Source organism: Rhinopithecus roxellana, chromosome 9 (assembly GCF_007565055.1).
Source record: "Rhinopithecus roxellana isolate Shanxi Qingling chromosome 9, ASM756505v1, whole genome shotgun sequence".
Lineage (NCBI taxonomy): Eukaryota > Metazoa > Chordata > Mammalia > Primates > Cercopithecidae > Rhinopithecus > Rhinopithecus roxellana.
Genome location: NC_044557.1, coordinates 49,967,197 through 50,454,783, shown reverse-complemented (window position 1 = coordinate 50,454,783; position 487,587 = coordinate 49,967,197). Strand labels below are relative to the sequence as shown.

The window sequence follows — 487,587 nt, the reverse complement described above, 5'->3', positions numbered from 1 at the left end:
GCTGTGTTTAATCCACTACTTCTAAATTATTCACAAGATCATTTTGACTCTCTAAAGTTCATAAACAGAGTGCAAATCACCCAAGCAGAAGTAATTTGCTGCTTTTAAGCCAAAGCCCTGACTAGCTAAGGAGTTGCCTGTAGGAATTAACCAGAACAAAATCCTGATTAAACAACTAATTGGCTTGTCTACTAAAGAAAAAGAAAAGGAAAACAAAGTACATTTCTCTACCTTAAGGCACAGTCATAAATACAGAGGGTTTTCAGAACCACCTCAGAGAAGATGTTTAAATCGCTGACAAAAGTCAACAAGGTAAAGCCTATAGGAGAGAACAATGAGAATGAACAAAGTTCTCATCAGAATGAACAAGACTCTCATCCAAGTAATCAGTCTCAGCAAACCACAGCACAGGTATGTTCTCTACATTCCTATGTGAGCCTTGATTTTCATCATTTCTTATCTGGTAATAGCATTTAATCACTGCTACGATATATGATTGCTTAGTAGTTTTACCTGGCACCATCTGGTAGATGTACTATGTCAGGTTTATCTTCATTAATTTATATATTCTGTATGTATTTGTTCATAAAAAGAATAATAAATGTTTAGGAGACTATACTAGAATTTGGAAAAGCCAAGTAAGGCTTCTCATTCCTGATTTTCACTTCTACCATCATCCAAAATGAAATCACTTCTCAAATATTAAATTGGTTACTTGATTGAGTTTCAACAAAGAACATCAAGTATCCTGGTCTTCATAAACCACACGTTAACAATAAATTCTCTAGAGCAACAGGAAATCTGCTGGCTCTCATTTGAAAACGATTTTACCTCTCAAAGGACGTTTGGCAAATCTGGGGACACTTTCAGTTGTCATAGCTCTGGGATGGGGATGTTACTGGCATCTAGTGGGTAAAGTCTGCAGATGCTGCTAAACATCCTTTCACGTACAGGACAGCCCTCCACAACTTAGGATTATACACTACACAGTTCTAATACTGCCAAGGTGGAGGAACTTTACTTTAAACAAGTCTTTTCACAAGTTCTAAATATATTTATCTGCAAAATATATATGATAATTTCTGCTTTGTTATGAGAACTAGAGACAGTAATATATAAAGCACACGGTAGGTACTTTGCAAGTGGTCATTATTAATAAGAATTTGTGTTTCTGTGACAGGTTTAAGTTCAAAGTGATCATTACAAGAGCAATATTTGCTTAGAACTATCTAGAGAATAATTTTCATGAATTACTCACTAGAATTATCTAAAAGAGCTACAGAAGATTTTTAGAGCAGTATTTTCCCATCTGAAAGAGCTGGATGAGAGACGTCAAGTACAAGCAGGAGTGCTCCTCGGGGACTAGGGGAGCATGGTCCAATGGTTTGGGTTTAAATGAGCCCAGAGGATAGACAACACTGAGATTATTTAACATTGGCAGTGGAAAACCCGCCTTCCTTTTCTGATTAATGTTGACTACTTTGCAGTAGAGAGGAGATGAGGAGGATTGTGTTAGGATTGCTTCGTGAGAGTGCCCTTGACTTCTTTCTAATTTTATGGCAAAATAAATTCTTATGTCATACTAAAAGTTATTTATATGTTGAAGAACTCGTTTTATGTCACAAATATTGAGCTGGTACTTCCCTTCAGCTAGTCTTGCTGTGTTTTGCTCTGGGAAAGTCACTACATTCATCTTTAACCCTTGCCTACTGTGATTATTTTCCAAAGGAACACATAAAAGCAGCTATAGCTAATATATTATTCTCTTGGAGAACATTGTAGCTAACAGCAATTACTATGTGCCAAGCAAGGTGCTAAGCCCTTTTCTAGCGCTACTGTATTTAATCCTCAGGACAGTCACAGGTCCTATTACAATTTGCTCCTTACACATAGCTAGCAAATGGCAGAGCCTGGATTGGAACCAAGTCCTATCTGACTTGAGCACCTGAGAGCTAAATCACTAGACTATACTGCTTCAAACCAGGAGGGATATTAGTTGAGTCAACTTTTAAGATACTTTGCTTGCATGATAAAGGGATGTTAGAGATAAGGGGAAAAAAGCACAGAAACTTCTAAAAGAGTTGTCCTTCCTTTCAAAACAGGAATACTGGAGAAATACTTAGATTAGGCACAGGTAGAGCACCCCTTAGGTATATCCCACGCCATTCCAACAGCCATAATTTGTGGATATTAATCATGAAGTCTACTGGCATCACATTAGATTTTTTTTTTTTTTTTTTTTTTTTTTTGAGACAGAGTCTCATTCTGTTGCCCAGGCTGGAGTGCAGTGGTGCGATCTTGACTCACTGCAACCTCTGTGTCCTGGGTTCAAATGATTCTCCTGCCTCAGCCTCCCAAGGCTGGGATTACAGGTGCATACCACCACACCCAGCTCATTTTTTGTATTTTTAGTAGAGATGGGGTTTCACCGTGTTGGCCAGGTTGGTCTCAAACTCTCGACATCAGGAATTCTGCCCACCTTGGCCTCACAAAGTGTTGAGATTACACGTGTGAGCCATGGCACTTGGCCACCTTTTATCTTAAAAGTCATATCTGGGGAATTATTTGCATCTGTTCTTTCCAAGAACATGTGGGTATGGGAAAAAATAGTTTATCTCCAATTTCAAATATGCTAAATGTTAAAAATGACAGAAAGTTAAAATCCTGTTTTCTTTCACAGAATTTGACCTTTCAAAATGGCATTTAAACAATAAACCTCTGAACTATGAATAAATGATTAGAGTCTTATAAGAAAATATCTAAGAATAAATACATCAATGTATATTTTTTTAAGGAGTCATTTAAAGAGTGAATTTACAAACCAAAATGTCATGGGTAATTCCTACCTATCAATAAACAGTAATTCAAGGACTGCAAATCAGTCTAACCCAAACTCTCTCCTACCCCAGAAGAAGACACTGTTCACATAAATCTACATCTGTACACACATAAAGACTATGATGGAAATGTTTATGAATAACATCATAATGATGCAAAAAGACTTGATTGAAGTCAGAAGGCTTTTTCACTTTTATAAATTGTTCTGGACTTACACTTTTCTAGCTAGGTTCATATAAACTGGCCACTCAATCAATTTCATATTCAATAACATAATAATATTAATAATAGCTGCCTCGCTATTATTATACCATATTAACGTATACCGTTATTGTGGGGCTTAAGTGAAAATCTGCCAATTAATTCTTTTTTTAGTTTAAAATGCTTCTATGACATACAGGGCTTATAAATAATGTCAAAACTCCATAGCAGGCACACAGGACTCTCAGTGTCCTTCTGCTCCCGGCCTACTCTCAAGCCTCATCTACTCACCCTTTGTCCCATCCAACTGCTCCCACTGTAGTCTCTCCCCCCACCTATGTACAGTCATGCCTTTGGCTTTTGCTAAACCTGCATCATCTGCCTGGAGTGTTTTCTAAGACCTCTCCATGTGGAAAACAAAAATCTTATCTTTATAAAGTCAAGAGTCACTATCTTTGGAATAGCTTCCTTTCTTTCCCTACTACTCCAGTAGAATTGACCACTTCTTGTTTATGCCCCATCCTTATCCTCTACAGACATTGATTCGTCACCTGCATTTTCTTGCACTTAACATTTTTGTGTGTTTGTTTCCCCTTCTAGACTGTGCATAGCTTAGGAGTCAATCTTTGTGTTCTAACCTCATATCTTGTTTCACTCTGCCCCCGTAGGAACATCCTGAGGCACACACTAGCCATGTCTATTGTGACATGACGGCATTTCAAAGGAAAGCTTAGATGATCAGACAAATAATGAGGTAGAAGCACATGAAATCATGGAGAGAAGAAAGGGAGCTTTGTGTGAATGGGACCAAACTGCCTTCTCTCCACTATTTTAAGTTCTGTCATGAAAGACCTAGACCAATGCTAGGCCTGTGGCAAGTAAAGACCAGAATTGAAGAACTGTGAGCAAGAGAAACACATAATCCACCCTGAAAAAACCAGAGGGCTCCTGTGACTAACAAGCTGTGGAGGCTGAGGTTGATTATTCAATAGTAGGCCACGAATGCCCATTTTAAATGCAAGAATCATTTTTAGTGCATCATAAACAGTCAATTTTAATGATCCAATTAACAATTGAGTGGAAAATGGTGTTACATTTTACATTCAACTTCATTTTCATGTAAATTCATCACATACAATCTCTATGTTTTTTCTCAAAGGAACAAAACAAAGGTGAAGAGAAATCTCTCAAAACCAACTCGACTCTAGTCACGTCTGAAGAGCTGCACACCAACATACAAGGTCAGAATGCAGTCTGCAAAAAAAAAAAAAAAAGCGAAATAAGTATTTATCTGAAATGTGTTGTCTGTTGAAATATTTGTCCTTGACTAGGTGAATTATCTAGGGTTATCTGCGGTTATTTGAAGATCTGAATATTTACAAAAACTTTATATTCTCACTCAGTAACTCATTTGTCCATGCAATAGATGCATTTTCATTACCTGACATGTGCCAGCCACTGTTCCCTGGGCTGGAGGTGCAGTGATGAGCAACACGGGCAGAGTCTGAGGTTACATAGAGCTTGTAGTCTAAAGAAACACATCACAGATAAGTAAGCACATTGTGAATGATGCAATTTCAGACACTGATAAGCAATATAAAGACATTAAAATGAATGTGGATTGAATACATTTAAAGGTTTAGCATTCACACCTCTGCTCCCTCCTGTTAAACTCTCTCCAATAGAAGGCTCATTTACTTCTAAGGCTACCACACTTGTTTCTAAATCCAGAAATATCAGGTCAATTTCTTTTTTAAGACTGTCAATATTTTTCATCTCACCACTAGATGTACACGACGGTATTTTCTGCTGCATCACAAAGAAAACATGTCTAAAACTAAATTCCTTATGTTCTCTTACAAATACGCTCCCTCTCCTGATTTACTTCTACCCCGGTACTATCATTCTTTCAGCCTCCTAAGCTCAAAACCTCACTCAGGTTTTATTCCTTTATCTAGGATGTCCTATAAAGAAAATTAGTCACCAAATCTTTCATAAGGACCCTGAAACCCACTTCCTTTTTTTTTTTTTTTTTTTTTTTTTTTTTTGAGATGGGGTCTCGCTCTGTCGCCCAAGCTGGAGTGCAGTGGTGCAATCTCGGCTCGCTGCAAGCTCCGCCTTCCAGGTTCAGGCCATTCTCCTGCCTGGGCCTCCCGAGTAGCTGGGACTACAGGTGCATGCCACCACATCCAGCTATTTTTTTTTTTTTTTTTTTTTTTTTGTATTTTTAGTAGAGATGGGTTTCATCACGTTAGCCAGGATGGTCTCGATCTCCTGACCTCGTGATCCTCCCGCCTTGGCCTCCCAAAGTGCTAGGATTACAGGCGTGAGCCACCGCGCCTGGCCCACTTCCTTTCTTTCCAATCTCAGCAATACCATCTTGGCTGGGGCCCTTATTAGTAGCTCATGTATGCACTATCCCCAGGCTAAGTGGTTGCTTTTGTGTAGAACTCTATTTCACCCATCTCTCCCCTTGTTACCCAGCCCAAACACTGTTAGCAGATTATTTTCCATTAACCACCACTTTGATCTCAACTTTTGCTCAAGAAGCTTAAGTGTTTGCGTATTGCCTGCAAGACAAAATCTAAATTCCTCCACCTGACTTTGTAGAACTTAATGTGATATATTCCCAGTCCCCCTTTCTAGACCTCTCCTACTTCTCTCCTACTTCCAGTAGGAACACTACCCCCTAACCGAAAAATACAAAAAAATACAAAATGGAAGGGAAATCACTAGAACAGAATATGTTTTGTTAAATAATAAAAATAAAATTTTTGCCTTAAAGCTAGCACAAATGTTTTGCTTTTCATCTGTTCAACAAAGTCTGTGTATGATGATTGTTAATGACTTCCTATTTGTACTAAAACAAATATTTGAACTGAGGCACAATTGAGCTTTTACTAGCCCAAATGTCTCATCTTTAAGGAACAAAAATAAGAAATGCACAAAAATTACAAGCAAGATGATAAAAAAAAACAAATCACAAGAAATGTTTCAAATACACAAATCGCTATCAAGGAATATCCCCACAATCAAAGTACTGAGGCCACTATCCTAAGCAAACTAACACAGGAATAGAAAACCAAATACCTCATGTTTTTGCTTTTGGGAGCTAAACATTGAGTACACATGCAAAGATGGGAACAGCAGACACCAGGATCTACTTGAAGGTGGAGGATTGGGGGAGGGTGAGGATGGAAAAACTACCTATAGGGTATCATGCTTATTCCCTGGATGATGAAATAATCTGTATACCAAACCCCCGTGACACAAAATTTACCCATGTAATAAACCTTCACATGGGCCGGGTGCAGTGGCTCACGCCTGTAATCCCAGCACTTTGGGAGGCCGGGGTGGGCAGATCACGAGGTCAGGAGATCAAGACCATCCTGGCTAACGTAGTAAAACCCTGTCTCCACTAAAAATACAAAAAATAGCTGGGCGTGATGGCGGGCACCTGTAGTCCCAGCTACTCAGGAGGCTGAGGCAGAAGAATGGTGTGAACCCGTGAGGCGGAGCTTGCAGTGAGCCGAGATGATGCCACTGCTCTCCAGCCTGGGTGACAGAGCAAGACTCCATCTCAAAAAAATAAATTAAATAAATAAATAAATAAAAAATAAACCTGCACATGTACTCCTGAAACTAAAAGGATTTGTTACATTTTCAATTTTTAAATAATACGAAATTCCAGTACCATCTTACTTTAATTTGGAAATGCTACATTAAACCTGTTGTATAATAAAGAAAAATAATAATAATAAAAAAGGACTGCTCTAAACAAATGGCCCCACTCCCATACTTACTTTTCTATTTAGGAGAAAAGGAAAGAACCTATATGAAGAAAATAACTGAGTTTTACAGAGATATGTAGAATAAACTTACATAACTGGAGAGAAATATGTGTCCACTTGGGAGGATATTATAAAGATATTGATTTTTTTCTTAAATTAATTTATATTTATACTTGTTACAGCCTACTCTCTACCTTACAGTGATAATTTTTTTTAAAAAGGGGAAGAAAATTCACTTTAGTTTTCTTGACTTGATTTACTTATTTTGAAAAACACCTCTGTGTTTTCACTATGCAGATTAGAATGCAGGGAATACATGTTCTTGCACAGACCAGGTGTTTTTGCCACTATCTTTCTTCTGTACTTTTATCTCTGCCACAAAGATAAGAAAACAGTATCTTCCAAATAGAAAATCAGCACTGACTTATCCAAGGAGAAAGGGGGAAACAAACAAATGTTCTACAATACATTTTTCAACATGAAAGCAATATAATCATACTTCCTAGCTGATGACTAAAGCTAGACTGTTCAACTGCTAGATTATCTGATTTAAAATATTTAGGATAATGTGTCACTGAAAGAGGAAATCACTTAATAAGCCTAAAACCCTGTCTGACCCAAACTCACATATATAAAACTTCCACAAATAGTAAGAATCATAAACCAAGAGGATATTGTAAAAAATGTGGTCTTGCCTTTTTTTATTGGTAATTGAAGACCATTATTGAATCTTCAAATTTGTTTAAAAGGAGAAGACCCTTTTGTAGATTATACAACAATCTTGAAGGCATACTCCAAAATGTGATTCACAAATGGAAGTACCAAGGAAGAGGGAAACATTCTGATAATTCAAACTACGATTCTTTTTTTCTGAGTTACTTTGTAATAATAATGGTTTAAATCTACAGTTCTTTGCACAGAAAAATACAACCTTAATTGGCATAAAATCAAGGATTACACCTTTGAAAAGACAAGTTTATTCTTATCTTTGTTGTACTTTTTTCAAAGTGTATTTGTAAGCTTAAATTTTTCATAGCTGGTAATAAAAACTCTTTTGTGGAAGTTTCATTTAACAGAGGAGCTATTTGAGTAGAAGGAAAAAGTAGTTTCATTTAAATCTGCAGACTTAGCACGTCTCCAAAGACTTTAATAGGAATAACAGTTATATTTAAGATATTTTGTCTTGAAAAAGCAAAATTATTAGTGTTTAAAGATAGCCTCTGATATGTGCTTGGTATTTTTGATGTTCACTTCAAAACATGCAGGTGCAATGTCATAAAATCTGCAGATGTTGATTTCTGATTATAGAACTCTTATCTTCTGCAGAGCATGGTTTAATTTATATCTGCCATGGAAATGAAGAATGCAACATATTTTGGATTCAAATAAAGATAACTTGCTAAGGTCATCTTTTGATTATAATCATCTTCCTTAGGCATCTACTTCACTTATATTACATTAAATGCTTCTTTAAATAAATGTCTCGGTACCAGTAGAGGATATGTAAGTAATTTACCTAGTGGTTTATGGTACTTTTAGGTGATATATTATTTGTGTAGATATGGGTCAAAGTTGAGATCCCATTGCTAGCATGGTGTGGTAAGCCGATCGATGGCGATCCAAAGTCGTCTACACCATAATCTCTAAAATCTATGAATTTGTTAGCTTACATTGAAGAAAATTGCTGATGTTACTAAGGATCTTGCAATAGGAAGATTATCCCAGATTTTTCAGCTAACCCCAATGTAATCAAGGGCTCCTTATAAGAGTTGAAGCAGGAGAGTCAAAGGCAGGAGATGGGACAACGAAAGCAGAGGTGGATTGATGCTCTCTGGAGGTGGAGGAAGGGACCAGGACCCAAGGAATGCTATGACCTTTAGAAGCTGGAAAAGACAAGGAAAGGATTGTCTCCTGAAGCTTCCAGGAGGAACACAGCCTTTCAGACATGTTTTAGACTTCTGACTTTCAGAACTATAAGACAACTGACTGTGTTGTTTTAAACCATTAACTTTATGGTGATTGATTACAGCAGCAATGGAAAACTATAATACATACTGTTTTAAGATAATTCCAACTTGAAATATAAAACGCAACCATTTTTCTCCTGGCTAACACAGTGAAACCCCGTCTCTATTAAAAATACAAAAAATTAGCTGGGCGTGATGGTGGGCACCTGTAGTCCCAGCTACTCAGGAGGCTGATGCAGGAGAATGGCGTGAACCCAGGAGGCAGAACTTGCAGTGAGCCGAGATTGTGCCACTGCATTTTAGCCTGGGTGACAGAGTGAGACTCCGTCTCAAAAAAAAAAAAAAAAAAAAAAAAGCAACCATTTTTAAAATGAAATTGAGTTTTCCTACAATCATGTGAATTAATAGTAAAGGCAGTACACTATACAAAAAATAAAAAAACAGCATTTGAGAATTTGACACCCTCAAATTCAAATCATAACTCTGCTACTTTCTAGCTCTTTAGTTGAGGCATTTAACATCTTTGAGTGTCATTTTGCTCATGTATAAAATAAGGACAACACTGTTATCAGTGTTGGGTTGTGAGTGAGAATTATATTAATTAATATATGTAAAGCATTTAGCACGGAGGTTGGTAAATCCCAACCCTGATAGAAACCAGATAGCATAAATGAGGAGCATTCATGCCCTGTCTGAAGAGGTCAGAGGCTACTCAGCTCTGCTAGTCACTGTCACACGGGGATGCAGGTCAAGCTCTGCCAGGTGTTACACCTTGTCAAGACAAACTACAAACACAAATGTTAATTCGAAAGATCTCAATTTTTAAATGTTGATTTTTTGATGTTTAAATATTCCCTTTCTTAAATCACTGGGAACATATAACTGAATTCTTATGAAATTTAGTCCACAAGACCATTCTGTGACCTCTAACCAACCACGTGGTAGATACGTAATGTTGTCTGCATTTGTGAACAGTGAAATCCCTAGACAAAATTCTGAATCTGGCAATGCTTTTAGTAATCCTCTTACTTTTCCATTCCTCTTCACTCATAATCTCCATCTCAGTCTTTGTTTTGTAAATAGATTACAAGTAGGGTGGCCTCCCTGGAACTGCTTGCCAAATAACTTTCCACAGCTAAGACCCCTGGGTTTTAAGTCTAGCACAATTCTGGATCTACAGAGGTGTCCCCAGCCTTGCCCAGGTCCCTATCATCTCTCCAAACTGACCTAGACTGCATTGCAGCCAACTCTCACTTTGGGCAGCAATCTAAAGCTAAAAACTGCTCTGGAGCTAAAACTGCTCTAAAAAAAAATAATAAAGCTGGCCAGGCATGGTGGCTCATGCCTATAATCCCAGTGCTTTGGAAGCCCAGGACAGGAGGATTTCTTGAGACCAGCCTGGGCAACATAGAGAGACCTGACCTCTACCCCCTAAAATTGTGTTAATTAGCTGGGCATAATAGCACATGCCTGTAGTCCCAGCTACTCAGGAGAATGAGGTGGGAGGATTACTTGAGCCCAGGAGTTTGCGGTTACAGTGAGCTGTAGTCACGCCACTGCACTCCAGCCTGAGTGACTGAAAGAAACCCTGTCTCTTAAACCATAAATAAATAAAAATATAAAATAAAGTCCAGTTTTTCAGAAAAGGTAGTGGATGTTGAAATAGGAAACCACCCTTCAGTCCTTGGTATTAACAATTATCATATACAATTTAATGTGTCCTATGTGGAATAGAAAAATAACTAGGCCATCTACTGAAATTTAGTTTACAAAAAGCTGTAAAGACTTTACCGTATAAGACCAACCAGTTTGATTGACATGCATAAGAAGTACTACTATGGTTAATTTTAGTTCTATAGTCCACTCCCTGTAACTTTCAGTCCTATTCACCAGCCAAAGGATAAGGTGGGAATACAGACACCCTCCTAAAAAATGTATACAACTTTTTATCAAAACTACTCAAGCAGATTTCTCAAAGAACTTAAAACAGAACTACCATTCTGCACCAGCAATCCCATTACTGGGTATATATCCAAAAGAAAATAAATTGTTCTACTCAAAAGACACATGCACTCTTGTATGGTTATCACTGTGCTATTCACAATAGCAAAGACATGAGATCAACCTAAGTGCCCATCAACAGTGAATTGGATAAAGAAAAAGTGGCACATATATACCATGGAATACCACACAGCCATAAAAAAGAATGAAATCATGTCCTTTGCAGCAATATGGATGAAGATGGAGGCCATTATCCTAAGCAAATTGACGCAAAAACAGAAAGCCAAACACCACATGTTCTCACTTATAAGTGGGAGCTAAACACTGAGTACTCATGGACATAAAGATGGGCACAATCGACTCTGCAGGTTACTGGAGGGAGGAGGGAGAGAGGGGGAAAGAGTTGAAAAACTATTTCACCTTAGAAGAGATATAAAAAATAAAATAATAACCAAAAAATTAAAGTTAACTGTTGGGTACTCTGCTCACTATCTGTGTGACAGGACCATTCACATCCTAAACCTTGGCATCATGCAGTATACCCATGTAACAAACCCACACATGCATCCCCTGAATCTAAAATAAAAATTGAAATTAAAAAACAAGACTCCAGCAGTATGTGTTTCCTTCATCCAAATAGAAATAGTCTTGTGTAGCAAACAATCAGAAATATTCTTTTAAAATGATACCTGATAGGATGATAAACAAAAGAATTGAGAAATGAATAAAGTTGGTATGACATTTCTGAAAATTTAGTCTAGAGAAAAGATAAATGTTACATGCTTTCTAGTCTGAGATGATGAAGAAAATTCCTAACTGCTGGTTTGGCAAGAGACAGAGACATAATCAGGACACCTTCAGTGGCAGGGGCTCATTGTAAGAAAACTTATGGATAACTAGAGCTGAAAAACCATTCAGGGGAGGCTTTCAGACTGAGGCAGCCTAGGAGCTAATTACATTTTCTCCTTTTCCCTCAGTGAATATGGCTTCATTTCTCGTGACCGCTGTTTTCTCTGCATATCTACTCTGGACTGCTCTCATTTCCATTTACTCATTTTCCAGTCCAAATTCCAAAGGGAGTAGTCTGACTGACTTATATAACAACCATTTTCCCATTCAGCAGAGCCCTTCAGACCACCATCGAGGTTGCCAGCCAGCTGTGGACAGGCCACCCTCTTGAGATTAGGTGCCCAGCATGTGTGTGATGGGGAACCATTCCTGCATATAATACAGCAGAAAGTTCCCTCGCTTTTGAAAAGAGCGAAGTTTGGCATAGAAAACATACCATTTTAAATATTGAATAGAGAACAGGTTCTGACTGATAAAATTACTGTCATTACATGTTTTATAGGCTAAAAACTTAAGAGACCCTAACCAATGTGGATAGGATGGATTTTTTTCCTTTAAAATGCCTTTTATGTTGTAGTTTGCAGGATTTAAATATATTTGCATAATTCAATTAAACTCTGTGCTTTTAGGCTTCTTTCTGCCAAAGAATATAGCTGACTTATGGAAAACTGCATTACGGTTTTCTGGTTCCCGGGCTCTGTTAAGTAAATGGAAGTTCTTGCATCATGCCCCACATACGTCAGTGCTATGAAGACATGAAAGAGTTAATATACCTTTTTCGTTTTTGTTTTTGTTTTTAGCAATTTATTCCAGTCTGGCTCATGGAACACTTTGTGTTTACAATGCATTTTTCTCAAGTGGAGTCTTTATCTAATCCTCACAGAAATCCCCAGTACAAAAGTACTTTTTCATTTTATGGATGAGGAAACTGTTATAAAAAAGAGACTTATCCAGAGTCACATAGAGAATTAGTTATGTAGGGATTACAGGTCTCTGTTCAGTATCCAGCACTGGTAACTCATTATATTCCTTAATAGCTATATATAAAATGTATTTTCTAAATGAATTAATCTCAGTTTTAAAAAAGTCCCTGAAACCTAGCATGACATTGAGAGAGAACTGGATTCCTACATCCTGACACAGTAACAAAACTACCTTAGATGGATCCACGTTCTTTTTCATTTGGTGATTTGCACATTTCTTTACTTGTGATGATGTATCCTAAAGTCAAAAATCTTCCTCAATACAAAGATCTCTTCAGGACATTATAGGACTTTAAGGCTGCCTAGAGGACACCTAAGCTTTGACCCTATGCAAAGATCCTGTCCTCCCTCAGCACAGGCTCCCTTAGCACAGGCTTAGATTGGCTGGAGGCTCCTGAGTACCGCCAGCCAACAGAGCATTCACTACCTCACAAAGCAGTGCATTTTGTGGTTAAACAAGTTGCTAGAATGTTTGAGGGTTTTGCATGTTTGTTTTGTTAATTCATTGGTAAGTCCTTCTTCTGCCTTCTAGACCACATGAAATAAATCTATTTTCTTTTCTATGTAACAGCATTTCTATGAATTTGAAGTAACTATTATGTCACTAGTTAATCTTAAATACTTTACTAAAAGAGCCTAAGTTCCTCAAACCATTTCTCATATGAGATGGTTTCCAGAATTCTCATCCCTTCTGAGTCCTTCTCTGGATTTTTCACAGATTACATGTTTTTAATATAAAGCGTGTCATTTTTCTGTTCTTGTGAATGCCATTTTAAAATACTCTTTCAGATTCCATTTTATGTGCACTGCTGTAATGTTGTCAACTTCCTCCATGTTGTTTGACAATCTACAAAGATGTAATAAAATTTCAAGTGTGATTAAAGTATTATAGTTAAAATTATTGTAAGTACACTAGATAATCCAGCAACTCTGAAATTAACCACAAGCTGAGTCAAAAATACAACCTCGGGTGCCGGAAAATAATCATTAATCATACACTTCTTAAAACTGTTAGTCCTTAACTCCAAATGTTCATTTAGATGAAAATAATAGTATCATTTAGGCATCTAATCGAAGTACCCAGACTTAGTCTTTATTAATGCATCTAACATCCAGTTACTCAGGTACTGGTGGCTCCTAATAAAAGAAGATTTATTTTTGAGACAGAATCCACATCTTTGATGTCTTAAGAACTAGAAATTTGACCAAAGTAGTACCATCCCCCACACCAAAGATTCTAACCAGTGAAGGCATTTTCAAGTCTTGTGCTTTTTATATCCATCCAAAACAAGCCAATTGAGTGTCTTTTTAATTTACAATCTTATTCCCATATTAGGTTCTTCCTTTGAATCCCTCCTTTCCAGCATTTATGTAATGTCACTGATAAAATGTGGAAGGTTAATGGATTTCCACATCACTTATTTCCTCACCTGAAGAGAGAAGCAGATGTTTCACACCTGCTCGTGTCTCCATGTTTTGCTGCTACAAGGGGCCAAGGATACTGGAAGTATATACACAGGCTCAGTGTGAGACGCTGCCAGGCTCAGGATGGAATCAGCCCGGTGTATGGAGAGCAAACTCTACTTATTTTTGCATATTCAGTAAAGGCAACCATATCACAACACTTTGATTCCAGATTTCACTATCTGCCACAGGCACACATTCCAGGGCAGAATTTAACCAAGTGTACTGATGAGATCTGGCGATTGCTATACAATGTGCAAAGAGCACCACTGGCAGAAAGGCTTACACTATTCGTTTGGGCAGCTATTGAAATCGGGACTCCTGCTGTCCATGTGTGAAGCTGGGAAGAAGCACAATGTGCAGTTGACAACACTTCACCCAGATGCCAGAGCAACACTTGCCTTGTATTTCAGATTTCTCTTTCATGATGAGGATGATGCAAACACTCTGACCATCTGTTTCCACAAACAAATAACATGTTGCATGGATAAAAAGACACCCACACTGAACTATAGTTGACAGGCATTCTTTTGTTTTAAGTCCTCATGGGTTTTTTAAGTTGTTGTTGTGCTTTGAAGCCAAGAATAGGAAATAACTGGTTTCTCATGTTCATCAATAAGCTATTAATGAGAATTTATTTTGTAATTAAATGCTTATCCACAAATCAAATTAGGCTGAAATTAATTTATAAATATCCCAGGCTTGTCAAAACAGGGGTAGTGTTATTTTAGAAAGGCTTGGTAATAGCTAGAGAAGATCTGGTAAGTTGCTAAGATCTACCTGGAATTAATTTTATCCGAATGTTATGGTAATAAACAAATATTATTATTAGGAATGGACAAAAAGAACTACTGCAGAACAGTTGGTCATTTAACTGGTACTAGCAGAAAAGTTAATACTGAAAATGCAATACATACTCTGTAGCTTGAATGAGAGATGGAGGAGATATATGATGCAGCTTATATCCATGTGGCTTTATAAGAAATAGCCCACCAGGTGCAGTGGCTCAATAATCCCAGCATTCTGAGAGGCTGAGACAGGCACATTTCTTGAGCCCAGGAGTTTGAAACCAGCCTGCACAACATGGCCAAACCCTGTTTCTACAAAAAATACAAAAATTAACTGTGTGTGATGGTCTGTGCCTGTAGTTTCAGCGATCTGTGAGGCTGAGGTGGGAGAATCACTTGAGCCCAGGAGGTCAAGGCTGCAATGAGCTGTGATCATGCCACTCCAGCCTGGGTGACAGAATGAGACCATGTCTCAAAACAAAAACAAAAACAAAAACCCATAGCCAATAAAAGCCTTTAGGAAATGTTTTACAGTACAGATTCTATTTGTTTTACATTCAGGATTTTTTTTCTGATTTTTACTCATATTTCATGTTCTTTATCAATCCTAATTTTCTTTTAGGGTAAGTGCTCCTAGAAACATATGTGAACATAATGATCCATAACATTTTTCTTGGTCCAGACTCCTTTGAGAAGCTCATGATAACTTTAGATCCCCTCCATGTAATAAAAGGTATATACAACATATGGCTTCAAGGACTTCAAACCAAAAATGCACTAGACATCCATGGCCAGCGATTAAGAATTTTGCTTCTAAATATTATACAGTAATTGTCCAAGTGTTTGTAGATACAAAAAAGGATTAGGCTGCCACTTTCACAGACAGCAATGCAAAATGGCAATTTGTCAGAGATCTGATCTATATGATTTTTGTTTTGATTGGCTAAAGAGAAACGGAAAAACATAACTTGACCCAAACACATAAGGAAAACAGATCCTTCTCTCTTATTTTTATCAAAAGCTTGTTAGTACAACATGACATATTGAAAGTGCTATTTTTTACTCTGAAATCTGCTGGATACTGATAAACTCATTAGCGTACCACATGTGCCTGTACAGAAGGGTCCCTAATCCTACAAGTTTCAATATTTCACCTAAACATAATCTTTACACACAGGCTTCAAGGATGTGATTATACTGAGACCTTTGTATCCCAAGTAAATTGGGAATTGGGTTTTTTTCCATTTAAACATAACAAAAACATAGCTAGTACTGTGTTTTCTATCTTCTAGCCAAAAATACTGTAATTCCAAAATAAAAGTAGATAGATGCATAATGAATAAAAGTGTCTTGGGAAATCGAGAATTTAAGCTTTCTTAGTCTCAAACTTTTAAAAACTTTAAGGAGTGATTCAATTTTATGATTTCTTTTATTCCTGACACTTGTTCCTGGAAAGTTCAGTACATTGAAAGATTTTTAGATGGATCTTAGAAATGTTCATATTAAAGGATTGGTATGGTGAAAAATTGTGTAAACCGATCATCCCCTGATTTCTCACTTTTGTAAATCCAAATTTTCAATACTGGGTTTGCTTAAATCTTTAAACTACATATATTACAAGAAAATCAGAATGATGATTTGGGCCTCCATTTTAATATCCTAAGCACAAGACATCCAATTAAAAATAAGTTAGAAACTGGATAATGAATTACCAATAAATTGTATTCGTTCTTATTTTTCTTTTCTGCTTCTATATTTTCTTTTAATATTAAGTAATTTGCTTTCATTAAAATCTTCTCTATAATCCAAATATTTACCAGTAAGTTGATTATTCGCTGGGTAAATTACAATTTAAACTATATTAATTAGAAATTGTATTTGTAGGCTTGAAGGGAAAAAATTAATTTCTGTACTGAAAATACAGCTAGTACATATTAGTTTGTATCATTTCTTCAGAAAATATTTCACAACTTAAAGATGGTCAAGCTAAAAACAAAAATTTGATTTCATAAAAATGTAGAATGCAAGTGCTAAATAATGCCAATCACATTTTTTCCTATTTTACTTTTCTGAATTTTATGATGCATCAATTTCACCCCAAAATTATGAATACTTTAGCAAAACGGGAAATGCCTTCTGAATAATGAATTATTATCCTCAGCTTTGCCAATATCAAAAAGAAATATATTTTATGAACTCTTTATTACATAATACACCAACCTCAATTACAATCATGTGCTACCTAAAGATGCTTTAGTCAATAGCGGACTGCATAAAAGAGGATAGTCTCATAAGATTATAATAACATATTTCAAACTACACCTTTTCTATGTTTACATACACAGACTGACCATTGCGTTAGAATGGTTTACAGTATTTATTAAACTAACATGCTACACAGGTTTGTAGCCTAGGATCAATAGGGTATACTGTATGGCCTTGGTGTGTGGTAGGCTATAACATCAGGATTTGTATAAGTACACTCTATGATGTTTGCACAACGACTAAGTCACCTAACAATGCATTTTTCAGAATATATCTCTGTCATTAAATAGCACATAACTATATTTTTTCATTGGCCTGAAGGTGTCTACGGGTTAATTCTTCCTGCATAAAGTCCTACTTTGTTTAGCAGAAATTCCACGGGAGGTGTTCTTGAGAAGACTATTCTAAAACACAAGCAACATCTTTGTAGTTCATGTTGTCAAATATAACTGGGTCAAGAGTGGTGTACATTCTTCTATCTATGTGAATTTTTTTTCATAGACAAACTCTCCAAGAAAAATTCCTCTGGAGATCTGACCACAAACCCTGACCCTCAGACTGCAGCAGAACCAACCGGAATAGTGCCAGAGCAGAAGAAAATGGACCCCAAGAAAGAAGGTCCAAACAGGTGAGCATTTAATAAAGCTCACAACACATGTTAGAGACATTGCTCAGCCTGCCCTAAAGAGCTCAAATGTCCACTCTCCCCTTTAGTTGAATATAAGGGCAGAAAAAATTCAATAGTCACATAACACAAGAAAACTGTGTCAGAACTAAAACACTGGTTCTGTGCAGTTCATCGTATCTCACCTGGCCAGGCATGGCCACTAACCAATATCTCTAGGCAGCCATTTGGCTATAGGCCAAATCAGAACAAAAATATTGCTGTTACATATATGAGTCATTGTATCATTATGGAAACAGCCTATATATTTACTAGGCATGAATTTTAAAAAGAAATGATGAAAATTTTCCAAGCTCACAAATAAATAGCTGTTCCAATTCTGTGAATATTTTATAGTTTCAAAAGATCAATTATTATTTCCTTTCATCCACTAAAGAAAGTGTGACACGCTAACTAGGAATAATTACAGAACTGAAACATCTTTTTTTTTTTCTGAGACGGAGTCTTGCTCTGCCGCCCAGGCTGGAGTGCAGTGGCCGGTTCTCAGCTCACTGCAAGCTCTGCTTCCTGGGTTTACGCCATTCTCCTGCCTCAGCCTCCCGAGTAGCTGGGACTACAGGCGCCCGCCTCGTCGCCCGGCTAGTTTTTTGTATTTTTTAGTAGAGACGGGGTTTCACCGTATTAGCCAGGATGGTCTCGATCTCCTGACCTCGTGATCCGCCCGTCTCGGCCTCCCAAAGTGCTGGGATTACAGGCTTGAGCCACCGCGCCCGGCCAGAACTGGAACATCTTTATGCCACTGAAGGAACACAGCTTTACAAGTACTTCCCATAAGATTATTGGAAATACTACAAAAGAGATGACAATTGAAATGTGAATCAGTAAATCTGCAATAAATCCCAACAAGGAGGTCCTTCATTTTGCCACTCCTTGGCATGGTATTATGTACCCGCTGATCCAGTTTAAATGGCTTAACTATAGTTGATATAATTGCAATTTATTTATGAAACAATAAAAGCATATTCTTCTTATTTAATAGACAAAAAGAGTTGTCACTTATAAAGGAGTTAAAAGTACCTATTCGTCCATTCCACTCCGCCCCACCCCACCTTCTCTCTCAGCAGTGCCTCTACTGTGTTAAACCATCTGCTGTCAGTAGGAGTCATCGTGATTATCTGAGACCCGGGGAATTGCTGAATGAACACTTGGCATCAGAAAGAGAGAATGCCTTTCCAATAAACACAGATTTGGCTATATGAAAATAAACACAAGCTCACTCTACTACACACACGAACATGCATACACACGTGTGCACATAAACACAATGTTATTTGACAAAAATAAAAGTTGACATAGTATTTTGGCAGAGAGATGTTTAAACTCTGAGGGAAGAACTGGAATCTAACAACAGAACAACTAATTATTCATATTTTATCTATAACTGTTGTTGTTTACAGGATGATTTTCAGTCCTATTAGTGGATCATCGTTATCTTCACTCAACAGATAAGCAACCAAGATACTGAAAGGTTAATTCATTTGCCTATAGTAATAGAGTCAGCTCTCCTAATATTAGACCACAAAAGATTTGAATTCCCAAAGAGAACTTTTACCTTCCTCATACCAATACACTCCTAGCCCTCCAAACGAATCTCCCTTTCTAGCATTAATTTCAATATGTTTATTTTTTATAATAACCCATGGCAATTGATAGATTTTCAAAGGACTGAAGTTGAAGCCGTAACTAACAATTTGGGGGATAAATTCTTCTTAATCCTCATTCCTTCCTAGTATTTTTTATACTCTCCTGAAATGCAGAAGTGGAAACCTTTCAGTTACCCAGGGGTTAATCAGCATAGCTCAAAAACACAAAACTTCTTGACATGACCTCTAAGGCCCTGCCTGGTCTGTCTCTCACCTATTTTTACTTTCTCCTCTCCCAACACACAACCTCCCCAACTCTCTGCTCCAGTCGCACCTGTTCTATTTCAGTCTCTTGTATTTGTCATGTTCCCTCCTGTCGCAGGCTTTTGCACATACTACTTCCTCTGCTTGTTCTATTCTTTCCTCCCCTGATCACCTAATTAACTTCTATTCATTCATCAGATAACAGCATGACCATTACTTCCTTTGTAAGGCTTTCCCTGTCCTTCCTAACTAGGCCATGTGCCCCTATTAAAAGATCTCTTTCACAGCATTTATTGCTGATGCATTTTATATGATTATCTGCCAGAAAAATCCATCAGTCTCATTCTCTAAATTGTGTGCTTCATGATGGCAGGGCCATGTCTGTTTTTGTTGATGATTAGTATCCCCAGTACCCACATCGATGTCTGGCATATGGTAAATATTCAGTAAATATTTAACAAATGAAATGATTGATCCAAACATACTGGATTTGCTTGAACTTCTAGATTTTCAAAACTGTACAGCATCTTCAGGAGGAGACAGCAAGATACAAATGGCTTTCAAAGTCTTCCCATTCCTTTCTGCTCAGAATTCTCGATAAAAGCAAGAATAATCAGTAGCAGATTGCAAAGATAATGAGGAAAAAACATGTGGCTGTAAAGCTCTCAATTCCTTACTTCTCATCTAACATGGCTTTTTATCAGTATCACTATCCTGAGATGGCAAAACTGTTAAATCCAGAAGATTTTTTTTTTAAGTGTTACTTTAGTTTCATGGGTACACATGCAGGTTGATTCTATAGATAAATTGCATGTTGCAAGGGTTTGATGTACATATTATTTCATCAGCCAGGTAATAAGCACAGTACGCAATAGGTAGTTTTTGACCCTCAGCCTCCTCTCTCCCTCCATCCTCAAGTAGGCTCTGGTGTCTATTGTTTCCTTCAATGTGTCCTTGTGTGCTCAATGTTTAGCTCCCATTTGTAAGTGAGAACATGTGGTGTCTGGTTTTCTGTACCTGTGTTAGTTCACTTAGGATAATGGCCTCAAGCTCCATCCATGTTGCTGCAAAGGACATGATCTTGTCAGAACACTTTTTAATGTCTTCCTGGCTACAAGATAGATAGCAAAGTGGTTTGAGAAGTATTAACAAACTGAGTAGACCCAAGTTAGCTTAAAGTTCTGCTTTGTCATTAGATGGTTGTTCACATGTTTTCTCAGGATTGGGTGAAATCCTTCAGCTGCACTGAAGGCACAACTTGAAAGGGGCATTAGAAGCTCCAGTATCACCTTTGACAAAAATTAATGGTAATCTTAAAGTTCAATACCATGTAGAACTGACCAAAGTTTTCTGTTCCGATCTCATGAGCAACAACAGTTACCATATCTAGACTTTTAGAGTCAGAGTTTTTATACATTATAATAAAATATCAATGATAAAATAATTATTGAAATTATTACTTCACAATGCTTTTGATGAGTAAAAGATCACCTTTATATTTTCAGTTGTTAAATATCAGCATCTTTAACCTTGGGCAAGGTCAGGTTTGAAAAGCTCTTTCTCCTAGAAAAAAATTAAGTATTTGATTGATTGCAGGAACTCAATATAGATGCTGGGTGAGTGACCAGTTCTCACCTCGATTTTTTAAATTTGGAAAATTTAAAAGAAGTTTTCTTATTGTAAGTGCAATTACTTTATCTTCTTACGTAAGCCTTGAGCTGAATAGGGATTATTATGTCTGGACTGATCAATAGGTACTGGGGAGAAGGCATAGTGTGGATTTTGGTGTCAGTGTGTGAGAAGTACAGTGTGATATTATTGATTACATCCTTAGTTTCTGCCTTGTTGGGAAGATGGGCAGAAGTGAACATCTAGAGGAGCAGAGACACAGAGATTACCATCTGTCTCGGTTAGGCTTCTCCAGAAAAATAGAACCAACAGGATGTATGCATATATAGGGAAATAAATTTATTATAAGGAACTGACTCATACGATTATGGAGGCTGAGAGCCCTAAGATATGCAGTCAGTAAGCTAGAGACCCAGGAGAGCCAATGATACAGTTCTAGTACAAGTCTGAAAGCCTGAGAACCAGAAGAACCAATGGTGTAAGTTCCAGTTCAAAAAGCCAGCAAACATAAGACCCAAACAGAAACAATGTTTCAGTTTGAGTCTGAAGTCAGAAAAAGACCAATGTCCAAGCTTAAACAATCAGGCAGGAGTGCCCTCTTTCTCTCAGGAGAGTCAGCTTCTTTGCTTTATGTAGGCTTCCAACTAACTGAATGAGGTTTACCCAAATGAGGGAAACCAATATGCTTTGCTCAGTCTACTGATTCAAATATTAATATCATCCAAAATATCCTCAAAGACACACCCAGAATAATATTCGACAAAATATCTGGGCACATGTGGATCAGTCAAGTTGACACATAATATTAATCATCACACCATCTCCATTATGTACATAAAGGAATTGAAACTGTATTGGTCCCACTCTTCACCCCCAAAAGCAAACAATTCATTATCTTGTCAAATGAAACACTTAGCTTCTGAAAGACACAGGGTTCACCCCTGTGAAGTTCCACTGACGCCATTTGTCCATTACCAAGAAAAACAGCTTATTTCTGGCACTTTATCTCAGTCCAGTCTTATTTTTTAATATTAAAAATATATTTTGATGGACACTAATGAATAGCAAGCAAAAGAAGATGTGTTTTGCCTGGAAATGTCAAATAGCTACGTCTGAAAAAGGAGACAGAGTTGAATGGCTCATAGGTTAAGTGGTTAAATGATGAACAAGCGAGTGAAATGTTCAGTGCCTGTGACTAGGGTGTGCTGCAAGACTGATTTTACACTATAGTATATGACTTTTTATCACCATTGTTACTCATAATACTGAGAAGGAAGGTTATTTCTATGAATAGTCTTCTTTGTTCATAATAGCAATCAGTCTCTATTTGGGTGGTTTTAAAATAGGCAATCATTTCACAGCAGGAACAATGAGAGCAGAATAGAATTCAGAATCTTATCACCACTCATAAACACTGACGTTTATTGTCCTGTAGCTAGAAAAAGCAAGAATCACTGCAGTAAAGATGCTTAAAAATCCATATGTGACTTTATAGTTGAAATAGAAAAGGAATGTCAGTTATCAAGTTTACAAAAATAAAAAGCAATCTACACTTCAATAATTTATAAGCATTTTTTTAAAAAAGGAAACCAGCTACACACTTGCCAGTTTTGTGGGATGCATAATAAAAATAATGCACTATTACTTTTAGCCCCATATTGAAATTTTCCTCTATAGTAAGCAATACTTTTATAATTAAACATTGCAAACACTTTAAACAACAGATCATCAAATCATATTTTATTTATTTTTTATTTCAATAGGTTTTTGGAAAACAGGTGGTGTTTGGTTACATGAGTAAGTCCTTTAGTGATGATTTCTGAGATCATTCTGAACAGTGTACACTGTACCCAATGTGTAAACTTTTATCCTTCACCCCCTTCCCACTCTTTTCCCACACTCCCCAAAGTCCATTGTATCATTCTTATGCTTCTGCATGAGAATACTTAGCTCTCACTTATAAGTGAGAATGTACGATGTTTGGTTTTTCATTCCTGAGTCACTTCACTTCGAATAATAGTCTCCAATTCTGACCAGGTGTGGTGGCTCACGCCTGTAATCCCAGTGGAGATTGGCCTTTGGGAGGCCAAGGCAGGTGGCACTTGAAGTCAGTAGTTTGAGACCAACCTGGCCAACATGGTGAAACCCCATCTCTACTAAATACAAAATTTAGCTGGGCTAAATTTTAAAATAGCCCAAAAATTAGCTGGGCTGGTGGCTTGCATCTCTAATCCCAGCTACTCAGGAGGCTGAGGCATGAGAATCACTTGAACTCAGGAGATGGAGGTTGCAGTGAGCCGAGATCATGCCACTGCACTTCAGCCTGGGCAACAGAGCAAGACTCTGTCTCAAAAAATTATTATTATTATTATAATTTTACTCTACAATTCCATCCACGTTGCTGCAAATGCCATTATTTTGTTCCTTTTCGTGGCTGAGTAGTATTCCATGATGTGTGTGTGTGTGTGTGTGTGTGTGTGTGTATGTGTGTATGTATGTGTGTGTGTGTATATATATATATATATACACACACTAGTTATCTACCTCTGGGTAGATACCTAGTAGTGGGATTGCTGGATCAAATGATAGATCTACTTTTAGTTCTTCAAGGACTCTCCAAACTGTTTTCCACAGTGGTTGTACTAGTTTACATTCCCACCAACAGTGTAAGTATGTATGTGTATATATATATATATATTTTGACAGGGATCACATTGAATTTGTGTGTGTGTATATATATACACACACACACATATATATACACCATGGAATATATATATGTAAAGTGTGATATATATCACACTTTATTCACTTGATTGATGAGCATTTGGGTTGGTTCCATATTTTTGCAATAGCAAACTGTGCTACTATAAACATGTATGTGCAAGTAACTTTTTCCTATAATGACTTATTTTCCTCTGGTTAGATACCTAGTTAATGGGATTGTTGGATCAAATGGTAGATCTACTTTTAGTTCTTTAAGGAATCTCCAAACTGTTTTCCATAGTGGTTGTACTAGTTTACATTCCCACCAACAGTGTAAGTGTTCCTTTTTCACCACACCCATGCCAACATCTATTTTTTTTTTTTCATTTTTTGATGATGGCCATTATGGAAGGAGTGGGGTGGTATTGCATTGTGGTTTTGATTTACATTTCCCTGATAATTACTGATATTGAGAATTTTTCTGTATGCTTGTTGGCCATTTGTATATCTTCTTTTGAGAATTGTCTATTCATGTCCTTAGCCCACTTTTTAATTGGATTGTTTCAGGGTTTTTTTTGTTCGTTTGTTTGTTTGATTTTCTTGCTGATTTGCTTGAGTTCCTTGTAGATTCTGGATATTAGTCCTTTGTCAGATATATAGATCGTGAAGATTTTCTCCCACTCTGTGGGTTATCTGTTACCTCTGCTGATTATTTATTTTGCTAGTGCAAAAGCTTTTTGGTTTAATAAGTCCCGCCTATTTATCTTTGGTTTTGTTGCATTTCCTTTTGGGTTCTTGGTCATGAAGTCTTTTCCTAGGCCAGTGTCTAGAAGGGTTTTTCTGATGTTGTCGTCTAGAATTTTTATGGTTTCAGGTCTTAGATTTAAGTCTTTGATCCATCTTGAGTTGATCTTTGTATAAGGTGAGAGACTAGGATCCAGTTTCATTCTTCTACATGTGGATTGCCAATTATCGCAGCACCATTTGTTGAAAAGGATGTCCTTTCCCCACTTTACGTTTTTGTTTGCTTTGTCAAAGATCAGTTGGCTGTAAGTATTTGACTTCATTTCTGGGTTCTTTATTCAGTCCAATTGGTCTATACGCCTATTTTTATACCAGTACCATGCTGTTTTGGTGACTATGACCTTATAGCATAGCTTGAAGTTGGGTAATGTGATGCCTCCAGATTTGTTTCTTTTGTTTAGTCTTGCTTTTGCTATGCGGGTTCTTTTTGGTTCCATATGAATTTTAGAATTGTTTTTTCTAGTTCTGTGAAGAATGATGGTGGTATTTTTGACAGGAATCACATTGAATTTGTAGATTGCTTTTGGCAGTGTGGTCATTTACACAATGGGATGTGTTTCCATGTTTGTGTTGTTTGTGATTTCTTTCAGCAGTGTTTTGTAGTTTTCCTTGTAGAGGTATTTTACCTCCTTATTAAGTATATTCCTAAGTATTTTATTTTACTTTTTGCAGCTACTGTAAAGGGGATTGAGTTCTTGATTTGATTCTCAGCCTGGTCACTGTTGGTGTATAGCAGAGCTACTGATTTGTGCACATTAATTTTGTATCCTGAAACTTTGCTTAATTCATTTCCAGTTCTAGGAGCTTTATGGGTGAGTCTTTAGGGTTTTCTTCATATAAGATTATATGATCAGCAAATAGTGACAGTCTGACTTCCTCGTTACTGATTTGGAAGCCCTTGATTTCTTTTTCTTGTCTGATTGCTCTGGCTAGGACTTTCAGTACTATGTTAAATAGAAGTGGTGAAAGTGGAACATTTTTATCTTGTTCCACTTCTCAAGGGGAATGCTTTCAACTTTTCCCCATTTATTATAATGTTGGCTGTGGGTTTATCATAGATGGCTTTTATTACCTTAAGGTATGTACCTTCTATGCCAGTTTTGCTGAGGGTTTTAATCATAAAGCGATTCTGAATTTTGTCAAATGGTTTTTCTGCGTCTACTGAGATGATCACGTAATTTTGTTTTCAATCCTGTTGTGTGATGTATCACATTTATTGACTTATGAATGAAAAATCATCCCTGCATCCCTGGTATAAATCCCATTTGATCATGGTGGATTATCTTTTTGATATGCTGTTAGGTTTTGTTAGCTAGTATTTTGTTAAGGATTTTTGCATATGTGTTCATCAGGGATATTGATCTGTAGTTTTTGTTGTTGTTGTTATGTCCTTCCCTGGTTTGGGTGTTACAGTGTTATTGGCTTCATAGAATGATTTAAGGACAATTCCCTTTATCTCTGTCCTGTAGAATAGTATCAATAGGATTGGTACCAACTCTTTTTTGAATGTCTGATAGGGTTCAGCTGTAAATCCATCAGATCCTGGACTTTTTTTGTTGGCAATTTTTTTTATTACCATTTCAATCTCACTGCTTGTTATTGCTCTGTTCAGAGTTTCTATTTCTTCCTGGTTTAATCTAGGTGGGTTGTATATTTCCAGGAATTTATCCATCTTCTCTAAGTTTTCTAGTTTATGTGTGTAAAGGTGTTCATAGCAGCTTTGAATAACCTTTTGTATTTCTGTGGTATCAGTAGTAATATCTCCTGTTTTATTTGTAACTGAGCTTATTTGAATCTTCTCTTTTCTTTTCTTGGTTCATCTCACTAATGTTCTATCAGTTTTATTTATCTTTTCAAAGAACCAGCTTTTTGTGTCATCTCTTTTGTATTTTGTTTGTTTGTTTGTTTGTTTCAAGTTCATTTAGTTCTGCTCTGATCTTGGCTATTTATTTTCTTTTGCTGGGTTTGGGGTTGGTTTTTTCTTGTTTCTCCAGGTCCATGAGGTGTGGCCTTAGATTGTCATTTTGTTCTCTTTCTGACTTTTTGATATATGCCTTTAATGCTATGAATGTTCCTCTTTGCAACACTTTTGCCCTATCCCAGGGATTTTGATAGGTTGTGTCACTATTATCATTCAGTTCAAAGAATTTTTTAAATTTTCGTCATGATTTCATTGTTGACCCAATGATCATTCAGGAACAGGTTATTTAATTTTCATGTGTTTGCATGGTTTCAAGGATTCCTTTTGGAGTTGATTTCCAATTTTATTCCACTGTGGTCTGAGAGAGTACTTAATATAATTTCAATTTTCTTAAACTTACTGAGACTTGTTATGTGGTCTATCATATGGTCTATCTTGAAGAATGTTCCAGGTGCTGATAAATAGAATGTATATTCTGCAGTTATTGGGTAGAATGTTCTATAAATACCTATTAAGTCCACTTGTTGTAGGGTATAGTTTAACTGCATTGCTTCTTTGTTGGTTTTCTGTCTTGATGACCTGTCTAGTTCTGTCAGTGGAGTATTAAAGTCCCCCACTATTTTTTTTTTTGAGACAGAGCAACTGGAGTACAGTTGCACAATCTTGGTTCATGGTAACCTCCACCTCCCGGGTTCAAAAAATTCTCCAGCCTCAATCTCCACAGCAGCTGGGATTACAGGCATGTGCCACCATACCTGGCTAATTTTTTGTTTTTTTAGTAGAGATGAAGTTTCACTATATTGGCCAGGCTGGTCTCAAACTCCTGACCTCAAGTGATCCACGTGCCTTGGCCTCTCAAAGTGCTGGGATTACAGGCATGAGCCACCATGCCCAGTCTAAAGTCCCCCACTATTATTGTGTTGCTGTCTATCTCATTTCTTAGGTCTAGTAGTAATTTTTTTATAAATGTAGGAGCTCCAGTGTTAGGTGCATATATATTTATGATTGTGATATTCTCCTCTTGGACTAGTCCTTTTACCATTATATAATGCCCCTCTTTGTCTTTTTTAACTGCTGTTGCTTTAGTTTGTTTTGTCTGATATAAGAATAGCTATTACTGCTCACTTTTGGTGTCCATTTGCTGGAATATCTTTTTTCATTCCTTTACCTTAAGTTTACGTGAGTCACTACGTGTTAAGTGAGTCTCCTCAAGATACCAGACACTTTGTTGGTGAGTTTTTATCCATTCTGCCATTCTGTATATTTTAAGTGGAGCATTTGGGCCATTTACATTCAATGTTAGCATTGAGATGTGAGGTACTATTCCATTCATCATGCTATTTGTTGCCTGAATACATTGGCTTTTTTATTGTTATTGTTATATAGACCCTATGAGATTTATGCTTTCAGGAGGTTCTATTTTGGTGTATTTTGAGGTTTTATTTCAAGATTTAGAGCCCCTTTTAGCAGTTCTTTTAGTACTGGCTTGGTAGTGGCAAATTCCCTCAGCATTTGTTTGTCCTGAAAAGACTGCCTGTTTCCTTCTTTCACGATGCTTAGTTTCACTGAATACAAATTTTTGGCTGCTAATTGTTTTGTTTAAGGAGGCTAAAAATTGGATTCCAATCCCTTCTAACTTGAAGCGTTCCTGCTGAGAAATCTACTGTTACTCTAATAGGTTTTCCTTTATAAGTAACTTGATGTTTTTGCCTCAGAGCTCTTAAGACTTTTTCCTTCATCTTGACTTTAGATTAACTGATGACTATATGCTAGGGGATGATCTTTTTGCGATGAATTTCCCAGGTGTTCTTTGACCTTCTTGTATTTGGACATCTAGATCTCTAGCAAGGCCGGGGAAGTTTTCCTGAATTATTCCCTCAAATATGTTCTCCAAGCTTTTAGATTTCTCTTCTTCCCCAGGAACACCAATTATTCTTTGGTATGGATGCTTAACATAGTCTCAGACTTCTTGGAGGCAGTGTCCATTTTTGTATTATTTTTTCCTTTGTCAGAGGGTTAATCTGAAAACCTTGTCTTTGAGCTCTGAAGTTCTTTCTTCTGCTTGTTCGATTCTATTGCTGAGACTTTCTAGTGCATTTTGCTTTTCTCTAAGTGTGTCCTGGATTTTCAGAAGTTGTGATTTTTTAAAATATATGTTATCTTTATGTTATCTATTTCACCTATTATTTTTCCTTTTATATCCTATATCATGTTATTTCTTTAAGTTGGATTTCACCTTTCTCTGGTGCCTCCTTGATTAGCTTAATAATCAACCTTCTTAATTTCTTTTCTGGCAATTCAGATTTCATCTTGGTTTAGATCCATTGCTGGTGAGCTGGTGTGATCTTTTCTGGTTGCATTTCATTTGAGTAGACTATTTCAGATGGAAGATCTGGGACCCAAGGGCTGCCAGATTGTTTTGTACCATGGGGTATGCGCATGATGTGGTGATTGCTCCCTTTCCCTAGGGATGGGGCTTCTTGAGAGCTGAACTGCTGTGATTGTTTTTGCCCTTCTGGGTCTGGCCACCCAGTGGAGTTACAGGGCTCTAGGGAGTGTCTGAGCGTCTGAAAAGAGTCCTGTGATGTGATCCGTCTTCAGGTCTCTCAGCCATGGATACCAGCACCTGCTCCAGTGGAGGTAGCAGGGGAGTGAAGTGGACTCTGTGCGGGTCCTTGGTTGTATTTTTTTCAGTTGTGCCAATTTTGTGTTGGTTGGCCTCCAGTCAGGAGATGGTGCTTTCAAGAGCGCATCAGCTGCAGTACGATAGGGTATGGGGAGGATGTAAACTTGCCCTAGGGTTGCCTGGATAAGTATTCAGGTTTTTTAGGTGGTGGGCAGGGCCATAGAGCTCCCAAGAGATTACGTCTTTTGTCTTCAGTAAACGGAGTGGGTAAAGAAAGACCACCAGGTGGGGGTAGGGGTAGGCGTGTCTGAGCTCAGACTCACCTCGGGTGGGGTTTGCTGTGGCTGTTGTAGGGAATGTGAGTATAGTTCCCAGGCCAAAGAAGTTATATTCCCAGGGGGATTATGACTGCCTCTGCTAAGTCATACATGTTGCCAGGGAAGAGGGGGAAAGCAGTCACAGGCCTCACCCTGCTCCCACGCAGCCCGCTGTCCTAAAGGCCATTCTCACTCCCACAGTGCCCCACCAATAGCACTGAGTCTATTTCCAGGCAGCCGGTGACCAGGACTGAGAACTTGCCCAGACCACTAGTCTCCTCGTTGAGAAAGCAACAGACTCAGTTTTTTGGCATCTCCCTGAGATGTCCTTCAAAGGTCTGTGGATTCTCTCAGCTTTCCTGATATGTTCCTGTGGCAGTTCTTGGTGCAAAAGATCATGATGTGAGTCTCCACATGTTATTCTGTCCGTCCTAGCAGGAGCTGCAAACTTGTCCTGCCTCCTATCTCCCACCTTCTCCACAATCCCTGTCAATTCATTTTTAATCATTATTGCTAACATATTTCTAGCAATATGGCAAACTATATGTAGAATATTATTTGGGGTGAATATAATTTAAAATACTAGAATCACTTGAACCCAGGAGGCAGAGGTTGCAATGAGCTGAGATTGCACCACCGCACTCCAACCTGGGTGACAGAGTGAGACTCCATCTCAAAAGAAAAATAAGCCAATCTGAAAAGGCTACACACTGTACATACTCTATGATTACAGCTATTCTGGAGAAGGCAAAACTGTGAAGACAAAAAAGAAGAAAAAACAGTGGTTGCCTGGGACTGGGGGGTTAGGAAGACAGGCAAAAAATAGAGGATTTTAGCACACTGAAACAACTCAGTGTGACACTGTGATGATGGATACATGTCATTATAAATGTGTCCTAACTCATAGAATGTTCAACACCAAGAGTGGACCGTAATGTAAACTATGGAATTTGAGTGATAATGATATGTCAATACAGGTTTATCAATTGTCACAAATGTACCACTCTCTTGGGGGGATGTTGACAATAGGGAAGTTTATGCAAGTGTGGAGTCAGAGGTATGTGAGAAATCTGTATACCTTCAACTTAATTTTGCTGTAAGCCTAAAGCTGCTCTAAACAATGAAGTATATTTTTTTAAGTGTGAAAGAATTAAAATATCTCTTCTAAAGAGGAGTGACTGACATTCAAAAAAATTAAGATTGATTAATTTTAGAATTTCTTGGCCGGGCGCGGTGGCTCAAGCCTGTAATCCCAGCACTTTGGGAGGCCGAGACGGGCGGATCATGAGGTCAGGAGATCGAGACCATCCTGGCTAATACGGTGAAACCCCGTCTCTACTAAAAAATACAAAAAACTAGCCGGGTGCCGAGGCGGGCGCCTGTAGTCCCAGCTACTCGGGAGGCTGAGACAGGAGAATGGCGTGAACCCGGGAGGCGGAGCTTGCAGTGAGCTGAGAGCCGGCCACTGCACTCCAGCCTGGGCGGCAGAGCAAGACTCCGTCTCAAAAAAAAAACAAAAAACAAAAAAAAAAAAAAAAAAAAAAAAAAAGATTTCTTAAGTAAACATGCATGTTAAATATTTTTGAAAAATACGAGATTAAAACAGAATTTTTAACCTCCAAATACTAAACTTTTATGGTTTTAATATTATAAGATCAGAGATGACAGAGAGAGCATGCAATTCTGTCAATTACAAAATGAAATTGGTAATTCCACTGTCTTAGGGTGGATGATTTTAAAATATTTATCTTCATTTATGAATGGATCAAGGATTTAAAAATTCATTTAGGATACAGTATATTTGAATATCACAGTAGCTAGTTCCTAAAGAAAACAGTTGTTTCAAGTTTACATAGAGCATATATAAAAGTTGACTATATACCATGCCCAAAGTGCACTGTAAAATCTCCTAGGAACTCTTTAAAAGTGCAAATGCTTGAGTTCTATCCCCAGCAATACTGATTTAATTGGTCTGGAATGGGTTCTAGGCATGAGCAGATCATAAAGCTTCGCAGGTGATTCTAATGTAAATCGAGGCTGGAGAACTATTTTTCTAGAACATAAAGTAGGTCTCAGCAAATTTTAAAGATTGTCCATCATATTGAATATATTCTCTAACCACTATGCAATAAAGTTAGAGGTTAATTTTTTAAAACTAAAATTTAGAAAACATCTCCATTAGTTAAAATTTAAAACACCTTTAAGTAACTCCAAGATCAAAGCATAAATCAAAGGGAAACTGGAAATACAACAACAAAAATAATGAACATCAAACTTGAGGAATAATAAATATACTGTCAGGTGTTTGTTTTTGCCTTTCTGTTTCAGGAGGGTTTTCCTCTCTCCTTTTTTTTTTTTTTTTTTTCCTTTTTTCTTTTTTCTTTTTTTAAACCAGTTAAGCTGGTTATAAAGTTCATTTGAAAAAAAAAACGGATGAGCAAAAATAGCCAGAAAGACAGGTGTAGTATCACATGCCTGTAATCCTAGCTACTTGGGAGTCTGTAGAGGGAGAATTGCCTGAGCAGAGGAGTTCAAGGCCAGCCTGGGCAACACAGCAAGACCTCATCCAAAAAAAAGTTAGCCAGGAAAACCCTGAAAAATAAAACTAATAGATGTAGTATTACTCCTACCAGATATTACAACCTATTTAAACTTCTATAATTTAAAAAGTGTGATATTGGCACATGACTCAAACCATAGAACAGAATAGAAAATACAGAAATAGATCTAAGTGCACATAAAAAAATATAGTATATTAAGGTTAACGTCTAAAATCTGTAGGAAAAAGGTGGATTTAAGTAAGTAGTGCTGGAGTAACTAAGTAGTCATATGGAAAAATCTAAATTTGAATTTGTCCCTTGTGCCACACACCAGAATATATGCTCAATGAACCAGAGATTTAAATGTAAAATAATAAAACTATACAAATACTAGGGAGAAAATGCTAATTCTTATACAGCCTAGAAATGTACATTACGTCCTAAAGTTCAAAATTCAGAAGCAATTAAAAGAAAGCTTAATAAACTTTACTACCTAAAAAATAAAAAAGACTTTGCATTACAAAACAAATCACAACCAAAATAAAAAAGAAAGAATCAGCAAAATACCCAGATATGAAAATGCTCATTGCCACTTTCTCCAATGACTGATAAGTTGATTTTGGGATTGATAACAGATATTTAAATTTTGTTTTGCTATTAAGGCACTTTAAAATTGTTAACGATTTAATTAACTTGATATCTTTCATATGTTACTACCACAATTTCATTTTTCTTTTTTCAAACTTCAATACCAGAAACATAGTATACTTTAACCAATAGCCTAAAGTAACCAATATATCAGGTAATCCCAGAAGTAAAACAATGATCCTGGTACTCAAAACAAGTACAATCTGAAAGTCTGGCCTTACCTCAAAAAAAGTAATTAGTCATAGTACATATATAAGTGTATATTATATATAATATTCATATACTATGTATTACATGTCTTATATATCTATAGAGTGGTGAACTACCTGCTAAAGCTTCCATCTGTGCTTTCTATTCTTAAAAGTCATTAATAATGCTGCCAAAAACTAGATGTACCAAGATGAAGCAGGCCAGGATCAGAAACAGCAAGAGTGTTTTACAGGTAGGTGGTTAGACATGAGTCAGCAGACAAAAGACAAAAATTTTATGAGTGTGTGTAGTGGCCCTGACAGAGGAACCAGCCTACAGGCAGTTTGTGGTCCTATCAAAAAATTGCTTCACTATTTATCATGGAGAGATGACAGCTCGGTTGCCTATTGCTATAGAAAACCAGAGCTGACAGAACTCCTGAGTCTCCTTCCTTTCTTTTGGCATAGAAAGAAGGAAATTTGACAATTCCTGTATTGTTTTATGGCACTTAAATTAAGACTTTCAAAAAAATGGGTCTTCTTGTGTTCTTAGCAAAGTGAGGAGACCCATGTGCTGATTTATTGGTTGGTTGATTGAAAGTTTTTGAAAATTACAAGAGTGAACAATCTCAGATTTCTATGATGCAGGCAGGCAAAAATCCATGAATAAAGCACATTGGGGATGTTAAAACAACAGAGTTAACCTGATAACAAAAGAGACAGGAGGTAGAAAAGAGAAGCAGAGGTGAACTTAAGTGCACCAAGAAGTCCTTCCTTTTGCAAAGAACCCATGTAGCTGAGGGTTGCCATATGGAAAAGGGGGCCTAGTGATACCATATCATCTTCTTTATTCAAAAAACCTCCAATATCTAGAAATACATATTTTGCAATACTACCAAAATAAGTTAAAATTCTTTCAAATGATAGATCCAACAAAACAGAGCTATAGGTCACCAGTTTACCATTTCTGCCTTGAAAGAATAGGTAAGTTCTAAACAAGTTCACTGTCAAACCATGTAATTTCATTATAAAATCTGGCATGTGGTCAACAGCAAAAACATTCATTAATGTTGTTTCCAATATAAAGCAGTTATGGAAGAAAGAATCAAAACTAGATGAAGAATCTTTTTATATTTTAATTAACTTTATTGCATTTCCTTCCAGCTTATTTTTATAAGTGTTGCTTTTATTAGGGTTTTGTTTTATACTGCAATTTTTGTAGATGTTTATATCTTAGGTATTTTTTTGTCTGACAGTATTTAACAAGCAGTCTTCCATGGTAATAGAATGTTTTTGTAGCCAACCTCTTTAATTCATCCATAGTAGTCCAAATATGAATCAATTAGAAAAGTCTGGTTGATTCTATTTGAAAGTTAATTGGTTGATGATGGCTGGAAGAGCTGGCTAACAGGTCAAATGGAAGCTCCGCATGGTGAGAGAATAAATAGATGACTACTGTGTTTCTTAAGATCTTCATCCTCTTGGGAGAAGGAAAGTGATTGCTCTGCCTAGGACTGGCAATTAGCAGGAGACAAGAACAAGGTGAGAGGAAAAGAGTAGCGATGGGGGTGGAGAGTGGGGGATATCTCCCTACCTGGTGGCAATAGCAGACAAAAAAGTTGAGTCATTTGAAAAAGAAAACAGATTTCCACCTAGTGGGAGATAACTTCAGGCATGGGAAATAGCAAAAGTAGTACATTGATTTACAGTGCACAGATTTTCAAGAAGCAGCATAAATACTATGTAGATAAGTTGAGAAAACCACTTACTAGCCACCTAAAAGTAAGCTAATCTGTGGCGGCCAGGGTAGAGAATGGCAGTTTACAAGAAACCCCCATACTGTCTCCTTCCTTTACAAGGAAGGAAGAGACTTGTGAGTTAGCAAACCAAGGTATGCGGGTTAACTCATTTGCCAGAGTGAGGCAATTCCCAGAGGGACTGACCATTTTATCTCAACTGTTTAGCACAGGGTCTGGAACTTAATACATACAGTTGAAGGTAATCACATTGTGAATAAAACATTATGTGCTTTATTCTAGTAGATTCCTAGAAGAGGAATCACAAAGTGAAAACATATACAAATTTTTTGAATTTCTGATGGAAATTTTATGAGTATAGTTTTAGCTTTAAATATTGTTCTTGTTTTAAATATAGGAATTTTTTTTCAAATATGGCTGTTTTCATTAGCCATAAAATGCTTGATCATTCTTCCTTTATATGAAAGGTAATGTTTTCAATTTTTCTGTTGTTACTTTTCCAGCATCCCACAGTATCAGGACAGTTTGTGGTACAATACAGTAAAACATAAAACTGAGAGCTTAAATGTCTAATAATTCCATACCAATAAATATTCACCCTAACTCTGCTGAGACAAGTAACAGTCCAGCAACTCGTTTTCGTGCCAACAATCAGCTAGGTAAATTGCTTCTACCTAGCCTAATGATTCATTTCATTGCAGCTGTTCATATTGCAACTGTTCATCAATGCCCTTTATGTGGGCAGCAGGCTCACAGAAACAGGGCTGTTTGAGCTCAGCCAAGCACTGGGGATTGTAAGACATTGACAGACAATAGAGAAACAACTGTGTTACTCTATGCTAGAGGAAACTGTAGCCAGGGGACAAGTTGACAAAATAGGTACAATTAGAAGAAAAAAATCCATGTGCTTCCACCAGCAAATGTAACATGTGTCTGTGTCAGTACCCATTTTATCAACTTCTACTTCTGTAACAATGAATGAACCTAACACACTTGCATCTAAGCCACCTCCTTGATTAGTGTGCTAATCCTCTCTAGCCTAGTCATAGACACCACTGTGGCAATTGCACCCTTTCTCTCCCACAACACCTAGCTTGTTCTCTTTGTTGGATCATTTCCATAAGCATGTAAACTTGTAGCATTTTCCACATTTAAACAATAGCAACAAAATGCCTCCCTGGGCTGCACGTGAGTGACCAGCCATACCCTATTTCTCTATTCCCGACTACAGCAAATTTATTCGAAACAGTTACCTATATTCACTTCTTCTGCTTCCTCTACGCCCATGTTCTTCTGAATCTGTTTCAGCCAGGATTTTATTCCTTCATTCCACAGCTTCTACTGTTATAAAAGCATTTATTGGCCAACGCAAGAGGATCACTTAAGCCCAGGAGTTTGAGACTAGCCTGGGCATCAGGGCAAGATCCCATCTTTACAAAAATAAATAAATAAATTCTTCAGGCATGGTAGCACATGCCTGCAGTCCCAACTACTAGGAGGTCTGAGGCAAGAGGATCACTTGAACCCAGGAGGTCGAGGCTACAGTGAGCCATGATCATGCCACTGAACTCCAGCCTGAGTGACGGAGTGAGACCCTGTCTCAAAAAAAAAAAAAAAAAAAAAAAAAAAAGAAAACAAAAAAGAAAGAAAGAAAGTAAAGAAAAAAGCTTTTATTGGCTTCTGTTCACTTTTCCCAAGGTCAATAATGCCCTCTACTCTGATGACTACTGCTTCTCAGCCTTTTGGCTAAGATCAAGTGTATACTGATGGCCATTGCTCAGTTCTGCTTTATTCCACCTACCAGCAACTATTCGAAGTTGATCTCACTCTCCTTTCTATCTTTATCCGGTTTCCCAGAGCCCACTCCTTTGACTGCTGCCCTCCCTCACTGGCCACTCTTCCTCAACATTCGTTAATGGCTCCTCCTCACCTCCCCAACCTCTAAACTTGAAAGGGCACAAGCACAAGCCTCAGACCCCTTCTTTACCTAGATTCTGTTAGTAAGTGATTTTATTCAGTCCCATGGCTGTAAGCAACATTGATACCCTGATGGTTCCCAAATTTATATCTTCAGTTGGTATTTCTGCCCAGAACCCTGGGTTGAATTACCAACTGCCAAGTTAAAATTTCCTCTTGGTGGAATCAGACATGGCAAAATGCATGTGTCCAAAACCAACTCTTAATTTCCCTTACCTCTTTCAAACCCACTCCTCCTGCAGTTTTCCCCATCTCAGTGCAGGGCATCTTCATTCTTCTCTTTTCTCAACCCATAAATCCACCCTATTTTCTCTCTCCTACAATACAGCCAATCCAAAAGCAAATTCTGTCGGCTATTCCTTTGTGTTATATCTAGACTTTGCCATATCTCAGATCTCCACTGCTACTCTCTCTCACATAGCTATTGCAGTAGCCTTCTAACTGGTCATCTAGCTTCCCCTCTTTGTCCTCGTATGTTCTATATTCACCAGAGTAGCCTGGATGATCCTGTTGAAGGGCAGATCATCCCTTTCTCCTCTAGATTCTTCAGTGGTTTCCTATCTCATGCCGAGGTGAAAGCTGAAGTCCTCATGATGGCCCACAGAGCCCCATATTATCTGCCTTCAACCTGGTAACCCCCTACTGCCTCCTTAACCTCAGTTCCTACCACTCTCATTCTCTCACTCTGACCCAACCACTCTGGAACAATCTCACCCCAGATATCTGCATAATTCTACCCTCACTCCTTTCAAAGTCTTTGCTCAAATGTTACTTTACTGGAGAGGCCTTTTCTGACCACTCTGTAGAATACACCAGTATCTTTCACTCTTTGTCTTCCTTACTTTGTTTTTCTTCATAGCATTTATCATCACCTGACATATTCTGTATTTTTTAAGTTTATATTATCTGTCTCTCTTTACTAAAAAGTAAGGTATCTTCATATATAAAGATAGGACTTTGTTAAGCTTATTTCTATATTCTCAATTCCTAAAAGACTTTCTGGCATATAATAGGCCTATGATTAATAAATTCTGAATGAACGTATGAATGAATGGATGGATGGATGAGAGCCTTGTAACTTTGGAGGGAAGATAATGTTTCTTCCCATAAATGTGTGACTTTATTCTTAAATTATTAAATGTAAAATATTATCAAGTTAATATCTCTTAAGTAACTCTGAGCCTCTTCCATGAATACATTTATTTGATCAAACTTCATGTCTGATTTTATAATATTTTATCACAAAATACCACCAAGTCTTTTTGAATGGTTCGTAGAAAATTCATAATGTACTTTTAAGCTATTTGAGGTCAAGAACAAAATTGAACCCTCAAGCTTTAACTGATTCCACAAGTACAAGAAGTAGAAGTTATGCATTTGACTTCCTGTCTACAATTGTTGGTTTCAACTGCAATTATTCTAATGACTCATATGATAACCAGATTTGGAGAAATCACTGTAATCAGGGATTGATTGCCCTAAGTGTTCACCTCCAGAGTTTAGGACATGATTTAAGACTCAAATGAAAGGAAAACAATGGTTTAAGTCTGGACTTCAGTAGGCATCAGCCCACGTAACAAAAGTACCAGGCTGAGGGACACAGCAAGCCTTCTATTCAGGGCAAAGCTAATTGGAGAAAGGTTTTACTTCCCCCAGGATTAAGATACAACTGGTGGCCACATGAAAGAGCTCTCAAGGCTGTTGCACTTTTACCTACTTGGAGCTCAATACAGTGTTTTTCTCACACTAATGAGCAATGCATTTACTCACATGCTTTAAAATTAGAAGCAGAGGGTATTTTTTAAAGTAATGAATGTTTTGCTTAAACTGTACCAACATGTGTTTTGAAAGGAACTGAAAATGTAACATATGGTTCATGTAGACTTAAATAGGTCTTGTTCAGACATTAATCTGAGGGGAAGAGAGGGGCTGTTTGCCTAGTTCGCCTCCTTAGGTATAGCAGTCTTTACTCAATCATCAATCTATTCTTCTTACATCAGCACATTGGGTTTTAACGAGACCTGGAAAAGTACTTCACTCCCTACTTTATAAATACAATTTTTAAAAGATTCACTAAAGGATATAAACTACAATATGAGATGAATTGTGTTTTGTTTATTAACAGGTAATTTATATAAGAAAAGACAATTAAATTACCATGCTTAGCTCACTGTCAGTGTAGGGCCTCAGTAAAGAAGGTTCTGAAGTTAACAAGTCTTCCTCATCAATGACTAGGTGAAAAGTTAGCCAGGTGTAACAGAAGCAGAAAAATTTCTGTCTTGATTTCTTCAAATGAGCATCTGGTTCTGCATCACCCACTATTCCTAGTCTGTGTCATACTATAATCCACATCATTTAAACTAACTCCATGCGTTCGTGCAAATACAATTTTAGAAAGCCCAGCAACTTACTGTCTCACTGTCCACCTAAGGCCAAAGCCTGTGCTGCTATATGTAAACCACCTGCAGCTCCACCCCAGAAGGATGTAACTCAGGCTATAACTCCTCTCTGAACGCCCGGCGCTCATGTCCGCCGTGTCTCTGACATCCAGCCTGTCTTTGGTATTTGGTGTGACAATGTTTTGTCTGCAGCATCTCTTCTGCTTGCAGCCAGAGAATATTTTCTGTTTTTAGGGGTTTACACGATTATATTGGGCACACCCAGATAATCCAGGATAATCTTCCCATTTTAAACTCTGTAACCTGCAACATTCCTTTTGCCATGTAATGTAACATATTCACAGGTTCTAGGAATGGGAGCATGGACATTTGTGGGTGAGGGGGTGGGTGGGTCGTCTGCCAGCACCTTTTGTTTTTACTCACACCTGAAGTTTATTTGCTCTGGAGAATTTAAATAGTTTACTGGCCCATAATTTGGACTGGTAAACACAGTGAAGGACCAAACAAAACTTAAATGATGAAAATGAAAACTTCCAAGACCTTAGGTTTAATTGGCCAAAGAAGAAAGCTGCCTACTCACTAACAGAAATACATATGAGAATTCAACTTAAAGTGAAATATTGGCAAAGAACTTCAGCAGTTAATTAGAATTCCTAGGCAATTTGCTTCTCCCAAGATGTATTTTGAGAGGTGTAGGGAGGAGTTTATTGACTGTCAGTTTTAAATGCTTAGACATGCTAATTTACATTAATTCTAAATCTAATTTTTAGTGCCAATCAGTCCTTAACTACAGCTTCTAATACTACATTTCTAGTTTGTGGGTTGCTGGTGACCTCTGAATGAAAGAGACCTTCTACCATTCTGTCATTTGATGATACAGATGTTACTTCAAAAAAAAGAAAAAAAAATGATATTTTAAGTCACTAGTTGTTTGAAACTCCTAATGCATTTTTCCATTGTAACAATGTTAAAATCGACAGTCAGATGACAAAATAGCCTAAAGAATTCAATTTAGGTTATAATTTATTTAAGACCAGTGCTGTATGAAAAGAACTATGAAACTAATCAGTGAGAAATTGTACTCCTGAGTTCCAGCTTGAAACACATGACTGCTATAGTTTCCCTGACATTGTCTCAGCGTCCCTTGGTAGACCAAGTGCCAATCAGTTAGAGAGAAACCTCCAAGTCCCTGATGTAGCTCCCAAAGCCTGGGCAGAAGTCCTTCAGAGCATTGCCTTAAGAGAAGTGGGGAAAACGACAAGGTTTTCCATTTCCATTACAGCCATATTTTTATCATCCCTGGTTAACAGGATAGGAAAATACAGCCTAATGAATTTTTCTTCTCCTTCTATTCCCATCATAAACACAATCTTTAATTCAGTTGACCCTAGAACAACAAGAATTTGAATTGTGGTAACACTTATCCCTGGATTTTCTTCCTTCTCTGCCATCCGTGAGACAGTAACATGATCTCTCCTCTTCTTGCTCCTCCTCAGCCTACTCAACATGAGGACAATAGGATGTAGACCTTTCTGATGATCCACTTCCACTTAGGGAATAGTAAATATATGTTCTCTTCTTTATGATTTTAATAACGTTTTCTCTTCTCTGGCTTGCTTTATTTAAGAATGCGGTATGTAATACATATAACATGAAATATGTGCCCATCGATAGGAACAAGTAAGGCTTCTGACCAACAGTAGGCTATCAGTAGTTAAGTTTGGGGGGAGTCAAAAGTCATATGCAATTTTCAGTTACACAGGAGGTCAGGTGCCCCTAACCTCTACATCATTTATGGACCAACTGTAATTTGCAATAAATTTTGACTGCTAGAAATAATAAGAAATATTAGTTTTTATAATATTTATTCTTTCTCATAGTGTAATTTACACGTCCACAATAGGAAATTTGAAAAATACCACAAAACAAAGGTAAAAATGACTTATAATCACTCAGATATAACACCACAGCTACTGATTCTTTGTTGAAAAATACAAATCATTGAATGAATAAATTCACAGTATAAGACCTGAATGAGGCTTTATTTGATTGTACAAGCTCCCTGGCAACAAGCAATAGTCTCCCCAGCACTGGCTCCTACTGTACAGGCTGCTGAACCAAAGCATGGATTAAGTTAAGAAGAAGAGGCACAGTAGCAATCAGTTACAACAAAGCTTGAACTCGGCTTAGAACGGCATTTGAGCAGTGCCGAGTTTTCCACCCATAAACATGCACTCACACTGCCCTCTAGTGCCAGTCCACTAGACATCATGCAGCCACATAGAACAAATTGCAAAGCTGAAAAAAGATCAAAGGATAATGATGGCTAAGGGGTAGATGGAAATGATGAGAAAAACAATTAAATCGTGTGCACTCAGTGAATTCCTATTCTGGGAAAAATAAATGATCAAAGAGCACTTATTTTCCTCTCCTCCTTCCACTTATATTTTTCTTTACCAACACAATACACAAACTCTTTTTTGCATTTTAACCATGCCTGTAAGTGGAAGGAAAAGAGTCCCTATAATAAAGCTATAAATAAAGAATTCCAAATTCCATGTTATAAATATTTAGATATATGTGAAAGACTAATTAGTCTTGTTTTAAGTAGGAATCTAATTAATAGAAAAAGCACAACGTACTAAAGAAAAATGAAGATGACATTATAAATCACAAGAAAATAAAACATTATTTTTAAAATTGTGTTAGATGATAAACAACTGTATGTGAAAGAAAGAAAATTGTATTTAGCTCCTTATGGCATGGCAAAAAGCCTAACAGATTTCATATGGATGAAGTTAAAAGTAAAATCAATTTTTTAAAATTATATAAAAATTAATCTTCATCAAATATATGGAGAACTTTCTAAGGTGGAAGAAGTGACAAAGGCAAATATGAATAATTAGACTTCATCAAAATAAAAACTCTCCTGTTTTAAAAAAATACAGCAAGACATGAAAAACAGAGAAAATATTTAACATATATAATATATTAAAAGCTTACACAATGAGATTTTTTAAAAAGAATATGACTCCAAAACCAACAATTTACAAGTTAGAAAAAAGTGACTTACAAGTAAATGTGAAAGCATTCACCTTGAGAGTAACCTAGAAAATGCTCATTAAAATTACATGCCAATTTTTGGCTACCAAATTAGCAGAAATGTTTTTAAAATACTACTCAATGCTAGAGAAGGGGAGATAAAATAAACATTCTCAAATGTTAATGATACTTCTTCAGAAAACCAATGAGCAGGTATCAGGATTCTTATAAAAATCTATATCCAAAAATATTCAGTGCTACTCTTTGGGGTAATTTATTACAGGGAAATAATCTCAAACGTATAAAATCTTCATGGTCAAAGATGATAATTAAAACATCTTTGTTGCAGTATCTGTATTAATACAAAATATGTTCATTACCTATAATAATATAAAATGTGTATCAGCTTAAATGCCCAATGATAGAACAATACAGAATAGCCTTAAGAAGAATTGTCCTCCTAGTGGATTCTGCCACGCTGCAGAACAGATTACTGATTCATTGATCTTCCAAGCCCTAAAAATGGTAACAAGATTTATCTGTGCAGCCAGTGCCACAAGACAGTTGCATCTAGCCTCAAACAGCTTCATCTGTTTACCTCTTAATGCCTTAAAAATAGTTACTTTCCAATGTGCTATAATGTGAGGAAAAGACAAAGAACTTTTTATAGCATATATTAAAGGTGTTTATTACACAAGCATTAAAATATTTACAAAAAATTATATTAACAAAAACATGTTCGATTGTTAGTAACAAAAAGAAGAATACAGGGCTGTCCATATCAACTAATCTGAAATATATATTTTCAAACTGATACATAAAACAAAGACTTAAAGAATATGCACCAAAATTTTAATAATAATTTCCCCTGAATAGTAGACTTAAAACTCATATTTTTCTTTTCCTTCACCTTTTTGGTATTTTCTAAGTCCCCAATAATAACTACTCATTTTTTGATCATTAAAAACTAATTTTTAAGGTCCTAAATGGTAAAATTCATAACAAATGAGTATAAAAATACTGCAGGGGAAGTGACCGTTTCACAGTAGTTACCTACTGAATTATTTACAAAGTAAAATCTACCATGAGATAGTATTATAGTGATTGTCCAGTAAGAGAGCTATGTTTTAAATATATTATTGCACTGTTCGGGCTTTCACTGGGAAAGAATTTTAAAAATAATAAACAATGCATTATTGCACGGTTATCTTTCTGTTTTTCTAATCTTTTAAATTACTTCAAGCAGTCCACAGACAGCCTATCTTCAAAAACTGAGTAATTATTTATCTAGATATGATGTAGAGAGGATTCTTAAGTGCAATTGAATTAGAAGATTTCTGAGATGCACTCCAAAGCTTGTCTTCTGTGCCCCACTTCACAAAACTTAGGGCTTATTATTGGGGTTAGAGCCCCATATTTATTTCAGGAAATACTTCAACACTGAAAGAAATTAAATTCCATACATTTTGTAATATTACCAATGTTGACATATTTTGCCAATTTAAACTTAAAAACTTGAAGTTCCAGTTCATACTCTCTACCCTTCTGCTTGCCAGAGATTTTTCTGTAGCCAAGGAACAGCTGAATCTAAAAGATGAGAGGGATAGGTACTGTGTGCATAAATTTTAATTGAAGGAATTATGAGATCATAGCTATTAAAATAGAAAATAACAGGTTCATTTGCATACCTTCCCAAAGTATAAGAACTTAAAGCATTTATTCTAGGCTGTGGAGGCAGGGATTTTAGTGGAGCTGGGATTCAATATTTGCAATATTGTTTATATTTTAAACTATATTGACCATGATAATTATCCAGAAACTATTACGATTGAGAATGATTCAAAAACATTCCTTCCCGCCGGGCACAGTGGCTCACGCCTGTTATCCCAGCACTTAGGGAAGCTGAGGCTGGCAGATCATTTGAGGCCAGGAGCTCAAGACCCGCCTGGCCAACATGGCAAAACTCCATCTCTACTAAAAACACAAAAATTAGCCAAGCGTGGTGGCACAGTCTATAATCCCAGCTACTCACAAGGCTGAGGCATGAGAATCACTTGAATCCGGGAGATAGAGGTTGCAGTGAGCCAAGATCATGCCACTGCACTCCAGCCTGTGTGACAGAGCAAGACTCTGTCTCAAAAAAAAAATTTCTTCCCCTTGGTCTACCAGTCCATCTACTTTCAGTTCAGTCCACTGGTTTTGATTCATACCACAACCTGAGGGTATTGGAAATGTGAGGAGGAAAGGAAGTAGAATTTAAACAATTTAATCTTGTTAATTGTAACCAAGAGACATTTTGTAAATAGAAAATAACATTAGAAAAATAAGTCTTACTCTAAGAAAAATTTCCAGAATTTTTACCATGACTATCACTTAAATACAACTAGGTGAAAGTATTCATTCGTGGAAATTTCCTAGTGGTAAATTTTCATACGTTTAGTTGAATGATTATTAGTATTAAAAAATTTGAAAATGGCAGGCAACATATTTTAGTAATTCCTAAGATGTCACACAAATGCCTCAGAGAGAGGTAAGTTTATCACTGACAAATAGGAAAAAAAGCATAAAGAGCTTCAGATGTATGTATTAGTTAACTGAATTAAACCAATTAAAAATAAACATTGCATCTCATACAACGTTGCTCTTAATCTGCAGTAATTAGTTTTGGAAATGCTTAGGTCTCATTTCTTTGAAGTTGCAATAAAAAATTATAGCAAGTTAGTATCTTTGTATTACTCAAAAAGAAATTGAACATGTTAAACAAAATTTTGTGGGGGTCTTGCCATTTTATTTGGCTTGATTTGAATTGAAAGCAAAAGAAGAAAGAAAGAAAGATTGGATCACAGGGAGGAGAAGAGGGGAGGATGGGAAGGAGAAAAGAAGTAGGAAAGGAAATAAACTGTATTTTAGGTTGCAATTGTCTCTCCCCTTAGGGAGGCTAAGAAGAAAGATTAAAGAATTCACCACCTGCAGAGATTGGAAATTATAAGCATTGTTCAAATAAAACACTTGGACAACCCTATACATTTAGCAAAAGGGATATAATACAATGAGATTGAAAGTGTGGGCAATTAAATTTCTATCCAAACTAACTGCAGTTTTCAGACAATGAAAAACTTGAAAGCTTTCAGCAGTTTTTCCTTGTATTGATTGTTGTGGATGTCAGGACATTGTCATGAGCCATCATCATATATCATATTCAACAAGAATCCATAAGTACCAATACATGGCTCATTGGAAATGGTACTTATATGCAATATATTAACATTCAATAGTCTTATTTATTTACTATTTTTGAGAGAGAGACAGATGGGGTCTCGCTATGTTGCCCAGGCTGGTCTCAAACTCTTCACCTCAAGCAATCCTCCATCTTGGTCTCCCAAAGTGCTGGGATTACAGGAATGAGCCACTGCACCTGGCCAACATTCAATAGTCTTGATTTTATTGTTTACTTATAAAATTATGGCCAATTAATTTATATCTAAATTATTATTACATAAGATTATAATGAAGATTTTAAAATTCTGTTATAATTTCCAATATGATACTAAGATGCAATAGATGGAGTTTAAAAAAGAGGTTCAAATTGTAAGGATCTTGAAAATATGCTTTCAGAAGAAAAATCAAGTTGTGAGAATAACTTTACTAACCTTCAAAATATAAAGGTGTATTCCAGTGATCACCTCCTCCATCATTGATTAATAATTGTAAAAAAAACTGTCATTAGCTGAAAAAAAAATAAACCCAGCACCTAGGACAATAAATACTTGCCATATACTCCCAAATAGACGACAGGTCTCTGACTTGTTTTCTGCCTCTTAGGAGCTTGTAAAACTAAAGTTCACAATTAATGGGGAAGGGAGGAGAGAGATGATCTTCATTGCCTTAGTTATAAACTTGCTTTGGTCTATGGTGATCCTGTCTTAAACGTGAAATAGAATCTATCATCCTGGCTCTCAGAGGCCCTTGACTTCATCCTTTAAGTGCTTTTCTTACTTATTTTCAAACCTTCACCTCTCTCACATTGAAAATCCCAGCCGGGTGCGGTGGCTCAAGCCTGTAATCCCAGCACTTTGGGAGGCTGAGACGGGCGGATCACGAGGTCAGGAAATCGAGACCATCCTGGCTAACACGGTGAAACCCCGTCTCTACTAAAAATACAAAAAACTAGCCGGGCGAGGTGGCGGGCGCCTGTAGTCCCAGCTACTCGGGAGGCTGAGGCAGGAGAATGGCGTAAACCCGGGAGGCGGAGCTTGCAGTGAGCTGAGATCCGGCCACTGCACTCCAGCTCGGGCGACAAAGCGAGACTCCGCCTCAAAAAAAAAAAAAAAAAAAGAAAAAGAAAATCCCAACTCTTAATACCCTCTCTAACAAACTACCCCTTCCCACTAACCACCACCATCTACCTCACTCTATCATCTAAATCTGTTTCAAGATATAAAAATCTTGGTCATTTATATCTTAACACAAATTACATACTACCTCTTCAAAAAGCAACTTAAGCCTGATTCTAATTGTGGGATGAAAGCTTTTTCCCTATGAAGAAATTTAAATATCATCAAGCATGTGGAGAGGTGCTAGCAAGGGAATGGAGCAAGGAATCAAATTCCATAGGCGATTGTTTTCTCTTTCTTTGTATAAAAATGTCCTTGCCCCAATTAAAGCCTCCACCAAGTACAAGCTTGAAATGTGCTCTTTATTCCACTCATTAAAGAGAATTAATTACCCTAGACTATAAAGTCATAATAACGTTCATACAAAGGTAGATTCAAATCTGTTATTTGACCCTGATGAAAATTATACTTATATTTGGTTTTCAAAGAATATCTAAATAACAAATGACATTTAGAAGAATCTTCATTTACAAATAACTTGAATCTGCTGTATACAAATAAATGAATTCATTTTCAAAGAGGGTTATGATATAGAATCTGGAAACTATAGGTCACACAGCTTTATCAAATCTTTGGCAGAACACCAGAATCAATGACTAAATGTGATTTTTGAGCACTTAGAAAATAAAAGGTTCCCAAATGTCCATCAATGATAGACTGGATTAAGAAAATGTAGCACATATACACCATGGAATACTATGCAGCCATAAAAAAGGATGAGTTCGTGTCCTTTGTAGGAACATGGATGAAGCCGGAAATTATCATTCTGAGCAAACTGTCACAAGGACAGAAAACCAAATACCACATGCTCTCACTCATAGGTGGGAATTGAACAATGAGAACACTTGGACACAGGGTGGAGAACATCACACACCGGGCCCTGTCATGGGGTGGGGATAGTGGGGAGGGATAGCATCAGGAGATATACCTAATGTAAATGACGAGTTAACGGGTGCAGCACACCAACATGGCACGTGTATACATATGTAACAATCCTGCACATCGTGTACATGTACCCTAGAACTTAAAGTATAATTAAAAAATAAAAAGAAAAAATCAAAAGAAATTTAGAAAACACATAATAAAAATAAAAAGTAAAAAAAAAAAAGTGTATATATATATATAAATCAGTTTGTGTGTGTATATATATATATATATATGCATACAACACTGGAGCACCCAGATATATACAGCAAATATTATTAGAGTTAAAGAGAAAGATAGGCCCCAATACAGTAATACCTGGAGACTTTAACACCCCACTTTCAGCTTTGGATATATCTTCCAGACAGAAAATCAACAAACATTGGACTTAATCTGCACCACAGACCAAATGGAACTAATGAATTTTTATGGAACAGTTCATCCAATGGCTATAGAGTACACATTCTTCTCCTCAGCAAATGGATCATTCTCAAGGGTAGACCATATGTTAGGCCACAAAACAAGCCCTTAAAAACTGAAAAAAAAAAAATGAAATTTTATCAGTTATCTTCTCTGACCACAATGGAAAAAAACTGACAATCAGTAACAAGAGGAAATTTGGAAACTATACACACACATCGAAATTATACAAAATGCTCCTGAATGACCCATGGGTTAATGAAAAACAGAAGAAAAGAATTTAAATATTGCTTGAAGCAAATGATAATGGAAACACAACATACCAAGGCCCATGGCATATAGTGAAATCATCAGTACTGAGAGGAAAGTGTATAGCAATAAGCACCTACATAAAAAAGTAGAAAAACTTCAAGTAAACAACTATATTAAAGAACTAGAAAAGCAATAGAAAGTAAAACCCAAAATCAGTACAGGAAAACAAATAATGAGTCAGAGCAGAAATAAATGAGATTGAATTTCTCTTTAAAAAAGATCAATGAAATGAAAAGTTGGTTTTTTTAAAAAGATAAACAAAATCAACAAACCTTTAGCAAGACTAAGAAAAAAGAAATACCCAAATAAATAAAATGAGACATGAAAAAGGAGGCATTACGACTGATACTGCAGAAATTCAAAGGATCATTAAAGGCTACTATGAGGAACTACATGCCAATAAATTGGAAAATCTAGACGAAATTGATAAATTCCAGAAAGAAACTGTCTCAAAAAAATAAAATAAAATAAAGCAGGCCTGTGGTATTCTGTTTGCTACTTGGCATCTTGAAAGGGACTCTGACAAAAGAAGTGCTTCCAGGAAAGGCACCCACAGTGATAACGAAGGGGTTTTAATATCATGCCACATACAAATATCCTCAGTAACATGGCATCCTAAAAAAATTAAGGCTCATGATGGGAAGGAAATGATGATGATCTTCAGGTAATATTTGTCCATTTTATGGAAGAGGGGTTAGATTTGTGCTATGTAGTTTTAGAGAACAAATTAAGGATCAACGTACAAAATTTATTGAGTATCATCTTAGTTCGGGTTCACAATAAAAACCTTCCCAGTTGACAGAATAAGAAATCAAATACCACCCAAAACATATCTCTCCTGGTCCTCTCTTAGCTCCCATAAGATCCAAACTCCTTCATACCCTCATGCTTCTATTCATTTTCATCCCATAGTTCCCTCCATTTCTTAAACCCATCCACCTTTTGCAATAATCTGAAGCCCTGTTTGGTTTTTGAAGGTTGCCTGATAATTCCTTTTTTGTTACTCATTGTGAATGTCACACAATTCTGTAATTGTATTTTTCATTTTGAGATTATTTAAGAATAAGTAATGTGATTTATCTTCTTAACATATTTGGATATCTATTTCATAATAGGCACTCTATAAACACTTTACTTGGAACTCAGCACACTACAAGGTTATCCTATACTGTGCTATGCTTCTTGGGGGCAAGGTCTTTATATCTCCAGCTCCCAGTCAAAGGCCTAATACATCAATAAATGTTTATTGAGTGAATGAACAGTGGTGGGCTTTTACAAAGTAATTGATTGAGGGGAAATTCATATAACACACAATTAACCAAAGTGCACTGATACATTCCCAACAGCATTTAGTACATTCACAGTGTTGTGCAACCGCCACCTCTGTCTAGTTCCAAAAAGTTTCCATCACTCTAAAGTAAGATCTTTTACCCATTAAACAGTTTTTTCCCATTCTCTGCTCTTCCCAGTTCCTGGTATTCAACAATCTGTGTTTTGTCTCTATGAACTTGTCTGGTTATTCATATGAATGAAATCATACCATATATGGCCTTTTGTGTCCAGCTTCTTTCACTGAGCATAACGTTTTTGAGGTTCATCCATGTTATAGCATGTATCAGTACTTCACTCTTTTATATGGCTGAATGATGCTTCATTGTGTATATATTGTATGTTTATCTAATGATGGACATTTGGCTGGTACCCACCTTTCAGCTACTGTGAATAGTGCTATTATGAATGTTCTATGGTTAATTTTTTGAGAAACTGCCAAACTGGTTTTTATACTTTAGTGACTGAACCATCTTATATTCCCAACAAGGTACGAGGGTTCCAGTTACTCCACAAACTCACCAACACTTTTTGTCCATTTTTCTTATTATGCCCATCCTAGTGAGTGTGAAGTGGTACCTCTGGATGGTAGGTTTTAAAACACTGGTGTTTTGAACAATCTTTAACATCTTCAGAGATGACTTTACTATGAAGCTAATAAAGCTTAAGCTTCAGATTCTTTCAATGAAGATTCTACATTGAAATTAGAATTTATAATTTTCTATTCTTTTTCTTTAAAAGAGACATAAAAATTATGTAAGTTCCTGGCACTACAAAACTTGAATTTTCCCTGCATACAAGCAAATACAAATATCTAGTTCATGAGTAGAAAAGCAATATACCTTTCTCCAGCTGTGGTACTGTGATCTCTTACTTCCAAAGTCACCATAGTCACACTTAAAGCCTTTATGACAAATACCTTATCCCCTGATTAAAAAGTTTAAGAACCTAGTACCACAGATAGCACGGCAGGAAGCATAGTAATTCCAGCCTCTTAACAATTGCAGAACACCCTGTATTCAGGTTACTGCTAGAAAGCCAAGTACAGATTTCAGTTTCCAAAAGGATTCTTACACACTTTTGCTTACAATTATCTCTTCTTCTCAAATATCAAATTAAAAAGAACAGATCTGTAGGGTGTCTACAATATTTTAAGGTTGTAATATCTTTTACACTGCTTTTGCAGTTTGCTTGTAGCCAATGGGATGATTCTGTCACATTCACTAAGAGAAATCAAGTTGCAAATGCAAATTTATATGACTGTTGATGTCCTCAATTTATATAAAAATCTATGATGCACATCCAAGATCTGTACTGACTACAAATAGATCGAACGGTGAGCTCCATTAACCATGCCCATATGATTTATGAGTAAGTTTTACAGCTATGTGCTGTTATGCCCTTCAGAAACTAGGCTATTTGAATTGAATATTCAGTGTAATACAGTGTGTGACAGACTATACAAATTATTTGCACAAGACATGGTAAGTAATTTGGACTGTAAAATTTGATGACAATGTTCATCAGGAGAGTAGCCTGCCTCTCTGAATAGCCTTCGAAATTTATGTTATAGTACCATATGGTGTTCTTCATTTCTACATTTTCCTCTTGAAGATTCAAAGTGTTTTCCCATAGTTTATTATTAATGCATTACTCTTCTCTGTAAAATATTAGCTTTACTTTACATATAAGCAAACTAAGTTTGTGTCATTCAGTTTAAATACTAACAAATTCATCGTCTGGCACATACTGCTAACATAAAACCCTAATAACTATATTCTTATTTAGTTGTATTCCATGTATTCTAAATGTTCTCCATTTTTTAAAGAGAAGATATTCATTATGAGACTAGTTCTGCCTCTTAAAATCAAAATACTCACTATTTAAAGCTCAATAAACATTGAGTTCTAATTATTTTCACTTCTCTCTTCTGTTAACTCAGTCATAATTTGTTTATACCTTCTATCACCTCTCTGCTCATATAACTTTTCAGTAAGATAGACCGGGCTTTGGTTCATTCATCTGAAAGGGACCTAACAAAGCCATTGAGTTTTGCGAGAATCATTAGTGATCTAGACACAGCTAGCATTCCAGAAAACTCAGGACTTTGTACCCTTCTCTCAAGAAAAGAGAAAGGATGTTTAAGCTTTCGGGGGAGGAAGTATGGCTCTTGCCAACATTTTACAATATAAAATTGCAAGACTACTCTTATGAAACAATGTTTCTCAAACTTTGATGTGCATATAAATTAACTGAGGAGCTTGTGAAAATGCAGATTCTGATTCAATAGGCCTAGGATGGGGCCCAGACAAGTTGCAGGGGATGCTAGTGTGACAGGTCTGTGGACCACTCTGAGTGGCAAGGTTATAGAACTCCAGGTTCTGCCTAAGTATGCTCAGCATAACTAAGCAAACAGCCTGCCCTCGGGTTAATGAGGCCTTTTCCACAAATTACAAATTTAATTTGGGGATAGATTTGCATGCAGTTGTAAGAAATAATACAGAAATATCCCATATACCCTTTACCCAGTTTCCCCAATGGTAACATCTTGCAAAGATATAGTACAATAATCTCACAACTAGGATATTGACAATGATAATCCACTGATCTTATTCATATTTCTCCAGTTTTACTTGTACTCATCCATGCGTGTGTGTTTGTGTATGGCATATTTAGTTTTGTACAATTTTATTACTTGTACAAGCTCATGTATCCCCCCACCACAGTCAAAATACAAAATTCCATGCTACAAAGATCCCTCATGTTGCACTGTTATAACCACACCCAAACCTGATCCCTGACAATCGCTATTCTCCATCTCTACAATTTTGTTATTTCAAGAATGTTATATATTGAATCATACAGTATATAATATTTTGAGACTGGCTTTTAATCAATATAATTCTCCAGAGATCTTTCCAAATTGTGTGTGTATCAAGAATTTATTCCTTTTTTTTTTTTTTTTTTGGCTAAAAAAAATGAATGTACCAGAGTTTAACCATTCACTTATTGAAAGACATCCAGGTTACTTCCAGTTTGGGGTTATTTCAAATAAATCTATGAATATGTGTGCACAAGTTTTTGTGCAAACACAAAGTTTGTATTTCTCCAGGATAAATGCCCAGGAGTATAATTATAGGGGTCCTATGATAATTGCATGTTTAGCTTTATAAGACTGTCAAACTGTTTTCCAGAGTGACTGTACCATTTTACATTCCAAGCAGCAGTGTTTGATTGATCCAGTTTCTTCCCAGGTTTGCCAGCATTTGGTGTTGTCACTATTTTTTATTTTAGCCATTTTATTTTAGCCATTTTAGCCATTCTGATAGATGTGTAGTTATAGCTCATTGTGATTATAATTTGCATTCCCCAGTAGCTAATGATGCAAGACACCTTTTCATGTACTTGTTTTCCATCTGAATATCATTTTCTGTGAAATGTCTGTTCATGTCTTTTACCAACTTCATAATTAGATTGTTTTGGTATTTTACTGTTGAATTTTGAGAATTCTTTATACTCTAGATACTAGACCTTTGTTAGATAGGTAGTCTGTGAATATTTTCTCCCACTCTGGAGCTTGTAGCTTGCCTTTTCATGCTTTTAACATAACAATATCTTTCACAAAGCAAAAGTTTCCCATTTTGACCAAGTGCAATCTCATTGATTTTTGCTTTTATGGACTGTATTTTTAGTGTCCAATTTAAGAACTCTTTGCCAGTCATAGATCCAGAACTTATCCCTATTGTTTTCTAAAACATAAATATAATTTTATGTGCTCCACTTAAGTCCATGATCCATTTTGAGTTAATTTTTTGTATAAGGTGTAGGCTTAGGTTGCAGCTTACTTTTCTTGCCTCTGGCGGTCCAGTTGCTTCAGCACTATTTGTTGAAAAGGCTATCTTTTCTCCTTTGAATTGCTTTTGTATCTTTGTCAAAAATCACTTGGTAGCTTTTTAATGGTACATGAATATCCTGCAGGTCTGTTCCCAGCAGCAGATAACTGACACCAATCAAGACTTATGACAGTGACCTAGTCAGTATAAATGTCTTCATGAAAATATAATTCCTAAAAAATGAAGAAAAGTTATTACCATCTGTTTGCATCTCAAGGAAAGTTTCAATATAGAGTCAGACTATCAGTACAGTTCTCTTGCTGAGTTTCAGCAGTTATCAGCAATTCGTTTAATTTTGCCTTACTCTTTTTTGTTAATCTACTTCTAATAGACATTTCCATCATCTTTCATTTAGTGGTTTGAAGGTCAAAAAACATTTAAATTTCACCCACATATCCAGGACCTGCTTGGATATGCTTAGTTTGGCTCTTTAGTGCATTCAGACCAACTCAATGTATCTTCCTGGTTTTTTGTTTAGAAGAAGAAGAAGAAAAAGAACCAGACATTAACTTGGCACTCAGAGTATCTCTTAAATATATGCACTGTACTCTCCTTTATTTTAACATCAAACTGAATATTCATTCTCCATTCTTTCTTTATGAGGTGCTGTTAATTCTTTACCTGAAATAAAAATGATGTCTCTCTCTACGCTTTCAGAGAAAGAAGCTGTGTAAATATTTTCCAGTCAAGGTAGTATAATTCTGAAAACCATTTACTACCCACTCACTCTTAAAGAAGAATCGACCCAAGAATTTTCCCAGTCAGGCACTGAACCTCCTAATTTCTAGATGGTCAAAAACTGGGAGCGTGGTGCTCCAGGGCTCTGACAGCTGACCTCAACTACACGCAGGTCACCAGAGTTTAGACCTCTGTCTTACAGTCCTGAATCCCAATGTGCAGAAGCAGGACCTTACCCCACATTTCTGTTTATTGACACCCTGACTTCTTCCCCCTTCCCTACTCTGATTTCCTTCTGTCTGTGCTCATTCTGGTTTCTCTAAGGCTCACATGCGATTTTGCGTTATTGACTCGGACATTCTTGGTTTCCCTGTTTCTACAAATGTCTTCCGTTTGCATTTAGATGATTGAATTGTTTTCAATGGAATCCCTCCCTTCCAGGAGCTCTTCACACATCTCTCCTGGCATTGCAATGAAAGAAGACAATCTCAGCATCATGTACTTCTGCTTTTATCTCCAGACTCCAGCCACACATCCTGCTACTGAGGCAATGACAAATCAACCTCAGAAGCACTGATATTTGTTTTGGGGAGTTGAAGTACCTCTACAATCCCCCTGTCAAACTGGCCTCTTGCTATCCCCTATTTCATTCCCAATTTACTCATAGCTGGAGAAGTTGCTGACCTAATTGGTCAGAAGCCAAGATATACATCCACCACTGTTTAGTAGTGGTTGGGATTGCTTCGCCTCAAAGGCAAGAAATCAGGACTTATTTTTCTCTAGGTGCTTCCTTCTGCCATTCAGCAAGTCCATCTGGGCATGAATTACTTCTTAGAGGAAGTCCTCACTCAAGATAGGTAGGTGGGTAAGTACGCCCACAGTCTGACCTGTGGAAATAGCATATTTCTCTTCATTATGTGGTTCCAAAATTTAGATTCAGGAAAAGGTCAGCAGATCTACTTTAGCCTGAAGACCTATACTAAATTTCTCAATAAAACTTTCACAGAGCTCTACACACTACACTAAGAAAAATTTCAACTTCTTCATTTGCTTTCTCTTTCTAAACATTTTTACCTTTTACATGATATTCCTAGTGCAAAAGGAAGAAGCCACTCACACAAAAATGGAATTTTCTGCTTTCTTATCAAGGAAGAGTTGTGCTTGGGAGAAGGTGAAGTCTTCCTGAGCAAAGCAAAGAGATAATCTTATCTAGGGTTTGGCAACATGGAGTTCAAAGAAAATTTATTCTCCCTGGGAAATTTTGAGATATTGCTCCATTCGCTTCTAGTGTTCAGTGTTGTCAATGAGAAATCTGAAGCCAATTTAATGTTTTTATAAGGTTGTTGTTTTTTTCCATCTCTGGAAGCTTTCAGAATTTTTCTTTTTAATTTTAGTGTTCTGAGATTTCTGACAGTGTGCCAAGTTTGAGTTTTCTCTTTTTCATCTCACTCACCGCTCATGACCTCTTTGCATCTGACGACTTGTACATTTCTTCCGCTCTGCATAATGTTCTCTACAATTTCTTTGATTTATCTTCTTTTTCCTCTATTCTCTCCTTTGGGAATTTATACCTGTGTTGTAACTTCTAGATCTATTCTCCATATGCCTTTCTTACCTGATGTAACTTCAGTCCTGTCTTATTTTCTTTGCATACTTTTACACCCATTGTCCTGTTCTACACTCTGGGAATATTCTTCAACTCACTTATTCTCTCTTCTGTTGTGTTCATTCTGTAGTTTAGCTAATCTCGTATCTTTTTGTTGTTGTTGTTGTTTGTTTTTTGGATAATCAATTTTTTATCTTCAAGTCTCTTATCTATTCCCTTTTGCAATAAACTATCCCAATCAACATATAATAGATATCTTTTCTTACCTTTATGAAGATATCAAGCTTTTAAAACATGTCATCAGCTTTGTTATTCTGTTTCTTTAGATACTGGGCGTTTTTTAATTTGTTTTCTTCAGTGCTTCTCATAGTAGTAATTTCATGCAATTGCTTGGTAATTTGGGGTTTGTGTGATCATCTTTGTACTCAAAATTGTCCCTGTAACTTGTGTAGATTTGTAGTGGACACAGAGCAAACAGTGGGAGCAGTTTACCTTGGGGGTAGAAGCATTTATCAGTGTTTTTAAGAATTATTAGCACATGGCAATAATAAAAATCAAACCAACTTTTAGGTGTTTTAGGAGTTCTTTTAAACTTCCTACAGACAATGTCCCCCATTTATTGCCTACACCTGGGAAAGATGAGTCCCACAACCTCCTCTCACTCCACCTCCCCTCGTCACCCCACAACTTGGTATGCCATTGCTGTAGATGATGTTCAGTTGACCGTATTCTCTCTACACTGTGAGGGAAGACCACTGTCAAGAGTAGTATAAGACCAACTCACTGTCTGGGCATAGAGCCCCATTCCTTTTGATTGTTGCCATCCTCCTAAGATACAGCTCTGCTTCTCTAGTCCAAATTCCCTCTCACCGCCTAGAGGAAAATGCTTCTGCGCTTATTAACTGAATGCAGGTTTGGTCAAAAGGAGAACAACCTACTTCATTACTCTGAATGCAATTGCTGTGGGATCACCCCAGTGGTTGACTATGGCCCCTTCTGGCCCCTTGTATTCACTTCCTCAAAGGGTAAAACTCTCCCAGAACCCTCTCACTTTGCAACGAACATCTACTGTGACTGTTTTGAATGATGGTTTTCTTCATTAACATCAATGCTGTTTTGAGCACTTTACAACTGTGAGCATTAAATGAGCTAACATATGAACCCATATGCTTTCTATCTTTCAGAAATGTCTCAAATTTTCTGGCTTACTGGTGGCAGTGTCTTGCTTTCTAGCACCGTAGAGTTTTCACAACATTTTTTTCTGTCATCTTGGGATTTATGGCATTTGGCCTAATATCTTGATCTAACTTTTCACCTGCTTCTTAAAATAGATTTACCCCTTTTTTCTTGATATGTATGTATTCCAGGTTAGTCCACTTGAGCTTCCATAATAAAATACCACAGACTGAAATATCAAAGGCTTAACAAACAGAAATGTATTTTCTCACAGTTTTGGAGAGTAGGAGTCCAAGATCAAGGTGCTGTCCGGTTCAGTTCTGGTGAAGCCGCCTCTCTTCCTTGTAGATGGTTAGTAGATGGCTGCCGTCTTGCTATATTTTCACATGGACTTTCCACTGTGCATGAGAGGAAAGAAAGTGCTCTTTGGTGTCTCTTCCTTTTCTTATAAGGACACCAATCCTGGCCCGGCGCAACGGCTCATGCCTGTAATCCCAGCAATTTGGGAGGCCAAGGTGGGTGGATCACCTGAGGTCAGGTGTTCAAGACCAGACTGACCAACATGGCAAAACTCCATCTGTACTAAAAATAACAATTAGCCAGGCGTGGTGGCAGGCACCTCCAATCCCAGCTACTTGAGAGGCTGAGACAGGAGAATTGCTCAAACCCAGGAGGCGAAGGTTGCAGTGGGCCTAGATTGTGCCACTGCACTCCAGCCTGGGCGACAGAGCAAGACTCCACCTAAAAAAAAAAAAAAAAAAAAGGAAAAGAAAGAAAAAAGAAAAGAAAAGAAAAAAGATGACACCAATCCTATCAATCCTATCAGATTAGGGCCTTATCCTTATGACTTCATGTAACCTTAATTCCTCCCCACAGGTTGTATCTCCAAATTCAGTCACATTAGGGGTTAGGACTACAACATATGAATTTTGGGGGAACAAAATTTAGCCCACAACATATTCTAATGAAACAGGTTTTAAATAAATAAAACATCAATAAACAAACTAATAAGGAAGAGTATAAACTAATAAATAAACTAATAAATGTAACAGTGTGTGTAAAATGAAAGAGAGGAAAGTTAACTAAAAATCTTCAAAGTGAATACAGAATATGATGACCTTTCTTGGTGCAAAGTAAGTGCACGATAAATATTAGTCAAATAAATGAATGAGATGTCCAAAATGCACCTCATAAGACACCAAGACATCAATTTTCAGGAACATTGTGTCAAACATTCTTTGACTCTTTCAGGCTGCTACTCGATGAGAAAAAATGGTAAAAACATAGTCACCCTACTTGTTACTTTCCTACTCTCAAAAAAATACCTGAAGCCATTGGAGAATTTTAAATCCTTACTGAAATTAAATATATTAGTATTATGACTATGTTTATGATGATATGTTTATTCATTCTTTTTCCAATTGCATTTAGATTTTGGAAGGATTGTCATGGGTTATGTGTGTTGATTTTTGTGTATATAGGCAGGTATGTGTACATATGGGTGTATAAGATAAATTCACAATGTATGAAATTTTTGTTGTTGTTGTTACTTTAGTCTTAAAATAGTTGCCTAACTTCAAACAGGGTTAGGTACCATTACATTTTTGGGCCAAAAGAATATGATTCACTGGTAACAAAAATAAACAACAGAGACACACCTCCAGCACTTCCAGATTAACAAAATAAATGCTCTAGAGAGTAGACTGCTAACAGGGGGTGTGGAAACAAGTGTTGGAACCATAAATGCATTGCAGCATATTCTACATAGATCATGAATAAGTCAGGTTAGGAAACTGTGCATCACAACATCCATATGTACATTACCATATGTACAAACTGATGTGTACAAACAATACCATAATGCACAAGTGAAAAGTGGTAAACAACTCAAAATCTTCACAGCATTTAGGGGTGAATGTGAAAAGGGAGTGAAGTAAGACTCGGTTGAGTTATATCCATACTTTCCCGAATTTGCCTAAAATGTATAGGCTTTATGGTAGACTGCCACATACTTTAGCAAAAATCATAATTTTGTGCTACTTTCACTCAGAAATGTATTCCCACCAAAAATACTCATGTATTTAAAGTGGGATTTTTTTCAGATATAACTTTTGAGGGCAGCTGTCTGAATTTATCATTAATTATTACCTAAACATGGCAAAAGAAAAAGGACCTGCTTATCTCTCCCCTAAAAACGTCCCAAATTAGAATACAATACTCTTTGCCTAATTCCTGCCTGTTATTCAACAAGATAGAAACAGTAGGTTTTAAAAAATTGAACCAACTAGGATTTTTGAGAAATGAGTTAAGTCACTGAAAAATGAATTAATTCTTAATTAAGAATTGGAAGGAATCTAGCAAAGTTTGCAAAAGAAAATAATGAATAGAAATTCAAAATACTATTTAGAGAACAAACACAAGATTCTACATACCTGTTTTTACAAAATACTTGTTAAGACAAATGGGGATAAAATGACAAAATGTGACCGCATTACACATCTCCCTAACCAATGTTCTTAAAGATGACCAGTGAACTCCTACTTGCCCCCTCCTCTAGCCCCCATCCTACTCACTTTGTGTGCAGCATAAGATGCCACTGACCTCCTTTTTCAAACTCTTACCTTCCCTGATTTTTTGTGACATTTGTCTCTTTTAGATCTCTCTCTCTAATTGCTACTTCTCAGTTCCTTTTCTTACGCTTTGCTGTAAATGTCAGTAAATTCCAAGGTTGCGACTTCCCAATTTTTTCTTGTTCTATGCAGGCTTTTACTGGTAATCTCATCCACTATATCATTCCCACCATATCCTCTAGACAGGTGATTTCAGCCTAGTTCAATATCTACCACTCAGTCCTCCCTTCCAATTTCCAGACCCAAATTCTCAACTGCTTGCTGTACCAAATGTATTGAAAGAGACCTTGATTCTTACGACTCAAGTTTAACATCTGCTAAACTGAATGTATTGCTATTTCTTTTACAACTTATGCTTCCATATGAGTTGTCCATGTGGTATCATAATTATCTGCTTTGCTAACTCTGTTAGTTTCCTAGGACTGCCATAACAAATTACCACAAACTGGGTGGCTTAAAACAACAGATACTTATTTTCTCACAGTTTGGGAGGCCAGAAGCCTGAATTCAAGGTTGGTCCTTCTGAAAGAGCTGAGGGAGAATTCATTCCATGCTCTCTCTCCTAACTTTCGGTGATCACCAGCAATCCTTTGTGTTTTCTGACTTAGGGATATAGTGCTCCATTTTCTGCCGCTGTTGTCACATGGCATTCTCCTTGTGTCTCTTCTCTGTCTTCAACTAGGCTTTTTAAAAAAATTCATACTGTTCTGATTTATTCATCATCTGTGTACCTAAGAGACTTGGCAAACATAAATTAACTATATGTAAATTACTATATTCATGAGCAGATGCAAAAATAGGAAAGGCACCATTAGTGTAAGGGTACTGGATTGTAGTTGATAGGCCACTCCAGCACTTAGGCTTCTTATAAAGACTCCAGTCACTGGATTGAGGGCCCACCCTACTCCAGTATGGCTTCATCTTAACTTAAATAGTTATATCTATAAAGACTCCATTTTAAAATAAGGTCACATTCTGAGGTTCCAGGTGAACATGAATGTTGGCAGAATATTATTCAATGTAGTACAATGACCAAACATGGAATTCCCTACTCTGACATTAACCCACATATTTTAAGTTGACTCTCTCCGTTCTTCAAGTCACACTTTCTTCTTACTGCACCTAATTATCTTCTTTCTTTTTTCAATTATTTTTCCAAAGCATAGCTAATCACGTCCCTCTTCTGCTTAGAATTCTGCCTTGGTTCCCCATCAATCTCAACTGACCATTCAAGCCAAATTTTAAGTCACTTGAGATAGTATGTTAAAATGTTTGAACCTTTATTGTATTCTATTAGGCAGCAATGAACACCATTTTTCTAAAGCTGTTTCCTTTGCCTTGAATACCTTCCCTATATGTTATCAAAGTGCTGTCCATCCTTCATGATTCAACTAGGATACCACCTCTGCTGTGAACTCACCACTGATCACCACCCACTCATGTTACCATGCCCATCAAAATTAGTCATCTCTCCATGTTATACTAAAGCAGCAATCTTAAACTAGAGAATGTTATCCCTGCGTGCATGTGAAAACTTTCTTAGAGTCCTAACACAGACAGTTTTAAAAGAACCAATTTCAAGATCCACATCTTATAAATGTTCTCTTTCTTAAAACTAATAATATTGAGTACAGCTGCAGACTACATGTTTTCCTTTCCTATCTTCCCTTTTACAATGGACTTCCCCCTGACCCCACCACTTTACCCCAAAAAATAAAAAACTCAACTTGCCTCACCCATTCCAATCTTACTAGCATTGCCCTGGAGGGTAAAAACTTCTGTAACCCTAATTGTTAATTATACAATTTTTTGGCCTGTGCCTCTGACTGAATTTAAAGAAATAAGGAAACTGCTATAGTTCTTTTCTTTTTCATCAGCTTTTTAAAAAATGAGCTTCCCTTGTACCTATACCAAAAAAAGTCACAAATTTTATTCAAACAATAACCCATCCTTTATTCTTTCATAGAGAGATATAAATAAATTTTTAGTCTCATTCTTCTCAATAAAAGATGGTTACTGACCATCTTTGGTGACTCACGTCTGCAATCCCAGTACTTTGGGAGGCTGAGGCACCTACTTCAAGCCAGGAGCTCCTGCTTAAAGACCAGCCTGGACAACAAAGCAAGACCCTAACTCTACAAAAAATAAATAAATGAGTAAGGCATGATGGCACACATCTGTTGCCAGCTACTCAGGATGCTGAGGTGGGAAGATTGCTTGAGCTCAGGAGTTTATGGCCTCAGTGAGCTATGATGGTGACAGAGTGAGACACTATCTATAGAATAGAATAGAATAACAACTATCCAATATGAGTTTCCTTCTATGTTTATCAAAATTTGTAAAATCGGTCGGGGACAGTGGCTCACACCAGTAATCCCAGTACTTTGGGAGGCTGAGGCAGGCATATTGCTTGAACCCAGGAGTTTGAGACCAGCTTGAGCAACCTGGTGAAACCTCATTTCTACAAAAAATACACACACACACACAAAAGAAATGCCAGCACTCTGGGAGGCCAAGGTAGGTGAATCACGTGAGGTCAGGAGTTCTAGACCAGCCTAGCCAACATGATGAAATCCTGTCTCTACTTCAAAAAATTCAAAAATTAGCCAGGTGTGCACTTGTAACCCCAGCTACTCGGGAGGCTGAGGCAGCAGAATTGCTTGAACCTGGAAGGCGGAGGTTTCAGTGAGCCGAGATCGTGTCACTGCTTTCCAGCCTGGGTGACAGAGGAAGACCCTGTCTCAAAAAAATAAATAAATAAATAACCAGTGTGGTGTTGCGCACCTGTAGTCCCAGCAACCCAGGAGGCTGAGGTGGGAGGATGGCTTGAGTCCGGGGAAGTCAAGGCTGCAGTGATCTATGATTGTACCACTGCACTCAGGCCTGGGCGGCAGAGCAAGATCCTATCTCTCTCTCTCTCTCTCTCTCTCACACACACACACACACACACACACACACACAGTTAAATTGTAGGATATTTTTACTGTTTACCAAAACTTTCATCATGGAATTATGAGAAACAATGCTTTACAAAACATAAAAATTAGTAATATAAAGAAGAAATAGCAAGTAGAGCTCACATGAAGCAGTTATATAGTTATATAAGGCAAATTCACTGGTTCTTTTATCTCTTTTGGATTTTATCTCATGATGTATGTTTCTTCCTTTCTATTTGCCTTTCCTGTCCCATCATAAAATTACCCAAAGAAAAATACATTCATAGCTTCTATATGTATATATGCAGAGGAGAAGGGCAAGGATCCTAGAAAAGAAGCTAGAGAAAGACAAGAAGATGCAATAAAATGACATCATAATGCTCCAGCTAACATAAAGACAAAAACGCATAGTAGTTAAAATATAGGTATGTATTTGATATGCTTGCATTCTTTTCACATGAATTTCAGCATTTTAACCATGAGGTGGGTTTGCACACTACAAAGTAGTATAACTAAATGGCAATTATATGGTCAATTAGGGCTTATAGATAATTCAGGGAAAGAAAAAATATTCTCCTCAGATCTTGGGACATTAGGGAGTTTGGCAGTTTGAATACCTGACTTTATAGTTAATAAATCACCAATCTTCAACTTAGCTTTTTACATATATTTTAAAGCACTCAGGAACATCAACTAAGGTCAAACAGTTAGAAGTAGTGGGTGTATTTACTCAATAAGCATTTATTTAAAACCTACTTTGTGCTGGTCTTATGGAGTATGAAGAAAAGACATAGTTCCTTGCTTTGAGAATCTTACAGTCTATGATGATGTCATATACATAAATCACTTCAAATATTCCATATTCACTGATGAATACCAAGTTCTTATTGCCAGAACTGTATTTCTGAATGTCTCCTGGATATTACAAACAAGGTTTTATCATACAAGGTCCTACAAACACCTCAAACTGAAGATACACAAAAAAATAACTAATTTTTTCATGCTGCTACTACATACAAACATCTGCTTCCTGAATTCCTATTTATATTGATGTCATCTTCATGAGTCTAGTCTCTTGTAACAGAAACTCGAGTCATTCTTGATTTCTTTGAATTATCCAAAAGCTCCACATGTGGCTCATTAACCTATCCTCTCACTATTGCTAATTTTTCAAAGTTCAGTGCTGTCTGCCCAGACCTTTTGTCTGCTTAATACCCTGCATTGGGTCTCTTTGCCCACTGCTTAATGTCTAAACTCCTCACAAGATCACATGGGACCATTATAACCTGGCTTCACTCACCTTTCCTTTCCAGACCCAACCACCATCACTCTGCCACCCTCTGCCACCTGGCCCCCTACACACACTTATACTCTGTTCCAGTCACACCAAAATTTGCTGAACATGCCATGTTCTTTTATGCCTTTGAACATATCACTCTCCATGCCTAAAAGACTAGTCTATCATTTATCTGTCAAAGATATGCTAGTCCCTTAAGACAGTGCACTTCCTCTACAAAGCCCCTCCTTGACACCCCAGGCTAAGTTCAGTGTGGAACAAAGTACTTTGTACATGTTTTTCTTATTTATCATTAGCTTTGGATTGACATCCTTGTTTCCCCCATTAAACTATGAACTATCAGACCTGCCGCTGTCTAACTTGCGTTTCTATTTGCAGTACATAAAGTAGAAACTCAATAACTGGTTGATGGATGAATAAACTTCTAAGCACACCAAGATTTTAAGAAGGAATCAGTGAAATTATATCTATGACAACAAGTCTTAATCAGAAAAAAAGTTATTCTGGCTTTACAGACCTAGTGTCCACCTATTTCTGAACCGTTTAAGATGAATCTGAACTATTTTCATTGCCTCTTGGTCTCCACTATCCTTACATAGGCTTCTATATGTCTTAATGTGACATACGTGGAGATCTTGATTCTGAGACAGGACCATTTACCTTTGAAAGAAGTATAAATTGTACTATGATAATAAGGGAAGAGAGAAAAACACTGATAGTCTGGGAATCTATAAACAGTTATAGATGTGATATATTTGTGGGCCACATAAGGAAGGAGTACATGGAGAGGGGAAAATCTCATACTGAGATTTTCTTAAGTGGAATCTACAAGTTACCCAGATCCACTGTGAACCCCATGGGCTGCCACTTGGAGGTGAGATAGGAGGGGCAGATATGAGGAGATAAGAATGGATGGAGCCTACACGGGCTCAAGTAGACCCAATGTCAGACATTGGAAGGAAGATAGACAGTGAGAGCTCTGAGGAAAGTCTGTGAGGAAACTCAGGTCTTGATGAACTATCCTAATGTCTACTCTACGCTCCATGCTGGACTGTTTGTACATTTCCTCAGAATGCAAGTTCATTGGTTGGGGACAGTGGCTCACGCCTGTAATCCCAGCACTGTGGGAGGCCAGGGTGGGCGGATCACCTGAGGTCAGGAGTTCGAGACCAGCCTGGCCAACATGGTAAGACCCAGTCTCTACTAAAAATACAAAAATTAGCTGGGCGTGGTGGCACACACCTGCAGTCCTAGCTACTTGGGAGGCTGAGGCATGAGAATTGCTTGAACCTGGGAGGCAGTGATTGCAGTGAGCCAAGATCATACCACTGCACTCTAGCCTGGGTGACAGTGTGAGACTCAGTCAAAAAAAAAAAAAAAAAACGAAAGGAAGTTCATTGAAGCACAGCAGCTACATTATTTTTCTATTGCCACAAAACAAATTACCACATACTTAAGTGATTTAAAACAACACCCAAAAATAAAAGTTGAAGATAAAACAAATAAATAAAATTAAATTAAAGCCCACATTAGCAAATGGGTCCGAATCAGAAGTCTGGGTGGGCTCAGCTGGGTTCTTGGCTTCAGGTCTCACAAGGCTGAAATCAAAGTGTTGGCCAGGCCAGACCAGGCTCTCATTGGGAGGTTTTGGTGAAGAATCTACTTCCAAGCTCACTCAGGTTATTAGCAAAATCAGTTCCCTGCAGTTGTACCTCTGAAGTCCCTGTTTTCTTATGAACAGCTAGCCAGGAATCACTCTCAACCTCCTAGAGGCCTCATGAAATTCTAACCAGGTGACCCTCTTCTTCACCATCAGCCATGGAGGATTTCTCTCAAGTAAAATCTCCCTTGTGCTTCACATATCTGCCTTCTTGCTGTGTCAGCAGTGGGAGGAAGTCTACTTTAAAAGGCCTGGTATGATTAGATCAGGCCTACCTACATAATCTCCTCATCAACTGTGCCATATAACATGGACTATTGATGGGAATAAAACCACCATATTTATTGTCCCCGGGATTATGCAGGCACATATACCAAGGGGCAGGGAATCTTGGGGCCATCTTAGGCACCTGCCTGCCCCACCATCTGTAGCTTTACTTGTCCTAGCGACACAATGTAATGACAGAATCACTGTCATCAAGATCCAGTATGGTCAAGAGTTATCACTTGCTATTTGAGGATTCTAATTTTTTTAATAACATCTGTATTCCACCAGCACTATTTCCATTAAACCTAACTTTTGAATTGTACTATTCAATTGCAAAAGAAGGGGAAGTTAATAATCTTGAATATATAAGGAAGGTGAAAAGGTTTAATCCTTCCCTTGTATCTATCTCTTCGTGGGCCCGTCTCTATTGCCATTTTTTTCTCATTTAGCCCACAAAACAAACCGCCTGCAGCTCCTGTTATAAATGAGTACGCTGATGCCCAGCTACACAACCTGGTGAAAAGAATGCGTCAAAGAACAGCCCTCTACAAGAGAAAGTTGGTAGAGGGAGATCTCTCCTCACCCGAAGCCAGCCCACAAACTGGTAAGCATTGCTCCCTCCAAGTACTGGGAAGAAGGAAGTGATGAGGGGACCTGTGTTTTGCAGATGTTTCAGTTTGGATCCCCTAAAAGCAGATCCTGAGAAAATGATTTACATACAGTTTATATTTTGAGAGTGATCCAGGAAGGTACGAGTGGTGAGACAGAGAAGAAAGTTAAGATGTACAGATGGGTTAGTAAGAGGATCACTGGCCAGATGCAGTGGCGCTCACACCTATAATCCAAGCACTTTGGGAGACCAAGACAGGAGGATTGCTTGAGCCTAGGAGTTTGAAACCAGCCTGGGCAACATGGTGAGGGCCTACTGTGCCATTGGGGCTTTATCCAGCTGAAAAGCTGTGTGGATCATTCTTGAAAATTATCTGAATGGAAGAGGAGGAAACTGATTGGTGCTGGAGCTTCATACTGTTACCTCCCCAGCACTTTAAGTAAACCTGCTCGAGGAAATCCTCCGACAGACATAGGGAACCCTCCTACAGGTGATCTCCAGGCTCAGGGTATATGTGTAGGACACAAACAGTATCTTCTATAGCAAATTTTATTGTAATATTAAAAATACTCATATTATGCAAAGTACATATTATAAAAATACAGGAATATTACCTGGGTATCCAACAGAGCAAAGAACATCAACAAACCAATCATGTAAAGGGAGGGACTATTATCAACCACCCTAATAATTACAAAAATGTGTTTATGAAAATTAATCAGGCAGGCACAGTGGCTCACGCCTGTAATCCTGGCACTTTGGGATGCCGAGGTGGGTGGATTACTAGGTCAGGAGATCAAGACCATCCTGGCTAACATGGTGGAACCCTGTCTCTACTAAAATACAAAAAATTATTTTTTTGTATTTTAGTGTTGCGTGCCTGTAGTCCCAGGTACTTGGGAGGCTGAGGCAGGGGAATTGCTTGAACCCAGGAGGCAGAGGTTGCAGTGAGCCAAGATCGCACCACTGCACTTCCAGCCTGGTGACAGAGGAAGACTCCAAAAAAAAAAAAAAAAAAAAAATATGTAGAACACAAAAATAATATATACTATGATTACATCTATGTAAAATATTTTTATATATATATACAGAAAAAGAATAGAACAAAGCTTGGTTGTTTAACATATAAATGCAAATCAAGTTGATAATTACATGGGATGGAGTTGAGCTTCCTCATAGTTCTGTATAAGAGAATGTGGGTTTTCAAAATAAACTGTGTATTGTATAACAGTTTCTTTTTAAACAGAAGAGGCTAAAAGAAATCATAGTCATTATACTTTTATAAAGATATATTGAAAAGAATATTGTGTGTGACATGTGTGAGGGTAAAGAAGCACCAAACTAAAACCTGCAGAATGATGTACATTTGCAGTGTTTCTGATCTCTGACTTTATTGATGCTCCAAAGTATGTGAAAATCAAGCTTGTATTTAAAATATTCTATTTGTAACACCTTTGTGACACCTTATTTGTGAGCTTTAAACCTGCTACATATTTCCAAATTCCAGTGTTTTCATTACCTGTATATTTTCATAAATGTTACTATTTTATTTTGTTTTTATTGTATACTTTAGGATATACAACATGATTTGTTTTCTTTTTTAGAGAATGCCTTTATTTTATACTCTACATTTTTATTTGAGACATAGTTTACAAACTGTAAAATCCACAATTAAGTGTACAGCTCAATTATTTTAACATATTCTTTTTTCATTTTTTAAAAATTTATTTCCTGTATCATTGGAGTTACAATGAATTTTTAAAGCAAATTCCAGACACTATATTTCATCCATAAATATTTCAGTGTAGACAAACTTTTTAAAAATATTTTTATATACTTATTTAATCTTATTTTATTCTTTTAGTGGCAGGGTCTTGCTCTGTCACCCAGGCTGGAGTGTAGTGGCACAGTCACAACTCACTGCCACTTCTAACTCTTGGGCTCAAATGATCCTCTTGCCTCAGCCTTCAGAGGAGCTGGGACTACAGGCCTGTGCCACCATGCTTGGATAGTTTTTACACATGAATAGTCCTGTTGCATCACTATCACCACCCTCCAAGATAAAGGACATTTCCCTCACTAGAGAAAACTTACAGTCTCCCCAGGTGACAAAGCCCCCTTGCCAAGGTAATCATTATCCTGAATTTTGTCATCATTTAGTAGTTTTTCCTGTTCTTTTTTTATTTTGGAAAAATTTATAAACATTTATTTATTTTAAAAATTGTGTTTCCTTTAATTTTTTACATTGACATATTTTTTCTTTATACACACACACAGTGAAATAAATGTCACTATTTTAAATGTCATGAAGGTTTTGTTTCATCTGTCTGTATCAAAAGAGGAAGATTCTTAAATGTTCTGACTTTAAGACATTCAAGTTTTTTGGGTTTTTTTATACTTTCAGTTCTGGGATATATGTGCAGAACATGCAGGTTTGTTACATAGGTATACATGCGCTGTGGTGGTTTGCTGTACCCATCAACCCATCGTCTACATTAGGTATTTCTCCTAATGCTATCCCTCCCCTTGTCCCCCACCCCCGATAGGCCCCAGTGTGTGATGTTCCCCTCCCTGTGCCCATATGTTCTCATTGTTCAACTCCCACTAATGAGTGAGAACATGCGGTGTTTGGTTAAGAAATTCAAGTTTTTAACTAAGCTAACTTAACCTCTTTAAATGTTTCATCTTTTTTTTTTTTTTTTCCTATGAAGCAAAGCCCACGGCTGTACCACCAGTAAAAGAAAGCGATGATAAGCCAACAGAAGAACATTACTATAGGCTGTTATGTTTCAAAGTCAAGAAGATGCCTTTAACAGAGTACTTAAAGCAACTTAAACTTCCAAGCAGCATAGATTCATACACAGGTATTAACAAAGGGTGAACTATTGTAGTGGGAGGGCTGGCTATCACCAAGAAACCCTGTGACTCGAAGTCACAGATAGCTTCTATTTTCCTTACCTCATATTCTCAATCTAACTAGCAAGCAGAATTTAAGTTATATAACCTGTAAAGGATCATTTGCCCATCTTTGGTGAAGATAAGAAATACAATATTCCTGCCTATATTTAAAAGGCAGTCCAGATCCTCTCCTGCCCCTAATTACCTCGGAAAAGAAGGCCCAAAGCACTCCACAATATGTGCACTGACACACTTGCAATTCATTATGAAGTATCAGTCTTCTTCCATGGCTTCACATTGTTGATTATTCTAATTGAACAAATCCTTTCCTGCGGCCTCCCATAGGCAGAGAAGGGCTATGTGTGAAGGGACATGGACTACGTTAATGGGCTGACCCTCTGCCCTCCCATTCAGTGCTATCCTCCTTCAGGCAGGATGTGGCCTTTCTGCCACCTGCCCTGGGCAATCAATCCTGCAACTTAACTACTGAGGAACTAAAGATCTGCGGCTGCAGTGATGTCGGTGCAAAGTCCTTCCAACTTTTTGGGAAATTCTTTCCTGATCCAAATAGTACAGTTACCTGTGTGGACAGACTCAGAGTAGCCACTTCTTCGGGAGACTGGAAGGAAACTGTCCACTTTCAGAAGAGGCGAGAAGATCATTTAACATCTCTTGTAAAGCCTGGTGCCTCACAGTGCAGAGGCAAAATTGTGTTGAATGTTTAATAGAGCCTTCTATGGCAAACCGCTCTCTAGAGGTTAGTGTCCCAACCTCCCCAGACTAAGCAAGAGAATTCTTTCTGTGTTTGTTCTATGTCATTTGGATTGCTCCACTTGCTGTTTTTCCAGATCGACTCTATCTCCTGTGGCTCTTGATTGTCACCCTTGCCTATAACTGGAACTGCTGGTTTATACCACTGCGCCTCGTCTTCCCATATCAAACCCCAGACAACATACACTACTGGCTTATTGTGGACATCATATGTGATATCATCTACCTTTATGATATGCTATTTATCCAGCCCAGACTCCAGTTTATAAGAGGAGGAGACATAATAGTAAGTGGAGTTCGGAAAAGGCAGAAACTGAAACGTGAATAACATCTAATTGGGCTACAAAAAATAACAGCATTGTTTTATGTAATGTTTGACTGGCTATCTGCATGGACAACTGCAAGAAATCATGAGCAATAATAATAAGAAAACAATTACAAAACAGCCATTGAGTGTTCACAATGTGCTGGAAAACATGCGTCTCCCTGTACCTTAATTTCCTCATATTTAAAGTAAAAATAACAAAAATACCGTCATAATATTGATTGAAAGATTAAATAAATTGAGGCCTGTGAAGTGCCTAGACTGTGTCTGGTGCATAGTGAATGAGTATTAAATGTCAGCTAGCATTATTGTTCTAGTTAATTTACTTATAATACCTCACTTAATCCTTTCAATGACACTATGAAAAAGATGTAATCAGCCCTATTTACAAATGAGGAAACTGAGGTTCAGGGAGAGAGGTTATTTGCTTAAAGCCCAAAGCGAGAGAGTAGAGGGGCCAGGATTCTAATCCAGGCCTTGCCTCTACAATCACGCAGGTTCAGGTCAGCAAGTTTTTCAGAATTTGACAATACTTGAGCATATAAAGAGAGTGCCAAGTCTGAAATATTGAAACTATACACATATTTTACCTCAATAATGTTTTTTAAATGGATCAATTATCAATGCCAAAAGAAGAAACTATTTAATATATATTCCTCTGGTAATCAAGCCTCAAACAGTCTGTGAAGCAGTTATTTTCTATCACGTTACAGTCTACCATTCACCTCAATATTTTAATAAATAAGATAGGTATGATTTCACTCATTAGAACCTACTCAGCCTTCTTAGGAGACAGTCTGGTGTTGTGAGAAAGTACTAGGCTGTAAGATTTTAGGACACAGACTGTGCCTTGTCTATCATTGTGTAGTTGGAACCGAGTACAGCGTCTGCATGTAGTAGATAAATCAAGCACAGGGTTTTAGGCCTGGACACTTCGGGAAAACCTAACTTAGAAAGCAAAGCTTTATGACCCTTTTTTTTTTTTTTCCAATTTTTATTTTAGATTCAGGGGATACACATACAGGTTTGTTACCTGGGTATCTTGGGTGATGCTGAGGTTTGGGGTGTGATTGACCCAGGTACGGGACATAGTACCCAATAATGAGGTTTACTACCCTTCCCCGCTTCCTCCCTGCAGTCCTGCTCCCTCTAGTCATCCCAGTTTTTATTGTTCGGATTTTTATGTCCATAAGTACCCAATGTTTCACTTATTTATTTATTTTTTATTTATTTTATTTTATTTTATTTTATTTGAGACGGAGTCTCGCTCTGTCGCCCAGGCTGGAGTGCAGTGGCACGATCTTAGCTCACTGCAAGCTCCGCCTGCCAGGTTCACGCCATTCTCCTGCCTCAGCCTCCCGAGTAGCTGGGACTATAGGCGCCTGCCACCGCGCCCGGCTAATTTTTTCTATTTTTAGTAGAGACGGGGTTTCACCGTGGTCTCGATCTCCTGACCTTGTGATCCACCCGCCTCGGCCTCCCAAAGTGCTGGGATTACAGGCGTGAGCCACTGAGCCCGGCCCCAATGTTTCACTTATAAGTGAAAACATGCTGTATTTGGTTTTCTGTTCCTGCATCAATTTGCTTAGGATAAGGGCCTCCAGCTGCATCCATGTTCTTGTAAAGGACATGATCTTGTTCCATGGTGTATATGTGCCACATTCTCTTTATTCAGTGCACCGTTAGTGGGTACCTAGAATGATTTCATGTCTTTGCTATTGCGAATAATGCTGCAATGAACATGCAGGTGCATGTGTCTTTTTGTTAGAAAGATTTGTCTTCTTTTGGATATATACCCAGTAATGAGATTGCTGGGTCAAATGGTAGTTCTGTTTTAAGTTTTTTGAAAAATCTCCAAGTTGATTTCCACAGTGGCTGAACTAATTTACCCTCCCACCAACAGCAGCCTTTGCCAGCATCAGCTGTTTTTTGAATTTTTAGTAGTAGCCATTCTAACTTGTATGAAATGGTATCTCATTGTGGTTTTGATTTGCATTTCTCTGATGATTAGTGATGTGGAGCATTTTTTCACTTGTTTTTTGCCCATTGTATGGTCATGACCATTTTAATCAATGTGGATTCACCGCACTGTCCAATATGATGACCACTAGGCAAATATGTCCATTCAAATTTAAATTTGAATTAATTACAATTAAATAACATTACAAATTCAGATTCCTCAGCCACATTGTTCATATTTCCAGAACTCAACAACCACATGTCTAGTGGACAGCACAGAAGATTTCCACCATTGCAAAATATACTATTATTCAGTGTGGTAAGAGAATGAAAGAGAAATGAGCCATCCACATCTCCATCAATATGGCCAAACCACAGACAGGTAGCCACACCCCTCACAGATATGGGCATATCACAAGTACATAGAACACCTCCACCTGGTGTTTTGTTTTTTAATGAATATGGCATCTATGGGTCTATCTCTTTATTATTTACCTGCCAAATTCATCACATCCTATTTCTCATGATCAAATGCAGTGCCCTTCCTAAGAAATTAGCATTCTTACCCTTAGGATAAATTATCTTCTCCTGGATTTACTCTCAGTGTTAAGGGAAGTTTATTGTCAATCCAATCAATCTGAGAAACAGACAAATGTGTTTTCACAAGCACAAATCCAAGTCTTATAGCCACTAGCCCAAGCCCCTTCCCCAGCTAACAAGAAGGATGCTGCCTTTCCAACTGTGCAATGTGCCATCCTCCTCCCAAGGCTCAGCAAGGGCTGCACAGAACATGTCCTCCAATGTCACGATAGGAAGAGCAGACTGACTGCCTATATGGCACCTTAGGTTCATGTAGAATTTTCAAGAAGATAGTTAGGTTGCTTAATCTTCTTAATATTTTCTGTTGGATCTTCAGAAGGTCTTAAATTATCAAAGCGCTGAAAGGAATAGTTTTGAATGTTTTTTCTTCCTTAAAAAATTGTCATTTTCTAAGAAGTGTTTTCTATATTTGAAATCTTTCCTAGAAAGAAATAGTAAAGGTAAAAGCCAAAGCTATACCAAAAGTCTATTCAAAATATTCCTTGTGCAGACTCTAGAACATTAGTTAACTCACCAGCGCCATCCCCAGAGCAACCTGGCAGCTTGATGAATGGTGATGACAGTGTACAAATAAGAAGTAAACAACAACAAAAAAAGGAACACTGATTTCAACCTCCATTAGACTCACAAGGGGGGAGAAAATCAATATTTGACCAATGGAAAATGACAAAATCAGTAAAGGGAGACTTTTATTTTCAATTTTCTAAGAGGCCTTTGCACACAATGAAGTGTTAAAACCAAGAAAAATAACCAGTAAAAAACACACGCAACGAGCTCTATTTAAAATGCATTATCATAAGCTACAAATACCGAGCAGGAAATAATTGCTTTGTTTGTTCAATTAAAGAAACCAAATTAATGGTTTCTTTAATTTAGAGTAAGTAGCTGCAGCATTTGAAACTTGATTACATTTTGGTAAGAAGACTATGCACATTGAGTACCCAACCTGAAGGTCTCACTATATTTAGCTATCTATGCTACCATTAGTATACACCACTGAATCATTCATTCATTCATTCATTCATTCATTCATTCATTCATTCATTGAAGAAACATTTATTAAATACTTACAGTTGCTAGGTAGATACATCTACTTAATTTATTTATTAAATAAATGCACCATAACTGGAGGATGGAAATATTAATTCCCCAAGGCCTTGAAGGAAAACAAACAAGTAACAGACAACAGATTGAGGTGCTAACAGCTACAACAGAAACCAGGAGGACTTATAAGTTTTTCACAGCATTTATTTATAAAATCTTTCTCCTAAAAGTGATGCTACAAAGATAACAGAATTTTGAAATGCAGTCGAACAAAAAGTCTGTTGTATGTAATTTCCTTTAGAGATAGCAGAAATTGAGTTGGAAATGACAGTGAAGATTATTTAGATAAGAGACACATCCACAACCCTTTGCAAAATTCACAGAAATCCTCGCTGTCATCTAGTTACAATGTCAATTAGGCCTTCCTTTATAATCAACTTCTTTTGGTACTTAAACCTCTCAAATGCTCTTTATAAACCAATCTGAAGAAAACCACTCCCTTCTCTGTGTTTCCTACACTTTACTCAAAATTCTATTATTTAATTGTATCAAATATTGATTAGACTAATTATGAAGTAGTAGAAACAAACAGTCCAGGGTCAAGTTTCACTTCTGAAATTTGCTAATAGCATTAACTTGAAGAAAGTAAACTTACCCTTTCATTGAATACAATCTTTTTCATCCCCCAAAATAGGAATAGTCGTACTGTTGCAGGATGTCTCCTTAGTTCAGTTAAAGACAGGGTCCTTGTCTGTCCCATGGCCATGAAAATGTAGGCTCGGAGATGGTTTGAAAGGTGAGCGAAGCAGGGTTTTATTAGGTGAAAAGGTTTAAAAAGTGGGGAAACAGGGATCCTCCACAAGGCCAGAGTCCCCTGATAGAGTGCTTCCTGCCCACTGTTGGAATTTCAGGTTCCACACAGGAAGAGGAGGGGCTAGGCTCCTCCCTACTGCAAATGTAGCAAACTTTCCAAGGCTCCACGTCAGTGGGCAGGCTGGTTGGAGTTTCTGCAGCAACCCCCTCCCACCCGGCTATCTCAGTACCCACCTCATAAATCTATTATGAAGATTGAATAAGACACCTAGCTCGGGGTCTGGCATGTAGAAAATACACAGTTGATTGTTAAATGAATTAAATGAATTGATGTCCACACACTTTACTTTTCCCTCTTGTCTCCTATTTGTCTATGTATCTCTCTTTCTTACCTGAGGATAAGTTTCTTGAGAGTAGGGACAGTATTCGATTCACTTCTTTATCTAACCTAGGAACTTAGAATACACTCAAGAAATGTTTGAAGGAGTGAATGAATGGTAATCTCAGTTCAAGGATTTTATTTCCTTGAATAATTAATCTGCATTATAACTCTTTCAGGTAATATTATTTTAAAATACTTCTTCCATCTGTCCTGTGTAAAATTATGAAGTTTCTATGAATTGTTTTCAGAAGAAGTGAATACTGGTCGCGGTGTGCAGCTTGGCGCAGACTCACAAATTGCTGCAGTGGCACCCTATGCTCAGCCTCGCGGACTGAGTTGGCAGCGGCGGGACAGGGACAGCAGCGCACCCGCGCAGCCCTGCACCTGGGCCAGTCTCCTAAATATTTACACATTGCCGAATCTCCTGTGGACAAGCCACCACGAGGCCAAGACTGTCCCATGATGGGTTGAGCCTCTTCTTGTGCCTAGAGATTCTGAGAATCCTATCCATCTTTTTCACCAATACGGTTTGTGGACTCTGATGACCCAAATCTGACATCAGTTCTGGAATGTCTAGAAGATACTAAGAACAACAATTACCTTCGTCAGTAATTGAAGTAGTTGATATGTGAACTCTGCAGATTATATAACCTTCCTAAGCATCTGGATGTTTGAGATGCTAGATCAACCACTACCCATGGGTCAGAATGGGAAAACAGAAGTGACTTCAGAAGAAGAAGAGATGGTTGGAGATATAAAATACTTAAATCACTGTAAGATGAAGGAAGAAGAACTTACTAGTGGGAAAAAGTTGGAGGATGAAGGAACTGAAAAAGAAAATTTGGCAACATTAGAGAAAATTAGGAAGACTCAAAGGCAAGACCATTTAAATGTGGTGTGGTGTTTGGGTCAGTGCAAGCTTCAGATAGACTTATGAAAGAGCTCAGGGATGTATACAGATCACGGAGTTATAAAACAGGTCTGCTGGAACTTTTTGTGTTCTTCCTGAAAGAGAATTAACTCTTACATGATTTTTATCTTCTGACAAAAGCATGAGCAATATTGCTTGGAAAGGATTTATTCAGTGGAACTCATAAATGACAGTACACGACTGGCATGTTAAACTGCAGAAGGTCGACCCTGATAGTCTTTTGCACAATGATCTTCAGATCGTAAAAGAAAAAAGGAAGATAGAATATATTTTGTTTAACATATCTTTTAAGAAACTGTTGTGGTTGTCAACTGGGTTGTCTTCCTAAAGTATGAATCTCTTATATATTGACCGAAGTTGCTAATGGCTACATTTCTACTGGTTCATATGGGGGAACGAATGAAGCACCAAAGCCGAAAACAAAACACAACACACACACACACACACAACAGGAAAGTAGAACTTCAGGGAGGGGACGATCTGAAAGGTAAATGGCTGAAATTCTATTGGATTTGTGTTTCTGGACCATGCTTCCTGATACCAGAAAGAAGGGCCTTTTCTGGGGTAGGAGTATTTCTTAAGAGGCCTGGGAAGAATGTTATTGCCTTGAGCTAACTGGCCTTGTGAAGAGGACCTTAAACTGAATTGCCAAGTTTTTAGTATTGGAATTCACAGACTTTGGAGGGTAGCAGGATAATTTTCCATTTGATCCTCCATTTGTTCGAGTGGTGTTACCTGTTCTCTCAGGAGGGTATGTATTGGGTGGGGGAGCACTGTATATGGAACTTCTCACAAAACAGGGCTGTAGCTGTGCCTACACAATAGAATTGGTCATCAGGCAAATAAATGCCATCTTAGTCAGAGGCAAAGCCAGAGTGCAGTTTGGAGCAAATAAGAATCAATATAATCTAGCAAGAGCCCAACAATCCTATAATTCCATTGTACAGATGCATGAGAAAAATGGTCCCTCTGGACACACTGCCACCTGGCCATGCTTCCTTTCCCTTTCATCTTTTTCATCGACCAATGGGCTTGGAGTATTGAGGCCATGCCCCATTCTGCGTTCTAGTGTGGCCCTGGTTACTTCTCCTCTGGCTCAGTTGCACATCTGCCTGGTAGATGACTGGATGTGTTTAGCAGTGGTTGCCAGGATCGTGCTGATGTGGCCCCAACCCCACCTCCCACCCTGCCCTGTGATGTCGGAAGAAACCCTACAGAGCAAATTGGCTGTGGCCAAGAAAACATTGAGAGAATATCAGCATAGAAAATACCCTGGTGTAGGTACAAGAGCAAAAAAAGGAGAAAATTAAAAATGGCAGCAACCCTGAGACAACCACTTCTGTTGGTTGCCATTCACCTGATGATACATCCAAAGACCATGTTTCTCCCCTACAACTGTCTGCTCATGACACCATGTTAGCTAGTGGTGTCTCTTCCCCTGGTGCCAGTCGCACTAGCATGGTGGCACCTCAGAATCGTGATGCTGACATTGGTCCCAATCTCATGGATGAAACCAAGGCTTTCTCATTGACTGGGAGCCCAGGGCAACTCTCCCAACAGCTCAATGGTCTTACCTCTGAGTCTACATCCTTTGTCAATGGGGAGGGCCCTGCATCATCTGCTAACCTGAAGGATCTGGAGAAACAATAGAACCAAGAAATTCTGGATCAACTGAAAGAAGAAAAGAAAGCAAGGAATTGAAAGCAGGGAGCCCAAAGGGAGTAGTTACAGGTTCAAATTCAGACCACAGGGATACTCATGTCCAAGAAAGGAGAGTTATGGACAGCCCTGTATTACACTCAGCGTGCTGCCAGGTAGTTTGAAGGAGAGTCAAAGGATCTGGCCAGCGGCCTGCAGTATTCCTGGCAGCATGTGGGAGAGTTGGCGCGGGCTCTCTCTGCTGTCTCTACACAGCAGAAGACGACGGACAAGTACAACAAAGAGTTAACCAAAAAGAGAGATGCCCTCAGGCTGAAGTTTTATGAAGATCTGAAGCAGCAGAACTCAGAACTAGAAGAGAAACTTGAGTCCTAGTATCAGAGAAGTCAGGGACCCAGCTCAACTTGGAGGAGCTGCAAAAGAAGCTGGAGAGGGCCAAGCTCCTGCTTCAACAGTCCTCAAGCCAGTGTGAACCCTCTAATGCTAACCAGCAGTTACAGCAGGCCATGGAGGATCAGGCACAGCTGGAAGCACACCTGGGGCAGGTTACAGAGTTGTTGAAACAGCTACAGATAGAGAAAGATCAATATACTGAAAATCTAAAAGGAGGGAGCACCATGTGGTAGCAGAGGATGCAGCTGATGTCAGAGCAGGTGCACAGGTTGAGGGAGGAGAAGGGGCACAGCATGAGTCGGGTGCAGGAGCTAGAGACAAGCTTGGCAGAACTGAGGAACCAGATGGCTGAACCCCTGCTCCTGGAGCCCCCGGCAGGGCCCTCTGAGGTGGAGCAGCAGCTACAAGTGGAGGCCGAGCACCTGCAGGAGGAGCTGGAGGGTCTAGCAGGACAGCTCCAAGCCCAGGTGCCAGATAATGAGGGTTTGAGTTGCCCGAACCAAGAGCAGGAGGAGAGACTGCTGCTGGAGCTGGAGCAGAAGGCTGAGCTCTGGGAGGAGCAGGCAGAGGCGGGCAGGCAAACCCTGGAGACCATGCAGAATGACCTCGCCACCATCAATCATGCAGTCTCCCAGAATGGTGAGCTCAAGGAGCAGATGGCCGAGCTGCAGAGCGGCTTCATGAAGCTGAAAAATGAGAACATGGAGATCACCAGCAAACTGTAGTCAGAGCAGTATATCAAGAAGGAGCTGGGCGAGAAGCTGGGTGAGCTGAAGGAGATGGTAGAGCTGAAGAGCCGAAAGGCTCAGAGTCTGCAGCAGTAGTGAGATCAATACCTGGGTCACCTGCAGCAGTACATGGCGGCCTATCAGCAGCAGGTGGCCACCTTTCAGCAGGTGCCCTCTGAGAAGGAGCTCCACAAGCAGTTACTGCTGCAGACCCAGCTCATAGACCAGCTGCAGCAGGAGGAAGCCCAGGGCAAAGTGGTGGCTGAGATGGCCTGCCAAGAGTTGCAGGAGACCCAGGAGCACCTGGAAGCCACCAGCCAGCAGAAGCAGCAGCTACAGGCCCAGCTGACCTTCAGGGCTCTCCATGGGGAAGGAGATGGACTGGACAGTAAGGAGGAGACGCCTCCACTCATGCTGAGCATCCTGGAGGACCTGGAGAGTCGGGAGGCCATGGTGGCATTTTTACACTCAGCTGTAGCCAGAGCCGAAGAGGAGCAGGCACAGCCATGTGGGCAGCTGAAGGAGCAAAGGGTGAGCTGTAAGTGTCTGGCTCATCTGGTGGCCTTGGTCCAGAAGGAGCCAGAGGCAGGAGCCCTAGCCCCAGGGACTAGAGACAATTCTGTATGTGGGAAGGCCCACCAGGCCCTCCAGAGGGCCATGGAAAAGCCTCAGAGTCACTTTATGGAGCTCAGGCAGGAGAAGGTGGACCTGAAGGACCAGATGGAAAAGCTGGAACGTCACTGTATCCAACTGTCTGGAGAGACAGACATCATCAGTGAGCGGGAGGCCAGGACATGGCAGGGAGAGCTACACTGTGGTCGGAGGGATCCCAGTGTCTGAACCCTATCCTCCCGCAGGAAAGTACATCACACTGTACCAGAGCCAAAGGGCAGTGTTGAAGATGTGGCAACAGAAGGAATACATGAGCAGGCTGGCCCAGGACAAGAAGAAGATGAAAGTGAAGCTGCTGGAGCTGCTGGAGCTGCTGGAGCTGCAGGAGCTGGTGTTGCGGCTTGTGGGCAACCACAACAAGTGGCGTGGCAAATTCCAGGCAGCTGCCCAGAACCCTGCTGATGAGCCCGCTCCAGGCACCCCAGCTCCCCCAGGAGCTTGGGACTACCAACAAGCAGGGTGGTCTTTGCAAGATGAGCCTCGTCCACAGTGTGGAACCTGCACAAGGAAAGGCCGGGGAGGGTTCTCACCATGATAATCCCACTGCACAGCAGGTTATGCAGTTGCTTCCTGAGATGCAGAACCCCCAGGAGCACCCAGGCTTGGGCAGTAACCCCTGCATTCCATTTTTCTATCGTGCTGATGAGAAATGAGGTGAAGATCACCGTCATCTAAAAGCCGGCCACTGTCAGCAAAGCTTGGAGAAGTGGGGCCAGAAGCTCGTCCCCATCAGGTCCTTACCACCCCTTCCCAGTCACCCCATTATCATTAGAGTAGCAAGGTAAGACCCCTGTGTGATATGGGGAGACAAACAAGTGCAGACCCTTTGCCACCTTGGCCCAGGCTGAGTCCTTAATTTCTGGATGATTATTGTGGTTATTTAAGAGCCAGAGGCTCATAGAGTTGATTTATTTGGAGGAGGCCTGGTGGCCTCCCTGATGGCCTTACTCTCACTAAAGCAACTTTTCCCTCACAGGGGCTCCCATCTTCTTATTTAGAGAGGCAGCTGAGGCAGGACAATGGGGCTAAATGTAGAAAAGACGAGAGAACAGGCTGCTGGGGGTGACTCCCCATCCCCAGTGGACATATTGTATCTGTGTAACATTTTGTAATTCCAGGGGTAGGGCCACCCCCTGTATCATACATAGAGGAGGTTGAAGCTGACACATGGGGAGGAGGTTCTAATAATTATTTGGGGCTCAGAAACTTCTTTATTGATAGCATGGGACAGAGAAAGGAGGCAGGGATGGGGTCATGGTGCCCTGGTGATGCAACTTCTGTTTGTTTTGCTTTTTATTTTGGAATAAATGGATTTAGCCATGGTGTGGGGGAAGAAGAGGTGAATATTGAGTAAATATACTAACACCTGAGTAGATCTTCAAAAAGTACCCGTTGGAAAAGGATTTAGGTGCAATTAGCATATCCTTCCTAAAGTAAGCCTCCCCTGAAGAAATGTCTGTGGCATAATGATGAGGCTTAAAAGAGGGAGAGAGAATTAAGTGGGGTGACATTTTAAAAATAAGTACCTAATTGTTACCGGTAAGCATGCTGATCCTCGTAAGGCTAATGATGCCAAGTTGATTTACTGCTCTAAAGAAGATAGAATTTAAAATCACTACGTGGCATTTAATTTAATCTAGCAAGTTTTAGTTGCATTTACATTTACTCAATCATAGAATCATTGACAACCTTGAAAGTAAACAGACAAATGTGCTAAGAACATTCTTCCTGGATGCAGGGTGGAAGTAGTATTTTAACTTAACTGTCTGGCACTTGATATCTATCTGGCTGTCCTATATAAGCTTTGAAGGAAGTGACTGATTTTACTCTTGTGGTACATGATTTATAAGGCTATTTATTTGAACCTGTATCTATGTCTACCTATGTAAACCATTTTGTTTCACAGTAAAAATCATTAAATGAGCATGTCATGTATTTTCTAATATATTTATGTAAAATTTAGTATGTGTATTTGAGTAAAAATTAAAGCCAAAAAAGTCGGTAGTGTGGGGAGTAACTTGGGAGTTGACTAACCAATCTTTAACATTGCTCAAGCAGCAGTTTAAAACTTCCAGACAGCCTGAATGATAATTGTTAGAAGATGCTACTTCCATGTGTCCAAGTTATAATGCTTTGGTCAACTAATTAAGAGCCCTTAGAAAATCCCTTACTACATATAAGTGAAACATTTAAGTCCAATATTCACATTAATTCTTTTAGGTCTGAATATTAACAAATGCCATTCAGTCATCTATCACTTGTCACACATTTATTGAACACCTACTATGTGTTAGACACTGTGTTAGGAACTGAGGAAATAGAGGAAAAAGATTGGACCCTACTCTCTTACATAGCTCAGAATGTCTAGGACAGACCAGCAAAAGAAAAATGGTGGGATTTTATGCTGTGAGTCATGAAAAGGCATGGCCAGGGTGCTATAAGGCTCAGAGAAAACCGTCTGACAGAGAAGACCCTTAGTCCAAATCTTGATGGATGAGTTGGTGTTACCTGCACCTTTGTCCTCCACAAGAAAAAAGGAAAAACATGTTCTGAGCTGTGGGACAGCATGGGCGAAGGCATTACTATGATACATTTGAGGAACTGCTGAACAGAGTGGGTTGGTTCTGTTTCTGGGATGCTCCAGGAAGTGAGTGGGAAACAGAAAGTAGAGCTTTGTATATCCTGAAAAGGTGCTTTCATTTTTTTTTTTCTTAAAGTCATGTGGAGTTGCAGGATTTGACATGAACGAGGATTTTAAGTGATCTGATTTAGAGATCATCTGGCTGCCACTGTAGAATTGTTCCAGGGGAACAAGACTAAAGTCAGAGATAGTGCCAGAAAGGAGAGAATGCACATGAGAAAACTTTCAGAAGAAGAATGAGTAGAACTTGGCTATTGGTTGTATGAGGACTGGGGGAGACCGCACAGTGTAGGACCACTAAGCAGTGTAGATGAGGGTGCTCTTAGGATACTCAGAAGCAGGAGGAAGAGCACAGTTTGGCTCAAGGGCAATGTAGAATGATGATGAATTCAGGTTTGGTGCAGTGGATCTGCTAAGTGAAGAAGACAATGGGCAGTTGTTTACCCAACAGCTCAAGAAAGTGATATTAGGTGGAAGTAGAGATTTGGTAGCATCAACTCACACGGTAATCTCTGAAACTATAAACGTGGGTGAGATTTCCCAGGAAGCAAGTATGAAGAGAAAAGAGAAGAGAGCTAAATCCTGGGGAATGTTGACTTTTAAATGACTAGCCCAAGAATCCAAGAAGAACATTGAAAACTAGGAAGTGAAGAAATAAAGTAAACTAAGAGTGGCATTACAGATTCTTTGAAAAGAAAAAGTTTCAAGGAAAAAAATTGTCCAAAAAAAATTTTTAATGCTTCAAAGGTTTTTATTCATCTTTCCATTTCTTCATTCATTCATTTAATAAATATTCACTGGGCTTTTAGTATATTCTAGGCACTAGTTAAATATAGTTGCTAAGCAAAATCAAACCTGTCCTCAGATAGATTACCATTTAATAGAGTAGACTAATTTTAAATAAATGAGCCAAGCAATATATGTGTCATTTCAAATTATGATGAGTGGCGTAACAGGATGCTAAGTGCCATAAAGGATACCCTGGGTGTCATTGTTAGGTCATTGGTGGTTTTGTACTGTTAGCCTTGAAGAAGTGAGAGAAGTGGGAAGAAGCCAAATTACCACCAAATTGCCATGAGTTAAGAATAAATATGAGGGAAGGATATAGAGTAAAGCAGGTAGGCAACTCTCTTGAGAAGCTTGACTGTGGCAAACAATAGAGCAAGAAGAAGAAAACTAAAACCAAACATTATTTGTTTTAAAACCTGAGAATATGGACCCTATTGGTTGGCTGAGATTGGAAGGAACCAGCCAAGAGAAATAGTTGTAAATATAAATTTAAAAGTGAGAAAAAAATAATTGATGAAATTGGTGAAAATTAATGAAAATACAAATATGTTTCAGGTGGATCCAAATGAGCTAAGGAAAAACTACAGGACTTCTACAAAATTTCAGGTAGGTGACTCACAAACCATTTCAAAATTGCTCAAGTAATCTCTTACCATTTTGACTTTAAATCCCATCTATAGATTTCTATAAACAAAGTTTATACATAGGAAGTTTTATTAGACAAAGATAAGCCTGAAGTTTCTGCCTCTCAATAATTACCTGATATATTTCCTTGTAGGTGCAAATGGGTAATTCCACATATAAGTCCTTATTAAGCAGACCAAAATAAGTTAGTGCCCACATTTGAATTCTAATTTACACATCAATAAAGGAATATGGGTTGTATACTTTGCCTTGTCTACAAAATTCTAGCCCCCAATTCATGTAGCATGATGTTGTAAAGGTTTGCAAAATTGTTTCTACTCCTGCTTCTTTCTTGTTCTCATATATTCAAAATAAAAATTATTAATAGAAGAGAGGCAATTGTTTAGATAACATGGAACCATCTTTTCCTAAAACATACGTTTTATTGCTCATAATTGTTTTCTAAGTACTTTGTTCTCTCTAACTCTGAGAAATAGGCAGAGGTCAGGGGTTATTTTGGTTTACCCAATCGGAGTGAACTCTAGCCCCCCACTTCAAAGACAATTCTTTGGTGGCCTCAAAGTTTGTTTAAAAATACAAATCTGGGTTTAGGTCTCAAACTATCCCTGTTGGAAATCTACAATGATTAACATCCCTTTCAACTGGCTTTTTTTTTTTTTTTTTTTTGAGACAGAGTCTTGCTCTGTCGCCCGGGCTGGAGTGCAGTGGCCTGATCTCAGCTCACTGCAAGCTCTGCCTCCCGGGTTTACGCCATTCTCCTGCCTCAGCCTCCCGAGTAGCTGGGATTACAGGCACCCGCCACCTCGCCCGGCTAGTTTTTTGTATTTTTTAGTAGAGATCAACTGGCTTTTTAAAAAATCTCCAACTAATTTTCTTTATTAAAAATTGCCACATACTTAGGCATATTCATAAAAGATCTCTATGCTGCTTTGATGAATTCTACAAAGAGGACTAATACTTTTGTAATCCCATAAAGCTTATTCCAAACTCTTACTTTCCTGAGTTTGAATAAGGGCTAAATTAATTTATATATTTAATTTGTGTTAGCATAATGACATTTTGGTCAATGACAGACCATGTGTATGGTGATGGTCCCATAAGATTATAAGGGAGCTGAAAAATTCCTATTGCCTAGTGACATCATAGCCATCATAACATTACAGTGCAATGTGTTACTCACCTGTTTGCAGTGATGCTGGTGTAAACAAACCTACTGGCTGCCAGTCATATAAAGTACATACAAATATGTATGGTACAAATATGTATGGCATATAGTACATACAAATATGTATGGTACATAATATTGGGGATAATGGTAATAAACAACTAAGTTACTAGCTTATGTATTTACTATACTATACTCTTTATTGTTATTTTAGATTGTACTCCTATGAATTTTTTTAAAGTTAATTGTAAAAGAGACTCAGGCAAGTCTTTCAGGAGGTATTCCAGAAGAAGGCATTGTTATTATAGGAGATGACAGCTCCACCCATGTTATGGAGCCTGAAGACCTTCCAATGGGGCCAGATATGGATGTGGAAGACAGTGATATTGATGATCCTGACTCTATGTAGGCCTAGGCTAATTTGTGTGCTTGGGTCTTAGTTTTTAACAAAAAAGCTTAAAAGTAAAAATAAAAACATTTAAAAATAGAAAAAACTTATATAATAAAAATATAATGAAAATTCTTTTGTACACAGCTATACAATGAGTGTTTTAAGTTAAGTGTTATTACAAAAGAGTAAAAAGTTTTCAAAAATTCAAAAGCTTATAAAGTAAAACAGTTACAGTGAGCTAGGGTTACCTTATTATTAAAGAAAAAAATTGTTAAACAAATTTAGTGTAGCCTAAGTCTACAGTGTTCATAAAGTCTACAGTAGTGTACAGTAATGTCCTAGGCCTTCAGTCACTCACTACTCACTTATTGACTCAGTCAGAGCAAGTTCCAGTCCTGCAAGCTCCGTTCATGGTAAGTATCCTATACAGGTGTACCATTTTTTATCTTTCATATCACATTTTTAACTGTACCTTTTCAATGTTTAGATGTGTTTAGATACAAAGATATTTACCATTGTGTTATAATTCCCTACAGTACTAAGTACAGTAACATGCTGTACAATAACATACAATAATATACTGTAATATACAGAGCATGCTGTACAGTAACATGCTCCAAGGCTTGTAGCCTAGAAGCCTAGGCTTATATGTCTATACCATACCACCTATGTGTGTAGTAGATAATACATCTAGGTTTCTGTAAGTACATACTATGATATTCACATGATGAAATCACCTAACAATGCATTTCTCAGAATATATCCCTGTTGTTAAGTGACACATGACTGTATTTTTGAACTTGGTCATTCCACTATTAGCTTGTCAACTTCTTGTGAATAGCAACAATATCTTACTCCTATTTCAACCCCAACATGCTTTGCAAATTGTCTTGCACAGAGTTTAGTGTTAGTCAATACTTCAATCAATTTTCTACAGTTCAATGAGAAATAAATTATCTCTGGCTACACAAATCTGTGCCAATGTGTTAATATTAAAATGGCTAATGATTAATGACTGTCTGCAGAGAGAAGTTGAGAGGGGAGCTGAGCAATTGAATAGAAAGCAAGCGAAAAGATCGTTATGATTTGAGCCAAAAACTATAGGTTTTAGGGTAGCAATATATAGGTCAATCGTGTGCCTGCTTTTTTATTTTAAATACATTATTTTAATTACTGTTCTGTACACCTAACTTGTTACAAAGATCGATACTTATACAGTAAAATCAATGAGGTTTGAGGATATGATGTAATTTCTAAACTAATACTTTTAGTAAGTAATCTGTTTATAATAGCTAATCTGGTTAATTCAAACCAGAAGTTCTATTCTTGTTCAATAGCAGCAGGCTTTGAAATTGTTAGGCAATTAATTATCTCAACTCTATGCGTTTGGGGTACAAGTGGTTTTTGGTTACATGGATTAATTATATAGTGGTAAATTATGAGATTTCAGAGCACCCATCACCAGAGTAGTGTACATTGTATCTAATATGCAGGTTTTTTTGTCCCACCCCAAGCCCATCCCCACTTCTGGTCTTCAAAGTCCATTATATCACTCTGTATGCCTTTGCATACTCAGAGCTTAGCTCCCACTTATAAGTGAGAACATTTAGTGTTGGGTTTTCCATTCCTGAATTACTTCACTTAGAATAATGGCCTCCAGCTCCATCCAAGTTGCTGCAAAAGACATTGATTCCTTTCTATGTCTAAATATTATTCCGTGGTGTACATATACCACATTTTCTTTATCCACTCATTGTTCAATGGCTACTTACATTAGTTTCATATTTCTGCAATTATGAATTGGGCTGAAATAAACCTATATGTGCATGTATCTTATTCATATACTGACTCCTTTTCCTTTGGGTAGATACCCAGTAGTGGGATTGCTGCATCGAATGGTAGATCTACTTTTAGTTGTTTAAGGAATGTCCATACTGTTTTCCATAGAAGTTTTACTAATTTACATTCCCACCAGCAGTGTATATGCACTCCCCTTTTACCACATCCATGCCAACATCTATTGTTTTTTGACTTTTTAATAATGGCCATTCTTTCAGGAATAAGGTGGTATCTCATTGTGGTTTTAATTTCTATTTCCTTATTGACTAGACAGGTCACTAGACAGGTCAACAGTGTGTCTGCTTTTTTATTTTTAATACATTATTTTAATTACTGTTCTGTACACATCTTTTTACAAAGATCAGTTAGTTCCATATTTTCTGCAGTTATGAATTGGGCTGAAATAAACCCATATATGCATGTGTCTTTTTCATGTACTGACTCCTTTTCCTTTGGGTAGATACCCAGTAGTGGGATTGCTGGATTGAATGGTAGATCTACACAAATCTGTGCCAATGTGTTAATATTAAAATGGCTAATGACTAATGACTGTCATCATAGAGGAGTTGAGAGGGGAGTTGAGCAACTGAATAGAAAGCAAGTAAAAAAATCGCTATGATTCGAGCCAAAAACTATAGGTTTTATAGTAGCACTAGACAGGTCTACAGTGTGCCTGCTTTTTAATTTTAAATACATTATTTTAAGTACTGTTCTGTACACCACTTAAATTGTTACAAAGATCAGTACCTGTACAATAAAATCAATGAGGTTTGATGATATGATGCAATTGGGGGTGGCATTTTTTTCATGTTTTTTGGCTATTTGTATAACTTCTTTTGAAAAATGTCTATTCATGGCATTTGTCTACTTTTTGATGAGATTATTTGTTTTTTCTTGCTGATTTGAATTCCTTGTAGATTCTGGATACTAGTCCTTTGTCTGATGCATAGTTTGTAAATATTTCCTCCCATTCTGTGAGTTGTCTGTTTATTCTGATGATTATTTCTTTTTATGTGAAGAAAAGTTTTTAATCAGGTCCCATTTATTTATTTTCGTTGCATTTGCTTTTGGGGCTTTAGTCATAAATTCTTTGCCCAGGCCAATGTCCAGAAGAATTTTTCCAAGGTTATCTTCTACAATTTTTATGGTTTCAGATCTTAGATTTAAGTCTTTGATTTATCTTGAGTTGATTTCTGTATAAAGTGAGAGATAGGGATCTAGTTTCACTCTTCTACATGTGGCTTGCCAGTTTTGCTAGCACCACTTAAAAAACAAGATGTCCTTTCCCCAATTTATGTTTTTGTGTGCTTTAATACCAGTTGGCTATAAGTATTTGGCTTTATTTCTGGGTTCTGTATTCTGTTCCATTGGTCTATGTACCTACTTTTATACCAGTACCATGCTGTTTTGCTAACTATAGACTTGAAGTTTGGTAGTGTGATGCCTTCAGATTTGTTCTTTTTGCTTAGGGTTGCCTAGGTTGTAAGGGCTCTTTTTTAGTTTCATGTGAATTTTAGAATTGTTTTCTCTAATTCTGTGAAAAATAATGTTAGTATTTTGATGGGAATTGCATTGAATCTGTAGATTGCTTTTGGCAGTATGGACATTTTTACAATATTGATTCTCCCAATCCATAAGCATCAGGTGTGTTTCTGTTTGTTTGTGTCATCTATGATTTCTCTCAGCAGTGTCTTGTAGTTCTCTTCGCAGGGATCTTTCACCTCCTTGGTTAAGTATATTCCTAGGATTTATTATTGTTTTTGTTGTTGTTGTTGTTGTTTTACAGTTGTAAAGGGATTGAGTTCCTGATTTGCTTCTCAGCTTGGTCATTTTTGTATCTGTATTGCAGTGTTACTGGTTTGTGTACATTGATTTCATAATCTGAGACTTTATTGAACTTGTTTATGAGATCTAGGAGTTTTTGGAGATGTCTTTAGGGTTTTCTAGGTATATGATCATATCATCAGTAAACAGTGATAGTTTGATTTCCTCTTTTTTGATGTGAATGCCCTTTATTTCTTTCTCTTGCTTGATTCCTCTGTCTAGGACTTCCTCAACTCTCTATTTTATACATGTGGCCTTACAATACGTTCTTAACTGCTCTTAATTATCTTAAGATGTCTTAAAGTTTTTAAATATACTCTATTAAGACCATGTAAAATTTACTAAAAATGAATAATTATTTTACATAAAATAATCATAATGACCAGTTTAACAGAAGATCAAAATAATTTTAATACATGACTATTTTTAAAAATTTCTTAGCTATAATAGTACTTTCAATACCTCCTCCCATCAGAGCTGCTGATTAATTGCAATCATTACTGATTTCTTTTCTCTCCTCTCTCAGCCTGCACAGGACTCTGATAGATACCTTTAAAGCAGTTTATTGGTAGCAAAGTGGTTCAAAGTAGACAAGAGTAGAAAGCATTGAAGAGCCTAAATGAACCACAATATAATTGACTCTGAACACTGGAGAATTGGCTGAAACATAAAAATAAATCACTACAATGAAAGTTCAATGCTTTCAAATAAAATCAAGAATGGACTTGATTTCTAGTCCAAGAGCCCCATGTTAAAAACACTATTCAAACATATTTTAACATTAGCAACTATGCCCATTGTATATGTGACAGCTCAATAAAAATCCCAGTAAATGCAGTGCTAAGGAGAGATCAGATGCATGGTGGTGGAAATGAAATACGGTGGAAGGAGGCTACAGAATAGTTTTCATGGTGCTAATAGCCTTAAAAAGCCCCATGCATAGTTAATTGAAAGCAGTTTTGGATTAAATAACAAATAATGCACTGTGACTGGTCAACTTTTACAGACATCAATGTAAATCCATCCATTCCCAGAAAGGCATGTAAACACAACGTATTTTTGAATGTGTTCTTTCAACAGTTGGATGCTGCATCAATAATACCATTTGATGTTTGCTACCTCTTCTTCGGGTTTAATCCAATATTTAGAGCAAACAGGATGTTAAAGGTAAGATAAGTATATTTAATTGTCTTTTCCCTTATAATGGAAATATTTCCATTTCCTTATAATGGAAATATTTCCATTTCCTTATAATGGAAATCTCGAAACAATTTAAAGTATCTTAAAATTACCAATATTCTTGATTTTTCCCAAATTCTTCTCCATCTTTCTGCCCTCATCAATGCTATGATTTTTTTTTAATGAAGGAAGAAAAAAATGTCTACTGGTGAAAGTTGCTCCTGGTTTTTATTTTATATCTCACATGGAAATTTCAGAAGGTACCTGCTTGGAGATAACCAATTTTCAGAAATAATCATGTTTCTGTAGATTTAGGAGTTTATCTGACATTATGATGAAAGCTTATAAAGTGCCAACTCTTCATTCCCCATCTCTGTAACCCTAAAATGTCCAAAAGCCCTCTCTATCCATTAGATGTTTAAATATAGGAGATCCTGACAGTTAACATTAATCTTCTTTTCAAAGCCCCATAGTCCACTCATTTCACGTATTTATAAGGGTGTCATCTTAATGCACAATTCTCTAGGATAAATATTTATTATCTATATGTCTCCAAATTATAAATGAGAAAACAAATGAATATACATTTTCTTTTTAGTGAACACTTAAGCTAAATTTAAAATCATGCCTTTGTGCAAAATTGTATTAAGAGCACAATAAACAAATTACCACACATATAAATTATCATAATCTGAGTGTTCGAAGACGTTTTTTCCTACTTATGAACTCTGGAAAAACAAATCCTTTGTGTATAGTTCTAGTTAAATAGTCATTACTATTACCTACACTATTTTTAATTCTAAATGTTCTATTGCAGTCATATCTACGTTGGGCAAAATTTTGAACTAAGTAATCTCTGTGGCCCTCCTATCTGTAAGAGTCTATGATTTGAAGCATATTAAATGTATTAACTTACATATGCACACAACCCTTTTGGGGGCATCTTTTCTTATTGACCTTGTTTTACAGATGAGAAAACCAAGGCAGAGAAACAGCAAGAGACTTTTCCATGGTTACACAGTAGTAAGTGGCAGAGATAGGACTGGCATTTGGCTCTGGATTCCATACTTTATTGCCTATAGAAATAAAAGAGGAAGTAGGGGGTAGGAGTGCGTGCAGGCAGAAAAGGTTGAGATAAAAGTAGAAGTAAGCAGGAAAAAGCCTTAAGGGAAATAGTAACTCTGCTTGTATTAGATGCACATAAACTCATTGTATCTTTGAATACTGTCAAGAACAGCCAGTGCTAATACTTACTGAAGTTTAAATTTTCTTTAAACAAATACACATTTAATGCAATTCACTGAAAAATACTGCTAGTGTTGAGCAATAAGACTTAACATCTATTTATAACTGTAACGCATTACACTTTTCCTCTTTTATGTATGTTTTTGGAGAGTGTGACTTTAATTGTTGGGAAATAGAGTTCTACTACATGCTTACAAAAGAAAAAGGAAAAAAATGTTTTTTAAGTTTCATTTTCAACAAATATTAAAAGTAAGACTATAACTAGAGGGTAGCAATAAAATAAAGCAAGAAGCTCTGGAAGTGTGATATCATGCTATAAAATGTACTGCCCAGAGGAAAATACCACTGAACAGAGTCTTGTTTTGTTTTTTTTTTTTAAAGACATATGAATAAAATTATTTTCAATAATGAATAAAATCTATTTCATATAGTTTTATTTAAATATATATATTTAAGACTAACATGCTTTTGGATTTCTTTTGCTTTTCTATACAGTATACTTCATTTTTTGAATTTAATCATCACCTAGAGTCTATAATGGACAAAGCATATATTTACAGGTAAAGTATAACTCAGTATACTTGGGGGAAGGGGAAAAAGCAATGGTGCAGCGTTTTAGACAGAATTTGGCAGGGATATGACCTCCCTCTTCAAAAAAAAAAGGGTATAATTTCAGCTTTGGTTACATAAAATATAGGACTATGTTCTAGAACAGATGTGGGTATTTTAAGTGAAATAAAAGTATGAAAATCATCAGATTTTAGAAGAGTACTAGACTAAGAAAATAGGACTTACTATCTGCTTCTGTCAAAACAAGTACAGAAAAACATACTCTTTTGCAAGTTGACTTTAAACCTTTCTTGTGATAATTCATTCCTAATCTGAATTTCATTCGTTTGTTGTTCTAAATTTCACTTGCACTGAAACCTCTAGTCGCCATTCATCCTAGCGTAAAGTCTCATGAGCTTTTCAGAGATACCTAGTTAAATCAGCATAGTGTATTTTATGGGACTTAAACTGAAGAGGTGACCCTTGAGGCATGTCTTTCACGGAGTTGACTCACAACATCTGTGAAAAAAGAGGAAGTTTGTTGTTGTTGTTGTTTGTTTTTTCCCTACACTCTGTCAATCCCAGTCAAGACATTACCATTGGAAAACATGCAATGGTACCATCACTTTATACTGTACTAATGAGAGTTAACAGTTCACAAATCCAAAGCAATGGGTTCACTGGAGACTTTAAGGAAATGGAAATGTTAAAATAGACTGTATTCCAGAAACAACATGAATTCTTACTTTCTATCTATTCTCTCTGACAGAGTTATTCGAACAACCGGATACTTGCTGTTTATTCTGCACATTAATGCCTGTGTTTATTACTGGGCTTCAAACTATGAAGGAATTGGCACTACTAGATGGGTGTATGATGGGGAAGGAAACAAGTAAGTTCTAATGTTGAAAGAAACCTTTTTTTTTTTTTTTTTTTTGAGACGGAGTCTGGCTCTGTCGCCCAGGCTGGAGTGCAGTGGCCGGATCTCAGCTCACTGCAAGCTCCGCCTCCCGGGTTTACGCCATTCTCCTGCCTCAGCCTTCCGGGTAGCTGGGACTACAGGCGCCCGCCGCCACGCCCGGCTAGTTTTTTGTATTTTTTAGTAGAGACGGGGTTTCACCATGTTAGCCAGGATGGTCTCGATCTCCTGACCTCGTGATCCGCCCGTCTCGGCCTCCCAAAGTGCTGGGATTACAGGCTTGAGCCACCGCGCCCGGCGAAAGAAACCTTTATTGATTATTTTTAACATTCTGTTTCATTGTATGAATTTATGAGAGCCAGTGTTTTTGAAGCTGTCATAACTCATTCAATGACTGGTAAATATTATTTGGCCATAAAAAAGGATAAAACCAAGTCATTTGCACCAAAATGGATGGGACTGAAGGTCATTATCTTAGTGAAATAAGCCAGATCCAAAATGATAAATATCAAATGTTCTCACATATATGTGGAAGCTAAAAATTTTGATCACATAGAGACAGAGAGTGGAAAGATAACAGAGACTAGGAAGGGTGGGTGGTGGGGAGAAGAGCACATAAAAAGTGGATTCATATACAATAAGAATATATTCAATGTTTGCAACAGAGTAGGGTGACTATAGTTTCAGACCCTGTATTGTACTCGGCTAATAAACAACCTAAACACCCTGACTTGATCACTATGCATTATATACACGTAACAAAATTGGACCAGTACCCCATGAATTTGTCCAAATAAAAATTTTTTTAAGCTGAAAAACCTCTTTAGGAAGTCCGTTCGTTTTTAAGTGAAAGAGAATAGAGGAGAATAGAATAGAAAATATCAGAGTCTGTCTGATAGTAAGGGAGTGTGTGTGTGTGTGTGTGTGTGTGTGTGTTTATATCCTGAGTTGGCCTGTGAAATGCATTTTTTACTCTGGATCATGATCAAAAAAGTTTGAAAGCCTCTACATTAGACAACTGAGCAGTAAGATAACTTTTAATAACTCCAATGCTGATTGTTAGTAATGAACAATGTTAATTATTTAGAGGGCAGGTGCAGTGGCTAATTAGTTTACCAGTGAAGGGTTTTATGGGTTTATGAGTCAGCTATAACCACTAACTCAATTAAACACTTAGAGACTAACGAGGATCATAAATTAAACTTGATAATTAGGTATGCAAGTGTCCCAGAAATAAAAAAAAAGATCATCTGAAAAAATTTAGAGCAATAGAATCCGGACTCGGGAATGGCAACTGGGTTATTTAATAGTGAAATTTCCTTTTGGTAAGATACAAAGACCTGGCATAAAGTTGACTTCACTAACTTTCTGCTCCAGTGAAATGACATTGAACATATAATAAGGCAATGTCCAAATTGGAAAAAAAGCAGATCCCAGCATTACTTTGAAGGGCAACTCACTGCAGCCTTGGGATGGAGAGCAATTATAGGATAGAGCAAAGAGAAGGAAAATAACTTACAAAATTACACACTACCTGGAGTGAGTTGGATGTGCATAAAGGATTATAACAACCAGAACCAATTTTAAAGAATTTAAAGTCAGAAGGACCACTGATTGGGAAACACACATATACAAATACTCTATTTCCAGAAAATTTACTAAATAAATAATTCCCTTTAGAATGTGAATTATTTACTTTGATATAAACAACTAATTTGTATAAAAATTGACTAAAATGCCAACTATATTAAAATTGCTTCAAAGTGAGTATATAATCCAACATCATTAGATGACTGTGACTGATAACTGTTTTTTTCAAATTAGCAAAATAATATAGGATTGCATAAGAATGCCTTCAAGAAAGTGAAGCTATTTCTCTTTTTATACCTAGATGCCTCTCTGTGGAGTTTCTAGGGACTATATCTTGTTCCCAGTGTTAAGCTCAGTGTTAAGTATATAATAGTAGAAAATATAGGGGGCGGAGCAAGATGGCCAAATAGGAACAGCTCCAGTCTCCAACTCCCGGCGCGAGCGACACAGAAGACCAGTGATTTCTGCATTTTCAACTGAGGTACTGGGGTCATCTCACTAGGAAGTGCCGGACAATCAGTGCTGGTCAGCTGCTGCAGCCCGACCAGCGAGAGCTGAAGCAGGGCGAGGCATCACCTCACCTGGGAAGCGCAAGGGGGAAGGGAATCCCTTTTCCTAGCCAGGGGAACTGAGACACACAACACCTGGAAAATCGGGTAACTCCCACCCCAATACTGTGCTTTAAGCAAACGGGTACACCAGGAGATTATACCCACACCTGGCCAGGAGGGTCCCACGGCCACGGAGCCTCCCTCATTGCTTGCACAGCAGTCTGCGATCTAACCGCAAGGCAGCAGCGAGGCTGGGGGAGGGGCGCCCGCCATTGCTGAGGCTTAAGTAGGTAAACAAAGCTGCTGGGAAGCTCGAACTGGGTGGAGCTCACAGCAGCTCAAGGAAACCTGCCTGTCTCTGTAGAATCCACCTCTGGGGACAGGGCACAGCTAAACAACAACAACAAAAAAAGCAGCAGAACCCTGTGCAGATGCAAACAACTCTGTCTGACAGCTTTGAAGAGAGCAGTGGATCTCCCAACACGGAGGTTGAGATCTGAGAATGGACAGACTACCTGCTCAAGTGGGTCACTGACCCCTGAGTAGCCTAACTGGGAGACATCCCCCACTAGGGGCAGTCTGACACCCCACACCTCACAGGGTGGAGTACACCCCTGAGAGGAAGCTTCCAAAGTAAGAATCAGACAGGTACACTCACTGTTCAGCAATATTATATCTTCTGTAACCTCTGCTGCTGATACCCAGGCAAACAGGGTCTGGAGTGGACCTCAAGCAATCTCCAACAGACCTACAGCTGAGGGTCCTGACTGTCAGAAGGAAAACTATCAAACAGGAAGAACACCTATACCAAAACCCCATCAGTACGTCACCATCATCAAAGACCAGAGGCAGATAAAACCACAAAGATGGGGAAGAAGCAGGGCAGAAAAGCTGGAAATTCAAAAAATAAGAGCGCATCTCCCCCTGCAAAGGAGCGCAGCCCATTGCCAGCAACGGATCAAAGCTGGTCAGAGAATGACTTTGACGAGATGAGAGAGGAAGGCTTCAGTCCATCAAACTTCTCAGAGCTAAAGGAGGAATTACGTACCCAGCGCAAAGAAACTAAAAATCTTGAAAAAAGAGTGGAAGAATTGATAGCTAGAATAATTAATGCAGAGAAGGTCATAAACGAAATGACAGACACGAAAACCATGACACGAGAAATACGTGACAAATCCACAAGCTTCAGTAACCGACTCGATCAACTGGAAGAAGAGTATCAGCGATTGAAGATCAAATGAATGAAATGAAGCGAGAAGAGAAACCAAAAGAAAAAAGAAGAAAAAGAAATGAACAAAGCCTGCAAGAAGTATGGGATTATGTAAAAAGACCAAATCTATGTCTGACTGGGGTGCCTGAAAGTGAGGGGGAAAATGGAACCAAGTTGGAAAACACTCTTCAGGATATCATCCACGAGAACTTCCCCAACCTAGTAGGGCAGGCCAACATTCAAATTCAGGAAATACAGAGAACACCACAAAGATACTCCTCGAGAAGAGCAACTCCAAGACACATAATTGCCAGATTCACCAAAGTTGAAATGAAGGAAAAAATCTTAAGGGCAGCCAGAGAGAAAGGTCGGGTTACCCACAAAGGGAAGCCCATCAGTCTAACAGCAGACTTCTCAGCAGAAACTCTACAAGCCAGAAGAGAGTGGGGGCCAATATTCAACATTCTTAAAGAAAAGAATTTTCAACCCAGAATTTCATATCCAGCCAAACTAAGTTTCATAAGTGAAGGAGAAATAAAATCCTTTACAGATCAGCAAATGGTTAGAGATTTTGTCACCACCAGGCCTGCCTTACAAGAGACCCTGAAGGAAGCCCTAAACATGGAAAGGAACAACTGGTACCAGCCATTGCAAAAACATGCCAAAATGTAAAGACCATCGAGGCTAGGAAGAAACTGCATCAACTAACGAGCAAAATAACCAGTTAATATCATAATGGCAGGATCAAGTTCACACATAACAATATTAACCTTAAATGTTAATGGACTAAATGCTCCAATTAAAAGACACAGACTGGCAAACTGGATAAAGAGTCAAGACCCATCAGTCTGCTGTATTCAGGAGACCCATCTCACATGCAGAGACATACATAGGCTCAAAATAAAGGGATGGAGGAAGATCTACCAAGCAAGTGGAGAACAAAAAAAAGCAGGGGTTGCAATCCTAGTCTCTGATAAAATAGACTTTAAACCATCAAAGATCAAAAGAGACAAAGAAGGCCATTACATAATGGTAAAGGGATCAATTCAACAGGAAGAGCTAACTCTCCTAAATATATATGCACCCAATACAGGAGCACCTAGATTCATAAAGCAAGTCCTTAGAGACTTACAAAGAGACTTAGATTCCCATACAATAATAATGGGAGACTTCAACACTCCACTGTCAACATTAGACAGATCAACGAAACAGAAAGTTAACAAGGATATTCAGGAATTGAACTCATCTCTGCACCAAGCGGACCTAATAGACATCTATAGAACTCTCCACCCCAAATCAACAGAATATACATTCTTCTCAGCACCACATCGCACTTATTCCAAAATTGACCACATAATTGGAAGTAAAGCACTCCTTAGCAAATGTCAAAGAACACAAATTATAACAAACTGTCTCTCAGACCACAGTGCAATCAAACTAGAACTCAGGACTAAGAAACTCAATCAAAACCGCTCAAGTACATGGAAACAGAACAACCTGCTCCTGAATGACTACTGGGTACATAACGAAATGAAGGCAGAAATAAAGATGTTCTTTGAAACCAATGAGAACAAAGATACAACATATCAGAATCTCTGGGACACATTTAAATCAGTGTGTAGAGGGAAATTTATAGCACTAAATGCCCACAAGAGAAAGCAGGAAAGATCTAAAATTGACACTCTAACATCACAATTAAAAGAACTGGAGAAGCAAGAGCAAACACATTCAAAAGCTAGCAGAAGGCAAAAAATAACTAAGATCAGAGAAGAACTGAAGGAGATAGAGACACAAAAAACCCTCCAAAAAATCAATGAATCCAGGAGTTGGTTTTTTGAAAAAATCAACAAAATTGACATAATGCTAGCAAGACTAATAAAGAAGGAAAGAGAGAAGAATCAAATAGACGCAATAAAAAATGATAAAGGGGTATCACCACCGACCCCACAGAAATACAAACTACCATCAGAGAATACTATAAACACCTCTACGCAAATCAACTAGAAAATCTAGAAGAAATGGATAATTTCCTGGACACTTACACTCTCCCAAGACTAAACCAAGAAGAAGTTGAATCCCTGAACAGACCAATAGCAGGCTCTGAAATTGAGGCAATAATTAATAGCCTACCCACCAAAAAAAGTCCAGGACCAGATGGATTCACAGCTGAATTCTACCAGAGGTACAAGGAGGAGCTGGTACCATTCCTTCTGAAACTATTCCAATCAATAGAAAAAGAGGGAATCCTCCCTAACTCATTTTATGAGGCCAACATCATCCTGATACCAAAGCCTGGCAGAGACACAACAAAAAAAGAAAATTTTAGACCAATATCCCTGATGAACATCGATGCAAAAATCCTCAATAAAATACTGGCAAATCGGATTCAGCAGCACATTAAAAAGCTTATCCACCATGATCAAGTGGGCTTCATCCCTGGGATGCAAGGCTGGTTCAACATTCGAAAATCAATAAACGTAATCCAGCATATAAACAGAACCAAAGACAAGAACCACACGATTATCTCAATAGATGCAGAAAAGGCTTTTGACAAAATTCAACAGCCCTTCATGCTAAAAACGCTCAATAAATTCGGTATTGATGGAATGTACCTCAAAATAATAAGAGCTATTGATGACAAACCCACAGCTAATATCATACTGAATGGGCAAAAACTGGAAAAATTCCCTTTGAAAACTGGCACAAGACAGGGATGCCCTCTTTCACCACTCCTATTCAACATAGTGTTGGAAGTTCTGGCTAGGGCAATCAGGCAAGAGAAAGAAATCAAGGGTATCCAGTTAGGAAAAGAAGAAGTCAAATTGTCCCTGTTTGCAGATGACATGATCGTATATTTAGAAAACCCCATTGTCTCAGCCCAAAATCTCCTTAAGCTGATAAGCAACTTCAGCAAAGTCTCAGGATACAAAATTAATGTGCAAAAATCACAAGCATTCTTATACACCAGTAACAGACAAACAGAGAGCCAAATCAGGAAGGAACTTCCATTCACAATTGCTTCAAAGAGAATAAAATACCTAGGAATCCAACTTACAAGGGATGTAAAGGACCTCTTCAAGGAGAACTACAAACCACTGCTCAGTGAAATCAAAGAGGACACAAACAAATGGAAGAACATACCATGCTCATGGATAGGAAGAATCAATATCGTGAAAATGGCCATACTGCCCAAGGTTATTTATAGATTCAATGCCATCCCCATCAAGCTACCAATGAGTTTCTTCACAGAATTGGAAAAAACGGCTTTAAAGTTCATATGGAACCAAAAAAGAGCCTGCATTGCCAAGCAATCCTAAGTCAAAAGAACAAAGCTGGAGGCATCACTCTACCGGACGTCAAACTATACTACAAGGCTACAGTAACCAAAACAGCGTGGTACTGGTACCAAAACAGAGATATAAACCAATGGAACAGAACAGAATCCTCAGAAATAATACCACACATCTACAGCCATCTGATCTTTGACAAACCTGAGAGGAACAAGAAATGGGGAAAGGATTCCCTATTTAATAAATGGTGCTGGGGAAATTGGCTAGCCATAAGTAGAAAGCTGAAACTGGATCCTTTCCTTACTCCTTATACTAAAATTAATTCAAGATGGATTAGAGACTTAAATGTCAGACCTAATACCATAAAAACCATAGAAGAAAACCTAGGTAGTACCATTCAGGACATAGGCATGGGCAAGGACTTCATGTCTAAAACACCAAAAGCAATGGCAGCAAAAGCCAAAATTGACATATGGGATCTAATTAAACTAAAGAGCGTCTGCACAGCAAAAGAAACTACCATCAGAGTGAACAGGCAACCTACAGAATGGGAGAAAATTTTTGCAATCTACTCATCTGACAAAGGGCTAATATCCAGAACCCACAAAGAACTCAGACAAATTTACAAGAAAAAAACAAACAACCCCATCAAAAAGTGGACAAAGGATATGAACAGATATTTCTCAAAAGAAGACATTCATACAGCCAACAGACACATGAAAAAATGTTCATCATCACTTGCCATCAGAGAAATGCAAATCAAAACCACAATGAGATACGATCTCACACCAGTTAGAATGGCAATCATTAAAAAGTCAGGAAACAACAGGTGCTGGAGAGGATGTGGAGAAATAGGAACACTTTTACACTGTTGGTGGAATTGTAAACTAGTTCAACCATTATGGAAAACAGTATGGCAATTCCTCAAGGATCTAGAACTAGATGTACCATATGACCCAGCCATCCCACTACTGGGTATATACCCAAAGGATTATAAATCATGCTGCTATAAAGACACATGCACACGTATGTTTATTGCGGCACTATTCACAATAGCAAAGACTTGGAATCAACCCAAATGTCCATCAGTGACAGACTGGATTAAGAAAATGTGGCACATATACACCATGGAATATTATGCAGCCATAAAAAAGGATGAGTTTGCGTCCTTTGTAAGGACATGGATGCAGCTGGAAACCATCATTCTTAGCAAACTATCACAAGAACAGAAAACCAAACACCGCATGTTCTCACTCATAGGTGGGAACTGAACAATGAGATCACTTGGACTCGGGAAGGGAAACATCACACATCGGGGGCCTATCATGGGGAGGGGGGAGGGGGGAGGGATTACATTGGGAGTTATACCTGATATAAATGACGAATTGATGGGTGCTGACGAGTTGATGGGTGCAGCACACCAACATGGCACAAGTATACATATGTAAGAAACCTGCACGTTATGCACATGTACCCTAGAACTTAAAGTATAATAAAAAAAAAAATAATAAAAAATAAAAAAAAGTAAATTGGAGATAAAAAAAAAAAAAGAAAATATATTAGGTATATAAAGGCAGACAGAGAGAGGGAGAGTAAGGAAAAAAGAAAGGAATGGCCAAATCTGCATTGTAACAAGAAGAAAGAAATCTCAGCTTCAGCCCATAAGAAACTTCAACTGTGCTAGTGTTTTAGATTTCTAATTCCAGCTACATTATAAACCAGATAGCCAAAATGCTCTCTCTAAAATACAAGATAAATTACTTGTTGTAATTTTTTGTTACTTATTATAATTATTTATTATAATTTTCTAGATGAATACAATTACAACAGTTTTCAATGATTGCTGAGTTCCCTAGAAAGTAAGAAGTATCTCCAAAGGCCAAAACACAAATATATGTACCAAACCTGGAGTACAGTAGGAAATGAGTGTGAGTAACCACTAAAGAACATAAATAGAGAGAATAACTTCTAAATCAGTAAGGGGAAAAAAAGAATAAGGAAATTTAAACAAACCAATCCAAAAAAGACCTAAAGATGAGGAGTGGCAGTTTTGGGGAGAAGTATAGGAAAGGCAGGACAATAGAAGACACAACATAAGATAATAAGGACAATTTAAAATAGATCAGTATATTACCAGAAAGGGGTCCTGATCCAGACCCCAAGAGAGGGTTCTTGGACCTTGTGCAAGAAAGAATTTGGGGCAAGTCCATGGAATGAAGTGAAAGCAAATTTATTAAGAAAGTAAAGAAATAAAAAAATAACTACTGCATAGGCAGAGGAGTGGCATGGACTGCTTGACTAAGAACACCCATAATTATTTCTTGATTATATGCTAAACAAGAAGTGGATTATTCGTGAGTTTTCAGGGAAAGGGCTAGGCAATTCCCAGAATTGAAGGTTCTTCTCCTTTTCAGACTATATAGGGAAACTTCTGGACATTGCCATGGCATTTGCAAACTGTCATGGTACTGGTGGGAGTGTCTTTTAGCATGCTAATGAATTATAATTAGCATATAATGAGCAATGAGGGTGACAAGAGTTCACTTTCATCGCCATCTTGGTTGTGGTGGATTTGGGCCAGCTTCTTTATTGAAACCTAATTTATCAGCAAGGTCTCTGTTACCTGTATCTTGTGCCAACCTCCTATTTCGTCCTGTGACTTAGAATGCTTAACCTCCTGGGAAGGCAGCCCAGTAGGTCACAGCCTTATTTTACCCAGCCCCTTTTCAAGATGGAGTCACTCTGGTTCAAATACCTCTGACAAATATGTGCAGTAAATTAATGTGAACTAAACTCACATGCTAATAGAGATCGTCAATTAAAACTAGTCAGAATAAGCTTTAAAGCAAAAGACATTTTAGAGAAAAAGGTCACCATTTAAAGATAAAATTTTGATTCACGATTGTCAAAAGACAAAATTACAACAAATTTATTTTAACTATTTTAATTGGCTTTAATTTGCTATTCTAGAATCAGGTAACACCTCAATTCTATAAAATAGAATGAATGTTCTGATGAGCTGAGCAAAAGAGGTTGGCTTCATAGGCAGAAAGGGGCTGAAGAAAGCAGAAACAGAACAAAAATGGATTGGTCATTTCAAAGTCACTTTCCTTGTAAAGGTTAAAGTAGAGGGGACTTCCTTACCAAGCTGGATAAAACCGGCTTGTTTGGGGATTTAGCTATCTCTCTTTCTCTCTCTCCTGATTTCTTAGAATGGCAGATAAACAACTTAGTTTCACTTTGGTGACATAGAACTTCAGCATGAGTCGGGCCGGGCGCGGTGGCTCAAGCCTGTAATCCCAGCACTTTGGGAGGCCGAGACGGGCGGATCACGAGGTCAGGAGATCAAGACCATCCTGGCTAACCCGGTGAAACCCCGTCTCTACTAAAAATACAAAAAACTAGCCGGGCGAGGTGGCGGGCGCCTGTCGTCCCAGCTACTCGGGAGGCTGAGGCAGGAGAATGGCGTGAACCCAGGAGGCGGAGCTTGCAGTGAGCTGAGATCCGGCCACTGCACTCCAGCCCGGGTGACAGAGCAAGACTCCGTCTCAAAAAAAAAAAAAAAGAACTTCAGCATGAGTCATTCCATTTGGGTTTGGTCTGTTTGGCCTAGAGCAGGAGTTTAGTCCAAACCAATGGCCTCCTATACATTTTATTTACTACCATCAAGATATTCCAATTCTAAATGTGTATGCACCCAATAAAATACTTACAATCTTCAAAGAAAATCATAAAGCAAAAATTGATAGAAGGAGGAGAAAGTGGCCAATATATCATCAAAGTGTGAGACACCAAACATAACTATTGACAGGTCAAGTAACCAAAAACAATAAACATATAAAAGATTTGATAACTCAAATAACAAGCTTGATTTCATGGGTACAAATAGAATCTTGCACCCAAGGATTAGAAACTGCCCATTTTTCTTAATCACTCATAGAAAGACTACTAAAAGTGATCATTTTCTAGGCCCAAAACTAGTTTCAATAAATTCCACAGCCTTGTTATCACACAACTCACATTCTCTGACTATAAATATTAATCCATCAAGTCTGCTCTGCTCATTTAGACTGAAGCATTCTCACTCAAAACCAAAGCTCCAGCAATCCTATTACCAACCGTCAGGGACACAGGTTGCCACCTTTGCAATGAAAATGCTTTTAAAAGTAGCTTCTTTACTTATCTTTTTAGATAATTTGCATATGTCAGTTATTCATATACTTATCCTAACTGTTTTTTTAACATCAACTTCTCCTTCTATTGCTTCATATTACCCTTTGATCTTGTAAGCCAAGTTTTTGCAATAATTACCTAAAGTATTTTTTTAACTTAACCCTTGTGATGGTCCTGGTGACCTATAAATTGAAGGTTGCTTATTAGGCCTTTGGATTTGCAAATTTTGCCCTAGTTAGAATTACGCAGCAGACTGTGGGGCATAAATGGAACACTGTGAACATTTAAAATAAGTCAAGTTTATTATTATTCCATTAATTCTCATCAGAACAGCAATTTCTATTCATTTCAATAGAAGTTTTTATTTTTATTTATATTGAGCAAATGACATCCTTCTTTAAACTGTAAGATTTGACAAAGAATGCAAATGTTTAGTTCAAAAGGAGAACACAAGTGAGTACCTATGGTTATGTGATACTTAAAAATGTTCCCAGTGTACTTTTGTCCACATATATCCCAATTTTATTTATTTTCTGACATAAATTTTCCAATGCGCACAAATTTTCTGAACAAATCCATGGTCCCAATCCCTAATGTATCTTTTCCTTGAAAAAAAAGAAAAGCAAACAAGGCTGTCATGGGAATTATTGACTTTAACTGAGGTAAGGAAGGAATCAGAATTACTATACCATAGTGCTAGAAAAATTTAGGCAATCTACCTTCTTAATTTTACAGATGAAGACTATGAGACTTAGGTAGATGAAAATATTTATTCAGGGTGCCCTAGATACCTCATAGCTGAGGTCAGACAATGGCAGAGAGAGAGAAGGAAAGGGAGAGGGAGGGGGAGGGGAAGAGGAAGGAAAGGGGAAGAGGGAGAGGGAGAAGGGAGGAGGGTGGTGGGGGGGGATATTTATATTACAATTCCTGGAGAGTCACCCTTGAGATATAACAACAAGAACAAAAAAAACCCAGAGCAAAGAATCGGGGGATCAGAAGGAAGTGAAGGGCAGTGAGCAGCATGACAAGGGAGAGTTCAGAAGGCGATTCAACAGATGTGTTCACAGATATAGTCTTCCTACATTCTCATTTCAGCAAGTCTAGATATGCATTCACTCATCCACTCCAGTCATTCAACAAATATAGTGAATTCCTATTGTGTGCTACTAGGCCCATAAATACCTACCTTTGTAGCACTTACATTCTAACAAGACCGTTCTCCCTCATAGCCAGTGCTTCCAGAAATAAGTTTACAGAAACCAGGAACTAAGATGGATTGAGGTAATTAGGAAAGTCCACACAGAAAGATAAGTATAGAAGGGGTACTTTTAAAAGTTGCATGTCCCACTACAGATTCACCACAATGGCTAAAATTTAAAAGACTGACAATACCAAAGACTGGGATAATGACAATGCCAGGTGTTAGGGTAACATGGGGTTACTGGAACTCTCACATATTGTTAGAGGGAATGTGAAATGATAAAACCATATTGGAAAAAGATCTGACAGTTTATTTTACAACTAAACACACCTACCTTACAACTCAAAAATTCAAACGTAGGTATTTTACCCAAGAGTAATGAAAATATATGTTAACAGAATAAAACTTGTTCGAGAATTTTCATAGAAGCTCTATTCATCAAGACCAAAAACTTGAGGCAGCCTAGGTATTCATCCGTAGGTGGATAAATAAACAAACTGTGGTATAAACATCTAATGAATACTATGCAGCAATACAAAGGTATAAATTACCAATACACAACATGAATAACTCTCAAAAGCATACTGAGTAAAAGACATCTTATACAGAAGCATATATACTGTATGATTTCATTTATATGAAATTCAAAAACAGGCAGACTTATCCATGGTAGAAAAAAAATAGAACAGGTGATTGCCTCTGGCGCATTTGAATAAGGATTGATGGAAAAGAATTGAGAGAACTTTCTAAAGTGATGGCAAGGCTGTATGTCTTAATATGTGTTTTGGTTACACAGGTATATGCATTTGTCAAAATTTATTAAATGATACAAAAATCAGTAGCATTTCTACACACTAACAATAAACTATCTGAAAAGGAAATTAAGCATCAAAAAGAATAAAATATTTGGAATAAACTTAACCAAAAGGGTGTGAGACTTGTATACTGAAAACTGCAAAATGTTGATGAAAAAAATTAAAGTAGAAACTAATAAATCAAAAGACATCTGTATTCAAGGGCTAGAATAATTAATATTGTTAAAATGTCCCAACTACTCACAATGATCTACAGATTCAATGCAATCCCTATCAAAATCTCAATGATTTTTCACAGGAACATAAAAAAAATGCAAAAGTTCATATGGAACCACAAAAGACTCCGAATAGCTAACGTAATTTTGAGCAAAAAGGACAAAGTTAAAGGCATCCCACTTCCTGATTTCAAAACATATCACAGAGCTACCATAATAAAAACAGTATGAAACTGGCATAAAAACACACATATGGTCCAATGAAACAGAATAGAGAGCCCAGAAATAAATGAATACATAGATGGTCAACTGCCTGTCCAAGGGTGCTAAGGATATGCAATGAGGAAAGACAGTCTCTTCAATAAATTGTACCAGGAAAATTGGATATCCACAAACAAAAAAACAAAATAACTACCATATGACCCAGAAATGCCACTTCTGTGAATATACCCAAAGGTATTGAAATCTGTATCTCAAAGAGATACCTGCACTCTCATGTTCATTGCAGCATTGCAACATTATTCGCAATAGCCAAAACATGGAAGGAACCTAAATTTCTCTCAACTAATGAAAGGATAAAGATAATGTGGTAAATATGCACATATATAATGGAATATTATTCAGCCCTTAAAAAGAAAGAAATCCTGCCATTTGTGACAATATAGATAGAGCTGGAGGACATTATGCCTAGCAAAATAAACAAGACACAGAAAGAGAAATACTGTATGACCTCATACGAACTCTCTTATATGTGGAATCTAAAATAGTCAATTTCATAGTAGTAGAGAGTAGGATGGGGGTTACAAGGGCCTGGAGGAAAGGGATAATGGGGAAGTGTAAGTCAAGGGGTACAAAACTTCCATTATGCAAAATGAGTAAGTCCTAGAAATCTACTGTATGGGCCGGGCGCGGTGGCTCAAGCCTGTAATCCCAGCACGTTGGGAGGCCGAGACGGGTGGATCACGAGGTCAGGAGATCGAGACCATCCTGGCTAACACGGTGAAACCCCGTCTCTACTAAAAATACAAAAACTAGCCGGGCGAGGTGGCAGGCGCCTGTAGTCCCAGCTACTCGGGAGGCTGAGGCAGGAGAATGGCGTAAACCCGGGAGGCGGAGCTTGCAGTGAGCTGAGATCTGGCCACTGTACTCCAGTCCGGGCGACAGAGCGAGACTCCGCCTCAAAAAAAAAAAAAAAAAAAAAAAAAAAAGAAATCTACTGTATGGCATAATGCCTATAGATAATACTATACTTTCTTTAAATTCACCAAATGGTCCTACTTAACATGAGTCTTTTTTTTTCTTTTTTCTTTTCTTTTCTTTTCTTTTTTTTTTTTTTTTTTTGAGGCAGGGTCTCACTCTGTCGCCCAGGCTGGAGTGCAGTGGCACAATCTTGGCTCACTGCAAACTCCGCCTTCCAGGTTCAAGTGATTCTCCTGCCTCAACTTTCCTGAGTAGCTGGGATTACAGGCACCCACCACCATACCCAGCTAATTTTTGTATTTTTAGTAGATACGGGGTTTCACCATGTTGGCCAGACTGGTCTCGAACTCCCAAGCTCAGGTGATCCACCCACCTCAGCCTACCAAAGTGCTGGGATTAAGGCGTGAGCCGCCATGCCCGGCCTCATTAGTGTTTTAACTGTATATTCAAAATAAAACATAACTCTAAACAAATACTGAACTCAAGTTAACATATATATTCTAAAGTACTGTTTTTAGGAGAAAGTTTCTGGCTGCCTAGAAATTATTTTGAAATACATCCAAAAAATAAGAAGATTTTATTGATAAATAAGTGGAAGAATATGTGATGAAGCAGGCATAGTAAAACGTTAATGGTAGAATCTAGGTAGTGGGCATATGAGTGTTGACTGTAAAATGAGTGTTCACTGTAAAAATCTTTTAATTTTTCTGTTTGTTTAAAGTGTTTCATAATAAAATATTGGGGGAAATTACATGTCATGTTTGTTTCACATAGGAAGACTTTCTATTTTCATACTAAATATTTTTTATGGCTGTATGTCAAATTCTGCCTTACTGCTTTAACTTGAAATATGCCTAAGTATATGTGTGTGTGTGTGTATATATATCAGTGTTATATAGTTGATGCATTATGTAGTTAATAGTTAGATAGTTCATGTATTAATCCAGCCAGATAGAATCTCTTTGAAAAGATCTATCTGACTGGGATGTACATATTAGAGATTGACGCACTTGACTAATTAAGCTAATCTTAGGAAATCAATAAGATGCCATCTAATTAAATTACAAATCTTACCTTTGGTTATGCATGTCTAGCTGTAAGATGTGACTGAGAAAAGAATCCTAAAATAAATCTCAAAGCATCAGGGCAGAAAACTTCCAATTAACATAGCAGACTATTTAATATACAAAAAAAATTAGTTCAAGCCAAACCCTTGAGATTTGGAAAATCCATTCCAAAATTTCACACTTGATTGTTATTTTTTAACATCATAAAAAAGAAAATGGGAGAAAGTAATTCTTATGTTTGTTCCTGTTAAAGTAGGACAAACTTTTGAGTGACTTTGGAGGGGACAGTAGTCCCAACACTTATCATGGAATTGACCATGTTGGGAGAGAATCTTGTTTCTCTTCACTCTTGGGTAATGTCAGGTTTAATAAATTTCCTTAATTTAAAGAGACCCACAGGTCCAAAACCTGTGACCAAAATAAATCAGGTAATAGGAAATTATAAATTGGAATTTGAAAAGTTAAAATGCAATCCATAAAATTAATTCCATACTTCTTCAAGGTGGTTCTCTTTGACATCAAGTTCACTATAATATTAGTAAGTCCAAGGAAGCCTGCTAGAAAAAAATTACACAGTGGTAACATTTTTATTCTCTTGGCATAGCGATTTTCAAGCACTACCAAAGAGTTAATTATTTTTTCTGTTCCTGTAATAAGGAACTAGGTTAAAAAAAAAAAAAAAAAAAAAAAAAAAGAGTCCTATGTCCTTCAAAAGGTATTGAATTTCAAAATGAGTGATTTCTTTCTAGATCTGTTTTTGTTTGAATATTAACTTCAACTGCAGTTTGTTTCTTCCTTTGTAAACCTCAACTTCTTACTATTTGAAGATCTTAAAATCTCAAAGTATTTTTACAAGAAAAGACCACCGTTGTTTCAAGATTAATGCCCAGTTACCCAAAGTGCTAATGTGGCATACCTAGATAAGAAATAAAAGCTTGACTAGGGCAGGATTCTGTGAAAAGTACACCTTTTCTGTGTCTGTACAAGATGCTGAAATAGCTAGTTGGAACACACGAAATCTAAATGTCCCTCTATAACAAAACCTGGAGACATTCTTTATATAAATGACTTTTTAAACGGATTCACTGGTAATGCCTGATACAGACCACATAGGAGATATGTAGAATTACCAAATAGTATGTCTAGCTGCACAAGAATTCTGAAATATATATACAGATGTCTTCAACTTCTGATGGGGTTATATCACAATAAGCCTATCGGGAAAATATTGTAAGCCAAAAATGCAATTAATACACCTAACCTACCAAACATCATAGCTTAGCCTAGCCTAACTTAAATGTGCTCAGAACACTTACGTTAGTCTACAGTTTGGCAAAATCATCTAATACAAAGCCTAGTTTCTAATAAATTATTGACTATCTCATAATTTATTGAACACCATACTAAAAGTGAAAAACAGAATGGTTGTATGAGTATTCAAAGTATGGTTTCTACTGAATGGATATTGCTTTTATGCCATCATAAAATCAAACCATAGTAGGTAAAGGACTCTCTGGCTAGCTAAGTGAATGTTATACATTCTTTACTAATCTTTATCATATTCTTTTCTCGTCCTCTTCCTATCTGGTCTGTAATGACCCCAGCCTCTTCATTTGCAATTGTTCAAGTACAGAATTTTTATCAAGTACATTTCTGAGCATACTTGATTTTCTTCAATACCAAATTTCTAGTTCAGTTGCCCATTACAATCAACAGTAATTTCCCTATTAAGATGGATCTCAGCTCTCCTCTGTCTCTGCCATGGTTTACATATTCAATTACATAATAATATGTGGGTGAAAAATAGAAGAGATATTCATCTGTTCTGTTTTGCATTCATAAAAACAATTGGATCTAAACTATAGAAGGTTCTCCCATCTGCATAAATACATTTGATCTCTAAAATATTCCCACAAATCAATAGCGTGGTAGTTTAAAAACAGCCTCAAATTTTTTGCTGCTTCTCTCATTGAGAGGTGGATTCAAATGTCTCTTCCCTTGAACCTGGTTTGGCCTTAGTGACTTGCCTGACAAATATAATGTGGCAACTATAAGACTATATAGGGCTTCTGAGTTATAGGAAACCTGGCAGCTACCACTTGGGCTGCTATTGCTCTGGGGGAAACTGGCTCTCATGTAAAAATCCGTCTACCTTCAGACGTCCATGCTGTGAGGAAGCCCAAGCTAGTCACATTGAGAGGCTGAATGATAAAAGATACCCAGTCACCCCCAACTGTTCCAATCTTCCCAGCTCAGGCTCAGACATGTGAGGTAAGGAGCTACCTTGGGCATTCCAAAAGGACATAATGTGGAAAGGAACAGAGGAACCTGGCCAACTGTCAGAATCAAAGTTTCAGATATTTGACCTCAATTGAATCTTTCCAGATATCTCCAGCCATTCAAGTCATACCAGCTGAGGGCCCAGTCATCATGGAATGTAAATGAGTCATCTCTGTTGGGCTTTGCACAAAATTCTGACCCATAAAACTGTAAGCCTAATAAAAATGGTGGTTATTTAAACCACCAAATTTTGGTAACAGCTAGTAAACACCCTCCTTGGGATTGTTTCATCATTTCACAGTGTTTATTAAGAAGTTTACATTAGCACACATGGCGTTTGCCAGTGCTGTCTATAGAAAGAAAATCTTGATTAGTAGGAAATTTGTTATAATTTAATAGTATTCTATTCTCCCAAGAATAGTGGTCTTTCAGCGATACAGAAAAAAAGCAAAATGTGTATCTTCTGTTTTCACAGGTATCTGAGATGTTATTATTGGGCAGTTCGAACTTTAATTACCATTGGTGGCCTTCCAGAACCACAAACTTTATTTGAAATTGTTTTTCAACTCTTGAATTTTTTTTCTGGGGTTTTTGTGTTCAGCAGTTTAATTGGTCAGGTAAGTTGAGTATGAATCACTGAATACACAGTGCTGTCATTTTTGAAAGACTAAGAAGTCTTTATAAACTTTATGGAGGAAAAATTAAAATCTGTCTGGTTCTTCTTTTTTTTTGAACTAACTTTCTTCTATTTTAATGAGTTGAAGGAGGATGTGATTAGATCAACAGTGCTTTTCCGTTTTTAAGCCATTAAATCTATCAAAAGACTGTCAGCAAAGAGCATTAGTTTGAACTCTCAGAGAAAGTTGTTTCTAAGTTAACTTTTTACTTGGACCCCAATGAAAACCATTAAAATCTCTTTTATTTACTTAAATTTCAACTATTTTTATAAAATCACTGGGTTATAATCGACTTCAGAGGTTATTTAAACCAGAGGCTACAAAATACCATATAAAATAATTAATAAGTTATTCTTTCACAAATGTTTACTATAGCATCTCCTTGTACTTATTCTCAAAAAAGTCAGTCTAGTAAGAAATTAAATACATAAATTATATTGAAGATAGTTGGCACTGACAAAGGATAGAGCCCACATTTTTTTTTCTTTTTCTTTTCTTTTTTTGTTTGTTTGTTTTTTTTTTTTTTTTTTTTTTTTTTTTTTTTTTGAGACAGGGTCTTGCTCTGCACTCAAGCTGGGGAGTAGTGGCACAAACATGGCTCACTACAGCCTCAGCCTCCTGGGCTCAAGGGGTCTACCCACCCGAGCCTCCCAAGTAGCTGCAACTACAGTTGCACCCCACTACACCCAGCTAATTTTTTTGTAGGACAGGTGGATAGTGGCCTGAATGTAAGAGCCCATGTCAGAATCTGATGCAGAAGGCAGTTGGGATATGAGTTCCAGATTAGTTAGTTTACATATGGAAGACACACTCTCAGGAGATTTGGCCACCATCTCTAGTAATTACCTAACCCTGGGAGAAACAAGCAAGGCCTCGGGCAGCAAGTTCCCTGATATTGACATATCAAAACATAGAAAATAAAACAGGTTAATACAGATACACAGGGATATGGCAGCTCCAGCCTTAACATGTTAATGGAATACAGAGAGGGGTAGTAAAGGAAACTCTATGTAGAAAATATTTAGGTTTAGGAAGATGAACACTAAGAGCTAAAAATTGTAAGTATAAAATATCATTATCTTCATGGCTGGGGAGATTATATTAACAATGTTTAAAACAGGAAGCTGGTTTGAGAGATTCTAAATTCAAATCCATTTGAATATAAATTGCAAAAATCACATTATTTTTTAATTTCTCATAAAATCAATGTTAAGGTGTCATATCACAGTCAATGTTTTCTCTATTTTACAGATGAGAAAACTACAGTTTAAAGAGATTAAGTGGCATCCCTGATTCATACATGTAGTTCATACGGTTATATGGTAGAACTATATATAACAACACTGATAAAAACAGTAAAATTTAACATGTATTGAGCACTTACTGTGTGCAAGGCGATTTTCACATCAAGACTAAAATACTATTTCTAGCACCAGTTCAATTATCTTGCCACTCAAAGTGTAATCTTTGGACAAGCAGCAGCAGCAGCACTTGAGAAATTCAGAGTTCAGGCCCCACCTGAGACTAATGAGTCAGAACTTGCATTTTAACAAAATCGTCAAGTGATTCATATACACACGAATGTTTGAGAAGCGCTGTTTTATACACCACACCACATCTGCTTTTAAATTGGATTCGAGGTTCCAACAGGAACGAGAAGGAATACCAAGTCACTAAAAATGTGGTAGTAGAGCACAAGAGAAAGATTGAGGCTAGAGATACAGATGTGTGCCTCGAACTCTCACAGTGAATAAAAGATGCTAAGCAAGGGAACAGATAGAAATAAAAGTTTAAAAGCCTGGGACAAAAAAACAAAAACAAAAAAAAACAAAAACAAAACCCTCCACTCACTCAAAATTCCCACATAGAGACTATACCCTGGAGCTAATCATGACTTTTTTTTCTTTAAGAGAGAGGGTCTGGCTCTGTTGCTCAGGCTAAGGTGTAGTGGCTTAATCATAGCTCACTGTAGCCTCAAAATCCTGGGCTCAAGCAATCCTCTCACCTCAGCCTCCCGGGTATCTGGCACTACAGGTGCATGGCATCATGCCTGGCTAATTCTTTTCTTCATTTATTTTTTGTAGAAACAGAGTCTCACTATGTTGCCCAGGCTGTTCTTGATCTCCTGGCCTCAAGTGATTCTCCCACCTCATCTCTCAAAATGCTGACATTACAGACATGAGCCACTGCACCCAGCTAATCATCACATTTTAACTGCAATATTCTATTTTCTGACACAACTCACAAAAACGGACATTTTTCTTCCTCTCATCCTCTCACATACTTCCCTAGCCTGGAATCCATCATAGAATATACATCCTCCTCAACTCCTACAACAACAAAACCCAACATTGCTGAAGGATATCACACAACCCATTCAAATTACTGTCACTACAAATTCTTGGAGCCTCAACAGCAATCAGTAATGCTTTTGACAGTCCTTGCTTCCCAACTTAACACTCTATTAAATCTCCAAGCCCTCTCCTAACATACCAAGTCCCCCAGCCTTAGGTGACTAGGTAATGTAAGTTATCAGTCAAGAACAGCATGGAAAAGTGAGATCTAGGAATTGAGATTGTTGAGGGATATTTGGAAGAGCCCCTGAGGAGTAAGAGACTGAAAAAGATATATACAGTTGGACTAGCTGCATAGCTCCTCAACAGATAGTTTTAATTTGTAGAAGTTTATTGACTCTAAAAATGGAAACTGAGGAGGGCATCACAATTAAAAAGAACCATTTGAGCTAGACTTCAAAGAATGAGTCGTTTTTCCATAAGCAGAAAAAGCTCAACAGCTACTAAAATGAACAAGCAAAGTCTTAGGAGTGTGAAAGTGAGGCCGTGGTTTTCCTCCCTATTATAAACCCACAGTCAAAGCATATTTACAGCCACTCACCTCCCTCTATGTGAGAGGAAGAGTCGAGCTATATATCTTTTTTGTGCTGAGACCTTAAAGATCAGCTTTTAACCTAGAGTGGGTTTTTATGGTTGAGTTATAAACATCCAAGAACTAAAACCTGACAGTTTCTTAAGAATTGTCACAGCAGTAGATGATGCTACAGTAATTTCAGCACATTTCAACTTCTGCTGAATACTATGCCTTAAGCATGATGAGATTTGATTTTATCTGTCTAAACAACACAAAGGGAAGTACAGAGGTTGCAATTTCATGATGAATTGAGTCTATATAGCCAGCCACACTGGATAATCTATGGAGGATGCATTCAAAGTAAGACTCACCAAAATGGACTAGCCATTCTGCCAGACAATTGCTCAACTTTTATTGCACATTCCTTGCATAAGCACAGCTGTATAATTTTTTCAATGTACACTAACATTTCTGCAGTGAAATACAAGTTTACAGAGAAGATTATATGCAGTCCTATGCATTACATGGCTGAATTCTCACTTGGTTTGTTCTACAGGTCTTATTGTTGTCCTTATTGGATCAGAGAGAGAATATAATTTGCCCAACATTTTATGGAAGTGGGTGATATTAGGACCCAATATCAGTGTATTTAAAGTCAAGTAATCCACTGCTGAAAAGTTAAGTCTGGGCAAGAATAAATAAAAATGAATGAATGAATAAAATCAAGTAATCAGGGCATTAGAAGGGAGTATATCATGTGGAAAACATGTAATCTGACTTTTATGCACTAATTTCCTCTGCTGGGTGTGGAATAACCTTATTTGTGGTTTTAGATGAGAGATGTGATTGGGGCAGCTACAGCCAATCAGAACTACTTCCGCGCCTGCATGGATGATACCATTGCCTACATGAACAATTACTCCATTCCTAAACTTGTGCAAAAGCGAGTGCGGACTTGGTATGAATATACATGGGACTCTCAGCGAATGCTGGGTAAGCATGGCAGATTACTGATTAAATTCCTGTAAACCTTGTCATATGATGAAAATTCTGTAAGGTAGCAGAGACTAACTGGATTTGAACAAAAGGTTGAAAAACAACTAAATGATCCTTAAAGCATTTGTTTAATACTACAGGGTTTTGTTTTGGTTTTTTTTGTTTTGTTTTGTTTTTCCTTAAATATAAAACCATATCTTACTGGTTTTGGAAACCTTGGAAGAGAAAAGGCTAAATTTTAATCAGCATCTTCTGGATGCTGGGTATTACACACATTGTCTCATATAGTCACACATACAAAAAAGGAAGTGGGAAAATTAGGCATTGTCTATCCCTTTTAAGGGAAGAAAATGGAGGCTCCTAACTGAGAAATTTAGCCAAAGACACAGAGCCAGCACATGGTCTAATTAGAACTCAGACCTGCATCTCTTCTCTTCCAAACCCTTGCTCTTACTGCAATATCACTCTCCTACCCAGAACACAGTGCAAGTGGGGGTTAACAATGCCAACCCTCACTCCACAGTCAGAAATCCACATATAACTTTTGAGGTCAGGTGTGGTGGCTCACTCCTATAATCTCAGCATTTTGGGAGGCCGAGGCAGGGAGATCACTTGAGATCAGGAGTTCAAGACCAGACTGGCATGGCAAAACTCTGTCTCTACTAAGAATACAAAAATCAGCAGAGTGTGGTGATGCACCACTACCCTCCAGCCTAGGCAACAGAGCCAGACTCTGCCTCAAAATAAAAGAAAGAAATCCACATATAACTTTTGACTCCCCCAAAACTGAACTACTAATAGCCTACTGTTAACTAGAAGACTTACTGATAATATACACAGTCGATTAACATTTTGTATGTTATCTGTATTATATACCATATTCCTACAATAAACTAGAGAAAACAAAATGTTATTAAGAAAATTATAAGGCAAAGAACTCTACTTACTAGTCATTTAGTGACAGTAGATCATCATAAAGGTGTTCATCCTCCTCATCTTCACTGTTGAGTAGGCTGAGGAGGAGGAGAAAAAGGAATTGACTTTGCTCTCAGGTGTAGCAGAGGTGGAAGAAAACCCTTGTATTAGTGGACCTGTGTAGTTCAAACACGTGTTGTTCAAGGGTCATCTGTACTAATGGAAAGCAGCAACCTTTCAGGCCATTCCCATCTCACCTCAGGGCACACAGTTGCTTCCACCAGATGCTAAATAATTAATGGTGTCTACCACTACACCACTATACTACTGCAGCTAAAAATAATAGTTACTGAGGGATATAAAATAAGTTTAGGATAATGCACTGCTAGTTGACAATAATGAAACTCAACTTTTAGTTTGTTCTCACCATATGAAAATAGGAATTAGTGCCACTAAGAAGCCAAAAATGCTCCAGAGTGCAAATTACAATGAAATTCTCAAATCACAAAGGTTCCTAAGAGTAGACAGAAACCGCTGGTTATTATGGTAGGATCTTTTCTTCACCTTTCTAACACTCTTAGGAGACTCCAGCCTCGTGTTTAGAATCTCTTCCTGAATGACCAAAACAACATGCCTCTCTCCAGAACATCTGCAGCTACTTGAGGGCATCTGAAGTGGGCAGAAAGAGCAACAAAAGGAGTGGTGCCAGGCTTCTTCCCTCACACCCCTTAGCGAGGGTAGATAATGATTCAACTCCTTGGCTTAGGAGGTAACTAGAGGCAGCCCTCGGAAACAATAAACTGTGTTTATATGTGAAGGATTTTTATGTTTAGAATCTATATTTGAATCAAAATAAGGATGTACTATAACAATTCTTCTCTTTTCTAAGTAATATAAGAAAACATCAAAAAATAATCAACTCTCAGAAACTCTTGGCATTCTAAACGTTAAGAATAGGGAATTTTCTGGAGGGGAACAAAAAGACCCTGGGCCTACTGGAGGGTGGAGGGTGGACGGAGGGAAAGGATCAGGAAAAACAATGAATAGGTACTAAGCTTAATACCTGGGTGACGAAATAATCTGTACAACAAATCTCCATGACACGAGTTTAACTATATAACAAACTTGCACATGAACCCCTGAACTTCAAATACAAGATTTTAAAAAAGGGAAAAAAAAAGAATAGGCAATTTTGTTTATGGAATATTTCATCAGCCTGAAAGCCCATCATTTAATTCACATGTAGAAAAATCTGTAATATATTCACATTCTTCATCGATAATAAGCAAGTAAATAACAATAATTTGAATTTACTCTCTTAGCACATTTTTTCTTTAGATTTCATCCCAGCTGAGCCACCTATTAATTATGCACAATGGAGCAAGTCACTTATAGCTTCTCGGGGCTTCAGTTCTTTTGTTTTTCTTCTTTCTGCAAAGTAGGAATGAGAACACTTACCCTTGGGGTTGTCACAAGGGTCAAATAAGATAATGGGTGTGACAGAGCTCTGTAAGCTCTCCAGTGCCACATGATGCTTATTATTATTTGCCATCCCTTGAATGCTAAGGCTGGAATCAATAGAATCAGAAAACAAGAACTAGGTCCTTTACCCATGCTAGCTTGTTCACTAGCCTTTGTGCTATGATGATTATGTTTCATATCTAAAGTTTCAGCAAGCATAATGTTCAGGAATTATTCACTACATCATCCAGACTTAAAAATACTTCTTTTCTTGCATAAGCATAATAGTGTTATTGTAATAGGTATGGAGATCCAATAGAAGTCATGAAAATATAGAATCTGATGCATGTAATTATGTATAAAAAGTGTTTGCATTTTGTTTCCTTTATTTTTAAAATTTTTCTACTTGTACCTTGGCAACTTATTTCATTAATTATTCTGCATCGGGGTTTGATGCGTTTATCTTTACAAAGATGAGTCCGATTTGCTTAAGACCCTGCCAACTACGGTCCAGTTAGCCCTCGCCATTGATGTGAACTTCGCCATCATCAGCAAAGTCGACTTGTTCAAGGCAAGTGCTTTTACAATTAATAGAAAGACACTGTATCTATTTTTCTGTGGAATCTAAGCTCTTGATTTATACAGCATTTATGGGGTTTTTTTTTTTTTTTTTTTTGCCTTATGTTTTAACAAAGTCAAAATAACCTAGAGAATGTATGTGGAATTAAAGAGTGAAATAAATTACAGGTCTCTCTTCAGCAGACGGCTTATTCTTTAAAAGCCTCTTTCTCTTCTAATTGGTGTCAAAAAAGAAGAGTTCTTCAGACTCTTCTTGCATTAATTTAAATATAATTTAAATTATATGGCTCTATGTCTTTGCTAGTACATGTATCACCTCCCATCTATACATGTGCCTTGGCAATGCACAACAAATCAGGCTCCAGATTAGCTCTGGAATGGCCTGAAATCGGAGAATCATACCTAATCATGTCTTCTATTACAAATACTTTGGATTTAGACTCTTCAAATGGCCAAATTTTAATTTAGAAGCTTTTTGTTTCAGGAAAAAAAAAGTATAACAAAGAAATTTTTTACTTTTTAAATGTTTAAGTATTACTACTCTTTTTATGCATTATATCCCATATAAATTTTTCTCACCTAATATTTCCTTCTGGGTATAGCATTCACCGACTTATCCATTCAATTAATTCATTCAAAAAGTATTTATGAAGTTCCCACCATGTTTCAGGCACCACTTTAGCCCCTGGGAATATAACAGTTGAAAACAAATACTTACTCAAGTAGAGCTTAAATTCCAGAAGAAGGGAACGAAAAATAAATATATAACATGTGTGGAGGTGATAACGCCTTGAACAAAGTTAAGCAGGTTTTATAGGTTGTTCTCGCATTGCTGTTAAAAAAAAATACCTGAGACTGGGTAATTTATAAAGAAAAGATGTTTATTTGGTCATGGTTCTGCAGGCTGTACAGGAAGCATGGTGGCATCTGCCTCTGGGGAGGCTTCAGGGAGCTTTTACTCATGGCAAAGGGCAAAGCAGGGGCAGGCATCTTATACAGCAGGAGCAGGACCAAGGCAGGCGGGGTCAGTGTCACACACTGAAACAACCAGATATTATGAGAACTCACTCACTATCATGAGGACAGTATCAAAGCGGATGGTGCTAAACCATTCATAGGAAATCTGCCCTGTGATTTAATCACCTCCCACCAGGCTCCATGTCCAACATTGGGGATTGCAATTCGACAAAAGATTTGGTGGAGACACAGATCCCAGCCATGTCACAGGTAAAGGAGGATGAGCGTGGCACTGGCCAGGAAAGGCCTCTCTGATTAAATGCATTTGAGCACCCAAGCAGAGGACTGCAAGAAGCAAGGGAGTGAGCTATGCAGATATTGGAAGAGGACAGAAAGGAATGAGGACAGGAGGGAATATTATAGGAGGATGGATGACATGATGCCCTGAGCTGGAAACACACTGCAAGGAAGCCAGAGTGGCTGGAGCAAAGGCAGTGGTGGAAGCAAGAGCAGTCAGGGAAGAATGGAAAAAAAAAAGGGGAGGCTGAGGCAGGCGGCAGTTAATGGAGGGCCTTGGAGGATCTATAGACTTTATTTATTTATTTATTTAGAGAAAGATCCTTGCTCTGTTGTCCAGGCTGGAGTACAGTGACACAATCCCAGCCCACTGCAACCTCTGCCTCCCGAGTTCAAATGATTCTCCTGCTTCAGCCTCCCAAGTAGCTGGGATTACAGGCATGACCACCACACCCAACTAATTTTTCTACTTTTAGTAGAGATGGGGTTTCACAATGTTGGCCAGGCTGGTCTTGAACTTCTGACTTCAAGTGATCTGCCCCCACTCAGCCTCCCAAAGTGATGGAATTACAGGCATAAGCCACTGTGCCCAGCCATCTATAGACTTTAAATTGTACTCTGAGTTGCAAAGACACTGAGGCTCTTGAGCGGAAAATGACCTATTCAAGACCAGTTTGAACAGGATCTTTCCTGCTGTGTGGAGAAAAGGCCTTAGGAAGCAAATGTGGAAGGCAGGGAGGCCAAATGGAAGTTATAACCATCTGTGGAAGAGATGATGGTGACCAGACCCAGGGTTATTGAAGCAGAGTTTTTGAGAAGTGGCCAAATATTGGGTGTATTCAAACCCAAAAATCCCATAGTTTTTCCTGTTTGATTACATGAAGAGGGTAAGAAACAGAAAAGGACCAAAAATGATTCCAAGGGTTTAGATCTGAGGAACAAGAAGAACAAAGATATCATTTGCAAAATAGGAAACTTTAAAGTAAGTGTAGGTTGGATGGGCTGGAAATCAACTCTTTGTTTTTGGATGTTTCTATGGTTTGGATAACGGCATCCTCTCCAAAAATCATGTGGAAACTCAATCCCTAATGCAACAACATGAAGACGTGTGGCCTTTTGGGAAGTGATTGAGTCTTGAGGGTTCGACCCTCATGAATGGGTTTAGCACCATTATAAAAGGTCTCAAGGGGAAGGAAGAACTCTCTTGCCCTCCTGGTCTTCCACTATGTAAGGACATAGTATTCCTCCCATCTGGAGGATGCAGCAACAAGGCATCCTCTTGGAAAAAAGAGCAGCGCTCACCAGAGGCCACACCTGCTCATGCCTTAATCTTGGACTTCTCGGTCTTCAGAACTGTGAGAAATACATTTCTGTTATTTATAAATTACCCAGTCTGTGGTGTACTTTTAATATCGGCACAAAAACAGATGTGTTTGTTGGATGAGGTGACTGTTAGATTCCAGTTGAAAATGTCATGTAGGCAGTTTGGTTTATAAATCTGAGTTCGGGGGAGAGGTCCAAGCTGGAGCAATACATTTGGACCTGTCAGCATATTGGTGTATTTCAAGCCAAGGGACTCAATGTGATCACTTAAGATGAAAGTATGGACAGAAGAAAAAACATAATCCAAACAGAAGGATATGTCTTAAAATTATATAATCAATAATATTAGAAACAAGATGAAGAAGCAGAAGCTGTAGAGTAGAATGGTTAGGCATAGTCACCCCCAGCATTAGGTTAACCCACGACTTTGTAAGTTATTAGAGTTAGGTCAGTATTCTAGGACTCTTTTCTTAGCTATGTCCTGTGCTAGATTTCTATCAATATTTTGATGATCATATAAAAGATGTGATTTTCAAATTGGCAGATGACACAAAGGAAGAAGGAATAGAATAAAATATATTAATTACAAAATTTAAAATTACTAAATACTTTGAAACAACAAGCAAAGCAAACAAGATTAACATCAACAAGCATAAAAGTAAAATTCTAAACTTAGGTCCAAAAGGAAAATATTACAGGCCAGCTACCATGGCTTATGCCAATAATCCCAGGACTTTGGGAGGTAGAGGCAGGATGATAGCTTGAGCCCAAGAGCTCAAGATCAGCCTGGGCAACATAGCAAGACCCCATTTCTAAAAACAAAAAACTTAGCTGAGCATATTGGTACACACCTTTTGTCCCAGCTACTTGGGAGGCTGAGGCAGGAAGATTGCTTGAGCCCAGGAGTTCGAGGCCACAGTAGGCCAGGATTGCACCACTATACCCAGCCTGGGTGACAGAGCAAGACCCTGACTCAAATATATATATATATATATGTCTGTGTGTGTGTATGTGTGTGTGTATGTATGTGTAGAGAGAACGAGAGATCTATATATAACAAAAGCAAAAGTGTAATAGTTTATAACACTTCTTTTTAGATAGAAGTTTTACTTGATCTCCAACTCCACATGAGTCAGTAGAACCATATGTGGGATTCCCGGACATTTTCACATAATATCGGTTTCTTAATCATTTAAACTACATTTGGATTAGCATATCAAATTGCAAATAACCAGTTTTAAGAAGGTTCCAGCTAAGGGGTTAAGAGGAGGGGTTGAGCTGTGGACCAAGGATAGTAAAAGGGTAATCTTATAAAATTATTCTGTAATGGTGGAAGTCAGATTAATGAATGCTTCTGGTGGTGAATGGAGATGAGGAGATTGATTAGGAAGAAGCATGAGGGAACTTTGTATGGTGATGGAAATGTTTTTTGTCTTGCTAGGGAAGTTACGTAAGTGTATACATTTATCAAAATTGATCCAACTGTCCCTTAAGATCTGTATATTTCATTTTACGTAAATTATTATTTCATTTTCAAAAAAAAAGAAGAATGACCCCAAAAGAAAATGAGTAGATGCTGAGGATGTTTAGTTGTGAGAAAAATAAATAAATTCAAGGGCAGCGGAAGTTTCATATACTAAAGTCTGTTATATGAGCAAGGAATGAGACTTACTCTACATTGTTCTGCAAAATAACACTCAACTGTAAACTCCATTTCTAAGTTGCAGACACCTCTACTGCATATTGATGTATTTGTATATACACACACATATACCATGGAACACCAGTCAGCCATAAAAAGGAACAAAATAATGGCATTTGCAGCAACTTGGATGGAGTTGGAGGCCATTATTCCTTTTTTTATTGTTTTTTGTTTTTTAAACAATGTCTCGCTCTGTCACCCAGGCTGTAGTGCAGTGGCACAATCTTGGCTCACTGCAACCTCCGCCTCCCAGGTTTAAGTCATTCTCCTGCCTCAGCCTCCTGAGTAGCTGGGACTACAGGGTGTGCCACCACGCCCAGCTAATTTTTGTATTTTTAGTAGAGGCAGGATTTCACCGTGTTGGCCAGGATGGTCTTAATCTCTTGACCTCATGATCTGCCCATCTCAGCCTCCCAAAGTGCTAGGATTACAGGCATGAGCCACCATGCCTGGAAGGAGACCATTATTCTGAGTGAAGTAACTCAGGAATAGAAAATCAAATATTGTATATACTTATTTATAAGTGGGAGCTAACCTATGAGGATGCAGGGGCATAAGAATAATATAATGGACTTTGGAGACTCAAGGGTAACTGTGGGAAGGGGGGTGAAGGATAAAAGGCTACACAATGGGTATAGTGTACACTGCTTGGGTGATCGGTGCACCAAAATCTCAGAAATCACCACTAAAGAACTTATCTATGTAATCAAAAACCACCTGTTCCCCCCAAAACTATTGAAATTAAATAAAAATTTTTAAAAAGAAAATAGCAGAGTGCCTCATACACAAGAGTAGATATTATAAAAGTTTGTATGTTTTATTTTTAAAATCACGTATACATATTTATGTGTGTACTAGGCACAATGAAAATATATGTCTTATTATAGGTATGGTCAGAAATGTATTAAAGCCACTAAGCTAAATTATCTTAACGGTGTTTTAAAATATTATAAAACTCTTTATACCTGAATGACGAACTTAATTGAGAATAAGTGACAGTAAGTAACTCTTTCCTAAAGGAAAACAAATGCTTTAAATTAGACACCGATGACTTTTATGGGATTATCTCCTGTTTGGGAAGATAACAGTTTTTTGCCTCATAGTTTTTTTCTTTCTATATGTACTTTTTGGTACTCCACCAAATCAGCAACATCTGATTGAGAAAAAAGGTTAAATCTTCACATCTTGCTAATGTTGTATACAACTTAGATTCATTCTTTCCTGACATTTCTGTTAAAGATACAGTTCTTTCCAGAAAGAACCCATTTACATTTATATTTCTGTTACATGAAAAGGTTTTTTTTTTTTGTAAAGCCAAGTGAAGTAGAAAATACGTAGGTATGGAATCTTTCTAAATTTATTTTCATAGAGATAGTCTTAGCAGTTTACACAAATTTATTTTCTTACCAAGGAAATAGGGTGAATAGTGATCCTTCACCCTACATCTCATAATTTATACCTGACTGATCCTTGCACTGCTTCTGAACCAGTCTCCTATCTTCACTGAAAGCCACTACGCACCCAGGGAGCTGAGTGCACAAAGGTGGGAATGGCCCAGGTGTGGGACGTGTAGGAGCCTGTGGAGTGAGAAACTAGAAGCACCTGGGAGAAAGCTCCTAGGCATGGAAAATACTAACCTGTTCACTGAAGTTAAAATGAGGCTAGGAGGATGGGTCCTAATTCAATTTGGTGTCCTTGTAAGAAGAGGAAATTTGGACACATAGAGACACCACAGGTGCAAGTGCACAGAGGAAAAACCATGTAAGGACACAGTGAGAAGGTGGCCATCTGCAAGCCAAGCAGAGAGGCCACAGAAGAAACCAGACCTGCTGATGCCTTGATCTTAAGCGTTTAGCCTCCAGAACTGTGAGAAAATAATTTGTGTTGTTTAAAGCACACACCCTGTATAACTGTGTTATGGCAGCCCTAACAAACTAATACACTTCCAATGAAAGCTTTGTTACATCCCATTTTACAGAGAGCAAACAACTTACCTGACTGAGGTCATTGAGCTCTAAGCATTGGGACAGTTTGAGCACGGCTTTCTTTACACCACTCTATCATTCTTACCTTCAGTTCTCTACCAACCCTATCTGGATAACTGATAAGGTGGGGAGGAACTGGAAAAGTTTCACTAGAGTCCAAAGTCAAGCTGCTCCAGTGCAGTAGCTCATGGCTGTTATCCCAGCACTTTGGGAGGTCAAGGCAAGAGGATTGCCTGACCCCAGGAGTTCAAGACCAGCCTGGCAACATAGTGAGAACTCATCTTTACAAATAATAGAAAATTTAGCCAGGTGCCTGTAGTCCCTACTACTCAGGAGGCCAAGACAAGAGGATCACCTGAGCCCAGGAGGTTGAGGCTGCAGTAAGCCATGATTGTGCCTCTGTACTCCAGCCTGGGCAACAGAGCGAGACCCTGTCTCAAAAAAAAAAAAAAAAAAAAAAAAAAAAAAGATCAAGACCAAGGCAATCCTTTGGCGATATTCACAGACTAAGACTTGGCACATCAGATAGATATCTACAGTCACACACACTTTTCTACTTTCCTGCTAAGAAAAGCCTCTGAATCTCATGCAGGATTTTTCTCCTCTTAATCAAAGCAGGTGGAATTAGAGTCACAGATTTTCACTAAAACTTTGCTTCAATAAATTGTGGTTAATTAGTAAGATTTGCTGCTTCAACGTGGGTGATCGGAGATTTGAAATAGCTTAGAGACGAATAGTCAAATTATATATATATTTTAATTTTTCACAAAAATGGTTCCTCTTCCTTGCAGATTTCACGTTATTCCAGGCCCAAGCACAAGTATTAAGCTAATAAGGAGTGATTCATTTCTATGAGATTGGGCAATTTCCCCTCATTTCTGATGATTTATTATTTCGATCTCGATTTTTAAATATATTTTATCAAATTAAATGCTAGGAAAATCACATTTTGCCTCTACCACTGTGTTACCAGAAATGGGAGAAACTTTAATGTAAGTTCTGTTGCGCCACCTAGTGGCTGGTATTAGAATCGCATACTTTAGAAACAGCCCGCAGTCAGTAGGAAAGCGGGGACCCAGAGATACCAAAATTGGAATGTAGGTACCTTCAGTCTGACAAGGAAGGCACAATGTGTCTATTTGCTGCGCTGGTAATTATGCAGAACCCATCCCAACAGGACACCTCACTGGGATCTTTGACTCATTGTTTGCGATTATGTGACAAAGAGAACCTGCAAAGGCTGTGACTTCTAAGAAAGGATGAGAAGGAAGTGTTTTGTGTGTGAGTGACAGACTGAGCCAGGAATAGAACCGGAATGGCAGCATGCTTTCCCTAACACTCACATGCAGATCCCCAGCAGTGGCATCCTACTTATCTGATATGTCATCACATATATACTCCACAGGGCCTGAAATCAGAACGTGAGAGTGAGACTGCAGTGAGATTTGTTTCGTTTCTGCCAACTTTATTTTTATCCCAATGGTATCAGCAATAAAGTATTGTTGCTAGATTTTTAAAAAATGTTTTGAATAGTGAGTTTATAATCTAAATGAACTCCATTCAACTGTACATCCTCAGCAGTTGCTCTGTCTAAAGCACTGAGCCAGACATGGAGGGCTACTGCCCAGCTACTGCAGCCATGTTGTTTCTGCCCTCTGGAGCCCTTCGATAGGGAGGGAAGACACTAAATAAATGAGATAATATACTTGGCTGTAAGGGACTCAAAATATATGAGGCACTTATATCAGGACCTGGCACATAGTAAATTCCATAGTTATTATTGAATGGAGAAATAATACTGATGCAACCATGTAGGAGTTTCTACACAGGTAAAATCAGATTCTTCCTGTGGCCCTGCCTGATCATAGAAAAATTGACTAGATCAGGCGTGCCCACCCCAGGGTCACAGACAAGTGCCAGTTGGTGGCCTATTGGGAACCAGGCAGCAAAGAAGGAGGTGAGTGGTGGGTGAGTGAGAGCAGCTTCATCTGTATTTACAACCACTGCTCATTGCTGGCATTACCACCCAAGCTCTGCCTCCTGTCAGATCAGCAGTGGCGTTAGATTCTCATAGGAGTGGAACCCTATTGTGAACTCTGCATGCGAGGGATCTAGGTTGCATATGCCTTATGAGAGTCTTATGCCTGATGATTTGTCACTGTCTCCCATCACCCCCAGATGGGTTATGGTGAGTTATATAATTATTTTGTTACATATTACAAAGTAATAATAATAGAAAGAAAATGCACAATAAATGTAATGTGCTTGAATCATCCTGAAACCATCCCCCCAACTGCCCATCAGTGAAAAAAATTGTCTTCCACAAAACTGGTCCCTGGCGCCAAAAAGATTGGGGACTGCTGGATTAGATTCATCTTCAGGATTCTGTCTAACTCATGACTACCCACTTTGACCCAAACTCCTAGAAAATTAGAACTATTGAACAGGGGAAGTAGCGGGAGCCGGTGCAGACGCGAACGACTCTGTCTGACAGCTTTGGGGAGAGCCGCGGATCTCCCAACGCGGAGGTTGAGATCTGAGAACGGACAGACTGCCTGCTCAGGTGTGTCTCTGACCCCTGAGTAGCCTAGCTGGGAGAAATCCCCCACTAGGGGCAGTCTGACACCCCACACCTCACAGGGTGGAGTACACCCCTGAGAGGACACTTCCAAAGGAAGAATCAGACAGGTACACTCGCTGTTCAGCAATATTCTATCTTCGGCAACCTCTGCTGCTGATACCCAGGCAAACAGGGTCTGGAGTGGACCTCAAGCAATCTCCAACAGACCAACAGAGAGTCCTTCTGACTGTCAGAAGGAAAACTATCAAACAGGAAGGACACCTATACCAAAACCCCATCAGTTCGTCACCACCATCAAAGACCAGAGACAGATAAAACCACAAAGATGGGGAAGAAGCAGGGCAGAAAAGCTGGAAATTCAAAAAATAAGAGCGCATCTCCCCCTGCAAAGGAGCGCAGCCCATCACCAGCAACGGATCAAAGCTGGTCAGAGAATGACTTGGACGAGAGGAGAGAAGAAGGCTTCAGTCCATCAAACTTATCAGAGCTAAAGGAGGAATTACGTACCCAGCGCAAAGAAACTAAAAATCTTGAAAAAAGAGTGGAAGAATTGACAGCTAGACTCATTAATGCAGAGAAGATCATAAACGAAATGACAGAGATGAAAACCATGACACGAGAAATACGTGACAAATGCACAAGCTTCAGTAACCGACTCGATCAACTGGAAGAAAGAGTATCAGCGATTGAAGATCAAATGAATGAAATGAAGCGAGAAGAGAAACCAAAAGAAAAAAGAAGAAAAAGAAATGAGCAAAGCCTGCAAGAAGTATGGGATTACGTAAAAAGACCAAATCTACGTCTGATTGGGGTGCCTGAAAGTGAGGGGGAAAATGGAACCAAGTTGGAAAACACTCTTCAGGATATCATCCAGGAGAACTTCCCCAACCTAGTAGGGCAGGCCAACATTCAAATTCAGGAAATACAGAGAACGCCACAAAGATACTCCTCCAGAAGAGCAACTCCAAGACACATAATTGCCAGATTCACCAAAGTTGAAATGAAGGAAAAAATCTTAAGGGCAGCCAGAGAGAAAGGTCGGGTCACCCACAAAGGGAAGCCCATCAGACTAACAGCAGATCTCTCGGCAGAAACTCTACAAGCCAGAAGAGAGTGGGGGCCAATATTCAACGTTCTTAAAGAAAAGAATTTTAAACCCAGAATTTCATATCCAGCCAAACTAAGTTTCATAAGTGAAGGAGAAATAAAATCCTTTACAGATAAGCAAATGCTTAGAGATTTTGTCACCACCAGGCCTGCCTTACAAGAGACCCTGAAGGAAGCCCTAAACATGGAAAGGAACAACCGGTACCAGCCATCGCAAAAACTTGGCAAAATGTAAAGACCATCGAGGCTAGGAAGAAACTGCATCAACTAACGAGCAAAATAACCAGTTAATATCATAATGGCAAGATCAAGTTCACACATAACAATATTAACCTTAAATGTTAATGGACTAAATGCTCCAATTAAAAGACACAGACTGGCAAACTGGATAAAGAGTCAAGACCCATCAGTCTGCTGTATTCAGGAGACCCATCTCACATGCAGAGACATACATAGGCTCAAAATAAAGGGATGGAGGAAGATCTACCAAGCAAATGGAGAACAAAAAAAAGCAGGGGTTGCAATCCTAGTCTCTGATAAAACAGACTTTAAACCATCAAAGATCAAAAGAGACAAAGAAGGCCATTACATAATGGTAAAGGGATCAATTCAACAGGAAGAGCTAACTCTCCTAAATATATATGCACCCAATACAGGAGCACCCAGATTCATAAAGCAAGTCCTTAGAGACTTACAAAGAGACTTAGACTCCCATACAATAATAATGGGGGACTTCAACACTCCGCTGTCAACATTAGACAGATCAACGAGACAGAAAGTTAACAAGGATATCCAGGAATTGAACTCATCTCTGCACCAAGCGGACCTAATAGACATCTATAGAACTCTCCACCCCAAATCAACAGAATATACATTCTTCTCAGCACCACATCGCACTTATTCCAAAATTGACCACATAATTGGAAGTAAAGTACTCCTCAGCAAATGTAAAAGAACAGAAATTATAACAAACTGTCTCTCAGACCACAGTGCAATCAAACTAGAACTCAGGACTAAGAAACTCAATCAAAACCGCTCAACTACATGGAAACTGAACAACCTGCTCCTGAATGACTACTGGGTACATAACGAAATGAAAGCGGAAATAAAGATGTTCTTTGAAACCAATGAGAACAAAGATACAACATACCAGAATCTCTGGGACACATTTAAAGCAGTGTGTAGAGGGAAATTTATAGCACTAAATGCCCACAAGAGAAAGCAGGAAAGATCTAAAATTGACACTCTAACATCACAATTAAAAGAACTAGAGAGGCAAGAGCAATCACATTCAAAAGCTAGCAGAAGGCAAGAAATAACTAAGATCAGAGCAGAACTGAAGGAGATAGAGACACAAAAAACCCTCCAAAAAATCAATGAATCCAGGAGTTGGTTTTTTGAAAAGATCAACAAAATTGACAGACCGCTAGCAAGGCTAATAAAGAAAAAAAGAGAGAGGAATCAAATAGATGCAATAAAAAATGATAAAGGGGATATCACCACTGACCCCACAGAAATACAAACTACCATCAGAGAATACTATAAACGCCTCTACGCAAATCAACTAGAAAATCTAGAAGAAATGGATAATTTCCTGGACACTTACACTCTCCCAAGGCTAAACCAGGAAGAAGTTGAATCCCTGAATAGACCAATAGCAGGCTCTGAAATTGAGGCAACAATTAATAGCCTACCCACCAAAAAAAGTCCAGGACCAGATGGATTCACAGCTGAATTCTACCAGAGGTACAAGGAGGAGCTGGTACCATTCCTTCTGAAACTATTCCAATCAATAGAAAAAGAGGGAATCCTCCCTAACTCATTTTATGAGGCCAACATCATCCTGATACCAAAGCCTGGCAGAGACACAACAAAAAAAGAGAATTTTAGACCAATATCCCTGATGAACATTGATGCAAAAATCCTCAATAAAATACTGGCAAACCGGATTCAGCAGCACATCAAAAAGCTTATCCACCATGATCAAGTGGGCTTCATCCCTGGGATGCAAGGCTGGTTCAACATTCGCAAATCAATAAACGTAATCCAGCATATAAACAGAACCAAAGACAAGAACCACATGATTGTCTCAATAGATGCAGAAAAGGCTTTTGACAAAATTCAACAGCCCTTCATGCTAAAAACGCTCAATAAATTCGGTATTGATGGAACGTACCTCAAAATAATAAGAGCTATTTATGACAAACCCACAGCTAATATCATACTGAATGGGCAAAAACTGGAAAAATTCCCTTTGAAAACTGGCACAAGACAGGGATGCCCTCTCTCACCACTCCTATTCAACATAGTGTTGGAAGTTCTGGCTAGGGCAATCAGGCAAGAGAAAGAAATCAAGGGTATCCAGTTAGGAAAAGAAGAAGTCAAATTGTCCCTGTTTGCAGATGACATGATTGTATATTTAGAAAACCCCATCGTCTCAGCCCAAAATCTCCTTAAGCTGATAAGCAACTTCAGCAAAGTCTCAGGATACAAAATTAATGTGCAAAAATCACAAGCATTCTTATACACCAGCAACAGACAAGCAGAGAGCCAAATCAGGAATGAACTTCCATTCACAATTGCTTCAAAGAGAATAAAATACCTAGGAATCCAGCTTACAAGGGATGTAAAGGACCTCTTCAAGGAGAACTACAAACCACTGCTCAGTGAAATCAAAGAGGACACAAACAAATGGAAGAACATACCATGCTCATGGATAGGAAGAATCAATATCGTGAAAATGGCCATACTCCCCAAGGTTATTTATAGATTCAATGCCATCCCCATCAAGCTACCAATGACTTTCTTCACAGAATTGGAAAACACTGCTTTAAAGTTCATATGGAACCAAAAAAGAGCCCGCATTGCCAAGACAATCCTAAGTCAAAAGGACAAAGCTGGAGGCGTCACGCTACCTGACTTCAAACTATACTACAAGGCTACAGTAACCAAAACAGCATGGTACTGGTACCAAAACAGAGATATAGACCAATGGAACAGAACAGAGTCCTCAGAAATAATACCGCACATCTACAGCCATCTGATCTTTGACAAACCTGAGAGAAACAAGAAATGGGGAAAGGATTCCCTATTTAATAAATGGTGCTGGGAAAATTGGCTAGCCATAAGTAGAAAGCTGAAACTGGATCCTTTCCTTACCCCTTATACGAAGATTAATTCAAGATGGATTAGAGACTTAAATGTTAGACCTAATACCATAAAAACCCTAGAAGAAAATCTAGGTAGTACCATTCAGGACATAGGCATGGGCAAGGACTTCATGTCTAAAACACCAAAAGCAACGGCAGCAAAAGCCAAAATTGACAAATGGGATCTAATTAAACTAAAGAGCTTTTGCACAGCAAAAGAAACTACCATCAGAGTGAACAGGCAACCTACAGAATGGGAGAACATTTTTGCAACCTACTCATCTGACAAAGGGCTAATATCCAGAATCTACAAAGAACTCAAACAAATATACGAGAAAAAAACAAACAACCCCATCAAAAAGTGGGGAAAGGATATGAACAGACATTTCTCAAAAGAAGATATTCATACAGCCAACAGACACATGAAAAAATGCTCATCATCACTGGCCATCAGAGAAATGCAAATCAAAACCACAATGAGATACCATCTCACACCAGTTAGAATGGCAATCATTAAGAAGTCAGGAAACAACAGGTGTTGGAGAGGATGTGGAGAAATAGGAACACTTTTACACTGTTGGTGGGATTGTAAACTAGTTCAACCATTATGGAAAACAGTATGGCAATTCCTCAAGGATCTAGAACTAGATGTACCATATGACCCAGCCATCCCACTACTGGGTATATACCCAAAGGATTATAAATTAGTCTACTACAAAGACACATGTACACGTATGTTTATTGCGGCACTATTCACAATAGCAAAGACTTGGAATCAACCCAAATGTCCATCTGTGACAGACTGGATTAAGAAAATGTGGCACATATACACCATGGAATACTATGCAGCCATAAAAAAAGGATGAGTTTGCGTCCTTTGTAGGGACATGGATGCAGCTGGAAACCATCATTCTTAGCAAACTATCACAAGAACAGAAAACCAAACACCGCATGTTCTCACTCATAGGTGGGAACTGAACAATGAGATCACTTGGACTCGGGAAGGGGAACATCACACACTGGGGTCTATCATGGGGAGGGGGGAGGGGGGAGGAGGGAGGGATTGCATTGGGGAGTTATACATGATATAAATGATGAATTGATGGGTGCTGACGAGTTGATGGGTGCAGCACACCAACATGGCATAAGTATACATATGTAACAAACCTGCACGTTATGCGCATGTACCCTAGAACTTAAAGTATAATAAAAAAAAAAAAAAAAAAAAAAAAAAAAAAAAAAAAAAAAAAAAAAAAGAAAATTAGAACTATTGCCAATTTTCAGGGAAAGTTTGACAGAGATGATTTTTACTAGTGTTGCAAATATTGACTGTAAGTTTAGGTCTAAGTAATATTAATAAATTATGACATCACAGCACTTTGCAGATTTTTTATCACATTTGACTTTGCTGGTCCCAGCAGCTACCAATCAGTATCATGCCTCACATAGTCAATAGCATGAAGAACTGAATTCAGAATTCCCTGCCCTAGTCATATCACCTATAACTTACTTGTTTAATGAGAAAAGGGTTTAAGATAGAACAAAGCATGTCCCTTTGTAATAAGCAAGCTGAGATGGAAAAAGCCCTGAAGACCATTACTTATACTTGAGAGTGACTTAAATTCACAGTGAGTTATAAAATAGTGATGATATCTTAAGTTCTGTTTCAAAGAAAGCAGAAATGAGCCTAGAAATTGAGAAATTCTATAGGACTAAGAGAGTACACATTCCAAGGAAAAATTTTACCAACCTTACAATTGTATTCAGAGTTTGCCATTATTAAAAGTGGAATTTCCTGGGTACGAGAAACACCATCTAACCTATGCCTCTGTTGTGAATCAAAGTAACATTTCTCCCAACTCCATTCAAATCTCCAATATCCTCATTCAAATCTGTAACACAGCTATGCAGCACTGAATTTCTCATTGTCCAAAATGGAATCATTTCTAACAGCTTCATTCTATATGTCAGCCCATTTTTATTTAGCACCCAACATGCCCTAAACCCTGGTGAGACACTGAGAATACAAGAGTGAATAATACAAACACTTTGATCTCAAGTTGCTCCAAGTGTAGATAAAAACACACTCTGGTGATACTCTTCCTCCAATACCTATCGTATGTGTGACCTTAGAGAAAGTCAACAGGCTTCCTGGGATTCCAGTTCCTATCTAAAAACCAGGAGTGATGACCATATATTCATTAATGCCAGGCATCAGTGGGAGGCTGGAAGAATTAAACAGGTAAAGATATGACAGTAAAACATAATACAAATGTTATATACAAGTATAATGCTAATGTTGATACTTTCTCAGGTACTCTCACTTTATAGAAAAAAGAGACATTTACAAAGCAATCCTGTCTTTTCATACATCAGAAAAATTCCTAACTAAACAAAATGGAGCTGGGTTACTGAGAGAAAAAGTTGCCTCAGGATGTAATTCTATTTAATCACACAATAATGAAGCAATGTATATCTCAAGAAAATAATCATTTTCTGGAGAAAAAAGAGAATAATAATAGTTCTCAAACACGTTATAAAATATAATGACATCATAATGCAAACTTTATTTCACTAGGCCTAAATCCAAATAAGAAGGATTTAGTCCTAAACAAAAGCTGCTCCAAAGTTAGTGGCGTCTTTTCATAAAGTAATCAGTAAGGGACAGAATCACTTAATTGGTGAAACTTAAATTCTAAGTTTTTACTATATACAGCTGCTAGATTCAGTTTGCATGACTTGATCCATGTGCTATCCGAGTATGTTAATAAAAAGTCATATTTAGATAGGTTCAAATGTTTTTCTCGGAGGAAATCCAAGCCGTCAGCTGAAAGCTATGGATGTAGGTGCTTGTGTGTATTCCTGCTGAGAAAAGTGCTCACTGTTTGCTTATCTAGGTTCGGGCTTATCTCCTAGGTTGACTGGGATCAATCACTTCCCATTGATCTGATTTCCTTCACTGGTGCTATCTGACCCTGAGCCCACCTAAAGAATAAAAGGGGAAAGAAGACTGAACACATTTCTCCGCAAAGGGAGACATTTTATTAAAATTTAAAATTAATAAAAATGAAATTGAAGTTTCATCAGTTCTTCTCCCCAGACCCATTCTCCTTCCTCCCTCCCTAGAGGTGGCCACGAAGACCCTCATCTGAGGATGTCCCTCCACTCCTCATCTTTATCATTTTACTTTATAGCTATATAAACATAAACTGGTAGTAGTGTGTTTAGATTTTTGTAGTTGGAATCATACGGAATATATTCTATATTCAGACTACACTATCGGTTGAATTTAATCATATATTTAAATAGATATAGTTTATTTTATTTTTATCTTTATTTTTCCAATTAATTAATTAATTTTTTTAAGACAAGGTCTTACTCTGTCACCCAGGCTGGAGAGCAGTGGTGCAATCTCGGCTCACTGCAACTCCGCCTCCCAGGTTCTAGCAATCTTCCCACCTGAGCCTCTCAAGCAGCTGGGATTACAGGCACCTGTCACCACGCCCAGCTGATTTTTGTATTTTTAGTAGAGATGGAGTTTCACCATGTTGGCCAAGCTGGTCTCAAACTCCTGGGCTCAAGCAATCCGCCCTCCTCAGCCTCCAAAATCTGGGATTACAGGTGTAAGCCACCACACCCAGCCGATCTGTAATTTATTTTAACCATTTTACGATATTCCAATCTACAAATATTCAATATTTTATCTGCCCATAGGTTGACAGTATGTTGTTTCCAATTTTTTCAGTATTGAAAACAATACAGTCTGTCCCGTGGTATCCACAGGGGATTGGTTCCAGGACCCCCAAGGAAACCAAAATCTGTGGCATAGTATTTGCAAATAACCTACCCACATCCTCCTGTATACTTTAACTCATCTGTAGATTACTTATAGTACCAAATACAATGTAAATGCTATGTAAATAATAGTTAAACCATATTTCTTGTTTGTATTTTTTTATTGTGGTACTGCTATTTTGTTTTTTGTTTGTTTGTTTGTTTGTTTGTTTGTTTTCTGAATATCCTCCATCCACAGTTGTTTGAATCCGTGGAGGTGGAGTCCATGGATACGGAGGCCGACTGTGCTGCCACACTGTTATATTTCCTTTCATTTGGTCTTGGGGTTGGGGTCTGTCTCGGGAGAGTGGCCATACACTCCAGCCTTGCCCTCACGGGGCTCCAGAGGATGGGTGGTGGCTATTCACAGTGTGCCTTTCATGGGATACTTCTTGATCCCAGTCGACGACCTCATGCCTAGGTGGTTGACCATGAACAGACATTTCTCTCACAGGGAATTTATTTATATTGGCTGATGCTCTTGTGGCTTTTGTCTGATCCATGTCCAGTTTATTCCTATAAGATAGCCACTCCCTAGGAAAACCCTGTACTGGAAAAAAAGTTACGTTTGGATATGTCAGTCAGGCGAGACACAGGGGAAGCAGCACAACAAAACCCATGAAATAATAGAAGCATTTTTATTAATTACAGATCTCAGAGAGAAGAGGGCAGCATGCCTCACAGGGCCAATGGGAAGGGGGAACACTCGTGCTCAACCAGTGGAGAGAGAGAGAATGGGCCAAAGCCTTTTTGGGATCCAGGGTGTTACCCAGGGAGGTTTCCCAGGGGAAGTTCTGACAGGTTGGTTTACAGCAGACATGAGTTCCATGAGGTCTTGCTGTGACTGACAGGTAATCACTGTGGAATATCTGCTCATCCATGTGGGCTCTGAGGGTCAGTGGGGCAATTCTAGTCAGTTGCATCCAGCTGTACCATAGAACGATGGTCACCAGGAGGCAGTGGTATAAAGCAGGTGTCTGGATCAACCATATTGAGGAACTGGAAAGAGGCAGAGAACTGGAAACCGTATCAAGGGTGACTGACCCCGCTTCCAGTATGAGAAAGTTAAACTTATATTCAAAATCGGTACCAAGGCAACATAAAATTATAAGAATTTACTATACACACACAATTTGTGTGTGTGTGTGTGTGTGTGTATATACTTATATTCTGATTACTGTGGCAGTAATTCTGATTTATATATAATTGTATACATCTAAAATATATGTATTATATATGATTATATTTAAATTATATATTTTTATAATATATATTTTACATTATATATGTACATAATATATACATACATAATTTATATATATTATAGATATATAAAATCAGAATTACTGCCACAGGAAAACAGCATTAAAATCATTAATATTTCCCATGAATACAAGTTAATATAGTTGGGAATTTTCATCAAATACATTCTGATAGGAATTGTTCAAGGAATACAAATGTCATTTTTGATTTACAAATTATAATTAAAACCTTAAAAATTAGTGCCAAAAATTCAGATTATTTATATGAAAACAAATATAAGTGGATCTTTTGAGATCTTCTATTTCTGATTATTTACAATATAAATTTTCTCCACGGATATGAGTGACTGAGAGTTACCTTCATTGCAGAAGTATTCCAGACACGTACATATTCAAGAACTTCCAAGCATATTTCAAGTGAATTTTCTTTACCATATCAAAGACACAAACTTTCTTTAGTGGAGAAGATTCAAAAATCAATCCAAAGTTTGTTTGTCTTTTTTCTAAGTGAGTTTTAAATGGATCAGCATACCAATATCTGAAGTGAAATTATTCCGAAATGATGACAGCATTTAAAGAAATTAAGCACTTGGGCCATTTATTTAATTTTTACTGAAAACAAAAGAACCATGCCTTTTAGAAAGAAAAAAAAAAGGTTATGTTTATAATTTGCTTTAGCAAATATGCTAACCTATCAGACATACTAGGACTAAAACAAATATAAATAAAATGTATATACTTTGTGCAAAGCAAATACATAACAAGCAAAGAAAAGGTAAATTTCCCTCTGCCTAAAAGGATCATTGTGCATCTTTACAGATACAAATCATCCTCATCCTCAAATGATTCAAATTTTATTACCCAAATGAGCACTTTTCTGGTGCCTCCCCTCTCTCCCATCCTACTCCCAAGCAAAATTAACTCTGTTTATCTTACAAGTTTTATGTATATTTGTGGAATGTTTTATGACGTGATTATCTTCTACCATCAATTACAGCTTTTCTGCTTACTTACAAGATCACCCCAACTAGAGTTACTTTCTTTCATCTTTAATTCCTCTAAGGTTGTCATACAAAGCCTTGCTCAAAACAGCTTCTCATCAGTATTTATTAGACTGTATTAAGAAGATATATCTTCTGGTCTTGGCCTTTTTTTCTGTCCTAAAGAACCAAAAGCTTTACTTTCTGAAGTGATTTTTAAAAATTCTAACACCACATTCATCTGAATGCCTCTCACCAATGGCTACTTGGAGATACTTCAATCATAAATTATTAGCTTGCCTTATCAGTCAAGCAACCCTGAAGTCTAAATTTCATATGGATCTAGGTCAAGTGTCTGTTACCGAAACTATTACAGAAAACTGGTGATTGCTAAAGGAACGATTGTCTGATCCACAAATGGGGAGCAGACCCTTAGCTTGTCCTTTCTCTGCCACTGACTCTATAATTAGTTCACAGCAAAATCATGATTCCCTCAAGGGGTGGACAGGACCACCCACAAGAGGAAAGCTGTTACATATTAGCAGCTCTGCAAGAAAATGAAAAAATATCTATTTATTGAAAGCAAAAGATTCAAAACTGCTATGTGAGTTTTTGTAGCACCTAAAGATTTTTCTTTAGCTCTTATAGATATAATTATTTAAACAGAAGACAAATATAGACCTATAGCCAAACGAATAGTGTTTCTTACACTATTAAAGTGAATACCAACATTCACTCAACAGATACTGCTTTTGTATCTATTGTGTACATTTTCCCTGCCTTAAGAAGATAATTGAGTTGAAGAAGAAAGATAGACAAGCCTGCAATGTTAAATAATAATAATAATATCTAACAATGGTATGTTTTAAGAAAGAAATATATCTAGCAAGGATTTTGATCTATGTTGGTCCTAATATACTAACAATCTATTATTAGTATATTACCATTAATAGCTGTCATTAAGTACATTAAGTTTTTGTTATAAGTACCATTTTTATCCCCATTTTACACGTTAGTAAACTGAGGCATGAGAGGTTATGTAGCAATATGTAGGAGAGACAGGATTCACACCCAAGTCTATCTGAGCAAGATCTAAATCCTTGCCATTATACTATAGGTATTTTTTTTCTAAATTTTGGGTCATGACAAGTCCATAGCCATTGGCAGTTAATATTTTTATGTTAATGCAAACAATATATATTACTGTTTATTTTCATTGAGTTTTGAATTCATTTGGAATATTGGCCTTTTAGTTGTTTCCATAAGAATTATTTTTCTTTTTTATATAGGGTTGTGATACACAGATGATTTATGACATGTTGCTAAGATTGAAATCCATTCTCTATTTGCCTGGTGACTTTGTCTGCAAAAAGGTGAGTGCATGCTATTTTTCAAATGCACAACTAATAAATGAATTTGAGGATTTCAGACATAAGTCAAGAGCATTGTTCAGGGTGAATTCCATAGTATAGAAATAATTATGATGTATAGCTCTGTACAGCAATAATGCGCCCTCGGAGTTCACAAAGGAACAAGACAATATGGATTTCATTACTCATATTATAGGATAGAAGTGTGGGTAGCCTGAAAAACTGTTTTGTATAAATGTTAATTATCAATTGTCACAGCTCATTAATCTTAAATATTTAAAGTGGAGGAAAAAGTTCTAGAAGTGATAGGTGGGTCAGCCTTTTTTATGCCTTCGGCAAAATATCAGTTACCTTCATTTTGCTCTCCCAAGTAGTGAATAATCAATGCCACATTTTAAAAACCTGTACTGTGCTTTTTATGATTACAAAATAATACATGTTCATTATTTTAAAATAGAAAACACATAAAAACATAAGGACATAAATTCCACCCTACAGTAATAACCACTCTTCGTATATTTTGGCCTATCTTTTTATATTGACTGATGGATAGAGCTTGTGCTATAAAAGTGGCATCATACTGTACATACGTTTTGAAACATGTTTTGTCATGTAACAATATATCATATGAACATTTTATGTATTAAGTAATCTACAATATGATTTTTTAAAGCTGCATGATATTTCAGTCTGGGGATGTATCAGGATCAATTTTCAAATGTCTGCTATCATAAATAAAATGAACATCCCCTCAGATAAATATTTTTGCATATTTCTGATCACTAACTTGAAAGGGGAGAAAAGGAATGATGACCCTGGGATTTATATAGTGAGAAACTAAATCAAAGATAAACTCAATAATCAAAATTTAAAAAGAAAAATGAGTAGTTTAAAAAAATGCAAGATGATCCAAGACCTCGGTGATTTCACAAGTGAATAAAGATGAGAGGCACTTTTATCATTTCAAAATAATGTGTTAAATGCTATGGTCAAAGAAAGCACAAGCTGTTGTAGGACATAAAGAAGGGGCACCTGTCCTTCCTGGTTACTGGTAAGATTTCCTAGAGAAGATGAGGTCTGAGCTAAGTCTTGAAAAATAAATTGGAGTAAACCAAGTGAAAGAGGAAATAGGTGTTCGGGGTAGAGGAAAGAAGTGTGAGCTAAGGCAAAAAGGAAGGAACTGTGTCTATAGAGGGAGTACAGAGAACTATAATAAGGCAAATGTTGGAACAATTTTAGAATGATTTATTCCATAAAACTCAGTAAATGTTTCTCAATACGATGAGCCAGAAACAGTGCTGGGCAGTGAGCAAAAAAAAAAAAAAGATGGTTCTTGTCCTTTAGGGTCCTACCTTTCTAGTGCCATGGTATTCAATTCACAGTGCACATCAGAATCACCTGAATGAAGATGTCTGGGCTCCACCCCTCAGTGATTGATTTGGTCTAGATGGAACCCATATACCAGTATTATTTAAAAGCTCCCATATGATTCTAAAATGCAGCCAAAACTAAGAACCACTGACTTCATGGGAGAGACAAGCAATGAACAAGTGAAATTAAGTCAATGCGTAATTACAAAATGTGCTAAGTTGTATAAAGGGAAGATAGAAGTTGCCAGAAGAGTATGTAGTGGCAACGACACTTAATTTAGATCCAGGGTTGGGAGATGGGGAGGTTATTAGGTTGTCAGGAGTGACCCCTGAAAAATCTAAAGATAAATAGTTCTTTAGTTTCAAAAAAAGAAGTGCACAGGATGGCATTTTTTTAATGAAGACTTGGAACCATGAGCCAAGAGGCAAGATGGAGCTTGGCATATCCTAGGAACAGAAGCAAGTGAGTGATGGGCTGTGGTGAAACAGACAAAGTCAAATGGAGTATGAGGTACTTCAAGGCATCACGTGGAGATGCCAAGTACACAGTGAAAATCAGTCTAATGAGAGAAGATGGAACTGGGGGTTACTGGAAACTGGAATATAAAGGAAACAGACTTCAAGAAAAGCTCAAGGAAAGGTCAGAGAAGAGAGCCTTGGCTCTAACTTTGAAGAGCTCCAGTGTTCGTGGAAAAGATCAATGAAGAAGAGTCAGAGAGGGCAACTGAGAAGGAGCTTTCAGAGAAGAAGGGGGGAATGGAAGAGAGATTATGATAAAATGGGAACCAAGAATATACAATCCCACACAAATCAGTCCAAGTTAAAAGAAGGTAGATTGGTGATATGAAATCATTATTATTATTATGGGAAATACAAGTCACAGTGCAGTCCAAGAACCCCTTGGGGACAGTGGTGTACTGGAATGACATGACTTTAATGCACCAAAAAATGTCCTTTCATTTGGGGCCAGTAGCAACAGAGATTGAAAATTGTGATAACTCACATAAACTTTAGCACCTGTGCTCCTAAGCAGTGCAAATTTGTTTAACAAAGTATGAAATGCAGAGTAGATGCAACCTTCTCATTTCTAATTTCTTCTTCACATCGCATTCATCACTTAATAACAAAAACATCAGTGGAGACAAATGAGGCAGGAAAAGGAATAAGTAGGTGGAAAGTAGAAATGAGGAGACATTAGAATGACAAGTCACATTTCTTTAAGAAGGGATTTGCATGATAGTAGATATTGACAGAGAAGAAAGGCTGTTACCTGACAGGACTTCAGGCGGCTGAATTCAGCTTTGTTTTGCTTATCGTTGTCACAAAATATTGAAGGCAAGGAGAAGGAAAAATATATGTTCAATTTGAGGTTATCTATATAATTTAAGAGATGACAGCATTTGGGGCCAAGTTTGCTGACCTACCTAATCCCCAGGAATTGACTGAGTGGTAGCTTGGGCGGCTTGAAAGAGTGGGAGTTTTCTCCAGATGCTCTAGGGCAGGGCAGAAATCACCTAGAGCTCTTGTTAAAGCATCAATTTCTAGGACCTCATTCCCAAAAATTCTGATTCATGTTTCTGCAGTGAGAACTCTCAGTAAACTGAGAATTGGCACCTCTAAACAAGCTCCTAGTGATGCTGATGCTGCTGACCCAGGAACCACACTTTAAGTAGCACTACTCTTTTCTGATGGGGTGCCCTTGAGTGTCACAAAGCCCTCATGAGCCTTAGAAATAGCTTCCTACACAGAAACCCTGAAATTTTGAAGTGCACTCTCTCTGGGGGTTACCTCACTCTACATGAAGCTCTTGTTTTTTTCATACTTTCTCCAAATTAGTCCACACACTAACAACCAGAGCTTGGTTCAATCTTATTTTGCACATGCTGTCAGCCCTTATTCTCTGAGGAATGTCTACTTAATTTGAATGCTAATTAAACTTGCAGAAAGGGCTTAAATTAGCCTAGAAATATGCAAGAAATAGTGGAAGTTTTGGTTCGTTGATTATGCCAGATCTCCTTGGAAAATTATTGAAATGAGCATTAAAAAATAATTAAAAGAGCTGAACTGTATTTAAGTACTCACTATGTACTTCTACCTCCAGTCAGTTGTAATAACTGCCTTTGAAAAATCATTCCAGTTCCTTGAGAATTACTTCATGCAAAGAATAAGGAATATGACCCCGTCCTCATCATTACTTCCTAAAGTACCTCTTGGAAAACTAATTTTCAGACATCTTGCCTTATTTTTTAAATTATTCATGGCTATTTCATTGGTTTTTAAGAGATCAGTCCCGATACTGGAGTCACCGTTAGATATGGTCTGTCTTCATGTATTATATGGAGTCAGATGACATAGGTGCCACTAGTTCTGGTGCTGTCACCTGTGAGCCTTATACGTTTGCTCAAGACACTTAATTTTTTAAACCTCGACTACCAATTTTTAAACAAGAGTAATGATACCTTTCCTACTTGACTTCACTGGGATTTTTGCAAGAATTAGATGAATGAATATCCATGAAATGCTTTGCAATTATTAAGTAGCATGTTCTGTTAGAACAAATATAGGAATTAAAATAAGGAGCTATGTAAATATCAGGTAATGTAATGATTTTTTAAAGTAATGTGCAAAGACATGATATTATTAGCATTAATAGTATGTAAATAAATAAGATCCATTTATGTTGGACTTTCTACTTTTATATGTTTTTGAGTATAAATATATGCTTAATATTTTGCACAGGCGAGGTGCAGTGGCTCACGCCTGTAATTCCAACACTTTGGGAGGCCAAGGCAGCAGGATCACATGAGTCCAAGGGTTTGAGACAAGCCTGGACAACATGGCAAAACCCTGTCTCTACAAAAAATACAAAAATTAGCCAGGCATAGTGGCTTATGCCCATGGTCCCAGCTACTCAGGAGGCTGAGGTGGGAGGATCACTTGAATGTGGGAGGCAGAGGTTGCAGTGAACTGATATTGTGCCACTGCACTCTAGCCTAGGCAACAGAGCAAGACCCTGTCTCAGAGCAGAAACAACCAAAAAATTTTAATTAAAAAAATATTTTGCACAATGCAAAACTTAAACACATTTCTTGCATTGCTCAGTTAGGAGATGTGGGTTCTAGGCTTCCTTTGCTTCTAATTACTGGGTCATACAACTTTAGCTAATTGGCTAAGCCAATGTGTGCCTTTGTTTTAATTTCTGTAAAAAGGAAATAATAGTACTTACTTTACCTTCCTTATAAGAGTAATGGGGAGATAAAATAAGAATTTCAGCTTCCTGGATGTTAACTAAAAGGTGGATTCTGATAACTTTAAACACAACCCGGCAATTATAAAGCAACAATAGTTGATGTTCAGGAAAATAAACCTAGGTATGGAAGGACTTTAAAAGCTCCCAGAGAATAGCTAAGTTATATTTTCCTTATTCATAAATGAGTGCCTTCTACATGTCAAGCCTGCGTTCAGCACTGGAACAAAGTTGACATTTTCTCAGCCATCTCGGGGAGTAAACTACAGTTAATATTTTTTTTCTTCCAAAGCAAGATGTAGGCTAAATACTTTTTTAAATAAAAATTTAAAAAATCTTTTAATCTCGAGTTGATTTTAGTGTATTCTAATTCTTTCAAAGTATGGTTAATGAGAATATTTGATTAACTCAAATAACACAGTCCCCTCCTAAGCCAAGTAAGTGAATTTATCTATTAATGATATATATTTTTTGTATAGCTAAAGGTGATCAAGGCACTACTCATTCAGACATGTAGGCTATCCAAATAGTTTGCCTAGTGTTATGCAATCTGGTCTATTTAAAGTTTAATAGCCTTTCTTGACCTAAGTGCCATTAGATCTCTTGTAAGACGTTTATTCTTTTTGGAAGTTAGAGTGAGAAGATGTGTTCCAAGGGCCTCATAACCACCCACTAGTTTGGTGATTTACTTGTAAGAACTCATACAATTCAACATAAAGTTATATTTATGGCTTGAGATTTATTATAGCAAAGAATAAAATGCAGGAACAGCAAGAAAAAGATACACACGGGCAAACACGAGAGAAATCAGACACAGGTTTACTAGGTCCTATTTCTATGAGGGGCACATGGATGCATTTTTCTCTCCAGTGGACCACAGAAACATGAGCAAAATATCTCCACCCAGGGAAGCTCATGTTAGTCTTGGGTTCAATGTTCTTAAATGGGGCATATAGCTGCATGACCAGACATGATTCAGACTTCAAAATATGTGGGATGTACACATCATAAATCTTTGTGATTATATTAAATAGTGTTGACAGCCTGGTACATCCTGCTACACTGGCTCAGGAATATAGAATAACACCATTAACCAGTGGCTATGTGAACATTCCAGGAGTTTAATTCTTAGGGCTTGAACAAATATCATTGCCCTGGTCCCAAGGGTCCCCAAAGATAGGTAAGAACTGAGTAAAACAACCTGCTGCATTAATACTTTATCTCAGCATGGAATACTAATAATAACTCAAAGATCTCCTATGCCCCAATTCCCCAAATCAGACCTCAATGACATGGGTAGAAGAATAGAATTGACCCTTGAAAGACTGCAGTCTATGCTCTTTGGCTAGACCAAGCAACTTCTTCCAAGCATAGTGGTGGTCATCAAAGCAAGGCTTGACCATGCTTAAAATCAATTACTTCTTCTACCCAGGGTCCTTCCTAAAGCAATGTGCTAACTGAAATACCTTCATGTATCCAAGGGAGGCAAACAGTACTCACATGTTGAGAAGTATCATCTTCCTAATCATTTCCTTTCACATATGTCTAACCAATGTCTGTAAATACTTTAGGTCTTAAGATAATTACTTTCACACTAATATTCTTTGCTTCCTTCATTTATATTTACTCCTCTAAAAGAGTTTATATTTCTTAATTTACAGCATAATTGTCAAGAATAAAATAACTACCATTTCCTCTTTGTATTTAAAATGTAGGGAGAAATTGGCAAGGAAATGTATATCATCAAACATGGAGAAGTCCAAGTTCTCGGAGGCCCTGATGGTACTAAAGTTCTGGTTACTCTGAAAGCTGGGTCAGTGTTTGGAGAAATCAGGTATCTGAAAGATACTTCATAAACATTGAAGCCCATCATTTGTCATAAAAGAAAAGTCTTAGGTAGTAAAATAAGTAAAGTTCCTGCTCAGATTTATAAAAGGTTTGATTGTGCTGATAGCATTGGTAAAATAAGGATTTTCATATTTCTATTCATCCCTTCACCAAAAAGACCTGAGGAAAAGAACTGGGTCATTCAGCTCTTTAGTCCAGGACCTAGAGCAGTGCCTAGCATAAAGCAGGTCCCAGTATATGTTGAATGGATGTGCAAATGAATTAGTTAATGAGAGAAGAGGTTTGGAGGGTTCATTGTTACCAGATTGTTGGAAGACTTGAATGCCTTGCTAACAAGGGGATCTTGAGTAGGCTAGTGATGTGATCATAGCTGTGGGACCAAATTTCCTGAGTTTAAACTCCAGTTTCACCACTACTGGCTTTTTTCCTCTGTTACTTGTCCCGGCTGTTCCTCAGTTTCCTCACCTTAATAATTAGGATAATAATAGAACGTACCTTAAAGTGTTGGTAAATGAGTTAATTCATTAAAAGCACTTAGAACATTGCCTGGCATCTATTAAGAGCTCAATAAAGATTACCTATTTTTACCATTGTTTCTTATTGGCCCAGAAAAGTTTATCCTAGAAAAAGAAAGTCCCCAAGAGGAAAAATATAGACAGCAAATTTAAGCATTTTGTGGGCTAAACACTTCTATATGCATTATCACATTTATTCAACCAAAAAATATTTGTTGTATGCTAGGTTGTCAGGTATTGCTCTTAACTCTAGGAATAAACTATATAAAAACTATTAGACAAGATATGGCCCCTGAGAGAGCTTACAGTACAGTCGGGGAAAACTGATAATAAATAATTAGCTAGACAAGATGAATTCACATTGTAATAACTGCTATGAAGGAAAAAATGGGTAGAACATAACTACTTAGATGCAGTGGTCAGGAATGACCTCTCTAGGGAGATAATATTTGAGCTGAGATTTGAAAGAGTAAAGGATCAGCCATTCAGAATTGGGGGAAGAGCCTCTCTGATTACTGAAGGCCTAGAGGTAAAGCAAGTTTGTCTGGTCAAGGGGCAGAAAGGTGAATATGGCTGGAGTACAGTGAATAAGAACACTGGGGAGATGAGGCCAAATAGGTGAGCAAGGCCCAGATAACACATGGTCTTTTAGGCCACGATAGGATTGTATGTCTTTTTCTAAATATGAATGAATGCCAGTAGAGGGTTTTAGGCAAAAGAATGACACACTCTGAATTCTTATTTTAAAAGACGACTTCAACAGCTATGTGGAAAAGATACAGTAGAGGAGCGAGAATGAATAGAGACCAATTAGAAGTCAACTGCAGTGGCGCAAGTGCAAGATGGTGGTGTCTGGAACTGGGATACTGGCTTATACGATGAAAAGAAGAGTACCCTGTCAGGCAGTTATTAATATATTTATTTCATAATAAATATTTCATATTTTCATAATATATTTATTTCATCTATCCCAAGATGCCAAGTACTATACCTTGCCCAGGACACCATAGCTAATGAATTATAGGGACAACATTCAAACCTGGGTCTCAATGGATCGGGGTCCAGTGATCTTTATACCACATCACAGAAGAAATTTCCAATCTCTAATTTCATAGCTGCTAAGAAGTTATCTTCGTGTTCCAGAAATATGGACAATTTTAGATGACTTCACAGGAGCATCGTTAGGGTTTCTTTGGAATGTTGAAGCATGTCATTTCTCTGTTGGAAATGTGGCTTCTCTCTTTAATTTTTTCTCCTTGTTTAATGACTGATTATTGTTAAGGTGATCCTCTGAGGATCTTGCTCCTGGGCAGTGGTGGAAACACTTCTCAGAATGTACAAGACCTGAGTTCTTTGCCTGTTTTCTATCATTTCCTTCCTGGGAGTCCTTGCAAAAGTGATTTAATATTTTGTGACTTAATAATCACTGTAATCTTCAAGGTCATAAAACATGCAACAGTTTAATCTGAAACACTGCAGAAATTAATTAGCTGACCTTTCCCAAGGGTTGAGTACTCCCTGAAGAATAAGCCTTATAAATACAAGTATGTTAATTGCTGATATTATCATCACAGGAAGAACTACCCTAGGAATTGATTCCAGGTGTAGCTGAGTTGCAACTGAAAGTAATCCTAGATTCCTAACAGCAGCTTCTCAAATAAATCTCCTATTACCTATTTGGTTTCTAAGGCCAAATTGAAGCCAGTAGAATAGACAAGCTTTCAACCTGCTCAGTAGTTTGGTTGATTCAAGTAAAAGGGAGCTTTTTGCCTTGATTCTCTTTTTGGCTGTGGTTATGGGAAAACAGGATGCATCTGCCTCTTTCCAGATACCCACAGGCTTCACAGGCCCACAGCTGTCATACACCCCTGAAGCTCTAGTCGTTTATTCCAGAGCTGGAGGCATGCCTGCCAAACATCCAGATACTGGAAAGATCTAGTAATAGTGTTTACTACTCAAAAATGCTGTGACCTTTGTTAAAATGAGCTAAATTCAGCACTATCATGTAGCCTTTAAAAGAGTTCTTTTTCCTCAGGAAAAAAAATAAAGAAAAAAATTAAGGGCTTTCAAGGACATTATATATTAATCCAAAAGAGCAAAACCCTGACTAAAATATAGATTTACAGCCTATCACAGAGAAAACCCAGACCACATTTCCAATTAGCATCTGAAGAGTGCAGATACCCCATTTCTAAAAGAGAGACCCAGGGTCTGCTGAGGGATGGCCTTGTGGTGGTTCCGACTCCATCATTTTCCTTATACGTGCATTTAGTCCCAAGTCTTATTCCCTGAATGTATTTAACCACTTCCTGTCTGCATTCTGTTTCTGTTAAAATGACATTTTTCTTAAAACACATCTGAGTTTTTATTTCTTATGTTGCCATTATTATTTCAATAGGATTTTCTATTGGTTTCATCTCTCTTCAGAATATCCTCCCCCAGGAAATTTTTCATTCGTCCTTCAAATGCCACCTTTTTGAAGCTATCTTTAACCCCTAAAACAACTAGTTGCTCTTTATTCTATGCTTCCATAGCATTTCATTCATGCCTTTATTACAGTAATTACTACTGATTTATAATTAACTTGTTCAGACAGGTCTCTCCAACAGACTGAGCTACTGAAATATAAGAACTAGAGGCCAGGTACGGTGGCTCACACCTGTAATCCCAGCCCTTTGGGATGCCGAGGTGGTCGGATCATGAGGCCAGGAGATCGAGACCGTCCTGGCTAACACTGTGAAACCCCATCTCTACTAAAAATACAAAAATAAAAATAAAAAAATTAGCCAGTTATGGTGGTGGGTGCCTGTAGTCCCAGCTACTTGGGAGGCTGAGGCAGGAGAATAGCATGAACCCAGGAGGCAGAGCTTGCAGTGAGCCAAGATCGCGCCACTGCACTCCAGCCTGGGCAACAGGGCGAGACTGTCGCAAAAAAACCCCAAAAATCTAGAATTTATCTTCAGATCACCAGCAGCTACATAAACACTATATACTAAGTGGTGATTTTTACTTATATCCCACCTCCATTCAAAAATAATTTGCAGCAGCTCTTCAGCAATTTTTAATTAATTATTTAACTGTGATTTGATAGAAACAAAAAAATTATATTTGGGTCCCCTTATGGCATAGTGTGAAAGTGACTCAAAGAAGGCCATGTATTCCTTCTTTGCCAGGCACAGTGTCAGTCATGAGGGTACAAAGGAGAACAAGAAACAATCGCTGTCCTCAAGGGCTTTAGAGGAGACTTCAATACCCGGTGATTAAATGTATGGATTGTGTCCCAGGAAGAGAGTGTGTACAGGATGCTGTGGGAGACAAAGTTTTCACAAGGACCAGTGCATCTTTTGGATCTGGCAATTACTAGAGGTTATTTGGGAACCAAAAGCTGAACCTTCAGTGGTCCTTAAATGATGTGTGCACACAGGTCAGTCCTAGAAACCCCTACTGAGGGGTATGTAAAGGATAATTGACATGATGCCTGTAGTGGGTTGAATGTCGTCTCCCACAAAGGTAAGTCGACATCCTAATCCTAGGAACTTGTGTATGTGACCCAACTTGAAAAAAAGGGTCAGGGTCTTTGCAGATGTAATTAAGTTAAGGATCTCAAGATGAGTTCATCCTGAATTATCTTGAAGGGCCCCGAGTTCAATGACAAAGAGGGTTCTTTTTCCTAAGGACACTTTTTATAAGTGTCTTTATAAAAGACATAAGAGGAGAAGGCCATGTGAAGACTAAGGGCAGAAACTGGAGCAATGCAGCCATAGCCAAGAAATGCCTGGCAACACTACAAGCTGGAAGAGGCAAGAAAAGATTTTCACTGGGGTCTTTAGAGGAAATACAGCCCTGCTGATATTTTGATTTTGGACTTCTGGCCTCCAGAACTGTGAGATAATACATTTTTGTGGTTGTAGGTCACTTGTTTTGTGATAATTTGTTATAGCAGCCCTAGGAAATGAATACAATACCAAATTATTTAAATTGTTAACTTTCAAAATTTTACTGGAGATAAACAAAAACATGCTTGACACTCCACTTCACCCTACATGGCCACTCCACCTCCAACACCTGTCAATACCATATAAGAAAGTCTCAAATCATTTGTATCTTACATTCTCCACTGCCACTACTTCAGTTCATCCATCTCTCACTGGACAACTGCAGTGGCTTACTTCAAGTCACTCAAATCCAATAACCATATCCTCCATAATCAGTCTCCACTCTGCAGCCAGAGAGATCTTTTGGAAACACAGATCTGATCATGTCACTGCCCTCCCACTTAAAACCATTCAATGTTTTCATGCCATCTTTAGGAATAAGAACAAAGTGATTTTCCTTTCTATGAGATCCTGTAGAGTCTAGCCCCTGCCTACCTCTCTACTTCAGGTTGCACCTGACTTGCCTTGCTCTCTTTATTTTATTTCATTTCATTTTATTTTATTTATTTGAGATGGAGTCTCACTCTGTCACCCAGGCTGGGGCAGTGGCACATCTCAACTCACTGCAACCTCTACTTCCTGTATTCAAGCAATTCTCCAACCTCAGTCTCCCAAGTAACTGCGATTACAGGTCTTGCCATCATGCGTGGCTAATTTTTGTATTTTTGTAGAGACAGGGTTTCATCATGTTGGCCAGGCTAGTCTTGAACTCCTGACCTCAGGTGATCCACCTGCCTCAACCTCCCAAAGTGCTGGGATTTCAGGTACAAGCCACTGCGCCTAGCTGTCCTTACTCTCTTTAATCCAAACACCCATTGTCTTCCCATTCCTTGAATGCACCACACTCTATCCAGTCACAAGGAGTTTTTTGCACATTCTATTACATCTACCTGGATGCTTTCCCCACCCTTTTACCAAGATCTCAGCTTCTTTCAGGTCTTCCTGAGTTCCCCACTATAGGGCCCTCCCAGGTCTCCTTGCCATACACTTTCATCCAATGATGTTCCTTTCTTTTGGAGCACTTATCTTTGTAACTATACATGCATTCGTGCATTTATTTCTTCAATGTTTTTCTTCTTTCCTAAATTGCAAGCACCAGAACTTCCACCTATGGCTGTGCAAAATGTTCTCTGCACCAGAATGTCCACTGAGGGACTGGGAGGGCAGGAACCTGGTTCGCACTCTACTTCTGAGCCATGAGACCTGGCTGTTGTGCTCCCTCTCATGCACAGTTACCTTTCACTTTGTGAAAGGAGGCATTCTTCTAGCCAAGCACAGGACTGCACATGCTCAGAAAACCCACATTGTTTTTTATTATACTTTATGTTCTGGGGTACATGTGCATAACATGCAGGTTTGTTACATAGGTATACATGTGCCATTTTGGTTTGTTGCACCCATCAACTCATTTACATTAGGTATTTCTCCTAATGCTATCCCTCCCCCAGATTCCCATCCCCTGACAGGCCCCAGTATGTGATGTTCCCCTCCCCGTGTCCATGTGTGCTCATTGTTCAACTCCCACTTATGAGTGAGAACATGCAGTGTTTGGTTTTCTCTCCTTGTGATAATTTGCTGAGAATGATGATTTCCAGCTTCATCCATGTCCCTGCAAAGGACATGAACTCATCCTTTTTTATGGCTGCATAGTATTCCATGGTGTATGTGTGCCACGTTTTCTTTATCCAGTCTATTATTGATGGACATTTGGATTGGTTCCAAGTCTTTGCTATTGTGAATAGAGCCACAATAAACATACATGTGCATGAAAAGCCACATTTGTATAGTTTGCATGAAGACACTTTACACAGGCCCCCAGGGATCCTGGTAGACACCATGTGTGGTTTGTTCTATACTCTATCCCGAGCCCTTAGGGCAGCGGCTGGGCCACATAAGTGCCTAATAAATAGTTATTGAATAAATAAGTGAGTGTAATTATCTTTCTATCTTTGTGAATGTACAAATGCACATTCATTTTTGTCATGAATATGCGTATTCAGCCTTGGGCTCTTTTTGTCAGTTTTCATTATAAGAATAACACTGCTATATTTATCTTTGTAAAATTACTTTGTTTTCTTTTATTTATTTGAGGTTTAATTCCCAAAAATAGGAATAAGTAGGCCAAAATGTAGAAGCATTTCTATAACTCTTATAATATATGGGCAGATTATTTTCCAGAAAAATTGAACCAATTTGCATTACAAAGCACAATGTATAGCTATTGTTCTTCAGTATTACTGATGTGACTTTATTATCCCCATTGCTGTTGCATTTTAATAGGTTATTTTAATTCAAAGTTCTTTAAATAGTGCCTGGAAATAATAGTTCCTCCATATATATTTGCTAAATGAATTAATTTCCTATGGGCCTATTTATTTTCATAAATGTGATTATTTACCTTCTGCATTTCTTTCATTGTTCACCATCCTTTCTTCATCATATATAACAAGTTATTGAGTAGAATTCAGGCATTGATATATTCTTGTATGTTTTAGATATCTGGTTTTCATTCAAAACATTTAAATTCTGTCTTTTCACCTATTACATTAGTCAAATCACCTATCTGAGAATTTCTTTTTGATATTTACTTTACATCAATGTGAAATGGCCAAAATTTCGACAAATCATCTAAAAATCCTTTTAACCTTTAAACCATTATTGTCTATTTCTGCTGAATACTCATTAAAACGGAGGTACCAGAGGAGACGTTTAGGTCTTTGGACTATTTTAATTCCATATTCTTACTCTTCATCAGAATAACTCAGTTATTCCTTTTTTTCCCTTTCCTAAAAGGCAGAAATGGTCTATGCAATACGAGATTAAAAGTATGAGCAGAGATAAGACTTGATTAATACTGAAAGAGAAAACTTCATTTTCATTTTTTTCCTATCTCAAACCTGTGAGCACTACCTGTGTTAAGAATACACATTTACATTTTCACTACATCCTTTTGAATATAGTCTCTTTGTATTGCACCTTTTGCTTAGCATAAAAAGCATACCTCATCTAAGTCCCACAATATCCCGCTGAACAAATATACAATCAGTGTCATTGCTTAAATATTCATTGAAATATCTTCAGGATTCCTCCTAAAGTAACTTTATCCAGTGCTAAATCAAGGTTTTTTGCCACCATTTGGAACAGCAGAGAGGAAGTAAAGATTCTGAGAATCATACCTTGACATGTCTTATCACACCAGCCTGCGTGGGTTCCTCCCTTATTTTTCCTAATGTCTGTGGGCAAATCTGTATCATTAAAACAACAGCAATAACTTTGTTGGCATCACTAGTTATGGTTAAAGAAAAGACCTCTTGACTTGAAGTCAGTTCTTGTCTTAGATTTTAATTTCAGTGATGAAATTCTTAAGTATTTGTTCTTGAACAATTCACTTAACTGATTCTGGAACTCCGTTCCCATGTCTTTAAGTATAGGTTAAGAACCCACCTCACTGGCCGGGCGCGGTGGCTCATGCCTGTAATCCCAGCACTTTGGGAGGCTGAAGTGGGCGAATAATGAGGTCAGGAAACTGAGACCATCCTGGCCAACATGGTGAAACCCTGTCTCTACTAAAAAAAAAAAAAAAAAAAAAAAAAAAAAGTACAAAAATTAGCTGGGTATGGTGGCATGTGCCAGTAATCCCAGCTACTCTGGAGGCTGAGGCAAGAGAATCCCTTAAACCAGGGAGTCCGAGGTTGCAGTGAGCTGAGATGGTGCCACTGCACTCCAGACTGGCAACAGAGCGAGATTCCATCTCAAAACAAACAAACAAACAAACAAACAAACAAAAAAGCTGTCTAAAACCAGGGGCAAGTGGGAGGCTGGGCCTGCAGACATCTCTCAGCAGGTGCACACTTGCCCCCCTGCGCTTTGTATCCCTCTCAGGGTGAAGGTGACAGTGGACCCAGACCCTTCCCTGGTCTACCTACCTGAAGTGGACCCAGAGGCTGCCAAAGACAAGGCCAGCTTCCAGAACTACGTGTTGGGTCCCCTCCTGAACCATGTCTTTACCACCTACAAGCTCATGTACATGTACCAGATAGTGGATTTCGTCAGGAGCAAGCACGCCTGGTTTGGGGGCTTTTCCTACAAGAAAATTAAGGTCATGGAGGCTGTGGACCTGCTGCATGAGCTGGTGGATGAATCGGACCCAGGTGTAGACTTCCCCAACTCGTTCCAAGCCTTCCAGATGGCGGAGGGCATCCAGAAGCTCACCCAGGCAAGGACTGATTCCAGCTTGTTGCGCTTCTATGACCTAGGGAAGGTCCTGGCTGTGTCTGGGGGGCCTCTGTCCCCAGGCCTCCGTGGTTTTGTAACTCCGCTTTCCAGGACAATCCTGACCTCCAGGATCCTCGATACAGCACAAAACTGGGCGTGTATTAGCCCCACTGTGGGCTCGGCAGGGTCCTCATGTCCTAGGGCCATAATGAGTATTTGTACCGTGTCAGGCCTCTGAGCCCAAGCCAAGCCATTGCATCCCCTGTGACTTGCACGTATACGCCCAGATGGCCTGAAGTAACTGAAGAATCACAAAAGAAGTGCAAATGCCCTGCCTCACCTTAACCGATGACATTCCACCACAAAAGAAGTGAAAATGGCCGGTCCTTGCCTTAAGCAATGATATTATCTTGTGAAATTCCTTTTCCTGGCTCATCCTGGCTCAAAAAGCTCCCCCACTGAGCGCCTTGTGACTCCCAATACTGCCTGCCAGAGAACAACCCACCTTTGACTGTAATTTTCCTTTACCTACCCAAATCCTATAAAACGGCCCCACCCTTATCTCCCTTTGCTGACTCTCTTTTCAGACTCAGCCCGCCTGCACACAGATGAAATAAACAGCCATGTTGCTCACACAAATCCTGTTTGGTGGTCTCTCCACACGGACGCGCAAGACATACCGGTTGATGATGTTCAACAAGTTCTCGCTCCCAGTGGAGGCTTCCTACAAGATCCGATTCCACTCCTTCTGCCCCTCGCACACAGGTGGTGACTACTGACAATGGTGCAGCAAGCAGGACCTGGCCATGCTGCCCTGGGTGCAGGTGTTCAATTTGACCAACTGCCCTGACCTGCCAGACATGGACAAGCTGTGGCCCTACTACCAGGAGCTCATTGATAAGTACTGCCCTGGCATCCTGTGCTGGTGACCCTCCTGCCACCCCCACCACTGCTGGACCACAGGCCTGGCCCTCAGCATGCCTAGCAAGGTCTGGCCATGGGCATACACAGCCACCTTCAGGGTCTACCTCAGTGGGGAACCCCACTCATCCCTTATAGCCACCACCTCTCATGGCCACTTGTGCCTAGTGGCAATAAAGACCTCGAAGGAGAGAGACAAAACAAAACAAAACAATCAAACAAAAAAACCTACCTCACCAAAGTGATATGGTCATTACATAAGAAAATAAAGGGATTTACTTAAAAAAAAAAAAAAAAAAAACTTTAAAACTATACACTTTGTACAAATATTTGACATAGTTACCCGGTTTTTACTCCAAAGAAATATTTAGTTAGGCTACAGTATTAGGATATGCTTATTTGATGCAGTATTTTCCAGCCAAAGTACCATAGCTAAGTATTCTTCCCCGCACTTGAAGGAAGATAAACAGAGCATGGAATAAAGGATCCACATTATCCTTTTTCTCCTCTTTCCTTCCTTAGAAGTTGTACCCAGATTCTTCATCGCTCATCCACTTCTGTAAGGCCAATTCAATTCTGAAATCAAGACCTGCTAGGGGGAGAAGGGGCTAAACATTTTATATCTGTAATATCTAAACTCTTAATTTTGTTAAAAATCTATGTATGCAGACATTCCTCAAAATGTTTTACAGAAAAAAATCTAGGTTAACATGTGTTTGCCATTCAGTAGTTTTATGAATATCAAAGTATCTGCAAAGAGCAAAAAGCCCAGGCAGAAGTGGCCTTAGAACATCCTCTGATATTTGCTCAGTCACAAAAGTTTTGCTAGAATTTATTTTTAGTCAAGTTTTAAAGTTGTCAAGGAATAAAGTGTTTCCTAATAATGTTGACAAAGATAAAAGGATAGCTCAGAAAAAGTCTACACAGGTTATCTAACCTCATGTTTCCCAAATAACACCCAGTTGGAAATTTGCTTAATGAGAACAAATATTTGGAGTTTTAATCCCTTACTCAGCATTGAATGTGATGTTCTTTCCATTGATAGCATGTAGAGTTAGTTTTTAAATTTTATTTTATTTTATTTTTTTTATTATACTTTAAGTTCTAGGGTACATGTGCATAACGTGCAGGTTTGTTACATATGTATACTTGTGCCATGTTGGTGTGCTGCACCCATCAACTTGTCAGCAACCATCAATTCATCATTTATATCAGGTATAACTCCCAATGCAATCCCTCCCCCCTCCCCCCTCCCCATGACAGGCCCCGGTGTGTGATGTTCGAGTTAGTTTTACATATATAGGCGGAAATAATTCTACATGAGAAAATGTATTTAGACCAGAACCTTCTTTATTTTAGGAAACATTTTCATTTATTACAATTATTAAAGCATTAATCATTCTAAATTGCATCTGCTTAAGAAGGCTGCCTGACTAGGTCTGCATCCATATGCCACAACTTATGAGCTATGTATCTCCAGGCAAGTTACTCAACTGAGACTTCGTTTCTTCATCACTCAGAATGGAGAAACACTAATACATGACCACATCATAAGCTTGAAAAGTATTATATGTATTAAAACATAAAAGGAACTTGGGAAAATATCTCACTCATAGTAAGCACTCAATAATATTATCTATTAATGTTACTGTTACAATATTCTTAGTAGTAATAATATTTGCTAATTGACTATCTGCACACACACTTACCCCACGCCTAGATTACAAACAGCTTGAGGGCAGGTGTTAGTCATCTTTATAGCCCCAGAAGTTGGCAGAGTATCTAGTCTAGTACAGAGTACGCTATTTCTATGTACTCCTAATTTATCTTTTTCATTTTCTTTTCAATTTATACAGTGAATTCTTTATCTTCCCTTGCATGATTGACCTTCAAAGCACAATCATCCATACAATCTTAGATATATCCAAAAAAGTACTTATCAAAGCCTTGCTGAGAAAGACGATGTTTAAAACAGATTGTTTCTCTGAATATTCTAAATGATTGATCACGTCTGAGCAACAAAGAAAGAGCTGGGTATCTGGAATGCATTGTACTGACCTATCTCCTTCCATCCATAAACTTACTCTTACTGAACTTTACTTGAAAGTGATTCATAGCCTTTACTGGGGGCTCTATTACAAATGCTCCTAGCAAGCTTATTGTTGTGTCTATTGCAAGAATATGAAGTGTTCTACCACTTTGCAGAATGGCCCCTTTACTAAGCCCTTCAGGGGATATTTCTGCCTGTCTTTAAACCAACACTGGATCCATTTTTATGGTACAGAAGGATTACACCTAAATTTGAAGCCCCGCTGTGCCAGAGTGTTCATTTTTTTATGAATTCCATTTTATGTCCCCATTCTTGTTTTTCTTTTGCTCCTACATTCAATTTATGCTCTTTTGTATTCTACTTTTCCTTGTGAGTGTATCCACAAGGAAATCTACTTTCTGGATACAGTAGCTCTACTAAAAAGAGCTGTGCAGGTTGTACACTGCACAACTCCAGAGGGCTCCAATCACATTACATTTTGTATGTAACACACAATTTGTAATCCTACATGTGGCAGCCCTGGACAAAGCTTGGAATGGATGACTGACCAGGGACTATCTTAATATTCTAGCTCTGTCTGAAAAAATATACAAATATATATACACACATACACACAAATGTATGCCTGTTACATATGCTGTATGTATGTGAAAATGTATGTGCGTATGTGTGTGTATACTTGTTCCTCACATTACTGAGTTTTGCATATACAAGTTATCCTACATAGTCCCTGAGTACATTTCTCCATGACATTCTCACATCTGCTTTTGTTCATTCACTCAACTTTGGCACACTAGTACCCAACTTTGGCACACTAGTACTATTTCTTCTTAAAGATAATCAGATATCTATAGTAGGTACTAAATATGGGCTTGCTTCCTACAGGAGAGATTAGTAATTTATTCAGAAACACAATAGATGGTAGGATTATCTAGTTCCAAAGCATGTATTCTTTCCACAAAACCATACCATGCTTTAATAATTCTCCTTTTTCCCTACTTCACTGTAAGTATTAATAAATACTTACATTATTAGAGTGAAAATCAAAAAAGTCTTTGAGTTATTGTCTAAGGTCACAGCAAATAGAGGTGGCTCTAGGATTAGAACCATTTCTTTGTTTCCTGGTCCATTGCTCTGCTCACTCTATTTTTACCTAGGGACACAATAGCAAACTCCACTCTTTGTCCTCCAGCATGGGCTCTTTCGGAAACTCTATGTGGGGCTGGGAATATTTAGGTTATTTAATGAGTGAAACTTTCCATGGCTGGAATGCTGGAGAAGCATTTTGTGGACAAGATGAAAAAAAAAAAAAAGATGCTATTTTAAACGTTGCTGAAAGAGTTTGGGCAAAATCCATCTGGCAGACAGACTATTTCTTCCGTTTAAAACTCATCAAGCACTCCAAACGTGTAACCTGTAGGCAAGTTTAATTAAAACTTGAGAAATCTCAAAATAACCTGACATTTAAATATGTTATTTCCGTTCTGTTCTCATAGTCTAACATACATATACAGATATTCTCAGGTTCAAATTAACCTCCCCAATCCCATCCAGCCTTGCATAACTACTGGATTACCCTGTGTCCATGACAACGGGAATGTGAATGAAATAGACTCATCCAATCATTGTCCTTCAAATATTAACATCAATTTCATAGAAAGGGAAGAAGGTAGACAGAAGAAAGTTGACTAGATGAATGAGTGAAGATATGGTTGTGACAGCAGATGACAGACAGAATGATATGTACATACATAGACAGATGGGGTAAAATTTATTTCCCTTGTCTTCTCTGACAAAGGCAGAGCTTAAGAGTACCTTAGGAAAAGACTAAAGTTAGTGGTTTCCCACAAAGGGAAAACTTTGAAATGTGAAATCATTGAGCACATGTTTAAAGATTCCAAATATATTCTTTCTGCCTTAGAGGAGGAATTCCATTTTTTTTTTTTTTTTTTTTTTGAGACAAGGTCTCACTCTGTCACCCAGTCTGGAGTGTATTGGTGTGACCATGGTGCTTGCTGCAGCCTCGACCTCCCAGGCTCAAGTGATCCTTCTACTTCAGTCTCCCAAGTAGCTGAGACTACGGGCGTGTGCCACAACGCCCAGCTAATTTTTGTATTTTTTGTAGAGATGGGATTTTGCTATGTTGCTCAGCCTAGTCTTGAACTCCTGGGCTCCAGCAATCTGCCCGCCTCAACCTCCCAAAGTGCTGAGATTACATGCGTGAGTCACCTTTCCAGGGCTAAGTCCATTCTTAAGTGGCCTGGAGAGCCCTGGACCCTGTCATTAATGCTAGGTGCAGGTAAGTGGCCAAGTTTGAAGCCATGAATGGCTTTACACCAGTTTCCTCCCACATTTTTCCTTCCTTTTCTCACTTTGGGCATTTTATATGATTCCATTTCTTTTTTCTTTCTTATCATAATAATTATACTTGTTTTTTAAAGTTTAATGGTTACTCTACAGTTTTCAATATGCATTTTAAACGTATCTGAACCTACCTTTGTATAACACTATGCCACTTTACCTGTGGTGCCTTACAACAGAATGTTTCCAGTTCTTCCCTCTCAGCCCTTATGACATTGCTGTCATTCATTTCACTTATCCATAGGTTATAATTACCAAACACATTACCACTTTATTAAACAGTTGTCTTTTAGAACAATTAAGAATGAGAAAAATTGCTGAGCATGGTGGCTCATGCCTGTAGTCCCAGAACTTTGGGAAGCTGAGGCGGGCAGATCACCTGAGGTCAAGAGTTTGAGACCAGCCTGGCCAACATGGTGAAACCCCATCTCTACTAAAAATACAAAAATTAGCCAGGCATGGTGGTAGACACTTGTAATCCCAGCTACTCAAGAGACTGAAGCAGGAGAATCACTTGAACCCAGGAGGCAGAGGTTGCAGTGAGTCGAGATTGTACCATTGCACTCCAGCCTGGGTGACAACAGCGAAACTCCGTCTCAAAAAAAAAAAAGAAAAAGAATGACAAAATATTTTACTTTCATTTATGCCTTTTTAAATGTCCTTCCTTTCTTTGTGTAGACCTGAGTTTCTGATCTATGTCATTTTCCTTCTCCCTGAAGAACTCTAAACATTTTTTACAGGGCGAGGCCGCTGGCAATTGATTCCCTCTGTTTTTGTTTTTCTGACAATGATTTTGTTTCTCCTTTACTTCTGAAGGGTCATTTCCCTAAATGTAGAATTCTAGTTGGTAGTTTTTCTTGCAACACGTTAAATACCGTACTCCAATGTCTTTCTTGTATGGCTTCTAATTTAAAAATCTGCTACAATTCTTATCCTTGTTTCTCTCTATCTTAGGTACTTCCCCCCCTCTGGATTCTTTCAAGGTTTTGTCTTTGGTTTTTTGCAGTTGGAATATGATATGCCCAGAAGTTGGGGGTTTTTCATTTGTTTTGTTTCTTTTGGTATTTATCTTGCTTAATGTTCTCCTAACTTCCTGGATCTGTGGTTTTGTATCTGACATTAATTTTGAAAAGTTCTAGGCCATTTTTTCTTTGTTTTTTTTTGAGATAGGGTCTCACTCTGTTGCCCAGGCTGGAGTGCAGCGGTGCGATCTGGGCTCAATGCAACCTTCACCACCTGAGCTCAAGCAATGCTCCCTCCTCAGCCTCACAAGTAGCTGGGACCACAAGGCATGCCACTATGCCCGGCTAAGTTTTTATATTTTTAGTGGAGATGGGGTTTGAGCATGTAACCCAGGCTGGTCTTGAACTCCGAGCTCAAGTGATCCACCCATCTCAGCCTCCCAAAGTGCTGGGATTACATATTAATCATAGTCTTAAAACATTTCCTGTCTAATAACTTCAGTATCTGTGTCATATTTCAATCTATTTCTGATGCTTGTTTCTTGGGACTGTTTTTTCTTCCCTTTTAGCATTCCTTATAATTTTTTTGTTTTTTGTGGTTCAAAGCTAAAAATTATGTAACAAATAATACGGACTGAGGTAAACAGGTCTCTAGTGTGACATTTTATACGAATTTGGCTAGGAATCGGGCTGTGTTTAACATTTGGTATAGCTGTTGGTGCCAGAGGCTTCAAATTCCTTCTAGTTCCCTGTCTTTGTCTCCACCGTTGACTGGGCTTAGGGCAGCCTAAGAGAGGCTTCTCAGAGAGGTTTTGCATCTTGCCGCTGTTTCAGCTGTAATTCATTAGTATTATATAGGATACTTGGTGTGGGGATAAAGCATGGAGAAGGAGAAACAATTTATAATTCTGTGATTTTCAGTTTTTTGTATGTCCCAATGCTGTGACATTCACAGCAAAGCTAAGTTTCTTAGCTTTCCATCTCCCTTAGATAAGACAGGAAGGCTTAAAGGGGCTGCAATGGGAAAAATGTTCTTCCCTCACGTGGCACAAAGCTCTGGTAAAGTATTTTTCTCTAAATAGTAGGCCTGCGGTATGGAGAACAAATATGCTCTGGGCATATTTCACGATGATTCATCTTCCCCTACGCCTGCCAGAGCCAAGAGGGGATCTTCGTTGGCTCTTCATCCTAAGAACCTGATGAGGTTCCTGGTGGTAAATCCCACCAAAGTGTGAGTGACTTTATAACCCTGGCCCCCAAGAGTTTCTCACTCTCATGCTAGTCCACATTCAGCCTCCAACAATTTATTAAAATTAATGTTTAAGCATTCTTACCAGTTCCTACTCCAGGGGTTTCTGTTGCAGTAAGCAGATATGGCTGTAGTTTTATGGATTCACCTCTCTCTCCCGGTTTGGGGATGGTAGTTTGCCCCGTGACTTTAGTTCTCTGACAGATCTAAGAAAACTCGTTAATTTTTCAATTTTGCAGCTTTTTCTTGTTGTAAGGACAGGAGTAATGACTTCCAGGCTCTTAACCTGTCAGAGCTAAAACCCTACATTAGTTTTTTAACAATTAGCAGCCAACTGGAATGCCCCCTTTTCTGCAACAACAGAAGTTGTTCATATTGTATAACATAAATCTTCAGGCACAGGGCCCATGCAGCTTCTCATATCTCATTGCTTCCAAAGGTCAGAGTGTTTTCTCTGTCTTCTCCACCTGTAGACTGTTTTTGTTAATGTGATCCTTCTTTCTCAATTTCTAACAGATTAACTCCAAGGGGTTCAGTCTATTGTGTTATGCTCTTAATGCAGAACATATGGTGTCTTTTTTACACATTTGAAATGTGGTTTTTCTTGTTCGTTTTTACAGACCAACCCTTCTTTCTCAGATCATTGGTAATGATAGACTTTTATCCACTTATCTTATTCATTTCTGTGTTCATTTATTCCCCCACTCTTTGTTGCTTGTTTCTCAAATGCAAGATGCTCTTCTCTATCCTTCCAAGACATAAAGTCCACAATTCCCTGGCATTTCAGGTGGGGAGATGTATGTGAATGACTCTATTACAGAGCAGCTTCTGACATTGAGAAACAGGATGATTTTGGAGTACAGTAGGAGATGAGATTGGATTCATCTCAGGTGACCAGGGCATCATGAAGGGCTGGCTTTCACATTTGATGTTGAGAGCTATATTAGCCAGAGCCCAGGTAGGAAACAGACACACTCAAGTGAGGCAATTGAGTAAACTTTGATAAAGGGATTACTGACAGAAGTGAGGAAAAGTCTAAGCTGCACCCAACTGACATGGTTTAGCTCTGTGTCCCCACCCAAATCTCATCTCAAATTGTAACCCCCACGTGTTGAGGGAAGGACCTGATGGGAGGTGACTGGATCATGAAGGCAGTTTCCCCTATGCTATTCTCGTGATAATGAATGAGTTCCCAGGAGAGTTGATGGTTTTAAAGTGTGGCACTTTCTTGCTCGCTCTCTCTCCTACTGCCATGTAAGATGTGCCTTACTTCCCCTTGGCCTTCCACCATTACCATAAGTTTCCTGAGGCCTCCCCAGTGATGCAGAATTGACTCAATTAAACATCTTTTGTTTATAAATTACCCAGTCTCAGGTAGTGTCTTTACAGCAGAGTGAAAATGGACTACTACACCAACAAAAGGTGGCAGTGCATCTCAAATTTAGCAGCAGTAAAGGAACTGTTACTACAGTGAGGCCTGAACAGGAAAAGAAGAGAGTATAGTTACCAGAACTCATCAAGAGTGATGGGAATGGCACTTCTAGAAAACATCCATGCGTCAGGAGCTGTAGATTTTGGTAGAGAACTGCAGCCCTAAGGTTCGGCAGGAAAATAACAGGGGAGATAAATGCTCTGAACCCACTCTCTTCCTGCTTTCTGAGTTCCTATTAGTCTTTTCCAATGGCTGAGCTCAAATGAAGTCAGAAGGCAAGCCTACAGAGGTCAGCTTCCTGGGAAACAAATGAGCCTGGGGAGAGGCGAAAAGTGTATCTGAAGGAGCAAATGAGGGATACCCAGTCAAAAAGGATTCTGCATTTCTGGAATCTGGGATGAAGGATCTGACAGGATACTGACAGCCACAAGTCCTTGATTTGTGGGACTTAGAGGTGAGAGTTAGAGAAAAAATATATTCAAAACTGAGCCATTTATATTCCCACATCCTGATACTCTCCGCACAGTCACCTGGACCCTCACTTCTAGGGAATGATTTCTGAAGCAGTATAAATACTTACAATAATTGCTATTTTTTAAAAGAGATTTCAGTGGAGGAAAAGTGAAACTGGTGGCAAAGACTCACTTTTCTCTCTTACAGCCTTCTAGCAGCAGGAGGAGGAAACCGTCGAACTGCCAATGTGGTGGCCCATGGGTTTGCCAATCTTTTAACGCTAGACAAAAAGACCCTCCAAGAAATTCTAGTGCATTATCCAGATTCTGAAAGGATCCTCATGAAGAAAGCCAGGTACATCCTTTAAAACCCCATTAGAGATGAATGGAGTTGGTTTTACTTTGTAAACTCTGAGATAGGGAGAACCGTATTATGATTGTGATAAACTTGATCACAGTGAGATAGGCTTAATAAACAACTATTAATGTAGGTACCCATTGAAACTACACAGGTTAGGATAAATTGCAGTTTTTCTGGTAAATTTTGCCAGAACTCTCACAGAGTTACCTAAAACAGCTTTTCTCTCCTACCCCCAGAGTGCTTTTAAAGCAGAAGGCTAAGACGGCAGAAGCAACCCCTCCAAGAAAAGATCTTGCCTTCCTCTTCCCACCAAAAGAAGAGACACCCAAACTGTTCAAAACTCTCCTAGGAGGCACAGGAAAAGCAAGTCTTGCAACACTACTCAAATTGAAGCGAGAACAAGCAGCTCAGGTAATAAGGTGGAGTGAATGGAGGGCTGTCATGGAGAAGGCTCTAGTCTAAGTATATCCACACAAAAGCCTACTCTAATTCCATTTCAGGCAATGGAATGATTTGGACTAATATAATACTAATAATTCCTGCTTTATATATAGCACATTATTATTTAAACTGCTGAATTCCCACATATCATCACATTGAACCCTCACAGGATGTTTATAAACAGCCTTAATATACATGTATTTATAAAGAGTATACCCTCATTATTCATAGATTATTTGCAGATTCTATGTTGGTGAATCTACCTACTATAATTTATTAGTAACTTAAAATCAATACTTATGGTGCTTTTGTGGTTATTTGTGGACAAGAACACGTGCAGGGTGGCAAAATAATTAAGTTGCTTGATGCATACATTTTCAGCTGAGGTTCAACAAAGAGGCACTCTACTTTCTTGTTTCAGCTCTCATACTATAAATGAGTGACCCTTGGCTGGGCGTGGTGGCTCACGCCTGTAATCCCAGCACTTTGGGAGGCCAAGGCAGGCAAATCACGAGATCAGGAGATCGAGACCATTCTGGCTAACACGGTGAAATCCCGTCTCTACTGAAAACACAAAAAATTAGCCGGGCATGGTGGCATGCACCTGTAGTCCCAGCTACTTGGGAGGCTGAGGCAAGAGAATCGCTTGAACCTGGGAGGCAGAGGTTGCAGTGAGCCGAGATCACACCACTGCACTCCAGTCTTGGCGACAGAGCAGGAATCTGTCTCAACACACAAACAAAACAAACAAACAAACAAACAACAACAAAGAGTGACACTTTTGGGGCCATGGTTTCCACATTTTTGTGCTTTTTGCATGTGTGTGATTTGCTGTTTAAAATAGCCCCCAAGCATAGTCCTGAAATACTGTCCAGTGCTTCTAAGTGCCAAAGTGCTGTGATGTGCCTTCCAGAGAAAATATGTGTGTTAGATAAACTTCATTCAGGCATTACAGTGTTGCTTCCATGAGTTCAATATAATGAATCAATAATACCTCAAATTAATCAATTGATCAAATTAAACAGGGTATCTCTAAACAAAAACACACATGAAACAAAGTTATATATTGACCAGTTGACAAAAATATTATGGTTTGAATCATAATATCTCATAGGAACCTAATGCTGTATTTCCCTCAGGAGCAATGGTTCAGTACTTTCTAACTTGCTGTTTGTTGAAACTTTATAGAACAAAACTACATGAATAATAAGAATCAACTGTATATATACAGACATACATATGGATATATAAATAAATAACCTATTTTATCAACATTTTCACAAATATTCAATGTTCTCTTTTTTTTTTTTTTTTTTTTTTGGTTTCCATATTTCTTTGATTCTCATAATTAGTCTATGAGAGCAGACACTGAGAAACAGAATAGGGATTCAGGTTTTCTGAACCTAGTCATTATGTTATCTCTAAAACTGTAGAAAATGGGTAGCTGTGGACCTTTCAGAAAATCAGTAAAGCACATATTATAAACTCAGTCACATACAAAAGATGAAAACTTGCCTTTTCCTTTTCCACACATAAAACACTGTGGTGAAAATTAGGGATCCAGTATAAATCAAATGCTTCATTTGTATCGGCATAGAAATAGTAATTTGCTTAAAAAATGTATGGGAGTAAAGAAATATATAAGTAAATGTGTTAAGTATCTCAACTTTATCTGTGCACATTCATATCTTGGGCAAGCCTTTCTCAAATTGATCCCGACCAACCATTACCAATAAAGAGCATAGTGTGCCTTTTGCTATGAAATTTCTATAGCTAGTGCTTAACACAATAGGTTCCAACATGACAGGTCAAGGACCTGTGGGACAAATGGAAAAGATTGTACTAGGAAAGGGATAAGTTTCTCCCTGAGTTTCTCCCATGAGCTTAGGCAAGAGGAAACCCTACTTTCTACAGTCCTTTTATATGGTAGTGGTTAATACTTTTTTATTAAAAATAAATATTTAAACTTTTATCTCTACAGAATAAGTAAATATTTAAAAAGCAAAAACAGAGTCCTGAGCACTGAGTCTAATAATTCAGAGAGTATAAGGACCAATAGGAAGAGAATTCCTTAGCAGAGACAAAAAAAAAATGCAATTCAGACTAACGTCATGAGTCAAAGGCAACAGGTCCATTCTCTAACACACCAGAAACTTAGTCAAATGATAGTCAGAAGCAAAGCAGACATGATTCCTGGATTCACTTAATTCAGACAGTCTGTCTTGGTGGTGATCTTAGCCATTACATGCTAATCAAAATCCAATCTAATGTTTTTAATTATGATTTCAACACCAGTTACTTGTAATTGCTCTTTCCAGAAAAAAGAAAATTCTGAAGGAGGAAAGGAAGAAGGAAAAGAAAATGAAGATAAACAAAAAGAAAATGAAGATAAACAAAAAGAAAATGAAGATAAAGGAAAAGAAAATGAAGATAAACAAAAAGAAAATGAAGATAAAGATAAAGGAAGAGAGCCAGAAGAGAAGTCACTGGACAGACCTGAATGTATAGCAAGTTCTATTGCAGTGGAGGAAGAGCCCCAGTCAGTTAGGACAGTTTTACCCAGAGGAACTTCCCGTCAATCACTCATCATCAGCATGGCTCCTTCTGCTGAGGGTGGAGAAGAGGTTCTTACTATTGAAGTCAAAGAAAAGGCTAAGCAATAAATGTTTGATTATCTTTAGATGTGATATAGCTAGTTCCCAGAGATGGTACCTAGGATTGTAACTTAAATTAATGAGGGGAAATGACCTGTTGGGACCCTTGAGAAATGAAAGGCAAATCCCTAGCTTAGTTTCTAGAACTTATCTGAGAGTGTGATTTCATGCAGTGGTAATAAGAAGATTATTAAAAGCCATCCCTATTCTCTGTTTTCATTAACTTTATGCAATTGCTGTATCTTCTAATTGTATGTAGTAAGTTTCCTTTTCCTTTGGTTCTTTCCCGATAATGTTTCTTCCTCCCAGTTTTATTAGCTTGCTCTTGGCTGTGATGTAATTCACTAACCTTTTCTCTTAAATTTATTGTGTTTAATTTCTTGTATGGCACTCTTAAGCCTGGCTAATTGTTCTAGGTTTATGAATTTCACCTCTTATATGTAAGGGGTATAAGCCTTTAATGTAATAGGTCAAAAATCAGATTATTTTCATTCAAATGAGGTTGATGAGTCACTGTAATATCAAAAAATCCCCAGCAGCTGGGACTGAAGGGAAGCAGAGATCATGAAGCCTTCTGAATGAGAAGTCTAATTTTTGGAACAGTCCCCTGAAGAGCAACGTTAGTCGGCAGAATTAGCAAACTGGCAAAAATCACATTGCAGGAACATATTGGAAAAATTGTACCCTTTGGTAAAGAAATAAACTTCAATATTTTCTCTTCTAACCAACTTAAAAGACACCAATCTACCTAACTCATCTGGCTCAAGGGAGTTGGACTGGAGGATACAGGCTAAAGTGACACTTATCAGAATCTTCCTCAAGCACTTGCTGGAAAAGATATCAGATTGGAACTTCTTGCTGTTTAAAATTAAGCTTTAGTAAAACAAAGTGATGCAGTTAGGAAGGCAGACTCTACACATGTCAGATTGACATATCCCCACAATTTCCGGAACCTACATGTATAGCTATTTACAAAATCTCCAAGTTAATTGAGTGCACTTTAGGAAGTCGTCCTCATGAATTAGCTAGCATTAGCATAATTACCAAAGTTGCATGCTGTGAGGAGGCTACAAAGGCCAGGCTGATGTCAGAAGTAATAATACATATAGAATTCCATTCTAATAAATGCCATTAGTGTATAACATCAAGTTCTGTGTAATGAGGCTATTTCCAAGTCCCCAAAGATGGTCATTGTAACAGCACTTTGCTGAGAGGGTTTTAACAAATCATATTAGCCAAAAAGCCTACAACATAGATGTATTTAATAAATCATGTACAAACCAATCACTATAATAAACTGTATCATTTGATAGAGTCACCATTTTTGAATGTAGTGTTTGAATATCACAAAATATAACAAGTTTTACTAAAGAATGGTTGATTTTTTTCAGGATTTAAGGGAATACAGACAAATTGTTAAATAGCATTTATTTGATAAATGGGAGTTTGTATGCAGAAAGAATGATTGTGTACAAAAAGGGTGTTTTCAAAACTCAGAAAGAAAAGGTAGAATAGGGCTGAAGAGTCTGATAATAGGAAAAGAAAAGGACAAAATTCCTCAACTTGTGAGCAATATGCTTTCCCCTTAAACCCTGTAATTTATTCAAATGATATTAAAATATAACACCATTGCAATTTATGCTCTTCCCCTGGCAGTGATTCCCCCCACAAGCTATCCTGTTTCAGATAATATCAATATATTTCCAATCCATCAGACTAAAATCTTAGAAAATTCAAGAACTCTTTTATTGTTGATATAGTGCCATCAAATTCTTTTTCTTTTTAAATCTTTCTAATTATCCCTTCTTTTTCAATCCCATTGCTAACACCCAGTACATATTTTCTGTTCAATGCAAATAAACATTCACTTTTTACCTATAGTCTTCTCTGGTCACTGGTCTGCCCTCTCAGTCCCTTTGCTATTGGAAAATAAAATCTTTCTAAAACCCTACTTTTGACCATGTTACTTCCCTGCTCAGTGGCTGTATTAGAGTTCTCCAGAGGGGGAAAAAAAAAAATAGGGGATATATATCTATCTCAGGCCATTCGATTCAGACAGGAACATAGACCACTGGTTCTTCTGGTTCTGAGGCCTTCAGACTCAGACTAAAATTATGCAACTGGCTTTCCAGGGACTCCAGTTTGTAGATGGTAGATCATGATACTTCTTTTCCTTCATAATTTCATGAGCCAATTCTTTATAATAAATACATTTAAATAGATATTATATATTATAAATATATAGAGTGATGTATTATATATTTTAATATATATCATATAGAGATATTATCATGTTTTTTATTTATATATTTTACATATATATGATTTATTATTAGAAATTGGCTCACACAATTGTGAAGATGTTCCATCATCTGCAGTCTGTGAGCTGGAGACCCAAGAGAGCTGGTAGTGTAGCTCTAGTCTGAATCCAAAGGACTGAGAATTAGGAGAGCTAATGGCGAAGGTTGCAGCTTGAGGCAGGAGAAGACTAATGTCCCAGCAGGAGCAATCAGGTCAAGAGAGCAAATTGCCCCTTCCTCCATCTTTTTGTTCTATTCAGGGCCTCAACAAACTGGATTATGCCCACCTACATTGGGGAGGGCAACCTGCTTTACTCTGTCCACCAATTCAAATGCTGATCTCATCCACAGACATACCCAGAAATAATGTTTTACCAGCTATCTGGGCATCCTGTGGCCCTGTCAAGTTGACACATAAAACCTATCATTACAGGAACCTATTAGTCCTCCTACCAGTTAAATCCTATGTATACAAATTTAATTTCCACTACCCTAACCATATCCTCCACTTAAGTGGGTCTCCTTGCTTTTTCTGGAACAAACCTCCCCTTCTTCCTCTGGCCTTTGTTCCTGCTGCCTGCCATACTTTGGAAGTTTGTCTCTCCTCCATCACTTACCTCTGTCCTATACTTCCAACTCTGCTCACATTTTCTCTCTCCCAGCTGCCTCTAAAAACATCAACCTATGATGGTTCTATCTCAAGGGATTATCTTTTGTACTTTCAGGAAGTGCCACATAGTACAACATGTCCTCTAATTTCCTCTTAATTGTAAATTATTTCTGCTTAATTATAAATTATAACACAGCAAAGACTAGCTCTTGTGCTTTCTTTGCATAGTGACAAAAAGCCCAGTTTTTTAAAGGGGGAGAGAATATGAGTAAGTAATTCATGGATGAAAAACAAATAAGTAATTGACAGAGAAAAGGTGCTTGACTTCACTTGTGCTCAAAGAAATACAAATCAGAACACAAATGGAATACCACCTTATACCCCTCTAACTGGAAAATACTTGAAAGCAGATAATAGTACCAAGTGCTGGCAAGTATGTACACTGGATCTACTATTCTAGCAATCTTAGCAAAATTTTGGCAGCACACCTTAGAACTCAGCAGTACCATTTCAGAGTATATATGCCAGAAAATTCTTAAGGATTTCCATAAGAGGAAATCCATGAGGATATATAGCATTGTTTATAGTACAAAGGAATTGGAGGCAACTCTAATATCTACCTCTAGGAGAATGGGAAAAAAATATGGTGTGTGGGAGTATGGTTGTGTTTGTGAGATGAAGTTCTATCTAGCAGTTAGAAGTAATGAATTAGATTTACATAAAGCAAAAAGGATAGATATTTTTAAAATACTAGTATAGTTTTTTTTAAAAGAAAAAAGACTGAAATCTTCAGTAATACCATGCATGTATATTTCTATAAAGCTTGTCTGATAAAGACCACCAGGAACAAAACCATAGTATGATACAATAAAGCCAAGTTTATTAACATGATGCAACAAGGGACATTATTCACCAGAGAAAATCTGAGTGTCCCACCAAACACAGGAAAAGACAAGGTTACTATCGGATATTGGGGAGGGGCAGAGGTTAAGTGGAGTTTAAATGAAGTGATATTTTGATAGGCTGTAATTAAAGCAAGACAATATTTAACATCAGGCTTGAGCTAAGAAGCAAATGCAGGGCCCTGTTTCCTTGAAAACTATTACATTAAGATAAATGGAATGTTGCGTCCAAAACTCTCTTATTTGAAGTTGTGCACCTGGATGCTTTTCTGTGTCAAAATAACTCAGACCCTCCAGGCAAAAATGGAATGTTTCAGTCTTACTGATAAGATTTCAAACAGCACTGGGTGAGGTGGCTCACACCTGTAATCCCAGCACTTTGGGAGGTTGAGGCGGGTGGATCACCTGAGGTCAGGAGTTTGAGACTAGCCTAGCAAACATGGTGAAACCCTGTCTCTACTAAAAATACAAAAATTAGCTGGGTATGGTGGTGGGCGACTGTAGTCCCAGGTACTTGGGAGGCTGAACCCGGGAGGTGGAGGTTGCAGTGAGCGAAGATCATGCCACTGCACTCCAGCCTGGGCGATACAGCGAGACTCCGTCAAAACAAACAAACAAACAAATAAACAAAAAAACAGCTATTTTAAAACAAAATTTTTTTCTTAATAATAAGTGAGTAGACAGGAAGCAATTATCAAACATACACACATGCACACACACAAAGTTGAGGCAAAAGAAGTCCCCCATGCTAAGTGTATTAGTCCATTTTCATGCTGCTGATAAAGACATATCCGAGACTAGAAAGAAAAAGAGATTTAATGGACTTACAATTCCGCATGGCTGGGGAGGCCTCACAATCACTGCAGAAGGCAAGGAGGAGCAAGTCACAGTTTACATGGATGGCAGCAGGCAAAGAGAGAGCTTGTGCAGAGAAACTCCCGTTTTTAAAACCATCAGATCTCCTGAGACTCACTCACTATCATAAAAACAGCATGAAAAAACCCACCCCATGATTCAATCACCTCCAACCAGGTTCCTCTCATGATATGTGGGAATTGTGGGAGTTACAATTCAAGATGAGATTTGGATGGGGACACAGCCAAACCGTATCACTAAGGTTTAGACAGGCTCAAAATAATAATAACTAGGACTTTTACAGCATTTGCTGTGTACCATATACTGCTCTAATTGTTGTACCTCTATTAGCTCACTTAATCTTCATAATAGCCCCATGAGGTAATTATTATTTTTATCATCCTCATCATTTTTCCGATGAGGAAAATGAGGCATCTATTTCCCTAGGCACTGTGACTGCAAAGATTTCCCATGTCCGGATATTGGAAAGGGCTCACCACACTCCACAGAGCATACTCATACACACGTGGGGCTTTTATGTAAAGGCCATGGAAACGATGCAGCAAGAGAAAAAGAGCACAGGCAAGCAGTGTGAGTCTGACAATCATCCCATGAGCAAGCTCTCCAAGGTGGTTACACAAGGATCCGATCTGACTCTATCTCAGGGATTGAACCACCAAGATCTGTGCAAGGAATCTAGGCTTTGGGAGAGCTCAAAGCTATAAAATCAACAGTGGGCTTCATATACCCCTCTCTCCACATATCAAAGGCACGCTGCCTAACCAATTAGATCACTAGAAAACCTTTAGTGAAGAAATTGACTCTTGGAGTCGCCAGAGTTTAGCACTTTAAACACCGCATTATTCTCACTGCCCTTATCTTGGCCAAGAGTCAGAATTCAGACATCCAGGGGTCCCCAGAGATAAAGGGTGAGCTTTTCCCTGCTTCTTTCTTCCCCTGCTACTGCTAATCCACATATATCTCTTCCCTGGACTCCTTATAATCCATGTTCATTACTCATTTGACTAATTAATTGATGATTTACAGATACAGCAAGTCCTCAAGTAATGTAATTACATACAATGTTGTTTTGTTATAACATTAATGAGAAAAAAATAGATTCCTCTCTACAGCCACTGTCTGCATGGATTTTACATGTTCTTTTCATGACTCTGTGGGTTTCTCCAGTTTTCTCCTATATCCCAAAGAAGTGCCTGTTAGGTGGGCTACTGTGTCTAAATGGTCCCAGTCAGAGTAAGTGTGGGAGTGTGTGTGGGTGTATGTATGTGTTTGTGAATGTGGGTGTGTGTGGGTGTGGGTGTGTGTGACTGTGTGTGAGTGTGGGTGTGTGTGAGTGTGTGGGTGTGTGTGAATGTACCCTATGATGGATGGCATCCTTTCCAGGGTCAGTTCTCACCTATGTCCTTCACTGCTGGGATATTCTCAGGTTACCTGAGACTCTGAACTGGAATAATTGAGGAAGTAATTATCTTGTTTTAATTAATCTTTCTTAAATGTGTGTACAGCTCACACTTATTTCAGTGTTTAATATTATAGGTGTCTTGGTCATTATTTTGAAGTTTGGTGATGTTTTTATGACCAGAAATATGCCATGGGAACTTAGCTCTTGTTTATACTAATTAGCCTATGGTAAAATTGGTTAATGTCAAGAGAAGACTTATTATATATATGAAAGTTCTTCCTCTACCAGGTCTTTCCTCACTGCCCAGGTCTGACCTCAACAATTAATCACCAGAAATACAGTGCAGCATAGGCTGGTTAAAAGAGATGTATCATGATAAGATCTGCAGAGAAAGAAGGAAGAAGCCACTCAGCAGAAGTTCTATATTTTAAATATTAAATAGTTAAAGAAGGAAAACAATATCTCTATAAGAAGTAATTTTTTCACCCTGTGGGCACAAGTGTTTATTTCAACAAGTAATTTCCTCTGATTCACTGAAGCCATCCCAAGTGTAATTTGCTCAAAATTTATTACAATATCACCTTCCATTTTACTTTTATTTGTGGCCCCCCAAAACTCAGCACAACCTATAAGCTGTCCTCTGGTCTTAAAAATGCCCAGCTCTAATTTCGTTGTCAAACTACATTAATTTGCTTTTGCTAACTAAAACGTGGTGAATTAAAATAATCATTTATTAGCTCCTGAATCATTTATTAGATTCTATAAGTTGCCAATTTGAGCTCGTTCTTCTGGTCTGATGGTTCTTCTGGTCTTAGCTGCACTAATTCATGCTCTATAGTCAGCTGCTGGATTGACTGGGGGCTGGCTGGTGTAGAACAGTCTCAGGACAGTCTCAGATGGGACAGCTTGTTTCTAATCACATGGTCTGTCATGCTGAAAATGGGTATGCTGGGTGTGGAGACTGCACAAGGTTCTAAGAGGAGAGAAAGCAGAAGTGAGCCAGGCTCTTAAGGCATAGGCTCAGAATTCACACGTCATTACGTCTACACATTCTATTGGCCAAAGTAAGTAACAAGACCAGCCTAGATTAAAGGAGTAGGGAAATAAAACCCACTTCTTAATAGGGTGACAGAAAAGCCACACTGCAAAAGGAATGGATCCAGAGGCAGTGGAAGGATTCTGGCCATTTTTGCAATCTATCAAACAGAATTGTCACATAAAACACTCAGTTAATGAATACTTTTTTTGTCTGTTTGTTTTTGAGACGGAGTCTCACTGTCACTCAGGCTTGAGTGCAGTGGCATGATCTCAGCTCACTGCAACCTCTGCCTCCTGGGTTCAAACAATTCTCCTGTGCCAGCCTCCCGAGTAGCTGGGATTACAGGCATGTGCCACCACACCCGGTTAAATTTTCGTATTTTTAGTAGAAATGGCATTTCACCATGTTGCCCAGGTTGGTCTCAAACTCCTGACCTCAGGTGATCTGCTCACCTCGGCCTTCGAAAGTGCTGGGATTACAGGCATGAGCCACCATGACCAGCCTGAATAATTTTTTAGTATAGATACGCTCCATGCCATAATTGGGACTTGCCTGTATGAAAAAATATTCATTTTTATCCAAAATTCAAATTCAACTTGACATCTTGTATTTTTGTTTGCTAAATCTGCCAACCCCACACACAGACTATGTCAAAAATAAGCAAAACCTTTCTTTAAAAGAGAGAGAACTTGGAACTAGAAATTACTTTTAAGCCGGGCGCGGTGGCTCAAGCCTGTAATCCCAGCACTTTGGGAGGCCGAGACGGGCGGATCACGAGGTCAGGAGATCGAGACCATCCTGGCTAACATGGTGAAACCCCGTCTCTACTAAAAACTACAGAAAACTAGCCGGGCGACGTGGCGGCGCCTGTAGTCCCAGCTACCCGGGAGGCTGAGACAGGAGAATGGCGTGAACCCGGGAGGCGGAGCTTGCAGTGAGCTGAGATCCGGCCACAGCACTCCAGCCTGGGTGACAGAGCGAGACTCCGTCTCAAAAAAAAAAAAAAAAAAAAAAAAGAAATTACTTTTAAATTACACAATTACAGCCAGGTGCAGTGGCTCCTGCCTGTAATCTCAGCACTTTGGGAAGCTGAGGCAGGTGGATCATCTGAGGTCGGGAGTTTGAGGCCAGCCTGCCCAACATGGTGAAACCCCGTGTCTACTTAAAAAACAAAGAAACAAACAGATTAGCTGGGTGTGGTAACATGCGCCTGTAATCTCAGCTATTTCGGAGGATGAGACAAAAGAATTGCTTGAACCCGGGAGGCAGAGGTTGCAGTAAGCTGAGATCATGCCACTGCACTCCATCCTAGGTGACATAGTGAGACTCTGTCTCAAAAATAAATAAATAAATAAATAAAAAATAAAAAGCGCCGGGTATGGTGGCTCACACCTGTAATCCCAGCACTTTGGGACGCTGAGGTGGGTGGATCACTTGAGATCAGGAGTTTGAGACCAGCCTGACCCACATAGCGAAACCCCTGTCTCTACTAAAATACAAAAAATTAGCCAGGCATGGTGGTACATGCCTGCAGTCTCAGCTACTCGGGAGGCTGAGGCAGGAGAATCGCTTGAACCAGGAGGCAGAGGTTGCAGTGAGCCGAGATTGTGCCACTGCAATCCAGCCTGGGCAACACAGTGAGATTCCATCTAAAAACAAAACAGAAATTAAAAAAAGAAAAATAAAATAAATTGCACAACTTCACCAATTGTAGTATTAGAATGGGCCGAAAGCTCTAAGTATACCCAAAGGAAAGGAGCAACTTGGTCCCCTCTTAACATAATATATAATAAGCTTGTCATATGCGGCTCAGACAGCTTTGAATGCAGCCCAACACAAATTTGTAAACTTTCTTAAAACATTATGAGTTTTTTTGTAATTTTTTTTTTTTTTTTTTTTTTTTTAAGCTCATCAGCTACCATTAATGTTAGTGTATTTTATGTGTGGCCGAAGACAATTCTTCCAATGTCACCCAGGGAAGCCAAAAGATTGAACACTCTTGATATATAACAATCTATTTTATTTCAGTTGTACTAGATTAAAAATTGCTACACAGAAAACCAGTAAGAGAAGAATCTGTACTTTTAGTAATTTGGACCTGTTCTATATTTACAATAATGCCTTTACCCTCCTACGAGGAATTTTTTAAATCCTTAGGAGGTGTTAATTAATCATTATGCTCTTCTGGAATTTATTAGAACTAATCAGACCAAAGATACTTGAAATTGATATTTTAAGTATCTTACCCATACACTGTAGTAAAATCTGATGTTTTTCTCTATGGGCTTTTATGATGGACTGTATTTTTCCTACTATAACTTTTGTGACTAGAAGTGACAGTGCAAAGGTCAAATAAATGTGCATCATTAAGCAGTGCAACCTGACATTTCTAGATAATAACTCCCTCAGATGAGGAAAGGGAGTGATACCTGAAAGGTCACAGACCCCTTACTGTCCCTTTGCACCTCTAGTCATCTCTGCCCACTGCACACAATGATTCTGCTATAAATTTATGAGAATCCTCTCTGCTGGGAATCCTAAGTAATACAGAATTCAGCATACAGTGTATGCTAAGGGTTATTAACTGGGCTCATGATACAGCTTCTTGCATCCAGCTTTGAATAAATCAAGCTCTGTTGTTTACATCAGAATATTAGACTTGCAAGGGAATTTAAAGATTCCTACTCCAAGTCCTATTTTATAAAACATTAAATAAGAACCTCTGTCCAGGGCTATGCCAGAGTAAAGCAGAGTTCAAGGTCAAAAGATAACACATGCTTTTCAAATGTGAAGCCCATGGACTGGCTTGATAAAAGTAGCATCCACCTAAAGAAGGCCTTTTTCAAACAAACAAGTACATTTGCCAAGATCTTATGGGATCAAATGATGATCAAGTCTGCCATGTTAGGACCATATTTATATTCCAAATCTGAGAGAAAAAATTCAGATTTAGCATGTCCTTCAGAAAAGGACTAACCACAGATTTCATTAAAATAGAAATATGTGTGGTTGGGCATGGTGGCTTATGCCTGTAATCCCAGCACTTTAGAAGGCTAAGGCAGGCAGATCGCTTGAGGCCAGGAGTTTGAGACCTTGTCTCTACAAAAAATAAAGAAACAAAATATGTGGAAGATAAATATTGTTTGAATTTCAAAGTCACATTTGTAAAAGTGAATAGATTTAGTTATGAAACAAAAGGGTTCTTTCATACGTTCATCTCCCTATACTAACAATGTTCCTCACCCATCCTTTCTTAATCCATGCCACTGACAATGCCGATTTCTTTGCTGAAAGGCTCTTCCACGTTCTCTATATTATAAAGCTCCGTAAAAACCTTTAAATCCCAGATGAAATGTCAAACCATCCGTGAAGCTCTCCAAGATCTTCCCACTGCCCTGACCACTCTCCACATTGAATAGAAAATCTTCCCATTCTAAGCTTCAATATTTTCTTTCTTTCTTTCTTTCTTTTTTTTTTAATTTGAGACAGAGTCTAGCTCTGTTGCCCAGGCTGGAGTGCAGTGGCACATGTCTGCTCACTGCAAGCTCCACCTCCCGGGTTCACACCATTCTCTGGCCTCAGTCACTTGCGTAGCTGGGACTACAGGCACCCACCACCATGCCCGGCTAATTTTTTGTATTTTTTTAGTAGAGATGGGGTTTCACTATGTTAGCCAGGATGGTCTTGATCTCCTGACCTCGTGATCTGCCCGCCTCGGACTCCCAAAGTGCTGGGATTACTAAACTAACTTCTATGTTTTTATATATGCTCTAGCAGATACTTAATTCATTCATTCTTTCAGTGTCTATTTAGGGGATGCCTTCTAAATGCCAAGGTATCTTCTAGGCTCTGGGGAGAAAGCAGTGAACAAACAGGCAAAAATCCCAGATTTCTTAGAACTGACTTTCTAATGGGTGAGGGAGGACAAGAAAAAAACAAAATAACAACATAACACTGCTTTTTTTTTTTTTTTTTTTTTGAGACAGGGTCTTGCTCTGTCACCCAGGCTGGAATACAACGGCGTGATAATGGATCACCACAAGCCTCAACTTCCCAGGCTCCAGCGATCCTCCTACCTCACAGCCTCCCAAGTAGCTGGAACCAAAAGTGTGCTCTACAACAACCAGCTAATTTTTGTATTGAGACAGGTGATTTGGTTTGGCTGTGTCCCCCATCTTGAATTGTAGTTACCATAATCCCCACGTGTCATGGGAGGGACCCGGGTGGGAGATAATTGAATCATTGGGGTGGTTACCTCCATGCTGTTCTCGTCATAGTGAGTTCTCATGAGATCTGGTTATTTTATAAGGGGCTTTTACCCAACTTTGCTCTGCACTTCTCCGTGCTGCCACCAGGTGAAGAAGGATATGTTTGCTTCCTCTTCTGCCATGATTGTAAGTTTCCTGAAACCTCCCCAGCCATGCTAAACTGTGAGTCAATTATACCTGTTTCCTTTATAAGTTACCCAGTCTTGGGTATGCCTTTATTAGCAGCATGAGAACGGACTAATACAATGGGTTTTCACCATGTTGCCCAGACTGGTCTCAAAGTCCTGAGCTTAACGCATCCACCCACCTCAGCCTCCCAAAGTGCCATGATTACAGGCGTCAGCCACTGCACCTGGCCAAAATAAATATACTTTAAACAGAGAAGAAAAATAAAAAGTACTAGGGAAAGAGGTACACTTTTAAATAAGGTAATCAGAAAAGGCCTCACTGAGTGATGCTTAAATAAAGACCTGAAGGAGGTGAGGGAACAAGGTTCCCAAGTGGCTATGGGAGGCTGGGTTTTCAGGAAGGAGCAACGGCAAGTGCAAAAGCCCCAAGCTAGGAATATCCCAGGCATATTCAAGTAAGAACAAGAAAGTCCATGCAGTTGGAGTGAATGACAAGAGATTAGTAGAAGTTTAGAAAAGGAAAGAGCAGAAGGGGCTAGACCATAAGAGACACTGAGAAGTTGGTAGGATTTGTGGTTTGAAGGCACAGAGGAGACTTGTTAGAGCTGTGGTACTAAAGGGAGTGAACTGCAAAAGGGGTTGTTATTGAAAAACTGAGCAATTGAAAATGCGATGAGGGAGGGGTTTTTTTTAATCAATAACGATAAGGTCTAGCATGTGACCCACAGAGTGTGGGCTGAGGTTGAATAGAGAGCAGTATTATTATAAGGAGGGATAGAGAGAGTGATCTAATCTAATGATGCGAGATTCAAAGTCAGAGGTTTTAAAGAGGAGGGAAAAGCTACCTGAAAGCAGAAGGGAGGATCAAGGAGGGGACCTAGGCAGCCTCCAAGGCCAGTGGTAGATCAGGGAGAGGAAATTACCATCATTCGAGAGGGCAGCAGAAGAAGCAACGTTCTTCAAGAGAGGCAGGTTTTGATTAGAATTAAAAGGTGAAGGTACTGTTCAGAAAAAAACATTGACCTCAGAAATTTGTGCTAATGAATGACCCAGTTTTTGAAGGCAGAGTGGAAGGGTATGGGGCACTGGAGAGAAGTGGGATGTGGAGTCAGAATACAGTGGTTGGAAACTAATAGTCTGGGCTTCTTGTGAGGACTGGCATGAACAGCGATCACAGGATGGCAGTGGAGAGCAATGAATGATAGCGGGATGAGCAGGAGAAGCATCTTTCCAGAAGCAGTATTCAAGCGCCCCTCTTTTTTTTTTTTTTTTGAAACGGAGTCTTGCTCTGCCACCCAGGGTGGAGTGCAGTGGCCGGATCTCAGCTCACTGCAAGCTCCGCCTCCCGGGTTTACGCCATTCTCCTGCCTCAGCCTCCCGAGTAGCTGGGACTACAGACGCCCGCCTCGTCGCCCGGCTAGTTTTTTGTATTTTTAAGTAGAGACAGGGTTTCACCGTGTTAGCCAGAATGGTCTCGATCTCCTGAACTCGTGATCCGCCCGTCTCGGCCTCCCAAAGTGCTGGGATTACAGGCTTGAGCCACCGCGCCCGGCCTCAAGCGCCCCTCTTTACTCATCACCATGGATGCCTGAAGGCACGAGAAGGGCCCGTCTTACTCCAACCACAGCAGAGTCCCTCATCTTGCTCACTCTTGTTCTGTTTAGCGTCATATACTGTCTCCTTTTCCATATTAGATCATAAGCTTTGAAGTCAGCAAGAATATTTTTTTATGCTGTTTGAATTCCCCTGTTGATTGCCAGTAATAGACTACCCAATAAATATTCGTTCAAAGAAAAATTGAATACTTCCTACTGGAAGGAAGGGAAGGTTGAAAAAAAACAAATGATTTCCTACTCAGACTTTTCTCTGAGAACTTCTTAAAGTTCCCCATCCTTGAAATTCTTCTGAGTCCAGTCCTAGAAGACCAGGTGCTGCTATAAAACTTGGTGCTTTGTGAGCACCAATAAATGCTTTGGGAACATCTGCTGATGAAAGACCAGAGATAGCTCTCCTTTCCCAAGCAGTAAGAAGTCACAATTCTGCTTATAATAATACTTGCCATCATTGTGGAGGAGGGAATCAACAGCCAAGCCAAAGTGTACTTCTGTATGGACATTTCAACCTACTGTGGTTTTTCTGGAGTATCTAGCCAAATGTAGTGATGATCAGGAAGTGATGTTACTTGGTGATAAGTGACAAGGATGATGGTCTTGCTACATGCAAGGGTTTGGCAATCCTGAAGATCTGTTATCACCAGGTCTGAACTAGCCTCTTCACCATTAAGGAACCAACAAGATATGGGTCTACCAGACAATGTGATAGTGAGGCAGGAAAAGCTCAGCATTTGGAAACAGACCTAGAATCAGACACTTAGAAAGTATGTGACCAAACAGCTGAGTCTCTGCCAGAAGGTGACCACTATCAGCTCTGCCATCTGGCCTTCACCAAGGCAAAGCCACTGACACTAGACCCACATTTGGTCACAGGGTTCCATATGGAACTCGGTGGGCTTCTGAACTCATCTGTCTGCCCTAAAAATATGGTCCTCTGGCTTTTCAAATGCACAAATATAATCACATCATTCATTTACTTAAATCCATTTAGTGGCATCCCATTACCCTAAGCCTCAGTCTGAACTCCCTCACCTGCCCCAAAAGGCCCTCAGGATGTAAACACCACCAACCACTCCACCTCATCTCTTAGCTCTTCTTTTACCACTTTCCCTCGTATACTTTATATTCCAACAAACTCAAACTTCTGTCCACTCCTAAAACATTCAACTCTATACTTGCTATTGGCCTGACAGCTTCATAAGTGCTTTTAACCTTCTTCACCTGGCTAACTTTCAGGTCTTAGCTTACATGGCACATCCTCAGGGAAGCGCTCCTTGCCTCTCAGATGGGTTAGGTCTCTCTCTACTGTATGTTGTTTCACACACAGATCTCACATCTCTATAACTACTTGCTCAATGTTTTCTCTCCCCCACTAGACCATTATTTCTACAAGTCAGCTACTGTGGCTGTCTTGGTCACCACTGGCAAAGTCCTGCCCAATGCCTATGACAAACGCAATTAAAAAATTTTTTTAAAGTTAGATGGTTATACTATCCTTCTTAACATGATTGACAAAATGTGAGTGCTACATATCTCAGGCCATTCTAGCTACAAGCTAAGAATCTTTCCTTTACTGTACCCAGAAGAGTATCTTGAACCCACTCAGTATCTTTTAAACAAATAAATCCCATAAAATAATATCCCCCAAATTGTTTAATTCAGTAAAATATGAAGTCGAGGCCACCTAAAACACTGTATTTTATTTTTAACTTTTCTATTGTTTTGGTCACATGTAAAGAATAAAAATGAAAACAAGACACTACTGTGTCACATCAAGAAATAACTTTATCCAAAGGAATTTGAATGTAAGATATATTTAGCATCAATTCATATATTAGTAACTGATACATGTATTGTCAAGTATGACATCCAGAAAAGCACAAAACATTTTCTAACACGTTCCACCAAACTTCTGGCGTACTTTATGTGTCATTTCCATGACTACCAACCACACATATAGAGACTAGGGGATACTTAGTGAAGACGGCTTTCCAGGAAGTTTATAAAATTGGAAAAAAAAAAAAAAAAAAAAAAAAAGGCAGGTCAAAATACAGCATAAGTAGCAATGGGGCCCTTAATTTACTTTGGAAAGATTGCCTAAGGCACCACTATAATGAACAGTTGTAAATCCCTGATCAGACTTCAAATTTTTCTGGTCTTAAAATGTCAATTCTAACCACAAGGTTAGGTGACTAGATTAGCTGGTATACTATTTCCTCTGTGCCACCATCTGTAAGGAATATTACATCTATCCTGGACACTGTCACTCCGATATATATTAGTAATAGATCTGATTATATGAGGTGTGAAAGTCAATATGTGTAATTTTTCTTTAAATGCATTTTAAGAAAAAATAGCACTTGAATGAATGGTGGCACACCAGGGAAAAGGACTATTTTAATATAAAACAATATTAAATCAGCATGTGATGAGGTTGAGTGCTGAAACTGTGAAAACTGATAATTTAGAAATTGTAAACGCTTTTATTAGAAATTGTAAAAAGGCACCAATTACCCTAGTTTGCTGGAATCACAGTTCTTATGAATAATAGCATCTACTGATGAACATGACATGAATTAAATGTTTTTAAATTTTAAAACAATTTTAAAATAGAATAATTTTGATAAAATCAGAATATAAAATAATGAAGACCAAATCCAATGGACAGTGATTAACTGTTATTTGGATGAAGAAAACCAGGAATGCTCATGACCAGCAGTTCCCAAGTACCTTGTGCAGGTGACTCAGGGGATGCTGAGGAGTTGGTTAAGGAGAAGGAGGATACGGCCAGTGACTGGGACCCTGCCTCAGCACCAAACAGATAAGCTCACTTCTGTGTTTTATTGTACATTGAGAATATGTGTAAATCACTTTTTTAAAAGATTTCCTGTGATTAAAAGAGAAAATTCTGAAAACCACAGCAACATATCTACGCTGTTTCCAAGCATACAAACAGAATTAGAACATCTGAGACAACTATGGCTCCAAACAATCAGAAGGGTTAGTTTTCTTTTCTCCTATTGATAATGTCAAAATGATGTGTCATCTATTGAGCCATACTATGGAGTAGCAGGCTACTAGTTAGGGCCTTCCCCAGTTAACAGCACATATCCAAAGGACAGCTAGCCAAGTGGGAAGGTGGTAGGTAAATGCTCACCTGGGCTAGGCAACCATCACAGCAAGTAGGTCCCCTCTCAGCCTGGCCTTGGCAATGAGCTGCTTCTGAGAAGCCACAGCTATCTGTGGTTGAGAGCTCACTCCCTTGAGGCTTTGCAGAGAACAAGAGACATGGGCTGTGGGGCAGCTTTTCAATAAAACTGAGAGGCACATCAACATGGCACTGTATGCATCCACTTAAGGATATATGATCAACATGCAATTTCAAAAGGTAAATTATTAAAGATAATTGGCCAATGTATAGATATGCATAGTTTTTAGCACATAGGCCCTCAATAAAATATTACTGAATCTATTCCAAAAATGTAATGTTCACTAAGTAATACGCTGTAAAAGGTCAAAGTCAGGAAAAGAAATTCAACTCTTAAAAAAAAAAAAGCACATAAAATCCACTCTATCTTAATGCAGCAGTTGGAAAAGTTTTCTTTTTTCTTTCCTTTTTCTAAGTTGCAGTAGGTTTTATACCTAATAAAGTCTGTTCTAGACATAGGAAATAGTACATTATTAAATTGTAAAATGCAATTTTGATTAACAGATAACTGGTATCATGAGTTTAAAAATCAGATGAAAATGGCACTTAAAAAAAGGAAAAAATGACTAAGTGTATCTACACAAATCAATGTGTGGGACCTTAGCAAGGAAAGTATAAAATATTTTTTTTAGTAAGTAGTTTTTCATTAGTTAGAAGGAAATGGAATTCTGAATTTCACCTTATATATTTGGTCCTCTTATCTTTCCTGGACAAAACAGTCCTAACTGTTTTAACAAATCTCAATTAAAGTAATCTAATAATGTAGAATTCAGGACAACCTACCATCTGTGCATCTACAATATCCTGAAAGTCATGCTCAGTTAATGAAAAAAAAAAAAAAGCCAAATCTGAACATGTTTACAGTTTTCCACAATAAAATAAAATATCTAGAAAGGCAAAATAAAAATGGTTTACTTACATGAGGTTATTTTTACTTGTTGATTGTACATTTAAAAAACTGAGTATGTGGCTTTTCCTGCTCATTCAGTACTTTTCATAAAGTCCCAAGCTGAGTGCATGCTGTTTTGTAAACCATAGTGTCTACACTGTAGCAAAAATCAGATGCACAGGAAGGTAATTTTTACCTTGCAGAAAAGCACTGTATACAGAGTGAGGAACAAATTTGATATCATATAATTTAAGGAGCTCTCATAACCAGGTATGGACATTGGCTTATAAAACATACACTGTGAATCAGGCACAGCAACCTGCAAACCACATCATCCCAACAGTTTTCCATTCTTCCTATTGAGAAACATTTAAAAACAGCATTTTCATCACATGAAAGTAAACAAAAACAACAACAAAATAAGCTTTCCTCACACTAATTTCTAATTCAAAGAGCTTTACTGCAATTACTGTAAATCACTATCAATTACTGAATTGACTGGGGAAAGATGGACTTGGCACTGTCCCCCCAAAAGAGGCTAGAAAGAATGCTTTAAACAGATATAATCCATAGAGAAAGAGATTTACATCATAAATGCTGGGGGCAAAAAGTACATAGAATGACAGATACATGATTTAGGGTGAGAGATGGCATTGCTCCACATAACACAAAAGAATTCTGTTGAAGTGGTCACTGCTTCTGTTGTTTCGTGGCTGGGTTCTTGGGAGGAAGGAGTTTGTATGTATTGAAGTAGCCCACCACCTGCTGGGGAATCTCTGCCAAGACACACTGAGCAAGTGCTTCTTTTGGAGCCTTGTGAAAAACAAAATCAACGTGACTTTATTAGCAACTGAATTTTCCTGGCTTTTTCATAAAAGAGACTAGGGATACTTCAGCAGCCACTAAAATGAAGCAATTCTAATTCACAGGCCTGTACCTTTTCTTAGGAACAGTCCATGAAATATGGAATGACCTAACTAGCCAAAGTTACTTATGATTGCTATTACTATCCCTGCTAACATTTGTCAAGTCCTTTTTTGGTGCCGGCATTCGAACATTTGATGATTTTGTTGTTTTATAACTTTTAAATGTGGGTCTTTCATTCACTTGGTATATATATATATTTTTTTTACTTCTTTTATACAATTACAGATTCATAGGAAGTTGCAAAAACAATAAGAAAAGGTACCATGTACCCTTCACCCAGATTTCTCCAAAGGTAACATCTTACATAACTACAGCATAGTATCAAAGCCAGGCAGCTGACATTGGTATGGTTCACAGAACTTACTCTGATTTATAATTTTACATGTACTAATTTGTGTGTGTTTGTGTGTGTGTGTGTTTCTGTATAATTCTATGCAATTTTGTCATCTGGGTAGATCTGTGTAACCATCACTACAATCGAGATACAGAACTTCCCCAACACCACAAAGATCCCTACCTAACATTACTGCTTTATAATCACAACACTCCACTTCCTCCCTTCCCATTGCTGGTGGGAATGTTAAATGATACAGCCACTTTGGAAGAGTTTAACAACTGCTTTAAGAATTACACATGCAACTACTGTATAACCCAGCAACTGTAGTCCTAGGTATTTATCCCAGAGGAATAAAAACTTACGTTTGCACAAAAACCCATGCATAGGCTGGGTGTGGTGGTGCACGCCTGTAATCCCAGCACTTAGGGAGGCCGAGGCAGGTGGATCACTTGAGGTCAAGAGTTTGAGACCAGTCTGGCCAACATGGTGAAACTCTGTCTCTACTAAAAAATAGGGAAAAATAGCCAGGTGTAGCGGTGCACACTTGTAATCCCAGCTACTCGGGACGGGAGGCTGAGGCACGAGAATCACCTGAATCCAGGAGGCGGAGGTTGCAGTACTGTACTCCAGCCTGGGTGACAGTACTCCACTGTACTCCAGCCTGGGTGACAGAGTGAGACTGTCTCACAACAAAAACAAAACAAACAAACAACAACAAAAATCCATGTGTAAATGTTTATAGTAGCCTTGTGTATGAGAGAGAAAAACAGGCAACAGCCAGATGTCCTTCTGTGGTGAAACAGTTACACAAATGGTGGTGCATCCATACCATGGAATATGACTCGGCAATAAAAAGCAGTACTTGCAAAAACGTGGTGATTCTCGAGAGAGTGATGCTGAGTGGAAAAAAAGCCAATCCCAAAAGGTTGCATATTTTATGATTCCATTTCTATGACATTCTTGAAATGACAAAATCATAGAAATGAAGAGCATAGTAGTAAGAACCCTTCCTTCTAAGGGTTAAGGAAGGGCTGGAAGGAGAAAGGAGGGGATGTGGCTATAAAAGGGCAACAAGAGGGATTCTTGTGATGCATCTTGATTATACCTCTGTAAGTATCCTGGTTGTGATTCTGTATTATAGCTTTGCAATATGTTACCACTGGAATAAACTGGGTAAAATAGTCTTCTAAGAGATATTCATCAAACTAAACTTTCAGCTTGAGGGGGATTTGGCATACACTTACATAAGAGTTTTTTCCATGCCGGGCGCGGTGGCTCAAGCCTGTAATCCCAGCACTTTGGGAGGCCGAGACGGGCGGATCACGAGGTCAGGAGATCGAGACCATCCTTGTTAACCCGGTGAAACCCCGTCTCTACTAAAAAATACAAAAAACTAGCCGGGCGAGGTGGCGGGCGTCTGTAGTCCCAGCTACTCGGGAGGCTGAGGCAGGAGAATGGCGTGAACCCGGGAGGCGGAGCTTGCAGTGAGCTGAGATCCGGCCACTGCACTCCAGCCTGGGCGACAGAGCGAGACTCCGTCTCAAAAAAAAAAAAAAAAAAAAAAAAAAAGAGTTTTTTCCAGCTGTTACAAAGGTAAAGATAAAATACTTGAGACAGTTGCAATACTATTTTAAAACAATTTATCATATAGCCTGTAAGAAGCACATAATGTACATCCTGAAGCAACACTGCCAAACCAAATTAGAGCTCTCAAATGGACAAAGGACAGTGTTCACAGGTCCTCTAGCCCTGCACACCTACTCAACTGCCTGGTTGTAGATGGGCAAAGATCTGTGTTCACTCACTTTAGTGTTTGAGTAGGGAGGAGTGGTACTCACATTCTGGAACTGTCTGAAAGGCACAAACTGGACAATATCTCTGATGGCCACTTCACCTGATGGGGAGCGGAGACTTCCACCATCACCATCCAGAAACTCCATGGCACTAAAGTCAGCACCTCCAACTCCAACAATGATGATGGACATAGGCAGCCTGGAGGCATTAACTATAGCTTGTCTGGTTTCATCAAGGTCTGTGATCACACCATCGGTAATAATCAAAAGCACAAAATATTGCTGCCAGAAAAAGAAAACATGTCCACTGAGCAAGTCAAGCAATGGCTAATGGCATCTCTGCCTTGATAAGTCATCCAGTCTTTCTTGTTCATTTTCCTGCCAGTCTCTACCCTGGCTACCACTACGTAAAATATTCTAAGCTCCTCTGATGACAAGGAAATTGACTCTTAACAAAAACTGCAGGTTCATTAAAAGTGCAGCAGACCACAAAATAGGGTTGGCAAAATATATGGAAGCAAGACATCTAAATGTCAAAGATTAACCTTTCGGTAAGACTAGGAATAACAGTTTAACTCAAGTATTAAATATGTCAACGAGGCAAGTGGAAAACTTCATTCTCAGAAGAGCAAATAAATATAAAAATATTAGAATTAGAATACAAAAATTTTACAAACTAAAATACAAAAAAAAAAAAAATAGATATGGTTTAAGTGATAAAATCATCCCCCAGATTGTGTCGCCCAAGATAAACTTTTTCAGAGAGCAGTAAAATGTTACATCAAGTAGTGACTCCATCTTTTGGGCCATTTAAGTCTAGAATAGGAATAAGATTTACAATATTAGCTAACATGTGTTGAGTGTTTACTCTGACCCAGGCATTGTGCACTTTATATGAATTATCTTATCTAACATTTTCAACAACAGTATGAGGTAGTTTCCCCTAACTTACTTCTGAATATGCCAAAGCTAAGAGAGATTTGGTATCCACAGTCCAATAGGTAATGGTTAGCTCATTCAAGTATCTTTAGTACAATAAGAAATCTTGTAACAGCATCTGATGTGGTAAGTTTCCTTAAGCTTTAATTTGTTATGTCTACTCCAAAAAGGTAGATGATATGCATTTTTTTTTGGTAGAACCTATCTATGGAAGTTAGTTCAAAGGATAAAAGACTCATGAATGCCAAGTGTTATTTTGCTGTTGCCCTGACTTTGTATTATGACAAACCAAAAAAATAGAAAAATGGCACCAGGAGCTGCTACCAATCCACATTCTTCCCATTCCCTGGCCATAGAGCACTTACAGAAGCTGTCTGCTGTTGTGTGGCTGCAGCAGCAAACCTGGCCACATGATTTATGATTGGAGAAAAATTAGTTGGTCCATAGAGTTTTATCTGAGGAAGACAAGAACGATATGCCTCTACAATGCCTTGGATTCCTAGAACAAAAAAAAAAACAGTATTAAAAATTCTCAAGCACAGTGTGTTTATTCTGGCTAATTTGGTTATATATATCAACATATAGTACTTTAAATAGTCAAAAGTTCATATGCAGGAGTTCCTCTAAGCTATGTATTACGTAACTCCATAGGTATGCTCCATTGCAAAAACCTATAAGCTCTGTCCTCCCCCAGTAGAAGGGATTTACTTTCATCTCAGTCAAATTACTCATTAGTCTACAGTAGGACTGTTACATTTGTGCTTAATTTTAATACATGTTGGGAATGTGACTCTGAAAGAAAACCATGAAAAAGGTTCCACATCATACAGCAGATGATAAAAGGTAAGAAAGAGTTATTAATAAAATGAAAAATCATTTGCACATGTGGCCAGAGTTTCTACAAAAATACCAGATGGCAATAAAACTAACATTAATTCTAGTTAATTAACTGATACAAGTGTTTATTCAATAAGTTAAAGGTTAATCATTGTATCACAGAATGCATTAGTTCCAAATATTCACTTCCAAGTTATTTATCCATTTTGCTGCAGAAGCACTGATGTGTTTGTTTAGGGGTACTGCCCCTAAACCTGCTGGCACATTATACAACAGAAAGTTGGACAGGACCATCTGATTAACTTTGACCAATGCATGTGACACCCATGCCTAAGCAGATGTCTTAAGAACTACTGCCTGTTTTTTCCAGCTCTCTTGCTCCTTTCCTTGCCATAGGAGCAGCACATCCCAGATAAGTCTGTTCCTTCAGCCTGAGTCCCAATATAAGAAACATGGAGAGAACTACAGCCTAGTTGCACGTAAAACAAGCAAGAAATAAACTGTTGTCATTAAAGCCACTGAGATTTAGAGATTGTTTATCACAACAGCACAGCCCAGTGAAAGTTGACTGACATTGCTGGTCAAAGCACTGCTGATGAAACTTGTATCCCACACATGTACCTGTTGAATCTGCCCTTAATATCAGAGCTTTTAGGATGCAGATAGGATAACAGAAATTCTAAAGAATTTCCAACAATACTTGCTGAGATCATCACAGATACTTGCCACAAAAAAAAAAAAAAAAAACCTTAATGTAAATCAAAACAGGTCTCTTGCTTTTAAAATGTCCAATAGAACACAGATCAACAAAAAAGAGAAGCATATACAGTCATGTGTCACTTACCAATGGGGATAAATTCTGAAAAATGCATCGTTAGGTGATTTCATCATCATGTGAACATCACAAGATTATACTTACACAAACCTAGATGGTATAGCCTACTACATACCTAGGCTATATGGTATAGCCTATTGCTCCTAGGTTAAAAACCTGTACTGCATATTGCTATACTGAATAATGTAGGGAATTATAGCAACTGTACCTTTTCTATGTCTTTACAATAAAAATACAATATTAAAATCTTATGGGCCTACTGTCACACATGTGGTCTGTCATTGACTAAAATGTCATTTTTAGTGCATGACCATACTTGGCTTGAAAGCTTCATGAAACCAACTATCTCCTCTTAAAATGTAAGAGTTCCAATAAACTCCTCTTAGTTTATTTGAATTTAGGAACAAGTAGTCTTATGAACAACCTTTGAGAATGTAACTAATTCATATGCAGAGGTGATTTTACATGCATAAGGTCCATGTAACTAGTAGTCAATCCAGTAGTAACAAAGGCATAAATAATTCATTTAGGGCTGGGCATGGTGGCTCGTGCCTATAATCCCAGCATTTTGGGAGGCCGAGGCAGGTGGATCACATGAGGTCAGTAGTTCTAGACCAGCATGGCCAACATGGTGAAACCCTGTCTCTACTAAAAATACAAAAATTAGCCGAGCGTGGTGGCAGGCACCCGTAATCCCAGCTACTCGGGGGGGCCACAGCAGGAGAATCGTTTGAACTTGGGGGGTGGAGGTTGCAGTGAGCCGAGATCACACTATCACACTCCAGCCTGGGGGACAAGAGCAAGATTTCATCTCCAAAAAAAAAAAAAAACATAAACAAAAGCAAAAATGTAATTTCTTCACAAATATCAAGAGCCTTCAATCCCTTAATTAAAACTAAATTATGCCAAAAACCCTTTCTATGCATCAAAGTAACAAGTTTTTTCTAAGGCATATTATTTCTAAGGCAATTAGGTTCAATGATTAGTTAGGAAAAGGGGATTAAACTTCCTTGACTTAAAATCAGGCTCTGAGCTTTTTCCTCTATAGTATCTCCTTTGTTTAAAACCAAACTGATCTTTTTCCAGAGTGTAAACCACTTGGTGAACAGCCCAAGGATGGGCTTACATTACTCACAGAATGACTGAACTTCTTAAATGAATTATCATATGATATGTCATCCATATTCATTTATAATAAATGAACGCTAATTACAACAAATTCTAAAAATTATTCCACTTTCATTATAAAAATGAAGCATATTTCTTAAAAAGAATAACATTCCCAGTTTCAAATGGCTAGGGAATAAAAGAGGTCACAACCAGTCACTGAAAGTGCCTCAAAGGAACACTAAATTAGTATGGAAAAAGTGTTCTGGGGAAAAGAACAAAACCATATTGCAAACTGCCCCCACAAAAATTGTTCACGCTCTTCCACCTTATGAATATTGTTTAGGAAGAAAAGAACAAAACACTTTCTTCTGTTAGAAAGCTATACATTTGTAATTGTCAAAAGGACCCTTTGCAGAAAATTAGCTTATTGTCTAGAATTTTAAATTATGCCTCTTGCTCCCACACCTACTTTCCCTTTTCCAAACTCTTTAGTCTCATATATAATTTAGTGGAAGAGCTGGCATTTCTGATTGATTGCTAAATGTGGTAAAAAAGAAGCAGCACTTGGATACTTGAGGTATAAGGAAAAAAGTAAAATGTGGCTGGGCATGGGTGGCTCATGCCTCTAATCCCAGTACTTTGGGAGGCCAAGGCAGAAGGCAGGAAGACAGCTTAAGGTCAGGAGTTCAAGACCAGCCTGGCTAACATAGCGAGACCCTGTCTCTATTTTTTTAAACAAATAAAAGAAAAATGTGAAATGAAAGACAAATATGTGCCTCCTGCTCTCTACACAGAGGAAAGCTGCTATAGAAGCTCAATTCTTTGTTCCTTTTGCCCATCCCAGCTACTTACAGAATACTGTGTGAGCAACAAGTATTAGATGCTGGATACTTTTCTCTTTGTAGAGAGTGACTACTACTCTGAAAAAAGCTTCAAAAGATCTGTATATTAAATTACTTATTTTATTGAAGGTTTGCTTTTAAATAAATTTACATGTGAAAATACTTTTTAATATATGATTATTTTTACTGATCTGCCCCAAAGATTGAGAATTTTTTTGTCCTACTACAGTTCTTAAGGTAGGAGGATTTAGCTTACCACCTCCATCATCATAATACTGATTTGCCCCATAATTACCATTACCACCCTAACCACCAACCTGGTGCAGTTCTTCTACCTTATACAACAGAAAGTTAAATATGTAAGAAAATGAAACCTAGAGATGAAATTTGAGTAGTTTTCATCACAAGAAAAAAAACAAAGAACAAAGAACAAAGTAACAAAGACTAGTGAGACTTTCCATTTGAAGTCTTCATGTTTATTTTTTAACTTACCATTGCAGTAGGGATTGGATGGGTTGAAGTTCATTGGAAATTCATGTGATACCTGTCAAAGATGGACAAAGGACTGATGAGGGCTGGGTTGCTTTTCTAGGAGGTAAAGCTTTAAAAATGAGATTTCCTCTTACCTGCCACTGAGGAGGTATCTGAGCTCCAAAACCAAAAGCTGGAAACATCTTATCACTAAAAAGAAAAAAAAAATTAATAAAATGTTGTTTTTCCAAAATATAAAAGCTTTATCTTTGCTCACAATAAAATCAATATGAGCTCATTTCAAAAACAATTTTTCAAAATCTTAGAAAAGTATGAAGATAAAACAAAGATTACCTATATTAACTGCCAAAGAGAATCAATGTTAATATTTGACAACTCTCATCCTAAATATTTTTCTGTGCACTGAGGAAGAAAAATGTTTCTCTCTATAGATTTTGTAGAAAAGGAGTTTACATGCATGTTTTATAACCTACTCTGTTCTACTTAAATCTTGTATATCATTTCAGTGATCAAATGGGTACATAAATACACGAAGCCCTGAAAACCACAATTCTTTTTTTTACTAATTTAAAGCAAACTCATTTGGTAGCACAACCCGACCTCAGATGATCAGAAGATATTGGTAGCTTTTATTTATGCCACTTAATACAAACATTCATACATTAGGAAGAGGGACAGTGGACCGAATATATACATCACGTGAATAGCCACTGAGTATAGATATCCTCCCCCAGATGTCTGATAGCCAATGTTCTGCCATTATAAAACACCATAATGAACATATTTTTTTCTATGAGGAATATTATTTTCATATTTATTCTTTTTTTTTTTTTTTTTGAGACGGAGTCTTGCTCTGTCGCCCAGGCTGGAGTGCAGTGGCCAGATCTCAGTTCACTGCAAGCTCCGCCCCCCGGGTTCACGCCTTTCTCCTGCCTCAGCCTCCCGAGTAGCTGGGACTACAGGCGCCCGCCACCTCGCCAGCTAGTTTTTTGTATTTTTTTTTTTTAGTAGAGACGGGGTTTCACCGGGTTAACAAGGATGGTCTCGATCTCCTGACCTCGTGATCCGCCCGTCTCGGCCTCCCAAAGTGCTGGGATTACAGGCTTGAGCCACCGCGCCCGGCTCATATATATTCTTAACAGTTAGTTTTGCATTGAAGACGGAGCCTATGCCATGTCAGAAATATTTCTCCCAGGCTGAGGTGGGAGGATCACTTGGGCCCAGGAAGTGGAGGTTGCAGTGAACCGTGACTGCACCACTGTACTCTAGTCTGGGTGACAGAGTGAGACTCTCTCTCATAAGAAAGAAAGATACATTTTTCCCCAGTTTGTAGTCTGTCTTCAACTTTGTTTAAAGCATCTTTCTTTTCATAGTTTTTAATATTAATGAATGTGAACACAAAAAAGGTTTCATGAATTTTGCCTTTGCTCTCTTGCTTAACGGTTTTCCTCACTACAAGATTATAAACAATTCACATATATTTTCTTCTAGAACTTTAAAGTTTGCTTTTGATATTAAACTTCTAATTCATCTGGAAAGTGTTTTGAAGTGGATATGAAGCAGAAATTGCTGCTCCCCGGCAATATCCATTCTCTCCTTTAATAAAAGAACACCTGAGCTAGACACTGTACCTCCTAGCTTCTCTGGGCTGGATGTGATCAGGTGGCTGGAATCTAGAGACGGAGATGTGAGAAAGAAGTGATTTGCCAGCCACTTCTGAATCATACTCCTAAAAGGGAAGGCACATGTACCCCCTGGTCCCTTTCTTCTCTTCCCACTGGCTGGAGAAGATGAGAACCAGAGCTATGGACCCAGAGAGAAAGCTGTGAATTGAGAATAGCAGAACTCTCCTATTAGTTCTTAACTATTATACTTACCCCTAGACATGCAACGTGAAATAAACCTCTATTTTGTCAAAGTCACTTTGTTTTTGGGTGTCCATTTCAGCAGTTTGGTCTGTACTCTAATTTATACAGAATAATATCCTAAAACATGCAAGTATGAGTCAGGGATCCAAATTTAATTCTTGTTCAGCTTGACAGCTTTTACAACTCCTTCCCCTAAATTCACTTATACACATGGGTCTATTTCTGGACTGTTTGCTTGGTTCCACTGGTCATGTCCTAATTCCATACTTGTAATTAAGATAACTGCAAGAATACTTTTAATATCTGCTAGTGAGAAATTATTAATTTTTTAATTCTGTGTTATATCTGACCACCTTTCTAAGCTCTCACTACTTTCTAATAAAGTAACTTTCTATATATGTTAAATATATTTAATGATTTTTGCCTTAAAACTTACTAGCCTGAAATTGGAATTGCCACCTTGCTTTAGATTTCTTTGCATGTGTCTACAAATTTTACCTCTTTAAATGCTACAGATTAATTAAAAGCCCCATCAATATGAAAATAAAATAATAATAGACAAAAACAAGAGAAACTTTATTCTGTACTCTTAACACATCCAGCAAAAACACTACTAATGCAGATGTCTTCTATATTGCTCAGTAAACCCTCAAGAGGACCTATTTAAATCTATTCAAAACTTAACCATAGATAACCATTCAGAATATTTCATAGCAATTAGATCTAGTTATCCTTCAGCACTTGTTAAAAGTCACCATTAAAAAAAAATTGACAACTGCCAAGGAGATAGATATGCTAAGAAATAGTTTTTGTATTTATAAAACATGTCTTCTGGGCTTTAATCACTCATACAACTTATGCCTAATGAATAAGCCCCAAGGAAACCAGACTAAAGAAACAAGAGCCTTGCTGACATCAGTCAGGAAGTAAATAGCAAACTATATGTACTATAAAGCAAAGTACATGCAATATATTATAACTAATCACAGCAAGATATTAGAGATCTAAGGTAAACAGCAAGATTGCCACAAAGAGAAAAATAGAAGATAAGACGGGGGGATTTTAGGGAGAAAGCATCATCGTCCTACCACCTATATCAGAGTACTAGCCGACGAAACAAACTACCCTTTCTGGGGAATTGTGGAAACATGTATTTTAGTTTTTCCAAAGTCATACTCACGCATCATAATCTTGAATGACCAGTCCCACAGACCAGAGAGCAGTCAAATACTCATTAACGCCATTGGGGCTGATGTAATGAAGGGAGTCTGGAGACCTTGGGTCACCATTGGAGCCAGTGAAGTCCACTCCCACCTGCCAAATAACAATTGCAGCCCTTACTAAGGAGAAGGCAGGGACACCTGTGCTTGATGTCTGAGAAAACTTCAAGAGATGCGATACAATCATGAATCCTGGCGCCGACTTCCTAACAAATGTCTACCACTTATTTCCATAGACAATTAAACAAGTAAAGCCTAAATGTGAAACAACCTGATGCCTCTACTTTTCTAGATGGCTTAAATAATGAATTACTATATCCACTACTTAGGCTTAGGGGTTGTCTTTTATAAGGCTGTCTCACTAATGCTTTCTAGTCCTTAAATTACTTCAGGATAACCACTGGTTTGTAGGTTTGTACACATCTGCTTTCTCTCAGGAGAAAGAGATCTCATCAACAAAGCAGACAGCTTCACGATGGATGAGCCCAGACAACCTGCCTGAGGACTCTAAGAAGACTATGCCAAACAGATTGTGAAAATTTCATTACAAAGTCAGTTTTGCAGTGAAGAAAATATACTGCAACATGGAGGAAAAAGCCTATGCCGAAAAATTTAGTGTTACTTACGGTAAAATTCAGCTGACATCCTCCCATTATATAGTCAAGGAATGTGCATTCTACTGTAATCTAAAAATAAGAGAAAACTGTTAAAATTACAACTCTTCTACTATATAAGAGAAACAAAAAACTCTTTGGCATATATTTTTAAAAGTCTGCAAACTGAACAGGACATAATATAAACATGGAAATTACCCCTGCATTCAGGTTTAAGATATCCCTTCCCCTATGTGCCATGAATCTGTAAGATTTTACTTCAAGGTAATTACAGCAATGTTAAGATGAGAATATTAATGGCCAAAGATGAAATATACTAATTTTAAGTTTTAAGATATTAGTAGTGAATCCAATATGTTGAGGGCTTTAATAAGCATAGTGGTCAACATTTAAAAAACAAAAACTCCACTCCACTTGTTCAATCTAAGAAATCTTGGCTTTTCCTCTCTACTCATAACATTTTCTTTTCTTTTTTTTTTTTTTGAGACGGAGTCTCACTCTGTGGCCCAGGTGGGAGTGCAGTGGCCGGATCTCAGCTCACTGCAAGCTCCGCCTCGCGGGTTCACGCCATTCTCCTGCCTCAGCCTCCCGAGTAGCTGGGACTACAGGCGCCCGCCACCTCGCCCGGCTAGTTTTTTGTATTTTTTTAGTAGAGACGGGGTTTCACCGTGTTCGCCAGGATGGTCTCGATCTCCTGACCTCGTGATCCGCCCGTCTCGGCCTCCCAAAGTGCTGGGATTACAGGCTTGAGCCACCGCGCCTGGCCCTCATAACATTTGCTATCGAAATTATGAAGAGGATAAAAGCATTGGGTCGGGTCATCTCCACTAAAGAGCTGAGAAAATACTATGCTTCTTTATATTTCCTAAGATAATGAAAAACTTATCCTTGTCCTTTGCAAATAACTTGTCAAACCTTAGAAACAGGTTACTTGATTTTTTTTCCTCTTCCCTACTTGATTCTTTTTGCTAAAGGTGATCAGATGCTCATGTGATTTTCAACTGCCTGAAATTCAAGTATTTGTTTAACATAAATCATACTAACAGGAGAACTTGAAATATGATCTCATTATATTATAAGTAGCCAAGGCTTAGGTTGGGCGCAATGGCACACGCCTGTAATCCCAGCACTTTGGGAAGCCAAGGCGAGTGGATCATGAGATCAGGAGGTCAAGACCAGCCTGGCCAACATGGCGAAACCTCGTTTCTACAAAAAATACAGTGTTGTGGTGGGCGCCTGTAATCCCAGCTACCTGGGAGGCTGAGGCAGAGAATTGCTTGAACCCAGGAGGCAGAGGTTGCAGTGAACCGAGATTGTGCCACTGCACTGCAGCCTGGGCAACAGAGCAAGACTCCAGCTCAAAAATAAATAAATAAATAAAAATAAGTAGCCAAGGCCAACTGACCTCACACTGTTTGACACTGATAACACCTGAATTCTTGTAGCTTTTTTTCTTTTGCCTTTTTTTCTCATTTACGCATTCAAATTCAACCTGTAGGAAGAGAAGACAAAAATGTTACTTTTTATTAGCAATATTAGAAATGCCAGTGTGAACTTAAGTGAATGACTTTTTTTCCTTTAGAATCAAACTACCTACTGATATAGGTCTGTTGCAAAATATAACTCTGAAACAATTACATAATATGTTAAGTATGTGGAATATTTATCAGGTAAATTTCTAACAATTAAGGCATTCCTAAAATTGCATACCTTTCAAAATAGTTCCCCCAAATACATTTTACCTCTGCAGGTAATTTTCTTGCAAATGTTCCGAGGCATAATCTTTTCTCTTTGCTACATATTTTACCATAGAGTTGGGCTCTGTGGTATAATATGGTATAATAAAGGAAATAAAATATTACTCCTAGCTGTTACCAACATAAAGAATGAAAATATGCTTCAAAGGAAAGAAAAAAAAAAAGTAACATCATAAAACAAATATATGAAGCCCAACTCTATAGTAAAATATGCAGCAAAGATCTTCTCTTTCCACTGGGAATACATGTTAAAAATTGATCTAACACCTCCTCTTGCTTTATATTTCCTTCTCCCAAAAGAATGATCTTCCTTCCCCTATCCTATCTCCCTATCCATCTTGAGGGCTTGGCTCAAGTTGTTCTCCTCTATAACTTCCACTACTCCTCTAGTCTTCTCTGATCTCTATCTACCTCTTTAAATTTCTACAACTATATGAAATTTAGTTACATACTCTGTATTACTCTCAAGTGTCTCATTTAATTTTTTTCTTCAAGTGACGTTATAATCACCTCCAAGTTATACCTTCAAATTCTCACTGGCTTGCCTAATAATAATACAAGAGATATTCAATAAATACTTGATAAGTCGCCTCTTCTGGTTAACACAAAGACACTATGTACTTCAGACAGTCATTACTAGTTTTCCAAGAATCAAACACTAAAAAATACATGTGGTATAATACAATGATGTAAAACAAAATTATGTTAAACAAATTCTTTGATGGTTCAGGATCTTGCTGGAGTCTCAGTCACAATCATAAGTATTAATTATTGAGTATTAGAAATTAAAAAAAGGAAAAACAATTAAAAAATTATTGTTTTACAGAAATTCCACAAACTGAATTCTCATTGAAAAAGGGCTAGATTACTTCACTTATTCATTTATACCTTCAGGCTCAATAAGTGCTCTTTGGTCCTGCTGAAGCCTGTGCTTAGTGACTCTCAGGCCTGCCCCCAGCTTTCAATATTTCGTAGTCTATTTGAGAGGGGCAGGGTCATTCTTCTATAGCACTAGACAAGCACACTGGGGCCAACTGCCCTGCATTAGCTGCTGGATGGAACTGTTGGCCATGGAAATCAACGCCTACTTTTAAAGCTGATATTGCTCTGTCTCTTCTCTCTGTGAGTAAAGTGTGGTTCCCTCTAGCGCTTGCCTGCATTGTGTTTGCCTTGACTCCAATACCATGATACAATGGGCAAAAGGTTTGGACTTCTATTCCTAGTGACTGACATTGTGATCATCTTTGCTGTCCTCCATGTAGTTGGAGTCCTCATCTGGCATTAGTAACTGTTATGTGGTGTTCTGCTCAATAAAATTCATACCCCAAGTATGAATTGTGGATTATGTGATTACTAAACATTTTGGGGCATTATGCAATATAGAGTAAAAGCATAGTAAACCGTTTGATGCTGTGGGAAAAAAATGAAATACAGTAATAAATACACAGCCCAACTATAAAGTATATGAAAATGCACGGATGTAACTTACAGGTGAGCTTCTGGAGGCTTCTTTCAGTTTTGTCATGGTGGTTTGAAAGGTTCCAATGAGATCATGTGACCCATCATTGTCATAATCATAACACTCCACCTGAAATTAAATATAATAAAAATATATAAAAATCAATATAGTTTTATTAAAAAGTATTGGCTGTGATAAATACAATCTATCACGAAGTGTCCTTTTAATTACAGTAAATGAAAATGTGTAATATGCAGTCCCTACTTGGGAAAGTAGGAATTAACATCCTAGAGAAGCAATATTGAAACACTTTCAAACCCCAGCTATCCTTGGAATGGGGATCTAAATAGATCTAAAACCACAGGCAGATGAAAAACACAAATACTGTTTCAATTCCACATTAAGCAGTTTCCAGCTCCTCTATCATGCCTTCTATAAGTGCTGATAAAGGGCAAAAAGGAGGTATACCTTCTTTCTCATCCACTTCTTTGCCATATTACTATGCAATGGCTAAAAGCCATTATCTGGAGAAAGAAAGGAAGTTAACATTCTAGAAAGCTAAAATTTATATAATTAAATCCTAGATAATTTAGAATTATGAAAAATATATTTCATTAGCTGCAGTCTGGTAAGGCTAGGCTTATATTAGAAGTTAGATATGATGAAGCCAGATTTGCATCATTGTGAAGATCACAACTCTTAAAATGAAAAGAACAATTCCATGCTAAGAGTACTTAGTCCACTGAGGAAGTATCTATACTGGGTCATATTTACTCTATTTCCATGTGAGACAGGGTGAGCTCTAGTCTTAGATCTGGCTCTGATTAAATGCTTTCTCTCTCTGAAAGGAGACAGAAGAGAGGTGAGAGTATTTGAGTTGCATGTAATTTCGTGACAGGTTGACAGAGCAGTCAAAGAGTAAATATTCACCAGAATACTAGAATATTATTTGCAATGGGAAAAATTAGGTGGCATGAACTACTAGCAAGCAGAAGTGTTCAAGGGAAGCTGAAAACTGACCATGATTGTGAACATTTAACACCAATTTTTTATAGTATTTTATTTCAAAACAGATTATTTCATTTCTGCAAACATTATATACACTGTGCACATTCTGTAAATAGTCTTGTGAGGTAGACAGAGTTAGAATCTTGTTACTATGATGCCCACTTTGCAGAACTAAAACTTAGAGGAATTAAATAGTCTTAGAAGATGGTATGCCTTGTGTGGTAACCAACACAGGTAAAGTAAAGCTGTGCTAAGAACACTTTGAAATCTTAGAGCCTATACTTACTTTAAAATAAAAACTTGTAACTAAGAAGCAATTTGTATTTACCATCAGCTAATAGAGAGTTTTATCTTGCTAATATCCTTCTCAAACCTAGATTAACTGCCAAGCTAAAATGCTCAGGATTTTATATGTTTACTTAGCAGACTGACTATTTTTCCCCTTAGTTCTATGAAATGAATGCTTATCATAACTGTAAGTCTTTCATTCTCTACTTTTATTTTCATTATTCTTCAAGAAGAGTACAAATCAATCAATCAAAACAGCCAAGATTGAGAATTTCAATTTTGAGTAACAGAAAGGAATTTTATTTTTTTAAGAAAATGCTTTGTAGGTATTTTGGCCACTGACCAAGTGTGACAGTTTGACTCTTGCCCTACTCAGTATCCAATTTTTAAACCAAAAACCTTTTACATGACTCTTTAATGTGCCAAGAGAAAAGAAATGTAAAAATTTCCATAATTTTTAGAGGAAGTAATATTTAGATAAAGTAGAAAACAAACTATCTTAATATTTTAATAAGTTTGTGTTTTTTAAACAGACATTTTTCAGTTATGGAAAATAGAACCTTGCAGTTTAGATTTGCAATCAGGGAACACCAATTTATATCTAAGACAAGATTAAGCTTTGACAAGGCCAAGATTTTATTTAAGTAAAGATTATGAAGGGCTAAAACGGTTCATATGTTTAGACTATTTGTACGTTAAAATTTCAGGAATTGTAAATAATATTTTTAAACTAAAAGTTTTGATTACTCACTATAATAAATATATAGAAGAAGCTGCCTCTTGTCCCCTTGAAGGCAGACATGATATTTATAATGCTGGCATATGTTCAGATACTGTTTGAGATAAGACGATTTGTGTCATTTAATTTTTCTCTTTTCAAGAATTCAAAGACCAGTACTATTGGCTTTTTAAACAATGGTAGGCATAACAATATATGCATATATACACATGCATATGTATATACAAGTATATAATATATACATGTATTCATATACATTTAATGGATACGTAATATGCATATACACATGCATATATAGTATACATAATAAACATGTGTAATAAATAAATAAATGTATACATATATACACATGGGCATATGTATATATGAAAGAGAATGCACACACCACACAACACTACATTCAGTAAGGCATTCCCATTTTAGGCAAAGTGGCAGCATGCATGATTATTTCTCGTATTCACTTGATCTTAATGAAAATAATACATGCTAGAATAATAACACACCACAGCAAAGAAACTACTGAGGATTCTGACTCTATTCTCTGCTCTATAATTCTTTACTATCCCTACAAGCAATTTTCAAACAGTAAGAGAATCACAAATGCATGACTTTTCTGATATTGCAAAGAAATGCAGAACTAAAAGAAATAAAGTCAGTGATGACGTAGCAAACCAAGTTGTGTATAGTTAAAAACAAATAAAAACAAACCAGGAAACTTTTAAGAACGGAAGACATTCATCAGAGAAAGCTCAGAAAATCAGTTTACTTACTATAATAAAATAGCCCTGTAAGCATGCCACTGTGAGCAAAAAAGTTTAAAAAACATTGTTTTGTTGTTAACATATCACTACACACAATCAAATAGTCATGGCTTAGACATTTTTCCCCAGATTTACCTGCTGTCTGACATCTAATGATGTTTACTATTTTTAATATGAAAAGCAAAAGTCTGGATTTGGTATAATGATAAAAAATAATTTTATAGCTAGTTTTCAACTATTTATTTTGGACCTGGATTTTCACTACTGTTTCAAATACCTTACAAATCATATTTAGATTGATTTTTAAAGTTCTTTATAAACTGGAAGCAATTTTTTATGGATCTCAGAAATGAAGCAGTTGGTTTTTTTTTTTTTTTTTTTTTTTTTTGAGACAGGGTCTCACTCAGTCACCCAGGCTGGAGTGCAGTGTGAAGCAATCTTGGCTTACTGAGACCTCTGCCTTCCAGGGTCAAGGGATCCTCCCACCTAAGCCTCCCGAGTAGCTGGGACCACAGGTGTGCGCCACCATACCCAGCTAATTTTTGTATTTTCTGTAGAGACAGTATTTAGTCATGTTGCCTAGGCTGGTCTCAAACTCCTGAGCTCAGGCAATTCAACCGCCTCAGCCTCCCAAAGTGCTGGGATTACAGGCCTGAGGCACCACACCCAGCAAAAATGAAGCAGTTTTTCAGTAACAATGGCACCTCTACAAAAGTTTTACAAAACTTTCACTTCTGTTCATTTAATTTTTGCTTTTCTGCAATGTAGAAATTCTTAACTCTATTATAAAAGTGAAGAATCCAGGTGAAGTTTCCTACTAATAAGCAAAATAAATAAATAAGTAAATGTGAAGAAGTTTGGTTACCTGCCCAAGATCCCTTAGCCAGTTACAGGACTAAGTCAAATCTTGAACTGTGGTCTGACTCCAAATCTTATACTTATTCCTCATTACCTTGCCTGCTTTTACCCTATTCATTATCAAAAAAAGAGAAAGACAAACCAAAAAATCCCTTTGATCTACTGATGTCTGAACATAAAAAAGACTTCTATCTGTAATCATGTAAAGATAATAATTCTAGTACAAAAGTGTTTTTTATGTACATGTATGTAAATATTTTTCATTCTCAACACCACTCCATGAGTTTTCTTTTATTTATTTTTTACTCTTTTTTCAAATAAATGCCTATGAATAAAAACATTTTAAAAAATACTGAGACATCTGCTATTTGCTGTTCATACTTCACTTCCCTGATACACTAAAACTAAAGCCTTCTAAAGGCTTTTAATTAATTACTTATCTCATTCTGAAAATAAGGAAGAAAAATGCCATCAATACTCTCCTTCTGGCCGGGCGCGGTGGCTCAAGCCTGTAATCCCAGCACTTTGGGAGGCCGAGACGGGCAGATCACGAGGTCAGGAGATCGAGACCATCCTGGCTAACACGGTGAAACCCCATCTCTACTAAAAAATACAAAAAAAAAAAAAAAAAAAAAAAATACTCCCCTCCTTTACGAAGGGTAGAAACAAGCTCTGAGTTCTTAGGGTAACATCTGCTTCTATCTGCAACAGACATACCAAAGGCAAATAATGTAGTTCGAGGTTCCTATTAGCAGAGCGGAGGAATCTTATTAAAAGGAAAAAATATTAAACTGGACATTTGATTTTTAAAAATAAAGAATAAAATAGAAATGACACTGTTTGACGAAGCGTTAGGTCAACAGATTAGTCAAACATGCCTACTCCTCAAACTATGCCACTTATCAGAAGACATTTCTATTTTAGTATTATTCTGCACACATAAAATTTAACTCTATAAGTGTCTGTTATATCATTTACTTTCTTTAGATACCATCTTATGTATTAATTTTATGAAATAGGTGAACATGTGTATATTTATGTATTTTATATATATATAAAATTTCAAATTACCTTAATGGTTTTGTCCATATCTCCATAACACAGGGAGTTCAGAGAGATCTTAAAAGGCCTCCAAACAGGATTCAAGTTGTTTTTAACAACCTATAAAAATGTGGTTTCAAAAAGCTGTTAGAAAAAATTTCCAGTTCATTAACATTTTGCTCCTGCCCTTCCTAGGTTCTTGCTATACTCTCACCATTCATCCTTCACCTTTTCATCAACTCAACTATTTCCACAAAAAATCTACCTAGAACAATATTATACAACTGTTACATGAAAAATGTAATAAACTGTACAGTTGTGGTACATTCTGAGGAAAGTAGAAACCTATTTGGAAAATACATCTACCTACTACAAGGAGCACTTAGAAACTGCAGAGGATGGCCAGGCGCGGTGGCTCACACCTGTAATCCCCAAACTTTGGAAGGCCGAGACGGGCAGATCACCTGAGGTCAGGAGTTTGAGACCAGCCTGGCCAACATGGTGAAACCCTGTCTCTACTAAAAAAATAAAAAATTAGCTGGGTGTAGTGGTGCACGCCTATAATCCTAGCTACTCAGGAGGCTGAGGCAGGAGAATTGCTGGAATCCGGGAGGTGGAGGTTGCAGTGAGTGGAGATCGTGCCACTGCATTCCAGCCTGGGTGACAGAGTAAGACTACATCTCAAAAAAAAAAAAACTGCAGAGGATTATTGATTTCATTAGCAACCACGGTTTCATTGCAGGGCACAGAAGATTCAAATACGAAATAAGAAAAGGTAATACAGAATAAGAAACTCACTATGTTGGAATTGAATTGGAGAAGTAAGTCCACATTTATAATTTAAAATTTTAATACCATATATACATACATAATAAACAGATAAACACAAATATACAAATTTCTTAGCTGTGTCCACTGAAAAGGCCTAAAAACAATGATATCCAGTAGCAATGAGCACATTTAGCACTCAGATGTCAGTGTCCAAATACTACTACCCTCTTGCAGAAATAGAGCTTATTAAGAGACACGCTCATACCAGCTCTCGGACAGAAAAAGTACAAGGGGAACTGAGAGCATACTCTAACTTAAGAGAATGCTTAAAGACAAATGAGGTCAAAAAGAAAAACCAAGAGCCATTTTAGAGACTAGGAGCTCTCTCTAGTCAAACTTGGATTAATCTGAGCAGCAAAAATAGAGTAATGAGTTAATACAAAGCATACACTGTTATAACAATCCATGAATTTATAATGATACTAAAAACAAAAGGAAAGAAAGTGAGAGAGAAGAGATGAAAGAGGAATGTCTGCTAATATAAGTAAAAAGGATGAAAGATTTTGAAAAATCACTATTTTACTACCCATAATTCATTAGGCAAGGATCATCAATGGATGCTAAAACCACTGGTTGAAGTGCTAGAGAACAGGTAATTCATGCAGTCTCATAGTTTCACACCACATATCACTTATTAATTAAAAAGGGGAAAAAATGAGACTTTATCATGGTGAGATCTGGTGGTCATCAGCTTAACCAAGTAGCCAAGCATGACATCAATGCTGGGCAGACTGGTACCATGAGCCTCCTGAAAATGTAAAGAAAAGGAACACACACCGTGTTTTTGACAGAAATGTTTGATCTGGATCTAGTTGTGAGGAAACAGAAGAATCCAGAATGTTGGACATTCTAGTCTTGATTTTCAAGATATTCAATGGCACCAAGGAAGGTAGGGAGAAGAGTCCTCTATTGGGAATATAATAGTCAAATCCAAAATATGAGACTTGACTGGATTCTGAACAAAACAAAGCAAAACAAAATACATATAAAACCTGTGGGACAACTGAAGAAATCTGAAGTTGAATGGTATACCGAATAATGATCCATTTAGCTATGTCAAATGTCAATTTTCTCAAGTCTGATTGTATAGAATACCCCTGTTCTTTAAACATACCTGCTGTGGAATTTATTTATTTATTTATTTATTTATCTTGAGGTGGAGTCTCGCTCAGTTGCCCAGGATGGAGTGCAGTGGTGCAATCTCAGCTCCCAGCAACTTCCGCCTCCTGGGTTCAAGCAATTCTTGTGCCTCAGCCTCCTGAGTAGCTGGGACCACAGGCAAGTGCTACCACGCCTGGCTAATTTTTGTATTTTTAGTAGAGATGGGATTCCACCATGTTGGCCAGGCTGGTCTCGAGCTCCTGACCTCAAGTGATCCACCCACCTTGGCTTCCCAAAGTGCTGGGATTACAAGCATGAGCCACCACACTTGGCCTGCTGCACCATTTAAAGATAAGAGTTATTATGTCTGTAGCTCCATTAGGATGATTTTCCAAAAGGAAAATATATGTGTGCACAAGTGTGTGTGTGTGTGTGTGTGTGTGAGAGAGAGAGAGAGACAGAGACAGAGAGGGACAGAAACAGAGAGAGACAGAGAGCACAAGTGTGTGGGAGTGTGTGTCCATCTGGTGAATCTAGGTAAGGGGTACAGAGGAATACATTTAGTGTTCTTCATAGGGCTTAAAATTTTTCAATATAAAAATCATAAAGTGTGGTAGCACCTCCTCACTGAAAGAAAAAAATGTGAACATGGCTATATGTAAGTCTGAACTTGTATCTCTGGCTATATGTAAGTCTGAACTCAGATTGATATTTTCATAAATATAAGCTTTCTAAAACTCAGATTATGATAATTCCAAAGAACACCTCCACTCCGCTTTTCAAATTCAGATGTTCACCTCTGTCCGATGAACCATCAGCCAGTTTCCATCAGATGTCTGCTTGTGGAATTCCAGGTATGGGTCTGACTTTCCAAATAGATCCTACAATTAAAACAAACAACAAAAAGCATCTGTTCTCCTCTGAACCCATGAAACCATGTGTGACCATACTTTACACATGTTGGCAACCCCCTGAAGTCTAACTCTATAGTACTGGTAGTAAATACGTATCTCATCACCTTTCTCCCTAACTTAGCAACTTACTGAAGTCTACTAGGGAGAATTATCAAAGTGCTTGTGATAAATGCTCATAATGCTGTATATCATACCCTGACTTCTCAAAAACATGACGGTTTTAAAATGCAGTGGTCAAATATACCATAACATATGTTTTTGCCTTGTTTTCACCTTTAACCATTTTCATTCACATATCACTGAGTAGTTTTATATAAATAACATCACAAACATTAGCCATACCAACTCTATGGAGACAGGGAAGTTATCAGTGAGAAAATGGATTCAGAGGGGTTAATGATTTTCCCAAGATCACATATCTAATTAATTAATGGATCCAGGCCTTAACTTCATATCTCACCCTTCTATATCCCAAACCCCTTCACCAATACCACACATTTCTTTACATGCACAAATGACCAGAGGTAGATATGTGGAACGCACAATAGAAACACTTCAAAGGCACAAACTGCACCTTCCATTTCCTCTGTGATTCACCACAGAACTCCTATACAATGCTCAAGCACACTAAGTGCTCAAAAATACCGTTATCACCATCCTCAATACACACATATTCACACATACAGTGAGATAAAATTCGGGGAAAATGGATTAACTCAGGTGCTAAGATTACGGATGATTTTTTTCTCATTTTCATTTTGAAATTTGCATATTCCTTAACATATATGACTTGTTATTTTTGAAAATCAAAGGACACTTGTTAATCTCACAGGAATATATGCAAATATATCCCTGAGCTGAAGATTTTTTTAGTCCTGAATTAACTTCAGTATTATATTAAGAACTAAAATAAAATTATTTCTCTCTTGAATACAAAGTTTAATGTCAAGCAAATAAGATATTTGGTACAGTCAAACATATAAACACAAAGACTTTGTGTTTATATTTAAACACAATAAATAACAGCAACATAACAGTGAGAAATTAACTTTTCAAAAACACATTAACATGCCCTGTGTGAGTTATCTTAAAAATAATCCTATGGAAAAGGCAGAATATCCTTGCTATCATTTTGAAGGCTAAAAACCAATACTTGTTCGAAGATTCATTAAGTTGTTAGTATTAGAACTAAAACAATAATGAAACTCCCTGGCTCTGATCTCCAGGATATGTTAAGTAAAAGAAGCACGGTGGAGGAAAGTGTACATCTAGCATGCTACGCTTATGCAAGGGCTGGAGGTGGGGAACATAAATACAAATACATACATACACACATATGAACACATACACACACACACGAGTATATATACACACAGAAAAACCCTTAGATATTTAGGAAACAGAATGATTAAATTATAAAACACAACTTTTTAAAAATTATTATCTGCACGGAGGAAAGTGGAAGCAAGCTAGACAGGGAGAGAAGTTAAATTTCTTAAATATCTTGTTTTGTAGATTTTAGAGCCATGTAAATTTTTTATATGATTATAAAAGAAAATTAAATCAAATGGTTTTTTTTTTAAAAAAGCAATCCCTAAATATAAAAAGCAAAATGAAACTAGGACTGTGACAGTATAACCACACAAAAGAATTATTTCTTTAAATCGTAAGAATGTGACTATATAACAAAAGTGGAATATACACACCTTAAAGACAAAAAGAACTTCAAAGAAAGCTCAAACGGTTTTCAGTAAAAATACTGTTAATAGTAATATTTTTATTCTAAAACTATTAATGTCATGTGAGACAAAACAGATAAGCAATTATGTTAATATCTTTAGCAACCAAGAGAAATGAGGTATGAATATAAAATAAGTCCCTGTAATTCTATAAATATTTTTTGTTGTCGTTGTTGTTTTGGAGACATAACCAAGGCTGGAGTACAGTGGTACGATCTCAGCTCACTATGACCTCCCCCTCCTGGGTTCAAGCAGTTCTCATGCCTCATCCTCTTGAGTAGTTGGGACTACAGGTACATGCCACCATGATCAGCTAATTTTTGTATTTTTAGTAGAGGCAGGGTTTCACCATGTTGGCCAGGCTGGTCTTGAACTCCTGACCTCAAGTGTTCTACCCACCACCTCCCAGAGTGCTGGGATTATAGGCGTGAGTCACCGTGCCCAGCCAGTAATTCTATATTTGAATTGGAAATAGTTGTGTAATTTCATGATTTAGTTTTTCTTAAATTAAAAAAAAAAAAGTCTTTTCTGTATCTGTCCACTGAAAAGCCCTTGAAACCATGGACAATAACCCACAACAGTGAGTACCCCTAGCACTGGACTGTGGTCTCTAAATACCAATTCCACCAAAATGAAGTAAGGTTCCTTTTAATCTGCCAGTCTGAGGCAGAAACTAGATAAAATAAGCTTGGAACGTGGCTTATTAAAGACAAAAAGAACTTCAGAAATAAGTTATTTGAAGCTCTTGTCATCCCACAGAGCAAGGAAACTATTCAAAGACTCCAGGAGTTGTGCCAAATGGTCTCAAGAACAAACTTAAACGAATTCCCTCAGGCCAAAGTTGGAATAACTTAAGCATCTATGAGAAGTAATCCATTGCAGTTATTAATATTTAAATCTATTACTTTATAGCAATTCTCAAACAGAACAAAACAAACAAAAAAACTTCACTGGTCACATTTAGGGGATGCTAGGGAACCAACTTAATCATTTTGAAAAATGGTAAATATGAGGGAAAAGTCAAACATTTTAACTTGTTTTTCCTATATAAACTATACCACAAAGTAAATAAATACCTAAGGCGGGGAAGTTTCTCTCTGTAGAAACATTCTTGCTAAGAAACAAAAGCAATGACAGACTGACGATATCACTCTTTTACAGATTCTCTTTCTTCCTTTCCTTCTCTTCTCTTCCCTTCCCTTCCCTTCCCTTCCCCTCCCCTCCCCTCCCCTCCCCTCCCCTCCCCTCCCCTCCCCTCCCCTCCCCTCCCTCCCTCCCTCCCTCCCTCCCTCCCTCCCTCCCTCTCTCTCTCTCTCTCTCTCTCTCTCTCTCTCTCTCTTCTTTCTTTCTTTCTTTCTTTCTTTCTTTCTTTCGACAGAGCCTTGCTCTGTCGCCAGGCTGGAGTGCAGTGGCGGGATCTCGACTCACTGCAACCTCCGCCTCCCAGGTTCAAGTGGTTCTCCTGCCTCAGCCTCCCGAGTAGCTGGGACTACTGGCATGCGCCACCACGCCCAGCTAATTTTTGTATTTTTAGTAGAGACAGGATTTCACCATGTTGGCCAGGCTGATTTTGAACTCCTGACCTCGGGTAATCCATCTGCCCCGGCTTCCCAAAGTGCTGGGATTACAGGCATGAGCCACCACACCCGGCCTACAGACTCTTTTTATTGTTACTAATATTATTATTTTTTGAGATGGAGTCTCTTTCTGTCACCCAGACTGGAGTGTAGTGGCGCGATCTCGGCTCACTGCAAGCTCTGCCTCCCGGGTTCACACCATTTTCCTGCCTCAGCCTCCCAAGTAGCTGGGACTACAGGCGCCCGCCGCCATGCCCAGCTAATTTTTTGTATTTTTTAGTAGAGACCGGGTTTCACCATGTTAGCCAGGATGGTCTCGATCTCCTGACCTTGTGATCCGTCCACCTCGGCCTCCCAAAGTGCTGGGATTACAGGCGTGAGCCACCACGCCCGGCCCAGACTCTTAATAATAAAACCAGGTAGTTATCATCAATGATCACAAACATCCCCAAAACACACAAGTTAGTGTGAGTCTCCTGATGGAATTACATGATGAAACTGTCTTGCCAACAATTAAAAATACCAGCAGATCATACTTCTAGATTCAATTGCCAGGTTACAGAAATCAGAAAGTAAAAGTAGAGAGAGAAACATGACACCTTTAGTAAGCCATGGGCAGAATATGGAAAATTCCTTTTTGAAAAAAAAAAAAAAGATGGAGTCTTGTAATTATAATGCACTACAGCCTCAAACTCCTGGGATCAAGTCATCTTCCTGCCTCAGTCTCCTGAGTAGCTGGGACTACAGGTGTACATTACCTGTGCCCAACTTGAATGTGGAAACTTCTGCAGGACAAAGAAGTCAGTTTTCTCCATTGAATAAATTCCACGATGGATGGAAGAATAGATAGAAAAGAAGGAAGGGAGGGAGGAAGGGAAGAAAGAAGTAAAAGAAAGGAAGAAATATATAGATTTAAAAGGACTTAAGACACACTTTAAACAATTACATTTTTTAAAGTGTCTTCAGAGATACATCAACAAATTCATGGATGAAATGATATGAAGTCTGGGAGGAGAGAAAGTAGATGAGGTTAGAGATTAAATGAAATTGGTCATGAGTTATTATTGTGGAAAATGGGTGATGGGAACATGAAATTTTTTAAAAAGTCTTCTAGTTTTGTATGTATTTAAATTTTTCCACAATTAAAAAAAAAAAAAAAAGTCCCCAGCCTATAGTCTAAAATGTTTTCTTTACTTTTTTTTTTTCTTGAAACAGAGTCTTGCTCCATTACGCACGCGAGAACGTATGATTACTGCTCACTGTAGTTTTGACCTCCTGGGCTCAAGCAATCCTCCCACCTCACATGGGACTACAGGCACATGCCACCACGCCCAGCTAATTTTTGTATTTTTAGTAGAGACAGGATTTCACCATGTTGGCCAGGCTGATTTCGAACTCCTGACCTCGGGTAATCCATCTGCCCCGGCTTCCCAAAGTGCTGGGATTACAGGCATGAGCCACCACACCCGGCCTACAGACTCTTTTTATTGTTACTAATATTATTATTTTTTGAGATGGAGTCTCTTTCTGTCACCCAGACTGGAGTGTAGTGGCGCGATCTCGGCTCACTGCAAGCTCTGCCTCCCGGGTTCACACCATTTTCCTGCCTCAGCCTCCCAAGTAGCTGGGACTACAGGCGCCCGCCGCCATGCCCAGCTAATTTTTTGTATTTTTTAGTAGAGACCGGGTTTCACCATGTTAGCCAGGATGGTCTCGATCTCCTGACCTCGTGATCCGTCCACCTCGGCCTCCCAAAGTGCTGGGATTACAGGCGTGAGCCACCACGCCCGGCCCAGACTCTTAATAATAAAACCAGGTAGTTATCATCAATGATCACAAACATCCCCAAAACACACAAGTTAGTGTGAGTCTCCTGATGGAATTACATGATGAAACTGTCTTGCCAACAATTAAAAATACCAGCAGATCATACTTCTAGATTCAATTGCCAGGTTACAGAAATCAGAAAGTAAAAGTAGAGAGAGAAACATGACACCTTTAGTAAGCCATAGGCAGAATATGGAAAATTCCTTTTTGAAAAAAAAAAAAAAGATGGAGTCTTGTAATTATAATGCACTACAGCCTCAAACTCCTGGGATCAAGTCATCTTCCTGCCTCAGTCTCCTGAGTAGCTGGGACTACAGGTGTACATTACCTGTGCCCAACTTGAATGTGGAAACTTCTGCAGGACAAAGAAGTCAGTTTTCTCCATTGAATAAATTCCACGATGGATGGAAGAATAGACAGAAAAGAAGGAAGGGAGGGAGGAAGGGAAGAAAGAAGTAAAAGAAAGGAAGAAATATATAGATTTAAAAGGACTTAAGACACACTTTAAACAATTACATTTTTTAAAGTGTCTTCAGAGATACATCAACAAATTCATGGATGAAATGATATGAAGTCTGGGAGGAGAGAAAGTAGATGAGGTTAGAGATTAAATGAAATTGGTCATGAGTTATTATTGTGGAAAATGGGTGATGGGAACATGAAATTTTTTAAAAAGTCTTCTAGTTTTGTATGTATTTAAATTTTTCCACAATTAAAAAAAAAAAAAAAGTCCCCAGCCTATAGTCTAAAATGTTTTCTTTACTTTTTTTTTTTCTTGAAACAGAGTCTTGCTCCATTACGCACGCGAGAACGTATGATTACTGCTCACTGTAGTTTTGACCTCCTGGGCTCAAGCAATCCTCCCACCTCACATGGGACTACAGGCACATGCCACCACACCCAGCTAATTTTTGCAATTTTTGTAGAGATGGGGTTTTGCCATGTTGCCCAAGCTGGTCTCAAATTCCTAAGCTCAAGTGATCTGCCCACCTTGGCCTCCCAAAGTGCTGGGATTACAGGCATGAGCCAACACGCCTAGCCCTAAAATGTTTTCAAATTGAATTGCAAACAATGAAGAATATTGACTAGATTATAGAATTAAGTACAAAAAGCTGGGCTCAGGGGCTCACACCTGTAATCCCAACACTTTGGGAGTATGAAATGGGAGGACTGCTTGAGCCCAGGAGTTCCAGACCAGCCTGGGCAACACAGTGAGACCCCGTGTCTCTAAAAAATATAGGTAGGTAGGTAGGTAGATAGATAGATAGATAGATAGATAGATAGATAGATAGATAAGATAGATAAAAGAATTATAATCCATGCTATATACTAAATTGTTGTGTTATTATATATTATATATACTCATCCTTCATAAAAAAAAATTGACCTTTGAATACAAAGAGGATAATTGACCTATAATTAATAAAGCACAGAGTTTTCACTTTTTTCCTGAAATTCAACTGTACTCTTTCATGCTTTTACAGTAACATTAATGCTTCTATTCAACTCCTCTCTTAACCTAAACAAATCCTTTGATTACATCTAGATAAAAGAGGTGAAGAGAAATGGGTTCTGCTTAAACATACAACACACACACATGCAAAATTTGGAAGTAACTAGTACCCTATGAGATGCTCAGATGATGGAGTTCATGATATTAACTGCATTTTTATTTTCTTAAAAAAGAGGCAAAACATAACAACCTTGCTGAAATCTGCATAGTCTACCCACCTTATTATCCAGTTTTCTGGCTTCCATTTCAAACAAGACCACTCTATTATCTTTTATTTCTTCAGCTGAAATCTATGAGTAGATAAGGTAAGTGAAATAAAATATGTTTTAGGAATTCTGATAGACACTTAAGCACTGATTTATTCTGTTTTCTAATATAAAGCCTACACTAATATAAATGAATTCTAAAATGTTTCATAAGAAAATGGCATCATTAAGAAAGATCTACCATTATTTCTTTTATGTGTGTGAAATAAAGATTTGCCCAAAATATGCCCAGGTCTGCATTAAGCAATGTCTTTTGAAATGTGGTTGCCCAAACTGGATCTTCCCCACTCAAGAGAAATGTCAAAACCCCAGAAGACTGAGAATACCCTCTGCACAACACTGAAGTTCCCTAATACTGAGAAGCATGAATAAATCATACCTAGAAAACTCTATACATTGATATTATCAGATCAATGTTTTTCATCCAATGTAACTGAAAAACTCATTCTACTTAAAAGTAAGTATCAGTCTATCATGCCCCACAGCAAGGAAGCTAACTACTGATAATGTTCTCTTCCCCACAAAAATCAACACCCCTGAACCTTCTTATGCCTTTGGAAATCTAAACTATAGCAAAACCGCTCTCAGAGAAATGTATTTGAAAATCATGATAACCTTGAAACATAGCTCTCTCAGGGAACTAGCTTTACATTCTCAGAGGGAGCTAAAGTTAAAATACTATCACTCCAGGCAGCAGTTATCTGCACAGACACTCTAAAAGATAAGGTTTATAGGCTTGGCATTATATAACGGGAAATGTAAAATACAATAACGCATATATTCATTTGCTTGAAGCCAGTAATCAGCAATGAAAAGCCCAGGTGGGAGGATGGGCAGCAGATAGCAAGCACAAAAAATGAAGGTAAAGAGTTTATAGGTTCAGTGGCCATGTCATAATGTAACATCCCTCTGGAATAAAATCCACTAGGGAAAATTTCTGTCATGTTGAGAGGACTATGTTTCTCCAGTAGAGAACCAAATTGATCCAGATTATTAAGCAGTTTACTTCCACAGAGGAGGGGCAGGTATCACCAAGGTGCACTGGACCTCTATGGGCAACTTAAAAAAACTGAAAGAAGGGATTACCACACTGCATGTTTCTCCTGGTTTGCACAACACATTTTCCGTTTGTGATAACTACAAGACAAGGGTGGACGGAATGTAACATTCAAGATTGAGTGGCAAAGCATGGCTGTAGAATATTTGCCTGACACGCACAGTTTTGGCATGTCCTATTATGCTAAATCTTTCGAGACAAAAGACAAATATCTTATTTTTACCGTAATGCTCCCTTTTCCTGCAGGTCTGCCATTTTTCAGCACCAGTGGTCGAGTTAGCTTCTTACTGGAAACAATCTGTTAGAATTAGAAAGTGATACAAAGAGTCATTTCCCTTCAACCTATGAATTTTTAAATGAAATAGTTTCAGAAAAACAGATTGAGTACACTTTAAGGTTCACTTAAAGTCATTAGAAATAGAAACATTAACTTGGTTTCTTGAAGATTTAGATCATCTACATATTTAGGGCCAGGCACAGTGATTCACGCCTGCAATCCCAGCACTTTGGGAGGCGGAGGCGGGCAAATCACCTGAAGTCAGGAGTTTGAGACCAGCCTGGCCTACATAGTGAAACCCCATCTCTACTAAAAATACAAAAATTAGCCAAGCGTGGTGGTGGGTGCCTGCGGTCCCAGCTACTCAGGAGGCTGAGGCAGGAGAATCGCTTGAACCCAGGAGGCAGAGGTTGCAGTGAACTGAGTTCGCACCATTGCACTCTAGCCTGGGCAACAAGAGCGAGAGTCCATCTCAAAAAAAAAAAAAAAAAAAAGAAGAAAAAAAATCTACATATTTAAAACTCATTGGAAAAAACTTCTAAGGAGCCTACCCTGGCAGATACAATCTCCTTACCCACTAGTTTCTTAATCTTCTCTGTATGTCAGAGTTTAAATCGTTCCTTGTAATGGAAAAAGAGGACCAGATTCTCATCGCATAAACAAATCACTTAGCTGAAACCTTCTAGGTAAAAGGTGGGCTTCAGGACACTCGATAAATGAGATTCAAGGCCAGGTGCAGTGGCTCATGCCTATAATCCCAGCACTTTGGGAGGTTGATGTGGGAGGATTGCTTGAGCCCACAAGTTCAAGCCCAGCCTCAGCAACATGCCAAAACCTGTCTCTACAAAATCATACAAAATTTAGCCAGGTGCCGTGGCATGTGCTTATAGTCCCAGCTACTTGGGAGGCTGAGGTGGGAGGCTCACTTGAACCCAGGAGGTCAAGGCTGCAGTGAGCTGTGATTGAGCCACTGTACTCCAGCCTGGGTGACTGAGTGAGACCCTGTCTCAAAAAAAAAAAAAAAAAAAAGGATTCGATTTTTCTACTGAGACACAACTTCAATATTTAACTCCCATAAAATGTCATATTGCTTGAAGGAATATAGTATACCTAGGTTCTGTCAAACAGATATACTTCTGATATATCTCACAAATTCATAGGAATTTTAGCTACACTGGGATTTTTTTCCCCCAAAAAAGAAATACTTCCTTAATTTTTTCTTTGATATTATTTATCAAAGTTTCAGAAAACTGATCAGTTTCATATTGCTTTTGAGATACAGAAAACACCATCATCTCCAAACAATTCAACCCTGAAAAATAAAGTTGTAAAAGACATATGTGAGTGACAAATGTCACATATTGAAAAAAAATTACTCCTCCCTCCTAAAACCTTCTTCAGTCTATACAAATGGTCATAATCTCTCCTTATGAATCAGATTAAAATAGGAGCAAAATGGTGAGCCACGAGACATATCCCTACCCTGACCAAACTTGTCATATACTGGGAAGACACATAATTAAGCAACTATTAAAAAGTATGGTGAGAAGTACTAGACAGTACCAAGTGAGCTCAGGAAAGGATTCCAAACTAATCTAGAGGGTCAGAGAAGGTTTATGGGGGGAATAAGGCTGAGGAAGAGCAAGCCAGGTAAAGTGGGTGGTGTTGGGGCATTGGGAGTCAGGAGGTGCCAGTCTCACTAGTTAGAAGAACAGAGAAGTTGCTGTTATCTTGATAGCATTTACGGCTTGAACATAACAAAACCATAGAGAACTCTGCAACAGCTAAAGCGTTGGTATTACTTAATGAAATGCCTCATGAAGCCTCCCTTACTCAAAAGAATTAACAGGCTTTTCCATAAATACATAGTTCCTGCCCATACAAAATATAAGATGAATTCTATAATGTTCAAGCCAAGCATATTAATATATAAACTGTCTTTAAAGTGATTACATGTTTTTCAACTTTAAAAATTAAATGATGCTTACCTAAAACACCAAATTCATTAAAATTTAGACAAAATAGAGTACAGTGGCTATGTATACTTACTTGTCCAAGGGTACATTCACATTCCCCTAAGAAGTCATCATCACTCAGGTCAATAGTTTTGTTGTCGATGTCATAAACCCCAAATTTCAATTTCTGAACCACTTCAAAGTAGTAATCAATAATAAAGGTCTTGGAAAATTGGGGATTCAAGCAATTCTTAATCCTTTCTGTGCGCTCAACCTACACCCATCCCCCAAAACAAAAAAGTTTATTCAGATCAAAGGTGTACTTGGATTTTCACATCTTTATGTACTAAACATAAACACAGGCATGACAACTAAAGGAAGTTTCTATATGTGTATGAAAAATTCTACAATCAAGGGCAAACTTTCACAAAAAACTCCATTAACAGATGAGATAGTGTTAGTATTTTTAACATAACAACAAAAAAAAAACTTCTCACATTGTTAAAAGGGTAATTCGGATAACTTTTTAGGTAAACTATTTATCATTACCTCATACCACTGTTGACCACTTGTATTCAAAAATAACACACATAAAGGGTCTGACTTTGACCCTATATCTTTATCCAAAAGATTGGCACAGGAAACATTCAGCGCCACCTTTGTGACACATTGGGCAGCCATGTCTTGAGTTCTGAGAAAACCAATAAAAAGAGAAAGCAAGTGAAACAGTGCCTTTAAGAAGCACACTCATTCCTAACAAAAACAGGTGACTTCTTAAGATCAATTGTCACAATAAGCTTATAGAGTGAACTTGCTAGAATCCGACTGCTATATGTGCCTCCTCGGGATGTGGGTGTCTATTAGCTCATTCCAGTGATATTGCCTCCATCAGATTCTCTTGCTAGGATAAAATTCATTTACTGAATGACAGTAAAATGCAGCTTTTAAGATGGCTAATAAGACATACTAACCTTCTTGGCTGGGCTGACTCAGCCTGTAATCCCAGCACTTTGGGAGGCTGAGGCAGAAGGATGGCTTGAGCTTAGGAATTTGAGACCATCCTGGGCAATACAGCAAGACCTCGTCTCTACTAAAAATAAAAAATTAGCCAAGCATGGTGGCATGTGCCTATAATCCCAGCTACTAGGAAGGCTGAGGCAAGAGGATTGCTTTAACCCAAGAGATTGAGCCTGTAGTGAGCGGTAATTGTGCCACTGTATTCCAGCCTGGGCAACAGAGATTCTGTGTAAAAAAAAAAAAAGAAAAAACTAATCTTCTTTTTACCTTAACTATAAATTTTATCATTCAGATAAACTCCAAGTATTATCTCGATCCTTCACTTAAAGGTATGCCTAACATTATACTACAAAGCAGTTTAAGTTTTATTTTTATTTGTTTATTTAACAAGACACTGAGTGGGATATTTTCTGTTTTCACAGATTTTTTGGCTAAAACCAAAAACCCCAAAGCCCCCTTTCCCCCTACTCTACCCCTAGCTCCCAATATTTTGCAGCTGTGGTTCTCAATATTGGCTGCTTCCTGGAATCATCTGGGGGAGCTTTCAAAGCTAATGATGCCAGAGTTCCACTTAAAGAGATTTTAACTAGTTTAGGGTACAACCTTGACATCAGCTCCTTGGATGATTCTAATGTGTAGACAAGGTTGACAAGCCTACTGTTCTACAGAGAGAAGGTGTGGTCCATCTTCCCTTATGACTTGCTAAGAAATATCAGAGTTAGCTTAACTTCCATAGACCCCTCATTCCCCAGTATCCAATCAAAATATGAAAAAGACTGGGGATAGAGTGGAGCACATGATTGGGGCTGGACTTGAGAAGGAATGCAGTATTGCAGGTGAGCTGCCTTCCTCCGTGAACCTAGGGAATGAAAGGGGCTGCAGGTGTCACCAAGAAAAGGAACCAGGCATTGCATTTCCCATCTGGATGTCCACTTAGCCAGTGGACGTTGATGGTGCTAGGGCAGGTTCTGCAGGAGAGAAGGTACCTACTACCCTAGAGCTACTGGCAAACATCCTTACAATGGGATAATATTTAATGCCCTTTGCCCCTCACTTTGAGATTTAGCTAAAGTTCTAGGACCACAGAAACAAATCCACTCATTATCTTGTTATATTTAAATATGGCAGTAGGATTCCTGTGCTGTATAAAATGCCTAAGCAAATCTGAAATAACAAAGATTACCATTAGAAGAACCTTTGTAATGTCAAAAACAACTAAAGCCTTACAAAAAAAAAATTGATAATTCTATTGAACTCTCTAAAAATCGTAGCAGTTCTCAACACGTCAAAAATCAATACTAAGATTCCTAAATAAATAGAGACTAAGAAAAATGAAGTAGGTTGCATAGTCTTAGAAGTAGCTAGAAATCCCATTTAAAAACAAAGCTGGCTGGGCACCATGGTTCACAACTGTATTCCCAGCAGTTTGGGAGGCCTAGGCAGGTGGATCACTTGAGGTCAGGAGTTCAAGACCAGCCTGGTCAACATGGTGAAACCTCATCTCTACTAAAACATAAAAATTAGCTGGGTGTGGTGGAATGAGCCTGTGATCTCAGCTACTCCGGAGTCTGAGGTAGGAGGATGGCTTGAGACTGGAAGGCAGAGTTTGCAGTGAGCCAAGATCATGCTACTGTACTCCAACCTGGGTGACAGAGTGAGACCCTATCTCAAAAAAAAAAAAAACAAAAACAAAACAAAAACAAACAAAATATATACAAGATATATATATTTAAATAGTCCTAGTATACAGAAAGTGCTCACATTTTATCATTATTATTATTTTATCACTATCTGCCTCTAGGGTCTGATCCTCTCTTATCTATCCCATGTTTCTTACTTTTTTATTATTCCATTGCATGATTATCCTGATTTTTCTAATCCATACTAAGGTGTTCCTTTGAATTCCTATTGCACTAATAGTAACAGATTACTGCATTACAGGAACAAGATCAAATTTGGGGTAATGCACACACCCAATTTTTTTTTTTTTGAGATGGAGTCTTGCTCTGTCATCCAGGCTGGAGTGCAGTGGCACATTCTCGGGTCACTGCAACCTCTGCCTCCCAGATTCAAGCAATTCTCTGCCTCAGCCTCCCGAGTAGCTGGGATTACAAGTGCCCGCCACCACGCCCTGTAGAACCCTCCATCTGGCACTTACTGTGTGATCATGTATAAGTAACTTCAACTTCCTGAGCCTAGATTTCCTCATCAGTAAAAATGGAGATACTGCAAGTAAATTTGTAAATCTGGCATATGCCAGGCATCCTGTCTTTTGTATCTAATACAGAATCTGTAAAATGAATGTTAGTTGTACGATTTTTTTTTTTTTGCATAATGTAGTTTAGAGTCTTATAAGTTGTATGTCAGCAGTACCAAGCATAATGCAGTGCCCTGTGGATGAACACAGAATGAGCAATGATTGCTAAAGCTCCCCAAAAAAAAACCATGTAGAGGATTCCCTACCAGCCAACAGAAAAGTCTTCAAATTTCCAAGGATGGGGAGAATTCAACAGAGAATGCAGACATCTATGTGTGAAGTCAGTCTCACAGCAAAGAGACACCACATATCAGAAGAGCATTATTTTTTTCCCTAAAAATGCTTATACAAAAGCTACAAAAACAACATGCCAGGCACAGCTGATTATTTAACAAATTGCTGACAGTTACACTACTGCATTGCTGCCAGGAAACAAATTTCCTCTATTAGCAGCATTCCTCTCTGAAAATGACTCTGACTGTGGCCTCAATTTTATCCTGAAACCCATTATGGCTGAATGGCAAATGGAAGAAATTACATAAACACTAGGGTCTGGAATCTTGTTAATAGTAATATTCATGAAGATGCTGTTCTCATTTCCTTTTAATGTAATTATCCAGTACACGATATACAATTTTTTAAGAGAGCAATAGAATATTTTATCCACAATCACAATGGGAGCTGGGCATATTGGCTCATACCTGTAATCCCAGCACTTTGGGAGGCTGAGGCAGTAGGATCACTTGAGCCCAGGAGTTCAAGATCAGCCTGAGCAACAGAGACCTCATTCTCTTAAAAAAAAAAAAAAAAAATTTAGCCAGGCATGGTGGTGCGTGCCTATAATCCCAGCTACTTAGGAGGCTGAGGCAGGAGAATCACTTGAACCTGGGAGGCGGAGGTTTCAGTGAGTGAGACTGCGCCATTGCACTCCAGCCTGGGTGACAGAGCAAGACTCCATCTCAGAAAAAAAAAAAGAAAGAAAGAAAGAAAAATTTAAAAAATTAGCCAGCCAAGGTGGCATGCACCTGCAGTCCCAGCTACTCGGCAGGCTAAGGCAGGAGGCTCACTCAAGTCCAGGAGTTCAAGTCCTCCGTAAGCTATGCACTGCAGCCTGGGTGACACAGCAAAACCCTGTCTCAAAAAAAAAAAAAAAAAATTATGATGAGGGAAAATAAAACAAATGTTTTATACTCTTTTAGTGTGAAAGATTTGGCTGGGATAAGTCACCTGGCAAAGAATAAATAAGCAACTAAAGAATAATTCTATGTAGTATTTTACTCCTTAAAGAGCAGGGTAGAAAACACAAATAATCCCTAGGATTAGACAATAGCTTCCTACTGTACAGATTATTACTTATTGGACAATAATTTGATCCAAACACCTCCTCTGAAATGCAAATAATCCCTAGAAATACCAAATATATCAATCATTCTCCCATTCACCCTAATGTTCTGAATCAGTATTATAACAGAGATAAATCTAAGAACTGAGAATTAAGACCTAATATTTAAAGTGGTATCTGATATGTAAAATTTAAGGCATCTGGTCATTCCCATGCCCTGGCTGAAAATCCTGAAGTCTTATCTACTTTCTCTTTTCTCATTCCTCCTTAAACCTACTCTTAGATTTATCCAGTAAAGATGTCACAGAGATTCTGCCTACTAGAAACCCAAATCTCTCCCCAACATGGAGATACAGCCCCTTCCCTGTCCCCAGAGTCACAACCTTAACTTCAGGTCTTCTGTATCTGTCACCTGCCTAACATAATAGTCTCCTAATGGGTATTCCCACTGCCATTTTCTCTCCATTCACATTATGATTTTATCACTTCTGATTAAAAAGTGATAGTCCAATAAACTAAGCCTAGAATTCATGGCTCTGCCAACATCTACCCCTAGTCTACCTGAACAGCTACCTCTGCCCATTCAAGTTGTTCAAGATCCATTTCAGGCCGGGCACGGTGGCTCACACCTGTAATCACAGTACTTTCAGTGGGCAAGGGAGGGGATCACTTTAGGTCAGGAGTTCAACACTCAGCCTGATCAACATGGTGAAACCCTGTCTCTACTAAATATACAGAAATTAGCCAGGTGTGGTGGCAGGTGCCTGTAATCCCAGCTACTCGGGAGGCTGAGGCAGGAGAATCGCTTGAACCAAGGAAGCGAAGGTTGCAGTGAGCCGAGATGGCACCACTGCACTCCAGCCTGGGTGACAGAGTGAGACTCTATCTCAAAACAAAACAAAACAAACACTTCAAATGATACTTCCTTCACACAGCTGTTGCTGATACCCTGCTGATACCCCTCATGCTGTCATGGCACTGATTCTATTTTCTTTCCACTATTGTTACTTGTATTTTGGCTCATCACTCCGTCTATATACTGTGAACTGTGGGCAGCGATCATATTTTACCACTTCCTCTTCTTCCTGAAGCATGACATCTGGCACAGGTTATTTGTAGCAGAAAGAGCAATAACTCTGGAGTCTGTGTGTGTCATTCAAACTTCTTTCCCACCACTAATTTGGATGTGTCACCTCTGCCAAATTATCTATCTGAATTTCAATTTCCTAATTTATAAAATGGGGATATTAAAAAACCCTGACACTTATCCTTCAATGTAAATAAGGTTAAAATAGAAAAATAAACTTAATACAAACCTTGACAATTGTAGGTTTGTAGCATGCTCAGCATATAATAGACACTCCATGAATTGTAGCAATTATTTTATTAATGACTCAGGGATTTTAATTGATTGTCTCAGCATAGATGGCTTATTATTAAGTAGTAAGACATAAAGCAGCTTTCTCATCCTTATTTATGAAAAGCTTCTTGAAACAATAATACTTTTTGGGATTTACAAAATTAATTTGGTAAAATAGTCAGCCTTGAGCATAAATAAGGTACGCAGGTGAGGGGAGTGCAGGCTCATGTCAGTGACTCAAAATGTGTCCTAAAACAATTGTGAAGGAGAAGTCAGTGCCCATCTACCAATCCCTTTAGTAAAGTTCCTTCAGTCTTCAGCTGAAAAATGAAGAGATTGGCTTACTGTAAAAAATTCTCAGATGTTCCTTCTGGTTCTAATACCATGATTCACTAACTGCTATTCCGCAGTACATCCTGCCTGACCGCTACTGAAAGCACACAAGGGCAACCTTGGGGCAGCTGGAACCTGCCCAGCAACATCAGCAATAAACACCCTAGGCAGTGTTTCTCCTATTGTGTTGCTCAGAACAGTAATAAGTGTTCCCCTACTTAAAAAAAAAAGGGGGGGGGGGTGCAGAGCAGGTAATACGGCTATAAATCCCAAGGCTGCTAAGTTCCTGAGAGTTCCCAGGGCAAACTAGCAACTGTATTTATTATGAGGTTTCTGTAAACCCATTATTTTGCTAAGGACAGCAGGGACATTATACAGCAACAGAAGAGCTTGTAGCTCATTATAATCAAATTGGGGAGATCCATTCACAAAACAATTACTTATTGAATACTTTCTAGGTGTTCCAAAAGTGGGGTTTGGGGAGGAGGCAAAAACAAAATAAATACTTAGCTACTTAGCTAACTGTGTATACACAGAAAGAGTATACAAGAGTATAAAACTGTGTGGTACAGTCAGAGAACAATTAGTGCTCTTGGAGCTGAGGAAGGTCCCCAGAGATTTCTACTTTTACTGACGATTAAAACTATACTCCACTATAAAAAAAAGTGCAATCTTATTGCTACTGACTACTGGATTTCTTTTTCACCCTTACATTTAAGGGTACACAGTGAGAGAGTGGGGAGTAGAAGAATAAGGGGAAAGAAAAGATAGGCAATAATTCCATACAACTAGACAGATATTATTTCTTTTACAGTTTTCAAAGTGCTTCCAAATAATATATTATCTTCTGAACCTTACAAAAGAGTTAGGCAGGATAATGATTACTACATGGGGAAAGGTCCATGTGTCACAGGTATGACTTTAATATAAGGCACTCCAGTGTCTGAATTGATTGACCCAGAATATGTTGATAATTTTCAGCACATTGTTAATCTTCAAAATAATGCATAACATCTACTAAGAAAAAAATACAAATGTCTTCAAAAAGGTTAAATTACTTACATGGGATCACAAAGCTACTAAGTGTCAGCACCACAGCATAAACCCACGTATTTTCCCCTTTATGCCAAAATCCCTCCAGGGCACTAAAGCCTCTAATTAATAGTTACTTAGCTGTCAAGTAAAAACAGTATTCGTAAAAATAAATAAACTCCATAGATGCACACAATTATGATTTTTCAATTAAAAACAATATCAAAAAATAGTTACTTAGTATAACAGCAATATTCTCTAATTAATTTCCTTTTGGCTTGTTAATATCAAAAGTAATATTCAGTCTGACACAAATTAATAAAATAATATCTTTAAAATTACAAGATTAATACTGAGGCTAAAACTAGTTATATGGTTCTTAAACAAATGTAACCAGATTAACAAAAGCTTGCCAAAGAATGGAAGAACTGGAATGGCTTATACTTTATTTATCTCATAGCAGTTCCTCTTCAAGATAACCCATTAAATTGTAAATTACTTAAGACTAAGAAAGCATGTTCTCCTTGCTAGTGTGTCTCTACACACACAGGTCTACCATGTACGTAGGTGCTGTTAGATCATCTTAGAGCAGCAACACTTATTCTCAGAAATATACTGCACTTAATACCCAGACTCTGAGAGTAAAAAACTCACATTAAAATAATTGAAACTAAGCTTGTTCTGTATTTAGTAAGAAAGTGATGCCCAGATTTATTTTTTTAATCACTACCACAGGATACTAGAAATGAATATAGGGAATAAGGTCAAGCACAAACATACATAAAACAAAACAAAAAAAGAAACAAAAAGGAAGAATCACTGCATTAGGTGTCAAAAGAAATAGACTGGGCTGGGCGTGGTGGCTCACACCTGTAATCCCAGCACTTCGGAGGCCAACACAGGCAGATCACCTGAGGTCAGGAATTTCAGACCAGCCCGGTCAACATGGCGAAATCCTGTGTCTACTACAAACATAAAAATTAGTTGGGCATAGTGCACTGTAGTCCCAGCTACTTGGGAGGCTAAGGCAGGAGAATTGCTTGAACCCGGGAGGTGGAGGTTACAGTGAGCCAAGATTGTGCCACTGCACTCCAGCCTGGGCGACAAAGCAAGACTCCATCTCGAAAAAACAAAAAAAAAGGAAGAGACTGGTTCTGTGTTAGTCACACCACAATGGCGGGCATTTAGGCAACTGATGTCACTTCTCTGGGCCTCAGGTTTTTTCAGCTGTTAAATATTTTTTTTTTTTTTTGAGATGGACTTTCACTCTTGCTGCCTAGGCTGGAGTGCAATGGCGATCTTGGCTCACTTGCAACCTCCCCTTCCTGGGTTCAAATGATTCTCCTGCCTCAGCCTCCTGAGTAGCTGGGATTACAGGCGCCGCCACCACGCCCAGCTAATTTTTGTATTTTTAGTAGAGACGGGGTTTCACCATGTTGACCAGGCTGGTCTCGAACTCCTGACTTCAGGTAATCTGCCTGCAATCCACCCACCTTGGCCTCCCAAAGTGCTGGGATTACAGGCGTGAGCCACTGCGTCCAGCCTTCAGCTGTTAAAACTAAGAGTTGAGTCAATCCCTTTCTTTAAGTAATTACTAAGGTCTTTTCCATTAATGTACCCTGACCCTGATTTAATTACAGTGAATATGTAACTTGTTTAGGAAGTGGTACTAAAGGATTTTTAAAAATGAGTAGAAAACATCAGAATATTTATAAGGACAAAAAGGAGAAATGGAAGAAAAAGGATAAAGTTTTCCAAACTCAGTCTCCATCTCTATCAAAAAAGCTGTATCTGGAGCCAGGCACGGTGGCTCGTGCCTGTAATTCTAGCACTTTGGAAGGCCGAGGTGGGAGGATTGCCTGAGGTCAGGAGTTCAAGACCATCCTGGCCAACATGGTAAAACCTGCCTCTACTGAAAATACAACATTAGCTGGGCGTGGTGGCGTCCGCCTGTAATCCTAGCTACACAGGAGGCTGAGGCAGGAGAATCGCTTGAACCAAGGAGGCGGAGGTTGCAGTGAGTCAAGATCGTGCCACTGCACTCCAGCCTGGGCAAAAAGAGCCAAATTCTGTCTCAAAACAAACAAACAAAATATCTGGAAAAAAAAGTATCTAGAAACTTCTCCACTAGTTAGATATCTTGGCTCAAAATGGTTATTAAGTGCTCAGATGACTTAAATAAACAAACAAAACACAGGGCCCAGTCTATTAAGCAGATGCAGCACGATAAGGAAATAAATTTTATTAGCATCCATGAAATCTCACATTATTAAGCTCTTAGCATCTATCATGACAGCAAAATAAATCAGCTTTTAGCCACACTTTAAAAAGTTTCCAGATTCTTAAACTATCTTGAGCAAAATCTAAATAGTGATACCATTGCTGATGCTTGGACATGTAGAACTGAGGAAAGCAGGAGTTAACGTGAAAAGGTTGATATGTTATCACTCTAACTTCAAAAATAAAAAGTAGGTGCAGTTTTACCTTGTCTTTATCATTACAAAGTAAGCAATCAACTAAGGACCCTTCATTAATTTCTCTAGAAAATCCTGATACTGTTCTATTCCATGATTCATAACTGGCTACAAAGTTTACTTAACATGTGTTTCAGGTTATACCACTTTTCTAATCCCTTGGTTACTGTATATACATTTTAGAAGTATCACTGATTGTATTTTCAAGCCCATCAAATGAACAGTTCATCATAGGTTCATTTAGTGAGGTATTAATAAAAGTTATTAATAGAAGCAGGGTTGGGCCAGGCATGGTGGCTGATCTTTATAATCCCAGCACTTTGGGAGACTGAGGCAGGCAGATGGCTTGAGCTCAGGAGTTCAACAGCAGCCTGGACAACATGGCTAAACCCTGTCTCTACAAAAATACAAAAATTAGCCGGGCATGGTGGGGTGTGCCTGTGGTGCCAGTCATTCTGGGGGCTGAGGTGGTATTGCTTGAGTCTGGGAGGTGGAGGATGCAGTGAGCCGACATCAAGCTGCTGCACTCCAACCTGGGTGGCAGAATCAGGCCCCATCTCATATATAAATAAATAAAATTTTTTTTAAAAAAGAAGAGTTATCAGAACTTATTAGCTACATAAGCAGAAAAAATAAAATTAAAATTAAAAAGTTACAAATAAGAAGTTACTAACATCAGTGTCACTAAAATTGGTATACAATCCCCTACTGCTAAATTTGACTGGCTTAAGAAAAAAGGAAGCAGTGGCAACATCTCACTATTGCCTCACTTTATGCAACATGCATGTTGGCAAAGCTAGCTATGAAATACATGTCTACAAAGTGAATCATCTTTTACCCTCAATGAAAATCAGAGCCGCATCCCCTACCTGAAAATCCCAAGTGTTCAGTTGAAAAGTTTTTCATTATAAGGCCTAAGTAAAGCTGCTGGCCAGCTGTGCAGCAGGCAGGCTGGATCTGATATTAAGGCACACCAACCTGCGGAGACTGAAGTCTCCTGGGGTTCTCATTTCCCTCAGAGCACATTAAGAATTTTCCCCCTTCTGGAATTTCCCAGATGTTGAACCAGCCATCAGAACCTCTCACCTGCCCTGGTGTCCACTATGCCCCAACTCTAAATGCATGCTTTCTAAAATTTGACTCCTTTCCTTCTCTTTGTAGGGGAACACGTATATTTAATTGGGCAAGTTGAGCACTTCACAATTTATCACTATGTGCTCCTTTCTAGTTCACGGTGAACAAATCATATAAAAATGCCTTCAGTTTAAAGCAGCAACAACTACAACCACGTGGTTCCCAAGGTTTAAAAAGTTTGTATATTGGGCAAAGACTGTTGAGATGTTTATGCATTTCCTGATTTCAAGAATATTCATGTCCTGGTTACTTAACACATACATTTTAGCTGTTTTTAATTTGAGGGCAAATCCCTTTATATTTCCCAGTCATGAGCAGTTTAATAGTACTATTAATTCATTCAACACTTATTGAACAAATATTATAGATTGCCTACTGTGTGTCAGGCACTGTTCTAAGGTGCTGGAGAGCCAACAATAAACAAAGCAGGCAACCATCCCCATGAAGGAGAGGTGAGTTACACTGCAGGGAGGCAGAAAACAATAAAGACAAATAAGTAACATATATAGTATGTTAGGTGGCAGTAAGTGTTACAGGGAACAATAAAGAAGGAGAGCAAGAAGTACTGAAGGTGGGGTGCAATTTTACATATTTTATAAAATTGTTTTGACAATATCATCAGGAAGTATTTGTCTCAATTTTCACTTCTTTTTAAAAAATTCTGACACATAAACATGAAAATGTGGACAGATAAGTAAGTTCCGCTTTACAGTTGCAGATACCTCTTTTAACAAGTACTGACCATCACCTTAAATTCTACAGGCATGGTAAACTAAAAGCCGGGGAAGGTGAAATAGCCGGATAACAACGTGTGCAGAAACCACACAGCTGCTCTGGTAATTTTCACAGGAACTAGATATAATATAACCATTTGCAAGAGGACATTTCAAAATTATTTACTAAAATCAGTATGTAGTATTTCCTTCTATTTTTTTCATGAGGACACTTACTAATATGCTATCCACCTAATTCATATTGGTAAATGTGACCATAATACTGATGAATTTTAATGTCTTTTAAAAAGTTATGATTGCATACTGCTAAGCTGTTATATTAAAAGAATAAACAGTCTCTTCATAAAAACCTCCAATATGATTCCCACTCACAAGTAAGAACAAGAAGGGAAAATACTGGGGGGAAGGAAGCTAGATTGTAGGGTGAAGGTAATGGTGGGAACAGTAAAGGAATGCTCTAGTTAGGACTCCTGCAGGTCATTGAGTACAACCAATAGAAGTGACATTGAGTCTTGCTAAAAGATCCACCTGAAAGATCATGCTTTGGTGAGCAGTGGTGGCATTATGAATCTTTGAAGGTCAAATGACATATAATCATTTTTCACGTCTAACATTTATTTTCTTAGTTTTGCTAACAGGCATACTTTCTAGCATAATAAATCACTGACTAAAGAACATCTGAAAAGGAGAAAAAAAAGAAAACTCTAATAATAGTAAGAAAAAAAGCCCAACGATAGTACCAAAAAATAAAGGGGGCAAAGAAAACTATGGATAAAGCTATTCCAAGAATTGATAAGGCTGGGTGTGGTGGCTCACACCTGTAACCCCAGCACTTTGGGAAGCCAAGGCAGGAGGATCACCTGAGCCCAGGAATTCAAGACCAGCCTGGGCAACATAATAAGACCTTATCTTTATTATAAAATAAATAAATAAGTAAATAAAATAATTGATAGGTGTTGGAGTACAATATGAACTAGGTACCGAAACAGATGCTGCAAGGGAAATACTCAGGGCAGCAGTAATATCATCATAAAGAGCATAGAAAATAAAATATTTTAAAAGTATAATAGGTTGCCATAAACTTATGTGAAAATGAAGACCATTGTCTATAAACTGTTCACAGTTATAGATAAAATTAGAAGAGGTGTCCAGTCATTATGCAACCCTTAATGGCAAACACTTCTTTTGCTTCTCCCATACTGGAGCCTCCTCTCCCTTCCCATTCTTCAGGGACTAGACCTGAGAGAAGAAATCCTAAAAGAGAACTGCAGACTTCACTGCGGGGTTTATGCCAGGCACCTTTTGGTCTGTGGGGTCCTAAAATTCAGCTCCCCCTCACATCTAGAGTCTCAAAATGATCCAGTCCCAGAGTTTGAAATTCTTCAGCCCAGAGTGGGATGTATTTTTCCAATTCATCGGCCAAAAGGAACGGACCTCTTAAAAATTCTCACAAAGGCAAAAAATGGCCCTGGGTACCACAGACTAATGACTGAGATATCTACTGGTGTCATTATAATTGCCATTATATGTGTCATCTGTTTTCATTCCCTTTTCGTTTCCCATCCTTTGCTGTTTCCCTCTACCTATGTCCTAGGCTTGTACAAGTTGTGTTCGGCTCTGGCTGGCAGCACACACAGAGAGCTACTTTGCTAACCTTAATTAATGACATCAGGATATATGTGACTATATATAGCTTACCCACTAACTATGTGCCAACCACTTTGCTAAATGTTTTACAAGTAGGATCTAATTTAATTCTCATAGCAACCTTGTGACATTTTATCTCTATTTCACAAATGCAGAAACGGTCCCTAAAAGGTGAAGTTTCCTGCCCAAGGTCATACAGCTAACAGCCCTCATAGCATAGATTTGAAACCTAGGTATCTGGCTTATCCCAAAGAATAACGTTCTTTTACATTAAGCAATAAATCCTGTGCCTTAAAATCATAAGGACTTGAATTCCAAACCCTAATGCCACCACTTACCAGTTGTGTAATCCGATGAGTTATTCAACCTGAGTTTCCTGGAGAATGAAACAGAGTAACATCACTTCAATAAGTGCTTGGGAGCGTTAAATAAGCTAACATACAAAAACTGTCTAGCACAGTTGTTGTGGGACATTGCAATCAATAGTTACAATATTCAATCCCGCCCTTCCCTCTATTTGATTATCCATTATAGAGGCGGCCTCAAAAAGACAACGGTAAGGATATGCAAAAAGTGCAGACGTCTGATCATTAAGCGCAGCATAAACGGTTGGTCTGCTCGGTCCCAACGGGTTCTGGCCCTGCGCTTCCTCCACAATCCTGGTGTAGGGAACCCAAAACACTAGACAGAAGAAGCTTGAAGCTGGAGGAGAAACGGGAGCTGCTAGACTACTTCTCACAACCTCCTTGTTTACTCTGAAATCAGGAATCACCTCTTCCCACCCCATCTGCCAGCTTCTCGGGTGTTCTGAAGCGCGCACCCCCCGCTCAACTGGGCATTGGCTTCACCACTGACGTGGTGTGGGTACCTTATCCCTCTCCCTGCGTGGTGCTGCAGTGATTTCGGAGCCTGTCACCCTTCTCTGGGCCACAAGCCTGACCCTCTCCGCCCAGGGAAGGAGGGTGGATCCCAGCCTATCACTAGCCCCAGGTGCGCGAGCGCCAGGCCCAGGCGGGGCCTTGCGGCCCAGAGCTGAGCCCCGAGTCCGGGCTCCTCCAGGAGGCGCCGGCGATGCTTGGGCCTCGCCAGGCCGCGACCTAGCTCGGGAGCCCCCCGCGAGACCTGCCGATCCCCGGCTACGGAGCACTTCCAGCACCAAGGCCCGGCGGGACCTGCCGCACGGAGCCTGCGGGCTTGGATTCTCCAGGCCAGGATTTTCCTTTTTCCCCAGGCGGTACGGTTGCTGGGCTGCTGCCTCACCGGCCCAGGAACTGGGAGAGGCCCGCACTCACGTGCGAGTCTTAGAGGTGGAAGTCGAGCGAAGGTGGAGAACAGGCCAGCAGCGTCGGGAGCGCTGCCGGGACCGCAGAGATTCAGGAGAACCTAGGGCCGGACTGGCAGAGCAAGGGGGCGGGACGGGGCGGGGAGCAGGGGGGTCGAGTCCAGTGTGCGCCCCGCCCCGCACAGCCTGCGCGAGGATCCGCCCATCTGCCGGGAGCTGACTCTGGGCTGCAGGTCCGCTCCCTGCCAGTAGGCTGGCGCTTCAAGGCTACTCTGGGGGCCAGTCGCTTACTGAAAAGGCAAAACTGACTTTAAGGTAAGTGGTTTGGTGCACCAAAATAAATTCCTTAAGGATTAAATAATTTAAATATTTGTGAAAATTTATACCATATCTGAACTGAGAAGACTGGGCGCCGTGGCTCACACCTGTAATCCAAACATTTTGGGAGGCAGAGGTGGGAGGATGGCTTGTGCCCAGGAGTTGGAGACCAGCCCAGCCTGGGGCAAAAAAATGAGACCCCCTCCACCGCTACAAAAAGTAAAAAAAAAATAGCTGGGCATGGAGGCACGCGACTGTGGTCCTAGCTACACGTGAGGCTGAGGCAGGAGGACCACGGGCTCAGGCTGCAGTGCGCCATGTTCGTGCCTCTGCACTCCAGCGTGTGACAGACAGACCCTGTCTCAAAAAAGAAAAAAAAAAAGTTGCTAAGACAAATTATCAACATGAAAATAGCGAAATACATCTTAGCTCTTAACCATGCTTATATGCTTATTTAGGGCATTCTTAATGTGCACACTACCAAGGACATTTTATATCCTTCATTACCTTTAATCCTCATGATTCTGTGATGTATTTGGTGCCAGTATCCCCATTTTACAAATGAAAACTGCATTTGAGTAACATGAGATTTGAAAGCTAAATAATTGGCCTACTTTTCTGAAGTCACAGATTATAAGTAAACTAACCTCAAAGTGCAGGCTGGACTGCTTGCTACTCCATGCTGCCTGCAACTAAACAAAACGGTATGGAAAATATTGATACATGACTGCTTGATAATTTAGAACTTCTTCCCAAGGAAACAGGGACAAAATCAATAAAACACATTAGGAAAAATATTGGTCCCAAACCTGACAGAGTTAGTATCTTAAGTTCATTGATTTTTTATTTTTATTTTTTTGAGATGGAGTTTTGCTCTTGTTGCCCAAACTGGAATGCAATGGCGCAATCTCATCTCACCGCAACCTCCGTCTCCTGGGTTCAAGCGATTCTCCTGCCTCAGCCTCCCAGGTAGCTGGGATTATAGGCACCTGCCACCATGCCCAGCTAATTATGTATTTTTAGTAGAGATGGGGTTCTCCATGTTGGTCAGACTGGTCTTGAACTCCCAACTTCAGGTAATCCACCCATCTCGGCCTCCCAAAGTGCTGTAATTACAGGCATAAGCCACCGCGCCTGGCCTCTTAAGTTCATTTAAATTGATAAGAAAAAAAAAAACACACACTCAATAGAAAAATGGGTGAAGGGTTTTATTTTTTTTAATTACAGAAGAAATGGAAAGGGTATCAAATGAAGAAACACAGACATTCCTAAGTAAAAACTTTACTCTTAATCCAAAAAATGCAAACTAAACATTTTTATTTTATTTATTTTTAAGAAATGGGGTCTCACTATGTTGCCCAGGCTGGTGTCGAACTCCTGAGTTCAAGTGATCTGCCAGCCTTGGTCTCCCAGAGTGCTGGGATTACGGGTGTGAGCCACTGTACCTGGCCTGCAAATTAAACATTTTTAAAATCATGTCAGTGCCAGTGAGGATTCATTTATTTATTCAGCAAACACATCCTGATTGCCTACTATGTTCATTGTTCTATACTTGTGAGCAAGACAGATAGGAACTTCTATCCTATAGGAAGGTCGAATGATAAGTTAGTTGTTAAAGACAAAATGAGATTTCAGACAGCCAGACATGCCATGATGAAAGTTAAGGCAGGGTGATGTGTTAGAGGGACCTGAGGATAGTGTGAGCTTATTTAGACTGGGCATCAGAAAAGAGCTCTCTAAGATGGTATTTGACCTGAGATTTGAAAAATAGGAAGCAGCCAGTTATGCAAATATCTGGGGCACAGGAATGATAGCAGGGGCAAAAAGACAAGAACAAACTGCAAGTGCAGAAACAAGGCCTTTGTTGCTGAAGTGTACTGGGGAGGTACTAGAAGTGTTTTTGTTTTTACTAAAGGTTTCTGGCTCTATTTTTGATTCTGCCTTCATATGTAAATGAACGTTCTCAGGCACCACTAATTGGATTGCAATTTTCAAATTTCCCAGAATATATAGTATCCATACCTAACCTTCAAAACTTTTCTTTCCACTAAAATAGGGAAAGAGTGGAGGCAAGGGGATAGTTTTGTACTTTTAGTATCCAGACAGCAATCTATCATTTAAATACATAGTGCCATAGCTATTCATTGTATTTATTCATTCTCCTTAACTAGAGTCTGAATCCCATTCTACTTTTGTTCTTATTCATTCACCCATTAATTTAACATGTGTTGAATTACATACCAAGCCTAACAAGGTTCTAGAAATAAAACAACACCTGGTGGAGAGTTAAATGCATGTTAAAATGAATGAGATATTCACAAAATATTCTTTCTCCTATGTATTTTGATCCTCATCGTTCTATCTTCACTCTTTCAGTCACATTTTTAATTACCTCATCCTGTCTTATAGCTTTTTTTTTTTTTTTTTTTTTTGAGACAGGTTCTTGCTGTCTCCCAGGCTGGGACGCAGTGGTGCGAACATGATTCACCACAGCTTCAACCTCTCAGGCTAAAGTGATCCTCCCACCTCAGCCTCCTGAAGTAGCTGGGACCTACAGGCATGAGCCACGGCATCTGGCTGATTTTTGTACTTTTTGTAGATATGGGGTTTCACCATGTTGCCCAGGCTGGTGTCAAATTCCTCAGCTCAAGAAATCCACTGGCCTCAGTCTCTCAAAGTGCTGGAATTATAGGCATGAGGCACCACGCCCAGCCTTAGTCTCAGAGCTTTGAATTCCATCTGTATTTTCTCTCTCTGTTTTTTTTTTTTGAGTTGGAGTCTAACTCTGTCACCAGGCTGGAGTGCAGTGGTGTGATCTCGGCTCACTGCAACCTCTGACTCCTGGGTTCAAGTGATTCTCCTGCCTCAGCCTCCCAAGTAGCTGGGATTACAGGTGCGTGCTACCACAGCCAGCTACTTTTTGTATTTTCAGTAGAGACAGGTTTTCACAGTGTTAGCCAGGATGGTCTCGATCTCTTGTCTTCATGATCCACCTGTCTTGGCCTCCCAAAGTGCTGAAATTACAGGGTGAGTCACCACGCCTGACCTTTTTTTGTATTTTGAGTAGAGACGGGGTTTCACTATGTTGGCCAGGATGGTCTGGATCTTCTCACCTCGTGATCTGCCCGCCTCGGCCTCCCAAAGTGTTGGGATTACAGGCGTGAGCCACCGGGCCTGGCCACTTTTCTTTTTTTCTTTCTTTCTTTTTTTTTTAAAGACGGTGTCTCACTCTATTGCCTGGACTGGAGTACAGTGGCGTGATCACCGCTCCCTGCAACCTCGGACACCTGGGCTCAAATGATCCTCCCAGCTCATCCTGCTGGGTAGCTGGGACTACAGCATGTACCACCACATGCAGCAAATTAAAAAACAAGAAACAAACAAACAAACAGAAACATTTTTTGTAGAGACAGAGTCCCACTATGTTGCCCAGGCTGGTCTTGAACATCCTGGGCTCAAGCTATTCCCCGGCTTTGGCCTCCTGAAGTGTTGGGATTACAAGTGTGAGCCACTACGCCCAGCCTATATTGTTAAGGTTATCAAACTTCCACACCTTTCCTCTGAAACTCCACACTCAAACTCTCTATGCTTTACTCGGCTGTTGTATTAGTTATCAGTTGCTCTGTAACAGATAACACCAAATTTAGTGGCTTAAAACAGGAACAATCATTTATTATCTGTCATAGCTTCTGTGGTTTAGGAATTTAGAAGTGACTTGGCTGGGTGGTTCTGGCTCATCGTCTCTCTTGATGTTGCAGTCAGATTTTGGCCAAGGCTGTAATCATCTGATGGCTTGACAGGGGCTGAAGGAATTATTCAGCCCAAAAGTTCAGTTGTGCCAAGGTTGAGAAACCCTGCTTTAAACCAATGGGACTATACATTTAAAAAATACTAATGTCATGAAAGACCAAGGCTGACAATTTAAAGATTTAAAGGAAGTAGAAACATAACAAATGCAAGATGTTATCAAGATTTGATCTTGAATTTAGAAAAAAAAAATCATTAGCATAAAGGACAGCATTGGGAAGTAAACAAAATTTGTATATTAAATAATAGCATTCTGTCAATTTCAGTTTCCTGAATTTGATAATTACACTGAGACTAAATAAGGGAATGTCTTGTTTCTAAGACTGAAGAGTCATGATATCTGTAATCTACTCTCAAAAGGCCTAACAACAGAAAATACTAGGAATATAATATGCATATTATAGGTAATATATATAAAGAAAGGTAAAGCAAATGTGAGAGAAAGTTAACAATGGCTGAATCTAGCTGAAGAATATATGGGCATTCCTGCAACTTTTCTTAGGATCTAATTTTTTTTTTTTCCAAAGCAGAAAACTTAATTACAAATTCACTCTAGCAGAGATATCAGAAACTTAATTTCAGTGTTATCATGGTATCCAGTGGCATAAACATTTAGCAATATTGAGGGGGTAGCTACCGGCAGAAATGCGTAAAATAAAAGTGATTCTGTCTTTGGGAAAAAAAGGCTAGGTTTCAGAAATTGGGAAGGAGAGCTATATATTTTTAAAGATAGACTTTAAAGACACAATCCTAAAGAAATACAGCTGATTTAATGGGAACTAGTGGAAGTAGCAATCATATAGTAGAAGGAGCACTAGACTCAAGAGTAGAAAGACATGGATTCCTGTCTTATAACATATCCTTGGTTAGGTTAATACATCTCTTTGAGCTACAGTTTTTTCATTTGTAAACCTGGGATACCAGTTACTTCACAAGGTAGTTTGGAAGATCAATACAATTATGTATTAATTCTCTATACAGTACTAAAAGTACCATAGAAATGCAACCTAATTTTTTAAAACCATGACTCGCCTCCCTTATTACCCATAACATTTTTTGTGAAACCTGTAGTAGGTACTCCATTTGCAGTCTGTGTTTCCACCCACCATCAGGCATCAAGTAGGATCCAAAACCTCTTCATTTTCCCACAAACGAATTCCACTTGAGCAAGAAATTTTATTTCACTCTAGAAAAATAAAATACTTTGCTCGAGTAAGTAAAACATCTTATTGAAGAATTTTAGGGGAGACTAGGTTTTTTAAAATTTTTATTTATTTAATTTTTTTACTACACATGCCCTAGCATTAAAAGGGATCAATATCCTGTCCAGAGGCCTCCTTCCACTAGTTCTTCCCAAAACGCTTTGCATTTTTTGTTCCTCTGCTCTGGACTCTTTCTTGAATCTACCCCCTTAAGTCGCTCAGTCTCTTCCTTTCCCTTCTTCATGTTGGGCAATTTAATTCTTCCAATTATTTATTTCCAAAAAAAGACTCACTAGTGCCAAGATTCAATGACAAATTAATGACAAATTAAAATGACAATTTTTTTTCTTGCATACTTGTATTCTTGGGTTATTTCTGAGCTTTCAGTTCTGTTCTGGCGACTTATCCTTGTGCCCAAACCTCTGAAGAGATGGAGCAGAAACAAGTCAGTGAGCCTGAAGAGAGCGCTCTCACTGCCTCAGTCCGCTAGACGCAGGCGCGGATGATCCACTAAGTCCCACCCACTCGGAGTATTTCCCTCCCCCTAAGCCCGTGGTCCGGAAACCATGGGGGCGGAAGAGGTGCTGGATAGGAGGCGGGTGGACGCGGTTCTCTCCGGAAGGGCTGTGGCTCCTTTAGCCCCGCCCGCCTGGGTAGTTGCCTGAAGTAGTGCAGGATCAGCCCGCGAGTTGCAGGTCATGGCCCTGGCCGCTCGACTGTGGCGCTTTCTGCTATTGCGACGTGGAGCCGCCCCGGGGCCTCGGCTCCCTGCGGGGACTTCGGGCAGCCGTGGACATTGCGGCCGCTGTCGATTCCGTGGCTTTGAGGTACCCCCGCGGTCCTGGCTCCCGCTCCCCACCTCCTACCCAGTGGGTTCCTGCTCTCCCTTAACTTCTTCAGGGTTGGCGGCCCCGCGCTGCCTAAGGTCCTACGGGAATGTGGTGAACCGAGGAAGGAACTCGGGGCCACTGTGCCTGGAGCGCTTGGCCAGGTCCCTTCCATTTTGCAAACCTTCACTATCCTAAGCTGGAGCTGTCAGAGAAGGAGTGGGGTTTGCCCCCACGCGTCCCGGAAGCTGCCTCCTACCTGCCCATCCTGTGCGAAACAGAACAGGACGGGAAAGAACCTTGAGCGCTGTGCAGTGATTCTCACTGTAGGCGATGACAGATACAGCAACAGCGTTTGAGGCTGCAACTTTCAGACTTTGATAAGTGTGGGGTGTGATTTAAAAAATTCTACAACTCAGAAGCAGAGATTTCATCCTGTTTAGGTTTTTGTTTAAAAATGATTATTTCTGAGTTGCCTGTTTTATCTGCATGACGTCAGTGAAGGATGTCGGCATGTTATAGTCTCAGTTCTGGTATTAGACTGCTCGTGGGTCTCTGTTTATTCTTGTCAGGGAATTGGGGAATAGCATTAGTATATAGGACGTATTTCACATGAACTAGGTGTTTCATTATTTTAAACTCAAAATTTTAACTGCTCAGTTAAAATCTTTCAGAATTATTATGGGACTGATGGTGGGGAGGGGTGGTTAAAAGTTAGGCACATTCCCTTTCCTTGGAAGTTTATAACCAAATGGGGAGGTGATAGATAATATAGGCGGAGAGATGGGAGGAGTTCTAAGTATGAAACTAGTTAGCCTTAAGTTTTCAAATTAGAACAATGAGTTTTAAGTCCCATTTTAGACCTGGCCCCTTGGATTAGCCTGTAATCCCAGCACTTTGGGAAGCCGAGGCGGAAGGATTGCTTGAGTCCAGAGGTTTGAAACCAACCTGGGCAACACAGTGAGACCCTGTCTCTACAAAAAAATTTACAAGTTAGCCATGTACATTTTTTATATGTAGTAATTACTATATTACTTGTCTGTAAGATTACTATATTATTCTTGTCTGTGTTCTTAATCTTGTCTGTAAGATTCATTTTTATTATGTGTTGGTGTCTCATATTTTACTTCATGCAATTTGCAATATTCATGCATTTGCAAATAAGTTGTAGCTCTTCCTTTCCAGCAGGAGTGTGATTTTTAGATGAGCTACGACTCCAGGCGATATCTTTTTCTTAATAAGATACACTTTGAGATAGTTTTACTACAGATTTTGATGAAGTAATTTTTAAGCTTCCAATATCGTGATCGATTGCTTTGGGGATGGGAGAAGATTAATATAATTTTTGCTTGGGGTAGCAGTACCTTCAAATTTTCAAAGTTTGTAACTCTTAACATAATCGTTTCCATAGGTAATGGGAAACCCAGGAACTTTCAAAAGAGGCCTTTTACTCTCAGCTTTGTCTTATTTGGGTTTTGAAACTTACCAGGTTCTCTCTCAGGCTGCTGTGGTTCATGCCGCAGCCAAAGGTAAGCATAAATTAGATATATGGAACATTTAGAGTTTTTTTTGTGTGTGTGTACATTCATAATTTTTATTTTAAAACAAATAATCAGGGTAACATTAATAATAGAAAATCCATATGGAAATATTCACTATCTACTCAGTGAGAAATGGGAAAACAACTTCCCTGTCTAACGCCAACCTACTGTTTGAGGAGCCAGAAGCTGACGTGAAGTTGGAAGAAGGTCACCTTTTCCAGCTAAACCCCACTCCATAGCTATGTGCATTTTTATTTGAAATCTCCATGACCAGCGGAAACAGTTGAAAACTGAGAACTAAAATACTGTTTTTGGCAAGGGTTTGGCTAAAGGGTCTGAGATGTGTTAGCACCAAGAAGGGAAAGAGAAATTGAGCAACATATGAAAAAGGGGCAGTAGGAACAAACACTGAAAAAAATAAGTCAACCATAACCTATTTCCATCCAAAGCAAAGGGACAGTGCACATATATTCATCCTCTCAAGTGTGGGCTACACTGTACATTGACTCTTACTATTTCAAACATGATCTATTGGAAAGATTCAGGCCCCCTAAGGGCACTTGGCATAGGACCACAGTGACAAGGTAACAGACATAGACAAGCATGGCATGACCCTAAAGGCAACAACACACCTTTAAATAATAAGTGTTCAGAAAAAAATCCCAGAGCTGAGGTTACAAATTCCAAGTTAGCTATAAACATTCTTTGGGGAATTCCTTTAAAGATATGAGTTGAAATAAAACAGAAAACACCTAAAATCTCCTAAAGAACAAAATGAAGAAATGAATCTCTACCAAGAACCGATTATTTTAGGTTTCTCATTTGGATGGCTCTCCCACCAGATAGGTGGTGGAATTACTTCAAAAGTAATGAGTCTACTATAAGGAGAGGCTGTTTGGTCCAATGAGGGGGAACACGCTTTCTAGAAATAACTTTCCCTTCCCTCACCTGCATTCAAAATTAGAACCCATCAGCCACCATTAACTACAAGGCCCATGTTAGTTAATAATCCTAGATTTCAAGTACTACTACATGTAAACTATTATCTTAAAGAAAAAAGTTCCAAAGGAAATCAGTAACTATTATATAGTTATATTCTTTTATGAGAAATTAAACTTAAGAGTTTCCATCTGCAGGACAGAAATTGTTAAAAGAGGTAACATGCAGATCTCAGGCACCACATAATACGTCCTCCAATAATGAACTGCGTTTCTCCCTAAATTCTTTGTATTGCATGCTAACCTCTCCAGCATGAAATCTTCTACTCTGTAACCTCTCTTTAAACACCTCCCTCTAATCTCAATTTCCTTCTGTTTTTATTATTTGGCAAAATTACACTTAAAAAAATAAACATTTCAACCATGGCACATGTATACCTATGTAACCTGCATATTCTGCACCTGTATCCTAGAACTAAAAAAATTATGTAATTAAACCAGAGGGTAAAATAAATAAAACTCAAGTTAATTTGCCATGTAGAGCTATATGGAAGTGAGGAAGGTGCTCTTACATAAAGCCCCTCTGCCTTCCACACTCATGTGTGTATCTTCTTCCTAATAAGTCTGAGGTTGGGGGAACTGCGCCTTACTTTTCCTCTCCTGTATCCCCTAGTGCGGCAATATTAGAACCCAAGGAAGGAAAAGCTGGCCGAGTTGTCATATGCCAAGCGGCCAATGCCTCCTGAAATGAAGGTAGGTTCACGTGGTCTCTCTTAAGCAGAAGAGAATGTCTAGGAAATAAAATATTTAAAAAACCATTTCAAATCCAACAAACCCCAGCCTTGAGGTGTGCATGGAATGCATGGGATAAGAAAATAATCAGTAGCAGCATTCAGAAGCAGTCCTGGGTTCATCCTGATGACGTGTCTCCTTCGTTCAGGGAGAGGTGGCTTTCCCATGCCGGGAGGGATGTGGAAGGAGGCATGACTTAGACATTGGTGGTGGTCTCCTTAGCAGTCTGGGTGCTGTTCATCTCCATGATGCCGTCCTTCCCAGATCTATTTGCACCATGTGCCTACCCTTCAAAGGCCATGTGATATCCTCAAAAGTCCTGCCACGGGTCTCAGGGACTTGAAAGAAGGTAAAGGTCAGGAAGGTGATGAGGAAGCTGATGAAGATGATAAAAACATAGGCTCCTAAACAGTAAGCAGCAGAGGGGAAGAGCAGTCCGACTAGGAAGTTGGAGGTACAGTTGGAACAGCTGACCATTGCCATTGCAGCTGGGCGGGGGCCCTGGCTGAAGAGTTTGGCCACAATAAACCAGGGAATGGGACCTGGTCCAATTTCAAAGGCCACAAAGACCAAGATAGCCCTGATAAAGACAAAGCTCATCCCATTATACTCATCCTTTAATAACAAACAGTCATGAGCATGGAACAAAAAGCCATCCCTCCAAGACCTATCATATGCAGAGTCCTTCTTCCTGCCCTTTCCAGCAGAAATAGGGAAACTACAGTGAAGGTAGTATGAAACACACCTAGATGGTCTCTTGAACACCTGCATCCTTGAAGATTCCTGTTGAGTAATAGAACACAGCATTGATTCCAGAGAGCTGCCGAGAGAGCTGGAGCACAATTGAAATGATGATTGGGTCTCGGTAGCTGGATACTCTAAAGAGCTCCAGCACGGTTACTTGCTTTTCTTGTGACATCTTTGCACTCTCATCTTGCATCTCCTGGATGTCTTGGGATACATCCTGGGTGCTCCACAATCGCTGGAGGATCTGCTTAGCATTCTCTTTTCTGTTAATGAGCAAAAACCTGGGACTTTCAGGGCAAAATGGAAGGGCTGTACTTTGTAGGATAGCAGGAGGGATGGGAAAGCCCAATAGCACCAGCCATAGCTCTTCAGACCCAAGGATGAATTCCAGACCAAAGATTTGGGCCACTAGAATTCCGACAACGATGCCCAGCTGGTTGAGAGTGCCAAAGGTACCCTGCAGGCAATAGGTGAGATCTCTCCAATGTACATCGGTACAAAACCTTTGCACGGTCCGCAGAAGAGGCCAATAACCAAGCAGCCCAGGATCAGCATTTCAACCAACTCAGCTACTTTACACAATCCCATAAGGCAGCCACCGGAGACACCCGACAGGTTGACGATAAGCATTGAATTGCACCTGTGAAAGTGGTTGACAAAGAGTCAAATGGAAAAGAAGCCAGTCATACCAACAATGGAGAATATGGCCACAGACAAGGACCAGAGGGACATGAGCAATGTCTTGGAGGGGTATTTGCCTGGTCCCTCAAAGTGTTATTGATAAATTCCTTTATGATCATCTCAGGAGCATTGATGACCCCAGTGTTATAGCCAAATTGGAAAGAGCCGATTGTAACAACTGTGATGGCGAAGATCAGAGCTCGGATGACCTTCTGTGTCCCCATGGCCCTAATCTAATTCTTTTCAAGTCTTCAAGAAAGATCTAGGAGTGTGTCATAGGTGGGAATTGAACAGTGAGAACGACTTGGACACAGGAAGGGGAACACCACACACTGGGGCCTGTTGTGGGATGGGGGGAGTGGGGAGGGATGGTATTAGGAGATATACCTAATGTAAATGACGAGTTAGTGGATGCAGCACACCAACGTGGCTCATGTATACATACGTAACAAACCTGCACGTTGTGCACATGTACCCTAGAACTTAAAGTATAATAATAAAATTAAAAAAAAAAAAGATGTAGGAGTGGGATTGCAGAGACACCTTTTTCAGGCCAACAAAACCTTCAAATTGTCCTCAGCAACAGGTTTTCTCCAGGTCCTCAGGAATGCTCTAAACTCTCACCATTACAGCATCTCTCAAGTTATTTTTGCTTGTTATTTTGTTAATAGCTTAGTTTTTTTTTTTTTTTTTTTTTTTTTTTGAGACGGAGTCTTGCTCTGTTGCCCAGGCTGAAGTGCAGTGTTGTGATCTCGGCTCATTGCAACCTCTGCCTTCCAGGTTCAAGCCATTCTCCTGCCTCAGCCTCCTGAGTAGCTGGGATTATAGGTGCGCATCACCACAGCTGGCTAATTTTTGTATTTTTAGTAGAGACAGGGTTTTACCATGTTGGTCAGGCTGGTCTCAAACTCCTGACCTTGCGATCTGGCCACCTTGGCCTCCCAAAGTGCTGGGATTACAGGCGTGAGCCACCGTGCCTGGCCTAGCTTAGTTATTTTTATATAGATAATGAAACTAATATTGCTATGGTCTAGATTATTTTTTCCCTTTCTCTACTTGTCAGTCTAATACCGTATATATATTTTTTTCCTAGAAATTAGAGCTGCCTCAGTGATGCTTTATTAATAGTTTATATTTTTGTAGAGCCCTTTACCTAAGAATTCAGAATATTCTTTTACATTTTTAAAGGGTTGAGTTTGAAGAGTTGGGGGGAAGAAAAAGAACATGCTACAGAGACTATGTATGGCTCACAAAGCCTGAAATATTTTGCTCTCTGGATCTTTACAGGAAAAGTTTGCTAATCCCTGCTTTATAATGACAAAATGAAACCAACCCCAGGGTGTTATATTCTTCTTGATACGGTTAACAAAAGGCCCAAGTACTTTGAGATAGATAGATTTTTATTTACAAACAGAATGCTGCTTGGTAGGTAACAGGTTGAAAGTGAAAAAAAGAAAAAATCCATCAAATTTTGTATTGGCATAATATAGATAAGTAAACATATATTAAAACTTGACTGGGCGTGGCAGCTCATGCTTGTAATCCCAGCACTTTGGGAGGCTGAGGTGGGGGGATCACTTGAGCCCAGGAGTTTAAGACCAGTGTAGGCAACAAAGTGAGACCCCCATCTCTACAAAAATTCAAACAATTAGCTGGGTGTGTGGTGCGTGCTTGTCCCAGCTACACAGGAGGCTGAGGCAGGAGGATCACTTGAGTCCAGGAGGTCAAGGCTGCAGTAAACCGTGATCTCACCACTGTACTCCAACCTGGACAATGGAGCAAGACCCTGTCTTAAAAAAAAAAAAAAAAAAAAGACTTGCCAGTTTAAAAAAATTAGTTGAACCAATTGTGAACCAAAATTTTGGTATATTACAGCAATATCATATGAAAGAATTAATGGGTTAAGTTTTTTTGTTTTTTACAATTCTCACTTTTTAATTAAAAAGGAGAAGGTGATTGGGGAAAGAAGCAGAGACTCAAGAGACTTGATTTTGAATAGATGGTCTTATTCAACTTGTGATAGAATTTGAGAATGTGATCTAAAGGTTGATAGTTATGTATTGATTTCATTTATCTATGATTATCTTCTTAAAAAAGCAGATAATTGAGAAACCCTGCACGGTTTTTTTTGTTTTTGTTTTTGTTTTTTAATGTATTTATGAAGAAGGACTTGGTTTTGTTACTGGCTGAATGATATATTTTGGCAAATACTTAATTCATCTTTTTAAAGCAACCTAGACTTTAGTTCTCACAGCAGCCTTATAAAATAGGACAAGTCTTATTATCTTATCACATTAAAATAATTTTTGAAAAGCTCACAGAGTTAAACTTCTTGAAAGTCAAAATGTTAGAGTGGATATTAGAACTTTTTTATTTTGAGACAGGGTCTCACTCTGATGCTTAGGCCACAGTGGCATGATCACAACTCACTGCAGCCTCAACTTCCCCAGGCCCAGGAGGTTCTCCCACCTCAGCCTCAGGAGTAGCTGAGACTACAGATGCACACCACCATGCTTGCCTAATTTTTGTATTTTCTGTAGAGACGAGGTTTCACCATGTTGTCTGTTTGTTATGGTCGGCTTTATTGAAGATCAGATAGTTGTAGATGTGCAGCTTTGTTTCTGAGTTCTCTAACCTGTTCCATGGCCTATGTGTCAGTTTTTGTACCAGTATCATGCTATTTGGGTCACTGTAGCCTTGTAGTATAGTTTGAAGTCAGGTAGTGTGATGCCTACAGCTTTGTTATTTTTGCCTAGGTTTGCCTTGGCTATTTGGACTCTTTTTTGTTTCCTTACAGATTTTAGGATAGTTTTTTGTAATTCTGTGAAAGATGATGTTGGTAGTTTGATAGGAATAACAAATAGGAATCTGTAAATTGCTTTGGGCAGTAAGACCGTTTTATCAATATTGATTCTTCCTGCCCATGAGCTTGGAATGTTTTTCCATTTGTTTGTGTCATCTCTGATTTCCTTTTCATTGTGGTAAAGATCTAACTGTATTCCTAAGTATTTTATTATTTTTGTTGCTGTTATGAATGGGGTTGCATTTTTTATTTGGCTCTTAGCTTGGGTGTTACTGGTGTATAGAAATGTACTAATTTTCATACATTGATTTTGTAACCTGAAAGTTTACTGAAGCTGTTTATCAGTTCCAAGAGCCTTTGAGCAAAGACTGTTTTTGGAGTTTTCTAGGTAAAGAATCATATCATCTCTAAGGAGATATGGTTTGAGTTCCTTTCTTTCTATTTGGATGCCTTTCATTTCTTTCTCTTGCCTGATGGCTTTGGCTAGGACTTCCAGTATTATATTTAAAAGGAGTAGTAAGAGCGGGCATCCTTGTCTTGTTCCATTTTTCAAGGAGAATGCTTCTAGCTTTTGCACATTCAGTATGATGTTGGCTGTGGGTTTGTCATAGATGGCTCTTATTATTTTGAGGTGTGCTCCTTCAGTGCTTAGTTTGTTGATGTTTTTTAACGTAAAGTGACGTTGAATTTTATCAAAAGCCTTTTCTGTGTCTTTTGAGATGATCATGTGGTTTTTCTTTTTAGTTATGTTTATGTGATGAATCCCATTTATTGATCTGCATGTTGAACCAACCTTGCATCTCAAGAATAAAGCCTACTTGATTGTGGTATATTATCTTTTCAATGTGCTGCTGGATTCAGTTTGCAAATGCTAATTTAACTATTTTTATGCCTATGTTCTTTTTTCTTTCTCTTTTTATTAAGATGGGGTCTCACTCTGTCACCCATACTGGAGTGCAGTGGTGCAATCTTGGCTTACTGCAACCTCCACCTCCCAGGCAGGCTCAAGTGATCCTCCCACCTCCACCTCCTGAGTAGCTGGGGCTACAGGTGCATACCACTACGTCTGGGTAATTTTTTGTATTTTTTTTGTAGAGTTGGGGTTTCTCCATGTTGCCCAGGGTGGTCTTAAACTCCTGAGCTCAAGCAATCCGTCCACCTCAGCTTCCCAAAGTGCTGGGATTACAGACATGAGCCACCATGCCCAGCCCATCTGCCTTCACCCGAGTTAATGACTTGAAGTTTTCCTTTTCCATTGTGTCTCTGATAGGTTTTGGTATCAGAATGATGCTGGCCTCATGGAATGAGTATGCAAGAGTCCCTTCTCCAATTTTTTGCAATAGTTTCAACAGGATTGGTACCAGCCCTTATTTGTGCATTAGGTTGAATTTGGGTATGACTCCATCTAGTCCAGGGCTTTTTCTGGTTGGTAGGTGTCAGGCCTCTGAGCCCAAGCCAAGCCATCGCATCCCCTGTGACTTGCGCGTATATGCCCAGATGGCCTGAAGTAACTGAAGAATCACAAAAGAAGTGCAAATGCCCTGCCTCACCTTAACCGATGACATTCCACCACAAAAGAAGTGAAAATGACCGGTCCTTGCCTTAGGCGATGATATTATCTTGTGAAATTCCTTTTCCTGGCTCATCTTGGCTCAAAAAGCTCCCCCACTGAGCACCTTGTGACCCCCACTCCTGCCCGCCAGAGAACAACCCCTCTTTGACTGTAATTTTCCTTTACCTACCCAAATCCTATAAAACGGCCCCACCCTTATCTCCCTTCGCTGACTCTCTTTTCGGACTCAGCCCGCCTGCACCCAGGTGAAATAAACAGCCATGTTGCTCACATAAAGCCTGTTTGGTGGTCTCTCCACATGGACGCGCATGACAGTAGGTTTTTGTTTTTGTTTTTGTTTTTTTACTACTGATTCAATTTTGGAACTTGTTATTGGACTGTTATAAGGATTTCAATTTCTTCCTAGTTCAGTCTTGGGATGTTTCTAGGAATGTATCCATTTCTTCTGTGTTTTCTAGTTTGTATGCATAGAGGTGTTTGCAATAGTCTCTGAGGGTTTTTGTTTTTGTTTTTGTTTTGAGATGGAGTTTCACTCTTACTGCCCAGGCTGGAGTACAATGGCGCGATCTCGGCTCACTGCAGCCTCCACCTCCCGGGTTCAAGTGACTCTCCTGCCTCAACCTCCCAAGTAGCTGGGATTACAGGCATGTGCCACCACGCCCGGCTAATTTTTTGTATTTTCAGTAGAGACGGGGTTTCTCCATGTTGTCACACTGTCTCAAACTCCCGACTTCAGGTGATCTGCCTGCCTTAGCCTCCAAAAGTGCTGGGATTACAGGCGTGAGCCACTGCACCTGGCCTGGTTTTTGTATTTCTCTGGGATTGCTGTTAATATTCCTGTTGTCATTTCTGATTATGTTTATCTGGATCTTCTCTGTTTCTTTTTCTTTTTTTTTGAGACAGTGTCTTGTTCTGTCACTTAGGCTGGAGTGCAGTGACATGATCTCAGCTCACTGCAACGTCTGCCTCCCGAGTTCAAGCAGTTCTCCTGCCTTGGCCTCCCAAGTAATCGGGATTACAGGTGTGTGCCACCATACCTGGCTAATTTTTGTATTTTTAGTAGAGATGGAGTTTCACCATGTTGGTCAGGCTGGTCTTGAATTCCTGACCTTGTGATCCACCCACCTTGGCCTCCCAAAGTGCTAGAATTACAGGCATGTGCCACCATGCCCAGACTCTCTTTGTTTCTTGATTAATCCAGCTAGCAGTCTATGAATTTTGTTTATTCTTCTGAAGAACCAAGTTTTGGTTTCGTTGATTTTTTTTGTATGGCTTTCACATCTCAATTTTGTTCAGTTCAGCTCTGAATTTTGTTATTTTCTTCTGCTAGCTTTGGATTTGGTTTGCTCTTGTTTCTCTACTTACTCTAGATACTATGTTAGGTTGTCAATTTGAGATCTTTCTAACTTCTTGATAGAGGTGTTTAGTGCCATAAACTTTCCTTTTAGCACTGCTTTAGCTGTGTCTCACAGATTCTGGTATGGTAAATCTTTGTTTTCATTAATTTCAAAGAAGTTTTTGATTTCTGCTTTAATTTCATTTGTTTACCCAGAAATCATGCAGGAGCAAATTGTTTAATTTCCATCTAATTGTGTGGTTTTGAGAGATCTTGATATTAATTTCTATTTTTATTGAGCTGTGGTCCAAGAGAGTGCTTGGTTTGATTTCAGTTTTTATTTTTTAAGTTTGTTCAGAATTGCTTTATGGCCAAGCATGTGTCCTATCTTAGAGTACGTGCCATGCGCAGGTGAGAAGAATGTACATTCTGTTGTTCTTGGGTAGGGTACCTTGTAGATGTCTGTTAACGTCCATTTGATTAAGTGTCAACTTTAGATCCTGAATATTTTTGTTAGTTTTCTGCTTTAATAATATGTGTAGCACTGTCAATGGAGTGTTGAAGTCTCTCAGTATTAAGATGTGGTTATCAAAGTCTCTTTGTAGGTCTCTTAAGAACTTGTTTTATTAATCTGTGTGCTCCAATGCTAATTATATATATATGTTTAGGGTAGTTGTTTTCATGTTTAATTGAACTCTTTGTCATTGTGTAATGTTCTTCTTTGTCCTTTTTTATCATTGATGATTTAACGTCTGTTTTCTCTGAAACAAGAATAGCAGCCCCTGCTCTTTTTTGTTTTCCATATGATTGATGTTTCTCCATTCCTTTTCTGTGAGTCTGTGGGCATCATTGCATGTGAGATCTGTCTCTTGAAGACAGCATACAATTGGGTTATGCATCTTTATCCAACTTGCCACTCTGTGTCATTTAAGTGGGGCATTTAGCCTGTATACATTCAAAGTCAATACTGATATGTGAGAACTTAATCCTGTCATCATGTGGTTAGTTATTATGTGGACTTGATTGTATAGTTGCTTTACAGTATCAGTGAGCTATGAACTTAAGTGTGTTTTTGTGGTGGCAAGTATTGGTCTTTCATTTCCATGTTTAGCACTCCTTTAAGGACCTCTTGTAAGGCAGATCTGATGGTAAGAAATTCCCTTAGCATTTGCTTGTCTGAAAAGGATTTAATTTCTCTTTTGTTTATAAAACTTAGTTTAGCTGGATATGAAATTCTTGATTGGAATTTTTTTTCTTTAAGGATGTTGAATATAGTCCCCTAGTCTCTTCTGGCTTGTAAGGCTTCTGCTAAAAAGTCCACTGTTAACCTGGTGGGATTCCCATAGTGGGTGACCTGCTTCTTCTCTCTAGCTGTCTTTAAGAGTTTTTCTTTCATGTGAACCTTGGAGAATCTGATGACTATGTGTCTCGAGTATGGTTCTTTTGTATACTATCTTGTAGGGGTTCTCTGCATTTCCTAAGTTTGCATGTTGTATGTGTGCATGCTGGTGAGGCAGTGGACAGAGGCTATGAGTGAGTGTGCACCTGTGGGGCTCTATCTGCAAAAGTCCTCCCTTGGGAAGGTGGGGGCCACTGGCAAGTATTTCATCAGGACAGCTGAGGCTGTGCTGCATATGGGTGTGGCCAGGCAGGGACTCTGGGAGAGACTGGCAGACGGGGATGTTCAGATAAGACAGGCCCCATTCCATGCACAAGACAGCCTTGCTGTCTCCATGTCTGGCTGCTAATAAAGGCTAAGGCGACCTAGAGGAGTATGGTGAGCCTTGGGAAATGGATACTTATGACCATGCTGCACTGTTGCTATTCGCATGCTAAACCCTCTGTTCTCCACACAGACTAGAGTTCTGTCTCTGGCAGCTCTCCGGGTAGTTCTCCCTGCCATTTCAAATGTCTTGGAGGGGTCTTAGGGTCTCCTGCAGCTAGGATCTCAAAGGTCTGTGATGAGATTGGGCCACTCCAAACCAGTTTCACTTACCCTTTCCCTAGGAGCTGCTAGGTTCCAGGAATGAGTCTTGGTGCTTGGCAACCCCATGCAGGGTTCCCAGCTTCCTGCTTTTTCAGATTCAGGGTCTGTGTCCTCCCTGTATCCACTCTCAACGTCTTCTTTCTGAATATCTGTTCAGCATGTGCCAGTCTACTTGATGATGGTCTCTCTCAGTGGGAGAATGTCTTCCTGGCTGTGCCTAGTCAGCCATCTTGGCTCTTCTAGTTTTTCAAAAGTGTCTTGAGAATATAAAAAGTTACTACATGTTTATTTTTATTTTTATTTTTTGAGACAGAGTCTCGCTGTGTCCCTGAGGCTAGAATGTGGAGGTGTGATCTTAGCTTACTACAACCTCTGCCTCCTGGGTTGAAGTGATCCTCCCACCTCAGCCTCCCAGGTAGCTGGGATTACAGGCATGTGCCACGATGCCCAGCTAATTTTTGTATTTTTAGAAGAGACGGGGTTTTACCATGTTTGCCGGGCTGGTCTTGAACTCCTGACCTCAAGTGGTCCGCCCACCCCAAAGTCTGGAATTACAGGCATGAGCCACCACACCCGGCTGATATTTGTTAAGTTAAAAATAACATTTTAAGGTCCTAGACCTCTATGAGGCCTGCACAAGCTGGATGAGGCCTTTTTAGCCACAATAAGGATGGGTGAGGGAGTCAAGTGATCACTGGGTTCTTTCACACTTCAACAAGCTTTTGTTTTGTTTTGTTATTTGAGACAGAGTCTTGCTCTGTCACCCAAGCTGAAGTGCAGTGGCATGATCACAGCTCATTGCACCCTCAACCTCCTGGACTCAGATAATCCTCCTGCCTCAGCCTCCCTAGTAGCTGGGACTATAGGCACGTGTCACCATGCCCAGCTAATTTTTGTGTTTTTGGTAGAGACGGGTTTTCACCATGTTGGCCAGGCTAGTCTCAAATTCCTTGCCTCAAGTAATCTACCCACCCTGGCCTCCCAAAATACTGGGATTACAGGCATGAGCGACCGCACCCAGCCTCAACAAGCTCTTATGCCACTTTCCAGCATTCTCTTTTCTACCTCTTAAGTGAGCTAAGCTATGGAGTTCTGTAGTCTATTGCATTAGCAATTTCTAAATATGTAATACATTATTATTAACTATGGTTACCATGCTGTGCAGCAGATCTCTAAACCTTATTCCTCCTGTCTAACTGAAACTTTGTACCATTTGACCAACATCACCCCATTCCCTCATGCCACTCAACCCTGGCCTCTGGTAACTGCCATTCTACTCTCTACCTATGTGAGTTTGACTTTTTTAGATTCCACACGTAAGTGAGATCATATAGTGTAGGTTGAGTATCCCTTGTCCAAACTGCTTGGCACTAGAAGTGTTTCCGATTTTGGATTTTTTTGGATTTTGGAATATTTGCATATACCTAATGAGATGTCTTAGGAATGGGACCCAAGTCTAAACATAGAATTTATTTGTGTTGCATTTATATCTTATGCACATAACCTGAAGGTAATTTTATACAAGATTTTAAATAACTGTGCATGAAACAGAGTTTGTGTACATTGAACCATCAAAAAGTAAAAGTGTCAGGCGTGGAATTTTCTACTTGTGGCATCGTGTTGGCTCTCACAAAGTTTTGGATTTTGAAACATTTCAAATTCTGGATTTTCAGATTAGAGATGTTCAACCTACATTTTTCTCTTTGTACCTGGCTTATTTCACTTAACATAATGTCCCCCACTTAATATAATGTTCATCTACATTCTTACAAATGACAGAATGACAGAATTTTCTTCTCTTTTAAAGCTAAATAATACTCCATTTGTGTATGTATGCTACTTTTTGTGTTTAATCCATTCATCTATTAACGGGCACTTAGGTTGTTTCCTAAGGCGTGGCTATCGTGACTAATGCCTTAGTGAATGTGGCAGTACAAATATCTCTTTGACATACTGATTTCAGTTCCTTTGGATATACATCCAGAAGTGGGATTGCTGGATCATATACTAGTTCCATTTTTAGTTTTTGAGGAACCTCCCTGTTGTTTTCCATAATGCAATAGCTTTATTTTCTTTCTTTTTTTTTTTTTTTTTTTTTGAGACGGAGTCTTGCTCTGTCGCCCAGGCTGGAGTGCAGTGGCCGGATCTCAGCTCACTGCAAGCTCCCTCTCCCGGGTTTACACCATTCTCCCGCCTCAGCCTCCTGAGTAGCTGGGACTACAGGCACCCGCCACCTCGCCCAGCTAGTTTTTTGTATTTTTGGTAGAGACGGGGTTTCACCGTGTTAGCCAGGATGGTCTCGATCTCCTGACCTCGTGATCCACCCGTCTGGGCCTCCCAAAGTGCCAGGATTACAGGCTTGAGCCACCGCGCCCGGCTGGTGCTTTATTTTCTTAAAACAACAAAAAAATCACTTTGTAATTAGTTGATTGGCATGCTTATATAATTTGTGAGACTACAGACCATAGCCCTTTGAAAAAAGATTAATTGAAAAATACAGAGACATTTTTTTTTATCCTGGAAAATGATCCATATGTTTCTGTAAAAATATAACTTCACTGGCCCTTACAAGTTTTTCTTTGTCTTACATCTCTTCCATTTGCTTTTTTTTTTTTTTAAGGAATTGATCTTCAAATAATTCCATGCTTCAAAATTTCTGCTTAATTCTCTTTTGATCTGCTTTATGCTTATTTAAAGCAAATTTAAAAGCTTTTACTTCCTCCATTTTCTGGAACTAAGTTATATTCCTAAGTGGGAGTTTTTTGGAAATGAGTTGAAGTTTAAGGGCATAAATATCATTGACATTTTAGTTGGATGGGATTATAGGACTGACTTTTAAAATGGTTATATCTGTATTTATCACAAGGTGGTACCAGATATCCACTTGTTATCAGGAACTGAAGCACTCCTATAGGAACGTTTCATTATCTCTTTTATTATTATTATTATTATTATTATTATTATTAAGGCGGAGTTTTGCTCTGTCCCCCCAGGCTGGAGTGCATTGGTGTAGTATCAGCTCACTGCAACTTCTGCCTTCTGGGTTCCAGCAATTTCCCTGCCTCAACGTCCCAAGTAGCTGGGATCACAGGCACCCGCCACCATGACTGGCTAAATTTTGTATTTTTAGTAGAGATGGGGTTTCACCATGTCGGCCAAGATGGTCCTGAACTCCTGACCTCAGGTGATCCACCCGCCTTGGCCTCCCAAAGTGCTAGCTAGGATTATAATTGTGAGCCACCATGCCTGGCCTCATTAGCTCCTTAAAATAGACCAAATTTAAAGCCCCTTGAAGAAAGGTATGCTAATACATTCATAGTACTCTTTGTGCATATGAAAGCTCGTGTAAAATGCTTAAAAGATAATTACAGGTGCCCAACTTAAAGGTTCTCTTTTATTTTTTAGTTTGTTGTTGTGTTTTTTAAAATTTCTTTTCTTTTTTTGTCACAGTCATTAAAGGTTCTTTATATATCACTTCACGTGTGTTTTCATATGTATTTTCTTTTTTTTTTTTTTTTTTTGTTGAGACGGAGTCTCGCTCTGTCGCCCAGGCTGGAGTGCAGTGGCCAGATCTCAGCTCACTGCAAGCTCCGCCTCCCAGGTTTACGCCATTCTCCTGCCTCAGCCTCCCGAGTAGCTGGGACTACAGGCGCCCGCCACCTCGCCCAGCTAGTTTTTTTTTTTTTGTATTTTTAGTAGAGACGGGGTTTCACCGTGTTAGCCAGGATGGTCTCGATCTCCTGACCTTGTGATCTGCCCGTCTCGGCCTCCCAAAGTGCTGGGATTACAGGCTTGAGCCACCGCGCCCGGCCGTTTTCATATATATTTTCAAAATTCCTCTTTATTGATGAACCTACAGAACTGAGATCAGTGTTCCTTTGTATGTAGTTATTTGTTGTATTTCAGTGCATTTTTGGTTGCACTGTTTCTGGTACTGCTGAGACACAGTATTATTGGTATGAAAGAATTGCCTTAAACTTTGATGATGTTATTGCTACTTAGAGGCTTGAATCTAGATACTCAGATTTTCTACTACTTAAGTCTTATGTAGAGAAATCTCAGGAATATAGCTCTTTATCTTGCCAGAGGAGTATTCTTGTCCTGACACTGCTCACATGGCTAGAGTACAGTCAGCTGGAAAAGTAGAAAATCAAAGTTTACTAACATATATGTAGGAGGTCACATCATTGGCATTTCTTTAAAAAATTCTAATTATTATGATCTTGCACATATCTATTTTAGGTTAAATTTAAGATTTCACTCTACAGTTTTAGGTGAATTAATATCTCATTTCATCTTAGAATACTTGCTTATTAAGTTGAAAATAATTTACTTTTAAAGTTTAGTCTGTTTTATAGAATAGGGTCTCTAAGTTAGTAACATAACTTAGTTTTAAATATTTTCAAGAAAGTATAAAATATTAAGTTAGAAAACAACAGATTTGGCCGGGCGCGGTGGCTCAAGCCTGTAATCCTGGCACTTTGGGAGGCCGAGACGGGCGGATCATGAGGTCGGGAGATCGAGACCATCCTGGCTAACATGGTGAAACCCCGTCTCTACTAAAAAATACAAAAAACTAGCTGGGCGTGGTGGCGGGCGCCTGTAGTCCCAGCTACTCAGGAGGCTGAGGCAGGAGAATGGCGTAAACCCGGGAGGCGGAGCTAGCAGTGAGCTGAGATCTGGCCACTGCACTCCAGCCTGGGCCACAGAGCGAGACTTCGTCTCCAAAAAAAAAAAAAAGGAAACAACTGATTTGCAGATATGTGGAGTTGTCTACAAGCTCCCACCCGAGTGCTTACGTCAGTCTGTAGTACCATAGGAAGTGTACTTTTTTCTTGTTCAGTGTATGATTTTAGAAAAATCCTTTTTAGAACTATATATATACATATGTATATATATTTAAATATGTAAATTTATAGGCTGGGCGTGGTGACTCACGCCTGTAATCCCAGCACTTTGGAAGGCCAATGTGGACAGATCACGAGGTCAAGAAATCAAGACCATCCTGTCCTGGCCAACATGGTGAAACCCTGTCTCTACTAAAACTACAAAAAATTAGCTGGGACTGGTGGCACACACCTGTAGTCCCAGCTACTTAGGAGGCTGAGGCAGGAGAATCGCTTGAACTTTGGAGACGGAGGTTGCAGTGAGCCGAGATGGCGCCACTGCACTCCAGCCTAGTGACAGAGTGAGACTCTGTCTCAAATAAATAAATATATATATGTGTATATATATATTTAAAACCATTATATTATAGCTTACAGTATTTTACTATGTAATTAAGAATTTGGAGCTAAGTGATTTGAGAGATTATAAAAGGATGCACACAAAAAAGATTATTCACTAAATTTCTCCTTTTTTTTTTTTTTTTTTTTTTTAAAGAAATGGCATCTTGGCATCTTGCCATCTTGCCCAAGCTGGTCTCAAACTCCTGGGCTCAAGTGATCCTTCTGCCTCAGCCTCCCAAAGTGTTGGGATTATAGGCGTGAGCTGCCATGCCTGGCTGACAATTTCTACATTTTTAATCGCATGAGTAATGTGATTTAGAATTCCTAGATCATGTTAAGGACAGTAATCAGTCTTTTCAGTAAGTCAGAGAATAATCAATGAATAGATTTAAAAGTAACTTTTTTACTTATGCATACTATATACACATTCAAATATGCCAGATCAGTATATTTAATTTAATATTAATTTTCTTTCACTGCTGTGACAAGCTCAGTGACTTAACACAAATTTATTATCTTAGGGTTCTGTAGTTCTGTATCTTACAGTACAGAAGCCAAAAATGGTTCTGACTGGCTAAAATCAGCATTGGGAGAGCTGCATTCCAGAGACCCTAGGGAATATTCTCTTCCTTTGCTTTTCTCAGCTTCTGCAGGCTTTCTACATTATTTGGCTGAAGGCGCCTTCCTCCATGTTCAGAACCACCATCAAACCATCATTCTGACCTCGTTTCCATTGACACTCCTTCTCTGACTTTTGCCTTCCTCTTTCACTTTTAAGGACTCCTATAATTACATTGGGCCTACCTGGATAATCCAGGATAATTTCCTATTTTAAGATTAGCTGATTAGCAACCTTAATTCTATGTACAGTTCACTGTTGCTGTGTAACCAAACATTCAAACAGATTCCAGGGATTAAGATTGGGGCATATTTGGGGGCCATTATTCTACCTACTGTAAGTATCAACTAAAGAATAAAGACTACTACTTATCCTTTGGATTGTTAAAACACAAACTTTGTGACTCAGCCACTTATTAGATAAAAATATAGAATAGAATGGAAGCAAAATTTTAAAAATTAACCAGCCATATGAATGTTATTAAACTTTATAACACCTAATCAGAATGAAGTGGGATTACTGGAAAAAAAAATCTTTATTTAATTTTAGGGTTTTTTCCTGCTATTGTCATTTAATTTCTTAACTAGTATAATTATTACATTATGATGTTAAAAAATACATGATTGCATCACAAGTTTCATGGTTTTTTTCTGTTTGCTAATTTTTTAAAAACTTAAGAACTCACCCCCCAACCTTTTTTTTTTTTTTTTTGGAGACAGAGTCTCACTCTATTGCCCAGGCTGGAGTGCAGTGGCGCGATCTTGGCCCACTGCAACCTCTTCTTCCTGGGTTCAAGTGATTCTTCTGCCTCAGCCTCCCAAGTAGCTGGGATTACAGGAGCATGCCATCACGCCCAGCTAATTTTTATATTTTTAGTAGAGACGGAGTTTCATCATGTTGGCCAGGCTGGTATCAAACTCCTGACCTGGTGGTCCTCCCACCTCACCCTCCCAAAGTGCTAGGATTACAGGTGTGAGCCACCACGCCAGGCCAAGAAACCCTTTTAACTACAAGTATACCATGATTGATTAAAGTATACCAAGTGTATACACATTGGAATGTTGGCTTAGGACTAAGTAGTACAGTACCCTTATAGAAGACAAAATTAAATGTACATGTTTCCGAGTAATAATTGGAATTTCCTGAAATTCAGACTGTTTTTTCATTAAGTAGACAGTTTTCTTAGGGCACTACACTGTCAATAATGTTTTTGTATTTTGTAGTCATATATAAATTAGTTTTAAGAGTTAGTCAGAGTATAGTGTCAATAAGTTCCAGGTTCAGTGTGTAGTTAGCTTCATCTAAATTTCTGATGACAGCTCTCTTTGAACATCTGTGTATAAAGAGAATCTATTAAAACAGTGTAGTTTGGTTCATGCACATTACTAACATTCAGTGCTGCAAGTAGATGACTTTTATTTTCTACCATGGATGGTACTTGACAGCAGCAACAACAAAGACTGTGTAGAGCAAGCTTGTCCAACCTGCGGCCCATAGGCCACATGGAGCCCAGGGCAGCTTTGAATCTGGCCCAACACAGATAAGTAAACTTTCTTAAAATATTATGAGAGTTTTTGGAATTTTTTTTAGCTCATCAGCTATCGTTACTGTTATATTTATTGTTAGTGTTTCATATTTAGTCAGTATCAGAATAAGTTTTCTATTTCCCATGATTTCAATAAATCATTTTTTATGATAGCATTATGCTTATTGCTACTTTGTTTCCATCTAGCTTCTTCATAATTTCTGCTCTTTCACTATAGGTCATTTCTGTATCTAATTTCATTTGCTTATATATAAAAGTGTTTATGTTTCTTTGAATTATTGTCATCTGACTTGGGAAGACATTTTATTGTGTCTTTTTTCCTTTATAATCTTTGAAGTTGAAGAAATACTTGAACAAGCAGACTACCTGTATGAAAGCGGAGAAACAGAAAAACTTTATCAGTTGCTAACCCAATACAAGGAAAGGTAAGCAATGTAGGATAGGCCTAGGCTTGTGGTTTCCTTAAAATTTTTATTTAACAATTAAAATGACCCTTAGTGCTTGAGGTTTTAAAAATTGATTATTGTAGTTTTTACTTCAAAATATTTCTTAAGTTTAATTTATAATATACTATTTGTTTCTTACGTTAAATGCTGCATGTATCTCACTGATTTGAAAAGGTGTTACTACTTACTCTAGTGGAATGTTGATTTTTCCAGTTTGCTTTAGAGCGTACAGCATAGGTACTGAATATATGTTTATCCGTTCTAGCCATATTGTATATTTCTCATTCCTTTTAAAGTAATTATTTATTGGTATAGATTAAATGAATTCACTGAGATTTAGGATATTGTATGCCACCATTGAATGGTAACCGCGTATTACTTTAGAAGGATAGTCAGAGAAATCAAAAATACCCCTTTTCTATTTTTAGTATTAGATTGTAGGTTTAGTGTAGAACATCAGTGTGTACTCATTTTTGGGAGGAGTGTAGAGTGAGAGAGACTCAACCCTATAAAGTAAATCATATGGCTAAATAGCATTTCTAGATAACTAATTTACTCATCTCCTAAACTAAAAATATTGAGTCCTTTTCATCTACCTTTTTGAGATTTTCAAAACCAGTTTTTTCCCCAGGACCCACCAAATTTACTTTCCTAGATATCTACAGGATTGATCTTTTCTTCTCCATTCTCCCCTCAGTAATTCAAGGTGGCTGGTTTGTCATTTTATTGTCATGTCATTGATAGCTTGAAAAATAAGCTGTAAGGTAGTTACTCCATATTCGTTGAATAATCACTATCTTAACTAAAGGAACCTTTAGTTTCAAATTTTTATTTTTTGTTAAAAAAAATATAAAGTGAGGATTAAAGGCAAACATTTAATAAAAAGGAATTTATTTTATTTTATTTTTTTGAGACGGAGTTTCGATCTTGTTGTCCAAGGTGGAGTGCAATGGCGCAATCTTGGCTCACTGCAACCTCTACCTCCCAGGTTCAAGCGATTCTCCTGCCTCAGCCTCCCAAGTAGCTGGGATTACAGGCATGCACCACCACGACTGGCTAATTTTGTATTTTTATTGGAGACGGGGTTTCTCCATGTTGGTCACGCTGGTTTTGAACTCCCGACCTCAGGTGATCTGCCTGCCTCGGCTTCCCAAAGTGCTGGGATTACAGGCGTGAGCCACACTGTGCCTGGCCGGAATTTAATTTTTACAATTATTTCTGTCAGTTGTGATGGTTAATAATTTATTAACCATTTCTTATATCACTATATGGAAATGGCAGTTCTTCAAAGAATCCAATGCTCTTACTTGAAGTAACCCATGCATCATGGCATAGTATTCAAACATAGGATTATATTTTGAGATCACATTATGTTCAACCATTCATTCATTAGCAAATAATTGTCAAAAACTATTGTGTGTGAGGTGCTATATTTGAGACTAGGGATTCAGCAGTTTTGTATTTTTAGAACATGACCCTGTCTATAAAATTTACGTATTTTATGATACTATGAACTACTGAGTGAGCTATTTGAAACACAGTGCTAGTGAGGCCAAGCCTCAAGTTAATATGTTGAGTTTTGTAGGGCAGATGTTTAGAGAATTTTAATACAAAGATATTTTTGAAAGAAGTCAGTGTTTTAGATACTAGAGGTAAGTTAATATTTATGAATATTAGACATTTTTATAGGAAATTTTAGCAAATAAAGGTTTTGTATTAACGAAAATAACAAATTTAGCATTATTAATAATGGCTTTTGATACCATGTTGCTAGCTTCCTAAGCTGAAAGACCATAATGTATTCATTAGTAATGTAACCCTTAACAATTTTGAAATGTGAGCTAAAATGGTTGTTTTATATTTTATTTCAAATTAGTGAAGATGCAGAGTTACTGTGGCGTTTGGCACGGGCATCACGTGATGTTGCTCAGCTTAGCAGAACCTCAGAAGAGGAGAAAAAGCTATTAGTGTATGAAGCCCTAGAGTATGCAAAAAGAGCACTAGAGAAAAATGAATCACATTTTGCAGCGCATAAGGTGAGTTGCTTAACTGAGCTATTACCATGTACTGAGAGGTACATTTTCTATATTTTTCTATTATCCCTAATTTACATTGGAAGAACAATTTCTCTAAGTTTTTTTCTTTTTATTCAATCTTATATCTTAAGGATAATTTCTCTATTTTAAAGAAGTAGGGAAGATAGTTATTTTTATGTTTTTCAAAAAGAAGTCTTTGTTTTCGTAAACATTTGGTCTGACTTCATGTGTATTTGATAAATTACTTTTGTGAATGCTTATTTTTAAGCAGAAGTTTAGTAATTTCATGAATTACCTATATTTATATACTTAGTAGTATAAGCGCTTCACAAATATTTTCTCATTTTCCTCACGTTATATTTCTGTTTTATTTAGAGGTAGGAATATAACAGCTAGACAACTGAGACCTAGAATGACTTTCACATGTAACTCAGGATTTCTTGTTGGTTCACAACGACGTTTTTCAGTAAATTGTACAGAGAGATGAGGTCATCATTAGCCTTCTGGATTGTTGGACTTCATAGTACCCAAAGGCAGGGTAGAGTTGGACCTTGGGAAAAATTGGCTTGATTGCTCCGAGGCTTCATTAATTGTTTCTCTACTCTGCTGTTACCGGAAAATCTTTTTCATTGCAGACATTTTTTTTCTCCTTATCCTAAGTCTTGTGGCTTTCCACAGCACCTGGGTTTCTGAAGCACGGCCATTGTAGATTCATTTCTTGGGAAAGAAACTCAGGTTGTTCAGTTTGGGTCTGCTGTCCAGCTGTGGCTGTGGAGATAAGGTCACAGTTGACACTGTGGCTGTTCTTACTATAACAATACAATATGGGAGGAGATGGAAATCCTAGAAAAGAGAATGAGAAAATAAAACATTCAATTACATATTCTTCTAAATTGATACTCAGACCATAAACATGAACCATTATCTCGTGTTGGTAACTTTCTTGGAAAATTCACCACTTTCTACCTTGTATTATAGTTCTCTATAAACATGTCCTATCCCTGAGGTTGTTTTGTTTTGTTTTTTAGACATAGTCTCTCTCTGTTGCCCAGGCTGGAGTACAGTGGTGTGATCTTGGCTCACTGTAGCCTCCATCTCCCGGGTTCAAGTAATTCTTCTGCCTCAGCCTCCCACGTAGCTGGGATTACAGGTGCATGCTACCATGCCCAGCTAATTTTTGTATTTTTAGTAGAGATGGAGTTTCACCATGTTGGCCAGGGTTTCAAACTCCTGACCTCAGATGATCCACTCACCTCAGCCTCCCAAAGTACTGTTACAGGCGTGAGCCACTGCGCCCAACCCTATTCCTGAGTTTCTAGAGGGCCATGTCCACTTTTCTTTATGTATTCCATTGCATTTAATACAGTTTTTATGCTCAATGACTTTTTGTTGGATGAGAATGACTTGAAGAATAAATATACAGTTTTACCTTGTATTGAATGGAATATTAAGAATATTATTGTTCTTACACTTTTTTTTAATTTTCAGTGGTATGCAATCTGCCTTAGTGATGTTGGAGATTATGAAGGCATCAAGGCTAAAATTGCAAATGCGTATATTATCAAGGAGCATTTTGAGGTACTGATGAATTATTCAAATTCATGAATTTTAAAAGTCAAATTTTTCTGAATAGGTTTTTGTTTTCATTATCTATTGCCGTATTTCAAACCACCTATGGTAACAGTGGAGTAGAGCCATGACAGTTTGTTATTTCTTTTCTTTTCTTTTCTTTTTTTTTTTTTTGAGACGTAGTTTTGCTGTTGTCATCCAGGCTGGAGTGCGGTGGCACTATCTCGACTCACTACAACCTCCGCCTCCTGGGTTCAAGCAATTCTCCTGCCTCAGCCTCCTGAGTAGCTGGGATTACAGGCGGACACTACCACATCTGGCTAATTTTTGTGTTTTTAGTAGAGGCAGGGTTTCACCATTTTGGCCAGGCTGGTCTTGAACTCCTGACCTCAGCTGATCCACCTGCCTTGGCCTTTCAAAGTGCTGGTATTACAGGTGTGAGCCACTGCGCCCAGCCAAGTTTGTTATTTCTTGCAATTCTGTGGGTTAACTGAGCTCAGTGGCACTTCCACATCGCTTGGTATAGCTGAGGTCATTTAGACAGCTGCAATCACCTGGGCCCTCAGCTGAGACTACAGTGTCCAAGATGGCCTATCACCTATGAGAGTTTCTCCTCACTTGTTTTTTTTTTTATCACTTAGTTGTCTAGCTCAGCCTTCATTATAGCATGGTAGTTGGCTTCCAAGAATGAGTGTTCCATGGGAAAAGATCCAGTGTGCAAACTTTTAGCAAGCCTCTGCTTGCATCATACTTGGTAATATCCTATTAATCTAAACAAGTCACAAGGGCAAGCTCAGTTTCTGTGGGAGGGGACCAGTGACACAAATTCCTGAATATGGAAAGTGTGGTCCAATGTAACAGTCTTTAACACAATTGACACACCACTCCTTGTAGTAATAATTCTATTTAAGATTGATATCTCTGTGTGTATTCTATGTGTGTTTTATTAAAAATATTTTCCCCTAATTTATAGTTAGCTGTTAGGTGCTAAGAATTGCATAGGAGTCTGTATATTTCTTAACGTGTATGAACTTCATTGTCTCAAAAAAAAAAAAAAAAAACTACCACAAAAAACCAGCATATTTATTGCTCTTTTGAGATTATAGGAAGGAAAAGTGATGGAAACATACATAGAAATAGTGCTGAATTTGCTATTTAAATAGTTTTTCAGAATTTTATGGTTTAGTGTCAATTCTTAGTTTATGTAACAACTGGTGAAAAAGAATGACTGGGAGTCAGGAGACCTAGCTTTTCTTGTTCAGGTATGGATAGTAATATATACCTAATAACTGACATTTTATAATGTAACAATTTACCTGTTTCACAGTTTAAAATCCTTGAAATGAGATTACATGATGTAATCACTGGAACCTTACATTGTAGTTGGCAGTGATTTTTTCTTTCTTAGTGGCACATAAACTAATGGTGTCATTTTTGATATTTTAGATTCAGGGAAATACAGTAATTTTCTCAGTGGCATTAGATAGATCACTTAATTTCTCTGTGTCTCAGGATGTAGAAATACATGATGTAACTTCCAAAGTGAATAATGAAGAACTGTAGAAAAAATACAAATGTACACTTTTCTCTTTTTTTAACAAAACAGTGAAGGTTATAGATTATAAAAAACAGTGTTTTATATAAGCTTTCAAATGTACATGTTTAAATATATTTTAAATGGCAGTATTTAGTATTTACATATTAAAAGGATCATTTATACTACTTACATTTCAAATTCCATTATATATCCAAAGTGGCAAGGAATTACCATCTTTGGATTCTTTTTGAAAGACCAATGGCAGGAAAGATTGATTATGAAAGAGTTTGCTTGAAAGTACCCCCTGTCAACCCTTCCCTTAAGAAAATTAAACCCTGGCCTGGGCGGCTGCCTCCGCAATGCCAGTGCTTGTTGAGGGGCGGCGAGTGTGGCTGCTGCAGTTTGCCAGGGACCTCGTCCGAGCCCACCTGCTTCTGGAGGAAAGAGCCAGATGTCTCAGAGGTCAGTCTGTTCAACAAGTGGAACCCTAGGGCCTTCTGTATGTTCAGCAAAGAGAGCTCGCAGTGACCTCCCCAAAGGATGGCTCCATCTCCATTCTGGGTTCTGATAATGCCACTACTTGTCACATTGTGGTCATGTGGCACACAGGTAATGGGGCCACCTGCTTGACACATTGTGATGGAACTGACACCAAAGCTGAGGACCCCTTGATCATGAACTCCATAAAATCCTTTTCCGACCACGCTCAATGTGGAAGGCTGGAAGTATACCTCGTGGGAGGCTTCAGTGATGTGGGAGGCAGTTGTCACACTCACTCACTCATTAACTTCTTAGTGAATCTGACAGGAAAGAAGATGACATTCACTTAGTGGTATTATGATTATGTGTGACGGAATTAAATGACCGGGAAGAAAATGAATGCCACTTTCTAATAAAACATGGTATTGCCGTCAACGTGAGACTGCAGAGATTTACAGAGCCGCCTTTCTTTTTTTTTTTTGTTTGAGATAGAGTCTTCTCTGTTGGCCAGGCTGGAGTGCAGTGGTGTGATCTCAGCTTACTGCAGCCTCCACTTTCAGAGTTCAAGTGATTCTCCTGCCTCAGCCTCCCGAGTAGCTGGGATTACAGGTGCCCGCTGCGACGCCCATCTAATTTTTGTATTTTTAGTAGAGACAGGGTTTCACCATGTTGGCCGGGCTGGTTCTCAAACTCCTGACCTCAAGTGATCTGCCTGCCTCAGCCTCCCAAAGTGCTGGGATTACAGGCGTAAGCCACTGTGCCCGGCCTACAGAGCCTCCTTTCAAGATCGAGGTCTGGAGGAGCAGCTGCACGCCACATGAGTTTTAGCAGGAGGACCAAAGATTCGCATTTACAATGCAAAGACAGAACAACTTCGTATAGGACTGTACTCCTGGACGCCATTTCCACATGTGGATTTCTGCTTGCAGCAGGATGACAAGCACATACTAGAGAATCTTTCCACTTCGTGTCTGGCCAAGCCATCCCACTTTGTTGAACATATTAGATCTACCTTGATAGTTTTGAAAAAAATACTGCTCCAACTAACACACAGTTTCCTGGAAATAAAGCCCTACTCTACAAAAAAAAAAAAAAAAAAAAAGAAGATGGCTTGTGGGAAAAGATCTCTTCTCCAGGAAGCTAAAAATAGGAATTACCAAAGAAATCAGCACTTTCTGGGCTTGACAGAGAGACCATTGGTGGGACTGGCAAGAATACAAATTTGGAAACTTATATCCATTGGGTCTTAGGTCTTCTCCTTCTTTCCTCAGTGTTTTTCAAATAACTTTCAAAATAAAACCTTATTTTGGCAAAGGCAAAAAAAAAAAAAAAAAAAGGAAAATTAAACCCTGATCCCCCCAGGCATCCATTGTGATGAATTAACTTCCTTCCTATGCATCTAGAATGGGACTACAGTATCTCTTGTATCATTCTTAGGAAATGGAAAAAATAGTTACTTACACAGTTTTTTGAAGGGCTTAATTTTTAGTGGAATTCCAATTGGGAAAGGTTGCTTAGAGCATAGGTTGCATATAAACATGTTAAAATATTTTTATTTTTTACCACAACCTTATGAGTTAAGTAAGTATATGACTTTTCTATAAAAGAGAAAAAACTCAGTCGTGGTAACAATGTAGATACTGCAGCCAGTTCAGGGTCATTAAGCTGTGACTTGAATCCTGTCAGTCTGGCTTCAGAGACCATGCTCTTAACCATTACAAATATTTGAAAATGTGTACCTTACACATTACTAAACTGAAAGCAAAAATGTGGGTTTATAGAAAAGCATAAACTAGGAAATCTTAATTTTTTCAAAAACAGTCCTTTTACTATGATGAACATTAATCTGTAAGATTTCTTTAGTGGTTTTCAACAAAATAATGGATAAAAGGAGGAACAGTTTCTTTAAAGGTATTCTGTAGTTTATGCTTCACACTAATTCACATAGTAAATAGAAATTAGGGAGATTCAACATATTTTACATTGCACATAATTCTATAAACTGTTTATTTTTCGTTTGGTAAGTACAGATGGGGAAGTTGAACAAAATCTGCATACAAGAAGAGACTTTCTAAAAATAGAAAAGACTTTCTACAATCTACATAGAAGAGACTGTCTAAAACTAGATTTTTCTAAAAAACTAAAATACATTTTTAGTTCTTCTTTAGGAAATAATGACTTTTATTCAGTATCCATATACAGTTTGCCAAGAAAGTACTTCCTTATTCATTTTTCCTTTAATCTGGAAGAAACTTTAAGAGCTATAGATTATTAATTTGCAAAATCAATTCATTTATGTATTTCATGTTTTTTCTCATCTTGATAGACACTATAAATGTCCGAACCTTACAAAATAGTAACCTTAGTACAAGTCATTAATAGTGTTTTGAAGTGAATTTAATCAAAGAATCAGGATTAATTATTAATATTAATTATAATGGGAGAATTGAAACACACGATTTTTTTTTTTTACAAAAATCATGGCTTCTTCAGCAAACACAGTAAAGCACTTATTAGTGTTTAGAAAACAAATACAATTTATTTTTCTCATTTCTTGTTAGAAAGCAATTGAACTGAACCCTAAAGATGCGACTTCAATTCACCTTATGGGTATTTGGTAAGAAAATTTATTTAAATATTTCAGTAGTAAGTATTTAGTGTGATATTATTTTGTAGTATGTATAAATATCTTTTGCATATATAAAAGATATTAAATATTTTAAAATATTATCTGACAGAGTTTAGAGTGCTAAATCCATTAACTAGCACTCGTATATGTATTGTTAGAACATACTAAATTTGATTATGATCCTGTTAAACATTGTTATTCAGGTCATTTAGAAACTTGTACAGACTGAAAAGACTGTTCTTATTTACCATGCTAAATGAAATTAGATTAATGTAACTATAGTAAAACAGTAGAATGCCCCAAGAGGGTCTTTGTCTCTTCAAAGTATGTCAGATATAGTCTGGATTAATCTGAGGAACGATATAATCTGATTTTCTATTGTCTATTTTTATGTGATCTTATGTCCACTGTAGATTATTATCTTGTCTATTTTTATGTGATCTTATGTCCACTGTAGATTATTATTGTGCTGGTATGAGGCTTTATCAAAGTGTTCTGTACTGATGGGCCACTCTTTTGAGTATGGTCTGCAGAGCTAAATATTTACTGCCATCTAAGAAGGATACCAGTGTAAACTGTCCTCTGTCAAACTCTTTTTTTTTTTTTTTTTTTTTTGAGACGGAGTCTCGCTCTGTCGCCCAGGCTGGAGTACAGTGGCGCGATCTCGGCTCACTGCAAGCTCCGCCTCCCGGGTTCACGCCATTCTCCTGCCTCAGCCTCCCGAGTAGCTGGGACCACAAGCGCCCGCCACCTCGCCCGGCTAGTTTTTTGTATTTTTTTAGTAGAGACGGGGTTTCACCGTGTTAGCCAGGATGGTCTCGATCTCCTGACCTCGTGATCCGCCCGTCTCGGCCTCCCAAAGTGCTGGGATTACAGGCTTGAGCCACCGCGCCCGGCAGTCAAACTCTTTTAAAAGAGAAATATATTCTTCAGGATAAAGGACATATTAAGCTAACACTCAGTCACCGAGGATTAATGATAATTGAAGGGCAGTCACTAAGTCAGATGCTAGTAAGCAAACCCAAATGAAATAGCAATTTCTGCCTTAAGGGCTTCAGATCCTAGTCAAAGATCTAACACTTTCTTTCCTACTTATTTCTGAAAGTTGTAAAGATATTTGGAGGTTAATCATTTGCTTTGCCCCTTTAAAAATGGATTTAAGTTATTGGTTGCTGTTATTTATACATTTGATGTTTAGCTTTGTCATTTTTCCTGAGTAAGGTTTAACTTCTCTGAGTTTTTCTTCTATAAAAAAATAGGGGAAATTATCCTATCTCATATATAATTGTTATGAACAATAAGTGAGAGAATAATCAGCCCAGTACCTGGCACAATGCACTCAATGGTAGATGTATATTATATTACTGTTATTAGTATGACTGCTTACTATTTATATTTAATCACAAAATACACCTCCCAGCTAATGGATCACTATGTCAATCTCTGGATTACCTAACAGATATCATGTAAAGCACAAGTTGTTTAAACATACAGTACAAAATTCCTTTTATAGTATTAAGATGCTTCGTGATCTTTAAGAGAAAAGAAGATACAATTTGAATGTATAAAATTGTATTATTTCCTTGTAGGTGCTATACATTTGCTGAAATGCCTTGGTATCAAAGAAGAATTGCTAAAATGCTGTTTGCAACTCCTCCGAGTTCCACCTATGAGAAGGTAGTATGATGTCCTCTCTTAACTTAGTACTGATTTATTAACCACAGCGCCATTCTACAGTGTTCACACATGTGGAGCTCTGATTCAGTGAGGGACTTGAGCAATTTCTAATGATCCAGTTCAACTATGTTATCACAAGGCTTAAAACTTCCTATCCATGACTGGTGAGTGGTTTTCTTTTTCCCCATTAGATGAATGACTGTTAATTCTGGAATACTGTCATTTAAAATGGCTCGTGGCTAAAATCTACCTTCATTTTCTGTTTGAAATCTAAACCATATTGAAGTCACAAAAATAGAACAAGAAATACAGCAACTGTTACCCAGCATGTTTTAGCTGTATTATACACAATAACAGAAAAGTAAAGCATATGCTTGAGTTGATAAAAGAAGAACACTCATTATAACTTTGATTTTAAAAAGCATATGAAAGGTTCATATTCTGTTATATTTTCAAGGCCTTTGTTTTTCTTGTTAAAAATAAAATTTGAGAGGAATTTCTGGTTAAACTTTGGGTTTATTCATCACAAGCTTTTCAGAGTAAGAAAACAGGCAATTGAGAAAGCTGTACTTTTTTTTTTTTTTGAGACGGAGTGTGGCTCGGTCGCCCAGGCTGGAGTGCAGTGGCCGGATCTCAGCTCACTGCAAGCTCCGCCTCCCAGGTTCACGCCATTCTCCTGCCTCCGCCTCCCAAGTAGCTGGGACTTCAGGCGCCCGCCTCGTCGCCCGGCTAGTTTTTTGTATTCTTTAGTAGAGACGGGGTTTCACCGTATTAGCCAGGATGGTCTCGATCTCCTGACCTGGTGATCCGCCCGTCTCGGCCTCCCAAAGTGCTGGGATTACAGGCTTGAGCCACCGCGCCCGGCGAAAGCTGTACTTATACTACTTACATTGTAACAAGGAGCTTTTCTTTCTTCTGGGAAGCTATAGTGTAGAAACTGATGTAAAAAATACTTAGTTGTATTCTTTACACACAGTTGAGAAATATTATTAAAATAATGCACTTTGGTGGCATTATTTTATAATACATTATTTTATAATGGCATTATTAAAATAATGCCCATCTGCTGAGCACAGTGGCTCATGCCTGTAATGCCAGCACTTCGGGAGGCTGAGGTTGGTGGATCAGTTGAGCCCAGGAGTTCAAGACCAGCCTGGACAACGTGGCAAAACCTCTAGAAAACAATACAAAAATTAGCCAGGTGTGGTGGCCTGTGCCTCTAGTCCCAGCTACTCAGCTAAGCTGAGGGAGAAGGATCACTTGAGCCTTGGAGGCCAAGACTGCAATAAACAATGATTGTGCCATAGCATTCCAGCCTGGGCAACAGAGTGAGACCCTATCTTAAAAAAAAAAAAAATCATTTTAAAGACAAAAAATATAGTCAGCTCTACTTTATCAAATTAGTTATGTTTCTAAGAAATCAAATGTCATTAGAGAATGCATTACAAAAACAGTAGCTTAAGTAGGACAAAAAGAGTTTCAGACCCACAATAACATTGTATGTAGGAATTTCAATAATAATGGACTCTTAAAAATTCACTAGTACAACCTGAATCAATTCAGCTTTTGATTATATTTCATTTTTACTAGAAATCACTAGTTATTATTTAAGAGAACTGTCAAAATAGCTGAGTTACACATGATAATGTTCTTTCCTTTCTGCACATTATGTTAGTTTGGTACAAGTTCTAAACAGCAACCAAGTTATTACCAGAAGTAGTCCATATATTGTAATCTTAATGATGATTTAAGTGTTACGTTCAGTTTGGGTGTTAACTCTCACTGTTGAAGAAGTGACCATTATTTTAAGATGATTTACTTCCTGACTTTAATATAGGAATAGGTCTTTGAGACAATGCTTTTTTAATATTGTCTGTTTTAATCTTTTTTATTATGTTTGGGCTCTTTGTGTTTTTGACAGGCCTTAGGCTACTTTCACAGGGCAGAACAAGGTAAGGTATTTTTGATTACACATATTAATACAGTAAAATTGTATGAATGCTGGATATATATACTATAATAGCAAATTCTAAAGCAAAGTTATTCTGTTATGCTTATTTTTGTGCTAGATATTGTAAAACAATTTTTAAAGTCTTTATTCAGTAAAGATCACCTGTATGAGAAATAGGCTGCTACTGAACTTAGAGCTGCAGTTCTGGAATGTCCATCATTTGATGTAATTCAGCCTTCCTTTTTGAGAGGAGTCTCTGACATGGTAATTTTCTTATTCAAGACTACACATATTGGCCAGATGTGGTGGCTCACACTTGTAATCCCGGCACTTTGGGAAGCCAAGGCAGGAGGATCACTTGAACCCAGGAGTTTGAGACCAGCCTGGGCAACATAGTGACACCTCATCTCTACCAAAAAATAAAAATAAAAATTAGCCAGGTGTGGCAGCACACACCTGTAGTCCCAGCTACTCAGGAGGCTGAGGCAAGAAGGTCACTTGAGCCCAGGAGTTCCAGGATACAGTGAGCTGTGATTGCACCACTGCACTACAGCCTGGGGGCCACAGAGTGAGACCTGTCTGGGGAGGAAAAGATATATATATGTATATATATATGTGTCTCACTAGAGGCATTTAAATGGGAATTCTGCTATTCAGCCAGGCTAGTTCTCTTACAGATATTGTGACAAAGAGTTTCAGGTCATGTTTGTTTTGAAAAGTGACTAGTCCTATGAAAGTGTCACCAGGCCATCCTAAATTTATCCTTTTTAATATTCATACACTAAGTGGGGGAGATAAGAGACATAAGCATATGTTACCAAATAGACCATAAAAGCCATTGAAATATATTCTATAAAACTTAATCAGGAGAAAATTAAGAAGACACCATGTTTATTAAATTTGAGATCCCACACATAATAGACTTGTTCATTTCATGATAATAGTTATCTTCTACAGAATTTTATCTGAATGTTTTATCTCTGTAATTTATCAATTCTGACTTACATTATTACCTTCTACTAATACCCTTTCATGATCATACTGTTTCACATATCATAAATATGAATCTAGGAATGACTTTTTTTTAAAAGAGATTTAAAAGTTAATTACAAAGTAAAAATATAGGACCTTAGAGACTTAATTAAGGGTTGGGTGTGTTGAGAAAAACATGGTCCTTCCCTCATGGAGCTAAAATAAATCCGTGGTAACTTCATTCTTCAGTGACCTTACCTTATTTCTTTCTGGTCCATATTCAGTTCAGAAGCTCCTCCGATGCCCTTAGTATCTTTTGTTTCTCCAGTGACCCTTATCACTCAATACTATGAACACTTACATGTCTAAGGCTGTACAGAGAAGATGGGGACTTTGTCTTTTCTGGCTCACAATTGCACACTCATTACTTGGCACAATGCTTGGCAAATTTGTTCAATGACTGAGTAAATAGATGAATGATTGGATGAATGAATTTAAGAATATATTTAACCGCAGGACAACTTAAGTATATCAACATGGCATCACACAGATCTGCTCAAAGAAGTAAAACAATTTTAGTTAAGGAGCACATGGAATTAATCATTAATTGTATAGAGGAAAAAGTAGGCTTTGAATACAGAGGATCTCAGATTGTTAGGAAACTTTGTGGAGAATTAAGTTGGTGAGATAATTCTATGCTTTCATTCATAGGCTTTCTATTTATGCTTTTCTCTCAGCCAAGAATGTTCTTCACTTTTTTTTTTTTTTTTGGTTTGTCATACCATTTCAAAGTTTGTATATCTAGCAAAGCATTCCCTTCATTTTTATATTACATTTAGTTGTGTTCATGTTTCTTTCTCCTTTTCGTTACAAAGTTGAAAAAAGCAGAGCTTTTGTTTCATCCTCTATGCTTAAGTATAGCTGACATCCAGTAAATGTTGATCAAATATATATATGTCATCATCCATTATTTCATTCACTTATTCAGCAGATGTACACTGAATGTATGTTGTTTCACACACTGTTGTAGGCAATTGGGGTATCATAGGGAACTAAAGAGATTAAAAAGAGTATCACTGTCCTCAGATAGTGTACATTCTATCAGGAGCTTCAGTCTCTCATCTATAAAATGGCGATACCCACTTATAAAGTTGTGAAAATCAGAAATGTGTATAATACAGTGCCTAGCACATTTGTAGATGTTCATTAAATGGTAATTATTATTTTATAAATATTTGTTTGAGATATAAACAGTGAACAAAAGAGAATTTCCATTAGTCTAATCACTTATTGACCAAATTTATTGAAATTTAGACCTCAAAATCAAACCTTTAAAAATAAAAGCAACACTATTTCATCTGAGATCATTTTTTCTTTCCTATGTGCAGTGGATCCAAACTTCTACAGCAAAAACTTACTTCTTTTAGGAAAGACATACTTGAAACTACACAACAAAAAGCTTGCTGCTTTCTGGCTAATGAAAGCCAAGGACTATCCAGCACACACAGAGGAGGATAAACAGGTAAAACATCTCCCATAAAGTAAGGCAGAAAGGTTTTGAGGCACTATTAAATGGTGAATTAAGAACTTTAAAAGCATAATTTTCTAAATGCATAATATTGTTGAAAACAGGTGTGTTCATTTCAAGCGTAAATTCATTGACATTTATATTTCTATATAGGAAATGTTTAGTTACTGTCACCAGATAGATGTTACGGGGTTGCCTGCTACAATGCAGAATTATTCCTGTGTGACACACATGACAGATGGAGTTAAGATTTCTAGAACATAAAAGTCAAGGGATGTGTACTAAAGTGGAAGAGCTGAGAGTCTCATCGGGTCACTGTCAAGAAATTTTATTGTTATAATGTGTTTGGAAACTCTTAGAAACCCCACTTTATAAACTTAAATTTTACAAGTTAGTCTCTTAGCTCTCCTGTTTACTTATAACATGTATTTTTCCATTTTAGATACAGACAGAAGCTGCTCAGTTGCTTACAAGTTTCAGTGAGAAGAACTGAGAACTTTTCAGAGACGATGTATGGAACAGCTAATAAACATTGCCTTTTCATTTAATTATAAAGTTAATATATGAACTATAACTGTTCTACAGCTTTTAAAATGTTGTGACCATTTAACAGTGTAAATATAAAAAATTCTAGGCTTCTTCACAAATAATAAGGTAAAATAAATAATCGCCATAAGAGTGGTAGAAATAAATCTCCATGGCTCAGGCAAAGATTATTTTGCATCTTGGATACCAGCAATGCAAAATGGTATGAGATTTCTAAGGATTGATCACATTGGGATGGGAGATCAAGCAAAGAAAGCTTTGTAGAGGAGGGGAAATGAATCTATAGGGGATATACATGGGGATGGATTTTCAAGTTAGATTGATTCTAAGTTGAGATATTTGCAGAGAAGATGTGGTGAAAGTGGTTAGGATTTTGTGGTTTCCTGACATAAAGTAGTTAAATGATGCATCTTGGAGCTAACCTGTATAAGGAAAGAATTAAGTCAGCAGACGACTAAAAATTGAGTGATTTCCTTTTTTATTTTTATTTTTTTGAGACAAAGAGTCTCACTCGGTCACCCAGGCTGGCGTGCAGTGGCACAATCTTGGCCCACTGCAGCCTCCACCTCCCCGGTTCAAGTGATCCTCCTGCCTTACCTCCTGAGTGGCTGGGATTACAGGGTTGTACCACCACACCCGGCTTTTGTATTTTTGGTAGAGATGGGGTTTTGCCAGGTTGGCTAGGCTGGTCTCAAACTCCTGGCCTCAAGTGATCTGCCCACCTCGGCCTCCCAAAGTGCTGGGATTACAGGTGTGAGCCACCACGCCTGGCCAGTTTCCTCTAAATGTGGTGTATAGTCTCATGGTAGACTGAATTTGTTATCAGACACAAAGCTCTATTCCCTAATGGAATGGAAGGAACACACAACTTAAGAGTTAAATGGAATACTAAGATGTTTTTATATAGGCAGGACTATGCTACTAACTTGAGGCTGGAGTGCCACCACTGCAAAATCTTTTTAAGTTTTGTAAAAAGGAGCATCATCTTGAATTCACTTAGATAGATAGAGACTGTGTTTAGGTGGGTTTTTCCCAAAGGATTTGGAAATTGTAATGTTACAATGAACTGTATGGATATGTTTATCATGTACATTTTCAAACAAAAAGGGAGACTGAAAGTAGTGATCTTTGTACACCCATCTCAGATTCAATGATTTTGCTATATAGGTTGTGTATCTCTTATCTGAAATACTTGGGACTAGAAGAAGCATTTTGGATTTGGGATTTTTTTCAAATTTTGGAATATCCGCATACACACAGTAAGACATCTTGGAGATGGGATCTAAGTTTAAACACAAAATTCACTTGTTTCATATATACCTTATGCACATAGCCTGAAGGTAACTTTATATAGTATTATTTTTAATAATTTTGTGTATTGAGACAAAGTTTGCATACATTGAACCATCAGAAAGCAAAGGTGTCATCTCAGCCACTCATGTGGTCAATTTGTGGTTGTTTGATGTCACCATCATTCCTGACTGAATTTATATGCTACCAATAAGCAGTTACTATACTTACTCATGCATAACTACTTAACAGTAAAAAAAAAAATGACATAATTCGCATAGGAACAAGGACGGCAAAAAAAAAAAAAAAAAGACATACCATTGATACAGTGAAAAAATAATGTGGTCAGGGTAGCTAGGCAACAGTAGCATGACCAGAAACCTGTATCACCTGGTTAAGGGCAGCAACAAACAATGGCAGGCTTTCAGTCTCCCACTTACGATGCTGTGTTTTAAAAGGTTACTGTATACTGTATTTTATTTTTGTAGGTGAGGAGAAACAGAAGCAGTTGAAGGGCCAGAAGTGAGTCTTTTAGGAGTGTGGTGGCATTCTGCTGGATGGCTTTTTAAAATGGGTTTTTTCCTTTAGGGAGACCGAATAAACTGTGTTGTGCACCTGCGTTTTGACTGTGACCTATTACATGAGGTCAGATGTGGAATTTTCTGCTTGTATCATCATTTTGGCACTCAGAAAGCTTTGAATTATGGAGCATGAATTTCATGTTTTAGATTTTTGGATTCAGGGATGTTCCAACTGTATATGTGTCTGTGTGTGCACAGATACATACATTTCTAAATCTTTTGAAATTAATTGCAAGCATCATAATAGTTCACCCCTAAATGTGTCAGCATGCATTTTCTCAGAATAAAGACATCTTCCTAAACAAACACAAAACCATTATCACAACTGGAAAAGTTAACAACGCTCTAACATCATCTAATATCTACCCATATTCAAATTTTCTCAAACGTCCCCAAGATGTCTCATGCTTCTTAAAATCAGGATCCAAATTGCATTTGATTTGTTGCTAATCTTTCAATCTAGAACAGTTCCCCATTTTTTTCTTCTTGCAACATTGACTTTTTGAATAGGCCAGTTCATTTGTCATTGATTCTGTCGCATTCCAGATTGGCCTAATTGACCACACCTTGAGAACCGCTGTTCCGGTTTATTTCCAGGACTCAAATTAGTTCTATTAGATCTTTGTCTGACTTTCATATTTATCACTTACTGATTTTTCTTTTGGCCTTTTTGTTTCATTTTCTTGGCTCTTTTCATTTGTATCTTCCGCACCCTTTATTTTACTTTTGGTTGTATCTCTTCTTCCTTAGATACTTGATAATGGCCTTCATGTCTGATATGTTTGTCTTTTTCTCCAAATTTTTTTCCTGATTTTAGCCAGTCATTCACATCTGCATTTTGTTTGTCCAGTTCTGAGTTTTTAAGTTGCTATTTTGGATTTTTTTAATATCTAATAATTTAATTCATATTAGCATATTGTGTTAAAGTTTTTTTTTTTCTCATTTTCAGTTTTCTCTTTAGTGACTTTATTTTTTTCCCTAGGGATGTAATTTTAAGTTGAGTTACCAGCAATACTGTCATCAAATGGGAGGAAAGGGTCTGGGTTGGTTCAAGAATACTTTCTGCTAAGTTGTTTTTTGTGAGATCAGGTATCATTCAGTAATAAAGCTCTTTATGGAGTGAGGTTTTACCTCCTGATTCCTTATTAGAACTTTAAAAAATATTTTTACTTTCAAATAATTATAGATTCACAAACTAAAAAAAAAAAAAAAGGTCCTGTGTACCCGTCTCTCAGCCTGTCCCAGTGCTAACATCTCATATAACCTAAAGTACAATAGCAAAACCCAGAAACTGACATTGGTACAGACCACAGACCTTATTTAGATTTTACCACTTTTAAATGCTCTTGTGTGTATAGTTGTATGCAGTTCTATCACATGTAGATTTCTGGTAACTGCCACCATAATCAAGATACAGACCTGTTCCATCATCACACAGATCCCTAGTGCTGTCCCTTTATAGTCACGCCCATCCACCTCCTCTCCCCCACCCATCCCTAGCTCTGACAAGCATTAATCTGTTCTTCATAATTTTGTTATTTCAACAGTGTTATACAAATGGAATCATACAGTGAGACCCTGTGACACTCTTTTTTTTCACTCAGCATAATTCCCTTGAGACCTAAGTTCTATCAGTAGTTTGTTCCTTTTTAGAGTTGACTAGTATTTAATATACTGTATCAATCATATGCTGAGGGGCATTTAGGTTAGTCCTGATTTTGGGCTGTTACAAATCTGCTATGAGCATTATATGCCGGTTTTTATGTCTACATAAATTCTCTCTCTCTGGGATACATGTCCAGGAGTGTGGCTACTGGGTCCTTATCTTCATTTTTCCCCTTTATCTCTGAGGGTTAGGTTTCTTCTGCAAGACATGGTGCCTTCCCAAGATTCCAATTCTGTGCACTAAGTCGCTTCCACTTGACTTCCCAGGAGCCTGATTCCCCACATGTCACATTGGTTCTTGATGTTTCCCCACTAAGGATGAGACCCACTACTGAGAAGGAACCCCAGGAATCCCTTACATTCTCCTTCCCCTGCAGCCCCCACCTGATTCTGTTCTTGTGTGGATTCCAGAGCTGACTGCTGGATTGAGATGCTTATTTCCCCATATACATGTATATAGAAGTTGGTAGTACTCTGTCTTCTAAGTGTATTACATACATAGGCTATCTCTCTCCTTTATAGATGTTTCCTTCCTTCCTTTTGAGGATGTGAGTAGAATACTGATTTTGGAAAATGGCCATGATCCTATAAGAACCTAAAAGTTCTCAATTTCTTGATGGCCAAGTTATCTCAACTGAGTTTTTAATCATGGGCTGTGTACTAGCTGTGGATGTTGTAAAAATGACTTCTCTCATACTCACTTTCCTCCTCTATAAAAAAAGCATCATTAAAGACAACCCTCACCAATTTCATGGAATTGTAAGGATTAAGAGAATAATTTATGTAAAGGATTTACCATGAATACCAGTAAATACAACTACTGTTACCTCTGATTTTGTTCTTGATTGAGAATTGAGGAGAGAAATTTTGGAATTTAGGAGATGTCACTTTTGGACTTAGATCAAATCCCCAGTTGACCTAAAGCTTGGCTTTTAAGGCCAACTAATTAAGTGTTACAGGACAACTTTTATTTGCGTATTTCAACAAAGGAAGATTTTTACTTCTGCATCATCCACCAATCTTCTTAGGTTCAACCAAACATTCGGACTTAACAAGCCTGCGACGGGCTATATTTGGCACCAATTTACTCAGAAGGCTATAGGACAGGAACCACAGCTCGCCAGCAGGACAATTTTGAACCTCCTTTTCAGAAGACAGTATTCTAACAGCAGTCTATGCAACGGTATCTCCCCAGGTGACAGCTCAGGGTCCTCCTTAAAGGACATGCAGTTACAAGACTTTTCCACTCAGGTATGCCCAAAGCTGTGGCTTTCTGTCATGTATCTGGAGATTTCCCAGTCCAGATGCAACTTACCAGTCCTAGGGGTCATACTTACCAGAAGCAAAGTTGCCTGGCAATACAACTGACACATACCATCCTATTTAGTTGTCAGGGTAGGAAGACGTAGGTAGTTAACAGAAGTCATCAGGGGAAAAGGTTTTGTTAACCTTTTCATTTTCAACTACTTGGGAAGTATGGGGGTAAGGGGGGAACCCCAAACACTGGTAAGCTGCTTTCCCTGGAAGACAAACAGCTAAACTGATCTAATAGACAGAATTGTATTGGGTCTGTGATCTATTCCCTGAACCATTTACTGGTGGTGGGGGCGGGTGAGTCACCAAAATGAAGTAGCAATATAAACCTGTCTCTGAGCCTCCCTTTTGTCTGTTTCCTCATGAACTGCACAGAGAGTCTTGCACTCCCTAATTTCTTTCTGGTTGGTCCAGCTGGGAAGGGGAGAAGGTGAGTGGGGGACCATATTTCTACAATTTTTTCTGACTGCTACTGGGTAGATAAATCAAGACAGCTCTGCCTGTAGGTCTTGGATATCTGTAACTGGGTGTGAAAAGTGGAAGACCCTGATGAATTCTCCAAAACAAAGCTGGTTTGGTCTCTTGTAGGGTTCTGTGTAGCCTCACCTGGTACATCGTAATTTCTTACTTGAGGAGGGAGACCAGCATCCTGAAAATGAACTGGAAAGCCACCTTCTTTAGTCAAATCTGCTAAATCACACCTCCAATGAATGATATTCAATAACTTCTGTCATAGCAAAATTTATACAGCAGTGGTACCATTTGTAATTCTAATGCTTAACTCTTATGGTATAATTAAGACAGTCCTTTTTGAAGACCAGTTACCCTCTATCACATAACCTGTCACATACATTAGAATTTTTAAAAAATTCTTTAGGCTTGAAAATAACCAGAGTGTTCATAATTAGGATTTGGAAAAGGAGTCTATTCAACCAAGCAGATCACTGCCTTTCTTTCGTCTTTACTATGAATTCTGAATAAAATGCAGAACACACTCTCAATATGTAGAAAAATAAAATTTTGGCAAAACAATAATTACTGTTTTTCTGTATGTACTTAGCAGTGAAATATTTATAGGCAACATATTTTAAGAAGTCAGTTCCATGGCTATAAAAAATGTTTAAGTTGATGAAATTTACAGTGCATATTAAAAGCATGATACAAATGGAAATTTAAAATTTTGTATTAGGAAGCCCAGTTTGCTAAAAGTAGCATTAATATCATTCACATCAGATTTTAATTTGTTACACATTTTTGTAGTTCAGCAAAGGCCCTTATGATGAAAAACAATTAAAAAGTGTTACTTATGACAAAAATAATTATCTGTGTAAAAAGGGGGCGACCCAAAAGATTTTTATATGCTTATTTAATTCAGATAAATAGAACTGTTATGAATTTGAGAGGAATGAAGATATTCAAACACTAACAGAAAATCATTAGCCTCAGAGCATTCAAATGCTTACGTAACTCTTCAATCCATCTGGCTTCATAAAATCCAAAACTTTGAACACAAAGTGGCAGAGTTCACATTACCTTTTGTATGTTCCTAAGTATGAAACTGCATCAATTTATTATGAATTAAATTTGAAAAACATCACAGATTTAAAAACAAAGTACAAAAGTGCCTGATTCTTTTTAATTCCACAGATACCTAGCATCTCAACATGTAAACAAACTTCTATACTGCTCAATGAATCTTTCCAATTTTGATAATAAACTAAATAGTATCAGATCTAGTATATGACTTTCATGTGTAAGTTATGGTTTTATCCATTACTTTGACAATATTACTGATGTAACAGAGAGAAAAATTTTCAACTATTGTATTTATTTAAAACAAACTGACAGGTTCAAGCACCTGTCTTCAGAAAAGCCAGCAGCATTTTTTTTTTTTTTTAAACATACTCAAAGTAAGATTTGGCCTAAGCCCTTAATACCTTCCTGAACAGCCATGCAACTAAACACCCTCAGGAGATGTTACATAAGGGAGAGAAGAACATGGAGCAATTTGCACTTTTTCCCCTAGATAATATTAACAAGGTAAAGCAAATCCAGATCTTTATGAATGAACGGCTGTCATGTTTCATACACTTGGAGCTCTATAAAACTAGAGCCACTATCATATATGCTTTTATAGATATATATGTATTTTTAATAAAGTCTCTCACTTGCTTCAAAATTTAAGGATGATCTTTTTCCTAGTCAGTCATTTCAAGGGAACAATAAATAAAGTAGAAAAGGATGAACTGTTTTGCATATTTCTGTGGAAGAACGGAAAACATACTTTGAGAGGTTCGGAAAATTCACTGTACAGAATGAACAGCTTATATACACTATCTGTGCAATTTTTCTTGGCTGGGGTATTTAAATGCAAGAGCTCCTCCAAAATAAGAAGCCACATTCATTCTTGTCCAAATCCCTCTGTCTCTTCTATTGCAAAAAGAAGTTTTTCCTTTAGTTGTTCATAACTCTTATATGGTGGTAGATCCAAGCGATTAAAACTGAACAGAAACAAAAACAAAATCAGATGTTTTCAATAAAATGAAAAAAAAATACAATATTTTTCAAAGCACATAGAAAAGCTGAATGGTTATATGAATATATACTATATATGTAAAAATTTTGCCAGAATTATTCTAACAGACAATTTACTACTATAATATTACTTAATTGGTATATTAACATTTCTAAATTTCTTAGAGTAATCCAAATTTAAGACTTACATATAAAAACTATTTTAACATCTCCGAGAGGAAAATGGAATTACAAATAATAAGTGTAGCAATTTGGATAAAGACAATTTTTTAAAAATCAATTTTCTTTTTACTATTCCTGTTACGTGTGTAATGAGTCCTCCTAATTTCTCTTAGGATAAGAGTTCATTTCTTTCATCCACTCACTCACTCATTCATCAGTCATTTACCGAGATTTTTTGACATAACCGATAAGCTAGAGATACAGTGAAGAAAACTAAAATCCCTGTCTTCATGGAATTTACATTCTGGGGTGGAGACGGTCAGTGAACAAATATATACGTCTGTCTTTTCAAATAATCTAACCACATATACAAACTCTTCTCAAATGATACTTTTTCAGCCTTGTCATACTCAAATAATTCCATTCTGGGATTCACTGATGAAAAATGTTAAAATACTAAAAAATGCTTAAAATAATGTATTATTTTTCAGTTTACAAAGGTGGAATCACATTTCATTTTGTGAGGTACAGCACTGAGTAGCTAGATTAGGATTCGGGTGTTCAGGGTTTTGGTCCCCACAGTAGCAGTGACTAGTGAGATAGCTCTGAGTAAGTCAGAACCCTTCTGTACCTTCATTTTCCCATGTGGAAGCTTTCTAGAGATTATCCAGGTACCCTCTTACCACTCCCACCACTTTCCATGTACCGTTGACCCTCCCATGTCAGAGTCAGGAAAGAGCCTTTGAAACAAGGCATCTAATTAAAACAGTGCTGTTTTAAGACTGTATTCTTTGTATTTTAAAAGAAGTTAAAGATATTAATAGCAGCAACTAAGCAGACCATATACTGCCCTCCCCTTTAAACTATACTTCAAGGTAGAGTATGATAACAACGTCAAAAAAATATTTTTCAATATTTCCTATATAAGACAACCAGTCACTTTCTGTCCTCTTACATCTTTCACATATAGCCTTTGCCAAATTCTGTCATTCTATCTACCAAATATTCCATTTTTTTCTCCTGATTATGTATTTATTTGGAGACAGGGTCTGGCTCTGTTGCCTAGGCTAGGGTGCGGTGACACTATCTCGGCTCACTGCAACCTCGACCTCCCAGGCTCAAGCAATCCTCCCTCCTCCCACCTCAGCCCCCGGAGTGGCTGGGAGTACAGGTGCATGCCACCATGGCCAGCTAACTTTTGTATTTTTTTTGTAGAGACGAAGTTTTGTCATATTGCCCAGGCTCCTCCTGATCATTTCCACTGCCACTACATCCCTCTGTATATGCTTCCCCATCATCTCTTATCTGGACCATCAGAGAATTTCCTGCTACTCAACTTTGGGCCCATTTGTTTTGTTTCTTTTTCACTTTTTGCTAAAATGACATACCAGTTGATGCTACTCTTCAAAAACCTTTGCTGCGTTTGAGTTGCTATGGGTGGAGAGGGGGCTGTGGTGGGGAAAGGAAGCTTCTGTTCTCTACCGTCAACTTGTTTCACGCTCTCCCGAGCATACCACATACCTTTCTCTTTCTGTAACCCTGCTCTCTATGGTCTGGAATACAGTTTACATCAAGAACCAGTCCAAATGCTACAACTTCCTCTGAGCATCTTACACGTATAATTTCCCTATTCATAAGCTCTTTTTATTTCTGTTTTAGCATCTATTTTAATCTACTCTGGGTTAGGACTGACTGGTTTCTCCCATTAGATTCTAAAATCCATGAAGGCAGTCATCTCTGCACTCTCTTAACGCTGATCTGTTTTGCATACAGTAGATATTTAGTAAATGCTGAGTTGAAAAACATGAAAGTGGGTTACTTGAAAACATTCAAAACAGGCTTCTGTTTTAAAACACTGGCCATTATGTTTTGTGCTGTTTTACAAAAAGACAGACAAGCTAAAATCGATTCTGCTTTCTTTAGTTATTGACCCCAAGGCTATACCTTGAACCCTGACATCACCAGTAAAGGAAGTTTCTAATTTAAAAATCCTGTTCTCTTACCTTGTCTTTCCAGTTTATTTCAATTAAAATGCCAGCCTGTTGACCTCATCATACTATCCTGTCTACCTCTTCTTGTCCTCCCTTTGAGGATGAGTGATTACCTATCGCTCATCACTATAATTACTTTAGAGACCATGGTCCATCATTATACATCATAATGTATTTGCATTTTATTTGTATTTATAAAAGTATTTACAACATATTCATTTAATTTATTTTGAGACAGTGTCTATCTCTGTATCCTAGGCTGGAGTGCAGTGGCGCGATCTTGGCTCACTGCAACCTCCGTCTCTGGGGTTCAACTGATTCTCCTGCTCTCAACCTCCCGAGTAGCTGGGTTTACAGGCATGCACAGCCACGCCCAACTAATTTTTGTATTTTTAGCAGAGACGGTGTTTTACCATGTTGGCCAAGCTGGTCTCGAACTCCTGGGATCTGCCCACCTCAGCCTCCCAAAGTGTTGGGATTACAGGTGTGAGCCACCTTGCCCGGCCTACAAATATTTTTAAATCTCACGCTTCTCCCTCTTTTGAACTCATAAACTCAAATTCTGATGAACTCAATCTTCTGCTTTCTTGTTCCTTTCAACTTAACAGCTGAAAATTACTGGGGGAGGAAATCATGCATTCAAGTAGACTGTTGTCATTTCAAATATACTACTAATCCAAGTGAGCAATCCAATTTTGCCTAGCAATCTTAGCTGTGTTCCTCTAATCAATACTTGCCTATTCTCTAACAATTCTCCCAATTCCTTCTTTCTCTCGAAAATTTTTCCTTTCTTCACTCTTAGCCAGTGACTTCTCCTTATACTTTGAGAAAACAGAAATCAGTGGGTGGTAATTACTTTCCCTTCACAAAATTTGAAATCTATTTTAATTCTCCCCTTGACTCAAAAATCTCTTTCTCAATACACACACACACACACACACACACACACACACACACACACGTATGTGTACATATTGGATCTACCACTTTAATTGAAGGCAGAGGTCTTCACATTTTGGTTACAGGACTCCTTTTCACTCTTAAAAATATTGTCAACCTTGGCTGGGAGTGGTGGCTCATGCCTATAACCCCAGCACTTTCAGAGGCCAAGGCAGGAGGACGGCTTGAGCCCAGAGTTTAAGACCCACCTGGGAAAACATAGAAAAACTTAGTCCCTACAAAAAATTAAAAAATTAGCCAGGCATAGTGGTGTACACTGGTGGTCCCAGCTACTGGGGAGGCTATGGTGGGAAGATTGTTTGATCCCAGGAGGTTGAGGCTACAGTGAGCTGTGTTTGTGCCACTGCACTCTAACCTGGGTAACACAGCAAGACTGTCTCGGAAAAAACAAATTTCCAACTGCAAAGAGCTTTCATTTATATGAATTATAGCTACTGATATTTAAAAGTTAAAACATTTTATTTATATGAATTATAGCTACTGATATTTAAAAGTTAAAACAGAAGTTTAAAAAGTATTAATTCATTTTGCTATGAAAATAAACATTTTAATGGGAAAAACCCAAGTATTTCCAAAAAAATATAGTGGAAAGAGTGATTTTATTTTATAGTTTTGGAAATCTTTTAAATATCTGGTGTAACATAAAACATCTGGGTTCTGATATCTACTTGTACATTTAATCTACTGCCCCACACAGAAAAATAGTTAGAAATGGAGATATACTCTACTCATCTTGTCAGATAATTATGGATATTATTCTTTGATACTAAATTTGACAAGGGAATGCACAATATGGTTCGAAATCAGGTCAAAGAACACTTTGTACTTTGTTATACAAAATCTACTGTTCTCTCTTGCACTTTGTTTTTGATTTGATTTTATTTTTTTTGAAATAGGGTCTTACTCTGTCACCCAGACTGGAGTGCAGTGGTGTGATCATGGATCACTGCAGCCTTGACTTCCCTGGCTCCAGTGATCCTCCCATCTTAGCCTCCAGAGTAGCTGGGACTACTGGTGTGTGCCAACACACCCGGCTAATTTTTGTATTTTTTGTAGAGATGGGGTTTCACCATGTTGCCCAGGCTGGTCTCAAACTCCTGAGCTCAAGCGATCCTCCCACCTCAGCCTTCCAAAGTGTTGGGATTACAGGTGTGAGCCACTGTGCCCAGCCTCTCTTGCACTTTGAATAGATCTTTTACTCATGCGTCATTTTGTAACATTTGTTGTAGCATTCACGGATCATTTGAAAATAATGACTCATCAAATTATAAGGATTTTCTAAATGTTGACTCATTTAATTATATAATAGGAAAAAAAATCACATTTGTTAAAATACCACTAATCAGCCGGGCATGGTGGCTCACTCCTATGATCCCAGCACTTTGGGAGGCCAAGGCGGGCAGATCACGAGGTGAGGAGTTCGAGACCAGCCTGACCAACATGGTGAAACCACGTCTCTACTAAAAATACAAAAATAAGCCAGGTATAGTGGTGTGCACCTGTAATCCCAGCTACCCAGGAGGCTGAGGCAGGAGAATCGCTTGAACCTGGGAGGCAGAGGTTGCAGTGAGCTGAGATCGCACCACTGCACTCCAGCCTGGGTGACAGAGCAAGACTCCGTCTCAAAAAAACAAAAAACAAACAATCTCACTAATCTCATTGAAGAAAGTCTTCAGAAGCTCTCAAGCTCATGGTGGTAATTATCACCACCGACAAATGCCTATTGTTTTCCTTAAAATGACAAGCTAACAACATTACTTCTCAAGAAAATGTCTGTCAAATACCTAAGTCTGCATACACTGCTGGCGGGTCATTTTTTCAAGTAAAAATAGTGTTCCATAAAAGAAAGCAAGCTAGTTCAGTTTTCAACTCAAACAACTGCCCAAGAGCTTTCCTTCAAGAAAATCATTCCCTGGTGTGCACAAGTGCTACTTCAGACTTCCTATTTTGTCACGCAAATGTTAAAAAAACATATACTCAAGCATCAAGATTGAATAAAGTTAGTAATTTTTACTGCTTCATAAAGAACTTCAATGAACCTGCCTTTTTGCTTTTTCTTTTTTTCCTTGCTTTAAACCTCAAGTATATGGTGCTGAAGAATACAGAGGTAGTAGCAGTTTGGTGCCACTGCCTTGATTTGTGCTAAGGCACAAGCAGGTTCACAAACCATTGCTTTTGCACCACAAGTAGAAATTTCAAAATGATAAAAAGGCAAATAATGGCTTGGTATGAAAATACTTTTGACCTCCTGAAAGAATCACCTATCTCCAGGCTGTCATCTTTGGCCTGCGTAACTATAACAATTTCCTAACTACTCTCCCTGCATTCACCCTTGCATCCAACTCCTTCCCTATACTGTTTTCTGGCCGATTTTTCTGGGATTTATTACTTGCTATTTAAAACTTTGCAAAGCTGTCTAATTTTTCTTTGATATCTCAGTTCTTTATATTAGCCTATAAAGCTGTACATAATTTAATCCCTGCCTACATCCCCCAATTTTTTCATCTCCCTTTCTTCTGATTTACCAGGTTCCAATCATACCTATCATCTTCATTTCCTTGAAAAACAATTTCTTCAGGGTCTTTGCTTACTTTGGCATTTCTGTGCAAAGAATGCTCTTTCTCTGCTTATCCCCACAGCAAAATGCTCTTTATCAAACTCAACTTAAGCAAATTACCCCTTCCAAGAAATCTCCCTGACCACTCAACCCAGAGTAGGTTCCCATTAGTTGTTCTCTATTAGAGTACTCTCATTTTTCCCTTCGAAGGACTTACCAGGATTTGCAAATAGTTATTTGTTTATCTGTTTGTCATTTGCACCCCAACATGGGGCACAAACTTCATAAAAGACAGGGAATACTTAAATCTTACTTTATACATAGTGGGTACACTAACATTTGTTGAATCAATGGATGCATTTCTTAAGTATTTCTATTAATGAGAACACGCTAAAGTGTTCAGTTATAGAATGCTGTATTCATCAATGTGTTCTCAAAATTGAAATTCTGACTACTTTAATGAATAAGCAGTTATACTGGATCTTACATATTTTTAAAGGAACAAAACAAAAAAGATTCTCTGTGGCTTTCACCTTCGTATTTAGGATTCTTGAACTTACCATGTATGGCTTCTTGGTAACCAAGTGTCTTTGCCAACTTTTTCAATGCAAAACTTTTGAGGCCCATTACTTCCTACACCAGGAAAATAAGACAAAGTTTATCTGGTCCTTTAAACTTTTTTCTTCTGACAACTACTTACATAATAGAACATGCTGCATAATCATATGAATGATACAAAATAAGAAGAAATTCACAATGTAAGCTGCTTCTGCCTGAAGAAGCTTCTTACTGTTGCAGAGATCCAGCAATAAGAATTAAATCAGTGGGAAGAAAACTATTTATACAGAATGTCGCTCCCTTCACAGTCACCCTAGGGAGCAAAACAATGGCCACCTCAGCTATATGAGGAGACATTCATTTTTGTCTTACAAGTGCTTTGATACTAGCCATTCATTTTTCTTTCTTCTAAATGAAGTCCTATCTACAGCACAGAAGAGTAATCTTTAAGTCTACTGTATGTCCAAAGGCCATTATTATCACAAAATTATCTACAGAGAAATTACAATGAAACTACATTTACCCATGAGCTCAGCAAATCCTCCTAGAGGTAAACGGCAGGTTCCAGTGACGAACTGCAGTAGTCGCATTCTTACTTCATTGTCTGTCTCTTTCACAAACTGTAATGAAATCCACTGTACTTTAATATGAAATAAATGCTAAACTATCTTCAATCATGAAACTAGTACACACTTGAAGAAATAAAATAACACTGAATTGGTTCAAAAGTCGTGTGAAACAGTGGTTGTAGGGTTTGTCATTTAATAAGGGTGGGCACCATGCTAAGCACACTGTGAACCTCACTTCAGGTCATCCTCATGAGAACACGGAGGCTGGCCACCATCAATACTATGCCCATCTTACGGCGAGCAAAGACAAGAGAATCTTGGCAAGGTTAAGTCATTTATGTAAGGTCAAACAAAAGGTGCAACCAAGATAGATGTTGTTGGGCTGTAGTATAACAGCTATTAAGGGTTCCTGCCAAATAGTGTGCCACTGGTTTTCATGGATTTGGTTCTCACAACAATTCTATGAGATAGGTAGAATCATCAGCATCCCTACTGTACATATAAGGAAATGGAGGCCTAGAGAGTTTAAATGATTTGTCCTTCTCAAACTGCTAAAGTGGCAGAACATTTGAACTCAAGTCTTGATGAGCCCTAAACCACTGTTATTTCTCCCTGAGTCAATTACCCATCTCCCCTTTAAGCTACAGAAAACAAATGAACATCTCTCTGCTGCCACTCTTAATTATTGTCTGTGGTATTTTCTCCCATGAAACACCATTTTCCTAACACTTTGTGTTCTTCCTGACTAGTACCTGAAAAACCAAAGTACACATTCCTCTAAAATTATCTATTTCACTGACTAGTTTTTTTTTTTTTTTTTTTTTTTGAGACGGAGTCTCGCTCTGTCGCCCGGGCTGGAGTGCAGTGGCTGGTTCTCAGCTCACTGCAAGCTCCGCCTCCCGGGTTTATGCCATTCTCCTGCCTCAGCCTCCGAGTAGCTGGGACTACAGGCGCCCGCCACCTCGCCCGGCTAGTTTTTTGTATTTTTTAGTAGAGACGGGGTTTCACCGTGTTAGCCAGGATGGTCTCGCTCTCCTGACCTCGTGATCCGCCCATCGCGGCCTCCCAAAGTGCTGGGATTACAGGCTTGAGCCACCGGGCCCCGCAAAGACATAAATGGGTAATGTGGTGAAATACTAATGTGATTGGTTTGAGTATAACAGAAAGCAAGGAACATAGGGAGCAGATTAAGAGTAGAAATGTATCTTAAAAATAGGGAATAAACGTTAGCTAAGGATAAGATAAAACAGCTGTGCTAATCATGTCCCAAAATATTTCAGTGAAGAATTGTGCTGAGGTACATATTTCAACAAAACACAAGAAACAAAACTTATTACCAGGTCTGGCATAAACCTCACCACTTCCCCTAAGAGAAACCCACTTCAGAAAACACAAGTATTCATTTGGATTTATATGACCCTAAGCTTAAGCTCATTGGCTATGTAGGTACAAATGTGTAAATAGAAAGCCAGGGAACAACAAATGTAATGAAGCTAGTAAAAAGCCTGAAAGGGAAGGTTACAGACAATAGTATGCATATTGCATGCAATGCAATTCAGGTATTTTAGGCGTGAAAATGGATTTATTCCTTCCTATTTATGTATTTATTTTATAATAGGTAATAGTAAAGAATGCAAAAGATTTTTACTTAATGAAAAGCAGCTTTCCTACGTTCACCTCCAACTGCTCAGCACCCCTCTAGAACTGTTTCCAGTTTTTTCTCTGCCTTTTCAAAGATGATATATTTCCATACTAACATACACTTTTACTATACAGATAAGTCTTTAAACAAAAAGCATGATATTATACACATTGTTTAGCATCTTCCTTCTCCCCTTAATACTGTATTGAAACATTATTCTCCAATATTTTTGTTAATTTGCATTTTTAAAAATGGAAAGAAAAGTCAGGCATAGTGGCTCATACCTGTAATCCCAGCACTTCGGGAGGCCGAGGCAGGTGGATCACTTGAGGTCAGCAGTTCAAGACCAACCTGGCCAACATGGTGAAACCCTGTCTCTACTAAAAATACAAAAACTCGCCGGGTGTGGTGGCACGCATCCCAGCTACTTGGAGTGGGGGCGCTGAGGCAGGAGAATCACTTGAACCTGGGAGGCAGAGGTTGCAATGAGCCGAGATCCTGCCACTGCACTCCAGCCTAGGCAATAGAGTGAGACTCTGTCTCAAAAAAAAAAAAAAAAAAAAAAAGAAAGACTGACTCCAAGGTATAGACATATAGAATGGATGTATGATAGTTTATTTACTCAGTACTCTCCTGATGGACATTTACGCTGTTTCAAGTCTCTGTTAGTAAACCAATGATATTGCATTACTTTGGTATGTGCCACTTTACACATGTTGAAGTATATTTTAAGATAAATTTCTAGAAGTGTCTACATCTCTTTAAAATATCAAGCAATAAACTCATGACATACATTCTTATGAAAATATGCAACTTTTGGAAAGAGACATTATGCCCTCGATCATTCTAATTCTCTAGTATATATTACCTCAGAGGAATTAAAATATCTGCACTGACTCTCATTACAAACATACTTCCTCATTTACTTCTAGAATTAAGTGGAATTTAGACTACTTTGATACCACTAGAAAAAAATTGCTATGCCTACAACTATTAACATTAAACTATTACTTAAATAGGCTATTTTTAAAACCACCGTTTCATTAGAAAATATGTTCAGTAATTTGTTTCAAATATGTTGAGTACTTTGTTTCAAAAAAGATAAAAGCAAATACCTGCCAAAACCAAATGATTTGCTTGCTGTTTCTCGTATAATGTCGATAAACAGTATTTCTCTGCCAATCTGCCAAGTCAACCTCCTGCATGCCACACAACATAACCTGAGAAATGAGCACAGAATCAGGCTATAATAAAGATTTAGTGAAGCGAGTAATTATATGACTGAAATTTCCTAATGCAGTTATGCACATGGCAAATTATGTGAAAAGCTATGTGCACAGCATATAATGATCACAATAAGCAAATCTTTTGAACAAAATTGTGGCAATTTAGCATAAAGGATTCTCTGGTACTTTACCCATGTTTATTGAACTCAAACCAAAAACCACATTTACAGTATTTTCAAGAAAAACAGCTATACTGAAAAGCATGTCTCCTTTACCATATGTATATATATGGTGTATTTACACACACACACATCTATATATATAGATTTATATCTAGATACGTGTGGGTGTATATATATCTATATATACACATAGATATGTATCTAGATACATAGATCGATCGATCCATCTCCCCCAAACTGGGTAACCAAATTCATTAGTTCCAAACCTATTTCTGGTTCTCATTTTAAAAAATCTATGCTATCTTATATACTTAAAAAGAAAAAATTACTAACCTCCTATTAATAATTTATCCAGCTTCTCTAGGAATATTCTACATATGTGAAATTTTCAAACAACCTCAACTTGTATATGAAATGAACATTATTTTAGGCATAGTAAAATATGTAATACTTATCTCTTAGTTTTTTTCATAAGTCAACTTTGAGCTATAATTTACATAGAATAAAATGCACGAACTTAGGTATATAGTTAGAAGATTTTCAACAGATGTATATACCTGTATAACCACCATTACAATCAAGATATAGAATATTTCCATCATATCCCTTTCTGTAATCAAAACCATATCCTCATCTCTAGTTTTAGGTGATCAATGATTTCACCACAGATTATATTTGTCCTTTTAAGAATGTCATGTATATGCATACATCCATATTTGTGTCATATATAGTGCATACACATATACACACACATCCTCTTTTGTTTTTCCCACTCAACATGTTTTTGAGATTCATCCATGCTGTAGTTCATTTTTTCTATCACTGAGTAGTATTCCATTATATGAATATACAACAATTTGCTTATCCATTCACTTGTTAATTCATTTAGGTTACTTTCAATTTTTAGCATTGATGAATAACGTGATTAACATTTATGTACAAGTCTTTGTTTAGATATATATTTCATTTCATTTTAATAAACACCTAACAGCAGAACTGGTAGGCCATAAGGTAGATGTACATTTAACATTATAAGAAACTACCAACACTATCTCAAAGTGGTGTTTTGATTTGCATCTCCCCAATTACTAATAAGCATTTTTCCATGTATTTACTTGCCATCTGTGTATCTCCTATTGTGAAGTGAGCCTTTGTCTATTTAAAAATGTTTTCTTGACTTTTTATTGAGTTCCATGAGTTTTTTTGTTAATATATTCCAGATACAAGATCTCTGTCTCAACAGTTTCTCCCAGTGTGTAGGTTACTTTTTCACTTAATGGTATCCTTTCAAGAGCAGTTTTTAGTTTTGAAGAAGTCCAATTTATCCATATTTTTCTTTCATGGTTATTACTTTTTGTGTTCTAAAAAACTTCTGCCTGCATCAAGATTTCTCTTATGTTTTCTTTTTCACTTTCACATTCAGACTTATAATTCTCTTTAATTGTAAGCATGAATAATTTTATGGGCAGAGGTAAGGTCAAAGTTAATTTTAAATACGGACTGAAGTAGGTTCATAGTTAATTTTCTTCCATATGGATATTCAGTTGATTCAACATCATTTGTTGAAAAGATATTCCCTTTCCACATTGAAATATCTTAGCACTTTTGTTGAAAATCAATTGACAATATAGGGTCTACTCCCGGACTTTCTAGTGTTCCACCAATTTGTCTATTCTTTCACAAATACCACATTATCTTATTTACTATGGTGTTAGAAATAAGTCTTAAAATCAAGTGATGTAAATCCTCCAAGTCTGTCGTTTCTCAAAATTGGCTCTGCTCTTCTAGGGCCTCTGTATTTCCTTCTAATTTTGAAATCAGCCTGTCACTTTCTATAAAAAAATTCTGCTGAGATGTTGAATCTCCAAATCAATTTGGAGAGAACTGACACTTTAACAATATAACATGGTATATCTCTTCATTTATTTAGGTCTTCCTTAATTTTTCTGAGCAATTTTGAGGTTTTGGTATAGAGGTCTTGTGTGCTTTTGGTTAAATTTGCTCATTTTTTGATGCTTTCACACATGAAACTAAAATCTAAATTTTAAGTGTCTGTTGCTAATACATAAAAATACAATTGATTTTTAAAGTGTTAAAATTGTACCCATGCCTTATTAAATTCACCTTATTTCTAGTAGATTTTTGGTGGGTTACCTAGGATTTTCTAATCGAAGCTGAAAATCATGTTTTCATCTGTGAATATAGGCAGTTTTACTTATTTCCCATCTTTATGCTTCTTATTTCTGCTTTTGCCACTGGCTAGGGTATTTGGTAAAATATTGAATAGAAGTGGTAAGAGTAGACATCTTTGTCTTTTTCCAAAACTCAATGGGAAACTTTCAAAATATTACCATTTAGAATAATGCTAAGGTTTTTTGTTGTTGATGATGATTCCCTTTATCAAACTAAGAAAGTTGCCTTCTATTCCTAGTGTGGTAGGAGTTTTCATAGAGAATGACTACTATATATATATATATATATCTTCTTAAGCATGAAACAGATATTAACCTGTAAAAGGGGGTATGATTATCCACAGCCATTATTGTGAATAATAGTATGAATAACCATTACTGTGATAAGAGAGGCAATGAATGGCAGTAGGAGGAAGAACAACAGACTAGGAGTAAAACTTAAGACAAAGCAAAACAAGACAAAATCTGTATTTTCTCACACAGCTCTGCACTCTTAATTGATTAGCACTCTTAATTGTACTTTTAATTGATTAGGTCAAGGCAAATACTCATAAAGGGCTTCAGTCACCTTGTATGTAAAAGAAAAGTATCATATGGCCTTCCCACACACAGGGCAGTATGTGAGAACATTATAAACCCTGCCAAGGGTACATAAACTATATGTTCCTATTCTTATGCTTCTTGATCTCCTGTTTTAGTTTCATCTCCCCTTCAATATAAGGCTCCCACTATAACATCCCTCTTTGAGTGCACCTCTAAAATAGGCATTCTTAATTGGAGGTATGGAGTATTTAGGTGTATGAATTTAGAGGATGCAAGATGTCTGTCTTCAGATTAAAAATGAAGTCTGAAGTTTTTAAAAAGATTAATAAATACTACTCTACAAATGTCTTCCATGCTAATCTTCTAATATGTTTCTGTTAATTTGTGTAAGCAAACTGTTAAGAAAGATGTTAACCAGGATTAGTGACGGTCTATGTCAGCCAGGCTCAGAGTCCTGGTTTTCATATATATCGGCTTTCCATATCCACAGCTTTTGTATCAGCAGATTCAACCAATGGTGGATTGAAAATATTTGAGAAAAAGAATAATACAACAATTTAAAAAAATAAAAAAATTAAAAATATGGTATAACTATTTACCATAATATTTGCATTGCATTAGGTATTTATAAGTAATCTAGAGCTGATTTAAAGTATAAGGGAGAAGTGTGTAGGTTATATGCAAATACTATACTATTATATACTGTAACCATAAGGACTTGAGTACCCACGGATTGTGGTGTCCACAGGCGCCCTACAGAACCAATCCCCCACAGATACCGAGGGATGACTGTACTTCCTAGGTTAGTCAGAGTTGCTAGAAAGCTAATTCCTACATAGGAATATTACTGTATGAAATCTAAAGTGCTGTTTTTCATATGTACATTTGATTACATGAAGGAACCAACTTTCTTAATAAAAGGCCCAATATGGCTACAGTTAAAATAGCACACCCAAAGCAGGCAGAGAGGAAATGCCAAGAACTATTCAAATGCGCGGCCTATGTCCTAACTTATATGGGAAAATAAGACTTAGAAAATTCTTGATAATTAATCATTAGGGAAATGCAAATCAAAACCACAATGAGATATCTCCTCCCACCCATTAGGGTGGATACTATTAAAAAAACAAGCAAAAAAAAAAAAAAAAAAGAAAGAAAGAAACAGAAAATAAGTGTTGGGAAAGATGTGGAGAAACAGGAATCTTTCTACATGTTTAACAGGAATGTAAAATGATGCAACTGATATAGAAAACAGTATGGTAGTTCCTCAAAAAATGAAACAGAGGTTTACCATATGATCCAACACTACTACTCCTGGGTACATATCCAAAATAAACAGGATCTCAAAGAGATATGTGTACACCTGTCTTCACAGCAGCACTATTCACAACAGCCAAAAGATGGAAGCCACAGAAAGGTCCCTTGAGGGACGAATGGATAATACCATGTGGTAGTGTACATATCTATAATGGAGTATTATTCAGTCTAAAAAAGGAAGAAAATTCTGACACATGCTACAGGACAAATGAACCTTGAGGATATTGGGCTGAGTGAAATAACCCACTCACAGAAAGTAAAATACTGTAAGATTTCACTCATAGGAGGTATCAACAGTAGTCAAACTCACAGAAACAAAGTAGAAGGGTAGTTGCCAGGGGCTGGGGAAAGGGGGACTTGTCTAATGGATATAGAGTTTCGGTTTTGTAAGATGAAAAAATTCTGGAGATTGGATGCACAATGTGAATATATTTAACATTACTGAACACTTAAAAATAGTTAAGATGGTATATTTTAAGATATATTTTATCGCACACCTGTTATACTTCTACCAAGTCTAAATGTAGTTAAGACCACTAACAACTCATGACTTAAAACTCTGATCTTTGAAAGCAACTCACTACTAAACTGAAATTTCAGAATTATTAATAATGTTCCAATAACTCTTCAAGACTCCTAACAACTGACACTGATTGATGATTTTGTGCTCATGGCATTACAGGGTTCAGAGAATATAATTAAGACTCTTACCCAATGCTAGAGTAAATACCACCTTGACATCAGGACAAATGAGAGGATTCAAGATTGTGCTACAGGATTTTAAAATGTGTGAACAATGTTCTGTAAAAGCACAAAATTAGTCCCTCCCCCCACTAACATTCCCTACAATAGCAAAATAAAAGGGCCTAACCTCTAATTCTTTTTCATCGAAGTACTGTAGCCACTGAAGAGGAACAACTTCATTAAAACCATCAAGGAAAGCTTTGGTCTGTTCTTGTACTCCTCGAGAAAAACGCCATTCTGTCATTAAACTGAAAATAAAGATGGTATTTAAAAATAGGTAATTTATATGTGAAGTAAAATACTTAAAAACACCAAGAACTTCTATAGTTCTTTCTTTTTCTAAATATGCTACATATATATACATATAAATGTGATGTGTGTGTGTATGTATGTATGCACATAATTTTAGAGTTAACACATTCGAGGAAATCAGTTCTAGTACACTGGCAACTATTGAAAAGGATGCTTTTAAGATAAATAGGAAAGAAAAAACAGAAAAAAGAAAGAAAACAAATAGGAGGTTCCTCACTATTTAGTAAGATAGCCAAATCCTAGCACTAATTTTTCCTGTTTATATCTAGACAAATATATCCAAACATCATGTGCTCACCAGGAAAGGAATAGCTAATCATTTAACAGGCTGTCCTTACACCAAGCATTGCCATGACAGACCTGAGGACTCTGACTCAAAGCCTTCCACACCAGGGAGGCAAGGGATTGTCTCAGTAGTATGTAATGACCATATGTCCACAGGCCATGGACTGGTGAGGGCTTACGGTCTGAGAGGGCTTAAGGCTGGAGAACAGGTTCTTTACTTGCTGGTTTATTGGAAAACATGAAGATTTCCTAACTAGAATAGAAGAACTCAAGATGAAAACAAAACATTCTGAAGAGACACATATAAAGCAGCTATAAGAGCACCGAAGTATGATAGAAAGGAAATAAGGAAGAAAATGTGTCAGTGACACAAAATCTGTAAAAGGAGATTCCAAAAGGAGATGGATCTAGAAAGAACTACCTAGAGAACAGCATACACCACCTCATACAGAGAAGTCACAGATTCTAGCAGATGAAAAGAAAGCCAAGCTGTTCCCACTCCTCCCATTTCTAACTCTTCTTTTTGTTTTCTAGAGGAAGCTGGCCTTATGCTTTTCTAAGACTGCCTCTAAAACTTTTCTTCAATTCCTAAACCCTCTTTGTCCCGTATCCTCAACTCCAACTCCAACTTTTCTTCCCATTTGTCTACAAAGGTGTTCAGACTATTCTTTTCCAAAAACCCTTCCTTTAACCCAGTGTCTCTTTTACATTACTCTGTCCTCTCTTTACCACCACACTCATTATAAGAGTACACCACACTCAGTGTTTTCACTTGCTCACCTTCTATTCAATCAAATTTTAAACCAAGGTAATTTTAAACCTGGCTATCATTGTAGGCTTCACTATAGCCACTAATTCTCACCATCAACTTATCCCCTTAATACGTCAAGTCTGCTCTTGCTGTTTTCCCTGTCCCAAAATCTCCCTCTATCAGGCAAGCTTTCATGTATCTTTTTTTTTTTTCTTTTAACATAAAGTCTCACTCTGTTGCCTGGTTCACTGCAGCCTTGACCTCCCTGGGCTCAGATGATCTTCCCACCTCAGCCTCCCTAGTGCCTGGGACTACAAGCGCATGCCACCATGCCCAGCTAATTATTTTAAAAATGTTATTTATTTATTTATTTTTGTAGAGATGAGGTTTCGCCATGTTTCTCTGGCTGGTCTTGAACTCCTGGGCTCAAGTGATCCACCCACCTCAGCCTCCCAAAGTGCTGGGATTACAGGCAGGAGCCACCAGCCTCTCATGCATCTCTTAAGACGTTACCTAATACATAATGTCCTATGAAGAACTTTCCTGACTCCTCCCAGCAGAAACAATACCTCTCTTCCTACTTTGGATTCCAGTAGTACTTCATATATATTTCTACCATTCATTTACTTATAGCTTCACTGATGGCCTATTTTGTGCACTAAAAATAAGGTATCACAACTAAACAAGAGTGTTATCATATAATTCTCAAAAGCAGGATTAACAAATAAGACTAAAGTCTGTTATTATTTGAAACTGAAACAAAATCCTCCAAAAATTGCTGCATTCATGATTAGCTACGAATAGTATTACAGTGATAAAATGTTTTGAAACAGTGCTTAACTTTACAGAAAGTGAATATAAATCTTACATGGTAAGATTTTATTTAGACTGCTTTTGATATTTGAAACCACTGATAGCATTTTTTTAACCACTCAGGTTGTGGTACTAATTTTTGTTGGACTTTGTGGAAGGCTCGGGCTTAACAAATAAAAAAAAAGTCCAGTGTCTTATGCATGATCTTTGTGAATATATTTTCCTCAAAATCTAGTGTTACTGTTTTTTCCCAACTAGCGTAATAAATGCACACTGCAGAACAAAGCAAAACAAAAATACCTAACAGAGTACAAAAGTACAAAAGAAGAAAATCAGTTATTGCTAATTTCTCTCATTCAGAGATGACTGGTTTAGCAGAAAATGAAAAGGCCAAGAATGTCAAGCTAAGAAGGGTACATTGAAGTTGGTAAGCAGAGACACTAAGGATGTAAATTTGAAAGGCCATAGCAATTTACAAGAAGGGAAAAAAGAATGGCTGTGACATTTTACAAAAGCCACATAGCAATATCTATTAAATACTTTTTGACCAAGTAACTTCACTTTTTAAAAATCTAGCCCACAAAACAAGTAGCAGGATGTATGGATTCATGCTTAAGGAAGTTTTCTGCTATCTTGTTTGCAGTGGCCCAAGCTGGACACAACCTAAATGATCTCTATTGACAGGAATAGCTGAAAAATATAGGAAAAAAACCACCACAGTTTACCTAGCTATTAAAAAATGAGTTAGATTTAACTGTACTGTCCTTAAGACAAAAAAGTAAGATACAGAGTAATGTGTATAATCCAATCCCATTTTCAAAACAAATATAAAAAACAAAAAATCTGAAAGAGATAGAGATGACAGCTAGCATCTAAGAGGGTGAAAATGGTAGTGGCCGGGCGCGGTGGCTCAAGCCTGTAATCCCAGCACTTTGGGAGGCCGAGACGGGCGGATCACAAGGTCAGGAGATCGAGACCATCCTGGCTAACACGGTGAAACCCCATCTCTACTAAAAATACAAAAAAACTAGCCGGGCGAGGTGGTGGGCGCCTGTAGTCCCAGCTACTCGGGAGGCTGAGGCAGGAGAATGGCGTAAACCTGGGAGGCGGAGCTTGCAGTGAGCTGAGATCTGGCCACTGCACTCCAGTCCGGGAGATAGAGCGAGACTCCGCCTCAAAAAAAAAAAAAAAAAAAAAAAAAAAAAGGCCGGGCGCGGTGGCTCAAGCCTGTAATCCCAGCACTTTGGGAGGCCGAGACGGGTGGATCACGAGGTCAGGAGATCGAGACCATCCTGGCTAACATGGTGAAACCCCGTCTCTACTAAAAATACAAAAAACTAGCCGGGCGAGGTGGCGGGCGCCTGTAATCCCAGCTACTTCGGAGGCTGAGGCAGGAGAATGGCGTAAACCCGGGAGGCGGAGCTTGCAGTGAGCTGAGGTCCGGCCACTGCACTCCAGCCCGGGCGACAGAGCAAGACTCCGTCTCAAAAAAAAAAAAAAAGAAAAGAAAAGAAAATGGTAGTACTCTTCATAGAAGACATCAGTAGGAGAAAATATCTAGGAAAAATGAAAAGTTTGATTTTAGACCCATGACATTTTAAGATGGGTCATCTGTAGTTCACGTGTTGGCAAATTATGGCCCGTGGGCCTAATCATCTGGTTTTTTTGTCCAGCATTTGAGCTAAGAATAGTTTTTACATTTTAAAAAAATGACTGAAAAATATTAAAAGTATTTTGGGATATGAAAATCATACAAAATCAAATTTCAGTGTCTACAAGTGTTTTACTGGAACACAGCCACACATCTGTTTATACACTGTCTATGGCTACCTTTACACTATACCACAGAGGTGAGTAGTTGCAATAAGAAATGTGGCCTGTAAGCCTAACAAATTTACTGCCTGGTTCTTTCCTGAAAATGTTTGGATTTACCTGGCTGGCAAATGGAAATTATTTCTAAAGTTCAGATATAACTTTACCAGAAAATTGAAGCTATGTTAGCAGAATATTTAGAGAAGCAGGTTGAAATAAAATCTTGGAAAAATGCCTACATTTAGGAAATAGGAGATTTAGAGAACTGCCATTAAAAAAGAGCAAGTGACCAGGAGTGGTGACTCATCCCTGTAATCCCAGCATTTTGGGAGGCTGAGGAAGGAGGATGACTTGAGGCCAAGAGTTTGAGACCAGCCTGGGCAACGCAGTGAGACCTTGTCTTTACAAAACAAAAACAAAAAAAAAAAACATTGTTTTAAATTAGCTGGGAATGGTAGTATAAGCCTGCAGTACCAGCTACTCAGGAGACTAAGGGAGGAGAATAGCTTGAGCCCAGTGGTCAACCACGCCACTACTACAGCCTGAGCGACAGAGTGAAACCCTCTCTCAAAACAAAATTTTAAAACAAGAGAATGTAAGGAACATCAGTATGACATAGGATCATGGAATTCAAGAAAACACTAAGTTTCAAGAAAGAGGCTGTGGTGAGCACTATTTAAAAGCCTAAGTTAAAAAAGGGAAAATGGAAAGGGAAATGGTAGAATGGTTACAGCAAATGGTAGTGGGAAAATGAAGCAACATATATTCTCTTTTTTCAAGAACACTGGTACTGGTGAGAAGAACTTCCCAAAGGCATGAAAAGGGGATGAAATTAAGGGTACAGAGACAGGATTTAGTTCTGAAGTGTTCTAGAAATCAAGCTTAATAAGGTATATCGCCTTACCCAATATATTCATCTTTGTTCTCCTCAGTCACCAGAATATTGGAACCTCCCAATTTCAGGTCATGTGAAGTAACTTTTCCCAAAATCTCCATGTCAACAGAAAAGTACATTTCTAAGCCACATTCTTCAATGTTGTTATCTCTGGGTGAAATAAATATATATACACTAATTAACAAAATGAAACAAAATGGGTTTCAAAAACATGACTTATTGCAAAACAAAATCTTCAAACCTTATCCAGATAAGGGAGTTATAAAATTCAGTATCAATAGATTCCAAATCCTTAATAGTAAGTTTTTTACTTAACATACGCTTGTAGAATGGTAAAGAGAAACCAGTATCGATAAACTTTCCATGAAATAGTGCCTGCAAAGAAAAATGACAAATTTTATTTAAAATTTGCAAAATAACAATTTCTTAGAGAACAATGATAACAGAAAAATCATGAGACTTTACAGGTAAACAAAGCATTCAGTAAGTGAATGGCATAAATCATGAAAACTAAAATATTATATAAAATGCTAGGTATGAAAAACAAAGTTAAAACAAAATCTATTTTATACACATAGCTATATAACATATATCAAAAACTGTATAGGATGATACAAGACTTCTATTACCATACGCTGCCTCAATCATCCTAAATGTTTTATAAATTGAATTAACCTAATTGGATAAGGAAATAGAAAAGGGCCCTGTGCACCTGAAAAGGCAACTCTCCCGTTCCTTTCTTACTCTCACTGTTGCATGTGAGGCTTTTAGGACTAACCTCATTGTGCCTTTGCTCCTATTCACAACAGCCAACCCAGGAAGCCCCAGACTCCCAGCAATGTGAGGGAACTAAAAAAATCCACTGAAGCTATTAATACTACCTTAGCCCCCTCATGAAGTTATGTCTTCCCTTACTCAGTTTAAATTCCATAGTCAATCATTAAAATAACTACCTTCAAGGTGGGGCACGGTGGCTCACGCCTGTAATCCCAGCACTTTGGGAGGCTGAGGCAGGTGGATCATGAGGTCAGGAGATCAAGACCATCCTGGCTAACACAGTGAAACCCTGTCCTTACTAAAAATACAAAAAATCAGCTGGGCATGGTGGCATGCACCTGTAATCCTAGCTACTCAGGGGAATGAGGCAGAATTGCTTGAACCTGGGAGGTGGAGGTTGCAGTGGGCCAAGATCACACTCCAGCCTAGGTGACAGAGCAAGACTCTGTCTCAAATAATAAAATAAAATAACTCCCTTCAAACCCTACCTCCGCCAGTGTATTTCTAGCAAAATCCCAAGCGTAGCTAAATTCAACTCTCAGGTTACTCAATGTCTGTACCTAAGCAATGGAACATGCTAGAAATGTATAAACAACCAAGCTGACTGCTCCACGACCAACAGTCATATTTCATCACTGGTTTGTTTCCTGGTAATCACATTTCCCTACTGCATTCACTCTCCCACTTTCCTAGATGACTATTTCATTCCTACTCTTCTTTCCTCAAATATTTACCTCTCCTTGCTCCTTATTCTGAGTTGATGATCTTACTTCCTATTTCACAGAGAAAACAGAAGCAACCACAAGAGAACTTTTGTGTGTTCTACCATATCTGCTCACTACTAGCATCTGAATGCATATCTTATTAGAGATAATCTTTCTATCAACTGGTATGTGTGTTAAATAAATCTCTTCCTCTCTCCAACTCAAGTCCATTGCTCTCATATTCCTTATATTCTGACTTTATCAAATTCTTTATCCTCTAACTTGGTAGTATCGTTTAGATGTTTCTCTCCTCCAAATCTCATGTTGAAATGTGATCCCTCAGCTGGCTTCTTCATACAGAAGAATGAAACCAGAGTGCTACCTCTCATCATACACAAAATTAACTCAAGATGGACTAAATACTTAAATGTAAGACCTAAAACTATTAAAAAAATCCTAGAAGAAAACCTAGGAAATGCCCTCTTGATATTAGCCTTGAGAAAAAAACTTCTGACTAAGTCCTCAAAAGATTGCAACAAAAACAAAAATTGATAAATAGGACCTAATTAAACTAAAGAGCTTCTGCACAGCAAGAGAGGGAGTAAACTAACCTACAGAATGAGAGAAAATACTTATAAACTATGGATCCAACAAAGGTCTAATATCCAGAGTTCATAAAGAACGTAAGCAAATCAACAAGAAAAAAGAACCCCATTAAAAAGTGGGCAAGCATAAACAGACACTTCTCAAAAGAAGATATATAAGCAGCTGCTGGGTGTGGTGGCTCACACCTGTAATCCCAGCACTTTGGGAGGCTGAGGTGGGTGGATCACCCGAGGTTAGGAGTTCGAGACTGACCCAGTCAACATGGTGAAACCCCATCTCTATTAAAAATACAAAAATTAGCTGAGCGTGCTGGTGCATGCCTGTGGTCCCGGCTACTCAGGAGGTTGAGGCAGGAGAATTGCCTGAACCCAGAAGGCAGAGGTGGCAGTAAGCTGAGATCATGCCACTGCATTCCAGCCTGGGTGACAGAGCAAGACTCTGTCTCAAAAAAATAAAATAAAAGACATATAAGCAGCCAATAAATATATGAAGAAATGCTCAACATCACTAATCATCAGAGAAATGCAAATCAAAACCACGTTGAGACACCATCTCATACCAGTCAAATAGCTTTTGTTAAAACATTAAAAAAAAAAAAATACATGTTGGCAAGGCTGCAGAAAAAGAAGAGACATATACTTTGTTCAGAATGTAAATTAGTTCAGCCACTTTGAAAAGCAGGTTGGAAATCTCTCAATGAACTAAGAGTTGAACCACCATTAAGAATCAGCAATACAGTTACCGGGTATAGATATCCAGAGGAAAATAAATTGTGCTACCAAAGGACGCATGCACTGTACATTTGCCACAGTGCTACTCACAATAGCAAAGACATAGAATAAATCCAGGTGCCCATCAGTGGTGGACTGAATAAAGAAGATGTGGTACATAAGCACCATGGAATACTATTCAGCCATACAAAGAATGAAATCATATCCTTTGCAATAACACAAGATGCAGATGGAAGCCATTTTCCCAAGCCAACTACTGAATATTACATGTTCTTACATACAGGTGAGAGCTCAGCATTAGGCACACATGGACATAAAGATGGGAAAAATAGACACCTGGGGATTACTATGGGAGGGAGAAACGGAGGATAGCAAGGGCTGAAAAACTATTGGGTACTATGCTCACTACCTGAGCATGATGGGTTCAATCACACCCCAAACCTCAGCATCATACAATATACCTTTTTAACAAACCTGCACATGTACCCCCCCAATTCTAAAATTAAACCAGAAAAACAAAGAAATTTGACCTGCAATGAAGAGATTAATGCCCTGGTGAGTTTCACTCTATTAGTTCCCTACAGAGCTGGTTGTTAACACGAGTGTGGCACTTCCTCCCCACCCTTGCTTCCTCTCTCATGATGTGACTTTCATACACGCTGCCTCTCCTTCTGCCATGAGTGGAAGCAGCCTGAGGCCCTCACCAGAAGCAGATGCTGGCAACATGCTTCTTGTACAGCCTGCACAGTCAAACGAACGCCTTTTCTTTATAAATTATTCACCCTCTGGTATTCTTTTATAGCAACACAAAACAGATTAAGATATTTAGTCATCACTATCAGCAATACAAATGTTTTATTCTCCTCCCATTTCGACTCCATAAGCATTTCTAGTTAGTGACCAATTCTCTACGATTCCTTGTTTATATTTGCTGTATCCACTCTCCCTCCATTCTCTCTTGATTTTACTCCCATCAGTCTTTCCACCCTACCACTCAAGAATAACTTTCACCTTTGCAGATACAATGGTCAAATCGCAGACTTCATCTTGCTCAGCCTATCAGTAACATATGACAGGTTGATCATGTCTTCCTTCTTGAAACACACTTCCTTCTTCCCTTGTCCTCTGGAGTCCACTCCTATTTGATTCTACTACCTCAGAACTGTTGCTGGTTACTTATCTCCCTGACTTATAATTGTCCTTGAACAACTTCTTCATCCACACTCACTCTGTAAACAATCATATTGCCTTTTAATACTCTCTGTGTGCCAAGAATTCCCAAATGCCTATCTCCAAACTAAATATCCTTTCATTGCCACGCTTACACCTCCAACTATCTCTTTTACATCTCCATTTGGATGTCTACTTCAAACTTCACAAGCCAAACCTAAATATTCTTGATTTCTCCCACCCCCAAAATTTGCAACCAGACAAGCTGGCCATAAGTATTGTTGCCATACTTGACTCTCTCTCACACTCTGCATCTAATCTGTCAGAAAATTGTTCATTCTAACTTTGCAATATGCCCAGAATCCAAACCACTTCTCACTTCCTCCACTGCTAGAAGACACAAGTCCAAGCCACTATTATCTTTCACTTGGATTGTTACAAATGATTTTCCCGTTTCTATCCATGTTTTCCTATGCCCCCAATTATAGTCTGTCTTCTACATGCTGGTAAAGCAAGCTTAATAAAATTTAAGTCAGATCATGTTAGTTAGATCATGTCACTCATTGCCCTACTCAACTCTTACGTGAATTTCCTAAAGGTCCCACACAGCATCTCTCAGTCTCATCTCCTACTACATTCTCTCTCATATCCTCTGCTGCAACTATAAGGGTCTCTTTCTCAACCAAGAATGCACTCCCGCATTAGAGCCTTTGTCTTGCTGTTCCCTAAGCTTAGAATAGTCTTCAAGATATCTGCATGATTCAGTCCCTAGCTTTCTTCAATTTCTGTTCAAGTGTCGTCCATCAGTGAGGCTTCCTCTAACCATATAAAAAAAGTAACACACTCTTTCCTTCAGAATCTATCTATTGATTATTTGTTTCTATATAATGGAATTTAGGTTCCTGAGAGCAGGGACTGTATATGCTTTTCATCTCTGGAGCCTAGAACAGTGCTTAGTATTACAGTAGGCTGTCAATAAATTTTTGCTGAATGAATTAATAGGTAATAAAGTGCAAATAAAGAGGTAAATAAATAAATACAAACACTTCCCAAAAGACAACAGTTCCATAAAGGCTTCTGCAAAGCTCTAAAAATTCCAAAAACAATCAAATACAATTATTAGATAGCTAAGATTTTCCTTGTATTGAAAAGCAGGCTGGGAGTGGTGGCTCACATTTGTAATCTGAGCACTTTGGGAGGCTGAGACAGGTGGATCACTCGAGCCCAGGAGTTTGAGACCAGCCTGGGCAACATAATGAAACCCCATCTCCACTAAAAATACAAAAAAATTAGCTGGCATGGTGGCATAAGCCTGTAGTATCAGCTACTTGGGAGGCAGAGGTAGGAGGATCGTTTGAATCTGCAAGGGGGAGGTTGCGCTGAGATCATGCCACTGCACTCCAGCCTGGGAACAGAGTGTGATCCTGTCTCAAAAGAATTAAAATTGTTTCTATTAAAAATAAACAAATAAAAGTAGTCATACTATAAATGAGTTTTAATTTTAGAAATGAAAGGACTTTTAAAGAGTAAGTGGCTGTATAAACATAATCTTCATATTCATAATCTTGATTTTATACAGGTACTCAAAAAATATATTTTTATACTCTCCAGGGAAACTTTCTTGGTAATAAAATTTGTGAATAGCAAATATAATGCTTATCTTTTTTTTAAAAAAAAGACTTCTCTAATACATTTGTAACAAATTTAAATAAATAAAAACAATAAAGTCAAGAACTCACCATGGCAATAAAACGACCAATGAAACAGAAGTATGAAAGATGGTCTGGATTAATGGTTGATGCTGGATTTATCTGCAGACAATAGTTGTTCTTGCCCGCATACTCAAATAAGCAATACATTGGGTTCAAAACTTCATGTGAAAGCAAGAAAAACCATTCTCTATAAGAAAATAAGTCAAGGTTATTTTTTAGCATTAATATGTGAATTTAAAGACAGATCTTAAATATACTCATATATACATCATACCTCTGCTCAATAGTCTTTAAGAACTCCACTGCCCAATTCCTCGGCCCTCCATCCAAGTTCTTCTATGATCTGGCTCTCCATTTTAAGTTACCTGCTAGTTTCGACATGGCCAAACTACAAATTCACTGATCCTCACACAGATTTAACATGCTTATTTGTATGCCACACTTTTGCTTGGATATGTCTCCTCAACTTCAACTCAGCTTAAATCCCACTTCAACAATTTTTTGAAGCAATTTCCAGTGTATTTGTATTAATATCAGTCACTGAATACTCTGTGGTAACAATCTCACAATATTAATTCATTTTTATGAACATGACTTGCCCCATCCATCAGACTATAAGTTTCTCAAAGACAAAAACCATGTATTTTTTGTATTCTTAACTCTTACAAGCACTCCAGGACATATATACAATAGGTTTTAATGTACATTCACAGGTGATACTGAGATACACAGCACTGCTGCTATAGAACAGTTTTAACTTTATTGTCACTGCATTAAAAATGAAACTAAAATTTAAAAAGTTAAATCTTTAAATATGATAAGCAATCTCTAACCTTTTACCACCTATTTTAAAGTCCAATATACAAAATCTTCAACTAGATAAAGGTATTACAAGATAAACCCAATCTCTAAAAGATTTTTTCAACAGCAATTTCTTCTACCAAGAAGGGTTCCAAACTCAAATGCTTACAGTGATCTGTGAGTACAAGGGGCTTCCTTCTCTCACATTCTCTGCTTAGCCACAATCCTCCATTCCTTACATCCCTGCTAAATTATCAGTGTTAAGGAAGAAGAATTTCTAGGCATATTATCGTAGTCCTCAGACAACTGGGCAGTGGTGGACACTGCAGTGAAACAGAGCATATGCTAACCTACAGGGGAAACAGTGACTCTGATTCAGCCCACTGACGCCACGCGAGAAGGCAGGATTGTGGGTCGAGTGTTTTAAAGAGAAGTCAGAAATCTTCATTCTTAAGCATAATCTAATGATTTTCAAATGTCATCAAGTAATTTAAAAACTGTAAAATCACAATGAGGGCCACCTCTATGTAGGCTAGATCTGGTCTGGCAGCCTGTTAATAAATGCTTTTCTAAAACTTTTAAAACACAATCGCTGATACTGCCTGAAGGGTAGAGAAGGGAGTCCCTAAACAAAATCAACTAGAAATGGTAAACACCAATTCTTAAAACTAAGTCCAGTTGTAACATAGCAGTAGTTGAACCAAGTGACGTCCCCCTATGATGAGGCTGAAGTAAGACATGCCCCAGGTAAGAGGACGGAGCAGGTCTAGTGAGAGTGTGTTTAGACACATATATAAAAACTAGGAATAAACCCTCCAGATGCTTCAGATAATTTTTAGTAAACAACAGCCCAGAGGAAACTGAATCAATTCAAAAGAAGAATGGCTAAAACATAGCATCTAAACTTTCCCCTGATGCTAGCAGAAAAGGAAGAAAAATTCCTAACTAGCAAGAGGCAGAAGAATTAACTTTCAACATATTCTTCTCAATACTCTCAAATAAACTGAAGAGACACAAGAGGTTGAAAAAATTATGAGACAACAGATGAACTAGCAGAGCCTAAAGAAGAAAATGAAGAAAACAGTAAAACCACTAATGAAGAAAAACCACATTAGAAGCAGCAAAACGTAGGGCAGTACTGCAAACAGTGACATGAGGATAGGCTTGAGAAAAATCAAAGTAAAATGGAAAAGCACAAAGATAAAAATGATCAGAGAAAAGATGACAGACATGTAAGACTGACAAAGGAGATTCCACATACCCATGACTGATGTTCCTGAAGAAAAATGGAACAAACGGAACAGAAAAAATATTCAAAGACATAATAGAAGAAAACTTCCCTGACATTAAGGAAGATCTTAACACATTCCTAAAAAAAGATACAAAACAATCAACAGTGAAATTATTGAACTTCAAGAAAAAGGACTGTGTGGGCACCCAGAGGAAAAATACGGTTCCTATAAGGGGCTGGCCTCACACTTCACAGTACTAACATTCAGTGCTAGAAAACAGTAAAGCAATGTCTTGAGTATTAGAAAAACAAGTGTGCGAGAAATTTATATCTAGTGAAATTGTTGTTTATATGTAAAAGCAACAGAGAACATTATGCAAAGACTGTAGGAATATATCAACCCTGTAAACTCTTTAATAAACCATTTGATGACTGTAACCCACCAATACATGAATTAAATAAAAAATTTAGGAATAAAAAATCATGTTATGGAGGAACTGGCTATATTCATTAAAACCATCAAAATACAAAACTTAGACCAAAATAGTTGAGGCAAATAAGGGCTCAGACAAGAATGTAAATGTTAATAAAGACACATTGTAAAAATACCATACTTCCTCATTTCTAAGATGTACCTTTCTTATGTCTGAACATTTCTGAAATTGAGATAAACTCACAATAGATGCAATATGAACATTTATTGTGATAGGCAGTGTTTTGTTTCTGGAAAAGTATAACGATGTAAATGAGGAAATACGCTAATATAAACTAAACTCTGATAATTCCACATATATTATCACATATCTGTTCCCACCAGTTGTACTTGGTTCTGTATCTCTTTTTGCCAGCTGTGTTAAAACTGTGATTTTGGAATTCTGTACACCTCTAAAATGAGTTCAAAAAAGGAGTTGTTTTCATGAAAAGCAAGTCTGAATTCTTTAGAAAGATTTAATCAAAATGTTTTGCTAAACAATAGATTGTTGCCAAATTAGGCTGGGGCAGAACAAATAAGGGACAAAATAAAAAAAAAAAATAAAAAAAATAAAGGATTTTCCACCCACACTGCTTCACAAGTGTCTACTGTTAACAACATATTTAGTGAATGTAGAAAACATTATTCCCAAAAGAGACTCAGATTAGACTAAAAACATAAATACAAAACCAACATATGATGTTACAATAGCAAAAAATAAGAATGTATGCATGCTAATCCATTAATTATGATATTCCCATACAACAGAATATTACACAGACATTTTAGAAAAAGAAAATATTCAGACTGAGTGCTGTGCCTCACACCTGTAATCTCAGTACTTTGGGAGACCAAGGTGGGGGGAATATCCTGAGCCCAAGAGTTCGAGACCAGCCTAGGCAAAATTATGAGACCCTCATCTCTACAAAAAGCTTTAAAAACTTTCCTTTTTTTTTTTGAGATGGAGTCTTGCTCTGTTGCCCAGGCTGGAGTGCAGTGGCGTGATCTCAGTTCACTGCAAGTTCCACCTCCCAGGTTCACGCCATTCTCCTGCCTCAGCCTCCCGAGTAATTTTTTGTATTTTTAGTAGAGATGGGGTTTCACTGTTAGCCAGGATGGTCTCGGTCTCCTGACCTCATGATCTGCCTGCCTTGGCCTCCCAAAGTGTTGGGATTACTGGCGTGAGCCACTGCACCCAACCTTTAAAAACTTTTTTTAAAAAAAGAAGAAAAAAGAAATAAATTCACTCACTCACTGTGTGTGTGTGTGTGTGTGTGTATGTGTGTGTATATATATATGCTAACATAGAAAGATGTCCATACTATATTAAAAAACCAAAATCAGATCCTGCATTTTGTACACTTGTATGATTGTTAAAAAAGCAGCAAATATATAATACACATATATACGAATTTACACATATGTAAAAAAGATGTATAGAAATATAACCAAGAGAAGTAATAATATAACCAAGAGAAGTAATAATATAACCAAGAGAAGTAATAATAATAATGGTTACCTTGTGTATTTTTGAGAAAAATTCTGGATTGTTAATTCAAAAATTTAATACAATATATTCACATATGTTTTCAAGAATACTTTCCCTGCATATGAGATATACTTAATTCAAGGCAGATATGTGTTTTTTATTTTACCTCGCTAGGCCACCATAATCAAGTCCTTCTTCTCCTCTAAATATTACATATAAGCGCCTCCTCAAGTCATAGGGTTTTAATGCCATAATCTAATTAAAAACAAAAACATGAATATTAAATACTCACATGCAGTACAAGTTCCTTTCAAAACAATTTAAATTTAATCTGTATTTTCAAAATAACAGATTTCCTTATCTTATACAATGCTTTTAACTGAAGAGATGAATTGGTTTGTTTCACAAACTAGATAAAGACATACATATCAATCTCTTTAGCTTTTCCTGACTCACTTTCACATACAGTTGACCCGTAAACAACATGAGTTTAAGTCAACATGGTGACTGCACAGGTCCACTTATACTTGAATTTTCTTCAGCCTCTGCCAACCCTGAGAAAGCAAGGTCAAGCCCTCTTCCTCCTCCTCAGCCTATCCAATGTGAAGACAATGAAAATGAAGACCTTTATGATGATCCACTTCTACTTAATGAATAGTATAAGTATTTTATCTTCCTTATGATTTTCTAAAAAACATTCTTTTCTCTAGCTTACTTTAAGAATACAGTATATAATACATATATCATACAAAATATGTGTTAATTGATTCTTTATGTTATTGGTAACGCTTCCAGTCAATGGTAGGTATCGGTAGTTCAGTTTTTGGGTCAAGTTATACATGGTTTTTCAACTGTGCAAGGGGTCAGCACCCCTAGCTCCTGTGTTGTTTAAGGGTCAACTATACTCTTTACCCCTTCTGGTATTAAATGATAGTTCTACTTTGGGTTAATGGCAAGACAGGAAGAGCTTGACACAAAAGGCTTTTAAGGTTAAAAATATTATCTTCCCTGCTGGTTTCCCCAAACTGTACCAAAATCTTTCAACACGTGACTTGTAAATTTTTCTGACTAGCAGCACTTAGAGGCAAAAGACTTTGTTCTGCATCCTGCTTATACCAAACATTCCATTTCTCAGTAGGAAAGAAACTCAGCTATAATGACTAATTATTTATACAATGATGAATTTATTCACAGGCTAGTATAACTTAAAAACAATACCTATACCAAATTTTCATAATCTTTAATAGCTTACATCAAGGTGACTAGTAAGTAGGCTTTACTTTTGGATAGAAATAAATTACATTCCATACATATGTCAGGACCAGAGCAAGACAGGCAGGTCTGGGTTGGAGGATAGCTCACCAGCATGCCTCCTTTGGGGCAGTCATGGGCTCAGTGCTATGCATCAAATAGACCATGATTCTTCCCAAGACAGGGTAAAAAGCAAAATAAAGTCTTCCATGAATTCAGATGTACACTTACTAAAATCAACCCAAACAGAGGTAGACCTATTTACACTTAGTTTGCCAAGAATTTATTAACTCAAAATAAAAAAATCAACTTGATAATAGTTTAAGTATTATGCCCAAAGTCCAACAGTAAAATTAAGCTATGGCTTGAAATTCTCCTGGGGCTCAGAGTATCATTACTCCATTCTGGCTTGTACAAAGTATAAATAAAAGTCCCTGTATGCCTGAGTACACAGCAAAATGTGGTTCATCACTTTGATACTAGAGGGCGAACAAGACGTTTCATTATGAAAAATTCTCCATTGGAAAAAAACTGACAATACAGTATTTTGATTATTTATCCTTAAATATTCTGCAGATGATTCAGGAAAGGTAGAAATACTGCATTCATTTATTCGCTCATCAAATATTTATTGAATACCCTCTATGTGCAAAGGCACTATTCTAGGTACTAGGCAGAACAGCAGTAAACCAATAGTCTCTACTCTCATGGAGCTCACATTCTAGTAAGGAAGACAAAATACACTATGTTGGGTGGTTATGAAAAAGAATAAAGCACCATAAATGGCTGGAATGTGACTGTGAGGGAGAAGAGCAGGACTGCCATCTTAAAATAGTAAGCTCAGAGAAGGTCTCTCTGAGACCACATTTAAACAGAAACATAAAGGTGAGATTAAACAGTTATTCAAGGAATACTCAGATGGAATAGAGTATCTACCAATTTAATTTTAATTTGATAGCATTATCAAAACTTTGAGGTAATAAATTCTTAGCCAAGTATTAAGTGTCGAAACAAGAATCAACTCGTTCCAAAAGCTGTTTAGGCTTTATTTTAGTAAATACACATCTAAATTCATGATAGAATGATTGTCTCTCAGTCTCAGTACCTTCACCTATAACATGGAGATACAATAAGAGCTATCTCAAAGGGATGCTGTGAGGACGAATGAAATAAAATGAGAAATGTAAGATGCCGGTGTTTTGCAAATGATATTCACTCAGTTTATGGTAGGGTTTAGTATAACTATTATTAAAATGGGCATTCAGGCCAGATGCAGTGGCTCAAGCCTGTAATCCCAGCACTTTAGGAGGCCAAGGTGGGTGGATCACTTGAGCCCAGAGTTTGAGACCAACCTGGGTAACATGGCAAAATTCCATCTCTATTAAAAAAAAAAAAAAAAAAGGCACTCAGTAAGTGGCGGTGGCAGTCATTATTATTATAGCTGTGTTCTGGGTGGTTTAAAAATCTCTAAAACCCTAACTTTCTTTAGATGTACAGAATACAATGAGACAAATAGTATTTTATTTTGCTAAAATCCTCCTTACCTGCTGGAAGGAATCTTCAAACAATGTCTGCCGGGACACATTGATCTTTACATGACTGGGTAGTGCATTAGACTAAAAACAAAACAATATCATAATATCATCTAAGTTATAGTATATGTATTGTATAAAGATAAGACTAAATTATTGTGAGTATAAGATTTATTTACCACTGTAGTACCTGGCACAAATAACGGAAGTGAGCAAGTTTCCACCTAAAGCTGCGTTCATAAGCAATTTGTGGACCACCTTTAGTTCTAAAGAAAAACAAAAATAAACCAAATTAACTCATAATAAAGTTATATTATTATATTATTTATAAAGTATTATAAAGAATACTTAGTATTCAGTAGGAAATCAGAGGTCCTAAAGTCCTACAAAATACCACAGGAAGTTTTTTGCTGGGAGAGAAGGGTATACATACATGGTGGGCCAAAAGCAGCTCAAGTAAGGGGGACTATTACAGCAACAGGACACACACATACACAAAGAGGGACACTGTATTTATGCCTGGGTCTTTGGTTAGTGAGTTAAATGAAATACCAAAGTCTACTACAGACTATTTCAAAGAAAATATTTGATAACCCTTAAATCTAAGGAAGACAGAGGCTCCAGACAGAAGAGACGTGGAAGGAAATTCTACCCCATCCTAAGTCTAACCTAAAACCCAAACAAATATTCCTGGAGATAATAAGCAGAGCAAAATCAAATTCCTAGAAACAACATTGTTATCCAGATGACATGGTTCAGGCGGTCAGTGAGAGAAAAGGCAGAGTTGGTGGCATGGCACCTGGGAATACAGGTTTCACAATATGGTTTGACTCACAGTAACAGAGCCTGGATCTCTTGCCTATTGACTGAGGGCCTGACAAGCACAAATCACTTTCATAATCTTAAGGAACACTTTGGAACAGATGAAAAATGTTCTCTTGTATTGTCAGGTTCAAGTCAATTCACTTATTCAAGCATTTACTGAAAGGATAGCTGGTACTTGGCTTTCTTCTAGACAGTGATGGCATTACTTATTAATAGGTAAAAATGCCTGTTTTGTGGAGCTTATGTACTAGTGAAGAGATAAGTAAAGTACAAATGTCTTATCACTCCTAACCTAAAACAGTAAAAAAGGCATTGTTAAAAGGACAAAAGATAAGGAGTGATACGACAAGTATTTTGTAATTTTCAAAAGGGTAAAAAGAGTAGAGCTCATACACAAAGCGACATTTGAGCAAAACATGAAGGAGAGGGCATAAGCCATATGGAGATTGGGGAAAAGAGCATACCAGGCAGACGGTGTAAGGGCTAAGACCCAAGGTGGAAGCTGACGGTGTTGAAGGCACAGCTAGTGGCCAATGAAGTTGGAACATGGTGAATGAGGAGGAGCGAAAACCAAGAAGAGGTTGAAGAGATAATAGGTGTCAGATCCTGTAAGGCCATTAGTGTGCTTTTTACACCAACTGAGATGGAAACCACTGAAGGGTTTTGTGCAAATAAATGGCTTTTAATTTAACTTTTGTTTTGGAAAGTCAGTCTCTGTGCTGTACGGAGAACAACATAACATTGTACAAGGTATGGGAAGAAAGCAGGGAGAGGACTCTGCTACCAAGCCAGGCAACAGACAATGGTAGCTTGGACCAAAATGGTGGCAATGGGGGTGGTGAGACAGCTGGACTCTAGATTTCTGAAGCTGAGGTAACTAGAATTCTTGATGGACGGTTTGCAAGCTAGGAGAGAAAGAGGAGTTGTGGATGATTCCACATTTTTTTTTTCTAAGATGGAGTTTCGCTCTTGTTGCCCAGGCTGGAGTGCAATGGTGCAATCTCAGCTCACTGCAACCTCTGCCTCCAGGGTTCAAGCGATTCTCCCGCCTCAGCCTTCTGAGTAGCTGGGATTATAGGCGCACACCATCACGTCCAGCTAATTTTACCATGTTGGCCAGGCTGGTCTCAGAACTCCTGACCTCAGGTGATCCACCCACCTTGGCCTCCCAAAGTGCTGGGATTACAGGCGTGAGCCACCATGCCCAGGTGATTCAAAAATTTTTGACCCAAGTACATGCTAGAGTGGAGTTATCAACTTTGACAGGGAATATCACAGGGAGGGCTGGGTTTTTGTTGTTGTTGTTTTGTTTTAGTTTTTTATTTTTCTTTTTAGAGATTGGGGTCTTGCTATATTGCCCAGGCTGGTCTCAAACTCCTGGGCTCAAGTGATCTACCTGCCTCAACCTCCCAAAGTGCTGGGATTACAGGTGTGTGCCACCATGCCTGGCCAGAGAGCAGGTTTTACAGGACCTATCAGGAAGGAGTTACAAGTGGAGATGTCAATAAGCAGCTGAACGTAGAAAGCAAAATTTCAAGTGACAAGTCTGAGCTAAATTTGTGAGTCATTAGCAGGCAGGTGTTTTAAAAGCATAATACTGAATAAGATGCACCAAGAGAATGAATGTAGTTTAAAAAAAAAAAAAAAAAAAAGGGCTGAGGAAAAAAAGGCGGACTCGGCAAAATAATGCAAGAAGACCAGAAAGGCAGAGGGAAATCAAGAAAGTATGGTTCACAGCACTACTTCTGCCAGGAGAGAGAAATGTATTATATCAAATGTTCCTGATAAGTCAAATCAGACAGGACTGCAGACCAATGCCTGGATTAACAATAGGAAGATCATTGGTGCCCTTGCAAATTCAGTGTCACGGGAACTTCCTTGGAGTTGGTTTAAAGGAGAAACTATGAACAGCAATACAGAGACAACCGTGCAAGTAGCTTTCCTGTAAACGGGAGCAATAAAAATGAATTGTGGGCTGGGTGTGATGGCTCACGCCTGTAATCCCAGGACTTTGGGAGGTCAAAGCGGGTGGATCGCCTGAGGTCAGAAGTTTGAGACCAGCCTGGCCAACACGGCAAAACCCCATCTCTACTGAAAACACAAAAATTAGCTGGACGTGGTGGCAGGTGCCTGTAATCCCAGTTACTCGGGGGGCTGAGGCAAGAGAATCGCTTGAACCCAGGAGGCGGAGGTTGCAGTGAGCTGAGATCACATCACTGCCCTCCAGCCTGGGCAACAGGAGTGAAACTCCATCCCAAAAAAAAAAAAAACAAATGAACTGTGTGATCGAACACATTGGTTTGGTAAAGCGAAGAGTTGTACTTTTTTTTTGCTTTTTTTTTTTTCCAAATCTAGGAGAAATAACAGCTGATAAGAATAATTTAGTGGAGAAATAAAACCTGATAATGCAAGACAAAGGTGGTAACTGTTGGAGCAATTAAGTTGAAAAGTGGTGGTAGGAATCGAATGTACCAGCGGAGGGAGCAGACTTTGATAATAACAATGACAATTCATCTACAGGAACAGGAGGGAGGAGAGGTGGTAGGAGATGGACAGATATGGTGGTACAAATTTGCAAAAGACCTTTTATGATTGCTTCTACTTTCTTAGTTATGCAAAGATATTACACCTTGGAGTAAGAATGAAGGAGACATCTGTCAACTGCTTAATTAAGGTATCTTTAAATCTGGAAAATCATTTCACTGACCATCTCATTGCAGCAGTGTCATGTGGCAGTTAAGAGCACAGAGTCAAGAGACAGACTGACTGTCATAGTTAGAAACCAGCTCCATTACTTCCCTTATAACTTTGCACAGTTAGTTACACTCCCTGTACCTCTCCTCACTTGGTAAAGGGAAAAATAATTGTATCTACCTCAAGGGGTTATTGGAAGATAAAATGAGTTAATACCTATGAAGTACTTAGAACAATCCTTGGCACATAGTAATCACTACATAAATAGTCGCCATTGCTATTATTAAGGAATTACATGCTGCAAATTCACTGTCAAATGAGAGCAAAGACAGCTATACTAAGGTATCACTTGTGTAGGTTTTCTTGAACCAAAAAGTAAAATGTTTTTCTAAACTTGAGGATAAGTTAGAGACTAACTTTCATGTGCTCACTAAGCAACATTTAAAAGAGAACTTCAGGTTTTCACTCACACAGATGACTTCCCATTGCGAGGATCTTTGAATGTTGTTGTTCTTGTGTTATGATCAACAAAGTACCTTACACCTTCACGAGTGTATCTAATTTCCCAGCCTTCTGGCAGGGGTTCTTCATTCTGTAAGCTAAAAGATAAAAGTTAAAATCACAAGATGAACATTTTCTAGGTACTAAAAATATCTCATTCAAGGTTGGTTGATTCTACCTACAGATATATGCAAGATGACTTAAGGCTGCTGTATATACATACCCTTGAGTTCTTGGATCTTCCCATTGGGTTGTTTTTGTGTTGTGATTCACAAAGTAAACCCTGTCTGTTGAATCCACCCTTTTTTCTGAAATATAAAATGACCATAATATTTAATAACTATTTGGGATCTATATATAAAATAAGGAATATATATAGTTATATATTATATATTATATATAAATATATTTAAAAAATCAGGGATATATGTAGCCCATATATGTTATAGAATATATACAATATATAATCTATTCTATATATAATATATATTATGTATTATAAGGCGTATATATTAAGGGATATATATAAGGGAGATATACATATAAAATAAGGGATATATATATGGAGATATATATATCTCCCTTACAGATCATTAGCAAAAACATAACGGCTTACCCCAGCCTGGTGGCAAAGGTCCATAAGGGTCATTTTCTGCAGCTAACATTGAAGCCTGATTGGAGAAAAGATTGGGGAGAGAAATAAAATAACAGTATTTTAATATGAAAGTAGAAATAAGCCAAGCATGTGGCAGAATCACATTTTATAATACTTTTCTAAAAATATGATAAGGGGCTGGGCACAGTGGCTCACGCCTGTAATCCCAGCACTTTGGGAGGGCAAGGTGGGAGGATTACTTAAGCCCAGGAGTTCAAGACCAGCCTGGAAGCCCTGTCTCTATTAAAAATATATTTTTTTTAATTAGCCAGACATGTTGGCACATGCCTAAAGTCCCAGCTACTTAGAAGGCTGAGGTGGGAGGATCACTTGAGCCCAGGAGGTAGAGGTTGCAGTGAACTGTGATCATACTACTACTGTACTCCAGCCTGGGCAACAGAACAAGAAGCTGTCTCAAAAACATATCTATATTATTAGATAGATAGATAGATAGATAGATAGATAGATAGATAGATAGATAGATAGATATAGATCAATCTACATAATAAGGAAATGTAGCAATTTCAAGACACAAAGTTCTTTGTTTTTTGAGACAGCATCTTCCTGCTCTATTACCCAGACTGGGGTGCAGTGGTGTGATCTCAAGCTCACAGCAGCCTCTGCTTCCCAGGCTCAAGCAATCCTCCCACTCAGCCCCACCGAGTAGCTGGGACTACAGACATGCGCCACCACACCCGGCTAATATTTGTATTTTCTGTAGAGACAAGGTTTTGCCATGTTTCTGAGGCTGGTCTCGAACTCTGAGGCTCACATGATCCACCTGCCTCAGCCTCTCACAGTGCTGGGATAACAGGTGTAAGCCACCACTCCCAGCCAAGACAAAAAGTTCATAAAACGTCATGAAGAGGAAACTATCAACTAATCAAATTAATTATTAGTTTTTCTAAAATGATTTAAAAATAATACACTGGCATCAGTACTTTACTCTCCCAGTCCTTCCATACTAAACTATAGAGGGAAGATGAAATGGGAGAAGAACATACAGGAAATTATGATGTTTAAATGAGGCAATATTATTTGTTTAAAAATAGACCAATTATCACAATTTTCTTTAAAACAAATGCCCACTAATAAAACTAACACTCAATTCCAGTATCATTTATAGAAATAAACTTTAATTAGTATCTTTTATATTTTCATACATACATAAAAACACATTTTTATGTATGCCTCCATTCTTATTATAACCTAGAAATATATTCTGAAGAAAATATAAGCATTCTATCAAGAATTTTATAATGACAAATGTAAAAATCATTACCTGAAAAATAATTTCTTAAAATAAATGCATCTTGATGAATATAATCTTGTAACAGACCCTATTAATTATACTCAATATTTATCTTCCACCTGTTCTTGAGAACCAAATCCCTGCTTTGTTGGAGGTAGAAACGTGGCCATAAAGATCATTCCACTCCCCCTCCCTTGCAGCTGAGCTGGTAGAGTGAACAATTCTGGCCAATGAAGTATAGGCAGAGGCCATGGTGAGGGCATCTTTCACTAAGTAAAAAAGGCAAGGGCTTGCAACAACAGAGCCATCTGCCCTTTCAATTCCTCTTTCTCTTTCTTCTTGCCTAGACTGTGGATGTGAGGCCCACAGTCCAGAGCTCTATATAAACGAAGTAACAGGTCTGAAGTATGATACGGATGGCAGAGCAAAAAGGCAGAAAGAACCCAGGTCCTTGATGACACTACTGAGTCAATGCAGCACTTAGACTTTTACCCCAGACCTGATGTTGTACTGAGATAATTAAACCTCAATGTGTTTAAGGAGATTCTATTACTTGCAAGATAACATTCTTCTGATACACATCTGTTACCTCATTCTGCCCTGTTCACCAAAGGTTTTCAAGTGTACAGGTAAGTCCAACCAAAAACAAAGCTATATGTATTACTTTTTATGTATGTATATAGCTATATATATTACTATATATACCATATGGTATAATTACTATATATAGCAAAACTATGGAACCTTACCACAGATTTCTGTACAAGTCATGGAAGAACCAGCAATTGAAGGCAGCAGGAAATGCTATAGAAATTAGGCTGCCCACTCCCTCCCTGCTAGCTACATATAACAGGGAGAGTAGGTCAACCTGCAAATGAGAACTTACTATTTAACCTCTGAAAAAAATGTGGTTGAAAGAGTCAGACTGCAACAGGATTTTGGAGAAAGTTACTTCCATTTTCTTTCTATGTCTCTTTCCTACTTCCTTTCTATCTGCCAGCTTCTACACTTTAGGTTTCTTCAAGGTGCCTCAAAACACTATCTGTAGTTGCCCAGTACTTTAAAATTTATCTTTTCTACCTCCTATGATCACACCATTTATCAGAGGAGTTTTGTTTTGTTTTTTCCACTCCTCTCACGGATGTTTGCTTATGGTAATAAGTAAATCACCAATTGGTCAAATTTTCAGACAGCGTTAGACTTTTTGGACAAAACTTTCGAGTTCTAGAAATATCTTTGATGATACAAAACAGATGAACGTTGCTTCTTGGAATCTGGGAAGAGAATCAGAATAGCTAGAATACTGCGAGACTGGCTCTAAGTAAAATCATAAGGTAACTGGTTATGTTGAAAGCAAACAAAATTATTATAAAAGTGGAGGACTGAAAATTAGCAAAAATATTATTTTATGAAGAATTGCATTTATGAAACTACCCCTTAGTAAGGATATAAAACTTAGTGTATAAGTTATGTTAGTAAACTAGAATATTTTAAAATATTATAAAGTGCTTACATATATATATATATATATATATATATATCAGAAACACTATTTATTAAAGATTAAAAAATATCTTGTAACACAGTCTATACCATTTCTAAAAATCACCAAAACAGGTAAGTGATTATGGTCAAGGGATAGCAAAAAAAAAAAAAAAAAAAAAAAAAAAAGGAAAAGAAAAGAAAAATCACCATAATAGAGAAGGAGAAACAAATAAGGGAGGAAGTTATGTAAACAATCTTATAATTTGCTAATTACCGAATAGAGGTATCGTTGGTTAAACTGTTGCATAGCTCCCTGCAATTGGTTCCGCTGAGATTGCCACTGTTCAAAATTTCGGACAGATTCCATGGTAGGCCGCTGCCACGTTGTTGTTCGGGTGTTATGATCCACATAATAAACTCTTCCACGATCATCAACTCTTCTTTCCCAACTACCACAAATAAACAACAATAAAAATAAACAATAATCTCTTAATATAAGAAAATGAAAAGCAGTTGTTACTTCACTCACTTTAAATATCAAGTTCAAGACATGTTAAAATACCTAAAACATATGAAACTATGAACTATTTATTTTAGCTAAATTACCTTCCCATTCTACCACTAATAATCTTTTTATTTCCTTTAATCACTGTAATGTTTAGTCCCGCACTAGAAGAGGTTGCTTATTTTTATTTATTTATTTTTTTAATTTTACTTTAAGTTCTGGGATACATGTGTAGAACATGCAGGTTACACAGGTATACATGCGCCATGGTCGTTTGCTGCAGCTATCAACCCATCATACAGGTTTTAAGCTCCTTAAGGGGAGGGAAAGCATTAGCCCTAATATAATTTCTAAAGACTGTCTAAAAAGAGGCCACTGAAAGAACAGTTTCAGTATCAATCTGGCTATCCTCTTTCTTTTTTTTTTTTTTGTGAGATGGCATTTCGCTCGTCACCCTGGCTTAAGTGCAATGGCGTGATCCCGGCTCACTGCAACCTCTGCCTCCCAGGTTCAAGTGATTTTCCTGCCTCAGCCTCCCGGGTAGCTGGGATTACAGGCACAGACCACTATACCCAGCTAATTTTTTGTATTTTTAGTAGAGACGGGGTTTCACCACGTTGGTCAGGCTGGTCTTGAACTCCTGACCTCAGGTGATCCTCCCACCTCTCGGCCTCCCAAAGTGCTGGGATTACAGGCATGAGCCACCGTGCCCGGCCTCTCCTTCTTTCTTTGTAAGTATTTACTGACAGTGCTTGCTGTATATCAAGCAATCTGCTCTACAGCCAATACCCATGTTCAGGATGAGTTAACTGAACTCTTTTTATTACTTTTTAACTCATCTTCCTACCATTATATTGCTGCCAATTTTCTTCCTGAAACGCAGGTGGACTCCATGTCATTCCACCCATGATGGCTCACTGGCATGGCATAAAAATGTACTGTCCGCATTTTCAGTCTCATCTCCCTGAGATCCTACAAGGGTCTCATGTGAGAGTCTAACCAACTATTTGCTGGTTCCAAGGGTGTCATGAGTTGAATTTTGTCATGCTTTTGCCTCACAGAATACCCTTCGCTATTTCTTTACCAACCAGAATTCTACTCATCCTCGAGGGTTCACGCCAACTCCCACCTGTTCTACACATGTAGGATCTATTAAACCAATTTTTATCATTAATTTATAAAATGATTGTAAACTCCTTTCAGCAAGCAATTATAAATTCCTTAAACTTATTACTAAAAATACAATGGGGTCACAAAGAGAATAATAGATGCTAAAGATGAAATTAAAGACAACCTCTGCCTAATTTTTGGACAACAGTTTCAGTGAAATAAACCCCATGTCATGGCACTCAATGAATGGGCTAAATGAATGACTATAACTTGATGATCCTGTCAGAGTTAAAATGAACTTCACAGTTTGCTATATTGCAATATCGGCAACATGTTTTCCAATAAGTTCTCATTTAATACTGTAGAATCAAGGCCTGATTGCTTTGTTCCATAAAAGAGAAATATCCCACAAAAAATAACATTTCTCTGCCTTAAATTTTCTAGATTTTGAATGTGTTTTATAATGGTGGGCTTTAAATTGAATATGGAAGGGAAATCTGAGTATCTAAGAAATATACTTCAGGTACACACAGAATGTGTGAGATAAATGAATGTAAACAGTACAATTCGACTAGCTATCAGTGCAGTTACATAGACAGTTATGAAAAAATACAAAGGTAAAGGAAGACTCGTTTGTGAATGGCCTTGAATGACAGCCTAATAGCATGAATTTTAGTATGTAATAAAAACTTTATTAATTTAAAACCTTCTACAATTTTAGGTATAAGTTCACTCATGGAGACCTTTGTAGATTATAGTTTTGGGCCACTTTAATATTTAAGTCATTAAATCTTATGAAATAACATACTTTAGATCACTATCCTTGCAGAACCATACATACAAACTGTCCTAAATATTACCTTTCTTTCCTTAAAAAAATTACAAGGAAGGACTGACAACTGACCAAATTTTGCAACTTCTCTCAGTAACTCATGCCAATGCTTGACAGTCTCTTGAAGAAGCCCTACAGACTATCTAGTCTCATTGACTGAACATTCATTATTTATACAAGGAAATTTAAAGAAACTGAATATATGCAGAATGAAAGAATCAAATTATGCTGTACTAAATAAATTTGAAAACCACATATGTGATAAAATATAACTGCAGATGCATAAAGATGCTATATTACCCTGGAGGTAAAGGCTGTGGTCTCTCCCATGTGGTAGTTCGAGTATTATGATCCACATAATAGGTTCTACCATGAGGATCTTTTCTTTGTTCCCACCTTTAATAAAAATACAAAAATAACAGTAAGAGACAACACACTAGGACAGTCTTCCTAGTAATCAGAATGACTGAATGAATGACTCTTCCTTACAATCAGAAAAATCACAGATAAGCTTTACATTAAAAGACTATAAACACACACACACACAGCTATATAAAGGCTATTATATATACACATAAGTGTTCACTTTCTCAATTATTAGTACTTTTTTAACCTCTTAATTATTCCCTGTTTATTACAGTATTGGAAACTCAAAAAGTATAGTTAGCAGAAAAGGAATACAATACCCCACATTTTAAAAAGTTACTTATAGAATTCCAAATTATCAGAAAATAGAAATTGAATCAAGAATAAAGAAACCTTCAGCTTAATATTAAATCCAAGGCACAAAATGTCTATGAAGTAATATATTGATTTTGCTATAATTTCAAAAGTACCCATCTAAAAGATTTTTAGCCAAGAAGTATGTGGTGATAATACTCCATGAAAATTATTTCATCTGTGTGCACAGTGTCTTTTCTTTGTGCATATCTATCCCAATTTTCATTTTGGTAGGTTTCAGAATTTATGGAAATTACATTTTATCTTTTTATATTCTATTCTGAAGACTCTCAATCTCTTGTTTCTACCATTCTCATTTTTTCTTCTGTGATTCCTGTTAATTTCTCTTCAGTCTTTTCTTAATATGGTATAGAAAAATAATTTTTAAAAATAAAAACTGGTGGGCCAGGCATGGTGGCTCATGCCTGTAATCCCAGCACTTTGGGAGGCTAAGAAGGGTGGATCACCTGAGGTCAGGAGCTCAAGACCAGCCTGGCCAATATGGAGAAACCCCGTCTCTACTAAAAACACACACACACAAAATTAGCCAGCCATGGTGGCACACACTCCTGTAATCCAAGCTACCTGGGAGGTTGACGCATGAGAATTGCTTGAACTCAGGAGGTGGAGGTTGCAGTGAGCCATGATTGCACCACTGCACTCCAGCCTGGGCGACAGGGCAAGACTCTGTCTTAAAAATATAAAATATAAACAAACAAACCAACAAACAAAAACTTGTACTTCTGAGTTTAAGACTCTTGTTTTTCCTTTTTCTTTAACACAAGAACTCAAGAAGGTAGTGTTTCGGAAGGGACATGAGAGAGTATTCCTGGGGTGCTGTCAATGTTCTCTTTTGTGACTTGTGTGATGGTTACAAATGTGTATTTTGTGAGAAATCAGCTTCATCTATATATTTTGAAGGAAAGTACTTTTCTGTGTGTATGTGATGTTTCACAATAAGAGATTCTGTTTTTAAATGTGAGTGCTTATCAAGAAGCGCTAACTTGGAATGGTGAGTTTTGATAAGTTGTCCTGCACCAAGAGGGAGGCTCAAGGATCTCCCATAAAGAATCCAGCACTTCTCCCTTCTACCTTCCTTCCCCATCTGCAAAGTTTTGAGAGAGGATCAAATCGCTTTTCCCTATTATTTGTTAACATGGTAAATTTATATTTTCAAATATTAAATCAATCTGTGAGAATCCCCCCAAAAAGAACCCAATTAAATTTATTTTATTAAGAGTGCCAAAGTTATTTTCTTTATTTTTGTACACGATAACTATATATACTGAAACTACTCCCTAGTTCGCACCCATAAACACATACATACTTAAAATGACAAATACACACAAAAATTTAAAAAATTTGTTTAGTCTGCATCTAACAAACCTAAGTCACAAAATGCTTAAGTAGTAACCATAAACAATAAAGATTCCAAAGTTCAGAACTGACTTAGGATCACAAAAATTATTAAACTTGCCTATTATATCCTACACTGGAACACTCAAGATATTCAGTACTGTAAAAACTTAGATATTCCTTATAAAGCATTTCACTAAAATCAGACAATCTGAAAGTTATGATTTACTTTACCTGCTTATATAAAAAGCTCACAGGAAAGAAGGAGTTAAATATAAAATTTCATTTTAAAGGTCTTTCAGGAATATGTCTAACATGTACCAATGGGCTATTCTGTATGAAAGCTTAACTATCAAAACCAAATGAATACCTAACAACCCGATCAAGTTTTACTTTTGCTATTTTTAGGTAATAATTCCCTTGGCCGGGCGCGGTGGCTCAAGCCTGTAATCCCAGCACTTTGGGAGGCCCAGACGGGCGGATCACGAGGTCATGAGATCGAGACCATCCTGGCTAACACGGTGAAACCCCGTCTCTACTAAAAATACAAAAACTAGCCGGGTGAAGTGGCGGGCGCCTGTAGTCCCAGCTACTCGGGAGGCTGAGGCAGGAGAATGGCGTAAACCCGGGAGGCGGAGCTTGCAGTGAGCTGAGATGCCGCCACTGCACTCCAGCCCTGGCGACAGAGTGAGACTCTGCCTCAAAAAAAAAAAAAAAAAAAAAAAAAATTAATTTCCATACACAGTCCTTGAATATTTATTGCTTTCCTATAGCAAAATTTCCTGGTTTCAACTGTTTCTTCACAAATATCCTTTACTATTTTTAATTTAGCTTTAATTTTTATCAAAATTACATATACTTTCAGATAGTTTAATATATACTTTCATAGCTATATAATTATATATACCTTCACATAGTTTAAACAGTCATATAGTCTATGAGACTTATTGCAAAGAACAACAGTACTTACTGTCTCTTTCACTTCATTTTCCACTCCCCAAGGCAACATTTTCAACTTTGTTTCAGTCCATTCTTTTTTGGTATTTACTTCTTTTACTTATTAACTTCCTTGACTTATTGTAACTTGTTTAATTTCAAACATAATGTATTGACATTTTACTAGGAAAGGTGAAGCTGCAGGTCTCTCTCCTGCACACACACATCTACACTTACCCTCCTCCCAACCACTCCAAATATATACATATGTTGTACCTTCCCTTACAGTTATCATTATGACTATGTAAACTCTCCCCACAGCTGAGCACAGAACATACCCCAATTTCTTTTTTTAAAAAATACTACTAGCTAGAAAAATTATCTCCACTTCCATTTGCTTGTCTACATTCTTATAGTTAAACCCCAAATACTTTTCCAGTTGCATAAATCTCTTGAAACGTTCAAGCTTGTTAGCTGTTCTATGATTGTACCTGCCTTCTGATTAGCTTCCAGTCTAGACTGTCTGCTGTCTGAGGCCACTCTGGGCTTTCCTTCACCATTGTGCAGCATTCCTTTCACTCTTCTCCTAGCAGACCCTCTAATTCCTGCATCCAACATCTTTTACTTTCACTACCTAGTTTTGGGAAAACACAAGTCCTAGTAGCTTTCTAAGAAAGAAGACATAGGAAGTGAACTTTTGGAAACCGAGGATATGGAAAAATGTATTTATTCTACGCAAACACTAAACAGTGTGGCTGGATACAGAAATATATGTTGGGTATAATTTCCTTCAGCATGTAAGGCATGGACCCACTGTCTTCCACTGTCTTCTAGCTTTTTGTGTTGATTCTAGGAAATCTGATGCCATTCTGATTATTATGAAACCTGCTTTATTTTTTCAATCTCTGAAAATATTTAAATTTAATTGGCCCCAATGTACTAAAATTTTCACAACCATCTTAAAATAGATCTGTTTTCATTTATCATCCTGGATTTTTAGTGAGTCTTTTCAATAAGAAATTTGTGTTTATTCTTCAATAAAGAAATTTGTGTTTGTTATTTTGTTAAGGACTTCCTCCTATTTTCTCTCTTTCTAGAACTTTTCTTATCAGACTGTCTGAACTGATCCTTATGTGTTACTCTCTGGCAAATTTCTTTACCTTTATCAGTCAAATTTTCCACGGAATTAAATTTCCACGAGTTTTTTTTGTCCTTTGAGTATTCCATTTTTATAGCACTGGGTTCTTGTTTTATGTATGTCATATCTACTTTTATCCTTCACAGGATATTAAAATAGTCTGTTATCTTTTTTTTTTTGATGGAATCTCACTTTGTCACCCAGGCTGGAGTGCAGCGGTGTGATATTGGCTCACTGCAACCTCCGTCTCCCAGGTTCAAGCGATTCTTCTGCCTCAGTCTTTTGAGTAGCTGGGACTACAGGCACGTTGACACCACGCCTGGCTAATTTTTGTATTTTTATTAGAGGCAGGGTTTCCCCATATTGGCCAGGCTGGTCTCGAACTCCTGACCTCGTGATCTGTCCGCCTGGGCCTCCCAAAGTGCTGGGGATTACAGGCGGGAGTCACTGCACCCAGCCCTAGTCTGTTATCTTAAAACAGTATTTTCTAGGTTGTTTGTTTTGATATCTATCTTTCAAATTAAGAGGTTTCCCTCAGATGTCTAATGAGAAGGGCACCAAAAACTGACTGGGAGTTTTATGTGCCTGGGTGGGGCTTGTGGATTGCGGGATTAATTAAAGAGTAATAATAATGTGGCTGTTTTGTTAGAGAACAATCTATACTAGTATTTTCAGTGTTTTGGGAGGTCTTCAATAGAAGATACTGTCAGTCTCCTGGGTGAAGAGGTAAAATCCTGGGTGTCAATATTCTGGAATCTGGGTTGGGTGTGTATTTGAAAATTTACTTTACAACTTTCTTTACTTATTAACCTTTCAAAAGTTCACTTATGTCTGCTGATTTAGGACAGTATTTCTGACCTCCAATGTGCCTGGTGTTCCCAAGCGTCAAGTGTCTCCAGTGAGGTAACCCCTAGGCAGAGCAGAAGTTCTGGCTGCAGGGAAGGGAATTAGGGTTTCTCAAACATTCAATCTTGCCATTTACAGTGTCATCTTCACTATCACTTCCAAAGGTATCCGATGCTGCCAATGCGTATTCTGAGCTTTTCCCACTGACAGGCCAGAATCCAGCTCTCTTGAGTTTGCTAACTGAGGTGCACTTAACCATCCTCCAAATGACTGCAGCCTCCACCAACAGCTTGATGGCAACCTCGTAAGAACCCCAAGTAGAAGCACCCAGCGAATGCACTTCCTTATTCCTGACGCTCAGAAACTATGTGAGATAAGTTTTGGGGTAATTTATTATACAGCAATAAATAATACACAAGGAAGCACTACAAACCATTCAAAAGAATCAAGGGAGACCTACATATTAGACCATACGCTCCGCAGAGTTTGGGCCTTCATGTTTTGCTAATCAGTATACTAATAGCACCTAGCACAGAGGCTGCCACAGACAAAGAGTTTAATAAATATTTGTCAATTAAATATTTGATCAATGTGTGAATTTATTTGTACTGATTTGGAAATATGACTCAGAGGCTGCCACAGACAAAGAGTTTAATAAATATTTGTCAATTAAATATTTGATCAATGTGTGAATTTATTTGTACTGATTTGGAAATATGACTAAGTTGTTTTTTTAAACCAACTGAAAAACTATACACACCTATTTATGAAAATATTTTATGCAAAATAATAATGTATATAGCTGCTCTCTAGCCTCTTCATCCACTTTTATCTTGTCTCACAGAACTTGTCACTACCGGACATTACTCTATGAGTTTTTTTACAGAAGGCCAGTTTGTCTTCCCACTGAAATACAAGCTCTACACAACAGGTGCTACGCAACAGAGCCTTGGGCTCTCTTGCTTTGCTGCACACGCCTAGAACAAGGCTCTCAAATATTTCCTGCTGGAATAATATATATAGACACCACTCTCACTGGTGAGTTTAAGAAGTATTAATATTTCTATATGACTTACATATTGTATTTGTCATGTCTTAATTTTGTAATCAGAAACAGTTTTAATACTGGGGGAACAAACAAACACAACCAAGCCCTCCATCCATATAATGGGCTATGAAGCCCTTTTCTGTTTTATCCTGCGCTAACTTCAAATATTTCTAATTTACCATTTAACAAATATTCAGTAAGCACTTACGTTCCAAGCACAATGCTAGTCGCTGATCTTGTTAGATCACTTCCAGATTTCAGTGTTTTTGTTCTAAATAGAATTTGTCTTTCTCAAACTAAATTTCTTGCTACACAGAACATTATATTCAGAACTGCTTTCGGTTATCTTATTTCTAATTTTCTAGACCCACAGAATGTACTTTAATAGATCTATAATGCACTAGATAAGGAGTAGGCAAATTTCTACAAAGAGCCAGATGGTAAATATTTTAGGCTTTGTGAACCAAAGATATAATCAAGACAATTATATAGGTACTTACATAAAAAGAGACTCCTGCCCGGCTCCACCCTCTCTGCCTATGCTGGGGCATCCCGAGTTGTGGGCTGTTGCGTACCCAGTTCCCTCTGCTGACAACATTCTCAGAACACAGAGTTCCTGGTCTACAAGGGAGCAGCCTGGCCAATTTCACTGTCTGCCCCAGGGACTCTTGAATACCTGTGTGTGCCCTTCTCTCCTCCCCTGGCAGCTGGCCCAAGGTGAGTCACCATGCTGAGCTGTCACTCCCAGGGTATGTGTCCACTGCTTGGGACCTGGTAGCTGCCAAGAGTGAGTCCCCAAAATCTGGTGGTAACCAGAGCATGCCTTGGGCAGCAATAAGGGAGGGAGGAAGGTACTTTTAGGGGGAAGTGGTACAGAGGTAAAGGGGGCTACTCTGGCTTTGTCTCCATGACTCATAGTGACAGCCTTCTAGAGCTGTACCTGTGGGCCCTATAAAAGTGGTGGACAGGATCTGGCCAGACACCAGATAATTCTGTAGTGAAAATTCATGAACACCCCACAAATAGGTGCAAATCACCAAATTACTGATTACTGAGAATTTTCAATAGAACTCTAATTTATAACTGCCACACTTCACCTTCAACCATAACCCTATTCTGCCTAGTATTTAGGTATGGTTTCTCTGTCTCAGTAAAACATTATATACAAATTTTCAAAGCCTAGTACTGAACAAAGACTTTGCTTAAAAAAAAAAAAAGTGGAAGAATTTTGTGAAATATATTACAATAAAAATAATAAAATTTGGTGACTGATTGGGCAACTGCTGGCTTCAAACTTAGGTAACGGGTTGGCAGTAAGACTGCTGCCTTGTCATAACCACAATCCCAGAGTTAATCCTCTTTCTGTCTAGTATTGGCCAATCTCTGCCTCCACCGACCTACTCCATCAGCAGATCAACTGTCAGTCTCTTCCATTTTACAAAACCATCTACTCCTCAGTTCTGTATGTCCTCTTGCTCACTTCTATCAAACATTCCTTCTTCCCTTTGTCTTCACAGAGAGTTTTCCACATTAGTTCACACTCTTCCAAAGTGTCCTCTATCACACTTCCTCCCCTCTCATTCACTCTCAACTCACAGCAAGTTGAATACAGCTCTCATTATTTCAATATGCCACGACCCAGTTGCCTAACCACTATTTAGAGGTGGGGCGGAGGGGTGCAGATTGAGAATGTATTTTTAATCTCTCTGAAAAGTAACTCATACACTGTCCAAATTTTCACTGATGCGCACTTTAAATTAGGTTTTTTTTTTATTTCATCTACATATCTCTACAGAAAGTGAATTTAAAAAACTGTGGAGAGCAAAGCGTTGTTTAACAAAACAACTTGAAGTAGCAGTTCTCAACCTGGCTGTGCGTTAGAATCAACAGGATTTAGGCACTCATAATCCTATCCTGTTGTTAGCTAAATGACTCAGTAAGTTACCAAACAAAAGAAAACACAGGAACTAAGGTAAGATTTTTAAGCAAAGAGGGAAGATGATGTGGAGTTGAAAACTGCTAACTCAAAGGGTTACACAGCCTAGTGCTGTGTATGCCAGAAGAATCCACCTTGGTTCCACTCTTTTCTATTCTATCTCCCCACAACTTATTACCAAGACCCACCTTATGTCAACCTAAAATATTAGCATTTACCTCACTTCAGACTCTCTTCATTTCTCCCCTGGATTAGTGGCTTTTAAGCTTTTTTTGATCACAGTTTACACAGTAAGAAGTGTGTTTTATATAAACATCTCTGTGTATACCAGATTGCTATTTACTGATTTTACTTACACACACAGAGAGAGAGAGAGAGAGAGAGAGAGAGACAGAGAGGGAGAAACTTTCAGAAAACAATGCTTATTCTTACTACATTTAACATTTTCCAGTATTTCCTATTCTCGGCTATATTTCTTTGCTTCATTATGTGTTCAAATGCTGGTCATAACCTATTAATGGGTTGCACTCTACAAATTGAAAAACACTAACCTAGATTACTGCAAAATTCTAATACAAAGATCATAAATGGTGGCAACAAGCCTGCTGAAGCATTTATCTGGTCCCGACAGAATTAGGTGTATGTACTTACTGTTTTGAACTGGAATGCCAGCTTCCCCCATTTATAAAACAGCCTGGCTGCTATCCCAACTCTTTAACTCCTCAGCTGTCTATACCACTGCAAAAATGATCTTAATAAAAGCAAAGAGGATTATGTCACTCCCCTGCTTTACATTCTTTTTATTTTATTTTTTTATTTTTTTTTTTATTTTTTTGCTTTTTTAAATTATACTTTAAGTTCTAGGGTACATGTGCATAACGTGCAGGTTTCTTACATATGTATACTTGTGCCATGTTGGTGTGCTGCACCCATCAACTCGTCAGCACCCATCAATTCGTCATTTATATCAGGTATAAATCCCAATGCAATCCCTCCCCCCTCCCCGCTCCCCATGATAGGCCCCAGTGTGTGACGTTCCCCTTCCCGAGTCCAAGTGATCTCATTGTTCAGTTCCCACCTATGAGTGAGAACATGCGGTGTTTGGTTTTCTCTTCTTGTGATAGTTTGCTAAGAATGATGGTTTCCAGCTGCATCCATGTCCCTACAAAGGATGCAAACTCATCCTTTTTTATGGCTGCATAGTATTCCATGGTGTATATGTGCCACATTTTCTTAATCCAGTCTGTCACTGATGGACATTTGGGTTGATTCCAAGTCTTTGCTATTGTGAATAGTGCCGCAATAAACATACGTGTGCATGTGTCTTTATAGCAGCATGATTTATAATCCTTTGGGTATATACCCAGTAGTGGGATGGCTGGGTCATATGGTACATCTAGTTCTAGATCCTTGAGGAATTGCCATACTGTTTTCCATAATGGTTGAACTAGTTTACAATCCCACCAACAGTGTATGCTTTACATTCTTTAATGCTTATTAGTGGTTTTCAGAAAACAGTTCAAAACCCTTTGCAATCACACAAAATTCTTCATAGGGCTGTTTTCTCTTCAGCATTGTATATCTTGCTGCCTCAAATGCTGAACTCAAACTATAACAAAATAAGAATTCCTGGGTTCAGCATACTCATTTTCATGGGTACTAGGGATTTGAATGTGTAGTCGGCGCTACTAAAAATGAAACTTTTCACCACTGTGCTAACTCCTCCTCTTCTTTCAGAATCCACTGAAGTGTCATAGCTTTCAGAAAGTATTCTTCGACTTCAACAGCACAGGTGACTCCTCCCCTTCCTTCTCTGCATGTGTTCTTGTCATGGCATCGTAAACTTACCTCTGGCATTAGCTTTAATTATACTGTATACTGGCTGATTGTTTACTTCTCTTCCCCACCCCCAGCACTTAGATGATGAGCTTCCTGGCAGTAAGAATGTTTTTTTTTTTTTTTTTTTTTTTTTTTTTAAGACGGAGTCTCGCTCTGTCATCCAGGCTGGAGTGCAGTGGCGTGATCTCGGCTCACTGCAAGCTCCGCCTCCCGGGTTCAAGCGATTCTCCTGCCTCAGCCTCTCGAGTAGCTGGGACTACAGGCGTCCGCCACCATGTCCGGTTAATTTTTTTGTATTTTTAGTAGAGACGAGGTTTCACTGTGTTAGCCAGGATGCTCTCGATCTCCTGACCTCGTGATCCACCCACCTCGGCCTCCCAAAGTGCTGGGATTACAGGCGTAAGCCGCCGCGCCTGGCTAAGAATAGCTTTTTATATGTCTTTGCCACAGTGACTGTTACATGAGAGACTAGGATAAATGACTCATTTACCAAAGACAGGGGACACAGGACAAGAGATTTTTGAGAGGGAAAGGAAAGCTGAAACATTTGCAGGAAACAGAAGAGGGAAAAGCGGTTGAAAATAAGCTCAGAGAAAAGTCTGGCCTGAACGTATAGATTTAACAGTTAAAATGATGGAGCGCCAGTCAGGTGTGGTGGCTCACACCTATAATCCCAACACTTAGGGAGGCGAGGAGGGTGGATCACGAAATCAGGAGTTCGAAACCAGCCTGACCAACATGGAGAAACCCCGTCTCTACTAAAAATACAAAAATTAGCTGGGCATGGTGGCAGGTGCCTCTAATCCCAGCCCCTCGCGAGGCTGAGGCAGGAGAATCACTTGAATCTGGGAGGCAGAAGTTGCAGTGAGTCAAGATTGTGCCGTTGCACTCTAGCCTGGGCAACAAGAGTGAAACTCCATTCCAAAACAATAATAATGGAGAGTGCTAGATCTACTGGGGTAAGCACACAAAGGAAGACCAAAGGTTGAAATCATAATTATGCAGTGGACAACATCAGATGAGCCAGTAAAGGGCACTGAGAAAAAACAATTCTAAAAAAAACCAAGGTACATTAACAGTGACTGAGGTAAGAAAATGAAGACAATAGTGTAGAGACATCTAGAAGTGCAGTTGCAACAGCTACAAGAGTTGACATTCTGATCACTGTAAGCTGTGTTGGAAAGCACTGTGCCCATATTTTTATTGCAGCACTTTCTGACCATATTGTATATACTGTATACGTTTACAACTGTGAATCACTACATAAGCTTCTTGAAGGCAGAGACAATTAATCATTAATTAATATTAGTATTATCAGTGCCAAAGGACAAAGAAATTATTACATGAATACAGAGGAGATGATCAAATGGAATAAACATATAGAATACTCTTTAAAGAAAATCATGGGGAGCTAAATAATTATAATGAGAAACTTAAAAGAGCTTAAGAATTACTAACCAGCAATGAAAAACTGTGTTTTTAATCGTCAATCAGCAAGGTATGTGACTCCCCAGCACTCAATTTATTAGCTGAGGAAAAGAAGGGCTATTTGCTCTCCAGCATGAGGTCTGGCAACAGACCACCAAGGATGCTAGAGAACTGAAGATACTATATGGAGTATCACGGTCATTCTTATGAAAAGTAAAAATAAACCAAGAATCAAATCAAGAGGGTTTTGCTGATTAACATCAGGATTTTTGTTTTCCCTTCATACTACATATATTTCAACCAGATGAGCAATTGTTCTTAGTTTCAAAAAGCACTTCTTTGCAGCAAGTAAATAAATAGTATGATTCAGATCCCAACTTAGATTTTGAAGTTCTGAACAATGAAAACATTTTATACACACATTCAATAGTCATATATTAACACAGAGTTGCTACTTAAATGCAAGTCAGACATTAAAAAATTCAACATACCCTGATGGCAAGGTTTCTGCATTGGCATTCCCAGACTGCTGCCGTACAGGATCCATACACCCATCTGGCTGTCTTGATTTGGCTGCTTCAAAAGCAGAACTACTTCTAGAATTAGAGGTGTCAGGCTCTAATATACCTCTAGCTTCAGATCCCAATTCTGCACTGGTAGAAGGAATACATTCATTGTTTTCTGAAGAAGTCAGTATTTCTTGAACTGGAGGATCTTCAACAGTAGTACTAGTGCAATTTGGAGACAAGGCATTTTCTTCAGACACTACTGGAGTACCCGTGACAGAAGCATTATCAGTTGGTGCAAATGAGGATGATTCTCCATTAACTGAGAAGGGAAAATTAATAAAACAATCTATCAAGTAATGATAAAGCAATCACTTACCTAATCAATCGACTACACTATTCAGAGCCTAATCCAGACTAAGCAACTACAATCCATTCTCCAAACAGCAGACAAAGTAATCTTTTCAAAATATGTAACATAAAATAAAATGGAGTTTTTGTTGCTCAAAATTTCAGGGATAAATATGTAAATGATAAAAATTTAAGTATGTATAATAATAACAACCTTAAGGAGAGAGACACCAACATTAAGATAACCAATGTTTTCCCTCCAAATCATCAATTCTGAGAAGTCTGTATGAGCCATCTAAACTTTGAAAAATGATCCCTTTCAATTGCTCTTCTCTTGTGTAAATGGTAGCTAACGTCAAACTGTTTTGCCAATAGTAGGAACTATACGATGGCATCAATTCTTAAAATAGTACTATAGGGGTTACAAGAACCTGTTCTACACTTTTTCAAGAAAAAACCCAGTACTGCAATCCAGTGACACAGCTTTCCTAATTTTCATTTTAAGTGTGATTGATCTACTTCGACTATGTGTCACTATAAAAATGAGTCAAATTAAAATTGTAAGGGTGAATAGATTACAGAATAAAACCTTCTGGAAAACCACATATCAAAGTTCTAATGGAAATGGCAGGGGGAGACATAATCACAAATTTTAGGAGAATTAATGACAAAAAAACCCACTCAGATTAAATGCTACTGGACATGGTCAAAGAAGTACCAAAGATGTAAGAAAGGAAGGTAATAAAAGAGCTTAGAATTCATTCCAGGCACAGAAAAAAAGAAAAAAGTAAGTAGAAGAAAATGAATTTTGGTGAAAAGACCCCCCCAAAAAAATCAGAATTTCCTAATGCAGTTGATATGACTCAAGAACTTACTGAAAATATAATATCTAAGTCCTCATACTAGACTTACTGAATCTCTAGGGGAAATCGCTAGGGAGGAACCTGGGGATCTGCATTTTCAACAAATGCATATGATTTTTTTAATCAGGAAAGCTGGAGAAACCATGAAATATACCTTTCCAAGTTTTATAAAGAAAACATGTTTAATATAAATAACATTAGAAATACCACGTGCAATTTCCTATCAATGAGTTTGAAATTAGCTAAACTAACTCAAGGGAAAGAAAAAAAGACAAATCAGAGTAGCAATGCAAAAGGTGATGAAAGTTCTAATACCATCGCTCCTAAAGGCCCCAGGCTCAGCAAGGTTTCTGAGAAAATTCTATGAAGCCTTTATCAGATAGATCATTCCTGTTATTTAAGGTGTTATAATACATTAGGCGAGAAAAAGTGAAAAGGAGTGTCCTAACTCATTCTGGGAAGGTACTGTAACCTTTCAAAGCTGAAACTGAACAACAACAGAACAAGAAGACTATAGACTAACATCATGTATAAATTCAAGGATGATTTGATATTAGGAAACTACATTAGAAAATCTACTATGTTAGCAGATTAAAGGATAAACATCATATGATTATAAGCATTCAAGAAAATCTTGGTAAAATACTTGACAAGAAGAATCAGGAAAAATTCACAAGTAATCTAGATTATCTATCACAAACCTATAGTCATTAATATACAATAATTGTAAAACATTTTAAGAACTTCTTTTTTTTTTTTTTTTGAGATGGTGTCTCACTCTGTGGCCCATGCTGAAGTGCAGCGGTGCAATCACAGCTCACTGCAACCTCCGCCTCCCGGGTTCAAACGATTCTCCTTCCTCAACTCCCCTAGTAGCTGGGATTACAGGCGCCTGCCACCAAGTTCAGTTAATTTTCCTATTTTTTGGTAGAGACGGGGTTTCACCTTGTTGGCCAGGCCAGTCTCGAACTCCTGACCTCAAATGAGCCACCCGACTTGGCCTCCCAAAGTGCTGGGATTACAGGCATGTTTTTACATACCTGGGATTACATGGCCTCCCAAAGTGCTGGGATTACAGCCTATTGTAAGAACTTCTATTAAGATCAAGAATAAATTAAAATCAGGGCTGGGCGCGGTGGCTCATGCCTGTAATCCCAGCACTTTGGGAGGCCGAGGCGGGTGGATCACGAGGTCAGGAATTCGAGACCAGCCCGACCAACATGGTGAAACCCCATCTCTACCAAAAAATAGGAAAATTAGCTGGGTGTGGTGGTGTGTGCCTGTGATCACAGCTACTTAGGAGGCTGAGGCAGGAGAATCGCTGGAATCCAGGAGGTGGAGGTTGCAGTGAGCCGGGATCATGCCACTGTACTCTAGCCTGGGCAAAAGAGCAAGACTGTCTGAAAAAAAAAAAAAGAAAAAGAAAAAGAGTAATTAAAATCAGCAACAAAACAAGGAAGATCACAATTACCATGCCAATTCAATATTGATTATATTTGAAAATCCATTAAGAAAAGTCATAACAACATTGGAAAGAAGACAGTAAAACTCATTTGTAACGAAAATGACAAATAGATTATTTAGAACACACAAGAAAAATTTTTTTAAAAACCCATTAGAACCAACTAATTGGAGCTAAAACATTTCAGCAAAATGAACAGACACAAGATCAACATCAAGATTACACAAAAAAAAAAAATTTTTTTTTTTTTTTTCTTTTTGAGACAGAGTCTTGTTCTGTCACCCAGACTGGAGTGCAGTAGTGCGATCTCAGCTCACTGCAACCTCAACACCCCGGGTTCAAGTGATTCTCCTGCCTCGGCCTCCCGAGTAGCTGGAATTATAGGCATGTGCTACCACACCTGGCTAATTTTTTTTTTTGCATTTTTAGTAGAGACAGGGTTTCATCATGTTGGCCAAGCTGGTCTTGAACTTCTGACCTCAAGTGATTCCCCAGCCTGGGCCTCCCAAAATGCTGGGATTACAGGCGTGAGCCACCGCACACCCGGTGTGAAGAAAACATTTTAAAAAACATTACTAAAAAGACACAATGAATACAGACATAAAATATCTCTCAATGGGAAGATTCAGTATTGTTAAAATAGTAATACACAATAAACTCTCCTTGAAATGCAAATGTTGGTCAGATGCAAAGCGCTACGAAGTCTCATTCATTGCAGTGGGAATACAGGAGTACAGACACTTTGAAAGACAGTTTGGCCTTACATTACAAAAGTAAACATACTTTAAAAACACAACCCACCACTCTCACTCCTCAGTACAAATGAATTGAAAACTTATTTTCACGTAAGAGCCTGCACACAAATGTATATAGCAATGTTTTTCACAATTGCCAAAAACTGAAGTAACCAAGGAGCCTTAATAAGTGAATATTTAGTGATAAAAAGAAATGAGAAGTCAAGCCACAAAAAACATGGAGAAACATTAGATGCACATTGCTAAGTGAAAGAAGCCAATGTGAAAAGGCTACACATACTGTAGGACTCCAATTATGTAACATCCTGGAAAGGACAAAACTACAGAGACAGTATTTAAACACAGTGGTTGCAAAGGGTTTGAGGGATGAACAAATGAAACATGACAATATGAATTTCTCAAACCCACAGAACCAGTACAACACAAAGAAGGAACCTTAATGTAAGGTAATACAAACTATACAAACTACGGACTTTAGTCAATAACAATGTATTAATAACGGTTCATTAATTGTAACAAACATATCACAGTAATGCAAAATGTTAATAAGAGAAAAACTCTGAGTGGGGTGGGAGGACATATGGGAACACTCTACAATCTGCCCAATTTTTCTGTAAATCTAAAACTGTTCTAAAATATAAAGTCTATTAATTTGAAAAAGCTAGCTTAGAAACAAATTATTTCTATTCAATAATTCAACAAATGTTTGTTCTTCAATACTGCTCAGAACTGCATTAAGATACCACAATAATATTTGATTGGAGAGATCACTGTTCATACATATCAATGGTTCTTGACTAGGAAGATTCTGCTTTCCCCACCTCCAAAGACATTTAGTAATGTCTGCAAATGCATTTGGTCATCACAACTAGGAGAAGGTAAGACGTTACTGGCACCTAGTGGACACAGGTCAGGAATACTGCTAAACATTCTATTAATATAATGCACAAGACAGCCCCCTACAACAAAGAATTACCTGGGCCAATATGTCAATAGTGCTGAAATTGAGAAACTCTGATACCTATGTGCCCAGCCACCTCACCTGGCAGTGTGCAGCCTATGGTAGCTGCAAAATAAACATCTGTTGACAAATGGATATAAGAAAGACTGAACAGATAAAACCGAAAAAAGAAGGAAAGGAAAAGGAAAGAGGAAGGACAGGATGGTAGGCTCCCTGCTCATGCAGAAACATGGGGCAAAAAATTAAAATCTTATGTAACAGGTATGATAGCAGAAGCTTAGGCAAACCATCTCATCTCCACAAGACATAAGACCACACCCGCTGACTTGGTTTCTTAATGAACGTATCCCAAGCCTTACTTTCAGCCATTATGACTTCTGGGTTATAAGACATATCTTCCTAACTTTATGTTTAGTCTTTGAGAGGTTAAGTTTCGCATGAACTTTATGGTATATCCATTTCAAAGCACGATGCAATTGTCCTCACTCTAAAAGTACATTCAAATATAAAGAAGAAAAAAGTAGAAATACTAGAGTAAATACCATTTTTTCTCCATTTTAAAACTACGATATGAAAAATAACTGTTTGCATATACACAGCAAGTTTCTTTAATATTCAGTTCACACTTGAGAGTGGATGTGGCTTTAAAGAGGGTACATCATGAAGGAGTCTTCTGGTGATGGTACAGTACTGTATCTGTATTGAACTGGTGGTACATGAAGCCATATGCGTGACAAAACTGTACAGAAACACACAGACACACGCAGGTAGAAATGGTGAAATGTGAACAAGCTCTATGGGTTATATTCATGTAAATTTCCTGATTTTGATACTAAATAGTTGTACAAGATGTTAACACTGGAGGAGGCTGGTGAAGGGTGCATGGGACCTTCCTATACATTTCTTTGCAACTTTCTGTATATTTATAGAGGTAAAAAAAAATACAATAAACTTGTGATATCATTTAGTTCTCCACGAAACTTACCACACTGAGCTCTGATCTACTTGATTAATAAAATAATAACTACATATTAGAGAAAGTTATTTTACACTAGAAGTTATGACCAGAGGAACAAAGTGGAAAAGAATATATTTTCCTTAAATACCACTCTCCAAGGACTATTATGTTTTAGATTATCTCATTTAACCTCCAAAACTGTTCTGTAAGGTAGTCGCATATTATCCTCTTTTCATAAATTTTTAGGATGCTAAATTTGTCCACGGTTACAGAGTTAACATGGTAAGTGGCTGAGCTGAGACACCACATTACCTCCTGTCAGAGGCTAAATCTAAACTTTTTTTTGAGACAGAGTCTTGCTCTGTCGCCCAGGTTTGAGTGCAGTGGTGCGATCTCGGCTCACTGAAAGCTCCGTCTTCTGGGTTCACGCCATTCTCCTGCCTTAGTCTCCTGAGTAGCTGGAACTACAGGTGCCCGCCACCACGCCCGGATAATTTTTTGTATTTTTAGTAGAGATGGGGTTTCACCGTGTTAGCCAGAATGGCCTCGATCTCCTGACCTCATGATTCACTTGCCTCGGCCTCCCAAAGTGCTAGGATTACTACATTATGACTGTCTCCCATTTTAACCTGGAATACCTGCCAATCTTCATAGCAACTAAACTGTCAAATGGATCCCCTTACTCAAGCTTCAAAAGAACAGGAGTTGGAGGAGGGGGAAGCCTTCATGTATAATACTGTCTTTGACAAAAATATATCATTTGTCTCAAACCCCTTAGTATTGGCCCATGATCCCTAATCTGAAACCTTAAGTGCCAGGTGTGTTCCAGAATTCAAAACTTTGTGAAATTTAGAAAGGTAGCAGTGGACAACATGGTAGCTCACCCCTGTAATCCCAGCAATTCGGGAAGCTGAGGTGGTATGATTGCTTGGGACCAGGAGATTGAGACCAGCCTAGGCAATATGGCAAGACCTCATCTCTACAAAAAATCTTAGTATTAGCCAGGCATGGTGGCACATGCCTGTAGTCCCAACTATTCAGGAGGCTGAGGCAGGAGGATCGCTTGAGCCCAGGAGGTCGGAGCTACAGTGAGCCATGGTGGTGTTACTGCACTCTAGCCTGGAAGTCAGGGCAAGACCCTGTCTCAAAAAAACAAACAAACAAAGGTAATGGCATATATATTGTATATTACACTATACTTGGAGGGGGTTTAGGGGTCACACATCATGATTAAATACATTAATATTTCTGCAGCAAAATGCAGAGATATGCATAGTAAGCACGATAAGTAAAAACCATAAATAGCCTTCCATCAGTTCTAGCCATTTTGCCATCAAATTAGTTTACCAAAAAAAAAAAAAAAAAAAAAAAAACCTTTTGGTTTCAGAGATTTCAAGCTTGTGGAATTGCAGATTAAGGGCGTAAAAACATTTAACATGTTATACATAGAATATACACACCTCCATCCCATCTCCAAAAATAAAAGCTAATTTTTGAAATCCTTAATTAGAAAAAGTAATGCCATCTTACACCAACACCTTAAAAGGACAGGGATTACCCACTCCTTGAAAAGATACCTGAATTCATCCTCCTATTAAGTGATGAACAATCATCCAAAAGACATCAGTTAAATGGCTGCTACCAACAGAACAGGTTCCGGAAGCCTCTGTAAACCGGCCAATAGAATGATGACAGTTGGATTGTTTTGTCAGATGTCACTAGCAATAATCAGAGGTGGTGAAAAGGCTAGGGGAATGCTATTTGAAGCCTAGCAGCATAAAAGATGAACAGTATAGCTTTGAGATCCTATAAAAATCACACACATCAAAATGAATAGGAAGAAAGCAAAGTGCACAGAATCAATAGCCAGATAGTGGAATGTCAATTACAGTTCTTCTATTTCTTAGCTGTGCCCTCTCAGTGCCTCAGTTCCTTCATCAGAGAAAAGGAAAAATACTACCACCTATTTCAAAGAGTTATTGTGAGAGAGATAAATCTGTTAATGCATATATACTATTTAGAACATGCAGGGCACAAATAGGAGCTATTATAACTATTTTTCAGATTGTCATAGATTTCCTTACAGTTACTATGCAATGTCATGAGAATTACGATAAGACCTTCATTTCTAGTTCCTCACATTCGTTTTATTTTGACCTTAAAATTTTAGGCAAGGATAAATAAGAAAGAAATGTGAGAACTGAACTTATTATCAATGGAAAGAATCTATACAGTATCAGACAAGCTGTAGAGGTATAAATTAAGATTCTACGATGAGGAAAGCCTCAATTTCTTCTCCTTTTTACATCAACATCTGAATACATCCACATGCCAAAACATACAACTAATTAGTGGTCAATGGATATTTTCACCGATGTATTAAATCAGCTGAATATTTTAGGAATAAGAGCGAAACCTCCAAATCCATATTCAAGCTGAATATCCCTTATCTAAAATGCTTGGAACTAGAAATGTTTCAGATTTCAGATATTTGTTTAAATTTTGGAATATGTGCATTTACATAATCCGAAAATCCAAAATCTGAAATGCTCCAGTGAGCATTTCTGAAATTTCAGCATCAAGTCAATGCTCAAACAGTTTCAGATTTTGGAGCATTTCATATTTGAGATTTTTTAGATTAGAGATACTCCACCTGTATTAGAAATAGTAGCAATTTTAACTGATCTGTTCTTAATTTAGAAATAATCTGAATAATCCAAGATGATATTTCCTTTTCTGCTTTGCTAACAGAACTCTCACAGACAAATGTTCTTACTAGAAAGTAGGTGAAAATCAGAAAATACATGAACTTTGCTCATTAATTTCATAATAGTTGTATGTATTCTCTTTGTTTTCTAGCCACCTTAAATTAAGACTAAAAAACTCTACCTACTGTAAGTACTTGGGAAACCATTGTTTAGTCTACTTCTTTTTTTAATTTTTTTTTTTAAGGGGAGCATTATTAAAGAAATTAAATTTTAAAAATATCATTCATGTGTCAGTTCTCAATGTTTACAAAAACTCTCAGACAACTCCTGGTAAACATGCCCCAAATACCAACCTTGGGTAAAAATACATAATTAAGACTTATTACTGGCCGGGTACGGTGGATCACGCCTGTCATCCCAGCACTTTGGGAGGCTGAGGCAGGTGGATCACTTGAGTCAGGATTTTGAGACCAGCCTGGTCAGTATGATGAAACCCCGTCTCTACTAAAAATACAAAAATTAGGGGGACATGGTGGTGCACACCTGTAATCCCAGCTACTCATGAGGCTGAGGCACAAGAATCTCTTGAACCCAGGAGGCAGAAGTTGCAGTGAGCTGAAATCCTGCTACCGCTCTCCAGCCTGGGCAACAGAGTGAGACTCTGTCTCAAAAAAAAAAAAAAAAGAAGACTCATTATCAAAAAGGTCCATCTATTTTAATGTAAATACTGAATTGCTTCTTTACGTATTTCTACTTCTGAATACTTTCCCATAAATGGACAAACACAGGGAAGAATACAGGCTCTTGAATAAAAAGACCAGGATTTCAACTTAATTCCCAACCTGTGTGCTAATAATCTTAAAAACATCCTAAGATGTTGAAGTTTCAGGAGACTCACCTGAAAGAGTTAATATACAATGACCAAACAAAACATTTATGAATCTTATAACTGAGTCCACTGAGGATTATAGAGGACATCTTCCTTACGCATTCCTTCTATAATACAGTAAAGCTTATTTTTGGAAAATAAACTTTCTGAGAGCTATTCAACTCCCAGTACATTTTTCCACCAAGTTAGATGCCAAGAATAATAAATCTATATACTGAAAGATGGGATAAAAGAACCATTCATTACTAACTTTTACTAAGAAATCAATGAATTAACTAAAGTTCTTTCAGAAGCATATTTTATATCATGAATTACACAGTACTTTTTGTGGCGTAAAGCTTAAGAATCTAGCTCTCATATATGCACTTGCTTAGTAAAAGTTCTGACCTCTAAAATATTTTTGAAATATCTTCCTAAACAATCCAGAAAGTTTCAAATTATTAGGAAAAATTTCAGGCATTGTAATTTTTAAATTCCTATCATAGACTAGAATATTAAGAAAGACTGCACAGGCTGGGTGCAGTGGCTCATGCCTGTCATCCCAACACTTTAGGGAGGCTGAGGCAGGCAGATCACTTGAGGTCAGGAGTTCGAGACCAGCCAGTTGCCAAAGAGGTGAAACTCTGTCTCTACTAAAAATACAACAACTTATAGTTGGGCGTGGTGGTGGGTGCCTGTAGTCCCAACTGCTCAGGAGGCTGAGGCAGGAGAATTGCTTGAACCCAGGAGGCAGAGGTTGCAGTGAGCCGAGATCGCACCACTGCACTCCAGCCTGGGTAATAGAGCGAGATTCCATCTCACAAAAAAAAAAAAAGACTGGACTGCACAAAAAGGGAAGTGTAGGCATCGATGGATACATAAACTTTATTTACTTTTCCTTTAAACAAGGTGTCAAAAATAGCCTTGCTTACCAGTGTCATCGGCAGGCTCAGATGTGAGTGGTTTTGGAGCTGGTGTATTTTTGGGTCTGGCAGCAACCTGAGATGGAGATGAAGGTGTGTTGTCTCCATTAACTACATATGAGCAGCATGAGTTTTGGACTAGAGTGCTTGTAGGTACATGATTATCTATTCCATTCGTGCCTTCAACAGCCAACCTTGAAAAAAAATGATTTATTTCAATCATTTAAGTACAAGTCAACAACATTTCATGAGAATTTTCATAAGAATTATTTATTGAGTTCTCTTAAGTTTCTTTTTTGTTATTTCTTTTTAAAAAATTTTTTAGATTCTATTTCTAAACAATTGAGTTCTTATATTTCAAGTAAAATGGGACATAATTAACAAAGATATGACATGTTTTATATTAAAGTTTTAATTACTTTTCAGTTCTAAGTATATCCATTCTGCACATAAAAAAATACTGAGGTATACAAACATACTAAGTCAAAGTAAATAAGGTCTCTCACAACAATACTCAAGTTGTACATTTTAAATATTTAAGACTAATATTAATCTATTTTAAAAGCTCTAAAAGTAGTTTCAGAAAGTTCATGAAATTATATGAATCATAAAAATCAAGTACAAACTACTGTAAATTTTCTTTTTTTTTTTTTTTAGAGACAGAGTCTCACTTTGTCACCAAGGCTGGAGTGCAGTGGCTCACTGCAGCCTCAACCTCTTAGGCTCAAGTAATCCTCCTGCCTCAGCCTCTTGATCAGCTAAGAGCACAGGCATGCATCACAGTGCCCAGCTAATTCTTTAAACTTTTGTAGAGAATGGATCTCCCTTTGTTGCCCAGGCTGGTCTCGAATTCCTGGCCTCAAGCGATCCTCCCATCTTGACCTCCAAAGTCCTGGGATTATAGGTGTGAGCCATTGTACCTGGGGTGAAACTATTGCAACTTTATTAAATCTTGAAAAATAAGTGAAAAACAGTCTTCAACTATTGATTACAAATTAGCATATACTAGGCACTAAAATCATGACTACAGGATGATCAAAAAAGCTAAATATTATATCCCAGAACTATAAAAATGTATAGTATATACATTAGCAAGTAAGTAACTCTAACAACAAAATCAAACATTTTAAGTCTTATTGGCAGTGGAAGGAGCTGAGCGATTTGGTGAGACATAGTGTTTAAAAAAAACAAAACAAAAAAATTTTAAAGGAATTGGAAATTGTAAGTGGCCAGGAGTGCTTTTCCAAATACACAGGTCATCCCATATCTACTCTCCACAGAGCAGCCTGAGCATTGTTTTAAAAATACAAACCAGATCATCATGTCACTCTCCTGGTTAGCCAACAAATCTTTTGAAAATCAACCACACCTTTATCCCATCTTCTCTCTAACCTATTTCTCTCTGAGCTCATCCTTGCTCACTTTGCAGCAGATATCAATTTTATTGAATATCAAAAACATACTGAACAGTCTTCAAATGTTTATTACAAATTATGATATGCCAGGTGGTAAAACATAATAACTATGAAATTATCAGAAAAGGTTAAAGTTCTTCCCTCAGAACTCTGCACAGATGGTTCATTCTTGGCTTATTAATCTTAGCTCAAATCACACTTCCTCAGAGACGATTCCTTGGCATCTCTTAAAAATAGGCTCCCTTCCATTCCTGTCATCTTGTCCCGTTTAAATGATTTCATAGGGCTTATCGCTATGTCCAATTAGTGTATTTATGTCTTCTGTTGTTTACTATATATATACACACACACATATATATACACACATATGTGTGTGTGTGTGTGTGTGTGTATATATATATTTTTCCCCGAGACGAAGTCTTGCTCTGTCACCCAGAGCCGGAGTGCAATGGCGTGATCTCAGCTCACTGCAACCTCTGCCTCCTGGGTTCAAGCAATTCTCCTGCCTCAGACTCCCAAGTAGCTGGGATTACAGGTGCGCACCACCATGCCTGGCTAATTTTTTTGTATTTTTAGTAGAGACGGGGTTTCACCATGTTGGCCAGGCTGGTCTGGAATTCCTGACCTCATGATCTGCACACCTCAGCCTCCCAAAGTACTGGGATTATAGGCATGAGCCACCATGCCCAGCCTACTATCTACCTTTATCTCACCAGAATGTAAATTTCATGGGAACACGGCTGGTATTCTTAGTACTTGAACTAATGTCTGGCATCAAACAGGCATTCAGTAAGTATCTGTTGAATGAACAAATGATTAATGAATCCCACCCTCCTTTCCCTTGTCACCTATACATTTGGAACAAGATGTGTTTAGGAAGTTTGGGCAGGTGAAGACTGAAATGATTGTGATTTGTACACCCCTCCCCAGGCAACTAGAAAGAATCAGTGATTCAGAAGTCTAGGTAAAATAACCCATCTGAATTTCTCCTGGTACTATAGAACTAATCTTTAATTCAAAGAGTCTTACTATGCAATCGACAATATTTGGTAGTAATTCAAGCTCCTCTACCCATCTAAAATTTTTTTAATTACATGGACATTAAATATATTTACTTAAGCCAAATATACATTCAGAAGGCATACTTATCTGTTCAAGTGGTCTAATGAGAATCACTAAAGGGCAAGTTAGAAGAAACGATACTAATAACTATAGATTAATAAAGGTCACACTTTGTCATATACCAGTATGCTTTTTCAAAGGTAATGAGTCCGTTTTACAACAGTATATTTTTATATTTTCAGGTGCTAATTCCACTTTATTTGATCTATTATTTACTTTTATTCCAATTTAAATTACTTCAAACAAAAAAGCCTCTATTAATTGTCATGAACTGTGAATGCCAGGGAGTTTCTGAAATGGTAGAATGGTATTATCTGAGGGAAGGCCACAATGATGTCTGAAAGAAGGCCACAATCTGTGGAGCATTTACCTTCTCATGATTTACAGCATAATGCCAATCCAGAGAGCGGTATGATACCTATTTATCCACAGTAACTGACTGTACTTACAAATATGTCTAAATACAGATTTTAAAAAGCCATTTTCAATAAAACGAAATAAAGCACTGTACAAGCTACAACATAAATGAACTCTGAAACATGCTAAGAAAAAGAAGCCAGTCACAAAAGGTCACATACTGTATGAATCCATTTATATAAAATGGCCAGAATAGATAATTCACAGACACAGAAAAAGTAGATTTATGGGCACAGGGAAAAATGGAGAGTGAGTACTCATGCATACATGGTTACTCTTTAGGGTAGAATGTTCTGAAATCACACAGTAGAGAAGGTAACACAACTATGTTAATATATTAAGAACTACTAAAACATATACTTTTAAAAAGTGAATTTCATGATATATGTATGATATCTCAATAAAGCTGTAATTTTTTAAAAAGCTACTTTCACAAGAATTAACCAAATGACATGTTTAGACATAAGCTTCTAAATTCTGTGGCAAATTCTAAACTAAGGTAAAATATAAAAATTCTTACTCAGGAAATATGTTCCACATCATGTCGCCACCCATATTCAAATAAAATATTCTACCTGGCAGTTGTCCTTGCTGAAGGCTCTCCATTTTCATGTAAGGCATCACCATTTTGCTGTATTTCTACTGAACGACAAGAAAGAAAGAAACTAGGTTTTTATATACTTCTTGCTCATTCTTTTTCCTTTAAATTTTACAAACATATAAAGTTAGCTTACTGGTTGGAGATGAGCTGCAGTTTGTTATATTTTCTTGCTCAATCACCAATCCATCAAGCACAACTGTCAATTCACCAGTTTGTGCTATGCCATTCTTGTTTTCCAAGGAAAGTTTTAATTGTTCTTTCACTCTTTCCACTAGAAAGAAGAATATTCTAATTTAAAAGCTTTTGCCATACATAAAAATGCTTCAGAAATCAAAATTACATTTCAAGAATCACTCTAATTCAGTACTTGACATTTGGAAGGAATTCTTTGCACGCCTTTGACACTTAGTTAAGTAATTCCTTTTTCCCCCTCAATCCCATGCTTTCAATATCACCTTTAATTGCTTCTGTGCATATTATAAATGTTGGAGAACATATAAATACATCTAAATAATAAGTGTATCAATTATCTAAACTTGCTTTTCAGCTTAAGGTACCACAGAGGACTCTTGTGGCTGAGGCAAAATTTCTGCACAAGAGTCAAGTAAGTTTGGTTTCAAATTCCAGTTCTGCTACTTACTGGCCGTGTATTCAGTAACTTATTCAAACGTCTTTAGGCCTTGCTTTCTTAATTACAAAATGGAGACGATGGATTTCAAACTAAAGGGACAGTGTTGAGGACCAAATGCAAAACCATACAGACAGCCCTAGCACCACTTCTGAGGCACAGTTTACATGCTCGATAAATGCTACGTATTGTGACAATCGTTTATCATCGTTTTTATATTAGGATAAATACTTCCTTCTCATTATTAGAACAACTAGTTCTTACTTAAATTCAAGGTCATTTTGCTTCAATTTCTGTTAGACTATATATTTAGACTATGTATTAAGCGATATATTAGATTTCTATATATTAGACTATATATTAATAGTTATTAGAGGGGGCTTAGAGAAAAGGAGAGATGAAGGTAAAAGGATACAGCTTCAGTTAGAAGGAATTTCTGTTTCTTTGAGATATTGCACAGTGTGATGTACACAGTAAATAATGTGTTGTACATTTAAAATTGCTAACAGTAAATTCCAAATGTTCTCATCACAAAAAAAAAAATAAGTATTTGAGGTGACAGATATGTTAATACCCTTGGTTTAATTATTCCACATTGTATTAATTGATCATAACATCACTCCGTATCCCATAAATATATACAACTACAATTTGTCAATTTATAATTTAAAAATAAAAACTAAAAGAGAAAGTTATCAGTGATCACTTTATTATTCAAACTGAGGCCAAATACTTCAATCTGATCTTCAGTGGCTTTCTGCAGTTTTTGCAATCAGGGAACATTTCACGTTTTAGATGAAGTCCTTAACTTTGATCTTTCCTATATTTAACAAATTTGGGTGGGGAGGGGAGGTTCTCCATCTACCAAATGCCCAGAATAAATATGTTCACAGTTATCTATGTACAGAAAAGACAAGACAAAAATCTAGAACTACTAATCACTGGACAGAAATTCTTTGTGGCTAGGCCTGGTGGCTCACACTTGTAAACCCAGCACTTTGGGAGGCCGACACAGGAGGATCCCTTGAGCTAGGAGTTTGACACCAGCAACACAGTGAGATCTAGTCTCTATAAAAAATTTAAAAGTTAAGGCCAAAGGCCAGGCATGGTGGCTCATGCCTCTAATCCTAGCATTTTGGGAGGTGAGGTAGGCGGATCACTTGAGCCCAGGAGTTCAAGACCAACCTGGCCAACATAGCAAGACCCTGTCTCTATTTTATTTTTTAAATTAAAAATTAGCCAGGTGCAGTGGGATGTGCCTGTATTCCCAGCTACTCAGGAGGCTGAGATGAGAGGATCCTGTAAGCCCAGGAGTTCAAGGCTGCAGCAAATGATGAATGCACTATTGCACTCTAGTGGGAGTAACAAAGTGAGGCTCTGTCTCAAAAAAGAAAGAAGGAAAGAAAAAGAAATTGTTTGCAAAAAAAAAAAAAAAGTTTAAACCATGTAATAAAAGAAGACCTTATAGAATACCCCAACCATTTGTAGCATCACAGACCTCAATTCTACTTTACATCCAAAAAAAAAAAAAAAACCAAAAAAAAAAAACTAATTAAACAACTAGAAAAACTAAAGGAAATATGAAAGCACACACACAAAGAAACTATAAAAGCAGCCAGGCACAGTGGCTCACGCCTGTAATCCCAGCACTTTGGGAGGCCTAGGTGGGCCGATCACAAAGTCAGGAGATCAAAACCATCCTGGCCAACATGGTGAAACTCTGTCTCTACTAAAACCACAAAAAAATTAGCCGGGCATGGTGGCAGGCACCTGTAGTCCCAGCTACTTGGGAGGCTGAGGCAGAATTGCTTGAATCTGGGAGGCAGAGGCTGCAGTGAGCCCAGATCGCGCCACTGCACTCTAGCCTGGGCGACAGAGCAAGACTCCTTCTCAAAAAAAAAAGAAAACTACAAAAGCATGAATTTCAGCTTTCTCTAATAATCAATATCTGAAGAAAACTATATTGACTGACATTCAATTTCATTCTTGTCATCTCCCATGGTTTCAAGTGTCTGGAATTTGGTGATTTGGTTTCTCCTTAAAATATACAGCTGTTTGACCAGATTCCTAAAGAACAGCCTTTTAAAATCTCTTTAGTGTGTTTCTTGGTAAGTTCTTTCCTTTTTATTTATCTGTAAATGTCTGCATTCTCATCCTCAAAAGACAGACTTGTTGGGCATATAATTTTATATTGGTAATGATCTCCTCTCAACTTTTTGAAGATATTTTTCCACTGTCTTCTCCTATTACTAATTCTGCAATTCTAATTCATAAATCTTTGCAAATACCCTGTTTTTCTCTACAGCTGCTTTTTAAATTTATTTGTCTTTGGTATTATGCATTTCACTATGATATGGGGAGGTAGACCAAAAAACAGAAACATTCTGTTAGTGGTAAGTGCATTGAAGGAAATGAGCAAAGCAGTGGTAAGGAGGTCTCCTTTAGGCTGGTCAGGGTTTGACCCTGACCTGGTCACCTAGTGACCTGGTCACTAGGTATGACTTTCTCTTTGCTCTCTTGTTTGGGACAGTATGAATCTGTGGACTCATGTTTTTCATTAGTGTTCAAAAACTTGCAGCCATTCTCTCTTAAAATATCTCCTCAAAAATCTGGCCCATTACCTATTTTTCATAAATAAAGTTTTATTTGAACACAGTCACACTCATTCATTTACATTATTTTCTATGGCTGCTTTCACGTTACAATGGCAAGTTAATTGGTGTAACAGAAACCCTATATGGCCTACATGCTCAAATGTTTACAATCTGTCTCTTTACGGAAAACCTCTGCTTATGGTGGCTTGTTCCCTTATGTTTATTCTCTGACGTTAGCTTAAACTAATTATAAGCTAATTTTTACCAGTTGTTTGATGATATGCCCTAATTTTGCAGTGGTTTCATTGTACGCCCAAGAGTGTGACTAGAGGAGTTCAAGTTCAGCTCCCTTATATCTGGCTATTAGCCAAAAGCTCAGCATCATTAAATCTGCTATTGGTATGGCAGACTATTCTAATTCTGGTTCATGAGATTTTCTTTACCCCAATCCCCTCATCTCCTGGCTTTTTTTTTTTTTTTCTCTTTTAAAAGAATAACAGTTCTCTACCTTTTTGCAAAATCATCAATGCCGCAAAGATTTGTTCAATCCAGTACCTAGGTATTCTGCAGTGGGAGGGTGTTTACAGTATATATTATTTTACAATTCTGAACATGGAAGATTGAGTTATAACATTTTGGATCATAAAACTAGAAGGACAATCACATAAATAATTCCCATCTACATGTGAATGTATATGTGTGTGTCAGAGGGAAAAGGATATCATTCTGTCACAGTATAAACAAACCAACTCAGACATATTTATCCATTCAATATTTGAGTGCCTACAGTGTGCCAGGCACTGTAGCTGGGGAAGAAGCAGGACAAACCCTGACCAGCCTAAAGGAGACCTCCTTACCACTGCTTTGCTCATTTCCTTCACTGCACTTACCACTAAAAGAATGTTTCTGTTTTTCAGTCGACCTTCCCAAACAAACTGAAATCTCTAGCAGAGCAGAGAGAGATCTTGTCCAACTAATTCAATGACGTATCCTCAGCAGCTGAGAGAAGGTAGGTGCTTAAGAAACATTTAAACTAAGTGATTAAGGTAGTCCTGTCCTAGGGGAACTTACTCTTGTAAGGCAGAAGCTGATTTTTTTCATACCTTCTAGCAATTTGAGACAGAACAACTTGAGTCTCTGAGGAGGTAAGTATATAAGTAGGTAATTTGTTCTGTAAATCATGGATTTGTTGAAAACGTGTTTCACAGATTTCTATTTAGCTCAGAGCCACATTCTGAAGCAGTTTTTAAAAACTGCTCAATGTATTATCTATTGCTGAGTAACAAATTATCCTAAAACTTACTGGCTAAAAATAACAATAATCACTCATTATTGCCGAGAACTCAAGAGGGGCACACACACATCTGGCAGGTGGGGGTGCTGGTTGCTGAGAGGAGACCTCAGTGTCCCTCCACAGGGCTTTGTGAGAGTCTTCCCAATGGTTGCTGATTTATTTCCCACGGTGAGTACTCCAAGAGAACAAGGCAAAAGCTGAAATGCCTGTACGACTAAGTCTCAGAGGTCGTCCACCATCACTTCTGCCATAATCTAGTGATCACACAGATCATCTCTGACGCAGTGTGGGAGGGGACTACAGAAGGGTGTTGGAACACCAGAAGGTATGAAAGCTTGGAGGCCATTTTAGAGAATGGCCAACGTACTCGTAAGTATGAGATAAACCAAATTTTTAGAAACAAAATGAATACATAAGGTTACATGGCTTGTTAGTGACAGTCCCAATAATAGCAAAGTTTTCTAATTCCTAAGTCTTTTCATTATATCATGCTAGGAGTCAATGTTCAACAATTCACAAAGTTAAGCTCCCACTTCCTACCATGTAACCAAAAATTTCAGAATTTATATACTTATTTATTTATAATAAATCTGTAATCCTAGCACTTTGGGAGGCTGAGGTGGGTGGATCACTTGAGGCCAGGAGTTCGAGATCAGCCTAGCCAACCCAGAGAAACCCTGCCTCTACTAAAAATACAAAAATTAGTCAGGCATGGTGGCACATGCTTGCAGTTCCAGCTACTCACAAAGTTAAGTAGTTAGGGTTATCCCTAAGAGCCTTGACGGGAGGTTGAGGCAAGGAGAATGGCTAGAACCCAGGAGGCGGAGGTTGCAGTGAGCCGAGATCGTGCCACTGCACTCCAGCCTGGGCGACAGAGTGAGATCCTGTCTCAAAAAAAATAAATAAATACAAATTAAAAAATAAAAAGACTAATGATTAACTGAGAAAAAAATAACAGCTCTTATGAATCAGTGAGAAAAAAACTGAACAAACCAATAAAAAAATGTACAGAGCATGAAACAATCATAAATGATGAAGTATGAATGATTAATAAACATCTGACCTTATTAATAATCAAAGAAATGCTTTGATAATAAAACTCATCTTTTTTACCTATTAATGTGGCAAATATTTACAAATGGGCACTGCCATATGCTACATTGTGTATATAAATTAGCAGAACTTTTCAGGAAGGCAGCTGAACTTCCTGAAAACTTTGCATTCCCTTTTACCTCCCTGTAATTTCAATACAAAAAAATTTCTAAAGAATAAAGAGGCACTTATATCACTGAATGTGAAAATACTGTTTATTCAAAGCTTTGACTTCAAAATGTCTGAGTTTGTGTTGATAGTAAGTGAATTTATAAAACAAAATTTGTCTTAGTATAAACTAAATAATTAAACTAAATAAGCAAATTCACTCAGTTAATAAGGCTAAAGAAAATTATAAAATAAAATCAAATTTGATTATGCTCTGTCCAGTACCACAAATGACAGATTTCTCTGCTGTATTTCCCCACCATTCAATATAAAGAGAGGATTATTCATTATAAATCATTTTGGACATAATTTACTTTGAAATGACCTTAATGGATTTCAAAATGCTTTCCTTGACAAAAACTAAGCTCTTGGTTCTATTAACACCATAAAAAATAAATAAATTAAAAACCTCGGTCTAATTATCAGTATTTGAATGGCAGCCATCTCACTCCTCTCTGGAATATTTAAAGTGGTTCTCTCAGTCTCAAAATTGAAACACAAAGTGAAGTTCTGAATATACTCCAATGTGTATGTTAGCTATACTATTCCTACAGTTTTCACCTATGGGTATAGTGACAAAGATTCTCTCTTTAATCAAACTCTAGTCAGGGTCCTCAGAACCTTCTTGACTAGGCCTCAAGAAGGTTCTTGATTTGGCCTAGAAAAACTGCAAACTCAGCCCAAATTATTTCATCGACAACTTCACTACCACAAGCACCACTTGGACCACCATTGCACACACACTGAAAGACTTCAACAAGCACTACCATAGTTCCTAACAGTTCAAGGCTCTTAGGGATAACCCTAATTCCCCTTAAAGCGCCTGCCTGAGAAAACTTAAGGCTGCCAAAAGAATTTACTGTCTGTTGTAGCCAACACCTGATGATAGGCCCCCGACTACTCCTTCTTAGAGGTTTTACTAAAAAGGGCTTACAATGGTAAATACTTCCTCTGTCTCCTATAACATGTGAGTGTCTTTCTCAAGGGCCTGAAAGACATTCCTTTAAAATGCAATCATCGGGAAGGATAGGGCTTTTGTCTCCCTGTCTCTGTGGGAGGACAGAATTCTGACTTTGTTACTTGCCATCTACCAAACACAAGGGCCTAATTGCATTTACACTGACCAAGCTTTTGTAATTTTTCATTTTACTGACTCTACTGAGCCTCCATTGAACCCCTCGCCCCCACTCCTTCATTCTCCTTTTAAAAGACCCAGTAACCTCCATACAAATCAAAGTTGGGTTCGGTTCATGCTGGAATCTCTTCCTTATTGCAAAAACATATTACTGATTAAAGTATGTCCTAACCCCTCTAAACAGTGTCCCAGCTTTGTTTATCTGTGACAATAGAGGGATTTTTCTTTCTCCTATATACTTTAAGAAATAGTGAGGCTGAGTAAGTGAAACATACCTCAGATATCAGTATCTCACACTGGTGACATGAAGGAAAGAAAGCTAAAAATACCACACATCTCTGCAGAGCCAAATAAATAATTTCCATAGTTTGGAATGTTGTTCAAGTGACCTGAACACAGAACTGAAGGTTAACTGAGGCACAAATGATGGCTTAAATCCACAAACATTCTGAGACAATGTATTAGAGGATTAAAGGAGCAAAATCTTTGGGCATCAACCAACTGGGCTTATACAGAACAGATGAAGGTTAAGGATGAAAGCTCACTAGGACCTAAATGTGAAGAACTGGAACAATCTCCCTAATAAGCCGCAGTGAGTTGTATTCTGAGGAAAACAATACAAATAATTTATGTGAGGTGAGTCTTGGGTTTTATTTAAGGTTATAAATGGTTGTAATAACACATGCCATCAAGGGCGAATAAATTAAAAAAAAAAACTTCAAAAATAGAAAAAATGCCTATTCATATAAATCGCTCCCCCACCATGACCCCAAATATATCAGAAAAGACAGATGAAAAACCATGAAATATAGGAGAAAACAATAGGGAGCCTTGAACAAAGGAAAAAATTAGCCTCATAAATCTGAAAAGGAACAAATGATCTCAACAACTGCAAAATCTATTTTGATATGGTAGACTGTTGGGTTCCTACTATGGTAGAATGGAGGAGTGGTCAGAACCACATATTCTTTCTATGTTTTGTATGTTTCTTCCAAAAACTCAATAAATGTTTATTTAATGAAGAAAAATCCCAGATCTAAGAAAGTAAAAAAATACAATTAATTTTAAGGGTTTCTAACTTTAAACAAGTTATCAAAGCATATCTGAGGTAAAATATGCAACTTCTTGGAAGATAGGAAGCTTTGAACCAAACATATCAAAACAACAAAGGCATCTTTATTTTAAAAAATCATAAATATGAAGAGAATTCTACTGGCTGTTAGCAAATGGTAATATATAAAATTAAAAAGCAACTCAGGTCTGATTTAAAAGACTGCAGAAGTCAAAAGAATAAATCCTTATGTTCTATGAAAAACTTTTAAAATCTTAGGCAAATAAAATAAGAATTATTGGTTAATATAATCTACCAAGATGTTTAAATAAAATTATTAAGAACTATTATAAAAGAAATGACATTTTGAAGACTAAAAATACAACGGAAAACATGAAAATTTCAAAACAACATTGTAAGCAAGAAAGAAAGGAATGACAAACAGTATCAACCAAAACCAGAACACAGACCAAACAGATGACACAGTGAAATACCTAGGGGAAGAAAAGGCAATAAGGCAATATGATTAGATTATATTAGTATGTGTGCCAGGGGAAACACAAAAGACAAATGGCAGCAAATCATAATGAAGGAGAAAACAAACACAGATTTCAAACTAACAATTAAGAAAATACTCAAGGAGCTTCCAGAATTGATCCTTACAAAAAAGACAACCTAGCCAAGTGTAGTGGCATCAGAAGACTGTGGTGGGAGGACCGCTTGAGTCCAGGAGTTGGAGGCTACAGTACACTAGGATAGCACCTGTGAACAGTCATTGGCCTGGGCAACATTCAGAAAAGAAAAAAAAAGACAATCTGATATCTAGTGATAAAATTAAAACTCTACCTAAGAGAAACATAAAAGTAGGAAGGAAAGCAAAGCTATTAAAAAAAAAAAAAAAAAGGCAGAGATAAATTCTGATTTTGCAATTCAAACACAAAAGAGTCTGATACCGCACTGACCAATACGGTAGCCAGTGGCCACATATGGCTATTTAAATGTAAATTTAATTAAAATAAATCAAGTTTAAAATTAAAGCCTTTAGTTCTACATGCCACATTTCAAATGCTCAACTGCCATACATGACTAAAGGCTACCATATTGGATAGCAGAGATACAGAACATAACCATCACTGCAGAAGTTCTACTGGACAGCAGCCCTTACTGAACAGTGCTTAAATGAAGCTAACTTTTCATTATGAAGACGGAAGAAAATTATATAAAAATATAAAACACCAGCTAGGTTGTGGTGGGTCGTGCCTATAATCCTAGCACTTTCAGAGGCTGAGGGAAGCAGATCACTTGAGGTCAGGAGTTCGAGACCAGCCTGGCCAATATGGTGAAACCCCATCTCTACCAAAAAATACAAAAATGAGCTGAACATGGTGGTCCATGGTAGCGCACGTCTGTAATCCCAGTTACTGAGGAGGCTGAGGTGGGAGAATTGCTTGAACCCAGGAGGCAAAGGCTGCAGTGAGCTGAGACTACACCCCTGCACTCCAGCCTGGGTGACAGAGTGAGACCCTGTCTCAAGGGGGGAAAAAAAAAAATTATATATATATATATATATATATATATATATATATATATATGAACGTATCAGTAAAATTCACTGGTACTGGGATTACAGAAGAATATATTTTAAAAGATTAGAAATCAAGGTTATGGTCAAGACAAGTGGTAATACAAAGTAGACTCTCTGTTATTATTCACAGGCTGACTATTTTGGTACTCCCTTCTACCTTTTTCACAAGATTCTTGGTATTTTATCCTTTAAGTGGTTCTAATATAAATATCTTTTCAATAAAAGATAAATGCCTAATACACAGGACCACTGCTAATGAAAGAATGTGAAAATAAGGGTCATTTAAGATATATATGGCAACTAATAAAAATAATTTAGCTTAACAAAAAGTTGGACCACTTCTGCTTCGGTCTGATGACACTCCACAAAATTCATATGTTGAAACTTAATCACTACCGTGATAGTATTAAAAATTAGGGTCTTTAGGAAGGGATTAAATCACAAGGGCACAGCCCTCATGGATGGAATTAGGGCCTTTATAAAAGGACTTGAGGGAGTGGGTGTGCCCTTTTCTGTCCCTTTTGCCATGTGAGGACACAGTGCTCATCCCTGTCAAGAGGATGCAGCAACAAGGTGCCATCTTGGAAACAGGAACTGGATCCTCTCCAGACTCGAACCTGGCATCTTGATCTTGATCTTGGACTTCCAGATTCTAAAACTGTGATAAATGTATTTATGTTCTCCAGAAATTACCCAGTCTCAGGTATTTTGTTATAGCAGCACAAATGCAGTAAGACAGTATCTACAGAAAAAATTGAATCCTACATGTGAATGATACTCAAAGTTTCTTCAGTTATAGTCATTACAATTAGTTTATGTTTTCATTTGTGGAATTATTCATTGTACCTCCAACCCATTGCAAAAATAATTTTAGGCAAGCTTAAGTACATTTATGTTGAAAGGTAAGGATAGTTAAGTAAAAGTTACATTCTAATAGCACTTAGACAAAAATAATTGAGTATATACCACAGGGCTTGCATCATTGTCAAGACCACCCCCCACCCCCAACACACACACACACACACACACACACAAAGAACGAGGAGGAAAGGAAGGGACAGAATAGCCAGCTATATGAGTGGAACATAAAATGATAAAATGTGTACTCAGGCTAGGGTATAGCAGCTGTTCACAGTCACAATGATAGTTCACTGCAGCCTTGAACTCCGGGCCTCAGGAGGTCCTCTTGCCTCAGCCTCCTTAGTAGCTACCTTAGATATAATTTTTTATGCACTCTCCATAATAATTCCATCTATGTTAAAGAATGAAATTAAAAACACACTAAACAAATGTAAAATTATTGAAAATACCAAGGATATGATTAGTGATCAGGCTGCTTTCAGTATAGGAGACCCAGCAAAGCATACTCAGAAGATAATGAGAAGACTAGCTGAACACAGCAGTCAGGGTATGAATGTGTAGGCAGGAAATTAGACGAACTGAACTAAGACTCTGTAAGGCACTGAAAACAGGAGTTGAACTTGATCTTATAAAAAAGTGATTTTCAAACTGGTTTCAGGAGCACGGTACCCCCAGAAATTAACTCAAGAATTGCTGTGGATAACAAGAGTAAGGACATGTGAGCATGTGCATGACTGTGTTGTTCAATACTGCTTTATGTTTTACATACAGTAAAATTTTTATATAGAATAAGATTCCATGGTAAGATTTTACTTGAATAAACCAGTTTCTCTGTTAACATTTTAAAAAAATATTTGGCTGTGGACTCTGGGAAGCACTGAAAAAAACACAAGAGAATAAGACAGTGTCTACATTCAAGTTGCTCATTAATTCCATTTTGTTTGTGATCTACAACTGTCACAAATGTTACCTCGGATTCCTACAATAACTTTCCCACTATCACCAAACCATGTTCTTTCATCCTTTAAAACTACTCTTGAGAGCCCCCACATATACTTCTGGTAACAGTCACCTGCTCCATATTGTAATCTGCCTTCAAGGACTTTAATCCTGTCTGCCATTCATTCACACCATAACTTTAAAAAAAAATGTCTTGCCAGAAATCACACTGGAAGTTTTCATGCATGCTAGATCCAGGGATCTTCCTGAGCAGCTAGATTGTCTTTCGCTGTTCTCTTCTTTCACTGCCTCAACACCTAAAAACTCAGCCTACTTTCTTTCCTCTCAGGAGATTCCTCTTTCACTTCATCCCTTAAAAATCTATCCTCTGCAAATAGACGAGGAACACAGACACACTGCAGAACATCCCTCCACTGGAGCGTTCTACAGAAATATACACAATTCTATTCAAGGTGCTGACTATCACACATTTTCTGTATAGCGCACACCTCAGAAACATAGTATCTCTATCAATAACCTTGCCCCTCAAATCAGAGTTTAAGGATAGGAACAGAAAACGTTTTTAGTACTGAATATTTTTATTCATCACTAGGATGTCATGCTTTTCTTGGGTTACCTATTTTGTTCTTAGCAGTTGTTTATTTATTTATTTATTTATTTTGGAGACAGTGTCTTACTCTGTCACTCAGAGTTGAATGCAGTGGTGTAATCTTGGCTCACTGCAACCCTCACCTCCCAGGCCCAAGCGATCCTCCCACCTCAGCCTCCCAAGTAGTTGGGACTACAGGCACATGCCCGGCTAATTTTTTGTATCTTTGATAGAGCCCGGCTAATTTTTTGTATTTTTGGTAGAGATGGGGTTTCATCATGTTGCCCAGGCTGGTCTCAAACTTCTGAGCTCAGGTGATCTACCTGCCTCAGCCTCCCAAAGTGCTGGGATTACAGGCGTGAGCCACCACCCCTAGCCTGTTTACTTCTTTTTAAAGGTAAATATACAATAACCCCAAAATTTAACTAGAGTTCATTCAACTGATACTCAACTAAAACTCAGAGTCCAAGTGCTAAACCAAGAGACTGAATCAAAGGCAACCAAGAATGCTATCATTTATAAAAGTATTTTTAAATTGCTTCAAGGCTGTCTTGAACCTTATTAATTTTATATTACTTCTAATCAAAATTAGGCAGCTAAGAATCAGAAAACTTATATTTTAATCACAACCTAAAGTTATGTGTATACTCTTGACCAACTCACTTAGATTAAAATCTAATTTTAATTACTTTAAATTATTTTACTCATTTGTCTATAAAATAAATGACTAAAACTAATACCCATAAATGTCTTCTATCATAAAAGGATTATGATACTATCATGAGATTAAATTCTCCAAATAAATTTATTTACCTTTTGTTTGAGGCTGAATTGTGTCCCCCACCAAATTAGTATGTTAAAGTTTTACTCCCCAGTACCTCAAAATGTGACGTTTTTAGAGACTAGATTTTTGAAGAGGTAATTAAGTTAAAATAATGTCATTAGGGTAGGCCCTAATCCAATGACTGGTGTCCTGATAAGAGGAAATTTGGACACAGACACATATACAGAGGAAAGACCATGTGAAGATACAAGGAAAAGATGTCCATCTACTAGCCAAGAGAGGCCTCACAAGAAACCAGCTCCACTGATACCTTAATCACAGACTTCCAGCCTCCGGATATGTGAGAAAATCAATTTCCATTGTTTAAGACACCCAGTCTGTGGTATTTTGCTATGGCAGCCCTTGCAAACTAATTTACTGACTTCCTAGGTGTGCAGGATGCTACTACAATTTCTGAAGCCATCTATTCACTGTATGTTTATTAAAGTTTATTTTTCCTGAGCATATCCTATTTAATTAAATCACAGAGATAATTTGTATTTAGTTAGTTATTTTTTGAGACGGAGTCTCACTCTGTTGCCCAGGCTGGAACGCAGTGGCGCAATCTCAGTTCACTGCAGCCTCTGTCTCCCGATTCAAGCAATTCTCCTGTCTTGGCCTTCTCAGTACCTGGGATTACAGGCACCTGCCACCACACCCAGCTAATTTTTGTATTTTTAGTAGAGACAGGGTTTCACCATGTTGGCCAGGCTGGTCTCGAACTCCTGACCTCAGCTGATCCGCCTGCCTCAGCCATCCAAAGTGGTGGGATTACAGGCGTGAGCCACTGCACACGGCCAAGGTAATTTTTAGTTTTAACAATTTGTGAGGGCTTCATTTCAAAGTGTAATGACATCACAACCTTCCTAGAAGATCATTTGGCAGATAAGTGGATAGTTATCTTTACATGGAGGTTCAGTAGAGTCTAACATAACAGAATTGAAAACAATCTAGATGTCCAACAATGGGAATATGGTTAAATAATAGTAATAATCCAGGCAAGGTACTGTATACTTAAATAACCCATTACTTATTTCTGAATCAAGATGAATTGCATGACTCATTGAGAAAAAGAAAAAAAAAAGCCATGGCACAGCAGAGAATCAAACTTACAATGCTTTAAGAGAAAAAAAAAATGTTTTAAGCTGAATATATAAAAATTATTATGGTTTATACTACTAATTACTAGTTCTAATTATTATATGCCATAATCACATTATATTTTCTTAACTCATAACTCTTTATTTCCAAATGCTAGATCAAAACAGATCTTTAAGTTGCATGTGGATTTGCAGAAAGAACTTTTTTAAAGATCAACTTGCTATTTTCATCATTAGCATTTCATCCCTTACTTCATTCAGCAAACCTACTTTTAGGAATTAATAAGAAAATCTCTAAGGAAGTAAGAAGAGCAAAAATATTTACAGATTTGAGCAAGAGCATATTTTTAGTGAACTGTTACAAGCTACTTAAGTGTCAGACAACAGGAAACTAAATAAATTGCGGTGTGAGAAATTATTATATGGTACTTAAAAATCATAAACTAGAACCCTGTTTTTTTGTGGGTTTTTCTGAGATGGAGTCTCAACCTGTCACCCAGGCTGGGAGTGCAGACGTGCAATCTCGGCTCACTGCAACCTCCACCTCCCGGGTTCAAGTGATTCTCCTGCCTCAGTCTCCCAAGTAGTTGGGACTACAGGCACATGCCACCACACTCAGCAAATTTTTGTATTTTTAATAGAGACGAGGTTTCGCCATGTTGGCCAGACTGGTCTCAAACTCCTGACCTCAAGTGATCTGCTCACCCTGGCCTCCCAAAGTACTGGGATTACAGGAGTGAGCCACTGCCCCCAGCCAGAACCCTGGTTTTTAATATTCAGAGGATCACACGTCTGATAAAAGCTATGAACCCTCTCCCCAGAATTACACATATATGTATATACCCCCATATTTTTGCATATAATGATAGGAGGTTTACAAATAATTAAAGTCTAAACTACCTTAAAAATCCCAGTCTAGAAAAACTATCACGGACACGTAATATTTATGGCATATTGTTAAATTTCTAGAAAGCAGAGGATAAACTAGTAGATGCAAAGAAGAAAAGAAACATGTGTTTGTGTCTATGAAAAAGGACAGCGACCAAATTATTAAGCTTGGTTATCCTTGGATAGTAAAATTATAGAAAATTTTTATATTACTCTATAATTTTCTATCTTCTTATTTTTTACAATAAACTAATTATATAATAATAAAAGAAAACTTAAGAGTTACAATTTATTTTGGCCAAATAAAATTGTTATTAGTCAAGTGACAAAATAGAGTAGGGTCATGTAATGATAATTTTCTCAAGTTTTAAAGTATATAATAACAAGCAAATAATAAATGACTGATAGTCACTGATAATAGGGTACTTGTGGATGACTTAGATCACCTTGTAAATGTGCAGATTGGAGAAAGGTCATGGTAAATATTTCCTATTTCATAAAATGCCACAAAGTTAATCAATCACAAGCAATAACTGAATACAAAAGTATGTTTTTGCTTTTAGGCTTCAGGATATGTTCAAAGTGTCTAAAATAAACTTATAAGGAAATAAAGTTCAGAACAAAAAACTTACATTTTCTATTGTGTATCAACAGAGCTTCTTTCAAATCTATTGTTGCTTTTCCTAATAAAGCATCTGCTTTTAAAGCCTGACGGCTCCAAACTCGAAATTCCAATGTAGTCTGTGGTGTAACATTTCTGGAAGGGTAAAATTATAACAAAAACACAGGAGCAGACATCGTCATTCTATTAATAAGTAACAATTCCTATTAAACCATTTATTTCAGTAATGTTTTAAAGACCATGAATTTCATTTATTTGAGAAGAAGTATTGTATGAAACAGGAAACTACTTGAATCATAAATAAAAATATTTTACTTTCAAATATATTAGGACTTTAATAACTAGATGAGGATTTTTGGAATTAGCAAGCCAAAACACCAACACAAGAGTCTTACTGAGACTTCACAGTAACACTGTTTCTATTTGAACAAATGTCTAAAGACTTACATAATACTTTTACTATACACAAATTTATGCCATTATTATTTTGAAATGCCAAAATTTCAAAATAGAAAGACTAATTTGCAGTCCTATTTATTTCTGTATCAAAACAGTCAGAGAAAATGTCTATATGGAAACAATTTGGTTTATAAAGCAAAAGCAAGCATTATTATGCATCCTCTCCTGAAAAATAATTTAATCAAAAATTTCTCCATACTTTAAATTGTCGATCCACACTTTAAAAAAACACTCATTACTTTGAAGTCATTTTACAAAATAAAAAACATATTCCAAAAAACATACTCTCTTGTGAAGATTTTCCATCCTTTATACAAGGTACTTACACAGTTAGCTGTTCATCCCATTTTGGATTAGAAGAACTACTGGATTTTGCTGTTTTCGTAATTTCTCCATCTACAGCTACTTCTGTATATATTGCTGTTGCAAACCAGTTCTTTTTTCTTTTAAGTTTGGCACTAGAAACTAACAGACAAATAATTCACTAGTGAGTATGTGCTGCCAAAAAGTAGTACTGCACACTAATCAATCAATAAGAATGGAATTGTGATTCTTGTGCAACTAGAACTCTTCTCATTGGCAGAATGAAGGAACAATACAAAAGGGCTATTGATAATGCCTGAGAGCCATCTGAATGTTTCCAAAACAGTTTTATCGAGCTATAATTCACATACTATATAATTCACCCACTTAAACTGTACAATTCAATGGTCTCACTATATTCAGAATGCACAACCATTACCACAATCAATTTTAAAACATTTTTGTTATCACAAAAATAAACTCCATACCATTAAGCAGTCACCCCTTTCTTTCTCCTCCCAATCAACCCTCTCCCCACCCCCATCCCTAGGCAGCCACTAAACTACTACCTGTCTCTTTAAATTTGCCTATTCTGGACATTTCATATAGATGGAATCATATAACGTCGGGTTTTTTGTGACTGGTTTCTTTTACTCAGCATTACATTTTTGAGGTTCATCCATGTTGTAACATGCACCAGTACTCTACGCCTTTTCTTGCCAAGTAACATTCTATTATATGGGTATATGACATTTTATCTATCATCAACTGATAAATATATGAACTGCTTCCACTTTGTGGCTATTGTGCATAAAGCTGCTATGAACATTTGTGTGCAGGCTTTTGGGTGGACATATGTTTTCACTTCTCTTGGGCATATACTTTGGAGTAGAACTCCCGGCTCGTATGATAACCCTCTGTTGAGTAACTGCCAGGCTATTTTCCAAAGTGGCTGCACCATTTTATACTCCTACCAACAATATACACTGATTTCTCCACATCCTCACCCAACAACTGCATTAAAGATCAAGGGAAAAGTGTCTTCAGATTCAACATGGCCATTAACACCCCTGCCAGGTACTATTAACTTATCTTTCTGAAATTACGCAACTGTGGCATTAAAAAAATGTTTTAATGTTTTATCTGGAAAGTTAGCTTCGAAAAGAAGAAAAGTAGTATTTGCATTTTCAAATAAAAACTTAAAAATCAAAATGTCATTATAAAAGTTAATCATAACCCCTTCCAGAAAGTGAATTTTAAATCTAACATACCTGACATACGAAGAAATCAGGGACTATCTACTTTCTGGGCAAAATACTGGTGACCAGGCAGTAAGAACAACTTATCAAGATCACCTCTATAACCAATTACCTATGAACACCCTAGGTCGGAGATGAGGAAGGGAAAAGCCTCTTTCATGTCATACACAACTAATGTTAAGGATATAAAAACAACCAAAGCTATGTAAGCTTCCATTCTATTGTGAGAGAATAATGATCTAAATAAAGAGTTACACAAATAAACCACTGAAATACAATGTGATAAATGCAAGATGTAAAACAAATACTATATTTAAGTACTGGCAAGATAGCAATTAAAGAGTGTTCAATGTTATGTCTGAACTGCTACTGTCAGGGTCTTAGCAAAACTCATTTCCATCCTTCACTGTTCCAAACTGCTCGAAGTTCAGTGTCACTGAACTAACACAGAAGGCCCAGACTTGCTGTCTCCCAAGAAACTCCCCAAGATTCTTTGAATAAAAGTGCTCATATATTTCCTCAGTATATGTAAGTTTTATCCATATAGTAGAAGACTGGAAGAAGGAAAAGTCAGTATATGATGGTGTTAAAAGCAGAGTGTTAGATATATCTGGGTTCATTTTTCAACTGTGCCACTTACTAAAAGCCTGACCATAGTAAGTCAATTAATTTCTCCGTCCTTACTTGAAAAAGTAGAAGAACAGCAGTACCTGATTCTTAGGATTGATGAGTGAAGGCATGCAAAGCACTATCACCATCAATGAATGCCTGGCATCCAACAATGGTAGCTGTTACTCTATTACTACTGACTATATAGTATCAACTCTTCTCTGAGTTCATTGCAGATCCATCCAAAATACATCCACTGAATACCCTTACTTGGCAAAATACTCAACAATACTAGAGGGTAAGGTAAGAAAAGAGATTTTGAAAAGATAATAATCTTTAATCTCATGAGAAATTTATAAATATGCTAGCAAAAATGTACATATAAATATAATACTATGATTTTAAATAACTAGAAGACAACCTTATTAATTCAAAAAGTTGTTCTAGTTAGTAGAATATATAGATTTTTTTTCCCATTTAATGAATTTCCTTTGGTGTTATACACAGACTGTCTTCCACTCTAAGGTTATAAAAGTATTTTTAAACTATCAGAAAATGAGTCATGTGTGGGAGGGTAGGGAGAGTTAACTTTAAAATCCCACTCACAATAACGTCCCTTCAAAAAATTTAGTAATAAACTTAATACGTAAGAATCACATGAAGAGAACAATAAAACTTTACCAATGGAAACAAAGACGTAAGAAAAATGATATGATATATTCCTAGATTTGAAAAGTTTAACACTGAAATATTTCAATTAGCTCCAATTTAATACATTATTTTAAAATAAAAACACCAACTGATTGGTTTTGAGTGTTTTTGGTGGGGGCAGAGGAAAAGGAAGGGAGACTTAAATATTCAAACAAAAGCCAAAGAAAATTTGAGAACAGTAAAGGTGTACTTTAAAATGCAAAGTAATAAAAGGAAATTTATCAAAATAGTCTTTTAAAAAGTACCATAAAGTGAAAATAATTCAAATGGTTTGACAGTGATGTAAAAGAGAAGTAAAGAAAACAAGCAAGATACTAATGCATAACAGTGGCATTTCAAATCAATGGGAAGATAGATTAGTCCATAAATGTTGAAACATTTGAAAAGAATGAAGTCTATAATTCACACCACTCATACAAAAATAAGTGGCATATGATTTGGCATTTTTACTTTAAAAAGTGAAATTAATGCTCTAGAAGACACAATAGCTAAAAAAAATTATAAACGTGAATATAACATCCCATTTGTTCTTCAGTCTCATCCTTTTAATATATCTTGCACACTTTATGCTTCTGACTCTTTCCTGTTGAAAGTCTAAAATCTAAAATATCGAAGATAATACACTTCTGTATGCTACTATCCTTAAGTACCTGGTACATTACAGTATATTACCATATGACAATAGGTAGTTTTCTGTTTTATTTTTTCCATCAGTTTCCCTGCGTTCCATGATCAATGCTCTTATTCTTATAAGTTGCTGCCAATCAGATAAGGGTTAAGAACAGAAATGAGGATAAGAGTAAATATGCTAATAATAAAAATAATTTAGGAGATTTTAATAATTTGGCTTAGGGCAGAGTACCTCAGTTTACAGACAATAAACAGCCAGAGTGCAATATTAGAGGGGCCTTAACCTGGTTACCTATTATTTTTAAAAAGAAAATAAAAGCCTGGGTGTGGTGGCTCACGCCTGTAATCCCAGCACTCTGGGAGGCCAAGGCAGGCAGATCACCTGTGGTCAGGAGTTCAAGACCAGTCTGGTCAACACGGTGAAACCCCGTCTCTACTAAAAATACAAAAAAAAATTAGACAGGAATGTTGGCATGCAACTGTAATCTCAGCTACTCAGGAGACTGATGCAGGAGAATCACTGGAACCCAGGAGCGGGAGGTTGCAGTGAACCAAGATCGTGCCACTGTACTCAGGCCTGGGCAATAGAGCAAGACTCCATTTCAAAAAAAAAAAAGAAAAATCAATACAGAGGTCATTGTAATCTAATAAAAGGAGAAACAACTTGGAGTCCTAAGACCTCTGTTAGTTTCTCATTATTAACCCAAGGCACTTAATTTAATCCCTCTGATTTTCAGTGTCCTCGATGACAAATCAGGAGTCGTAATCTTTATTTAATAAGTTATTGTGAGATAGTAAGACTGGGAATTTTAAGGTGATTTTTATTTTAAAAATTAGATCAACAAAACAAAAGAGAAAGACAAGAAGAAAAGAAGGTACTAAAACCTGGTGCCATTTAGCACAGGTCTATGATCATTATTTCCCAAGAGGATCACTGTATTTCAAAGGAGAGCAGTAACTGATGCTCAAAATTATAAATACTGTCGTGGCATTGTTTTGGTTACTTAAGACTCCCTTGGTCCACATCTATTTTCCAATTGGTTCTCCAAATTTGATTCACCTGATAGCCTTTCAATAAGTTCTTTTTCAGCTCAAATTAGCCAGATCAGGTTTTTCTTTTTTTTTTTCTTTTCTTTTTTTTTTGAGACAGAGCCTCACTCTATCCCCCAGGCTGGAATGCAGTGATGCCATCTCGGCTCACTGCAACCTCCACCTCCAGTGTTCAAGTGATTCTCATGCCTCAGCCTCCCAACTAGCTGGGATTACAGGCAAGTGCCACTATGCCCGGCTAATTTTTGTATTTTTAGTAGAGATGGGGTTTCACCATGTTGGCCACACCAGTCACCAACTCCTGGCCTCATGTGATCCACCTGCCTTGGCCTCCCAAAGTGCTGGGATTACAAGCATGAGTCACCATGCCCAGCCTAGGTTTTTCTTACTTTAAGAACTCTTACACATAGGTCAAGATCATTTGAAAGTTACACCTCGGGTGTACTGTCCATTGGTCCTAGGCAAGTTACAATGAACTGAAAATGTGGTGAAAATAGGGCTCTAAGTTTCTTACACAGAACAAAAGTAGAAGGAATTATGTAAGTGGTTCTTCAGTGGAGTACCTATCAGCTTCATCAGGAGAACTGTTTCAAAAATATACAGGCCCATTATTCACAGAAAACAAAATACAAATATCCCTTATAGTTCATCCTTACTTACAGTGAGAGAATGCTATTTAAATAACACTAAGATACCACTTTAGTATCTAATTATGAACAATCCCAAAGCTTGACAATAGATTTTGGTTAGGCTTTGGGAAAACAGGCACTCTCATGTACAGTTGGTGTAGACACAAAATGGTAGAGGCCCCATGGAGAGGAACTTGGCAATACCTAGCAAAATCACATGTGTTTACCCTTTGACCCAGCAATCTCATTCTAGGATCCTATCCTATTGATACATGAGCAGAAATAATAAACAACTTTTGTATGAAGTTATTTGTTGCAGCACTATTTGTAATAGCAAACAGTGGAACTCCAATATCCAGCAATAGATTAGTTAGCTTGTTTACATCTATTCAACAAGGTATGGTGCAATAATAAAAAAGAATATTCTGTTACAAAACAAAGTCCAGAATAATACTATAAAGTTAAAAAAAGCAAAGCACAGAAAAGTATGTAAGAATTAGGGGATTAGGAGGAGAGATGAGATACATATACTGAACACATACATATCTGCTTATATTTTCAAAAAGAAGCAACAGAAGGATAAAGCAAAGCTAATAAAAAATGTGAACCTACAGGGCAAGGGAGAGAAGTGGGAAAATGGGACCAAGTAGCCAGACCTCTCTGAACGTACCTTGGTTTTGACTCTGAGACTATGTAAATGTCTTACAAGGTTATAAAACAAAATTAAAAAAAAAAAAAAAAAAAAACACTGAAAAAAAAATGAACTTAACTAATTATCAATTTAGTGACATAACCAGATAGAGAATTACTAAGGTACTTTAAAACATGGTATTTTGATTATACATCCTAAAGGGGGAAAACGCACAAAGAAATCTTAAACTGCAATGAGTGGACCTATTGTTTTTGGTAATTTTTTTAATTACCGTTTTTTTCCCCTTTTTTTCACCTCCTCCTTCCTCTGTTTTTGGTAATTTTCACGTTATTTTGAACTGGTGTGGTAGGATAAAACAGATAATATGATAATGTCATTTTGAATGAAGATTTTTTGATTAAGAGAAGAGAGTTTCAGGTCAGGCACTGGGCTCACATCTGTAATCCCAGCAATTTGGTAGGGTGGTGCAAAATGATTGCTTGAAACAAAGAGTTCAAGACCAGCGTGGGCAACATAGTGAGACCCTGTCTCTAAAAAAAATTTTTTTTAAATTAGCCAAGGAAGGTGTTGAACGTCTGTAGTCTCAGCTACTTGGGAGGCTGAAGCATGAGAATCACTTCAGTCCAGTAGTTTCAGACTACAGGGAGGTATGTTTGTGCCACTATACTCCAGCCAGGAAGAGAGAGAAAGACCCTATCTCAAAAGAAAAAAAAAAAAGATATAAAGTCAAATTAATTTCATTTTTTTTCCTTTTAGTAGAAAATGGTACAGACTACAGTTATTATTATGAATTGGAAATAGCATGAACTAAGGATGTTAAAATATTTTTTATTTTTTGCTTTCTACAATAAACATTTCCTAGCTCTGTTAACTGAAACCTCCCAGAAACAACTAACCTTACAGTAATGAGTACCATGGGAACTATAGCACCGTGTAATCCCACTTAAATATTTGCCCAATGATTGAACAAATGGCTAAATGTATGTAAGAAGGCCTTTAGCATCCTGCTCCATCCTATTAATCATTTAAGGGTCAACTCAATGATACTTTTCAAAAGCCCAAATTCTCCTACCATTACAGAGGCTATATCTTCTCTTCAACCAGCATAGGTTCAGTAAATATTTACTGAATAAATAACACACTTTTGGAGGGCATCTACCTTTGAGGCCTGTTGCAACAAATATGCCATAGTATGAATCTAAAAGAAATTATACTTCTGGAATAAGTCTACTGAATTAGGTATTCAAAAGAAACGTTTATCAGGGAATCACCATATTAAATATAAAAATAACTTACCAGTTACTTGTAACTGCAACCTTCCACTGTGGTTATTACTAGTATCAGACCTTGGTGAAGCAGTGGCCATGTCCCAAAATTCAGCTAAAACCTATTTTTAAAAAAGGGAATTTATTCATGTGTTAGATAAGAGTTAATAATTTTCAAGATATTAAAACTACTTTTTAAATCAACTAAGAAGTTCTCAAAAAGTACAGGGAAATTATCAAGCCTATTACCATCCCATTAAAAAAAACCCTAAAGTTAGCTGAAATAACAGAAAAAATGGTGAGTAGTAGGCAAAAATAAAAATAAACATTAGAATGTTGCCCTGGATATGCCTGCTACAGGAAAGCTGGGATCCAGAGACAAAGCACTGGGCCTGCTACAAGGGGAAGGAGCTGAGATTCCCATACTAAGCAAGGGCCCAAGTCAGTAGAAACTCCTAACATACGGCAGAAGCATATATATATATATATACATGTTTTAGGAAGGTACCCCAATTTAAGCCATTGGGAGTACCCAAGACGAAGACCAACCAAGTCTGAGTCTATAATCTTAAAAATCAAATTTATATGAAAACAAGCCACTAGTCTGGGCAACAGAGCGAGACTCCATCTCAACAACAACAATGAGAATCTCTATCCAAACAAGACAAAATAAAACTCACAATCTACATGGGGTGGGTGGGAAGCCTCAAAATACAGAAAAACTACAGGAAGAAATTGACAACTCGGCCATTGTTGTGGATGATTTCAACACATCCCAATTAATCATAAGTCAAGCAGACAAAAAATAATAATGAACGAGCAGGATTTAATAACATCAACAGAACCTCATAACCATTAGGAAATAAAAATTTTTCTCAGGTACTCATGAGACATGGGTGACATACAAAAAAACATACACTGAGATATAATGAAAAGCTCACTAAATTTCAAAAAATGTTCTAAGTCTCTGTCCGTAATACAATTAAGTTAAAAATCAGTAACAAAAGATAAACTTGAAAAATATAAATAGAATTTAAAAACACTTCTAAATATTTAATGAATCAAAAGAAACCATGTTGGAAATTACAAAAAAAAAAAAAAAAAAAAAAAAAAAAAAAAAAAAACACTAAGAACTGAAAAACAAAAATACCACATATAAAAATGTATGGGAAAAGTTATACTTAGAGGCACATTTATAGCCTTAAAGACACACTAGGAAAGGAAAGGTCGAAAACTCATGTGTTAGTAGGTCATCTGGTAAGTCTGAAAGAGAAAAACAGAACAAACCCAAAGAAAGGAGTTAATAAAGAGCAGAAACTAATGAAGTACAAAGAAGGTAACAGAAAGGATCGACAAAGTCAGAGTTACTTCTTAGAAAACACTAAGATAAATAAATGTCTGATAAGACTAATGAAGGGGAAAAAATGAAACAAAATAGGAAGCCCTAAAACAGACCGATGCATGTAAGGACATAGCCATGTAAGAGATGTAGCAATGCAGATCCACGAGAAAAGGGAGATACTTAAATAAACCTTGAATTAGCCATATGGAAAAAAAATGACCCTGGACCCCTATTGCACATCATATATAAAACCAATTCAAGATGGACCAAGGACATAAATATGAAAGGGAAACAGTAGAACTTTTAGAACAAATTACAGCAGAAAACTATTGTTTTGTGTCCTCCCAGGATGCAAGCATTTCTTAAGTGACAGGGGGCATACCAACCAAATGAGAAAAGTGTGAATGAATATTCACACCTGTAATACCAGCACTTTGGGAAGCCAACTCCTGAGATCAGGAGTTCAAGACCAGCCTGGCCAACATGGCAAAACCCTGTCTCTACTAAAAAAAGACAAAAATTAGTCAGGCGTGGTGGTGGGCACCTGCAATCCCTGCTACTCAGGAGGCTGAGGCAGGGAGAATGGCTTGAACTCGGGAGGTGGAGGTTGCAGTGAGCCGAGGTCACACCACTGCACTCCAGCCTGGGCAACAGAGTGAGGCTCTGTCTCAAAAAAAAACAAAGTGTGAATATTTTAACTACATGGAAATTGAGACTTCTGTTTATCAGGACATCATAAAGAAAATGAAAAGATATGCCAGAAACTGGAATAAATTTGCAAAACAAAAAACTAAAGATTAGTATTTAAACTACCATATAATACTTACGAATAAGAAAAAGACAACACATTAGGCAAAAGGCTTAACTGTACTTATATAGAAAAGGAGATTTCTAAGGCCAACAAAGATGAAACAATGCCAAATCTCACTGCCCATCAGAGAAATACAAACCACACAGATGTCATTTTTAAATTCATTAGAATGGTAAAAACTAGGAATGTTGATAGTGCCAAATAATGGCAAAAAACATGCAACAGTGGTGGCTCTTATATACTGCTGGTAGGCATTTCAGATGGCAAAATCTTGTTGGAAAACAATTTGGCATTATCATTTAAAGCTAAACATTTGCATGCCCTTCAATGAGCGATTTTGAATTTTATAAAATTTTTTGTACCTGTGTACCAAGTATAAGCATTCTTCATAATAACAAAAAAAGTGAAAAATACTCAAATGTCCATTGGTAGAAAATGGTTACATAAATTAGGCTAACTCATGCAATGGAGCATTATACAGTGGTGAGAATGAATGAACTGGGTGGGGGTCGTGGCTCACGCCTGTAATCCCAGCGCTTTGGGAGGCCGAGACGGGTGGATTATTTAGGGTCAAGACCAGCCTGGCCAACACAGTGAAGCCCCGCCTCTACCAAAAAATAATAATAATACAAAAATTAGCCAGGCGAGGTGGCAGGTGCCTCTAATCCCAGCTGCTGGGGAGGCTGAGGCAGGAGAATTGCTTAAACCCAGGAGGCAGAGGTTGCAGTGAGCCGAGATCGTGCCATTGCACTCCAGCCTGGGTGACAGAGCAAGACTCTGTCTCAAAAAAAAAAAAAAAATGAATGAATATAGCTATAAGCAACAACATGAATGGATCTAAGAAAAAGAACAGTAAGTAGAAAAGAAAAAAGACTGATGAGTTCTGAGCATTAACACCTTCCTCTCAGTTCTGTCTCCAAGATTTACATTCTACACTGAAGTCGTAAGAAATTCTTCCAACTCCTAATGACAAAGAAGAAATGAATTCTTTTGACGGTTATCATGACCTCATCTTTTGTTATTCACATCCTCTGAAAACACCATGATTCCATGACTGAAAAAGAAATCCAGAAATGTGAGGTACTGCGGATCCTGAGCGTCAAGAGTTTGACCAACGAACAATTACAGGAAGCCCAGTAAAGAACTGCTAAGGTCCAAACGGCCACCAAATAACAAGCTGTCAGTCTTCCAAGGAGTACTCTGTGAATCTTATGGTAACATTTCTGCACACAATAAAGAAACTAGTGTACAGAAATGTTTATTTGTCTATGATATAGCAATATCCACAGAGTCCAAAAATAAGTCTTCACAATTATTTTCTGGTTATAAATTTGAATTTGCCGAGATATTTCTGTCTATTTTTATGTCTGCTCAAACATCTTTTATGATGTTTAAATGCTTTCCTTGAAATGTATACAGATTTGTAAATTAGATTTTCCTCTATAATAAAATACGATATGTGCAAGCTTTAAAAAGCCTACAAACATGATTATGAAACTCAAATCAAACAATCATATTTGTGGTATTTTAAAAAGAAAAGATGGAAACAAGTTCAGGATAGCAGTTACTTTAGGGGCTGGGAAAAGGTAAGAACATGGAATCAGAGAGGTCTTCACAGCTCTTTAACCACACTGGTCTTGACCTAGTTCTTCGGTTGAGCAGTCGGTTCACAAATGGATTTTATTATTGACTTCTATATGTTACATATAATCTGGTACATTCAAATTCCATGTTTTTTTTTTTTTTTTTCTTGTTTAATTTAAAGAATGTATGGAAGGCACGGAAGTAGACACAGTAAAGTATAAATCACTAATTAATCAAGTGTGATTACTGGAGCCTGTGATGCAAAAGAAGGACAGATACAGCTTTCACAGATGGCATTTAGTCTTCCAAGAAAAAGACACTTCTTCCTCTAGGCAGTAAATGAGGGACTTAAGGATAGGTGAAGATATTGATTCATTTGGAGGTAGATTAAAAAAAAAAATCAAAGAACTTTATTGGGGAACTAAACATAGACAACTACTGAGAATAAAGGCAAGAGGCATAGATTACTTATTTGAGAAGAATCTTGAAAGTTTACAATACTGTGCAGACGGGGGAACAGTGCCAACCAGGTAAAAAATTATTCACTTTATTACATGAAACTCTCTGTGTACTCTGATCCCCACCCCCAATCTATTTTTCCCTTTATTCTACATAAACTCTTTCATATCACCCAATCCCCAGACTCAGGAACACATGCTCTGATAACCAGTAACTGCAAATTTAAACTAAAACCATGAAAGATGGTTCAAAAAATGATACTATCTTGCCTTAAAAGGGAAGAGATACAGCAAATAAAATAAACCATTTCAACAATTATTCTCTACACTTCATTCTCTGACACTTAAAAGATAATGTACTATCATATATTCTCCCATCTGAGCATTACAGTAACACTATGTGAGGAGGGAAGCACTCTGTCCATCTTAGAGACGAGAAAACTGAGTCTCAAGAGTATTAGAAGTCTATAGTATTTTTTATGACAACATATTACTAAGTCTACATAATTATCAAAATGTATGAAGTCTGATTATTAAATGTGGTCTTAGTTTAAAAAAATTGTTAATCACTTACTATGTATCAGGAACTGCTAGACACTGGGGATACAAAGATGAGTAAGACACGATTCCCTCTTTCAAGGAGCTCATAGTCTGTGAGGAAACAACCCTGTAAACAAATAAATAGCTTTCAGTGTGATAATTCCTAAAACCGATGCAAAAGGTAAAGTATTACATCTGGGGCACATAAGAGAAAGTAGACAATCCATCCTTCAGGGATCAAGAAAGGGATCACAGAGAAGATAACCTCTGAGGGAACTGCATCTTGAAGTGTGTAATTCTTCAAGAGAGAATTAGAGAAAGAATGGAACATCCAGAGAGCTGCTTGCATAGTGCACAATGGAACATAAGGACAGTGTAACGTGATCAGGCAAAAAAGAGGGTCTAAACTGCATAGGATCCTATGTAATAGTTTATATTGTATTTAAAATATACCATGCATAGTACTTTAAAGTTTATCCTGATGGCTTCAGTGATGAGAATTGCATTTTGGAAAAATAACTTTGGAAGCTGTGGGGGTTAGATTCAAGACAGTGAGCTTATCCGAACTAGAGCATTGGCAGTATGAAAGAAAAAACTCAGGATACATATAAGGTCTTTGACCAGATGGCTATAGGATGGCTGAGGGTTACAAAAAATATAAGAATCTGAAAAACTAAAATTTCCCACTTCGTTGTCTGGGTGGATGATGGTTCCCTAACCAGGACAGAGAGAAAAGTAAGACTATTTGACTATTAGGGAAGAGTGCAGTGGGAGAGATTACTAGTGGGAGACTGTCAGAAGAACAGGACCCATCAAGTCCAGGATGGGGTCATACGAGCTAGTGAATGGAACTAGATCCATTATGGATCTAAGTAAGACTATTTTTCACTTCCAGTTCTGCCACTTAAGAGCTGTATGACCAAGTTAACTTTTCCATGGCTCATTTCCTATATCAGCAGAATAGGAAAAACAAAGTCATCTATCTCATGTTACAATCAGAATTAAATGAGATAATATATGTAAAAGACGTAGCACTTTGAGTATACAGCACGAAGTAAAGACTCAATAAAGACTACCTATTGTTTTTATTGTGGAAGAAGGAGGTTAAAAATACAAGTTTCATTTGGATATGCAGTTCAAAAGAGTTGCTAACAACCAGGTATAATACACAGCCAGTTAGAGAAGCATGCAGTTGAGGAAACAGGTCCATGGGGAAGAAATATTTTGGAGTCACAGTTTATGTAAGTGGTATTAACTTCCATGGAAGACAATGGGCCTGTTCACAGTGGAGATGTTTTGGAATGAATATTGAGCAGAATGAGAGAGTGCTGATCAACTTCTGCTAAGCCCTATTAATACTGTGCTTATCACAAGCCCTCAGGGACAACAATCGGCATAACAGTATGACTTTTATCAAGTTGTCCTTGGTCCCCAGGATATGAGAAGACAAAAAAAAATGTATGATCAATTTAGGCTGAGGAATTTAGAAAGCAGGGTTGGCAAAAGAAAAAACGAAGTCTGAGTTTTAGGTCATAATCTATGCTCAGAGGGTATGGTCAGTAATATCTAAGCTGATTATGTCAGTCCAATCCTATGAAAATCCCCAGGCTTGTATAAAGGTTCACTATTATTCAACTGCAAAGAACAGAAAAAAGTCCTGAATGTAGATAATAAACTACATTTCCAGTACTCAGGTTATAGATCTATCAAATCCTCATTTAGAAGGTATATTTTAATTGCCTGCTTACTTCAAAATGTCTTTCTTAAGTCAGAACCAAATTGTGAAAGAAAGAAAGGAAGGAAGGAAGGAAGGAAGGAAGGAAGGAAGGAAGGAAGGAAGGAAGGAAGGAAGGAAGGAAGGAAGGAAGGAAGGAAGGAAGGAAGGAAGGAAAGAAAGAGGGAGTGAAGGAAGGGGAGGGGAGGGAAGGGGAGGGAAGGGAAGGGAAGATCCAATTCGAACAGATCTGATTCATTCTGCACACTCTGCAGTGTTAAGGCTTTCAAAAGTCAAATAAATACTGTCACACATCTATGTGCCTGGATCAATTAATAAACATACTTAACTGGCTGCGTAGTTTATAAAGTGGGTATGACAAGGACACAGAAATGGTAGAAGACAAAGTCCTGGCTTCAATACCGAGTCTAATTTTGACGACAATAGTAATACACAAGAAAAAACTCAGTAACAAGATAGGATGATATGTAACAGGGCAGTTTAGTCCAATAAATGTGGAACCTAAAAGGTTAGAAAGCCTGCACTTAGGCAAAGCTATTTTATCAAGCATAAAATTTAAAACTCAATGAATGTGGCAAAGATAAAAATGGATGAACCATGCAGTCTCCCCCCTCAATATGGCTAAGATTCAGCAACTCTAAAGCATAAAATAAATATTTCATTAAAATGTAAACTACAAAATACAGGATTAAATTTTAAGTTAAATTATACATAGGAATATAGAAATATTACTTTTATATAGAAATACTGTTGGTCATTTCAATGACTTTATAAAACGAGACAATAAACAGGAGGGCGACCAACTTGTCCCAGTTTCCTCAGGAACATCAGGTTTTAATCTTGCATCCTGGGAAACCTCTCAGTTCTGGCTAAACTGGGGTTTTTGATAATCCTAGTGAACAGTGTAATGGCTCTAACTGCCTAGACAGCTCTTTTGATGTATCTCAAAGAAACTTTTCTAGTGGAATCCTGTTATAAAAGTATAATTCTGTTAGATTTTTCATTTCCATGTGACCTGCAAATTCAGAAAGGAAAAACCAATTTTATAGGAACGACTCATCACTAGGGCTCAAAATCATATCATTGGGACTACATGTCAGGAGAAGGGAACAGTAAGAGGCTTTCTCAATACCTTTTAGCCCTCCGAATCATTTACTTTTAATAGACTCTCTGTCCGTATCATCACCACTGATCTCTCTAATCAAGGCATTTTCAACTAGTGCTACTGTTCTTCCCTGGCCCATGCCATCATCCATCATCCCCATGCCATCATACCCCATGCCATCGCAGCCTATGCATCTATGCCAACAACTCACCTGTCTGTATCTTGCTGATCTCCGTTCCATTCACTAGCTCATATGACCCCATCCTGGACTTGATGGGTCCTATTCTTCTCACAATCTCCCAACAGTAATCACTACCCCTGCACTCTTCCTTTAGAATTGGTCTGCTTAACTCAGGAACTATAGTTTCTCCAGCACTCTCCCACACTCCTTCACTGTAGGGGACCTACTGGCAATGTCATTAATACTTTACACGTGCATAGTACTTCATAGTTCCAACTTCTCACATGTTATGTCAAGAAAACAGGCTAAGTACAATTGTTTCCAATTTTACCAGTGCCACGTTAATATCACTTTTCACTTCTATCTCCCATTGGGCTTTTCTTCCCAGGTTCTGTCTTTATTGTGCCTCCGTCTCTACCTTCAAATAAACTTGGTGTTCTCAGTGTATACATCTAACTATTTGGGAAAGAAGCTATCTGATTTCTTTTAAAGCTTCTTATATACAAATAGAGACAGGGTCTCACTACTTGCCCAGGCTAGTCTTTAGCCTCTGGCCTCAAGTGATCCTCCCACCTGGGCCTCCCAAAGTGCTGGGATCACAGGCATCAACCACTGTGACCAGCCAAAAAATTAAAGCTTTCTTGTCCACACTTGACCTCTCCCTATAAATATCACGGATTGATCCACTTATACTCAAAATACAAGAATGCCCCTCTCCTGATAATTTACAAGTGTGCTGCAGAATAGCACTTCTGAGCTGTACCATTCCAGTGACTTGAAGAGTACTTGCAATATCTACCAGAGAAATGACAAACGAACATGGAATCTACAGCTACTTGTTAGCCTCTGACTTTAATTTGGGTGTTTATTTTAACCTAAAAATGCCTATCTAACTACAGGATCTAATAATTTCGACTATCTTTCCTCCATCTTTCTTTATTTTTGGTCAATTTCAAAGTTCCTTTAATGTACAATATATGGCCCTTTAGGAAGTATTTCTATGAGAAAAATGTATTTTTCTTCAAAATGCCCAATTTCCTAATTATGTATACATGTATTCATTATGTATACATAATGAATACAAATTTATTTCTCTCCCTCAAAGCAACCAACACATAAAATTCACTTTATTTACAGAAATTCAAGTCCAATAGCTAGTGAAACTATTTAACTCAATTCTCTTTTCATTCTCATTAATTCTAATCAAGTACATTTTTGAGGACTTTAAATTCCATCTATGTCCTTGCTTTCTAAATAGCCCTGCATCAAAGCAAAGCTTCAGTAATACCAGAAAATATGATCAGAGCAATTTAATGTGCTCTTCTTATCAGAGTTTTTGTTCCAATTAATGAGAAAAGTTACAATTACATACCCAAAGCAAAACTAACTAACCACCCTTTCAAGGAAAATGTGTTTCACATATACTACCTTTGTCATCTTAGTGACAAAGCACAATAAATAAAATGAGCAAGACCACAGACAATTTTTTTTTTTTTTTTTTTTTTTGAGATGGAGTCTCACTCTGTCACCAAGGCTAAGTGCAGTGGTGTGATCTCGGCTCACTGCAACATCCGCCTCCCAGGTTCAAGTGATTCTCCTGCCTCAGCCTTCTGAGTAGCTTGGGCCACAGGTGCCCACACCCAGCTAATGTGTGTACTTTTCATAGAGACGGGGTTTTCATAGAGACGGGGGTTTCACCATGTTGGCCAGGCTGGTCTTGAACTCCTGACCTCAAGTGATCGGCCCACCTCGGCCTCCCAAAGTGCTGGGATTACAGGAGTGAGCCACCACGCTCGGCCCATAGACATATAATTTAACCTCTTTCAGTAGTGTTTGTTAAGCAAAACTTATGAGGAGCCATTGTTTTTGGACTAAGCTCCTGCACTAGGCCCCAAAATACCAGACCAAGACAAAATGAAGCCACTCATGCTAAATGCCACATAATCAAACTAAAAGTTCAAGGAAGCAGATAATCAAAGCAGACTACCTTTCCCTGAAAACAGATAACAGTCTGCCTGAGTCAAAATAAAGACTTCCCCTCTTCTTTAATCCTGACATTAACCAGTCAGCTTTTTCTCTGTTGTTGTTTCCTTGTCCCCATCTTACAAAACCCAGTGTTCTGCCACTACCCAGCAGAAGTTCTCATTCTATTTTGTAGGATGGAATAAAAGCCAATTAGATCTATAACAGATCGCGAATAAAAGCCAATTAGATCTATAACTAAATTTGTGATAATTTTGTTTTTTGATACCTTAAAGGTAAGATGAGATAAGCACTTTGTGAATTATCAAGTACTATATAAATGCTAAATTATTAAGCATGAGAAAAACAATATTAAATAATATTAAATACAAGGAACAATTCTAAATAATGAAAGTTAAATAATGCATTTATAGAAAAAAATAGTCCTGCTACATTTATACGATTTGTATCAGTTAATTCTAAACATTGAGGTACTTTTGAGATACTAATCCCAGCTTTTAAATAATTTCTGATGAAAATTTCTGTAAAAAGACACTACACTCAATCCTGTCCTAGCATTAAGTCTTTGAAATTAAATATACCCTCCTACTTTCTGAAGTGGTAATACCTACACACTGTCATCTTCTAGTATAATGTCTTCCCTCACTTCTCCTCCCTCATTTAAACCCTCCTTTTTGGATCATCAAACAGATTTGGGGCTCATGCATTACTTAAAAAAACAAGAGCAACAAGAAAAAGGGAGAAAAAAATTCCTTTGAGGAACTCACTTCCTAAAATAATGTCCAAGCTTCTTTGTCACCCACTCTTCTACCTTTGCAATTTGGTTGCTACCCTCACCACTCTACTGAAATATTTCCGCTCCTTTTCCAAGGCCAAACAGTGGCCACCTCACACCCACTTTCTCCTGGACCTGTCTGCACCATCAGACTACAATTCAATCACTTAATAAACACTGATGTGGCCTCCATTCTCTCCCTGAAAAATACTGACATAAGCTTCTAATTTAATCTTTCTAGTAAATCAATTTACCATGTTGCAAAAAGAAAAAAACAGGTGATTAATAATTAAACAAACTAGGCATTAGGCAATTTAACAATTTTTTGAATGAAGTTTTTTGGCACATATATATATGTGCATATATATATACACACACTAGGCATATTTTGAGGTGATATAGTAAACACTAGAAATATAAAAACCATATAAAATATGCTGTTTGCTCTCAATGAGTTTAAAATTTAGTAGCAGAAACAAGTGACTCAATTTTAAGTTCATTGACAGAAAAGGTTGTACAGAGAGTAACTACACAACAAAAGGGGAGCACCTTAAAAGTTGTCAGGAAAGAATTCTGAGAAATGGTAACAGTTGAGATGAGTTGTGGAGGACTCCAATGCAGCAGCTGCACATACAAAAGAAAAGAAGTGGAAAGAAAAGACATGCTTTCAAGACATTCCGTGCCCAGAGAGGTGAGGTGAGATGACTAACATAAGCAGGTTAAACAGTAGTTCTGTTAGGAAGGGTATGGGAGAGAAATTTAAGAGACAAAACTATTAAGGCAGAAAGAAGCTATACCATGAAGAATACCAGGAAAGCCATACAGAACCACTACATTTTCAGCAGAGAAGGAATATATGTGTATTTTAGAAAAACCCCTTTGGCAGTGTTGTGAGGGTAGCCTGAAAGTAGTCTAGGCAGAAAATGGCCTGAAATTAGGGGAAAGAGAAGAGGAAGCAGAGATATTGAGGAGCAGAATCTATTAATAAGAGGTGGACTAATGAGATGCAGGGGTAAAAGAAGGGGAGACGTTAAGATGTCCCAGATTTCTGCCTAGGCCAATTACTTCTTACCACCACTACCACTACAACTCTTATCTCCAAGCCCATAATTTCTCATCCAAACTAAGCACAGCTTGCTAAATGGTCTCCCTGTCCCACTCTTCACTCCCAACCTAGATCCATCCTCTACCCACCAGTCAGAGTGATCCCTCTAAAGCAGGATACATCACGGTAACTCTGTTTCCAATGTTCTCTCATTTTAACTACAACAAATCCAAACTCATAAATGCCTATATAATCTGTTGCCCCACCTCTTCCTTCTCTTCTGTATCCATTCCTGCTATTCCTCAACCTAATTACCCTGAGTGCTGCTAAGGAGCCTTTGCATTCACTGCTCCATCCAACAGTCCTTTGGCTGCCTTCTCAGTCTTAGGACTCAATTTATATATGATCTCTTCAGAAAGAATTCCTGATCACCATAGGTCAACTCTACCACCTCGCCCTATTTTATCTGTCCTAGTAATTCTCAATTACTGACGTTCACATATTTTGTCCTCTTACTTCTATCCATATTCCCATCTCTGCCAAGATAAGATCCTTGAGGACAGAGACTATCTTATTTGTCATTCTATTCCTAGAACCTACGCCAGAGTCTGGCTGGGGAAAGGCCCCCAATAAACAGTTACTGACCAAGACACAGCACACCAAAGAGTTATATTCTGGAGGTATATTCTGCGTATGACATCCGATGAGCAGAGCTTGAGAGTAAACTGAAAGCCAGCCATGCTGTGACAGGTACCCAGTGTACATGCACTCACTCAGCAAAGGCCTACTGCATAGAACAGAACCTAGGTAACCCCAGGACTAATAAGCTGGACAGCAGACAGGAACTATGAACAGGGGTGATGAAAACCAAAAGAAAACTCCAAGGAAGAATTTCAAGAAGGAGGAAACAGTGACCAACCCCACCAAGGTAAGATCAGTAAAAACAGCAAATTGTTTACTGGACAATGCGAAAGTTTCCAGGCCCTTAGCAAGAGCAATTTTCATGGAAAGGTAGGACCAGCAGCCTGTGGCTTATGAAGCAAAAAGAACAACCAGAAACTTATTTTCAGATTATTTTGACTAGCAAAGAAAAGAGAAACATAAGTGTAAACATGTTTAGAGGATTGTTTTCAATGATGAAAAAAAAAAAGAGACCTGAGTATTCTTTATAGGCAAGCAGAAGCTGTAGTCATTGGCTGGATGATGATCGCTAACACAAGATCCCTGAGAAGGCAGAACTGGCTGAGATTAAACACGGGTAGAGACAAAAACCGCTCTTACTCTGAGATTTCAAAGAGGAAAGGATGCTTGTGGGTGCAGGTATCTTTAAAAATGTCTGGAAAAGAAGTTAAGGATATGTTACCTAATGTCACCAATGTTCTCGGTGAAGTAGGAGACACTCTTTGAGGCACTGGCAATACAATGGTCAATGAGAATAGACAAAATTCCGTTTTACCAGGTATGTGACTAAGGTAAGGAATCTGAGGCAGACAGAGGAGAAACTTGGGCCCAGCTGAGTAATAGCACCAATCCCCATAGACAAGAATTTTCTTCCAGCTCATTTTAATACTACACAATTTGAAACAATGAAACTGTTAGAGTTGTTTAGAGCGTAGGTTCCAGAAGAGAAAGAGGCACACTCCAACTATTATCAAACTAGTCCTGGTCATTCCAATTCATTATTTATACACACTCCCTCTCTTACCTCCATTCATTAAAATTTAGGTAGAGAAAAAAAGATGATTCTCCAGAAAAAAAAAGTTCACTATTCGCACATATTTCTAATTCATTGCCAATTGTCCCCAACCTGGCTGCATGGCAGAATCATCTGGGGACTGTGTTGGGCATTCTAGGTGATTCTCACACAGATTTGGATACCAGCAACTTCCCACATGTTCCTCCCACTGCTCTTCTCCGTCACTTCTAATCAACTGTCCGCTCAGGTGTCATCTCTCCAATTTTGAACTAGTTGCTATGTGTCTTCAGAGCACTCTAACCATGTTTTTTTCTCTATCTCCCCTGTTATACTATTAAAGTCTTTATTACTAAGCTTCATTGTAATTCTAGCCTCTAGCCCAATGTCTGGCCCCTTCTAAATACTCCATAAATGGGCCAGTCATGGTGGCTCATGCCCATAATCCTAGCACCTTGGGAGGCCAAGGTGAGTGGATCACTTGAGCCCAGGAGTTCCAGACCAGCCTGGGCAACACAGTAAAACCTTGTCTCTACAAAAAAAAAAAAAAAAAAAAAAGAATTATATATACCCAAAATAAAGGAAATTAAAAAAAAAATTAGCTGGGTGTGGTGGTGCGTTCCTGTAGTCCCAGCTACTCAAGAGGCTGAGGTAGGACATCACTTGAGCCTGGGGAGTTTGAGGCAGTGGTGAGTTGTGATGGCACCACTGAACTCCAGCCTGGGGAACAGAGCTAGACCTTGTCTCCAAAAAAGAAAAAACAGAAAACAAAAAACCTTCAATAAATGTGTATTAAATGAAGACACACAGATACACAACTAATAAAACAACATATTATTATGTTAACTGTTAAAACAACAATAAAAGATGGTTAGAGTGGTTAGGTTAAGAAAATACCTATATAGCACAGAACAGAAATTTTAAATTAAAATATCATTAAGAAAATACTATGCAAATGGGACAATACCCACCTACATTTTCCCTCTGCCCTAATTCTAAGATTCAAGTCCATGCTCGCCTCACCAATATTTCACCTCCACAGCCCAAAACAAACGCTCAATAGAAAAAAGTCCAATACAAAAATAAAGGATCTAAAATGCTAGTTTGACTTATTAAATACTCAAAGAAACAAAAGAATATAGGACAGAGACTTATTACACTTGGATACTCCCCAACCCTAATTAAACATTCCAAACACTTTAGAAGTCGTATGCTAAACCCCAAACTATCAAACATTAGACCCCAAAAGTTTAAGGAAAAGATGGCTTCTTGGAATACAAGACAAATTTTCCCACAGAAACATTGTGCCAAATGGTGGCAGGATAGCAAGACCAAGCCAGGAAAGCCCACTGGAACAGCCAAACTGTTCATACTTGACGAGGAAAACCATCATTCCATGGAGGTATGCCAGGGCTTCCACCAATATTTATTTGTGTGCATATACACTGTTCCTGCAAAATCAAAGCAAAATTCCAAAATCAATTGCTGAGACTAAAAAGCAGTACCTAAATCCCTTTGCATGATGCCTAACACAAAACAAATTATAGCTACTTTCATCCAGAACCCCTGATATTAAACTTTTGTCATAAAACAGCTTTATTTATCTCACTGAATACTAAATTCCAAGAATGCCAGGGCAAGTCCTCACCACTTGCCCCCCTCAAAGCCTGGCATACTGGAAGTGTTTAATACATATTTGCTACTGAAGAATACTTAGTGTCAACCAGATCCCCAAACAACTAAGTAAATACGAGCAGTAAAACCAAATGGCCTATGTATTCTAGATGCTCTTTTAAATTTACCATCATACTTTTCATTTGGATTTGTCCCCTTAAAATTATCATCAAAATGAAAAAAGCATTTGGCTGTTAGCAGTCATATAAAAAAAAGAAAAAAGTGTAAAAATTCATGTAGAAAATATCCCTCCAAGAGTCATCAATTTAGAAAATACTGTTTTAGACAACAAACAGTCCTACATTAAATGGCTGAGTGAGATGGGGCATCTAAACTTCACTCGGCCTCAGTTTTCTTATTAAATGAGAACTGGAACATAGAACATATTGATAATTTTTAGCTTAGAATTACTTCACTGAAAATAGTGCATATTTCATGAAAATATGAAATACACAGAAACCATCCATAATTATACTAACCTCACAATGATTTACACAATTATTTTCCTCAAATACACTTTTATAAAGTTGCAATCCTTGTATACAAATCATTTTATTTTCTACTCTCCACCCCTATTTATAGTAAAAAGCTACGCATTACAAACTAGATGGAGTCGCTGGCCAACATCAAAGAACAATTTAATTTATGCTTACAGTGGTGGAAACAACTTTGCAACAATATTCTAGACGGCCACAAGGTGGTGATGTTGCACCATAAATAGAACCTTTTTAAAAAAATAAAATAGATTATACCAACTTCCCCAAAATGAAATTAACAGTTTTCCTTCAATGCAGGAAAGGATATCAGTTACTATGTTTACTAGAAAATATTAGAAAGAAAAGAAAGTGTATTCACCAAACTTAGCACAACTATTCCAATTTTTAACCTAAGCAGCTATAGGCCTTTAAAAGACAAAAACATAGGGCTTTCTTTGGCATCATTACTCTATTATCCCACTGATCTTTCCTTCTCTCCCAGCTCCATCTCCTCCTCCACCTCTAAAAAGAGCGAAATATATTTTTACTTATCATGCACTGATGAACTTTATTTTTCCCATCCTTAAGATTCTTACTTCTGTCTTAAAATAATTTATACTAAAATTTAGCTATGTCAACAAAAGATAAACCCTAAATGATCAGTACAGTACTGAGAATGAGCTAGTGTTTTTCTTTTAATTTGCTATAATTTCTCAGTTTCTTATACAATATTATGTTTGCATATTACACCAAAGTTTTTACAGTAAAAAAAAATATATATGTATATATGTGTGTGTGTGTATGTGTATATATATATATATAAAAGCATGCATTTGGTAGCTTTTCCCCTTACCCTAGTGAACATCAGAAAACAGGTTTCCCACTCCTATGCTGCAGGTTTCCGAAGACAATATAATTCAAATAACACTAAGTACATTAAAACTTGGGTTCCAAACTTACAGAATCAACGTAGCTAACATATAAAAAGAGCTGTGTAGATACTTGCTAGACAGAAAGGTAAGATGATAAAGCCCAAGACCTCATACACTTAGGTGGGGCACCTGAGTGATGCAGAAAACATAGCCAGTCTTAAACACAGAACCTGAACCAGGGCCTCTGACTCCAAAATATAACAGCAGCAGCAAACATTTACTGGGCTCCTATTATATGTCAGTCACTTTACAAAAAAATTCTCTCTAACGTTATCAATTATTCATTAGAGTCATCATTAATAGTCCTATTAACAGATAAGAAAAATTAGGTTGAAGTAAATTGCCCAGGGCCATGAAACTAGTAAAAGTTTGAATTTGAAGCCAGATTTTTTTGAGCTCAAAGCTAATGCTCTTTTCACTACATACGCACTGCAGAAACAAAATAAATAATAAGAAGTGCTGAGCTAATCCCATGCCTTAAAATGAGAAGTTTGCTGTATCAATCTGAAGTTACTATTCTATCAAATAAAGCTTACGTCAGGTGGTTTTGTGGGCTGTTAAGCTAGCCTTTGAAATTATCTTTCCTTAAGGTTGAGAAAGAACAATTAATCGTAAAAAGATAAATGCGTAAAAGTATAAGCACATAAACAATGGAGTAGGTAAGCTGTTAGAGATCATGTTTAATAAATAATTTCCATGTATTCTGGGAAAGCATTCAGGACAACATGACATTCACACTCTATGAAGATCAAACTTCAGTATAATCTCTTATTTCAAAATGACACAAACATTTCCATAAGTAATTGGTCACTTGATTCAAACTGATATTTTAATAGTATATTTGCTTAACTGACTTTTTTCCTTAAAATTCAAAAATGTTTAATATTTTGGCATTCCTGAAATACACATACTTGCTGCATTTATGAAGCAGCAGAAAGCAGAGTCACGAAGTTGAGCTGAGGATGAGAGGTGATTAAAGAGAATTACTCAGAAACTCAGAGCTTCTTAATGGCAGGCCAAAGCCAGAACTGCTGATGAAACCAGCACTCTCCCAGTGTGCTCATCATCAGCATGCCATGACTCAAAGTTATGTTCACCTCACAACATCTTCTGATTGTTTCTTAATACATTAAGAACTCTAATGTATCAGCATTTAAGCAGCCATGGAGATGTCCTAACTCTTCAATTCCAAAGTGCCAATTTCGAGTTTGAGAAGAGCACATTTTGGTAATGTAGAGAACAGTTTTTAAGTCACACAGACCTACACGCAAACTTCAACTCTATTTGTGCATATTTAACCTGAGTCTCAGTTTTCCTGTTTGTTAAATGAGGATACTAACACCAAATTAATACAGTATTGTGAGGGTTTTTTTTTTTTTTTTTTTTAAAGGTGTTAATATTAACTGTGGGAAAGTGGAACTCTTTTCTACAATCAGGAATATAGAAGGTGCCCAATAATAGTTAATTTCCTAACCCCATTCCACCCTGATCACCACCACTCTAACCACACTCTCAATTACTCTAAGACACAGAAACTCTCAACATTTTTCTTCTACACTTCCACAACATATAGAGAAAAGTAGGTAAAGAAAGCCCCTCACACACCTGCAGTAAGGATTAGAAATTACATTTAAGAACTTGAAAGGAATACAGTACTGCCACAAAATCTGTTATAAATACACAATTCCAAGATATTTTCAAGTTATTTACATAATAGATACACATTGTTAATTCACTATTTACAAGTACTCTTCCTAAGCATTTTAAAGCATGCTGTAAAGGATAAATTTTCATCAGATAGTCCTCATTCTTAGAGGAAAGTATTAGAATCCAAAATACAGGCACACAATATCCACAGACCCAAAATGCAAAAAACTAAAAAAAAACTGAAAGTTCATTTAGCAACAAAATCTGACCTGATGTGTGGCTATTTATTAACCTTACTTATCCACACACAAGCATTTGCCAAACAAAGTACAGGCACTGCCCTAGACTTCACTGGGTTTTATTTAACAGTATATGAAACGGATTACCTTTCCAAAATTCAAGAAAATTCTGAAATAGATCTGACATCAATGAGAAGGTATTATAGACCCAGCCAAGTGAATATGTACTGAAAACCAAGTGCCAGCTTTAAGTCACACAATAAACCCATGAATTGGGCATATTATTCTCACTTTACATATGATACAACTAGGGCTTAAACTGATGTTAACTTAAACAGTATCACTCACCCCATGGGTGCCAAAACTCAAAAAGTTTGTCTTACTTTAAGGCCTGAGCTCTAAATAGCCAATACATTAATGGAAAATTAAATCACAAAGAAAGTTTTAAAACAAGTTACAATTACCAAAACTTTTAACCTAGAAAAATGGTATTCCCAAGTATAATATATACCTTCTGTTTGGTATTCACTTGTAAACATCGACACAATATTTCACAGAGCACAGACAAAAAGAGATGGCTATTGTTTTTCCCCGAGAGAAAGGGCCAAAGAGACAGTGAAAACAAACACAAATACAATAGGCTTCTCATGGCCAGGTGCCTTGGCTCAAGCCTGTAATCCCAGCACTCTGGGAGGCCAAGGCAGGCGGATCACTTGAGGTCACAGGAGTTCGAGACCAGCCTGGCCAACATGGTGAAACCCCATCTCTACAAAAATTAGCCACCGGGTGTCAGGTACCTATAATCCCAGCTACTTGGGAGGCTGAGGCAAGAGAATTGCTTGAACCCAGGAGGTGGAGGTTGCAGCGAGCTGAGACTGCACCATTGCACTTTAGCCTGGGCAACAGAGCGAGACTGTCTCAGAAAAAAAACAAAACAAAACAATAGGCTCCTCAAAAAGAAATGTCAACTAATCCTTTCCACTCAAATTTAGAAAAAAAAATCATGGGTTTGACATATTTTTGACCACAAAATTACTAACACAGCAACCTATGTTTATTTCAACCATATTTTTAGGTTTTTCCAGGAAAAAAGATCTACTCTTCTGATGACAGGATCAGATTTTGGGTCCTGCTGGTCATAGGTATGAGGAGGGTTTAAGTGAGAGAGCCCATAGGTGTCATCACTGTGGCCCTAAATAAGAGTTAGAGATTAGCTTGAAATTTGTTTTGTTTCTTTCATTAATTTAAAATTCAAACCTTTTCTCATGACTTTCCAAGTCAATGCCCTTACCCTAAGTAAAGGCTTTTCCCTGTAAGAGACACATCATGCCCCCAACCAACCTACTTTCTAGTCAAAAGACCAAATTCCAAATTTGACACATTTCAGTTAAAAATCTCTATTTTTAAGTGGCTTACCTTAGCTAAGTGAAAAGCAATCAGACTATTTAATAATGAATCATAACTTCTAGCTTAACTCTTAGTAGGCATTTTTAAAAAAGAATTAGCTTTGCTCAAAATAATTTCTGCTTTTGTAGAAAGAAATACGGAGGAAATGTTTTGAACAAGAAAGCCTAATGGAGGTCTCTTTGCAGCATCATTTCTCTTGCCTACTCCTCATTGTAATCACCCTGTATCAAGTTTCTAGAGTTTGTTTGGATCAAGTCCTTGGCAATTATCTTAGGCTGTTTTAAATGTCTGGAAGGTTCAGATGTTAAGCTCTCTTTGTATTTACATTATACATGTGTACTTAAAGAATACTTGAGGGCTGGGCACACTGGCTCGTAACTTTAATCCCAGCACTTTTGAAAAGACGGCAAGGTGAGAGGATCACTTGGGTCCCGGAGTCCAAGACCAGCCTAGGCAATAAGGTAAGACCCCCCCCTCCCCCAATCTCTACAAAATATAAAAAATTAAGCAGGGCATGATGGCTCATGGTTGTAATCAATCCCAGAACTTTGGGAGGCCAAGAAGGATGAATCACTTGAGGCTAGGAGTTCGAGACCGGCCTGGCCAACATGGTAAAACCCCATCTCTACTAAAAATACAAAAATTAGCTGGGTGTGGTGACACATACCTGTAATCCCAGCTACTCGGGAGGATGAGGCACAAGAATCACTTGAACCTGGGAGACAGAGGTTGCAGTGAGCCGAGATGGTGCCACTGCACTCCAGCCTGGGTGACAGTAAGACTCTGTCTTAAAAAATGAGTAAATAAAATAGAAATAAAAAATTAGCCAGGTGTTGCGGCACACACCTGTACTCCCAACTACTAGGGAGGCTAAGGTGGGAGGATCATTTGAGTTCAGGAGGTTACGGTTGCAGTGAGCCATGATCTTGCCAATGTATTCTAGCCTTGGGTAACAGAACAAGACCTTTTCTCAAAAAAAAAAAAAAAAAAAAGGAATATTTTAGCTAGCTAGAAAAATGACCTCTGACAGAGCACACTAGGACCCCAAATAACCAACTCAGTTTCTACCAACAGTTCTCAAACTAATGTGCATAAAATCTCGAGACATTTGCAAAAAATGAAGATTCCTAAGCTCCACTCTCAAGGACCATATCAGAGATCTCAAAGGATACTCAAAATCAACATGTTTAATAAGCATCCCAGACAACTGTTACACAAGGACTGCACTTTGACAAACACTGGTCTATATTATACTTCATCTAATGATGGTGTTAATGATTTCTTGTTCCCAGGTTGCACAGCAAAACCATCACTAGCTGATATACTGCTAGCCACGTTAAGTGAGTATCCCAGATTTCATGCTTACCCTTTTAGCAACTTTTTTTTTTTTATTTGTCCAGGCATGGTGGCTCACACGTGTAAATCCCAGCACTATGGGAGGTCGAGGTCGGGGGGATGACTTGAGCCCAGGAATTCAAGACCAGCCTGGGCAACAACTCTACTAAAAAAAAAAAGAAAAGAAAAAGAAAAAAAAAATAGCTGAGCATGGTAGTGCATAACTGTAGTCCCAGCTACTTGTGGGGCTGAGGTTGGAGGATTGCTTGAGCCCAGGAGGTCAAGGCTGCTATAAGCCATGATCACACTATTGCTCTCTAGCCTGGGAGACAGAGCTTCCAGAGACCCTGTCTCAAAAAAAAGCGAGGGGTGGAAATCTGATAAGGAGCTCTGCCCATGCCAAAACGAAAATAGAACTGTCTTTGAGAAATGAGTAACTCACAGCAAAGTGAACACTTGTTTGAATTTTCAACTTAATAATACTGAATTACAAGCAATAAACATGCTTTAAGGGCTTATGTTCTAGCCACCATGCTTCCTGCTTTATAAACATTATTTCAATTAATCCTTACAAAAATCCATTAAGGATGGTATTCTTTAAATTTTAGAAAAGAAGAAACTGAGGCAATCCTACCATTAAACAGTACTACCACAAGTCAGGTCTGCCTGACTTTAAACTTTAACTCTTAACCTGTATGCCAAAAGTGTCTCTAGTGTTAAAAACTTAAAAAGAGAAGAGCAATCTAGTTTGTTTACTTCTAAGGTAAAGAATATCCTACTTTATACAAAACAGGTTCATTTAATTCTCCTCCCCAGTCTAACTAAACACAGACAAAAAATAGGACATCTTTGCAAGTTGGGGCTAATGTATAACCACAGAATCCTAATTTCAAGTCAGGACTCAACAGTCAGCTTCCACCCAGCCCAGTCAATCAGATTTATGAGTATACCGAACAGCTACCAAAATAACTTGTTTTCCTTGTTTCCTAAAAGGCTATCATGCCTACATTCTGGTAATGCTAGGATATTTTTTAACTGCCCAAGTAATTTAGGGTAGGGAAGAGAGCCATCAAGAAGCACCTTCATGTAACTCAATCCGTGCCCTTCTTTGTGCCCTGGCCTTTCCAATTTCTATAAATCATGTTTCTCAGTACCTCCAATTACCAAACTCCTCCCCGCAACAGCCAATGTACTACTTTCAGAAATTTGCAAAGAGATTTGCATGAGGATGCAGGGGCCCGTTTTTAGTGTACATGAAATGCTTCAAAAATGCTTCGCAGCTATGCACTAATAACCTAAATTCTTAAAATGAAAAGCATTCACTACTCCACTCAGAAGCTATAATGTAATAAAAACTAAACACTCATTTTCTTCATTTCACCTTTAACCATGGCATTACTTAGCAGCCAACATGAAGTAAAAACAAACACTGCTGAGACTAAAATAAAGCAATAGTGGATAAGGCTGAGATAAAGCGAGAAAAACCCAGTAGCCAGCAATGAATCTACCTGTTCTTGGAAAGAAGCAGCACCTTCTTCACTGTATTTCCATAAGAGAGGATTTTCATTCCAGTCTCTAGAAGGAAAGAGATTTCTCTCCACTATAATGACACCTCTCAAAGGAAGAGTAGCTTATCCCAAGCTTTTTCAAGACATTGCAAACAGAAAATGCCATTGGGGCTGGGAGCACGGGGGGAAAGGCTGCTCACTCTGGTCAAGGCCAGAGTGATAGTGAAGACACCCTGCTCCCCTAGGTCTCAAATCCAATCACAAGGGCAGAGGGAATTGATGTCTGCCCATCTGTGGCCCATTCTCTGCATGGGATGCTGTCTGTTCCAATTCACGAGATCAGGTAAATCACTACTTCCGAGCAGTATGGACTACTGGGTCCTGTACTTTGTCAGACCCCACTGCCCTCAAGTAGAAAGCAAGTCAATCTTGCCCCATTATGGTGGCATACTAGGAAAAACCTCAGAGGCCGCAAATGTTCTCTTCTTTTCTAACCAAGGATAGTGCCAACTATTCCCATCTGCGTAGTAAGCCAGATGTGCTGTCATTTGCACTTTTTTAGACTCAGCTTTCCCTGTGGCATGCTCAGACTCAAAATCCAGATTTGCCTAAGCTTCAAAATCCAGATTTGCCTAAGCTTCAGCTTCCAAAACAGTTTTCCGGAAGTCCTGTTTTGGTATAATAAAGCTGACGCTATACTTAAATAAAATTTATGGTAATCTGTTACATTGGTGGCCCCAAATGGATTCACATATTTGTACCCTTGAACCTGGGCTAGATTTCTGACTTGCTTTAACCAGTATAATGAGGCAGAAATGATACTGTGTCCCTTACAAGCCTAAACTTTAAGAAGATCTGGTTGCAGACCAGGCGTGTTGGCTCACGCCTGTAATCCCAGCACTTTGGGAGGCCGAAGCAGGCAGATCACCTGAGCTCAGGAGTTCCAGACCAGCCTGGCCAACATGGTGAAACCCCATCTCTACTAAAAATACAAAAATTAGCTGGGCATGGTGGTACACGCCTGTAATCCCAGCTACTCGGGAAGCTGAGGTGGGAAAATCGCTTGAACCTGGAAGGCGGAGGTTGCAGTGAGCCAAGATTCAGCCACTGCACTCCAGCCTGGGTGATAGAGTGAGACTCCCTCTCAAAATAAAAGATCTGGTTGCTTCTGCTTTGTACTCTTGTGAGCCCTAAGTCATCAGCTACCAGGTAAGGCCAGCAACTCTTCTGGAAAGACTACATGGAGAGAAAAGCAGCCACAGAGTGATCACCAGCAAAACCTGTACAAATGAGCCCAACCCAGGAAAGCAAAGCTGTGACAAAGAAAATGGTTGTTTTAAGTGACTTGGTTTAGGGCTGTTTGCTACACAGCAATACATAACTGAAACTACGCTCACGTGGTTCCTTGTGTGTTCTGCATAATTTGTTCAAATCCCAGAAAAAGGACAGGCACAATTAATTACACTCTGCAAAATTACAACCTGAGAAGATAAAGTCCTATGCCCTTGTTAATGTCAGTGATTCCACTAAACCCCAGGTTCCAAGAGGACAAGCTTCATGTCTGTCATCTCAACACTGTACTCCCAGCACCTAGAAATATGTCTGGCACATAATAGGTACACCAGTATGTGCTGTGAGTGAACTACAGGTTTAAGCAATGTCAAGATTAGGCCGGGCATGGTGGCTCACACCTGTAATCCCAGTACTTTGGTAGGCCGAGGCGGGCAGATCACCTGTGGTCAGGAGTTCAAGACCAGCCTGACCAACAAAGAGAAACCCCATCTCTAGTAAAAATACAAAATTAGCCAGGCATGGTGGTGCATGCCTGTAATCCCAGCTACTTGGGAGGCTGAGGCAGGAGAATCTCTTGAACCTGGGAGGCGGAAGCTGTAGTGAGCCGAGATCGCGCCATTGCACTCCAGCCTGGGCAGCAAGAGGGAAACTCCATCTCAAAAAAAAAGAGAAAGAAATGTCAAGACTAAATCAACAAATGCTAGTCTTCCTTATAACTTAAAAACCATCTGACATATGGATTTACATTACACATTCCCTAAAAGAGTTGTTTAAATATATGAATTGAAGTGTCCACTAAGGAGGGCTTTTTAGTATCTTTGGGTTTGTTTCAATGGTAGAGCTTATGATCTAATACCAAAAATAATAAAATATCATGATATAGGTTGAGTATCCCTAATCCAAATATCCAAAATCTGAAATACTCCAGAGAGTGTTTCTGTTGAATAAGGTAGGTGGCTCAAAGTTTCCCATTTTGGAGCATTTCAAACTTTGAATTAGGGATACCCAATTTATATATTTTGGAAATTAGATCCTGATTTATATGCTCAAAAAATGCAAATTTTCAAAGACTAAGCTTTTATAAAAGGGAAACACAAACTTCATCTGTAAAAGCAACAGAATTCAAAATTTTCAAAATAAAATAAACATCTACATTTCACCAATGTACTTTTCCAGATAAGAAATCAACTTCTGCTTTATCCTTGACAGAATAACCATTCTGTGGTACAATGCTTACAAATTTAAATATCACCTACCAGCAACCACTGCAGTGAGATTACCATTTTAACACAAAGGAAAAAAACTGACAAGTTCACCTCTACATGATACAAAAGTTTAACACAATCCAAACAGGTAAATTCAAATCCTTCACATACAGCTCTTAACTAATGTTCCATTGTACATGAAGAGTAAGAAGTCGGGGGGGAAAAGAATACTGACATAGGAACAAAAATAAGGTTTTAGTTTTAGTTCTAATTGTGGCCACTAACTAGCCACTCTGGAAATGTAACTTTTTAAACTTTTTTTTTTAGCCTCAGCATATTCATCTAAAAAGCAACGACTGGCCAGAAGCGGTGGCTCACGCCTGTAATTTTAGCACTTTGGAAGGCCATGGTGGGAGGGCCACGAGTCCAGGAGTCAGAGGCCAGCCTGGGGAAACACAGCAAGACCGCATCTCTACAAAAAAATTTAAAAATTTAGCTGGGTGTCATGACAAACACCTGTAGTCCCAAGTACTTGGGAGGCTGAGGTTGAGGCTGCAGTTTAGCCATAACTGTGCCACTGAACTCCAGCCTGGGCAACAAAGCAAGACCCTGTCTCAAAAATAGATATATAAAATAAAATAAAATGTAAAGCAATTATTACTTTCTAACACACCTACTTATCAGTTGTCATGAGAACCAAACGATAAATAAATATAGTTATTATTTACAAATGTGAAATGCTATACTAACATAAGGTATAACACTCTTCTTAATGCCAGCAAAAACAGTAAAATTCATCTATGTATATTTTTATCATTTTTCCTCCATTAAGTATTAGTAACTAGTTCCTTGGATACCATCATAAAGGGCAATTTATTGGATTTTCCACTGCTCATTATAATCGTATCATATTTTTATACAAAGAGTAAAAAACCCAGTCTTTCTAATAATTATGAAATCAAAGTTTATTAACATGCAATAACATGCTAACCTATTACCAGGGAGATAATCTTATAGATACAGAAAGGTCAATTTCTGTGTTTACCAATCACACTATGCTTTAACCATCCTAGCTGGCTACTTAATCCACCCAAAAAAAATTGAATAGGAATCTTTATTTACTTTGTAAAGTCTTCATTTTTATTTCATAAAGCCTTCCTGAAAGAAAAGAGTATTCTGAAGCTATAAATGAATAGAGAAGATAAAGTTATTTTGCTTTTTTTTTTGAGACAGAGTCTCGCTCTGTCGCCCAGGCTGGAGTGCAGTGGCGCTATCTCGGCTCACTGCAGGCTCCGCCTACCGGGTTTACACCATTCTCCTGCCTCAGCCTCCCGATAAAGTTCTTAAAGTTTCTTATTTCACTTACATCACCTCTCTCCTTGCTACTCCCCAGCCCAAAGTGAGACATACAAAGAAAGTAACAATCCAAATAAATCATCTGATATTGCTAACTGCTATTCTCTACCCAATTCATCCCTTAGACTCACCAGCTCTCATGCACATATTAAACAAGGAGGGTAGATACTCTGATGAAAGTCTAGGACTCAAGAATCACAAAATGTTAAAAACTAGAAAGAATTTTGTGGGATCATCTAGCCTTACTGACAAGGTCACTTAAAGGCAATAACTATATTTAATTGATGGTAAAGCCACTGCATTATCTTCATACATGAAAGAAAACCATCATTGTCAATAATCTTCTGATTCCACTTTACCCACCAGCTGAATAATGATTCAGGCAAATCATTTAAACTCCTGGGCTAGTTTATTCTGTAATATAATAGTAAATAACATTAGTCAAAATTCTCTGTAAACTATAAACCACAACACAAATGTAATATTGTGTCTCTCTATATATATGGCATATCTCTACAGTAAGAGTTCTTATCAATACATAGAGGAATCTGAAGGTTCTACTGTTTTAAAAAGCTCCCAGTAGGCCCGGCATGGTGGCTTATGCCCTAAGTGTAATCCCAGCACTTAGGAGGCCAAGGCAGGCTGATCGCTTGAGCTCAGGAGTTCAACACAAGCCTGGGCAAAATAGTGAGACCCCGTCTCAACAAAAAAAAAAAAATACAAAAATTATCCGGGTGTGGTGGCAAGTGCCTATAGTTCCAGCTACACAGGAGACTGAGGGAGGAGAATCTCTTGAGCCTGGGAGGCGGAGGTTGCAATGTACCCAGAAGGCATCACTGCACTCCAACCATAGGGACAGGAGTGAAAGAAATCCTGCCTCGAAAATGGAAAAAAGCTCCAAGTAATTCCGAGATGAGTGTTGTGGATGACCTTCAGGTGGCCCATGGACTCCCCTAAAATTATATCCACGAAGCATAGGCACATATGGAAAATTTCCAGGCCAGTATAAATTTTACCAAGAATTAGTAATCCCCGCCTGTAATCCCGGCACTTTGGGAGGCCGAGACGGGCGGATCACAAGGTCAGGAGATCGAGACCATCCTGGCTAATACGGTGAAACCCCGTCTCTACTAAAAAATACAAAAAACTAGCCGGGCGAGGTGGCGGGCGCCTGTAGTCCCAGCTACTCGGGAGGCTGAGGCAGGAGAATGGCGTAAACCCGAGAGGCGGAGCTTGCAGCGAGCTGAGATCTGGCCACTGTACTCCAGCCTGGGCGACAGAGCGAGACTCCGTCTCAAAAAAAAAAAAAAAAAAAAAGAATTAGTAATCCCCAAAAAGTTGTAAAGTAGCACACATATGGTGAGGTTAAAGCTTCATGATCTTGCTCATAATGGTACCACTGTTCTCCCAACCAACCTGAATCAGAATCAGTTATTTTTACTTTCTTCACTTGCCCTCTCATCCATTTTGGCTATTCGACTTCCTTTCTTCCTTTCCATTCGCGTGCACCACAGCTCAGATCCTCACTACCCATGACTACAACAACTGGGAGGTCTTTCTACCTCCAGGTTCTCCCTACCTCAATTCACACTATAGGCCGCTATCCCACTAATCCTTCTGAAACAAAGTGTTCAAATTGTTTCACTCCCAACTCAAAATCATCTGTGGAAGCCCCATCACCTAGTAAATCCAAGGTCATAAGCCTGGCATTAAAAACAACCCATAAACTAGTTCAAATTTTTCCTTCAAATTTTATCACCCTTTATCCTAGTACAAATAAGCTTATGTTCCACCCAAACGTTAAGTACGTGCCTTTCCCTAAATAGGAACTCTGTGCTCTCTTAGAGATACCTCTCTGCTTGGATTACCTTTCCTGCCTATCCAAAGTCATAATCGTCCTTCAAAACCATGATTTCAGAAGCCATAAGCTCTACAAACTAACCCTCTTATCCCTACCTTGCCAAGTAAGATCTGAACTCTACTCTTTGAAGTTTACTTCTGAGAGGATTTTGGTACCATTTATGAAACTTATATATTAAAAGACAAATAGGGCATTTGTGTATAGCACTATCTACCTAATTAGTGTGAAGGCAGAAACTGCTAATCGGTTCATCTTTGTATTCCCCAAAATACCTCCCACAATTATGCAGTAAATGCTTAACAACTGTACAAGGAAGTAAAGGAAATTTCAGCCACCGTGGGGTAAACAGCAAAGATTACCATCTCTTTGAAGGCAGAGACTTTATCTGTGACATCCTGTATTATGCCGGTAGCTCATAATTACTGCTTTTCAAAACCCTGATGTAGATCTTACCAGCAGTTTCGCGTTTTAAGGTAAGAACTATCTGAAAATGTTAATAAGCTGTGTCCCAAAGAACTATTCCAAATACTTTACTATTCCCAATCTGAGTAGTTCCCAACACTTGGCCACTACACTTTCCATTTTTTAACATACTAACCATTTATAAAAAATGATCATTTCTAGTCGCAGCTAATTTACTACTTGATGGCTAAAAACAAGTCACACAATAAAAGAATGACTTTCTTTTTTAAAAGGTGCATTTTGCTTGCATAATACACACAGATTTGGTGAGGCAGGTAAAGTGGATTTACACATGAACTCTTTCTAAAAAAAAAAATGCAGGTAACTGTAAACCAAGTATTTCAGGTAAAAACACCAAATGGGGAAAACAAATATAACTTTGGACATCATTTTTTTCCCCACTACTATTACTAGTAACATTTTAAAGCAGAAACACAAAATCTTGTTCCACATTAACCTACACACACACAAAATTTTGTTAAACTTATCAAATAGAAAAAGAAAGCAAAATCAAGTCCCTGAAAAATATTTTATTCTGGAAGAGTAAAAATGTCAAAATTATAACAGACACTACTCTTCTTTGGTAATGAAGGTTTCATATATTTACCAGAGCAAAGAAAACTCCAAATCGACAGAGCAAAGAAAGGACTGTGAACAAGACTGATCATTTAAAGGTCGTAAAGGTAAGAAGCAAACTACAAAATTAAATTTTTTTAAAAAAGAACATGAAGATGAAAGGAGAGTCTGTAAGTCACAGACAAGATAAGGACTGGTAAAATCTGCAAGGTCACTGGAACCTACCAGGTCACAAAAGGTAGAGGTGGGGGTTGCGACGGGGGGGGGGTCGGGGAGGGGGGGCTGCAGAGTCGGTGAAGAACGGGGAGTGATAAAAACATGTCAGAAAAAGACGTTCCAAGGCTGGAGTCCTTGGTTTGCAACACTCAAATTGGGGTGAAAGTCAGGGCACGGGCAATGAGTCCATATATTTGTGTTTTGAGGGAGGTGTTAGGGAAAGGTGAAGGAAGGCGAAGAGAAGGCTAAGGAAGCCTAAGAACTGCAGCTGCAGAGTCACGGAAACACTTCGCTCCGCTCCAGGATCACTGGCCCAGGCCTGTGCCAGGACGAACTCCGGGTAAGACCCGTGACCCCACCCTAGAAAACTCCCGACTCCCTGGCTGGAGAAGGTAGCCAAGGTAGGGCGGACCGTCCCCCGACGGCCCCTAGGAGGGTCCAGCCCGGAGCGGACGGCGCCGGGCGCCCAGCACCGCGACCAAGGCTCCGGGCCCGTGCCCCCTCCCGCCCTGGGCGCCTGCACCCCCAGCCCCGAGCCGCGCCGTCCTTACCCGGCGCGAAGCTGTCGGCTCCCGGCAGCCGGGCGGCCACGGCAACGGCACCTCCTCCTGCGGCGGGCGCCCTCACCCTTCCGCGCCCAAGATCGCCATCTCGCAGCAGGCGCGGCGGCGGCAGCCACCCAGGCGTCGGCCCCGGCAGCCCAGGCCGCCAGCAGCCACTCGGAACCCGCACGCGGAGCTCGCCGACACCCGACCCTCCCCCCACCCCCACCCCGGCCACGCGCCACCCCCAGCCGACCCCACACCTCCCTTCCTCGGGAGCGCGCCGCGTGGCCGCGTCGCCGGCGCCGCGCCCCGAGCGCGCGCCTCCCCGCCGGCCCCGGCACTGCGCGCTACGCCGCGGCCGCCCAAAGCCTCCAACTCCGGACCCGGAATCCGCCTCCCCCGAGCATGCGCAGCGAGGGCGCTCGGATGCTGCCTTAGGAAAACTCCGCTCCTCCTGGTCTTCCGAGCGGTTCTAGCGGAGGGGGAGGGACAGCCAATAGCAGGGAGGGGCGGGGCCTGAACCTGTGGAAGGGGCGGGGCCGCCGCTGAGATTTGGTAGGAGCCTGCTCTAAACTCGCTCTGGGCACTGCTAATTTGACTTTCCGGTCGGCGGTCGAGCCCGGAATAGGACTTCTTAAGGTCCAGGGGCAAAAGTAGGCTGTTCATAAATACTCCGTGACCTGAGTGTTTGACCTCGAACCCATTGCAAGATTAAATAATTGCATTTAGCCGTTGGTCATACCCGAAGACTTTCAGTCCGTTTTTCATTAATCAAAACGTTCATCTGTGGAAGTCCCACCACCTAGTCCTCACTCACATCAGCCCAGTGATAAAGCAGATACTTACTGACCAAGTACACGTGTCGGCACAATTAACGCACACAACAATCTGATAAAGTAGCGTCTACTGTCTGCATTTTACAGAAAAGTCAACTGGTTTAGAAAAGTGCTGTTGGTTATATGTATTGCTTTTAGAAGAAAGGCCAATGTGCAAATAGAAGTCAGTGGGACCACATTACTTAACAGGTGAACCGGTTCCAACTTCAGAGAAGCAGAAGCCTTCAGGCGTGGATTTCTACAGCTTTCCCAACCACCTGACCAACTCCCATAGATTATATCTAGGTCCACACCCAGACTTACTAGTTTTCCTTCTATCTAGGGCCAGATGCCCCTGCCCCTCTCCACTGCCTGCTCCCCACTGTGAGCGGTCCTTGGCACATCTTTAACTTCACCGTCTCCACTGCCTACAACTCCTCAGCATAATCACGTTTTAAGACTAGGTCCTAAATTTTCCCTTGATTTTAAAACCTCTGGTTCTCTCTCCCCTTCCATTTTAACTGAGCTTTTGAACTGTGTACCAAAAACAGCGCCATCACTTCATCAGGGTGTACAGAATTCAACAAGTATATCTTGACTGAACAATGCACATTCCCGTCTACCTCAATGCATTAGTTCTTGCCCTCTGGCTTCACACTTGAATTTGGTGCACGTTATATACACAAAGATCATTCGAAAATATACTTCTGTGTCACTCCACTGCTTAAAAACATTCGTTGGCTTTTCGGAGCTCTCCTGACAAAGATTAACGTGATATTCAAGGTTCCTTTGGTGCTCACATGCTCTATCTCTCCTGTTATGAAAAACTCTTCACAGTGCCCCATATGTGCCCACTCATCTCTGCTTTAAGCATGTACTAAGATTTTCTTCATCTTTTTCTTTTACTGTCCGGTCACTTTAAATAAATGCAATAATGTGCTTACAAACACGTCCTCAGAAATTCCTTAGGTATTCCCCAGCAGGGATCTGGACTCCTTCTCTAGAATGCATGCAGGCCTCCTGCTTCATGCTCTGTGTTTCACTTTCAGCTCCCCTCACTGCTCAGTTTCCTCCCTTGTTCAGAAGCTCTTAGTACTCACCTAGTCCCCAAGCTGACACCCAATATTGAACCAGCCTTTTGTTATTATTGACTATCAGTTTGGTTTCAAATGAACAATATTATAAATAGCATTCCATAACCATTGTTCATGTCCTTATTCACTGTCTTAGATAAATTATTAAAAGTAATAAAAATGTATGAACAAGTTTAGCCCTTTTGAAACATATTGGCAACTACCTTCCAGAAAGAGCATAGGCTCAGGTATCACATCACCCAGCATCAAAACACAGCTCTGCCACCCAGTGCCACATTCTGACTTTCACAGACCCTAGGTGTTATACCTGTGTGGGCCTCATCTTCCATAAAATAATACTACATAATATATTTTATTACTGCATTGGCATGAAGACAAAGATATTACCATTATACATTAAAATATTTTCTTTGACCTAAACATTCAATTTTTTGCCTTCTGATTTTAAAAGAAATTAAAACATTTTTGTGGGCCCCAGAAAGTGTTATAAGCCTGAGGCACTGTGTCTACTATGCCTAATGGATAACCTGACCCATCTGCCACCTATGAGCTGAGAGATTTGGCCAATTGCTTAATCTAATTGTACCTCAACTAGAAAATTAGTATAGTGCTTCCACATGTTGTAGCAAAAAATATATGTAAATTGCTATAAGTAACACACATAGAGCTACTTAACACATGAGCATGGCACATAATCAAGAAATTACTGTCATAATAGTTATCAATTTTCCCACAGCACTACATGACAGTATGTGATTGTCCTTCTTCCATGTGCCCAAATCATCACAGTATGTTTTCATATGTGTATGTATGGTAGCTTATTTTTTGTCTTTTGTCCATTTTCTTACTGAGGTATTTCACAAAAGGGTGCTTCACACAATGTAGATATTAATCCTTTGTGAAACTATTGATCGTTTCCATTTTTGTATTCTTTCGTTATTTTTTACTTCACTCATCTTTCCCATCCTGAGATCATATAATTCATCTGTCTTTACTTTTTTCTACTTGATTGACATTTTACTTTTTTCATTAAATAATTTAATTTTCTAAGATTTATTTTGCCATGATGATCTAACTTTTATTCTTTTAAAAATAGCTCAGGGTATTCCCCCAAACCATTTGTTTAAAAAATTGTTCTATAACTGTAGTGGTTTTAAAATATGTCTACAGGCCGGGCACTGTGGCTCACACCTGTAATCCGAACACCTTGAGAACCCAAGGCAGTTGGATCACTTAAGCTTGATACCAGCCTGACCAACATGACAAAACCCCGTGATATGGTTTGGCTGTGTCCCCATGCAAATCTCATCTTTTTTGTTTGTTTGTTTGTTTTGAGATGAATTATTGCTCTGTTGTCCAGGCTGGAGTGCAGTGGTGTGATCTTGGCTCACTGCAACCTCCACCTCCTGGGTTCAAGTGATTCTCTTGCCTCAGCCTCCCGAGTGGTTGGGATTACAGGCACATGTGACCACGCCTGGATAATTTTTTTTTTTTTTTAATTTTTAGTAGAGATGGGGTTTCACCATGTTGGCCAGGCTGATCTCGAACTCCTGATCTCAAGTGACCCTCCTGCCTCGACCTTCCAAAGTACTGTGATTACAGGCATGAGCCACCATCCCCAGCCCTTATCTTGTCTTGAATTGTAGTTCCCATAATATCCATATGTTGTGGGAGGGACCAGTGTCAGGTAATTTAATCATGGGGGCAGTTACTCTCATGCTGTTCTGGTGATAGTGAGTGAGTTCTCACAAGATCTGATGGTTTTATAAGGGGCTTTTTCCCCTTTTGCTCAGCACTTCTCCTTGCTGCCACCATGTGAAGAAGGATGTGCTTGCCTCCCCTTCTGCCATGATTGTAAGTTTCATGAGGCCTCCCCAGCAATGCTGAACTATGAGTCAATTAAACTTCTTTCCTTTATAAATTACCCAGTCTCGGGTATGTCTCTATTAGCAACATGAGAACAGATTAATACACCCTGTCTCTATTATAATTTTAAGAATTTTAAAAAATTTCTTAATAAAATATGTGTTCAAATATGTTGATACTTCTGCCCTCAAAAAGTGAAGCCTAGCCAGGCACAGTGGTTCATGCCTATAATCCCAGGACTTTGGGAGGCCAAAGTGAGAAGATTGCTTGGACCCAGGAGTTTGAGACCAGCCTGAACAACACTGTGAGACCTCATCTCTACTAAAAATAAAAATATTAGCTGGGCATGGTGGTGTGCACCTGTAATCCCAGCTACTCTGGAGGCTGAGGTGGGAGGGTCACTTGAGCCCAGGAAGTCAAGGCTGCAGTGAGTCATGAGTGCATCATGATTGCACTCCAGCCTAGGTGACAGAGTGAGAGCAAGACTCTCTCACTCCAGGAGGCAGAGGTTGCAGTAAGCCAAGATCGCACGACTTCACTCCATCCTAGGCAACAGAGCAAGACTCGCTCTCAAAATAAAATAAAATAAAATTTTAAAAAGTAAACCAGTGGGGCCTAATTCTCTTCCAAAATGAATGTAGACTGTAATTAGTGACTTGTTGTTAATAGATATAGCAAAAATGACAGTGTGTCACTTCCAAGACCAGGCCATAGAAAGGCATCATGGAGCCTCTCCCGCTCTCTCTCAGATCATTCTCAGTTGCCATATGGCAAAGACACAGGAAGCTGCCCTATGTAGAGACCCACATGGCAAGGAACTGAGACATTCTGCCAACAACCACCAGAGTCTGAGGCCTGCTGCCATCACCATGTAAGTGAGACATCTTAGAAGTGGATCCTTCAGCCTAAGTCAAGCCTTCGGATGATTGCATCTTGACTGTAGCCTCATCAAAGACCTTGAACCAGAACCACCCCACTAAATTACTCTCAAATGCTTACCCCATAGCAACTATAGCTGCAAAATAAGTGTTTATTGTTTTAAGTCACTGAATTTGGGAGATAATTTGCTATCCAAGAATAGATAACAAATACACTAATCCAGTTGTTCTCAACTTGGGACCATTTCATATCCCGGGAACTTTGGCAATGGCTTACAACATTTTTCATGGGGGTAGCTTGGATGTTCCATTGGCATCTAGTGGGTAGATGTGATGGATGGTGCTAAACATCCTACAGTGCACAAGACAGCCCCATCACCCCACTCAAAAAACAAAGAATGATCAGGTCCAAATAGCATTAATGCTGAAGCTGAGAAACTCTGCCCCAACCTATTTTCCCTTGCACCTTAAAAGTTTCCTATTTCACCTGTACTTGTGAAAGAGGTGGGGTTTGCTTCATTTCCATTACTCATTTAAATGCTGCCTCACTTGTTTCTTTTTTCTTCTTCTTCTTCTTTTTTCTACTTTTTAGGTTTAGGGGATACATGTGCAGATTTGTTACATGTGTAAATTGCGTGTCACTGAGGCTTGTTGTACAAATGATCCTGTCACCCAAGTGCTTGTTGCTTAACCCTCTTTAGTATTCTCCTCATTCTCATGCTCCCCTGCTGGTCAAAGCCCAAAACTCAGATAACATAGAGAGCAGTGCCCCTTAGGACAATCTGGACTTCCTTAAGAACTCCTTTGAAGGAGTGAAATATCAACATGAGGCAGTCCTCTCCTCTTCTGAGGGTCCTCTCTCCTATTTACCTTCCTATAAGTACCAAACAAAGTAATCAGGTATATGAGTCTTAAGGGGTTCCCAGCCTATAAGATATAACTTAAAGTAGTTGTATCTTATGAAGGAAATTATTTTTGGTGATAGTCTTTTTTAAAAAATATTTTTACAGAGACGGGGTTTCACCAAGTTGGCCAGGCTGCTCTTGAACTCCTGACCTCAGGTGATCTGCCCTCCTCAGCCTCCCAAAGTGCTGAGATTACAGGCGTGAGCCACCACACTCAGCCTTTAGTGATACTCTTTGTTTTTATTTTTAAAATATTTTTATAGACACAGGGTCTCACTCTTTTGCCCAGGCTGGTCTTGAACTTCAGGCCTTCCCACCTTGGCCTCCCAAAACACTGGGATTACAGGTATGAGCCACCATGCCTAGCCTTTTTAGTTTTATTTTTGGAATACTCTTTTTAAATTAACTTGAATGAGATATTATTTATATACAATAAACTAACCTCATTTAAATGGTACAGTTCAATAAATTTTAAAAAATGAATATACCAGTGTGAATTTACCACAATTATTATACAGAACATTTCCAACACAGCAAAAAGTATTCTCAAGCCCTCCCTCCCCCCAACTACTTCTGGTCCTAGGTAACTATTTGTTTGCATTCTGTCACCGTAGAATTATTCTACTTTTTACATAATTTCATTTTTTATTTTTGAGACAGGGTCTCGCTCTGTCACCCAGACTGGAGTGCCATGGCATGGGCACAGTTCACTGCAGATTCAATCTCCTGGGCTCCAGATATCCTCCTGCTTCAGCCCCTCGAGAAACTGGGACTACAGGCATGTGCCACAGGGCCCAGCTAATTCTTTAACTTTTTGTTGAGATGGGGTCTTGCAATGTTGCCCAAGTTGGTCTCAAACTCCTGGCCTCAGGCAATCCTTCTGCCACAGCCTCCCAAAGTGCTGGGATTACAGATGGGAGCCACTGCACCTAGGCCCACTTTTTCACGAATTTGATATAAATGTTATCATCCAGTATATACTCTCTTGTTTGTGGTTCAGCTCAGCACATTTTAGAGATTTATTTATAATATTGTGTGTAGTAGTTATTTCTTCTTTTCTAGTGGAGTAGTGATCCCTTGTATGGATTTGTTACAATTTATTTATTTTTGTCCTATTCATAGATAATTGGTTTGTTTCCAGTTTTTGGCTGCTATGACTAAAGATTCTATGAACATTTGGTCAAAAGTCCTTGTGTGGAAGTATGTTTTCGTTTTTCTTGGATAAATAATGCCTAAGAGTAAAACAGCTAGGTCACATGGTCATGTATCTAACTTTATGATAAATTGCCAAACCATTTTCCAAAGTGGTTGTACCATTTCCATTTCCACCCGCAATATATGAGAGTTCCAATTGCTCCATTTCTTCTCCAATACTTGGTAATCCTTTCTAGTTTTTAATTATTGTATGTAAACTTGCATTTTCCTAATAACTAGTCATGTTGAGTATCTTTTCCTGTCCTTAAGGGGTATGTGCGTATTTGAACAGAAGTATCTGCTCAAACCTTTTGTCTACTTCAAATTGTTTTTTTTCCCCTCTTATTATTGGAGTGTGTATATTCTGTCTTTTATACTATCCTTTGTCAGATATTGGTGTTGTGAATATTTTCTCCCAGATTATGGTTTGCTATGGCAGTCAGCCTCCAAGATGGACCCCATTGATCCTGGACTCCTGGTATGTACACACTCTTATACAGTACTTTCCCCTATTGACTGACCTGTGTGACCAAGAGAAAATTTTAAAAGTGATAGTACATGCCTTCTGAGACTACATCATAAAAGATATCGCAGATCCCACTTTGCCCCCTTGGATTACTCTTGCTCTGGAGAAAGACAGTCCTTTAGCAAGGCTCTTGCGTTGCTGTCTTGCCTCAGACAGAAACAGAGGCCTGTTGATAAATGGACAGCAGCAATTTGCTAGCCATATGTGGCACTTTGGAAATGGATCTTCCAATCCCTCGCAAGTCTTCAGATGACTGCAATCTCATGTAACACTCTATGCCAGAAGTAGCCAGCCAAGAAATTCAGATTTTCCAGATCTGCAAAAACTGTGAGAAATAATAAACCTTTATTATTGTTTTCAGCTACTAGGTTTTGGAGAAATTTTTTATACAACAAATATACTTGCATTTTCATTTTCTTAACAATGTGTTTTGAAAAGTCAATGTTTTCATTTTGAAGAAGTTCACATCATTTTGTGACATATTTAAGAAATTTTATTTACTTTAAGACAGTGAAGATTTGTTAATACTTTTTTTTCTTAAAGTGTATAGCTTTATCTTTTACATTTGGGTCTATAATCTATTTCAAAATAATTTTTGCATATGGTGAGAGGAAAGAGTCAATGTTCATTTTTTTTCTAAATGGATATATGGTTGTTTCAACACCGTTTGTTGAAAAGACAATCCTTTCCCCATTGAATTACTTTGGAACTTTTGTGAAAACTCTATGTCTATTTCTGGACTCTCTATTCCTTCCATTGAACCATATGTCTATCCTTACACAAATATCACACTGTCTTGATTACTATAACTTTAGAAAGTCTTAAAATTGGGAAGTGTAAATTTTCCAAATTTGTTCTTTTTCAAAATGATTTTGACTCTTCTAGGTTCTTTGCATATTTTATGCTTTTTGATGCTGCAAGGGATCTTCAACAAGTTCATAGAAATATGCATATTTTGAAAAAAAACTATGCATGGATTTTAAATTTTTTTTGCCCCCAGATGAACTCATGCTAACTTGTTATAACATGTATGAGCAGGATGTAGTTTGAGTCACTAAGAAGGATGACATCTGTTTGAAAAAAGCCCCTAGCAGAGTAGCATGAATTCTGCTAGAGTTGAAGCAAGAACAGACATCAAATTTATGGAGAAGCTTGGGTAGAACAATGATAAAATCACTGATGCTTTATGAAAAATTTATGGGGACAATGCTCCAAAACAATCAGCAGTTTACAAATGGGTAACTCATTTTAAGAAGGGAAGAGATTATGTAAAAGATGAAGCCTGCAATGACAGACCTTAACATCAATTTGCAAGGAAAAAATTCACCTTGTTCATACCCTCATTCAAGAGGCCTGACAATTAGTAGGAGAAACAACAGCCAACACCATAGAAAGCTCAAATCTCATAGCTTATACAATCTGACTGAAAAACTAAAGTGGAGCAAACTTTTCACTCAACAAGTGCCAAAACCATTGTACCTAGATCAACTGCAAACAAGAGCAGAGCTTTTAATGGAAATTTTAAATAAGTAAGATAAAAATCCTGAAGCATTTCTTTCAAGAATTGTAACAGGAGATAAAACATGGCTTTACCAGTATAATCCTGAAGACAAAGTACAATCAAAGCAATGGCTACCAAGAGGTGGAAGTGGTCCAGTCAAAGCAAAAGCAAACCTGCCAAGAGCAAAGGTCATGGGAATAGTTTTTGGGGATGCTTATTTTGCTTGTTGACTTTCTAGAGAGTCAAATAACATTAATATCTGCTTATTACAAGAGTGTTTTGAGAGAGTTAGCTAAAGCTTTAGCAGAAAAATTCCTGGAAAAGCTTCACTGGACAGTCTTTTTCTACCACAACAATGCTCCTGCTCATTCCTCTCATCAAACAAGGGCAATTTTGTAAGACTCTCAATGAGAAATCATTAGGCATCCACCTTACAGTCCTAATTTGGCTCTAACTTCTTTTTGTTTCCTAATCTTAAAAAATCAGCAAAGGGCTCCCATTTTTCTTCAGTTAATCATGTGAAAAAGACATGGTTGAATTTCCAGGACTCCCAGTTTTTTTAGGGATGGATTAAATGACTGATGTCATCACTTACAACCATGGTTGACCTGGATGGAGCTTATGTTGAGAAATAAAATTTATATTCTTTATCTTTATCGTTTAATTCAGTTTTTTCCATGAACATTTTGAAGTGCCCTCATATTATAAATGATATTTCATTGTTAGTGGTTCATTAATAAGGTATTTAAATATAATTCTTTTTTGATATTAGTCCTGTACACTGAGATCTTGTTTAAAAACCTATTAGTTCTAGTAGCATTTTATAGATGTCTCTTGATTTTCTATGTATACAATCATGTTTCTCCAAATAAAGAGTTTTATTTTTTCCTTTCCATTCTGTATAGTTTTATTTCCTTTTCTTACCCTATTGCACGGACTAGAACATCTAGTACAATGTTGAGCAGAAGTGATGAGAAAGGCATCCTTACCTTGTCCCTGATTTTCAGGCAAAGCATTCAGTGTTTTACCATCAAGTATACTATCTGTAGGCTTTTGTATATGCAATTTATGAGATTGAGGAAGTTCCCTTCTTTTCTTAGTTTGCTGAGAGCTTTTTTATATTTTTGAGATAGGATCTTAGTCACCTAACCTGGAGTACTGTGTCACGATCATGGCTCACTGCAGCCTCAATCTCCTGGGCTCATGTGATCCTTCCACCTCAGCCTTCTGAGTACATGGGACTACAGATGCATACCACCACACCTGGCTCATTTTTTGTAAAAACAGGGTTTCTCTATGTTGCCCTGGCTGGTCTCGAACTTCTGGACTCAAGTGATCCTCTCACCACAGCCTCCCAAAGTCCTGGGACCACAGACATGAGCCACTGTACTTGGCCTGTCGATAACTTTTAAATCATGAATAAATACTAAATTTTTATCAATGCTTGGCAGTTGGGGGTGGGGGGGCATCTATTGAGATGATCTTTTTGCTTTTGTGTTTAGACTATTAATATGATTAATTAAATTTTTTGATTTTCAAATGTCAAACTAACTTTACTTTTCTGGGATAAACCACACTTGGTCATGATGCATTCTCCCTTTTATATATTGCTGGGGTTTTTTTGTTTTGTTTTTGTTTCTTTTTTTGCTAATGTTTTAAAGGATGTTAATGAATCCAAATTCATTAGGGATATTGATCTGTAGTTTTCTTGTAATATCTTTGTCTATATTATCATGGTGAGACTGACCTGATAAAATGAGCTTGGAAGTATATCCTCCTTATCTATTACCTACACTAAAGTTTTCTTTTTGAGAAAGTTTAAAGTGTGAAATTAATTTCTTTTATAAATTAAAGACAGTTCACATTTTCTATTTTTTTATGCCAGTTTGGGTAATTTTGTCTTTTAAGATATTTGTCCATTTCATTTAAGTTTTCAGGTGTATTTGACCCAGAGTTGTTAATCATATTTCTTTGTTATTCTTTAATACTTGTAGGATTGTAGTGATGTTCCATCTTTTATTCCTAATATTTGTAGTTTGTATATTCTCTATCTTTTACATGATCAGTTTGATTAAACATATTTCAATTCGATCTTTTCAAAGAAGAGCTTTGATTTCATTAATGTTATTGTCTGCTTATTTTCTCTTTCATTTATTTCAACTTTCATTTTTATTATTGCTACATTTCTACTTCCTTTGGGTGTATTTCCTCTTGTTTTGGAAATAAACCCAGCTACTGGGGAAGCTGAGGTGCAAGGATTGCTTGAGCCCAGGAGGTTGAAGCTGCAGTGAGCCATGATCACATCACTACACTGAGCCTGGGTGACGAGCAAGACCCTGTCTCAAAAAGTGAAAAAAAAAAAAAAAAAAAAAAAAAGCAAGAAAGATAAGAAATTTAACTGCCATTTTAACAGTTCTAAGAGGTGAGAATTTTAATTGCTGATTATGCTATGAGAGCTCTATCCTCATGGATGGGATTGGTGCTCTTATAAAATGGTGAATTCACCCCCCTCTTACTCTCTCTTTATCCTTCCATATTCTGTCATGATATGACACAGCAAGAAGGCCCTTCCAAGATGCCAGCACCTTGATCTTAGACTTCCTAGCTTCCAGATTCACAAACAAATAAGTTTCTATTCATTATAAATTACCCAGTCTCAAGTATTCTGTTATAGCAGCACAAAATGGACCAAGACACGCACCATTTTGATGTTGTTTCTTTCAAAATATTTTTCTATATCATTGGTTTTGAACTGTTTGATTATTGTATGTCTTTGTGTGATTTGCTATATATTTACATACACAGGCCCACCCCTTGAGATTTAAATAAAATTGGCTCTAACCCCTTAGCCAACAGCCCATTGGAAGTCTAGTCTCTCTCCCTCCTACAGCCTCTCTGAATTCCCAAAAACTTATGTTCACATGGTCTCTTCTGGCTGTGTGAATAAGCTCCTAATTAACTTTTGCTTTCACACATACACATCCCACATGGCTGGTCTCTTCTCTGTTCTACACTAGACACAAATCTCAAGACTCTTTAATTTCTTCTCACCACCCTATCCCCTCAAAAAGAAAACCTCACTTAAAAAAGTTGTTCTTTGTTTGTAGCATCCTCCCCACTGACAGGGGAGACAAAAGGGATTTGCATACAGCAATGCAACCAATTTAAAAGTGGTCTTTAGGAGCTCCCTGCTTTCAGAAGCCCTTCAGCCAACCCATGACCAGGAATTTCTCACCAGCTGCTTCTCTCCACACACATGGTGCTGCTGCTTCTCTTCACTCTCTTTTCATATAAATTATTTTTTATTTCTTAAGCAGAGTAGTTTGCTTGTCTCTTTATTTCATTATCTTCTTCCAAACTATGCCCCTAGGATCTTGCTTCTTACTTTCATGCAATATATTAAGATATCTTTCTCAAGAAAATTATTTATTTCCCAAGAGAAATTCTCACAGAAAATGTCAAAATCACTTTCTTTCATCTCACGAAACAAGGATCTATTTCTAGGTCATCTATTCTGTTCCTTTTCTTTTTCTTCTTCTTCTTTGTTGTTGTTATTGTTGTTTGGTTCGTTGGTTTTTGAGATAGGGTCTCGGTCTGTTGACCAGGCTGGAATGCAGTGGTACAAACATAGTTCACTGCAGCCTTGACTTCCTGGGCTCAAGCAAAACTCCTGCCTCAGCCTGCCATGTAGCTGGGATCACAGGCATGTGCCACCACATCCAGCTAATTTTTTAGTTTTGTAGAGACAGGGTCTCACTTTGTTATGTGGGCCAGTCTCAAAATTCTGGCCTCAAGTAATCCTCCTGCCTTGGCCTCACAAAGTCTTGGGATTATAGGCATGAGACACCACACCAAGCCCTTTTTTGTTTTATTCACCTGTTAGTATCATACTATTAATTACTGTAACTATATTATATAATTTAATACCTACAAGCAAGCTTGATATACCAAATGTTTAACAGCTAGTAAAGCACAACCATAAACCAATCAGAGCAAATGAACTGACCAATCACAACAGGGCACAGGGCACAGGGCACATACCACAGTGTATGATCATAAGTGTGTGTACAGGCTCTCATTACCCTCTCTTTTCAAATTTTTCTTGCTTATTCTCACATTATTATTATTATTGGTTATATTAGTTATTTTGTCTATTTTTTTAAAAAAAAAAAAAACCTCATCAAGATGGTGTTTGGGATTGCACTGAACTTAATTTGGGAAGAACTGATATTTTACAATACTTGATTCTCTCCATTCTATTTTCCTCTCCCTTCCTTCCTCGTGATCCTGAATAAAGCAGATAATGTGTTTGGTGGGGTTTCAGGACACTGAGTGGGCCATATTCATGAGCAGAAATAGCGACAGTGTGTTCAAAGGTCAGTGTACACAGTTTCCTTTGAGCAGGCCTAGATACCATTACTGTTCTCTTTTCTCTCTCTCTCCATTTTTCCACTCCTCATTGCTCTTTTTACTTTTTCCTTTAATGCAACATTAGTGGTAGTCCAAGCTGTGGGAAACAGAAAATATTTGGGGATTAGTATCACGATGATGGCCCTTAATAATAAAGTATTACTTTGCTCATCTTTGTCATTGTCATTGTCATCTATATTCCTCAGGGGCCTTTCAGGAAGAAGAAGTGTCTGGACCACAACTAGATTTAAGTATGTCTGTGTCCTGTAATACCACCTTAATTATTCCACTATCACTTCTTTTTGTTTTTAGAGACGGGGCTAGGGTGCAGTGTTGCAGTGGCACGATCATAGCTCATTGCAGCCTCAGCCTCCTGGGCTCTCAAGGAATCCTCCCACCTCAGCCACCTGAGTAGCTGGTACCACAAGCATGCACCAGCGTACCTAGCTAATTTTTTTATTTCTTTGTAGAGGTGAGGTTTCATTATGTTGCCCAGGCTTGTCTTGAACTCCTGGACCCAAGTGATCCTTTTGCCTTAGTCTGTCAAAGTACTGGGATTACAGATGTGAGCCACCATGCCTGGCTTCACTATCACTTCTAACAGCCTCTTCATTAAAAAACATAGTGTTCTTGGCATTTATTACATCCACTTGTATTTCCCCAGCAATATGTTATATTTTTCTTTGTATAGATCCACCAGATTAAAAATTTGGCTAGAAAAACTATATTGAATAATATTAAATCTTTACTAGCACATCAATTGCTTTTTTCCAACCTCTTGCAAGACGATGTATGATTTTTCCCTTTTTATTCATTGATAGGTTGTATTATATTGATAGGTTTCCTCATAATGATTTATCCTTGCATTCCTAGATTAGTCTTTTCTCGTTTGTCGTGGTTTTTATATTAAACAGTCTATGGAAAGCACTTGACAGTTAGGTCATCCTCATATGAGAGACCTCCAAGTCCCTGTAGTCCTCCATCTCTGGGATTCAGTTTTGCCCAATAACACCAACACTGACAACAGCTGAGCAGAGCAGTGATGAGTTCTTGACCCAAAGATGTTCATTTAGAAAACCAGCCTGTTGCCTAACACAGGGCCTGGGAGAAGAGCTTGCCAACCCTCTCCTGGAAGATGACAGTCTGGCAGTATCAGACACTCAGAATGAGATACGGAAAACAGACTGGCATGGAAACAAAGAGAGAGAAGCAATAATCAGAAGCCATGGGGTAAGAGTAAAAACAGTTAGATTGAAGTGGTGGTAAAACAGAAACAGACACTGTAGAAGCAGAGATACATTTAGCCACAAATATGGAAGAGTAGCAAAAAATAGAGAGCAAAAGGTAATTGCTGTGAGAGATGACAGGACAAATGGGATTCCCATGCTGATTACTGGAGCTGTGAAGCTCTGGAGCATCAGTGCATCCTGAATGTCATTCCAGTCTTTGAGGAGACCCAGTCATATGACTGTGGAGAGACTATTTTGCATATATCCCCTGTATCAGCTGAAATTACTTACATATGGCTTTTTTGCTGCCTGAAAAATATCAACCAGTAGAATTATTCTCCTAAAATGCTGCTAGGTTCAATTTTTCCAGTAACTTTTTAAAAGATTTGTTTGGAGGATTTGGCTACAGCCTTCTTGTGTGTGTGTCTGCACATGTACACACTATCTTTGTAGGCTGAATTTTGCTATGTTACCTCCTGTTTCCTTCTCTAGTAAATCCTCTATATTATCTGCCTTATCAGTTCACATTGATGGGTTCAACAAAATGAGTTGCAATTTACAATTGCTATTATTGCATAGCTTATCTTCACTCTTATATTTGATGAGTGGACCTCAGATGCTGAATCCATATTTTTAAAAAATCTATAGTTTTGTAAAACTAGGTGCCAAATTCCAAGTAAAAAGTCCAAACTTCTAAACATTGTGTTACATTTTTTTAGACTATTCTACTTTCTGAAGTATCTGGAATTTATAATATGGAAATGTTATGCTATTTCTCCCGAACAGGCTGTTAAAGTTTAGTATCATAGTAGGTTTAGGAATCCAGATGTCCCACAGATTGGTTGTGTTAATGACCCCACTTAATTTCCTCCATGAAATCACAGTGTTTGTCTTATAAAACTTTAAAGTGTCCCTTGTCCCGCGAACCAGTCCCAACTCTGGCCTTGGGCATGTGATTTGCTTTGGTCAATTGGATGTTACCAGGCCAGGCGCAGTGGCTTATGCCTGTAATCCCAGCACTTTGGGAAGCTGAGGCGGGTGGATCACCTGAGGTCAGGAGTTCAAGACCAGCATAACCAACATGGTGAAATCCCGTCTCTACAAAAAATACAACAAATTAGCCAGGTGTGGTGGCACACGCCTGTAATCCCAGCTACTCAGGAGGCTGAGGCAGGCAAATCACTTGAACCTAGGAGGCAGAGGTTGCAGTGAGCCAAGATCTCACTACTGCATTCCAGCCTGGGCAACAGAGTGGCATTCTGTCTCAAAAAAAGAAAAAAAAGGATGTTAGCAGAGGCTTGAAAAGGGCATGCGCTTTTTCATTGCACTCTTGTATGACTGGGCCTGACCACTATTTTCCTCTGTTATGCTATGAGAACATACATCTTCTAGGCTAGCCTGCAGGAAGGATGTGAAAGGGATGTGGAAGAAAGCAGAGTTACCGCTGACATCCCAGCCAGGGCCATCCTAGATCAACCAACAGCCAATCAGCCCCAGATATGTGAGGACATCCAGTTTAGGTCAGAAAAACTTTACAGCTAACCGCATTTAAAATCTAATGAACTAAATAACTGTATTATTTTAAGGAACTGAGTTTGGGATGGTTTGTTATCAAGCATTATTGTGGCAATAGACACAGATAATACAGAGATGCTCAAATAGTAATTAATCAATGAGGTGAACCCACTGTGTTTGTGAGGTGCCCAGTCACAGACAACATTTATATATGGCAGATATTCTTCTCTTATTATTTTTTTTAATTTTTTAAATTTTTTTGGAGAGAGAGTTCTGCTCTGTTGCTGAGGCTGCAGTGCAATGGAACAATCGTGGCTCACTCCAACCTCTGTTTCCCGGGTTCAAGTGATTCTCCTGCCTCAGCCTCCTGAGTAGCTAGGATTACAGGCACCCACCACCACACCTGGCTAATTTTTGTATTTTTAATAGAGACGGGGTTTCATCCTGTTGGCCAGGCTGGTCTTGAACTCCTGACCTCAGGTGATCCACCAGCCTCCGCCTCCAAAGTGCTAGAATTACAGGTATGAGTCACTGCACCCGTCCTATTCTCATGTATTTACATCTCCTTTTGCTCTTTTTCATCTTGTTTTACTATTCCAGGAGTAGTAGTGGTACCAGAGAATGTTTCCTTCTAACACTGGGCTTGCCAAGAAAGAGGCCTGACTTTCTAATATATAATTATTTAAGCATTTAAGGTATAAAAATCTAAATAGGTTTTACATGATCAGGACTGTAAAGACAGTGATGATCTCTGCCTCAAATTTTCATGTGGATTTGAGCTACGGGTAAGAAGAAAAAATAATGGGCTGAGTGTGGTGGCTTACACCTGAAATTCCAGCACCTTGGGAGACAGAGGTGGGAGGATGGCTTGAGCCCCAGGAATTCAAGACCAGCCTGGGCAACATAGAGAGGCCCATCTCTACAAAAAATTAGCCAGGTGTGGTGGCCCGTATCTGTGGTCCCAGCTACTCAGGAGGCTGAGGCGGGAGGATTGCTTGAACCCAGGTCAAGGCTGCAGTGAGCAGTGAGCCATGATTATTGTGCCATTGTACTCCAGCTAGGCAAGACCCAGAAAGAAGAAAAGAAAGAAAAAGAAGGAAGGAAGGAAGGAAGGAAGGAAGGAAGGAAGGAAGGAAGGAAGGAAGGAAGGAAGGGAGGGAGGGAGGGAGGGAGGGAGGGAGGGAGGGAGGGAGGGAGGGAGGGAGGGAGGGAGGAAGGAAGGGGAAAGAAAGAAAGAAAAGAGAGAGAGAAAGAGAAAGAGAGAAAGGAAGAAAGGAAGAGACAGGGAGGGGAGAGGAGGGGAGGGGAGGGCAGAGGAGAGGAGAGGAGAGGAAAGGAGAGGAGATATTCGGGCTTGTGAATGCTTTCAGTGATGAACTTTCTTGATGACTTAGATTGTAGAATGTCTTTTACAGAAATTTTAGAAATATAGGATATCAGGTGAAGTCCTTGCTCTTATATTAGGCAGATATAAGTTTCTAAAGAGAAAACATACAGACTTCAGTTCAACTTCATATACATTTATTGAACCTCTGTTATGTACCAGACGTTATACATGCAAAAATCAATGAAAATTAGCTTCTGCCCTCAAGGAGCTTAGAATTCAGAAAAGAGACAGGCAAACAAATCATGATTTCAGTATACTATGGTAAACTCACAATGGGGTATGTACACGAAGCTTATGGTAGCTGAGGGGATGTGGAGGGTCTGGTGGGAGACTATGTCTATGACTCATAAATTTGAAAGATGAGTGATTCATTTTATTTATTTATTTATTTATTTATTTATTTATTTTATTTATTTTTGAGACAGAGTCTCACTCTGTTATCCAGGCTGGAGTGCAGTGGCACAATCTCAGATCACTGCAACCTCTTCCTCCTGGGTTTAAGTGATTCTCAAGCAGCTAGGACTACAGGTATCCACAACCATGCCCAGCTAATTTTTGTATTTTTGGTAGAGACAAGGTTTTGCCATGTTGGCCAGGCTGGTCTTGAACTCCTGGCCTCAAGTGATCTGTCCCCCTCGGCCTCCCAAAGTGCTGGGATTACAGGTGTGAGCCACTACCCTGGCCAAATGGGTGATTTAGACAAGTAAAAGAGGGGCTTAGGTGGGAAAAGATTCCAACAAGGAGTAATAGTATGAACAGTCACAGACTATACAGGAAACCATAGAACCTAATGTAGCACTGTAAGTATATTTGTCCAAATATTATCAAAGATCTAATAGGTATTTTTTGATCAGATATGCATTATTTTTTATACTAGAGTTTTGCTTTATTTTACATGTTAGGAAAATAATCTATGAACCTTCTAGTATCTTCTGAATTCCTGTAAGCTCCATGTGAACAGAGATCAAATTTATCTTGTTCTCTCCTGCATTTTAGTACTCAGTACAATGTCTGGCACTTTGTATGTATTCAACATCTAGTTGTTAAGCAAATTACTAAATTATTGAGCTTGTTGGTCTTTGCCAAAGTCCAATATAAATTTAGCCTTCAAATTATTCTTTAAATTTACTTTTAAAGACTCACATTCTTGAACAACTTGCTTTTCTCAAATTGTCTTCAATAACGGATAGCTTGATATTACCTTTTATAATTCTTCCTATTTGGGGATTTTTTTAAAATGCAAGTTTTGGTGTTTTTTTCTCCCTATACATCCATCTATTCACTATTTATTCAGCATATGCTTATTAAATACTTGATTATGTGCTGGCATTGTGCTACACACCATGAGTAGAATACTGACAAGTTAGACCTGGACTAGGCTCCAATGGAGTTTATAGCCCAGGGAGAAAAACAGGCAGATATTCAACAAATAATTTATAAGCACATTGTTGTTGCAAAATAGAAGTGAAACTATGAGAGTTTGTAATAATTTCTTTTAGCCTTTATTCAGTATGAATTATTATCTGATGATTATATAACATGTTTACTTTAGCAAGTTCTTAGCTTACATTCTCCACTTTTTGCTTTAGTATACAACATTTATAGCTAATGGGTGGCACAAGGTAAGTACACTATAAATATTACTTGAGTGAAATATTAATTACTTTCTCATACAATTTTCATTTTATCCTGTATTATTTTGATCCTATTGAGTACAAACACCTGCACTCTTTGTGGTAAGACAAATATAAGAATTATTCTCTTAATAATATATCTGTCAACTGGATGAAATAATGGGAATAGTGTACGTGATGTGTGTTGTCTAAAATTAGGTGTGCAGCACTTCATTAGAGCCTTTATCTATAGTATATTGGCCTAATTTCTGTGTAAAGTGAGGTTATTAACCACATCCATTTGGTTATATGATTTTAATCAATAGGTATTCATTAAAAATCCATGTAAATTTTGTAGTGTATGGTGAGGGGCATTCAAAGAAGAATAAAACAAGGTTTCTGCCCTACAGAAATTCAATCTAAATGTCTGTGGCAAAAGAAGAGAAATCCTTTTTGCCTATTAGAGAGGAAAGTAAGCCCTGTAAGAAAAGGCATTCTATAAGAAGTGATGGTTAATCTATAATAGTTCTTGAAGAATGAATAAGGCTTTGCCAAGTAGATGGTAAAGGGAAAGGCATGCTAGAGAGAACACTTCCGTTTTTCATGCTAGGGAGCATGTGCAAGTGCAAGGAAGCCTAACTCCCCTTTTTAGCCTCTTATAAGCTATTTTTTTGTTTTAATACTTTAACTTCTGGGATATGGTGTGCAGAACATGCAGGTTTGTTACATAGGTATATGTGTGCCATGGTGGTTTGCTGCACCCATCAACCTGTCATCTACATTAGCCATTTAGGTATTTCTCCTAATGCTATCCTTCCCCTAGCCTCCCATCCCCCAACAGGCCCCAGTGTGTGATGTTCCCCTCCCTGTGTCCATGTGTTCTCATTGTTCAGCTCCCACTTATGAGTGAGAACATGTGGTGTTTGGTTTTCTGTTCCTGTGTCAGTTTGCTGAGCAGAAATGCCATCTGACCCAGCAATCCCATTACTGAGTATATACCCAAAGGATTATAAATCATGTTACTATAAAGACACATGCACATGTATGTCTATTGCAGCACTATTCACAATAGCAAAGACTTAGAACCAACCCAAATGCCCATCAATGATAGACTGGATAAAGAAAATGTGGCGCATATACACCATGGAATGCTATGCAGCCATAAAAAAGGATGAGTTCATGTTTTTTGCTGGGACATGGATGAAGCTGGAAATCATCAACTATTTTTTATTTACATTGTTGTTCACTATCGCTTCACAAGTTCTTGCTTTGCTATGCTAATTCTGTTAGATCAAGATTTACAAAATGTTTATCTTTAGCATGTCTTCAATTTAATTTCCTTTGGAAAGCGGACAAATTAGAAGTACATTCTGTCCCAACAATGAGCAATTCCAACATTCATATAAGTTAGAAGTGGCTGGGTGCAGTGGCTCACACCTGTAATCTTAGCATTTTAGGAGGCCAAGGCGGATGGATTACTTGAGTCCAGGAGTTCAAGACCAGCCTGGGCAAAATGGCAAAACCCATCTCAAAAAAAAAAAAACTAAAAAACCTTAGAGGCATCAGAATCTTTGTGGTAACTACCACCTATCAAGCAGTTGGCCTGAAAAGAGTGGCCTCTTTGGTAGTTGTGGGTGGTGGCTAGATTTTATAGCTTCACTGTACCTGAATGCTGATCATTTCCTTCCTATTCACCATCTAAGAAAATGTTCTCCCAACCACACACATGGCTATTGTTTGTAGCACAGGATTTTAAATTCTCTAGCCCCAATGGCTAGTCACAGGTAAGTGGAAAAACGACCCAGGGAGAAACAACCCAAAGCTCACTTGAGCCAATTAGATTCTCTTTCACAAGAATTTGAACTAAAAGCCATAGAGTTTGACTTAGTAATCAGTGGTGGGCTGGAGCTGTAACATCTGGTCAAGTCTGAACCAAATTGCTTCACAGCAGGGCAGAGGCTCACGTTAAGCTGAAGTTTACCCAGGAAGTGAAATGAGAGAGCCTGGTAAAAGAAGTCTGGCTACATGAAGCAGAATGAAATTCAAGTACAGAGGAATGCAGAAAAGAAATCATATTTCCTGAAAGAAAAAGCAGAGAACGTAGCTTGTCTGAAGATTTTTTTCAACATTTATGAGGCCTAGTGGCAGCATTTACAGTTGGATTATGTGAGATTTCCATGTGTCCTTCAAATAAATTCCCTTTTCATCTTGTCTATTGGAATGTCTTTCTCAGCACTCCAGGCAAATGGTTTTGGAATGAGAAGCTGCTTAGCTATTTCAGGGAATCCTATACTCTTTGGTAGAGCGCCCATGCCCTTGACCCAACAGGTCTTAACTAGGTATTCCCACGGCTGCCTGTACTTCCTCTACTTGTGCCCACAGTTATACCTCTTAGACTGTTGACATTTTTTGTAATGCGCTGAGTTTTTCTCTGCCAATTAGCAGGCCCAGTGTTTAGATATCTTATTCAGGACGACCTACCACCAAGTGTTCAAATAATAACGTCTTAACTTCAGTTGGCAAAACATTCTGCATAGTATAGATTTAGAAGGCATTGCTGCAACATTTGTAAGAATAGACATGTTGGCCAAAATCATCGTGCTGACACAAGGAAAGCAAAAAACCAGGTTTATCATAGATGTCATCATTGTGGGCCATGTTAGCAGCGTGTTCCATCCAACTCACAACAGCTAGGCAGGGTTAGGCCCTGCGGAGGATTAGGCAAGCTTGACTTGCAACAGAAAGCAAGCGGGATAGTCTGGGGATGGCAGTAGAGAAAGAAGAGGAGGCTCAAAGCTAAATGGAATCTGATATCAACAACATTAAGGCAATCAAGAAAAATAATCCAGCAGTCCATAAATCAGTGCACGCTTGGAGGGAGCCATTATTTCAATCAAGGAGTGTCTGCTGAAAGAGGCCTATAATTTCATAGCAGCTCAGAGTTGCTGGACAACATTCCTCCTTCTGGCTCCTGAAGAACCTCTTGTAGTCAAGGAGGTCTAGGACTAGTTAGGAGACTTCAGAGCTATTGTCCAATAAGGATGAATGCGTTGTCCTCTAATTCCTATAGGGGCTCCAATGGGTCAGAACTCAATGGAGCCAGTCTGGTACCTTGAAGAGGATTTCATTTTACTGAATGTCAAGGTCAATCTCCATTACATTACTCTGGTTTAATTTCTTCATGATACTTATCATCATCTGAAAATTGTATTTATTTGCTTATTGTCTGTCTCCCACCCCTTCCAGTAAAATGTAAATAAATTCCTTTAGAGCAGAGACTTTAATCTGGTTTTTCTCCCCCAGTGCTATGTTCTCAGCATCTCAAACAATGTCTGGCTTTTCGTATGTTCTCAGTAAATATTTATTGAACAAATAAACAAAAGTCCATGAACTTGGTGATACAGTCATGGACTTTGAACAGTATAAGAGTCCTGGAGATCCAGACAGTCCTTGATTAGAATGTCTACGTTTTAAACATATCTGGAAAACAACTGTCCCCGACTTCCCACCCAGTCCCCACCCAAATTCTGCCCTCAACTCTGATATTGCAAATTTTCCAAGAATGAAGAATAGCCGTTCTTTTGGTAAGAAGAATATGCTATCTGCTTGCTTCTGTTGAACAAGCCTCAGCGACAAACACTTTCTCTCTCCAGCCGGCTGCCAAGATGACTCTCCAACTTCCTCACCCCACCCCCACCCCCATTTTGTCTCTTTCTTCTTGATAAACAAACTCCTCAGTTCTCACAGATAATAAAACATGTCTCCATCAGGGAAGTGTAAGTGAGCATATTTTCAGGAAACAGCTGAGATTTCTCATGTACTTTGCTTTTTTGAAAAGCAGCCACTTGGCTCAATATGTATACAGCACTTGTTTACTAATTAACAAACAGCCTCCCGCTGAGTCAGTCTTCCTTCCTCTCCCAATTTCCTTTTCCATTCTTAGAAAATTGTTTGAGTGAATAAAAACTTGGTCCAGGCCAGGCGTGGTGGCTCAAGGCTCTAATCCCAATGTTGTGGGAGGCCGAGGTGGCTGGATCACTTGAGCCCAGGAGTTCCAGACCAGCCAGGGCAGCATGATGTAACCCTGTGTCTACAAAAAATTAGCCAGGCATAGTGGTCTGTAGTCCCAGCTACCCTGCCCCGGAGGCTGAGGTGGGAGGAACACTCTAGCCTGGAGGTCCAAATTGCAGTGAGTTGTGATTGCACCACTGCACTCCAGCCTGCACGACAGAGTGAGACCCTGTCTCTAAAAAGGAAAACGGGGAAAAACGAAACAAAACAACAACTTGGCCCAAAGTTTCTCAATATGTTGTGTGACTGCATTTATTAGCATGGACACCACCATCCTTTAAATACATGTCTCTTTAGGTGGCATAATCAAAGTGAAAATAATATTCTATTAACAAAAGTAACTTTTGAAGACACTAAGTGGATGCATACTTTATATGATGACTATGCACACAATCTCTTTCTTTAAAAGCAAGAAGAGTAAATTTTATTGAGTTGCAGGATAAAATAATCAGCTTTAAAATCCAGTAATAATATTTGCATTAATGGTTAATAATCATCAATAGATAAACAGATATTTATTGACCACCTATTATAGACAGTGTCCTGTGATCATTAATCTGTATGATACAAAGAAACATAAATATGTCCCCAGATTTGTTAGATCTATTTGATAGGATAGGCTATATGTTTGTTACCAAAAAAAAAAAAAAAAAGATAGCGGAGTTTATAGAAATGAATGATGACTTCTATCAAAAGTGGTCACTAAAGGTTTCAGAGAGAAGATAGCATTTAGGATAGGCTTTGGAGATTAGGTAACAGGAAATTATAGTAAGAGCTACTTCTTGTAAACCCTGGGAAACGTGTGAAAAGATACAGCAGATTTGAGTTTTATCTATGCCCAAAACTTGGAAAGATTAGAGCTTGAGTTGGAAAGATCTTTTGCGATTTAACATCCTTTAAAAATTGTTATATCACAAAAATTACATATTTTCCCTCTGGAGATGTAATTTCTTTCGGTGATGTTTCAGTTACTTTTGCTGTGTAATAAATTGCACCAACATTTAGTAGCTTACAACACTGCTCCTTATGGCCATGGATTCTGTGGGTCAGAAACAAAAACAGGGCTCAGGGGAATGACTTGTCTCTGCTTCCCAGTATCTGGAACTTCAACCAAGGAGACTTGAAAGCTGAGGGTGACCCGATGGCTGGAGGCTGGAATCACCAGGAGACAAATTGATGCTGGCTTTTTGCTGGGACCTTAATCCCTCCAGAATCATTGACCAGAGCATTTACACACAGCTTCTCCACGTGGCTTAGGCTTCCTCGTGTTATGACAGCCTCAGGTAGTTAGGCTTCTTCCACAGAAGCTCGCAGGACCCCAAGGATAAGCATCCGAGCAACTAAGGCAGAAGCTATACTGCCTTTTCCCTCCTAGCTTCAAAAGTCAAGCTGCGTCACTTCTACAGTGTTCTAAACTTATAAGAGATTCACAAGTCCTACAACCAGGCCCCTCCTCAAAACACTTTACTGTCCTCACCTTAATTCAGGTGAACTTTGACCTTCATAGTGATGATGTCTTAGGCACTTACTAGTTTTTATTTTACATAAGCTGTATTTTACATTCTTAACAAGCTCTCCTGGTGTCTTCCTTTTTCCTTGGTTTCTGTATTATTCTATTTTGGTTTTCTTCATGTTACTCTCTATTGTCTCCTGTTTCATCTCCTTTATGATCATACTCCCTTCTTTTTTCAGACCACCACTTCTGGGTGGATGTTCCCTGGGGCTTCATTTTTTTTTTTTTTTTTTTTTTGAAGACAGGGTCTCGCTCCATCACCCAGGTTGTAGTGCAATGGTGCAATCACAGTTCACTGCAGCCTCAACTGACTCAAGTGATCTTCCCACCTCACCTCAGTCTCCCAAGTAGTCGAGACCACAGGCACACACTACACCTGGATAATTTATTATTATTATTGTTATTGTTATTATCATTTATAGAGACGAGGTCCCCCTATGTTGCCCAGGCTGGTCTTGAACTCCTGGTCTCAAGTGATCCTCCTGCCTTGGCCTCCTTGGGGCTCCATTTTAAATTCTCTTCACCTTATAAACTCTTTAGAGCTTTAATTCTTTTTTTTTTTTTTTTTTTTTTTTTTTTTTTTTTTTTTTTTGAGACGGAGTCTCGCTCTGTCGCCCAGGCTGGAGTGCTGTGGCCGGATGTCAGCTCACTGCAAGCTCCGCCTCCCGGGTTCACGCCATTCTCCTGTCTCAGCCTCCCGGGTAGCTGGGACTACAGGTGCCGCCACATCGCCCGGCTAGTTTTTTGTAGTTTTTAGTAGAGACGGGGTTTCACCGTGTTAGCCAGGATGGTCTCGATCTCCTGACCTCGTGATCCGCCCGTCTCGGCCTCCCAAAGTGCTGGGATTACAGGCTTGAGCCACCGCGCCCGGCCAGAGCTTTAATTCTTTCCTTCCTATAACCCCTTTCCTGATAAATTAGTTCCATATATTTATTTCCACAACCACCTTGATTACTGGTGGTCTCCACTTATAAACTGTATATGAACCCTGTGTGCTCCTGGGTTTCAGATTCATATTTCCAAAAGCCAATTTGATATCTGCTTAAGTCCTCCAGGAACCTCTACCTTCGTATATCCAAATCTGAACTCACTAGCCTATGCCTACGCCTGAAGTTGGCCAATCATCTTCAATTCCCTGTCTTGAGGATCCATCCACATGCCCCAGTTAGAAACCTAAAATTCAATATTAATTCTTTCCTTTCCTTGTCTGCATATACTGCATCTACTAGTACACTAATCCTGTTTTTTTTTTTTTTTTTTCTATATTCCTACATATTTCTGGAATCTATCATTTCCCCTTTTTTCTGGAGACAGTGTCTCACCATGTTGCCCAGGCTGGCCTTAAACTCCTGGGCTCGAATGATCCTCTTGCCTTAGCCTCCTAAGTAGCTGGGGCTACAAGTGTGTGCTACTGCACCCAGGTGAAATCTGTCATTTGCTTTTTATGTCTACTGCCTAAGTTCAGACTCTTAGTATTTATCCACAGAACTACTCAATAGCCTTCCAACTGCTCTCCTTTCTTGTTTACCTTCCCCACATATCCTACACCTATCTTCCAGGGTCCGCTTTCTATATGCAAATCTGATCATGTTCCCTCCACAGTATAAAACTTCTAATTGCCTCTCCTTTGTAAAGTGGGGTTAAATGCTTGTTGTAGTGAAGATCAATCAAATAATCACAAAAGGTTTTCAAACTCAAAAGTGCCATGCAAATGTAATCTGTTCATGAATGTATTCATAGTGGTGATAATAGGAAGAGGGTGAGGACATGCAATAACACAATTACATCCTAGATCTTGTTGCGATAGATTGAGTACAAAATGACCCCAGTTTTCCCATCCTTCTCTGTATTCATACCCTTTATTCATTTGGTCAAGACAGCCAGTTTTTCTAGTTTTTGAGTCTGGTCTGGATTGTGATTTTCTTTGGCTAATAGAATAGTGTAGAAGCAACAATATGTAAATTCTAAGTCTGGGCCTCAGGAGAGCCAGATCATGCATCCACTCTCTCTCTCAGACGTCTGCTACCACCTCAGAACAAGTATAGACTAGCCTGCTGGAGGATGAGAGACCATATGTGATCTTCCCAGCTGAGACCATCCTGAACCAGTCAGCCACAAGCAGATCTGTAGCTGCCCACAGAAAACATGAGTGAGCCCAGCTGTGATCGACCAATTCCAGACCAGGTCAACAGAATTACCGAACTACCCAGAGATATGAGAAATAAAAAAAGATTATTGTTTTAAGCATTAAGTTTTGGTGTGGTTTGTTATTAAGCATTAGGTGGTAGCAGACAACTTTCTGTCCCTACAGTGCTTGACAACACCATAAATGTAACCTTATCCAAAATCTTGATTTCAAACATCTGTCTCCAACTACCACCTTCCATCTTTCCATTTGCTTACCTCAGAACGTCCCAGATGCAATTCTTCCAGTATTTTGAGGCCTCCAAACTATAGAGTCTGCCATTTTGTTGGTATCCATCTATTCTCTTCTATATTAACCTAGGAAGGTGCTTAGATTTCATGGTCCATCATTAAATTTTCTCCCTAGTAAAATCTTCTCCACCCTCTTCTCTGCTACTTATAATTGCCTGGCAAAACCTCAGCCCAAGCTGAACCCAACTATTTGTCTTCTCTGCCTCTAGCTGAATAGCAGAATATTGCAAAAGAAAATCACCCAACTGTACTGACTAACTTCACCTCAACTCACGACTATTCATGTCAAGTGAGTACTCAGCACCAGAAATCCTACTACACGTCTCTAGTAATATTACTCTTCTCTTCTTACAGATGACTATTTCGTACCTACTCTGCCAATTTGTTCTCTCTCGTTTTCTTTTTTGTTGTTGTTTTTGAGACAGAGTCATACTTTGTCACCCAGGCTGGAGTGCAGTGGTGCAATGTTGGTTCACTACAACCTCCTGGGTTCAAGCAATTCTCATGCCTCAGCGTCCCAAGTAGCAGGGATTACAGGCACATGCCACCACGCCTGGCTAATTTTTGTATTTTTTGTTAGAGATGGGTTTTCGCCATGTTGGCCAGGCTGGTCTTGAACTCCTGACCTCAAATGATCTGCCCACTTCAGCCTCCCAAAGTGCTGGGATTACAGGCATAAGCCAGTGTGCCCCACCCAATTTGTTCTCAATTAACTACCTTCCTCACACTTCCTCAAGAAAATAGAAGTTATTAATGTAAAGCATTCTTATTTTGCTTTATAACTTAATTCTACAATCCTTTTGTATTTTCTTCTTCCCTCTTGTCATAATGGACAAAAGTATCTCTCCTAGCCAAGGCCAATGTCTCTACTTGTGAATGAAGTCTCTTGTGTTCTCTCTTACTCAAGGATTTTTCTTCTTGGGTTTTACCCTCTCTTTTGTGCTTCATTAGTTTCTCCTTGCTGTATCGTTTCCATTAAGATACTAATATGATCATACACACACACACACACACACATGCACACACAAATTGGCCTCATGTACCTTCCTCCAACTTCCCCTATATCTCTCTGTTCTCCTTATCTGTGAATGCTGCCTCACTTTTCCTTCCTTCCTTCCTTCTTTCCTTCCTTCAGTATCCCAATCGCTTTTTAACAACTCTACTTGGATTCTGGAGACATGTTCAGAACTAAACTGTTTAAATCTCTACTAGAACCACTCTTAATGTTCTTTATTTTAATGAGTGATTCACAATCTGGTGGAAGAAACAAATAAAAATCAACATTTATAAAACAGTATAAGTAATTTGATAGAGTTAGACATAATATATTATATATGTATAAATAAGGTAAATTTAGTGTGACCAAATGCAATGGAACATGGAATTAAATATTCTTCATTATTACAGAACTCTTTGCTATCATTTAAAAATAGATTAGGCCGGGCGCGGTGGCTCACGCCTGTAAGCACTTTGGGAGGCCGAGGCGGGTGGATCACAAGGTCAGGAGATCGAGACCGTCCTGGCTAAGACAGTGAAACCCCGTCTCTGCTAAAAATACAAAAAATTAGCCGGGAGCGTTGGCAGGCGCCTGTAGTCCCAGGTACTCGGGAGGCTGAGACAGGAGAATGGCGTGAACCCGGGAGGCGGAGCTTGAAGTGAGCCGAGATCACGCCACTGCACTCCAGCCTGGGTGATGAGCAAGACTCCATCTCAAAAAAAAAAAAACAAAAACAAAAAACAAAAAACAAAAAAACAAAAATAAAAAATAAAAATAGATTAAAGTATACATCACTCGTGATTCTTTTCAAATGTATCTTTTAAAAATACTTTATTTTTTTAAGAGAAGTTTTAGGTTCACAGCAAAATTACAAAGAAGGTGCAAAGATAACCTAATACCTCCTGCCCCACTACACATGCATATTCTCTCCCATTATCAACATTCCCTACTAGAGTGGTACGTTTGTTATAATTGATGAACCTACTGACACATCACTATCGCCCAAAATCCACAGTTAACATTGACGTTCACTCTTGATATTGTACATTCTGTGGATTTGGACAAATGTTTAATGACATGTACCCATCGTTAAGAATCAGAGTGTTTTCACTGCTCTAAAAATCTTCTGTGCTCCACCATTCATCCCTCTCTGCCCACCTAACCTCTAGCAACCACTGGTCTTTTAACTACCTTCATAGTTTCACCTTTTCCAAAATGTCATATAGTTGGAATCATATAGTATGTAACCTTTCCAAATTGGCTTCTTTGACTCAGTAATATGCATTTAAGTGTCCTCCATGTCTCTTCATGACTTGATAACTCATTTGTTTTCAGTGCTGAATAATATTCCATTGTCTGACTATACCACAGTTTACTCTCCTACTAAAGGATGTCTTGGTTGTTTATTTTGGTAATTATGAATGAAGTCACTAAAAACACCCCTGCACATGTTTTTGTGTGCACATATGTTTTCAACTCCTTAGAGGTAGAGAAATGTGTTTGATAAATTGTAATAAGAATATGTTTTGTTTTATAAGAAATCACCAAATTGTCTTCTAAAATGGCTGTGACATTTTGAATGTATCTTTGTTTTTTCCCTCTCTACAGATGCTGTGTCTATCTTATGGGCTGTTAAGAGTTATTCTTTGGATAACATGTGTCATTCTTTTTGGTGTGTCTACCTGAGAATTTAGTACTTTTTTTTTTACCAATGTATTTTCCTTACATGGTTGAATTGGACTACTAGCCAAATGGGCCAGCTGCTTTTGTGATTCTCAAAGTTTAAAGTTTTTCCTTCTCCAGTTAGAACTATATCACTAATGACTATTGTGGCAACCATTTTGATGACCACATCAGTTTAATTACTTTGATAAACTATCTTCACCTTGCAAATCCTCTTTGAATTGCATAATTCATAAAAGGACTACTAAAACTAAGAAACCAGTTTTAAGTTTTAGTGGGCTTTATAATTTCCCATCTCTTTGAAAAGACAACGTTAGTTCTATGTATTGGAAGAAGATATTCAGAACTCCAATATGAAGAATTATTTATGACTCAACTAATTATAAAACATATCATGATAACATGGTCTAGGTCCAATTTTCCAGTGTATTGGTGTGAATCATATATAAGCCCTGCCCAATATGAGGTTTCTTTAGTTCAGTGTAAAAATATTTTCTCATTAGAGAGAGGAGATGATTCCTGAAGCAGTTAGGCAAAAGTCATTACTAGTCTCTTGACAAGATGATTCATTTTTATTTTTATGCATCTATTCATGCATAAAGGTGAGATTTAAAAAAAATTAATGAATTGCTAATGAAACAGTGTTCTGTAGTTCTCAACAGTCAGTTTCAGATTTAGCAAATTTAGATTTAATAAGTAGAACAGGCAACTGCTTGTGAAGGGTATCTCCTGTTTATCAAACATCAATCCATCTTCTATCGTTTTCAATATTTGATTTTTTTTTTCCTTTGAGACTGGAAAGTGTTTTAGTCTTTAAAGATCTGATAGATAGACAGGAAGTTGTTGATGGGAAAATCATAGGCACAGTGGATTCTGATTATAGCAATATAAATGTGCACAAATTTAGACGAATGAAAGAGGATATTTCGGAAACATGGTTTTATCAGGTGGTGCCTTAAAAGTAATTTAGAAAGTTGATCACAACCCCACCACTACTTAATTAGACTGGCTTAAAAGAAAAACAAACCAGTAATTTAGCCAAGTGTGGTGGCTGACACCTGTAATCCAAGGCCAGAGAACTGCTTGAGAACAGGGGTTCGAGACCAGCCTGGGCAACACAACAAGACCTTTGTCTCAACAAAAATAAAAAAATTAGCTGGGCGTAGTGGCACGTTGTTGGGAACAGGCCCCCAAATCTGGCCATAAACTAGCCATAAACAAAATCTCTGCAGCACTGTGACATGTTCTTGATGGCCATGACACCCACGCTGAAGGTTGTGTATTTACCAGAATGAGGGCAAGAACACCTGACCCACCCAGGATGGAAAACTGCTTAAGGGCATCCCTAAGCCACAAACAACAGCATTAGCGATCTCTGCCTTAAGGACATGTTCCTGCTGCAAATAACTAGCCAGACCCATCCCTTTATTTCAGCCCATTCCTTTGTTTCCTGTAGGGAATACTTTTAGTTAATATATTATCTATAGAAACAATGTTTATCACTGGCTTGCTGTCAATAAATACGTGGATAAATCTCTGTTCGAGGCTGTCAGCTCTGAAGGCTGTGAGACCCCCGATTTCCTACTCCACAGGCTGTGGGTGTGTCTTTTATTTCTCTAGTGCTGCTGGGTTAGGGTCTCCATGACCGAGCTGGTCTTGGCAGCATGTGGCCCTGTGGTCCCAGCTACTCAAGAAACTGAGGCAGGAGGATTGCTTCAGCCCAGGAAGTTGAGGTTGCAGTGAGCTGTGATTGCACAATTGCCCTCCAGCTTGGGCAACAGAGAAATACCTTGTCCCAAAAAAAAAAAAAAAAAAAAGTTGGGGAGGAATCCCTCCTCCTCAATTTTTTGGAATAGTTTCAGTAGGAAAGGTACCAGCTCTTCTTCATGAATTTAATAGAAATCAGCTGTGAATCCGTTTGGTCCTGGGCTTTTCTTGGTTGGCAGGCTATTCACTATGAATTCAATTTCAGAGCTTCTTTTTGGTTTGTTCAGGGAGTCCATTTCTTCCTGGTTCAGTCTTGGGAGGGTATGTGTGTCCAAGAATTTATCCATCTCTTCTAGGTTTTCTAGCTTGTGTGCATACAGGTGTTCACAGAGGTCTTTGATGGTTATTTGTATTTGGTGGGGTCAGTACACCCCCTTTGTCATTTCTAATTGTGTTTATTTGCATCTTCTCTCTTTTCTTCTTTATTAGTCTAGCTAGTGGTCTATATATCTTATTAAATTTTTCAAAAAACCAACTTCTAGATTCATTGATCTTTTGAATGGTTTTTCATGTCTTGATCTCCTTCAGTTCAGCTCTGATATTGGTTATTTCCTGTCTTCTGCTAGGTTTAGAGAACTCTAGTTCTTTTAGTTGTGATGTTAGGTTGTTAATATGAGATCATTCTAACTTTTTGATGTGGGCATTTAGTGCTATGAATTCCTTTTTTTAACACTGCCTTAGCTGTGTTCCAAAGATTCTGGTATGCTGTATCTTTATTCTCATTAGTTTCAAAGAACTTAATTTCTGCCTTAATTTCATTATTTACCCAAAAGTCATTCAAGAGTAGGTTGTTTACTTTCCATGTAATTACATAGTTTTGAGTGATTCTTTAGTCTTGATTTTCAATTTGTATTGCACTATGGTCTGACAGTGTGTTTGGTATAATTGTGGTTCTTTTGCATTTAAAAGAACAAAGCTGGAGGCATCACCTTACCCAACTTCAAACTATACTACAGGGCTACGGTAAACAAAACAGCATAGTATTGACCAATCGAATAGAATAGAAAGCCTGGAAATAAGACTTCACACCTATGACCATCTGATCTTCAACAAAGCTGAGAAAAGCAAGCAATGGGGAAAGGACTTTCTATTCAATAAATGGTGCTGGGATAACTGTCCAGCCATATGCAGAAGATTGAAACTGGGCTCCTTCCTTACACCGTATAACAAATCAACTCAAGATGGATTAAAGACTTAAATGTAAAACCCCAAACTATAAACACCCTGGAAGACAACCTAGGCAATACCATTTGGGACATAGGAAGTGGCAAAGATTTCATGATGAAGATGCCAAAAGCAATTGCAACAAAAGCAAAAATTAACTAATTGGATCTAATTAAACTTAAGAGCTTCTGCATAGCAAAAGAAACTATCAACAAAATAAACAGACAACCTACAGAATGGGCGAAAATACTTGCAAACTATGCATCTGACAAAGGTTTCATATCATCATCTATGGGGAACTTAAACAAATGTACTGGAGAAAAACAAACAACCCCATTAAAAAGTGGGCAAAGGACATGAACAGACACTTTTCAAAAGAAGACATACATGCAGCCAACAAGCATATTAAAAGACCCTTAATATCACTGATCATTAGAGAAATGAAAATCAAAACCACAATGAGATACCATCTCACACCAGTCAGAATATCTATTATTAGAAAGTCAAAAAAATAACAGATGCTGGCAAAGTTGCAGAGAAAAGAGAATGCTTATACACTTTTGATGGAGGTGTAAATTAGTTTAGCCATGGTGGAAAGCAGTGTGGTGATTCATGAAAGAGCTAAAATCAGAACTACCATTCAACCCAGCAATCCCATTGCTGGGTATATGCCCAAAGGAATATAAATCATTCTACCATAAAGACACATGCACATGTATGTTCACTGCAGCACTATTCGCAATAGTAAAGGCATGGAATCAACCTAAATGCCCATCAATGGCAGACTGAATAAAAAAAAAAAAAATGTGGTACCTATATACCACAGAATACTATGCAGCCATGCATAGTACTGGATGGAGCTGGAGGCCATTGTCCTTAGCAAACTAACAAAGGAACAGAAAACCAAATACTGTATGTTTTCACTTATAAGTGGGAGCTAAATGATGAGAATACATGGACACATAGAGGAGAACAACAGACACAGGGGCCTACTTGAGTGTGGTGGATAGGTGGAGGGAAAGGATCAGAAAAAACTACTGGGTACTAGGCTTAGTGACTGGGTGAGGAAATAATCTATATGACTGTACAACAGACCCCTGTGACACAAGTTTACCTATATAACAAACCTGCACATGTACCCCTGAAGCTAAAATAAACTTTTTAAAATAGTGAATATTCATTACGTGATCAGTATATGCCAGGCATCATGAGAATAACTTTACATATATTATCATATTTAATCTACATAAAAACCCAATTTTGAAGATGACCCTATTTTAAAATGAAGAAAATTAATCTTAGAAAAGGAAAGTGAGAGTCAAAATTGGATTCTTCAATGACTTGTCTCTTTTATACCCCATGTCCAATTCAGCAAATCCTTTGAACTTTACCTTCAAAATATATCCAGAATTAGGCCACTTCTGATGAACCATCCTCATCTTCCACCTGACCATTGCAATAGCCTTCCAACTGGTCTCCCTGTTTCTATTTTTTGCTTTCCTACAATGCATTTTGCATGTTGCATTCAGAAAATAATTTTAAAATGAATCCAAGATCAGAATTCTCCAAAGATTTTTCATCTAAAATAAAATCTAAACTCTTTACCATAGTCTACAAGGCATTATTAAGTTGATCCATTCTTTACAGGTTCCCATGTATTACGAAAACATAAAAAAAAGATATATTAAAGGACACATAGGTACCTTTGTCACTCAGAAGCCATTTCTCCCTGCTGGCACAACACATCCACACTCTAAACATATGCTCTTGTAACTAACATTGTTAGTCCCCAGGGAAATGTCTTGTCACATGTTTCATTTATGTCTTCAAAATAAAAAGCAATTATATATAAATGCTATGAATATTTGTGGATTGCATTGCTGCCAACATCAGAGATTGACATGACTTCAAAGGACAGCAGAATTGGAGCAGTGGAAGCACTTAAGTAAGAGAAAAGACAAAATAATTAACTTCTCAAATACTCCCTCTCAGATAGCATGAATACAATAAATTCTTGCATAATGAAGTATGATTTCCAGGGGTGCTCTGCATCTATTTGCTTGCCTTTTTTCTGTTCCTGTTCATAGTTCTGGAGGGACACAGGAACTAGCTGAAATCTATAATAGTTGTAGCTGGGCCTGAGAAAGATTCTACAATGGTAAACAATTTATATTTACTCTTACATTTGAGTATAAATAGATCTAAAAATGAAATGTGAAGCATAATATCAATTATTTACATTGGCAATTAGGCATGTAATTCTAGACATTTTAGAAGAAATAGAACATTTTTGAAAACTTGAGTGAAAATAATTTTAATTTTTATATTTATTGTATTTTTCTGATAAAATACATATTCAAATTATGAACACATTGAACACATTTTTTTTTATTCTTCAGATCATTGGAAATGAGATCAAGTTGAGGAGATGGTAAAAATGTGAAATAGAGCCTCAAAAAGAAAAAATTTGAAAAGAAAAATGAAACAGAAATCTTTAAAAAAGCAACTGCTTAAACTTTTAAAACTAGAAATAAAGAGAGTTAGGCACAATCCACACATTATTTGTAAAACCACATTTCAAATTCTGTATTTAATGAGGATTTAATTACTTCAAAAACAATAAAAACAAGCAGGAAATTATTCCTATCAAAGTCACAGTTTATATACATTAAGAAATCTGTGTAACTTCATACTCTTTGCTACATGAAGATTATATATATATATATATTTTAGATAGAGTCTGACTGTGTCACCCAGGTTGGAGTACAGTGGCAAGATCTTGGCTCACTGTAACCTTTGCCTCCTGGGCTCAAGTCATCCTCTTGATGCAGGATTTTTTGTGACCCCTTTATCGCACTTGAGACAGGGGTGCCCCATTTACTCAGCCTGCCATGCTCAACCCCTTGTGGGAAGGAACACGTGAGTGAATGAGTGTGGGTTGTTCCAGACACTGGCAGGAGCAAGCTCTGTGTGAGGTCCATGGTGGTGCCCAGGTGGGGGTGTCTGAGACCCTGAAGCCTAGAAGACATTTTACAATGCTCTCTTAGTTCCACTATCCATGGACAGTCGTGTGTTATCAGCTCAGTTGGTCCCTTTCCTTGTCACATGGGGCAGCTGCCCCCTGCCGCTGAAGTCAAGGGCCAATGTGACAGCCTTTTTGAGTACCTGCACTCAATGGGTCCTGAGCTCTTGTCTGGTGCCCAAGAAAAATGAGGTCACACAAGCCAGTTGAAGGATGGTGAATGTGGAGAATTTTATTGAGTGATGAAAGCAGTTCTCAGTGGACAGGGGAGGTGGAAAGGGGAGAGGAAGGGCAGTTAGGCTTCTCCCCAAAGTCCAGCTGGCTCTTCCTGCAAAGTCCAACCACCTCTCTGAAGTTAACTTGCCTCTCCTCTACATCGAGCCATCATTCCACTCTACTGACTGAGTCTAGGGTCTTTATAGGCATAGCATGGTATGGGGTGTATGGTGGGCTATAGGTAGTTTTGGAAAAGGCAACATTCAGTTGGTAAAAGGACACTATTCAGAAAGACCCAATTGGAGGAGAGTGGGCAAACAGGAGTTGAAGTTCTCACTTTGGGCTGCAGGTTTCAGGCTCTTTTCTTCAAGGTGGGGTTTTTCCAGGGACCTGCCCTGTCTGCCTCCTGCCTCTGTCACTCTTATCTCAGCCTCCCAAATAGCTGGGACTACAGGTGTGCACCACCACGCCCAGCTAATTTTTGTATTTCTTCTAGAGACAGAGTTTCACCATGTTGCCCACAACGTTCTCAAACTCATGAGTGCAAGCAATCCACCCACCTCAGTCTTCCAAAGTGCTAGGATTACAGGTGTGAGCCACCACACCTGGCCTGCTACATGAAGATTTAATTGCTAATACAAACAATAATATACAGGAGTCTCCTTTAATGCTCTTGTTTGTGAGTTCATAAATGTTTATAAATATTTGTCAAATGCTTGTTGTTTATTCATAGAACTTATAGAATGATGTATTATCTGTAATTTGCTTATTTGCATATGATACATCTTCTGATAGATTTTAAGTTCAATAAGAGCAATAAGTTTTTTTTTTTTTATTGCTGTTAATCCCCAAGTCTAAAACAACGACTGACTCAGAATATGGGTTCAAAAAATTTTTGTCGAATTGACAATGCTAACATGTTAACAGTCTTAACCTCTAGATATGCAGCATTCCACTGAAAGGGCTGTGCAAACCTCTGGGAAGATACTGGGGAAAAGATAACAAAGTTCAAATTATGATGTTTGCTGGTCTTACAGCAAACAGCTTAGCCTACCTTTCTAACATTATTATTAAAGACTCTAACTAACAAAACAAAAAAATAAAAAAAGATAAAAATAAAGACTCTTTAACTAACTCATTATTTAGTCTTTCATTAACTGAGGAGTAACTGCACAAAGCATTGTGTTGGATAGCATGGGTTCAAGGAGAAATAAGATGTGTTGCACATTGTTATAGATAATTGTGTTAGAGTTCTCCAGAGGGATAGAACTAATGGGATATATGTACATATAAAAGGGAGTTTGTTATGGAGAATTGGCTCACACTATTACAAGGTGAAGTCCCATGATAGGCCATCTGAAACTGGGGAAAGAGAGAAGCCAGCAGTCTCTCAGTCCAAAAACTCAAAACCAGAGAGGCCAACAGTGCAGTCTGCATTCTGCAGCCAAAGGCCTAAGAGCCCCTGGGAAGCCACTGGTGCAAGCCTCAGAGTCCAAAGGTTGAAGAACCTGGAGTCCGAGTCTAATGGCAGGAGGAGCAGAATCAAGTGTCTATCAAAGGAAGAAGAAAAGTGAGCCAGAAAGCTCGGCAAGCAAATTTATTCCACTTGCTTCCACTTGCTTTGTTTTAGCACCACTGGCAGCTGATGAGATTGTATTCACCCACACTGAGTGTGGGTCTTCCTCTCCCACTCCACCAAGTCAAATGTCAGTCTCCTCTGGCAACACCCTTACGTACACACTCAGAAACAATACTTTATCAGCCATCTAGGCATTCCTCAATCCAATCAAGTGGATGCCTAAAATTAACCATCACAATAGTATTAATGTCAAAATCTTGCTGTCCTTCTTAACTGAGTCTGTCTTGACCAGCGTATACTTCTCAACCCATTGACCTCAATCTCGGCCAAGTGATCTGCTTTAACCAATAAAATGTGAATAACAGTGATTTGTGCTATTTCTGAATAGAATCATTAAGAGTCATTCTATCGCTCTGCTCTTACCCTTTTCTCTCTGCAACACAAATGGCATGACCCAGAGAAGAGCTGCTTTTTCAGCCTATATCCTGGAATAAAGATGACCTGGTTCAGGGTTGAAGCTGAACTACAAAGAGCATGTATCATTGGCAAGAAATAAACCTCTGTTCTTTTTTTATTGTTATTTTTTTGAGACAGAGTCTCACTCTGTCGCCCAGGCTGGAGTGCAGTGGTACAATCTTGGCTCATTGAAACCTCCACCTCCCAGGTTCAAGCAATTCTTCTGCCTCAGCCTCCCAAGGAGCTGGGACTACAGGCACGCACCACCACGCCTAGCTAATACTTGTATTTTTAGTGGAGATGGGGTTTCACCACATTGGTCAGGCTGGTCTTGAACTCCTGACCTCATGATACCCCTGCCTCAGCCTCCCAAAGTGCTGGGATTATAGGCATGAGCCACTGTACCTGGCCAATCCTCTGTTCTTATAAAGCCATGGGTGTGCTAGAGCTGGCTTGTATGTGATTGTGCTCATCTCCTCCCAACTATGCATTAGATGATGCCATATTAATAGCTTAACATTGGGAAAGGTGGGAATATGTACACTATGGAAATTGGCAAATACAGTAAGTCAGGGCTTTTATTCTTGGAAAGCTTAATGTTAAATATTTATCAATATTCCAATGTTTAAAGTCACTACTATTTTGAGTTTGTTTGTTACCATACCATAACTTAGTCTAAGCTGACTGATACACTAGTTTTAGTTTATAAAGCTGTGGTAGATATTATTAGGCCAAAATAGAATTATATTATCTTAAGTACACTAAGCCAAGAACAGGATATTATGGGTGTTAAGAACTGTAAAGGGTCTGAGATTTTAATCTACTTGCAAACTCACAAGATAGCCTGCCACAGTTTCATAAATACTGGCAGAGGACGTGAGACTCCTGGATCAGAGACAAAGGACTTTATTACTCACAGGACAAAAAGCATCATGAGCATCATGTTCATGTCTGTTCCCCAAGTCAGGGGAGTGGAATGGCCCAGGTAGATGCTGCATATATAATAGGTTTGTGTCGCCACTGAGGAACTTTAAGCTTAGAAAATCTAAATCATTCTTAATGCACTACAAGCAAACCTGCCTAACTTTTGCCCTGGAAGAAGACATTATCCAAATTATATGTGACAGTAAACAGATCTACCTTCTCTTTAGAGGGAGGTACTATCTCTATCATCCAAGGATGTTTGCTATACAAACATTTGTGAAAGAGAGTCCAGAGCAAGGGCCATCAGTGGCTGTTCTTACAAGCACAGAAATGCAAGAGACACATAGAGAATTGTCTTCCTAAATGCATACCATCCCTGAATAGTGACAGGAAGGCTTCCATGTCCCCCATTTTAGCATTTCCCTAGGGTCTCCCCTTAAGAGTAATTCTTGGAGATATATTTTTTTCTCTCTCCTTCTTTTCTTTGCTTTTCTGTGTCCTAGACCTTTGTTAAATCATGAAAATTAATCAATCACCGAACTTAATCAGAGAAAAACTTGAAGTGTTAATAGTGGATGATGTTTTGTTGTTATTTTATTTATTTATTTATTTTTAGAGGCAGAGTCTTGCTCTGTCACCCAGGTGGAGTGCAGTGGCACAATCATAGCTCACTATAACCTTGAACTCTTGGGCTCAAGCAATCCTCCCCTCTCAGGCTCATGAGTAGCTGGGACTACAGGTACACCATCATGCTTGGGTAAATTATTTATTTATTTATTTATTTATTTATTTATTTATTTAATTATTGAGATGGAGTCTCGCTCCATCACCCAGGCTGGAGTGCAGTGGTGCGATCTCAGCTCACTGCAAACTCTGCCTCTCAGGTTCACGCCATTCTCATTCTCCTGCCTCAGCCTCCCAAGTAACTGGGATTACAGGTGCCTGCCACCATGCCTGGCTAATTTTTGTATTTTTAGTAGAGATGGGGTTTCACCTTGTTAGCCAGGATGGTCTTGATCTCCTGACCTCGTGATCCACCCGCCCCAAACTCCTGGGATTAGAGGCGTGAGCCACCACGCCTGGCTTTTTTTTTTTTTTTTTTTTTTTTTTTTTTTTTTTTTTTTAGAGACAAGCTCTTGCTATGTTGCCTAGGCTGGTCATGAACTCCTTGCTTCAAGTGATTCTCCCACCTTGGCCTTCCAAAGTGCTGGGGATTACAAGTGTGAAACACTGCATCAGGCCTGTTTTTCCACTGAATGATACTGTAACAGAGGAATAAGTAAGAGCACAGGCTCTGCAGTCAGTCCTACCTGGGTAAAATCCCAGACTTTTCACTCATTAACCTTTTAACCTGGAATAAAATTAAGAAAGATAATGCATGTGTAGTGGAAGAATCCTTGTGCAGTATTAACAGAGATAATCTACTACTACTTGCTCTGGACTTTCACCCTCAGAATCAATAAAGTGATGGAGAATTCAGCTGGGAATTAAAGAGGTATTGCTTATCTTTAAGTTTCCAAATGGACAATTAAAGTCTATAATACAGACAATAATCTGAGAGCCTGAAGACCAGGATAGAGAAACTCTACTTCAGTAGTGGAAGCCTTTGAGCACCAGAGGGGGCATTGGGATAGAGCATCCTTTGCCCATATCAAGAAGCTATGTAAAGCATTGTCCCTTCTGAGACCTCACCAGCCTCATCTCACATTGCTACCAGAGCAAAGATGAAGTTAGGCTGGGCACAGTGGCTCACACCTGTAATCCCTGCACTCTGGGAGGCCAAGGTGGGTGGATCACTTGAGGTCAGGAGTTCAAGACCAGCGTGGCCAACATGGTGAAACCCCATCTCTACTAAAAATACAAAAAATTAGCTGGGTGTGGTGGCGGGCGCCTGTAATCCCAGCTACTCAGGAGGCTGAGGCAGGAGAATCATTTGAACCCAGGAGGTGGAGGTTGCAGTGAGTCGAGATTGTACCACTGCACTCCAGCCAGGCAACAGAGTGAGACTCTGTCTCAAAAGAAAAAAAAAAAACAAAAGATGAGGTCAAACAGGAAGATGAGAGTTTGCAATGAATGAGATTAAATTCTGAATCTACTTCTTTAAAAATCAAAAGTGTCTGGAATTACTTTGGGCAAATTGATGTTCTTCCTCAATTAGCAGACATAGGTACTTGTGAACTAATTTGTGTTCAAGTCTATAGAAATGAAGGAAGATAAGTTTTTTGGAGTATTTGAGAGCATTTTGACTATTCCCTTCAAATCTGCTTCCCAAGTAAGGGGATTGACGCATTGTCACATAGACTGTATTAAAATAGTATTACCTATTATTACTGGCAATATCATGCACATAAATTTACAAAGCCCTAGGAACAACTGAGAAGTGTTTGACGTTTTTCTTAGGAGTACCTTGCTTAGTGCTTTTCCTCTTTTCTGTGATTTCAGACCGCTCACTCCCTTATTTAGTCACTCCTTCTCTCTAACATGTTAACTAGTAGATTTATTCTCCCCAGGATTATTTTCCAGTTGCAGAAGACAACCAAACACAAAAGCTCTTCACAACGAAGAAAGAATGTGCATCTAATTATGGGGTGCAAAATCTGAGACTAGCTGTAGAGATATTTTTGGGGTAGACGAGAGGGCTTACTTTTCTCAAATTATATGTCAGAAGCGTCTGCCTACTTTATATTTTTCCTAAGTTGCACAGTTTAGTGCCGGATCCTTGAAGTGCTAAACCAAAAAAGAGAGTAACAGTGGAGATTTATGTTTCTCCTGGCAGAATTTAAGGAGAATTATCTCGGCCAAGTTTCCAAACTCCCCCTGCGCTCCCTACCCCTTTCACAGGCCCCAAATTATACCATTTAGTGTTGATCTTTTCCAACTGTGAATAACAATAGACTTGAAGATACTATTTGTGTTTTTTTAATCATTGGTGTTTTTCTGCCTTGAGATTTGTTAAATGAAACATGTTGATACTTAGGCTGGCTCCATGGAAACCCTCATAAATGAGTCATTCTACTTTGGTCAATAGCAAGCTTAGTCATGCCACCATTGCTCCAAAAGTGGAACAGAGCTTGATCAATCTACTATAGTTCTTAAATATTAATTTTTGGACAATATTCTTTCAAAAATAATCTATACCTCTTTGAAAAATCAGTCTTAGCTAACAACTGAATATTAGTTCATTTTCCCCCCATTAATTCATCTGCTGTTTCTTATATTTTTATAGGAAGATACTTCAAAACTTATCTGGATTTTTATAGATGCGTTTAAAAAATTTTTTTAATGTTATTGTCCAGATAGCCTTAATTTTGGCTTGGCTTTAATCCTAATGATCAAGCCTCCCTAGATACGTTTTAATCTATGTTTTTATCCTTTTGCTAAAGGGAATTTTTATTATAATTAATTTGAATGTACTCTCCATTTTATCACATTTAGTTTGAAAAAAATCACTTAATATTTAAAATTACCTTTGAATACATCCCTCCAAGAAATGTCTGGAATGGATTCTCCAAATTCTACAGAAAAATAAATCTTTGGTAAAATAAATCAGTGTGAAATCTCTATACATTTTTTTAAAAAAGTGGGAACATATAGATATGCAAATACATATTCCTAGATATATAGCCTCTAGCATATGGCAACAGACACATTTTAAAAATTGCACATAATTTGTCTTAAAAATAACTTTCATTTGTTAAAAAGAAAATCAAATGCTTTTATCCAGGGGGCTGCCTCTTAAAGATGTGCAGGCTCGTGGAAGCCGTAGCCTAGCCACTGGCGCGGCACGTTTTAATGTCCGAAAGTGAAGGCAGCATCTGTTTAGACGGGGGGCTTCTTACAATGGTAGAGATACTCCATTTTCATTGATAGATTAATTAAAAACTGCCTCTCCCACTCATCCATTCTTTCTGTTCTCTTTCCCTTCTCTATTAAATCTATAACATGCTCTTAATTAAAGTGAATGAAAATAAAATATTTTTCTTTTTCCTAAAGCCTATTTTGGGCCCTCATTTCAAGTTAAGAGGACTCATTTGCTCCGTTGGCTTTTTAAATTTCTAGTACCACTATTTTAAACTTAAAACTTAATTTATTTCATTCTGCATACTTTTCCCAGTACTCTTAAATGTCTGAGGACAGCATTACTATGTTTTTTAATACCATTACAAATAAGACACATACTTAGAGTTTTTTAATCTTTGTAGATTATTGGCTTTTAACCCCAAATTATTTTGTATGATGTAGAGTCCATACAACTTAGAGTTAGACTCCCTTTAACTTAAAGTAAGAGTTTCAGATTCAGATGTGGAAGCTATTTAAGTAAAAAAACAAAAAGAATTATGAAGTCAAAGCATCTCAGAATGAAAAAAAAAAAAATGGCTGTGTGCCTAGGGCATGCCTAACTCGCACAGTCCTAATAGTGGGGAATTCTCTACCTTCAGAAAACTGACCTATGCCAGTACATTTCCCAAAGTGGTGATAAATTGGTAAGGTCTAATGTCTCTTTTATTTAACTACTTGAAGAAAACTACCATCATGCCCCCTAGTTCACATTTCTGTAGGCTAAACATCCCAAATTTCTCTATAAAATATCTGATCTTGATCTGATTCATCAACCTGGTCAATTTTCTCTATTTCATATACGTTCTAAATGTGTCATAACCATGAGTGAATGCAAATCCTTCAGATATATGCTTACAAAGGGTGTGTGTAGGAGGATTATATTCTTGCTCATTCTAGATAGTAAGTGTTTTGACTCTCAGATTTCATCAATCTTTTATCAAAACTAGGGCCTGGGAACTACATTTACCAAAGATAGTAAATATGGCTTCCCAGGGAATGTATTCTCCCAGAAAAAGATAAAAAGAAATTAGATAACCATGTCAGAAAGGAGAAATATAAAATTTATCTTTCAGGGAAGTGAAATAAATTTGTAACACAAATTGTCTATTGTATTTTAAAATAAGATCTGATAGAAAATTTATTCAGTAAGTTTGTTTTCAAATTCCTTCTCTGTTGTTACTGAATGTTCATGTTTATTCCAGGAGCCATGATTATGTTGAGTGATGTAAGGTTTGTAGCCAGGATCTTTTAACGTGTATTCACTTGAGGACCTAAGGGCAGAGATTTAATTGCTGTACTTTCTAAAATGGGGCTAATGACATTTCCAGCAATACTCATACTTGTTGTGTAGATTATTCCACTTACATACGCAACACATTTTGAAGATAAAACGCAACAGACACCCTGACTCTGGGATAGAGGGATAAGTAGATCTTTAATGACTGGTTTGTCAGTCAGCATGTAATCAGAAAAGGAGGTGGTACCTAGTGAACTTACAGCTCATTAATGGTTTAAAGTAGCCCAGGGAGAGCAGAATCGGATTTTCCAATTAAATTTCCCATTCATTGTTGTGGCCCCCCCACAACAACTTTCCTACTTGAGTTTGAGGAAATAACTCAAAACAGAGTTTGGACTATAAATGAAAGATTTCAGACACAACTTTAAAAAGGATATTATTAAACATTGGGTCCATTAGCATGATTTGATTGCAGTCAACAGAAATTAACCCCATTGAACTTAAGCAAAGTCAATTTATTGGAAAGATATGAAATTTATTCAGGAAAGCTGGGCCTGAGAATGGACAAGAACTGGAGAAGCTCACAGGACGCACACATGGGCTTATGGCATTGAGCTGCCTCGTCAGGATGCTACTGACTCAAAGGGATGCCATTCCCTTCATTTTCAGAGTCTATGTTTCCTTGCTCAAGATTTTGTTTGTTTCAGCTTGTCTATGCAAGGAATAGGACCCTGATAAATATCCTCCCGATAGGTGGTTCTCAAGCTTTTTGGTCTTAAGAAACCTTTACACTCTGAAAGATTATTGAGGACCCCAAAGTGGGTCCTCATTCATTAATGTGGGTTGTAGCTACCTATATTATTTACTGTGTTATAAGTTAAAAATGAGGCACTTTTTACTTTAACCTTTTATTTATTATTTGAATGCATTTTAAATTATCAACAATAGGCCAGGCACAGTGGCTCATGCCTGTAATCCCAGCACTTTGGGAGGCCGAGGTGGGAGGATCACAAGGTCAGGAGATAGAGACCATCCTGGCCAACATGGTGAAACCCCGTCTCTACTACAAATACAAAAAGTAGCTGGGCATGGTGGCAGGCGCCTGTAGTCCCAGCTACTCTGGAGGCTGAAGCAGGAGAATTGCTTGAACCCAGGAGGCGGAGGTCTCAGTGAGTCCAGATCGCACCACTGCACTTCAGCCTGGCGATAGCATAGCGAGACTTCGTCTCAAAAAAATCAATAATAAAAATAATGCATGTTAGCCTAGATAACATAGGTTTATAAAAAATAACTAATTTTCCCACCCCTCCTCCCCCAAAGTGCAAAAAGTGGTATTGCATTACATTTGTACAGATCTCTGTAATGTTTGGCTAGACAGTAGATAGCTGAATTCTCATATCTACTTCTGCACTCACTGTTGTGCAATATTTCATTTCAGTTTAAATATATGAAGAAAATTAGCTATCAAACAGATATATCATAAGAAAACAAAGCAACATTTTAATGGCCTTTTCCAGTAAAATGTGGATTCATTGTGCTAAACTGTATGATAGAGACAATAATCTGAAAGCTTGAAGCCTAGGCTAGTAAGCAATATATCTCAGTGGAAACCTCTTAGGACAAGAAGAGGGCACTGGGAGGGTACATCTATTCCCATCACCCCAACCCATCTTCATCTCGTGTCATTCCTAGGAGAAAGACGCAATCAAGAGGGAACTTGATAATGTTGTACTGACTGAGGTTCAATTCTGAATTTATTCCCTTTAAGCTCAGAAGTATCTGGAGTTGAACATGGTCACCTACAGGGTTTTCCAGTTTTATATATAAACCCATTCCAGCATGCCCACTTCTCTGAGCCTTTTGATCCTTTCCTCCACTAATTTACCATGGTAGATCTGGCATCTTTGTTTAATGTGGGCCACTACTTTTTCTGAGCTTCCTGGAGCTATCCCTCACCCAAGACCCTGACCAAGATATTAATCCCTGTGATAGGGGAGAATGTCCCCATATTGGCAAACTCACCCTTATTTAGTTTCACGTTCCATCTCTCTTAATGCAACGCTCTCCAGATACACTCACTTTCTCACTTTATGCTGAGTTGATGCACTTGAGAACCTTGAACACCCAAGGTGGTTCCCGCTTGCTTGAGGAAGTTCTCTGGAGAACAGGACGGCCATGTGTTGTTATCTGTCAGTAATAAGAATTAAACAGTTATTGATAACAATATGTACAAATCTTTGGAAGGCTCAACATTGCTGAAACCAAATACTGAGTGGAAAAGTCTCTGATGTTCCATGCATTACAATTTTTGAAAGGTCAACATATCTGAAATCTCCTTCTACCTCTCTGTTTACTGTTTTTTCTACTCTGCATTGCTGTTGTGAGAACTTCTGCAAATAAACTGAGCAAACCAAATGTGTCATTTTATAAACATTCACAGCATTTTTCCTTTTGCACATTGGCCATTTTCTCCAAAACATTTTTATCAACCTTTACAAACACTTCCATTCTGGAAGAACTCCATGAACTTTTATTAGTAATGTTTTGTGAAGAAAAATGATTTAATACTCTTTTTCTCTCTCACTTTTTTCAGAGTATGTCTTTCCCTTCTTCCTCCTCCCTTTTCTTTTTATTTCTTTCCCACACTCTCTTTTTCCTTCTCTTTTTTCTTTCTTTCCTTCATTCTTCTGTCCCTGTATCTAACTTTCTGTCTTTACTTGGTTCATATATGGTGCAATGTGGCTATTTTTCACATATATGTATTTTCCAGAATTTTTTTCTTTCTTGGCACCATCTGTCTTTGCATCAGACAGGTATTTCTCTCATGAATTTAGGAGTTCTAGTCAGCATGCTATGGAACAGATTCAAGAGCAGAAGACTTTCCAGATTTTCAGCTTTTAAATACTTTCTCAGAATATATCTCCTGGAGGAAAGTAAATCATTTTTGGAGCATATGCTGGATGTTACAATTGGGAATTTTTAGTTTATGTCAAAAGGAAGAATAAGAAAAAAATGAGATACCTAACTTTTATCATGTAGATTTTTTTTTCCTCATTATTAAGTAAAACCAGTACCTTGTGTTTTAATGCTATGATATTGTATCAGTTTGCTAGGTCTGCCATAACTAAGTATCACAGACTGGATGGCTTAAACAACAGAAATGTATTATCTCACAATTGCTAGAAGACCAAAATTATGGCGTCAGCAGGGTTGGCTTCTTCTGGGACCTCTCCGTTTGGCTTGTAGATGACCACCTTTTCCCAGTGTCTTCACAGGGTCTTCCCTCTGGGTGTGTCTGTGTTCTAATTGTCTCTTCTTATAAAGACACCAGTCATATTGGATTCAGACCCACCCTAATGATGTCATTTTAATTTAATTACCACTTTAAAGACCCCAACTCCAAATATGGTCACATTTTGAGGTACCGGGGATTAAAACTTTAATATGAATTTTGAAGGGACACAATTCAGCCCTTGACAGATATTTTACTACTATTTAAGAACTCCTCAGATTCTGATGAATGACAAGGGTTAAATGTTATCATTTGATATGTAACAATGTTTTAAAATTGCTCAGTAGAGGACTTCTGCTTCCAGGAAGATGAAGTAAATATACTTTTTCCTATTCTTCCCAAAAAATGTAATGAAAAACCCTTGACATCATGTACGAAACAAACAAGAAAACTCAAAGGTGGGGAGAAGAAGGCAGCCCAGCTAGGGATGTTGACACCCAAGGGATGACATGAAGGTAAATGCTCTAGGTTTCTTTCTTTTTTGCCTTGTATCTCCCAGACTAGGTGCTAGAGAAACTGGCAATCCAGAAGTCACTGGTCTCATACATAGTTCTACAGAAAGGACACATGTACTCGTATGTTCATTGTAGTGCTATTCACAATAACAAAATAATCAACTGTTGATGGACAATCACCATTGATGGGCACCTAGGTTGATTACTGGGTGCCCATCAACAGTGGATCAAATAAAGAAAATGTGGCAATACACACCATGGAATACTATGCAGCCACTAAAAGAACAAAATTATGTTCTTTGCAGCAACATGCATGCAGCTGGAGGCCTTTCTCTATAGTGAATTAATGCAGGAACAGAAAATCAAACACTGCATGTTCTCAGTTATAAGTGGGAGCTAAGCACTGATGTAAAGATTGCAACAATAGACAATGGGGACTACTAGAGTAGGGAAGGAGGGAAGGAGCCATGGGCTGAAAAACTAACTATTGGGTGTTATGCTCACTACCTGGGTAATGGGATCATCTGTACTCCAATCTTCAGCATCATGAAATATACCCATGTAACAAACCTGCACACATACCCCCTGAATCTAAAATAAAATTTGAATTTTTTTTTTTTTTAAAGCCCAAGTAAATCTTGTGCTCTTTAGCAAAAGGGTCAGGAAAGGGGAAGCCAAACAAAGTAGAAAACTTTTAGAAAGTAATCGTTCTACTTCAGCCAAGCATCACAAAAACAAATGTGCTCCACCCCCATTCCACCAATAAGGGCCAAGTGGATGGCGTAGACTTCCACCCTTGTCAGGCTGTAACAAGGCTCCCTAATTCTTCATCCATTGCTTGAAAGCTGGGACTTTCATGCTCTCTGGGTGGTAAAGAATTTCCCTTCTCCCTTCCTGTCAACAGAGACCAGCAGGGACACAGGACTTCCACTATATTCCTGTGGTAATGAGGCACTTCTTGCCCTCCCCACTGAGGTGGTATGGGAGGAAGTCTAGTGGACAATTAGGACTTTAGCCACAACTCAACAGTAAGAAGGCCACTCCCCTCGTGGTGTCAGTGGAAGCCACCTGGGAAGCACTAATGAGGCACTTTGCTCCTCCTAGCAAGGAGGTATCAGGAGAGGCCTAGTGGGGAGCCTGAGCTCTCATTTGCACACAGCACTAATGAGGAGCCCCTTGCCTTCTGGGTTGATAATGGAGGTTGAGTGGAGAATCTGGACTTCCATCCCTCACATGACAATGACAAGAAGGAGCCCCATCACCCTTTGGAGTAATGTCAGAGGAGGCCTGCTAAAACACAAATTTAAATAAGACACAGTCTTTTTTATTTTTTGAGACAGAGTCTTGCTCTGTTGCCCAGTCTAGAGTGCAGTGGCATGATCTTGGCTCACTGCAATCTTTGCCTGCAAGGTTTAAGTGATTCTCCTGCCTCAGCCTGCCGAGTAGCTGGGATTACAGGCACCTGCCACGGTGCCCGGCTAATTTTTGTATTTTTAGTAGAGATGGGGTTATAGGATGATACCCAAAATGTCCGTTTCAGTCAAAAACCAATTGTCATACCAAGAACCAGGAAGATTTCATACTGAATGCAAAAAGAAAAACCTCACATGCCAAAACTGAGATGACACACATGTCAGAATCATCTCATGAGAATTTTAAAGTAGCCATTATAGAAATGCTTCAGAAAAGCAACAAAACACACTGAAGAACAGAAAATCTCAGAAAGGAGTAGAATTCACAGCAAAAATAAAAGTTGTAAAGAAGAACCACATGGAAATTTTAGAACTAAAAATGAGGTACCTGTATACATACATGACAAACCTGTACGTTGTGCACATGTACCCTAGAACATAAAGTATATATATAAAAAAAAGAACTAAAAATGATAAACACTGAAATAAAAAATACCTCAGTGGATGGGCAGAAGACAAAGAAAAGGATCATTGAACTTGAAACCAGAACAATAGATTTACGTAAGCTGAACAATAGACAGAACATAGCCAAAAAAAAGCGGAGCTACTGGGACATGTGAGACTATAATAAAAGATCTAAATTGTTTGTCATTGGTGTTTGGGGAAAAGAAGAGAAAGCATGAGACTGAAAACATATTCAAAGAAGTAATGGCTATAGATCTGTCAAATTTGGCGAAAAAAAAAAAAAAAAAAGAAAGAAAAAGAAAAAAAAGCCTAGAGATTCAAGAAACTAAGTGATCTCCAAACGGGATAAACCCAAAGAAATCTACACCAAGACTCATTATAGTTAAACTCTGAAAACAACGAGAATTCTTGAAAACAGCCAGAGAGAAATGACACATTACCTAGGGGAGAAATATTGTAAAATATCCTCCAGAGATAATGGAGAAATCAAGAAATTCTTAGATGAAGGAAAATTAAGAGAGTTTGTCACCAGCAGACCTACCCTAAAAGAAGGACTGAAGGAAGTTCCTGACACAGAAAGTAAATGATGAATGTCTTGGAAACCAGGAAGAAAGAAAGAATACAGCAACAAGCTAAAACATGGGTAAATACAATACGTGGTCTCAACATATCTAGAGGATACATTTAAGACAATTGTGTTATCAATGGCAGAGGACAAAGGGATACAAAGGGAGATAGAGTTTCGCTGCTTCATTCAAGCTGCTAAAATGTTGACACCAGTAGACTTAGGTAACTTATGCAATACTTATAAGTTAATATATCTGTATTAGTCAAGATTTTCCAGATGAACAGAATCAACAGATGGATGAATAGATGATAGGCAGATATAGAAATAAACAAATAGTGATTTATTTTTAGCAACTGTGTCACAAATTTATGGAGGCTAGCAAATCCAAAATTTACAGGGTGTGCCATCAAGAGATCCAGTAAAGAGTAAATTTTGCAGTTCAAGTCCAAAGGCTGCCTGTTGCAGGATTCTCTCTTGCTGTGCAGAGGTCAGTCTCTTGTTCTATTCAGGTTTTCAATCAGCTGGATGAGGCCCATCCACATTTGGGAGAGCAGTCTGCCTTAATGAAAGTCTACCTATTTAAATGTAAACCTCATCTCAAAACACCTGGATGGAAACATCCAGAATAATGTTTGCCTAAGTAGCTGAGCATCATCATGGCCCAGCAAAGTTGAACCTAAAATTAAACATTATAAAAACTAGAAAATCTATACAGAGATATACTCAAACTCAAAAATATTATAGACAAATCAAAATTGAATTCTAAAAGATGTTCAAGTTACTAATAGGAAAGCAGGAAAAAGAAAAGAAAAAGTAGAGAGAACAAACAGAAAATAAAAATAAAATGCTGGACTTAGGTATAAACATCAGTAATTATGTCAAATGTAAATTGTCTAAATACACTAAGTAAAAGAAATAGATTGGCAAAGCATATTTTAAGACATAATCCAAAAATCTGTCTATAAGAAACTGACTTCAAATATGATATACATAGGTTGAAAGAAAAAGGATAAAAATATTTATTATTCAAACATTAATTTTAAAAGGCAAGAGTGGTTATGTTAATATCAGATAAAGTGAACTTAAGAGCAAAAAAAAAAAAAAAAAAAAAAAAAAAAAATTACCAGAGACAGAGAGAGACATTACATAATGATGAAAGGATCAATCCACCAAGAAGATACGGCAATCCCAAATGTATATATACCACACAACAAAGCTGTGAATATGTGTAACTAAAACTGAGAAATGAAAGGAGAAATAGACAAATCCACAATTATACTTGGGGACTTCAACACTCCTTTCTCAACAACTTATATAACAACTTGCAAAAAATCAACAAGGATATAGATAAACTCAGCAATACCATCAGCCCAAAGAATCTAATCAATACTTATGGGACACTTCATCTAGTAACAGCAGAATACACATTCTTTTCAAGTACCCACAGAACATATACCAAAACAGACCATATCCTGAGTCATAGACCAAATGTCCACACATTCAATGGAATATGTTTTCTGACCACAATGGAATCAAACTAAAAATCAATAACAGAAAGATTATGGGAATATTCGAGAACGCTTAGAAAACCAACAGCATGTTTCTAGATAATCCATGGGTCAAAGAGAAAGTTTCAAGAGAAATTTTAAAATACTATTAACTAAATGAAAAAGATGAGTCAACATATCAATATTTGTGAGACACAGTTGAAGTAGTGCTGAGAGGAACATGTATAGCACTAAATGCTTACATTTAGATAGAAAAATCTCAATAATTTAAGTTCCTATCTCATAAAACATCAAAAAGAAAAAGATACATAAAATCCAAGCAAACAGAGGAAGAAAAAAAAGATAAAAGCAGAAATCAATACCATTGAAAACAGAAAAACAATTTAAAAAAAAATGCTGGTTCTTGACCACGAGAGGTGGTGTGTTGCCTGTAATCCCGGCACTTTGGGAGGCCGAGGAGGGCAGATCACTTGAGGTTCAGAGTTCGAGACCAGCCTGACCAACCTGATGAAACCCCATCTCTACTAAAAATACAAAAATTAGCCAGGCATAATCATGCGTGCCTGTAATCCCAGCTACGTGGGAGCCTAAGGCACGAGAGTCGCTTGAACTCAGGAGGCATAGGTTGCGATGAGCTGAGATTTCGCCACTGCACTTCAGCCTGGGCGACAGAGCCAGACTTGGTCTCAAAAAAAAGAAAGTGTTGCTTCTTGAAAAGATAAAATTGGTAAACTACTAGCAAGACTGGCAAAATAAAAAAGAGAGAAGATACAAATTACCATTATTAGGAATTAAAGATACATCACTGCATATCCTACAAACATCAAAAGGATAATAAGAAAATTCTACAAATAACTCTACACACATAAAATTGACCCCTTTGATGAAATGAACCAATTATTCAAAAACAAAACAAAAACCAAACTACTACAACTCACCTGATATGGAACAGATTTTTGAATAACTTGATTATTATTAAGAAAATTGAAATCATCATGAAAATCCTCCCCAAAGTGAAATTTCCATGCCCAGATGATTTTACTGGAGAATTCTACCAAATGTTTCAAGAGAAGTTAACACCTATTCCATATAATCCTTTCCAATTGAAAAAGCCTAATCTTTTGCTCAATTGAAAGGAGAGAATCTTTTGCTCTTTCGAGAGGAGCGAACACTTCCTAACTTATTCTATGAAACCATTATTACCCTGATACCAAAACCAGACAGAGACAGTGCAAAAAACCTACAGACTGATATCACTAATGAATACAGATGAAAAATTTTTTAACAAAATTGTATTAGTCAATATAATTTAGCAATATATGAAATGCAATTTAGCAGTATAAGAAAGTAATTATACGTCATGACCAAATGAGTCTTTTCCAGGAATACAAGACTGGTTCAATATTTGGAAGTCAATCAGGTGTGATCCAATGTATTTACAGCCCAAAGAGAAAGTACATGTTTGTATTACTTAATGCAGAAAAAGCATTTAAAATATGTCAATATCAATTTATGATGAAAACATTAAGCAAATGAGAACAGAGGGAAACTTCTTCAACTTGATAAAGAGCACCCACAGCTAATATCTTACTTAATTTTAAAAAACTTCTTCCTTCTAAGGTTGGAAACTAGGCAAGGATATCCTCTCACACCGCTGCTATTAAACCTAGTACATCCTAAATCTGAGAATTCAAAATGCAAAATGCTCCAAATTTTGAAACGTGTTGAATGCCAACATGATACTTAAAGGAAATGCTCATTTGAGCATTTTGGATTTCCAATGTTCAGATTTGGGATGTTCAGTTGAAAAGTATTATGCAAATATTGCAAAATAAAAAATAAATCCAAAATCTGAAATACTTTTGGCCTCGAGTATTTTGTGTAAGGGATACTCAACCTGTCCTGGATAATGTAGCCAGTGCAATAAGGGAAGATAAATAAATAAAAGGCACAAAGATGAGAAAGAAATGAAACTGTTCTACATAGGAAAATCCTATGAAAATATCAAGGAATCTACATTTTAAAATCTCTCTTAAAACTCTAGCAAATTCAGCCACTTTGCAAGGTATAAGATAAGCACACAAAAGTTAATTTGTATTTCTATATGCTGGCAATAAATAGATGGAAAACAAAATTAAAAATACAGTACCACTTACAAGCACTCAAAAAAAAAAAAAAAAAAAAAAAGAAATGCCAAGGTGTAAATTTAACAAAGGGATGTACAGGACTTGTATGCTGAAAACTTGTATACATTTATCCAAGAGAAATAATAACTTATATGTACATAAAAACCTGCACACAATTGTTCAGAGCAGCAGTATTTGCAACAGCCAAAGGAAACAACCAAAATGTCTCTCAATAGGTTAGTGGTTAAATAGTTTCCATGGAATAGTATCACAGGTTACCACCAATACCATGAAGTACTACTCAGCAAGAAATAAGGAACTATTGATGCACATACAACTTGGATAAATTTCAAGGGCATTATAGTAGGTGAAAAAGCAATCCTAATAAGTCATATACTATATGACTCTTTACAGTTGACCTTGAGCAACACGTGTTTGAACTACGTTGGTCTACTTATATGCAGGTTTTCTTCTGCCTCTGCCACTCCAGAAACAGCAAGACCAAGTCCTCCTCTTCCTCTTCCTCTTCAGCCTACTCAATGTGAAGAGGATGAGAATGAAGACCTTCATGATGATCCACTTCCACTTAATGAATAGTAAATATATTTTCTCTTCCTTCTGATTTTCTTAATACATTATCTTTCTCTAGCTCACTTTATTGTAAGAATACACTAGATAATACATAGAACATACTAAATGTGTGTTAATCAACTGTTTATGTTATCTGTAAGCCTTCTGGTCAACACTATGCTATTAGTAGATACATTTTTGGGGAGTCAAAAGTTAATACTTACATTTTTTACTTCTTGGGAGATTGACACCCCTAACTCCCACATTATTCAAGGGTCAATTGTACATATTTATGTAAAATTCCCTAAAATAAAAAAAGAGATGGAAAACTGATTGATGGTTGCAAGGGCTGGGAAGAGTGAGGGGGTGACGGGGTGGGTATGACCGTAAAGAGGTAGTCTGAGGGAAGAACTTTGTAGTGATGGAATAGTTCTGTATTTTGATTGAGGCGATAGCTATGTGAATCTACGTTTGTGATAAACTGATGTACAACTGTATAGACACATTGTACCAATGTCACATTCTTGGTTTTGATACTATACTATATTTACCTAAAATGTAACCTCTAGGGGAAACTAGGCGAAAGGCACTGGGACCTCTGTATTATCTTTGAAACTCCTTGTGAATTTATAATTTTATTTTATTGTTTATTTTTATAGTGACGAATTTGTCACTAACTGAAGTTGGTAGCAAAACTTTAATATTTGCTACCAATATTGGAGAGATTAAAGTTTTACCTGATGATTCTTCATTTCCTTTTTAGGGGAGGGGGGATGGAATCTCATTCTGTTGCCCAAGCAGGAGTGCAGTGGTGCAATCTCTGCTCACTGCAACCTCCACCTCCAGGTTCAAGCAATTCTCCTGCCTCATCCTCCCGAGTAGCTGGGATTATAGGCATGCACCACCATGACCGGCTAATTTTTATATTTTTAGTAGAAATGGGGTTTTGCCATGTTGGTAGGGCTGGTCTCAAACTCCTGACCTCAGGTGATCTGCCCACTTCTGCCTCCCAAAGTGTTGGAATTACAGGCGTGAGCCACTGCGCCCAGTCCATTCCTCAGTTCTTTCTAATTCCTTATGTTGCAAAGTTTATGGTTCATTCAGCTTTCACTCTTGGTCAAAGTTTGATAGTGACCATGACTGTGGATAGGTGTCCAGAAAGAGCACAGTCACTGGACACATACCAAATTGTATAGACTCTGTCTCTGTCACTTACTCGTGTTGACCTTTCAGCCAATTAATTTCTCCGTGACTCAGTTTCTTCTGTTATAAAATGGGCTTAATAATCTTGGCCTCATGGAACTATACTATAGTCAGTCCTCAGGTACTATGACTAAACACGCCTGGATTTAAATTAGGGTTAGTCAATCACCCGTCCCCATCCCCACCTTTGCTTTATAAGACACTTTTGTAAAGGAGTCAATGCTCGCTACTACATATACTAAATTTCCCTCTGACAAAGGTTTGGTAAATTTTGTTCCGGGAGTACCACTACAGTTTTCCTCATTTCTTTCATTTTTGGTGCTTCCAGACTCTACGTATGATGAGAAAAAAGAGATGGAATACTGGAAGGAAGGATGAAAGCTACTTTTTTTTTTCTCCCTCTGTCACCCAGGTTGGAGTGCAGTGGCACAGTATTGGCTCACTGAAACCTCTGCCTCCTGGGTTCAAGCAATTCTTCCTCCTCAGCCTCCTGAGTAGCTGGGGTTATAGGCGCCTGCCACCACGCCTGGCTATTTTTTTTTTTTTTTTTTTTTTTTGCGTTTTTTCTTTTATTAGAGATGGGGTTTTGCCATGTTTCCCAGGCTGGTCTCAAACTCCTGGCCTCAAGCAATCTGTCCACCTTGGCAGGCAAAGTGTGGGGATTGCAGTTGTGAGCCACTGCACCCTGCCATGAATGCTGCTTTGAAAAGAAGAAACTTGCAAAGTTCTTCACCTGCTTTCTCATTCATTTCCCCTTGGCATGATAAAAATGTTTTTAAAACCAACAAAGAGCATACCTCACACAGTATACTACATGTTGCCAGTGGAGGATGTTCAGATTTTTGGTGTCTTGAACAAAGAATTGAACAAAACTCACAAACAAAACAAGGAAACAATGAAGCAACAGAAGCAGATTTATTGAAAGTGAAAGTACACTCCACGGTGTGGGAGCAGGCCCAAGCATAGGGGCCCAAGAGCCCAGTTGCAGATTTTTCTGGGGTCCAAATATCCGCAAGAGGTTTCCCATTGGCCACTTGGTGTTCACCTCATACAAATGAAGTGGCGGCCCACAATCAGTCTGATTGTTTGTGAAAAGCAACCAATCAGAGGCTGAAATGAAGCTACAAAGTGGCACTCCTGTGCAAAAGTCTGATTGGTTTGCGTAGGAGTACCAATCAGAGGTACTTTCAGTTTTCCATCTGCCATGCAGAAAGGCAGGGGGGTGGCAAAGGGAGTAGCCTAGCCTCTGGTCCTTTTGTCAGTTAAGCGTGGAAAGTCGGGATTTTCCTTTTAATTTAGTTCTAGGAAGATAGCGTGAATTGGTCTTAGGTTCCCTGCTTCCAGACCCTATTCTCTTCCCTCATTGGTATTTTACACAACTTTTCTACTTAAATTTATTGCCTGGGCCACAAACCCACTCAAGTTTGTTTTAAAAGATGTGCCTGTGGGGATTCTTGTAAAGGTGCCCACGGAGAGACAGAAAAAACAGAAAGTTCTGGGAACCAGCCCACCTTGACCTTCTTTCCGCACATCAGTTTCATTCTCTTACTGCTGCTGGCTTCCTCATCCTCTACTACATGAATTTGCTGTTTCCTAATACTTTTGTCTTCCTTTGGCATGGACTGAGGCTCCAGAACAAACAATGAGGCAATGTCTGCAGAGTGCTATCAAGATTGTGCAAATAAATACAATGGGCACTCATAGAAACTAATGTTCATTTCCATTAGAAGGCTTCATGGAGAAGGTGGCAATCTGAGCTGAACCTTGAAAAATGATCCCTAAGAAAACATTTTAGGCAGAGTAAACAACAGAGATAAAGCTATAGAGACAGAAAAGAACAGACTGTGTAGTGAAATTGGCATGCACTCGCAAGGTGAGTATAATGTAGGGCATCTATAATGCCATAAACATGGCTCGAGTCACCAAAGGAAGTATGCTTTGCAGGAGACAAAAGGAAAGTTGACATAAGAATAGAGACTGCCTACTCTTTATTTGGTATAAATTTAAGGGGTACAAGTGTAGTTTTGTTACATGAATATATTGTATAGTGGTGAAGTCCAGGCTTTTAGTGTATCCATTACTCAAATAATGTGTATTATACCTGTTAAGTAATTTCTCATCCCTCACCCCCATCCACCCTTCTGATTCTCCAAAGTCTATCGTTTCACACTTTATGTCCATGTGTACACATTATTTAGCTCCCACTTACAAATGAGAATATGTGGTATATGACTCTCTGTTTCTGAATTGTTTCGCTGAAGATAATGATGTCCAGTTCCATCCATGTTGTTGAAAAAGACATGATCTCATTATTTCTTATGGTTGAATAGTATTCTATTGTGTATATATCCACCATATTTTCTTTATCCAATCATCCGTTGATAGACACAAGTTTGATCCTATATCTTTGTTATTGTGAATATTGTTGCAATAAACATACAAGTGCTGGTATCTTTTTTACATAATGATTTCTTTTCCTTTGTATAGATACCCAACACTGGAATTACTGGATTGGATGGTAGTCCTATTTTTAGATTTTTTAGAAATCGTTATACTGTTTTCTATAGAGGTTGTACTAATTTACATTTCCACCAACAGTGTATGAGAGTTCCCTTTTCTCCATATCCTCACCACCATCTGTTGTTTTCTGACTTTTTTTTTTTCTTGAGACAGAGTCTCACTCTGTCACCCAGGCTGGAGTACAGTGGTACAATCTCGGCCCACTGCAACCTCCGCCTCCTGGGTTCAAGCGATTCTCTTGCCTAAGCCTCCTGAGAAGCTGAAATTACAGGCACCCGCCACCATGCCTGGCTAATTTTTGTATTTTTTTTCATAGAAATGGGGTTTCACCATGTTGGCCAGGCTGGTTTCGAACTCCTGACTCCAGGTCATATACCTGCCTCAGTCTCCCAAAGTGCTGGGATTACAGGCGTGAGCCACCGTGCCTGGCCTTGACTTTTAAATAATAGTCATTCTGACTGTTAAGATGATGTCTCATTGTGGCTTTAATTTGCATTTTTCTGATGATTAGTGATGTTGAACCTGTTTTCATGATCTTATTGGTCGTTTGTGTGTCTTATTTTGAAAAATGTCAGATATCAATCAATATTTGTAAGGATCAATAATGTAATTTATAATGAAATTGCTTTCTCAGCTATTAATGTTAACTATATCATCTTCATATAGCCTTATAACTCATGTGTGCTATTCCATTTTCCTCTGTTCCTTTTATTTTCACTGCCTTTGTAATGTTAGTCTCTTTGTACTGATTTCTGAAGAGTTCATTTATGATTAAAGATGTTAACATTTTGTTTAGAAAAAAAGAAAAATGTCTATTCATATCCTTATGCTCATTTTTAAATTGAATTTTATCAATTTTAATGGGGTTATTTGTGGGGTTTTTTTTTGTTGAGTTGTTTGAGTTCTTTGTAAAATATGAATATTAGTCCCCTGTTGTTTGCGTAGTTTGCAAATATTTTCTCCCATTCTGCAGGTTGTCTGTTTACCCTGTTGATTGTTTCTTGTGTTGTGCAGAAGCTTTCAAGGTTGCTTAAGTCCTATTTGTCTATTTTTTGTTTTTGTTGCTTGTGCTTTTGAGGTGTTAGTCAGGAATTCTTTGCTTAGACCAATGTCTAGAAGAGATTACCCTAGGTTTTCTTCTAGTAGTTTTATAGTTGCAGTTCTTAGATTTAGGTCTTTAATCCATCTTTAGTTGTTTAATGGTAGTTCTCTAGTCATGTGGTTTATTTTCTGGTAACTTTTTTGAACCCTCTTTGAAGTCCTTTATTCATGTTTGCTAGCAAATAACTAAAAGAAAAACAAATATATCTCCCATTCATCAGGTGTTTTGTGTCACTGAATTATTGAGAAATATTACTTGTTTTTCCTGTCCTATATTATATTTATGCAATTGTGGCCATAATTTAGGACAATTACATTTATGCAATTATGCATTTCTAATCTGGAAATTTTTCCCAATTAAAAATGAAGGGAGAATGTTTTCAATCAACTAATTGCACCAAGGATTTGTGAGATGGTGTCTATAACGTTAAATAAACTGTGATAATTTGGGTAATTGTTCAGCAAGCATTCACTCCTCTTCCCCTCACACTATAGGTGGGGTCTGCTTCACCAACCTCATGATGTTAGATGTTGCCCTGTGACTTGTTTTACCCAATGTAATGTTAGTAGTCATGATGTGAGTGGAAGCCTTAGATATGCTTGGTTCTTAATTTGGCATTCTTAGTGGCATGCTATGAGGAGAGCATGCCTCAGAAAGAACAAATACATACTGAAGAAACCTGAACCTAGCTGTAGGCTGAACCCAAGCCAGAAGCAGAGTCACTCAGCTAAGCCCAGTTTAAGTCACCTGTACTGCAGTTGACCTGCAGATGCTTGAGCATGAGAATGAATGCTTATTTCTGTAAGCAACTGAGTTTGATTTGGTTTATTACACAGCATTATTGCAGCAATAACTAAAATATGAACAATGTGTTTTTATTGAATAAATAACATTGAAAAGCTTAGCCAAAGCTATAAAAAATAAACAGGGTATTGAATATATATTCTATAGATATTCTATATATAGATATTCTGTAGATATTCTATATATATTCTCTATATAGATATTCTATATATATTCTCTCTATATATATAGAGAGAGAGTGTCATTATTCATGTGGATTTTTTTTTTTGAGATGGGATCTCACTCTGTTGCGCAGGTTGGAGTGCAGTGGCATGATCATAGCTCACTGCAACCTAAAACTCCTGGGCTGAAGGGATCCACCTGCCCCAGCCTCTTGAGTACCTGGACTGCAGGCCCATCCATCGTGCCTGGCTAACTTTTTTTTTTTTTTTTTTTTTTTTGTAGAGATGTGGTCTTGCTATGTTTTCAAGTCTGGTCTTGAACTCCTGGGCTCATGCAATCCTCCTGCCTCAGCCTGCCAAAGTGTTGGGATTATAGGCACAAACCACCACGCCTGGCCCACATGGATTTTAATGGATGGCCCAGGAGCTGAACTCTGACCCATTTGCTCACACATTCCTCCCTTGGAAAAAGTAGCTGTTGATCAGATTTGCAAGTAAATTCTGGTTGCAAGAGTGGATTAGGTTAGGTTCGGAAAAATCATTCCAAATCATGTGGTTGCCAAGAGTAACCTGGTTACCAGGGCTCTTGGTATACTAGTTCAAGTTCTGCCTCTGTTCATTCCTGCTTCCTTTGTTCTTCCATGGGAGTTCTTGAGATTACTGCCTGTAATCCCAATGTCGACTCTATTTCCCAGGGAACCTGAATGAAGGCAGAAAACAGTATGTGGAGTATTTTTACCTTACATACGTAATATAGTTTAGATGTTTCATCCCCTCCAAATCTCATGTTGAGATATGTCCTCCAGTGTTGGAGGTGGACCTAGTGGGGGATATTTGGGTCATGGGGATGGATCCCTCATGAATGGCTTGGTGCCCTGTTTGTGGTAATCAGTGTGTTATCATTCTGAGTTCACTTGAAATCTGGTTGTTTAAAAACAGACTAACTCTCTTTCTCCCTCTCTCACCATGTAACATGCTAGAAGGAAGAAAACTTCCCCTTCTCCTTTTGCCATGAGTGGAAGCATCCTGAGACCCTCACCAGAAGCAGACGTTGGCACCATGTTTCTTGCACAGCCTGCAGAACTGTGAGCAAAAACAAATCTCTTTTCTTTATGATTTACTCAGCCTCAGGTATTTTTTTGTAGCAATGCAAATGAATGGGCACAATATGTTAAAAAAATAGTGACTGGATAAGTGTATACACACATGCACACACACACAGATAGACACACACTTGTAACTCTCTAGAAAGATACAATAAGTTGTTACAATGGAAAAGGAAGGAGAGATTGTCAATGAGAGGATTTACTCTTCTCTTGATACCTGTTTTCTTTGAAATTTTCTAAGAATTTATATCACTTTTTCAATAATTTAAAAGACAAAAACAAGTATGATGAAAAGCTGCTGTAGGTTCTATGAGGCTAGAGAGCTGAACCAAAAGATCTTCCAACTACAAGCCAGCTAGTTTTACCAAGGACATGGTGTTTAGTTGTACAAAATCCCACAATATTTCAGCAGTAAATATGCCTAAACATCCAACTATAAAGATACACAGTCTAAGTAGCGCAAGAAAACAGCTTTTTAGTTCCCAAGTATTATTATTTTTGTTATTTGAGATAGGATCTTGCTTTCTTGCCCAGGTTAGAGTGCAGTGGTGTGATCATAGCTCACTGCAGCCTCGAACTCCTGGGCTCAAGCTGTCCTCCCTCCTCAGCCTCTTAAAGTGCTGAGATTACAGGTGTGAGCCATCATGCACAGCAATTATTTTATTTTACTAATATGAGATCAATAGAAATAAGTTAAGTAATGCAAAAAAGATTTAAATAAAGAGTTAAAAAGACTGCCAATTCCACTATATAGAAATAACTTTACTCCAGAAATCTTTCTGTACATATATACAGATGGAAGCATAGATCTATAAACTGGTGGAAGTAATTCTTAATGAGATCATGTTCTAAATAAAAAATATTAAATTTAAATGTATTTGAGTTTAAGAGAAATAAAATTTGCAGGGATATAATGTTCTAAACCATTTCTCTACATTTAAGAAAAAATTAATAAAAATCATTAAGAAGTTGAAGTTGTTAAAAATTACTTCCCTCCATTTCAAACAGTGTTGTTTGGAGTCCCTGCTATGGACAATGAGGACATTACTAGCAAAAGCTAACACATTGAGTGATTACAATGTTCCAAGCATGAATCTAAATGCCTTATGTGCGCTAAGTCATGCAATCCTTAAAGAATCCCCGTAAGACAGAGACATCATTTCCATTTCTGTTGTTGTTGTTGTTGTTTTTTCTGTGACAGAGTCTTACTTCGTTGCCCAGACTGGAGTACAGTGGTGGTATCTCAGCTCACTGCAACCTCAACTTCCTGGGCTCAAGTGATCCTCCCATCTCAGCCTCCCAAGTGGCTGGGACTACAGGCACATGTTACCAAGCTTGGCTAATTTTTTTTTGGTAGAGATGGGGTTTTGACATATTGCCTAGGTTGATCTTGAACTCCTGAGCTCAAGTGATCTGCTCCCTTCAGCCTCCCAAAGTGCTAGGATTACAAGCATGAGACTCTGCACTTATTTTCATTCCCATTTTTTAAATTAAAAAATACCTAAGGTTCAGAAAGTTTACATGATTGCATAGGACCATGTCACTAAGGTAGCAGCAAAACTATAATTCAGACCTGGGCCCAGAGCCCCGGGGCTCTTAACTTCCACTGCCTCCCTTCTCACTGGTGCTTGCATTTCCATTGATTAAACTTTTTTGTGTGTGCTGTAAAATTTGTATTATTTATATTGTTTTATGTGCCATTGTCTTTTGATCACATTAGTTTAGTATTTATTCCATGTTTATGTGGATTTCATGCCATCCCCAGTCCTTTCACATGGATGTTCCATTTGTGAGTTTAGTAATTTGTTTTTATCTTTTTTTTTTCTCCCAGTAAGAACCTATGAATCCTCTATTCCTGGAGTACTTTCAGATTTGAAAGGATTGTTTGAATTTTGGACATCTTGCTTGAATTTAATCTTGAGTTATATGCTTTAGTTTTTTAAAGAAATTTTCCGTGTATCTTTCTCTACTCTTTTAGACTGAATCATGCTGTGAAAAAGTAGACAGGCTGGGTATGGTGGCACACACCTGTAATCCCAGCATTTTGGGAGGCTGAGGCAGACAGATCACTTGAGGTCAGGAGTTCAAGACCATCCTGGCCAACATTCCAAAACCCTGTCTCTACTGAAAATACAAAAAGTAGCTGGGTGTGATGGCAGGTGCCTGTAATCCCAACTACTCAGGAGGCTGAGGCAGGAGAATCACTTGAACCAGGAGGTGGAGGTTGCAGTGAGCCAAGATTATACCGCTGCACTCCAGCCTGGGCGACAGTGACACTCTATGTCAAAAAACAAAACAAAAAAAGAAAAGAAAAGAAAAGACTCATTTTCTCTCCTTTACAGAGGATTTTCTTTTTCTACCCAACACCTAAAGAATACCTTCTCTTCCCTTCCCATTTATTTCCTTCTCTTCCATCTTTTGCTCTCTCCTCCCTCTTCTTCCACTTTCTTCTGTTCATTTTCTTTTTCTTTTTTTTTAAATTTCTTTATTTTTAAAATATCATTTTACTAAGGTGTGGCTTTATTGTTGTTGATTTTTCTGTATGAAATGTTCTTTCAAGTTTGTATGAATGTTTAGTTTGCTGGAATCATCCTTTATTTGAAGATTTTTTTTTTTTTTGGTAGTAATTCTTTGGGAGCTTTTATTGTTGCAGAAACAATGTTCACTAGTGTCAGGATGCTTCTGTTGAATTTTGGATATCTGTGTTCCACATTCTTCATTGTTTCCACTGTTTCAATCCCCACCTCCTTCTCCAATATTTTTATCTAGTGATTAACTTTATTGGTGATTATCTCAAATCCTTTTTCTACCTTAGTAACTCAGTTTACATTTCTGCCCATTATATTTTTAATCTATTTGTTATATCTATAATCATGTAGTTTTGGCTCTCTATGAATTCTGGCAATTTTCCATTTCTTCTCTTCCTGTTCTTTTCTTATCATACCGTTTTTAGCCTTTGTTTTATTTATTAACATAGTAGATTACCTTCTCATTTCTTTTCACCTTATTCTTGCTTGGTTAGTGTTGTCCAGAACTTACCTTTGCTCTAATATATTTACTTCTTGATTCTCTTTCCAGTGCCCCTAAGAGGAGGTGACTTTCATTTTTGTGACAAAATTTAAGATATCTTCTAGCACACAAGGCATGAATAGGAGGAAGAGATTACTCAGAGGAAATGGTGTCTAGTATTTGTAACAATACCTAGACTCTGCTATCATATTGGAAGTTTTCCTAATGTTCTGTACTGGGGTTATCATTAGGGCAAGTAATCTACCATAACAAGTAATTTTCAAACCTTAGAGATTTAACACAACAAAAGTTTATTATAGTTTACTTATGCTATAGTCCAATGAGGACATCATGAGGGAAGGTAGCCAAAGTCATCCAGAGACTAAATTACTTCTATTTATTGAGGCCATCATCTTCAACACGTGGCCTCCAGTGTCACTACAGACAGGGAAGAGAAAAATAGAGGCTCTCACATGCGTCTGGATGTGGCATTATAACTTTATTCCACACTGCATGGGCTGAAACTCTGTCTCATGAATGCTGTGTAGTTGCAAAGTACCTTAAAAATGCACGGGTTTGGTGAACTCATAAAGTTCTTTCTGCCATAAGTTCAGTCCCTATTTTGGTTCTTACAAAATAATTGTAAAGTGTGTAAACCCAAAATAAAATTCGAAGCCCTCCTGTGCCCCCAGCAACCATCTGAATGGATTCTTCCTCTTAGCTAGGGCATTCCAAAGTTAACATGAAAAACTGGTTCAGGCCATGATGGGAAGGGTTGGACATACCTCTTTATATCTTCCTCCATTTTGGAATTCGGGAAAAGTCGACTAGCATTAACATCAACACAGACCTTAAGTTTGATAAGAAACATTTATAATCTATTCTCTCTGAAGCCTCCTACCTGGAGGTTTCATCTGCATGATAAAACTTTGGTCTCCACAACCACTTATCATAATCCAGACATTCCTTTCTATTGATAAATCTTTCAACCAATTGCTAATCAGAAAAATCTGAAGTCTATCTATGGCCTGAAAGCAACTCCCACACCCCTTGCTTTGAGTTGTTCCACTTTTCTGGACAGAACCAATGAATATATTATATATATTTGATTGATGTCTCATGTCTCCTTAAACTGTAGTGCCCAGACCACAATGGACATATGTTCTCAAGATCTTCTGAGGGGTGTGCCATGGACCACTGGTCATTCATATTTGGCTCAGAATAAATCTCTTCAAATCTTTTACAGAGTTTGATTGTTTTTGTTGACAATAATTTGACACCCAACATGGGGCTTCAGAGAAGACTAAGAACCCTGAAGGAGTTGTCTGAACCTCGAGCTAAGGTATCAGCAGGAGATCATTGAAAGCCTCCTTGACTTTGAGTTTCTCCTCTGATAGAATTTGTAAGTCCACCTGAGCCGTGAACTTCCCTTTCATTGACTTTTCTTGATTTATTCTAAGCTGTTTTTTCCCCCTCCTGGGAAGTTGTTGTTTAGGATCCTTATTCTAGCATTCTAAAGGTCTTCTTTATTGTCTTTTTCTAAAGATAATAATTTTGATGGGCTTGTATGCACATTTGCATGTGGAACTGAACTGTTGTTTTCATAGATAAATGAAAGACCAAGTTTCCTCAGCTCCAGAGAGAAAGGATATTTTGCTATTCCCAGTTGAAAGGTGCCCCTGGGTGACCAGGGGCCAAGTTGGAGTATCTGATGGGTTGACTCCCTGCAACATATGGGTAGCCCTACAGGGAACCCTCAACAAAATCAATTTAAAAAGGCAAGGACATGCATATAGGAGCTGGTCACTTTGTATTTTGAGCCCTCTCAAAGGTGCTAGACCTCTGGAGAGCAAAACCAAGACATGTAAGAAGGTGGAAATGACTCAGTGGTGACATACTGTGGAGTCCTGCCCACAGTCAGTACACATCAATTCACTCCAATAAACTCTAGGCCGTAGCTCAGTTTCTCTCTCTTTATTTTTTTTTAAATTGGAAAACAAATAATCTAAGAGTGAGGAAAAACAAGGAGAATGACTCTCTTTTGAGTACACTGTTGGTTTTATGGTGCCTTTACTGGGAAGTGTTTGTGTAAAATGGACATATTATGGTCTTTTTGTATACATTTACATCATGGAAGAATTCAGAGCCCAAAGGTCGACTACAAACTATCAAGCTCTTAAGTTCTCTATTTCTCTATTTTCTTTTAGGCCTGCATTAAACCTATGGAGATATAAACCACTGTTTAGATCCAGCCAGTTTTTTTTTTTTTTCTTTGCAAACTGGTGAGTTTGTACACATGGCTAGAGTTCTGAAGTAAAAGTTATAGCATCTTTGTTTGTGTAAGTGTGTATGTGTGTGTTTCTGTGTACTTACACATATTTTGTTCATGTGTCTTGACCACAAGGTACTGAATTGGTTTAAAGAGTACTCATAAATTAAATAGCCCAAATACTTTTCAAGTTCATGTAACTTAAGTCTTAAATAAATAGGCTGGCTTTAAAATTATTGGTAAAATAATTCTAAAAATGTCTTAGGAATTGTCAGTATTTTTGTTTGCATTTATTGATCAAGCAGTTTCATAGTTATTTCTGCAGAATACTATAGGGTGTCAAAATTTGCCATAAGGGTTATAAACCTATAAGCCCAGCCCAAAACAGAATGATCTTTGCTTGTGTAATTTTTGATAAATAAGATGCTTAGTATTGTTGGTTTAATGAAAATATCTAAATCCTGAGTTATTGGTAAAATACTCATATATTTAACCTTAAGTTTCTTACTTAGGTAAATACCTGAAATTCATGGGTTATAAAAATTGTTAATGGGAAAATAACTTTAAATGATGACCATAACAGTTTTCATAAATATTCTAGTTAAACTATTAAATAAATCAATCAGGTAAATATAATGAAATAAATGCTTGTAAACAAACATATAATTTAGAACTAAGGTTATATTAAGTAATCGATATAATTAAATGTCTGGGGAAATTACCCAATTTTCCAATTTGAAAATTATAAAAAACACTTTAATAATGTGTTATTATAAAAGCTAATTCAAAGGTAATTTAGAGGTAATTTAGTAAGTTATATGTAAATTTAGAGGTTATATGTAAAACAAGGCAAAAGGAACCAGGAAATAAGAGAGATGTAAAGAAAGTTATAGATATAAAGGAATATTTTTTGGTAATAAGGGTTAAAAGTAATTTTATATGAGAAAGAATCTTGTATGATGAATTTTTTGTTCTTAAATAAGATAATTGGTTGTTCAAGAAAGGGATATTTAGGACAAACCAGAAAGTCCAAACATGTCACGAACGGTCTATGTACGTTGCAATAAAGTTGGTAAAGAGAAATTTATAAAAATGTTATGTGATCAAGTTGGCTATAATTAAAGAAAATTATAATAGCGTTTCTAAAAATGGGGCTTTGAAATTAAAAGTACACATACACAAGTAAAGAATTGGTTAGAACAAGATTTTATTTAAAATATTGACTTATTCTAGGCCAGGCACGGTGGCTCATGCCCATAATTCCAGCACTTTGGGGGGCCTAGGTGGGCAGATCAGTTGAGGTCAGAAGTTGGAGATTAACCTGGCCAACATGGCAAAAACCCGTCTCAACTAAAAATACAAAAATTAGCTGGGTGTGGTGGTGCCTGTCTGTAATCCCAGCTACTTGTGAGGCTGTGGCATGAGAATCGCTTAAACCCAGGAGGTGGAGGTTGCAGTGAGTCAAGATGGTGCCACTGAACTCCAGCTTAAGTGATAGAGCAAGCCTTTGTCTCAAAGAAAAAGTAAAAAAAAAAAAAAAAAGTAAAGTAAAATATTGATTTACTCTTAATGCAAGAAGTTTTTAATTTTTCAAACTCTAGAATCTGTTTGTTTTTGAAATTCTTCAGATTGATATCTCAGAAGTTCAGCTCTTTCTCTCTTTTGAAAAGTCCTAGGATAGTAACTCTCTCCTTCACCTTTTGTTGGTTCCCATAATTTTTTTATTAATAATCTAAAGCAAGGGAGAGCACTTATTGAAAGCAAGCAATGAAAAATCTTTTGGAACTGCCTTAGTCTGTATGTCTGTTATATCTATATGTTTATACGTATCATGTGGAAGTGATATTTCGCTACCAAACTATATGAAAGTGCTCTAATTAATTGACTTAAAGAAGAGGAAGCACTTATCAAACTGATAGAAGCTAGCTCAGATGCCTTTTAATTCACATGCCCTTGGTAATCTTTGGTAAGATTAATTCTCTCCAGTAGTTTAAAATTTTAAAGTCATGTTATGTTAAATTAAGTAACCTCAGTGTTTTCACTGGGAATTAGATTACTAAGAGGTAAAATAGTAGGAGAGTAAAAAGTGTTTTTGGTAAAGTTCATTAAATCACAAGGTGGTGGTTTTTACTTAAAATGTGTATTTGTTTCTAGTTTAGAGACTATTTAAGAGTCACTTTAAAATGAAGGAAAAAATTATATAGAGAAAACGCAATGTATAAAGAGAAAACTAAAAGATGGGGAATGAGAAACCTTGATTCTTGGGTGGCCATGTGGTTTCCCATCTTAAGGAGCTGCAGCCAGGCTGCATTTGCTTACTAAAGGTAAAAGTTACCTCTGAGACCTGTGGTTACCAAAAAGATAGTCAATGTGGGAGAAGGAAAAAGCCAAGTAACTATTAAAACCAAAGTGTATAATATAAAAGGATTGTTCCATTTTGTAGATTGGTATCATTGGCATCTGGAAAATCCTTTACTATGATGGATTGTATAAATAACTACTTTAAGGTTAATATCCTTAATTTTAAATGCTACAGAATAAAAAAACTTGTTTGGGTTGATGCAGGACCCAGAGCTCACTGCTAAACCATTTATAAGTATATGTAATCCAAATGCAAAGGAGGTTAATCCTGAGAGAATGTCCAGTCTAATGAGCTGGATAAACACCACTGTAAGGTCTTTTTACCTGAAGGAGACTGCCCAACTCTCCCTACAAAATGCCAAGTGGAGTACTCCAGATGAAGCAGCTGATATGTGCTTCATATGCAAGCCATGTGGGACTGACTTTATAATGACCAGGATATTCTCCACTGAATATGCCTTTTACCCAGGTCTTGATAAATGTTGGGGTTAAGAAAACCCTTTTAACATGGGTACCCCAGGTGACACTACTTCCACAGAATTATATGACTGTTTGAGAAGCCTTACCAAATTTGCTGTCCTTCATGGGTCTTATAGATTCTTAATAAAACATTAGGATAATTAAAATGTTTAAAAAGGGAAAAAAATGGCAAAGGCAAAAGAAAGTCAAAGAACTTGCTCCAGAAGGGAGATAGAAATCTTTAAATGATTATTAAGAAATGAAATAAATAAAATGAAAATTGGTGAAGTTAAAACAAAGGTCGTTGCAACACTATTGAGGGATGAGTGAACCAAAGGGAACCCCTGCTTGTTCCCCAACACTAAAGGGTTCCATACCAGTTTTCTGCATTTGCCCCAAATTGGGGAAATCTAAGAAAAATCAGAAAAGCAAAAATTATAGTGAGAAGGGTAACATTGCCTGGGGCAATGATGAGGCAAATTAAGTTAAAAATTGACAGAAGAGCCTGAGTCCCTTGGCTCAACTTCCTCCCTGCTGGGAACCCAAATCCTTGTACACCGTAAAAGGTAAAATGATCTGGGGATAGAAAAGAAAAGCACCTGGGACCAGAACATAAAAATATACGGGTTGATAGGATGATGAAATTTGAAATGTTTAAACAGGTTTTATGTAAAGTAGTTGTGACTCCTTTACCTAAATGTCTTACGAAAATAGGTACTGTATCTGACTAGGAGATGCTTCCCTTATGTAGTACTATACAAATGAAGGCACGTAAATCTGCCCTTTGAGAAATGATAATTGTACACTGTAAATGGTAGCTAATAAGATTGCCTGAGTCCACAGAATATTGGGTAAAAGTTGGAATGCTAATCAGGACAAATGCTCCACTTTATAGCCCTTCATGAAACATTTATTGGGGTTTATGGCAAAAGACTGTGAGTACTTCCCAGTGACAACTACTGGACTAGAGAATTTCCACTGAAGGGGCATTTACTGCCTTGCTATGGAATGTTAACTGAAGCTATCCCTATGCTAATGGAAATAATGGTGCCCAAAAGAGTTCCATAATGTATTAGTCAAGGTTCTCTGGAGGGACAGAACTAACAGGATATATATAAATGGGAGTTTATTAAGGAGTATTAAGTCACACAATCTCAAGGTCCCACAATAGGCTGTCTGCAAGCTGTGGAGCAAGGAAGTCAGTCCGAGTCCCAAAGCTGAAGAACCTGGAGTCTGATGTTCAAGGGCAGGAAGCATCTAGTATGGGAGAAAGATGTAGGCTGGGAGGCTAAGCCTGCTTTTATATCCTAGCTGCACTGGCAGTTGATTAGATGGTGCCCTCCCAGATTAAGGGTAAGAGTCTGCCTTTCTCAGCCCCCTGACTCAAATGTTAATATCCTCCAGCAACACCCTCACAGACACACCCAAGATCAATAGTTTGCATGCTTCAATTCAATTAAGTCGGCACTCAGTATTAATCATCACACATGATAAAATAAAAATGGTTTACGTAAGATCTTGCTACCTGACAATGCAAGGAGGAGATATTCCTGAGCTGGGAGCCTCCTTTTTTCCTCCATAGGACTGACTCTACGTGAGGAGCTGCTAAATTCTACTGTGCCTGATAAACAGCTCTCATCTAACAAAAGCTACTTAGCATGTGAATGGCAGTTCAGAATGAATAAATGACATGTTGTTTAAAAGGCTGCTGCTCAGTTAAAAAAGAGTCAAGAAAATCTTCTTTTGAGTTATTTATAGTTTAGAACATTTGGGTGAAGTATGTCTTTGTAAACAAATTCACCTTTCTCTCTATCTGAGTTCTCTGAAATTTGGAAACTGTTTGTGATTTTGACAATATAGTTATTTGTGTAAGTTTAGTAAAAGTCTTTTCAAAGAGGACAATTAGAGACACTGGTTATTTTGCCAAGACTTTGACTAGAATAATACATTTTTAGGTAAAGTTCCAGCAAACCCAACTTAAAAAGTGCCTATATGGCCAATAAATTCTTGCTGCACTTTATGCAAATAATAAGGCCAAGTATAATAAGCCTAAAACATATTTTGCACACAAATTGGCCTTACTATAATTTCTTTTAATAGAAAAGGAGGGCTATAGAAAGAGAAATTGTTTCAAAGGAAAAGTGTAACACTTGATACTAGATTTCAGCCCTGACTTTTTTTTGAGATGGAGTCTTGCTCTGTTGCCCAGGCTAGAGTGCGGCAGTGCAATCTTGGCTCACTGCAACCTCTGTCTCCCAGGTTCAAGTGATTCTCCCATCTCAGCCTCCCAAGTAACTGGGACTACAGGTGCGTGTCACCAGGCCCGGTTAATTTTTGTATTTCTAGTAGAGATGGGTTTCATCATGTTGGCTCAGCTGGTCATGAACTCCTGACCTCAAGTGATCTGCCTGCCTCAGCCTCCCAAAGTGCTGGGATTATAGGCATGAGCCACCGCACTTGGCCTGACTTTTATTTTTTGAGTGCAGATTGAATCATGAACTATTTATTGGCTGCAATAATCCTCTGGAGAGTATGAGATTATAATTTTTCTTTATATTTTTAGCTGGTGCCCTAATGGAATGGCTTCATTTCTCTGTTTTGACACATAAAATACCCTTTTGATTGTCAAAGTGTTAGTGTTATTTCTCTCTCCGTGTTTTACTTCCAAGGAAACAAAAATCATTGTATTTTGAAGACTAGAGATATGAGTCTCCTGCATTTGGCATCACACTGGCTTGATCTGTTTTCCACTGGAAATGCCCTGCTGCTAAGGCTGAACAAGCATCTTCCTTCCAGGCCCAGGGACTGTTGTGGAAAAGGTGGACTGGTGAGATTGTAAAGGCTGTTTTGAGGGATAGAATTAGGTCAGACCCTCCAAATCAAGAAGGGCACAGAGATTCCTAAACATTGGTAAAACAAGGGACTTTGTCTATTATGTGGCATCTTTGCATCCACCCCAACCATAAAGAATTTCTTGCTTCCTGTAGAATTAAAAAAAATAATTATGGGGAGGATAAAATACCTCATGACAAAACCTCCTGGGTGTAATACACCCAGTTATGAGTTGTGAAAATTGATATACACTAAAAATTTTTTTCAGAGCAATGCTCTTGTTTCATATAGCTAATTGCTGTAAGTCTGTAATTGAAATGAAGATTACATAGCTTAATTAATAGAAGTTAAAGACAGCTCAATTTTGTAACCTCACCTTTGACTTTTTGTTCGTTGGTTTTTTACTTCAAAAATTTTGTTTAAGGGGTGATGACTGCCTGTCCACATCCATTCTTGTCTGGCTTAGAACATTTAATTGACTGAAAGTCTTTTGAATCTAAATCCCTCAGCCATAGGTGTCCCACTGAGGAACAGGATGGGCCCCAGGCGGGCAGCCATACCACCCCGGCAACATCATGGGACAATATAAAAATTTGGTGGCCGCTGATGTTGCCTCTGGCAAATCTTGGCTAGAAGGGGGAGAATGTAAACCAAAACTAAAATTCTAGGGCCCCTGTAGCCAACTGAAAGGATTCCTCCTCTTGGCCAGGACATTCCAAAGTTAACCTGAAAAACTGGTTCAGGCCCTGACAGGAAGGGAGGGTCAGACATGCCTCATGTCTTCCTTTTGGAATTCAGGAAAAGCTAATCAGCATTTAACATCAACACAGACCTTAAGTTTGATAAGAAACATTTACAATCTATTCTCTCTGAAGCCTGCTTCATCTGCATGATAAAACTTTGGTCTCCACAAACTTTTATTGTAACCCAGACAGTCCTTTCTATTGATAATAACTCTTTTGACCAATTGCCAATTACAAAAAGTTTAAATCTACCTATAACGTGGAAGTCCCTTCCCCCTACCTTTAAGTTGTCCTTCCTTTCTGGATTGAACCAATGTATATCTTTTATATATTTGATTGATGTCCCATGTCTCCCTAAAATGTATACAACTAAGCTATACCCAGACCACCTTGGGCACATGTTCTCAGGATCTGCTGTGGGCTGTGCCAATGGCCATTGGTCAGTCACTCATATTTGGCTCAGAATAAATGTCTTCAAATATTTCACAGAGTTTGACTCTTTTCGTCTAAAAGAGTGAGTCCTTTCTGGCTTCAGATCAGTTCTCCAAATCAGTGTGTCTCCCTGATAGTGACTCCGTCTCATAGTTAGCTTCCTCTATTGAACTAGTTTCTCCCATCACTCATTCCTACAAAATAGGATGACTCAGTTAATTTTACTACAAAAGCAAAGCACTGGACATAAAGACTAATTGCAGGCATTTGTTTGGCTTGATAGTACTAAAATTTGTACTCTTGAAAAGTCCTGGCTGAGTGTGTTGGCTCATACCTGTAATCCCAGCACTTTGGGAGGGTGACACAGTTGAATTGCTTGAGCTCAGGAGTTTGAGACCAGTCTGAGTGACATGGAGAAACCCTGTCTTTACAAAAAATACAAAAATTAGTCAGGCATGGTGGTGTACACCTGTAGTTCCAGCTGCTCAGGAGGCTGAGTTGGGAGGATCGCTCGAGCCTGGGAGGTCAAGGCTGCAGGGAGCTATGATTGGACTACTGCACTCCAGTCTAACTGACAGCCAGACCCCGTGTCAAAAAAAAGTCCTAGTATTTCAAATGCTGCTGTGACATCTTTGAGCCTCACAGAGTCCTAATGGCCTAACTGTGAGTTCCTTTGCCTTTGCCAGCTATTCTCCAGACCCATCAGGAGAGGCTCACCACCTGACTAGTTCGCTTCTTTGCTGGAGCAGCCACACTCCACCTAGACCTCACCCTAATGGGAACCAGAAGGCAGCTCATCCACTTGTTACTACAAAGCCTGACTCCCACAGCCCTTGCTGGTTCAGTCTACTCTCAAGTGCAACCCCTGTGTGTCCCTGCATGGCAGGCATCATCCTTTTCCTCTGAGCTGTGAATGTATGTGACTAACAAACTGCTTTCATTCTCATCTGTCCAGTGTTGGTTGCCACATGTTTGTCCATCTCATGCTACTTGGGGTGAAGGACCCCTCCTTCACCAACAGGGTGAATGGAAGATAATCAGAACAGGGTGGTTAGGAGGCTCGCCACACCGCATTGCCCAACTTTGCAGCAGAATTTTGTATTTTTTTCTTCTGACCATTTTTGTTAAGAGTATGACCTTAAGGGGCACCTGTTTCATTATTTGGTTTAGTGTGTTTGTTTGATTGATGGTTCCATTACTTAAACGTTGTGGAGAAGACAGTTTTGAGGTGTAACTTTTTGTTTCAAAATTATAGACAATCATCTTGTAGAAGAGTGTAGCATGACAATGTACAGGGGTGTTGAGGAGCAGTCAGCACGGATATCATTATTGGACATGAACGATAAATAAGACAGGAAATTTTAAATAAGAATGACCAGCCTGGGCAACATGGTGAAACCTTATCTCTACTAAAAATACAAAAAATTAGCCGGGCCTGGTGGTGCATGCCTGTAAATTGCTTGAGACAGAGGTTGCAGTGAGCTGAGATCGTACCACTACACTCCAGGCTGGGCAACACAGTGAGACCTTGTATCAAAAAAAAAAAAAAAAAAAAGACCATTTTTGTATTGGCATTTTAAAAAGGCCAAAAATAACTTATAGACTTAAAAAAATGAACTCATTACCACTATACCATGTGATTGCTATGTCTTATTAGTTTATGATAAAGTCTTATTCGTTTATGATAGGCTAATGTTAGTGCCATCAAAGACAAACTGGAGCTACTGAGTTCCAGAACAAATACACCCCAAAGGGCATGTATTCAGAGACTAACTCTACTTCTGAAGATTAAAAAATTGCTTTAGGCGGGGCATGGTAGCTCATGCCTATAAATCCAGCACTTTGAGAGGCTGAGGTAGGAGGATTTCTTGAAGCCAGGAGTTTGAGACCAGCCTGGGCAATATAACAAAACCCTATTTCTTCAAAAAATAAAAAAAATTATCCAGGTGTGGTGGCACGTGTGTGTGGTGTTAGCAACTTGGGATGCTGAGGTGGGAGGATTGCTTGAGCCCAGGAGATTGAGGTTGCAGTGAGCTGTGATAGCGTTATTGACCTCCAGCCTGGGGAACAGAGCAAGATCCTGTCTCAAAAAAAAAAAAAAAAAAAAAAAAAATTCCCTTAGAATGTCTTGTTTTCTACTTCTAGAATACTCTTCAGGACCTATCTTCGCATGCATCTATGTAATATACAATGATTTTTATTATCAGTGCATTTTATCTCTCAATTTGGCAATTGTAAACTGCTATCTTTTTACCTGTAAGTAAAACATAATGTGCTAGTCCCTATGTTTGATCTTGAGTCAAGTGCCATACACGTCTGCCTCTGTGCTGTCCTGAATCAGCTGCCTGCACCTACATGACATGACCTACTTTTACTGCTGACCTTTTTTCCTTTTTTTTTTTTTTGACGGAGTCGCACTCTGTCACCCAGGCCAGAGTATAGTGGCACAATCTAGGCTCACTGCAACCTCTGCCTCCTGGGTTCAAGCAATTCTTGTGCCTCAGCCTACTGAGTAGCTGGGATTACAAGCGTACACTTACATGCCTGGCTAATTTTTGGGTTTTTAGTAGAGACGGGGTTTCACCATGTTTCCCAGGCTGGCGTCAAACTCCTGACTTAAAGTGATCCACCCGTCTCAGCCTCTCAGAGTGCTGGGATTACAGGTATAAGCCACCATGCCCAGCCACTGCTGACTATTTTTAAAAGAACACTCTGATATGGCTCTTCTCTCTCTCCTTCTCCTCCTCTTCTGTTCTTTTGTCTTGCTCTGCTTCTCCCACCTCCTTTCTTTCTCTTGCTTTCTCCATTTTCAGCAGCTTGTTTTGTGCTTTTCCCCTATGATTTTAACTATACCATATGGCCAATAAATCTTAGAGAATATTCATTTATTCATTCATTCAATGAAGAATAGTTTTTGATTACCTTCTGTGTCAGAAATCAAAGTAGGGACTAAGTTTATAGAAATGAAAACAACAGAATCAACCTTAATAATCTTCAAAATATAGTAGGGAGACAAAAGAATATCAAAAGTACAATGAGTGTCATAATGAATATATTTAAGGATTTTATGGAGTACAGTTGAGGGGCATCTATTACATTAAAATTCACTGAAAAGTGGAATTTAATATCCTTAGTTATTCACAGGAGAGCTTTATCCATTTTGAATTAATAAAATGATCCCATCTCCAGAGAGAAGCTTTCCAAATGTGCCTTCTGCATTATGTGATTCCTGTAACATGACTTGATAGAGATATCTGTTAAATAACCTTTTATTTTTAGCACCTTTTTGGACCAATGTAGCATTTACATTTGTGATGCTGAAATGCATAACAAGCCAAGAGGGCCAGATACTTTTGTGATTCCCAATATATGATGTTCCCACATTTCCAGTTAGGGTTGTGATGATAATGTTTATTTGTTTATTTATTTTATTTTATTTTTAGATGAAGTCTTACTCTGTCACCCAGGCTGAAGTGCAGTGGCATGATCTTGGCTCACTGCAACCTCCGCCTTCCGGGTTCAAGCGATTCTGCTGCCTCGACCTCCTGAGTAGCTGGGATTACAGGTGTGCAGCACCAAACCTGGATAATTTTTTTTTTTTTTTTGTATTTTTAGTAGAGATGGGGTTTCGTCATGTTGCTCAGGCTGGTCTTGGACTCCTGACCTCAAGTAATCTGCCTGCCTTGGCCTTCCAAAGTGCTGGGATTACATGTGTGAGCCACCACACCCAGCCAGTTAATGTTTATTGTGTATTGATTTTAATCATTAAATTAAATAATCATCTCAATAAATGAATTATCTTTTGCAGATTTAAACTTCCTTATTACTGAAAATGTAACTTAAATGGCTATACCAAAAGTTCAAGCATCTTCGATCTTATAAGGAAAGAATGTCTTCATATTACTCTTTCTCCTTGAAAAGAAGATGCTATTGTAATGATCTGACAGACACTCAGAACACCTGTGTGTAGTACTCTTTGTCCACTCAGTCAACTGTGAAATTATTCTGCAATAATGTTGTTTAAGTTCCAATTTTTCCAGTTTGTTGTTTTGCATCTTACCTTGTAGGCCCTACTTAATAAGAACTCTCAAGTTTGATATGTCAAAACAATTCCTCACTAGAGAGAGGGCAGATAGCTCTTGCTGTAGTTGAACAAAGACCTTTACTGCTCTCTAGGAAGGATGATCTGTTTGAACAATTATGCAGTTAGTCATGCATGCAGGTTTAATAACCATTGTAGGATCATTCATAAACTATCACTCTGCATTTCTTCTTAATCAGAGGGCAAGTGGAGTAGGCAACTTCCTAAGTGGTGCTCTGAAAATTCCCACACTACGATGTCAATCCACCACCTACAATTTCCGTGTTAACCTTCTTAACCTTATTCCTTTGGGTTGGAAAAACTATTTGGTTTTTGGTGCCTCAAAAGGATAAGGAGAATGTTGACAGCAAGAATAAATGGGTAACAACATTCCTATTATAGGGTTGTTGGTCAAAACCTTCTTGACTTAAAAAACTAGGAAAAGATGCTCTAATTAATAAGTTTGTGCAAAATACCTAAGATGATGATGACGATGGTGATGATGATGATGGCAGCTAACAAGTATGAAGCAATTACAGTATGCTAAGCATGTTGCTAAGAGTTTAACACAGATTATCATATCTAATACTCACATCAACAAAAAGTTAGATGCTTTCATTATCTGTGCTTTGTGGATAAAGAAACTGAGGCTTAAACAAAGTTGAATAAAGAGCCACGGGTATGCGATTAATATATATTCGGGTTGGTAATCTAACCTTGGATTTCTGACTATGCTGTCAAAGCTCTTAACCAATGTTCTGCGAGTGTCCTGGGCTGCAGGAAAGAACAGCTGGAATAAGGACTAATGGGGCTGTTTTACATCTCTCTTCCCATTTCAGCTTTCTTCCAAATGGCTTCTCTCAAATTCTACCTTAATTGCTAATTTATTCATCCAGCAGCCACTTAGTGGCCACCAACTAAGATCTTGAGACTATGCTTGATACTGTGAATATAAAAATAATTGTAAGGTAGTTCCCTCCTTCAGGCAGCTCATAGCTCAATGGGACATCTAGAAAATAACAAAGAATTGTAGAAACAGCATGGTGAGGACCATGCAGGAACAAGCAAGGAGCGTTGTGCAAGTACAACGGGCACTGGGGAGATTTGATGACATGTCAGGGTGACACTACGCTATTGTTTGAAGTTCCAAAAGGTGGCCGGATGCAGTGGCTCATGCGTATAATCCCAGTACTTTGGGAGGCTGAGACAGGGGGATCACTTGAGGCCAAGAGTTCAAGACCAATCTGGCCAATATGGTGAAACCCTGTCTCTACTAAAAATAAAAAAATTAGCTGGGCATGATGGTGGGCGCCTGTAATTTCAGCTACTCCAGAGACTGAAGCAGGAGAATTGCTCAAACACAGGAGGGAGAGGGTGCAGTGAGCTGAGATCACGCTACTGCATTCCAGCCTGGGCGACAGAGTGAGACTCTGTCTCAAAAATAAATAAGTTAAATAAAGAAAGAAGTTACAAGAGGTGCAGTCTTTTCCCTTCCTCTTTTCTTTGCTGTTCTTTACCTCATTCTTTCATCAAATAGTTAATTAATTAGATTAAAAATAGCCACGGGAACCATACAGTGGTTACAAACTCAATCTCTGGTTACTGAACCTCTCAGAGCCTCATGGCTTCTCTTTTGTACTTGTTAGGTTTGTTGGATATTGGTGAATATTAAATTAGAAATAATGTCATCACATTCTAACCATCCTTCCCTGCTTTACTTTTCAGAATAGCCCTTACCACTCACTAATATATTGTTAATCAGTTTGCTTGGCTTAGCCTACTAGTATGTACACTCCATGGAAGCCAGGATATGCTGGGCATGGTTTCTCACACCTGTAATCCCAGCACTTTGGGAGGCTGAGGTGGGAGAATTGCTTCAGCCCAAGAGTTTGAGACCAGCCTGGGCAATATAGTGAGAACTCATCTCTACAAATAAAACAAAATTTGATGGGCATGGTGGCACATGCCTGTAGTCCTAGCTACTCAGGATGCTGAGACAGGAGGATCATTTGAGCCCAGGGGACAGTGGCTGCACTGAGTTGAGATGTGCCTGGCAACAGAGCAAGACCCTGTCTCAAACAACAACAACAAACAAAAAAAAAAAAGAAAAGAAAAAGAAAAGGAAGCAGGAATATTATCTGCTTTCTTTATTAATATAACCCATATACCAAGAAAAGCATTTGGAACTTAGTATTTGAATAAATAAGTGAATGAATGTCAGTAAAACATTTAGCAGAGTCTGGCTCATAGTAAACACTCAATAAAGATGAATTTTTATCATCATCATTATTATTATTTTAGAGACAGTGTCTTAAGGTCTTGCTATATTGCTCAGGCTGGCCTTAAATTCCTGGATTCAAGCTGTCCTCCTGCCTCAGCCTCCTAAGTAGCTGGGATTACAAACTGCATCTGATTATGATTATTGCCATATATATATATATATATATATATATATATATTTGCATTTCAAAAGTGGTAAATCTTTACAAGGGAAAATTCACTAGCATTGTCTTGTGTGTCGTGTTTAGTTGTCTTCTGCCCATTTCCGTTTCTCCATCATTCTCAGTTATTTCACTAACGAATACCCTAAAAGGCGTTAAATGATTGGTTTACCTTTAACACTAGTATTTAAGAATTAAATGCCTGAACACACAATAAATTAAGAAAAGAAGGATGAATCCTTCATTGTGTGGTTTGGAACCGGTGGTTGAAATATTGGCACCGGCAGTGGAGGTATTTTTGGAGAAGGGAAGTAACAAAACTCAGGAATGGCTGAGGATATTGTTTGTCAATGCTTTTAATTCTTTTTTTCCTCTCTGCACCTTTTAAATTGTACCATTAACCTGCTACATTCTGACTATCACACAGCCGGATGACATTTGTGTGTTTATAACATGAACATTTTCTACTTTGAGATATGATTGCTTGTGTTGCCCTGAAGAAAATCTTCTTATCCACCTCCTCCTGGCTAGGGCAGGAAATGGCTATAATCCTGACACATACGTGGAGTTTGATGACTCAGGAGTGTGCCTTCCTTTTAATCAAAATCCTGACAAAGACATCCGTATTAAATCATCTCCTCTTATTTAGTTTTACTTTAAAATTTCAGAAGTGGCTCTGTTGTTTGAAGTCACTAACCTAGTTGTCATTTTCTGTATCATCAGAGAAATACCCAGGGACCTGTCATGAAGTTTCAAATCTAAACTGTCAATCTAGCCTGACTTTTTTCTTTTGGGGTAAAAATTGATAGGTATATTATTTGTACAATTGGAGTCTCTGAAAGAGATCTATCAATAATTAAGATTTCAAAAACTTAGTGAAAAGTTTAGATCGTCAACACATAAATTCATGTAGATCAGAAAATTTCAGAATTTATCTAAGTATAACGCCATATCTAGAAACTGCAGTGGCAAACTGGTGAAAACCAAATATGAAAAGTAAAATCTTAGACCCAACCAGAGAAAGACAAATAACTTAGAAGGATATAATGCAAGAGATGGCTGATTCTTGATTAGGAACAATGGAGGTCAGAGTAGACAGTAAAATAAATTTCAAAAAACCTGAAACTACCATTATAACTTTAAACAATTTCTTGTGAAGTGAGAATATTCTTTAAAAATGGGTGTAATAAAGACTTTGTGATAACCAAATGCTGAGAAACCTAGCGTGGTTTTGATCCCAATGATCACATCTTCATTTTACCTATCTATAATATTTTCTCTATGGGACACTTGTTTTTATTGACTTTTAATATTCTTTAACTTATAGTTCATCTTGTTTGCTGAACACCACTGATTCGGGAACACTGTCAAGTGCTTCTTGCCCTGACATAGCTTGTAAATAGCCACCAGGGCAGAAAGCTGTAAAAAAAAAGAATAAAAAAAATAACTCTTTGAAGATGATCCTAACTTCAAATAAAGATTATGCGGTAAATCAATAATGATAAAATGCTATAATAATTTTATTTCTGAAATGAGCTACTATATGAATGCATCTAAATTCATACCTAGTCTATTATAAGTTCACATTGTTTTAAACAATTTCTATCTCTTTGCATTGATCTGCATGCTTATTTCATTAAAAAACAAAAGAATTGTTAGTATTTATCTTATTAAATTCTTTCTTTCTGTATTTTCACTGTGAAATTTGTAAGTTATGTTCAAAAGGAAATAATTGCGCCAAAATGAAATAGTCTCTTCAGTTTTCCTAAACATTTCTACTGATACTGATTTTTTAAATTATTTTATTTTATTTTTACAGAGATAGGATCTTACTATGTTGCCCAAGCTGGTCTTGAACTCCCGGGTTCAAACAATCCTCTTGCTTCAGCCTCCCAAAATGTTGGGATTATGGGCATAAGCCACTATACCCAGCCTCTACAGATACTATTTCGAAGAGAAGGGTAATACCATTTGTCCAATCGACATTTTTCCCCTGTGTGAAAGCTGACACACTGGGATATTCATCTCTACTTTTCCCACGTGTACATTTTAAAAAATTCTCAAGTGCCTTAGAGAAACACACTATGTGTGTGTGCATATTCAATTAAAAATAAGACACATCAATTTCCTGCTCAAATACTACAATTATATGGCAATATTTTATTCTTGTGCCTTAAGGTTAGTTATTATTCCCATTTTTGCACATTCAGTCTCACAGCTTCAAATTCACAGTACCTGGCAGTAATTTAAATTATAAATGGTAATAATCAGAGAGCAGAATTATGATTTCTTTGATTCTAGATATAAACTTCTCTTAGCTGCTTTGGAAGACCATCATATCACTGAGTCACGTGTAACATTGTTTTACAGCTAATACATATCAGTCTTTTACAAAACCTTGTGACTGGTAAGCTGCACTTTTTCTTTTTGGTTATTAATGACAACAATACTTAGATGAAAGTGCATACTAACTGAACATGGAAAAATAAAGTAGCAGAAAAATTTTTTATATTACAATTTTTTTCTTTTTCCTTTATGCTTTGTAAGTTTTACAACCATTGTACTAATAAAAATGTACTTTTTCAGTGATGTGTTGGAGTGGGCTTGTATTGGTTTACAAGAGCTGATGGTTGTGCACCTATTCCCATTTCCAAGTCTAGTGACATCAGGTTGATAGCTTGAAATTAGCCTTAGTGGAAGTATTTGCATTATAGGAAGTAGCAAACGGGACAAACCAGGGCTCTTGTCTCTTTAGACCTGGAGAGCTGGTTGTTAAACATTTACCAGCATACCACCTTTAGTATTGTATCAATGTTAATTTTCTGATTTTGATAATTATACTAAAGTTATATGAGGAAGTACCATTGTTTTTAGTAAACACACCCTGCAATATTTAAAGACAAAGATATTTTATATCTACAGCTTACTTTCAATAGGTTACGGTCCTGTGCCACGAAACAATGTTTTGGTCAATGATTGACTGCATATACAATAGTAGTCCCATAAAGTTATAATACTGTATTTTTACTGAAACTTTTCTGTGTTTAAATACATTTAGATCTACAAATACTTACCATTCTGTTACAATGGCCTACGGTATTCTGTACAGTAACCTGCTGCACAGGTTTGTAGCCTAGGTGTGAAACCACCTTTGCAAAGACTATGACAGCGAAAGAAGTCTAGCATGGCTGACTCCATCTTGCTTCTAGCTTCACAGGCTGGCTGTTCTCACTCATTCCTGGGTGTAGACCAAGCTAACCATGGGGGGAATTTACAGTTTAACTTGGAAGTAAGGAAAATAATAATGCTTCTCTAAAACTAACCCCTTCCTTGCTCAGAGACTGAAGCTGCCTTTATAAAACAAATACAAAGCCATGAGATTAGGATTATGGCAGGGGCCTGAGTTCTGCTAAAATGTAGGTATAGTTTCTATAATCTCTTATTGATCAGGAGTCATGTGGCCAGAGGTCACAAGATTTGTGACTTCCCCAATTGCTCTCCAATAGATAACATCACTGTTGTAGCACCTAAGATTGGACTTTTGAGATGTTTTTCAGACTTTTGCATCCTGGTAACTGACTGACCCCACCTGGACCTGTGACTCATGACTCAACCAGTCCTGTGGCCTCCATCCAAAGGTGGACTTAGTGTATAAGGACCATTTCTGCACCCCTCTGGTTTCATCCACAACCAATCAGCAGCACCCATTCCCTACCCCCCTGCCCACCAAATTATCCATAAGAACCCTGGCCTCCAAGTTCTTAGAAAGAGTGATTTGGGTGATAACTCCAGCCCTTCCACTTGGCTAGCTCTGCATTAATTAAACTTTTTCTCTACTGCAATACTGCAGTCTCAGTGAGTTGGTTTTGTCTGTGCAGTGGGCAGGAAGAACCCACATTCGGTGATTGCAGGAGCAGTAGGCTATACCATATAGCCTGGGTGTACAGCAGGCTATACTATCTAGATTTGTGTAAGTACACTCTAATGTTCCTAAAATGATGAAATCATTTTATGAGGCATTTCTCAGAACATATCCTTGTTGTTACATGATGCATGACTATATATATGTGTATATATGTGTATATGTATGTATATATACGCATGTTTGTGTGTGTGTTTGTGTATGTGTATAGTATATAGACATAAGAGAGTTATGATAGGAAGAGACAGAGAGGGAGAGAATGATAAAGCAAATGTGGTAAAATGTTAACATCTGTGGAATTTGGGTAATTGTTATAAGGAATTCTTTGTATTATTTTTGTAATTTTTCTGTAACTTTGAAATTATTTCAAAACAAAAGGTTAAAAAGAAGTGTCCTTGAGGCTAGAATATAGTGGTACAAGAAACAAAGAATGGAAAAGAACAGAAAAAGCCAAGAACACATTCTTGAAAGGTGACATAAAGTAGTGTTTAGGAGTATAGACTCTGGAGCTAGGCTGCCTGGGTTCAAAAGTCAGCTCTGTGTTATTTTCTGTGGTCTTGTCCCACTAGACCTCTGTGTACCTCTTTCATCTGTAAAATGGAATAATAATAATATATATGTAAAGGAAAACTGTTTCTCTACTTCAAACACTTCTGACAGTAAATGTATGAGTTTTCCATAACAAGTGAATCTCTAATTTTCTGCAGACGTGGGTGTCCTATAATTTAATTCACTTTTGATACTAACTACCCAGGGCTAGTTGAGACCCCACAGGTTAAGGGTTCAGTTCCACAAGACTGCTTCCCATTTCAGATGCCCATCGCAAGTAGTGAGTCCTCAAGTTACCCACACTTCTGTCTGATGTGGCTACAAATCCTGGCTTCTGACAACTTCCTCCTCAGGTTCGATAGTTTGTCATAATGGCTCACAGAACTCAGGGAAACACTTTGTTTACTATTAGCAATTTATTATTAAGGAGATTGTGAAGGATACAAATGAACAGCCAGATGAAGAGGTACATGGAGTGAGGTCTGGAAGGTCCTGAGCCCAAGAGATTCTGTCCTTTAGTGTCAGGATATGCCAGTGTCTGTGGATCTGATTACCAGCCAGGAAGCTCTTCAAACCCTGTTGTTTACAGTTTTTATGGAGGTTCCATTACATAGGCATGATTGATTACATCACTGGCCACTGGTGATTAACTTGATCCCCAGTCCCTCTCCCCTTCCTAGAGGTTTGGGGGTAGAGCTAAAAGTTCCAACACTCTAATTACCTGGGTGCTTCCACTGGCAGCCAGCCCCCGTTGTCCAAGAGTCACCTCATCAGCATAAGCTCAGGTATACAGAAAGGGGTTTATTATGAATAACAAAAGATGCTCTCCTCACATCTGTCACTCAGAAAATTTCAAAAGTTTTAGAAGCTCTTTGGTCAGGAATCAGGAACTAAGACCAAACATCAAACAAAAGATACTCCTATCACCCTCTCACTTAGGAAATTACAAAGGTTTTAGTAGCTTTGTGCCAGGAACTGAGAAAAAGACCAAATACATGATTCTTATTGTGTCACATTATGTCATCCAGTTGTGATGATTGAACAAGTTAATATATAAAGCACTTGTGTCAGTGAATGGCCCTTAGTGAGTATTAGCTATTACTGTTTTTATTGGCTTTGAGTTCCAAAATAGGGGATTGAAGTTTCCAAAATCAGCTTGGGCAACATGGCAAGACCCTGTCTCTACCAAAAAAAAAAAAAAAAGAAAGAAAAAAAAAAGAAAATTAACCAGGCATGGTGGCTTGTGCCTGTAGTCTGAGTTACTCAGGTTGCTGAGGCAGGAAGATCACTTGAGCCTGGGAGGCAGAGGTTGTAGTAAGCTGAGATTGCATCATTGCACTCTTGCTTGGGTGACAGAGTGAGACCCTGTCTCAAAAAAAAAAAAAAAAAAAAAAAAAAAGTAGTTTCCAAGAGTCAACAGTCAGGTGCTTGGAAGAGGAAAGTGCTCTCAAAATTCCAAATTCTTGGCTTTAATCACCAAGTACCAAAGTTGGTAGACTTAAAGCAAAAAGTATACTATGGCCATTATGGAATGTGAGGGTGTAGGATATAGATAAAAGGGTAGTTTTAAGTTGCAAGGTAAGGAAATTAAAAAACAAAACTCAAGACAGAAACCCAACCACCAAAAATATTTTTCCTTGGCTGGAGTAAGGTATTTGGTGAGAATTTGGAAAAAAGAGCTAGAGAGCTTAGATAAATTGTGAGGCTTTGCTCCCTGTCTCTCTATTCTTACTTTTCCAGGTTGAAATCTTTATATCAATGATGATGATGATGATGATGATATTTACTGAGCAGTAACTATATGCCAGACTGTTCTAAGAGCTTTATGTGGATGATGTAATACAATTCTCCCAACAAAACTTTGTGGTAGGAATTATTATGACCATTGGTACATGAGAACTTAAGAGGCAGAAATGGCAAGTAAATTGCCCAGCATCAGACAGTTAACAAGTGTTGAAACAGAATTAGAACCCAGATAAATGCCATGGCCTGTACCATCTCCAGTGGGTTTGGGGATTATAAAGAAGGGTGACTTGTGCTTGCATGCCATGTGGAATTTGAGGAGGAGAGAAACTTGATAGAATATTCAAGTAAGAGTAGCCCCCAGGATGCCACCCTGCTATCCACCTCCTGGCACTGATCCTTGTGTAGTCCCCTTCCACACTGCATCAGTGTCACCAGTAGAATACGGCAGCAGCAATGGTATACGATGTCTGAGGCCAGGCCAAAAAAGACAGCATGGCTTCTGCCTTGTTCTCTCTCTCACATCACTTGCTCTGAGGGAAGCTAGCTGGCATGTCCTGGGGAGCATTCAGAACCTCTGCAAAAAGGCCCATGTGTTAGTGTTAAAAGAAAAACTTTAGACAAATTTAAGTTAGCAGAGTTTAATTGAGCAAGGAAAAAAAAAAAAAACACTTCATGAATCAGGGAACCCACAGAATCATAGGAGATTCTGAGAGACTCCAGGGATGGCATATGGGATGCACAGAAAAAGGAAATGAGGTGCAGAAACACCTGGATTGGTTACAGCTTGACATTTGCCTTATTTGAACATGGTTTGAACAGTTGGCTGCCGTGAGTGGTTGAAGTATGGCTTCTGGGGATTGTCTGAGACTCAGTTCTTGTTACAGAAGCATACTCCTAAGTTAGGATTTTCAATTTGCTCCCCTACTAGGTTAGGTTGTGGTTTTTCCATAAGGGCTCAAGTATGTGACCTATAGAGGCTTTCTCAGGCCAGATTTCAGTTTGATTTAACATGAGGAACTGCAGCCTGTGGTCAGTAGCCAGTGAGGACTGCAGCCTCCCACCAACAGCCACATGAATGAGTTTAGACGTGGATTGACCAGTCCCAGGCAAAGTTTCAGGTCACTGTGTATGGCAGACGCACCTGACAGCAACAACTTAACTTAGGCATACCCTGAGAATGACCCAATGGTTTAAGAACAATGTGCGTTTAGAGTTCCAAGCAAAGGAATCCAGGGGTGGCCAACCTAGAGATTCATTCCTTATCTATGAGAAACATCTGAACCCCTGTTCATCCCATAGAATGCAAGCCGTACAGGGGAGTGAGGCCTTTTATTTGGGTTAAGTGAAGATTGCCAGGTGGAGCTTGATGGGGGAGGGTGCTAAGTGAAAATGCTGTATAAATTATATACTTTTTACAAGTGGATTCAGTTCCATGCAGCCCACTGCCCTTGGACTTCCCTGTGTATACGTCCCCTCAATAAATCCTATGTCTCACTTTCTGGCTCCATGTGTCTTCTTCATGCTTTTGAACACAGTACCATCCCTACTGAAGTCAATAGGGGTCCAGCACGACAAACTGTAGCACTAACTGATACTGTGATTGCAGCCTCAGATCTGAGCCAGAACCATCCAGCTAAGTTGCTCCTTAATTCTTAACCAGCAGAAATACATGTTTGTTGTTTTAAGCCAGTAAATATTGGGGTGATAGGCAGCATAGCAACACATAGTCTAGCACAAAGAAAAGACAGCCTCAAAAGAAATGGTGGTGTGGCATGTTTGAGCAAAGAAAGTATGAGCTAGACCACTTTCCTCCTTTAAGTCTTTTTGGCTAAGAACTAAGATCTACCAGGGAATTCCAGGGATAGGGTTATAGAACCCTGTAGCGGGGTCTGCAAGGTGGACCATCCATGCCAAGGCAACAGACTCAGTGTTATACCAGCTGAGGACATATATGGGAAGCAGTGG

General features: G+C 38.1%; 4 protein-coding genes and 5 pseudogenes across 10 annotated transcripts; 6 read left to right on the top strand and 3 right to left on the bottom strand.

The window, feature by feature from the left end:
* The first annotated feature begins 234 nt into the window (after positions 1–234).
* Positions 235–168,252, top strand: CNGB3 (cyclic nucleotide gated channel subunit beta 3). Of its 2 annotated transcripts, XM_010378557.2 has the most exons (18): positions 235–411; positions 4,199–4,280; positions 17,649–17,775; positions 66,205–66,359; positions 69,077–69,229; positions 70,112–70,320; positions 83,526–83,576; positions 89,915–90,001; positions 91,754–91,818; positions 92,577–92,699; positions 110,794–110,935; positions 114,697–114,856; positions 117,709–117,806; positions 138,281–138,364; positions 144,694–144,812; positions 163,127–163,273; positions 163,516–163,690; positions 166,039–168,252. In XM_010378557.2, the coding sequence occupies exons 1-18, from the start codon at positions 283–285 to the stop codon at positions 166,381–166,383; spliced, it is 2,451 nt and encodes an 816-aa protein (XP_010376859.2). In that variant the 5' UTR covers positions 235–282; the 3' UTR covers positions 166,384–168,252. The 2 variants fall into 2 exon arrangements, with proteins under 2 accessions (XP_010376859.2, XP_010376860.2); XM_010378558.2 differs by lacking the exons at positions 235–411; positions 4,199–4,280; positions 17,649–17,775 and having other exon boundaries at positions 66,212–66,359; positions 144,694–144,797; positions 166,039–166,440.
* Positions 72,682–77,225, top strand: LOC104674288 (annotated as a pseudogene).
* On the top strand, positions 77,285–80,215 carry LOC104674285 (annotated as a pseudogene).
* A 4,743-nt stretch (positions 168,253–172,995) lies between the features above and the next one.
* Positions 172,996–231,133, bottom strand: CPNE3 (copine 3). Of its 3 annotated transcripts, none has more exons than XM_030937740.1 (17): positions 231,014–231,133; positions 230,060–230,097; positions 216,941–217,082; positions 216,486–216,665; positions 214,383–214,457; positions 213,055–213,126; positions 206,064–206,147; positions 203,365–203,454; positions 198,670–198,768; positions 196,829–196,915; positions 195,436–195,495; positions 194,770–194,903; positions 191,856–191,910; positions 191,722–191,773; positions 187,971–188,104; positions 186,712–186,948; positions 172,996–173,437 (listed from the first exon to the last, which is right to left on the bottom strand). In XM_030937740.1, the coding sequence occupies exons 3-17, from the start codon at positions 217,070–217,072 to the stop codon at positions 173,393–173,395; spliced, it is 1,536 nt and encodes a 511-aa protein (XP_030793600.1). In that variant the 5' UTR covers positions 217,073–217,082; positions 230,060–230,097; positions 231,014–231,133; the 3' UTR covers positions 172,996–173,392. The 3 variants fall into 3 exon arrangements, with proteins under 3 accessions (XP_030793600.1, XP_010376856.1, XP_010376857.1); XM_010378554.2 differs by lacking the exon at positions 172,996–173,437 and adding an exon at positions 181,193–184,422; XM_010378555.2 differs by lacking the exon at positions 172,996–173,437 and adding an exon at positions 184,049–184,422 and having other exon boundaries at positions 230,982–231,126.
* Positions 231,134–236,898: 5,765 nt separating this feature from the next.
* On the top strand, positions 236,899–279,348 carry RMDN1 (regulator of microtubule dynamics 1). 2 transcript variants are annotated; one of them, XM_030937438.1, is made up of 11 exons: positions 236,899–237,157; positions 238,569–238,686; positions 257,286–257,373; positions 259,271–259,430; positions 260,919–261,008; positions 265,578–265,633; positions 267,235–267,322; positions 269,244–269,274; positions 271,634–271,767; positions 272,216–272,284; positions 274,098–279,348. In XM_030937438.1, the coding sequence occupies exons 1-10, from the start codon at positions 237,029–237,031 to the stop codon at positions 272,264–272,266; spliced, it is 945 nt and encodes a 314-aa protein (XP_030793298.1). In that variant the 5' UTR covers positions 236,899–237,028; the 3' UTR covers positions 272,267–272,284; positions 274,098–279,348. The 2 variants fall into 2 exon arrangements, with proteins under 2 accessions (XP_030793298.1, XP_030793297.1); XM_030937437.1 differs by lacking the exon at positions 274,098–279,348 and having other exon boundaries at positions 272,216–273,920.
* Positions 240,546–242,080, bottom strand: LOC104674279 (annotated as a pseudogene).
* LOC115899593 lies at positions 262,733–263,528 on the top strand (annotated as a pseudogene).
* Positions 263,784–265,139, top strand: LOC115899703 (annotated as a pseudogene).
* Positions 278,115–400,033, bottom strand: WWP1 (WW domain containing E3 ubiquitin protein ligase 1). 3 transcript variants are annotated; one of them, XM_030937434.1, is made up of 25 exons: positions 399,655–400,033; positions 374,434–374,526; positions 369,696–369,786; positions 362,883–363,021; positions 362,108–362,232; positions 346,841–346,978; positions 346,682–346,748; positions 343,162–343,346; positions 333,289–333,625; positions 321,851–321,946; positions 319,378–319,552; positions 316,328–316,382; positions 315,935–316,019; positions 315,681–315,809; positions 311,882–311,957; positions 311,704–311,775; positions 309,075–309,163; positions 304,943–305,102; positions 299,457–299,590; positions 299,225–299,365; positions 294,475–294,595; positions 289,259–289,363; positions 286,456–286,552; positions 285,935–286,007; positions 278,115–279,670 (listed from the first exon to the last, which is right to left on the bottom strand). In XM_030937434.1, the coding sequence occupies exons 3-25, from the start codon at positions 369,763–369,765 to the stop codon at positions 279,571–279,573; spliced, it is 2,769 nt and encodes a 922-aa protein (XP_030793294.1). In that variant the 5' UTR covers positions 369,766–369,786; positions 374,434–374,526; positions 399,655–400,033; the 3' UTR covers positions 278,115–279,570. The 3 variants fall into 3 exon arrangements, with proteins under 3 accessions (XP_030793294.1, XP_030793295.1, XP_030793296.1); XM_030937436.1 differs by having other exon boundaries at positions 279,068–279,670; positions 346,682–346,745; positions 399,655–399,849; XM_030937435.1 differs by lacking the exon at positions 374,434–374,526 and having other exon boundaries at positions 278,981–279,670; positions 399,655–399,849.
* Positions 400,034–487,587: the final 87,554 nt, after the last annotated feature.

Excerpts from the sequence above, each read along its gene's own strand:
- CNGB3 (XM_010378557.2), top strand. The coding sequence starts at position 283 with ATGTTTAAATCGCTGACAAAAGTCAACAAGGTAAAGCCTATAGGAGAG. Across the intron at positions 117,807-138,280 it reads GCAAAGTCGACTTGTTCAAG|GGTTGTGATACACAGATGAT; the intron begins GCAAGTGCTTTT and ends TTTTTTATATAG. Across the intron at positions 138,365-144,693 it reads GTGACTTTGTCTGCAAAAAG|GGAGAAATTGGCAAGGAAAT; the intron begins GTGAGTGCATGC and ends TTTAAAATGTAG.
- CPNE3 (XM_010378554.2), bottom strand. The coding sequence starts at position 217,072 with ATGGCTGCCCAATGTGTCACAAAGGTGGCGCTGAATGTTTCCTGTGCC. Across the intron at positions 214,458-216,485 it reads GTGAATGTACCCTTGGACAA|ATTGTTTCCAGTAAGAAGCT; the intron begins GTAAGTATACAT and ends TAATTCTAACAG. Across the intron at positions 191,911-194,769 it reads GTCATTCAAGATTATGATGC|TGATAAGATGTTTCCAGCTT; the intron begins GTGAGTATGACT and ends TTTTCTTTTTAG.
- WWP1 (XM_030937434.1), bottom strand. The coding sequence starts at position 369,765 with ATGGCCACTGCTTCACCAAGGTCTGATACTAGTAATAACCACAGTGGA. Across the intron at positions 319,553-321,850 it reads CCACAGCCTTTACCTCCAGG|TTGGGAAAGAAGAGTTGATG; the intron begins GTAATATAGCAT and ends TATTTGTGGTAG. Across the intron at positions 316,020-316,327 it reads ACCTTTGCCACCAGGCTGGG|AAAAAAGGGTGGATTCAACA; the intron begins GTAAGCCGTTAT and ends TTTATATTTCAG.
- RMDN1 (XM_030937438.1), top strand. The coding sequence starts at position 237,029 with ATGGCCCTGGCCGCTCGACTGTGGCGCTTTCTGCTATTGCGACGTGGA. Across the intron at positions 237,158-238,568 it reads GTCGATTCCGTGGCTTTGAG|GTAATGGGAAACCCAGGAAC; the intron begins GTACCCCCGCGG and ends TCGTTTCCATAG. Across the intron at positions 259,431-260,918 it reads CACATTTTGCAGCGCATAAG|TGGTATGCAATCTGCCTTAG; the intron begins GTGAGTTGCTTA and ends TTTAATTTTCAG.